This window comes from Balaenoptera physalus, assembly GCF_965194825.1.
Source record: "Balaenoptera physalus genome assembly, chromosome: 18".
NCBI lineage: Eukaryota > Metazoa > Chordata > Mammalia > Artiodactyla > Balaenopteridae > Balaenoptera > Balaenoptera physalus.
Genome location: NC_138899.1, coordinates 32,874,426 through 33,451,141, shown reverse-complemented (window position 1 = coordinate 33,451,141; position 576,716 = coordinate 32,874,426). Strand labels below are relative to the sequence as shown.

Here is a 576,716-nt window from a genome sequence, read left to right as displayed (position 1 = left end):
CTGTCACCTCTCTCAAGTACACATGCAAATCCTCACCTTTCTTAATCTAGTCTGTCTCTTTCCCCCAAATTAAAGTTTCCATGGTATCTTTCCTTCACCTGAAATAAATGATAATATGTATAATGGGTAATGTTTCTTCACATAATGAATTTTGTCAAATTCATTATTTGGGTAACATTTTGATTTGTAAACACGCCCTTACTTGGGTTGGTGTGAGAACCCGTTCATCCATCAGCTTTCAACCAAGAGAGTGAATTTTCTCTTTTAGTACACTGCCCACCTTCCTTTAATCATGTCTTGAAATTTTTATTTTGAACATGGGAAACATAAAGGGTGCTATCTCTGCAGTTGGGGAGAAAACGGAAAGATCCAAATTTCTCTCACACTTTAGTGTGGGTAAGCCGTGATCTACTTGTTAAAATTCTTGGGTTGCTAATAAAAGTCATAATATACCAAATGGTGGTAATTTGGATGAAACAAGCATATCAGTCATTGAAGAATGGGCTCATGGCTCTTTATCTGGGAAGAATCATTAAGTAGAATTTATGATATATAATGTATACTATTAAGCAGCTTCCATTAAACTTGTCTGCCAAACTCAGTCTACATAGAGGGATGGTTCTAAAAACAAGATGTATGCAAGAGCGCCACCTATAGTAAAACTTCCACATTTATTTTACAATGTTTAAAAACCCAGAAAATTACGAGGTTTTGAAGCAGAAATTTTAAAGAAAAAAAATAACGAGGAAATAAGAGGTTTAGTTTAATTTATAAGTCCAAACCACCTCAAAAAAGGAAATTGTATAAAATTTATCTGAATAAAAAATATAAATATTTTAAGACACAACTTTTCCTATTTAGGAAGAAGTGCTCTGATTTTGTAGATAAATTAAGACCACAGGAATAACTTTTCTTCTAATTTAAATAAATAATAATTCAAACAAAACCATTACCCTTTTTGCTATTCTTTAAACATTCCTCTATTTTGCTTTTTGTTAACTGTACTTTTAGCAATCTGCCATTTTGAAACCTGAAAACAATAACCATTTAAAGAACAAATAAACTTCCTTCTGATGTTTAATTTTTTGAGAAAACACACTGCCCAAATACTTTACCTCAGCATAAATATAAGATAAATGAAAAATCCTAAAGAAATGTGACCATTACTACTGCTGTGAAATGTCCTTTAGGAGTTGATATCCACAGAAATTTAGACTTAATACTTGTTCCTTTGACATAAAAGCTAATTATGAGGGAGTTGAGCCAAAAAGTAAGATGAATAAAAAGACATTTCATTGGTATTACAGAGATAGTTGCCAGAAAGAGCTTACAAATCATGAATCCACGCAGAGATGAAAAGTTGAGTCTAAATTATTATTCGACTGGGTCCTTAAATCAATAAAGAGCAAAAAATGATTACAGTGGACCTTTAATTTTCACCTATCAAAAGTCAACATGGTGGCTTGTTCAACAGTGTTTTACCGCAGGCCATTAAGACAGCCTTTTGCTTTTTCACTTCCAAACAGAGTATATTATTTTTTAAGCCCAGGTTACAATCAGTCGTGGCTGCAGATCACATCGGAAGCTGCTCAGCTCTCTGACCAACTGCTTTCACAAGAAACAAACCAGGGAAGGATGGTGCCCCAGAGATACCCCTCATTATCTCACACTTGGGCCCCTTTGCTTTTCGGAGGCCCATTGTTCATTTTGGCGCAGCTGAATTTTAAGTAGCTTCGGTGCTCATCAAGCAAGGTGCCAAACAGCGAGCCGTGCGGACGGATGCCGTCTGTTTGCAGAGCCCGAGGAGCGGGACCGCAGCAGCTTTCCCACAACGCCCTGCAACGGTGCTTCATCTCGGCCCTGGGAGCCCCACGTCTCAGGATGAGAGGATAATTCACTCGCTCTAGCCCATTCCATCTTCAGCCTCTCGGCTGTCGCTGCCAACAGAAGTGCCAATTAATGCCAATTACAATGGTGACTTTTCTGATATGGGCACCTACTCATATAGGCCATCAAACAGCCATCATCTATTAATGACTGTCAGTCATTACCAAGATGGGCCAAGTTTGAACCAGTGACCTAGAGGAGAACTGCTCTTTATCCTACTTCCAACTCCTTGAACCGTCCAATTCCCCTCCCCCTTTCTTGGCCAATGTTCTTAATTATAGTTTTGTACCTGGATAATGAATGCGCTACATTTTGACAGTGACAATTGCTGAAACCGTGACAGCAGAAGCGCAGCCACTGCCTGCCATTTAGCAAGCCCTGTCACAGCCTTCAGGCCGGGGAAACCCAGCTCAAACCTTCAGGGGGCACCACTATTTCCTTTGTCATTCAACTGAGTGTATTTTTTATTTGTCTCTACTACTCCTTAGAAATAAGAAGAGACTTTTTGTGCGGATAAATGTGTCATGGACTTCTATGCAGATGCCACCGTTAGGCATTTCTTATCTGCTCATTATTTCGTGGAGCCTTGTGATACAGAAACTCCCCGTATAATTAAAGAAGCGGCAAATTAATCTGGAATTGCACCTTTCAGTCTCAAAAAGGGAAAGCAAGTTAAACACAACAAACACTCTATATGATAGAAAAGCTTCAGGTTTCTTTTGTAGAACACACATCTTAAACTTTCTTTCCTTGAATAGCTTTTTAACCCAATTTGGTGTGCAACCCCTAAAAGGCCAGTTGCCATCTGCTGTCTGACTGGAGCGTTAGCATGTTTTCAGAAACTCTGAAACACTTCACTTAACTCTCAGAATGCACTTCAGCCTGTAACAGTCAGGAATATCTGTTTTAAGTTTGAATTATTTCTAGATTTTGGAAAAAAAAAAAAAAACTTTAAGAGAAAGAAATTGTTATCCAGTCCTTCACTCTATCTTTCAAGGAGCCCGAATAAAGACCCAGCAATTGCCCCACATTCCTCACACATCAAAAGAACAAAAGAAGTAACCAAATGGTAGAGTGTATCCTGCTTCCAACTCCTTCCTCTTTCTCTGAAAGTGGCACCAAAAGCCAGTTTGTGAAAACATATTCGGGAATTTCACTTAACTTCTCTACACCCCTGTTATGTTTGGGGAAACATAAAAAAAGAAAATGGTAATTCTTTTAAAAATGTTTAATTCCAACATATCTGTTTAGAGATCAAGGTTAAGTAATCTGTCCTATTCATCTAAGGAAGTTGTGGCAAAATTACGGTGAAAACTCAAACCCAAGAGTTTTTTTCATGTTTTTTGGAGGCCACTTTATGTTTGCAACCTCTTCTGGGTGCTACACATACCCAGTTCCATACACCTGGCAATCTGAATAGGAAATACCATTAGCACCATTTGCAGACAAGGAAAGGGAGGCTGGGGGAGAATGATGCAAACTGCCCAAGACACCACAGCCTTGGTGGCAGAACCAGGATGGGAACCCAGATATTGCTGGCTCCAAAGAACATGATTGTTCAACTGCACCATGTAACTTTAGTCCTGTGGAGATTTATTTGAGAAGTAGGTTGCGGTTCCCTAGGCCAATTCAGTTTGCTCTGCATGATCATCAGAGAGCCTGTGAGTCACTGAGATTTCAACTCACAACAAGTTACAGTAGAGTAACCCAGCCAGGCAGCATTCTGAACTACATAAATGTGGCAGAAAACACTCTGGTTTCCATTCCTGCTCGGTGATATTCACGTCATAAGGAAAAGAGACTGGGAAGTGAGAAATGCGGGAGACACTTTTTGTTTTCTGTTTGTTTGTTAATGCTCCAAGAACGTGAATCCCAGGAGACTGGAGACAAGATGGGGGAGTAGAAGGACCTTGAACTCACCTCCTTGCATGAGAACACCAAAATCACAACTAACTGCTGAACAACCATTCATAAAAAAGCCTGGAGCCTACCAAAAAAAATATGTTCTACATCCAAAGGCATAAAAGAAACCCAACGAGACGGTAAGAGGGGCGCACTTGCGATATAATCAAGAATGTGAATCCCAAAAGGCACCATCTAATAAGACTTAAATAAAACACAATGTTTTTATTACTAGTATCAGTGACCATTCACTGATGTCTACAAAGAGCTTTAAATACATTACATGCTATTTTAATCCTTGCAATGCATATTGTTACCCCATTTAATGGATGAATAAACTGAGGCTCCACAAAGTTTAGCAAGTTGCCCTAATGCACCATGCTCAAGCTGGCATCTGAACCAAGGCTATCAAACTCCACATCCAGAAGCTCCTTCTCACCACACGGCTCCTCAACAAGATCTTTTGTCTCATAGCTTTCTGGATTTGTTCATTTTAGGGGGGAAAAGAGCCCAGGAGGGTATTTCAAAATAGACTTAGGAGTCTGTTCTTACTTGAAAGGAATAACAGAAGGATGAGTGTATGGAAAAAAAAATTCTTGAAAGTATCAACTTCAGGAGAAAATATGTAAAATATCCTAAGACAACCCTTTCTCGCGGTAGCGTATTTTAAATGACAGATTGTTCCAACTTTGAGAGAAGATTGGGAAAAAAATAAGACCAGTGTATACAACAGACAGATTGTAGAAGTCTAGAAAATAAATACAAGCAGTCTCTTCCTATCTTCACCATGCCTCTCAAAATAGTAACTTCATTAGCTTGCCCGAAATACAGAAGAAACTCCCTCAAAAACACACTAGTGACTGATTTTTGAAAAACACATGTTCAGCTGTTCCTCCTATCATGTGGGGCAGGCTCAAACACAGTATTACCTTTACATCAAACCTAGTAAGGCTCAAGAATCCCCCCAAGCATTGTATTAAAAAGTATGAAATATTAGAAATAATCCTGGAGATGAATTTTTCCTTAAGACTAAAATTCTAACCCTTGATGTAACGGATCTTCAAAGGGCACAGGACCATAGCAATGTGAGGCCATTCTAGACCAAACACAAGAATATTAGCCTGGATGAGAAGCAATTTTAAGGTCACAGTAAGGAAACATCTAGGATCCAGGGATCATAAACATTACAGGGGTTGAAATGCAAAGTCATGAAAGAATAAAGGAAATAATAAAATGTTTGTGACTTCAGGAAATCTGACTTTGAGGAAATGTGTCACACCCTGAGGAATTCGTTAATAGAAAATCCACTACCAAAAAGGAGGCATTATTTGTTGGTACAGCTGAAACTAAATAGCTTCTGCTTCTGTGGAAGACTTACATGAGACAGAATTTCAAGAATTTCTACAACTATTCTACAGAAGCAACTGAGGCTATCTTTAAAAAGGCCAAAATTTTCAATGTGCCACTCTTGAAGCCAGGCAGGAAAATAAATACATGAAACAAGGAAAGACAGAAAGATGGGATTTTTTTTTTTTTTAAGAACTCAGTGAAAAGATGGGAGCATCAAGATGAAAAGAAAAGATGAAATACGATACTAAACAAACTAGTTTAAATTTAGGACAAAAATTAAAAGATAAAGACTGAGCTGTGTGCCCTTCTTCTCTCTGTTTTTACTCACAGGAACTAGCAATTCCTCATCTTTTAAGACCTTGAAGCTCTTCCCGGACATCCAAATCTTAGCTGGCAGCATTTTTCTCCTTTACCTACATTTTCCTTTCTAAATTTAACTACAGTTCCCTTTATCTTACTCCATTTGGAATGCCACTAGTTCAACTTTTAAACAGTTTGTATGCAAGATGTTGTTTTACGTAAAGAAGGGAAAAGATTGACAAATCTAAACCAAACGGAAAAATTATAAATATTTTGCTTCACTAATGCAGCTTTCTCCATATGCCTCAAATAAAACATTTCCAATAAAGCTCCACTTCTGCAGAAAGCTTACCAACAAAATAAGTCTCTATTAGAATGTAACATGTGTAAATGTAATTAGGTTTTTTAAAAGAAACAATTGAAATATGATGTTTATGGCAAGGAACTGATTTTTTTTTTTTTTTTTTTTTGCAAATGAAATCTGAAACTGCACAAGCTATTGACAGACTGATGGCTGGGTCAGTTGCCAGAAGCTGGTTATGAAAGTCGGTATGAAGGTCACTAATTTCATTCTGTTTTATTTCAACAGGACCTTGAAACAAAGAACACAGCCTTAAATAGATGGTGAGGAAGGATGGGTGATTAAACCAGTGGTTCACTATCAGTTCTGTGTGATTTTAAGAATAGGGAGATAGTATTTTACCATGATATATGTTCTAAATTTTGTCAAAAACTAAGATGAGTGAAAATGGGGTAAGGAAATAATATTTGTAGCTGTGTCTGATTTTAATTTCTCTGATGTTCCTTGCATTTTCATTTCTATGTCCCCAGATTATGATCATTTGGAGCATATCAGCTAGTGCTTTTTTTTAAGAGGATGTCTGGGTTATGTGGTGTATATTCTTTGGGAAGTTTCTGGACTTCTTCTATTTATTTTAATGCAGTTTCTATGCAGAGCTAGAACAGTCTTTTGTTTTGTCAACTTCATTTTTCTCATTAGTTAGCAATGGAATCACACTAAGGCGAATCCATTTCCCTACAGTGGTCGCTCATAAATTATTCTTGTAATAAATTTAACTTGTTTAAAGAAGGGGAAAATTATCATGCTCAATGTCAGTAACAGCTAAAGAGATTTGTTTTGTTTTTATCTTTTATTAGAGTAAAGAACTCCAAGTAAACTCCACATGATCTGCGCTGTGTGGTACACACAGTAGAATTGTAGTTTGAAGAGAATCCCTTAAAATCTTAATGCAAAACCCTAGATAGTACAGTTCTCCTAAAAAATTGCACTTTTTAACTGAGAGTTTATTTTTAAACATACATTATGCTGTACACACACAGAGAAGGACCGAGGGGATAAATCTAGTAAATAGTGCAAAAAGAAATTAACTGAAAAAATTAGTCAAAAAAAAAGCAAGAGATATCCTCAGATGTTCTACTGAGTAGACACAAATCCAACAGATAAATCCAGAATCAGGCAAAAATATCAAACAGGGCCTCCAAAACCCCATTAGTCTCAAGTTGACATGGATTTCCGTTACTTGAGTCAGCACCAGACCTCAGCAGTATCCGAATCCACCCCCCACCGTGGTATGGGGACCAGACCCAACCTTTCAGGGGCAGTATGGTCAAGTCAGGCTCTAGAAATGTGGTCCACTGAGTATTTATCTGCCTCAGGACAAAAAAGAGAGTATGTATGTTTTCCCTTCAGCTACAAAAACTTTTCTTCATTCAACAACTCCTTCCAAAACCACAGTCAGAAGACACCATCAGCTAGTGCTATGGACCAAATGCTTGCGTCCCCTCAAAATTCATATGCTGAAACACTAATCCACAATGAGATGGTATTTAGAGACTGGCCCTCATGATGGGACTACTGACCTTATACGAAGAGACAGAGAGAGCGTACTCATTCTCTCTCTCTGTCATGTGTGGACATAGCAAGAAGGTGGTTGCCTGAAAGCCAGGAAGAGAGCCCTCACCAGAAGTTGATCATGCTGGCTCCCTGCTCTCAGACTTCCAGGCTTCAGGTCTGTGGGAAATAAATATTTGTTGTTTAAGCTACCCAGTCCATGGCCTTCTTGTTCAAGCAGCCCTAACTGACAAAGACACCCAGTTTGATACACCCAGTGATGGGCTAATTCCTCATGTATCGACAATATCCCTCTCTACCAAAGATTTTTCAAAGCTTAGCTGAAATCTCCCTCCTCACAGCTGCCAGGCATGTGGGGTTTCTGGCATTCATAGTATAGAAGGCTGAGAATCACAGTTTGCCCTTCTCTTCTTTAGGCTCAAGGCTGGGGTTGCTCTGAGTTATCCCAAGACTACAACTCCACAGGGTGGTACCTCTCAGCCACTCCTCTGAAACAACTCTACCTTCCTGCTGTGGACCTAGCAGACCTGAAGAGCTCCTGGCCTAACCCTTGCCATGTGAGAGGGGTAAATACATCTCTGCAGTGTTTGCTTTTTATGCTGATTCCAGTGCAATCTCACACTTTCTCAGCTCCCTGTTTGTCCTCTCTTATCCTGATTCACCTCAAGAAGCCAGAATCCTAATAGCCCAGCCTTCTTTACGCCCAGTCAAGGGGGTTCGCTGCCTCGATGGCCGTGGCAAGAAGAGCAGCTCAGCAGGACCTGCATATGCGAAGTCCTCCCTCTTCCTTCTTCTGGCTCTTAAACTCTTCAGCTATGATATTTGCCAACCCACTTTCAATAAGGACAAGCCCCTCTCCATGCTATCAGTGGAGTGCCAGGTCCCTTAGTCTTTCTTCTCCAGACCCTTAAGCTCTCCTCGCTCCTGAACTACATTTTTGGATGATCCCCAGAGCTCCCAGACTCCCCTGATCATCTAACACAAGAAACAGACACACACTTAGATTTCATAGACTTCATAGCTTTGGGGTACACAAAATAACTTCCTGTTTCCTTCCGATACTAACTTAGTTATCAGATTGCACATTTTTACATAGAAATTTTAATCAGTTAATTATCCAAAATGTTCTTACTTATAAAAATGTCCAGCAGGGGGGAAAATCATTAAAATTTTAAAGGAGCCTAGTCCTAAACAGTTTATAACCTATTTGAAAACTTACACACACAAACACACAAAACAGTAACTACACTAGTGACTAGAATCTATAATCAGTGTTGATAATCTCTTAAACTTGGTTGTGTATTAACTTCACAAAAGGAACTGCGTCTTCGTGATCTTCACATAGGAGGCACTGACTTACATATCTTGCTTTTCAGAGTTTCTGATTAAATGTTTTAATTTAAATGGAAAATAATATTTAATGTAATATCTAGCCTAAAGTGTCCCTGAAGCTTCAATTGCAAGCAATCATAATAAAGAATGTTCTTGTTTAATCTACAAAATAAGTACATTTGATTTTAATTACTTGGATAATGACTAAGCAAGTACATCAGGCACATCCCTTCCAAGAGATAATGAAAGACACAGAGGAGCAAACAATATTCCTGCGAACAGACCATCACATTCTGACTCTGAGGATGAATCCACTAATGAAAATCTGTCTTTGCAAATGACTCATCTTCTGAAGACGGCTCTGAAGATGTTGGAAATCAGAATGATGCATGTGAAAATGAAATTAATCAATATGAAGATGGGGAACAGCAGTCTATCACAGAAGGGCTGTTTGATAATAATGAAATTGAGGAAACAGTCAGTGGTAGAGAAACAAATGAAAGCACAGGAAATGTCAATGATAATAATGAATAAGTAACTAATTCTTGAAATTCAAGAGGAAGAGTTAGCAAACAAAGACAAATTATCATCCAGAAAAATGACAAAGACATGAAACTACAATTATCCAAATTTCTAAAGATAGGAAAACACTAATATGGTAATAAATTTAACAGAAAGGGGGGGATCTGAAATTTTCAGAACTTCACAGCAATAGTAAAGCTATAAGTTTTACTGCCTAGTTTGGTTGGAACAATGAAGCAAGCATAAAAGGGTAGGAGTGGAAGAGAAGACTAGAAAGTTCTACTGGACTTCCAGGAGGCATTTGGAAGTGCCATATAAATCTTTATGACTTGACTTTGCCTGTTTTATAATCACATTGTTCTAAGTCCACAATCCTACCCTAGTCTACTTTGTCTGTCACAACAATATGACTCAGTCTCTGTTTTCAACTGTTCTAGGTTCAGTCTTTAAGGCGTGAATTTTTTGTCTCAATTTCATGCTGTTTATCAATTCCATTTCCCTCAAAAATGCTATAATTTGTAGTATCAATGGTGAATTCACACATCCATAGAATGGCACCTGGAGAAGTTGTGGTTACTTGTGCATCTAAAAGGCAAATTATTTCTGCTCTGTTCTGAATGCTGTCTGGAAGGATCTTTGCTACTGTGCAAGTAATCTGTTTTCTATACCATAAGTAGTCCCTTTTCTCACTACCAAACTCCCAAAAGAATTATTTAAAACTGAGGCTGAGTTTAGCCCAGTAAAGCTATTGTTTAACTCAGTCAAGTCCTAAAATACTAGGTACACTTGCAAATAGTTCATATTTGTTCTTTCTTTCCAGATTTCACATAAAACTTAAGTTTCTCTTTATTTGTTCTGGATTTTTTTACAAACTCAATGCATTACATTTGGATGTTATTTTTTCTTGTCTTATAACTTGCCAGCAATGCTTTCCTCAGACTGGACCTTAATCAACTTATCCTGGCATTTAATCAAGTGTTAAAAAGGTAAGGAAATCACTCTGAATACCAAGCCTGAAATCTACATACAAATTGTATGTACAGCTCAGAAGAATGTTTTGCTCTATCCCTATGCACTTTAAATATCAACAAATCAAAAGGATACTGGACTATTAGAGAGAAAAATACTATTGCTTCATCTAAATCAGCATGCTCTCCTGACATGTAGCAGACACGACACATTAAGTAACAAATATACAAATTGATCGGTATGTCAAAGAAAAGACAAGAGATGAGAGAATGTTAAGGATAAAACAGTAAACACTATCAAATGCTGTAAAGAGGTCAGAAACGATGAAACTAAGAAAAAGCCAGTGGATTTAAAGGTCATCCATGATGATTAGTGATCTTTGTGAAAGTAAAGATGGTTTCTGCTTTTGACTCCCTCCCCCCAAAATTTCAGGGAGAATTAAAGATTGATGGGTATATTGACCTGCAAAATTTTAGAAAAATTTCAAATCTAACCTTTCAAGTTATAAAGGAGAAAATAGCAGCAGAGCAAGGCACACACATGAAACTTCTCAATTTTGGGGGATCAGAGTAGATCCAATAGAGGGATGAAGTGGATGCGATTATATCATGGACACATAGTCCTTGGTAACAGAGTTCTGTGCATCTTGAGAACTGACATTGCAATGCAATGAAATAAAATTAAGCAACATGACAGATTTAACATGCATGTTTATTTTAACTTCTTCCCAAACCACTATAAAAATGATGGTAAAAAAAATTTTAATGTAAAAATACAAGGTAAAAGATAATGGGAAAAGAGAAAAACTTGACAAAGGATGCCCACAAATTTGAGAATAATAGAAAATTAACTGGGACAGTGAGATTCTATTACACACATGTTTTGGCAAAAATTTAAAGTCTGATGGATGAATATGCATGTACCCTTAGCTTAAAACTTCCTCAGTTTTTCTGTTCAGGGAGACACTGCTTTGGGAAAGACCCCTGGTGTTGTCCTTACTTGCTGCAAGTAATAAATCCTTCTCTTGCTTAAAAAAAAATCTGGTAATACCTAGCATTGGTGAGGATAAGAAATGAGAATTCTTAACCTGCTGTTGGAGGTGAAAACTGGTCCAACCACCAATATCTACTAAAGTTGAGGTTGTTCATACCAACAAACAAAGAAAAACTAGTCTCACATGTGTACAAGGAGACATACGTAAGATGTCCATTGAGCACAATGTGTCATAGCAAAAGTAAAAGCATATATGTCAGGGATTAGGAAGCAAAAGGGAAACTAAGAGAATGTTAATATATTACAAAGTAGGATTAAGGAATAACTGTTGTGAATGGAACAATAAGTAAAAGTATAAGTAAATTACTTAAACTTACACAGGTAACAACAAAAGAACCAAAAGTAGTAATATAACCAAAAGTAACAATATAGCTATTTTGATAGAAGTATAATGAAGAATTGGAAAATGGAACATATTCATATGTCATGGAGAAATTTAGTTGATTTTATATATATATATATATATATATATATATATATATATTTTTTTTTTTTTTTTTTTTTTTTTTAATAAGAACATCAGGCAGTTTGGGTTAGGGTACACAATTCAGTCTATAACAAGGTTTTTTTTCCTTACAAACATCTTTATTACAAGTGTTCTTTTTTTTTTAATGATAACTTTCTTTCTTTCTTTTTGGCTGTGTTGGGTGTTCGTTGCTGCATGTGGGCTTTCTCTAGTTGTGGCAAGCAGGGGCTACTCTTCGTTACGGTGAACGGGCTACTCACTGTGGTGGCTTTTCTTGTTGCAGAGCACAGGCTCTAGGCAAGCGGGCTTCAGTAGTTGTGGCACGTGTGCTCAGTGGTTGTGGCTCACTGGCTTAGTTGCTCCGCGGCATGTGTGATCTTCCTGGACCAGGTATCGAACCCGTGTCCCCTGCATTGGCAGGCAGATTCTTAACCACTGCACCACCAGGGAAGTCCTGATTATATTTTTAATTATGCAACAAGATATATCAGTCTACTCATGTAGACTGATGCAGAAATTACCGCTGGAAGAAATTGTTGAAAAATTTTAAGTAAGTCCTGTTTTGGGAAAAGGAATTGAGATGGGGGTGGGGGAGGGTGTGAGGAAGAGGGCAGAAAACTGTTATACCATGTGCAAATATTACTTTAATTCAATTTTTAAAAATACATCAGAGGGGTTATTGAATAAGAACTGAAACATTGCTATTGGGTTTGGCATTTAGATCACTTGCCAGATCTTCTAGGTCATTTCTGTGAAGTTCTGAAAGCATAAACCAGGTAGCAGTCTATCAAAAATTGAATATATAAAATTGAATGAGAAGTGAGGAAGTAGGGACAGCAAGTGTGGGCAATTCTTTCAAGACATTTGAGGGCATGGCAGAGGAGAAGCTAAAACTGTGTCTAGAGGATCAGGTGAGGACTTTAGGCAGAACGGGCAAGTACTGAGTATGTATAGAGGCTGATGGGATAAAGTAAACAGACAAATATCAAAGATAAAAGGGAGTGTAGGAACAGTTGATGGAGCACTTCTTCTGCCCAGTCCCTGTGACAGGCACTGGGTATTCAAAATGAATCAGACCCTGCCTGCCTTCAAGGAACCCGTGGGTTGAGAGAGGAGACAGATAAGACAATTCTCTACAACGTGTTAGAAGAGCATGGAGGGGATTAGGACTGTCAGGAAGAGTCTTTAAAGGTTCACAAAGGAAGTTTAACCAGTGTAGAAAAATGAATGAAGATTCCAGGCAAAGAAAATAGCAAGCTGTACACTTAAAAATGGTTAAGATAGTAAATTTTCTGTTATGTGTATTTGACCAGAAGGAAGGAAGGAAGGAAGAAGGAAGGAAGGAAGGAAGGAAGAAAGAAAGAAAGAAAGAAAGAAAGAAAGAAAGAAAGAAAGAAAGAAAGAAAGAAAGAAAGAAAGAAAGAAAGAAAGAAAGAAAGAAAGAAAGAAAGAAAGAAAGAAAGAAAGAAAGAAAGAAAGAAAGAAAGAAAGAAAGAAAGAAAGAAAGAAAGAAAGAAAGAAAAAGAAAGAAAGAAAGGGAGAGGGAGAGAAAGGAGGGAGGAAGGAGGAAGAAAGAAAGAAATGCAAATCAAAACTACAATGAGGTATCACCTCACACTGGTCAGAATGGCCATCATCAAAAAATCTACAAACAATAAATGCTGGAGAGGCTGTGGAGAAAAGGGAACCCTCTTGCACTGTTGGTGGGAATGTAACTTGATACAGCCACTATGGAGAACAGTATGGAGGTTCCTTAAAAAACTAAAAATAGAACTACCATACGACCCAGCAATCCCACTACTGGGCATATACCCTGAGAAAACCGTAATTCAAAAAGGCTCATGTACCACAGTGTTCATTGCAGCTCTATTTACAATAGCCAGGACATGGAAGCAACCTAAGTGTCCATCGACAAATGAATGGATAAAGAAGATGTGGGGCTTCCCTGGTGGCGCAGTGGTTGAGAATCTGCCTGCAAATGCAGGGGACACGGGTTCGAGCCCTGGTCTGGGAAGATCCCACATGCCGTGGAGCAACTAGGCCCGTGAGCCACAATTACTGAGCCTGCGCGTCTGGAGCCTGTGCTCCCAACAAGAGAGGCCGCGATAGTGAGAGGCCCGCGCACCGCGATGAAGAGTGGCCCCGACTTGCCACAACTAGAGAAAGCCCTCGCACAGAAACGAAGACCCAACACAGCCATAAATAAAATAAATAAATAAATTAAAAAAAAAAAAAGAAGATGTGGCACATATATACAGTGGAATATTGCTCAGACATAAAAAGAAACAAAATTGACTTATTTGTAGTGAGGTGGTTGCACCTAGAGTCTGTCATACAGATGGAAGTAAGCCAGAAAGAGAAAAACAAATACTGTATGATAACACATATATATGGAATCTAAAAAAAAAAAAAAATGGTTCTTATGAACCTAGGGGCAGGACAGGATAAAGACGCAGACATAGAGAATGGACTTGAGGACACGGGGAGGGGGAAGGGTAAGCTGGGACAAAGTGAGAGAGTAGCATTGACATATATACACTACCAAATGTAAAATAGATAGCTAGTGGGAAGCAGCCGCATAGCACAGGGAGATCAGCTCGGTGCTTTGTGACCACCTAGAGGGGTGGGACAGGGATGGTGGGAGGGAGACGCAAGAGGGAGAGGATATGGGGATATATATACACATATAGCTGATTCACTTGGTTATACAGCAGAAACTAACACAACATTGTAAAGCAATTATACTCCAATAAAGATGAGAAAGAAAGAGAGAGAAAGAAAGAAAGAAAGAAAGAAAGAAAGAAAGAAAGAAAGAAAGAAAGAAAGAAAGAAAGAAAGAAAGAAAGAAGAAAGAAGGAAGGAAGGAAGGAAGAAAGGATGAAAAAAGAAAGAAAATAGCAAGCAAAAGGCCCAGTGGTGTGAAAGAATATAGTATTTGGGAATGTGTTTAATATCGAATAATCTATGTGGGTAAATGCTGGAAAATGGTCTGAAAAGATAAACTGGATTCAGATAGTAAGAGATCTTGTACACCATTCTAAAGAGTTTAAAATTTGTCTTGTATTCATTTATTCTTGAAACATTTTGAGAAGGGGCATTTTCACTTTCCATTTTATTCAGCTTTGTGTTATTTTAATACTTACATTGACTGTGAAGTATTTATTTAATAAAAGAACTTAAAGAAAAATAAAATGAAAACTATTTATTGAATGCCAGGCATTGGGGGAAAATATAAACAATGAAATCTGTACTTTCCAGAAATAGACAATATGAAGGAAAGATAGGCAGGACCAAATGACCTGCTTTAGCCAATGGATTTGCATAAGTGGAAATGGCACATGACTTGTGTCCACAGGGAAACAATTAATTGCTGGTGCTTCACTAGCCAGTCTACTCTTTCCCTGCCATAGAAACTGTGGGAGAATATTTAAACAGGGAAGAGTCGAAATGTCAAACCATTCTGAAATGTTATGCCAAGTCTTGTAAGACAGCACACTTTGTATAAGTGAGAAAGAAGCTATAGTGGAGTAAACCACAGAGATTTAGGGTTTGTTATTGAAGTATAACATAACTTATCCTGACTGATGCACCAGACAGCATCCAAATTTCAGAAGTAATTGCCCAGTAATGTTGACATCAAGCTTGTTACATGCTTCATTGGTTTTCACCAGTCATATAGTACTCTGAAGTTTTGGCAAACAAAATTTTGAAACCAGTATTTTTTTCATACACAAACCCTGACTTAATTCACATAGGAGCTTATTTTTTTCAGACATACTGACTTACAAATATTGCCAGAATGGACACTATTATAAGGTGATCCAGGGAACATTCACCTTAACACCATCACAATCCTTAAACTTTCCTCTAACCTCATTCCTCACAACACTCTATCACAAACCCTATGCTCCAAGAAACTAAACAAGTAGATTTTTTCCCTCATTCAATTTCCTGCCTCTAATTTCTTAAGATACTCTATGTCCTTTGCCTGGAATGTATTTTACCCACAATACTCTAATATCTAAATCCAGGAGACCACTTTTTCATAAAGTATTTCATTGCTCATATATATATATATATATATATATATATATATGTGTGTGTGTGTGTATATACATATATATATACACACATATATACACACATACAAAATCACACACCTGCAATACACACAAAGTAATCCTTCCAACTAGTGAAAGGAAAGGAAAGGAACTAAATTTTATTGAATACCCTACTATGTGCCTGGCATTGAATGTTGTACATTGTTTGTCCGTGAACTCACAGAGTACTTTATCAGCTTCTCTGTTATGATATCTAAAACTCTATACCTTATTTTGCTCTGTGTGTGTGTGTGTGTGTGTGTGTATCTTTATTACCTTTAAGGACAAAATCAATATCATTTTCAGAGCCCAGCCTGGGGTCTGGCATGTAGTAGACTCTCAATAAAGTTTTTTTAATGAACAAACACCTTCAAAATCTTCTGAATGCCTTCAACATACATTTATATTCAAAATAGTTGTGAAGGAAAAAAAATAAGATTAGAAATTAACATTATCTTTTGCCTCCATTATTGTGCCTGATATCCTAGCCTACATTCCAATGCCAGGCTGCAGGATCAATTTAAAACCTCGTCGTTTCCAAAAAGAGGGACAGGGAGCTGAGATTCGCGAAGGGACATTCCTTGTAAAGGCATTTAGGGTTTTGAGATGAGGCACATATCTCATGAACATTAGTACTTAACTCATAAAGTACGACTCACTGTAACCACTGACCAATCAGAAGACACAAGTAAAATTGTGGGAAGAAGCCCAGAGAAACAGTAAAACAGCTTTAGGCTTCACAGGACACTAATTAATCATTTTGGCTAGAAAGCCCTTTTCCCCATGGAGCTTAATGGCATCCAAGGAAGGTTTGGATGAAATATTTCACCAGATGGATCCAGTAACTACATTAAGACTCTGCCACCCACATCCCTATGTATTCATTTATCTCTCCATAAAATATTTGACACTATTTGAGTCTGTGCTAACAATGGACTAAAGAAAATGTTGTATAACAAGTCACCTCTAATTTTTCATAGGTAAGTGTAAACAAAATGGAGAGTCATAATCAAAATTATGTCTTCAAAAACTTAATATTTCAATTTTATGCTTTTTGACTAATGTCCCAGGGTGGCAGGATGATAGTATCATGCTAATTCTGCAAAAAATGAGAGCCTGTTTTGCACTGAATTATTCACACGTAAAGAGATAAAATGTCTAATTGACCTGAAAACCACATGGTAGCAACAAGTATACATTGTACAGCACAGGGATACATAGCCATTATTTTGTAATAACTTTAAATAGCATATAATCTGTAAAAATGTTGACTCACTATGTTGTACACCTGAAACTAATATAATACTGTAAATCAAGTGTACTTCAATTAAAAAAAAACACATAGCAAAAAAAAAATCTTTAAAGTACATTTTCCCTTTAGCCACTGTATTTAGATTGTAGGTCACATAACCAGTGTGGCCATTTTTTGAGCACCTACAAGACAGGTGTCATTATTCCATTGTACAGATGAAGAAGGTGAAGCTTAGAGAGGTTAAATTACCCAAAGTTATTTGATTTGTAATGAGCAGAGCCAGTATTCAAACCTAGGTCTTCTATGCTCAAAGCCCAAGCTCCTTCCAGAATTATACTTCATTATATAGCACAACACTTTATCAGAGCTTTTGTTTAAAAGTTATATGCATACATAAATATGTAAGAGACAGGTTGGACTTGCAAAGAAGACACACAGGGGAAAAGCATTTCAAGAACTTAACCTTCTGCTAGGAACAGACTGTGATAAAAGAACTCAGACACAAAATATTAGTTTTGTTTTTACCTAAAAATTAATAATGATCAGCTTTATTTGCAAGGCTTTATAGCAAAGGTTAAAATAAATGTTGATAAATTAAGACTATTAACACAGACTGGTAATAGTATAAATAGCAATTTACTAACGTTGCCATCTTACACTTTAATGAAATGAAAATGTGAATTGATTGGATAAGGAAAGAATCTCTTGTTTATTCTAATCTTAATATTATGGTTGATAATTTCACCAGCAGTCCTGATGAAAATATACCTGATATAACAACGCCGCAGGAAACTAATGATCATAATGAATCTACTTGTCGCTGAAGTATGAAAGTAGAGACATAAATCTCTTAAAAATTACTGAAAGCCAACAAGTGATCAGGACAAACAAGTTATTGTTTTATCATTGTTTATATGTTTTCTGCTTTATATTTATTATCTTCTTTCCTGGGGAAAATGTCAAAATATCTTCTAAATTTTTGCATTTTACTTTAACCTCTACTATCTTTACTCCACAGAAGCTCCTGAAGACTGGATTTCAGCAACCTTTGTATAATTATCATTATGAGATGGCTATTTAATCTTTTCTTCTTCATCAGATAATCATAATCAACTGATAAATAATATTAGTATTCACCTCTTAATACAACATTTTGCCTATTTTTAGGACTTTACAACTTGATCATAAATTATTTTCAAACTCAGAGTATGGGTAAATGGCCATACTTTTTAAAATCTTTTTTCCAAAATTGTGTCTAAAAATCACAAAATATATTTTATTACTTATTTTATTACTTTAAATCAGTAATCCATAAATGAAATGAGAAGTTCAATAAATTACCCAGAAAGTTCTATTGCTCCCAACTCTATTGAAGAAAACAAACTAACCAAAATAAAACAGAAACTTTACTCAAAGATAATTGCAATCATTTAGATAACTGCCTCCATCATAAACTTTCTACTTTTATTAATGGATAGTCCAAACATGACCAATTTGTCATGAGCAGAAACTAAATCCAGGCATCTTGAGTCTAAATGAATAGGAGGAGGAGGTCATCAATCTACTTTTAAATGAAAATCAGAATATTTTTGATTATTTGATTACAATATTCACTCTTGTTATAGAATTTAACTTTTCCAAAATCTTAGACACTGTCATGTTCATGACCATTACTTACATGATAACAAGCATTGTAGTATGCACAGAGCCTTCTCTAGTTAATTCGACCTTGATCCAGAATGAACTAGAATTTCTTAGGTTGTGTTAGAAAATAATGATATGAAGGAATTCCCTGGTTGTCCAGTGGTTAGAACTCTGTGTTTTCACTTCTGAGGGCCCAGTTTCAATCCCTGGTTGGGGAACTAAGATCCTGCAAACCGTGTGGCACAGCTGAAAAAGAAACATAGAATTTATTAAGAAAGAAAGGAAGGAAGGAAGGAAGGAAGGAAGGAAGGAAGGAAGGAAGGAAGGAAGGAAGGAAGGATGGCTGCATAGAAGGAAGGATGCATAGAAGGAAGGAAGGAAAGAAGGAAGGAAGGAAGGAAGAAAGAAAGAAAGAAAGAAAGAAAGAAAGAAAGAAAGAAAGAAAGAAAGAAAGAAAGAAAGAAAGAAAGAAAGAAAGAAAGAAAGGAAGGAAGGAAGAAAAAGAAAGAAAGAATGGAAGGAAGAAAGGAAGAAAGAAAGAAAAAAGAAAATAATGATATGAGAACAGTCATAAGCACAGATTTGGGGTAAGGGATATATACCTTACCAACATAAAATAACTGTTTAAAATTTAAGTTCTGGTGTCACATAGACTTAGGTTTGAAACAGAAGCAGACTCACAGACATAGAGAACAGACTTGTGGTTGCCAAGGGGGAGGAGAGAGCGGAGGGAAGGATTGGGAGTTTGGGATTAGCAGACGAAAACTAGCGTATGTAGAATGGATAAACAACAAGGTCTTACTGTATAGCAGAGAGAACTATATTCAATATCCTGTGATAAACCATAGTGGAAAAGAATATGAAAAAGAATATATGTATGTATAACTGAAGCACTTTGCTATACAGCAGACATTAACACAACTTTGTAAATCAACTATACTTCAATAAAATTATTTCTTAAAAAGGGCAGGGGAGTGCTGTAAAATAGATTAGCATCAAAATACATGTTCAAAGACACAGATATTGGTATGGTTTCAAAACCATATTCAGTGATTGAAATGGTTATTATTATATATCTATGTATATATAATACATTCAAACAATGTTAAAAAAAAATCTTGGGTTTGATTTTTAGCCATGCCAGTTATTAGCATGTTAAGTGACCCTGATTAAGTCACTTAACCTCTTTATGCCTCAGCTTCCTGGTCTGTACAATGGGAATATTATGAGCATCAGTTTCAGAAGTGTGTTGTGAAGATTAAAGGAGTTAAGTCATGTCAGCGGTTAGTGCAGAGTCTGGTACGTATGAAACACCCAATAGATATTAATACTATTGTTATTCTTGTTCCTAAACACACAGCCATGTGTGTGCACACACTGAGGATTCCAAACGAGTTAGAAACTGTTCACGTTTTCCTAATCTTAATCATCCTCTCCTTGGTCCATCAGCTGAACTATTTGAGTGTGCTTCTATCTGGTTGTGCAGACTGCAGTCTTGTACAGCTCTGGTCCATTCCACATTGATGACCTGGAGTCTCAGTTGCCTCCTCTCAAAAAAGAATTCTAAATCTAATCACTCACAAGATTATTGGGATGATGTCATGAGCTGATTACAAAAGTCTCTTGAAAGTATAAAATTCTGCAAATATTACTGTTAGGAGGAATTCTGATCTTAACCAGGAGTGATTTTATTTATTTACCAAAAATGTATCAATGCTTATTAGGTATGCACAAAATAGTATGCAAAGTGCTAGTGACAAAAACATCAGTGAAACTTGGTCTCTAGCCTTGAAGGAGCACAAAATCGATGTCATAGAAATCCTTTGAAGTGTCTGTCCAGCCCCGGCACTGGCTGTCCCTGCCCTGAGAGCTGTTCTCACTCACAGGGTGGGCCTGTACAGTCACAGGTCATGTGACTCCATTTCCCTGGACACAGTGGAGTGGACGGAATAGATAAGTAAATGAAGATTGAACCCCCAGATGCACATCTCCAGAGAATTTGAAACTGAGATTCAGGGACAGCTAGTTTGTCTCTGTAGGTGATTAGAATTGCAACTCATGTCAATTTTGAGTCACCATGTGTCTCAGTGAGGACAGGGAAGCAGAGAAGCTGGTCTGTAGAATAAGAAAAATGAATCTGACAAGGAAAAAGCCACCTGGATTTGTGAGGACTGTTTATTACTTATTTCAAGTCACCACCTGAGCTCAGGTACATTTCCAACTCTTGGGGTCCGTGACTCCATCTCTCTTCAGCCCAGTAGACTTCAAATCGCCTTTTCTCCTTAATGCTAACCTCTGTGGTTTCCATACCTCCAACCAAAAGAACATTTTAAAAATACAATATTCATATATTTAATAGTAGGATAAGACAATGACTATTATAATAAAGGCACGTAGAACAAGCTTTGGGAGCTGAGAAGTGTCTGCAGATAACTGACTTTGAGATTGCTCTACAGCATAGATGACGTTTGGGTTTGTATCCATTGCTAGATCTTCTAGAATACCTGGTACTCCCAACCAAAGAGTCTTTCTCCAGCACCTGGGCTCTGCTTGTGTCCCACCCTAGTGAAAAGGATTCGTTCCAAGCCCAGTCCTAGCATACCTGTCACACTCAACTGGACCAGACCAGCTTGAACTCCAACACACAACACTTTTTTAAGCAGGAGAACTAGTTCACCAGTTCTGTGTTTCAGTGATGTGCCCAAGCTTTTAAGAGGTTTGACCCAAGAATTCTGATTCCAAATACTATGATTTTTCTATGGTCCTGGGGTGCTGACTACCTCTCGTGGGGGAGTTAGGTAGCTATGCGGACCCAGATTGAGAAATTCTGCAGAGCCCTATTGCCTACAGGCTCAAGCCCAAACTGTTCGGAATGGCGTTCAAACCCCTCTGCAATCTGGTTTCAGTTGATCATTCCTAGGTATCTCCCCACAGATCACCACACAGCAGGCTTTGAACAACCCCTAAACGCATCACCCACTTTCACACTTCTCTTCTTATTACTCTCTGATAAGCATGGCCTTCCAACCATTTCTACCCTCCATCGAGCCTTCTCCATTTCTACACAGCAGATTTCATCACTCTCTCCTCTGCCCGACCTAAACTTCAGTCATCCTCCTAAAATAGTAGCTAATGGGAAGTTCTCAAACCTCATTAGACTGTGAGTGTTGACCCAATTAACGTTTCTACAGAATCGCAGTTAGACATATCTACCCGGAAACAGGTAAGAGCAGAGACGGGCTTAAAGAGAAAGAAAGTGGAAACGATCTGTGGTGGAGATAAAGACCCTGCCAACAGCAAAATATATTTCCCATTCAAGTACCACAGTGCCCCAAATCACCTTGTTAGAGATTTGCTTCTTTGAGTCTAGCATTACCTGGTCTTTTATTGGTACAAAAATATTTAAGTAACCTAAGTGTAAATTAATTGGGGATATATTCCGTCTGTGACAAGGGGAACTAAGGCAGGAAAGAAACAGGTGTCTGAGAAATGAGGTATAGAAAAGAGAAGAAAGGTCAGAGAAGGGGACATCAGATAGCAAAGTATAAATTTGGCAGTCCTTAAGAATCATGCATTTAATTGATTAAAATAGCAGCGAACGACAACCCTGTCACTGATACCACTCAGATCGCGTTTCATTCTCTCAGAGAATTTGCTGCATCTGAAGGATGAAATGTGATTTTAATTGATTTTTAACACATGACAATTTACATTTCCTTTTGCCATCTTGCTGTTGCAATTTAGAAGGCACTGGCTAAAGCACTAATAGATGAGAAAGTCCAATATACCCATTTTATAAAAATGATTTGATAATGTAGTAGAAGTCAACTCAGGTTTTGGTTGGTTGGTACAGGAGATGCTAAATACCGATAACTTAGTTCCCATTGGTACAAACTGCCTGATGTTCTCTTTTATAGCAGCACCATGAAAAATAGTGAAGCTTGCAAGATCCAGGGAAGAAAGTAGCTCAACCCCATTTTTGCTTTGCCACTAAACCTAGAATGTAATATCCATCCTATTGTGTAACCTGCCTGTGGATTGCTTCATCTGTAAAATTAGGATAATAATGCTGTTCCTCCTCAAACAGCAGAAACTGAGAAATAGTTATTTCAGTGCATTAAAAATAGAAATTGACCAATTTTATGATAAACAAGGTGAACCAAATACATCCTTGGTTGCAAAACTGCCACTTGATGAAAATTATTTCATAAACAAATATGTATGATCATCTTTAATTTCCTAAACCTTTAAGATATATCAAAAACAATTTTAAAAGCAAACACACTTCATGACCTCATATGTGAAGTAAAGATTTGTTTTCATTTTACCTTCATTTGGAAACCACGCTGCAGATTATGGTTTTAACAGTTACAATTAATAGTCGACCAGCATATTATATTTTTTCTGAATATAAAAATCTGGTCTCATTACAGCAACAACAATAATAGTAATAACCTCAGGGGATAAAAGGAGCACTTTCCTTGCATGATCTCATTTAATTCATGCACTTAACTTTACAGGTGAGGAAACTGGGAGTTGGAGAGTTTAAATAACGTGGTGACAGTCCCACAGCCTGTAGAATGGCAAAATTCAATGCTCTGGTATGCTCAGCTTTGCCACGGTGTTTCTGGCATTGGTGGACTTTCCTTTTGTTCTTGGGTTATTAGGGAACACGTATCCTGCTATGGTCTGAAGGTTTGTTTCCCCCAAAATTCATATGTTGAAATCCTAATACCCAGTGTGATGGTGTTAGGAGATGGGACTTTGGGAAGTGCTTAAGCCATGAGGGTGGAGCCCTCATCAATGAGATTAGTGCTCTTACAAAAGTGGCTCCAGGGAGCTTCCTAACCCCTTCTACCATGTCAGGACACAGCAAGAAGGCACCAGCTAAGAGCCAGAAAGAGAGCCTTCGTGAGAAGGCTGGTGCCTTGATCTTGTACTTCCCAGCCTCCAGAACTGTGAGAGATAAATTTCTGTTTATAAGCTACCCAGTCTGTGTATTCTGTTACAGCAGCCTAAACGGACTAAGACACATCCCAACTAGACTTCTTGGACTTCTTGGAGCAAGTTCTAAGAAGCATGCAACCAATGCATCACACCATATCCACATTAGCCTGCATTGCACAACCGTGTTTTGTTGTTTTCAATTCTCCAGCGGGCCATTGACTCACGTTATGAACATTGTAGTTCTTAGTTTTGGGGCACTATTTCTTTGACATCTCTTTCAGGCCTTTGTATTGTTAAAAAAAAAAAATACAGATTGCTGGCTGTTTGTGAATGGGACTTAAAAAGACAAGATTACAGGTATGGCTATCAAACAGAACAGAAACCCATGTGAAATACGCTTTAAAGGGAAAATATGCACATATTAACCATCTATTCAAAATCACAGCCTTCTTCTCTTGCACTCTGTTGGCTACTATAATTGACCAACTATATTGCGACAGCATTTAAATACTATAACATTCCAAGAACAATCCTCCTTTCCTTTTAGGTCCCTCTAATTTTTGTTTCAGCCAGCACACTCCACGTTGGTGAACAACTACACTCTTTACATAATTCTAAAATACTGAACTGTATGCTAAATAAGCAAAATATTTTAAGATAATGTCCCGAGGGAATAGTATTTCATATTATAACTCAATATGCCCTAAGGTAATTATTCAGATATCAATATGCAAAAGAGCAGTATGTTGTAGTACCCTATATTTCTTTTTATTTCGCTTCTTTGTAGCAAGCAATAAATTTAAAGGTGCAAAGAAAAAAATATTAAAGGAAAAGTTTGTAGTTGATTTTCTTAACAGCTTGTTTGCCCAGGGAGAGAGGAATTTCACTTGGTCCTTTCCTAATTATTCATGTAAATTAAATTCTACAAGTGAAGAAAGATTCATTAAAGTCATACTTACTCATCTGAGAGGGAGATATGGCATATGAATGGGGCCCATAACCTCAGAAGGTGAAATGTAGAAAATATCACAAGCAACTCCCACATTAAGTTAAGTGAACCAAAAAAAAGGGGGGGGAGATTCTTGGTGTGAAGGAGACTTCAAGGGTATCCTCCCTAATCGCCTCTTAATAGTCTCAAATCTCTGACACAGGAAACAAATCAAGAATTCAGAGAACATGGAATTATTAATCACTTATATTTGATACCAAATGTAAGCACTTCTAGGCCCGTTTTAAATTTTAAAAACCTTTTAAATGTAACATTTTTAAAAGCACAGAACATAATTTACATTTTTAAGACATTAGTATGTGGCACATCCTAGGAAAACTTAATTGTACATTCTTTGAATTTTTCTGAAACCCACACTTTTTTCCTCCTAAATAGAATATATGTTAGGATGAAATTTAACAATAAATGACTACAGATTTGTATGCTGACTAATGTGCAATAGTCAAAGAGAACTCAAACCATTCAGCAAATATTTACTGACTGTTTCTTGTGTGCAAGGCATGATGCAAAACAACACAATAGCACGTCTCACCTCGAGTATAAACAGTTTAATCAACCCTTTCACAAAAGACTTAATCATTAAACAGAAAGTATGTCCACCAAACATGAGAATGTCTTAGTTTGCATCTCCTCAGGGTAAAGTTTAAAACTGTAAAGGAAGGATAAACCAGAGCTGGAGACTAGTTGATATGGGGGATGAAGATGGGGAAAATAAAGATAATTCATAGATAAAGCAAAGATAAAGACCAAGATAGTGACAGAAATTGAGAGAGAATTGGTGAGACCAGGGTGACAATCTAAAAGGCATACAGTTGACCCCTGAACAATGCGGGTTTGTTCCACTTACACAGAGATTTTTTTCAGTAATAAATACTACAGTCTACTTGATCCATGGTGTTGAATCTGAGAATGAGAAACCACAGATACAGAGGGCTGGTTATAAGTTATGCATGGATTTTTTATTACACAGAGCATTGATATGCCTAACCACCCTCCCTTGTTGTTCAAAGTCAACTGTTATATGTTGATTGAGAAGTAACAGTAACAATACTGGAAGTTACTGGAAGTCAGCTGGAAGTAACCAAGGACAGATGTATTAGAGGCAGCTGAAGGTTTTTGACCAGAACTCGAGAGCTCGAATAGATTGTCTTAAAATATACAGTGAGAAAGAAAGTACCAGGAGAGGAACCATCTGACCGTAGTTTTGGTCACTCACATCTAGTAAAGATAACAGAGAAGATACAGGCAAAATAGTAATTGTTGAGGAGATTATAAGTACCTGCAGAGTCAAAGCACTGAGAGGTGATACTGAGTTAAGGAAAAAGTACTGATGCACAAATAAATAGCAACAGATTCAAGAACGTTAGCAGCTGAGAGATACCACCGAATCTGACTAGGATAGTGCTAGTGGCTTTAATGACAAATTATCCAAAAAGATGTACAAATGGCCAATAAGGACATGAAAAGGTGCTCTAGATGAGTAATCATTAGGGAAATGCAAATGAAAACACGAGATACCACTTCACATCTATTAGAATGGCATTATTTTTTAAAAAAAGGAATAAGAAGAAGAAGGAGGAGGGGGAGGGGGAGAGGTAGAAGAAAAGGGAAGGGAAGGGAAGGGAAGGGAAGGGAAGGGAAGGGAAAGGAAGGGAAGGGAAGGAAAAGTATTGGAGAGGATGTGGAGAAAATGGAACCCTTGTGCATTGCTGGTAGGAATGTAAAATGGTGTGACCGCTATGGAAAACAGATAAACATACAATTACCATATGATCCAATAATTCCATTACCGGATATATACACAAAAGAATTGAAAGCAGGGAGTTGAACAAGTATTTGTGCACCAGTGTTCAGAGCAACATTACTCACAATAGCCAAAAGGTGGAAACAACACAAATGTCCATTGACAGAGGAATCAATAAACAGAATATAGTACATATATACATACAATGGTATATTATTCAGCCTTAGAAAGGAATGAAATTCTGACCTGTGCTACACATGGATAAACACTAAGGACATTCTGCTAACTGAAATAAACCAGACACATTTGTCCTTTTGGATAAATATTGTTCGATCCAACTTACATGAGATACCTAAAATAGGCAAATTCATAGAGACAGAAAGTGGAATAGAGATTGCCAGGGTCTGGGGGCAAGGGTGAGGCGGAAGTTGGGGGAGGAGAATAGGGAATGTTTAACTGGTACAGAGTTCTGTTTGGGATGATGAAAAAGTTCTGGAGATGGATGGTGTTGATGGTTGCACAACAGAGTGAATGTACTTAAAGCCATTAAGTACGTTGAATTGTACACTTTCAAATGTTTTAAATGGTAAATTTTATGTTACATATATATCTTATAACATTATAAATAGGCGGGAGAGAACAGATCAGCAGAGCTGTGAGAGAAGAAACCAGACCACGGGGATAATGAAGGGAGTGTCCAGGTTGCAATGGAGTTGACACGTGGCCCTCACTTCAGATGCTGCTATATCCACTGAACATGATGGACAAGGTACAAACATTTGCTCATAGGCAGCAAGCCATAAATAATATTCTTTGAAAATAGGAAATGAGACACTTCCTGTCAGCTGAGTCACTCCTTTTCAACCCTTGTGGAGCTGAGACTCTAGCAGGACCTGCAGATACAGACAATAATTTGTGGTCTCTGCATTGAAACGTTCACTACCGGTTGAAGAATCCTGAACTTGGGGACAATTTTATTAATTCATTAAACCAATTAGCATTTATTGAGCACCCCCGTACACCAAACTCAGAGCTAGTCACTAGAGTTGCTGGAGGTTACATGGAAAGCAGGCAGCTATCAACAAGGCAAGACTTCAGGAGGAAATAATCTCCGCTTCTGCTTACCCAACTCTCACCAAAAAATACTCAACCCCAACAAGGCCATTAAACCTCTTACCTGCACAATCATAATAAAAATTCAAAATTCATATTTGACTCAGAGAAGTAGTACACTAACTCAAATTCCTCCTGAGTTTCAAATGTCAGATATCAGGCTTCCTGAAAAAAGGATTCATGAAGATTCTACCTTTCACTTTCACCTAAGGCTGGCAAAACGATTCAACAACGTTTAAAGAATCCAAAATTGAAATTGCTGTGAAATTGACTGTGCTAAATGCTTTCTACATAATAACTCCTTTGATCCCTACAACAATCCTAATGAGGTAGGTATGTCAAATTTTCAAAATATCAAATTCAACACAATAATAAACAGCAACAGATACTAAAACATGCCTGTTTTTCTTTGAAGAGCCTTCAACCATTTCAAGGATCAGAAGGGAAGCGTAATCTCAGCTCTATAGTTTTAGTGTGCCAATGGTTCCTTTTGTACTCTACTATCTACTTGTTTTAAAAAATCAATTGATTTATTTTAAAAACTCTCCTCTTAGGTAAAAATGTGAGGGAATTATATTTTTTTTACTGTTTCTAATTCCATGTTTGTATGATTCCTTATGATTTTAGTGGTAGACATTACCTCCTATTCTTGTGTTCATTCATTTGTTTCTGAACAATTATTATTTATATACTCACAAAGCTATCATTTCTTGAGCATATACTATATGCCAAGCACTGTACTTGGTGCTCCATAAGAAGGAATTGGGGAGGGGGGGACACGGGGGCAGAGTGGAAGAAGGGGAAGAATGAAAACAAAAAGAAAAGAAAAAGTCTCAGTCTTTTTTCTCTCAAGGAACACCCAGTATAGTAGAACTAGGTGTACACAACTAGTTATAATACAATGTGAGATGAGCAGTAATACAGATATGTGAGGGACCATAGGAGCCCAGGGAGAAAATAATTAATTATCTCTCTGACTACTGCATTGGACTAGATATCGAGGGCTTCCAAGGATACAAAGGGATATGTCCCTGCCTTCCAAAGGCTTATAATTCTGTAATAAAATTAAATATATACAAAAATAACTGTACACTGAGGTAGTAGTTACAAGTGTTATTAGAGTGAATCAAAAATTTACATTCTTAAGGTTGCCCTCACATTTTGCTAGAAGATACAGTAATACTGCCCCTTATGGAATATTTTCCAAGAGTCAGGCACCTTTCAGAAATATTCATATACATAATTTTCAAACTTGCAGGTTGAGAACTGTAGCATATGGATTCTAATATGGACCCCAATTGTCCCCACTTCCTGCTACTCACACTCTTGTGTGATTCTTCTCCCCTTGACTTTGGGCATAGTGTAAAGAAGAGGAGACTATGAATAGTGTGTGTCTATACATGTGTGTATACACACACATACACACACAGGAAAAAGAAACAGAGAACTCTAGGAAGATGTAAGATCAAGATAGCTTTAATGGACATTGTGGTTGACTCCTCAACATCCTTTCTATCCCAGATAATTAGTCTAAACCACTGAGACTAGTGAACTCCCCCTGGGAACTGACATTAGTCCAGGGAGTACACACTTCCCATCTTGGCCCAATCATCTTGAAGGGAAGAATTTATATTCCTGAATAGGGTAAGGTTCTCTAGACATGCCCAAAGCAACATGGAGCAACAGCTACCATTGGCAGCCATCTTGCAACCATGAGTGAAGCCGATATGAGAACAAAGCCAACTCGAGCTGGAAGGAGAAGATAATAGTTCACAAGGAGGCAAAGTCACAGCTCTAACATGCTCTGTCTAGATTCCACCCTCCTCTTGGCTTCTTACTATATAAAATGATATATTTTCTTGTTGTTTAAAACCATTTCCTGAAGACAAAATCTTTCCAACCAATAAAATGTACAATTAAGAGAATTCAAATATTGCAGGCAAGGCAAATATGAGAAAAGAAAATGGGTTTTCACCTCTTGGATAAGCTGTATTCTACTTCATAATGATTTACGCCCCCCCTCCTATTACCTGAAAGAAGATTATAGATTCCTGTCCCTTGGCATGTCACTTGCCCAAGCCTCCAGTGACAGGAGTATATATCCTCCCTTGGATGTGAATGGACAATAAAATGTGAGTGTTGGGGGCCTCTGTTACATCTAAACAGATACTTTAACAGGCATCGCAAGTTTCCATGAGTTTTCTCTTCATTTCCATCTGCCACATCCCAAACTGGGGCTGCCCCTTCCCCTGCGTTCTGACAAGTAGAGAGACAAGTAGGGATAGACAAGTAGCCCATAACATAACCATATGTTATGTGAGTAAAAAATAGTTATTTTAAGTGACTGCTACTTTTGGGTTATTTGTTACTGCAGCAAGGCTGACTAATGCACCAGTAGAAAACCCATGAAAATCTTCAAGAAAGCAGTTTTTCTAGATTGGTTATGCTAACGGCAGATTCCAAAGGATTAAGAAATGAGGAAGGAGGGGCAATTTCTCTTCCACTTAGGGTGTAGAAAGCCTCACAGCATGTCACTACCCTAACAATGAGAAAATCCAGGCCAATATACAGAAGTCATAACCTTTGTGGAGTCCATCAGAGAGTCACAGGGCAACCAAGTAAACTACATTCATGAGGTTGACAAGCCCCTCCAATAAGAGTTGTGACACAGAAACTGTTCTACATTTGACAGAGCATAGGAAGAAGGATGGTGGCCACAGAAGTGGGTAAGAAGTGGGTGGAAAAGAATAGGAGAGGTGGAAGTAATGAGCTTACCCAACTAACAATGGTAAGAAAAAAGCAAACCCTAAGATTAGGAAAGCAGTTGAAGAGAGAACCTTACTGCTCTGCCAAGTTCAAGTTCCTGGTTTAAACAAATTATAGTCAAGGTTATTGAGAGAACTTGCAAAAGGGATTTTCCAGTCTTTGACAGTAAACTTTGAATAAGCAGAGAAAATGGAAAAGAGAATGTTCAAAGAACAGAGATGGGGTGGGCGAGTGGGAGGATGAGTTACAATTACCAAAAAGGGGAGATAGATTCTGCAAACTCCAGGCCAAGATTCTTGACAACAAATCTAAGTAAAAATCCATAGCAAGTGACTAAAGGGGTATCTGGGAGCCCCTAGAAGACAATGTGAGTTAACCAAGAAGAATTCACCTCATTGCTTTCTTGTATAAGATATTAGTAGGTCAGAAAAATCCACTGGCATTGTATGTGTGAACTTTAAGCAAGGCATGTGACAGTCTTTCATGATATTCATGTACACAAGATGGATATATATGCACTCAAGTAAGTAGAGAATAAGCACTTCAAGAAACAAGGACTATAGAAATTTGAAAGCATGGTCCTTATTATAAAAAAATTCTAGGGAAATTACTTTGTATGCAAAGAGGCTATTCCATTAGGGTAGGAAATTGGTGCAATCTAATTTTAATCTAATCTAATATTCCAAATTTATTGGAATAAGCTTAATAATAATAGTAATGATTTACTTAGCACTTACTACATGCCAAGAATGGGGCTGGGCACTTTTCATGAATTAGCTTTTTTAGTCCTCATCACAAGTCTTCTTAGATAGATATTATTTGCCCCTTTTACAAACAAGAAAACTGAGGCTCAGAGAGGTTACGTTACCTGGCCAAAGGAATACAGCTAACAGGTGAAAGAAGGGAGATTAGAAGCTGGAACTGAGTCTAAGGGCCGTGCTCTTAAAAACTATGCTGTACTTGGGATAATATGGGGCATTTTTTCAAAATAAGACAGAGCAGCCCCAAGCAATGTCGAGAGCCCAATGCAGACCTGATCTGAATAGGAAGGAGCCTGGGGTAGAAAGGAGCAGTAGAAAGCCAGCTGTGTTTCAGGCAGAAGGATGATGAGAGGAATGAAAGGAACCAGGGCACGGAAGATAAGTTAGAGGGACCTGTTGGCTGTGGAGATGCAGAGAGAACAGGGTGGATTGAACTGTGGTTCATGAAGCAAACTAGAGTGATGGTGTGACTTAAATTTTCTTCTGATAAAGACATTAGAAACTGCACCTTCATGAATGTTGTGTTCAATCCATTTGGAACGTTCAGTATTGCTGGTGGGAAATAAACACCCTGGCTGATAGAGATCCTTGAAGTGTTGATATAATAAATATTTTTGCAGTCCTCTTCTTTTTCTTTTTTTTTTTTTTAACTTTTTTTTCTGCCCACTAGTGGGTTTGTTTTTTGTTTTTTTTTTTTTAATAAATTTATTTATTTATTTATTTTTGGCTGCGTTGGGTCTTGCTGCGCGCGGGCTTTCTCCAGTTGCGGCGAGCCGGGGCCACTCTTCGTTGAGGTGCGCGGGCCTCTCATTGCAGTGGCCTCTCTTGTTGAGGAGCACGGGCTCCAGGTGCACGGGCTTCAGTAGTTGCGGCTCGCGGGCTCTAGAGCGCAGGCTCAGCAGCCGTAGCGCACGGGCCCAGTAGCTCCGCGGCACGCGGGATCTTCCCGGACCAGGGCTCGAACCCGTGTCCCCTGAATTGGCAGGCGGATTCCCAACCAATGCACCACCAGGGTAGTCCCTAGTCCTCTTCTTTAATTACTCTTAATAAATTTATTACTCTTGACAACATCCTAATGAAAATATTTGGTTTCCCTCACAAATCTCACATTTTGATCAAAGAAGGAAAAATATCATATACAGTTCAATATTTTTAAAATGTGTACTCCATCAGTTTTACTTCTTTCATCTTCACCAATACCATATATAAGTAAAGGTAATTTATTTATATAAACTTTTAAACAGTAAACGACAATGTTATTATATGTTATTGTCAAATAACACAGTGAACTAAGCATCGTAATTGTCCGAAACTTAATGTATAGCAATATCTGTTATTTAAATAACAAATCTGAAATTTGGGGAAGCAATTCAAGTTTATGAGTAAATAAGAAAAGGTTCAAAAGCAACAGAATTTTTAAAGTTCTTGTGGTAAATACACACAGATATTAATACAGCTAAATAATCCAAAGGTAACACTATAAATTGGTAGCTAACATTATAATGCTTGTACACACTATAATGTGTGTGTACTTTATAAATTTGGGGTTCAAACAATGCAAAGGAAATGCTGTTTTTATCTAAACCTATGAAAACAGTTGGTCACCCTCTGAATCCAAGGAGAGTCTAAAGTTTTCTGTCGTTTATAAGCGGTCTCCTGCTTAAATATAAAATCATTGGCTTATGCAATGAATCATTATAAATCTCTCACAAGCTTTTAAACCAATCAGTCAAGCTCAGAATGCAGTGATTTGGAGAATCATAGTTCTGAAGCTTTGGGGCCTCACTGTGCAAGGGTAATAAATGTAAACGATTTTGTAACTTGTAGAAAGATAGGTTAGTTCCCTCTTTACCTCCCAAGGGCAACTGGGTTTGACTAAGGAGGTTTATTGTGATCCTAGGGAAAAAAAAAACCAAACTATTATGTCATATTCTTTCCTGAATCCTGGGAGAAAGAATAACATAAAAAGCAGTTAATCTGTTAAGCACACAAAACCTACTACATAGAAAACTGCCACTCAGAAAACTTAGATTCCTTATGTAATTTGTAGCATACCCAGTGAGAAAGGAGTCTTTCTAAAGCAACATTCTCTATGTGGTGTCATTTACCCAGTTTTCCCGGCTCTGGGCAAAAAAAAATCTTAATAACAACAATCAGAGAATTTTCATTGGGTATCATTGCCATTCTCAAAAAAAAAAAAAAAAAACCCTTTTGCAATCTTTAGGAAATAAGTCTAATATTTGAAAATAAAACCTGTGCAGAGTTCAAATGATCTTTTTTAATTTGAAACAATTTCATGAAGACAGCAAAAGGATTTACTAAGAATGGTGACAACATTTTAAAATAAAAATTTTGTATAGGTTTATAATCATGCAATTAACTAAAGCATAATTATATACATTTAACTGATAAATGATACAAAGTGAAATTCTGATTGTACTTATAATTTCTCCTCACTAGAGACCTGGTAAAATCTCTTAACCCCAAATGGTTAATAAAATATATCCACTTATGTCTGATCTGGATTTGAAACCTTGTATTCTTTTAGTTCTATTGATGGTCTTTATGTTCGTGCTGTTTTTGTCCTAATGTCATCCGCAAGGTCATGTCATGACAGTGTCAGAACACTTACTATTTTGTTTTTGTTTCCTTTCTCAACGTTCAGGTTTTAAATAAACAAATTTCTTAAACAGGCTTTGCCAAATCCCTTGTCCTCATCACCTCTGCTTTCTCGAGCCTACCTGAGCCCTTGTGTCCCCACCTGTGCCTCCTGCACTCTTCACCTTAATGCAATGCTGAAGCAAAGAAGGCAGTTTTAATGTCCTTTTAGCAGGACTCCTAACTAATGTTCAAACAGAAAAAAAAAAAAGGTCTGGATTACCACAACGGACAATGAAGAAATGCAGTTATCGTGAAGCATTCCAATATAAAATATTTTCCCACCACCCAACACTCTCTTTACTGCCCCTGCTACAATTGTTTGAGGGATGTTTCTATTTAACCATTTCGTGCCCAATACAATGTAAGCAAAACTTTCAAATGCTAAAGGCTAAAAACTGTATATTGCTTCATTTAAGCAATGATTTCTGCTTTAACACTCTTTTTTGGAGGTCAAATTTCCCTTTTTACAAACATGTTCTCTTATAAATTTAGATTGAAATATTAAACAGGCTTAGAAATAGTATCATTCCTATACACCTGTGAACCAAAGATAATTTTTGCCCTCTAATTATTGAAGTCTTTTTCTGCACCCTGGCTTTTACCCTTATTAATCCCTCTGTCTGTACAGCATTTTCTACTCCCTGCCATATCTATTCAAATCATCTAATATCCAGCTAACATATCATCTTCTTCATATAATCATTCATAATTATTCCAGCTTTTATTTATAAATCTCTTCTGTCCTATTCAAAAATACTGCAGTAAACCACAAAACACACAGACAAATATTGCTTATTTGCTAATTTTGTGCATATGTTAGTATTATCACCCCCAGTTAGACTGTATCTCTCTTATATTTGTATATTCCCCACAGTATTGTGACACCTATGAGTGACCAATAAATAAAGATGGATTGGTTTGCTTGATGGATTAAAAAACATTAAAATGTATTGAACATTAAGAAGAAAGGAAAATGCATTATGAAATGTTGGTTTAAATTTTGAAATATTTTAGATAGATACATAATGAGTGGATCATGATCCAAATTTATTTATTTTTTTTTTTAAATTTATTTATTTATTTTATTTATTTTTGGCTGTGTTGGGTCTTCGTTTCTGTGCGAGGGCTCTCTCTAGTTGTGGCAAGTGGGGGCCACTCTTCATCGCGGTGCGCGGGCCTCTCACTATCGCGGCCTCTCTTGTTGCGGAGCACAGGCTCTAGACGCGCAGGCTCAGTAGTTGTGGCTCACGGGCCTAGTTGCTCCGCGGCATGTGGGATCTTCCCAGACCAGGGCTCGAACCCGTGTCCCTTGCGTTAGCAGGCAGATTCTCAACCACTGCGCCGCCGGGGAAGCCCCAAATTTATTTTTTAAATTACTAAAATGCTAAAATGAGGGAGCTCAAAACTTAGAGAGGTGCATTTAAGACAAATAAAAGTAAGTTCTCCCCACAGCAGAGCCTGAACTCTGAAATCTTACATCAAAAGGTGGTACAAAATAAAAACAAATGAGGTTCATGAGGAGCTGAGATAATTTAATTCATGAAAGAACCATAAATAGCTAACATTTATGCAGTTCTTATCACATGCCAGAGACTGGGTCAACCAGACTATCTCATTTAATCCTCACAAAAAGTCAGATCTGTTTTCACCCCTATTTTATAGATGAGGAAACCAACATATACAAAAGAGGTTAAGGAACTTGTTCAAGGTAATCCAAAATATACTGAATTCCTATTTTTACAAAAGCACTAGGCTACAGACACAGAAAAACAAAACAGTGTGAGAAGTGTAATGTTAAAAGTGACTTGGGAGCCCCAGGAAAGGAATGTGACCCAGATGGGGGAATCAGAGGCAACTTCCAAGGGAAGCTCAAACATTTTGAAGGATGAGACTGTGTTAACCAGCAAAGAAGCAAGAGAAGATGGTCTACAAGAACATGAACACAGGCATGGTGGTCCAAGGAGGCATAGCTTGGTCTGATAACCACAAGCAGTTGATGGGACTAAAAACTAAGTAGCATGAAATGAAGCTCAAATATACCAGGGTCCCATAATGATATACACATGAATTTATGTATGTATACAAAGGAGCATTACATCGTGAAGTCAAGGCCTTTGAAAATTTTTTGTTCAACAATGTTTATACTGGTTTGGAAACTAAAACAAATGAAACAACCAGAGAGCAAAAACTAACGTATAATCATATAATCCAATTTATTGAGAGTGCTAAAGATCACTAACCATCAGGGAAATACAAATCAAAACCACCAGGAGACATCATCTCACACTTGCTAGAATGGCTATCATCAAAAAGACAGGAGATAACAGTGTTGGCAAGAATGTGGAAAAAAGGACCCTTGTGCACCATTGGTGGGAATGTAAATTGATGTAACCACTATGGAAAACAGTATGGAGATTCCTCAAAAAATTAAAACTAGAACTATCATATGCTCCAGCAACCCCACTTCTGGGTATTTATCCAAAGGAAATGAAATCACTATTTCAAGGAGATAGTGCACCCCCATGTTTATTGAAGCATTATTTCTAATAGGCAAGACACGGGAACAACTTAGATGTCCATCAATGGATGAACAGATAAAGAAAATGTGAGATATATATATAGATATATATATATACTACAGTAAACACTACTGGATTGTATGTTTGAAAATTGCTAAGAGAGTAAATCTTAGAAGTTCTCATCACAAAAAATAAATTGTAACTATGCTAGGTTATGGATGTTAACTAAAGTGGTGACCATTTTGCAATATATACATATATCAAATCATTATGTTGTACACCGGAAACTAATACAATGTTATATGTCAATTATGTCTCAGTAAAACTGAGGGGGAAAGCCAAAAGGGAGCTGTAGGAGTGGGATATGATCCACCTGGTGGGCGAATTTTTGGAGAAGGTAGGTTTGGAATCAGCTGAAAAGGGTCATTTTAAGACAGTGTATTAATGACATTTAAAGATAGACACGTATGGTTGGAGTATATGACTATACACCGTTTTCTCTAATGAATAAATTTGTCTTGATTTGCTTTTAACACTATAATGGAACTTAACATGATCAAGGCAGAGAATCTATAAATGTCATTTCCGTAAAAGAATCTTCATTTCTGTAGAAGAATCAATACCACCCATATCAAAACAGGTTTTTTCTTTGAAAATTTGAAATAATGATTGCTTAAAAGTGATTATTAACAGAATACAATTAATTTAAAGCAAATCAACTGAAAATTGGTTCAAAAACAACTTAGTAGAGCAAGAAAATTAATGAATAAGGTTACACTTATTCTGAATAGTCTTACTACTTTGACCTCATTTCTCTTTTTTCTTCCAACATGAAATACGAAAAAACACATTATATATTAGTAAAATATATTTAATGATGTGTGAGTAGTCATGAATTTCATTGTTCATCATAACATTTAAATTTTGAAAGATGTTTTCTTAAATTATATAAACTATCATATAAAATATTGTGATATAGTAAAATTAATAACATCAGGTACTGAAAAGTCTATCAGCTCTGCTCTCTCAAATATATATCAAGAGAAAATGAGCTCAATTAAGCTCTTATTAAAAGCTATTGTTAAATATAAACAAAAAGTGTTGGCACAATGGAATATAAGGGGATAAGTTTATGAGGCTATGAAATTCCTTTTCTGGAAATATTTCTCCAAAATCATTATTTATATATTTTTAAAAATTGAATAATTACTTTTATGAAATTATGATTTCATATGATTGTTCCAAGATCCCTTACTGTTCACGTTTTTGTTTTAATGTGTGTGTGTGTGTGTGTGTGTGTGTAGACACGGACCAAGTGAATCGTAGTATTTTTCAATACTTATTACTAAACGTTATATATGTACTAAATATCCTACTAAGATTTTATTTCTATGAATTGAGCATTAAATTTCTTGGTCAAGCTTCCAACCATGATTATGCACAATGATCCAATTACATAGTTTATGTGTTAATTTAGTAACATTAATTATTGTTAATGTAAAGCTAGAAAATGGGATCTTGAAAAAACTAAGTTAAATATAAAATCACAGAACCAATATTTCACCAGTAACATGAATCAGGTAATAAATAGCTCCCTTTGATCATTGTTTTTAAAGCCTCTTGAACCATGCTTTGATTAGTTCTACTTAATATTTAACATCTGGTTAGTCAATTTCAATCTGCAGAAAACACTGCTGGAAAAATTCTATGCTGACTAAATACATTTATAATACTACAAAGCTGACATGTAATTGATTTTAGTTCTCATAAAAAGATTATGTTAACTTTCCTTAATCTATATATTTGTATTTTATGCAGTCTAGTGACTTCACGCCAGAGATGTTAAATTTTTATTTCTTATCAATATTTTATGTAAAATTGATAGGATTATAGTTTAGTCTAAGTACCTCTTACCAATTTTTCCCTTGAAAAGAAAATAACATCCTAAAAAATATGACTGCACAGCCACAGCACTAATACAGTGGAGGCTGGCTGGCTGTGGTACTTCTTCTAATCACTGAAAGGCATAGAGTAGTGAAACATTTTCTATTGGCTATCAGGCCCCAGAGAGATTTTTAGATTTAAAAAAAAAAAAAAGTAAAAGTTTTTATTTCCTACAACTCTGGGTTTACTTTTTTTTTTTAGGTATTGGCTAATTTAGGAAATCACGGAATTTCTCATCATTAAATAAAAGGTGCCAATGTTTGTAAAGTATTTGGTTATTAGTCATTTGATATCATTTCATATTATTGCATATTAAAATATATAAGTATACCAAATCTGTAATAACCATTTCCAAGTAGGCTATAAATTTTATAAGAAAAGAATTTTAGTTTTATCTTTATAACACTGTCTCAATTTCCCTGGTGGTTTAGTGGTTAAGATTTGGTGCTCTCAACCGACAGAGAAGTTAATTTTTTTAGATGGATAAAACTTACTTTTTCTATTTGATTTCAAACACCCACTATGTTGAACTGGTGGGTTTTCTTTTAATTTTAGGATTTACATTCTTCTTTAGGAGTGTAATTACAAAGTGATATAAAAATTATGAAGACAATGTCCAGATTTCAACTCTTTCCCTCATCTCCTCTACATATGATCTACATTACAATTGTAACAAGTTAGAAAGGCAACACACTAAGGAAAGAAGAAATATTTAAAGCAAAACTAAGAGTAATAAAACTTTTCTTTCTAAAGAAAAAATCACCAAAGATTTCAATCTCTGGCAGTAAGTAAGCTAGAGGAAATAAAGATCTTTCCGTAATTACAGTGGTTAGCTGTCCCAACTCTACCCAGGTTTATCAAGGGTTTGCAGTAAACCATGTCTTCTACATACTCTTGGGTACTCATAGTGCTTGGACAAATACTGAGCCCTTCTTGGTAAATAAATATTAATAAATAAAGATTGTACTTGATAAAAAAAAATTAATGGATAAAGTGCAATGAAAGCTTGTATATAGGGGTAATTCTTTTTTTAAATGCACATAGTAAGAGTTAATTTAAAGAAGGTTAACAAGTATTTGTTGTCTAAATTCAGCATTTTCTTTCTTCTAATATAATTATATTATGTTGCTAAAATAAAACTGGTTATGCTGCTGAAATAAAACTGATTTTTGTTGTAAGAGCTTCAGCTTTATTTTGAGTGAAATGGGAAGCATGGAGAGTTTTGAGCCTAGTAATGACATAATATGGTAAATGTTTTTCCCGGTGACTGCTGCGTTGAGAAAAGACAAAAAGAAACAAATGTGGAAGTAGAAAGACAAGTTAGGAGGCTAATACAATGACCTGAGCCAAAGATGATGGTGACTTGGACCAGGGATGGAGTGAAGAAATTAAAAAGTGGTTGGGTTCTGCACACGTATTTTGAAAGTAGCACTAAAATATTTGCTCACGGAGAAGATGTAGTTAAAAGAGAGAAGGGAGTTGAAAATGACTCCAAGGACTTTGATCTGAGCACATGGGAAAGTTGAGTTTGAGATGCTTGTTAGACATCAAGTAGAGACCAAGAAGGAATTTGGCCAGATGGGTCTGGAGCATAAGGAGCCACTAGCAACTATGAAGATTATTGGACCAAAATGTCTGTGAAGTCTTACTCTTCTCAATTTTACCACCATGCTTGGGGCAAATGTCATTTGATATGGCCAGAAGGCTTACAACTGGTCACAATTTGGAGATTTGGAAGGATACTATATTTGCCTTAAACGATAATGGCTTTGTCAATTTCCACCATAGTTCAACTGTCACCTAATACACTGGTGCTCAGGAACCTCAAAAGAAGAAAGCAGGCATTTTCATATAGTTATTTTTTTTTCTGACATCTTGTGAGATTTTCTGGAAGTGTGTAAAACGGCAAATACATTCCATTTCATTTTAACAATATTTACTGAGCATTTGTGATGGGATGGTTACCAAGGGACTTGCAAATTAAATAGAAATCCCATAAATTTTGCAAAAATATAAAATATTATGGTTCTCAAGATACCTATAGTCCAAAGGGGAAATATACACAAAATAGGGGACACGCTTCAAAAGCAGTGGTTCTTAAACTTCAGTGTGCACAAGAATTTCTGTACTCAACCCCAGGGATTTTTTTGGTAAATCTGGAGAGGGGCCTAGTATTCTAACAAAATTCCATGGTATTCTATTGAAGATAATCTGTGGCTCTAAATGATGAAAATTACAAATGTACCCAATAAAATTTATACTTATTCGTTTATAACATTATGTGTCTAACCCAGAAATGAGGTGGGGTCAACCGGTCCCCAGTAAAATCAGTAGAATAGATTTTACTAAAGTTTTGAGGGAAAGAGTTGAGACAAAAAAGTGTAGACACTGTAAAATAGTATTAACTTCAAATTCAGCACTAGACATCACATGTCTACTCTCATTCACAAGTCAGAAATTTTCTGGACTCTAAGCTTTGCTAAAATCACATGATACAATATATTTAAAGAAGAAACCAGTGTTATTTAAAATTAGATATATGTGGAGACATTGAAATATCAGATCATTCTCCAGAATTATCCTCTATTAAGTTAACAGAAACAGAGTCTACCGTGATTTCTTGGTCTTGAAAAATAGATAACATGTTATGACCTTTCTATCCCCAAGCTTCTATGATTCTATGGGTAGTTATTACTGTTTGCTTAGAACTTTTCTCTAAGGTTCCCTAAAACAATTTATTTACATATGATATCCGCTCAGCTTGAAACTTGCAGTAGTAAGCAGTTCATTTAAAATTTGGGAATCCAAGAGACTAAACAGGAAGTCAGGGAAGCCGTATGCTCTGGAACTGCACAATCAACAAAGGATAATTTTAGAAGTCTGTCAGAGAACTCTGTACATACAAGACCCATTTCCATCTAATTTATAGTACCCATGGCAAGAGAGAAAAAGTCTCCAGATTCCTCGCTTTGGTATGGATAATGTCTCACCCTGATTCAAAAAGCAATATAAGACCTTCAAGATGGTGGAAAAGTAAGACATGGAGATCACCTTCCTCCCCACAAATACATCAGAAATACATCTACATGTGGAACAACTCCTACAGAACACCTACCGAACGCTGGCAGAAGACCTCAGACTTCCCCAAAGGCAAGAAACTCCCCACGTACCTGGGTAGGGCAAAAGAAAAAAGAAAAAATAGGGACAAAAGAATAGGGATGGGACCTGCACCTCTGGGAGGGAGCTGTGAAGGAGGAAAGGTTTCCACACACTAGGAAGGCCCTTCACGGGCGGAGATGGGGGGTGGCAGGGGGGAAACTTCAGAGCCATGGAGGCGAGCACAGCAACAGGGGTGCAGAGGGAAAAGCGGAGAGATTCCCACACAGAGGATCAGCGCCGACCAGCACTCACCAGCCTGAGAGGCTTGTCTGCTCACCCGCCGGGGCGGGCGGGGGCTGCGAGCTGAGGCTCGGGCTTCGGAGGTCAGATCCCAGGGAGAGGACTGGGGTTGGCGGAGTGAACACAGCCTGAAGGGGCTAGTACACCACAGCTAGCCGGGAGGGAGTCCGGGAAAAGGTCTGCACCTGCCGAAGAGGCAAGAGACCATTGTTTTGGGGTGCACAAGGGAAGAATATTCAGAGCACCGCCTAAATGAGCTGCAGAGATGGGCGCGAGCCGCGGCTATCAGCGCGGACCCCAGAGACCAGCACGAGATGCTAAGGCTGCTGCTGCCGCCACCAAGAAGCCTGTGTGCAAGCACAGGTCACTCTCCACACCTGCCCTCCTGGGAGCCTGTGCAGCCCGCCACTGCCAGGGTCCCATGATCCAGGGACAACTTCCCAGGAGAACACATTGCACGTCCCCGGCTGTTGCAACGTCATGCTGGCCTCTGCCGCCGCAGGCTCGCCCCGCATCCTTACCCCTTCCTCCCCCCAGCCTGAGTGAGCCAGAGCCCCCTAATCTGCTGCTACTTTAAGCCTGTCCTGTCTGAGCGAAGAACAGACGCCCTCAGGCGACCTACATGCAGAGGCGGGTCCAAATCCAAAGCTGAACCCCAGGAGCTGTGCGAACAAAGAAGAGAAAGGGAAATCTCTCCCAGCAGCCTCAGGAGCAGCGAATTAAATCTCCACAATCAACTCGATGCATCTGTGGAATACCTAAATAGACAACGAATCCCAAAATAGACAACGAATCCCAAAATTGAGACGGTGGACTTTGGGAACAATGATATATATATATTTTTCCTTTTTCTCTTTTTGTGAGTGTGTATGAGTACACTTCTTGTTGTGATTTTGTCTGTATAGCTTTGCTTTACCATTTGTCCAAACGTTCTGTCTTTCCATTTTTTTCTTTTTCCTTTTTTCTTTTTTATTACTTTTTTTTTTAATAATAATTTTTTATTTTTTTAAATAATTATTTTTTATTTTTTATTTTAATAACTTGATTTTATTTTATTTTTTCCTTCCTTCTTTCTTTCTTTACTCCATTTTCTTCTGAGCCATGTGGCGAACAGGGTCTTGGTGCTCTGACTGGGTGTCAGGCCTGTGCCTCTGAGGTGGGAGAGCCAAGTTCAGGACATTGGTACACAAGAGACCTCCCAGCTGCACGTAATATCAAACAGCCAAAGCTCTCCAAGAGATCTCCAACTCAACGCTAAGACCCAGCTCCACTCAACGACCAGCAAGCTACTGTGCTGGACACCCTATGCCAAACAACTAGCATGACAGGAACACAGCCCCACCCATTAGCAGAGATGCTGCCTAAAATCATAATAAGGTCACAAACACCTCAAAACACACCACCGGACACGGACCTGCCGACCAGAAAGACAAGATCCAGCCTCATCCACCAGAACAAAGGCACTAGTCCCCTCCACCAGGAAACCTACATAACCCACTGAACCAACCTTAGCCACTGGAGGCAGATGCAAAAACAACAGGAATTATGACCTGCAGCCTATGAAAAGGAGACCTCAAACACAGTAAGTTAAGCAAAATGAGAAGACAGAGAAACACACAGCCAATGAAAGAGCAAGGTAAAAACCCACCAGACCAAACAAATGAAGAGGAAATAGGCAGTCTACCTGAAAAAGAATTCAGAGTAATGATAGTAAAGATGATTCAAAATCTTGGAAAAAGAATGGAGAAAATAGTCCTTCCCATCAAGCCTCTTAGATAGCCTCATCCACCAGTGGGCAGAGAGCAGAAGCAAGAAGAACTACAATCCTGCAGCCTGTGGAACAAAAACCACATTCACAGAAAGATAGACAAGATGAAAAGGCAGAGGGCTATGTACCAGATGAAGGAACAAGATAAAACCCCAGAAAAACAACTAAATGAAGTGGAGATAGGCAACCTTCCAGAAAAAGAATTCAGAATAATGATAGTGACGATGATCCAGGACCTCAGAAAAAGAATGGAGGCAAAGATCGAGAAGATGCAAGAAATGTTTAACAAAGATCTAGAAGAATCAAAGAACAAACAAACAGAGATGAACAGTACAATAACTGAAATGAAAACTACACTATAAGGAATCAATAGCAGAATAACTGAGGCAGAAGCACAGATAGGTGACCTGGAAGACAGAATAGTAGAATTCACTGCTGTGGAACAGAATAAAGGAAAAAGAATGAAAAGAAATGAAGACAGCCTAAGAGAGCTCTGGGACAACATAAAATGCAACAACATTCGCATTGTAGGGGTCTCAGAAGGAGAAGAGAGAGAGAAAGGACCCGAGAAAATATTTGAAGAGATTATAGTTGAAAACTTCCCTAACATGAGAAAGGAAATAGCCACCAAAGTCCAGGAAGTGCAGAGAGTCCCATACAGGATAAACCCAAGGAGAAACATGTCGAGACACATAGTAATCAAGTTGGAAAAACTTAAAGACAAAGAAAAATTATTGAAAGCAGCAAGGGAAAAATTACAACATACAAGGGAACTCCCATAAGGTTAACAGCTGATTTCTCAACAGAAACTCTACAAGCCAGAAGAGAGTGGCATAATATACTTAAAGTGATGAAAGGGAGGAACCTACAACCAAGATTACTCTACCCGGCAAGGATCTCATTCAGATTCGATGCAGAAATCAAAAGCTTTACAGACAAGTAAAAGCTAAGACAATTCAGCACCACCAAACCAGCTCTACAACAAATGCTAAAGGAACTTCTCTAAGTGGGAAACACAAGAGAAGAAAAGGACCTACAAAAACAAACCCAAAACAATTACGCAAATGGTCATAGGGACATACATATCGATAATTACCTTAAACGTGAATGGATTAAATACTCAACCAAAAGACACAGACTTGCTGAATGGATACAAAAACAAGACCCCTATATATGCTGTCTAGAAGAGACCCACTTCAGACCTAGGGACACATACAGACTGAAAGGGAGGGGATGGGAAAAGATATTCCATGCAAATGGAAATCAAAAGAAAGCTGGAGTAGCTATACTCATATCAGATAAAATAGACTTTAAAATAAAGAATGTTAAAAGAGACAAGGAAGGCCATTACATAATGATCAAGGGATCAATCCAAGAAGAAGATATAACAATTATAAATATATATGCAGCCAACATAGGAACACCTCAATACATAAGGCAACTGCTAACAGCTCTAAAAGAGGAAATCGACAGTAACACAGTAATAGTGGGGGACTTTAACACCTCACTTACACCAATGGACAGATCATCCAAATGAAAATAAATAAGGAAACAGAAGCTTTAAATGACACAATAGACCAGATAGATTTAATTGATATTTATAGGACATTCCATCCAAAAACAGCAGATTACACTTTCTTCTCAAGTGTGCACGGAACATTCTCCAGGATAGATCACCTCTTGGGTCACAAATCAAGTCTCAGTAAATTTAAGAAAATTGAAATCATATCAAGCATCATTTCTGACCACAATGCTATGAGATTAGAAACGAATTACAGGGAATAAAACGTAAAAAACACAAACACATGGAGGCTAAACAATATGTTACTAAATAACCAAGAGATCACTGAAGAAATCAAAGAGGAAATCAAAAAATACCTACAGACAAATGACAATGAAAACACGATGATCCAAAACCTATGGGATGCAGCAAAAGCAGTTCTAAGAGGGAAGTTTACAGCTATACAAGCCTACCTCAAGAAACAAGAAAAATCTCAAAAAAACAATCCAACCTTACACCTAAAGGAACTAGAGAAAGAAGAACAAACAAAACCCAAAATTAACAGAAGGAAAGAAATCATAAAGATCAGAGCAGAAATAAATGAAATAGAAATAAAGAAAACAATAGCAAAGATCAATAAAACTAAAAGCTGGTTCTTTGAGAAGATAAACAAAATTGATACACCATTAGCCAGAATCATCAAGAAAAAGAGGGAGAGGACTCAAATCAATAAAATTAGAAATGAAAAAGGAGAAGTTAAAACAGACACCGCAGAAATACATAGCATCCCAAGAGACAAGCAACTCTATCACTGTTTTATCACTGTTTGCAGATGACATGATACTATACATAGAGAATCCTAAAGATGCTACCAGAAATCTACTAGAGCTAATCAATGGATTTGGTAAAGTATCAGGATACAAAATTAATGCACAGAAATCTCTTGCATTCCTATACACTAATGATGAGAAATCTGAAAGAGAAATTAAGGAAACATTCCCATTTACCATTGCAACAAAAAGAATAAAATACCTAGGAATAAACCTACCTAGGGAGACAAAAGACCTGTATGCAGAAAACTATAAGACACTGATGAAAGAAAGTAAAGATGATACAAACAGATGGAGAGATACACCATGTTCTTGGTTTGGAAGAATCAACATTGTGAAAATGACTATACTACCAAAAGCAATCTACAGATTCAATGCAATCCCTATCAAATTATTAACGGCATTTTTCACAGAACTAGAACAAAACAATCTCACAATATTTATGGAAACACAAAAGACCCCAAATAGCCAAAGCAATCTTGTGGTAAAAAAACGGAGCTGGAGGAATCAAGCTCCCTGACTTCAGACTACAAAGCTACATTAATCAAGACAGTACAGTACTGGCACAAAAACAGAAATATTGATCAATGGAACAGGATAGAAAGCGCAGAGATAAACCCACACACATATGATCAGCTAATTTTTGACAAAGGAGGCAAGACTATACAATGGAGAAAAGACAGCCTCTTCAATAAGTGGTGCTGGGAAAACTGGAGAGCTACATGTAAAAGAATGAAATTAGAACACTCCCTAAAACCATACACAAAAATAAACTCAAAATGGATTAAAGACCTAAATGTAAGGCTAGAGAGTATAAAACTCTTAGAGGAAAACATAGGGAGAACACTCTATGACATAAATCACAGCAAGATCCTTTTAGACCCACCTCCTAGAGTAATGGAAATAAAAACAAAAATAAACAAATGGGACCTAATGGAACTTAAAAGCTTTTGCACAGCAAAGGAAAACATAAACAAGACAAAAAGACAACCCTCAGAATGGGAGAAAATATTTGCAAATAAAGCAACTGACAAAAGATTAATCTCCAAAATTTACAAGCAGCTCGTGCAGCTCAATATCAGAAAAACAAACAACCCAGTCCAAAAATGGGCCAAAGACCTAAATAGACATTTCTCCAAAGAAGATATACAAATTACCAACAAACACATGAAAGGATGCTCAACATCACTAATTATTAGAGAAATGCAAATCAAAACTACAATGAGGGGGCTTCCCTGGTGGTGCAGTGGTTGGGAGTCTGCCTGATAATGCAGGGGACACGGTTTCGAGCCCTGGTCTGGGAGGATCCCACATGCCGCGGAGCAACTAGGCCCGTGAGCCACAACTGCTGAGCCTGCGCGTCTGGAGCCTGTGCTCCGCAACAAGAGAGGCCACGATAGTGAGAGGCCCGCGCACCGTGATGAAGAGTGGCCCCTGTTTGCCACAACTAGAAAAAGCCCTCGCACAGAAACAAAGACCCAACACAGCCAGAAATAAAATAAATAAATTAAAAAAAAAAAAACTACAATGAGGTATCACCTCACACCGGTCAGAATGGCCATCATCAAAAAATCTACAAGCAATAAATGCTGGAGAGGGTGCGTAGAAAAGGGAACCCTCTTGCACTGTTGGTGGGAATGTAAATTGATACAGCCACTATGGGGAACAGCATGAAGGTTCCTTAAAAATCTAAAAATAGAACTACCCTACAACCCAGCAAGCCCAATACTGGGCATATACCCTGAGAAGACCATAATTCAAAAAGAGTCATGTACCACAATGTTCATTGCAGCTCTATTGACAATAGCCAGGACATGGAAGCAACCTAAGTGTCCATCAACAGATGAATGGATAAAGAAGATGTGGCACATATATACAATGGAATATTATTCAGCCATAAAATGAAACGAAATTGAGTTATTTGTAGTGAGGTGGATGGACCTGGAGGCTATCATACAGAGTGAAGTAAGTTAAAAAGAGAAAAACAAATACCGTATGCTAACACATATATATGGAATCTAAAAAAAAATAAAGGTTATGAAGAACCTAGGGGCAGGGCAGGAATGAAGATGCAGACGTAGAAAATGGACTTGAGGATATGGGGAGGGGGAAGGGTAAGCTGGGATGAAGTGAGAGAGTGGCATGGACATATATACACTACCAAATGTAGATAGCTAGTGGGAAGCAGCCGCATAGCACAGGGAGATCAGCTCTGTGCTTTGTGACCACCTAGAGGCGTGGGATAGGGAGGGTGGGAGGGAGACGCAAGAGGGAGGAGATATGGGGACATATGTGTATGTATAGCTGATTCAGTGTGTTATAAAGCAGAAACTAACACACCATTGTAAAGCAATTATACTCCAATAAAGATGTTTAAAAAAAAAAAAAAGAATAAGAATGCAAGAGTCCGATTTGTGAAATAAACATGATTGATTTCTAAAAAATAAAAAAGCAATATAAAGTTATACTGTACGTAAAAATACAAATACATCAACTACTTAATATAATTCAGTTGTACATTAATAATCTACACAATGTGCTGATGTGTTAATATTCTGAAGTGATTAGATAGGTAGGAAGAAGGAGTAAATTATTGGAAATGGCTCCATAGCGAAGCAGAGATGTGAAGCAGGGAAAGGGTGAGTATATATTTTCCAAAAGAAATGGAGGTGCTCAGAGTGGAGGCTGATGATACAATGGTGAAGAATGACAGGGATATTTACCTGCCTGAAGGATCACACCTGCCTATGTTATTGGCAATTGTGGGCAGATAGTTGGCATAGATGCAAGTGGTTCATGAGGAATGTTAGAAGTTTAATTTCAAGCTCATGATTAGGAACTAGAAGATGATCGTTTGGGGGCTTGGGGAGGATTCAATTCAAAATTGAAAAAGGATCTTGAGCTAAGAATGGTTTTTACATTCTTAAAAGATTGTAAAGGGGAAAAATAGTGAATATTCAGTAGGGGCCATATGTGGCCCACAAAGCCTAAAATATTTTCTGTCTGGCCCTTTACGGAGAGAGTTTGCTTTTCCTTGGTTTATACTCTTAAAATCTCTGCACACTATTATCAAAAAGTATCACACTCATGTGAGTTCCTAGAGAATGAGAACTCAAGGGCTTTATTAATCTCTGTGTCTTTCGGCCTAGCAGGGTGCATGAACACAGTATTGTACAAGCTCAGAACAAATTTACTTTATTGAATAGTACATAGAACATGGGAGTTAAGACATTTCAAAGGATGAGAACTGAGAAGAAATCATGGAAGACCATAGACCTGAAGGAATAGAATTTTACCTCCTCTGTTCACTTGGCTCATGACATTTCTGGGTTTGTTTAAACCTAATATGTATGGACATTTATTTAATTTTCATATTTATTTTCAAATACATACCATCTTATATAAAATGTCAAAAAAAACCCCCAAAAAAGACAAAATTGAAGAAGGAATAACTTAAAAAAGAAAGTGCAATTGTGTTGCAAAGGCCGACTATAGGAAGATCCAGGAGGCTTAATAAGTGTAAAGAATAATAAGTGAATACAAGATTACTGCAGTTGTCCATATAATAAAAATAGCTAAAGTTTATTGAGAACTTACTACATGCCAGGCATAGTTATAAGCAGCTTTACACGTATTAGCTTACTTATTTCCCTCTACAACCTCTTTAGATAGGTATCATCATTATACCCATTTTATAGATGAGGAAACTGAGGCACAGGGTGGTTAAATAAGATGCCCAAGTTTGCATAGTATATAAAGAATCTGGGCTGGCAGGTTGGGGATGGCACCTGCGAGCAGCCGCGTGGTTCGGGCTTGAGAGCCGGTTTCTTTGCAAGCATAACCCAAAGTCACCTTTCCTGGTAATCAGTTTGCTGAAACTATTGAAACAGCAGTTCTTGAAGAAAAGCCGTGTGGACGAAAGGCTCTTGGTGCTCCAGCCAGGCATCAGGGCCGTACCTCTGAGGTGGGAGAGCCAACTTCAGGACACTGGTCCACAAGAGACCTCCCAGCTCCACGTAATACCAAACGGCAAAAATCTCTCAGAGATCTCCATCTCAACATCAAGACCCAGCATCACTCAATGACCAGCAAGCTACAGTGCTGAACACCCTATGCCAAACAACTAGCAAGACAGGAACACAGCCCCATCCATTAGCAGAGAGGCTGCCTAAAATCATAATAAGGCCACAGACACCCCAAAATACACCACCAGACGTGGGCGTGCCCACCAGAAAGACAAGATCCAGCCTCATCCACCAGAACTCAGGCACTAGTTCCCTCCACCAGGAAGCCTACACAACCCCCTGAACCAACCTTAGCCACTGGGGACAGATACCAAAAACAACGGGAACTACGAACCTGCAGCCTGTGAAAAGGAGACCCCAAACACAGTAAGATAAGCAAAATGAGACGACAGAAAAACACACAGCAGATGAAGGAGCAGGGTCAAAACACACCAGACTTAACAAATGAAGAGGAAATAGGTAGTCTACCTGAAAAAGAATTCAGAATAATGATAGTAAGGATGATCCAAAATCTTGGAAACAGAATAGACAAAATGCAAGAAACATTTAACAAGGACGTAGAAGAACTAAAGAGGAACCAAGCAATGATGAAAAACATAATAAATGAAATTAAAAATACTCTAGATGGGATCAATAGCAGAATAACTGAGGCAGAAGAACGGATAAGTGACCTGGAAGATAAAATGGTGGAAATAACTACTGCAGAGCAGGATAAAGAAAAAAGAATGAAAAGAACTGAGGAGAGTCTCAGAGACCTCTGGGACAACATTAAACGCACCAACATTCGAATTATAGGGGTCCCAGAAGAAGAAGAGAAAAAGAAAGGGACTGAGAAAATATTTGAAGAGATTATAGTTGAAAACTTCCCTAATATGGGAAAGGAAATAGTTAATCAAGTCCTGGAAGCACAGAGAGTCCCATACAGGATAAACCCAAGGAGAAACACGCCAAGACACATATTAATCAAACTGTCAAAAATTTAATATAAGGAAAACATATTAAAGGCAGCAAGGGAAAAACAACAAATAACACACAAGGGAATCCCCATAAGGTTAACATCTGATCTTTCAGCAGAAACTCTGCAAACCAGAAAGGAGTGGCAGGATATACTTAAAGTGATGAAGGAGAAAAACCTACAACCAAGATTACTCTACCCAGCAAGGATCTCATTCAGATGTGATGGAGAAATTAAAACCTTTACAGACAAGCAAAAGCTGAGAGAGTTCAGCACCACCAAACCAGCTTTACAACAAATGCTAAAGGAACTTCTCTAGGCAAGAAACACAAGAGAAGGAAAACACCTACAATAACAAACCCAAAACATTTAAGAAAATGGGAATAGGAACATACATATCGATAATTACCTTGAATGTAAATGGATTAAATGCTCCCACCAAAAGACACAGGCTGGCTGAATGGACACAAAAACAAGACCCATATATATGCGGTCTACAAGAGACCCACTTCAGACCTAGAGACACATACAGACTGAAAGTGAGGGGATGGAAAAAGATATTCCATGCAAATGGAAATCAAAAGAAAGCTGGAGTAGCAATTCTCATATCAGACAAAATAGACTTTAAAATAAAGACTATTACAAGAGACAAAGAAGGACACTATAATGATCAAGGGATCGATCCAAGAGGAAGGTATAAGAATTGTAAATATTTATGCACCCAACATAGGAGCACCTCAATACATAAGGCAAATACTAACAGCCATAAAAGGAGAAATCGACAGCAACACAATCATAGTAGGGGACTTTAACACCCCACTTTCACCAATGGACAGATCATCCAAAATGAAAATAAATAAGGAAACACAAGCTTTAAATGATATATTAAACAAGATGGACTTAATTGATATTTATAGGACATTCCACCCAAAAACAACAGAATACACATTTTTCTCAAGTGCTCATGGAAAATTCTCCAGGATAGACCACATCTTGGGTCACAAATCAAGCCTTGGTAAATTTAAGAAAATTGAAATCGTATCAAGTATCTTTTCCGACCACAACGCTATGAGACTAGATATCAATTACAGGAAAAGATCTGTAAAAAATACAAACACATGGAGGCTACACAATACACTACTTAATAACGAAGTGATCACTGAAGAAATCAAAGGGGAAATCAAAAAATACCTAGAAACAAATGACAATGGAGATACGACGACCCAAAACCTATGGGACGCAGCAAAAGCAGTGCTAAGAGGGAAGTTTATAGCAATACAAGCCTACCTCAAGAAACAGGAAACATCTCGAATAAACAACCTAACCTTGCACCTAAAGCAATTAGAGAAAGAAGAACAAAAAAACCCCAAAGCCAGCAGAAGGAAAGAAATCATAAAGATTAGGTCAGAAATAATTGAAAAAGAAATGAAGGAAACAATAGCAAAAATCAATGAAACTAAAAGCTGGTTCTTTGAGAAGATAAACAAAATTGATAAACCATTAGCCAGACTCATCAAGAAAAAAAGGGAGAAGACTCAAATTAATAGAATTAGAAATGAAAAAGGAGAAGTAACCACTGACACTGCAGAAATACAAAAGATCATGAGAGATTACTACAAGCAACTCTATGCCAATAAAATGGACAACCTGGAAGAAATGGACAGATTCTTAGAAATGCACAAGCTGCCAAGACTGAACCAGGAAGAAATAGAAAATATGAACAGACCAATCACAAGCACTGAAATTGAAACTGTGATTAAAAACCTTCCAACAAACAAAAGCCCAGGACCAGATGGCTTCACAGGCGAATTCTATCAAACATTTTGAGAAGAGCTAACACCTATCCTTCTCAAACTCTTCCAAAATATTGCAGAGGGAGGAACACTCCCAAACTCATTCTACGAGGCCACCATCACTCTGATACCAAAACCAGACAAAGATGTCACAAAGAAAGAAAACTACAGGGCAATATCACTGATGAACATAGATGCAAAAATCCTCAACAAAATACTAGCAAACAGAATCCAACAGCACATTAAAAGGATCATACACCATGATCAAGTGGGGTTTATCCCAGGAATGCAAGGATTCTTCAACATACGCAAATCAATCAATGTGATACACCATATTAACAAGTTGAAGGAGAAAAACCATATGATCATCTCAATAGATGCAGAGAAAGCTTTTGACAAAATTCAACACCCATTTATGATAAAAGCCCTGCAGAAAGTAGGCATAGAGGGAATTTTCCTCAACATAATAAAGGCCATATATGACAAACCCACAGCCAACATTGTCCTCAATGGTGAAAAACTGAAACCATTTCCACTAAGATCAGGAACAAGACATGGTTGCCCACTCTCACCACTATTATTCAACATAGTTTTGGAAGTGTTAGCCACAGCAATCAGAGAAGACAAAGAAATAAAAGGAATCCAAATCGGAAAAGAAGAAGTAAAGCTGTCACTATTTGCAGATGACATGATACTATACATAGAGAATCCTAAAGATGCTACCAGAAAACTCCTAGAGCTAATCAATGAATTTGGTAAAGTAGCAGGATACAAAATTAATGCACAGAAATCTCTTGCATTTCTATACACTAATGACGAAAAATCTGAAAGTGAAATTAAGAAAACACTCACGTTTACCATTGCAACAAAAAGAATAAAATATCTAGGAATAAATCTACCTAAGGAGACAAAAGACCTGTATGCAGAAAATTATAAGACACTGATGAAAGAAATTAAAGATGATACAAATAGATGGAGAGATATACCATGTTCCTGGATTGGAAGAATCAACATTGTGAAAATGACTCTACTACCCAAAGCAATCTACAGATTCAGTGCAATCCCTATCAAACTACCACTGGCATTTTTCACAGAACTAGAACAAAAAAGTTCACAATTTGTATGGAAACACAAAAGACCCCGAATAGCCAAAGCAATCTTGAGAATGAAAAATGGAGCTGGGGGAATCAGGCTCCCTGACTTCAGACTATATTACAAAGCTTCAGTAATCAAGACAGTTTGGTACTGGCACAAAAACAGAAATATAGATCAATGGAACAGGATAGAAAGCCCAGAGATAAACCCACACACATATGGTCACCTTATCTTTGATCAAGGAGGCAAGAATATACAGTGGAGAAAAGACAGCCTCTTCAATAAGTGGTGCTGGGAAAATTGGACAGGTACATGTAAAAGTATGAAATTAGAACACTCCCTGACACCATGCACAAAAATAAACTCAAAATGGATTAAAGACCTAAGTGTAAGGGCAGACACTATCAAACTCTTAGAGGAAAACATAGGCAGAACACTCTATGACATACATCACAGCAAGATTCTTTTTGACCCAGCTCCCAGAGAAATGGAAATAAGAACACAAATAAACAAATGGGACCTAATGAAACTTAAAAGCTTTTGCACAGCAAAGGAAACCATAAACAAGACCAAAAGGCAACCATCAGAGTGGGAGAAAATATTTGCAAATGAAGCAACTGACAAAGGATTAATCTCCAAGATTTACAAGCAGCTCATGCAGCTCAATAACAAAAAAACGAACAACCCAATCCAAAAATGGGCAGAAGACCTAAATAGACATTTCTCCAAAGAAGATATACAGATGGCCTACAGACACATGAAAGAATGCTCAACATCATTAATCATTAGAGAAATGCAAATCAAAACTACAATGAGATATCATCTCACACCGGTCAGAATGGCCATCATTAAAAAATCTAGAAACAATAAATGCTGGAGAGGGTGTGGAGGAAAGGGAACACTCTTGCACTGTTGGTGGGAATGTAAATTGATACAGCCACTATGGAGAACAGTATGGAGGTTCCTTAAAAAACTACAAATAGAACTACCATACGACCCAGCAATCCCACTACTGGGCATATACCCTGAGAAAACCATAGGTCAAAAAGAGTCATGTACCAAAATGTTCATTGCAGCTCTATTTACAATAGCCAGGATATGGAAGCAACCTAAATGTCCATCGACAGATGAATGGATAAAGAAGATGTGGCACATATATACAATGGAATATTACTCAGCCATAAAAAGAAATGAAATGGAGGTATTTGTAATGAGATGGATGGAGTTAGAGTCTGTCATACAGAGTGAAGTAAGTCAGAAAGAGAAAAACAAATACAGTATGCTAACACATATATACGGAATCTAAGGGGAAAAAAAAAAGGCCATGAAGAACCTAGTGGCAAGACGGGAATAAAGACACAGACCTACTAGAGAATGGACTTGAGGATATGGGGAGGGGGTGGGGTGAGATGTGACAGGGTAAGAGAGTGTCATGGACATATATACACTACCAAATGTAAAATAGATAACTAGTGGGAAGCAGCCACATAGCACAGGGAGATCAGCTCGGTGCTTTGTGACCACCTAGAGGGGTGCGATGGGGAGGGTGGGAGGGAGGGAGATGCAAGAGGGAAGAGAAATGGGAACATATTGTATATGTATAACTGATTCACTTTGGTATAAAGCAGAAGCTAACACACCATTGTAAGGCAATTATACTTCAATAAAGATATTTAAAAAAAAAAAAAAAAGAATCTGGGATTTGAACTCAAGTGCTCTGGCTCCTAAATATGATCTCTTAGCCACTATAACTCACTGGGGGTGCCCAGGGATATAAAGAGAAAGAAAAGAGAGCTAATAAGCATCCCAACACAGAGCTGTAAGGATTAAGGGGTCAAAAGAGAGAAAAGAACTGAAGATGACTGCAGTTTCCAGTGTGAAGAACAAGAAGGATTGATAGGGAGTTTGGTAACTAGTTACGTTTTAAAAGTTTATTAGTGACACAATAATAGTAAGAGGTGATGATGTAATTGCCAATCAATATGTGAACATCATTTCTTTTAAGTAAGGAATTTTCCACATTGAGAAAAAAATAGATTAGGAGTTGATTGTGCCTCTGAGTAGCTATATTTAAAGTTCTGCAGCTATTTTTCTTGTGAGATAATACTCTGTATTTATGTAACACCTTTCTTCTAAAGACCTCAAAGCATTTTACCACAACGCCTTACCTTATTCATCTCACAGCATCCCCTTTTAAGAAAGGCAGTGTCAAGTCTAATGACTACAATTTTACAGGTGGGAACACTAAGACAAATGGAGCTAGTGACTTGCCAAGATCAGAGAAAAACCTGTAGCAAAACTAGGCATAGAACTTGTGCTTTTATAAATTCAAAATCCTTTCCAACTCTTCTCAATGATATGCCTCAAATTTGTCTTAACTTTGGCATTCCTTTATCTATAAATTAGCATGTGTAGAATCATGCTAATGATTATAATCTAATTTTATCTGAGAAGTGTGCATTGTGAATTTGGCATTTTTAATTGAATAAATCTATAAAACGATCAAAAATCAATGTTTCATTCTTTTTTTTAAAAAAAATTAAAACTCTCCTCCTCAATTAAGCATTTACTCTGACTGATTTTAACCCTAAAGAAGATTTGATATGTGTATAAACCCTGAGAGTCCTGAGAAAATGCTGTTTTCTACTTGGAGAAACTTTAGTATATGGAAGCCCCAAATTATCAATAAAAGGTAAAGAAAAATAAGACAATACACATACGCACAGAGGTGGTGGTAATATAGCAAAAAATTAATTGGTCTCTTTAAAGGAAATTAAGTATTCCCTCCTGATAGTAAGAGAACAAACAATAACACCCTTAACTCTTGGGGAAAATTTTAAAACTCAAAAACTATGTTACTACTCACTTCTATACTAACTAGGATTTCTATCTCACTTCATTGCAAATGCGGTGCAAAATTAGTTGATAATCATAATACTTAGATGTTCAGGTCTTAAAAAGAGAGAGAGAAGACAGAAAAAATGTTGACTTGATTTTTTTAAGGGAGCTAGTAGAATATATTCACTTTCAGAGTCCTTTAACAAAATCCTTATGTACACATGCGGGTGGTGAGCCCAGTGTCTGGTACAAGTTGTCAGTCTAAGATCAAAGGCTCAATCCTTGGCCTATACAATTTAAGGCACGTATGCATTTGTCTTTTCCTCCTGAAGCTGCACATGCCCAGCTCTTAAAATGTGTTAAGTCCTTTTAGAAATTCTACCACAGGTTGGCAGATATTCTAGTTCCAAAAGGAACTGGAACAACTTTTTCAACGACAATGAAAAGAATAGGATGATGAAAAACAAATGATGTACAACAATGTGCCAAAAATAGTGTCAAATTAGGTTCATTATTATCCCCAAAGCCAAAGAATTATTGGGGGAGCTTAGTTGGATTTCATGTTTGTACTGTTTTCTGTAACAAGTGGAAAACCTTATAGATAAATATTTAATATTTTTCTGTGCTGCAAGACTGCCATTATTAATAACTTCTATTAACATTCATGAACAGTGGTCAACCATTTCCTACATATAAATAAAATTTCTGAGGAATCAGTGTGAGTTTTCTGGATGACTCAAAGCTCTGTGCTTTATAAAATGCTTAACTTAATGGTCCAAAAATCAACCCTAGAACAAAAGTAGTTCTTTTAATAACACAAATGACACAATGTAAGTTCACTTACGTATTCAACAAATACTTATTAAACACTTGCTCTTGTCAAGCATTGTTGAGAGCAGCGGGGATAAAGCAAGGAACAAAAACAAAGCACTACTTTCATGATGCTTACAGTTCAGAGTGCAAAAATAGAAAAGAAGTCATAATTAATTAAATAATTATATAGTATGTCTGGTGTTGATAATGGCTGAAAAGAAAAGCTCACGGCTCAGGAGTCAGAATATTGTAGAGGAGGAATTTTGTCGTAGAATATTTCACTTTTACATTGCTTGAATGGAGTCAAGTCTGAAAACTACCTAAAGAAACCTTAAAAAAAGTTGCATATTATACCTTGCCCTATTACAAGGTTTAGGAAAATCCAATATAGTTGGAAAAACCCATCTGTTTTGCCATATTGTTAGTTTCTGGAATTTCTTCCACATGAAGATGGTGAGCATTCTGTCATTCCATAAAAACTTATTGAGAACCTACAATATACAAGACCACATGTTCAGGAGTGTGGCAGTGAATCAGATCCAGATTTTGTCCCAGAAGAAATGTATCGTCATGGGAAAAGGAGACACAAAACTAATTTAAGCCACGTAAGTGACATAAATGCTACCAAAAAGTCAAAAACTTGAATAATTAGTCTCTTATGAAGCTTCTCTTGAATGGATCTGAGTGGAAATATGGAGGGTAAGAAAGGTTTAGGCAAAAAGAATGGCACGAGCAGAGGCGGGGGCGAGAAGGGCTGTGTAGTCTCTGGGATCCGAAGCCCAGGAAGCAGAGATGAGGCTGAAAAAGTAAGTTGAGGACAGATCCTGGAAGGACTTGAATGAATAGGTTCAAACTTTATCCTGTAAGTAATTGTGATCCACTGAGTATTTTTGAGCCAACAAAAGACACTATCAGATTTGCGTTAGAAAGATGTCTCTGGCAACAAGGTAGAGGAGGAATAGAAAATGGATAACAATGAAGTCAGAAAGAGAGTGTGAGCTCTTGCACTGGACTCATGGCAAATGAAAAGGGTTTAAACCAAGACAGAAATAGGAATTGAAAGGACGGAATAGCTCAGATAGACCTTTTTATTTGACAGCCAATTTGTGAAGCATGAAGCAGTGGAAAAGTCTTTTTATACACGTAAACAAATCTTCCAAATCAGAGGTGGGACAAGTAAGCATCTCATATTATTTTATGGAATCAACTCAAATATAAACACCGTGCTTGTAAAGTAAATACAGCTTTCTACTTAATAAAGTATATGTTGAGGTCATAATGGGTGCCCAACATTGCCAGGCTCTGTTTGGAATGAAAATACGAAGGCTCAAACCAATTATTACCCCCCAAATAAAGATAATAAACTGCTGAAGTTAGCATATAATAGAGAACTTAATTATGTAGTACTATCTAAAAATGTTATTGGGGCACTAGAGATTAATGTGAGCTCTTGAGTAATTGGTAGACCCTATGTTAACCAATCTCGGATTTAATATCTTTGACTTTTTTGTTCATGGGGAAGGATGGAGAGTCAAATGACTTGATCAGTCTTTCCACTTGCCAGAAAACCACTACTCACAATCAAGAATCATTTCCTACCTCGTTTCAAATCTTCAGAAAGAACAGGTACTTTTAACTTCTTATTAGAAGAGTTTTCCAAAAACTAATGATTTTCAATGTTGAAGAGTTCTTCTGACTACATTAGTCCTGGTAACTTACTCTTTTATATCATTTTAAATAATTCTACTTCCACCTTTTTAACTTTCAAATGTTTGTAGAATCTTATAATATACCCCATAGTCATTACTTGCCTAGCTATATATTTGTCTACTTAAATCTTTTCTTATAAAGTAATCCCTTCCTTCTCTTAATCACTGCAGTTGCTTTCCCCTGGCCTAACTGCAATTTTTCTTCAAATTACTGGTTCTGAGGTACCTAATGTCTAAGACAGTATTCTAGGCTTAAAAGATACCTGGATAGTTCCTTTTTATTTATTCATCATACTACCCATGTGTGTACCATTTGATTTCCTGTGTACCATTGCCCTTAGAGATACTTGACCAGGTGGAAATATACATCATACCTGAAAGATAATCATATGTCTCCCAAATTTGATAAAGAAAAGTATCTATATTTATACATCCCTTGTCTACTATTATAAAAAACATAAGGTAATCCACCATCAGTATTAAAGCAAGTTAGTTGAATTTGGTTTTAGTGCTTTTTTTTTGCTTCAATTTTTATTTTAGCACATGTGTCTTGCTTAGTCTTTGCAAAAAATGACTATATCCGAATAATATTTCCCAAAGTATGTATCACCTATGGGAAATGTGTATGTCTCAAAATTATTCTGTATATTTCCCCTTTTATTTTATACTCTATCTAAATTAATATGTGGACTAAGGAAATTTAATTAGAAGGAATGATTACCTTAATTTCAAAAATAAAGGGGAACTGTGAAATTTTTTAGAAAAATTTCCATTCTATGTCTATTATGCTGTAATCTTTAAAATAATATTTATCCATATTTCAAAAAAAAATCTGAATCTATTGATTCAGATAAGCTTGTAATTCCAAATAATAGAGAGGTAGAAAGTGAACTAATACTCTATTTCTGGATTTATAGGACTTAAAAATATGTGTCCCCTATGTTAGGGAAACAAATAATCCTTCACCCATGTCCCAATCCTTGGCAACACAACTCATGAAATTATATTCTCCCTTTTGTATCTAAAGTCATGTGATGGAGAGACTTCTTTTTTCTTTTCTTCTCTCCCCTTCATGTTTTCTTGAATCAACTATTTATCCATATTGAAAAGAGTATCTTCCCAACAGCATTTGCAACTCCTTTCAGGCAAAAACCATATTTCAGTTTTCCTAATACTTAAGCAGAGTTATTTGGCATATAGTGGTGATTCAATAAATTCACTGAATTTTGCTGAATTCATGAGGTATGAATTAATGGGTAAATTGTCATCACTTCTCCAGTGTTGACCCTCTATGCAAAGATGGACACAGTATTTTCAGAAGGAATGTTTTAAAGAAAAAAAAAAGTGGGCTTTTATTCAGAAAGTAAAACTGCCACACTTTGTTTTCATTATTTTTCCTTCCCATTTTCTCTGACTCCTAGGAATCAGATGTGTTCCAGTGCACATTTCTAAAATTGCTGGCCATTTGGTGGTAGTAAATCTCAGACATTAGAAAGCAACTGGTGAGATTTGAATAAGCTCTGTAAATTGGATAATGGTACTATATTAACTGTTAATTTCCTTATTGTGTACCGTGACTATGTAAGAATATGTTCTTGCTTTTAGGAAATACATACTGAAGTATTTAGGGGGAAAGAGGCATTATCCCCACAATTTATTCTCAAATTGTTCTGAAAAAAATCCATAGAGAGAGACAAAGAGAGACAGAAAGAGAGACAGAAAAGAGAAGGAAGGACTAAGCAAAAGTAGTAAAATGTTAACATTTGGGGATCAGGGTGAAAGTATATGAAAGGATTGTACTGATTTATGCAACTTTTCTGTAAATCTGAAATTACTGTTATTTCAAAACAAAGAGATGTTTGAAATAGTCGAGTTAAAACTTGATTAAAGAAGACAATTTCGGTGACACAAACTTTATTTAACACTTTATGAAGTGGACAGTCTCCATTTGAAGAACTGCAAAATGGGATAGAAGACAGGAAGCTTGTACAGGACAAGGAATAAGGAACAAGGGAGAGAAAAATAGAAAATACATTTCTGGCTGGGGCCACGTAGCCAACCTTGGTTGGGGTGAGAAGGAACAAGGAAATAAGTACAGAGCCCAGAGCGGGCTCCAGGTGTGGGGACTGGCTGATTGGATAGACAGCGTTTCTGGTCAAGGGGAGCATTTACAGGGACTGAAAGTCATCTAAGTTTCGGTTTGCTGACGTGGCACCCCAGGCAGGAGCAGCTCCATCTTGGATCTAGAAAGTTATTTCAACAGTACTCTTTATTTGATTGGTAATTTACCTTTGTAAAGTGTTTTCATGTTCTACATTATCTCACCAAATTGTTCTCACAGCTCTTTTCTTTTTTATCTTTTTTCCCTAAGAAAGGAAACAAATTCAGAGAGTATCTACATTAAAGTGTCAGAACTGGGAGTCAAAGGCTTACAACTTGAAGCACAGAATTGTTAGTTATACATACCATTCTTCTTCTCTATATTTAAAAAATTACTCAAATCAATTACCTTGAGGCATTTTAAGAGTTTGGCATCATTAAGGAACATTTTTGTAAACAACTGGTCAAATAAACGAACTTAGTCTTGTTTCTCCACACCTGAAAGCATCAGACCATCAAAAGCCTATCCATCCTATCAACTGATGTATTGGGCCCCTCTGATCTGCCCCTCATCTCCCCTCACACTCATCCACATCCCCCTCTTGATCTCTATATCATGAGCTGGGATCACAAATATATGATGATAGCAAATATACGATCTCCATGAAATCTACTCAAAAAGGAATCTGTCGGGGGAAAAGTGAAATATGTTAAACTGAGGGTGTAGAGCACTTCTGGTTTCTTATTGGCCCTGAGCTTATGTGAATGGTACCCAAGTGCCTTGGAAAAATTAGGGCTGTCCCAAGAGTGACCTCTTCCAGGCCACTCCATACCCTTTAATTAACTCTAAACTTCAGTGGCCTGAAAAAGTAACCACAATTCCACACGTCTCTCGGGGATCCATTTACACTCTGGGAGAATACGTATGAATAGGTCTTTTACTAAGATTTATTGAGTTCCGGATGCCATGCCTTGGTTTCAAGAATTATTTTTATCTCTTTGATTCAAGACTCTTGAATGTTTTAACCACTTCCCAATTTTCCCAAGTATTTTTATTTTTTTTTTTTGCTCAATACACACTGATTTCAATAATCTCAACTATTTTGGTATTTTACACACTTTGAAGGCAGAATAAATAACTGTTCTAACTAGAGTAGATTTTAATACCAAGAAAACTATTTTTCTTACATTTTGGAACTGTTCACTAGCTAAATAAAGGTCTTTCCTTTTCTCCCTGGAACCATTGACCCTGAACTGACAACAAAACCCTAGGTGGGATATTTAAATCTTAAGTGAGTGTTCAGTTAAGTGCCTGTAGAGGTAAAAGGACAGATAGCATATTTGGTATGCTAATGGAACCTATTTACTTCAAGGAAAGTGACAAAAACATCAATCAAATCAGAAGAGGCTATTAAGGATTGTTAACTCCCTTTTAGATGAGCAATGATTTCCATTGGGATCTGAATAAATATTCATGAAAAGGACCAATGACAGAAATTTCACCAAAAAATCATACCACGATAAGGTTTCTACACAGCTTATGACAAAACTTACCTGGCTCCCAATTTCACAGGAGCTTTGACTATTTGGGACACATTTCCCCTTTTAAAATATCGATGAAGATTAGCATTCTTTCTTCATTTTAAACCCAAAATACATTTATTTAAAACTATGCCCTGAAGTATCTCTAATTCTCAAAAGATTGTATATCATCTCCCCTAACCATAAAAATTACACAATTGCTAATGCATTGATATTATTCAAGATGCATTTCAATTAAAACACACACACACACACACACACACACACACACACACACTGGAAAAGTTTAAAAAAATTTAAGGAAGCCGTATTAAGTCATAATTTAAAATTATATGCAAATTATGTGACGAGCAATTTTTTTTTAATTGAACAAAGTCAAGCCTTTGGCTTTCCATGTTTGCCGCCACTTGGAGACAGCTCTGTGCAAGCTTATTATAAATACCCCAAAACAAAACCCCATTGGTAGAGTCTAGTTCAATCCATTTCAACTCGATAAATATCTATTGAGCCACTACAATATTTTTAGGATTGGTTTAGATTCTACTAGAAACACAGAGTTATAGCATAGGGACTCTTACCTTAATGGTACTAACAATTGAGAGAGAAAAGCAGACAAATAAAAGAAGCAATTGTTGTGGCCATTATCTAAAAGATAAAAGCCAACAAATGTTATCGTCATCAAAGGGATCCATGACTTTGAGGCTAGTTGACACCATTAGCAAAAAGAAGGAATGAGAGAAAAAATTTATATGGGAGGACTACAAGTTACATTTTAGAGATTTTGAAATCGTGATGAGGTATGCAGGGAGAGATTCCAAACTGAAATCCTGAGGTTTGCTTTTCAGAAGTTACTCATTAATGGTAGCCTTCTACGGTTCTTCCCCATTGTTCATTTCTTAACAAAGAGTAAAGTTTTATCTCAAAGAAATCTTCATGAAAATGAGTCTTGATAAGATTCATATTCAACTAATTGAGTCCCTTCTAACTGCCAGTCACCATGGTAGACACTTTCACATACATTATCACATTTAATTCTCACAGCAATTGCATGAAGTTGTTTATCTAGAAATTCTAATTAATTATTATTGTAATGAAAATGCAACTGCCAAATATTAATCAAGTATTCACTGAATTAACTAGACATATATTGTTTGATTTCTAATCCTATACTGCTCCACGGCCCAGATTCCAATTTTCCTTTTAATAGACGTTAATAGCACAAAGTAGCAAAAAGAGTAGTTCAATGTCAAATAATGCACATGAATAAAATTCCTTCGTGAAAACAGAAATATATTGGGAGACAGAAAGACCCAACTTACAATCTAAGCTCATCCTCAGGCAAATCGCTAAATTTTCTTGAGGCTTAGTTACTTCATCTGTCACATGAAATCAATGACTTTCATTCAGTCTATGTTTTTGGATTGTTGTATGGATCAAATGAGGTACTGGTGAAAAAGTTCTTTACTGAACAGAAGGATGCATATCAAAGGTTTAAGAGAGGGGGAAAAGGACATTTTACTCCGGGTCCCTCTTCTTCCACTTTCAAAGTCGTTCCTTGAGAAGGCTTTGTGAATAAAGAAAGGTAGCAAGAAAAGGGACTCCTTTGGTTTCCATCACCTCCATGCCTCATCCATGTCCACCACCCATCCCTTTTCCTCTTATATGGCCAACCCTATGCCCAGACACATCCTCACAGCTAGGACTGTCAGTAGTGATTGTTTATATGGTTTTACTCAATCTTGTCATAACTCTTAACTTTAGCTGCTGATCATTGACACACTCGTCACTGAATTAAAGAATCCATTGAAGAGACAGAAGAGTGTCACTTCTTCATCTCATGCTGGACAGCTCACGTGTCCACCTTGACGCTGATATGCTAACACTGAAGAGGTCTCAGCCTTTCTGTCTCAAATGCTCAACACGTAAGCACAAATTTCCTCTCTGAACCACACAGAGTTACTAATTGTATTTCATCTGCCATTTCTGTTTTATTTCAATCTAATGAATCTTTGCAGTGCAAGAGCTTTTTCATTTCCTTTTGTAAGTCCTTCAGTATGAATGCCATAGATGGTCCCTAGAATACCTGATATTGCTGGGGTGAGAACGTTTTAGAGAACTCTATAGCTTTAGGTAGGACAAGTTGTATCTCATCAGAGGCTCTCATCTACCCCTCAAGGTTTTCATCCAAGACTGCATGTATCTTCTCTGTTTACACGAAATGCCTGACCTCTCCAACTTGCTAAGAGCTGCTTACCACTGAATGTTGCCTCAGTCTGGCCCTGAGCCAGGGTGAGCTGTCCTCTTTAACTTGGACTGAATAATACCAAGGCTTTGCGTATTGGAACTGCAAAGTAGACCTCTTATTTTCCTAAACTTTCTGTGCTCTCTACCCCATCACTGTGACAAATACCATTTATGGAAACACCACCTATGGCTCTGTGCTTAGCCACCTGACGTTACCACGTTTGTAGGTCAAATATAGTCAAGTTGCTATGACCAATCTAATATTTTTCACTCAATACCTTCCACAACCATGAAAAGTAGACACAATCATCCCCATTTTACTGCTGAGAAAACAAAAACTCAGATCAATAAGTGACGAGGCCACACTCAGACACCTGGGGAAGTGGCGGGACCCAGTTTTAAAATAACAAAGTGCCATTGTCACATCTATACTCATAAAGATAGATTTTGAGGATAGACGAGGGTACAGAGGAATTCATGCAAGTAACTGGGTAAAGAATACGGACTAAGATTCAACAGGAAAATTATGATGTAGAGAGAACAAATAATAACAAACTTTAAGAATTCTCCCATGAATAACAATACACTCTTCTTCCCCTCTAACTAAGAGAGAACAGAAAGAAAAAACATAGATTACAAAATTAGTTTGAAAATAAAGAAAAATATCCTAGAGATTTAATTTCTAAATATTGGAATGGCTTACTCATAAAATCAGTTGACTTGTCCTCTTCTTTCTTTAAAATGGGTAATATCAAGAACCCTAAATAAAAATAAATAAACAAATGATTAAAGAATAGTAATAGGCAGGCTTTCACGTTTCAAGGTTCTTAAGTCAGAATGGCAGAATGGAAAAATGTAGAGAGCCCAGGAACCCGGTGGCATTGCAGGGGTGCCATTCTGAGCCTGAGCTGCCTATCGCCAAACGCCCTAATCCAGGACTCATAACTGACTGGTGAAACCTTGAAGCAAGGGTAGGGGAAAGAGACTGGATAATTTAATTCTATGCTATGGAGAAAACAGAAATCAAAGTGAGGGATATCAAGGGGAGAAAATGTGAAGGATTAACATCTAGTAAGATTGAATAAGTGTAATATCTTGGTAACGTAAAATATCAGTGAAATGCAGGGCCAGTCTTTAGTAAGAGAGAAAGTGGAACATTTGACCCAGGCACTATGCTATGAAGGACACAGGAATCTCTCTCGAAGCTGCTACGAATACGCTGAAGGCAGTTGTCATGATGTCAAGATGAACTGCACACACACACATTCTGTCTAATGAGGTCAACTTTCATTCATTCACTTTGCTTTCTCTTTTCGTTTTTTGAAAACTGTGTAGATAAAGATATTTTTTAAAGGGAAAACTATAAACATTCTAATACTAAAATACTATTTTCATATTTTAAACTTCCCTTCCAGGCTTTATCTATGTAACTGTGACCTTTGTGTACATAAAACATTTGTGTTTTATATTTTTCTACCTATCGTTATACACTAGCATGTTCCCATGTTTCTAGTTATCACTTTAAACGCCAGCATCTGCAGGGCATTCAACCTAGAAACTAGGATTTATTCTGAATATTCAACTGGACAATGGAAAGTGCTTTTTCTTTTCTTTTTTTAAATTTTTTATTTTTTAGGTTTCTCTATGGTTTATTTTTTTTAATTTTTATTTTATAATGGTCTATAGTTGATTTACAATGTTGTGTTAGTTTTAGGTGTACAGCAAAGCGATTCAGTTATACATATACATATATCTATTCTTTTTCAAATTCTTTTCCCATTTAGGATTACAGAATATTGAGCAGAGTTCCCTGTGCTATACAGTAGGTCCTTGCTGTTTATCTGTTTTAAATATAGTAATGTGTATACATCAATACCAAAATCTCAATTTACCCCTCCCCCTCACATTTCCCCTTTGGCAACCATAAGTTTGTTTTTTATGTCTGTGAGTCTGTTTCTTATTTTAAGCACCAAATTCCAGGAAAGAGATGTGTGATGGGTACCTAGTCCTGTCCAGAAGAGGACTGTGGTAAAGGAATCCTCTTTCTTTTTGGAATACGATCCTGTCCCTACCGTAGCCCCTTTGGACCACGTAGGGCTGACCCCAAACCAGGAGTGGAATGGTGACTGGATTGTTCAATATCTTCCATCCAGTTGGACAAACTGTTTGGATGGGGAAAGTTATGTGACCCTAGTCAGTACAGTGAGACACAATTATGGAAGAAAAGTTCTATATTTGCTAGATGTGAAGCTGGTAGAATGAAGGGCTGGGTTTACCTAGGCTAGTACAAGGCAAGAACCTGTCTGGGACTTTAATTAACAGAGAAAAGTTTGGAACAAGAGGTGTGACAGAGAATAAGAGAAAAAGACCAAGCTCTAATTGATTTTTTTGAGTCCCTGGATGCAGCTAGGCCTGACTTTTCAAATATTTGAACCAATAAATCCTCTTTGAGGTTTAAGCCAGTTTGAGTTACACTTCTATTACTTGGAACCAAAATAGTCTTGAATGATTCTAAACCTAAGAAATGAGGCATGACAACTATAAGAAAGGGGGTATCTATACTTAGGGCCTTGGATTGGGGGAATATATAATAGCTTTCTCTGTGAATAGATGTATTTCACCCAGAAATAAACTAAATATGGTAAATGGGATCTAAGAACCTGAAACTTACAAAATGCAGCGTCTTGTTATTGCAAAGTGAACCAAGTAACTGAGATGATTTTGCACAGCTAGCTGGGTTGTTCCAGGGTTTGGCCACATAATTCAAATCCAACCTCATGCTAGCTGCTGTTCACTGCTGTCTGGGAGGGGTTGTCCACTCTGCCTTGCACATTGATTCTATGTACTCTGGCTGTTTGGAACTCCCAAGACAGGTGACAGTGATGCCAGGATTCTGCAGCTTCGTTGGAAACTGTTTTGTTGATCTGATCCAAGGTGAATGGGCTAGAAGAATACTGGGGACCCAGAGACCTACCCTCTCAGGGACCTTCCTGAGAACTCTTTTCCCTACTTTCTCCTCCCTCACTCTGTCCCATAGAAGAAAACAATTTTAGTTGAGAAAGGGGCTGGGCAGAGGATTGTATCCAATTAGCTCTATTGCAGGGTTTACTATTATTGACTTTGTGAGCTCTTGCTCGATGACAGAGACCATGTAAAACATACACATAAAATCTGATTTAATCCTAAGTCTATACTATATAAGTCAGGCGCTAATGGTATGGTCATTTTGTAGGTGAGGAAATGATCCAGTCTCCAGTGGAAATGACCCTGGACGTTCTACTTTGAGCCCCTCGCTTTGCATGTGAGGACCATGAGCCAAGAGTGATCAGGTCTGGCCCAAGGATGTCCAGCAAACCAGCAAGGTCAAGGCTTGCATTCAGCTCCCCTGATTCTGTTCTCTTTTCTCTCTCTTAGGCTCACTTTGCTCTTTGCCTTTCTGTCCCCAAACGTTGAAGAACAAATATAGAAATTGGGGAAAACTGCTTTTTGACAACTGCAAATAGTGATAGAATACCAAGCTTAAAACCAAGTGAGAAGGGAGTTGATAAAGTTTGGGGAACAGGCCATTTTGGTGTCTGGTAAAGGACAAGAGAGAGAAGAGATGTAGACAATGCCTCCTCAGAGAAGGAAAAGAGTGAATAGGAGAAACTGAACTCCTTATGTTTAACTGCCATATTTATAATCTCCCCCTCCAGGTATAAAAATAACCTTAATGGGGAAAGTAGCCATGAGAAAAAAAAATTCAAGAATTGGTAAGAACAAAGAAACAGTGAGAATAAAACAACATCCAGTAAGACAGATAAGAGTATGTAACTGCAAGCAGTGGGTAAGTGGGGGGGTAGCAATCAGGCATTGTGAGATAAGGGCAATTCTGAAAATCAAAATAATAGAAATAGTGGGTCATTTACTCACCTAACTAAGGCCAGTTTAAAAAACTCAAGTCAGGGGAATTCCCTGGCAGTCCAACAGTTAGGACTTCGAGCTCTCACTGCTGAGGGCCCGGGTTCGTTCCCTGGTCGGGGAACTAAAATCCCACAAGCCCAGCGGCATGGCAAAAAAAAAATCTAGTCAGTGAAGTTGGTACTTAGTTGGCACTTGAAATATGTCTATGGTACTGGGATCACTCGTGTGCCCTCCTAGTCCAGCCCATTCTAAGGAAAACATTAAAAAAAAAGAAATGGCCAGTTTCTCACCTGTCTTAATGTGTCACAAGCACTAGATCAGAGCTCAAATCTCTCTTAAAGAGCTTGGATTGGCACCACAGGGTGCCGAGCAGAACAGGCACGAAGAACCCCAAGGTGGTTTATTTAACTAGCTAATTGTTAACTGGTAGGTGGTGGGTGATGGCAGGGAGTGGGGAACGGCCTGCCTTTTGCATGCATGAATTCAGCACATGGAAGTCATGTTCATATTTACATTTAGAACATACAGAATTTCTATGTCATTGACCCCAAGCTGATAAACAAAATTGCAAAGTTCATTTTAATTTCACAGACTCGGCCCATCTCATCAGTCTCCCCATTAGGTTTTCATATTAAAAGAAAGGGAAAAAAATGAGAAGGCATATGTTTATAGCCAAGAATAAATATAACAATAATAAAGGAAGTAAAAAAGGAAAACTGACCCTGGCACAGTGACTTGAATTTTTCCACCTTTCTCATATGGAGAGTTTCCAAGTTCTACCATTTCAAAGAAAACACCTCATTGAAGACCACATAATTGCATGTTGTTTCCATTCTTTAAGTGTGGGAAATGAAGCCTTTTCACATTCACATCATCAGCTGTGCCCCAGGAAACCTTCCATTCTTTCCAAATTACTTTTTGTATCATTAAACCAATCAGCATTAGGTGCTTAGGATTATTTTCTGGAATAAACCCTGAATCATTACCTACATCATGTATGCAATAAAGGCAAATAATGACATCATTATATAGCACATGAGCACTGACCCTAAATGACCAGGACCTAAAAGGAATCAGGGCAGTCCTAATAAGAATCAGGCAGGATGCCTAATGAAAATCAAACAGCAGACCTAATAAGAAATAATGTATTTTGCCTCCCCTTCAAATTCACTTTTGATTTGCTTTTCATGAGAATCCCTGTTTGAAGCGGAACCCCCGCAGGCTAGAATTGTCAGAGTTAACTCTGCAATGAGTAACTCCCAGGTGGTTCTCTGGACCATTTGATCTGGGACAAGAACCGCTCGCTCATGCAGTAAGTATTTGATGGGCATTTACCATAACCATAGGCTTCAACTTGGCTGGTTTTTAATTCAACAAACATTACTGAGCACCTAACACAAGCATGGATGGTGCTAGACTCAGAAACGGAAACAATAAATAAGAAAGGTCCTAGACGCCACTTAGACTGTGTTTATTACATGCCAGGCACAAATACCTTTGCATTACTTATTAATACTCTGATATTCCCAGCAGTTGTATGAGGAAGTGTATGTTTTGCCCCATTTTACAAGTGTGAAAAATAAGGCTTATCCAAATTAAGAGACTTGCCCAAGGTCACACTGCAAAGGAGGGGCAGAGATGGTAGGAAAAATTCAATCTGTCTCCAGCTCAGACAGTGTATTGTCTTCTATTGGAACCATTGGAAATTGCTGATATTGGACCTTTTTTTGGACCTACAAAATGACAAATAGGTCTTTCCCAGAAAGAACTGGGGGTATGGTGGGGAAGAGAGAAACAGAAAGAGAAAACTTTCTTTTATAAAATAAAGGATGTTTTGCAGCATGATGGTCATCCACATCGCCACGTGAGTGGGTCCAGTCCGACCCAGCCACCACTCTGTAACCTTATCTGTGAACCCAAATCTCTTCACTTTCTATCCCCACTAGAAATTCAGTACCGACACAATGAGAACACATCCTGTATTCACCTGTGCCCTCCCCTGTCTTATTCTGACTGAGACTCCAACTACTCCTGTCATAACACTTACAGGCTTGGGATGGAAACGTGAAAAAGGATTTGCCAATATTTGCCTTGTCACAGAAGGAAAGCAAAGAGCCTGGACAGACAGGATGTGGTAGGTGTCAAAAGAGAGCAAGATCAAGCACACGGAGGATGTCAAATACAGTTTTGGCAACATTCTTTTACACAGATTATTTACAAACTTGATTATATGACTCATGTTTTGTAAAGAACCTTGCAAATCTCAAAGAATGGATATAGTTTGAGCACGCTTCTGCTTTGAAAATGCACACATTATTTTTTTAAAGATGGAAATTTTCTGCCATCTATTGTACACATTGGATGAGCTCTAAATGCTCAAAGCATTTCAGATCTAATCTTTGTATCTGTTTCCTGCTAGTAACTTAACATACATGAGTTTCAAGGGAAGATTAGAAATGTATTTATTCTGAGTATGATTCCCTATAGGCATTAACTATGTAAAGATGATGGAATTGTTTCTCAGATTCTTTTCCATTATACGTTATTACAAGATACTGGATATAGTTCCCTGTGCTACACGGTAGGTCCTTGTTGTTTATCTATTTTATATATAGTAGCGTGTATCTGTTAATCCCAAGCTCCTAATTTATCCCTCCCCACCTTTCCTCTTTGGTAACCATAAGTTTGTTTTCTATGCCTATGAGTCCATTTCTGTTTTGTAAGTAAGTTCATCTGTATCATTTTTTTAGATTCCATACATATATACACATATGTATATATGTCTGTGACTGAATCACTTTTCTGTACACCTGAAACTAACACAACATTGTAAATCAACTATACTTCAATTTAAAAAAAGAAAAGAAGAAGAAGAACTGGTGTAGCAAATCACAACCAGTTCAACATAAAAAAAAATTAATGGAATTGGTTGATTAATATAGTCTTTACAAGGATCTAATCTTTTGCTTCCAAGACTATCAGCCTCTTGAAAGCAAGGACCACATCTTTAATTCTGAATTTTTCATGGGTTAAATAGCACACAGTAAAAATGTAGTCACTTGGTTGCTTTATTTAGGTTATAGCATTTGTAACTACTCGAGAGAGAAACCAAGTAAGAAATTGTTTGTAGCCTTGATGTTTGTAATCAACAAAGGGCAGAGTTGCAGGAAATAATGTTTTATCAGTCAACCATTAAAATATTCCACATAGTATTAGGTCTCTGCAGAGCCCAAACTGACCAACATGAAATACTTCATCTCCTTGGACAATACATCCCATAAATTATGAAAAGAAAATGGTATTTTATGAGAGCCAGGCAACCTCATTTTCCAGGCAGCACATTTCATTCATGTTGCCGTTATTAATAGGTCACTTACAGGATTCATGACTGGTGCCACTGAGTGAAGGTACCCATACATGGACAATCACCGTGGCGAAAAGTAGTCTATCTCAGTTCTTTCTAAAACAGTAACTTTATCAAAACTATCACAAGTGTCCTTTGCACTCCACTCAAACATTTTCTAATTGGAAATGTTTTAGGTCGTGTTCATCAGAGTTCCTAGAAGATTTTTTTTAACTTCAATACTTTCAAAAATCTCCTTTTCACCAATGAATTTTGTCTACTAAAGTTTGTATTTCCTCCATGGATTACTACATGCAAAAGTACCTGATTGTACTTTTGTAACTCTCAAATCAGCTCGTCTTTTGCACGAGTAAACATATTCAATATTTTTAAAATTAGAAGTGGAAGAACACACAGGATGAGATGGCACTAGAAAGAGAGCTAGGACAGATAATTAAGGATTGAAATCTAAACCATTGCCTCTCACGCAAGGTAGAGCAAGAAACATGGATGGCTTCCATCTCCTGAGAGAAATACAGATACAAGGGACCTACCAGACGAGGCATTCTGCAGTTTTCATTATAAAGTTAATATTTATCTTATAGCACTGAGTTTATCTTACCAACATATCTCATTCAGAAAAAGAAGAATTTCTTGATTTACCACATTAAAGTAAATATTGCTAGGAGATGTGTGTTAAATTTTTAATAAAAACCACCCTATCTTGGTTGGATCGAAGAGAGCTGCTTCAGCTGAGATGTAAACAAAACCAAATAAAAATACGTAATTCCAAATACAGAGCATCGCTGCACATGTTGACCAGCCCGCCCATGACAATTGCAGTTTTATGTAGCTGAGCATTTCAGAGTTTCAGCTAAGTTTATTATAAGTCATCATCTTAGAACTCAAATGGGCAATTACCTGTAATGCTGACCCACAGGATAGCATTTGAGAACTGCATACTCCTCATGTCTGAACTATGCCCCCCAAAAGGCACGAAAGTGAAGTTCAATTCAATTATATTTACAAACATCATCCTTTGCCTTGCATGGATGTGTTTTCTGTACGGAAGATTTATAAGCATGGCGTGTTCTTCTTTGTACAGAATAGAGTTAGATGTGAAACCTAGGTTGTTTTCATTTATCTCATATTCTTCAAGTTAGCAATAAAAATCCTATTACTGAAGAGCAAAAACAACCCAATACAGTGATCCGGATTCTCCCCCCTCGTATGAAGGAGAATGAAAAGTCAGCGAGCCCCGGAAGTCTCCACGTCTATAAGAAGTGAGGCTTCAGCAGCCGGCAGTTGATGCTCGTGGAATCTCTTTCCCATCCTGGAGTAAGCTGCAAGGAGGGGGGAATGCAAGACAAATGGACAGAGGAAAGAGGACAGCTTCAAACCTTCAGGTTCAGAAGGAAAGAATAAAGCCAAGTCCTCAAAACACTGTCCCTGAGTTAAATATCTCTATTGTGGACCATCTACCACCTCAGCCTGCTGAGATGAGGCTCACTGTAATAGACAAGCCCCACAGCCTTAAGACCACGGACTCCGCAGCCAGACCCTTGTGGCTTTGAATGTCAGCTCTGCCGCTCACCAGCTGTGTGACCTTGGGGATGTTTATGACCTCTCTGCCCTGTGCCTGGATTTCCTCGTCTATAAAATGGAGACAATATCGTATCTATCTCCTAGGGTTGATATGAGAATTAAATGAGTTCATATTTGTTAAGTTCTTGGAAAGAGTCAGGCACACAGAAAATGGCACTGTATTTATTAAATATGCAATATATTTATATTATTAATTAAGAAAATATCTTAACACATATTTTAAATATATTTATTAAATAAAGTAAAATGTTCATTCTGCCAACTTCCTTGATTTACATGATAGGAAAACTAAAGATAAATTCAAACCCTACTTCTTTCTCCAGCTCTACGCTTTTCCCCTGCCCCTCTACCCAGCTCATTAGCCTTTTAATCATAATAAGAGAACTTTTTCTTTTTCTTTCTTTTTTGTTTTTAAAGGTTTTTAAGCTGTTTATATACTAGCATCCAAATTTTGTAAGAAATAAGATCACATATGCATTATGCATAGACAAAAGAACAGATGACAGGTACCAAAAGTTAACGGTGATTATCTTGGGTAAGAGAACTTTTTCTCTTAATAACAATAAAAGTTAACATTTAGTAACCACTCTACATGTACTAGGTTGCTTACCTCATTCAGTCCTCATAAAAACCAATGAAATGAGTCTTATTATTATCCCCACTTAACAGATGAAGAAATGAAGGCATTGAAAGATAAGTAAATTATCCAAGATAACACAGTTAGTATGCAACAGAACCAGGATTAGAACGCAGACAGTATTGAAGTTTGCTTCATAGAAAGAAAATATATCACACCAGAAAAAATTTCCTATTGAACTGACCTCTTATAAAACTAATCATCATTCAAAAATCCCTCTTACCTATAGTCACTCTATCCCAGCTAATACCCAGACAATCTGCAAATACATGAGAACGAGTGATTGCTGTTTTAAGCCACTGAGTTTGGGCTTAACCTTACTGATAAGGCCTTTGTATGCTTTTAATAAATGGAAACAAAACTGAATTTGAAAATGCTTTAAAACTGTGAAACAAAGATATGTTGAAAGCCTGTATGTTTTCTTATACAGTATACACACACACACACACACACACACTTTCTCACACAGATTTTAGGCTGATTGTTTAAATACAACATAAATAAAGCCCCTCCTAGAAAAGTAATCCGTTTTCCCAAAACACTAATGTCTATACCCATATTTCAGGTTAAAATGCTTTTGTAAACAACAACCAAATAAAATTGCAAATCTTACCAAAAATCCAGGATTCCATGAGGTCAAGGAAAATGCTGTCCTAAGACTGTTCAGAGCACATGCAAAGCCAGTGACCAAAGCAACTGGAAAGAGTTAAACCAGTCAACAATCAAAGAAGAGAAATTTCAACAAGTATGATGACACAATGTGTTTCCAAAGAGATGGATTCTAATGTCAAAGAATTAAGGGATGCCTAGGCAAACATTGATAAAGTCCTTGAATAATTTTACAAAAAGATTTCTTTTATGAGTATACTATGCAAATAAGCCAAGACAGCAACTCTTCCTTCAGGAGACAGAACTGAACCAACAGAACACAAACTGGATTCTGCCAAAAAAAAACAAAAAAAAACAAAACTTGATTCATTTTTTGGTACACCATTCAAAATATAATAAAATCTAAATTTGGTTAAAATATAAGAGCAATTGAACATAGTTCTTTATAACTCTTAATTTTATTTTTCAAGATAAAGCCCACTCAAACCTTTTTTTCCTGATCACATTTTGGCCAGTATTTTTAAGTGGATTCACTTCAAGAAGGCTTTTCTCTCCACTACCAATTGTCCTCAGATAAAAGTAAAGAGGACTTCCTCTCCCACATTTCTCTATCAAAGAATCTCCAAAAAGTAAACACACCTAAGTCATAAAAAGATTATAACAAGAGTAATTCTGCTATCTGGTGGCAAAACACATAAACAACCAGAGCGAGTGACTGGATTGTAAGTACCAAAGAAGGGTCTAAATTTTTATTACATTTCCCTAAAAATGACAGATTTTCTAATCTGAACTAAAAACAAAATACTTAAATTTTGCCAAGGAATCATTAACATTAGGAATAAAGAAAAGAAAGGGAAAGGATAGAATATTATTGAGTACTGTGTATTAGGTACTGTTAGAAACTTTGGATTCAATTTCCAAGAAAATATCACTAAGACCTTCTTTCATTAATAAAGAACAACTCTCCAAAGCAATACAATTGCCACAAAGATAAACTGGTCAATTGCCACTGTGATGTAAATGCCTCCTCTGACTTAGAATCATACAAAATGAATTTTAGAGCAGGAAGAGATCTTAAACATCATGTAGACTGACAGTTTCATCTTACAGACGAGAAGACAGAATCCAGGAGATAAGTGACTTGTCTAAGACCACACAACTGGTTAAAGTCAATGCAGGGTCTAGAATCTATCTCTCAACTTGAGGACCAACATTATTTTTCCCTTTCTCTTCACCGAGAAATGGTAGCAGTTATGAAAGAGAATTTCAACGAAAGCCTATTTCACTCCACATGTTTTCCTCATGGAGTCTATTTCCCCCATTTGAAAAGGGGTAGTGGGTTATATCAACAGTGAGTTTAACAACGTTTTCCATACTTAAGCATAACAGAGTCTTAAACCAAAGCGGGGCTGCAGGGGTTCCTGGGTGTGACTTCCAGCCAAGCCAGCCTGTGGATTTCATCCTCCATGCACCGCCCCATGGCCAGGCGCCCTAGTGCAGAACGCAGCCTGCACAACAGTTCTGAGTGTGGTCCCCAGACCCACACAGCATCAACATCAACTGAGACTGCGTTAGAAATGCATGTTCTTGAGTCCAATCCCAGACGTACTGGTTCAGAAACTCTGAGAGTGGGACCCAAAACAATGTGTTTAACAAGCCTTCAGGTGTTTTTGACGCACACTAAGGTTTGAGGACCACTGATCTACACAACCACAACAATAGCTACCTTAATAGAATCTGACGTGTTCCACCTGAGAGGCAGGTCTTTATCATGTATAGAAACACCAACTCATTTGAGTATGTGTTTTGTTACCTAAATTTTGAAGCACTGGCACAAAACTTTCCTGACAGCAATTGTTTCCATTTGCCAGTGGAATCCCATTCCCAGCTTTATGCAAGATTTGGGGAGTTAAGAACGAAATAATGCCATTTGCAGCAACATGGATGGACCTAGGGATTATCATACTAAATGAAGTAAACCAGGCAGAGAAAGATAAATACCATATGATCTCACTTATACATGGAATCTAAAATATGACACAAATGAATTTATCTACAAAACAGAAACAGACTCACAGACATAGAGAAGAGACTTGTGGTTGCCAAGGGGAAGGGGGTGCTGGGGAGGGTTGGATTGGGAGTTTGGGGTTAGCAGATGCAAACTATTATACGTAGAATAGATAAACAACAGGTCCTACTGTATAGCACAGGGAACTGTATTCAATATCCTGTAATAAACCATGATGGAAAAGAACATGAAAAAGAATGTATATGTAGTATAACTGAATCACTTTGTTGTACAGCAGAAATTAACACAAAATTGTAAATCAACTATACTTCAATAAAATAAATCTTTTTAAAAAGGCTTGGGGGGGGGGTTGCTTTGTTTTGCCTTATTCCCCAAAGATAATGTGTTCCTATCAAAGCAGAAATGAGAGAGGGGAGGAACGGTTTTAAGAGCACAGAGACGAGGACAAAGACGTTGCCACTTTCTCTTCCTCTTCCTTTTCATTTATTTATATATTTTTAAATTTTTGGCTGCGTTGGGTCTTCGTTGCTGCACGCGGGCTTTCTCTAGTTGTAGCGAGAGGGGGCTACTCCTCGTTGCTGTGTGCGGGCTTCTCATTGCGGTGGCTTCTCTTGTGGTGGAGCACAGGATCTAGGCGCATGGGCTTCAGTAGTTGTGGCACATGGGCTCAGTAGTTGTGGCTTGAGGGCTCTAGATTGCAGGCTCAGTAGTTGTGGCGCACGGATTTAGTTGCTCCACGGCTTGTGGGATCTTGCCGGACCAGGGCTCGAACCCGTATTCCCTGCATTGGCAGGTGGATTCTTAACCCCTGTGCCACTGGGGAAGTCCCCTTCCTCTTCCTTTTCTACTTCCTCTACCCACTGCTCTATCTCAGCTTGCTCAGCTACATCCATCCCTTCAACCACTATTGGCCCTTGTCTTATTGGCCCTATCCCTTCAGCTCCTATAACTGCCACCTCTGTCCCTCTCCCTCCACTGGTTAACTGCCATGACTTCCATTTGACTGCCCAGTCCTTAGCTTCAGAAGATCAAGAAATCTCAGTACCTACAGGAGACGTAACATCTAGTCAGGTCCATCTAATGCAGAGGAGAAAAAACTCAGGTCTTGGAAAATTAAGTAAATTATTCACTGTTATACAGCTCTTTCAATTCAATAAATAAGATTATATCTTTTTTTTATTGTGCTTTAGCTTTCTTGCTTGAGTTCAGCATGTTAGTCCCTCAAAAATCAAGTTAAAGTTGGTTTTGTCATTGTATAGCAATTCTTCCTCCCTTAGGTGTGTCAAAAGTTTTCCTAAGCCTGCCTTTTATCTTTTCAACAGCCTTTGGTGAGAATCGTCAGAGCTATAAAGTACTTAGTGCATCTGAGACCTTCCTTGAGATTGTCTTTAGGACATTGATCTTTCAATCCGAATAACAGTATTATCATTCAGTCTGTATTTCAATATCTTTGCAGAGATATTTCTGTCTTCAGCACCTAGTATGTAGCATGGACTGTCCTAGATACTGAGAATACAGCAGCTAAGAGAACAGGATTGGGGGAGGTGGGGAGAACCTTTCTTCGCGTAGCTTACATTCTAGAGGAAAGCACAAAATAAGTAATAAAATAGTGCATTAGTTAGCTAGTGGGAAGCAGCAGCATAGCACAGGGAGATCAGCTCGGTGCTTTGTGATGACCTAGAGGGGTGGGATAGTGAGGGTGGGAGGGAGGCTCAAGAGGGAGGAGATATGAAGACATATGTATGTATATGGCTGATTCGCTTTGTTGTACAACAGAAACTAACACAGTATTGTGAAGCTATTATACTCCAGTAAAGGTCTATTTAAAAAAATAAAAAAACAATAGTGCATTAGATGACAGAAAGTGCTAAGGAGAAAAGCAAAGCAGGGGTGGAGAATACAAAATGTTAACAAAGGTTACAGTTCTAAAGGGGTGATCAATAAAGGCTCATTAAGGCAGGAATATTTGAATATCTTAGGAGACTCTCACATGTTCTGTTAAAACATTTGTTTGACATAACTAACTCTTAGATAGTCTTGTTGAGTTCTAAGAATTACCAAAAACCATTTGTTTTTCGATTACTCAAAAACCATTTGTTTAGCCATACATTCTGGAATTTTCTAGGAGTTAACATCAACCTTATGAATTTGCACTGTGTTTTCCCAGAATCAGTCATTTCAGAGATAACCGTAAGAAAACAACAAATACTGGCATATATAAAAATAGAAAATGCAAGGCCACATTGCAACTACATAACTACTTGTTTTCCAACACAGAAAAATATCATGAAAGTTGTTACTTAAAAAACAGGTTTTTCCCTTCTGCACTTTTATCTACTGAAAGAAAAATATCCATGTTTATTGTTATTATTATTATAGCCACCTACCCAAGCTCCTAAGAACTCAGCAATAAACTGTGAAGTGGTCACCTGGGTAGATGAGAAAAATTGTGGGAGAAAAAATGGAATGAACCTTTAAAACACCTTTTTGCAGAGAATTGTATTTCACCTTTTTGTCTCAGCCTGAACTAATAAAGACATAATTTATTTATCCTCACGTACCTCAAGTCAAATATAGAGTCTTTGTGGCCCGGTGAACGTCTTTTTATGCCACTTTACACTTGGTTCACGGAAAAACAATGAGTTCAAGTAATTCGGCCAAGGTTACATGCCATTGAGTTTCTGGCTTTGTCTGTTTTAAAACTGGAAAGTTTAATGGTTTCCCCTTCTTATTGTACTCACCAGAATCCATTGTCTCTTTCTTCACTTCTCTGCCCATTTCTTCAGAAAACACTTAAAATCTTTAACTGCTTTGGTCATTTTAGTTCTTCCAAATTGGGCAATTACACAATTGCTTCATGTCCAATATAATTTGTTACTGTAAAATGTCCAGAAAAAAATGGGGCATCGTTGTTACGAAAAAAAGGGGGACTGGGTAAAACAAAATAAAATGAAAGAAAAATCAAACAAAAGAACTTTATACAGAATAAATAATATCTTTGAATCAGACTTCCCAGGGTCATGCACAAGATCTGATGATTTATTCAGCTTTGTTTGGGCAAGGCATCCAATGATGAGTCAGAAAATTAAGCTATCACCTCTTCTCAATAAGCTATACTGAAGAATTCATAAGCTGCTTATTAAGCTTCAAGCTATACTGGCCTTCGTATAATAGGAAACCTTTATTTTTTGCTTTCTTTCTATTTAGCAAATTTTCAAGATGATTAATTGTCTTACTACAACAAATTAGAACTCATCTTCTAGAATTTCTTTTCTCCATGCCTGAATTCTCTTCTCTATTTTTTTCTGGGTTTTGGAATCAGTCCTAGATTCAGATCCTGTGTCTTTTAGTTGTGTGCTGAATGCTATGTGTGACGTGGGCTTGTTATTTACCTCTCTGAAATTCATTTTATGCTTAAATGACAACAAATAGTAACAAACTCTTCCAAAGGTTATTTCGAGAACTAGATAAATAATAAATATGATACTACTCAGTTATTGTTAAATCAATGTTCGTTTCACTTCCTCCTCACCAGAAATTTTCCTTTTTCGCTTAAAACAAGATTTCTTATTACAAAAGTTTTACAGGATAATTGTCAAACATCTAGAAAACAGAGACAACTAAATTGAAGAAAATTGAAATTTTTCCTATTCCTCATAAACAAAGATAATCAGATTAACTTTTTGTATATATCTTAACACTCTTTCCTTCTGTAGGTACATAGAATATTTTTTTAGTTGTAGCACTAACTTAACTCATTATTAAAGTATAACATACATACCAAAAATTGCATAACAACTTTCATGATATTTTTCCGTGTTGGAAAAAAAGTAGTTGTGTAGTTGCAATGTGGCCTTGCATTTTCCATTTTCATCAAGTGAACACACCTGATATCACTACTTGCGATGTGCTTTTGGACTTAACGATGCATCAGGACCACAACAGCATGGGAACCAGGCTCTGAGGCCAGGTTTCCTGAGGTTGAGTTCTGCTCTGCAGTTTCCTGGTAATGTGACCTGGGATGAGCTATTTAACCTTTTAAGGGCACAGTTACCTGTTAAATGGGAATGTTTTCTCCAGTTATGAAGATTAGATGAGTTAATGTAAATAACTTGCTTAGAACAACATGAGACATATAGCATGTACCCAATAAGGTAAGCTATTGTTATTATTATTCACTATCTGGAGAACCACAGTAATTACACGGTCCCTGTGTGCATAAGAGTCATTTTTCTCTTGAAGAATTTGGTTAGCTCTCTAAAAGTCTTTTCTGATTTCCTCATATGCAGTTAACCAAATGGAAAGTAATCACCAGTCTCACAATAAACTGCATGTTTCCATTTGAGATCAGATTCCCTCAGCTGGTACCAACACTGCAAAACGTCCCCAAACACACCCTAACCTATCTTTCCAAACATAAATCTTTTTATTCCCTTCTATAAACACTCCAATCGGGCGACTCATTCTCCTTTAAACACGTCTTATTCTTTTCTGCCTCTGGCTTTGGGTTTACATCTCCCTGCCTTCTTGAAATGCCTTTTACCATCAAGCTTTCAAACTACCCCACACGCCTCTGGGAAGAGCTTCATCTCCCTCTGAACTCAATATCACCCTCACCTGGCAGTCGTCATGCACTGCCTTCATCACAACAAAGCGGTTCACAAGTATATATGGCACTTCACAGCTCACAAAACGCTTTCACAGACAGAGTCTCTTTTGATCCTCACAGCAATCCAATGAGATAATAAAACTGTGATCATTTTCCGCATTTTACCGTGAAATACAACCAGCCCCTGACCAGTGTGAAAGCTCCTCCAGACCAAAGAGATTACACTTCTTTTAGTTTTCTTGCCCACAGGACATATTTACTCTGGAATTGATCTACCGACTAAATCATTGTTATCAATAAAAATAGCAAACACTTTTGGGTTTGCTATTGTACGTATCTCTGGCCTAAATACATACAGTTATTACTTATTTATTTAACAGTGTACTGAATGTCTGCCATGTGCCGGCACTGAGCTCCATCTTGGGACCCTTCGCTAGGAATCTGTTTCTCCATCTGTATTGAGATTATGTGTAAGAGCACTGGGGTACCTGCTGGAAGACCTAGGGTCGAGTACTGCTTCCACTAACATACATACAGGGTTATCTTGTGCGTTTCTGGACCTGAGTTTCCTTATCTACAATATGGAGATGATAATTGCTGATCTGACCCCCTCATGAGATTATTACGAAGATCAAAGATGATATGCAAGTACTTTGTATGCTTTATGAAAATATGAAAGTATCAATGTTGTGCAATTATTAAGAGATGTTTCTTGCCCTTGCCTTCCCACAGTCCAGTTGAGAAGATAAGAACTATACATAAGACAAGTTCTAATATAAAATGACATATGATGCTCAGTAACAGAACATGCAAATGTATGATAACCTAGAGAGAACATGAGAAAGCAACACTGAGCTTTTATTTATTTTTTTAAATAAATTTATTTTATTTTATTTATTTTTGGCTGTGTTGGGTCTTCGTTGCCGTACACGGGCTTTCTCTAGTTGCAGCGAGCAGGGGCTACTCTTCATTGCGTTGGGCGGACTTCTCATTGCGGTGGCTTCTCTTGTTGCGCACGGGCTTCAGTAGTTGTGACACACAGGCTTAGTTGCTCCGCGGCATGTGGGATCTTCCCGGACCAGGGCTTGAACCCGTGTCCCTTGCACTGGCAGGCGGATTCTTAACCACTGCACCACCAGGGAAGTCCCACACTGAGCTTTTAAATTCAGAAGATTAAAACATTATTCCAAATCTTAGTTTGTCCGATAATTTATTAATGTGAAAATATTAATTCTTCTTGTGGGAATTGACTTTCTGTCAGAAACTGGATTACTCATTTGGGTTCTTTAAATGTTTTTAATGCCCTGGATTACTGTGGCAGTACCTTACCCAGGTTCATTTTGTTCTTTTACACCCATTCTAATGAAATTGCAAAAGTTATTGCCCCCTGATTTCTGAGGGAGAAAGAATAGGAGAAAATGTAAGGAAGCTGCTCTTTGATCTCTGTGCACATCAATTACAGGTAATAAATCCCCCGGCAGTTGGAACTAAGACAGGATCTCAAAAGCGCATGGACTTTTCCTATTAGAAAATATAAACCAAATAGTGACCATTTGTTGTTTAGATTTATTTTGTGAGTAATGTAACTGAAAAAACAACCCAGCATTGAAGGATGTGTCATTTTTAATCTCAGCACTTTTAGCTACTGCCAACAACAGATAGAGTATCTTATTGCAATAATTCAAGGATTTCTCTATTAGTTTCTCTAAGCCCTTAAAGCAAATGAAGCTCTTAGGATATAAAACACCTTCTTTCTCTATTTTTTTTCTCAGCTCTCAAGCCTAAATGCATTTCAGGGTAGAATTTTAAATGAACTAGATAAATGAAATTCTATCTAACTGTATTAATTTTTGACACTCTTTTTATGATTCTTTTAAAAAGAACATAGAAACAAATTGCAGCACTGGCTGCCGTACAGTCATGATGAATAGCATGCTACAAATAATATTTTTTTTCAAACTTTTAAAAGAACAATTTAGATGTTTAATCTCTTAGGTGGCTTTACAAACACCCTCCATTGATAATTGACCAAGGAGCTAGGAATGAGGTTTCTTAAACAAAGAAAACCACTGGTATATTAAAGGAAGCATTTTCATACTTTTTCTCCCTGTTGTTTAACCTTTTGTTCCCATCACAAATATCTACCCGTAGTTCTTATCTCTGACCGTGAGGGACTGTATAGTTTTATCGAGACTTCCTTTTAGCTCACAGATGACCTTCAGCGGATGTCATTGAGCTCTGACCTGCCTCAGTGATCGGCTCACACAAAATACATATGCTGAACAGTGCTGGTGTGTGCAGTAGGGGTAAGTGAATTATTTACAAAAATTTGAGTTGACACCTTTTATCAAATGTGGAAAGATGAAGACAAAACAGCTGCTATTGCTGTCGTAAGCAATCTGCTGGTGATTGAATAAAAGTGTCAAGAAAATGGCTGCTTGATGGCCTTTTGTTCTCCCTCATCCAGCTTGATGTTAGTTTGAGCTGTCAGTTAGGAATCACGGCGGTGTGATTTATCAATAGACTGAGTGACCTTCTCTTTCAGCTTGAGGTAGAACTAGAAGACAGTGCCCTCTACTGTGAATACACAGCACTTCCTCAGTGTGCCATTCGTCTGAGTGATTAGTTTGCATTTGCTAGAAGCAACTCACCCTTACAATACTTATGGCTTTTTAAATTTTGTCCTGTTTCCATTGCGTCCACACGTTTATTTAAAATTAGATAAAATTTTTTTAAAAAGCTTTCAAGCATATTTCTATACCTTCCAGCAAACTAATTTAGAAAATGAGTATTTCAGATTAAAATGCTTCCTCCTTGCTAATTAAACTGAAGAATAAGGAAACATTATGTTTGATAGCAAACTGAATCTTTAAATAGTGTTTGGATTATATTGTTATTAATAACGCATTAGCATTAACTCGAATTATTTTATAGTCTCTATAAAAAGATGGATTTAGACTTATTTTTCTGTCATACTATCATGGTCTCCTCAGGGAAAGATATTATTATCAATCAGCTTTATGGATCTTTGAGTGGTATGAAACCATAGTGGAACAGGACCTTACAAATGAATATTCCCACTGCCATTGTGTAGATATATGCATTTTTTTTAAAGTAGGACTTTCTAATTTAATGGATTTTTAAAATATAAAACCCAAATAAGATAAAAGTAAATTATGAGAATAAGGTTATTCTAGCGGTTGTTGAAAAGGAAATCGTGAATCTATTTAAAAGAATTAAAATAGCATTATCTGATTTCCAAAAACACATAATCTTTTAAGATTAATTTTAAGATTATTATTATTAATCATAATCTTTTAAGATGAATTTGCTACAATAGGCAGCAAGTTCTTTTTCTTTTAAAAACTGTTAGATATACACTATTTCAAATACATTTATTTTCCCCCTAAGATATTTCATAATAATTTTTTATGTTAACTTCTTATTTTGTATTTTTATGTCAGACATGAAAAATCATTGTGTAAGTAAGTATTATTTTGTTGGCTGAATCACAGACTTAACTCCTTAAAGATACTTTTCCAGGGCTGCCTTTCCTCAACCTCTCTTAGATGTTTTCATCGCACCACAGATTAGAGAAGACCAGGTGAGCTTCAGAAGATGTGCTTCCCCAATTCACAAAATTTCACTTTGTACTCCATGCCTTTTCCTCCCCGATTTAATTTTGAGTGACCGTTAGGTGGTTACCTCACTCTCACTTAAATTCACAGAAGCACCACAAACAGACCAAGCTTGGGGTTCGGACCTCAATTCCTGGCACGAGCTTTGACTTTTTCTTCTCCGTCCTGATATAATACACACCATGACTTGTTCATAAAAGATCTGCAGCAAAGTTGAATACTATGTAAATTTTATGTTGTAATGAATTAGGTCCTAAGATCTTTAAAGGTCAGACACCTGGTATAATACATCACATGCTTTAATATCAACTACAAAATAACTGTAATAAATTTTTCCAACACCACATCCTCACACACTGTTACCCACAAGGAAGCACCAAAGGAAATGTGTCATTTGTCAAAACATGCAGAAAAACTGGCATGTGTACAAGTCACTTTAAAAGTAATGACCCGGTTAGAAATATCTTTCCAAATGAATATTTTGTGGTTAAACAAAGAAAAACACATTAATGATTGACTGAAATCGTCTCTTGATATGTAAAAAGAATAAGGAGGAACAAACAATTAACATTCTAGGATATATGGTCAAATCATTTTAATTAGTTACAAGATAAATGTATAATTTATAGGCAAAGAGCCTTATTGGATTATCTTTAAGGAAAAACTCAACAAGCATGGAAATTTAAGTATGGATGAGTGAGTGGTCTATTATAAAGATGTACAGCTTTCTGAGTTATAGAAATTTTATAGTTGCTATTAAAATTAAAATATTTATTTCTTTTATAATGCTATTTGCAAGCTTCAATTACAAGTCTCTATTATAAGAACATATCTATTAGCAAGGGAAGAAAAAGAGATTTGCTCACAAAAAGAGCAGGCTTTAGAGATGCTTTTTTAAAAAGTGCAAACCCACGTAAATATCTGCTATCATTCTCACGCACCCCATGTCCCTCTACTCAAATAGTGTATTTTATTAACTTAAGATAAGTGAAATGCACATATAAGCAGAAATGTTCATCTTTAGAATTTCTAGTGTCTCTGACATGTATTTGTAATGCTATTGAAGGTATGCCCTTAAAAATATACATTGGAAGCAGTTATTTTATATACCACCCGGCCCCCACCTATTTGACCATGAATTTTCAGTAGGGATTGAGACTGTATTTGAGAAATAATTGAATGGTTTATCAATTTAAATAGGATTCATGTTTTAAACTTGAATATGCTTAGAGAAAGACTGTGATCACCTAAACGATCACTCTTATTTTTTCTAAGCTATTCTAGAATGGCCCTGTTCGTATGTATATATGACATCAGTCAATAGTCAAAAAGTGAAGTGGAAATTTTGTCTAGATCATTAAGAGGTACCCTACGAGTAAAAAAACAAAAAGTTGAATCCAGGGTAGTTTTAGTATTTGAAAGTTCTGGAAAACTGCCCAAATCCCACCCTTTTTAATACATATACATAACGTTAATCAGAATATTCATAACTTTTATAGCCAGATCTAAAATGGACTTTCTAAGCTGGGAAGGATGACCTCCACGCCCTCACAAGCAGCTGAACACCTGTGTTCTTGCTCCCAACAAATCCAGTGTAGAACTCATTAGACAAACTGAAGGGAGTAAAGAGCTCTAGAATGAAACTTTCTGGGTTTCAATTAATTTGTTCAAAATGGGCAGAGGATGTAAAGAAACAATTTAAAGAAAAGAAATGCACAGTAATCAAAGAAAAGCAATTTACAGTAAATTGACCAAAATGAAATTTTACACCATTGTACATAACGTTCACGAAGGCGTTGGAAGAAGTAAACGTTCATCCTCTGCTGGTAGAAGTGTAAATTTCTTTAGCTTTCTAGAAAATAATTCCAGATAGTAAGGATTTGGTAAACAATTTGGTAGTATGACCCATTCATTCTTTCATTCAACAAATGTTTGTTGAATGCTTAGTTTGTCCCTGACAGTACCCAAAGAGACAAAAATCCCTGCTTTCTTGGAGCTGATATTCTGGTGGGGGGAGATAGACAATAAGCAAGCAAATGATTAAGTAACATGTCAGATGTTGGTAAGAGCGATGGAGAAATTGTTTTAATTGGCAGGGAAGGGAGCAGAGGTGTATGGCTATTTTAAGTAGAATGGTCAAGGGTCGCTTCCATGGAAGACAGGGTTATGGAGGGGAGGAGCCACAGCCACAGGTGATCTCAGAATCCTACCTAGACCAAGCTCCATGCCATCAGATTGGTTTACTGCCAGTCACAAGGGTGGGGGGAACGCCCACCTCACAGCATGCTCTCTGCTGTGGTGACCAAGCGGCAGACCCACCGCCTGAATATCCCTGTACTGGAGAACCCACCCATCTCAGCCAGTGATACCCAGACCCTTGGGAACCAACTTCAGAGCTCACAAGCAGCTGAGCCCTGGTGCTGGAATGGGCAGCAGGACAGCACAAAGCCCCTTGCAAGCCTCTGAGCAAGGGGAAGTTGGGGGAACAGCCCACTAAGCCCACTATGACATCCCCATAAGCACTCATCCTGGCTCTCCTCTTCCTGTCCTGGCTCCGAGTTTTCTCTGAAAGAACTCACATTGGCACATTTCATTTATCCTAGGGAATTAAGCAGAAGCCAAAACCAAATATATGCTTAAAGTTCTTCATCAGTTATTTACAATAGAAATATTCAGTGAAAGGCAGGGCTGCAACTTATATTTACAATGATTTAAACATAGATATGCATAGAAAAAAGACAGAAAACAAATTCACTAATGTGTCAGGTTATAATTTATAACCTGTTGTAAAGTAGGTTAGCAAACTATGGCCCAAGGTGCCAAATCTGACCCAAAGCTTGTTTTTTTTTAAAGTTTTATTGAACACAGCTGTGCCCATTCATGTAGCTGCCTTTGCAATACGACAGCAGAGCTGAGTTGTTGCCACAGAGACCACACGGCCTACAAACCTAAAACATCAACCATCTGACCCTTGACAGAAGACGTTTGCTAGTCCTTGATCTGCAGAGTTCAGTTGTAGATGTTTTAATTTCTTCCTTGTGTCTCTGTATTTCTATCTTCTCTACAGATAAAAATATATGATGGTTATAGTCAGAAAAGAAAGATAAACAAACAATTTTGTTCTTTTCTACTGTCAAGGGAATATACCATAAAATGATGGATCGCGATCAACAGATCCAGCTTGGTCCTCAGCCATAGTTAAATAGCTTATAATAGGAGCTATAAAATCACTATTTATTCCACCAACGTTTGCTGCTCGCACTTACCACATTTCAGTCATTGGCTCTAAGTGCTTTGCAACTCTTACCTCCTAATCCCCATAATAATTCTATGAGACAGGAATTATTTTTATCCCCTTTTACAGATGAGGAAACTAAAAAACAAAAGAGTTAAATAATTCATCCAAGGTCACACGTTTGTACATAGGAGACAGGATTCGAATCCAAGGAGTCTAGAGCCAAGGTCTGTACTCTAAGTCCTGTACTGTGCTGCCTCCTTGTGACTATTTAATTCTTGTACTGTCTTCTTACAAGAAAAATGTACTTTGTTCAGGGTAAAATTTAGTTGTCTCGAGTTAATACTTGAAGTCCAAAAACTTTTGCAGAGGCTGAAAGGGGAAAGAGGTGGGTGGCAGAGAGGAAAGAAGGAATAGATGTGGGAGGTTGAATTTTCATAGTCCCAACTGGTTTAAAAAAGTGGGTCATGGAAAGGAGTCTGGTGTATTAGTCAAGGTTCTCCAGAGAAAGAGAACCAATAGAATGTGTGTGTTTATAGAGAGATTTATTTTAAGGAACTGGCTCACAGAAGTGTGGAAACTGGCAAGTCCAAATTCTACGGGGCAGGTTAGCAGGCTGGAGACCCAGGGAAGAGATAATATTGCCGCTTGAGTCTGAAGTCCATCTGGAGGCAGAATTCCTTCTTTCTTGGAGGACTTCATTCTTTTTCTCTTAAGGTCTTCAACTGATTGGACGAGGTCCACCCACGTTATGGAGGGTAATCTGATTTACTCAAAGTCTACTGATTTAAATATTACTCTCATCTAAAAAATACCTTCACAGCAGTATCTAGACTGGTGTTTGACCAAATATCTGGGTACCATGGCCAATGCAAGTTGACACATAAAATTAACCATCACATCTGAGTAAATCAATGAGAAAAAGGGAAAGACTAGAAAGAGGAGGAGAGTAAGGGACACAGTTACAGTCTGGAGAGAAGCAGATACTTCTCTTCCCTCAAGGAGTTTCCAATCTATCAAGAGACAAGCCAACAGAAAAGTCATGGTTGTAGATGGGCTGGTGCTTTGACTCCAAACAAGGATTTGGACCCATCTAAGCATGGGTGGTCAGTGGGTGAACAAGCAGCCTGGGAAAGTAGCTTTAGGGTTTAGCTTGGAGGGGCAGGGAAGCTTGGTCAAGGGGGATTGTGGCTGGGATAGGAGTTGGAAAGGACAGCAAGGAGCTTAATATCTTATCCTACAGATAAGATAATATCTTATCCTTTATGCTGCAGGTAAAAGCAGAAAGACTTGTCTTCATTAGACATTCTGTGACCCTCAGGACATCAGCCATGCTGCTTTGGTCAACAGGAGGCCATGCATTGAGAGTGGGACAGGGCAGCCTGGCTTCAGCTTCCATGTGATGAGGGCTCCAAGGACCCTCTTCACCACTTTCACCCCTTCAGGTTTTATAGCTTGGGTAGGTCCAGGGAACAACACTCTGCATCTCCAATTGGTGTGGTAAGACCACAAGCAAGTATCGAAAGAATTGTGGAGCAACAGATATGGGTGAGGCTGGATGGGAGGGAACTGCAGGTAAGTGGATGTCAGACAGACCCAGAGAATCTTCAGGAAACTGGGGAGGCTGTCCATGGGTTACCGGGGATTTAGAGTTGAATTAATGCTACTCTTAACTCATGAGGGTTAGTGCCCATAGGCTGAGGAAACTCTGGTGGCAGTGTTGTATGATGCTTGTTTTGATGGATGTAAGTACAATGTGACACAGAGCAGAGAGGTTCAAGAGATTCTTGGAGTTCCGGCTGTTGTGCATAATTACATGTAACTTGAACATGGAATATATGTGGAGGTGAGGGTCAAGGGGGAATCACACCTTCTCTGACTTCATAGACTTTTTCAGATTGAAACTTCTTCAGATTAAATCACTGAACCACAATGCTTCTTCCTTCCATTTCCTTCCACCCATTACCCCGCCCACCCCACTCTCCCTCCCTTCACCGCAAATTCATCTTCCTTATTGTGCATTCTCCTTGTGGCAAAAGTCTCCGTATTCATTTGTAGACCAATAATTACCAAATTTGTTTGAATGGAAACAAAAGCAGAATATAAGCTCTATCAAGGCAAGAGTTTCGTTTCTGTTGCTCACTATTTTATCCCTGGTGCTTGAAAGAGAGTCAACAGACAAGATATATCGCTAAGAAAAAGAAAGTCAACTCAGTTTCCTTATATTTGGGAGATCATAACAATTTGTGATACCAAAGGGAAGCCCAGGAATAGGTCAAATTGCTTAGCAGCGTGCCTGGCACTTAGTGGTCAGCGAATGTCAGCTGTTATTATTTATATAATGAAAAATAAAAGGGACAAAAATTGATTTTCCAGAAAACAAAATATTAAGTAGCTAGGCATATAGGGTCCATGTTATGAAAAGCCTCTGTGCCATATTGAGATGTTCAAATTTTATTTAAAGGCAAGGTGAAACTTCAGAGAATTTTAAGCAAAGGAATAAAGGGTAGGGGTTCCATTTTAGAGAGACTTCTTTTGTGGCAGTGTGAAGAACAAAATGGGATGGAATTTTGAAAAAAGCAGAATAGAAAGCAAGTGAGAGATTGCAAAGGTATTTAGGAGGCAAAATTGGCAGGACTTGTTAAACAATTCAAAAAAATAAAGCTGAGTAAGAGAAAATGCAGCATGAATACTTTGGGCTCAAGAGAGAATTTCTTAAAAATATGTTTATAAGTGGATTACCGAGAAAGATCACACAATCTCCTTTTCTGGGGGTCTTTAAAAATGAGATGGAACCATCTGTGTTTGGTAGCTGAAGGCTTGGGCTTGGTTGGAAGTTGGCCCACCCTTTTGATGCTACAACTTCAACAGAAAGCCAAAAAACAGTCACTTCAGTGTATAGAAATAATATATAGTATTTGTAAGGTTTTAATCATATATTTTACCTTCACATCTTCTTGTATTGTTTTTATTTACGTACAGAATTTTTCCCATTCACCTTTAAATATGCTGTCATTCTCTGCCCATGATTTTTTTCCAATCATGTTCTCATTATGTCCCATCACTTTATGACAATGACGTTGCTGCCTAGTGACTTCATTACTGTAAAGAAACAATATGAGTTTACAGCTGAAGAAAGCATAATTAAAAGCATAAATTATGGCTGCTGTCGGGACAACAGACATTAACACTGAAACTTAGAACATAATACAGAAATAGGTTAGGTTTATGCTACCTGAAATCACTGTGAACCTTGAGTGTTTTCTCTACAAATAATCCACCCAAAAGTTATGACTTTTTTTAAAACAGGGAAACTAGGTGAATCACCCTTTATTGCCTCTTTTTCAAGTCTTTTTTTTCTTGATACATGCCGTGCTGATATTAAAAGGTGTTACGAGACTGTATTAAAGGCTGCTGAAAAAGATATTAGTATAAAGTAGATGTCATAAAAAGCCAAAGAAGTTATGAATATAGGCACTAACAGAAATCTTTAATCTTGTACAGAGTTCAAGGAAACTTAGCCAACATCTAAGAAATATGATGTTCAACTACCATCTGCTAACTAAAATCACAGCAGTGTCAGTTCTTTCTTATTCTGAGATGGAGCGGCACCCCTGCTTTCACTTACACATCGTCTTCTGAAACTAGTCTAATATTGAGGTTCAGAAAACTGTCACCCCATTGCCAGTGTGCTTTCAGACTTCAAAGTGGAGACCAAAATTTCAATATAAGCATTCAAGAACACTGCTTAGAGAAGAGAAGCATGGTAGAATTTTAGTCCTGGGAATCTTTACCAGACATGCTTTTGCCTGGAATGATAGACCTCATAAATGGAGATCCACAGTGAAGGCCTGTGTACAAATAGAGGGTACTTGGGTACTTTATCTGGGGTGTTGCAGCGGAAATACACGATTATGTTGAGGTGCTAGAATAGATGAGGTCTAATATCAACTACCACCCAGATTTCAAATCTATAGACACACACACACACAAACACCCTGAAAACTTTGGCACTCCAAAATAACAAACAACCCTCCCCTAAAAACTTCAATGTTTTCCTTTGTGTGTGTGTGTGTGTGTGTGTATCTATATATCTATATGTATGTAGATATAGGTATAGATACATGTATATATCTGTATGATTTCAAGATTCTTGAGTATTTTATATATCTATATGTATAAATAGGTATATAGATACATAAGATAAAATTATACACACTGATTCACGAATGCATTTGAGCCTTTATATACACATGATCCTATAGAAATAATAAAATGGTATGTCTTATCACAAAAAAGAATAATAACAATAAATAAGAAGATAGGAGAAAACTTTTGGATATGATGAATAAGTTTATGGCATAGATTATGCTGACGGCTTCATGGGTATATACTTACCCCCAAACACATCAAGTGTATATATTAAATATGTACAGATTTTCGTATGTCAAAAAAAATTTCTTTTAGAGAAACAAGATGTTGTTTCACATGCTACATTAGCAAAGGTTTAAGTGAAAATCTCTAATTTTGGTCAAAATATTTTTAAACTAGTATCTGATACAATGAGGGGAGCAATTTAAATTTGTTCAAACCTCCTGAAAAGTAATTTGGCAATGTATTTTACAAGATTAAAAATATGTTCATGCAATTTGATCCAGTAAAATTACTAATAGTAATATCCTAAGGCAAAAATAAAATATAAGAAAAACACATAGACGTGAATATTATCTTTACAGTATTATTTACAAAATAGAAAAGGAGGCAACTATAGAACTATATGAAATATTATGTAGCCGTTATAAAATTAATATAAGAACCCAGAAAATAATACAAAGAAAATGTACCTAACAGTGTGAATTCCTAAACGTATTAGAAAATTCTAGTCTTATCTGCTCTCTGGCCTCTGAGAACTGCAAATAGGACAATGCCCCAATGTGGTTATAATATAAGTAAATACTAGCTTATATATTATATATTATCAGAAATATTTTCCATTGTTTTTATTTTTATTTGTACATACTAAACTCTTACATATACCATAATTCTTGAAGAGTTTTGCAGACAGGTAGCTAAGAGGATTATTCCTACCATGAACACAGACATATTTTCCTAATGGTGAAGAGCAGATTATTTATTACTAAAATTCATTATTTCCCCACTAAAGAATCTGCCTTTGTGATAAACAAGTAGATTTCCTTAAGAGTGATTGTCCTGTTTACCAAAATGTGAGGTCTAATTTCTGTTAAAATATTTTTCAATATTTTTAATGAATTTTAATAAAGGTTTATCAGGCACTTGTTATGGTGCAGTACTTTTATTAAATTCTGTGATCCATAAAACGTTTTTTTGAATGACACATAGTTTAGTTTTTCATTTAGAGGCTATAAAAGTGTTCACAAAAGTTATGTTGAAAAAAAAGTGATTGAAAGTACTAAAACACTGTACAGAATATAAAACCCTTTCATAGACTTTTTATGACACATGAAACATGAGTCTTAAAGGTTTAATGTTACTGACTTTTATACAAGCCTTTTTAATTCTTGATTCCAGTTATGGCTCTGCAAATGAACTGTGACATTAAAAGGAATCAGGGTGGAACTGCCAGGGCTCACTTTCTAGATGAGTTCCCACTGACCAGGAGAGTTTCACTCTAGGACCCACCCCGCCCACGGCTGATTAACACTCACTTGCTTTCCAGGAACAGAGGAGGGAGCCTGCTTGACAGTTTCCCTCCTACCTGAATTCAGTATGAATGTTGGGGAGGGTGGTCAGATAACTATTAGTAAACATGAAGTGTGAAGGGTGACTACGTCTTCATCCTTGTTTCCTTAATGTCCTACACCATTTACTATAACTGCAGCGTTGCCTTAGCTGATCTACAGAACCAGTATTGCTGTCTGTCCCATTAAAGCCATGGATAGACTTTCAGCAGAAACTCTGCAAACCAGAAGGGAGTGGCAGGACATATTTAAAGTGATGAAAGGGAAAAACCTACAACCAAGATTACTCTACCCAGCAAGGATCTCATTCAGATTCTGTTGAGAAATTAAAACCTTTACAGGAAAGCAAAAGTTAGGAGAATTCAGCACCACCAAACCAGTTTTACAACAAATGCTAAAGGAACTTCTCTAGGCAGGAAACACAAGAGAAAGAAAAGACCAATAATAACAAAGCCAAAGCAATTAAGAAAATGGTAATAGGAACATACATATCAATAATTACCTTAAAGGTAAATGCATTAAAAGTCCAACCAAAAGACATAGACTAGCTGAATGGATACAAAAAAAAAACCCGTATATACGCTGTCTACAAGAGACCCACTTCAGACCTAGGGACACATACAGACTGAAAGTGAGAGGATGGAAAAAGATATTCCATGCAAATGGAAATCAAAAGAAAGCTGGAGTAGCAATTCTCATATCAGACAAAGTAGACTTTAAAATAAAGACTACTAAAAGAGACAAAGAAGGACACTACCTAATGATCAAGGGATCAGTCCAAGAAGAAGACATAACAATTGTAAATATTTATGCACCCAACATAGGAGCACCTCAATACATAAGGCAAATGCTAACAGCCATAAAAGGGGAAATTGACACTAACACAATAATAGTAGGGGAATTTAATACCCCACTTTCATCAATCGACAGATCATCCAAAATGAAAATAAATAAAGAAACAAAAGCTTTAAATGACACATTAGACAAGATGTACTTAATTGATATTTATAGGACATTCCATCCAAAAACAACAGAGTACACTTTCTTCTCAAGGGCTCATGGAACATTCTCCAGGATAGATCATATCTTGGGTCACAAATCAAGCCTTGGTAAATTTAAGAAAATTGAAATCATATCAAGTGTCTTTTCTGACCACAGCGATATGAGACTAGATATCAATTACAGGAAAAAAATCTGTCAAAAATACAAACACATGGAGGCTAAACAATATGCTACTAAATAACCAAGAGATCACTGAAGAAATCAAAGAGGAAATCAATAAAAACCTAGAAACAAATGACAACGAAAACATGACAACCCAAAACCTATGGGATGCAGCAAAAGAAGTTCTAAGAGGGAAGTTTATAGCAATACAATCTTACCTCAAGAAACAAGAAAAATTTCAAATAAACAACCTAACCTACACCTAAAGCAATTAGAGAAAAAGAACAAAAAAAAACCCAAAGTTAGCAGAAGGAAAGAAATCTTAAAGATCAGATCAGAAATAAATGAAAAAGAAATGAAGGAAATGATAACAAAGATCAATAAAACTAAAAGCTGGTTCTTTGAGAAGATAAACAAAATTGATAAACCATTAGCCAGACTCATCAAGAAAAAAAGGGAGAAGACTCAAATCAACAGAATTAGAAATGAAAAAGGAGAAGTAACAACTGACACTGCAGAAATACAAAGGATCATGAGAGATTACTACAAGCAACTATATGCCAATAAAATGGACCACCTGGAAGAAATAGAGAAATTCTTAGAAAAGTACAAACTTCCAAGACTGAACCAGGAAGAAATAGAAAATATGAACAGATAAATCACAAACACTGAAATTGAAGCTGTGATTAAAAATCTTCCAGCAAACAAAACCCAGGACCAGATGGCTTCACAGGTAAATTGTATCAAACATTTATAGAAGAGCTAGCACCCATCCTTCTCAAACTCCGCCAAAATATAGCAGAGGGAAGAACACTCCCAAACTCATTCTACGAGGCCACCATCACCTTGATACCAAAACCAGACAAAGATGCCACAAAAAAAGAAAACTACAGTCCAATATCACTGATGAATATGGATGCAAAGATTCTCAACATAATACTAGCAAACAGAACCCAACAGCACATTAAAAGGATCATACACCATGATCAAGTGGGGTTTATCCCAGGAATGCAAAAATTCTTCAATATATGCAAATCAATCAATGTGATACACCATATTAACAAATTGAAGGAGAAAAACCATATGATCATCTCAATAGATGCAGAAAAAGCTTTTGACAAAATTCAATACCCATTTATGATAAAAACTCTCCAGAAAGTAGGCATAGAGGGAATCTATCTCAACATAATAAAGGTCATATATGACAAAACCACAGCCAACATCATTCTCAATGGTGAAAAACTGAAACCATTTCCTCTAAGATCAGGAACAAGATAAGGTTGCCCACTCTCATCACTATTATTCAACATAGTTTTGGAAGTTTTAGCCACGGCTATCAGAGAAGAAAAAGAAATAAAAGGAATCCAAATTGGTAAAGAAGAAGTAAAACTCTCACTCTTTGCAGATGACATGACACTACATACAGAGAATCCTAAAGTTGCTACCAGAAAACTACGAGTGCTAATCAATGAATTTGGTAAAGTATCAGCATACAAAATTAATGCACAGAAATCTCTTTCATTCCTATACACTAATGATGAAAAATCTGAAAGAGAAATTAAGGAAACACTCCCATTTACCATTGCAACAAAAAGAATAAAATACCTAGGAATAAACCTACCTAAGGAGACAAAAGACCTGTATGCAGAAAACTATAAGAAACTGATGAAAGGAATTAAAGATGATACAAACAGATGGAGAGATATACCATGTTCTTGGATTGGAAGAATCAACTTGTGAAAATGATTATATTACCCAAAGCAATCTACAGGTTCAATGCAATCCCTATCAAACTACCAATGGCATTTTTCACAAAACTAGAACAAAAAATTTCACAATTTGTATGGAAACACGAAAGACCCCGAATAGCCAAAGCAATCTAGAGAAAGAAAAACGGAGCTGGAGGAATCAGGCTCCCTGACTTCAGACTACAAAGCTACAGTAATCTAGACAGTATGGTACTGGCACAAAAACAGAAATATAGATCAATGGAACAGGATAGAAAGCCCAGAGATAAACCCACACACATATGGTCACCTTATCTTTGATAAAGGAGGCAAGAATATACAAAGGAGAAAAGACAGCCTTTTCAATAAGTGGTGCTGGGAAAACTGGACAGCTACATGTAAAAGAATGAAATTAGAATATTCCCTAACACCATACACAAAAATAAACTCAAAATGGATTCGAGACCTAAAAGTAAGGCCAGACACTATAAAACTCTTAGAGGAAAACATAGGCAGAACACTCCATGACATAAATCACAGCAAGATCCTTTTAGACTCATCTGCTAGAGAAATGGAAATAAAAACAAAAATAGACAAATGGGACCTAATGAAACTTAAAAGCTCTTGCACAGCAACGGAAACCATAAGCAAGACGAAAAGACAACCTTCAGAATGGGAGAAAATATTTGCAAACGAAGCAACTGACAGGATTAATCTCCAAAATATACAAGGAGCTCATGCAGCCCAATATCAAAAAACAAACAACCCAATCCAAAAATGGACAGAAGACCTAAATAGACATTTCTCCATAGAAGACATACAGATTGCCAAGAAACACATGAAGGATGCTCAACATCACTAATTATTAGAGAAATGCAAATCAAAACTACAGTGAGGTATCACCTCACACCGGTCAGAATGGCTATCATCAAAAAATCTACAAACAATAAATGCTGGAGAGGGTGTGGAGAAAAGGGAACCCTCTTGCACTGTTGGTGGGAATGTAAATTGATACAGCCACTATGGAGAACAGTATGGAGGATCCTTAAAAAGCTGTTTTAGAACTACCATATGACCCAGCAATGCCACTACTGGGCATATACCCTGAGAAAACCATAATTCAAAAAGAGACATGTGAGGCAAATCCATAGAGACAGAAGGGAGACTGGCGGTTTCCTAGGGCTGGGAGTTGAGAGGAAGAGGGTGGCGGTCAGGAGGCGGAGAGATTCTTTTTGGGGTAATGAAAATGATCTAAAATTGATCATGGTGATGGATGTACAGCTCTGTGAATATACTAAAGCCACTGAATTATACACTTTAAATGAGAAAAAAAAGAGACATGTACCACAATGTTCATTGCAGCACTATTTACAATAACCAGGACATGGAAGCAACCTAAGTGTCCATCAACAGATGAATGGATAAAGAAGATATGGCACATATATACAATGGAATATTACTCAGCCATGAAAAGAAACGATATTGAGTTATTTGTAGTGAGGTGGCTGGACCTAGAGTCTGTCATACAGAGTGAAGTAAGTCAGAAAGAGAAAAACAAATACCATATGCTAACACATATATATCGAATCTAAAAAAAGAAAAATGGTTCTGAAGAACCTAGGGGCAGGACAGGAATAAAGACGTAGAAGTAGAGAATGGACTTGAGGACACTGGAAGGGGAAGGGGAAGCTGGGACGAAGTGAGAGAGTAGCACTGACATATATACACTACCAAATGTAAAATAGAAAGCTAGTGGGAAGCAGCTGCATAGCACAGGGAGATCAGTGCTTTGTAACCACCTAGAAGGATGGGATAGGGAGGGTGAGAGGGAGACGCAAGAGGGAGGGGATATGGGGATATATGTATACATATGGCTGATTCACTTCGTTGTACAGCAGAAACTAACACAACATTGTAAAGCAACTATACTCCAATAAAGATGTTTTTAAAAAGCAGTATTGTAACAAATTCAATAAAGACTTTAAAAAATAAAAAAAAAATAAATCATGGATAGAAATTCCTTTGGTTCTACTTTTGTGGAATTTTGAGTCAAGGTGCAGACCTGACTCCAGTACAGAGGACAAATTCACTCTTTTTTGTTAATTTCTAGTATTTGGAGTCAACCATACAAAGTTGCTATTTTGGTAACTTAAACATTGAAACCTTCGATTTCTTATGTCTCATCTTAATTTTCCAAGAATGTCTAAAAATTAGTTTAAAAGCCACAGTGGTGGTATGGGATAAAGAGGAGAAGAGAGTAATATCTGATGAATCAGGTCAATATAAGAGGCTAATTTGAGTCATTCAGGTTAGACTTCAGAGTGATATGCTCAGCTTAAATTATCTTGAGTAGGGCCTCAACATTACACATTATTTTGTGAGTGTAGACATTGTTCTTGTTGGTTAATTTCTTGGAGGAAATCAAACAAAACTCCAGTTTCCATTTATTGATACTGTGCTCTGAAAATCACTTACAAAAATGATTGTGTTTATAGAAGAGAATGAAAAAAGTGTGATGCTGAATAGCTATTCCACACATCCTTGTGCTGCATTAAGAATCATCAATGGTACATTCCAAAATGCTAAAATAAAATACCTGTGCCATATATGATATTCATGATTCATCTGTTTGTTTTAATAAAAAAAATCTTCCTTTTTTCAAAAGTATTTTAATATGAAAGGGACTAGACATTGGATTTCTCAAAATGAGTCATAACTTAATATCCTGAAAGTAACCAAAAGAATGATCAAATATAGTAAAAATGTCTGCTTCATTGTAATCTGTGATGTTTCTAATTCGAAGCATGTGATTCTAATTTAACAAAAATTATAAAATAGCTTCTTTATACATCTCAGCACTACATATTTTAAACCAAAGGCTCACAAATTTTACAATAATTTTAGTGTACTTTAGAAATTATTGAAAGACATATTTTTGATATATTACTATATAGTGCATTAAAGACATTGCAAATTGTAATTTTTTCTTTAACTTCCATGATTCATGTATTGTCCATTTGTAGCTTAGTTTATTATATGTACTGTGTCTGTAAGATATTAAAACTGCATTTCGGCTAGAATATTCTGTGTGAAGACTAATCATTAAGACAGATTTGCTTTTCTCTCATGTATCCTAAATTAATAAACTTTTACTAAATTGCCAGGTGATTTCTGTACTTTCTGATCTTTGAACATTACTTACCTATCTATTGCTCTAGAGATGAACAATACAAAATTCAAAATACTTAGCCACTAAAGCCAAGAGCTAACAAGCAAAAATCCTGCCTGACACTCAGGAAACCATGAGAAATCTTTCCGAAGGGAGAGAGGCTTCTGAGGTACATCGATAGAAATCTGAGTAAGCCAGGGGGAGTGGAAAAAGCCATTACAAGTTTATCAATATTAAAGACATTTTTAGAACTATCAAACATTGCTAATTTAGAAAGGAGAGAGAGTAAGTTAAGGAAGTATAAACAAATCTAACTTTTTGAAAAACAAACTTTCCAAAGAGGTAATATTTTCTAAAAATCATATTTTAATCTTTCAATAGGTATTACATATATTTGTTTTTTAGGACGTTTTTATATGTCTCCTGCTTGTTGTGTCACTGGATTTTAAAATTATAAGCATGATAGAATGAAGCACATGTATTACTTCCACTTGGAGGCAGTACGATCAAGTGTGAGACCCCCAAGCTGTCATCCCCCCCTCAGCAGTGACTTTAGAAGCCACGGTTGAGATGGCAGAGCCACAGAATGGAAGAACCCTGCATCCTTGGGTCACAGCACTGAGAGGAGGCACTCTGGAACACCACCTGGCCTGCTCTGTAATTTGCAAGAGGAAGAACTAAACCTTGGTGTGTTCAGTCACTAATATTTACTTATGGCTGTGTTGGGTCTTCGTTTCTGTGCGAGGGCTCTCCCTAGTTGCGGCAAGTGGGGGCCCCTTTTCATCGCGGTGCGCGGGCCTCTCACTATCGCGGCCTCTCTTGTTGTGGAGCACAGGCGCCAGATGCGCAGGCTCAGTAGTTGTGGCTCACGGGCCCAGCCGCTCCGCGGCATGTGGGATCTTCCCAGACCAGGGCTCGAACCCGTGTCCCCCGCATTGGCAGGCAGATTCTCAACCACTGCGCCACCAGGGAAGCCCCAGTCACTAATATTTAAGGTTTTATTTGTCACTGCAGCAAAGCCTAGCCTATCTTGAGAGCACTGTGTCTTCTCAAAGCCATCCTCAATTTCTCCCTCATATCTCCTCACCACATCAAATCAGTCCACACATGTATTTAGCCTCTCTAATTACTGTTCTATTACTATTCTACCAAGTTCTACTCTGTTCTGAGAGCCAAGAATACAAAAATAAATAAGATAGAAGCTTACATTTTTGTGCACGAGACATAAAAACTGACAAATTATTTGAACCCAGTGAGATTGGGTGCAGTAACAGAAGTTGGTACCGCGGTGGCACGAAACAAGAGCTCTTTCTTTCCACGAATCTGGGGAGGCTTCCCAGAGCAGAAAATGTTTAAGTGGTGTCCAAAATGATGAGTAAAAACTCATCCTCCCCACTGTCCCTGCTTAGCCAAGCCTTATCTTAATCTTAGACTGTTAGAATAGCCTCCTAATTGGTTTCCCTGTCTTCAGCTTTCTCCTACCTTAAACATCAATCCTCCCAAATGCCAGCTAGATTATCTTCCTAAAGCTCAAAATTAAGCAGGCCACTCACCTGCTTGAAAGCATTCCACTGCTGACCTTTCCATCTCATTTCCTACCGCAACCCCCTTTGTGCTCACCACTGAAAACTCCTGATCTTCCCTTGAACACCCCCAACTTTTCACACCTCGTTGCTGAGTGTCCTTTGCTCCCTCTGACTTGATGGCCAAACCTCTTTTGCCCTTTCTCTGTTTTGGCAAATTCCTATGATAAAGCACTTCCTGGCACAAATCTGGCAGAATGAATCATGCCTTTTGCTTGTGCCCTGCAAATCTATCGCCTATAATAATAATAATAACTAATATTTATTGAGAACTTCCTTTCTGTCAGGCACTTAAGCACTTTCTACATAGATTGTTCCATTCAGTTCTCACAAAAGACCTATGAGGTTGCCGTATTATTGTGTTCCTTTTACAAATGAGGAAACTAAGGCTTGGGTTAGGTAGCCAGCCCACGTTTATATACAGCCAGTAAGGGATAGAACCAGCATAAGAACCTATCATAGTTGGACAGTTGGATTCCCGACTTGTACACTTCACCACTATGCTTTTTGATCCCCATTCAAGTTAAAAATCCCTTGGTCTGCATCCTGCCTTAACCTCTCACTTCTTTTCCTACTTTTTCCACATATATTCAATAACCCAGCTATTATTAGACCCACACATACTTAGCATGTTATTCCCTCATCTTGAAAGACCCTTTCTCATTGTGTTTGTCCAGTTCACTCCTGCTTGTTTTCACATGTCAACCTTGGCATCCTCTCTTCTCATGCCACCATGTTGAATGCCTATGCCATGCCTTAACCACTGGTTACTCTCTCTCTCTCTCTCTTGCTCTCATTCCCAAAGAGCTGCTTGAGAGTCAACATTACTCTTAGCCTCTAACCCCACAACCTAGCTAAGTGTCTGACATACAGTAAGTGCTCAACAAATGTTTTTGAGAGAATGAGTGAATGATGTAGGTTTTGTTCTTCACATGTTACCACTATTAAAATTTGGTCCCCCAAATCATTAACTTTTTATTTTTGAATGAAGGACATTTTGTCCCTTCTTAATAACTTCCTAATGAAAGATTCAATTTGTGAGTTATGTGATCCCATTCATATTATATTTCCTAATTCATTATTTATTTCTCTCATATATGTATGAGCAGATATATATTACAGAAAATTAAAGCTCCGAAGTGAAAGTGAAAGTGATATTTTCTCCTAAACTTTTCATTTCAAAACTTAAATTTTCAGACTTAATCTTAAAATGTGATGTTTCCAATCTTTCCTTTTTCTCTTGCAGTTTCCTAAAGGGTTCAAAAGTCATCTGAGCAAACAATAATAATAATGGTTAAAAAGTATTAAGCTCATAATACGTGACAATCTCTGTTTTCATGTTTTACATAAAGTAGCTCATGTATCCCTCACATCAACCCTCTGAGGTTGATATTAGTATTATCCCCATTTGATGGATGAGGAAACTGAGGGCCTTTGAGATGATGTAACTTATTTAAGGTCACACAGCTAGTGAAAACAGAACATGAAGACTGCTTTCAAACTCAAAGTCGTCTTATATCAGAGTATTTTAAAGGAGATGATATTTTACATATTGATACCTACATTTCCAAACAAACTAATAAGAACGAGAGGAATAAAAGTAACCTATATTGGGGATATGAGAGTATTATTGGGAGATGAGTTCTCACATGTTGCATTAGACCCTAATTGCATGTCCCTATGATACCTTGGCAAAGTGTAGTATTTTTAATGAACTACCCTATCCTCCAATCTGGGTGGGAAAAGCTAGATTTGTAAAGTGATTTCTTTTTTATTCCTGCCTCAATATTCATTTTGCTTAAGCCTCTCACTAACTGATTGACTTGATAGTTTGTATAGAGAGGTTCAGGAGGACTAAGACCTCATGATCAGTTCATTATTTTGTTGATCACTTAAATCTATGGCAGTTCACTGATCACACATATACCAGTACTGCCTCTGATCTTGTCTTCAACAACCTTATAATCCACCTGGAGAAATAAATAGCTAGTATGCAAGACAGAAGAACAGACATACCATAAAAGATATACAGATAATAGCTAAATGCAAGTGGAAGAGGCAGGCAGTATTTCTACTCAAAGTAGAATTTGAGTTGGAACTTGAAACAGGAGAAGAATTTCAACAAGTGATGATAAAGTAAATGCCAATCTGGCCAAGGACAAAAGGGTGGAGGAGAGAAACATGAGGCCCACTGAGGAAACAGAAAGCAATTCAGATGGGCTGGTGAATGGAGTGTCTGCCAAGGAGGACTGGAAAGCCAGAGATTTTCTTTGAAACCCATTACATAAGGTGTTGAATAATAAGCTAAGGTGTGGAATAGAATTCTTTAGGATTTGAGAAGTCAATGAAGGTTTCAGGAAGAATTTTCTGGCAAAAGTGTCTAATAGAAGGGAGAAGCCTAAGCCCAGACATTTTGAGGCTATTGCAATACTCAAATTGATACATAATAAGGACTTAAAAGGAAAAGGGTCAAAGGGACAAATCCAGGAGATCATATGGAAACAGAAGCTATAGGACTTATAACTCATGATATTGTGAGAGAACACTCAAGGTTTCACCTATTGACCTTGGGACTATTGATGGCTTTATTCAAAGTAGGAAACATAACAGCAGAATAAATCTCAAGGAGAAGGATAACGTTCACATCTGGACATGTTTCACTCTGTGGGGTAGGGACTGTCCAGGGGAGATGCCGAATGGGCAGGACTGGAGTTTAGAAGAGTGGGCACTTGGACATATGTATTTCTCAATCACTCAGAAAGGACTGCCTTGAAACCATGAGATGTGAACAGATGTCCAAAAGAGAAAAGATGTTTGATAGAATGTGGACGTTAAGAAAAAAGCAAAAAAAAAAAAAAAAAAAGTATGAAGAATAAAGCTAAACAGCAAGCAGGGAAGAGGAGACCACCCTGGGGAGAGCAGAGTTATGGAAATCAAAAAGATAGGAAGTATGTACAGGAGTGTCAAATGTTGCAAAAATATCTCTGAGAATTACAATTAAGATGAGAGTGAAGTAAGGTGCTGACTGATGGGACACAAGGAGAAAACATAATCTGGGACTGTGGTCACCTTAATTATAATTAAAGAAGTAATTGGTGAATTTCAAGAGATTTTCTATTCAACAAAATCAAGTGAGATATTTCATAGGAGAGCCAGTTACCTAGACTTTATCACAGCATTCTTTCCCATTACACATCCCTGAAAGAAGACAAACATACAGAAACAGGAGAAGATTACATAAAGATTAAGAAATTGACATGAAGTATTTTTTTAAAAAAGAAAAAAATTTGTTTCTTCAGCAAGAATTTATTGAGCAATTAGTGTAGGTAAGACTGTAGATGATAGAAATTAATATAAAAAATTTATTGCTAAGTATTTTATTCCCTTTGAGGCCATTGTTAATGGGATTTTCTTGATTTCCTTTTTGGATAGTTCATTTTTAATGCTTAGAAATGCAACTGAAGAGATTGGTTCAAGACGGCGGAGTAGAAGGACATGCTCTCAGTCCCTCCTGCGAGAACACCAAAATCACAACTAACTGCTGAACAATCATCAACAGGAAGACACTGGAACTCACCAAAAAAGATACCACACATCCAAAGACAAAGGAGAAGCCACAATGAGATGGTAGGAGGGGTGCAATCACAATAAAATCAAATCCCATAACTGCTGGGTGGGTGACTCACAAACTGGAGAACACTTATACCATAGAAGTCCACCCACTGGAGTGAAGGTTCTGAGCCCCACATCAGGCTTCCCAACTTGGGGGGTGCGGCAACGGGAGGAGGAATTCCAAGAGAATCAGACTTTGAAGGCTAGCGGGATTTGATTGCAGGACTTTGACAGGACAGGGGGAAACAGAGACTCCACTTTTGGAGGGCACACACAAAGTAGTGTGTGCATTGGGACCCAGGGGAAGGAGCAGTGACCCTATAGGAGACTGAACCAGACCTACCTGCTAGTGTTAGAGGGTATCCTGCAGAGGCGGGTGGTGGCTCTGTCTCACTGTGAGGACAAGAACACTGGCAGAAGAAGTTCTGGGAAGTACCCCTTGGCGTGAGCTCTCTCAAAGTCAGCCATTAGCCCCACCAAAGAGCCTGGTAGGCTCCAGTGTTGGGTGACCTCAGGCCAAACAACCAACAGGGAGGGAACCCAGCCTCACCCATCAGCAGTCAAGTGTATTAAAGTTTTACTGACCTCTGCCCACCACAGCAAAAGCCAGCTCTACCCACCACCATTCCCTCACATCAGGAACTTGCACAAGCCTTGTAGATAGCCTCATTCACCAGAGGGCAGGCAGCAGAAGCAAGAAGAACTACAATCCTTCAGCCTGTGGAACAAAAACCACATTCACAGAAAGATAGACAACACAAAAAGGCAAAGGGCTATGTACCAGATGAAGGAACAAGATAAAACCCCAGAAAAACAACTAAATGAAGTGGAGAAAGGCAACGTTCCAGAAAAAGAATTCAGAGTAATGATAGTGAAGATGATCCAGGACCTCGGAAAAAGAATGGAGACAAAGATCAAGAAGATGCAAGAAATTAACAAAGACCTAGAAGAATTAAAGAACAAACAAACAGAGATGAACAATACAATAACTGAAATGAAAAATACACTAGAAGGAACCAATAGCAGAATAACTGAGGCAGAAGACGGGAAAAGTGACCTGGAATACAGAATGGTGGAATTCACTGCTGTGGAACAGAATAAAGAAAAAAGAATGAAAAGAAATGTAGACAGCCTAAGATACCTCTAGGACAACATTAAACACAACAACATTTGCATTATAGGGGTGCCAGAAGGAGAAGAGAGAGAGAAAGGACCCGAGAAAATCTTTGAAGAGATTATAGTCGAAAACTTCCCTAACATGGGAAAGGAAATAGCCACCCAGGTCCAGGAAGCACAGAGAGTCCCATAAAGGATAAACCCAAAAAGAAACACGCTGAGACACATAGTAATCAAATTGGCAAAAATTAAAGACAAAGAAAAATTATTGAAAGCAGCAAGGGAAAAATGACAAATAACATACAAGGGAACTCCCATAAGGTTAACAGCTGATTTCTTAGCAGAAACTCTACAAGCCAGAAGGGATGACATACGTAAAGTGATGAAAGGGAGGAACCTACAACCAAGATTACTCTACCCAGCAAGGATCTCATTCAGATTCAATGGAGAAATCAAAAGCTTTACAGACAAGCAAAAGCTAAGACAATTCAGCACCACCAAACCAGCTCTACAACAAATGCTAAAGGAACTTCTCTAAGTGGGAAACACAAGAGAAGAAAAGGACCTACAAAAACAAACCCAAAACAATTAAGAAAATGGTCATAGGAACATACATATCGATAATTACCTTAAATGTGACTGGATGAAATGCTCCAACGAAAAGACACAGGCTTGCTGAATGGATACAAAAACAAAACCCATATACATGCTGTCTACAAGAGACCCATTTCAGACCTAGGGACACATACAGACTGAAAATGAGGGGATGGAAAAAGATATTCCATGCAAATGGAAATCAAAAGAGCGCTGGAGTAGCAATACTCATATCAGACAAAATAGACTTTAAAATAAAGAATGTTACAAGAGACAAGGAATGACACTACATAATGATCAAGGGATCAATCCAAGAAGAAGATATAACAATTATAAATACATATGCACCCAACATAGGAGCACCTCAATACATAAGGCAGCTAACTGCTATAAAAGAGGAAATCGACAGTAACACAATAATAGTGGGGGACTTTAACACCTCACTTACACCAATCCACAGATCATCCAAACAGAAAATTAATAAGGAAAGAGAAGCTTTAAATGACACAATAGACCAGATAGATTTCATTGATATTTATAGGACATTCCATCCAAAAACAGCAGATTACACTTTCTTCTCAAGTGCGCATGGAACATTCTCCAGGATAGATCACATCTTGGGTCACAAATCAAACCTCAGTAAATTTAAGAAAATTGAAATCATATCAAGCATCTTTTCTGACCACAACGCTATGAGATTAGAAATGAATTACAGGGAAAAAACCGTAAAAAACACAAACACTTGGAGGCTAAACAATACATTACTAAATAACCAAGAGGTCACCGAAAAAATCAGAGAGGAAATCAAAAAATACCTAGAGACAAATGACAATGAAAACACAACAATCCAAAACCTATGGGATGCAGCAAAAGCAGTTCTAATAGGGAAGTTTATAGCTACACAAGCCTACCTCAACAAACAAGAAAAATCTCAAAAAAACAATTCAACCTTACACCTAAAGGAACTAGAGGAAGAAGAACAAACAAAACCCAAAGTTAGCAGAAGGAAGGAAATCACAAAGATCAGAGCAGAAATAAATGAAATAGAAACAAAGAAAACAACAGCAAAGATCAATAAAACTAAAAGCTGGTTCTTTGAGAAGATAAACAAAATTGATAAACCATTAGCCAGACTCATCAAGAAAAAGAGGGAGAGGACTCAAATCAATAAAATTAGAAATGAAAAAGGAGAAGTTAAAACAGACACCACAGAAATACAAAGCATCCTAAAAGACTACTACAAGAAACTCTATGCCAATAAAATGGACAACCTGGAAGAAATGGACAAATTCTTAGAAAGGTATAACCTTCCAAGACTGAACCAGGAAGAAATAGAAAATATGAACAGACCAATCACAAGTATTGAAATTGAAACTGTGATTAAAAATCTTCCAGCAAACAAAAGTCCAGGACCAGATGGTTTCACAGGTGAATTCTATCAAACATTTAGAGAAGAGCTAACACCCATCCTTCTCAAACTCTTCCAAAAAATTGCAGAGGAAGGAACACTCCCAAACTCATTCTATGAGGTCACCATCATCCTGACACCAAAACCAGACAAAGATACTACAAAAAAAGAAAATTACATACCAATATCACTGATGAATATAGATGCAAAAATCCTCAATAAAATATTAGCAAACAGAATCCAACAACACATTAAAAGGATCATACACCATGATCAAGTGGGATTTATCCAAGGATACAAGGATTCTTCAATATATGCAAATCAATCAATGTGATACACCATATTAACAAATTGAAGAAGAAAAACCAAATGATCATCTCAATAGATGCAGAAAAAGTTTTTGACAAAATTCAACACCCATTTATGATAAAAACTCTCCAGAAAGTGGGCATAGAGGGATCCTATCTCAACATAATAAAGGCCATATACGACAAACGCACAGGAAACATCATTCTCAATGGTAAAAAACTGAAACCATTTCCTCAAAGATCAGGAATGAGACAAGGATGTCCACTCTCACCACTATTATTCAACCTACTTTTGGAAGTCCTAGCCACGGCAATCAGCGAAGAAAAAAGAAATAAAAGGAATCCAAATTGAAAAAGAAGTAAAACTGTCACTGTTTGCAGATGACATGATACTATACTTAGAGTCCTAAAGATGCTACCAGAAAACTACTAGAGCTAATCAATAAAATTTTGTAAAGTTGCAGGATAAAAAATAAATGCACAGAACTCTCTTGCATTCCTATACACTAATGATGAAAAATCTGAAAGAGAAATTAAGGAAACAGTCCCATTTACCACTGCAACAAAAAGAATAAAATACCTAGGAATAAACCTACCTAGGGAAACAAAAGACCTGTATGCAGAAAACTATAAGACACTGATGAAAGAAATTAAAGATGATACAAACAGATGGAGAGATATAGCATGTTCCAGGACTGGAAGACTCAATATTGTGAAAATGACTATACTACCCAAAGCAATCTACAGATTTAATGCAATCCCTATCAAATTACCAATGACTTTTTTTTCAGAACTAGAACAAAAATTCTTAAAATTTATATGGAAACACAAAAGACCCCGAATAGCCAAAGCGGTCTTGAGGGGAAAAAATGGAGCTGGAGGAATCAGACTCCCTGACTTCAGACTATACTACAAAGCTAAAGTCATCAAGACAATATGGTACTGGCACAAAAACAGAAATATAGATCAATGGAACAAGATAGAAAGCCCAGAGATAAACCCACGCACATATGGTCAACTAGTCTATGACAAAGGAGACAAGGATATACAATGGAGAAAAGACAGTCTCTTCAATAAGTGGTGTTGGGCAAACTGGACAGCTACATGTAAAAGAATGAAATTAGAACAGTCCCTGACACCATACACAAAAATATACTCAAAATGGATTAGAAACCTAAATGTAAGGCTGGACACTATAAAACTCTTAGAGGAAAACATAGGAAGAACACTCTTTGACATAAATCACAGCAAGATCTTTTTTGATCCACCTCCTAGAGTAACGGAAATAAAAACAAAAATAAACAAATGGGACCTAATGAAACTTAAAAGCTTTTGCATAGCAAAGGAAACTATAAACAAAACGAAAAGACAACCCTCAGAATGGGAGAAAATATTTGCAAACAAATCAACAGACAAAGGATTGATCTCCAAAATATATAAACAGCTCATGCAGCTCAATATCAAAAAAACAAACAACCCAATCCAAAAATGGGCAGAAGACCTAAATAGACATTTCTCCAAAGAAGACATACTGATGGACAAGAAGCACATGAAAAGCTGCTAAACATCACTAATTATTAGAGAAATGCAAATCAAAACTACAATGAGGTATCACCTCACACCAGTTAGATAATGGGCGTCATTAGAAAATCTACAAACAACAAATCCTGGAGAGGGTGTGGAGAAAAGGAAACCCTCTTGCACTGTTGGTGGGAATGTAAATTGATACAGCCACTATGGAGAACATCATGGAGGTTCCTTAAAATCGAAAAATAGAACTACCATACGACCCAGCAATCCCACTACTGGGCATATACCCAGAGAAAACCATAATTCAAAAAGACACATGCACCCCAATGTTCATTGCAGCACTATTTACAATAGGCAGGTCATGGGAACAACCTAAATGTCCATCGACAGACGAATGGATAAAGAAGATGTGGTACATATATACAATGGAATGTTACTCAGCCATAAAAAGGAATGAAATTGGGTCATTTGTAGGGACGTGGATGGATCTAGAGAGCGTCATACAGAGTGAAGTAAGTCAGAAAGAGATAAACAAATATCATATATTGACGCATATATGTGGAACCTAGAAAAATGGTACAGATGAACTGGTTTGCAGGGCCGAAATTGAGACACAGATGTAGAGAACAAACGTATGGACACCAAGGGGGGAAAGCGACAGGGGGTGGGGGTGGTGGTGTGATGAATTGGGAGACTGGGATTGACATGTATACACTGATGTGTATAAAATGGATAACTAATAATAACCTGCTGTATAAAAAAATAAATAAAATAAAATTCAAAAATTCTAAAAAAAAAAAAGAAATGCAACTGAGTTTTGTATGTTGATCTTGTATCTTGCAGCTTTACCAAATTCTTTTATCAGTTCTAATCACGTTTTTGTGGAGTCTTTAGTGTTTTCTACATATAAGATCATGCCATCTGCAAAAAGAGATAATTTTACTTATCCATTTCCAATTTGGATGATTTTACTTCTTTTCCTTGCCTAAATTTCTCAGGCTAAGATATCCAGTACTACGTTAAATAGAAGTGGCAAGAGTGTGCATCCTTACCTTGTTCTGGATTTTAGAAGAATGCTTTCAATTTTCACTACTGAGTGTGAAATTAGTTGTGGGCTTTTCATATTGAGCTTTATTATATCAAGGTAAATTTCTTCTATACCTAATTTATTGAGAATTATTATCATGAAAGTTTGTTGAACTTTGTCAAATGCTTTTTCTGCATCAATTAAGATGATCATGTGATTTTTATCCTTATTCTATTAATGTGGTGTATCACATTGATTTTTGTGTGTTGAACCATCCATGTATTCCAGGAATAAATCCCACTTCGTCATGGTGTATGACCCTTTAATATGCTGTTGAATTCTGTTTGCTAATATTTTGTTAAGGATTTTGGCATCAGTTCACCAGGGATATTGGCCTATAGCTTTCTTTTCTTATGGTGTCTTTGTCTGACTTTTGCCAAAGATGTGAAAGACTTGTACACTGCAAACTATAAAACAGTAATGAAAAAAATTTGTAAAGACACAATTAAATGGAAAAACTTCTCATGTTCATGAATTGGAAAAATTAATAATTGTTCAAATGTTCATACTCCCCAAAGCAATCTACAGATTCCGTGCAATCTCTATCAAAATCCAATGGCATGTTTTATGGAAATAGAAAAAAACAATTCTAAAATTCATATAGAACCACAAAAGATGCTGAATAGCCAAAGCAATTTTGAGCAAGAAGAACAAAGATGGAGGCATCAAACTTCCTGATTTCAAAATATATTACAAAGCTACAGTAACCAAAATAATAGAGTACTATTATAAAAACAGACAAATAGATGAACAGAACCAGAAATATACCCTCACATATATGGTCAACTGATTTTCAACAGGAATAAACAATGAAAAAAGGATACTCTCTTTAATAAAGAGTGTTGGGAAAACTGGATATCCACATGCAAAAGAATGAAATCCCTTATCTTACACCATACTCAAAAATCAATTCAAAATTGTCAAAATTGATAAAAGACTTAAATGTAAGATCTGGAACTACTAAACTCCTAGAAGAAAGCATAGGGAAATTTTTTGTTATCTTGGCAATGATTTCTTGAAAATCATAGGCAACAAAAGCAAAAATAGACAAATAGAATTTGTCTACTAAAAAGCTTCTGCACAGCAAAGGAAACAACCAAGAAACTAAAAGGGCAACTTACTGAATGGGAGAAAATATTTGCAAACCAAATGTCTGAAAAAGAGTTAATATCCAAAATATATAAGGAACTTCCACAACTCAATAGCAAAAAAATAATAATAAACTGATTAAAAAACAAATAAAGAGTCTGAAGAGATACTTCTCCAAAGAAAACATACAAATGGCCAATAGGTACATGAAAAGGTGCTCAACATTAATAACCATCAGAGAAATCCAAATCGAAACCACAATTAATATCACTTCATACCTGTCCGAGGGCCTATTATCAAAAAGACAAGAAATAACAGTGTTGGCAAGGATGTGGAGAAAAGGGGACCCTTATACACTGTTAGTGGAAATGTAAATTGAGTCAGCTACTATGGAAAACAGTATTGATATTCCTCAAAAAATTGAAAAAAGAAGCACCATTTATGATCCACCAATCTCACTTCTGGGTATATAGCCAAAGAAATTGAAATCGGGATCTATTACTCAGCCATAAAAAGGAACGAAACTGAGTTACTTGTAGTGAGGTGGATGGACCTAGAGACTGTCATACAGAGTGAAGTAAGTCAGAAAGAGAAAAGCAAATACTGTATGCTAACACATATATATGGAATCTAAAAAAAAAAAAAAAAAAAAATGGTCATGACGAACCTAGGGGCAAGACGGGAGTAAAGATGCAGACCTACTAGAGAATGGACTTGAGGATATGGGTAGGGAGAAGGGTAAGCTGGGACAAAGTGAGAGAGTGGCATGGACATATATACACTACCAAACGTAAAATAGATAGCTAGTGGGAAGCAGCCGCATAGCACAGAGAGATCAGCTCGGTGCTTTGTGACCACCTAGAGGGGTGGGATAGGGAGAGTGGGAGGGAGGGAGACGCAAGAGGGAAGAGATATGGGGACATATGTATATGTATAACTGATTCACTTTGTTATAAAGCAGAAATTAACACACCATTGTAAAGCAATTTTACTCCAATAAAGATGTTAAAAAAAAAAGATATATAACATGAGCATTGCCATGCTCATTGTGGCATTATTCACAATAACCAAGACACATGGAAGCAACCTGAATGTTCATTGTGAATGAATGGATGGAGAAACTATGTTATTTACATATAATGGAATATTAACATGTACCTATAATGGAACATAATAGTATAATGACAGAAGGAAATCTTGTCATTTGCAGAAACACAGATGAATCTGTAGGATATTATGCTAAGTGAATAAGCCAGACACAGGACAAATACTACGAGACCACTTATATGATGCATCTGAACTAGTCACATTCATAAAAGCAGAGAGTAGAATGGTGGTTACCAAGGGGAGGAGTGGGGAGGTATCGGTCAAAAGGTACAGGTTTTGGAAGGTGAGGAAGTTCCAGAGATCTATGTACACCATAGTGCTTGGAGTTAACAATACTGTACTGGATACTTAAAACATTTGCTTAGAAGGTAGATATTAGGTTAAATGTTTTTACCACAAAAGTAAAGATGGTAGAAAGAAACCTTTGGAGGTGATAGATATGTTTATGGCATTGATTGTGGTGATGGTTTCATGCGTGTATACATACCTCCAAACTCATCAAGCTATATACATTAAATACGTACAGTTTTTTGTATGTCAATCACACCTCAATGAAGTGGGTTTTTTTTTTAAATTAGAATAAAAAGTGGTCTCTGCCCTTGGGGAACTTATTATGTTATTAAGGAAAGAATGTGTTAAACCAAGCTCATAGATATGGAGAATAGATTGGCGGTTGGTAGAGGCGGGATGGGGGTGAGTAAATGGGTGAAAGGAGTCAAAACTTACAAACTTCCAGTTATAGAATACATAGTCATGGGGATGTAGTGTCACAGTGTGACGACTATAGGTAGTAAACTGTGTTGCATATTTGAAAGCTGCTAAGAGAGTAGGAATCTTAGAAGTTCTCATCACAAGAAAAAAAAATTCTGTAACTATGTGTGGTGACGAATGTTAACTAGGCTTATTGTGGTGATCTTTTTGCAATATATACAATATCAAATCATTATGTTTTACACCTGAAACTAATATAGTGTATGTCCATCATACTTCAGTAAAAACGTATTTATAATTAGAAATGTGAGAGGCCTTTAAATAAGATTCAGAAACTTTGAACTGATAGAGAAACTGAATCAAAGAGAAAAGATATTTTTTAAATATTATCATCCAAGCAGAATTAAAGAACACATTTGAGATAAAGATGAGAGTAGGCCCCTTAAAAGAGGAAATGGTTACTTAAGCCAGATAAGACACACAAAGGGATTTTAAAGAATGTATATGTTACATTAGCTTGAGTTAACATGTTCTCATATTTTCATCATTAACAGCAAAAACAATATCATGAGCACCTACTCTTGTGAGAACACTTGATATCTGTGACATAGGAAATAATTAATTAACTGAACATTGTGTTGCATAGAGTCATTAAACCCAAAATATGATTTGGGAATGTTAGGATTTCTTTATTTAAAGTACAATCTTCTGCAAATGATTTAAATACCCTAAAAGGTAGCAATGATGGTTCATATCACACAACTGACCAGCTTTTAGAATGTATCAATTAGTCTCACAGATCCACTGAAGGTAAAAAGTAAAAACCCCTAAACTGCTAGGAATCCCTAATGAAAAAAATTTTGATGATATTAAATTGAGTCAGCAAAAATGCTTCAAGTTTTCCAGACTTATTTTGGGAATGGGTGAGCTAATGAATTAAGTGGTGGGTAAATACATCTGGGATACACAGTAGCAAAGCAGATAAGAATCCATTTTTTATAATTAAAGCTTAGCTAAACTATCATTTGGCCACGATGATAATTTTGTATAGAACTATCAATAACAACAGAGATTTGTAGAGAAAAATTGCCTTGCAGCATTTTTGGAAAAATTAATGCATATCCAATATTGATCTTGATTGGTGCATGTTAAACTGTTCCTCCTTGAGTAAAACATTCTTGAAGAAGTCAATAATATGCCATAATCTCATATGACACTAATAAAATAACGCAAATAACAATTCATTTTTGTTTACTTGTCTGTGAGTTAATGGATGGATAAATTTTGTTAAAAGAGGAAGCAAGAATTTGGTGCAGAGTAGGCATATTTATAAAACAATTGTGATTGATTTTTTATGGTCACTTTTCTAAGAGAGAAAGTGAAACAATCAATCTCTTGGAATTCTTTCCTGAGAAGTGTTTTTATAGCTGTTGATATGTTATGAATTTCAGAAGACCGAAGCTACGTATATTAGGAAGTTTGTTTTGTTCACTAAGATGTAATGGAGTTAAAAAAAAAAAAAAGAAGTCCAAGGAAGCTAAAAATATGGGAAACAGCGGCATTAGAATGACTTTATATGTAACACTACTAATTTTATTACTCAAAATTCTTGAAATCAGTAACACTAAAGTTGTCTTCTTGTACTCAAGGGACACTCGTAAGGGAAAAGAAGAACTGAGCAGTGAGATAGCCAGCTAAAGTCTTAGATTCAAGGACAAATATGGAGCAAGCAAGAACTATTTTCCATTCAATCCAATTTTGCTGTGTATCCATTATGAGAAGGCAATGAACTAAAGACTTGTGTTTGCATAGTACCTCAATGAAATCTGCAGGAGAAAATACAAACAGTGTATCTTAAGAAAATAAATCTAAGCCTGATTCTCCCTGGTTATTTCCTAGCCATCATTCAAACTCTTAGAAAGGCACTTTAACTCTTTCAAGGCACTTGTAATCCATTTAGGCAGAGGCAGAAAGTTTACAGTAAGAGTTAAGGTACTACTTAAATCCAAAACTTTACAGCCCAGGAGTGCCATGGGCAATGAGAATTCCTCTGAGGCATGCTTTCTTTGGAGAATATACTGTTTGACCACAGAGTGAATTTGGTCATGATGTATACAGAACTGAAATATTAAACAGAATGGTAACTTAGGTGAACTGTCAGTTATTGAAAAACATTGTTAAAACTAGCTCGACTATGTAACAATTGGGCTTAAAAATAAAAGGAAGGTCCTGCCCCTTCTTGCTTTACTGGTCTCACAGACAAAAGAGAAAATTCATATTAGTAAATTAGTTGTCCAAATTAGAAAATCTTTTCATCATCATATAAAAAGTGTTACTCATAATGGATCATAGACCTAAATATGAAAACTAAAATTATAAAACTTCCAAGAGAAAATTTAGGAAAAGAAATCTTTGTGACTTTGGGTTAAGCTAAGATTTCTTAGATATGGCACCCAAAGCATGATTTATAGAAGAAAAAATTGATAAATTGGACTTTATCAGAATTAAGATCTTTTGCTCTTTGAAAGGCACTGTTAAGTGAAGGAAAAGATAAATCATAGATCTGGAGAAAATATTTGCAAAGTATATATTTGATAAAGACTTGCATATCTAGAATATATGAAGAACTCTTAAAACAATAATAATAAAACAATTCAATTTTTTAAATAGCATAAGATTTGAACAGACATTTCACCAGAGAAGATATACTGAATGCAGATAAGCTCCTGAAAAGGTGCTAAACATTATTGGTCATTACAGAAATGCAAACTAAAGCTGCAATGAGATACTACTACATACCTGTTAGAATGGGTAAAATTTTAAAATTTTAGAAGCCAACCATACTAAGCATTGACAAGAATATGGGGTAACTGGAATTTCATATCCTGTTGATGGGAATGTAAGTTGGTACAGTCACTTTGGAAAATAGTTTGGCAGTTTCTTAAAATGTTAGACACCTGCCACATGATCCAGCTTTTCTACTCCTAGATATTTACCCAAGAGAAATGAAAAACATATGTCTATACAAAAACTTATACCTGAGTGTTCACACCAACTTCATTTGTAATAGTCAAAAATCAAAACTACCCCAAAAGTCCCTCAACAAATGGTAGTATGAAATGGAATACTAATCAGCAAACAAAGGATATACTACTAATACACAGAACAGCAAAGATGATTCTCAGAATCATTTTGCAGAGTAAAAGAAGCCAGACAAAAACTGTAGTGTGTACAATTCCATTATATAAAACTCTAGAAAATGCAAAGTAATCTGTAGTGACAGAAGGCAGATCAGTGGGTGCCTGGGACAGGGGTGGGGCGCAGTGCGGGAGTCTGGGTGGGAAGGTGTAAGGAGGAATTACCAGGGAGGATGAGGAAATGTTTGGGCATGACTGGTACATTCAGCATTTTGAGTGTGGTGATGGTTTCATGGGTCAAAAACTTTTCACACAGTACCCTTTAAATATTTGTAGTTTTTGTATACCTTAATAAAGTCATTTTTTAAAATGAAAGTGTGATCCTTTTTTGTTTTACTGGAATCTTCTAGGCAAAGGAAAATATAAATAAGTTAAAAAAAATCTTTTCAGTATAAACTATGAATTTAGTCTGTTAATGGGACCTGAGTTCTCAACATCTTACTTTCCAACTTTTGTTGTGGATGGGGCATTTCCATTACTGATCCACATCTCCAAGTGAATTATGTCGTTCTCGTTTGTGCATCTAGGAACTGCAGCAGGCTAATCTTTGCTATGTGTGAACTACATACCAAGCACACTCCAAATACTCAACATGCACTATTCCACTTAATTCTCACAATAATACTTTAAGATAGATTATTCCCATTTTTCAGCAGAGGAAACTGAGGTTCAAAGGGGTTAAATTATTCAAGATCACACAGCCAGTAAGTACTAGAGTCAGGATTTGAACTTAAACAGTCAGAGACTGGAGTACATGTGCCTCAACATATGCTATATTGCTTCACTGTAGAATAACAATGTATGGTCCTGTGAAAATTTATCTGCCACTGGGAAGAAGTGAAGAAGATTTATATTAGTTTCTTAGGTCTGCCATTAACAGAGTATCAAAAATTAGGTAGCTTAATAGCCAAGACATGGAAACAACCTAAATGCCCATTGACAGATGAATAGATAAAGAAGATGTATGTATATATATGTATACACATACACACAACGGAATATTACTCAGCCATTAAAAAGAATGAAATAATGCAATTTGCAGCAACATGGATGGACCTAGAGATTATCATACTAAGCGAAGTAAATCAGAAAGAGAAAGACAGACACCATATGATATCACTTATATGTGGAAACTAAAATACGACACAAATGAACATATCTACAAAACAGAAACAGACTCACAAACATAGAGAATAGACTTGTGGTTGCCAAGGGGGAAGGGATGAAGAGGTGGGAAGGATTTGGGGGTTTGGGGATAGCAAATGCAAACTATTATATATAGGATGGATAAACAACAAGGTCCTACTGTATAGCACAGGGAATTATATTCAATATCCTATGATAAACCATGATAGAAAAGGATATGAAAAAGAATATATATATGTGTATAACTGAGTCACCTGGCTACACAGCAGAAATTAACACAACATTGCAAATCCACTATACTTTAATAAATTTTTTTTTTAATTACGTAGCCTAAAACAACAGAAATTTATTGTCTCACAGTTCTGGATGCTATAAATCCAAAATTAAGGTATTGGCGGGGCCACATTCTCTCTGATGGCTCTAAGAAAGTCCTTCCTTGCCTCCTCTGTCTTCTGGTGTTTACCAGCAATCCTTGGTGTTCCTCAGCTTGTAGACGCATTACTCCAGTCGTGAGGTTGTCCTCTTGTGTCTCTTCACATCATCTTTCCTCTATGCAATGTATCTTTCTGTGTACAAATTCCCTCTTTATATAAGGACACCAGTCATACTGGATAAAGCCCACCCTAATGACCTCATTTTAACTTGATTACCTCTGTAAAGACCCTATTTCCAAATAAGGTCACTTTCTGAGGTACTGGGAGGTTAGGACTTCAACATTCCTACTTGGGGGGACATAATTCAACCAATAACAGGAAGTGACAGATTGTAGAGCTAAAAGATGTGGGAAAACTGTAAGATTTGCCTTAGAACAATGAACAAATTCCTTATCTTAAACACTGGTAGAATCTCTTAAAGATCCACAAAACTGTAAGTATGGCCTTGCAATCAGTCAGCTATATGGGAATTCTGAGGAAAAGAGTATATCATGTGCAGGTTTCCTCGCTTAAATCAAAGCCCTAGTTTTCTTTACAATTTTCTGACTTTCACAAGTTATAAATCACTATTTGAACATATAGTGACTTCATTCTTTTTATTTTTTTATTTATTCTATAAATACTAGTTGAGCCCTGTATTACATGTCAGGAATAGTGTTGGCTATTGGGAATCACAGTCTGGAAGAAAGGCAATGTCCATCAAGTATAATAAGGTGAAAAGGGCTTAATAGAGGTTTACATGGAATGCTATTGGGTCCAGAAGAAAACAAGTTACTCAGGAAAGGGGGTAATGATCAAGGAAAGCCTGAGATATTCTTTTTTTTTTTTTTTAAATAGTAATCTTTTATTTATTTATTTATTTTTATATTTTTTATTTTTGGCTGTGTTGGGTCTTCGTTTCTGTGCGAGGGCTTTCTCTAGTTGCGGTGAGCGGGAGCCACTCTTCATCGCGGTGCGCGGGCCTCTCACTATCGCGGTCTCTCTTGTTGCGGAGCACAGGCTCCAGACGCACAGGCTCAGCAGTTGTGGCTCACGGGCCTAGTTGCTCCGCGGCATGTGGGATCTTCCCAGACCAGGGCTCGAACCCGTGTCCCCTGCATTAGCAGGCAGATTCTCAACCACTGCGTCACCAAGGAAGCCCCCTGAGATCATTCTTAAAATACAAATAATGTCTTGCCAGACAACAAAAATTAGACAGAGCATTTCAGAATGTGCAAAACTGAACTTGAACACCCAAAACAGAACCCTGGTTCTTTTTCAAAACCTGCTCCACCAGGAGCTGTCCTTGTGTCAATCACTAGCAACTCCATCTTTCCAGTTGCTCAGAACAGAAAACTTAGAGTCATTCTTGACTCCTCTCGTTCTCTCATATCTCTATCCAGCCTACCAGGAAAGGCTGTTGTCTCTACTTTCCAAATATATCCACAATCTATGGACGTTTCACCACCTCTGCCACCATCGTCTCTCACCTGCAATAGATTCCTACCTCTCCCTAGTCTTGCTGTTTCTAATTTTGCCACCCTCTACGGTCTATTCTCAACACAGCATCAAGCATTATCATTTTAAAACATAAGTAAGATGACAGTAGTCCTCTGCAGTGGCCTTCCACTCCATTTACAGTAAAAGCTAAAGTCTTACCATGGTATAAAAGGCCTTCACAACTCAGCCCCTCAATCTCTCTCGCTCCCTTTCCCAGCACCGTTCTCTCTCTGACTCCTCGCCCCTACTCACTCTTCTCCAGCCTCACTGGTCTCTTTGCTGCTCCTAGAATGGGACAGGCAGATTTTCGTATTAGGGTTTTTGCACTGGCTGTTCCCTCTGCTGGAACTCTTTTCTTCCAGATCTCCATGTGGCTAATTCCCCTGCCTTCTGCAAGTCTTACTCAAAGGTGACCTACTTCAAACCCTCCATATGAAACTGCACCTCACCTTTCCTCCCAAACTACTACCTCACATTCTCAATTCCCCTTGCCTTGTTCTAACCTTTTTCCCCATAATACTTATCAGCTTCTAACATACTATACTTATCTATGATGCTCATTCCTAGTTGGTCTTTCTGCACTAGGACGCAAGCTCCACGTTCTCTTAATTGATGTATCCCTAGATATGGAGCCTATTACATAATAAATGTTCAAAAAAAATTTTTTTTTTGTCCAGTGAATGAAAGGCTCATCAAAATGAGAAGAAAAAAAAAAAAGTCATTCCAATGACTGCAAATAATCAGTGTCACTGGAGAATTAAGAGCACACGGGATAAATGCAGAAGGTAAAATTCGAGTTGTAAAAGGTCCTTCCACGCCCTGGAAAGAGTGCCGGCAAGTGGGGAACCACTGACAAGATTTGCACGTGGAATTAACATTATTATATTTCCATATTAGATCACTCTTGCAATCACTCTTGCACTCTTGTGAATCCGCCATCTCCAATTTTCAACGTTCACCAAAATAAAATTTTAAAATAGTTTTTTTTTTTTTTAATGTTGTAATAAGCCTGACCCTTCCTGAGTGCAAGAGAAGCATAATTGTTAGAACACGGGCTCTGGAACAGACTGCCTGAGTTTAAATCCCATTTCAACCAAAAGCTCTAGGATTTAGCAAATTACTCAGCCTCTCTTTGCCCTACCTGTAAAATAAATAAATAAATAAATAATTTTAGAAGGGTTGTGGGGTTTAAAGAGTTGGAATAAATAAGACACAAGACGAAAAGACAACCCTCCGAATGGGAGAAAATATTTGCAAAGGAAGTAACTGACAAAGGATTAATCTCCAAAATACATAAGTAGCTCATGCAGCTCAATATCAAAAAAACAAACAACCCAATCCAAAAATGGACAGAAGACCTAAACAGACATCTCTCCAATGAAGATACACAGACTGCCAACAAACACATGAAAGAATGCTCAACATCATTAATCATTAGAGAAATGCAAATCAAAACTACAATGAGGTATCATCTCACACCAGTCAGAATGGCCATCATCAAAAAATCTACAAACAATAAATGCTGGAGAGGGTGTGGAGAAAAGGGAACCCTCTTGCACTGTTGGTGGGAATGAGTACTGATACAGCCACTATGGAGAACAATATGGAGGTTCCTTAAGAAACTTAAAATAGAACTACCATACGACCCAGCAATACCACTACTGGGCCTATACCCAGAGAAAACCATAATTCAAAATGAATCATGTACCACAATGTTCATTGCAGCTCTATTTACAATAGCCAGGACACAGAAGCAACCTAAGTGTCCATCGACAGATGAATGGATAAAGAAGATGTGGCACATATATACAATGGAATATTACTCAGCCATAAAAAGAAACGAAATTGAGCTATTTGTAGTGAGGTGGATGGACCTAGAGTCTGTCATACAGAGTGAAGTAAGTCAGAAAGAGAAAAACAAATACCATATGCTAACACATATATACGGAATCTAAAATTTTAAAAAATGGTCATGAAGAACCTAGGGGCAGGATGGGAATAAAGACGTAGACCTACTAGAGAATGGACTTCAGGACATGGGGAGGGGGAAGGGTAAGCTGGGACGAAGTGAGAGAGTGGCATGGACATATATACACTACCAAATGTAAAATAGATAGCTAGTGGGAAGCAGCCGCATAGCACAGGGAGATCAGCTCGGTGCTTTGTAACCACCTAGAGGGGTGGGATAGGGAGGGTGGGAGGGAGACACAAGAGGGAAGAGATATGGGGATATATGTATAAGTATAGCTGATTCACTTTGTTATAAAGCAGAAACTAACACACCATTTTAAAGCAATTATACTCCAATAGAGATGTTAAAAAAAAAAAAAGACGCTTAGAACAGTGCCTGGACATGGTAAGCACTACGTATGTGTTTTAATACTTTTAATACTAAAAGAAAAAACACACTTCATGGATGTTTTATTAAATTGCAAACTATTGTTTCATCTTTCCTCCAATAGTTTTGCATTTTCTAAATTGAGCAAGACTTTCATACATAAATATTGGTGGTATTTTCATATATTCTAAATTAGAAAAACTTAAAGATGTGATCATTGAAACTAACACTTCAAAGAATGTGTTCTGTTGTGTTTTGACTTTAAACGACTCCTATCTCAGATTTCCACAAATTCCAATCTAGATGAGCAATATTCATTAAAATACCCGCCGTTTGTTTTATTATTTATAGTTTAGATGTCTTTCCATTTAAACAAAGAGACAGATTGTCTTCTAGCTGAGACACCTGGAAGGTGCTTGAAGTACAAAGGCCATGATTCAAAAGTCTGCAGTGCAGTCAACAAGCAATTACTTTTGCATGTGATAGGAGACTGTCAGCTTCAAACACAGGACATTCTTTGGGAAGATTAGTCCAAATTACATTTTATTACATTGGCCTACTTGAATAGCCTAAACTTCATATACTTCTTATTCTAATGGAATTCCAACTGGGGCATTAATATATTGTTTATGACATGTTTGGAGTTCTTGTGTTATCAGCATGCATTCATGAGAGAAGCTTCAAACAGTATCAGATAACAGTGAGCTGGATGTTGGCTGTTGTACAGCACAGGGGATTTTATCATCTTGTTGAACCAGTGGCAGTGATTAAATTAAACTGTCTGAACAAAGCTTTTGCATGTCATACTGTTGAATGGCAAAATGAAAGAGTGACACACTTCAAAGATCAGAGGAAGGGAGACAGGGCTAGAAAAACACAGTTATATAACTGTTTATTTACAACATTCAGAGACAAAATCAACAGTTAAAAACTGTTTCCATTTTACTTCATCTTTAAACTTTTCGGTATCACTTCATTTGTTTTCTAGGCACACTTCCCCATATTCTTTTCCACGTAACATACTTAACTTAGAATGTTGACTGAACGATGAGGTAGTTTGGGGAGATTTTTTTTGTTGCTGTTCTGTTTCTTAGTGCAAAGATGGTTTTTAATTTGGTTTAATTTCTTATTTTTCTCTTATTATTTCTAAATGAGATATTTTAGGAAAAAAATCCAGGAGACTAAGATGTTTCCATAATTTACAAGCACAATTTTTATTTGGGGAGACAAACACATGTGCTTTTATTTTTCCACTTTAAGAAACAAATGAAAATTTTGAAGGAAAAGTTTAATACAGTAGAACTAAACTAAAATTATTTTTATAAGCTGAAATATTGTAACATATGAACTCTCTGAAGGAGTTTATTAGTAAAAAAGTTTTAAGGATATAAATGTATCTGAGATACAAAGTAAGCTTTATAGGAATCCACATGTTTTCTATCCAATGAAATTTGTAAATCAACAAACTGTTCTGACATTTATTTATAATTATTTTTGTTAGCAAAAAAAAAAATGGTTTTGTTAGTCTTAAGAAAATGTTATTTCCTCTCACGCAAAATAAAACTGGGAAAAAATCCAGAAAAAGCAAATTGAGCTTTAGTGCTGTTTCCATTACAAAGTCTACATAGTTTTAGATTACTGCTTAGGTTGGTGATTTTCTTTTTATTTAAAGACTCTAAGTCAACTATATGGAAACATTTAAGAAACTTCAGTGTGTCAAGGTAGTTACTGAAGAAAGGTGTTCAGATGATATTAACCTTTGTAAATACATCAGTTTCTTCCATTTTGATTTACACAATTTCCAGAACTATAAGATAATGTTCATTTTGAAATAAATGCTCATTCTTAATAATGCATCTTCACATTTAGTTTTTCATTTTCATTTATCATAAAAGGTGATGGCCTTTCACAGAGATTCAGTGCTCAGTCACATCCACTAACATTTTAAAGTACAAAACACTTTAAATTCAATTCCACTTTAGATACTTAGCGACAGGGAAAAAAATCATAGAAAAAATTAAAACAAAGTCAACCTGTCCTTTTAGGATAGTCCACTGCAAATAACCACATCAGTATGCACTCTTTACACATGTACTCTTTCTCTAACCCACACCAAATATCCAGGACACGCTGAGTGTAGTGAAATATAAGGAAACCAACAGAGGAGAATCAGGATTGTCTACAGATAGAAGAAAAGATGAATTTTGACTTAGTTATGTGGTATACTTTTTGAATTGGGTTAGAAACATTCTCACTTAGAAATCTGTAAAGACAACAAAACAATTCTTAAATTCATAGATTTCAAAGTCCTGAAATCTCTATGATTATAAACTTGTTCAGAGTTTCATTCATAAATTGTATTTTCAAAGTATATATTTTTGATTCAAATATAATTAGGAAGAAGTTACTTTGGGCATTTTCTATTACACAGAATGCTACCGTTTATGTTTATTCAAAGTATTTTTTAATTTTCTATTCATTCAAAGCCTTCTATGATCTAAAAAAAGCAAAAATAGAGAATTTAAATAATGTAAGTAATGAGTTATTATATAACCAATATAATACAGTATGTTGATTATCTTCAATAAAAAGTTACTATATAACCTCAACATTTATACCCTGAAAACAAAAAATAAACTTTTCCCTTTCTCCCTGCACTTTACAAAAATTATTCATGAATTAGATAATGAAGTAAATCTCTGTGAAGTCACAAAGGCAGGAAAATGTTCATATATATATTACCTGGTAAAAATACAATAAAAAATTAGAAGTGAATAGCAAATTTTATGTAAACACTCTATATGTAGGAAATACTAAAACACTCCCTAAGTAAATCCTGCCTCAAATAAGAAATTATAATGAGAACATCATGAGTCAAAACTCATGAGATATCTTCAAAGCAGATTTTCAAAAGAGAGTCATACTCCTGGATGTTTTTATCCCCCAAGAAAGACAAAAAAAGACCATAAATTAAATGAGCACTCAGCTAAAGAAGTTAGAAGAAAAGCAAAAATACCTTTAAATATATAAAAAGGAATTAATGGACCTCAGTTTAGAAATTAATAAATGAAAAAAAAAAACTTTGGACTTGATAATTTCATCTATAAACTGATACTTGGAAAAGATAACTAGACAATCCCTTAACAAGTCTATTCAAGGAAAAAAGCAGATACAATGTTAAAAATCGGAAAAGATCTATAATTACAGATTAAGTTTTCACATTATAAGGGAATACTATTAACACAAGACCCAGAAGCCAAAAAAAGGGAAAGAATTGTTGATTTTACTACATAAAAACATTAACCTTTTGTTTGGCAAAAGACATCCTCAACAAATGTGTAAGACAGATTACAAAATTACAGTCTGGGAGAAATGTCTGCTATCTATATGAAAGATCAAATAGGTGAAATGAGAATAAAGGCATCTCAGGAGAAATAAATATTGTTACAAAGCTCTAAAAACATGACTCCTCTTTGACCTAGCAGTTCTGTTTTCAGTAATTTATCCTGTAAAAAGTGTTTCAAAAGATACAGTCAGATGTCCATTGCAGTTGATTTAAAATATAGAAAAATGAGAAACAACTATATTGGTTAAAAAAAAAAATCACAATACATACAAGGAAATAATATGCAGTCATTAAAAGAGTTCAGAAGCAGATAAATAGAAACATCTCCAAAGCCTATTGTTTAATGAGGACTAAGGGGGAAGCAGATTACAGAACAGTATGCAGAGCATGGTCAAAATTATGGTTTTATAAAAATGAGGTAGGAGAAGGGTTACATATGCGTAAAAAGGCCTGGAAGACTACACACCAATCTAGTAACTATGGTTATCTCTAAGAACTGGCATTATGATTATGTAGGTCCAGTTTCCTTCCATCTAGAGCAGTCTCCCTTTGTTTCCACGACACTGGTTGAGGAGATCTGAGCCACTTGCCATTTAGAATATCCCACCTCAAGCAGCCACATAGCACAGGGAGATCAGTTCAGTGCTTTGTGACCACCTAGAGAGGTGGGATAGGGAGGGTGGGAGGGAGACACAAGAGGGAGGAGATATGGGGATATATGTATATGTATAGCTGATTCACTTTGTTATAAAGCAGAAACGAACACACCATTGTAAAGCAATTATACTCCAATAAAGATGTTTAAAAAAAAAAAAAGTCCCACCTCTGTGTCATTCAACTTGTTATACAACTGATCCATCTCTCCCCTGTGTTTTCTGTAACTGGAAGCTAAGTATGAAATCTTGATCAAAAATTTAGATTAGACATTTTTGGCAAAATATAAGCAGTTCACTCTGGGCACTAGGATTACAGTGAAGGTACAGGAGAATATAATGATATTTACTTTCTGTGATACATATTTCAATATTATTTGGGCTTTTGCAGTAAATAAGTACATGAGGACTTCCCTGGTGGTCCGGCGGTTAAGACTCCGCACTCCCAGTGCAGGGGGCCCGGGTTTGATCCCTGGTCAGGGAACTCAATCCTGCATGCCACAACTAAGAGTCCGCATGCTGCAACTAAAACCCGGCACAGCCAAATAAATAAATAAATAAATAAATATTTAGGGGAAAAAAACAAGTACATGAGCAATTTTTTTTAAAAATAGAGATATTTGCACTGACACAGAAGAGACTCAGTAGTATACCAAACATATATTTAAGGGGAAAAAGCAAGGTACAAAGTAAGATCTTTCTTTTTATACAAAAGAAAGGAGTGTGTGTGTGTGTATCTACATATACATACATGTGTCCACATAGACATTTATCAAGAAAGATGTAAAAAAATGTTAACAAAGGTTACTTTTGATGGTGGGATTACTGATTTTCCGTAGTGCCTTATTTTACACTTTTGCTTAATTCCTTTTTCTTCCATAAGTACATAATGGTTTTGTGAAGGGGTGAAATTTGTAATTATTTAATGAAACTATTTATTTTAGATGTTGAAAATAGCAAATTCTAGCAATGAGGAAGAAGAAAGACCAAACGGAAGAAGTATACACAAGAACTCAAAAACAGCAATGTTTGAAACAATGGCCTGGTTTTCCAAGGAAATACCAAATTATATTCAACATAAGACATACTTACTTTCCAAAGCTGTGCATTCACAGAAAATGGATTCCTAAATATGTCTTCACAAAGCAGGCCATATTTCATACTATCTTCATTGTAATTGTGTTCAGGGACAGCAGCCAGGGTAATATATTTGTTCCACAGAACTTTGCTGAACAAATTATAAATATGACCATACTTCATTAGAATCATAGCAATAACCATGACCTGTTATAATAATTTAAAATATAAAATTATATTCCAAATAGTAAAAATAAATAAAAATAAAAAAGAAAGAAAATGAACAGGAATATGGTGCTTATTAGCTTACAAGGGCCTTGGAAGAAGATAAATTAACACATAAATATGTATTAAGTTATAAATTTGACATTTTAACCTTTATTTTGTAATTTTTTGTTATGAAAATGTTCATAAACATTTTTCTATATCAAGGAGAGGTGTTCAAATCATTCTGACTTAAGCAGGTCTTGGCATTGAGACCATTCATGTAAGTAAGTAGGCATTGCAATGGAGTCTTGTAAGTCCTCTTTTAAAATTTGAAGATATGAGGTCTTGGAAAAAAATGAATAAGTAAATCTTTTTTTCTTTTTCTTCTTTTCTTGATCTTTCCTACCCTTAACAATACTGCAAGCTTAAATAGGAAAGTAAATCTTCAAAAGGAATTCTAATTTTGTAAGAAACATATTGTATGTGTGGATATGTACACATAAAGACATATTTAACTATCACATATAATAGACAAAAGGATAGAATGACAAGCACCTGGTTGTGATATTGATTACCTCTGGGGATTGAAATTGGAAAGTACATTACTTATCTATTACTATAAACAAATTACCTTAAGACACTGTAGCTGAAAACAACAAACACTTATTATCTCACAGTTTCTGTGGATTAGAAATCATGGAGCATCTGATCTGGGTGATTCTAGCACAGTTTCTCACAGGGTGTAACCAAAGGATTGGCTGCGTCACCTCAAGGCTCAGCTGGGGAAGGACCCACTGTTGGTTGGCTTCAGAAGGGCCACTTACAAGCTCCCTTATCCCCTGAACTGCTTCAGTTCTTCCTCATCTTCCAGGAACTCTCTTTCCAGGAGGACTCTCCAGAAAGATAGCCAGAATGTCTTCACATTACGCCTAAACACTGAGAGTCACAGCTACCAAGCAAGAGAGAGCACACCCAAGAAAGTGCTAGAGAGGACCCAAGATGGAAGCCACAGGATTTTTATAACCCAATTTCAGTGGTGACATCCCGGTATTTCTACCATTTACTACTCATTAGAATAGAGCCCATACTCAAGGGGAGGGGATTACACACGGACATGAATACCAGAAGGCGTCACTGGGGGCCACCTTGGCGGTTACCTACCACCGAGATAGCGTTTTTACGTTTACACTTCTGTATTGTTTGAAATATTTTGCAACGGCTAAATCCAACCTTTATAGTGTTAAAAAAAAAAAAAGTAGTGATTTTTTTTTAAACCCAGAATTAATGTAAGAATAACAGCTAATTTCTACCTTTTAATTCTCATTTCATAAGGTTTCACATCAGCAAACCATTTTCTGCTTGTCCACTGTTCTTGTTCTTTCTTTAGTTATTTATTTATTTTTCTTGCAAAGTCTTGAACCAATTTCCTAGAGGCAATAAAAGTTTTCAAATTTAAATGATTTTTTTAGAAAGGAACTACGTCCTGGTAAATGGCACTATGCCATGCTTTAGTTGACATCCCAATTTCAACTGATTCATTAAAATTCATCAGAACTGAACCTACCAACTTCTGATGACTCACTTTTCTGTCCCCAGGATTGTTGGCTCAGCCTGTAGTTGCACCTTAGAACTTGCCACTTGTGTTGTAAAAACACAAGTGCTGCAGAGACAGTCCAGCACGGAAGGGGAGTGTGGTTGTTGTTTTAATTTCCACACAAGTGCCACTATCTTCTTCAGAGCCAAACATTTCACAAGTCATGCAAGATAACTCTTGTGAAAAGCTGAATTAACTGATACCGCACTTCTGATTTCTTCAAGAGATGTGGTAGTAATCCTTAAAGATTGGTACCCCAGGCAGCTACCCAACCAGCTCACCACTTAGCCCGTTCTCAGTGTATGAGAGCAGGAAAGTGCAGAGAGACCAGAAAAAACGCAGCAAGCAGAAGTCTGAGATAGTACTCACTATGCCTAAGAAACCCTGAGATGGAGAAAAGAGCCAGCCAGCTGATTAATTAGTTGTTGCAAAAGTGAGGCAGAGTGTTGATGCCTCACCAAAATGGTGAACCCTAGAGGAAGACGCAAGATGAACTCATTGCCCAGGGAAAAGCCACCAGGTAGATGGGTCATGGAGTCATCAGGGCTGCTGCTGGATGGTCAGGACCACTCCTGGGTCCTAAATGACATTTCAATATCCGTGGGGTTGTTTTCCTCCTTCTCCACGTATCTTTACAACAAAAGCCTAAAACCTGGTGTAACTTAAATACGTCTCTATTGCTTACATCTGTAAGGAAGTCAACTTATGCAAAAGTTTTAGATATTGTCAGGTATTGAAAATTATGAATGTATTTTCACTTCAGCTGAGTTTGAGGGAGATTAGTATTTTCAAATATCAAAAACAAAGACAATTTTTCAAACATAGGACTAAGATAAGCCAGCATTGAATAATGCTTTATGGTTTATAAACCACTTCCATGCTCCACTGCCATGTAACCTTCACAAAGTAATAATGTAGTTATTATTAAAGAAACAAGCACAGTTATGTATACCATCGTGTATATTGGGGGAAAAAAGCAAGTGGTGGGCAACTAGTATTGTATACTTTATACAGGATTTTTAAAAATTCAATGCCAATTGAAATATATCTTATACAAATATTTTGTGTAATTCCCAAATAGTTAGCTTGATAATATTTTTAGTAAGCAGTTTCCATTACTCCAGGGCAAATTGAGATGAATGAGCATCTAGTAAGTAATGAGTGATATATATGCATAAATCAATTCAGGAGAGACTTTTTAATCATTTTAACTACAGCAAGAAATTTACAATATTATTAGTGATTATTATTAGGGCCATAATAACACATAGACAGAAGTTTTCATCTTTCTGGGAATTTAGAAACATTTAATATCTAATCCTCCCTGTGTCTGTTTGAGGTTACTCTTTTACTTGGTGTTTTTATCAATATAGTATTTTATCAAGACACTCTTCTTTAAAATTGTCTTTAATGGCCTTTCTGGAGAGGAGCTTCGGTATGGTGCTTAAGGGCATAGACTCTGATCCTGGGTTCCAGTTCCAACCCAGGCAATTACCTTAGGCAAATTATTTTAACTCTCTGTGTCAGTTCTCTCATTCATAACACTGGTGTGATTATAAGAATAGCATATATCCTCGCAAGATTTTCATAGGGATTAAATGACAACACTCACAAAACTCTTAGAATAATACTTTGCATATAGTAGTTCCTCAATATTTGTCAGACATTATTAGTATAGTTATTCTTTACATCTAACTTAGGAGGAAGGTTAGCATAAACAGATTTAACTTGAGAGCAGAGCAGTTTTCCAAAAGTTTGTGTACGACTTAGAATGCATTGCTTCAACTAAACAGTATTGCCAGTGGTGAATGGCAGTTCCCCTAACTGGGAAAGAGCTGACACTCAGTTATAGTAACCTCTGCCGTCTGTATCTTTAAGGAATGCAAGCTTAGAACCAGGCAGATGAACGTGGGAGCATGGAAGCGGTTTACAAACCATAAAGCATTATTCCAGGGAAAACCACAAATGTCCCTTTCGCCAATGATGTGCTTGAGATTGTACAGTTCTTTCAGCCCCTGCACTCTCTGAGCCCCTCTAAGTTCTGGGGAGTAAGTTACAAAGTATGGTAAGAATTGTGGGTGTCACCAGACACATCAGGGGACACCAAGGGGTCGTGGAGAAGATGGAAGTGCGGACTGTGAGGGCAACATGTCTCCAACAAAGGATGTGGGAGGACTCTTCCGATGCTTGAAGACGGCTCAAGACCCAAGACTCCAAGGGTGTCAGTTGCAAGGAAAGATTCCAGATTGCCAGTGTAGTAACATATTCAATGATTTTTAGATGTAATTTACTAGACTGTGTGTTGCTAGCATTATAATTTTCAAGATGACAAAAGTAAGTACCAAAAGGTCGATGCAGAATTATTTTCCATTCTGGTTAAAAGGTGGGTCTGCATGAGTAATGGTGGGAAGAGCACGTTTTCCCTTGGCAGTAAGTCTTGAAACAGTGTTATGAATGGAAGAAAAAGGAGGGCAAGTCCTATAAGCGTCTAGGTTTGGCACTCTGCCTCTTTACATCACAAGTTGATGTGTCCTGGGCATAGTATCCGTTGGTCATGTTTTTGTCTCCTCCATTTCTCTCTAACCTTTTTAGGAAAGAACCTGGACAGACTAGAAGGACATACAGTGCAGCATGGAAATAAAAAGGATATAAGCTTTTGCACTTGCTCTTTCCTCTGCCTGGATGGATTTTTCAAACCAAACCTCTATATATATATGGCCAACTTGGGCTTCAGGTCTTATTTAGAAATCCCTGGTTCCAGAAAACAACTTCCAGATCCCTCCAAACTAGACATGTTTCCTCCATTATGGCAGTTGCACACTGAATTGGAATGTCTTGTTTGTTAGCCTTTATAAATTTGTGAATTCCTTAAGAACAGCAAAAGTGTCCCACTCATCTTTCTATCTGCAGTGCCATGTGTCACAACTTTCACATAGGAGGTACTCAATAAACACTGGTTATCTGAGTGAAGGAACAAAAGTGGGGACTTCAGGGAGGTGGAAAGACGAATTCTTCAGTCCCTTTTTTGTTCTTGTTTTGTTCTGAGTTGGAACTGAGTGCCCCCAGATCCTTTTCCCCTGTAAAGTGGAGCTAATAGGAGGTCCAGAGAGAAAGCATGCAAGAGACTGGCTGCTAATCTGGTCCAGGCTGTAAAGAGAAGGGATGAAGGGAGCACCGTGGTTTCTATGTTGTCTAGGCAAGTTGACTAGAGCAAGAAATCGGAAGTGTCAGAGCAAAACCCCTAACCGGGAAAGAGCTGACACCCAGTTATAGTAACCTCTGCCTTCTGCGTCTTTAAGGAATGCAAGCTTAGAACCAGGCAGATGAACAGATATTGATCAAATAGAGGAATGAAGACCCCAACAGTGGGCACTCAAAGCTCACTTCTACAGAGGGCAGATCTGTCCTCTGCTGACACACTAAGCTATGTGTGCATTGGCACTAAGGACAGAGAGAGCCTAATTACAGAAAGAAAACTGGGTTCTCTGGTGAATCCTCTCCTCACCTGCTAGCTGGACCATGTGTGAGGTCTGCTTATGGAAATATGCAAGTTACTCTTCTTATTGTTGCTAAAATAGCTTTAGGTCATTCAGCATATTAATGGAAGGAGTTGGTCTCAGAATTAGAGATAAGCAAATACCACTATATCCCACTTATGGAAATCAGAGCTGAGAAGTTAAATGCCACTCAGAGAGACAATTTTCCAGCTCAGTAGAACTAAGGAATTCTTAGCTTTTAAACTCGGTTTTATCAGATGGAAGGAAGTATTATTGGAGAACTGGGAGATTAAATGTCAAGACTAAAGCCATATGTACGTGTAATGATCACATCAGCCAAAGTGGAGTGAACCCAGTATACTTTGTTGTCTCCATGATGAAACTGTGCAGTGATCAACCATGTCAACTGTGGTGTGATCTAACTCAGTCTGCTAGAAATAACCCAATCAGCTCTGAGCAATCTAGTGACTTTGGTTATAATTTTAAATTGAGAGTCTCTGGTATTCCTTTAAAACTGCATAGAGAAACAGTTTAGTTAAAATGGCCAAATCTTCTCTCAAATATTAAAAAATATATATATTTAGGGACTTCCCTGGCGGTCCAGTGGTTAAGACTTCACCTTCCAATGCACGGGGTGTGGGTTCGATCCCTGGTCGGGGAGCTAGAATCCCACAGGCCTCGGGGCCAAAAAACCAAAACATAAAGCAGAAGCAATATTGTGACAAATTCAATACAGACTTTAAAAATGGTCCACATCAAAAAAAAAATTATTTAAATGTAGGATTTCTGCAAACCACACATGCATTCTAGAAATGACTGCTTACTTAAACATATTCATTACGGTTCACGTTTTTTGTTTTAATTACTGACATTTTCCTGTGTTATATATTTTTCTTCAAATATACAGTTTTATCATGTTTGCCAAATTGCCTAATGAGCAAGATGTTGAGTTTTGGCTACATTTTGTCTATCATTTTACATAGCGTGTTGTACATGCTGTTCTCACACACAGCGTAACAGTAGAAACAAATGTCCAACAGCAAAACAATAACATGGGTGACCATAATTGTGAATTGACCATTTAGATAAACACAAACTATCCTCTCCCTATACCTTTTTAAAGAATTTAGAATTTAAATTAATCTTACTACCTTTGATGTCAAGCCTTAATTTCTTCTCTAGTCCTCATCACCTTGCTTTTGCCACTTTCTTACTTCTCTGTGCACATTCCAAGGAAATTAATAATAAGAGCTAACATATGTTGAATGCTCTTTTTGTTCTAGAAACTGTGTCATTTTCTTTATAGACTATATATTTTTCCCCAGTAACCCTATTATTATCATCTCTGTATAAGACATGAGAACACTGGGACTGATTGAGATTAAGCTATTTATTCAACTACAGTTAGAGGGTCTTTAAATGATTGTTCAGCAAATAATCTCTCCCCTTCCCACTCTGTGAAGAGTAGACTTCCCTGCATTTCTGATATTGGACTTGCTGGGTCCATGAAATGTTAACAGACATGATGTGAGCAGAGGTCTTAAATGTGCTTCATGGGTTTGGCCTGCTTCTGGCATTCTGGCCACCTGCCATGAGAAAACATGATGCAGATGGATGTTGCCCTTCAGCCTGGGCCGCATAATGAAATACACAGGGCAGAACCCCTGCTCCAGGAAGCTGTTAATCCTGGAAATATCAAGACATGTAGTGTAAGTCTGAGTTAAACCTGTAGCCTGCAGCCCGGAACCTAGCTGAGCCACCGACTTGCAGACCTGTGAGCAAGAGAATCAGTTGCTGTTTTATGTCACTAAGTTTGAGGGTACTTTGTTGCTATGGACTGAATGCTTGTGTCCCCCACTCCACATTCATGTGTTGAAATCTAATTCCCAATGTGGTGTTATTTGGAGGTGAGGCCTTTGGGAGGTCATTAGGTCATGAAGGTGAAGCCCTTGTGAATGGAATTACTGACCTTATAAGCAGAGACACGAGAGAGATGATCTCTCTCCCTCTGCCATGTGAGGATACAGTAATTAAGCATCTACTCACAATCCAGAAAAAGGACCTTTACCAGGAGCTGACTGATCCTGTAGTTCTCAGCGCCCAGAACTGTGAGAATTTTGTTATAGCAGCACAAGCTGACTAAGACATTTCTTGTGCAGCATTATTGAGATAATGTAGATGGCAAGTTGTAGAAGTAGGATTCAAATCCATATCTGTCAGGTACCAACACAGAAGAACTCACTTCTTACTCAACACTGCCTGTCTGTGAAATGGTTGAATAGGAAATTGAACACAAGATATATGTCTCCAAAGTCTGAGGATTATAGGCTAGGGAAGCTAAGACAATGAATAGGGAAGCTGTGGGCCTTAAAAGGACTTAGAGGGAGGAGATAATCTAAGCCCTCTTCCTCCTTGCGCTCAGTCCTCAAACCCACACCTCCTCTTTTACCCTCCTGTCCCAGTTCTCACCTCCGGATAGCACAGAGAAGATAGAGCCAATATATGTGCCAGTCCAAAGAAAGCAAACTGCTCTAGAAAAATCCTGAAGTGTCTGTTTTACATATATTTTCCTCACCTTTCATTTTAAAAGATTAAAGAATACTTCTGCCCATATTTCCACTGATTGAAAGGATCCAGAAAACCACTTATGAGTCAGTATCTCACAAATGTTCAAATATAAGAGGATTTTTTTTGGTAGCAATATCACTTTCTGATGGGATGGAGACACAGACATTCACAATAGTGGTTTTCATTAAAGAGCATCCTTGGCACTTTTTATGGCAAAAATTATTAGCACTTGTCTTTTGGCAAAATTCCAAGCCAAGCAATTATGTTATACCTGTTCACACTCCTCCCATGATTTCAAGTATCATTCTTCTTGCTTTCTTCCTTGAAATAACGTGATATTACTGTGAATGTCTAATTCAATTCCAGAAGTCAGTGAGTCATGGTTTCTCTTTTCTTAATATCAGGGCTTTTAGCGTTTTAATTAACTAATCGTTATAAAGCAATTGTATGAAAGAAAATATGGTATTTATAATATTGGTATCAACTGGTTTAATAATACTTAAAGCCAATAAGACCATTAAGAGAGATAAATTAGAAAACCTCCTAGATTTCTTTCACTCCCAATACCTATGATACTTTAGGTCATTCTTGCCAGAATTGAGGCCCCTCTAGCAGTACTTACCACTGAATCCATATTTCAGGTTCACTTGATAAAAGGTAGAACCACTTTAGAGCAAGTATAAGGGAGCCTAGATTTTATTTTACTTTGAGATTCTAAGTCTATTAATATTACTCTTGAACCTGGGATTTATTATAATGCCTCAAATCATGCCCTCCCACCAGCTGAAAATGCTTCTCTAACTCATTGTATTATTTAGGGTTCTCCAGAGAAAAAACACCTATAGAATGTGTGTGTATAAACACACATACACATTTTTTATTGATAACATTTATTTTCTACTCATTTTGAAACTTATTTCAGTTGCATATTCAGCTTATATATAACTTAACAGACACATTACAGTCTTATAGGATGTGTGTGTGTGTGTGTATACACACACACACACACACACAGAGAGAAAGAGAGAGAGAGAGAGAGGACAGATTGATTGATTTTAAGTGCTTGGCTCACACGATTGAGGAAGTTGGGAAGTCTGAAATCCTCAGGGCAGGCCAGCAGGCTGGAAATTCCAGCAGGAGTTGATGTTGGAGTCTTGAGTCCAAGGACAATCTGGAGGTAGAATTCTTTCCTCTTCAGGGGACCTCAGTCTTTTCTCTTAAGACCTTCAACTGATTGATTGGATGAGACTCATTTACATTATGCAGGGTAATCTGCCTTACTCAAAGTCCACTGATTTAAATGTTAATCACATCTAAAAAATACCTTTTCAGCAATATCTAGACTGATACAATTAACCTGGCTAAGCTGACACATTAAATTAACCATAGTACTCATTGATCACCAAAGTGGGATGACTGTATTCCAGAAGCTGCTCTAGACAATCAAATGGTGTGTGGGAATAAAAAATAGAACTTCTTTTTGTATTTATTTTGATCTGAAAACCTTTATCTTTGCCAGTATTTTATGCACAGATTGACAGCAGCACCCCTCTCAGGCCATATGAGAGATGTCATGTGCCATGACTGGTATTTAAGGTGTCCCGAGAGCAGGAGAAGGAGATCTGGGGTACGGAGCATTAACAAGGATCCCTCATAGCACAGGCTGCATTCTCAAGTTTACCTGAGCCACCGTGGTAGATGGAATAATAGCCGCCCGAATATATCCACATCCTTATCCCTAGAACCTGTGAATATGTCACCTTACAACACAAAAGAATTTTGCAGGCGTGAACAAGTTAAGGATCTGAGATGGAGAGTTTATCCTGGCTTATCCACGTGGGCCCAATGTAATCACAATTCCTTATAAGAGAGACACAGGAGGAGCCAGAATCAGAGAAAAGGTGATGTGACAACAGAAGCAGAGACTGGAGTGATGCCCTTTGAAGATGGAGGAAGAGCCTATAAGCCCTAGGAATACAAGTGGCCTCTAGAAACTTGAAAGGGCAAGAGCAGATTCTCTCCTAGAGTTTTCAGAAGGGATGCAACATTGCCAGTACCTTGATTTTGGTCCAGTGAGACCAGTGTTTTCAGAAACAATGTGTCAACGGCAGAAAAGGTGGAAATTTCTTGCTAAATTTCAATGAAAACCTCTGCATCACTTTTTTTGGGGGGGGGGGGAGAAAATCAAATCCTGAATATGTTTATTGAGCATCTACTATGTGTTAGGCATTGTGCTAAGGGCTGGGAAACAGAAATAGGCAAGTCCTAATTCTTCCCTCTTTTCATCCCCACTTCCACCACCATCTAATCCTTTAGTAAGTTCTGTTCAGCTCAACTCCAAAATGTTTCATTTGTATCTGTTTTTCTCCATTTTCTTCTGCTGCCAGGTCAATACAGGCCAACATGGTACCAACCTTCTTCCCTCTACCCATTACTCAGATCAGACTTGCATGGTGCTCTGATAGCTCTTCCAGCCCTTCCTGGCTCTCTCCCAATTACCTTTCATAGGAGGTTCCCCCAATAAAAATCTTTGCATATTAAAAAAAGACACAGGCCAACAGCACCTTTTGCCTGGAGCACTGCAACAGTTCCTTAACCATTTCCCTGTTTTTATTCTTGTCCCCCTCCAGCTCATTTTCTTCACAGAACTCTGAGTGATCTTACTGACATATAAACCAAATTATATCACACTTGTGCTTAATTTTCTTTAATGGCTTGCTATCAGCTTTGAAATAAAACCCAGACACATGGCCCCTGCAGGGTCCTGTAGGATCTGGCCCTTGGCTCCTCTCTAACCTCCGCAAGAGTCTGCATCACTTTTGAATGGGATTTTAAAACGTGTATTATGATTTTTAATTAGTGCTGCACTTCTGCAAGTATGAGCTAGTATCTTTGTGAGTTATTTCAACTATAGCGGTCATTAAACTATGTATCCAAAAAACCCTTAGAATCAGACCCTCAAATTATTTAATCACAAAGGGGGTAAATCGAGATTTGAAAACTAATGTTACATGTTCATTCACATCGAGAGCCCGAGACACCACCAAACCATTGCTGATGACTGTGGCTTGACACCACCCCACCAGCCAACTCCTCTGGTCAAGATTTCACCTTTGAACTCGTAGGCAAAATCAGCATTAGCGGGAGGTGGTCTCCTCAGCTAGAGATCCAGCAGTCTTAGGAATATGAAGGGGGAAGAATGGGGGGTGAATGCCCAAGGGCAGCTGGTCACCTGCTTTCATTTTAACCTGCAGATGACTGATCCTGGGCACCAGAGGTCCAGCCTGTGGCTGCAGATTTTTAGGAAGAACAGGCAGGTTATGATTACACCAAGGCCACCTGAAAAAGAGAAAAGAGGAAAAAGTAAACCAACACTCTCAGCACCGCTCCTGTAAGGCCACATGTCTGTTAAGACCATCTCCTCTCTCCTTAGGGATTTCTCACTGTTAGCTGGTAATTTAGCTGGTAGTTTGGTGTTTGTTCCTAGAAACCATGTTTCCTCTCTAGCTTCTATAGTTTCTCCAGGGATGATTGTGGAGGAGAGACCCAGAAACACGGGCTAATTCTCTACCATTGGTCAGAATGCCTTTAGTGACTTACTCACCTCATCTAGTGCCCTCATATTCCCACCTCTAAACCCTTTACCAGTTTACTCCGATATCCAGAACATCAGCTTGAATTCCTTCGAGTTCTCTGCCTTCCATCCCAATATGTTTTCCTTCTTCTGAAACAAGAGGAAGAAAGAAGTGTTCCTTGTCTTTTTGAAGGCTAGCCCTTCCTTCTTTTCCCATGACCTTGTTCTACCCACCATCCCTTCTCTTTCTTCCAGATCTGCTGTCTCCTTTCCATTGGATCCTCTTCTTTCTCAAGTGTAATTAGTTCCCACTCACTCTTTTTTTTTTTTTAATGTCTGAAACATTTATATAAACATATTTCCATACAAATAACCCAAAGAAAGTTTGGTATTAGTTTTTTTCTTTGCTTGTTTGTTTTTCTTTTTTTATACAGCAGGTTCTTATTAGTCATCAATTTTACACACATCAGTGTATACATGTCAATACCAATCACCCAATTCAGCACACCACCATCCCCATCCCCCTGCGATTTTCCCCGTATGGTGTCCATACGTTTGTTCTCTACATCTGTGTCTCAACTTCTGCCCTGCAAACCGGCTCAACTGTACCATTTTTCTAGGTTCCACATACATGCGTTAATATACGATATTTGTTTTTCTCTTTCTGACTTACTTCACTCTGTATGACAGTCTCTAGATCCATCCACGTCTCAATAAGTAACTCAATTTCATTCCTTTTTATGGCTGAGTAATATTCCATTGTATATATGTACCACATCTTCTTTATCCATTCATCTGTCGATGAGCATTTAGGTTGCTTCCATGACCTGGCTATTGTAAATAGTGCTGCAATGAACATTGGGGTGCGTGTGTCTTTTTGAATTATGGTTTTCTCTGGGTATATGCCCAGTAGTGGGATTGCTGGATCATATGGTAATTCTATTTTTAGTTTTCTAAGGAACCTCCATACTGTTCTCCATAGTGGCTGTATCAATTTACATTCCCACCAACAGTGCAAGAGGGTTCCCTTTTCTCCACACCCTCTCCAGCATTTGTTGTTTGTAGATTTTCTGATGATGGTCATTCTGGCCAGTGTGAGGTGATACCTCATTGTACTTTTGATTTGCATTTCTCTAATAATTAGTGGTGTTGAGCAGCTTTTCATGTGCTTCTTGACCATCTGTATGTCTTCTTTGGAGAAATGTCTATTTAGGTCTTCTGCCCATTTTTGGATTGGGTTGTTTGTTTCTTTAATATTGAGCTGCATGAGCTGTTTATATATTTTGGAGATTAATCCTTTGTCTGTTGATTCATTTGCGAATATTTTTTCCCACTCTGAGGGTTGTCTTTTCATCCTGTTTATGGTTTCCTTTGCTGTGCAAAAGCTTTGCAGTTTCATTAGGTCTCATTGGTTTCTTTTTGTTTTTATTTCCATTACTCTAGGAGATGGATCAAAAAAGATCTTGCTCTGATTTATTTCAAAGAGTGTTCTTCCAATGTTTTCCTCTAAGAGTTTTATAATGTCCGGTCTTACATTTAGCTCTCGAGTCCATTTTGAGTTTATTTTTGTGTATGGTGTCAGGGAGTGTTCTAATTTCATTCTTTTACATGTGGCTGTCCAGTTTTCCCAGCACCACTTATTGAAGAGACTGTCTTTTCTCCATTGTATATCTTTGCCTCCTTTGTCATAGATTAGTTGACCATAGGTGTGTGGGTTTATCTCTGGGCTTTCTATCTTGTTCCATTAATCTATGTTTCTGTTTTAGTGCCAGTACCATATTGTCTTGATTACTGTAGCTTTGTAGTATAGTCTGAAGTCAGGGAGTCTGATTCCTCCAGTGCCGTTTTTTTCCCTCAAGACTGCTTTTGCTATTTGGGGTCTTTTGTGTCTCCATACACATTTTAAGTTTTTTTGTTCTAGTTCTGTAAAAAATGCCGGTGGTAATTTGATAGTGATTGCATTGAATCTGTAGATTCTTTTGGGTAGTATAGTCATTTTCACAATATTGATCCTTCCAATCCAAGAACATGGTGTATCTCTCCATCTGTTTGTTTCATCTTTAATTTCTTTCATCAGTGTCTTATAGTTTTCTGCATACAGGTCTTTTGTCTCCCTAGGTAGGTTTATTCCTAGGTATTTTATTCTTTTTGTTGCAATGGTAAATGGGAGTGTTTCCTTAATTTCTCTTTCAGATTTTTTGTCATTAGTGTATAGGAATGCAAGAGATTTCTGTGCATGAATTTTGTATCCTGCAACTTTACCAAATTCATTGATTAGCTCTAGTAGTTTTCTGGTGGCATTTTGAGGATTCTCTATGTATAGTATCATGTCATCTGCAAACAGTGACAGTTTTACTTCTTCTTTTCCAATTTGTCTTCCTTTTATTTCTTTTTCTTCTCTGATTGCCGTGGCTAGGACTTCCAAAACTATGTTGAATAATAGTGGTGAGAGTGGACATCCTTGTCTCCTTCCTGATCTTAGAGGAAATGGTTTCAGTTTTTCACCATTGAGAATGATGTTTGCTGTGGGTTTGTCGTATGTGGCCTTTATTATGTTGAGGTAGGTTCCCTCTATGCCCACTCTCTGGAGAGTTTTTATCATAAATGGGTGTTAAATTTTGTCAAAAGCTTTTTCTGCATCTATTGAGATGATCATATGGTTTTTATCCTTCACTTTGTTAATATGGTGTATCACATTGATTGATTTGCACGTATAGAAGAATCCTTGCATCCCTGGGATAAATCCCACTTGATCATGGCGTATGATCCTTTTAATGTGCTGTTGGATTATGTTGGCTAATATTTTGTTGAGGATTTTTGCATCTATATTCATCAGTGACATTGGTCTGTAATTTTCTTTTTTTGTAGTATCTTTGTCTGGCTTTGCTATCAGGGTGATGGTGGCCTCATAGAATGAGTTTGGGAGTGTTCCTTCCTCTGCAATTTTTTGGAAGAGTTTGAGAAGGATGGGTGTTAGCTCTTCTCTAAATGTTTGATAGAATTCACCTGTGAAACCATCTGGTCCTGGACTTTTGTTTGTTGGAAGATTTTAATCACAGTCTCAATTTCATTACTTGTGATTGGTCTGTTCATATTTTCTATTTCCTCCTGGTTCAGCCTTGGAAGGTTATACCTTTCTAAGAATTTGTCCATTTCTTCCAGGTTGTCCATTTTATTGGCATAGAGTAGCTTGTAGTAGTCTCTCAGGATGCTATGTATTTCTGTGGTGTCTGTTTTAACTTCTCCTTTTTCATTTCTAATTTTATTGATTTGAGTCCTCTCCCTCTTTTTCTTGATGAGTCTGGCTAATGGTTTATCAATTTTGTTTATCTATCTTCTCAAAGAACCAGCTTTTAGTTTTATTGATCTGTGCTATTGTTTTCTTTTTTCTATTTCATTTATTTCTGCTCTGATCTTTATGATTTCTTTCCTTCTGCTAACTCTGGGTTTTGTTTGTTCTTCTTTCTCTAGTTCCTTTAGGTGTAAGGTTAGATTTTTTATTTGAGATTTTTCTTGTTTCTTGAGGTAGGATTGTATTGCTATAAAATTCCCTCTGAGAACTGTTTTTGCTGCATCCCATAGGTTTTGGATCGTCGTGTTTTCATTGTCATTTGTCTCTAGGTTTTTTTTGATTTCCCCTTTGATTTCTTCAGTGATCTCTTGGTTATCTAGTAACATATTGTTTAGCCTCCATGTGTTTGTATTTTTTACGTTTTTATCCCTGTAATTCATTTCTAATCTCATAGTGTTGTGGTCAGAAAAGATGCTTGATATGATTTCAATTTTCTTAAATTTACTGAGGCTTGATTTGTGACCCAAGATGTGATCTATCCTGGAGAATGTTCCATGCGCACTTGAGAAGAAAGTGTAATCTGCTGTTTTTGGATGGAATGTCCTATAAATATCAATGAAATCTATCTGGTCTATTGTGTCATTTAAAGCTTCTCTTTCCTTATTAATTTTCTGTTTGGATGATCTGTGGATTGGTGTAAGTGAGGTGTTAAAGTCCCCCACTATTATTGTGTTACTGTCGATTTCCTCTTTTATAGCAGTTAGCAGCTGCCTTATGTATTGAGGTGCTCCTATGTTGGGTGCATATGTATTTATAATTGTTATATCTTCTTCTTGGATTGATCCCTTGATCATTATGTAATGGCCTTCCTTGTCTCTTGTAACATTCTTTATTTTAAAGTCTATTTTATCTGATATGAGTATAGCTACTCCAGCTTTCTTTTGATTTCCATTTGCATGGAATATCTTTTTCCATCCCCTCACTTTCAGTCTGTATGTGTCCCTAGGTCTGAAGTGGGTCTCTTGTAGACAGCATCTATATGGGTCTTGTTTTTGTATCCATTCAGCAAGCCTGTGTCTTTTGGTTGGAGCATTTCATCCATTCACGTTTAAGGTAATTATTGATATGTATGTTCCTATGACCATTTTCTTAATTGTTTTGGGTTAGTTTTTGTAGTTCCTTTTCTTCTCTTGTGTTTCCCACTTAGAGAAGTTCCTTTAGCATTTGTTATAGAGCTGGTTGGTGGTGCTGAATTCTGTTAGTTTTTGCTTGTCTGTAAAGCTTTTGATTTCTCCAACAAATCTGAATGAGATCCTTGCTGGGTAGAGTAATCTTGGTTGTAGGTTCTCCCCTTTCATCACTTTGAGTATATCATGCCACTCCCTTCTGGCTTGCAGAGTTTCTGCTGAGATATCAGCTGTTAACCTTATGGGAGTTCCCTTGTATGTTATTTGTCATTTTTCCCTTGCAGCTTTCAATAATTTTTCTTTGTCTTTAATTTTTGCCAATTTGATTACTATGTGTCTCAGCGTCTTCCTCCTTGGGTTTATCCTGTATGGGACTCGCTGCACCTCCTGGAGTTGGGTGGCTATTTCCTTTCCCATGTTAGGGAAGTTTTCAACTATAATCTCTTCAAATATTTTCTCTGGTCCTTTCTCTCTCTCTTCTCCTTCTGGCACCCCTATGATGTGAATGTTGTTGTGTTTAATGTTGTCCCAGAGGTCTCTTAGGCTGTCTTCATTTCTTTTCATTCTTTTTTCTTTATTCTGTTCCACAGCAGTGAATTCAACCATTCTGTCTTCCAGGCCACTTAACCGTTCTTCTGCCTCAGTTATTCTGCTATTGATTCCTTCTAGTGTAGTTTTCATTTTAGTTATTGTATTGTTCATCTCTGTTTGTTTGTTCAATTCTTCTAGGTTTTTGTTAAACATTTCTTGCATCTTCTCAATCTTTGCCTACATTCTTTTTCCGAGGTCCTGGATCATCTTCTCTATCATTATTCTGAATTCTTTTTCTGGAACGTTGCCTATCTCCACTTCATTTAGTTGTTTTTCTGTGGTTTTATCTTGTTTCTTTATCTGGTCCATAGCCCTCTGCCTTTTCATCTTGTCTATCTTTCCCCACTCACTCTTAAATACAAGTCACACCCTTAATTCTGTTACAGCCACAAGCCAACATTTTCTCTTATTCTTTCTTCTGCTGTCAAATTTCAGGAAAGTGATGTCTTCAGTCATCTCCACTTTCTCTCTATCTCTTCAGTCCTTCACCCTAGTGGAGAAGGAAGGTCTTTGATTGTTTCCTAATATAACACAAACCAAAAGCCTCTTCCCATTTCTTCTATGATCCAGTTGAAGATTTGATACCCAGTCCTCATGAGTTCCTTCTTCCTTAACGATACCACCCAGATTTACTTGCTACCTTTTAACCGTCTTGATTTTTTTCTCATCATCCTTCACCCTCTGAAGCAGGGTCTTAAACTTTAATGTTTATTAGATAAATGTTAACAACTTGTTAAAAATATAGAGTACTTAATGTTATCCCCAAATTCTGGTTAAGTAAGAATGAATGGGGTCTAGGAAACTGTATTTTCAATAAGCCCTTTCCCACTGTGGTCCTCAGGTCTCCGCTCCCACCCAGGGGAAATACTCTGTGATCTTAACTATGCCCCTGGCCTCAGCTTCTTTTAGGATGAATCCTAATTCTACTTCTCTTGGTTTATATTTTCTTTAGAGTTCTAAACTTGCATTTCCAACCACGTGTTAACCTCTCTTTCTCTAATTTCAAAGCGGATACCTTACACTTAATGTAGTTTTAGAAACAAACCCATCGTCTTCCTCCCAAACCCATTTCTGCTCCCATCTTCCTTAACTTTACTAACCACCATTTTTCCAATTATGTGGGCTCTGAAACCTCAGAAAACCTCAGTCATCTTCAAGCACTTATTGACCCAAGAGAATGTTTATGATCATCCTCTCCTTGGAGTTCCCAGAGGAGGATGACACCACCTTTCACCTGATCTTGTCAGCATCCAACTGGTCTTCACTCTCCAAACGACCTGACCTGCTGCTGCCAGATTAATCTTCCTTAGGAACAATTCCGTTTCTAGAAAACTTTGCCACCTCTTTCTTTTCAATCAAATTTAGTTCAAACACTTTAACCTGCAATCAGCATCTTCCTCTGAGGCTCTGAAACTCCTGTCCTAAGGTTTCACATGTATATATCCTCCCCCCATCCCCCAGTTGCCTAGATGCAACTTCAGTTGTCAACCGAAGGTGTGGCAAGTATTTTTTCTCTGTTTTGTTGCCTGTGGATTTTTATGGTATTTTTGTGTTTGTCTGAAAGTTTGAACTTTTATACTGTCAAACTTTTTCCACCTTTACTTTTTCTTAGTTTGCTTCATCTCTAGGATGAACTCTATCTTGTTTTATGTTACTCTTGTACCTGTCTTCTCTTAGGCTGCAAATATGTTATCTTCTTTATAGATATAATGAACGTATTAATGAACACTTACTATGAGCTATTATTATCTGTAGCCCCTCACAAATATGAATTAATTTAATCCTCATTTCAACCCTATGCGGTAGGTACTACTATTGGGCCTTTTATACAAACGTGGAAACTTAGGTAACTTGTCCTAGGTCACACAACTGTCACATAACAAGGTCACACAGCTAGTAATCCTGGTGGAGCCAGGCTTAGAATCCAGAAGGTTTGACTCCAGAAATTCTGCTTGGAACCACTACCTTATGCCACCTTCTCATATGTGGAAAAATAATGAGTATTCTACAAGTACTTGTTTTGTTTTGTTTGTTTGTTTTTAATTTTTGGCTGAGTTGGGTCTTTGTTTCTGTGTGCGGGCTTTCTCTAGTTGTGGCAAGCCAGGGCTACTCTTTGTTATGGTGCTTGAGCTTCTCATTGTGGTGGCTTCTCTTGTTGCAGAGCACGGGCTCTAGGCATGAGGGCTTCAGTAGCTGCAGCACGCGGGCTCAGAAGTTGTGGCTCGCAGGCTCTAGAGCGCAGCCTCAGTAGTTGTGGCACACGGGCTTAGTTGCTCCGCAGCGTGTGGGATCTTCCCGGACTAAGGATCGAACCTGTGTCCCCTGCATTGGCAGGCTGATTCCTAACCACTGCACCACCAGGGAAGTCCTACAAGTACTTGTTGAATGAATGAAATTTAATATATAGGCTGGGTGGGTATTTCTGGGCTTTGCACAGTCTTTTAGAAGACCTCATGAAAGCTTGAGAGGTCGTGAGAAATGGTTGAGCAACCATAATATGAAATGCCAAAGGACCCAGAATGAGACTCCAAGTTACGAGGCTTTTAGAGCACCAGTCTTCACACACCCAGTTGGCTAAGAGGGAGATCTCGGATGATGAACAGGAGGGAGCACAAAAAATGTGGAATCCAATGCAATGGGCAGTTTTCCACATCATTATAGCAGTATTTTGTAACAATTTCGTTGGCAACTGACAGCAGGCATTTAAATCAGCTATTTCCTCCTCAGAATTCCTCTCCAAAGAATAATAATGGCCTCTGCAACTCTGAAGGAAATGTAGCCCCTACTCGGATAGAATCTTATCTGGGAAATTGCCATGGTATTCGTCACAGCTGTCATTGTGTGGAGCCCATTAGAGATGTGCTGAGTGTAGATCTACAGGGTTGTAAGCTCTGAGCACTCCCACTCCACAATCTCCCCTGGTTTCAGCAGGAAAACAAAAACCACTCAGTGTTCTGGGGACAGAGTCTCCGCAGAGCGGGGTCAGCAAGAGAGAGCCATTCACACAGCCCTGAGCCCATAGAAGTTACTCTACGGCTTGGGTTGTAGATTTATAGGGACATTTGCAGTGATACCATTGGGAAGGGCAGAACACAGAGTTTATAGAGAAAGCCCAGATTTCTATTTCTTTGATTGGAGAGCACAAGGAGAACTAAAGACCTAAAAAGCTGGGCTAATTGTGGTAGGAGGTTGGCACTGGGACCTTGGACCAGAATTCTTTTTTGGTTTGTTTCAATGAAACAGTAAGCTGTTACAGTTCCTTTCCTTCTCATGCAGAGAGTGTTAGAGCTGAAAGTCTAATGCTGGATGATATATAATTTAAGAAAATGGGGCCCAGAAATGTCCAGTGACTGGGCAGAGGCCCACATGCAGGAGGTGGCAGGACCCAAGGTGCCTGGATTTGGACCAGTGGGACTTATTAAAATTTGGTTCTGTGAGGGAATACTCCTGAAAATCTAACATAAGTTTTCTTCATTAATAACTAAGTACCCCAAATCCAATTCCCTTTTATTTTCAAATAAATTTTGTTTTTAACCCACAGTTGCCTTTACGAAGAAACAGACATAAAAATAGTCTTCTACGCAATAAGATTTAGAAACAATTTATTTTAAAAGTACAGGGGAGTTTCCTGGTGGCCTTGTGGTTAGGATTCCGGGCTTTCACTGCCGTGGCCTTGGGTTCAATCCCTGGTCGGGGAACTGAGATCCTGCAAGCCATGCAGCATGGTCAAAACAAAATTTTTTTTAATTAAAAAAAAATTTTTTTTAATAAAATAAAATTACATTATCCTAGAAACTAACTTACTGCACCATGTGAGCTGCTTATTCCCAGAAAGTTGTTTACCCACCTTGACTCAAAACAAGATCTTTGCCCACACACAGCACAGCACAGGGTTTTCTAAACTAGAGACTCTAAAACTGGGTATCGCTTACTCTGCACAGATAACATTGCTGATGTGGTTCCTACCTCTGCTCCCCTCGTGCCACCAGAAGACCATCCCTAGGTTCCTGAAGATTGTGGGCATTACCACCAGCATGCCCCAGAGTTTCCCTTTTGTTGGTTTTTTGTTTGTTTGTTTGTTTGTTTAATTTTTATTTATTTATTTTATTTTATTTTTTATTTTTGGCTGTGTTGGGTCTCCGTTGCTGTGCGCGGGCTTTCTCTAGTTGCGGTGAGCAGGGGCTACTCTTCGTTGCAGTGTGCGGGCTTCTCATTGTCGTGGCTTCTCTTGCTGTGGAGCACCGGCTCTAGGCGCTCAGGTTTCAGTAGTTGTGGCACGTGGGCTCAGTAGTTGTGGCTTGCGGGCTCTAGAGCTCAGGCTCAGTAGTTGTGGCGCATGGGCTTAGTTGCTCCGCGGCATGTGGGATCTTCCCGGGCCAGGGCTCGAACCTGTGTCCCTTGCATTGGCAGGCGGATTCTTAACCACTGTGCCACCAGGGAAGCCCCTCCCTTTTGTTTTTGTTTGGTTGGGGAAGAGGCAGTCAGCAAAGGCTGGGAGAGAGAGCTGAGGTAACTCAACAACACCATGGCAACTGTTATGTAATCTCATCAATTCTTTTATTTCTTCCCATTTGCTCACCTAACATCTCCCCTTCTCTCTCTATTACTTGCTCTCATTTTGAAAGAAGAAGCCATGTTGCCATCCCCACCCCAGTGCCTGACCGAGAACAAGCACTCCTCAGATGCTCGTAGACCACACCAGTGATTGGACTTCACTCCTTTCCATCACCTCCCATTTTCCATCCTTTCTTGTTTTCTGCTCTCTTTTGATGGTCCAGTCTTCAACTTTTTGAAAACCAGTTGTAAGAAAAACAGTAGCGAAAACAATGACTGGAATAGGGACAAAAGTTTCTTTGAACTAGTTTGTATTTTATAATTTGATATTACATTATCAAATTGTGTCTGTGTTTCCCAACACATGCTCTCTTGTGTAACTCGCTTATTTTTGCTCTTTGTAGGTCCATAAAATAATTTTCTCTTTGATGGTAAATGAACCAGAGCAAGGGTACAACTGTTTGTGAAACTATTCTCAAGTGCCTAGTAAAGTGCTCTAATGACAAATACCCCTAAAGAATTATTGTTGATAAATGATAACATGATGCACGAAATCGGGGTAAAAAAATAGAAGCCACGTTAAAATTATTAGCATAGAAAGAAAACGACATACCATGTTTAACTTTTGAACTGTATTTACCTAGCCAACATAGTTTTTATTATCTTTCTTTATTAAAAAAAAAAGTATTTTGAATTTATAACCATGAGTGTATCATCAATCTTTGTAATAATATTATTATCTTCAATATATCATAATTAAGTATAGTTCAATTGTACACCTAATTATATCCATGTGTACCATTTTTAAAGTTTCTGTATAAATTTAAAAGTGTATTTAAATACTACCTTTTATTTTTAAATTTGTATTAAAAGAGAGCATGGCAGTATTCTAAAGCCAATGAAATTCCATCACGTATATATCAATTGAGATGGGTGCATATATATGTGCATATATAAACATAAACGAATTCAAAGTTTTCTCCTTAATTTTAAGCTTAATATGATTAAATTAGTTATAAAATAATCAGTTGTCTTATAACCAGATTCTACCGTTCAAACTAAAATGAAATATACCTCCCTTTATTAAAAAAAAAGGTCTGGGGAACTGATTAAAGAGATGGCACTGTAATTTCCATTACAAGTGCTTTTTCTGCCATCTAGTGGAAAAATGAAATCTATGAGGATTCATAATTTACATTTTTAATTCTATTGTCTCAAATTATTTAGCAAGGGCTTATTTGAAATATCAAGAAAAGAAAACAAATAATGTGTTCTCTCCCTGGTTCTGGTTTGATCTGCAGGTGGACCAAATGGGGGTAATCCTGAACATTCCCCACGTTGCCAAAGGAACTACAAACAGAATAATGCAGGGGATGCTTCGGGCTTTCTATAATAATCACAGAGGCCATCGACTCCAAACAAGGTACTAGCACCCACTGTTTTATGTAACGACAGTGATCGTCGTTCACTGTCAAAGTGCTGAAAGATGCCTCTTTCCCCTACATCCCTTTTTGTTCCTGTCTCACTGCTCCAATCCTATAAACTGGAGGAGAGGGTTTAGACTAGAGAGATGTTTTGTTGAGCACTGTCTAGATCAATGGCTTTCAAACTTTTTAAACTGCAACTCACTCTAAGACGTGTATTTGACGTTGCGACCCAGTGTATGTACATAAAACAGAAGACAAATTTCCACAAGTAGTAACCTTTATATAAGTGATCACTACGATATTTCACATTCTTTTCTGCTTTATTCTATTTCACTTTTTGGTATTATTTTGTAACTTTTAAAATTGATTTCATGATCCACTAATAGTCCTGAAGATTGAAAAATCACTGGTAAGAGTTTCCTAAGAAGTCCTAAGTGTTTACCTCCTCTGCTTTAAAAATAAAAATGACAAAAAGTTAAATGAAAAAAGATGATAGAGATTGGTTAGTTAGTACAAAGACCTTTGAGATCTTCTCAAAGATATCTTATTTGGTGAATGTTCACTATTATAAATCACTAACATCCTCCTCTCTGTCGCCAAGAATAGAAGGCTTGCATTCATCTTCATAGCCACCTCTCTCATTGAATCAATCATCAAATTCCGTGGATTCTATCATCACAACGTGTCTCATATCTTTGTTCCTCTTTTCATCTGATTTAGACCCTTCCCATTTCTCCCTGGATGGTCACAGAAGCTTCCACACTGCTCTCCCCACCTCCATCTTTCAACCCTCTGGTCCAACCTTCACACAGCTGCTAAGATTTTCCCTCCTCCTCACAGGTCAATGACATCATTCACTGCATCCCGTGACCAATGAAGAGTACCCAAGCACCTTAGGGTGGCATTCAAAACCCTCCCTGCTCAGTGCTTTGTTGGCATTTGACAGTTTAGATTAGATTATTGCTCTCCCCACTAGATTGTGAGCTAGGACTCTATCTTTGTCTCTCTTTGAGCATATTATATTTGCCCCAGCAGATGCTTAATAAGTATCTGTAAAAGTCACTGAACAAAAAGCAAAGCAAAAGAACCAAAAAAAAAAAAAAGTATCAAAAAAAAAAGGCACTGAACAAAATTTCCTTTCTGACTTTCAGTTCTCTCTATAGTCCTGTGTACACCCTCCATTCCAGTTGCTATCTTACGAACAATTCCCTGAACTCTCGTTTATTAGTTAGTTTTTTTTAATTTAATTTTCTGTTTTTAATTGAAGCATAGTTGATGTAAAGTAGTATTACGTTACATGTGTACAATATAGTGACTCACAATTTTTAAAGGTTATACTCCATTTATAGTTATTATAAAATATTGGCTATAGTCCCCATGTTGTACTATATACCTTTGTAGCTTATTTTATACATAATAGTTTGTACCTCTTAATTCCCTACCCCAATATCACCCCTCCCCCTTCCCTCTCCCCACTGGTAACCAGTAGTTTGTTCTGTATATCTGTGAGTCTACTTTTTTGTTATATTCACTAGTTTGCTGTAATTTTTAGATTCCACATATAAGTGATATCATACAGTGTTTGTCTTTCTCTGTCTGACTTCTTTCATTTAGCATAATGTCCTCTAAGTCCATCCATGTTGCTGCAAATGGCAAAATTTCATTCTTTTTTATGACTGCGTATGTAGTATACCACATCTTTTCTTTTCATTGATGTATAGTTGATTTACAATGTTTCAGATGTACAGCAAAGTGATTCTGTTTTATATATATATATATATATATATATATATATATATATATATATATATATATATAAAACTGAATATATATAGTTTTTCAGATTCTTTTCCATTATAGGTTATTACAAGATATTGAATATAGTTCCCTGTGCTATACAGTAGGTCTTTGTTGTTTGTCTATTTTAGATATAGGAGTATGTAACTGTTAATCCCAAATTCCCAATTCATCCCTCCCCCCTTTCCCCTTTGGTAACCATATGTTTGTGTTCTATGTCTGTGAGTCTATTTCTGTTTTGTAAGTAAGTTCATTTGTATCATTTTTTTAGATTCCACATATAAGTAATATCATGATATTTGTCTTTGTCTGACCTCCTTCACTTAGTATGATAATTTCTAGGTCCATCCATGTTGCTGCAAATGGCTTTATTTCATTCTTTTTTATGGCTGAGTAGTATTCCATTGTGTATACATACCACATCTTCTCTATCCATTCATCTGACGATGGACATTAGGTTGCTTCCATGTCCTGGCTATTGTAAATAGTGCTGCTGTGAACATTAGGGTGCATGTATCTTTTCAACTTAGAGTTTTCAACTTTTCTGGATATATGCCTGGGAGTGGGATTTGCTGAATCATATGGTAACTCTATTTTTAGTTTTTAAGGAACCCCTATACTGTTCTCCATAGTGGCCACACCAATTTACATTCCCACCAAAAGTGTAGGAGCGTTTCCTTTTCTCCACACCCTCCCCAGCGTTTATTACTTGTAGACTTTTTGATGTTGTTTATTTTAAAGAATGTGCCTATGCTCAAGTTATTTCCTGGCTGCCTTACTTTCTGTTTTCTGCCTGTGGAAATCCTTTTCCCCTTTAAATACCAGCTCAGATGCCATCCCTTGCAAGAAACTCTCTTGGTCCCCAGCAGACTGAATCCCCACAGTCTAATAGTAACTTCAATATCTATTCAGTGCTTACGCCATCGTGCCCAGTTTAAGATCATGTTTCTCTGTGTCTGTCTCACTTGATTGTGACCATCTCGAGGGCAGGGAACATGCCTTGTGCACTTTTCTAGCCTTCGGGGCTATTCCAGGTGTTGAATGTATGTTCATTTACTTGAACACACTGGTTACATGTATCTTTTTAAATGAATAATGATGTATTATCATCTGATAATGATGTTATCAGATGTGTAGGCCAGCCACATCTTAGATGAGCTATTTTAAGTTTTAAGTTTCAGAGCAGGTATTTGACCAAGATTTCCAGTTTGAATTATCAGTCCACACTCCAACAATTTATTTGAGTATTTCTCAAACACTATATGCTTCTGAAAATACCGGAAAGTAGAAAAGCTATCAACCAACAGCCCATTGGATTGCCCCTTGCCATGTTCCCATAATGATCTGTACTTTCCTCTGTCACTGGACTTCCTCCTTGTACTGCGTGATGTGGTTCCATGAGATCCTCGAAGGTAGGGAGTCTCTCATTCATTTGTATACTCAGCAACGAACGTACCACCTGCACCTAGCAGATGGTCAATAAATGTTTGTCGCATGAGAGAGCGAGAGACACAAAGAATTATAATGGCGAAAAAAGAAGTATTAGATATTATGTCCATCTTCAAGGAGCTTATGCACCAGTTAGGAAAATAATTACCTAAATATTCTGACCATCATGTCCTACACTTAATAGACATTCAGTCCATTTTAATGGATTACTATTAATGAAATGAGAGCCAATTTCTACGTGCAGAAAAAATGCTAAACACTCATCAAGTAGTGCAAGTGCTGTCTCTGTCCTCTAGGAGAGCACGATCAAGTGTGAGATAATAAAACATGTTCACAACACATTACTCAGCAGGTTGGTTTCCTGCCAAATGTGTTTTGGAGATATCACTGTAAGCTGTCATGGTTAGATAAGACTTCCCAAAGCAAGAAGGTCTTTGTCAAGAACTGTGGAAAGTTTGAGATTTTATGCTATTTACAAGCTGAAAAGTTAGTCTGCCACATTTCCATAGATGCTGGCAGAGGCCACAGTACTCCTGGCTCCGAAGCAACGGACTCTATTGCTCCGAGAACAGCAGGCAGCAGGAGCTTTGTGTCCGCATTGGCCCCCTTTGTCCTCCACAGCCCACGGGGGCAATACAGGAGGTTGCTGCGTACTCTGTGGGTTTGCATTACAGCTGAGGGACACTGAGCTAAGGAAACCCCAATCCTCTGAAGAGGCGGCCAGCAAACCTGTCCAATCTTTGTCCTGGAGGGAGACATTACCCTTATTATCCTGGTCAGAAAACAAATCTCTTCTTTCCCAAAGGGAGATCCCGTCTGCGTTCCAAGGCTTTTTGCTGTACAAACATCTTTGACAAAATGGCCCAGAACGAAAGCTGTCAAGACCTTGCCTCAGAAGATAGACAGAAACACAAGAGACCCATGGAGGACGTTTTTCCAACATTTTTAACTTGGTTCTTGAAGGCCGGGTGTGATTTGATCACGTAATAGGAAGAGAACGAATATTCTAGGTGAAAGAAGAATTTAGTGTGCACATATTTATTTGATGACAGACCTCTCCAAGCCTCAGTTTCTTTACCTCTATGATTGAAATAATACCTACTTCACAAGGTTGCTGTAAACAATGACGTAAGGTAATGTATGTATGGCATCAGCCTGGTTATTGACACATAGAAGGTGCCAAACTGTTGGTTCTTTTCCCCAGAATGTATAGATTGAGACTCTGTAGACTGCCCTGACATTATGAAAGGGAGAAAGAAAGGCCTTGCCCTGACATTATGAAAGGGAGAAAGAAAGGCCTTTAGCAGTAAATTTGCAAAAATTTTTATTGAGCATCTACTATGCTTCAGGCACCAGGCTAGACACAGTGGCTGTTTTCTCCTTTTTTTTTTCTTTTAAAGAATGTTTTCGGCTGTTGTAGGGTGTGGTATTTTTTATTTAATTTATTATTATTATTTTACATTTATTTATTTTAATTTATTTATTTTTGGCCGTGTTGGGTCTTCATTGCTGTGCACAGCCTTTCTCTAGTTGTGGTGAGTGGGGGCTACTCTTCATTGCAGTGCACGGGCTTCTCATTGCAGTGGCTTCTCTTGTTGAGGAGCACAGGCTCTAGGCTCACGGGCTTCAGTAGTTGTGGCACAAGGGCTAAGTTGCTCCGCGGCATGTGGGTCTTCCCAGACCAGGGCTCGAACCCGTGTCCCCTGCATTGGCAGGCAGATTCTTAATCACTGAACCACCAGGGAAGCCCCCTTGCCTGTCCTCTTAAAGCTTACATTCTGCTTCATGGAGAAACTAGAGGAGAATAGAATTATCTTGCTTCCATCAACTAAACTTGTTGAAGGTATACCTTCAACAAGGTTTTATGGCAATACCATCTGACCAGGAAGCCAGGGAATTATTGAGACAGAGAAGGGGCATAAACCTAAAATAAGAACAGAGAAATGTCAGAGTTCAGTGACAGCATACACCAGTCAACAATGGCTTTTCAGGATTATGTTGAAAGAAGGATACTAATAATCACAGAAGAAAGATTTCATGTGAACTTTATCAACAACTACGTATGATTGTTAAATCATTAATTTGATAAATATTTATTGAACATTCACTCCATGTTACGTTTTGTAATAGGTGCTAGAATTCCAGGATCAAGAGCAGCAATTCCACTGAGGGTGAGATGGCCCCCAGGAAACAAGGGATTAATTTTTCACAAGCTGGTATCAATGTTCATCTACATATGGATGGAGAGAGAAGTGTGAGAATCTTGGAGATACTATGAAGAACGTATTTAATGCAAGGATGATTAGATTATTGAATCATTGGACAATCTTAAATTAGAACTTGAATTAGGAGAAAAGGGAGCTGTTAAAATTTCTGTCTTTATCTATGGAAAGGGCAAAAAATTATGTGTCATATCATAGACCACATTTATGCCTGAAATATTTAATAGTAATAAAACAATAATTTTTGAGAGGAAAAAAGAGTGTTATAAAGACCATCCCTATTTGGGGGTGGAATGGGTCTTGATAATTTAACCACTATGTTAAGCCTGCTTGATGCATTAGAATAGTATATGAAAAAGCATCTCCAGTTGGTTTTTCTGGAAGAATAATGTTAACAGTACTTTTTTCCTATCTTGTTTCCAAGGCAATGCAGACTAGATTTCAGTTATTTGTCAAGAAGCTACCCAAGGGGCTAGGTTGTGAGAAATGGCACATGATGTTTGACAGCTAAGTGATGGGGGCTAACTAGGAGGAGAAGTGAATTACGTTTGAAATGAGAAGCTGAGGACAAGGGTATGCAAGCAAAGCCAGAGGGAGCAGCACTCCATCTTTAGCGACTGTTACTCATGGATCATGAGATGGGCTTCAGCTGATGCTGAGTTGGTCTTCCATTGGATGGCTTCAGGTAGTGCTGTGTCCAGCAGTCAAATGATTCGAAAGACCTTGAAAACTCTCCACCCTCCAATCTCGTCCCCTCCCCTACTGCCCTGTGCTTCTAGCTGGCTGCATTCCTTCAAGCTGAATGGTCCTTCTAGGACTTGGCTTTCCCCAGAAAGGGGAGATGCATTATCAGTAAATCCTAGTTTGGATTCCTTTGCTCTGATCTGAGTTTGTGAGGAAAAACAAGAAATCTTGGCACAAAATGCTGAAAGGGAGAACAGAAAGGAGCTGAGAAATCCCAGGTGTGAAAGCATCTTCTCTCTTCCACACGTCATTTTCCCTAGGGGCTCCCTTGTTAACCAGATTTACGGCTACATCCCAACATACATTCCAAAACCTCTCCGAACTGATGAAAATGACAGTGCAGGAGTCATAATAATCCATCACAACAGCTCTCTTCCTTTCTAAGTCATGCTAGTGGCTGCTACCTTGAAAGGTCAAGTCCACACCAGTTTTTCCTAAGACCGCAGGGCCCCCAAGGTCTTTGTGCAGTAGCATTTCAATGTAAGAACAGAACAGGATACAGAGTGCCATTTCTGTGAAATTGAAGCACTTCTGTCTTTGTTCCACACAAAATGCTTTTGTGTCTTTCTTTCTCTCGGAACTTGGCCCTTTACATTTCTATTAGGTAAAGATGGGTAAAAGCAGGAACGGTGTTTATCCAGGGCTAAAATGAAACCTTACAGATCTCTCTCTCCCAGGCTGCCCCTTCTCTCCCACAATTTTCTATTAGTAGATTTCCAAGGAAGCTCTTGTTTAGCCAGCTATTTGCTCCTATTTTACGTGATGATTTTCAGTGTTCAGCAGGAACAAAGATCGCTGATATTCCCACTGGGCTTATCAGAAGCAACTGAACAACGAGCTCTTTTATGTTGAAAATAGAGATTTAAACATTATTCATAATCCTTACTTCTCCCAACACATGCTCATTCTCATGGGCTCCTTTCTCTAATTAGCTATGCAAGTCTTTACATTAAAATTTAGCTACATATTAATCTTTTGGTTTTATTGCTAGGATGTCTTGATTTTCCTTGCTATACAAACACAGCATATGCTTACATTATATACATTTTGTCTATGTTTCCAAAAAGAGTATATAAAAGCAGGAGTTGGGGCTTCCCTGGTGGTGCAGTGGTTGAGAATCTCCCTGCCAATGCAGGGGACATGGGTTCGAGCCCTGGTCTGGGAAGATCCCACATGCCGCGGAGCAACTGGGCCCGTGAGCCACAACTACTGAGCCTGCGCGTCTGGAACCTGTGCTCCGCAACAAGAGAGGCCGCGATAGTGAGAGGCCCGCACACCGCGATGAAGAGTGGCCCCCGCTCGCCGCAACTAGAGAAAGCCCTCGCACAGAAACGAAGACCCAACACAGTCAAAAATAAATAAATAAATTTTAAAAATAAAAAGCAGGAGTTTATGAAAACATCAGGTCTGATTCCACTGGTGAGAAAAGAATGTATTTTGAATTTGTGTATTCAGAACCACTGAACCACTCTGTAATACGGAGGAACAAATCTGACTCCATATTAGATCCGTTTCTTTTACTTTAACCTTTGTATTCTATTGCTTTTGATTTGAGTTATGAATGTTGCCTATAGCCTGAAATATACAGGATAGCCTGTTCTCAAGGCTCTGACCTTTAAGTGTATAACACTTTTCTATTCCTATAGAGATAAAAAGTTGCAGAACAGAGAATAACATGTGTCTTGTTGGAGGTTTACAGGGACATCATGACCTCAGACCAAGAAGTTTGCAACAAACAGCCACACCCCCTCCCCTTTGAGTATTAAAGAAGCCTAAATTCTACCTCGGGTAAGATGGTTCTCTAGGACCTTAGTCCACCATCTTCTCGATCTGCTGACTTTTTGAATAAAGTCACTATTCCTTGCCCCAATATCTCATCTCTCGATTTATTGGCCTGTCCTGTGGCAAATAGGACTCGGTAACAGCTCCTGAAATTAGGTTGCTAGATAAGTCCAATTAATGTAAAATATAAAATGAAAATTAATATTTATGAAGCTTCTACTAGGTGCCAGGTGGTAAGCTATGGATTTTACATATCTCCACTTAATCTTCGTAACACTGTGAACTATATTATTATCCTCATCCTACAGATAAAGAAACTGAGGCTTGGATAGGGCACATGGAATCCATGCCTGTCTGACCCTAAAGCTTGAGCTTTCTGCTAAACTATATGATTAGAGCCAAAATGAATCTTGGGGATTACCTAGGATAGTGGCTTTCCAAAATGTAGGATGGGTGTCAAAGGGGGTGGTACATGGGACAGTACATTTCAAATGCAATAAATGCCATAGTGAAGAAGTTCATGTTTTTCAACTCTTTTCATCTTTTTGATAACTCAATTCTCTGTCTCTAAAACTTGTTCATCTTCTTTTCTATCACAGAAAGAGCCAATCTCGGTATCACAGCTTCTGAAGACAATACCTAACTAAGATGTAAGTCTATGTTTATTTTTCATTGTAATTATTTTTATGGCTACATTCTAGCAAGGGCAAATGATGCTGGTTTTCCTTTTTAGTAGTCATGCAAATTTTTATTTTAAAAATCAACATATTTAGGTTATTTTAAGCTGGCCTATTTAAAGAAAAATGGGTATAAATAATAGTTCAGTGGCATACACATGTGGTAAAAATCATGAAGACGCCCTAAGAAATCTAGACTTTGGGGGCAAGGCTTTGGAGATTCTAGGCTAAAACTCACATGAAACAATTGAAGAAGGTCACATGATACAATTGAAGAAATTCAGGAGGCCTAGAGAGATGTAATTAAGTGTCCATGACATAAATTTTACTGAATTGCTGAAACATGATCATTTACCTTTTTTTTTTTTAATTGAAGTATAGTTGATTTACAATGTTTCAGGAACAGCAAAGTGGTTCAGTTATATATATATATTTTTCACATTCGTTTCCATTATAGGTTATTACAAGATATTGAATATAGTTCCCTGTGCTATACAGTTGGTCCTTGTTGGATCATTTACCTTTTATAAAACATACAATGATCTCCCCACAAGCAGGTCCGTTTCCACTGTTGTTTTCCTGGTGGGGCTTCAGACATCTTTTGACTACACATACAAACTAGAATGAGAGAAAACAAAAATTCTGTCTCCTTCTGGAGCAGTCACATAGTTTCAGTTTTCTTCCAGTGCTAAAAGGTGTGAAATTGAAGTGGGTGGTATGTTAGATTAGTTTGACAGACTAGGACTTTCAGCTTAAGTCAGAAGTAGATATTTTATATTTGTTTTTATAAAATTTACATTATTTAGATATTTCAACATATAGCAATAAGCACATTCAAGTATAAGCTGTAGCTGTTACAGTAAAAAGACCCTTTACTTGTAGGAGAGCAGGTAGACTGTCTAAAAAATTTAACACGTGACATAGTTTTCCAAAATTACCTCTTGAAAGTAAAATTATCAGAACCACCTCTTCAAAGGCTTTTGATGTAACTTTTCAAGTGTGCATCTGGCAATCTACTGCTTTCAGTAGCTAGAGGTGAAAATGTGGACTGCTTCTGATATAACATGCCTGCATTTCCATTCAGCTCCTGGAGACCCACAAGATACCCTGGTATTTTGCTCTATTCTAATGGGCAAAGAAGGATCATCACTTAAGAGGTAGACTTCCTGAGGCTGCTATTTAGGGCTGTCAGATGTACCACCTTTTTTTTAACAACACTTAAAATACCTGGTGTATATGAGCTCAATAGTGAATTTCATAAAACAAGAGATTTTTGTTGTTGTTGTTAAAACTGGGCTCTCCAAGTACAGTACTTCTGGAGAATGAATGGTTTTAACCTGTATTAAAATGCAATAATATAGATCCACAGAGATGTCACAAAAATTCACAAGCCCACCAACATCAGCAATAGCATGCTGGTTAGGAAAAGAATCCTGGAGAAGCTAAGCATCTATCATTAGTCTTTTGTTATATTCTCAGCTTCTGCTTCCAGTTTCAGCTACTACGGCTGGGAATCTGATTCCCAGTCTCTTTCAGCCCCGCCCATCTTGCCTCTTCACCCCATGAGATGGTGACATATAGTGAGAGGCACATGATGTGTGTGGGCTCTAGAGTCAGTTCACCTGGGTTGGAATCCTGGCTCTGCCACTTTCCTGATTAAGCCATTTCTTTACCACTCTGTGCCTCAGTTTAAAGCACCAAACAATGCCTTGCATGGAACAAGTTCTCAATATGTGTTAGTTATTACTTTTCAGCCGCATGGTGGATATTGTTTCTTGGGTGCTGAGTTTACCCATGCTTTCAGCTAACATATATTTATTGAGCACTTACTACATGCCAGTTCAACGTGCTTGAGACACACCAATGAACAAAACCCCCCAAAATCCCTGCCCTTGTGGAGCTTCTTCAGATAGAAGGAGACAGACAATAGTCAGTAAATATCACAACTAAGTAAACTGTATTAGAGAGTGATAAATGCTACAGGAAAAAAGAATAGATTTGGGTAAGGGGACTGGGAGGTAGGCAAGGGTGAGATTTCATATATATGTTCAATATGATATTCCTAAAATTCATTTCCAGAAAAATTAGATTCCCTTCTTGATTTCCATTTACTGATAAATCATTCTCTTTGCTACCCAGGTTAAAAACTCAAGTCACTTTAGTTTTTCTATTTTCCCCCTAACATGCCATTAAATCTCACGCGTTTTTCTTCTTTATTGTTCCTTGAATCTACCGATTTGAACCTTAGGCCTGCGTTACTGTCTCCTGTCACAGCCTCCTAACCAGTCCCTGCTTCTGGTCTCATCCTGCACTTCACTTGCAAAGCAAATTCCATAACAGAGTTTACCCCATCTCTTCCTTTCTCTGATGCCTGTGAAATGAAGGTCGAACTTGTTCAGGGATGTTGATAATCTGGCTTCATCCTGTCTTTTCAGCCCTCTCCTACCTCCCCCTAAATATAACTTTCCATTTCAGCCAGAATAATCTACTTCTATGGATTCCCCCTCTGTGCCTACACACCACACTAGGTTCTTTTCTAACACTCTATTGCTTAGTGTTTGCTTTCCCTTTGCAAAAGTGTTAGAAATTTCATTAAATTTAATATTCCATATGGAATTTTGTATAATTTGACTTATTAAAGTATCCCAGGTAACACATCCTCATGAGGGAAGTGGTGTGGACCTGATTTCAGCAAGGTGGACATGCTGATGGAAGGGCTCACTGTTTTCTGGAGAATTCACGAGCTTACTCAAGGACAGATTACCAGCTAACTAGTTTACCACCAAAAATGTGCAAACAATATCTACTTTTTCTAGACTGTTTGCCTTCTCCCCTAACATATAAATCCTGTTCTCTCCTATTATCTCAATGATTCCCTCTGAGAGCAATTTCTGTAAAAATAACTTAATATTTGCTTTTAGAAATAGAGATAGAAACATTTGTTGTTTACATTTAAAAATGTTTCAATGATTCAAATGATTAAGTCTTTAGAAAAGCAAACCCATCTTCTATTTTTGTTATGTAAAAAAATCCAATTGTTCATTTAATGTAGTTTGTGTAAAAACACCCTTGCCACTGGTGAATATCAAAGCACTTTTGTATTAATCTGCTTTCTTCTGTGACGTCCTAATCCACAGTGGGCTACCATCTTGATTTCTCAGCAATACCGTCCACTTGAGACTCTTCAGGCTGTTTGCATGTAAGTGATTCAACCGATTTCTATTACTTTATATAGGTTTCAATACTAGTGAAATACACATTTCTGCCACATAAAATGCAGACTTTCCCAGAGATTCTTTTTAATTTAAATGGTAACCTTCAATTGTGCCAGTCTTCAAAACTACAGGGATCGTGTACCTCGAAAATAAGAAATCTATTATTTCAGAACTATCAGCAGCCAAAATTATTCATATTTCAGATTCAGGTTTCCCAAGTGGCTGGCTGGTCTCTGGGCTATTTTCAGCTGAGTTCTTAAGCAGGACTAAACACAGGGTGCCTCTCCACCAACATGGGGTAAGGCAGCCATCAAGGCTGTGTTATAAAAAAAGCCTATTTCATCTTCCCAATTTGTTTAGCTTTTGCTTACTATCCCGGGTAGACCGACTACAATGGTTTGTTGATAATAGGCACTTTATAAATATTTGTTCCTTTATTGTTACAGTTGCCATCACAAACTACAGACTGGGTGGCTTAAACAACAGACATTTATTTTCTCACAGTTCTGGAGGCTGAAGTCCCAGATCAGGTTCCTGGGCAGCTTGTTTTCTTCTGAAGCCCCTTCCTTGGGTTGTAGATGGCCGTCTTCTTGCTGTGTCCTCACATGGTTTCTTCTGGGTGCATGCACCCCCTTGTGTCTCTCTGTGTGTCCAAATTTCCTGTTCTTGTAAGGGTTGTAGTCAGCTTGGATTAGTTCTCACCCTAAAGACCTATTTTTAACTTAATCACCTCTTTAAAGGCCCTACCTCCAAATATGTCACACTCTGAAGTATGGAGGTTAGGGTTTCAATGTACAGATTTGGGGAAACACAATTCAGCCCAAAGTTTCCTAACAGAGGTCCCAACTGTCACTTAAACCATGTCTAAAAAGATTTTGGCTCTATTGTTGAGGAAAGTGTTAAAGTGAATGTTCTTAATGTCACTGAACTGTACAATTTAAAATGGTCAAAATGGAAAAATTTATGTTGTGTATACTGTACTACAATAAAAAATGTGGTTAGTGTGAGAAACTAAACTTTTTATTTTAATTAATTTAAATATAAGTTTAAAAATATATAGCATGTTTGAAACATGTATGTAAATTTCATCATGTCTACTATGTAAAGTTCTTATTTGAAATATAGAAAAATATAATCTCACATATTTGAAATGCCAACTTTGTTTTCAAGCCTGGGGAAATGTTATAGCTATCTGCTTTCATTACCAGAGGAAAAGTACTCCATTTTACCAACTCAAGCCTAATTTTAAATTGTAAATTATAAAGCCTACCTTTAAACAGTCTTCAATCACACATAACAAATAAGCATCTAAATATTTACCAAATACCTGTAGAAACACAAGTTGAATTCCTAGAAGCGTATTTTAAATCAGAAGTACATGCCAATACCACCAAAGTGGTTTTATTTTTGACACTGCCAACATGCACAACAATGCATTACTTTGGTTTCCTTAAACATTACTTAAGTACGCATTAGAAATATATGTTTACATTTAAGAAATGTAACACATTAAGAAAGTCCTCTATAAACATAACTCCTTCTATTTTCCTGCTTTGTTTCACACATAAATAACATAATCTACAAAGTCATAAATAAAACTATTAACTCTTATGACCTAAAAGTATATACAAATTTTGGAACTTGACAAGAATGTCCTTTTTCTGATCATATATAAATAACAACATGCAGTATTGGCAATGTTTTTTAATTAAATGAATGACTTACAATCAAAACTTTTATTGTCTCCCAACCAGTTCTCCCTATAATAGACCTTCAGCGCACTTGGTAAAGATGTCATGTATTTAAAAAAGTCAAAGTGGTCAAAAGACTAGATTTTTAAAATAGAACAGAAGGTTGCCATTAAATATTATTAAGCCTTATTAAAATCACTTTGGTTTGTCTGAAGAACAAAAAATGCTACCAAAGAGTATATGCTTGTACTATCACTTTTAAAAAAAAATTTTGGCTGCACCCCACCACATGTGGGATCTTAGTTCCCTGACCAGAGATCAAACTCGCACCCCCTCCATTGGAAGGTGGAGTCTTAACCACTGGACCGGATTTCCGGGGGAGTCCCTATACTATCATTTAAAGGGAAGCTAACAAAGTCTTAAAAAATCAGATTAAATCTGTATTCGTCTTGGGAAAAATATATAGGAACAGAATCCATGCTATCCTAAGTTTTCTAAAATTTATTTTGAACCATCACTTCAATTAGTTAAAACTTTCAGGGTAAAAATAATGACACATAAAAATGAGCTTAGAAAGGCATATTTAGAATTCCTGATACAGAACACTTGATTATTTAGTTTTTGTTTAATGACTGGAAACCTTTATTCCTTCAGAAAATAATTAACATTATTTGTTGAGTGACACCATCTATTTAGTGATCTACTAGATAACCACTCAAGGTATATTAAGTAAGCACTCAAATTATTTTTATGTAACGAAAGTAAAAAAGACTTTTCATGTTGGAATTGTTTCATTATGCATTATCATTTATAAGGCCGTGATTTACAGAGTATAAAAATTAGAAAGAAAAACATTCTCTATTAATATTCTCACTAAATTTAAATGATTCAAATGATAAATAATAGTAAGCTAAGCCTGTCATTACTTTTAAAATCTAAGTTTCTAAGTTTCATTTTTCAATCAATACAAATATGATCTGCTTCACAATATTAACTGCTAGTCAAACTTTATGTTTAAAAAAACTAAATATTCTTTGTTAAAGAGCAGTTTACAACAAATGTTTTTCCATGCTCTTATAAAAAACAAGATTCTGATATGCAGAATGAATCTAAGTCAAAATCCACAACTGGTAGCCGAAATTGTCAACTTCCAGCCTAATACAACATAAATCCACAGTTATTCTGCATAAACAATTCAAAATTAAAGTTTATAATGGAAATGTCAACAAGTCATAACTACAACATTACTACTGAAGGGTTCCACTATACTTCAACCAGGCACAGCAGATGTGCACATCTGATAGACAGACTGCTTAGAAAATTAAAGCTATCAGAGCTATAAATAAGGAATACATAAATATGAACACAGCAGTGCCAAAACACTAGAACTGTTAAAAAAAGATAAGATGTGGTGTAAACACAACTGATAGTTTTCTCCGTAAGCCACTTTCCACTGATTTATAAAGCTATGGTTTTATAATTCTTTTAAAAAGGACAATGTTTCCACATTGCTACATGCAGTGATTTCATTGTACATTCTTAACTACAATGCAATCTTCAATCCTCTTGCAGAGCTTGACATATCTCACCAGAATTTCTTCAGAAAGTCAGCTTGTCATATTTTCAGCAGCCTAGAACAAGAAAGTATGATTCATTATAATAAAACCACGGAAAAAGAGACACCATGGATATAAATTTGTCAATACTGCACTGTTATTAACAAACAGCTCCTCCCCCACATATACCAAAGAACTTTTATCAGGATAATGCATTGGTTTTCACTTTTTGCAGTACATTCTTAGAACTACCTTTTGAACTGATTGCTAGGCTAACAGTAGCATTCAAATTGCATTACATACAAAAAATCTCTTCCTATGCTGCCTCCCTATTCTCTTTCAAACTCCAGCATAGGTGAACAAACATTCTTATAGTTGTGGAAGATGTATATTAAATAAATCCTCTTCCACTGGAATTTCAGAAATGTACTGATGAAAGGCTATGCTACCTTTTATTTTTATCAACAGGGTTATGAGACAACACTAAGCCAGGGAATGTTCCCGGGCTATAGCCCACTGACCCAGTTCTAACCACCACTTTCATCCTTTCTTAAATAGCAGGCTCAGATATTTTTTAGAACTTACTGTAGGTAGAAACTTAACAGTTAACAACTCTGATGTCAGAGGGTCTGAGTTCAACTCCCAACTCAACCACTTGTAAGTCCTGAGAGAAGTAAGTTAGTCACCATAGCTTCAGGCTCCTTAGCGGTAAACTACTACTAGCTGTAATACACATCCTTGTTGTGATTATAGAGGAAACAATGCAAGGAAAGCCTTTAGTGCACTGAGTTTGGCAAAAGGAAAAGTACTCATAAATATTAGCTATTCTTATTGTATTATTCAGTTATTTTTCTGTCATATGAAAGCAACAGTTGTGAGTTAAAAAACAGAAAATCTGAATAGTTTCTATAATTATTTAAAATTTTTGATTAAAAATCAGAAATCTTACATGTATATCTGACAAAAGGTTTATTTCCAAAATATTTAAAGAAAGACTACCCACAAAAAAAAGGACAGACAACCCAGAAAAATGGGCAAGCTACACGAAAAGATATCTCACAAAAGAAAACGGCCAAAAAACATGTGAAAACGCATTCAACCTCACTGGTACTCAGAGAAATGCCAATAAAATGACAAACTCATAAACACCTACCAGAACAACTAAAATTAAAAGGACTCACAATAATAAGTGTTGGCAAAGATGTGAAGCAAGGGAAATTCATATGCTGCTGGTGGGGATATAAATTCATACAACTACTTTAGTAAAGTTTGACATTACCTCTTCAAGCGGAAGACACACATAAGCTATGATCCAGCAATTTTACTTCTAGATACCCACCCAACAGAAATGCTCACATACGTGCATCAGGAGACGTGGAGAACTAAGCTAACAGCAGCACATTTGTAATAGCTCCCGACTGGAAGCAACCTAATATCCATTCATAGTAGGAAGGATAAATAAGTTATAGTATATTTGTACAATGAAACATGGCTATTACAGTGAAAAGGAATGCACTCCAGCTATACTCAACAGAAATGAACCTCATAAACATAATGTCAAACGAAATAAGCCAGTAAAAAAACTGTGCTGGCACTGTTCATAATAGCCAAAAAGTGGGAACAACCCAAATGCCAATCAGCTGATGAATGGATAAAATGTGGTATATCCATACAATGGAATATTATTTGACAATAAAAAGAAATAAAGTACTGATACATGCTACGACATGGAGGGATCTTGAAAACATTATGCTAAGTGAGAGAAGCCAGAGACAAAAGGTCACAATTATATGAAATGTGTGGAATAGACAAAGCCATAGAGACAAAGTGGATTAATGCTTCCTAGAGGCTGAGAGAAAGGGAGACTGGAGAATGACTGCTAATGGGTGTAAGGTTTCTTTTGGGGGTGATTAAAATGTTCTACAGTTAATTGTGATGGCTGTACAACTTTGTGAATATACTAAAATCTATATAAATTTTACACTTAAAAAAGAAAACTGCTGCAAGATTCCATTTATATCAAGTTCAAAAATTTTACAAAATGAAACTGGTGTTTAGAGATCCATGCTTAGTCAGTAAAACTGTTAAAAGAAAGTATCCACCATAAAAATGAGGACAGTAGTTACTGGAGTGGGTAGTGGGAAAGAGAGGTTAGTGATGGGGGAGTATAAGGGAACTTCTAGGGTGCTGGCAATGAGAATTGTATAGGTATTCTCTTTATGATAAATTTTTGCTCTGTAAATGTGTCTTGTTTACCTTTTTGTGCCAGATTTAATAATGAAAAAGTTTTAAAAAACACAAAACCAATGACCCAAATTATTGGAACTTATTGGAGAGTAACTTAATCTGAGATGGGTAAGCTACAGGTTTTATATGCCTACATCCTCAAAGGAAAGAAGAAAGGGTAGAGAGAAGCCACTTTGTCCTTGGACAAGGTTTAAGAGGGACTGACTTGAAGTTTCAGTATTCATGGTGAGTGAGTGCTACATAAACATGGAAATAAAAATCGTGAGATTTTAAAATCAGAGTGTGTGCAAACAAGAGAGGGAACACAATGCTTTTCCTGTTTCCAGTCTCAGCAATTAAAAGGTGGTGAATGTGAATTTGAAAAACGGTGGTCCTCTGGGTCCATGTTGGCGGTCCAGCCCACTGGCCTCAGCAGTTCCTGGCCTCTGAGCCACTCTCCCCTCTTCTCGAATGATGAGCATACAGCCAGGTAGCTCCAGAAGCCAGTGTCCTGCCTGTGCAATCCCAGAAGTCTGGCAGCTTTCCTCCATTTCATCCTGTACTGGCTCCTTTCAGTCCAAGCTGGCATAGTTTCGTGCTGAGATGGTGGACTGCATCTGAGTCACACAACCTAATCTCTTCACCAAAAGGCTGTCCAGCCACACTCTCGGCCTTCTTTCCAGAGCATGCTACCTGGGTAAGCTGAGAACTTCCCAAAGCAAGTGCTGGTTCCTTTTTGCTTATCAGTTCCTTCCACAATTTCTCATTTCTCCTACATTTTACTGTAAGCAGCAAGGAGAAATAAGGCTGCACTTCCCATACTTTGGACATTTCCTCAGCTAAACATCCAAGTCATTGCTTACAAGTTTTGTTTTCCTTTCAACAGCAGAACATAATTCAGCCCAGTGCTCTTTATACCGAGGATGGCCTTCCCTCCAGTGTCCAATAACTAATGTTCCTCATTTCCATCTGAGACCTCACCAGAAGCACCTTTCACGTTCATATTCTAGCAAGATTCTGTGCATAATGATATATGTGTTCTCTGAGATGACTGAAGTTCTCTTCTTTCTGAGCTCTCACCAGAATCACCTATAACACCTACAGTCACTTACAACAGTCTCTTCAAGGCAATCTAGGCTTTTTCTATCATGCATCTTAAAACTTTCCAATCTCTCTCCATTACTCAATTCCAAAGCCACTTCCACATTTTTAGGTATTTCTTACAGCAGCACTCCACTTCCCAGTAGTGAATCTGTATTAGATTTTTAGGGCTGCCGTAACTAAGTACCACCAACTGGGTGGCTTAAAACAACAGAAAAGTATTCTCTCATAGTTCTGGAGGCAGAAGTCCAAAATCAAGGTGTCAGCACGGCCATTCTCTCTCTGAAGGCTCTAGCAGGGCATCCGTCCTCGCCTCTTAGCTGCTGGTGGCTGCCAACAATCCTTGGCCTCCTTTGGCTTCTAGACGCCATCACTCCAGTCTCTGCCTCTGTATCACCTGGCATTCTCCCCTGTGTCTGTGTCTTCACGTGGTGTGCGCTTTGTATATATGTGTCCAAATTTCCCTTGTCTTTATAAGAACATTGGTCTTTAATCCATTGTGATCTCATCTCAATTTGATTATACCTACAGATACACTGTTTCCAAATAAGGTCATAGTCACAGGTGGTGGACTTAAGCATATCTTTTTGGGGGCAGACGCACAATACAAGGAGAATTCTAAACACAACTGGAAACTTCTAAGAAAATACAACATGGTCCAGATAGCAGCAAATTTTATGATCTGAACATACGCTACAAAGCTCCTGGCCATCAGAATTTCTCCTGATGATGATAGATGCTAGCTTAATCATGTTTAGAATCTTTCACATAACTTCATCATTAATCATTTTGTAAACAAAAGCATCTTTACTTAGAGAGTTAATATATGAATCTCTACCTTTAATGCTTCAGCGGCCTTGCGAAGTTCCTTAATAACTGATGATAAAGCTTCTGGGTTAATTCCTTGTTCACAGAGCCGTACACATATAGACAGAGTTTCCATATCTAATCCAGTATTCAAAATTCTTGAAATCTCAAGCAGAACTGTAAAAAGACAGAAAATTTTTAAAACAAAATCTTATAACATTTTAAAACATGCACATTAATACTTCTGTTTTAAATTCATGTAATACTGCATAATACCAAAGAACTAGCATAGCATCCCTAGATTTGGAAACTGGCATGTAATACTGTCTTCCCCTTACCTAGCTCTAGAAACTTAAAAATAAATTTACATCCTCCCTCCACAAAACCGCTTTCTACATCTTGGTTTACATTCTACCACTCATTTAATATCTATCTAAAATTCATATATCATAATCAAGATTATTCTGAACATTTGTCCACTTTTTAGTATTCTTTTACAATGTAATTTAATTAGTCATGTTACATTCCATCTTATGGAAACATTATACATTACTTAACCACTCTACTATTTTGTTAGATGGGTCTCATGTTTCCCCCATTAAAATAATATTGTAATAAGTATCTGCACATAATAACTTAATTTTATCCGAATAAATTCCTAGAAGTGGAACTGCTCAGTCAGTAATATACCATTTGGATTCTGATTTGAATTGTATGAAAACAACACATTATTTTGGGATGAATGAACAAGTTAATAATATTAAGCCATCCATTAACTTAAGTCTAAGTCTTTCTGAAAACTTTTACAATATTCATGATGTTCATGATACGGGCCATTCCCACTTTTTCATACCTTACATTCATTTTCATCTCTAGTTCAATTTGAGCCTTTTAAAAAACCTTTATCTTCCATTCCTCTACTTAACTTTTTGAACACATGGAGTACCGTTCTAATGTCTTCATCTGCTAATCCTAACATCTGTGTCAACTGTGGGTCTGTTTCAACAGATTAAAATTTCCTCCTCATCATGGGTCATAGTCTTCTGTTTTGCACACCTAATAATTTTTGATTGGATGCCGGATATTGTGAATTTTACCTTGTTGGGTGCTGGATATTTCTGTATTTCTATACATACTCTCAAGCTTTGTAATGAGATATGGTTATGAACAGTTTGATCCTTTGGGATCTTCTAAGATTCATTAGTCGGGACCAGAGTCCCATTTAGCATAGGGCTAATTAATACCACACAATGTCTTGTGAATTATGAAGTTTTCCACTCTGGCTGGTAGACACAGGCTCTATTCCCAGTTCTGTGTGAGCATAATGTACTGTTCCCTTTAATCCTTTCAAATGGCTCTTTCCCCAGCTTTTGGGGTACTTTCCTTGCACATGTGATCAATGCTATGCTGAATACTTGAGGGAGACCCCTCTGCGGATCTCCAGAATTCTCTTTGGGCGCGGGCTCTTTCCTCTCAGGTACTCTGTCCTGAAAACTCTACCTGCCTTGGTCTCCCTGGACCCTAAGCTCCTTCTCAACTCAGGGTGCCCCCTGGGCTCTGCCTGAGTCACTCCCCTCCCCCCACCGCACTGTGGCCTGAAAACTCTGAAGGTAAGAAGCTGGGGCAGCTATCTGGCTCACTTCGTTTGTTTCCTGCCTCTCAGGAATCACTGTCCTTCCTTGCCTGATGTCCAGTGTCTTGAAAACCATTGTTCTGCATGTTTTGCCTGGATTCTGTTGGTTGTTTCAGGTAGGAAGGTAAATCCAGTCCCTGTTACTCTATCTTGGCTGGAAGCCGACAGCCCTTTCCGTTTTCATTTCTTCAGTTTTGATATTCCAGCATACTTTGCTTTTCAGTTGTATTCAGGCTGTTATTCATGTTATCTGCTGAATTTATTTCAATAACTCTATTTTAAGATTTCTTATTTCCCCCCATAATCACATGTTCTGGTTTCACAGCTAAACGCTTATTTATAACCACTCCTTATTTTGTGGCTGTTGTTTCTGCCTTTAGCTACTGGAGGCTGTATGTTCTTATCTTTAGCCATGTTTGAGATTTCTGTTTTCTGCTTCACATATAAACAAGCAGCAAAAGAGAGCGGTTAAGAGTGTGCTCTCCAGAGGCAGACGACCTGGGTTCATTTTCCACTTTCATTACTTACTAGGCAAGGTAACTGCTCTGTGCCTTTCTTTCATTATTCTAGAACATGGGGATAACAGTAGTACTTACTTTATAGGACGGTTGTGAGGATTGAAGGACGCACTTAGAATGGTGTTTGGCGTATGACAGTGCTCAATAAAAGGGTCAGCTGTTACTACTACTTTCTCTCTCTTTCACTTTTTTTTCATTTCCATGTTAGTTGTTTATTTATGTTTTTCATCTACCTTAGGTGCTTTGTGACTTTTGGCGGAAAGCTCATCTTCCACAGGAGGTTTTTCTTGGACATGCTTGGATGTTCTTGGATGCGTGGTCTCACACTGGCTTCAGCCCTCTGGAAGCATCCTGACTCCAGACCCACACGATACATGGATGGCGCTTCTCAATCCCTGGCCTGGAAGATGGCACAATTTGGGCCCCCGGCTTCCCTCAGGCCGGGCGGCATCCTTCCCCAGGTTTCATTCCCAACCCCCTGCTATGGTTCCCATCTGCTCCGTTCTTTGGGGGGAACCTCTCTCTTTCTAATCAATGGAGACTTCCTTTTCTCGTTTTTGAACATGGTTATGCTGACCATTGTATTTTAATGTTACTTCCTGGCATTTTTATACACTTGGAGCAGAAAGTTGCAGCAAGTGCTCAATCATCATTGATTTTGATAGTGAATGATCAATTTCTTTAATTTTTTGTTTGGATTGTTTTCATAAATGGATTTCCACCTCACTCATGCATATTCTGAGTGGTTAGTGCCAATACTCTAGGACATAACTTATTTTTATTTTGTAGCCAGCCACCTTAACAAATCTACTGAAGCTTCTAACAGTTTTTCTGTTGATTCTCTTTTGTTTGCTACTCAGATAATCATTCTACTTACAAATAACAGTTTAATGTCCTTTTTGATAGTCTTTTTTCCCCTATCCTGTGCTATTCGCAAATCTTTCGTATCAGTATTTTAAAAAGGTACTGAAAGCAGGTATTTTCGATTTTATTTAAAATGCACTTAACATTAATGTTAAGGATGGTGCTGGTTTCATGTAGCTATACTTTAGCATGTTAAAAATGTACAGTTTTCTTTGGCTAAGACTTTAAAATCAGAAAAAAAAAATTTGAGTCTTATTGATAACTTTTCATCAAACACTGAAATGACCAGGCAGCTTTTCTCCTCTGACCTTGTGAGGGAATACATCATTATTGACAGACCACATTCACAGCTGAAGAACACTGAGCTTGGGGAATCCCAACTTTTACAATAAGCCCGTAGCAAGTCTGCTTTTTATCTGGAGGTAGATGTTACTTCATCCCTCATTGCTGCTCACTGTCAACACAACCCTGAGAAACAGCAGGAGGAAAGAGCAGTCAGGGCCTTGCATTCTTGGCAAACAGAGCTCAGGGCTCACGGAAGACGGCATTCCCTACAGTGACACTGCACGACTTTGGAGGCTGGGTGAAAAAGGCAATAGAGCTCTCTCCAGGCTCTCTCTTGAGACACTCCTCCTTGGAACCAGCCTCCAAGTGTGAAGAAACCCACATGTTCCAGACAGCAACCCCTGCTGAGGGCCCAGCTAACGCCAGCATCAACCAGCAGGTATGTGAGTAAGCTCTGAGATGACTCCAGACTCAGCACTGTCTGATGGCAATGCACAAGACACTCTCGGGGAGAACTACCTAGAGCAGCGGTCGCCAACCTTTTTGGCACCAGGGGCCGGTTTTGTGCAAGACAATTTTTCCACTGGGGGGCGGGGGGATGGTCAGGCGTTAAAGCGAGCGATGGGAAGCGGCAGATGAAGCTTCGCTTGCTGTGCGGCCCGGCTCCTAACAGGCCAAGGACGGGTAGCGGTCCACGGCCCGGGGGTTGGGGACCCCTGATCTAGATGAGCCTGGGCAACACCCAGGACTGTGAGAGAGAAGTAACTGTCGTGGTTTTAGGCCCCCAAGTTTGGGGTGGTTTGTTACAGGGCAACAGACAACTACAACCCACATTCTGACCCTATTCCAACCGTATCATCATCTCGCCAGTTCTCTCTCAAATTCTCCTCTCTCTCCAGTTTTCTCCTCATGGTAGACCCTCATCTATAAATGCTATCTTTTTATTTATATTTTTATATTTTATACTTTATTTGTATTTTTATTACTCCTGACTTCATGCCTTTGTTCATGCTTTTCTCTTCTGCCTTTTCTCTTCCCTGCATACAACTCCACGTTGTCTTTCAGGGCCATCTCAGTACTAGTATCTCTTCCGTTAAGCTTTCTTTTAAAAGTCACTTTGATCATTACCTCCTAACTTCACATACTGTCTGCCATCAGTCAATAAATATTTCTGTAGTGTCTACTGTGTAATTGGTACCTGTATGTATTCTGTGCCTACTATGCTACTGTTGTAAATGTAGTTGTGGACAAGACAGATGTGGTCCCAGTCCTCATGGACAGTACAGTCTAAAAGAGACATATGTTAAAACAACAACTGATTCCAGTTATGATAAGTAAAATGATGGAAGAGGATAGCATACTTCCAAAACAAATTACAAGGCATCTTACTTAGTTGTGAAGGACACAACTTAGGAAAGACTTGTCTGAAGAAGTGACAATGAAGCTTAGACTTCGAGGGTGACTAGAAATCAACCTGACTAATGCAGAGGCAGGAGGGAGGGCAAAGACCGGGAGCCAAGGAAACAGATTGTGCACGAGGTCTTACGCTGGGGAGACCTTGGTAAATTCATAGACTGAAAGGCTCATGTGAAGACTGTGTAATTAAGGGGGCTGAATACGTGTAAAATATGAGATGAGGCAGACATGAAAATCCACTAAGGCCCTACTAAAGATCTGAGAACTTTGGGAGACTATTAGAAGATATAAAACAGGAGTGTGACAAGATCAGATTTTCATTTTTAAAGATTTTGGCTGCAAAACATAGAATGGATCCTGGAAGGGGGAAGAACACATGTGGAGAGGGAGTCCAGCTAAGTTATTGCAATTATGGAGAAAAGACTGGTGGGTGGCATGGACGGGAGAGTTTAAGACAAGTGGTCAAATCTGAGATGAGTGAAGAAGTGAAAAAGATTAGTGAAGAGGAGGAGGAAGGGGAGGTCTCACGTGAGCAACAGGATTGATGGTGGGAGCATGGGCTACACGTTTGCTTCACTGACACTGCCCTGTACACCGTGGACTCTCTTCACTCCTTTTGCTAGTTTACTATCTGATACATAAAGTAGAACAGATGGCCTTCCGTATCCATGGGTTCCACACTGCATTCAAGCAACTGTGGATTGAAAATATTTGGGGAAAAATATTCCAGAAAGTTCCCAAAAGCAAACCTTGAATTTGCCATGTATGTGCAGGCAACTGTTTTCATAGCATTCGCATTTATTAGGAATTATAAATAACTGAGAGAGAATTTAAAGTATACAAGAGGATGTACGGAGGTTATATGCAAATATTCTGCCATTTTATATGATGGACTTGAGCATCCACAGATTACGGTATTGGGTGGGTGGGTGGGGTCCTGGAACAAATTCCCCTGCAAATACTGAGGCACAATTGTATTACATCGAAGCCTCTAGCAGGGAAGAGGTACATTTGAGTCACAGTTGCCAAAAACGTAATTACTAGTAGTAAAAAATTAGAGGCATAAGGAAAACTCTAGAACTTTAAGGAAATAAGAATTAAAGTATGAAGCTATCAACAAAGAGTATCTAAAATTTCAAAACGCTGAAAAGCAAAAGGGGCAATTAAGTACATTGGAGGAGGGAGAAAGGTAATTGAAAGAGCCTAATATTTTCAAAAGGAAATGCAGGAAGAGAATGTTGAGGATCTAAGACAGAGTGGAGGCCCTTATGCAATAGACCCTATACTGAATCAGGGCCAGGATCAATCAGCTTCCTTTCAGAGTGATCTGTGCAGATAAATAAAGTCCACCGCTTCCTCCCCTGTCTAAAGTACCGTTATCAAAATCCTTTCATTTCACAATAAAATTACAAATATTCATAGCTGAATTCTACAACCCCTGCAAATCATTTGACATCAATTAAAAGATTAAATCACTTAGCTGACGCTAATTCTGATGGGAGGCAGGTAGAAGAGGATGAGGAGAAATATACTAGATCTTGAAGGAGGGCAGTCAGACCCAAAAAGTTCTGAACACTTCAGATTGGCTCTCACAGATAGATTTGAATACAGGGAAACCCCACATTAACAGAATTTCAAATAATAATGGTTTTTGAATAGGTCAGCCCAGTCCCTTGGGCAATTTAAAGTTCTATGTCTGAGAACGAGGGTGGAGGAAGGTGGGTTTATGAAATGACTGCATTTAGGACTTTTTCAGTTCAGTGTATGGTCAATTATTAATAGCGCGTGCATTATGTTTCCCACTGTGCCTCAATCATTACAGGCAGCATGGCAAATATTTTCATTAACTTTGCAATAATTAAACTTCACATTTTTATGTGAATGATTGTTTTGGACCCAATTATGGCATGATAGCAGTGATTTTCTGTAAGTTTGGAGTTCCAATGGACACGACAGGATCTAACTGCCACATTTAACAGATGTGAGCCACTGCCAACCTGGGGCTTTTCTTTTTTACCTTCTGGTTTGTGGGCAAACTGCATGTAGAGGAGCAGGGTTCTTTAATTCACATTCTCTCCGTCAATGTTGGTTTAAAAAAAAAAAAAAAACCTGGTCTTTCTTCACTTTTTCATGTTCTTACACTCTCTATAATCTTCATTTTACACAAAGTTCTCTCAGTGAAAATCTTGATGATGCAACCAATACAAATGATCAGTTCTCATTGCTATAACAGCAGTTCCACCAAAGAGAAAATGAGAGTTTTCTATTCAAATGGAATCCTGTGGCCATATAATTAAGGAACCTATGCACAGCTAACATAAGAAAATTGACTAGAAATCCGGCCATATATTCTTCTTCCTGTTCAGAAACCACACTGGCTTCCAAGCAAAGATAAAAGACAATAATGTTATACACATATAGTTTCTATGTACATATATCCACTTACAAAATAAAACTAATAAGCTGTGATACATCTAGAAGGATGGGAAAACAGGCTGAATATGGTATTAACAAAATTCTATTTTTCAGAAAAAGGGCAAAGCAGATACTTGGTAAGTAAAATATTAGATGCAAAGGCTCTAATAATAAAAATAATTCTTTGAAAAGGTTTTTTTCCAGGGCAGAAAAAGCCAGAAGCTTTATCAGAAGTCCCCATAAGGGGACTTCCCTGGTGGTCCAGTGGTTAAGAATCCATCTTGCAATGCAGGGAACGCAGGTTTCATCGCTGGTTGGGGAACTAACATCCCACATGCTGCAGGGCAACTACTGAGCCTGCGCGCTCTGGAGCCCGTGAACCACAGCTACAGAAGCCCCGGCGCTGCAACGAAAGACCGGACACAGCCAAAAATAAATTAATTAAAGTCCATAAGGAGGGGCTCTAAAAGGAAGTGGAGCCTACGGTGGAGACAGAGACACGACGTGAAGGCTGACACTGCTTAGTGAGAATTCCATGTTTTGACAGAGATAAGAGGCTGATGTGGGTATCCCCTGGAAAGTGCAAACACCAATGTTTACCATCTATCAAACACCCATATACAGGTGGATGCAAATAAAATGGGGACAACGAAAGCGGCTGCAAGTGGGATGACGTCTTATACACAAAAATAATACAATAAGTATCTTTTAATGGTCACCTTCGAGATGTTTTTACCTGGTTATCTTATTTAAATATTTACAACCCTGGGAGGTAGTAAACTTGTTTTACAGAATAAAAAGAAGCGGGCTCAAAGACGTTTAAGTAGCTTGTCCAAGCCCACCACCAGGCGTATAAAGTGCCAGGGCTGGCATAAGAGAGGAGAGAGAGGATAACACCAAGACGCTTTTTTTCCCCTACTACTTGCGGGTACGCTTTACCCGCGTGCTCCAAGCTCCGAAACGCATAAATACGCCCACAGCCCCCCGGACACCGGCATCACCCGCTCCAAGACGAAACTGGGGCAATTTCGATGAAGGGACAACTTGCTCCTCCACGGGGTATTTAAAACGCGTCTGCTGAAGTGCAAGAGACAAAGGCCGTGGCGGTAACCAAACACTCGAGGCCACTGTCCGCAAAGGGCCTGCAGTCTGGGGCGCTTTCGAGGCGCCCCGGGCACTGGCTGCGGCGCGGGGTGGCGGGGAGCGCGAGGCCCGTACTAAAGGAGGGACGCGGGGACCCTGCGCGGGAGGGGGGCGTGGAATGAGCGCGCTGGAGGAAGGACGCGGGGAGGTGGGCGTACCACGGGGAGGGGGCGCGGGATGTGCGCGGCGCGCGGGGTTTGCCGCGGGAGGGACGGAGCGCTCGCCGGGCTGACGTGGGTCCGCAACGCCGTACTCGCGACAAACTACCCAGGAGCGAAGAGACGACTCTCCAAGGATGGGGCCATCAGCACTGCGGCCCTGGCGGGTCCCTTGGGAGGATCTCCAAAGATGCCGATCTAGGCAGGAGGTGGATCAGAAGTCTTTGTGGGCCCACCCCCGCCCGAGGGCCTGGGCTCCGGGGAACCGAGGCAAGGTAAAGGGGGCGACACGGGCACTCACCGTCCATGGTCTCCCTCACCGCATTCAGATTCGCCGCCGCCGCCCCGACGCCGCTGCTACTCGCCATGGCTGAGGCTAAGGGGGTGGGGGGGGAGCGAAGGGCCTGACCCGGAAGTGGAGCGCCTTCCTTTCTCCTGGGCAATCACACTGCGCGTCCCCAGCTCACGCCGGGCAGGCTCCGCCCCTGGCGCTCTTCGCCAGCGTGAGGCTGCGTTGATTTGAATTTGGAGCCTGGTTACTCCGGGAGGAATGCGAAGCGAGGAGTTGTCATTCGAATTTACTACGCGGCCTCGATGCGATTGGCTGGTTCGCGGACAGCGGTGAGACGCGATTGGCCAGTCGCGCGCAAGGCCCGTGCTCTGGTTGGCCTAAGCGCGGAAGCGGGGAGTTAAAGAGTCTGTGCCTGTCGTGGGAGCTGGACTGGCACCTCGGAAGCGCTCTGGAGTCCCTCTGGGGGGCTTCCTATTTTTACACACCACTAGGTATGTTCTTTGTAGTTCCTGGCCTTTCCTCCTGTCTCGAATTGGAGAGCTCACGTAGCCCGGCTCCGGACCGGCCTGCATGCTCGCCTCGGGATGAGTGGAAGCTGCCAGGGAGTAGGTGCGGAAGAGGGGGCGCCAAGAAAGAGTGATCGAGTAGGGTTGGGGATGACACCGGCGTGAGTGTCCTCTTCTGTTCTTCACTTGAGGCCAGCTGCAGCGTCAGCCTTCCAAGGAGTGGGTTCTTTTTCTCTAGTCGTAGCTCCCCTTGACGGGAAATAATGCAGTCTCGCCTTCTATCCTGGGGGTCTTAGCCTTTCGCTAAGGGTGTTTTAGAAGAGGCAACCCAAAGCGGTTAATTTCCTAGCCCTAATCGGTCATTCTTTTCTGACGGGGGCTAATGTGCAAGAAAGGCACCCGTGCACAGAGAGACCAGAGACTTCCTGGTCTCTTGTTTGCTCGCTATTCATAATTGTTTAGTAACTGCAGTTTGTTAGGGAATTGCTGGGCTATCCGAATTATGTTCAAAGTGTGTAGAGACTTGAGATAATGAATAAAAAACTGTAGGTATAAATTCTTTAGTGGAAAAAGGTTTTGTGCCTATTGGAACATTTAGTTGTCTCGAAGGCGGACCTGAACTCATTCACCTTTGGTTGACTGCTACTTACAAGCCACTTAACTTCTCTGAACTTGTTAATTCTCCTGCAAAATTATATCACTAGTACTTCACCTCTCTAGCTCTCAAGGTTATTTAGAGGATCACATTTGTGTAAACTTATAAGAAAAAGCCCAGGAGCCTTAGGTTTTGAGTTATTCTTTTTGTGAAATGTATGTTTGTTGAATACATTTTAGTTGTCAAAATGAATGTCTATGGAACTTTGTACTTTTATTATACATACTTCTGATTTCTTTTTAGTTTTGTCTCTGTGCTATGGGAGATGTCAAAGAATCAAAAATGCAAATAACACCTGAAACTCCAGGAAGAATTCCTGTTTTAAATCCTTTTGAAAGTCCTGGGGATTATTCTAATCTCCACGAACAAACTGTCTCCAGTCCTTCTGTTTTTAAATCGACAAAATTACCAGTAAGTTATTCTTGACTAGTGTTTCCAAACAACTTTAAATGTAATTATCTTTCTTTACAAGATAAATGGGAAATTTATCATGGAACATACATATCTGGAATGTTCTTTTTAATTGTAATGTTCATTTTAATGTAGTGGTTGGGCTAAAAATAACTTAGCCAGATTTTTTTTTTTTTTTAGTTAGCATTTCTTTTTATTTTATTCAATAGATAGCATGTTAGCTTCCTACAGCTGTGGGTGCTGCTGGTTACTATGGTTGATGATATGTGTACTAATCCATAATAAAGAAGAAACTATGTCATCTAATTATTCTTCAGTATTCAACAAACATTATTTGAGTGCTATTTGTCAGGTACAGTTCTTAGCTATAGAGGTTACACCTTGAACAAGTCAGGGTCGTAAAACACAAATTCTCAAAGAGCTTATACTCTCATCCAGGGGTGAGCAAACTTTTTCTGTCAAGGGCCAGATAGTAAATATTTCAGGCTTTGCAACTCATCTGGTTGCTGTTAGAACTAGTCACCTCTGCCTTGTATTGTAGAAGCGACCGTAGGTAGTATGTAAACAATAAATGTGACTGTGTTCCAATAAAGCTTTATTTATGGACAGTGACATTTGAATTTCATTTAATTTTCACATGTCATAAATGACTAATATTCTTTTGGATTTTTGTCACCCATTCATTCTTAGCTTGCAGATTGTTTAAAAAGAAGTCAACCTCTACTCTAATGGTATAGACACAGTTAAACTGGCAACTTCAAGAGAATATGTTATGTGCTATAACACAAGGATGATATGGAAGGGAACGTGCTCTTTAGGAGATTAGGGAAGGCTTCATCTCTTTAGCTTATTTTTACTGTTATTGGCTACAGTGGAGAAGTTCTTTTGAAGTCTGATCTTTTTTTTTTTAACGTCTTTATTGGAGTATAATTGCTTTACAATGGTGTGTTAGTTTCTGCTTTATAACAAAGTGAATCAGCTATACATATACATATGTTCCCATATCTCTTCCCTCTTGCATCTCCCTCCCTCCCAACCTCCCTATCCCACCCCTCTAGGTGGTCACAAAGCACCGAGCTGATCTCCCTGAAGTCTGATCTTTTAACTTAGTAAATTATCTAGGAAACTGTAAACTGGGTGACTGTTAATGCTAGCTACACATTCATATCAGCATGAAGCTAGTTATGCACTAGAGGAAAGTTTTACAGTGATACACTTTATACTGAGTCATTATCTGACCTCATGATTTTAAATTGAATAGTATTAAATTTTAGTTAGTCTTAATAAAAGTAACAGAATGACTGCAACTTAATCCTCAAAGCAAGAATGCATGACATCTTGGGTTTTAAAGCCTGATTTTTCAAAAATATATTCTGAATTTACAGATTAGGATTTGGATAAGTTTTTTGGTTTATTGGGTAGTTGAATATAGAAAAGCAGCACTGGTTACCACTCATAATTATTTTGAGGATCACCTATTTTATGAGCTTTTGCAGGCACTTCTGTAGTTAGGACTTTGTTTAATTTCAGTTCATTCTTGGTGAAAATAAAGACTTGATAACTCTAAGAGATTTTTAGTTTTACTTGGTCATGTTGCATCACTGATGAGTGTTAATTGTGCAATTTCTATACCTTTAATACTCTGTGACTTTTCTATTATTATGTAATTTAAACAATCACCCAGAGGGAAGACTTGGATATTTTAAAGAGATACAGTCAAGTCAGTTGATTTAGGGTGATTTGGTTACCATTTGCCATTTAATTTAGTAGTAAAGTCAAATTTTAAAATATGAGCTGTAAGATATTTTTATATTATAACCAATCACATTAACTTTTGAAGCTGACATTTGAAGTTAGCTTAGTTTTGAAGTTAGTTTTGATGAACTATTTTAGTATACTTTTACTCATAAGATTGCTTTCTTTTGTTAAGACTCCAGGGGAATTTAGATGGTCTATTGATCAACTAGCCGTAATAAATCCTGTAGAAATAGACCCAGAAGACATTCATCGTCAAGCTTTATACTTAAGTCGTTCTCGGTAAGTTTTCCTTTTTCGCACCTAAGTGTAATAACGTACTCTCAAGTGAAGAGAGATAGGAAATTCCAAGGTTGAATATTTTTATTTGTAAAGAAATCAGGTAGGAAAAATTATGATACAGATTTATCTTATCTAAATAAAGAGTGAGCTCAAAGAACTACATCCAGCAAGACTCCCTTGCTAACAGTTCCAGATCTGGGTAGGAGTCCTTTTCTTTTAGAGACAATTTCCTCCCTCTGCTACTTATGGGACACCTTTGCTTCCCCAGCCCTTGGTAGAAGGAAGGGCATTTTGAAATCTGTATCTTTGTACATGATTGTGACTTCTGCCGTTGAATTTTTGTTTTGTTTTCCTTTTTGGTGGTATGGGATAGAGTAAAAGGCTGCTGTTTTATTACCACCTACATTTAGGGAACCTTAAAGTCCCTTTACCAAGTTAAGACACGTTGAATGGAAGCGTAACCATTATCAACAGAGAGAGCTTTTCTAGACATCATCCAGCTTTGACACTTGGGGATCTGATTTACATTATCAGCCTAGTAGTCAGAGGAGCCCTAACTAATGCTTTTGTTGATGTGTTGTGTAGATTTCCAAGTACTAGTGTGTCTTAGACTCCTGTTACTTAATGATACCTAATGTAGTGAGACCATACACTTCTTTGGGGGAACATGCATACTTTTTGATTACCAACTGCAGTCATCTGTAATTACAAATTACAGATAGCAGTAGTCAGTAATAGTTTGAGGGACTCTTTTGTTGACGTCAGTTTTATAGTTTGATTTTTTTTTTTATATTTGAAACAATCAAATCCTGATATGATCAGCTTTTAATTTTTGGTACTAAGGTACATGTGTTATCGGTCTAAGATAATGAATAATTCTTCTCCCTTTAACTAGAATTTAATCACACAAAGATGTACACGTATTGAGATGCTCTTGCAAATATTCGTCTGGCTTTTCTACCCCTTCCTCTTTTGGCTTGGTAGCTTGATGACCATCCCCTCATAATTAATTAATGCACATCCAAAGTGCTGTAGAAAGGGACTAGAATGGGGATAGAGCATGAAAGATTTTAACTTAACACTAGATAATACCTTTGAGAGAGAAGGTGAAAAGAATATCTGAAAGCAAGTGTGTCACGAATTTTTTGTTTCACACAAACCGTATGCTATATTTCGCCTCCTCTCTTCAGTGTATTGAACCATGGACAGTAAAGAGAGATTTGTTGAACACTGTGAGGCACCGTAGGGAGCACTGATGCAGTACAGGAGGTTCTTCCTGCCCTGTAGTCAACAAAGTTGTGACACAGCATTTCTGTACTTACTAGTAAATTCTGTATTGTTTGAGCAGGTTTATGAAAAGAATCTTGGTGTATTTCAGTAGATAGACCTGTAATGTAGAAGAGGGGGAAAGACCCTGATTGAATTTAACTTCCTCATGTAATTCAGTGAATGGTTAGGGCTTCTACCAAGGATAGTGAGTATACTCTTAAAACATGTTGATTCATTCTTAGAAATAAGCAAAGGCTTCCAAGTGTCTCTTCCTCTCTAACCCAAGTTCCCTCTTTCAGTGCTTTCCACCTTTTTCATGCCATGCTACACATAAAAACGAGAACTGCACATCATCCTGGTGTAAACAAATGAGTCTGTCCATACAGGAGGTGAACAGTCCTGAAAGCTCCTCCCTGCCTTGCCCACCAAGGGTCCATTCAGGGCACACCTGTAATACTGGACCCTGCGTGCCTCATGCTGGTCAGGATACCCTGCCCTATATGACTCCTTAGAACCTTCCGTGATCAGGCTCTACAGTGTTTGGCCAAACTGATTTTCCCTGCTTCTAGCCATCACTTGAATATTTCAGGTTGTTAAAGTCCTCTGATGAAGCAGCGGAAGTATTGCTAGATCAGAGCTTACTAATACTGTACGCTGTTATTGTTATGCCCTGTCATTTTGACCTGTTTATGTCCACAGTAAGATGAAGAGAACTGAGTTAGTCATCTCAAACTGGCTGTTCAAGCTGAGATATGTGGATTATCACTGCAGTCTGTTTTCTCAGAATTCCCTTATTTGAGAGATCCACTTGATTTTAATTTCTAATACACGTACATTATTATAAGCTTTGTTAAGCTGCAAGTTATACATGAAAAAATTTGGAGAGAAGAAAGTGTCTTACCAACTTATTGATGGTAAGCAAATATTCTTTCTGGGAACAGATTAAAGAAGTGGGCCCTGGGAATTCCCTGGTGGTCCAGTGGTTAGTACTCCGTGCTTTCACTGCTGAGGGCCCAGGTTCAGTCCCTGGTCAGGGAACTAAGATCCCACAAACTGCACAGCGGCTTGGCCAAAAAAAAAAAAAAAAAAGAAGAAGTGGTCCTACAAGGCTAACTGCGGAGTCCTTGGCAAGTGTATGCCTTGTGCTTGAGACCTGACAATTTATATTAAATCTTACAGCTGATAAATTTGGGGTGCTATTATTGCATAATGTATCAAAGTGGGAAAAAAATAATTTGTTTGGACAAAGTTTTATATTTTATATTTCAAATTTTATATTGTTGATATTTCATTTCAGAATTAATAATTTTGTCTGTTTATTTAGAACTGTAAGGATGATAGTTTTTTTTTCCTTTTATTTCAGAGTAAGAGTTGATTCTAAAATTACAACTATGATAAGCTTGCTATAATTGAAGAAAAAGAATTTGGACAATTTTTAGATTTCTGTGGAGTGACATACTTGTTAATTTGTCGTGATTAAAGGGCAAAGTTTATTCAAATTACTTTCTTTACATTGTTAATAGTAATTTAAAAATTGTATCAATGTAAACCTTTTAAAAGAAAATATTCCATTCCAACTGTGAATGGAAAGGGGGGGTGAGGTAGGCCTAACAGCACAAGGCTGAATGAATATCTAAATACTGTCATTTACGAAATGTGATAAGGTCCCAATTTTTCTTTTAAAATGAGCTTAACATTTGCCAGTTTCCAACGGGGAAAGAAACGATTTCTTTGAAAGGTTATTATTTTGAATGTTCAATCTGCTGAAGTAATGGCATGGTTATTTTTCTTCTTTATCTCTGTATAGAATAGATAAAGATGTGGAAGACCAAAGACAAAAAGCCATTGAAGAGGTAACTTAAAACTGTTACTGATCACGAAGCTAGTTAAGCATCGATTCTGCGTGCACAGCACCTCTAAGAGAGGAAGACTTCCTTCAGATCCTGTCCTGTCCCAGCTCCCACACCAGCCTTCCCGTCCCCAGTCCCTCTCAGAGCTCCCCTAAGACCAGTGTTTTTGAGCTGTCCCAGCGCCTCTCATTGTAATGACCGGTTGAGTGCTTTTCTCCCCCAGACTGAATTCTTATTTGGCCAGTATTGTGCTTGTTCATCTTTTCATTCTCACGGCCTAGCACAGTTGGTCTTTCTTGTGCCTTGGATGAGCACAAACCCTTGTTTCAAGTTGGAGTTTACGTAGAACAAGTTGAATATTTTCAAGCCTTGAAAGTCTAGATTGGCCTCAGTAACGGTTTTACCTTTTGTTCTTGTTAGTTCTTCGAATTTTTAAGGCATAGAATATATTTCATGAAATATAATATACTGCTACATAGAAAAAGTATATCCCAAAGGTAGGTTTTTTTTTTAATAAAACTAATGAACTTAGTTTTTCACTTTTTGCTTTCTTTGTGTGCTGAACTCTTAGAGTATAAAGGTTGTCTATCTAGATATTTGCTCAAAAGTCTTCATGTCATGGCAGCATTTTTTGTTTTTCCTTTTTCCCTCACTAGCCCCCTCTGCCCACCTCTATTCCTTTGCTGCACTTGGATCTTCTGCACCCCAAAAGACTTCAGCTGTGGCATGTTCAGAGATCCAGTGATGTGCCGGCCCCCATATTTCAGATATAGCCTATTTCTTAGGAAATCGTTTCATATGCTTTACTCCTGACAAACGTTATCTACTTCTTAATCTATCTAATAACTTCAAAATTTTCATTCTAATCCAGTCACTTGATTCCTCCCCAGTTGAATATTCTCAGACTCTTTCCCATTTCCCAACATTCTGGGAAGTATGCTCTCTCTTTCGAATTCTCGACTTAATTTTAAAGGGAAATTCAGGAGAAAACTTAAGAAAATGATTTCAGAGTGAAGATTAGGGCCAATGTAGCAGAAGTTAATGTATCAGCAACAAATTAAATTCATACGTATACATGTGAAATACGATAGATACATGTACATAATAAAAACAAAAACAAACTGCAAAGAAAAAATATAAAATGAAAATGAAGAGCCTCTTGTTCCCTGTCTCACTCCTTAAAAGTAATTACTGTAAAATTTCTCGAGTATACGTTCAGATTCGTTTTATGATAATAGCACGTCCTTCAAATATTTGCACATAAGTGGGATCATCATTCTTATACTGTTTTGCCTCTTACTTTTTTGCTTAATAATTTCTTAGAATTTTTTTTTGATTATCAGCATGTACCAGTTATTAGTAAATAGCATACATAGTATTCCATTGTATGAATGTATCATAACCTAACCCAGCCCCTATTGACAGATGTGTAGGGTTGTGTTCAGTGTTTTTTTCTACCACAAATAATGCTGCAGTGAACACATTTGTACATATATCTTTGTGAACTTGCTAAGTCAGAGGGTTTGTGTTTTCAGCTTTTGGTAGATTTTGCCATATTGTCTTCCCAAAAGGTTGTACCAATTTATTCTCCTGGCAACGTTATGATACTGCCTGTTTTCTCATATCTGCAATATTGGCTATCATCAGACTTCTTAATTTGTGCTACTCTTATTACTTTAAAAATTTCATCTTGTTATTTGGATTTGTATCTCTTTCATTCTCAGGGAACTTATACTTTGCTTCATGAGTTTGTGGGTCTTTTATATTCCTTTTTTTCTGGGAATTGTCTGCATCATCTCTGTTCCCCCTCCCCCCCTCCTTTTTTCAACATCTTTTCTTCATGTTTTCATAGGTAGTTTAGTCAAGGAAGTTAGTTCTTTGTCATAGGTATAGCAAAATATGAAGAAAATGTTTTGAGTTACCTCCAAAACATAGAGAGGGAAAGGGAAAATACTGTATTACTTACTGTCTTAGGCTTGATTAATTTTATATCCAGAATGGAAGAGGAAAGACATTTATCCAAATGCTGTATCTCCATTTGAGTATACTGGCCAGTGGTGTGCTGGTAAATTAACAACAGGCCCTCTGACTGTGGGAGGAGTATGAGTTTTAGTGATTGCTGCTGTGCATAGTGTAAATACTCCAACCATGGCCAATTTCAAGTTAGTGATGTGACCTCGCTGAATGGGGAAAGAAATGTAGCAGTACACCATTATATGTAGGCATTCTACCACACAGACACAAAAGACATAACCTCAAGAGCATAGATGTTGGTAAATGTAGTAAAATAATTAGCAAATGATGATTTTGAGTTCTTATTACCTTTATTTTTAATATAGTTTATTTAAGTTTACCTAATTTTAATTTTAATATTGGCTTTGTTTGATAACTGATACACAGAATTCCTGAAATTTTAATAATTGATCTTGAGAGTCAGGACGCCAGCTCCAGCACACTATTGATACCGGCTTCCACGTATACATTTATCTCCATTTAATCCTTCCCTCTTCTTCCTCCCTTTTGTCAGCCTCCCCCTTGTTTCCAAAAAAATTGGGGGAGAAATGAAAAATATTTTCTTTACGATTAATACCCTTAGCTTAATTTGCAAATTTAAGTGGTTGATTTTGAAGTATTAAAATTTTTCTTTATATATACTTTAAATTTCTTCCATTTTACCTTTGCTCATTTGTGCTTTTAAGTATTACACTTTAAAATAGAACTAGAAAGTCAGTATGTAACATGTTTGATGGTTATTTAACACAGCTGCCTTTTCATAGTTCATATGCCTAATTTGATGACTTTAATTTTCCTAGTTTTTCACTAAGGATGTCATCGTACCCTCTCCTTGGACTGATCATGAAGGGAAGCAGCTTTCAGAGTATGATTCCAGTAAATGTGAGTGTGTTAAAAATTGTTTGAATAAAAATCATAAAAATAAAAAACAATGAACGTAAAACAACATACAGTGAGTGTCAGTTTATCTGCTTTGGTAGGAAGCTTGCTATAAATTAAATTTCTGGATACCAGCGGATTTAGCTATTTAAGAGTTAGGATTCAAAACTTGACTAAAATTTACTACATTCTTTTTTTTCTTGGCCATTCTATTTTGAATTTAACTTTTTCTTCATAATCATTGTGAATGTCAGTTATAATGATGGTTATAGAGGATCTGTAGATGCAGAAATAGTTGGTATTGAATATAGAGCTGAATTGTTAATTTTTGCAGTGATTTTGAAGGTTAATTTTTTTAGATGAAATCCTTAAATTGCTTTGCTTTTTGCTAATTTCCTGGTTTCTTATAATAGTAGAGGAAGGATGGGCATTTATAGGACCTCTGGGACAGTGTAATACAGCTGATTATCTGCAAAATTAAAAAGGAAGTTGAAGAGCAAGCCAGTAATCTTTCAAATATTTTTCTACCTCTAGGAAATGGTTATCTTATATTTGCTCTCACTGCCCTTTGAGTTGTGAGCAATGTTCAAGTATTACTTGTTTATATGCATCCCTCATTTCAGTGGAATTGCCCGCTCTTCTGTGTAGCATACATTAATTATGCTCTCAGTATAAGAGGGAATATTTGTTCCATTCTTTATCAAAAACACAATATAGAAAAAATGGATTGAGCACTTTTCATGTGTCCAGACAATGTTAAGGGCTTTCAGTATTCCTTACAACAGCTCATATGAAGTAGGTGCTATTATTGGTCTCATTTTATAAGTGAGAAAATCTAGTTTTAGAAAGGTTAGAGCACTTGTCCCAGGTTACAGATATGATAAGGTGGCAGAACCTGGATTTAAAAGGAAGCATTTCTCAGTTCAGATTCTGAATCATTGCAAACTAAAGGTGGCATGCAGTAGTGGATGGAGACCTGGGTTGTAGACCTTCCATATTATAAACCAGAAGGGGTGACCTTGATCAACTTTTTCAATCTCTTTAGGCCTCAGTTTTTCATTTGTAAAATCGAGGGGTGAAACTAGATGGTTGTGTGTTAACATCCCTCCCAGCTCTAAAATTCTATATCCAAGGTGACGTATTCATAGATAGTAGGTTTCTTCCCCCCAGTTTTTTAATGTTGGATTTTTGAACAGGTAAATCAACCTTGTTAGTGTGATCTTTTTTATAACATTATTTTATATTCGAAGTATCCTGTTTTAGTTAAAGTGAGGCAGATCAGGAAGATGCTAAAAATACTACATACAGCCTCTTTGGTATGACCATCAAGCCCATGACGACGGAGTACAGTGGTTTATTGGTGGGGGTGGGAGGGGGTGTGCAGGCCTGTGCTATCTACGATGGTGTTGGGAGATAGTTCGGTTCTCCTTGGGTCTCGCATTTCTATACATCTCATGAAGAGCGGCATGGACAGGTTTTGATCCGGACTGTATTTTCAAGGATGTTTGTATTGTGAACATCCTTGGAAAACAGAGACAGAGTATCCCTCTGGAGCAGAGGGTAGGTTTGTTTGTCTGTCTAGTACAATAATGGTAACGTCTCCCTCTGGGGCAGGTTTGCTTGCAGCTTATAAAGAATGGGATTTCCCGTGCTTAGGGTTCCTCAGCTGGGGCACAGACCCTCTGTGTGTGCTGTATCCACCTGGGCTCTTTCATGTCCCTTCCTTGGGACTGAGGGGGCAAAGGGAGCTGACGTGAACATGAAGCTCATGTTGCCTGCTGTGCTGAGAATAATGAAGTCCCTTTGTCTGTGACCCGAAACCTCGTGTCTTCAGCCAGCATCTATGCAACGTTGACATGCTAACCTGTCAGACCCTTTACAGTTCTTGACATATGGTAGCCACTAGCCACATGTGGCCATTTACATTTAAATAAATTAAAATTGAAATTTTAGTTTCCTGGTCATACGTTCACATTTCAGGTGCTCAGTAGCCACACCTAGTGGTGACCATATTGGCCTGCACGGATATGGAACATTTCCATCATCACAGAAAAAGTTCTGGAAAACACTACCTTAGAGTAGAGATTGGCAACCTCTATCTGCAAAGGACCAAATATTAAACATTTTAGGCTTTGCAGACCATACAGTTTCTGTTGCACCCAGTCAGCTCTGCTGCTTTACCATGAAAGCGTATCCCTGATGATACATAATGAACGAGCGTGGGTGTGTTCCAGTAAAACTTTATTTACAAAAGTAGGCAACCAGCCCGGTTTGTCTCGTGAGCTATCATTTGCTGACCCTCACTCTAGAGTAATGCCGTCTGGGTTTGAGTCGTGCCCAGTATAGCTTAGTAGCTGTGTGAACCACTTAGCTTTCCCGTGCCACACTCTCCTTCCCTATGAAAGGATGAAATGAGATAATACTTCGAAGATCATGTACCTAGCACATGGTAAGTGCTCAGTGTTATTTACCCGAAGAATAACAAAGACAATGGTGAGTCAGGGGGAAAAATGATTTTGTTTGTACACATTAGCTTATGCTGTCAATTTTTACTGTTACCAGTATTTATGCAGCAAGGTGCTTCAATGACTGTACTACCCATTGCGTTTTTATTTATGGACTTGAACGAGGATTTCTCTGGGAACTATACGTAGGCTGAGGATTTCTGAGTTACAGACTACGTGCTTTCTGATTTGACTGTGCGGTGCCAGGCTGCTCGCCAGAACGACTTACAGTCTGCACAGCCACCCGCGGTGCCTAGGGTTCCCATATCCCCACATCCCTGCCAGTACGTGGCTCTCACGTCTTTGCCTTTCTCATGGGTTGTTTGACATTCTATGATGGTTTTAATTTTCCTTTCTCATATATTAACAACCTTTTTATTTCCTCTCTTGTAAGATGCCTATTTCTAATCCCTTCCTATTGGAGTTGTTGTCTCTTTCTTTCTAAGATACCTTGTAGTTACATTTGTAGTAATTTATCTTAGTTCTAAACATTTCACATGTCATCTCCGGTCACATATGTGCTACTTTTCTTTTTTTTTTTTTTAATTTATTTATTTTATGGCTGTGTTGGGTCTTCGTTTCTGTGCGAGGGCTTTCTCTAGTTGCGGCAAGTGGGGGCCACTCTTCATCGCGGTGCGCGGGCCTCTCATTATCGCGGCCTCTCTTGTTGCGGAGCACAGGCTCCAGACACGCAGGCTCAGTAGTTGTGGCTCACGGGCCTAGTTGCTCCGCGGCATGTGGGATCGTCCCAGACCAGGGCTCGAACCCGTGTCCCCTGCATTGGCGGGCAGATTCTCAACCACTGCGCCACCATGGAAGCCCCATGTGCTACTTTTCTTTTGATGTCTTTGGTTGCCTAGAAATTCTTATTTTGGTGTAATCAAATCCATCCATTTTTCCTCATTTGATTGTGGTCTTAAAGTTATCTATGAAGTCCTTTTAGAGGAAGCAACCAAGAAAACACTTGCAATACAGTTGAAAAGTGGTGTGAGAATGCTCCTGTCTGATCTAAGATGGAAGACACAGTTTAAGTGGAGACTTGAGTTAGCCGGACTCGGGGAATGGGGCAGAAAAGTCAGAGAGGAAAGAATATCAGAAATACCTAGAGGTGAGAGAGAGAACCTGTTTGTTTTTTAAGGTATTCAGATAATGTTCGGTTGGAAGACAGCGGTGCTAGAGACAGAGACAAGGTTTTGGAAGGGCTTTATTTACACCGTTAAGGTGTTTGGACTCCAGCCTAAAGACCAAGGACATTACAGGGTTTTTGCAGCAGAGCGCCTTGGTTGCATTTGCCTTCTAGAAGGTCACACTGCCTACAGCAGAGAAGGCATTTGAATCTAGAATTCTATTTTTTTATTTTATTTTTTCACCCATTTATTTGCTACCTGGTACTTTTTCAAGTTAAGAAGCTTAATATTAGTCATTAACTTCAGATTTAAAAAAAAAATTATTCGCACCCATATTTTTGACTCCTCTCTTGGGGGAAAAAAAAAAACTGAGCACGGTTTTATTGATCAAATTTCAGTTTCTTTCAGAATGGCCTGGCGCTTTAATTCCGACAATTTATCTATTTCCATTTCGGAAAAGCATCAAGCAACAGAGGATCTGTTTGAGGACACTGACGTTGACTAACATGTGTCCCCAACCTTTTAAGGTTGACATCATGGAGAGCAACGCTGCTTTCCCTAAAAAGTATCTCTTGGTGCCGCCTTACTTGCTGTGGTAATCCTTAAGTCTTATCCTTATGCTTCCTCAAAGTTGACAGTCAATCAATTAATCAATAAACAAACAAACAAACTTAGCAGAAACATGCCAAGTTATATACTTACCTATGCAGACATTTATTTTTTAAATGTGAAAGTTTCCACACTTCATTTTTTTACTCTGGAAAAAGTAACCCTAAAGTAAATGAAGAACAGAAAATGTAAGATTTTTCACGTAAAATGATTTACAGGTATTAACATCAATAATGAATCTCCAGTTGGAAGAAAGCTGACCATACATTCTGAGACAAGCAATGGTGAGTACGAATGTAACTTGGAAAAGAAGTATGTTCCATATTAAGCGACATTTGATGTTAATTTCAGTACATGGGATAACACTTCACTCTGGAATTGAAGTTGTTTACTTTTTATGAATAAGCTATATGAGAGCTGACCTTGAGAAACAGTTAGAATAGATATATCCAGCCATGTTTGAGAAGTGGCAATAGTGTGTTATTTTGTGGTTCAAATCATGTGAATGGAATTTTGGTTTTGGAAGGCATTCTTTTGAAAATTTGTTAATATTGGGAAATCTATCCCCAAATATATATAGGCTGGCTTCTTTTTTGATACAAGTGCCAGCAGCACAACCAGGAGTTAACTTTTACCATTAACAGGTTTACATCAGTGCTGGAAAGTGTGGGAAACAAGAAGGTGGCATGTTACGGAAAGGGATGCGTAAAGTAAATAATTCAGTTTGTCTGGAGCATCATGGGGAGACGGTTGATGGGGAAGCACATGCTAAACTGCCTGGGATACACTTGCATTGATTTAACCATGTTTGTGTTTATCTGCCTGCTTCCAGCTGCTTGCCAGACATTGCTGTCTCTTCCTGTGGATTTTAATTTAGAAAAGGTATTAGGTAAGTATTGTATTTGTTTAAACCTTTAATAACTTAAATAAAAGGTTTTGTTTTAATGGCTTTTTGTAAATGGGAATCTGTGGCAACGCCTCTTGCTAAAGAAGTGGGGAAGCCGTCCTGAAATTTCTCGTTTTTCTTTAATATGGCCTGAATTAGCCTTTTTATCATAGTGAACTTAACTATAGACATAAACGATTCATGAGCACATCTTATTGGCACTACCCATACTAATAATGAGGCACTAAAAAAAGAAGGAATCGTTTCAGATTTCAAGCAGCACCTGTGCAGTTAAACTTCGCCCTCTTTTTGGAAAACAATTCAAACACATAGACTGGTTTTTAAAACATCAGACAACTGAAATATAATTGCTCTTCCAAATGACTAGCTCTGCCTTTTATTCTGTTAATATTAAATATAGGTGACTATTTTAGAGCTGATGAATTTGCAGATCAATCTCCTGGAAACCTCAGTTCTTCATCCCTCAGAAGAAAGCTCTTTTTAGATGGCAACGGAAGTATCTCTGACTCCTTACCTCCAGCTTCTCCCAGAAGTCCTCGTAGTGGTGCTGAAGCATCACTTGAGGTTTTTTATTCAATAGATTTATCTCCTGTGCAGTGTAGGAGCCCTGTGCAGACCCCGAGTTCGGTAAGAAGTGGACCAAGTGGCTGGTTTGTTGGCTCTAGGCATCTTGGACCTAGATGCTCCTATTGCTGTCAGGAGGAATGATTGTCTTTTGGGTTTTATATTTCATGCGGATTAGCCTAGTTCACAATTTGTCATTAGGTATAGGAATGTTTTTGGTCAGACTCTCCAATTTTGTATTTAGAGGTAAATGAGTCTCAAGGAATTTCAGGGTAAGGTACTTAATGAATTATGGAAGATTTTCAGTATAACACAACTAGATTGGTGTTAGTGGACTAACTTAAAATTTTTCATAGACTGCTACTTGGTTTGTGTAAATACGGTGCATTTATATTTTATCTTATCTAGTATATTCTATTTCAGAATTTTTGGAACAGTCTTCTTAACTATCCTCATTACAAGATGCCTTGCCTTTTGGCGTGTTTTTTTTGTTTTGTTTTTTGTTTTTACCTTTTTTTTCTTATTAAAGTATAGTTGACTTACAATGTTTTATTAGTTTCAAGTGTACAGCAAAGCGATTCAGTTATACATCCATATATATCCATTTTGTTCAGATTCTTACCCCTTATAGGTTATTACAAAATACTGAGTAGAGTTCCCTGTGCTATACAGTAGGTCCTTGTTGATTATCTATTTTATATATAGTAGTGTGTATATGTTAATCTCAAACTCCTAATTTATCCCTCCCCACCTTCCCCTTTGGTAACCATAAGTTTGTTTCCTGTGTCTGTGGGCCTGCCTTTTGGTGTCTTGCCTTTTGCCACAGAGCAAAGGTGGCATCTTGCTTTCTGGTGAATAACCAAAGTTATACAACCTAGTTTATGAATGTGTTTCAAAAATAAAGATAAATAGCACTTGGTGTAACAGAGCTAAGGAAGAGAACCGTGTAATTTTATTTATTTATTTTTATCACAGGGGCAGTTTTCTTCTAGCCCTATTCAGGGTAGTGCAAAAAAATACAGTTTGGGAAGCATAACCAGTCCTTCACCTATTTCTTCACCCACTTTCTCACCGATTGAATTTCAAATAGGAAAGACACCACTCTCAGGTATGTCTTGTAATACAACCCCCAATTAAAATTTTATATTGTCAGTATTTGTTATTAAAGAGTCTCTTTTTAGCTTGTTCTAACTACAGAGCTCCAAATGACCACTCACCCTTTTAAAATTTAGAAACTTGGATTTTTTTTTTTTTTTTTTTTAACAAAAGGAACAATTTACTTTCAAAGACTGAAATTCTCAGCAAAGTTCTGCTGTCATGTCAGATACAGGTAATTTGACTAGCAGTATTTATACCAAACATCTTACAAGCAGAATCAAAGAAAGATGGCTGTCATAGAGATAAGTTGGTTTCGGTATGCCTTCCAGTGTGTAGGTTCAGACTTTGGTAATCAGATATTCATATTGATATTGTGTAAAGATATATTTGCTTGAGTAAAGTTTTTAGGTAGTGTGTGGGAATTTACATATTTTTCTTTGCAATATGTCAGTTTTTCCTTGAAAAAAATTATAGCACTTCTTGAAAATTATTCAGTTTACAAAACCTATTCATAGTAAATAAAATTGGAAAACTGAAAACTATTTTTGTTAGTCTTCCTTTTATATATGTACATGTGTACGTGTGTATATATCTCCACACATATATGAACACACACACACACACACACACACACACATATAGTTCTATATCCTGCTTTTTTCACAAAGCATTCTATTAGGAGTATTTTTGTAGGTCATTCAAGTCATTTATTATTGTTTGAAACCATGATTTTGAATCACTATATGATGTTCCATTTCACAGATGTATCTTTTGTTTTCAATCACTGATAAACATTTAAATTATTTCTAATTTTTCCTTGTATGTACATTGTATTGTACATATTTATTTCTTTAGGTTAGTGGAATTATTTGGTGAAAAGGGATGACTGTTTTTAAGGCTCTTGAGGAATTTTATCAAATTTTTTTCATAAGAAGTTGTACCAATTGAAATTTTCATCAGTGGTGTCTGAAAAGTCATTTTTTTCCCCATCTAGCAACACTGGTCTTACCATTCTTTTTGATGTTTGTTAATTTGGTACCTTACAAAAAGGTCTCTTACTGCTTTAATTTTCTTGTCTTTGGTTATTACAATGTTGAACTTTTTCCAAATGTTTATGGGTCATTTGTTTGGGGGGATTATTAGTTCGGACTTAAGTGTTTTTGTTCAACAAATGGTCTCTCATTGCTTTAATTTCCGTATTTTTTATTATTTGTGTGGCCAAACACTTCATATGTTCATTTACCATTGGGAGGATTGTTTATATGCTTTTGCCCATTTTTTAAAACTTTTGTTTTTATTAAGCTAACGAAGATATAAAAATTATTAACTTTTAAGGCATTTTGATCATTTCGTTTACCATTGTTAAGCTCTTTATTGTTGCAAATATTATTTTGCAGTTTTTTGTTTGCCTTTTAATGTTGCTTATAGTATTTTACATAAACACAAATAGATTATTACGTATTTCATTTACCAGGTACAGCTGTTAATTTGCAGCTATCAGCTGGTTTGTTCTATTATCTTGGATGTGAACAACATTGTTATAGTAGCAATATGCTTGTGAAGAAATAATTCTCAGGGAATAAGATATTTTGTTTAACTGAAAAAGGGAAAGTGCCAGAGGAATTATTTTTGAAGAGCCTCACCCTATTTATGGATACACATTCATTTGTGCTATTATTTTTAACACCAAAATTTCACTTCAGGAAACAACACCACTGTTAGAGAAATCCAGTTTTTCTGGCATGAAACATGATGATGACCATTTAGTAATGGCTTTCCCATGTCCATGTTTTCATGATGTGATTTTTCCTTCCCAATCTTTTTTTTTCCACTCCCCATCTTTTAGAGCAAAGGAAGTTAACTTTCCATTCTCCTGATGCTTCGTCTGGAACAAATTCTCATGGAATTACCAATCCGTGTATCAGAAGTCCTTATATAGATGGCTGCTCACCAATTAAAAATTGGTCTCCTATGAGACTTGAGATGTGTACAGGGGGTGCTAAGTATCGGCCCGCACTGATTCGGGTACCTTTTGCTCTCGAGGCTCACAGCGAAGATGGAGGAGACAAGGCAGATGTTCCTTCCACAGACGCCTCCTCCCTCGCCACGGGCACGGCTGGAGTCCACCTGCCGCAGCTGGATGGTGACGTTTGTCCACACGGCGCGCACTTGGTAGTGACCGCCATGTCTATTACCCAGAACCAGTCCGGTGCTTCTGAGAAAGAATTGGCACTGCTGCAGGATGTGGAAAGTGAGAAGGAGAATAACACTGTGGATATGGTCGATCCCATAGAGATAGCAGATGAGACCACTTGGATTAAGGAGCCCGTTGATAATAGGAGTTTACCCATGACTGACTTTGTGAGTGGGATCGCCTTCAGTATTGAAAACTCTCACATGTGCATGTCACCTCTCGCAGAAAGCAGTGTCATTCCTTGTGAAAGCAGTAACATTCAGGTAAGGTAGTTGAATATTCTGGAGTCCTTTCCTTGGTCCCTTGGTGTTCTTCATCCTTTCTTTTGTAAGATTATAGTGAGAAAGAAAATGGGTTGTATGTGAGACTTACGGCATTACATATGTATTTTTAACTTGGACTGATGATGCATATATTTAATATTCACATTCACTGATATTTATTTGGAGTAGGAAAATAAGAGAGCAGAAAAGAAATCAAGCTGCTCTGTTTTTTACAAACTGCTAGAATCCGGCAACTTCTCAGGGTTCACCTCTCTTTCCTGTGGAGCTAGTTCCAAAAGAATTCAGTTTCTGGTGTAGTGTTTGTATTCTAAAAATACAGTAGTTTTGGTTTTTCCTTTATATAATTTAGGAAAAGCAGTTTAGAGCACTTTTATGTATATTTCTTTTGGACTTTTAAAAAAATGTGATTTGTAACCACCATTTTTCATGTAATCATACATTTCCAATTTTGCAATATCTGGCAACAGGAAAGCATGATTCACTTGACAAATACACTTCACAGCTAGCACTTACTTTCAGAAAGACGTTTGTTCCACTAATTGTCATATTCTTTGAGTTGAGAGTTTTGAAAGAACTTTAAACTAGAAAGGCAGTTCTACCTGCCATTTCATAGTAACAATATCTAACACTTATGTAGCTCTTACAATATGTCAGGCATTATTCCAAGTACTTTACACATGTTAATTTGTTTAATCTTCACAACGGTCCTCTGAAATAGGTATACTATCATCCACATTTTACAGATGAGGAAACCGAGGGTCAGAGAGGTTCGGTCAATTGGCTGTCTAGCTAGCAAGTGGTGGAGTCAAAAGATTCAAATCCTGGCAGTCTGGATTCCATGTTCTTTAATCCAAGTTTATACTGATCCATAGTAATAGTTAATACTACACAGTCTTCCAGTGTGCCAGACGCTCTTCTAACCTCTTTATAGATACTAATTCATCTAATTCTCACAACAACTCTGTAATGCTTTAGTGCTGTCAGTTTTGACATGCTGAAGTGTGAAACTCATGGAGGGATTTTAAATGATCCCAAATTACATATCATCTTTTGCTCATATTTTATGCCTATGTTGTCTATCTTGACTTCTAGGATTGTTGCTCAAAAAAATACACTAGAATCGCTTTTACATATTCCAGCTTCTAAATTTGGTTCCTAAGTAAAGAAGCACATCCAGTCAAACTTAGCCTTAAAGGTATTGTTAACTTTTTTGCTCTCCTTTTTTCTTACTGCCTCTTTTTTTCAGAGCATCTATAGAAGCATTATAGAATACTTAGATGGAAATACACATTCATCATCCAGTCCAACTACCCCTTGGAAGCCTGTCTCATTATAAATTGCCATCACTCTCTGCCTGAGTACCTGCAGGGGTATCCCAGCCTATCTTAGAGGACTTCTCTCACCATTTACAAGCCTCTTCCCTAGCGAGCTGAACTATGGTTCTGTCTGTGGCATCTACCAGTCAGTTTCAGTTTTATCCTTTGGGTCCTATCATAATAATGTGTACTGTTTGCAGAACATTTTGTAGTTTAAAAATGTTTTCTATCCATTCTTTCCTAGCACAGGGGTAGCTCCAAACATTCGAAGACAGTCACATTTTCCCAGGGCCTTTTGACTTGCTTTATTGTGACGGGTTGGCCTCCAAGCATTGTACACAGCTGTATTCCTGGAGTATCCCTTCATCATCCTGAGAATTCCCTTAACCTCTCGCATGTTCTGTACCCCGTTCTTCTGTTTCCTGGTTTACTTCTCACTTGACTGGAACACATTTTCCAGTAGCTTTCCGAGGAAGAGTACCTTTTTCAAGATACTGCACATCTAATCACATGTTCTTTATTCTCTCACATTTGAGTTTGTAAATAATTTTCCTTCCGACTTTGTTTCGTTGATTCTGTTTTCAGTGTTGCTGGTGAGAGATCTGAAACCATTTTAATACTTAATCTTTTGCATATGGTCTCTTTTTAATCCTTTCTGAAGTAAAGGATCCTGAAATTTCAGTGATTCTTTGGTGTGGGTTCCTTTTCATCAGTTGTACTGGGCACTCAGAGGGCCCTTATGATCTGTAAACTCATGCCCTTCACTTCTTGGATCTTTTCTTGAATAATATCTTAGATTTCTCCTCTATCGTTTTCACCGTTCTTTGGAACTCCTTTTGATTCTCCAATTTAAAAAAATCTTTTCACAGTTTTTTTAACTCCCTTTTGTTCTAATTTTTGGGAAATTTGCTCAACTTCATACAATAACCCTTCCATTGAGTTTTTATTTCTGCATCTTAATCTTAAATTTGTAAGCTTTGTTGTTTGTTTGTTTTGCTTTTGGTATTAATTTAAAAATCTGTAGAGTGGCTGGCAAAGCGTTGCATGGTCTGGCCTTTCCCTTACTCTCCAGCCTCATTTTGTTTCCCTTCCTTCTCTGTTTCAGTCACATTGGCTTTCCAGAGTTTGGAATACCATGTTGTCTCCCTTGACGCCTGTGGTGGGTAACGAGATGACCTGTGTTGTCTGGTTGGCACATAGTAGGCACTGACATTAGTAGTGGTCTGGATGGGAGCCAGTGTGGTAAGCCACCGTGTTATGTTAGGGGCACCCATGATCCTTCTCTTCCAAGAGAGTGGGACAGACTCCCTGTGTACCGTACTCCCTGCACCACAAGGGTTTTGTTCAAATGGAACATCGCTCCCAGAAGTAAACAAATATGCATCCATTCCCGAAAACTGGGAACATTTTTCTTAAGATGATGATAGAATGCACTTTCTAGGCTATTCTTTATGTTTGTGTTGGGGACGAATGTAGTCTTCCCTTCGCTGGTCATAATTTGCATAAAAGGGCGTCAGTGCAAGATGACTGCATTGTGGGTTGTGTTGTTTGGTGTTCGTCACTGTGCACGTAAGTGTGGAGTGTGCAGTGAGTGGGCAGGGGCAGTGGGGCCTCAGCTCTTCGTCATCTCATTCCGACACTGTGAAAGTTACCCTTTCTGAGCCTTAGCCCTATTTGTGAAGTTAATAGGGTGCTGCAAGGAGAACATAAGAATATTACATGGAGTGCCATACAGGGCTGGTGCTTTTTTAGGCCCTCATGAAATAAATATTTGTTATATTTGTACCAGAACTGAAGTTTGCTAGTCCCTTGTTTTCTTTTGCTCTTTTGGGCTGTAACAGTGTGTTGTAGAATGCTACAATTTTAATTAAAATGAAAAGCTGAGCTACCATCTAGAGCCATTATATACGTGGTATTATTATGAAGGTAAGATTTTTATTTCAACGACGGGTATGAGTATAATGTAAGCCACCTTTTAAAAAATGTGTATTGTTTTGAATCCTCTTAACGGTAGCTTGCCATTTAGGTAAATTTTATTTAGAGATGCAAGTAAGCCATTTAAGACAAGCTTGGTAAATGAGGTGGAAGAAGTTGATTGTAATCTTCATTTTCATCTACTGGGTGTGAGCACAAAGTAACAGGGAAGTATGTTCTTAGTGGCTTGTACACTGACTTTCAAGAAAATTACAGGGACTTCCCTGGTGGTCCAGTGGTTAAGACTCTGCGCTTCCACTGTAGGGGGCGCAGGTTTGATCCCTGGTCGGGGAACTAAGATTCCATATGCTGTGTGGCGCAGCCAAAAAATAAATAAAATAAAATAGCCTAGAATTTAAAAAAAATAAAATTACAAGATATGTTTTATTAGAAGGAATTGTAGTAACTACTTTGAAGAACAAGCAATTTTATGTTTACTTTTAAAATTCATTCAATATGATCAATATTAAATTGTATTGTTAATACAATATTAAATTGTATCATTCAGTTGTGAATGATAGTATATAGTGATCATTTAAATGTTTTAAAATATTGTCTTTATATATAATTGCATAAGCCATATCTTACATATATATAACATATTTTATATAAATATTTTAAAATAAATTTACTTATTTAAACATAAAAGTTCCTCAAAATAAATTTTGTGGTCAAGTGAATTACACTTTGCAATGTTACCTGTGGTGGTTTTTCTTCTCTCTCTCCTTCTCATTCCTGTCAGATGGATAGTGGCTATAATACACAGACTTGTGGAAGCAATATTATGGATACGGTTGGAGCAGAAAGTTACTGCAAAGAAAGTGATGCACAAACCTTGGAAGTCGAGAATAAATCTCAAGTTTTTAATATAAAGGTATGGAAAAAACAGAGAAAGCTTGATATGGTTGTGGGTTTTTAAGTATTTGCTAAATGTGACTGTTTTCAGCCTGTTTTTTTCCCGTTTTGTGTAAAATTTCATTAATTATTATCTGTTGATGCCTCATCCTGTCTTCAGTTCATTTAATAGCAGGAGAAAGTGCTTCAGAACTTTATTTTCCTACCTCTTCTGCTATGAGGGAGCATAAGAGAAGAGGTGGGGGAAGGAGAGCTTAGCGGTGCTCTGGAAAAGGGGCTTGAAATCAGTTCCTTTAAGCTGAAAGGGGGAACAGGAGGAGAGGGTACCAAATAGGAGGGAGGTGGAGGGTTTCGCCTCTAATATTGGCTCAAAGCTAAACTAAAAGAAGCATCTTGATTACTAGAGAGGGAAATAGTACAACTGAGAGATTACACATCAGTTACGAGCACTCAAAGAAAGGTAAGGGTTCTTTTCTTAAAATCCAAGCCTTTAGAGATAACACATATGTATCTAAAAAACTGAGTATTTATACAAAAGTATACTGTTGAAGTGTACACTTACTGAACCTCCAGATAGAATGGTTATGTCTGTATACGGTTGGCGAGTTCCACATCCATGGATTCAACCAACCTCCGATCAAAAATATTCAGGGCAAAAAAAACCACCAAAATCCAGAGTTCCAAAAGCAAAACTTGAATTTGCCATGTGCCAGCAACTATTTACATAGAACTTATGTTGTATTTGCAACTATTTACATAGTATTTATACTGTATTGGGTATTATAAGTAATCTAGAGATGATTTAAAATATATGTAAATACTACGCCATTTCATATAAGGGACTTGAGTATCCATGGATTTGGGGGTCCAGGAACCAATCCCCCATGGATACTGAGGGACAACTGTATTCATATTTGAAGAATCCCATCATAATTTTAGGCACTGATCAGGAGAATCTTTGATTTTTATATGCCGATTTATTAATAAACATCAAGTGTGCAACTGAACATAACTCTCCAAACGAATATTCAGGTTTAATATGGAGGCCACGTTATTTTACCTTTCCTCCGTTTTGTCATGAGGTGGGACTGTGGTTGTCCATTGAAAAGCAAGCAAGCATTAAGATACAGGAAGTACTTTTATGATACAGAATACTGATTTGTAATAAAATGTATCTTCACTGTCCCTTTAGAGTGCATAAGGAAGTTTGCATCTCGGTTTTAAAAACAGTTCACATAATTGTTGTATCCTTGAATGGTCCTATTTAAACTGAAAATAAGGTATTTTCTTTTTCACAGCAAGACCACTCGATGCAAAGGTGTTGGATGAAAATTGCAAATCGTCCTCAATGCAGCAGCCCATAGAGTACCTCTCTCAGAACCAAAGACTCCAACTGGACAGCTCCACGTATTCTTCATGCGTGGGATCCATGATGTGATAGTGATTGGGAGGAAACTGCTTCAACTAACATGCTGAGCTTCTTTTCTTTCCCTCCTTAATGTGAAAAATCAAGGGCTTAATTTAGTGACAACAGAAAAGCTCCTGGAACTTTCAAGAAGTTACTGAAGTACAAGTTCATTTTTTATCAATAAATATTTTTGTACTGACCTTGAGTGATGTTTGCTTAACAAAAAACTTGAGTGATAACTTTGCTCCTGCCCTACAGGGTCAATGAACTGCTTCTTAGCGAGCCTTACTGACAGTACTGAATTTAGCAGAAGTTCTGGGAACATGTGGAACTGTGAAGGTGCTATGTTTTATTTTACTTCAAAGTATGTGAACGTACAGATGAATTCAAATTTATAACCTTTGTGAAAGAAAGAAATTTGAGTTAGAAAGGGAACTTAATCAAAGAGGTAGAAAGGAGGTTAAGCAGGTTTCCAACATTTTTCATGCTTGAACTGTTTGTTCATTTCAGTGTAGAAATTCTTAGTTCCAGCAATAACTGGTCTAAAAAATGTAGATCTTACTATCACGTATTGTTATTATTAGTGGGGTTAATGTGGGATGCCCAGAATGTATCTCCATCCCTAGGGTAGGGACATTCTTTCCAGCTCACATTTGGTACAGAGAGGAGTTAGTTAAGGACACAGGAGAACCAGGATAAAACTGGGGGGGGTTCCCATAGAGCTTTATTTAGGCTTATGAAGCTAGGGTTGGACAGACACGTAACTAATTTTTTAAAATTAAATAAATACACATATTCATGTTGGGAGTAGAATGGGTAAATAATTTTGGGGGAAAATATTCTTTACCTTTGGAGAATGTATACTCATATTTTACAAATTACCTTTTAAAAACTGTCTCATTCAGGAGGGAATAATTCATACGTAGCCCTAGGAAATAAAGACATACTATCATTGTGTCACGTCCTTCCTTACTTTTGTGCAACTTGTAAACTTCCTGCCAACCTGCAAGACTTATTTCTTGCTGCGTACCTGGCTCATCCTCTCCCCTCCGTACACTAAACATTAAAGCCATTAGCCACTAGGTCCATTGCTAAAGATTAGTGCATTAGGAAGCTGAGTCCTTAATCACAGGCTTTAGAATTAATAGGAGCTTAAAACAATTGTTGTACATCAGAGGAATTCTAGATCCTAAGGGTAGGTGCTTCCCTGGCTGTGTTTTTTTAATAGCAAAACTCAAGAAACAACAAAGTTGTGATTATAACTTGGATTCAAATCCTCCTCTGTCACTTATGACCCGAAATAGGCCATAAACCATCAATCTCCCACCGGCTAAATGGGGATAATAGTCCTTACCAAACAGGGCTTTTTAAAAGAAATATTTCATGTCAGCTGCTTAGCATAAGAAGTGGCATTCGAAGCATTTTAGATTAGCAAGGAAGAGGCTTCAGGGTGAAAATCAGGTTTCTGGTCATCTTGAACTACTCAGTAGGGACCAGAGCCTGAAGCAGGCCTTCTTCATAGAAGAGGCGGAAGAAAACGAACCTGGAAAGACAGACATGTGAGGTCCGCACAGCCTTGTTTTACGCAGAAGCCTCCCTTTTCCTCGACTGCAGGTAAACTATGGCCCATGGGCAAAGAATTTTTAAATGGCTGGGGGGAGAGGTGCAGCATGGAAATTGAATTAAGTAGTATTTTGTTAAACACACGAAAATTAGGAAATTATTTCAATTTCCCTGTCCGTAGACAAGGTCTCGTTGGAACGTAGCCACGCTCGTTTGTTTACACATAGTCCGTGGCTGCTTTCGTTCTGTAAGAGCAGAGGAGTGAGTGCAGAGCTACGGCTGCGACGGGAGCCACCCGGCTGGCACAGCCTGACACGCCCGGCCTTCAAAGAAAAGGCTGGCCGACCGCTTTAGGTGTCCGTCCCCTCGAGGCTCTCCTTCTCCGACTGAAACAAGTTCTGCCTCAACGTATGGACGTTTTCCTCAGTAACAGGAAATGGGACCAATCATTTTAATTACTGAAGTGCCTGAATGTACACGCTGGAACTATTCTCACTCACTACACCTGCCGATGTGTTCGCTGGTCACTTCTCACTGTACTGCGAGCTCCTTCAAGGCAGAGATCGTTTACTTGACTGGTGAGGAACCTGGTACGGTGTCGGAACTGCAGAAATTGAGCCAAGTAAAATGTTTTAAGGTATCTCTTATCTCAAAATATTCTTGAAGACACCTATTTTATCATTAATAATCTTTGTGGTTGACAAGGAAGTAGGCACGGGCACACCAAGTAGCAGTACTTCAATCTGTTCCCTTTAATGTCTTCATACAACCCCTCCTTTCCTCCATAATCTGATATATATGCAATTTAAAAGCCATTAATTGCCTCCTTATTTTATAAGTAACATGATGTGATGTTTAAAGTGCCATCTCTATTCTTTCTTTGAACCCTAATGCCTTATTTTCGGGGAGATATTTGAGCTGAAGGTCAAGGACGATGATCACACTTACTATCTGGTATTAAAAACACAACTATTTTTCCAGTTAGATCAAAATATTCTACTTCACCTTCCTTCAACACCCAATTCCCAAACATTCACAGCTGTTCAAGAACCACTAATAAAATGCAGGAGGCTTTTAATAGTAAAGGAACACTTAGTGTAAGTCGGGTAAATTAAAAGTGGCAAAGGAGATTAAATGCTGAAGTCCCTGACAGCTCCTGACTTCATTGTCTTGAAATCTAAAAACTGCTGTACCGTACACTGACAGCTTTCAAGACTTAGAAAGAATAGATTGTTCCTTCTAAAAATGTTATATTTTCTCCATAGGAAAATTACAGTTTTTTTCTATCAACAGTAGATAATCAAATTACTTATGCAAAATTCATCTCCTCTTCAGTGAGCAGGTGAGTGCCCCCTTTAAATGATCTTTACAGGTCCCTCAAGTTGTTATCCTGTCACGATTTAAGTGATGCTTATTCAATCGAATTTTTCTGCATAAATAGTTCTGTTCAATCCAGAAAGGAAGCAGTATGATGGGACAGACACAGTCAACAGTTCAATAAAAATGCAAATTTTAAAAATTATTAAAATGTACTTAGAAGTAACAAACTGCATCACACACTTCTTAGGTTTACAAGTGTTCCCTCAAGATTTTTTTTTTTTTAAGGAAACGAATCTTTGAAGTTTTTTTTCTTGACTGTAGCTATTTTTGAAACTTCTTCTTCTTTCTCTCTGGTTCACTAATGTCCATGTTTGAAGTATCAGTAGGAACGCTTATTCCTGGTATCTAAAGTAATGCAAATGGGAAAAATCGGTGAGTAAAAGCGTAAAATAAGGAATAAATCTCATTCTCATCTTCCCCTTCCCCACTGACGCTTTTAAGTTCAAAAAGATGCAGGGGTGGTAGGGGAAAGAAGGAGCAGTAGATTTTCCGCACGATGTATGTGTTGGTATATATTTCACACACAAAGGAACAGTGGTTCAGAATGTAAAAGGCAGACATGATCTCAGCAGGTAGAAGCATGTCATTTGGGAAGGGTGTGTTTAACCACAACGTTCAATTTATCCTAGCTGTGAGCCACTCTGTCAGGATCAGAGGCCTCAGGTGTGTCGGGGGCAGAACCAAGGTTAAGAACCAATGTCTTAGGTGAAACACACTTTAACTTGATCTTCAAAAGTGCAGATTTCAGAAAGAACTAGGCAGATCTCAGAGCTCCACTTTTGGCACCAAGGACCTCAGAAGAAGCCCAGATGCCTGGGTTCCCATGGCCTAAGGAAATCAGTGAGAAAATAGGATTTCCTATGCAGATATTTGTCCTCCACAATACTTACTTCTATCCTTAAACAGAAATAACTTATGACTATATCAGTCTCTTTCACAAAATAGGTACTGTTTATTCCACCACAACATGGACACTCTAAGTTTGGTCTTACCTGTGGTTCTACCAGGGACATTCGGATTTTCTGATGCTGAAGATTAGAAGAGTCTAACATGATTTTCACTTTAACTTTATCAAATATATGAAACACTGTATCTTCTACTTTAAGTGATGGTATCTAAACAAAACACATTTTAATTGCTTTCTTACACTTGAGGCTTGGTTCTAATTCTTTATAATTTATCTTCCATATTAACTTAAAAGTTTAAATTCTAAAAAAACTTCAATATTTATTCAGCATCTAGGTGTTCAACATAACAAAAACCACTGGTCTAACAAACTCACATACATATGACCTAATTATGTGCAAACCTCCCCCTTTCATTAATGTGGTCCCAATATATATTCGTTAACTGTAGGATTCTCACCCCTTTAATTAGCAAATTGTTGGTGTTATACAGGAGCACAAAGGTAATGTGGGCAGAATTTATTGTTCTGTAGTTCTACTAAGATTAGGGAAGTATGGAGTGTGTCAGGTAAGAGACACTTGGAATGGGTTGAAAAAATTCCCTTCTTGGAGCCATTTATTCCTTTACTTTAATCCATTTGTCCACTAGGGACAAAGCATAATTCAAGTTTTCCTTAGAGGGGAAAACTTTACATGGTATAAAAGAAATCAAGAACAACTTTTGTATATGGGAAGATATACTGAGCCGAGAAATTGTGAGTAAAACGATAAGCTTAGCTAGCATAAAGTTCTGTAGGGTACAAAAATAATTTTACCCTTTATAGGTACCATTTGCAACTGTCCCCCCTCCAAAAAAACCCAAAATAAAAACATTAGAAATACTGTACCTCATCATCATAAGTAAGCCGTGGCTTTGGTTTGTCCTTTTCTTCAAAAAACACTGTGCCTTCTAAACCATACTTTGGAATTAACACCACAATAGCATTCTTTCTCACAAATAGAATATAAGCTTCTTCACTTACTATTCCTTTGCTTTTGAAAAATAACTGTAAAAAAGCATACAACCTTATCAAGGATTGTCTTAAAATATTCTGAAATTAACAACAAAAAAAAAATTCTGCAATTAAAAGTGAACGAAACTTCATTTCTAACATTAGTGACAGAAGGCAAATACCTGGGTATGAAAAGACACAGATGCACGCTGAGCGTACTGTGCCATTTTGTGCCGGAAATTGAGATTTTTACATAAATCTGCAAGCTTGTGTTTGTCTGTCAACTCTGGGTAAGTGCAGTCGGCCCCGACAGCCACAGCCAACAACCGATGAACGATGATGTCTGCATATCTAGATATATGAAGGAGAAGTAAGAATCGCGCTGTGTTAGCATTACAATGTCCTTTTAAAATTTGAAATCAACTATTTCCTATCTCTAATTTCATAAGGAAAAAGTACCTTCGGATGGGTGAAGTAAAATGTGTGTATATTGGGGATGCTAAGCCATAGTGATGAAAATCAGCATCCATTCCAGAGCAGAAGTACACAGCCTGCATCATGCAGCGAGTTGCCAATATTCTTAACAGGGTGTTTAGATATGGGAAGGTAGGTGAATCAGCGCGGTCCAAAGAGTCAGCCAAAGCCTTGGCTGTATCAGTTTTAATTTCCAAATTCTGTGGATAAAGAAGAGGGAAAAAGTATCGTATTAAACATTTTAAAATCAGTACCAGCATGTCTTGAAAATATAACCAATCAGATTGAACAAATATGGTGTTTTTTGACCACGTAGTAAGTGTTTATATCTTTTGTCCTTAACCTAGGAGAACTAAAAATAAAGTTATAAAAAGTAATGGTTGTTTTTTGCAACATTAAACCTTAAAATTTTCTGAATGCATTTGAAGGTACTACAGTATCAACATTCTTAAGAAATTTCAAGGGCAAGAGGATACCGGGAGCACTAGTGCTCTCTCTCAAAGTCCAATCTGTACTTGCCTTATCTTTGTTGGGGTAGAAAAAAAATCAAAGTAGATCTGGATACTTTTCAGCATATCTGGATTTTCTCTGCAGAGAGTTTCCCTCCATTCAAAGTAGAAGTAAAGACCAGAGGCAAAATAAAACTGTATTGGTTACTACAGCTCAACGTGCTGATACAGCAAGTAGCTGCTTGTTTTACTTTGGGAGATGAGGCAAAAATACTTATATCCTCCTTCCTCTACCCAGGTCATAGAAAGAAATAGGATAGTAAGGGAAAATTCTCCAATTTACAGTACAATCCTTGGAGCAGAGGAGAAGCTGATTCTGTTCTGATGGATATGATAGGAGCAGGCCCACCATAAAGGTCTGAAAAATCAGAAACCAACGTCATCCTGTTAGAATAATACCCTGAAATCCAACACTCCTTCTTCCAGCTCTCTTCTGGACAGGAAAGATGGGGCCTGAGCAAGTGATCCAAAGAAAACCAATGTAAGCCACAGTCACCCCAAGGGTAGGGATAATCATGCCTAAGTAAGTCTACTAACCAGAGGCAGGGAGTATAAGGGGGTAAGGAAATGGGTGCCCTTTCTATGTTTTTCCTTTTTTCCACATATGCAAAAATGGACTTCCTTCTTAGGGACATGACATAAAGAGGGCTTAAGTGAGTTGAAGATAAAGAGAAAAAAAAAACTATCTGTTAAGTCTCTAAAGGGAGACAGTTCGGAGGAGGCATGAAGTAACACAGGTATAAAGAACATGTGTAAAGTTTGGCACAGAGATATGGAAGAGCTTAATCTGTTCAGGATATTATAAATAACTTAGTCTGGAAGATCTGGCTTTAGTATAGGGCTCTCTTTATTTAAAGACATTAAAGGATTTTATTAAACAAATGATTTCAATGTGGGAAGAGATGACCACACCCAAGTTAGATGACTTCTTTTTTAATTAAAAGAACTACTGGCATATTTTTGCATCAGGAGACGACAAAATTTTTATGGAAAGGTAAATATAGACTATTCAGTGCAATGGCTAGATCACTACACAAATACAGATGCTTTTTCAAACTACAGGACCTTACCTTGGATTTACCTGCCTTAACAAGAATTTCGTAATTTGATGGAGGGGGAGCAGGATGTCTTCGAAGCAGAGCATGCTCAGAAAATTCTTCGTGAATTTTTTTTGCAACAGAGATGTTGGCAAGTAACATAAATTCTTCCACCATGGAATTTGTTTCTCTGCCAATGGCAAAATCGTTAAATAAGGAAAAAGAATGAGACTTCTATATATCATTCACAGGTTACCTTCTCTACCAAGAGATAATGAAAATTCCTATGTAAACATTCATGTGTGTGCACATGTGTTTTTTTAAGAACTTAATATCCCTTTCATTTCTCAGCTGCTGTGCTAACGATCTCTTACTATGCATCTACTCCATGAGTAAATCTCACGCTAGAAGAGACTTTACAAAATGGCATTAAAAAAAAGAAGCTTTACTAACTCTAGTAATATATAAAATCTAAATCATAAGCATTTTCACTTCTTTATACTGAGTACAAAGAGATTTTTATTCAATTATAAGTACAAAGAAATAAAGTTTTCTAAGAATTAAAAGCTATTTAGGTCATTTTGGCTTTTAAAAAATGAAAACTTTCACTAATAACCTTTCACCCCAAAATGAAGAGATATTTAAAATAGCTATTTTGGGTGCTTATTATGGCCCAGGCATTGGGCTATAAGTGCTATATACATTGTGATATGTGTGTGTATACATACACATATACAATACATATACACACATATGTATATATATATGGATATAGATATTAGTCCTGCTTTGCAGATGAGAAAACTAAAGATGTGTAACATTATTCTCTTGCTCAGGATTAGAATTATCAGTAGAAACAGGATCTGAGCCCATATAATCTGACTTCAAAGCTCTTAACCAACGTGATATTGTTTTTCGTTCTACATAGTCTATGTCCACTTAAAATTTAGTTTAGTAAATGATCTGTGTTCTGTTTAATAGTGCTTTCTTTCTCCCAAGTTACTGAACATGCATTATTAATCTGTCATTCATGTTTCCATTTTCAACATCTTATAACTTCTTGACAAGATTCCTAAAATATATTAATTTTTTTTTTTAATATTAGGACGACTTCTAATCGTACCTTTAAAACTATGGGACAATCTCTTAGAAATTTGGTTTTTCTTCTTGGTAAGAAGAAATGGGTGATGTTCTACTTTGGCAAAACTAGACTCAAGATTTTCCTCAAAAAAGCCCTTGGTATTGGGTTCACTGTTCCTATTAACATTAGACTTATTTGCACAGAAATTCACCCAAAGGTATTTTTAAATTTTAGCTCTAATGCTATAATGCACACACTGGTCCTAACTAACAAACTTGAGTATATTCCCATTTTTAATCCTTGGTCATCTACTAGAAAAGTGTAAATGCATGATTAATTTCAGATCACCTTACATAATAGGCATGGAAAAGAGGCCTAACTCTGATTTCATCAAAACCAACCTTGCCTCCTAAATCTTAGCCCAAATCAATAAAGCAGTAACAACAATACCTAACCTCTGACTATTCTTCACAACACCCTATGAGGTAGGTACCATTACCAATCCTACTTTACCGACAAATAAATAGAGTCATAGAGGGGTCAAATAACTTGTCCGGAGTCACTGGCAGAAGTGGGATCCAAATCTAGGCAGTCTGGCTTCAAAGCCCAGTGTCTGGCCACTATTCTATCCTATCACAGTATATTCTCTATTAAATACTTAAGAAATTAATCAGGGCAATCTTCCTTTACTTACCATAGCTATTACTAGTCAAGTTCTAATACACCACACATTAAGACAAACCAAACTGGCAGTTTTCCTTTTATAATATTTATCTTATAAATAAGATACATAAGTTTTATATAAGAAACACTAGAAAGTGAAATCATTTATTTTTCTCTATATTTCATAAGTAATAAAAACTCTGTAGAAATCATAACCCTACTAAAAATAGATATTTGGGGTACAAATATGTTTTATTAATATATATACTAGATATTACATTAAAATCAAAATCTTATCTACTACCCATCAAAAAAATTGCATACCTAAGTTCCTTGGTCTGCAGATCTATGGGATCATGAGTTTCACTGTCCATGTGGAATCGAACTTCTGGAGAAGAAAGAGTCAAAGCCCTAAATAAGATAAAGAGGTGAATCAGTCATGTGAGCAGTGACAGATATAATTCTGGAAGTGATTCCTGTAAAACAGAAAATGATTAGAGCAAGTGCATAACAGTTTTTCTTATGAAAGCTTTATGACCATCTGCTAAGTTTTATGTTCCATTTTCACGGATAGCCTAATATTTTACAGTTCTAAAATGCATTTAAAAAGGGAGGACAGTAGCAACACAACAAAATGAGTCCTTGTGTTTCTCAGGATTTGAATGACTTCTGTACCGAAACTGAGTTTTTACTTAGCTACAAGGGTTTATAATCAGTTTTATAAATAAAGAAGGTAATCAGTAGTATTTTATTTACTACAGGAAACAATGTATTCGGGTGAGGGATGGTGGAGAGAGGCAAAAGGGAAGCTGCCATGGGTAGATCAGTAACATCAGAAGATCCCCAGATCGAAAGTATCTTCCACATACACTCGACCAAGGAGAGGAGACAAACTACAGCTAATGTCACAAACACTAATGGCTATTAATATCTGAGTGCTGTGGGTCAGAGAGTGCCCTAGGCTAAGTGCTTTACATGCACAGTTCATTTAATGATTTGGCAAGTTCTCCTTTGAAAAGTAAATTCCCACAAGGCAAGGCAAGTATTATGTTTCTACACACCTTGATGCTATTTTCATCAGGTCAGCTCCAAATCAACCTAAAACTAAGAATTTTAATGAGGCTGGGTAACTTTGGACAATCACAAAGAAGGGAAAAAGATGATTTGGGGCAAGTTAAGTGGGATTCCAAGTCCTTTTTTCCCTTGACTCTTCACCTTTATTAGAAGAACTACAGAAGAAATACTAGAGGGGGAATCCTGACAAATATTCCTTTCTTTCCATGCATAATTTACAATAAGGTTCTAAACCACAATTAATCTGTGTTAATCAATACATCTTGACCTGAAGAGCAAGGTATACTAATCACATTTTGATCACTTTTTCTTCACAGAACATTTAAAATGTGACATTTATTCTTTAACATAGACATATGATAGATATAATTTAAGACACAACATATCCTTTAAGAAGGTGAAAGACACCAATTTTTTTACTGATTCCTTTCTCTATTCATCCTAAGACTGAGAAGACTCGATGATATGTTTTACCAGTAGATGACTATCTATCAATACTTACAAAACTAGAAGTACAGAGTGTTCAAATTAACGAAATATCTTTCCTGTCCTAATTAGCGGAAGCTGTTACAGATGCAAATTTACATCTCTTACTTTAAAACTACCAAAATAAATACAGTTTCAATTTGTTTTATTCACTTTGCTTTTACAACAAACTTTCTTCTGATGCCTGGCATACTGAAAACCTTCAATAAACGAATACTTGATGAAAAATGTGTTGTTTTGTATTACAAAAGAAATCTAACTATACTCCTCTTATTTACATCTTAATGACAAACTTGAGCAATAGTTTCATCGGGTTTTACGACATCCAAATTATCCTTATACAGTTCCAAGTTTCATATTAAGGATCATAAGAAAATTCCCAGAAAACTGAAGTGTGAGTAGAGATAGGGTTGGCTCAGCATAAATACCTAGAACAACACTGTCCAATGGAACTTTCTGCAGGGATGGAAATGTTCTCAATCCACCTTGTCCAACATGGTAGCCACTAGCCAAATGTGGCTACTGAGGACTTGAAATATGGCTAGTGTGACTCAGGAACTGAATTTTTTATTTTCTTAAATTTTAAAGAATTTTAATTTAAATAGGCACATCTTATGAAAACAGCACAGATCTACTAGAGTTTGCACTCCCCAACAAAAACACTTTTAATAACTACTTGTGACCCTACCCTGGATGGGCACAGGAGCCCAGAGACCAACATATGAAAGGCTCAAGTACCTGCTTTACTCTGACAGCTGATGATGTTTTTCAAGAATCAAATTTCTTCTAACTACTTCAACAAGTTTGGGTACTTGGATACTCCTTAAAACTCCTCTGCAGTTCGGCAAATGCCATGATATAACAGCTAAAAGATGTAAACCTGCCACTATTAATCAGATCTTTGGAAAGACTGCTTCTAGGTAACTCTTAATCATTTAAAAAAATGAAGGTGTTGGATTAAACAATCTCTAAAATCTCTTCCAACTCTAAGTGCAAGAAGGACTTCATCTAAATTTATTTAAACATCTGAAAACCAATGTTCAATCTTGAAACTCATTTCTAATTAAAATCAGGAACAATCCATAGAACAGTCTTAAGACAATCTTGCCTTCCTAGAATTTCTTCAACATCTTTAACTCAAACATATCAAGATCTTTGACACAACAGAACTCTTGAATAAACATCAGTCCAGAATCAAGCTGCTAACATTTAAAAAGGTATCTAGAAGAAATGGAATGTTTCTACTTAAGAGTCCCTCTTCAGCCTATTAAATAATTCATCCTTGTCCATGATAAAACACTTTAGAGTTCACAAGTTATCTCAATACCAGGATAGGTGAATTAAGACAAATCTTAATAACAATTTTTGAAATGTACCCATTCTCAATTCTTCTTTTTTTCAAAATTTTAGCTAGTTTATTTAGTCCACGGAGACTAGCAGTAATACTATCATTCATGGCTGCTGAATCAATTCTCATCTGAGCTTCAGCATATGTAAGGGAAGCCTAAAAAAGAAACCATATATTAATACAATGCTTATAAAAACTGCCTTACTATGTTCTCCTATTTCCACTACATAAAATCCATGATTTCAGAAAACCTAAAATCAATAACAAAAGAAGAGATTCCTATCTATAATATTTGTACTCCACACCTATGATTTCTGGTTCATTTACTCTTATCTGATGCATTACACAACATAAGCGAACTTATGTTAAAACAAAATAAAATGGTAGAATTGTTAGTAAATAGTTTAAACTCTTTACTCATAGTTCAGTTAATGTATAAATACTTAGGTAATGTTAAAATAAAATAAAAGGAAGGTTAGATTATTCTCTGATAATGACTGTAAAGTGAAATCCTTTCCAGAGAACCAATACTGCCTTTCTCACTGCAAATAGTTAATAAAATTGTAATAGTCTAGACATCATGTTTTATAGGAAATCTACTAAATACCCAAAATTAAGTATTTAACCTAAGAATCAGAAAAATCATAGTAGAAAACATTAATTTCTAATTACAATCCAAATATACAAATGGTACCTCTGTTCCTATTTCCCTCCTTATGGAAAATACCATTTTTTAGCTTTTTTTTTTCTAAGCAGCTTTCTGAGTAAAAATCAGGAATAGTATAAGAGAGTTAGGTGATGTAGACCAGGTCAGATTCTTGGGAGAACCAACTTATTAGGGGATAAGAGTTCCCCATCTAAAAATGTTTTCTGTTATACGTTTACTAATTTTTTTCATATAATTCTGTTACACTGACCAAGTCTAGGAGAATTATAAACTCATCCTATTTAAAAATACTAATCTAGGAAAATTTAAATCATTCACACATTATTATCTGTCAGTTTAACACTGCTTTCTTTCCAATCACTAGCTGACTAGAAAAGAATGATGTCAAAGGGAGAGAAAAAGCAGGTAAACTTGGAAAACAGATCATTGGAACAAAAGTGGTTTGGCAAACATCAGAGGTAGATTCAGGGCAAAATAAGAACACAAGGGAATCTGGGGAAAAGTATAAAAAAAAGGAGAAGAATGAGAAAAACATAATCTGGCTCCATTCTGTGTGAACATTGATCTCAGGCTAGTCCTACTGGAATTCAACCATGATTTATGACATTATTTCAGTGAGAAAATGTGAGGAACAAGGAGACGGTGTACATGCCATCTTTTAAAATACTAACCAGTTATAAACTGGGACAACTTCAAACACTGGAGTCCCTGAGTTAGGGCTAAAAGAAACCTACTCGGTCTCCTCTAGTATATAGGCTTCGTAAGTTTCTGAATACAGGAAAACTGCCACATAAACTCATTTCTAAATAACAGCAAAAATTAAGCAAATAACTGAAAACAACGAGATTTTGCTGCAACACCGGGGAAAAACTTATTATTATTAATAAGCCTAACTTTTTCAAAACGATCTAGAACATTGTTAAAAGCACCAAAGATGTTAAACATGAAGTAGTAACCATGAAACCAACCTTTGAATTAATGACACTTTTGGTAAACCTTGTTTTTAAGATTTCGGCATTGTGATTCATTTCCCAAATACATGAAAATGCCAACCTATGAGGAAAAATAGATGGTATCTGTTAATGGGAATCAGTTAAAGTAGTAAATACTATGTTTTTATGAAGAAATGTGCATAAATACCTGTCAACGTTAGATCTTAGGGAACATAAGTTAGAGCTAAGCAACTCTGGAACCATGTCAATCCTCTGGAACAAATAAAATAGAGTTGTGGATTACTGAGCTGTCTCCACACGTTTTTTGAGGTTCTACTCTCAAATATCAATAGCATTGATCTTACAAGGGGAACAAAAAGGCCTTTGTGAAAAGAAGTGAGAAAATGTGAAATAAAAAGTCTATTTCTAGAAAAGTAGTTACACACAATTTTTACGAGAGGGAAGCAATGAAAGAAAACTGGATTTCATGTCAGTCTGTCTAAGTTTAAGTTCTCTACACTACCCACCTAGCTGTGCTCTGAAACTTTGAAATCTCTGGTCTGTACAATACATTTGTACTAGATAACAGACACAGGCCCTAACAGCTCTACGACTGGACCTTCCTCTAATACTTCACACAAACCACAGGGTGTTTTCAACATTCTAAAAAAAGAGAAACACTAAATTTTTATGGAAAAAAGCTACACAGAAGAACTTTGACAATGAATTTATCACAGACTAAGCTTAACTTTCCCTTCTACTTTCACAATTTTTCTCTGTAAGTTTATGGGAGCATACTTAATGAGGAATAAATGGTAAATTGTGACAGAACAGACTCGACTTAACTATATATATAAGAAACAGAAAATATATTAATTACCCACCAATAATAAGTTAAATGCTACACAACAATTTATATCAACTACATCTACTTGTTATTTGGGTCACTCAATAACAAAACAATTGCAATATTTTCACTGATTTAAGGCCATCTTATTCTATGTATGTCTTTTAGCTAATTCATGTACTATTCCAGACTGTTCAAGAATCCAAAAGTGCCCATGATTTTGACAAACTGCACAATTAACAAAGTAGTAATTCATATTTCACTATATACTGAGGCTGTCCTCTTCTCAGGAAATACCTCAGATGGTTTTATTATTAAGAATAAAACAGATGATGGAAATGATGTATCAAAATTCCACTCTAAATTTAACATACTTACCTTTTCACAAAGATACACAGTTGTTCCCCTTCTAGCTGATTCTTGATCCAATGCATTTCCTGGTCTAATAAAATAGCTAACATCAGCAATATGAACACCAACCTTAAAAAGATAAAAAGGATGTCAACATGCTTAATTGGGTAAATGTACTAATGGAGTTCTAATGAGAAGAAATATGGCTAAAAGGAAAAAGGACCTTAGTCACAGTTACCATTTCAATTTTTTACATGCCCATTAGTCTCTGCAGCTACAACTGACTCTACTTGACATAAATAACTCACAAACAAATTCTACAATGGGTCAAAAGAAAATTAACTCAAGACCAGTACTATATTTGGGTAGAACGTCATTATAATTATGAATACCTCCAAATTTCCATTTTCAAGTTCTCTACAATGGAGAGCATCATCTATATCAGTACATCCTGGGGGGTCCACACTACAAACATACAGATGTCTCAGGTCTTCTCTGTTTTTCATGTCCTAGAAGATGCCACATTATTAAGAAATAAAAAATTATTTTGGTGGTACAGATGTAACACAAGCTCTTATGCAATCAATAATATCTATAAATGTTAAAAAAAACAGCTTTATTTCTTAATTGTAACTGCACATCATGATTTATAACTTGTGAACTCCTCATCTTTGGAAAATCTGACATAAGCTAATGTCTGTCCCCTAGAAAAGTCTGTCTTTCAGTAAAGCAAATGATTTCCGTGATATCTAAGAGTTCTGTACCAAACTAAATGCAGGGGAGGAGGGGACTACGGTTTCTACATATTTTAAAAAAACACATACAGAAATCAAACAAAATTAGTAGCTCAGATACAGTGATTCACTAAGAATTCTTTTCAACATACCTTCTCAGTGATGCGCCAGGGCATCTTTGGTAGAAGGCTAAGAACAGCCTGTGAGAAAGGCTGATGGGGAACATCATGCTCAAGTAACAAAACTTCTGTTTCAGTCTCTTTGTCTCCGACTTCACCTAAATTTTTTACAAAGTGTCCCTAAAACCAAAAGATATTATTAGAAAGGTGTATTTTACAGCTTTCTGTTTAGCAATTTATATTTTACTATCACATTAAATCCCTGAACATTTACATATCACTTTAGTATTTCTAAATGTTCTCCACACTTCTTAAAAATGACAACTAGGTAAATTAAAGCTAAAACTGACAAAGACTTCTCAAGTGATTTATGGGGGAGACTTCCCAAGGGCCCGGTTCTCATATAACAAGGTGTCTGTTTATTTCCTATTATTTTTCAAGTTTAAAATGTGTTTCAAATATCCTACCTTCCAAATTCGTTTATTTACAATCTACTTAGGTCTCAAATGCTGTTTTTGTAGTTGCTGTCACCAGAAGTTATTTGTTAGGAAGTTGGAGTAAAAGTCACCAAATGATTTACATTGGAATTTCCTAAAATTAATTTTCAAATTGGACGTTCACTTATCAGGTAACTGTGAAATACTTCTAGATCTCAGTATGTATTTTATACAAAAGCAGATTCTATTTTCAGGAAAAGAAGCAACTTTATTCCCAAAGTTTTAATTAAATATTCTAAAATAAAATGATTAATTCAAGCTTACATTTGGATATCTGGAATTTCTGGGCCAACCATCAATAGCAACAATAATTCTCTGCCCTTCTAATGTAGAGGCCTGTCTGGTTTCTATCCGAATTCTAGGGATTCTCTTTTCAGCAGGAGTAAAGAGATGTCTTCTTGACTAGAGAAAATTAGGAAAAAAGATTTTACACATACAAAAAAGGCTAGGGATGGGGGCAAGGTGAGGGCTCTAAGTTCTATTCAATGTATTTCATTTTTTTATTACATAGCAACATGCTGTTTACTCACCTCTTTAATATCAGACTTGGAAAGCATGCCACAATATGGTCTCCAGTTCCTTCTTATTATTCCAACAACTCTACCTGTAGGCTTTAACATTTTTTCACTTACAGCAGTCTTAAGCTGAGATGTAAAAATAAAAGTAAAAATCTTCAGTTATCTTTCCTGTAAGGATAATGAGACAATTTCCCTTCAAAATTAGAATACAGATACTTTCTCAGGCAGTAAATTATGACATAAAACTACGGAATTTTGATGCTTCAAAATTCTAGGCAAGAGCATGCCAAACAAAACTACAAAAACAGTTCCATGATAAAGCACTACAAAAAAAAAGAGAATCGAAAAAAGGAAAGTAACTGAATAAATATGTCAGAACTGGACTCTGCAGTTTTAATATGAAGATTTACTGACTTGCACACATGTGCGTGCACACACACACACACACACACACACACGCACAGGTCTGGTAATTAAAAGACTAGGATTTTAGTACTAGTTTTCAATAATTAGCTGAGTGGCATTTATTAATTCATTAAAAAAGAGATGTATCTTTAAAGGTTCATCCTTATGCAAAATATAAACCCAAACAAATAACAGTTCTTATTAGAAATGGCAGAAGAACCTTATGGTATTTCACCTCTAACACTCTCCTATGGCCTGGACTCTGCAAAGATAATGTTATAGTAAGACTCCAGAATAGTGAATGTAATTCATGTAAAGAGAACTACTACTAATGTTGTGTGAATTCCAACTACTTGTATTATTCTTTTAATTCTAAAATGGGAAAGTAAATGGGTCATATCAGGTAGACTTTAGGTCATAAGAAACAACTGAAAGCACTCTCTTCATAATGAATATGGTAATAGAGAAGGAATTATTAAACAGACCCATTTGTAAGGGCCCAGAAGTACACCTCTTATGCTGAGGGAACTTTAACATTACATAAACGCATTTCAGAAAATTTAAAATTTGTATTTACTTAAACCTCACTAATTCAGCCAGATCGTACACCTGAATGTCAGAATTCAAGTTTCATACTCAAGTCTTTTTGTATTTAAACCTTTGTCTTATTTGAGCAAAATAAGACATTAATATAAAGGCAGACTACTTGGAGGAAAAGAAACCAACTATGTGTGTGACATATATGATTAAACTGACAGAACTATAATTTTATTCATTATAAATAATGAATAAAATAAATATTAATAAAATAAATCTGAAAGCAATGAAACTTGTTTAATTTTTTCCAAAGACAATACATTAACAACTTATTCAAAGCTACACAGACAAAAAAATAAAACTTTCTTGGTTTCATACAGTGCGTTCTCTCTCCTCTTCTTTCTCCGTATCATCTTCATTTTGACCTTCGTCAAGTAAAACCACAGAAGATGGTGCTACCCACTGATTCTTTGGAAGAAGCTCCACAGCCACAATATCTTCATGAACAGCTCGGTTTAAATTTTTAAGTCCTTGTAAGATTATCTGTGTGAAACAGCAAATGACACATGCCCAGATATTTTCAAAGGCAATATAATAATGGGAAGGTTGCCTACAGAAGTTTAGATATATTCTGATGTCTCTATGTTTCTATTTCCCCTCCTTTATGTATTTTCTTCCTTTATAGTGGGGCCCTTTACTCTGCCCTCTTAATTTCTCAATAGCAAATAGAAAAAACATGGTCAGAAAATACAGGTTGTGTTCATGGCTCTGCCATAACTCTTACATTAGTACCACAATTTCTTAATCTCTCTAAATCTCAGGGTCCTGATTGGTAAAACAAAAAAGAGAGTACCTACTCTTACAGGCAGAGTTGAAAATAAATGAAATGCAGTGTTCAAAGCAATGAGAGGAGTACCTGCCCAATAGTCAGCACCCCAAAACAACTGCTATTTGCTTTAAAGTGTGTGAAGCTCTCCAGAGCAATTATACATTATGTAAATAGTATTTCCCACAATAGATCATAATACAGAAAATAGAGGTACCATAGTGGGGTTTTTTATTGATTAGATTTTTATTCTCTTAAAAGTGGGTTAATAGTTCTTTTCCTCAATAAGCAGTTTTCTGAAAAAGTGATTAATTCTACTAGTATCTATGACCTTTCACATAACTTTCTTCAAGCTGATAAATTGGGAGGATAAAGCAAATTTAACTTCTTGTACAAAAATGTTAAACACTTGTGGAAAAAAAAAGAACAGAAAACATTTTAGTGTAAAAGGAATTTATGTACACACTTGCCTCCTTATTGTCTTCAGTGTCACCATGAACCCAGACTGTAGCTTCTAAGTAATTTTCCCTGCTGGCTCTAAATGTCCCTTGAAGGTATGTACCAGATTTTATGCCTTGTTGTAGCTTACTTAATGGAAGATGCTCTGAAAATATTATTTTTCCACTTTCTATTTCATTCTGTGAAATAAACAAACCAAGAGATATAGTTAGTAGTGAGTCTTTTGTATGCTCCATATACAACTATTAACACCATCAGGTATATTTTAAAACCACCATCCACATTATGGTATATACCACTGTATGAATTTGAATGAACATAGCACAGTAAGAAAAAAAATGCTTTCTATTCTTAGAAATACACAAACATTTCCATTTCATTACATTTAGGTGTCAGCTACAGATGCAGAACACTAAGAAACTCTGTGTACCCCCCTACCCCTACCCAGGCCTCCTGGAATGAAGGTGTGTAGTTAGGTGATCAAGTGAGCGGGTAGGTATGTAAAGGGTAATGGAAAGCCTCAACTGCATGAAAAAACTGTGGTTCCTGAAAGCACAAGAAAAGCTATTTTTATTTGGATTATTTTAAACAGCTAAAGCTGTTAGATAGAGGTAGGCTGGCATCTACTGTAGATCCACCACAACACCTTCCAGGATTCTCAAAGACCTCAACATCCAAAATCCTGATTGCTTGGCTTCTTTAGTTTTCTTCATTTCCTAAATTTCCTACCTTCTGAGGAGATCACTTTATACCTTCTTTTTTTCTGCTTAACTCTCCAAGTTCCTTGTCTTCCTTCCTCACTCTCAGATGAAGGACTTCCATCTCCACACTGAGAATCAGAAGCAGTCACTCGAGACCTACTTCACCTCCCTACCGCTGAATCTGCTCACCTACGTGCATCTACCTATCATCTCCTCTCCTCTATTCAAGAACTTTGTCCTATAATTACCTTCTCTCTCTGGAATCAAATTTCCCCCCTCTCTACTATAACATCCTCACCATCATATAAACTAATATAACCTATTTTTAAAAAAATATGGACCTATTAAATACTATGATCCATTAAATAAATTAATTAATGATATAGTCTATTAAAATACATTAATTAACTGATTAATTATTCCCTCATAGCCCCATCCAATCTATCACCAACTCCTAAAATCAATAAAATATTTGTATCAGCAAAATATACCCAATATCTGATCTGACTACTTCTCACCACCTTAACTGCTGTTACCATGACCCAATTTTCTGTCTTGTCTCCCAGGGGTACTAAAATATCCTCCTAATTGGAGGACCTTGCTTCTAATCTATTCTCCTTAGAGCAGCCAAAAGGATATTACTATCCTCCTGCTCAACAGCTGTCTAGCACTCATGGGCTAAAATCCAGTTTTTTTTTTTCCATGACTCACTACACCCTAAATGATCTGGTCTCTACCTACGTTTCTGTCTTCATCCCTAACATTTTCTCCCTTGCTCACTCCATCCCAGCCACACTTTTAGCTATTTCTTGATCTTGCCAACTTATTCTAACCTCAGAGCCTTTGAACTTACTGTTCCTTCTGCATGAAATGCTCTTCCCCTAGTTAATGTTAATACATGGTTAACTCCCTTACATAATGTAGCTAAAATGTCTCTGTCTCAAAGCAATTTGCTTTCTTAACATCCCTCCTAGCTCAGTTTAGACATTACTTCTATCAGGAAGCCTTGACATCCCAAATTGGGGTTAGACGCCCTTGCTAAGTTCAGTCAGTTCTCCTATAATGCTTGTTTTGAAAACACAAATGTGTTCCAATGCAACTGATATATTAAAAAATACCAGGTGACAACACAGGAGCACCTCAATACGTAAGGCAAGTGCTAACAGCGATAAAAGAGGAAATCGACAGTAACACAATCATAGTAGGGGACTTTAACACCCCACTTTCACCAGTGGACAGATCATCCAAAATGAAAATAAATAAGGAAACACAAGCTTTAAATGATACATTAAACAAGATGGACTTAATTGATATTTACAGGACATTCCATCCAAAAACAACAGAATACACTTTCTTCTCAAGTGCTCATGGATCATTCTCCAGGATAGATCACATCTTGGGTCACAAATCAAGCCTCAGTAAATTTAAGAAAACTGAAATCATATCAAGTATCTTTTCCAACAACAACACTATGAGACTAGACATCAATTACAGGAAAAAATCTGTCAAAAATACAAACACATGGAGGCTAAACAATATGCTACTAAATAACCAAGAGATCACTGAAGAAATCAAAGAGGAAATCAAAAATACCTAGAAACAAATGACAATGAAAACACGACGACCCAAAACCTATGAGATGCAGCAAAAGCAATTCTAAGAGGGAAGTCTATAGCAATACAATCCTACCTCAAGAAAGAAGAAAAATCACAAATAAACAACCTAACCTTACACCTAAAGGAATTAGAGAAAAAGAACAAAAAAACCCCAAAATTAACAGAAGGAAAGAAATCATAAAGATCAGATCAGAAATAAATGAAGAAGAAATGAAGGAAACAATAGCAAAGATCAATAAAACTAAAAGCTGGTTTGTTAAGAAGACAAACAAAATTGATAAACCATTAGCCAGACTCATCAAGAAAAAAAGGGAGAAGACTCAAATCAATAGAATTAGAAATGAAAAAGGAGAAGTAACAACTGACACTACAGAAATACAAAGGATCATGAGAGATTACTACAAGCAACTATATGCCAACAAAATGAACAAGCTGGAAGAAATGGACAAATTATTAGAAAAGCACAACCTTCCGAGACTGAACCAGGAAGAAATAGAAAATACAAACAGACCAATCACAAGCACTGAAATTGAGACTGCGATTAAAAATCTTCCAACAAACAAAAGCCCAGGACCAGATGGCTTCACAGGCAAATTCTATGAAACATTTAGAGAAGAGCTAACACCTATCCTTCTCAAACTCTTCCAAAATATAGCAGAGGGAGGAACACTCCCAAACTCATTCTACGAAGCCACCATCACCCTGATAGCAAAATCAGACAAAGATGTCACAACGAAAGAAAACTACAGGCCAGTATCACTGATGAACATAGATGCTAGAATCCTCAACAAAATACTAGCAAACAGAATCCAACAATACATTAAAAGGATCATATACCATGATCAAGTGGGGCTTATCCCAGGAATGCAAGGATTCTTCAGTATATGCAAATCAATCAATGTGCTACACCATATTAACAAACTGAAAGATAAAAACCGTATGAACATCTCAAGAGATGCAGAAAAAGCTTTCAACAAAATTCAACACCCATTTATGATAAAAACTCTCCAGAAAGTATGCACAGAGGGAGCATACCTCAACATAATAAAGGCCATATATGACAAACCCACAGCCAACACCATTCTCAATGGTGAAAAACTGAAACCATTGAAACTAAGATCAGGAACAAGACAAGGTCGCCCACTCTCACCACTATTACTCAACATAGTTTTGGAAGTTTTAGCCACAGCAATCAGAGAAGAATAAGAAATAAAAGGAATCCAAATTGGAAAAGAAGAAGTAAAGCTGTCACTGGTTTGCAGATGACATGATACTATACATACAGAATCCTAAAGATGGTACCAGAAAACTACTAGAGCTAATCAATGAATTTGGTAAAGTAGCAGGATACAAAATTAATGCTCAGAAATCTCTTGCATTCCTATACACTAATGATGAAAAATCTGAAAGAGAAATTAAGGAAACACTCCCTTTTACCACTGCAACAAAAAGAATAAAATACTTAGGAATAAACCTACCTAAGGAGACAAAGACCTGTATGCAGAAAACTATAAGACACTGATGAAAGAAATTAAAGATGATACAAACAGATGGAGAGATACACCATGTTCTTGGATTGGAAGAATCAACATTGTGAAAATGACTATACTACCCAAAGCAATCTACAGATTCAATGCAATCCCCATCAAACTACCAATGGCATTTTTCACAGAACTAGAACAAAAAATTTCACAATTTGTATGGAAACACAAAAGACCCCGAAAAGCCAAAGCAATCTTGAGAAAGAAAAACGGAGTTGGAGTAATCAGGCTCCCTGACTTCAGACTATACTACAAAGCTACAGTAATCAAGACAGTATGGTACTGGCACAAAACCAGAAATATAGATCAAAGGAACTGTATAGAAAGCACAGAGATAAACCCATGCACATATGGTCACCTTATTTTTGATAAAGGAGGCAAGAATATACTATGGAGAAAAGACAGCCTCTTCAATAAGTGGTGTTGGAAAAACTGGACAGCTACATGTAAAAGAATGAAATTAGAACACTCCCTAACACCATACACAAAAATAAACTCAAAATGGATTAAAGACCTAAATTGAAGCCCAGACGCTATCAAACTCTTAGAAGAAAACATAGGCAAACACTCTATGACATAAATCACAGCAAGATCCTTTTTGACCCACCTCCTAGAGAAATGGAAATAAAAACAAAACTAAACAAATGGGACCTAATGAAACTTAAAAGCTTTTGCACAGCAAAGGAAACCATAAACAAGACGAAAAGACGACCCTCAGATGAGAGAAAATATCTGCAAATGAAACAACTGACAAAGGATTAATCTCCAAAATTTACAAGCAGCTCATGCAGCTCAATATCAAAAAAACAAACAACCCAATCCAAAAATGAGCAGAAGACCTAAAAAGACATGTCTCCAAAGAAGATATCCAGATTGCCAACAAACACATGAAAGAATGCTCAACATCATTAATCATTAGAGAAATGCAAATCAAAACTACAATGAGGTATCACCTCACACCAGTCAGAATGGCCATCATCAAAAAATCTACAAACAATAAATGCTGGAGAGGGTGTGGAGAAAAGGGAACCCTGTTGCACTGTTGGTGGAATGTAAATTGATACAGCCACTATGAAGAACAGTATGGAGGTTCCTCAAAAAACGAAAAATAGAACTACCATACGACCCAGCAATCCCACTACTGGGCATATACCCTGAGAAAACCATAATTCAGAAAGAGTCATGTACCACAATGTTCACTGCAGCTCTATTTACAATAGCCAGGACATGGAAGCAACCTACCTGTCCATCGACAGATGAATGGATTAAGAAGATGTGGCACATATATACAATGGAATATTACTCAGCCATAAAAGGAAATGAAGTTGAGTTATTTGTAGTGAGGTGGATGGACCTAGAGTCTGTCATACAGAGTGAAGTAAGTCAGAAAGAGAAAAACAAATACCGTATGCTAACACATATATATGGAATCTAAAAAAAAAAAATGGTTCTGAAGAACCTAGGGGCAGGACAGGAATAAAGACACAGACGTAGAGAATGGAATTGAGGACCCAGGGAGGGGGAAGGGTAAGCTGGGATGAAGTGAGAGAGTGGCATGGACATATATATACTACCAAATGTAAAATAGATAGCTAGTGGGAAGCAGCCGCACAGCACAGAGAGATCAGCTCAGTGCTTTGTGACCACCTAGAGGGGATGAGATAGGGAGGGTGGGAGGGAGACGCAAGAGGGAGGAGATATGGGGATATATGTATATGTATAGCTAATTCACTTTGTTATAAAGCAGAAACTAACATACCATTGTAAAGCAATTATACTTCAATAAAGATGTTAAAAAAAAAAAAACCAGGTGAATGCAGAAAACTGCACCTAGCTGAACCAAGCTGAATCCACAGGCGCACACATACACACACCTCTCAAACATCTATCAGTTACTTCAGATCACTGTGTTTTACGAGCCACACCATCTTCATCTGGTGTAACAACTTTCTGTTCAAATTTAGATAACCCTCTTTTCACCGCTTCATGAAGTTTCTGAGTGTGTCCCTAACCACATTTTCCCTTAGCTCTGTGGTTTTCATTATATAACTTTGCATGGCACAGTGACTTCGAGGAACACACATGTGTTACAATAGAACCAACTGTAATTTCACCATATCCTACACTCACCCTACCATACTGCATAATCAAATACTGTGAATCACCAATGTTGGATTACTCCTTGTTTCTTCTTCTAGACCAGTGCTATCCAAAACAACTTTGTGATAAAGGGAGTGTTCTTTTTGTGATCTCCAGTACAGTAGTCACTAGGCACAAGTGGCTCCTGGATGCTTGAAAGTTGAATAGTACAACTGAGAAACTGAAGTTTTAACCTGAATTAAATTTAAACAGCCGCGTGCAACTAGTGGCTACCTATTAGACAGGATAATCCTAAATCTGTATTCTAAAAATCAAGCCCAGCTTTTATTTTCTCACTTCCATTTAGTTTTGTAAAGTAGCTGGTTGAAGACAAGCAGGGGTGGAGAAAATGCTGTAAAGACTGGATGTACGTATAATGTTCTATTACATAAAACCAATTTTTATATCAATAGTATCTACCATTTACATTTACCATAGTTGTTTGCCAGGCACTGAGATAAGAATTTTATTAATACAACCGTTGTCACTTCATTCGACCCTAATAACACTATGAAGTCATTATTGCTAAACACACTTTACATACAAGGAAATATCAGCTCACAAAGTTTAATGGTTCCCTCTCAAGTCCACTATTGCAGTGATCCCTTTTCTCATCCCTCTGCCTCTAATCTTGCCCTTGATACAATGCATCATCTCACAAATCGAAATTAGAGTAGTCTCGCAAATAAGTAACAATTCTGGTCCTTCCCCTCTGTTCCTCCTAGACACACTCTCATCCACCTTTAATGTCTTTTAGCCTGACAATATAAGGTAGGGAGCCCAGAGTCCTATCTGCTAACTTCTCTTCGTAGCAGCCTTTTAGGGAGACCTTTATAAGACAGTTTAAAAATTACTAACAGAATAAATTGTTAAGTCCACACTATCTGGCCCCTTGCCTTCCCGTTCTACCTCTTATGACTCCCTCCCTCCTCCTATGGAATTGATGCTACAGCTGTATGCTCTCTCTGCAGTGCCCACCACTTCTCTGTTTGTCAAATACCTACTCCTTATCACAAGCCAGCCATGAATTCCTTCATTTATTAATCAAACAGATAGTGCCACCTTGTGCCAGGCCCTACTCGGGTTGCTGAGGATCTATCAGTAAACAGCACTATTTGAGAAAGGCAAGTCTTTAGGGATGGCATTTTGATAAGAAGCCTATTAGAGCCACTCTTGTTGTTTATAACCCAACTCCTATTCCAATTCCAGCTTACCCACCGATATTCCAATTTTTAAATTTGGTAACTATAAGCCTAACATCTGGAAGTGGTTACATTAATAATTTCACTTTTCAAAAACAAAATAAAACAATCTCAAACATACCCCTTCTTCAGACAAACAAGCAAGACGATCTATGAGTTCAGGGTGAGCAGTTAGGCTTTTTACATATTCTTCACCTGAAAAATAAGTTTTTTGCTCTTGATAAATTCAAATGTGTTTTTTTTCCCCTTAGATATGTTTTTTCCCCTTCTTTTGTTTGTGACAGTACGTATGTCAATTTATTTTTGCGGGGGGGGAAGTCCTCTCTGTTGAGGTGGTCACACCCAAAAGGCAGTGGGTCAAGAATATCTATAAGCTTTTATTGCTAAGCCAATTCCAAGTCTTGACAGGGAAATTAATAGCCACTGGTGGCACAACTCACTTAGCTTAGAAATGCTGCGAAATCAAAAAAAATACAAAAATATCACATTTAGTTATATAGGACTATGAAAATACCAAATGGTCAAATGAACATCTGATTATGAGCCTGATAGTTTTTATATGCATTTGCAAACATCAACTAAGAGTCCGGTCTCCATGGAGACTTACAAGTGAAAGCTGGTATCCCTTCTTCTATGGCTTTCTCTTTGTTTTTCCTGTCATTGGTTATGAAGATAACTCGCAGCTGATTCTCTGCCGACATTTTCTTCAAATGTTCGTTGTACCACTTTGCTGCTACTCGAATGGCTCTATCATTCCTGTCATTAGAAGTTTCTCCCTGTAATTGTTCTACATAAGTTTCTCTAAATGTAATGGAAAGGGAAAAAAAGAAAGAAAGAAATGGAAAACAACAGAATCAAGCACGTGTAAAAAGTCTTAGGACATAAATGCTTAATAATTACTAAACTTAAAAGTCAACGGTACATCTTTTTCTCTTGAATGTATTCACATTTACACCTCAGAGTGGAAACAAATAAGATCCTTCTAGTCATGTTTTTAAGACAACAACTTGCTTGGAAAAGAAGAAAATCACATTAATGGAGCAATAAAAAGACTAAAATAAATTTATTTCACCAAAAGAAAAATTCAAGATCAGAATTTCTACTTGAGGTTGGGACATTAAAAAAGTAATAGTTTGTTGGAAAAAAACTATACTAAAACTTTGCAGGTCTGATAATGAGATTTCATTCAAACTGTAGATTAACAGGAATTCCTAAAAGCTACTGATTGTATGATTAGATGATTTGTGATCATGTGATTAATCTATAGTTATTAAATACATAATGCACATAAATTATCCATGGTAAACCCTGAATAAGTGACAAACGCCATCTAGAGATTGAAAGACCAGATACAGATATGATTGCATATTCCTTCTAAGTCTATCCACTTGAGCTATCAAGTGTCAGCATACTTATTTCTCTAAATCTGTTCTTCAAAGCCAAATTTAAGTACAATAACAAAATTCAGCACAGTAACTTCTACCTACTTCTTAAAAATTATAGGTTCAATTTTAGAATTTTATACTTATATATTTGGTTTTCAGAATTATTTTATTATTCACCATTAAATACACCTGATAATGCTTTTAAGCTTATCGAAGACACTTATCAATTTTTGAATTGGTTTTAGCATGACTGAGCAACAATCTTACATGAGATTTGCTCGAGTGTCTTATTCTTCCTGTCAACCCCAGCATTGCTAAGCTCTATTCACTGCACTTCAGCTAACAAAATTGCTAACCTTGGATTAAAAATCTGATGATCACGCTCCACAGAAACTAGGTCTTTGAGTGCCGGAAAACAGTGAAGCTTCTGTTTCTGGATTTCGAGGAGGAGACAGAAATAAGAAGTCTACAGGTGCTTTACTGATGTTCTTTATAACAACAGTATTTAAGTGTGGGATATAAGAATAAAGAAGAGAAATTTGAGAAATTAAATATTTTTAATTTGCATATTCCAATGGGATTTCATTATTACATCTACTGTCTAATCTAGCAGTTCTCAACCAGGGAGCGATAGTCTCCCCCCACCCCAGGGGACATTTCACAATGTCTGGAGACATTCTGGGTTGTTACAGATCGGTGGATTGGTGGGGGAGGGGAGGTCTGTTACTGGCATCTAGTGCGTATAGGCCAGGGCTGCTGCTAAACATCCTACAATTCCTAAGACAGCCTTCCCATAACAAAGAATTATCCGGTCCAATATGTCAAAGTGCCAACATTGAGAAACTCTGATCTAATAAAAGTAAACTTAGGGACGTCCCTGGTGGCGCAGTGGTTAAGAATCCACTTGCCAAGGCAGGGTACACGGGTTCGAGCCCTGGTCCGGGAAGATCCCACATGCCGCAGAGCAACTAAGCCTGTGCGCCACAACTACTGAGCCTGTGCTCTGGAGCCCGTGAGCCACAACTACTGAAGCCCGTGTGCCACAACTACTGAAGCCCTTGTGCCTAGAGCCCGTGCTCCTCAACAAGAGAAGCCACCGCAATGAGAAGCCCGCGCACCACAATGAAGAGTAGCCCCCACTCGCTGCAACTAGAGAAAGCCCGCGCACAATGAAGACCCAATGCAGCCAAATATAAATAAATAAAATAAATTTATAAGAAAAAAAAAGTAAGCTAGGACTCATCATAAATTATTTATGTAACATAAGAAACAGGCAATATCATATTTTCTAAGATCACACATTAAGTTCAAATGAAGGTCTTGAATCTGAAACATAAAGAATTCTATTTCCTAACCTTATTGTCGTCAATATGTTCAGTTATAAGGTATTAGTTTTTTTAAGAGCCCACTAAGAATATATCTGCTTTATATTTTTAAAGCTTTCCTTCACAAACTCCTATATTTTATTAAACTATGTTGGTTAGTCGTATAATATGGTATACCAGGAACCTAGGCAAATCTCATCTTCCAAACTCCTACTGCTCGACTCATGCTAAAACCAATTCAAAATGAAAACATTTTGGAAATTAAAGTACCTATCATAGCCGAGGAGCCAGGAGACTTTGGTTCTGGGTTTGACCCAATCAATGCCTATGTGACCTTAGCAAGGTCTGTAAACTGTAAGAACCAAATATTACTCCCAGAAGTATGAAACCTATGGTGTATCTTCTGACGATGTCACAGATTACCGCCAGGAACTCTCCCCCCAGTTTACCTAATTCTGTAGTTTCCTGATAATTGACATAATTTCCCCCCTACCTATGGTGCTCGTTAGTAAATGTATAGAAATGCTTCTCCTGGTTATTAGTCACATCTCGGATTCGTTTATATACCGGAGCACTCCGATTTCTCACTTCTTGGAGAACTGTTTGTAGCACAATGACATTCCTGATGGCAGGGTCCTCAAGGACATCAATCTTTTAAATAAATAAACAAATAAATAAATAAATGAAGAGTTAATTTTTCCTGTGTTCATTCATAAATTGCTTCTGTTGAACGTGAAACTCTGCCGGTTAAAAAAAAAAACACTAAGTGTACATTAAATAAGGAGCTATTTTGCAACAGAAAACCCTTCAGGTCCATTAAGGAAGTACACATGTAAATAAGCTAATTACAAAACTTTGTAGAATTAACTTCATTAATAAAGTAATATGTTGGCCCACATAGCTTTCGTTCGTAGGCACTTACAAGCTGCCTGGGGGTCGCAGGCTGGAGGCCACAGAAGCCCAGGTCCCCGACCTCCAGACATTAAAATCTAAGGCAGAAGAGACACCAGGAGTTAGAAAATTTACGTATTTAAAATTCCTATAACTCCAAGAACTTAAAAAAAAAAAAAAAAAAACCAAAAGAGTACATGGAAAAGAACCTCGCCCTGGGGGGCAGGAGGCATAGGTCCTGACGGGGTTTGCCTCTCCCTAAGTACGTGATGTTGCCCAAGACGCTCCTCCTTGGGCATCAGTCTCCCTATCTCCCTTTCTCCTGGTGGCGCCGCTGTGCCCGCGCTTCGCCCGCCTACCGGCGCACCTGGTGGAGCAGCACGTTGGTGTCAGGCAGCAAGTAGTGCGGCTGCGGGCAGACGCTGCTGACCCGATCCAGGGGCTGCGGCTCGAGGACCGTCCCCTCGTGCGCACCGCCGCACGCCGCGCATCCAGACGCACCGCAGCCTATGTCGTCCCGCAGGTAGTGCTCGCGCACGATCTTCATCACGCCGCCCGCCCGCGTCTTTTTTAAGAAAGTCCTGGACTTGAGCATCTTGCCTCGCGGCTAGGAATCCCGACCCCGACAGCGCTCTTCCGGCGGAAAATGTCAAGCGTGGAGCCCAGTGGCACAACTACACTTTACCCAGAGGTTTGCTCCTTCCCCCTCCAGGATATTAGTAAACCCCTCTCGCGGGAAAACCTCGAGACAGCCGTTGGTTGGCTCTCTGAGGGCTGCGAGGATTGGGCGAAAGCGGGCAGATGGGAGGAGCCCGGAGCCATTTCCGCCCGTGAATTGTGCGGGGCCGCCTCCGGACTCCATCTCCCAGCATGCGTTGCTTCCCGCGCCTGGGTGGACCCGGGAGGGCTGAGTTCCCGTAGCGTGGGCATCTGCCTGCTGCAGCATCCTCCGTGTGCGGAAATGGTTGTTTTGGTTACGGGTGCTAACGGTCCCCGACCTGTGATTTCTCGTTAAGAGGCTGCAACCCGAGCTGCTGTCTGGAGACACTTTCAGCTCCTCTAAAGTGGCGGCGGTGGCGGCTTCTCCAGCCTTCGACGTGGAGTAATTGAAGCTTTCCAGGCAGCTCACGACTCCCCCCTTCCTTTTTTGCCTGGGACGAGGAATCTTCTGATGCTGCCAAATTCGGGTTTTATTCTTCACGCCGCACGTGTGGGCAGTGCCAGTCCCGGACCCTTTTTATCCCAGGTGATGTTGCCTGTCTTTGGTTTCGCCTTTCCTTATCCCTTTCCCTTTAAAAACGAGGGAAGCCGATCCAGTCAGAGTTCTTAGGTTTCCCTTCCACACACCTTTTTTCTAATCGTTCAGTTTAGAAAAACTGGTATCTACAATACCGTACGTAATCTATTATATCGTGTAGTATTAAAACGAGGGAGTTGCTGAAGTTTTTGTGAAAGGGTAAGGAGTTCGAGGAATTTGTCTTTTACCCTCTTGTTTTCATTTTGCTATCTGCAAGTCTATAAAAAAGTTTTATCTCACTATTTCTCTTTTTTAAAAAAGCTTAACTGATGCCTCATTGCCTGTAGAATAAATTTCGAACATACTGAAACATTCAAGGTCCTCCACAGTCTTGATTATATATAAGGGCCAACCCGTCTGTGTGTTTGTGTTTGGGGGGTAAGAGGAGTCACTACTCCGATTCACATGGGCGTGGCCCAGGCTGACTACTACTATGTCCCTCTGTTGTTTTACACTTTCATCACTTCTATACCAACCTTAATACCTGAATGATTTTCCCTTTTTATTACTCCTCTCCAAATCCTTCAAGATTCTAAGTCCTACCTCTGTATAACCTTCCCCTGACCAACTCAGAAGAAACTTCTCTATCTTCAACATGTGATGCTTTTATTAGTAGTATTCCTGGGTACTCGCGATTTAGGGCTTTATTGTTTATCTCATACATTTCTTTATTTACTCCAAGTAAGAGTCCTGCCCCCAGGAACTGGGTTTTTTATTCATCAAAAGTATGGGTTCAAAAAAAAAAAAAAAACATTGTAAAGCAACTATACGCCAATAAAAATTAATTTAAAAAAAAAGTATGGGTTTGGAATAGGATTTAATGAGTTTGATTTAATATGTTTGATTTGAGCAGTAACTTACCAATCTGCCCTAGATTTGGGGTCCTCCAGTTTGCCTAATATTTACTTAGGGAACCCTTAGTATCTCTTTGATATACTTTATGCTTTCCATAGAGAATGTTTGAGTATGTTTAAATCAATATTTTTTAACCTACAGAAAATTGAAATAGAATTGGAGAAGAAAAGTGACCCATAATAATTAAAAATGTCTCAAAAAGTTGCCAAGCCATCAAAAACACTGAACATCTCTAGCTCTCTGGAATCTGAAGATATTAGTTTAGAAACAACAGTTCCTACAGATGATATTTCCTCATCAGAAGAGAGAGACGGTAAAATCAAAATCACCAAGCAGCTAATTGAACGGAAAGAACTACTTCATAATATTCAGTTACTGAAAATAGAGCTATCACAGAAAAATATGATGATCGACAATTTGAAGGTTGAGTATCTTACAAAGGTAAGATCATGTGTAAATTTGTTATCTATGTTCTTTATTGCCTTGAAACTGCAGATATATAAGAATTAAGTTTATGTATATGTAATCTGAACTTGAAATGATAAATTTAAAATATCAAGAAAATAATTATATTTTCTTGCATAGTTTAAAAAAGCTGTTTTTAAAAAGAGAAAGGGGGCTTCCCTGGAGGCGCAGGGGTTAAGAATCCGCCTGCCCATGCAGGGGACACGGGTTCAAGCCCTGGTCCGGGAAGATCCCACATGCTGCGGAGCAGCTAAGCCTGTGCGCCACAACTACTGAGCCTGTGCTCTAGAGCCCGCGAGCCACAACTACTGAAGGCCGTGTGCCACAACTATTGAACCCGTGTGCCACAACTACTGAAGCCCACGTGCCACAACTACTGAACCCACGTGCCTAGAGCCCGCACTCCACAACAAGGGAAGCCACCACAATGAGAAGCCCGTGTACCGCAACGAAGAGTAGCCCCTGCTCACCGCAACTAGAGAAAAACCGCGCACAGCAACAAAGACCCAACGCAAAAATAAAATAAATAAATTTATAAAATAAATAAATAAAATAAAAGGAGAAGGGAAGTGAATAATAGTTCTGTGTACCAAATAAAAAGTCTTGAAAGAAGGGGTGACTTAAAGGTGGCAGGGGTGAATTGCTTCTGTAGGCTCAGTTTTTAAAATGTATTATGTGTGAGGTATATTTTCTCCAGTGTTTTTTTTCTGGGCAAGTTTTTTCTGCTTCATTGAGAATTAGCCCTGATGTGACTAGTTGGATAGGGAGAACCAAGATCATTATTACATTACTGAATCTGTTTAGTCCTCTACCGTGGAGATTTGGTTTCTTTATAACTTGCTCTTTGATAGTTACTGTGTTATAGTACCAAGTGTAACAAATTCGCTTACCATTCTCTTTAACAAGTGGTATCTGCCAAATAACAAGCGATGCCGTAGTCCTTGTTTTTCTGCCTTGTGTGTTTATTTACAGTTACAGAGTGTTTTATGTAAGGCCTGGTAAAGTTGTCGCTAGTTATAAAAAATTTACAGTGATTTCAGAAAGACAGGATAAACATTGTAACTCTTACTACTTCTGTCTTCTGAGAAAGTCTTTTCTTTCCAGTAGGAAACCCTCCATCTTTGCTCTTGATCCCACCTCTTCCTATCTCCTCCCCTCCCCATTTTGTTTCAGTTATATCTACCTTCTCTCTTGTTAAGTCAGTCTTGGTTAGTTCTTGCCTATGTATAAGTATCATGCTGCTAGAAAAATTTCTTGACCACACCTCTCTTGGAAAATGAAATGTCCTAAATCCCAAGGTCTTGATGTTGTAAAGAAATCATTTAGGTACATTTAAAAATATATGTTAATAGCTAACATTTATTGAGTGCTTATTCTGTGCCAGACCCTGTTCTGTGAGCTTTTTCATGTATTATCTCATTTAAGCCATACAGCTCTTTGAGGTGTAGGAGCTTTTAGGGGCATCTTCTCTGACCCATCATATTAAATGAATCAATAGGATAAGTTAGACTGATATTTAGTAAGCACGCAATAAGTATTAGTCATTGTTGCTGTTATTAACTAAAATAATATTCTCATTTTTTTCACTCTGCTTATTTTCTGTGCCTTACATCTATGCTCACAGGACTACCTGCCTTGTTTGTTGGGTATTTGTCTCACTTAATAAAGTGTAAGGATCCTGAGGACAGGGACTTCTTTGTAGTCCCTGTTGTATCTCCAGCACTTAGAACTGTCCCTGGCACCTAGTAAGTGCTCAGCTGTTTCTTAAATGAGTGACTTAACCCCATTTTGCTATTGAAAAAAACAGAACCATAACTGGTTAATAGCATACCAAGGCCATTCAGATGGAAGTGATGGAGCCAGGTGGGATTAACACCAAGAAGTCTAATGCCTATGCTCCATCCAAGTAAACCTCCTAAGACTTCCTTTTACGTTCTCTATGCAGTCAACTACCTAGACTAGGTCACTTGGTATTTTATCAGTGTATCCTGTGGTTTCCCATTCTTTTCCCTTAGTCATATTGTTTTTACTCCTCAAATGGACTCCCACGGTGCTACTGGCTCATGTATTTCTATCCTTAAGATCTCCTTCAATGGAAGTCATTGAAGAAGCCTGAGGTAATCTCCCATTTGTTAATCTACCCACTCAGTCAACAAATATTCTATTAAGTGCCAACTGTATACCACATCCAAAATTACATTTTGTTTGGCCACTTTTTAGATTATTTGTTTTCAACTAACATCGTGCTTGGTTATAAATGGCTTCTCTCCTTTTTAAAGTGTAACGTTTACATTATTGGCATGGTGGTTTATTCATGAGAGGCTTTCCAGTATAACAGATCAGAGCTGCAGTTCTAGACACACACAGTTTGAGTTTGAATCCCAGCCCTTATAGTTACCTTGAGCAAATTCCTTAAGTTTTTTATTCCCTGATTTTCTGTAAAATAAGAATAATCATAGTTTTTACTTCATGGAGTTGTTGGAGGATTAAATTAATCAAGGCACATAAGCTCTTAGATGCCTGGTGTATAATAAATAATAGTAGTGGTTATATTTATTTAGCACTGTATATTATTATTATTATTATTATTATTGTATCCCATGGTGCTTAGTATAGTTTTTTATTGTTGTGGTTTTCTGGTTGGGCTGAAAATGTAGCAGATTAAGTTAGTCATATTCCTGAGTTTATGACACACAGTCATCATTGATCCTTGCAAGATCACTTCTTATTTTGTACATTTATTCTTTTTATTCCCATAATTCATTTCTCTTCCTCCCTTTCTCTATGTTTATTTTTTCCTTTTAACATTTATTCTTTAAAAAAAATTTATTGAGGTAAAGTCAATTTACAGTATTATATAAGTTTCAAGTGTACAACATAGTGATTCACACTTTTTAAAGGTTATACTCCCTTTATGGTTATTATAAACATTTATCTTGAACATGAGTATTTTTCTTATTTTTTTCCTTCACATAAATCTGAATTGCATGTTTTGTTTTAGATTTTATTCCTTTTATAGTTTTTCCTTTCAACTCAGTGCGGTTTTTAAGATCCTTCATGTTGCCACGTGCAAGTCTAGTCCTTTGCTTCCAGCAGCTATACAGTTCAGGTGTGTGTCTACCCATGCGTCCACCCATTCCCGCAGCGATAGGTGCCCAGGGTGCCTCTAGCTCCTTGCCACCACATGCAGCGTGGCCTTCTTTAGACATTCCTCTTCTGGACCTGGTGTGAACATTTCTTTGACATATATACTAAGAAGTGGAATTTCTGGCTCACAGGGTATATGTCTACTTAATTTAAGTGTACTTGCAAATTGCTCTCCACAGTAGCTGCCTGCTCTACATTCCCGTGTTTTGTCTATGAGCACTAGGGTTGTCCTGCTTAAAGACCCCTTGGGGTAATGTATCTGCTGTCAAATATGGGAGGAAGTATTATATGGTAGAAGAATTAGTCTTCCTTAATTCGTCAAGTCCAAGGCACCTGGATTGGAAGACGGACCCCTATGTGTATTGCTAGGGTTAAACACTGCCAAGTTAAACTGTTATGTGCTGTAGTTTGTAAGATGCATTCCAGCTTCAGAGATGAAAAATGTGGAAAAGTGTGAGTCTGGGATTGACGAAGGAACAGTATTTTTAGCCACTCATTCATTCTCCAAAGCTTACCAGTACATTGAACATCAGGGATACGAAGATGAAAATGTCACATTCTAGCATTACAAAAATAAATTTCCCTCGCTAGACTATAGCTCCATGAGAATGGTTGGAGTGGGAAGCTGGGAAGTGTAAGTGTTTAACTGGACAGATTGTTGTCTCTAATAAAAACCAGAGTTACCTGAGAAAGAGGGGAAGACTTGATGTTGGGAGACAACAGTTTTTTCCACTCAGCAAGGTCTTAGTTCGGAAATATGTGAATCTATATAATATAACTTCTCTCCACGCCAGTATGGCAAGGGTACAATGCTTATGTTTATTATAGCTTATTACTGGTGGTACAGTTTATTACTAAGAATGTCTCGACCCATGTTGATTTGACAGAAGCAGGTTGGTCCCAGGAAACTTAAAAAGCATGGATTCCCGCTCCCCACTCAGCTGCTTGCCGACTGAGAGCGCTTGGAAGGCAAGCGGCTCAGGCCAAACTCCCTAATCTTAGAGGACTGTTAGCTTTGCACTTTTATCCCCACTTATTGCTGCGTAAATCGCTTTCCTTATTCCACCTCCTTATTCCTTTCCTCCTCATTCTTCTTGCTTGTCAGTTTTTAAATGCCAGAGTCTCTCTTTGTTTATCTCTCATTGGAGATCTGTGGGTTCTTTATTGCTTGGAAATGGAGGAGTGAATCTCCCCAGCTTGACTGTCTCTGAGTTGAGGGACTTAATCTAAAAGTCAGTTAAAATTGTAAAAGTTGTAACCCTGAAAAAAGCGGAAGTTTCTCCTTGTGGTAACAGTTTTCTTGATTTGCAAAATAGTAATTATGAGGAATGTGGTTATCTTTTGTTGATTTAAGACGTTTATTGAGACATGTTGCCAGGAATATAGCAGTAAATATGACAGAGTCCCTTTTTTCTGGAGATCACATTCAAGTGAGAGACATGATCAAACAACAATTAAACAAGGTATCTTCAAGATCATGTGACGTGGCATTGCTCAGCAGTGGGAGTTTTCTGCTTTGGATAGGGAGTCAGCAGACTTTCTCTGTAAAGGCCTGGGCCAGACAGTAAATATTTTATGCTTTGCAGGCCACGTATGGTCTATCACATATTCTTCCTTCTTTATTTTTTTTTTTCTTTTAACAACTTTATAAATGTAAAACCTATTCTTAGCTCGTGGGCTAATCAGGAACAGGACATGGGCTGGATTTGGCCCATCACCATGGTATATTAACCCTTGCTTTAGATTACGTATCAGAGAAGCCGCTTGCAGACTTTAGGAGGCTGGAGTGACACGTCCTGATTTTTATTTTCAAAATGTCAGTGAAGTAATAGACTAAGAGCAGATAAGGTAGAAGAGGAAGACAGTATTAGGCTGTTGCCTTACGTAAGACTCCTAACTTTTTGGCTTCATCTCCTGGAGCCGTTTACTGAGAAATAGAAGGCTGGGCGAAAACTGATATAGGAGATAAAGTTTAAGTTCTGTTTTGAATATGTTAAACTTTAAATGCCCGCCCATTAGACTCCTAAATGGAATTGTCGCTCTGACTTTAGAGGGCAGTCCATGACCAGGGAGTGAGTGGGTGGGGGTGTGTGTGTGTGTGTGTGCACGTGCACACACACGTAATATACATCGGCATGTAGGTGCCACTTAAAGCTATGGGATTTGATGGCATTACCTGGGGAGAGTAGAGGACCCCAAACCAAGTCAAGGAGTAGTCAAACATTAGAAATGGGTTAAAGGAAGAAAATCCAGCAAGGGAACCTGAGAACCTTAAGAGGGTCCAGTGAATTAAGGAGGAAAACCAGGAGGAGTATCACGTATGGTGAAAGAGGATGGAGTGGTCAGCTCTGCCAAATCATGCTGTCAAGTAAGATAAATAGGCAGAAATAACCATGGGACTGGGCATGATGGATGGGATTCATAACTTTGACAAGAATTGTTACTGGAATAGTGTGGGACAAAAAACGTATGGAAGTTTTGCTCCGATGGTGAGCAGAGAAAATGGTACTGTAGCAGAGGAAGTGGTGGGATCAAGGGAGTGTGGTTTGTTGGGTTTTTTAATGGGAGGCAAAAACATGTTTGTTTAATGACAGGAATAGTTCAGTAGAGAAGGAGAATTTGATGATGCGAGAGGAATTCACTTGACTATATTAAGGACTGACTGTTAAATTAATCTGCATATTTTAAAAGGTGAACAAGAATTGCCTGGGTTGAAAGGGAAAGAGTAAAGAATTTTTAAATAGTCTAAGAGTGAACTCAGGTGCATGGAGGCTTAAGAGGGAGCACAGCATATTGGGGGAATGGCAAGCACTTACTTTTGCTGGAACAGAGTTTTCTTTTAAGCTAGTGACGAGAGACATGGTAGGTAAAGGCCAGATCAAGAAGGACTCGTATAGTATGCCGTGAAGTTTGGAATTTATTCTGAAGACAGTGAAGATCCTCTGAAGCATTTAAAAGTGGGGAAATAAATTTTTGATAGCCTTTTTAAAAGATAAGATAAAGGAAGATAGTTTTGGAGATTGGCAAAACTGAAGGCAGGGAAACCAGTTAGGAAACCATTATAATAATCCAGGTGAGAGATGACAGGGGTCTAACTGAAGACTTGTCAATGGGTATTAAAGAGGATGGTATAGTTTTGACAGCTTTTTATGGAATGAACTCAACAATAAAAACAATGATGTCAGATCAGAATAAGCAATGGAGGAGATATATCAAATATGCCTGACTCAGATTTTTTTGCTTTGGAGACCAGGGAGATGCAAGGAATATAAGATAGGTGAGGTTGTTGACTAGGTGCATTTTGGACATTTATAGCATCACCCATGTAGTCAATTGAAGATGTATAGTAGGCAGAGATTACAGATGGATCTGAGGTATATACGCAGGGTCTGGCCAGGAAATAATTACCTGGGCGAGGCACCAGCATAAAAATTCCATTTGGCAAAGGGTTTTTCACTTAGATTAGGTTAACAGGAAAAAATGATCTTAATGACAGCCTGGCAAAAGAACATTTATAAGGCAGCAGATTCAAAGCATAGTTTAACAACCATTTGTATGAACAAACAGAAGGTTTCATTAAACGATAAATTTGCAAACTGACCGTATAATTTACCTTTTCCTCTATTTTAAGATTGAAGAATTGGAAGAGAAGCTTAATGATGCACTTCACCAGAAGCAGCTACTATCATTGAGATTAGACAACCAATTGACTTTTCAACAAAAGGATGCCAGGTAAAAGTTTTAAAAAGCAGCAATACCTATCTAGCAGTTAGTTATGTCATTACCTATTCATGCATGTGATGGTAAGCTAAAATAGAGAAGTCTTAAATCAAAGACGGTAATAATTTTTACATCCAGACTGACAAAAAAACTACTTGATACGTACACAAAATACAAAAAGCCAGAATTCAACATTTATTCAACAAATATTGCCAGTGTAAGTGAACCATAAATGACAATGGAAGCTCTCTAAACTCACCACCACTTAACTCGCTGTCTGGATTAACCTTTCTTCATTTGCTCTGTAGAACATACTGATATATTCTTATGGCCCATTGAATTCTCCTGGGTTAATGTACCTTTTGTTTGCCTACATACTTTCTCCAGCTCAGTTGTGTGATTATCCAGAGTCTGTTGTGTTTACTCTCAAATATGCCTATGCCAATCATACTTATTATACTTATATAATCATACTTACACTTAATTAAAATTATATTTAAAAATGAGTACAAAAAACATATGTCATTTCTTTGCAAACTATAATGAATTCTTTGGAAAGATTCAATTAAAGTGAGTGACTAAAAAATCATCAAATTAAGTGTAAGCAAGAGGTGTTTAGAGATTAGGGGCAAAAATCAAATCCATAAAAAGTATCCTCAGATTTCCCAAGTGTCTTTTAAAAAGGTCTCCTGCCATTGTAAAGAAATCAAACTTGGAAATCATGAAAAATGATTTACAGAAAAACAAAGCATATCTCCATATTACAAAAAATCTGGGCCCTATGTAAAAAATGTTGCTGATGAATGTTTATTTCTATATTTTAATTAGCTGTAAATGTGTAAAGTAGGTATATTTTCCCTTTATAAGATCTCACTTTTTTTTTTTTTAATTTTATTATTATTTTTTTATTTTTGGCTGTGTTGGGTCTTCGTTTCTGTGCTAGGGCTTTTCTCTAGTTGCAGCAAGCTGGGGCTATTCTTCATCGTGGTGTGCGGGTCTCTCACTATCGTGGCCTCTTTTGTTGTGGAGCACAGGCTCCAGACGCGCCGGCTCAGTAGTTGTGGCTCACGGGCCCAGCTGCTCTGCGGCATGTGGGATTTTCTCAGACCAGGGCTCGAACCCGTGTCCCCTGCATTGGCAGGCAGATTCTCAACCACTGCACCACCAGGGAAGCCCCTATAAGATCTTACTCTTTAACTGATATTTAAAAAAATTAGCTGACCAATTATCAGCTACTATCACATTAGATCAGTGGTTCTCAAATTTTAGCATGCATCAGAACCACCTGCAGGGCTTGTGAAAAAAGATTGTTGGGTCCCACCCTCAGATTCTGATTTGAGTTGGGCCCTGAGAATTTGCATTTCTACCAAGTTCCCAGATGATGCTAATGCTGCTACTGGTTTGGGGATAACACTTTGAAAACCATTGCATTGGATAATAGGACTTCTACTCTCATTCTTTAGGCATTGATCAAATTAAATGAAGTGGAGAGGGCGGTAGGAGACTATTGCAGTAATTCTCTTGATAGCTGACAGTGGTAAAAAGTGGTTGGATTCTGAATATATTTTGAAGGTAGAGTTGATGGGATGTCCTCATGGATTAGATGTGGGGTTTAGGAGAGAAAGAGGAATCAAGGATTGTACCAACATTTTTGGCCTGAAAAATGAAGGGATGAAATTGCTGTCAACTAAAGATGGTTGGGGGGGGGTGTGATGAACTGGGAGACTGGGATTGACATACACACACTAATATGTGTAAAATAGATAACTAATAAGAACCTGCTGTATAAAAAATAAATAAATAAAATAAAATTAAAAATTAAAAAAAAAAAAGTAAAGATGGTGAAACCATAGCGGAATAGGTTTGTGAGAGAAGAGCAGGAATTCAGTTTGGAACATGTTAAGTTAGAGTTGTCATATTAGAAATCCACGTGGAGGTGTATGAGGAGTCTGATCTAGAGAGATAAATCTGGAGTCATTAGGAAATAGGTGGTATTTAAGTCACGAGACTGGATGAATTCCCCAAGGGAGTGAACACAGACAGAGGAGAGGACTGAGTACTCCAACACTAAGACAAACTAGATAATAAGACCGAGAAAGTGCCACCAAGAAAATAGGAGAAAAATGAAAAGGAAAAAAATATGGTGTCTGGGAAGCCAGATGGAGAAAGTGTATAAGGAGGGAGGGATCAGATGTCTCAAGTGCTATTGATAGGGATGGAAAGAACTGAGAACTGATCATTAGCAATCTGAATGTTACCACACCTGACTGGCTTGGGTTTAAGAGGAAAGGCATTGAAGAGAGTGCATACAGAAAACTTTTGAGAAACAAAAGGGGCAGTGAAACGGGGTCAAAAATTGTGAGGGCTTGTTTGTTCATTTATTTTAAGACAGGACGAATAACAGCATGTTTGTATGTTGATGGGAGTGACACAGTAGGAGAGGGAAAAAATCAGATGGTCTCTTCCTGCTCAGAATTTTGGGGTCGGCAACTAACAATGTGTACTACATGTATTCCTTGAGAAAGGTGATAGATTATGTGTGGATTACTGTTTTCGTTACCACATTGGTTGAATGAATACATTGTGGTGTTTCAGTGTTGCCATCTTAAAGAGGTATACCTTGAAGTACCTGGATAAAGACAAATGAAAATTACTTTAATGAGTAGGGTCCAAAGCAGATATATAAGATTTACACCTTAAGGAGAAGACATGTATAATTTTATAATTTGAATTTTAAACGTTATTAAGAACATTCATTTTCTATTTAATAATTTATGTGGCTACACATTCAGTAATTAGTATAGCATTGTCATTTCGTGTTTAACTGGTTAAGTCAGCATTTAGCTGGAGCCAAAAATACTATTAAGCTTCTCATTTCTTAATTCTATGTTACTATAAAAAAGGAACTTTGAGAAAATTAGATCTCAGTGATTTTTTTAAGCTTGCTATACATTCTCTCCTAATGTAGAAAATATCAAGAACTAATGAAACAAGAAATGGAAACTATTTTATTGAGACAGAAACAACTAGAAGAGACAAACCGTCAGCTGAGAGAGAAAGCTGGAGATATTCGTCGAAACCTGCGTGACTTTGAGTTGACAGAAGACCAATATATGAAACTAAAAGGTCTTCCGGAAGATCAGCTTTCAATTCCTGAATATGTGTCTGTAAGTGTCTTGTATCATTAAAAAAAAAAAAAAAAAAAGCATGTATTTCCAGACTAAAATTTGCCATTTCTATAGTAGCCATAACTTTTGAAGTACCTAATTGATAAATTATTTTATGGCTCTGTGGCTCTGATCTGAAGGTAGTGAGTGAATGGTGTTCAGATCACCAAATTTTAAAGGGTCTTGGCCATTGACCTCCAAAGTCAAGCAATAAATAGGGCTCTAAAGTTAATGGCTGGATAATCCATAGAAATGAATTATTTTATCATAAACTGTGGCAGTTTATAATGTTCTCAAATGAAAAATTATAGAGATAACAGATCAGTGGTTGCCAGGGGTTAGGGACATTAGAGTAGAGGGGAGTGGTGTGATCATAAAGGGACAGCATGAGGGAGATCGTTACAGATCTAGGTCAGGATCTCAACTGCAGTGTTGGTTACACAAGTCTGTACAAAGGATTGATCTATGGCAGTGTTCTCAAATCTTTCTGATATCAGCATCCATTTACACTCTAAAAATTATTGAGGACCCCAAAGAGATTTTGCTTATATAGACTATATCTGTTAATGTTTACCATATTCGAAATTAAAACTGAGAAATTTTTACAACACAGGAATACACAAGTACACACTTCATTAGCCTTAAGGGCGATGATATCATCACACATCATGTAGCCACCGGCAGACACTTAATGGGCATAAGATTAAAACAGGCAAAAAATCTTAGTATCACTAGGAAGATAGTTTTGGTCACATGGATTTCCTGAAAGGGTCTCAGAGTGGCAGGGTGGGACCAGGGCTCCCAGGACCACGCATCTCATACAAACTGCAAGTTTGTGATATACAGAGGTCATTTCACCCTAAGAGGCTTGTATTTTTTTCATCTGTAAAAAGGTTAATAATAATAACAGTGCCTTTTATTCAATAGCTTGTCATAATCTATGATGAAAAAGAATCTGAAAAAGAATATGTATATATATTTATATGTATAACTGAATCACCTTGCTGTATAGTGGAAACTAACACAACATTGTAAATCCACTGTGCTTCAATTAAAAAAGAATAATAATAACAGCAACTTTCTATTGAGGTAATTGTGAAGATTAACTGTGAATTTGTATGTAAAGTGCTTAACACAGTGCTTAGAACATCGTAAACACATAATAAATATTATCAATTCTTTTTGCTCTAGTGGTTGCTATTCTTGGTTCTCATTTAGATACGGCTTCCAGATTAATGATTTCCTACAAAATGGAGTACTGTTTTTTGTCCAGCTTTTTATTTAACGTAGCTTGAACATAATTCTTCTGCCCAAAGTACTGTCCAAAACCAATTAAATATCTCAAGTGCTGTCATTGAGGCTTTATCCATTGTAGATGGAAAGTATCCCATTAGTGGCAGGCGTACATATTTTTGTTCTCTGATCTGTTAATGTTCCTTGTCTTATCTTTTGTTTTCAGACAGTACCGTCCTAACTGGTTAATTATACACGGGTTCATTGTGTCAAGTACTAGCCTTAGGACTTGCCTCTTCCCAAATATGGTACTCCTGCAATACAGCAATACATTAAGGAGTTTCAGATTGTATGCCTATACAATAAATAGTCCCTAATTGCCCTCTCCTAATTTGCTGATAGCTTAGTTTTGTAGGAGCTTGTTAGTTGGAACACTTTACTAAGTTAGGGCAGGCAAATTCCCCTGAGAGAATTACGAGTGGGAAGAGAGGTCTGAACTGAATGGAACAGTGACATGAAAATACCTCCTGATTCATCCTGATTATCCCTTCCACAGCGGTGGTAGTAAGTAGACTTCACCAAGAACCTAGGGTGTAGGCTTTTCCTATACTTAGGCATGGGAGATAGAGCAGTGCACAAACCAGACAAAAATTCCTGTCCTCACAGAGCTTACATTCCAATGAAGCAACACACACAATAAATTAAAATATGTAGAACGTTTGTCATAAATGCTGTGGAGAAAAGAGTAGGAATGAAGAGTGAGGATGCTATTTTAAATCAGCGTAGGGGAGGGACTTCCCTGGCAGTCCAGGGGTTAGGACTCCGTGCTCTCATTGCCAAGGGACTGGGTTCGATCCCTGGTCGGGGAACTAAGATCCCACAGGTGGCGCGGCCCCCCAAAAAAAATCTGGTTAGGGAAGTCGGAGGGTTTTACTGATAGGGTGATGTCTGGTCAGAGACCTGAAGGGAGTGAAAGCATGAGCCGTACATTTATATGTGAGAAGAGCTTTTCTGTCAGAGGAAACAGCAAGAGCAAAACTCTCGAACACTTGATGTGCTGAGGAAATAACAAGCGGATAGTGTGGAGTGAGCAATAGTGGGAGGTAAGGAGTAAGGAGAAAACGGAGTACGGATAGAAGAGAGGAAAGAGAGACTGTGTCACAGGCGGGGAGTTATAGATAATCTGGCCTTGAAGGGACTTAAATGAACATTAAGACTTAATGAAGTTATTAGTGGTCAGGGACAATTAAAGACCGTCTCGTATCAGTTTTGTACAAACAAAACTTTAGTGTACAGGCATATAATCTGAAACTCCTTAACACTTTCCTTTATTATCTTAATACTTTTCCTTGTATTACTGATGATTGAGAGTGCTATTAATTAGCCAATTTTAATTGTAGTTTGGGTTTCGAGACTGCTTATTAATTTGATTTTTTTTTTTTTTAAAGATTCGGTTCCATGAACTAGTGAATCCATTAAGAAAGGAAATCTCTGAACTACAAGTGAAAAAGAAAGACCTGGCAGAAGAATTAAGTGAAAACAAGGGTCAACTGAAACAACTGACCGAGGTTTGTATAATTTTGATCCCTGGTGTGAAGAGACTTCAAGAGGTCCTTAAGATCTGTGATAGGGAATATGAAAGTCAGTGAAAGGAAAATGGAACTCGGGGGTGCTGACTGCTGTGATTCTTCATAAGTAGTGGGAAGGAGGTGAGACTGGAAATAGCCATCTTATTTTGGCAGGGTACGTCCATGATATTGACCGTAATCCCCGGCTGAGTGTTTTGTTGTTGTAACTCATTTCATTCTCAGTTCTTCATTACAGATCCGCCTTGTTGGTGATAAGAAAGGGAGCCCCTGTGCATTTATCAGTCATTTTGCCGCTTCATCAAATACAGTTAGCTCTCCTAATACCTGTTCAGAGCACATGCACTAATATTAGCATGCACGCCAGTGATGCCTGGTGCTGTGCTAGGTGCTGGCAGCAGTGAGTACAAGAGAGACAGTGTCTGCCCTTCCAGAGTTCAGGTTCTAGTAGGTTGGAGTTATACCTTAGATGATATCTGGACACTCATTCTTTGTGTGACCTTGAACAAGTCATTCAATGTTTCCTGCTCTGTCAAATGAAGAAAATAATACTATTTGTCCATTTACTTCATTGAATTGCCCACATTTCTGTTTCAAAGTAAAAATGTGATTTTTAGCAAGGCTGCCTATAAATAACTATTTTGTGTCCTATTTCAAGGGCAACTTTTACCAAAGATCTGTTGTCCATAAATAAACAATTATGATTTAATTTATATTTTGATGCTCTGATTTGCTGCACTGTTAGTGCTGGACGGAATCTACTTCGGTCATTAATATAGAGCCAGTATTACAGGCAAATGAAGACTCCGCTTCTTTCTGCTCACAGGAGCATTGAAGTCATCAGGAGCGATGCCAGAGAGGCCGATGTGCTGATGTGAACCCTACCACAGGGGTCTAGTATGGTGGTTTTTTCCTGCTGCTAGCCTGCCACATTGTGCAGGTAAACTGTTTTGCACATTTAGAAAAATAGCCCTTAACTTTTAAAAAATTTGCATCTAAAGTCAAAATAATAAAGGACAAAGAAGACCTCAGTTTGGCTACTAACTAATTTTGCAGCCTTGGGCAAATCATTTAATCTCCATTGTCTCTGTAGAATGCCCAGGATGGTGATGGTGGTGGCAGCAGCGGTGGCGGTGTGGCACAGGGTTCATTAAGGACAGGACAGATAAGTTTTCAGGCTTAGTTCTGCAGCACCTTATGGTATGTCAGCATTCCTCAAGGACTTCCTTTTTTTTTTTTTTTTTTTTATTTATTTATTTTTGGCTGTGTTGGGTCTCCGTTTCTGTGCGAGGGCTTTCTCTAGTTGCGGCAAGCGGGGGCCACTCTTCATCGCGGTGCGTGGGCCCCTCACTATCACGGCCTCTCTTGTTGCGGAGCACAGGCTCCAGACGCGCAGGCTCAGTAATTGTGGCTCACGGGCCCAGTTGCTCCGCGGCATGTGGAATCTTCCCAGACCAGGGCTCAAACCCGTGTCCCCTGCATCGGCAGGCAGATTCTCAACCACTGCGCCACCAGGGAAGCCCAAGGACTTCTTATTTTTTAGAGGGAGGACTGGAGGAGCTTTCTATCCTTGTTTCTATCAAACCACCTCTATTTTAGTCACTTTTGACATTTGGGGATTCTAAGAGTACTTTCTCCTGAACAAAGGATTCTTTGGACCAAAAAAAAAAAAAGGCTTGGATCTCTAAAATTATCGTTAGTATGTGACATATTTTTACTGTGTGGTAAAGCAAGTCTTTCTACTCTCAAGGGTCAGTAATGGCATTGTATCCCAGATTTTAGTTTGTTTCAACCTTACTAACACCTTTAGTATAGAAAGCATAGAAAATTAACACTGGTTTCACTCATAGAGTTCCTGAGTGTTTTTAGTGCATGAATACCTCTTGAACACAGAAGCAGTTTTGTTTGTGAACTTGTGTTAGGGTTCTCCAGAGAAACAAAGCCAACAGGATATGTAAATATATATGGAGAGACGTATATTTTAGGGAATTGGCTCTTGTGATTGTGGAAGCTTGGCAAATCCAAAATCTAATGGGGTAGGCTGGCAGGCTTGGAGATTCAAGGGAGGGTTGCAGTTTGAATCCAAAGGCAGTCTGCTGACAGAATTCCTTCTTGCTCAGGAGAGGTCAGTCTTAGTTCTAGTGAGGCCTCAGCTGATTGGATGAGGCCCACCACATTATGGAAGGTAAACTGCTTTACTCAGAGTCTACTGATTTAAATGTTAATCTCATCTAAAAAATGCCTTCACAGAAGCATGTAAAATAATGTTTGACTGAATATTTGGGTACCATAGTCTAGCCAAGTTGACATAAAAAATTAGCCATCACAGAACCTTTCCATGTGCAAGTTTGCTTCTTAAAGGTTTACCACCTCTCAGCTGAAAATATAATCTTCTGTCTTAAACCTTTTCCTGAACTTAATAATAATATAAAGAGAGAACTGAATCACATTCAGGAAAAAAAGAAAATTAAGTAATGCCTTATCTCCATAATAAAAGGTCTTAGAAACTCAGAGAATATGATTTAGACATAATAGAATTACTTTTGTATTAAAGCCACCCTTCAAGTCAGATTCTTCTGCTCTGTCAAGGGCCTAGTACAGGTCAACTTGCCCAACACTCAGAAAATATAGACTGAAATTTTTTAAATGAAAAGTCACCAGCAAGGACCTTTTTATAAGGATATAGTGAATAAATGTTAATATCTAATATTAAAAGAAATTCTGTTTAACAATATATTGTGGGGGGTTATTTTTTGGTTTTTGTTAAATTATTTACTGTTCTGGTATCTGGGGAATTCAGAGATACTAGTTTGAGTTTCATCTCTGCAACTCGACGATGGTGTGATGATCTTGGATAAAAAACTTAGTCTTTACTATCCCTCCCTGCAGTCCCCATCTGTAAAATAGGGATGAGAATATGTAACATCTGCCTCACTCACATGGCCATTATTATGAGAATAAAATTTATTCAATAAATAATTCACTGTACGTTGATTATGTGGCAAGCATTGTTCTAGGTGCGTGGGATACCTCAGTGAACAAAACAGAGGTCTCTGGCCTCATGGAATTTATGTTTTAAAAGGAGTGCAGGGGGCTTCCCTGGTGGCACAGTGGTTGAGAATCTGCCTGCCAATGCAGGGACCACGGGTTCGAGCCCTGGTCTGGGAAGATCCCACATGCCACGGAGCAACTAAGCCCGTGTGCCACAACTACTGAGCCTGCGCTCTAGAGCCTGTGAGCCACAACTACTGAGCCTGCGTGCCACAACTACTGAAGCCCGCATGCCTAGAGCCCGTGCTCCACAACAAGAAGAAGCCACCACAATGATAAGCCCATGCACCGCAATGAAGAGTAGCCCCCGCTCGCCACAACTAGAGAAAGCCCGCGCGCAACAAACACCCAACACAAATAAATAAAATAAATAAATTTATATAAAAAAATAAAAGAAGTGCAGGGAGGGACTTCCCTGGTGGTCCAGTGGCTAAGACTCCATACTCGCAATGCATGGGGCCCAGGTTTGATCCCTGGTCAGGGAACTAGATCCCACATGCTGCAAATAAAAGATCCCACATGCTGCAACAAAGAGCCCACGTGCTGCAACTAAAGATCCTGCATGCCACAACTAAGACCCGATGCAGCAAAATAAATAAATATTTAAAAAATAATAAAATTAAAAAAAAAAGAGTGCAGGGAAACAAACAGTAAACATTATATTGGAAAGGAAGCACAAAATAAAATCTCGAGTTTGCAGATAGCAAAGTTTTTCTGAGTGGTAGAGTACTACACTAGTAAGGCAAATTGGAGGAAGATCTCAGAAGATAAGTAGACTGATTATAACCTGTGTGTTTTCTTTTATGTAACCTCTCAGTTTATGATCCCCAAATCAGCATATTCAAAATTGGTCACCAGCCCTAGAGACTATATCTTTTTTCTGTTTTATTATGAAAGTTTTTGAGCATAGGTAACTAGAAAAAAATTTTACAATGAACACCAGTATACCCATCACCTAATTTCTGCCGTTAGCATATCACTATGCTTATCTTAATCACATACCTATCCATCTGTCCATCCACCAGTCATATTTAATTTATGAGAAATTGCCAGACTGCTTTCTTTTTAACGTATCAGTAGTTCCTTTTTTTGTTGGGTAATATTTAATTATATGGATATATTCATTCTCCAGTTGATGGGCATGTCAGTTATTTCCACTTTGGAGACATTATAAATGAAGCTGCTACAAACAGTTGAACATTGGCTCTTGTGTGGACATACATTTTTGTTTTTCTTGTGTAAAATTTAATAGTCGGATTTTTCACTTCTAGATATCCATTTGGTTATTATAGTTTTTATTTCTCTGCTATTTGTGTATTCATTATAAGCACATGTTCCTTTACACCACTGAGAATAGTTAAAATCTCTGCTTTAAAATCCTTGTCTGCTAATTCCAAAATCTGAGTCACCTCAGAGTTTGTCTGTGTTGATTGTCTTTTCTTTTAAGGATGGGTCACATTTTCCTGTTTCTTCAAAGGCTGAGTAACTTTAAATTGATAATGTAAATCACCAAGTAAATTTAGATCTTAACATTGCAACTGTTATGTTGTGGAGACTGCATTTTGACGTGCTGATGCTTTTGTTTTAGCAGGAATTTAACTGGTTTATACTCAGATACTCTGTCTCTTGGGCAGCAGCTCAAATTTCAGTTAGGTTGTTTTGGCCTTAGTAGGACTGCTTGGGTCTGTCCTACACATGTGTTGTTCAGAGGTCAGCCAGAGATCTGGCAGAGATCATCCACAGAACTCAAGAGTGCCCCTTTTCTGGCTGTCTCTAGAATTCCCTCCTCACTTTAGAGCAGCTGAGTTGCCCCAAACTCTTGTTTTCTGGTTCTTCAAGCTAGAAAGGTGAAGGATATTCTGTTGTACCTTTATCATCCAACTTGGCACATAGTAGGCCTGCCTTCCAGCTAAAAGGCATTTAAAAAAGAGAGAGACCAGGAAATTCACCCAATGCTGTTCCCTTCTTCCTCTCGTAGAAGACATCCGTCCAGAATCTGCCTGATTTTGGTCACTTTCCTGTGCCTTCAGGTGGTTGTTTTATATTTTGTCCAGAATTTGAAGTTGTATCTGCAGTAGGATTGGTCAGATGGGAACTTGGAACCATCACCAGAAGTGGAATCACCTTACAATTTTGTTTTAAACACGAGTGAAGGAAGAGAAAATCCAGTTTGTGCATGTAAAATATTTAGCTTTGAAATCCTCTATTTTCTCTAAAAAGAATCTTAGCTTCATTGGAGAATCTTTTTTCTCAACATGTTTAACTTTGTACTGATAGGGGTGATGACTCGTTAGGCATTATGAAGAAAAATATTAAAGGCAAAATAAAATACATCACTAGACCTTGAACAAAATGTACAGTTTTGAACATTGTAATTTTGATTGTTTGCACTACTAACCTATTAATAATTATTGAATTCCTGATATAGCCATAAAGTTCAGAGTTTGGAAAGTAAGATCTGGTATTTGGGCATCTGAGTTTACTATCTGAGGACATATAAAGATTAGTATGTGTCAAATGAACACCAACAGCTGGGGAAAATGTGATTGAAGTTCATAGAATCACAAAATCATAAAATCACATAAGGTGAGGATTGACTTGCAAGGGGATAAACTCAGGACAAATACAAGATGGTACTACTATTTTATAGAACAAGTAGTAAATTAATAGGAAACTTAAAAGAGGAGGTAAGAGCCGACAAATATAAATGCCTCAAAAATGACAGGATCGTGGCAGTTCCATGTGGGTTACTAAGAGAAACTAAGATATTTGTTAGTTATGTCTCTGAGTTTGAAAACTGGGAGTTAGGAAAACAAACTTTCCACTTTACTAAGACTGTTGGATTGAGTTTTGTCTTTTCCAAAAATGAACTTAATGTTTTTCTTTTTACCACATGGTGGCAGCATATATCCATTTATTTTTGTAACCGGTTTTGGGCTACTCAAAACATCTTGTCATTTTTGACCTAGAGGCCAAAGTGTTACATTGTTACCTTATTTTCATTTATATTCCTTATTTCATATCCATTGCTTTAAACCAATCAAATACTATGTTTTTCTAATAAAATTTAGTAGATCTATAACTGGGAGATAGAATTTTTAAAAATTGAAACTTTTCTGGCAAAACATGTAGTCTTCAGATCAAAGGTGTCTCAGTTATTACACTGATTTCATAATTACACCTAACAAAAGCATTCAGAGATGTTAAAGCCCCACAAGCACACAGTTAATTGTGCCTTTATTCATATAAGCTGCTAGTTCGTGGCAGATATGAAGTGAAAAACTGATTTGTTTGTATCTATTACATGAAATGTAATAAAATGTGATTTTTGACCTTTAAAAAAGAAGTTGCTCTTCCTGAAGTGCCAATTTTAGTAGATTTCTGGAATTTTCTTTCATTATTTTTTTCCACATCTTTAGTTATTTGGAAATAATATCTGGATACTAACACTGGAAAATAGGGCTCATCTTTTACTTCAAGTTGAGAGTTTTTTTATAAGCATCAGTAACATAGTCTAATTATAGCATATTTTGAGCTGTATTTCATACATGAGCTTGTGTATGGTACTTAGTGTTTTCATAAGTGCTATACGTTTATTTCCTATTTATGAAATCTCTTTGTAACCGGTCAGAATTTTGGTCCAGTACATGTAGCTAAGCTATGTGCAGCTGTTGTGCTATTGTAGTTATTTCAGCACGCTTCTTTCATTTCAAAAGAAAGAAATGTTAACAATATTATATAGGGCATTGATGAGTCTGTACTTAAAGCCATTAAGTTTCATGAGGAAATGGTGAAATATTTTTCTCTTATGAGAACTTTGGTAACTAGGAAGCAAGAAGAGTGTTTTGTTTAAGAGAACTTCCTTGTTTAGGAAACATAGTTACATTTATTGAGAAAAATTCCACAAAATTACCTTGAGGCTCATCTTAAGTATTCATACATGAATAATCCTGTTAATTTTATTTGAATGAAAATGAAGTATTTCATTAATGATACATACTTGTTAGTCGGGTTTTTTTATTTCAGGGCATTATTAACTATTTGTTTTCTGAAGTTTCTTTTTTATCCTGCCCAACTGATGAATTTAAAATTCCTTTATAAGATACATGTTATGATGATACTCATCAGTTGTAATTATTTTCGGGTATCTGACAAATTCATTAGTAAACAATAATAGTTTTGCCTCTCTATATTAGATTTAAGTTGAATAAGCACTGCTTAAAGCTTAGATTCCTGGATACTTTCATAGGTTCTGGTTTTGGTTTAAGATGGAACTAAGAATCTCAATTTTAATAAACAACCTAGGATTCTAATGTGGCAGGTTCATGGACCATGAACACGAATCTCTTTTGTTGTTGTTGTTTATTTATTGAGGTACAAAAACACTTTATATTCTTAATTAAATTTCATATTTTTAATTTTATGTATTATTATTGCCATTACTTGGCAATAAAAAATAATTAATATTTTTTAATGTATTTATAACATCCACGAATATAATTAGAATAACACTAGCTGTAGTATTACTACTTGGAGTTTCTAAAACCCATTTCTTACGTATACATCTAAAACCTGTTGCTTCTTTATAAACTTGTTGTATTTTTACAAATTATGTAAATGACTTAAAGATAAAAGTTCATGAGGAGGGAAGAGTTCATGGGAAAGCTATAACGAAGGCAATTTAAAATAGGATGTTATCAGGGAGAAGCCTCCTTTAGCTGATTGTTTTATACATGGCTGTAAGAGGAAAAAAATTTTTAAAGAGTAATATGGCCTTTTTTTTCCCCCATCTGCCACTGTGTTTATAATCTTAAAGAAATTCAGTGGCATTGTTAATTTATTTCAGGGACAGATTTTGAGGGGTTTATTAGGTCTTGAGATGAAATTTTGAACCTAGTGGCCAGGATGGTATGTCATCATATTTTGGGAAGGGAAAACAACTCATGAGGGACCTTACCAAGTACTATAGCTTCAATCTGGGTCCACTACGAACACTTTGTTCTCTTGCTATACACATCTCAATGCAGATTCTACAGGCGTAATTCGGAGTGTCTGAGAGGGGGGTTTTTTGATCATTTTACCTTTATGATTTAATTTCTTTATTGATATAAAAAAGTAATTAATAGCTGTATATGCTGGATCATCTGAATAAATAATGTACACTAGAGTATTATCCCCATGACGTTCATGCCCATGTTTGCATTTAATTTTGTCATGGCATTAGCACCACAAAAAATAATTTTAAAAACAGCCATCAACTTGATATGTAAAATATGCATTTCAGCCAAATAATGGCCAGATGTTACCATGGGTCACTGTATGAATAAAGGTTTCACAGTTCAAATAGAGAAAAATAGTATCAAAATTGAGTCATCATACTTACTACTGGGTGTAGCCATGCCAAACTCAAACCTAAGTAAACTCCTACTTATTCTAACATTTTGAAGTTACATGACATAGTCAACGTAAACTACGGAAAGAATAAGCCTTGCTATTGAGGCATATTTGAAAGAGATGACACCTAAATGCATTTCATTTTTCCTTTTTTTTCAATTCCAATGATCTGCCTCTTCTTAGCCAAGCTCTCATTAGGGCTAGCAGGCAGCTAAACCTGACTGAAGCCTGGGGCTTTGGGAAAGCTAGTGTTCCAGTTATGTATTGCTGCATAACAAACCGCACTAAAAACTCGTGACTTAATTTTTATCTGTCACAGCTCTGAATATTGATAGGCTCAGCTGGATATTTCTTACCTGTCTGAGGCTGGAGTCATCGGAAGTCTTCATTCACATGTTTGGGGCCAGATCACTCTCCAGCTGGCTTCTCCACGTGACTAGTTTAGGCATCCTTCAACATGGCAGCCTCAGGACCTGGCAGCTGGTCTCCAGAGTGAGTGTTCAAGCATAAGGAAACCCAGGCCAAAGCTGAAAGTCTTCTTAGGACCTAACTTTAAAGTCCCACCAACATCATATTCTCTTAGTCAAGCAGAGCATTAAAAGGAATAGTCTTCAGTCAGGGAATATCTTGCCATATACAAGGGAAGAAATTGATAGAGGCCATCTTAGAAATAGGCTACCACGTTTGGGGTTTTTCTCCCCTGGCCTGAGTGAAAGCCTGGACACAGTATGAGAAAGCCCTAAGCAAGATCAGAACAGATTGTTGACAGAGCTTAGCCTGTAAAAATCTATAGGACTCCCTGCCCCTCCCACTCCAGATAAGGTGGATAAAGTCTCCTTTGCCTCCAGAAAGCTGAAGAATAAAGTATTCCATTGAAAGAGACTGCCATATTGACTGTAAAACCACACTCATTTCTATCTATCTATAAGGAATATGCTTAATGCATATTGATAAAGATTGAAAATTAAAGGGATGGACTAACAGTTATGACAAAAGAACAAGAAAGTAATAGTAATAAAATATAAGGTGGAATTTAAGATTAAAACCGCAAAACAGGGTAACAGAAAACAATAATAAAAGGTGATTTTAGAGACAAACTTCTACGTATCAATTAACATAGTAATTATAAAGAAAAGGGTTTTAGAAAAACAAGGAGAACTTAAAGTGTAATAATGGGAAAGTTTATAATGTACTTTCTATAGAATTGGATAGATTTAATAGACATAAAAATAAGTCAGGGCTAGAAGAATTGATTCAATCAATAATTTTGATTTAGTTGCTATGTATAGAGCTTAACATTCCTTGATCAGGGAATAACTTTTTTTTAGATGTCAGTGAAGGGAATTCCCTGGCGGTCCCATGTTTAGGACTCTGTGCTTTCACTGCCATGGGCCCCGGTTTAATCCCTGGTTGGGGAACTAAGATCCCACAAGCCTCACAGGGTGGCCAAAAAATAAATAAATGAATAAATAAAGTGTCAATGAAAAGTTGACAGAACTATCATGTATACACTTGACCACATAGTAAAATAATAAATTTTTAAGTAAAGATTTTGTAGTCCCTGTTTTTATCCTAATTTAGTAGCGATAATTAAAAGGTGAGTGGAAAAAATTTAGAAATTAAGAAACATTTTTTATATCAAAGAAGAAACAAAAAACAAGAGAAACATATCTTTTAGATCATAGAGGAAGTGAAAACAAGAAAACAATTAAAATGAGAACATTCTATATCAAAATCTTTTAGACACATTTAAAGCTGTGCCAGAGGAAGATCTATAGCCTTAAAATGCCTTTATTATTAAAGAGAAAGATGAAAAATAAAGACATGTAATAGTCATCTTAGGAAAGAAAACAGAACAGTCAAAATAAGGAGTTTGGGATTATTGGACGTTAATTAATATTGCATGCGGCTCTGTGAAAAGCTTGAATACTGAAAGAATGTCCCAACAAAATGTAGATTACTAAAATTAGCAGAAGTGGAGAACTTGAATAGAACGATTACCATAGAGGTATTACAGAGTGAGTAAAGATGTACTATTGATGAAGTTACCACATTCACAGATGGATTACCCTGATAGGGTCACAGTTGATTTCTATAAGCACAGCTGATTCCAGTTAAATAAACTATACCAAACTAGTATTGAAAAAGATGGAAAGCTCTGAGAAGGATAGTACAAAAGCAAAACGAAACAAATCTATTGGCTAATTTTACTTACTGCTAAAGATGCAAAAACTCTATATGTTCAAAAATGAATTCTAGCATTGTATCAAAAGAATAATACTTTACGACTAAGTAAAGTATATTCTAGGACGGAAAGGATTATCCATTACATCAGCAAATTTAAGGTGAATAACCATGTGATCGTATCATTAAATGATGAAAGGTGATAAAATTCAGTGACCATTCCAAATAAAGAGACTTAAAAATATTTACTTAAAAAAAGCCCGCAAAAAACTTTATCCTAAGTGGCAAAACAGTAAAACCTTTTTCTGTAAAAATCAGGAACCAGACACAGACTGGGTTGCTCGTTATTATCTAACATGGTCTTGGAGGGCCCTGGCAGATGCACTAAGAAGAAAAAAACTATCCGTGTAAAACTTTGAAAGGAGATTTAAAATTTTTTTTTCTGTTAGTTTAAAAACCAGGGCTTCCCTGGTGGCGCAGTGGTTGAGAATCTGCCTGCCAATGCAGGGGACACGGGTTCGAGCCCTGGTCTGGGAAGATCCCACATGCCGCGGAGCAACTAGGCCCGTGAGCCACAATTACTGAGCCTGCGCGTCTGGAGCTTGTGCTCCGCAACAAGAGAGGCCGCGATGGTGGGAGGCCCGCGCACCGCGATGAAGAGTGGCCCCCGCTTGCCGCAATTAGAGAAAGCCCTCGCACAGAAACGAAGACCCAACACAGCCATAAATAAATAAATAAAACTAAATTAAATTAAATTAAAAAATTAAAAAAAAAAACCAGCTAAAATTAATGTAGAAATCTGATATTGTGACTGAATGCAGTATAAATGTGTAATTGACCAACAGCATTTCTCTAGGTTTAGAGCAATAACTGCTAGAGATGGACTTGGGGGAAAATACTTAATTCATGGGGAAAGTAATGGACTTATATGAAGAAAACTATTAAATCTTATTGTTGTACCTGGAAGCACTATATCTCAGAAAGGAGACAAAGTCATAAAAATAGCAATTTTTCCACTGTTAATATATTAATTAAATGCAGTTATTTATATTCTGAATAAGTAATATATAATAAATGCAGTTATTTATATTACCTATATTATTACTATTAATATATCAATATATACTGTTATATATAATAATAATATTAATATATGGTACATATTGATATATACTATATTAATATATATTGTTATGTATGTTAATATTAATATATGCTGTTAATATATTAATTAAATGCAGTTATTTATATATTTATATTATAAATGTATAATAAATGCACTTATTTTATTTATATTATAAGTTAAATTATATCCCAATAATTTTGTTATTTTCTGTGTTTGATTTTTTTGGTGGAGGAGAGAAATGCCATACAAGGGTTGGGATTGGATAAATGATTTTAGTTTATGTGAATAAAATAAATGTTCTGAAATTGCCAAGACAAATGTGGGGGGAAGAAATGTGAAAGGTGGGGAAAGCTGAGATGCTGGTCCTACCAAGATCCCAGTATATACTTCAAAACCACTGAGGTCAACTAAGTGTGATATTGGCAGAGAAACAAACATCAGTAGAAAAAAATATAGAAACAGGTCTAATTATATACCATAATAGTGGTCGTTCAATTCAGTTGGAAAAGAGTGGGGTTTTTTTGTTGTTTTCTTTTTAAATTTATTTATTTATTTATATTTTTGGCTGCGCACGGGCATTCTCTAGTTGCAGTGAGCGGGAGCTACTCTTCGTTTCGGTGCGCGGGCTTCTCATTGCGGTGGCTTCTCCCATTGCGGAGCATGGGCTCCAGGCACGCGGGCCTCAGTAGTTGTGGCACGTGGGCTCAGTAGTTGTGGCTCACAGGCTCTAGAGCGCAGGCTCAGTAGTTGTGGCGCATGGGCTTAGTTTCTCTGCGGCATGTGGGATCCCCCTGGACCAGGGCTCGAACCCGTGTCCCCTGCATTGGCAGGCGGACTGTTAACCACTGTGCCACCAGGGAAGTCCCAAGAGTGTTTTTTTAGTATAAGGGTCCTAGCACAACTGGATGTTATTCATCCGTTAAAAAAAAAAGTTGGTCCTCATATTCCATACCATATACACATATTAATTCCAGCTGGATTAAAATTTTTAGAAGGAAATCTAGGCCATTACTTCAGTAATCATGCAGATTCTTAACTCAGGGTCCACGAGCCTCCAGGTGGAATGGGAAAAACATTACTTTCACTTCTTACTGAAATTTAGCATTTCCTTCAATTACAGGTAAATACAAAAACCACAGTAGGACTGTCACTGCCTATGACTCTGTCAGCATTAGAATTCAGGTATTTCCATATCACAGTGTAGTTATTGCAGATATCTTTAGAGATTATGCTTATCACTACTTCAACTTTAGTGTACTTGTAGACCCCTCACTAGATCTTATCTTTAATGCATTAATAAAAAAGGACATGTATAACTTTAAAAAATATTTCAGTAGTTTTATTACAGTATACAATTAACCCCTGAACAACATGGGGTGCTGACCCTCTGCACAGTTGAAAATCTGCATATAACTTCTAGTCAGCCCTCCCTATCAGCAGCTGTGCATCTGTGGATTCAACCAACCACGGATCGTGTAGTACTGTAGTATTTACTATTGAAAAACATCTGCATGTAAGTGGACCTGCGCAGTTCAAACCTGTTGTTCAAGGGTCAGCTGTAATTTGTTTCCTTTGTAATTCTGTGTATTTTAATTTTTGATTTTCGAGACTTTAGTCTCAGAAGGGATTCACAAGTATCACCAGATTGCCAGTGGGGTCCATGGCCCAAAAAAGTTTTGAGACTCCCTAATTTAGATGATTATTAGCAGTGCTTCGCAAACTTTAATGTAAATACAAGTCACCTGGGGATCTGGTTAAGATGAAAACTGACACAGTAGCTCTGGGATGGGGCCTGAGACTGTTCACTGTTGGCACACCTCCTGGACAGTATTAGTGCTCCTGGCCTGAGCCAGTTCATGGACTACACTGTGAGTAGCTAAGTTCTGGACTGAGTTGTCCAATATAGTGGCCACATGTTCACATTTAAATTAATTAAAATTCAGTTCCTCAGTGTTACTAGCCATACAGGTAGTTAGTGACTACTATATTGGATGGTACAGATATAGAACATTTTCACCATTGCAGAAAGTTCTATTGGACAGTGCTGTTCTAGAGGTTGGGGTAATCTTAGCCAAGACAGAGAAACAAAAAGCTTTAAAAGAAAAAGACAAAAAGGAAACCACAGGCAAAGTTTAATATTTAAAGTACACATTTGGGACAAAAATTGGAATGCAGATGATCAAAAGTTAGTATCAGCACTATTTCTAGCTCTTAGAAATTAACAAGAAATAGACAACCCAATGGAAAAATGGGCAAAGTCTATAAATAGGCATTTCACAAAAAGTGTAAATCCAAATGTCCAGGTGCTCAAACTAGCTACCATTTTGGGAAATACAATTAAAGTAACAGTGAGAACTCAGGTTGGCAAAAATGGAAAAGGTCTGATATCTCTGTAGCTATAAGGAAAAAGATACAAATGTTACTGGTGGAAAAGTGAACTGCCATAGTCTTTTGGAAAGACATCTGACAACATCAGTTAAAACGGAAAATAAGCATTCTTCAACACAGCAACCCCAGTGCTGGGACTCTGTCCCATAGAGTAAAATACTAGTATGTAACCATAAATGCCTGTCAACACAACAAGGAAACGTTTGCATAAACCACGTACAGTGTACATCCTGGAATATTGTGCAGTCATTGACAAGAATGAATTAGAGAATTATCAGTTGATTTAGGATTTACACCAGGTATCTATCCTCCCATTTGTGTTGTGTGTGTTCGTGAGTATATGAACATGGAGAAGAATAGGGAAAGATACATGTTACTTAACGTGAGTTACCTGGGGATGTGGATGGGAGTCAAAGAGGAAGAGAGGGAAGAAAGAGATAAAAAAATATGAAATTCTTGCTCTTAAACTTACCAGTATGTAATGATAATTCCATAATATATATCTTTTCATTTATAAGACTTATAAAAATTTATAAAATTGTGTTTGTGAATGTTTAAACTGTTGAAGTATTTTAAATAATTACAGTAATTTACTTGTAAAACAAAAATGACTTTCTTTTGCCATGAATGAGTCAACTGTTGTTGCACCATACATCCTCATTTGCTTCAAGAGCTAAAAAAAATTATTTGAACCTGACCGTAAACTGGTGAATCAACTTAATTTTTTATTCTTTCTACCCACACTTATTAATACTTTTAATGCTTATCTAAATCACTTAAAAGGCATGGGAAACCATACCTTTTTGCATTGATATACTTAATTAACTTCTTTGAATTGTAAGCGAGATTTTAAAGATAATTCAGCCACGTGGTCTATTTTAAAATGTTAAGATTTAAATATTTTTGGTTCAGTCATATTTGGGTCAATACCTGTTGAAAGGCCAGTACTTCAAATTTGTTTTCGTAGTTTGCCGAATAAAATGTTGGCTATAAAAGTTGCCTCTCAACAGATCAACATATGGTTTAGCAATGGAGGGTTCTGCTAGACCCATGAGCTAGTTATGAATGATAGTCATACGATGTTTAGTACAGTAGTAGGCACATAAAATAAATGAGTTGGTGAATCAGTATCCTCACTTTGCAGAGGCAGCAGTTAAGATTCAGAGACCTTGGAAATTCCCTGGCGGTCCAGTGGTTAGGGCTTGGTGCTTTCACAGTCTTGGGCCCGGGTTCAATCCATGGTTGGGGAACTAAGATCCCACAAGCCACCCAGCGTGGCCAAAAAAGAGAAGGTCCGGAGACCTTGGCTTGCTGGAGCAGTTAGTAGCAGAGACAGATTTGATCCCATGTCTCTATCTTAATCTGGTGTCCACGACACTTGGTGAAAGTTACCTTTCTTCATCTCTCATCTCTTTCTTCATTATTTAAAAAAATTTTTCCTTTTAGAGAAGCTTAAACTTTTATGTTTGAGTTCACATTTATTGAAAAGATATGGAAGATTATCATGTAATATAAAATATTTAAATGTTCATGTTTTCTTTTTAACCCAGAGTAGACTTTTAGTGCTTCAGTTTTGTCTTTTTTTCCTTAAGACCTTAGAAGAAGTCCAGAATTTTTTCTTAAATAATAGATTTCTTGAGGATCTTAACCACAAAAAGTAGTCTCTGGGAGCAAACAGACTGTTGTTTCTTAAAGGAACAGTCTTTAACAATCAAAGATTAATTAGGTTTCTTGTTCTTTTCAGTATTTAGTTGCTTGGAGTAGATTATAGGCAATGTGAAACTTGTAAGAGTTCTGAGGAGTGAATTCTCATTTTCTCAGAATAGCTAATCAAGACATTTCTTGTCATTCACTAAACTGCTATCCAACGTAAACTGCTTCTGATCTGAACCATTGACCGTAAGATAAATGACACTATTTCCCATTTCTAATTTTCTTAGCTGCTCTGTCTCTCCCCAGGCAGGAGATCACTTCATTTATTAAAGATTTATTTTGAAACATAGGTTACCACTTTCTTCTCAGTTTACATGGTGTGAGAGACAGAAGATTTAAATGATGCTTAGAAATTGTATCTAAAGTAATTGCTTTTGGGTTTATACAGCGGCTGTTTAAAATGTGCCTATTGAATCTTTGAATACATTTTTACTTTTTGTAGAAAACATTTAGATTCGATGTTATTTTGTCAAATTATTTTTTAAATATGTATTTAAGGAATAATTGTAGTAATTGTTTTAAAGGAGGGGACTCCAAATTTAAATATGAAATATGCATGTGCCAGCCATATTTGAACCCGTAAAATTTGCAATAAATTTTTTTTAACACCCTGGATTTGAGCAGTAAATAATATTAACTTCCAATCAGTGGTTTTATAGGTTCCATGGAATAGAATCTTTAAAAAACAGAAACTTGAAGTTAAGAAAGGAATGAACTATTTATGAATTCAAGAACCTAAATTCTAGCTCTATCTCTGCTAGCTCTGGAATCCAGGACAAATCGCTTAACCCCCCCTAGGCCTTAATGTTCTTGTCATGGAAATAAGAAGTTAGTAATAGATTATCTCCAGTCTATCTTTCACCTCTGAAATTCTATAACTGTGAAACGCTCAGCTGGTGTTGTTTGAAAATAAGAGCCGTGCGGGGGGGGATGGGGGGAGAGAAGGCATCTCATTTTAAATATAAAAGGTCTAATAGTTGATAACTTTGCCAAAACACCATATAATATAAATTTTTCAGTTTTTATATCAAACAGTAGAGAAATATAGAGAGTAAAAAACTGAGTGTCTCTTTATTACCCTTTTCCATCCTGCTCAACCCTTTTCCCCTTCAATGTGACCCTTGCGTGTCCCCCTTTCCATTCCTAAGACCAGGATCCCTGCAGAACTTCTCCCCAGTTAGCGTTTTCCTGGTTGAAGCCTCTTGTCTTACTTTTTTAAAACGTTTGTGTTGTAAAGAAATTTTAATTGACTTTTCACAAAGTGAACACACCCATTTAACCACCACCCAGACTGAGAAATAGAAGCCCCTTTCAAGCTGCTTTTCTCAAAATCTTTGAGAATATTATGCGTATATGTTGCATCGATATCATTGTTTCAACTGAGGTGTTTTACTTGCAGATTTATAATATTCTTTAATTTCAGTTGGAAAACTGATGATTTACTAATCGTTAATTTTTAAAGTCACTTTTGCTACATCTTGAGCTAGTTATTTCACAGATTTTTTTTTTAATTTATTTATTTATTTATTTATGGCTGTGTTAGGTCTTCGTTTCTGTGCGAGGGCTTTTCTCTAGTTGTGGCAAGCGGGGGCCACTCCTCATCGCGGTGCGCGGGCCTCTCACTGTCACGGCCTCTCTTGTTGCGGAGCACAGGCTCCAGACGCGCAGGCTCAGTAGTTGTGGCTCACGGGCCCAGTTGCTCCGCGGCATGTGGGATCTTCCCAGACTAGGGCTCGAACCCGTGTCCCCTGCATTAGCAGGCAGATTCTCAACCAACTGCGCCACCAGGGAAGCCCTTGAGCTAGTTATTTTAAATGCTAGTGCTGCATAGTCCCTTTATATTTCAACATTAGTTGACACCACAAGCATTTCCAGCGTAACTACTATGTGAGGGTTACTGGCTGTAACCAGAGATAAGGCAGGTCTTCAAGGAGCTTCAGGGTGCGTATCAGGAAAACCGAGGATTACAGACAAGACAAGAAAACATGCAACTACGATAACAGATTTACTTTTTTCAGGCTAGAGATAGCCTTCTATTATTTCCTCTTATGAATAATTTAAGAGATGGAAAAGATGACATTAACTCTGGCAATCAAAATCAGTTCCATTCTAGATGTGTAGAAAACCGGCAAACAGTTGAAATCTCAGTGACTTAATTGTCATTATCCCTATGCAGTTTTTTTTCTTTATTCAAAAAGGACATTGAGACTTGCTGTTAACCAAACCTATTTACTTCTTATGTAGAAATTTTCTGTTAGAAATGGCTGGTGATTGGAAATTTTGTGTTCTCTTTCTTTATGTTTGAAAAGATTAAGCTTTTTCCTTCTTTGGTTTCAGTCTATTTAATGTCCTCTTTTGCTCCTTCTTTTCCATAAACATTAATTATAAACTTTCTATGTTATAGGCAGAGTACTAGGTACTAGAATTATAGAAAATTTCCTTTAGTTTTTCCTTTGATGTGAGAGGCAAGTAATGGCTGCTCACGGCACATGGGATGTGTTTTCTGATGTGGTAAGAACCAGGTGCTGTGGAAAAATGTAAGACAGACATCTAACTCAGATTTGGGGCTTGGAGTCTTCCCACAGAAGATATTGCTGAGTTCGGGTCAGGAAGAATGCATAGGAATAATACAAAGTAGTCTTCTCTACCATCTTTAGCCTTAGCCTTAAAGTTCTACACAGTCATGGGTTTGATTCATTTTTTTCTTTTTTCTTTTTTTCCAAAGCTATGCCTTAATCTATTTTATTTGCTAATAGTAAGTGAAGCAGATTATTTTTTTCAAAATATAAAGGTAATCATTTATTTAAGGGGAAGTTTTTCAGTTGAAAAGTCTTAAAAGATTTGGTAGGATATGTACATTCCTGTGTTGAACTTCTGCTTATACTTGGTCATATAGTGTTTATATTTAAAGAATATATATATATATATATATATATTCACACCCACACATATATACTATGTTACAGACACATGCATGTACAATATAATAAATACACACATATGCATATCTCCTATGGAATTGCTGTTTGCTCCAGAAGTTTATACCCTGTATATTTCAGGGCCGGGTATTGATGTCCTCTCTAGATCTTAGATTTTGGCACTTCCACACTCACATAAACCCCTACCTTCGGGGGGGCATTCATTTCATCTAGATGCCCTACTCTGTAACCTTCTTCATTTGCAAACCACTGGGACATTGTTTTTACTCAGTGGAACCTTTGGTCTAGATTTAGTCTTCCTTTCTACCTTAGCTGCTTCCTGGGTTACTTCTTGTGATTCATCCACAACCTTGGCCTTGCACTTGATTGATCTTCTCATTCTGAATGATTACCTCTTCTCTTCTTTAGCACTCAGGTTCATGGCCCACGTTCTGTTCCTTGTCTCCCAGAACAGATTTACTTCTGAAGTTATCAATTCAGGCTGACCACTGAGCATACTACTTCCTATATTTCCACATTTTTCAATCAACTGCTTTCAACCTATCTTTAGCAGAATTTCCAATCCATATAATATTTTTTTATCCATATCTTCCTGTCTTTTCTTCCCCCTTCATCATGTTATCAGTCTTAAACCTTTCTCTTGTCAGTGTTCTCGAATTCCTCCCTGTCTTTTTATCGAACCTGCCTGACAGAATCTCAACTCTTTATTTTTCTACATGAGCGCTACTGGAGAAAATCACAGAGGCAGTAACAAGGCTATAAGCTTATTGTTACCGACTTCGAATGGGCCCACACAATTGTGCTGTAATTCTATTTTTTCTAGTTCTCTCATTTTTCACAGCAGTTATTTTACGCATTCACCACTCTCCTCACATCTCCAGCTTTCCACTTTCCTTCTCCCTCTCAGCAAATGACTTGGCATTTCATTGCACAGAGAAAATGGAAATCCTCAGATGAGAACTCCCACAATTTCTTGCCATAAGCATATTTACATCTGCACTCGTTCTGTTTTGTTTGTTTGTTCTTACTGTTTATAGTGGGAAGAGGCTTTCAAGGAGTGGAAAATCCTATGCCTTTAGAAAACAAGTGGATAGTAGGAAATAGGTGAAGCAGTAGGGTAAAGAGTATTCTGTGACTTGTAAGGCATTGATAAGAGCTACCTGAGGACATCCAAATTCAAGTTTTTAACACTCTGTATCAGCTGGAGAAAAGCCTGCCATGATGAGCATGGCTGCTGGTCTAAGACAAGTCTTCATAGTGAAGAAGATGGAGCCCACACCCTGAGCCTTCTTAGGGGCTTTACTGCCCTGCCCCCCGACCATGCCCATTTTCTCCAGCATCAGTACCTCTTTTGCTATTCTTTCCCATCGATATTTAAACATGTCCAAGCTTGTTCCATCTTTTGAAACCTTCATTTATCTCTATTTTCTTCTCTATCTACTTCACTTTCTCCACTTTTAAACTAAAGAGAGAATTGCCTACAGTTCGGATGTTTGACAGATTTAGATTGGAGTCCTTACCACACTGTTCGTGAGCTCTGAGACTTTTATCCTCTCCAAGCCTTGTTTCCTCAACTGTAAAAATGAGGATAATACTTTGCTCAGTCATAAAGTTAAGTATTAAGCAAGAGAATGCACGTATAATAACACCAAAAAGGACATATTGTGTATTCAGATATATTTGCTTTAGCCCCTGGCAGTCTACTTTCTGTCCCCATCCCTGAAGAGTTAATGGATTTGTTTGTGGGTTTTTTCTCAGTAGTAATTAGTACCCCTGACAGTCTTGTCTCCTCAAAGTAGCTCTTCTACAGTTGTCCCCGCCACACGCCCCTGGTTCACCCTCTGTTTCTGTGAATACTCCCTCAGGTTCCTAGGGCTCTTTGTCCTTTCCTCACCCTTTAAATGTTTATATTCCTCAGGAGTCTGTCTCAGTCTTCGTGCAATTATTAAGGTTGAGCTATCAATTTGGCTATAATCTCCCTAGTAGCCAAAGCAAAGGAAAAGCACTGTGATGATATTAATTTATAGTTCATGATCATTTACTATGTGCTAAGCATTTTTATAAGCACTTTTCATGTATTACTTGATATAATCTTCACAACAACTCTACAGGGTAGATGAGGTAGATTAGGACAATGAAGTGCTGAGACGTAAATGTGCTCGAAGTGTTACTGCAGGTAATTCAGTTCTGGACAGTTGAATTCTGGAGCTTTCCGTCCTAACTATAACACTATACACTCTCCCAAAACAGTTACATGATTAGTAGTGTTTAGAAGGGTAAAAGCATTCTTCAGGGGAACTAAAGCATCTTCTGGGACTTAGGTCTGAAATGACGTGTGTGATGATTCTTTGGGGAGATGATAGAGTATCCTCAGCTATGATCCTCTAATAAATACCATATAGTAACATTTCATTCTCATGGAGAACATCAGTGCAGAAGAACATAGTATATACCAAAGCAAAGCACAGCCAGTATAGTTTTTCCATTATTACATTTTTCAAACAGCCCTTTGATAGAAATTTGGGAGCTAACATTTCAAAGTCATGTCTAATAGTTTAAAGGGGATAAAAACAGTCTTACTCATCTTTGTATCTACAGTGTCTAGCCCAGGACCAGTCACTTAGAAATAGTTTGGTCAGTATTTGTGGACTGAATGTGACCACACTGAGCTCGTCAGCTCCTTAAAAAAGAACGACTTGGGACAGGATGTATTTCCCGTGACAGGTTCTGGGGGTGGAGTTGATGATTGCTTGCAAGATCTGATGAGTTCAAAGTGGGAGAAGAAGTAGGGACTCCGTCTCTGTGTCCTGCTTCTCCTCCCCATTCCCATATTCATGCATTTCTTCACTGATTTATTGAAAAGTATTTCATTCTTACTGTATACCAAGTCCTGTGTAAAGTGATGGAGATCCAATGGTGAGCAAGACAAAGTCCCTGCCCTTGAGAAGTTTACGCTCTGGTGTAAAAAAACGAATTTGATGATACACTAAGATCAGTACTCTAAAGGAGTATTGACAGTATTCAGCTATTCAGGCAGTGCGAACAGATTAGAGCAGGGGTCCCCAACCTCCGGGCCATGGACCGCTACTGGGCCACGGACCGCTACCGGGCCACGGCTTGTTAGGAACTGGGCCGCACAGCTGGAGGTGAGCGGCAGGTGAGCAGGTGAAGTTTCATCTGCCGCTCCCCATCGCTCCCCATCACTCGCATTACTGCCTGAACCAACTGCCCCCCCCACCCCGCCCCAGTCCATGGAAAAATTGTCTTCCACGAAACTGGTCCCTGCTGCCAAAAAGGTTGGGGACCACTGGGTTAGAGGAAGCGTAGTGTGTTCAGAGAACCTCAGATCTTTATTAGGGTTGGAGGTGAAGTATGATTATGAGAAATGGTGAGAAACGAAGCTTGTAGTAAGGAGGGCCAGGTGTGCTTTTAAGGTTTTCACTTCTACCCCTCTTCCACATGTCTGCAGTCCCTTTCTACTAGTCTGATGAGTACCAGGAAGATCAATGTAGAACTGTGTTCCAAGTGCCGCAAAACTCCTTTTTTTCCGAATACCACAACTGAAAATGCATGGTTAATCTCTTCAGTAACTATTTTTCATTGTGAATGTTTGATGTTCATGTGGCTCTTTGTCTCTCGTTGTAAACTCCTCAAGAACAGGGTCAGTGTTTTATTCATTTCTGTGTCTCTAGCATCTAATGGTAACTCTGTAAATGTTGAAAACGTCCTTAACATTAGTAGTCATTTTATGTATTATTCTATTAACCAAAGCATAGTTGGCCTATTTTTTCCATGAAAAACAGAGCTCAAGTTTTAAACAAATGAATTTACAAACTACTCAGTGAGTTTAAGATTACCTGTCTTTGAGTAGGGAAAAATTACTAAATAGAAAAATTGAGGATTTTTTAAAATTACAAGGATACGCACAGCTTAACAGAAGAATTCAGTACAGAATTTGATCAAGTATGTTTGGTTTGAAATGCTTTATTATTGTTTTTATTTATAGACTTATGAGGAAGATCGCAGAAACCACTCTGAGCTTCAAATTAGATGTCAACGTTTGGCCTTAGAATTAGCAGACACAAAACAGTTAATTCAGCAAGGAGACTACCGTCAAGAGAACTACGGTAAAGTCAAGAGGTAAGTAGTTAAGATGGCTACAGTAGTTCTCATTTTTAGCATGCATCAGAGTCACTTGAATTCTTACCATCAACGTCGTTAATTCTACTTTGTATCTTATTTTTTTCTGTCTCCATGGTTTTGCCTTTTCTAGAATGTCATATAGTTGGAATCATACCGTATGGAACCTTTTCAGATTGGCTTCTTTGACTTAGTAATATACATTTAAGGTTCCTCCGTGTCTTTTCATGGCTTGATAGCTCATTTGAATAATGAATAAATTCTTTTGAATAATATTCATTGGATAATAATGTGCTATTGAATAATGAATAACATTCCATTGTCAAGATGTACCACAGTTTATTTATCCATTCACCTATTGAAGGACATCTTGGTTGCTTCCAAGTTTTGGCAATTAGGAATAAGGCTGCTATAAATAGTCATGTGCCAGTTTTTTGTATGGACATAAATTTTCATCTCCTCTGGGTAAATACCAAGGAGCATGACCACACTTGTATTGTAAGACTATGTTTAGTTTTGTAAGAAACCACCAAACTGTCTGTCCCAAAGTGTCTGTACCATTTTGCATTTCCACCAGCAATAAATGAGAGCTCCTGTTGCTTCACTCCCTTGCCAGTATTTGTTATCAGTGTTCTGGATTTTGGCCATTCTAACAGGTGTGTAGTCATATCTCGTTGCTTTAATTTGCATTTCCCTGATGACATGATACAGAACATCTTTTCATGTACTTATTTGCCATCTGTATATCTTCTTTGGTGAGGTGTCTGTTAAAGGCTTTGGCTCATTTTTTAATTGGGTTGTTTGTTTTCTTACTGTTGAGTTTTAAGAGTTTTTTATATATTTTGGATAATAGTCCTTTATCAGATACGTCTTTGGCAAATATTTTCTTCCAGTCTGTGGCTTGTCTTCTTACTCTCTTGACATATACCTTATGTCTTCTTATTCTCTTGACATATATCTTATTCTTCATTGCACAGAAGCATGCGGTTTTGGCAGTTTGTTGGATTTAGATTGTATTTTTATATCAGTTTTTTTTAATTTTATTTAGAAGTTGCTTTTGTCTTTTCAAATGTGATGCCTTAGAAGATAGGAACCCAGTGAAATCCTATGTGTGTAAATATTTTTGAAATCTTACTTGATTATTTTTAGTTTATGGCACCAATTTCAATACTTTGCAGTTTTATCTAAAGTTTTTTCAGCTATTCCTTTTTGACAAAAGGCACACATACTTTCAAAAAATAATACTTTCTGAGGATATGTTTCCCATTGTGCTGCTGCTAAGTAGCTATGGCAAATAATTTTCTTTTTGCTGGAATGTACTAATGAACCACCACTTAGCTGTATGTCCCTAGGAAATCTTAACATTCTAAGCCAAAGTTTTGTCATCTCTGAGATGGTGCTAATACAATAACTGCACTATATAAATTAAGAAGATCAAATAAAGTAATATTTATGAAAGTATATATATGCATGTGTATATATACAGAGATTATCCTAATTGTTCACTGCTATATCTACCTGCACCTAAAATAATTCTTGAACTAAAGTAGTCACTCAGTGAGTGTTTGTTAATTGAATGCATGCTTTATAAATTGTAAAACGCCATAAGGAAATTTGCAAGGTTGTGGGGGATATAACATTGGTGCTCCTACTCCCAGCATGACTGACATGCATTATGTATTATTATGTATGTACTGTTATGTCAAAATACAGTGATTGTTGGAGCTTGAAATCCATGATAGCTATACTATTGGGCTTTCGAAGAAAGCTAGATTTCAAAAGAATCATTTCAAAATGAAGTAGGTTGTGATGGTAAGATGATACTTTGAGTTGGTGTTTTGATGTCCTCTCTGCCACTATAAATCTATAGCAATAATAAGTAAAATTTGAAAGGAGAAAACTGAAAGGCATAGTCATCAGAATAATCCAGGGTGGCCATGAATGAAGGGTAAACAAACCAAGATGCGTCATGAGTTGATAATTCTTGCAGGTGAGTGATGAAAGTGGAGGTGGGGAGGTGTCTCATTTTAGCATCTCTCTTAATGTATGTTTTATTTTCTATAATGAAAACTTAGGAAATAAAAACATAATAAGCATCATCATGTGCTAGAAATGGAACAGAAAAACAACCAAGAAAGAGTGGCCCAAACTGTGAATCCTTTGGTTCACTCAATAGAAAGAATGGATTTTTAAAAAATGGTCTGGTCACAAACATATAAGATAAACTGGGGGAAAAAAATCACTTTTATGTCCTTGATAAATTCTCACAAAGGTGCAAAAGAAAACAGATATATGGATGTTAACTGCATCATTATTAGAAAGAATTCAAATGCTTTTCAACAGCAGCATGGAAAATAGATCGTGATTTATTTTTCTAATGTAATTCTACATAACAATTAAAATCATTAAATTAGATCTGAATGTGTATATGGATAAGTCAAACACATAATATTAAATTTTAAAAAGCAAAATGCATGTGCCCATCTTTCTTTCTTTCTTTCTTTTTTTTCTTTCCCCCCCAAAGCAGGCAGTTCCTTAACTTTCTGGCATAACAGAAAGTTCTCAGGTTTATTTTGTAATTTCGTTGCCTCAGCCCTTTCTTTAAGGAGTCTTGGTTCCTTTTAGTGGAGAATGCTATTCAGAAATTAAGATTTGGGTCCTGGTCATTGCTACATTGAACGTTATTTCTAGGCCCTTTCAGTAGGCAGAGGCGCAATGAAGAGGCAAGTGAGAGGATGGCTTAACATGCTATGGATAAGATCGTACCGATACTTCTAATTTCAATTCAACACCACAATAGCTAGTTTCAAGGGGCTCCAACTGGCCAAATAGGTACAACTTGAATATCAAAATGAATATTAACAATAATGAGTTACAATCCATTGAACAGAATAAGAGTCCTTGAGTGTGTGCTAGTAAATAAAGAGGATCTTCACAGTAGAATGCCAACCAATAAATACATGTGCTTATTGGAATTACTGTTTTGTAACCTCATAATACTCTTTGATTCAAAAGTCATCATTGGAAGCTAAAGCCACTGGGTAAAAGTATATTAGAGAACAGAATGTTAAAATATATCCCATAGCAAATTTGGGTGAATATCTCTTCCTTTCAGATGTCACTGAAAGTGTGTAGAAGCAATTATCCAGTTATTTTATAGGACTCAATAAACTGTGAAATGTTGTAAAAGAAAAAAATTCCCACAGATTACTTATTAATTGCAAAGGGCAAAAAGATACCTTTATAGTTGAGAACTTCGGCAGATACCACCTTAAGCAAATGATCAAAGTTATTGTCACCAATCATGAGATTAAGTGACATCATCTCAATACATCTTTATTTGATGTATTGAGGACACATTACCACTTCTGTAATATTCCTGCCCAAAGTGCTTAATCTAAATCTAGTCATAGAAAAACATCAGACAAATGACAGTTGAGCAACATTCTATAAAGTTGACCAGTGCGCTACAAAAGGTCAATGTCGTGAAAGACAAAGGAAGGAAGAATCTTAACCACTGGACCGCCAGGGAAGTCCCGATGATTATATTCTGATTACATAAGAGAATATCTTTAACCTTTGGAAAGGCACACCAAATTATTTAGGGATAAAGGGACCTAATGTCTGCGTATGACAAATAGTTGAGGGGGAAAAAATGCACATGTAGAATTGTGTGCGTGTGTGTAGACGTGTATACCTGTATATGTGTGTGTATTTTTATATATATGAATTCATATATATATATATTTATTCACATATATGAACAACAGAGAGGGAGAGAATAAATATGACAAAGTAATATTTAGTAAATATTACAAAGTAAATATGACAAAATGTTAACAATTGGTGAGTAAAAGTATGTAAAAAAACATATGATATGGAAATTCATCATTGTATCTAGGGGATGATATTGGAACAGTGAGAAAATGTAGGGAACTTCAGCTTTACTCATAGTGTTCTATCTTTTTAAAAAACAGAACAAAACTTTAATGCAAATATAGACAAATGTAACTGTCGTCAGCTGTGGATAGCAAGTTCATGAGTATTTTGCTGTATCATGCTTTATAATTTTTTTTTACATTAAAAAATCATAGCAAAAGTCCTTACTTTGTGAGAATAAAAACATTTGTATGTAAAGGCATAAAATACTTAAAGTAACATTACCAAAATATTAATATCGCTAGTCATCTTTAGTTGGTGGGTTTATGGGTGATTGTTATTTTTCAACTTGTGCTTTGCTCAAGTATAATTATAATACTTTGTTAAGCAGAAGAAATCTTAGAAGTCCTCTTTCTAAATGAGTTATTGAAAATCTAATGAAAAGAAAAACAATTCTTAATAGCTCTCTCCATGGAAACACCAGGGGAGTAGATGAAATCAAGTGCAAAGGAACTGATTCTCACTGCAGAGAACAAGTTAAGAATTAGCAAATCTATTTCTCTGCTCATTTTTTAAGATACTTGTTTGTAGGTTTGGTCCAATTCTTGATTTTGCTGTGTTGGGGAAAGAGCTGGTCTGAAAATGGAAATTAGAATCTCTGGGTAATCATAAACAATTTGTGAATGAAATAATCACAAGAATGCCTGCCTGTGTATCATCTATGCAATCTGAGTGATGATTTAAGGCCTTTTTTAGCCTAACAACTGAAAGCCTAGAGCCATGTTTTAAATTCTTTAAAAGTTTTGGCTTCAAGATTAGATTGAAGATGATTAATGAAAAGATACCAGAGTGTACCTTAGAAAATTTTATTATTTACTTTGCTGATTAGTGTAGCTTACATATTTATTTTTTGAAGATAATAAATTCATGTTTATGTATCTGAACAAGGTCTTGAACAGAGTCCCTTCTAAATTTGAAAAGCAGATACTTTATCGTTCATGGAATGACACTGAAGTATCTCTGTTCAGTTTCCTGAAACATAATCGATGTTTTTAAAATGTTCGTTATAAAAAGAGACGTAGAATTTACATACGTGTTTGAGTTTTATTTTAGTAAAAATAAATAAATGTATTTGAATTTTATAGTGAGCGTGATGCACTTGAACAGGAAGTAACTGACTTAAGGAGAAAACATGAAACACTTGAAGGCTCTCACATAATTCAAGCTAAAGAAAGAAGTGAATTATCAAAAGAGGTAAGCTTATAGAGTCACTTGTATTTTATCGTACCGTGATTGTGGACACAGCCCAGGGCAGAATTGTGAGAGGGACATTTTTTTTTCCTTTCTGATGTAATTGCTAGAAAGAAGGGATTTTTTAGTAGCTCTGTTTATATGAAAATTTTCATGGTAAGAATTAGCCCTCTTTATATGTTGGACAAAAGCACAAATGAAAGAAAATAACTCAGTAAGCCTTGAAAAGTAAGATGACATTGCTCTGGACACTGTCTGTCTCTGTGTGTGTGTAGGTAGGCACCTTACAGCATACTGTTACTTTACTGCAAAAGGATAAAGAATATCTCAACCGCCAAAATATGGAGCTCAGTGTTCGCTGTGCCCATGAAGAGGATCGTCTTGAAAGACTTCAAACTCAACTTGAAGAAACCAAAAAGGCTAGAGAAGAGATGTATGAAAAGTACGTAACATCAAGGTAAGATTTATATTATTTTCCATATCAATAGATATAAGTTAACACCAGCTTCTTTGAGGAAACTCTTGGCTTTGGGGAAGAATAGCGATTTTTTTGTAAGGTCTATAAGATGATATTAAGATAATCGTTCATTTTGTTTCCTCATAAGTTACTCATATTCTAATTGATTTTTTTCTTAAGATATTTTGTTTTTTCCAACAACCAAAAGCCTATTTCTTTTAGGTAAGGATATATACACTGTAACTATTTTTATTTATTTTTTCTTATGATATAACCTTTTTAATTCCCAGTGACTAAGATCTCTACATAAGTGTTTTATGGAAGTATATAAATATCTTTATAGAAGTATATTTTTGAAGAAAATGTAATTGTGTGGAACCTGACTAAGCTGACCTTTTCTTGACTGTGTGAAACATAAAAGAATAAGGAGACAGCATTGAGTACTGGTTTAAGATACAGGCTCTGGAATCAGACTCCTGCATTTCAATCCTGTCTTCTCTCTTCAAGTAGATGAATAAGCTATTCCTTTATAGCCTTTATAATCCTTGAATTATTTATTCTTAATAACATTTTTCCCAGCTTGTGGTATTTTTCTTCAGTTTGTGCTTCTGCTAATACCCTGTGTAACGCTTTGTGACTTTGCTAAGAGGTCACAGTGGCTATGGTTGTTGTGCTTAGAAGGAAAGGTTTTGTAAAGAGTACATTCGGGTCATTTTTTTTAAGATTAATTGTCTCCCAATATGCACCACATCAGATCATTGTTTCTAAATGAAGGACCTTCCATAATGCATTAGTTTTCAAGTCTCTTGCCATATGCGTTAAATTAGTAAAATATTTTTGAAGATGAATAATTATTCAACATGAGTGAACATTTTATATAGTAATTAAGCCTTTAGGGTGATATGTTTAAAAGAAAATCTTAGATGGAACTAATTTGGAATGGTATTTTTAAGAATTTTAAAGCTTTATATCTAAACTGTGTTTTTCAAGTAATATTGTATGTAGAGCATATTTGACATAAGATATTAAAATATTACATGAAGGGCAAAGACCTATTTCTTTTACAAACAAAAAAAATGGATATTCCTTTTGACTCTTTGCAGAGACCATTATAAAACAGAATATGAAAATAAACTACGTGATGAACTGGAACAAATCAGATTGAAAACTAATCAAGAAATTGATCAACTTCGAAGTGCCTCCAGGGAAATGTATGAACGGGAAAACAGGTAAAAAAAAAACCAAGAATTTTATGTGATATTTTATTGCTCTTTGTTTGAAGCTTATAGTTTTATGGAAGTTAAACTTTAGTTCATGACATAATGTCTTTTTTTAATACATTAAAGAAAATTTGTCATAAATCTAAATCTAAGTATAATGGAATATTAAAGTTCTAAGGTCTTTGATAACTAGCTTAGAACAGGGTTTATCAGATGTTAGGCCTGTTTATTCTGGTATTCCTATTATCTTTTTATTACCCTGTTAGCTTTTCCTTTTGCCTTTACCTTAGTTCAGATTAAGGACAGAAATGAAAAGGAAATTAGAGAGTACTAAGAGATACCAGTAGTTCTTCCTGTAATATGCCAGTGATTTCTCCAGGAAGTTTTTAGAAGCTGGAATAATAATATGAAGTATTGCTTATGCCTCATATAGCTGCTGGTCCTAAAGACATGTTAGATAATCTTTAAGAAGGATCAGTTTTATTCATGCAGTTACTTTTAGAACAGCATATATTAGGTTTTCTTAGTGATTGGCAGCATTAAGGGAAAAAATAAATGCTACTTATTTCAATAGCAGTTATTTTTATATACCATCATTATGGTTCATATGGCTTTTCAAAGTTGATGTTTTAGAGGGAAACTTTTTTGAAATGGACTTGTCATACTAGTTCATCAGCACTGACTTGAGTGTATGCTATTATCTTTGCCAACAAGCAAGACTTTAAATCAGACTAAGGCTGATATTAGAGAAGGTTACATTTGAGCTCTAAGAACAATGAATTTACTTATTTAGCAAATATTTATTAAGGTCCACCATGTTCTGGATACCTGTCAGATGCCATAGATACAGTGGTGACCTCTGCCTTCGCAAAGCTGGTAGTCTAATGGAGAAATAGAGAAACAATGATCAAACGTATGATGATAATGGAGCAAATGGCAAGATACACAGGATGAGACCACATAGACTCAAGGTGTATCTAACTCAGCCCTGGGAGGAATCAGGGAAGACTACGTGGAGGGAGAAGTCCGCATGCTAACACCTGCACGATGACTAAGCGTAAGACTGTCAGTTATGGGAGGGAAGGGAATTAAGGGAGTTAATGCACACCCTGGAGGCAAGACAAAATGAAGTTTTTTGAACAAATAGAATAATTCAGTATGGTTAGACCATAGACCAAGAGGCAGCGAGTTGTAAGAGATGAAACAGAAGAGGGAAACAGGTCCAAATCATGCATTTGAGCCATTGTCTAAGACCATGAACAATTGAAAGATTTGGGGAATATGCGTGATATGATCTAATTTTATATAAAAAGACCATTCTGTGACGTGGAGGATAGACTGGAAGAGTATAAGGCTATAGACAAAGAGGCCACTTTTAGAGGTTGTTTCCCTTATCAAGACGGGTAGTGAAGATGGAACTGGATTAGTAGCAGTAGAGACGGGGGGAAGTGGGCCAGATTGGAAGAGTGCTCAGGAGATGGAACTAACCTAACTAAATAGCCAGGAGGATTCATTGGCTAGATTGGTTTGGGGAGTGAGAAGTTACAGATGTCACCAAGTTCTTGATGGGGCAGGTGAGGGGATAGTGATGCAGTTTTTAAAGCATTAGAAAAAGACACGGCTTTAATTGGGAAACATGACAAATTTAGTTTAGTTTCATTAAGTCTGTGTGACATATGCAAATAGAAAAGTTGACTATATAAGGTCTGAATCTCAGGAGAAAGATATAGACGTGAGCTAGACCTGTGGCATAGGTGATACTACTATTTTGTTTTACAAATAAGTACTTATAGTCCTGTGGCTCAATTCTGTTATGGATTTTATAATAAAGGTTTTATTGGCCAACTTAATAACCTTAAAATTTATGGGATTGTTTCTGTGGTAACGTGTGATTACTTCCAAACAATTCACATAGCCACATAAACCTTGGTATGTAATCATTTTGAGAATGCACTGATTTTTTAGTTTTTGTTGTTGCCATTGTTGTTTTATTTTTTAAAAACTCCTTTAAAATGCATCCCCTGGTAACATAAATTGATGTAAACTAGCCCCTACTCTCTAAGATGATTGGTAGAGGTAGGTTGAGAAACAGACGACAGAACCATTGCTGGAAGCAGGGAAGCTGAAGACAGGTTTCCTTTTCCCCTGTGTTGTTCTGACTCCATAGCCACGTCAAAGTGGATACCACCTAGTCAGGGAATTCCTGGGACTGGGGCTACTGCCCTGGAAACCCCAGCCAGCCCCCAGATCCAGAATGACTCCATGGATATTGAAGCTAGGGTGGATGGTTGCCACCAGGTGGTGCCAAACTGCAGCCCAGGCCCAAAGACATTTGAATTGCACAGGACTTCTAGCCAGCTGTATGTACTATAGGCTCACCTTTATCACTGTATTAACCTTACAATAATCCAACCCTGTGTTTTATGTGGCTGAATCTTTTTTAATCCCAGTTTCTTCATTCTGGCAGGATTTAACTATAGTTAGAGCTTACATTCCACTGGTCTTTCACAAGGTAAAAATAAATTGCAAATTATTTCTTTTGAAATCTTACAACTTAAAATAATTAAAGAAAGGATTTTAGTATTCCTTGTTATGAAACATGAGATTCAGAAAACACAAGTGTACACATTTAGATAGTTTTGTGTCTGAGCAAATTAATCGTGTGCTTTGGACTTCGACGTTTAATTGTGTCAATTTTATGTTATCAAAGTATGCTGTTACAATATGAATTTAAATGGATAAAGTACTTACACTGGCATATTTGTACTTAGTCTCCTTGCCTCTTGGCCAATAAATATTTTTAGGAGAAAGTTAAATAATAAGATTAGAGAAATATGTTTTGCCTTTGGTTTGCTTTCTATACATTGGGGGATATTAAGAGAGTACCTTTTTAAAGACTTAAATATAAGACACGACACCATAAAACTCCTAGAAGGGAACATAGGCATAACATTCTCTGACATAAATCATAGCAATGTTTTCTTTGGTCAGTCTCCCAAGTCAGTAGACATAAAAGCAAAAATAAACAAATGGGACCTAATCAAACTTACAAGCTTTTGCACAACAGAGGAAACCATAAACAAAATGAAAAAATAACGTATGGAATGGGAGAAAATATTTGCATACCATACAAGGCTTCATTTCCAAAATATACACACAGCGCATACAACTCAATAACAAAAAAGCAAACAACCCAATCAAAAAATGGGCAGAAGACCTAAATAGACATTTCTCCAAAGAAGACATAAAGATGGCTAATAGACACATGAAAAGTTGTTCAACATTGCTAATTATTAGAGAAATGCAAATCAAAACTTTAATGAGGTAACACCTCACACCGGTCAGAATGGCCATCATTAAAAAGTCTACAAATAACAAGTGACAGAGAGGGTGTGGAGAAAAAGGAACCCTCCTACACTATTGGTGGGAATGTAAATTGGTGTAGCTACTATGGAAAACAGAATGGAGGTTCCTTAAAAAACTAAAAATGGAGTTGCCATACGATCCAGCAATCCCACTCCTGGGCATATATCTGGAGAAAACTCTAATTCAAAAAGACATATGCACCCAAATGTTCATAGCAACTCTATTTACAATAGCCAAGACATGGAAGCAATCTAAATGCCCATAGACAGATAAATGGATAAAGAAGATGTGGCATATGTATACAATGAAATACTACTCAGCCATAAAAAAAGAATGAAATAATGCCATTTCAGCATGGATGACCTAGAGATTATCACACTAAGTGAAGTAAGCCAGAAAGAGAAAGACAGTTAACACATCACTTATATGTAGACTCTAAAATATGATACAAATGAACTTATTTACAAAGCAAAAGTAGACTCACAAACATAGAAAACAAACTTATGGTTACCAAAGGGGAAAGGGGGTGGGGGAGGGATAAATTGGGAGTTTGGGATTAGTAGATACAAACTACTCTTACATAAAATAGATAGACAACAAGGTCCTACTCTATATCACAGGGAACTATATTCAATATCCTGTAATAAACCGTAGTGGAAAAGAAAAAAAAAGATATGTACTCAAGGGTTGAGATTTAATAAAGTAATTTTACTGCTTTAAAAAAAGAGAGAGAGTGCCTTTTATTTTCTCCTCTTAGATGTGGAAAAGAAAGATGGAACTCATGCCATGCAATCTTGATATCTGCCCCTGCAGTCAGTCATACCAGTAGTTTGTGAAGTTAAGGGGTTGAGAGGGAAGAGGAAGAGAAGAGATAAAGACCTAAGAAAAGGCAGAGATAAGCGAAGAAAGAACTTGGGTATTTGGGTACATCCAAAATACTATAGTTGGGATTATAATGTGTATGTATGCTTTGGCTCAGTCTATGAGTTAGGTTTCTTGTCTTTTTTCTGTACTTTATAGTTGCTTTAAAATGATATTTTGGAGCTGTGGGAAATAATGAGTGAAACTCACTGTGGTGGTGAGATTTATTATATAAAAAACTTCTTGCATAGTAGGACCGTCTTGCACATTTGGAAGAAAAGCATTATTTCCTGAACAGGGAGTATATTATGAAAGAGATTTGGAATGAGACTAAACTTAAATCTTGGCTCTACCACTTATTAGCTGAGTGAATATGTCACTTAGTATTGCTGAAGTTTAATTTTCTCTTTTTTTTTTTTAAATTTATTTATTTATTTATTTTTGGCTGTGTTAGGTCTTCGTTTCTGTGCGTGGGCTTTCTCTAGTTGTGGCAAGTGGGGGCCACTCTTCATCGCAGTGCGCGGGCCTCTCACTGTCACGGCCTCTCTTGTTGTGGCGCACAGGCTCCAGACGCGCAGGCTCAGTAGTTGTGGCTCACGGGCCCAGTTGCTCCGCGGCATGTGGGATCTTCCCAGACCAGGGCTCGAACCCGTGTCCCCTGCATTGGCAGGCAGATTCTCAACCACTGTGCCACCAGGGAAGCCCTAATTTTCTCTTTTATAAAATGAGCTAATAATACTCTTTCACAGGGTGATATGTAAGGTCTAAATGAGGTAATATATGTAAAAAGTACATTATAAATTATAAAGCTGTATGTAAATGGTAGTTATTTAGATACCTTTTGCTTATGAGAAATACTTTAAAAAATTATTTCATCCATTGTGTTGACAATTTAAGTAAAATGAGCATTATATAAAAGAAAACTGGTAACATTATGGAATTGTTTATTGTCACTGAAAGGCACTATTACAAAATATACAATTATTCTTAAGTATTGATCTCCGTGGCATTTAACCACTTTTGTTGAATGAGACAATATAGACAGAGAGTCTGCATGCCGTTTGTTTCAGTCCAAATTTCTGCATAAGATGGCTAACTTATTTGTTCCTGATTAATACTGTGAGATAATGAAATAAGAGGAGATAAATTCAGCTGATTGTTTTCCCAGAAAGTAAAACTACCTTTACCTAAGAAAGGCTCATTATTATAAATAGTCTCATTATTATAAACACAGAGCTAGCCTCATAGTAATGCTTAAAAAGGGTAAGGATGAGTTTGTTAGAGATATTCAGTATACTCTTTATACTGCACAGAATATGGAAATTCAAATTGCTCTACAGTTATTTGAAAGGGGGAAGGCAGTAGGGAAAAGGGATCAAAAATATGCTTTTAAATGTAACAATTAGTATTGCTTTAGTGATTTTATTTTCCCACCGTATCAAGAAAAACCATCTTGACCACAATTTATCATCCTCCAAAAGTACTCAAGAAGAAACTTAATGACGTAAACTTAAAATATGCATAGAATCTCAGAGTGTTATTAAACACTTTTGAATCTTGAATCTAAGTTTATTTACAAAGGTTAGTTGAGTATACCTACTGCATTACAATAGGTGAATTGGAACTAGTGTACAGAGGTTCCATTCATGATTTAAGAAATATATGTCCTCTAGTGCTTAAACAAACTTCTTTCATTCATATCCTACCAGATATCTGTATAATTTTTAAAGTTCTTTCATGAAAAAACTTAAGAATATTCTACTTTGTCTTTTCAGTTAGACTATTCTGAAAGTATATGGCTTTACAGATAGCTCTTTCAGTATCTTAACTTCTCAAATAATTGTAAATGAAATTTTATTGTTAGCTGTCTTTTATTGTCAACTATATTCTTTATGCCTATAGGTGATTACACATGCGTTCACTGCTTAATTAATAATATTTAAGAATTTCAAGGTGTATAGGGTGTTCCAGGTATGAAGCAAGGAGAGTTCGGGTTATGCAAAAACTTAGATTTTCCTTCATTGTATCATTCATAAGGTGGTGAGGGAGGCTGGTAAAGGGTAGGGTCAGATTTTAAAATGTCCTGTTGTCAGGTTATTTAGGGAGGTTTTTCCGTAAAAGGGTGGCATGATATATTCATTTTTTGTAACCATGGTTGCAGTGTGAGGTGGATTATGGTTGAAAAGGACATGAGGGCAGAAAAATTGGTTGGGAGACAGTTGCAAAGTTTAAGTGAAGATGAGAAATGGAATAAGAGCTGAATTTAAAGATTATTTAGGTAGTAGAATTGACAAGACCTGGTTATTGACAGGAAGTGGACAAGAATAACTCCAGCTCTTCTGCTTTCCTGGTCTCAGAGAGATGGATTGTTAGGCACGGCCATTAACTCAAGGTTATAGACAAGACTGAGAAAGGAAGATAACACTTAATTCCTGATGTTTTACAGATATGGCAGCTCTGATCAAGCTCCAAAGTACTTCTCTGAGATCACATGGTTTCTTTGTTTGTCTATTATTCATTAAGAAAATTTTAATTTTTTTTTTTTTAAAGCCAGGTATTATCACTGCCTTAGCTTGAGTCCTCATAATCTCTTATTTATTTATTTATTTATTTATTTTGGCTGTGTTGTGTCTTCGTTTCTGTGCGAGGGCTTCCTCTAGCTGAGGCAAGCAGGGGCCACTCTTCATCGCGGTGTGCGGGCCTCTCACTATCGCGGCCTCTCTTGTTGTGGAGCACAGGCTCCAGACGCGCAGGCTCAGCAGTTGTGGCTCACAGGCCCAGTTGCTCTGCGGCATGTGGGATCTTCCCAGACCAGGGCTCAAACCCGTGTCCCCTGCATTAGCAGGCAGACTCTCAACCACTGCGCCACCAGGGAAGCCCAGAAAATTTTAATTTTATTATTGCTTATTTTATTATTATTTATGAGGTAACATTGATTCATAACATTATATAAGTTTCATGTGTACAGCATTGTATTTCTACTTCTGTATACCCTACAACATGCTCACCACCAAAATTTTATTTTTCATCTGTAATCATACAGTTAATCACCTTTACCCATTTTGCCTTCCCCTTCCCCTTCCCACCACCACTCTGTTCTCTGTATCTACGTGTTTGTTTGGTTTCGTTTGGTTTGTTCATTATTTTGTTTTTATTTATTTATCAGTTTTTCATATTCCACATATGAGTTAGATCTTACGATATTTGTCTTCCTCCATCTAACATATTTCGCTTAGCATAATACCCTCAAGGTCCATCCATGTTGTCACACATGGCAAGATTTCATCTTTCTTTATTGCTGAGTAGTATTCCATTGTTTGTGTGTGTGTGTGTGTGTGTGTGTGTGTGTGATATATATATGCCACACCTTCTTTATCCATTCATCTGTTGATAGACTTAGATTGTTTCCATATCTTGGCTATTGTAAATAATGCCACAGTGAACATGGGGGTGCGGATATCTTTTCAGATTAGTGTTTTCTTGTTCTTGGACTATATACCCAAAAGCGGGGTAGCTGGATCACATGGTAGTTCTATTCTTAATTTTTTGAGGAATCTCCATACTGTCTTATAGTGGCTGCACCAATTTACATTCCCACCAGCAGTGTATAAGGGTTCCCTTTTCTCTAGATCCTCTTCAACACATGTTATTTCTTGCCTTTTTGTTAATAGCCATTCTGTCAGGTAAAGGTGATAGCTCATTGTGGTTTTGATTTGCATTTCCCTGTTAACTGGTGTTTTTTTTTTAACTTTTTTTTTGTGTTTAATTTCTTTATTATTTCTTTATTATTTTTATTTTTGGCTGTGTTGGGTCTTCGTTTCTGTGCGAGGGCTTTCTCTAGTTGCGGCAAGTGGGGGCCACTCTTCATCACGATGCGCGGGCCTCTCATTATCACGGCCTCTCTTGTTGCGGAACACAGACTCCAGGCGCGCAGGCTCTGTAATTGTGGCTTACGGGCCTAGTTGCTCCGCGGCATGTGGGATCTTCCCAGACCAGGGCTCGAACCCATGTCCCCTGCACTGGTAGGCAGATTCTCAACCACTGCACCACCAGGGAAGCCCCAACTGGTGATTTTGAACATCTTTTCATGTGCCTGTTGGGCATCTGTATGTCTTCTTTAAAAAATGTCTATTAATTTCCTCTGCCCATTTTTTAATCGGGTCGCTTTTGTTGTTGAGTTGTATGAGTTCTTTATGTATTTTGGATATTAACCCCTTATTGCATATATCATTTACAAACATCTTCTCTCATTCAGTAGGGTCATTGTTGTGTTACTGATGGTTTCCTTTGCTGTGCAGAAGCTTCTTAATTTGGTGTAATTCATTTGTTTCTTTTTGCCTTTGTTTCCCTTGCCTGAGAAGACATATCTAGAAAAATATTGCTAAAATTGATGTCAAAGAGCATACTGCCTATGTTTTTTTCTAAGAGTTTTATGGTTTCAGGTCTTACGTTCAAGTCTTTAACGCATTTTGAGTAAATTTTGTGTATGGTGTGAGATAGTGGTCTAGTTTCATTTTTTTGCATGTCGCTGTCCAGTTTTCCCAACACGATTTATTGGAGAGACTATCCTATCTCCACTGTATGTTCTTTGCTTCTTTGTCATAAATTAATTGTCCATATGTGTGGGTTTATTTCTGGGCTCTCTATTCTGTTCCATTGATCTATGTATCTCTTTCTCTGCCAGTACCATGCTGTTTTAATTACTGTTGCTTTGTACTATAGTTTGAAACCAGAGAGTGTGATGCCTGCAGCTTTGTTCCTTTTTCTCACAATTGCTTTGGCTATTCATGGCGTTTTGTGGTTCCATATAAATTTCAGAAAGTTTTGTTCTATTTCTGTGAAAAATATCTTGGGATTTTGATAGGGATTACACTGAACCTGTAGATTGCTTTAGGTAATAAGGACATTTTGACAATGTTAATTCTTTCAATCCATGAGCACGGAACATTTCTCCACTTATTTGTGTCTTTTTCAATTTCTTTCAACAAAAAGATCACATAGTTTATAACTAGAAATTTTTCTCTACTGTGCCCCAGATATAACTTCCCTCAGTTCTCAGGTAAGGCCCTGAGGCAAGAAGGGACCTTAAGGTGATGAAGCTTCTCCAGCTGTTTTCTCTGTTTTCCCCAGGGTATTCTTACAAATATTATAATTTTCTTTCTATACAATAAAAAATCTTGGGAAACATTGCCCTAATTATCATTCTCTAAGTGAATACCTTCATATTTTTAATTTAGATTTTCATATTTAAAAAATTTTGTATTGAAGTATAGTTGATTCACAATATTATATTAGTTTCAGGTGTGTAGCATAGTGATTCCGTATTTTTATGGATTATACTCCATTTAAAGTTATTACAAGATCATGGCTATAATTCCCTGTGCTGTACAATATGTCCTTATTGCTTACTTATTTTACACATAGTAGTTTGCGTCTTTTAATCCCATACCCCTATCTCACCCCTCCCCTAGATCTTCATATTTAGATAACATACTAACAATAGCTAGTATTTATTGAGTATACATAAATAGATGTATCACATATGTTATAGAGAGAATTAAATGGGACAGTTTATGAGGTTGTAGGTATTAGTATACCCATTTTACAAATGTGGAAGCTGAGACACTGAGAGGTTGTGATTTGTCTATGATCATAGACTTTTTAACTGGTGAAACTAGGTAGCTCTGACTTCGCAGTGTAATGCAGACTCCCATCGTACTGGGCAAGGCTATGAAAATTGACAAAAGATTTCTTATTGAAACTCTAATTTTGGACTTCCCTGGTGGCGCAGTGGTTAAGAATCTGCCTGCCAATGCAGGGGACACGGGTTAGAGCCCTGGTCCGGGAAGATCCCATGTGCTGCGGAGCAACTAAGCCCGTGTGCCACAACTACTGAAGCCCGCACGCCTAGAGCCCGTGCTCCACAACAAGAGAAGCCACCGCAATGAGAAGCCCGCACACCGCAACAAAGAGTAGCCCCCGCTCACTGCAACTAGAGAAAACCCGCATGCAACAACGAAGACCCAACACAGCCAAAAATAAATGAATAAAATAAATAAATTTATTTAAAAAAAAAAGAAACTCTAATTTTAGTGGTAATGTTTTTAGAAAAGAAACTCGGTCTTTTAAGAGAGCTTGCAAACCCTGCTTCACACTTGAGGGCTGAGTGTGGATTATTAGAAATTTATAAAAGCAGTAAAAGCATTCGTAATTTTGAAAATTAGGGAAGAGACCTTTATTTTTCTATAAAATGGTATAATTTTTTGACAGGGTCTGCCTCTCAGACACTACTCTCCTGAGGCTCAGGCTCTGCACTAATAACTAGAGCCCATCCCCTCTTTGCTGTATAAGGACACACTCCAGAAATTCTCCCTTATGTCTCCTATATTGGCAGTTTTCCCCTCTCTGTCATGTATAAACATATTATTTCTCCTGTTTTTAAAAGCCTCTTTTATCTACACTTCCCCTCCAGCCACTGCCCCGTTTCTTTGCTCCCCTTTGTGACCAGATTCCTGCAGAGTTTAAATACTCATTCCTTACCCTCATTTTTACAAGTCCACTACCAAACTTTGCCCCCATACCAGTCCAACAAAGCTGTTCTTATCACAGCCCCCAGAGACCATGTTCCCAAAAGTCTAGCGGTCAGGTTCTCTTCTTACCTTACTTGACCACAGCGATACTGAATGTAGTTGATCACTCCCTACTCCTGGAAACACACTCTTTAATGGCTTCCAGGATCCCACACTTTGACTGTTCCCCTTCCTCACTGGCTGTACCTCCTCACTGTCTTTACTGGTCTTTCCCGTCTCCTTGACATCTTTTACAGCTGCCTCCGTGACACCTCCACTTGGTTATCTAATAAGCGTCTTAAATTTAACATGTCCAGATGCAAACTTCTGTCCCTCCAACCTTGCTCTGCCTCAGTCTGACCCAGTGCAATTAAGGACAACTCTAGTCTTCTTCTTGCTCAGACCAAAAACCTTGAGGTCATCTTCAACATCTTTTTCATATTCCATGTGTTATTCATTAGCAGATCCTTTTGATTGTGTCTTCAGAATTTATTGATCTTTTATCATCAATAAATACTACCTTGGTCCAAGTTTTCATTATCTCTTGCTCTGATTACTGCAAGAGCCACTTAAGTGGTCCCCCAGCTTCCTTCTGTGTTCCTGTTAAACAGTAGGTCAAATTGGATCACTCCTCTGCTCAGATAAAAAGGCACTCCATCTCACTCTGTCAAAGTTTAACTGATTAAAATGGCCTGTGATGCTACCTGATCTATGCCCAGCATCCCCACCCTCATTTTACTACTCTGTTCTACTCACTCGTTTAATCACACTGCCTCCTGTTGCTGTAACACTTAGGTATGTTTCCCACCTCAGGTCCTTTGTATTCACAGTTCCCACAGCTTAACCACCACTTCTGGATACCCTGGAGCCCTGTCTCCTCTCTTTCTCCACATCTTCAGATGTCACCTGCTCTCTCCCATCTTTCTTGACCACCCTGTTTAAAATTGTGAAGGCACCCCACTCCTCCCACGCCTACTAGCCCACACCCGTTAGCCCCTTTTCCACTTTATTTTTCTCCAGAGCACTTAGGACCTACGGACATGCATTTGGTTTCTTTCCTACGAGAATGCAATCTCCACGTGAGTAGGGATTTTCCTCTGTTGTTCAGGGTTGGATTCCCAGGTACCAATGTCTGGTCTGTTGTAAGTGCTCAATAAATATTTGTTGAATGGAAGAATGAATTGCTCCTACTTTTGAGAAATCAGACTATTGGTTTAGATGAAATGAAAAGCTGCACAAAGTTTATAGTGAGAGGGATTTGATCAGAACCGAGCATGGTGACTGACATTTGTAGTCCCTCAATTAACCATCCACCAGAGTCACCTAGTTTCATTTTAATATATTACATTTTATTCCATCAGCTACTTCTTAAACCTCAACACATTAATGGATTGCAAAGTGTTTTGCATTTTGGTGCTTACATTTTTTTTATAATTTTAAAAAATCATTTATCTACTTTTGGCTGAAGTTTTCACATCTATAAAATGAAAAAAAAAAAATCTGCTTGAGCACCAACTAAAGTAAAAGGATAGGAAAATGTAGCTTGTTCATTTAACAGTAATCTCAAAAAGTTTCCACTCTTAAAATGCATAACTTCCCCCAAGAAACTGTTACATAAACTTTCTACTTTGTTCTTTTTTTCAAGTCCTATTCATTCACTTTTCAACTATGTTAAATAAAGGAAAAATTATCAGTCATTGATTATATAATAACAGATAATCCACTTGGAATTCTTTTATTTCATGCATTCTTTTTTTTTGTTAACGTCTTAATTGGAGTATAATTGCTTTACAGTGGTGTGTTAGTTTCTGCTTTATAACAAAATGAATCAGTTATACATATACATATGTTCCCATATCTCTTCCCTCTTGCATCTCCCTCCCTCCCACCCTCCCTATCCCATCCCTCTAGGTGGTCACAAAGCACTGAGCTGATCTCCCTGTGCTATGCGGCTGCTTCCCACTAGCTATCTATTTTACATTTGGTAGTGTATATATGTCTATGCCACTCTCTCACTTTGTCACAGCTTACCCTTCCCCCTCCCCATATCCTCAAGTCCATTCTCTAGTAGGTCTGTGTCTTTATTCCCATCTTGCCCTTAGGTTCTTCATGACCTTTTTTTTTTTCTTCTTAGACTCCATATATATGTGTTAGCATACGGTATTTGTTTTTCTCTTTCTGACTTACTTCACTCTGTATGACAGACTCTAGGTCCATCCACCTCACTACAAATAACTCAATTTCGTTTCTTTTCATGGCTGAGTAATATTCCATTGTATATATGTGCCACATCTTCTTTATCCATTCATCTGTTGATGGACACTTAGGTTGCTTCCATGTCCTGGCTATTGTAAATAGAGCTGCAATGAACATTTTGGTACATGACTCTTTTTGAATTATGGTTTTCTCAGGGTATATGCCCAGTAGTGGTATTGCTGGGTCATAGGGTAGTTCTATTTTTCGTTTTTTGAGGAACCTCCATACTGTCCTCCATAGTGGCTGTATCAATTTACATTCCCACCAACGGTGCAAGAGGGTTCCCTTTTCTCCACACCCTCTCCAGCATTTATTGTTTGTAGATTTTTTGATGATGGCCATTCTGACCGGTGTGAGATGATATTTCATTGTAGTTTTGATTTGCATTTCTCTAATGATTAATGATGTTGAGCATTCTGTCATGTGTTTGTTGGCAATCTGTATATCTTCTTTGGAGAAATGTCTATTTAGGTCTTCTGCCCATTTTTGGATTGGGTTGTTTGTTTTTTTTGATATTGAGCTGCATGAGCTGCTTGTAAATTTTGGAGATTAGTCCTCTGTCAGTTGCTTCATTTGCAAATATTTTCTCCCATTCTGAGGGTTGTCTTTTCATCTTGTTTATGGTTTCCTTTGCTGTGCAAAAACTTTTAAGTTTCATTAGGTCCCATTTTTTATTTTTGTTTTTATTTCCATTTCTCTAGGAGCTGGGTCAAAAAGGATCTTGCTGTGGTTTATGTCATAGAGTGTTCTTCCTATGTTTTCCTCTAAGAGTTTTATAGTGTATGGCCTTACATTTAGGTCTTTAATTCATTTTGAGTTTATTTTTGTGTATGGTGTTAGGGAGTGTTCCTAATTTCATACTTTTACATGTACCTGTCCAGTTTTCCCAGCACCACTTATTGAAGAGGCTGTCTTTTCTCCACTATATATTCTTGCCTCCTTTATCAAAGATAAGGTGACCTTATGTGCATGGGTTTATCTCTGGGCTTTCTCTCCTGTTCCATTGATCTATATTTCTGTTTTTGTGCCAGTACTATACTGTCTTGATTACTGTAGCTTTGTAGTATAGTCTGAAGTCAGGGAGCCTGATTCCTCCAACTCCGTTTTCTCTCTCAAGATTGCTTTGGCTATTCGGGGTCTTTTGCATTTCCATACAAATTCTGAAATTTTTTGTTCTAGTTCTGTGAAAAATGCCAGTGGTAGTTTGATAGGGATTGCATTGAATCTATAGATTGCTTTGGGTAGTAGAGTCATTTTCACAATGTTGATTCTTCCAATCCAAGAACATGGTATATCTCTCCATCTATTTGTATCATCTTTAATTTCTTTCATCAGTGTCTTATAATTTTCTGCATACAGGTCTTTTGCCTCCTTAGGTAGGTTTATTCCTAGATATTTTATTCTTTTTGTTGCAGTGGTGAATGGGATTGTTTCCTTAATTTCTCTTTCTGATCTTTCATTGTTAATGTATAGGAATGCTAGAGATTTCTGTGCATTAATTTTGTATCCTGCAACTTTACCAAATTCATTGATTAACTCTAGTAGTTTTCTGGTGGCATCTTTAGGATTCTCTATGTATAGTATCATGTCATCTGCAGTGACAGTTTTACTTCTTCTTTTCCATTTTGTATTCCTTTTATTTCTTTTTCTTCTCTGATTGCCATGGCTAGGACCTCCAAAACTATGTTGAATAATAGTGGTGACAGTGGACATCCTTATCTTGTTTCTGATCTTAGAGGAAATGGTTTCAGTTCTTCACCATTGAGAATGATGTTTGCTGTGGGTTTGTCGTATATGGCCTTTATTATGTTGAGGTAGGTTCCCTCTATGCCCACTTTCTGGAGGGTTTTTATCATAAATGGTGTTGAATTTTGTCAAAAGCTTTTTGTGCATCTATTGAGATGATCATATGGTTTTTATTCTTCAATTTGTTGATATGGTGTATCACATTGAGTGATTTGCATATATTGAAGAATCTTTGCATCCCTGGGATAAATCCTGCTTGATCATGGTGTATGATCCTTTTAATGTGTTGCTGGATTCTGTTTGCTAGTATTTTGTTGAGGGTTTTTGCATCTGTATTCATCAGTGATATTGGTCTGTAATTTTCTTTTTTTGTAGTATCTTTGTCTGGTTTTGGTATCAGGGTGATGGTGGCCTCATAGAATGAATTTGGGAGTGTTCCTTCCTCTGCAGTTTTTTGGAAGAGTTTGAGAAAGATGGGTGTTAGCTCTTCTCTAAATGTTTGATAGAATTTGCCTGTGAAGCCATCTGGTCCTGGGCTTTTGTCATGCCATCTTAAAATCAAATGCAAATGGGCAGTTTTATGTTTTGTCCAGGAAGAAGAATCTGAAGGTAGAAGAGATTAATTCAGATGCTTTTCCTATAAATAAGCTTGTCATATAAACAGGCTGTTTCAGTCCCTTTTTGTTCCAACTGGAAAAAATGTGTTCACTTTTATTGACCAAAAATATTTTTACATGGAGGCAGAAGGAGGAGAATGGGTTGCTTAGTTGTGCTTGCTAAGCTCTGCTGACAACCCTGTTTCTTTCACTGTTTATCCTTGGTAAATTTCAAGTTCTGAGGCATTTGTGATGTTTATTCAGGCTAACACATGCTCTTGGCATTGCCAAATTCTGATTTGTTCCTGTTAGAATTTTAAGGGTTCCTGAAGTTTTTCTCATTCTTCTCACATTTTCCTTACCACTTTTCAAGGATGTATTTTGATTTGACCTATTGGTACTATGAAATTGGTCTTCTAGTAGTAAGAAAATATATTCCTTCCTGTACAGAAGTCTGATGATATTGTATGTTTTATACTGGGGTTTTCAGTAAAATCCTTTTATTGGAGAAATAGTCAAGAACTTAACTCTTTAAGTTTCTTGTTTGAATGTGATAATTTAAGTGATATCTCCCAGTCGTTTTTCCACAAAAGTGCTGGTTTATGCCTATTTCTGTAGCATAATTATTAATAGCACCCCTTTCACTCGAAGAAGTGCCTAAGTTAAAAAATACATTATTTGGACACTAGTGATAATACTGGGAAACTCACTTTTCTTTTGCATTTTACATAGGATTGATAAGGTTTCTTTTCCTTTTTCTGCCATCTTTCCTCTCAATACACCTCCCACACACAAATATAGGATGGATGGGGAGAGATAAATATGTGTTATCAAGATGGAGTTAGTAAGAAACAATATGAAAGTATTATGAAAAACATCTTGGGAATCAAATGTTAGCTTTCTAAAAAGCATTTCTAGGGATGAGATATTTGAATTTTTATATTTTAAAACATTTGTTGTAATGTTCGCCAACTCCCAGCATCTTTCTCTGTTATGATTACATTTGATTATATACTCAGTTTGGACTTCTATTTTTTTATTTTTTATTTTTTTAACATCTTTATTGGAGCATAATTGCTTTATAATGGTGTGTTAGTTTCTGCTTTATAACAAAGTGAATCAGTTATATATATATACATATGTTCCCATATCTCCTCCCTCTTGCGTCTCCCTCCCTCCCACCCTCCCTATCCCACCCCTCTAGGTGGTCACAAAGCACCAAGCTGATCTCCCTGTGCTATGCGGCTGCTTCCCACTAGCTATCTATTTTACGTTTGGTAGTGTATATATGTCCATGCCACTCTCTCACTTTGTCACAGCTTACCCTTCCCCCTCCCCATATCCTCAAGTCCATTCTCTAGTAGGTCTGTGTCTTTATTCCCATCTTACCCCTAGGTTCTTCATGACCTTTTTTTTTTTTTTCCTTAGATTCCATATGTATGTGTTAGCATACGGTATTTGTTTTTCTCTTTCTGACTTACTTCACTCTGTATGACAGACTCTAGGTCCATCCACCTCACTACAAATAACTCAATTTCATTTCTTTTCATGGCTGAGTAATATTCCATTGTATATATGTGCCACATCTTCTTTATCCATTCATCTGTTGATGGACACTTAGGTTGCTTCCATGTCCTGGCTATTGTAAATAGAGCTGCAATGAACATTTTGGTACATGACTCTTTTTGAATTATGGTTTTCTCAGGGTATATGCCCAGTAGTGGTATTGCTGGGTCATAGGGTAGTTCTATTTTTCGTTTTTTAAGGAACCTCCATACTGTCCTCCAGAGTGGCTGTATCAATTTACATTCCCACCAACAGTGCAACAGGGTTCCCTTTTCTCCACACCCTCTCTAGCATTTATTGTTTGTAGATTTGTTGATGATGGCCAAGTTTGGACTTTTAAAACTTTAGCTCCATTAGCTTGTTCATGCTGTCAATTTTTCAAGTTTGTCTTTTGGAGAACATTTGAATTCCTGCTATTTGTTCTGTAATTGTATTTCTGTTACATTTTCTAATGCATTTAACATTTTTAAATGGATAGTTTATTAGTTATATGGCAGTTCTGGTTTTATCTGTGACAGGAATCAATCCATCTGGTGTTTTATCAAACCAGTGTGAGTTTGAAAGAGCATGGGCCATAAAAACAAGTGTATAATATATTCACAATTCTTCCAAGAATTGTTTTTGATTTAACATCTATTGTGTTAGGAGGTAATCATGTAATATAAATCTCATAATGACAGAATTTCCCAAGGAGAAGATTTCTGTGAAACAAGGGGACTCTTCAGAGAGGCAGCCTAGTATGATGGAGAGCATAGACTGTAGCACCATATGGTTTTGGTTCAAATTTGGGCTCCATAGCTTACTTGCCACGTGACTGTTGTAGGCAAATACTTAACTTCTCTGTGTTTCAGTCTTCTTCATAAAATGGAGATAGTGATACAACCTACACTTTGTGGGGTTGTCATGAAGATTAAATGAGTTATTATATGTTCACTGCCTAGCAAAGTTCCTAGCACAGGGTGAGCACTCTGTGTTTGCTATTACTCTTATCGTCAGTGGAAGAATCGCTCAGTTTCTATTTCTCAAACTTAATTTGAAACATTAAAAGTCAATTCATAATATTAAAGGAAGTATTTCTAATCTTTATGTTAAAAGGAATTGTGCTGCTTCTTCTTGAAGTATGCAGGTTGTGGCAGGATGTGGAAGGCGTGGTACCTGATAAGAACGGTTTACAGGGAATTCCCCGGTGGCGCAGTGGCTAAGAATCTGCCTGCTAGCTCAGGGGACACGGGTTCGAGCCCTGGTCCAGGAAGATCCCACATGCTGCGGAGCAGCTAAGCCCGTGCGCCACAACTACTGAGCCTGAGCTCTAGAGCCCGTGAGCCACAACTACTGAAGCCCGTGCTCCTAGAGCCCGTGCTCCTCAACAAGAGAAGCCACCGCAGTGAGAAGCCCGCGCACCTCAACGAAGACCCAACTCAGCCAAAAATAAACAAACAAATAAATACGTTTATTAAAAAAAAAAAAAAGAACAGTTTACACAGAAATCTTACCAGCAAACACCTATGAGAGGATCTGCTGGTAGAAACTTCAGCTTCTAGCACTTTCTCCCATTCATTTCAGTTTTTCTCTTTTTGAATTACCTTTATTTATTGGTCCTTCAAGGCCCAACTTACATGTCTTCCCGTCATTCACTCATCTGTTCCTCCAGTTAAAAATAATCAACTCGTCTTCTTTGTGGCCATAGAATTTTGTTCATGCCTAAATATAGCACTAATTATAGTTAACCAGATGGTATAGATTGTAGCATGGTGAATGCACTGGTATCGTCTAATGACACCTCCTTTCATAAGCCCTAGTGTTTGTTTTTTCTGGGTTTTATTTCTTTCTCTGTTTCTTCCTTTCTTTCTTCCCTCTCTCCCTCCCTCCTTTCTTTCTTTCTTTTTCTTCTTTCTTCCTTTCTTTCCTCCTTTCCCCCTTCCTTCCATCCTTCCTTTCTTTCTTTTCTTTCTTTTCTTTCTTTCTCTTCTGGTTTTGAAATATAATTGACACACAGCACTGTATAGTTTCAGGTGTATAGCATAATCATTTGATTTACATACATCATGAAGTGATGACCACAAGAAGTTTAGTGACCATCCATCATCTCACAGAGGTACAAAATTAAAGAAATAGAAAAAAAATTTTTTGCCTCACAATGAGAACTTTTAAGATTTACTCTCTTAACACCTTTCATATGTAACGTACAACAGTGTTCATTGTTTTGATCATGTTGTACGTGACATCCCTAGTACTTATTTACCTTATAACTGGAAGTGTGTACCTTTTGACCCCCTTCATCCAATTCCCCCTCCCCCCATCCCCACCTCCGGTAACCACAAATCTGATCTTTTTTTCTGAGTTTGTTTGTTTGTTTGTTTCTGAGGTATAATGACCTACAATACTGTGTTAGTTCCTGTTCCACAGCATAGTGATTCCATAGTTCTATACATTTCAAAATGATCACCATGATAAGTCTAATTACCATATTTGCTTTTATTTCTGTTGCCCATTTTTGCAGTAAAGAAAATATATATAGCTAGGGACTGAAGCTTTTCCATCTGCCAACTAAGCATTCATGATTAATTAGTACTGTAAATGTATCTACTTGGAATTTTGCAACTGAAATAACTTATAGAATAATAAGGCTATAGTATTTGAGAAATGAAAGTTGTGACCCATTTTGGATGGTTTACTGACTAAAATATATAGATCCTCTGGGGATGAAAAATATATAAATGTTTAATATACTTTGAGAATTTCATTCTATCTATAAAATTAAAAATTTCATGTTTCAGTTAATTTGATAATAGTAGAATATTTCTGAAGGTCTTTGCAGTCAGAATGATACCAGAAAATAATGACTTGCTATTTTGTCATATCTACTTTAAAATGTACCTGCACTTAGATAATAGTGTACAAAAGTTATTTTCTTTTTAATAAGAGTTATCTGTACTCCAGTTTTTTTTAATTATTTTATTTCTGGCTCATAAGCTATTTTACTGATGAATCTCTATCGGCTGACATATTCTAAGTTTTAAAATTGTTGTTAGCGTCACCGTACAAAAGATGACTTTGAGCACTGGCACAGCAAGTATGACCACTCAATAGTTCTATCTAATAGTTATTAGATAGATTTACTCAAACCGTGTGGATCTTCATGGCTCCCTACTGACATTCTCCATCAGTAATAAAAACCAAATTCTAATATCCAATCCAGTTCTTTCTGGGAGATGGGTTGATATGATATAAAAAAACACTCACATTGGAGTAAGACATAGCTGGGCTCAAATTATGGCTTTAACACTTAGGCTGTGTGACTTGGGCGTACGGACTTAAGCCCTCTAAACTTCAGTTTATTCAGCTGTAAAGCAGCTTAGAAAGTATAACATCAAAGATTTGTAGGGATTAAGTGAGCACAATCATTTATGTTATACTCCAAATTTATTTATGTTATAACTCTGTTAGAGAAGAGGATTTTCAAAAAAAATTAAGTGACTCTCTGAAAGAAGAGTTACTGTTGGTATTTTTCTTTATTCAAACTTCCACTTTGATTAAACAAACAGGGGCTTCTCTGGTGGCACAGTGGTTGAGAATCTGCCTGTTAATGCAGGGGACACGGGTTCGAGCCCTGGTCTGGGAAGATCCCACATGCCGCGGAGCAACTGAGCCCGTGAGCCACAATTACTGAGCCTGCGCGTCTGGAGCCTGTGCTCCGCAACAAGAGAGGCCGCGATAGTGAGAGGCCCGCGCACCGCGATGAAGAGTGGCCCCCACTTGCCGCAACTGGAGAAAGCCCTCGCACAGAAACGAAGACCCAACACAGCCAAAAATAAATAAATAAATAAATAAATAAAATTTTTAAAAAACCAAACAAACAGGATTTGATCTTTGAGGGCCCGTATGTGTCTGTGTCGCTCCTAATTACTCACTATTGTTACCTTCCACCTTTTGGACATTCCCCTTAAGTGTCACTCAGTGTATCTTTCTGTCAGTTTCAGTTCCTGCTGTCATCAGCACTGCAAATGGATGACTCATAGTCTGACCTCATACTTCCTCGGGCCCTGCATGAATATTGGCCTTCACCTCAGCTCTCTCGTTTAGCTACTCTAATGTCACCCCCTGCATCTTATGAACTAAAATTCCAGGGCTGAAGACACTACTCTACCTCTGAATCACTGTTCTCCGACAGCAATCTCTAGTTTTCCATCTTGCCTGTACAACCACTTCCACTTAATCTGTTAGGTATCTTATCAGGACTTCAAGTCCTTTGTCCCTTACTTTCTCCTAATCTCAGTCCTTCTGTGTTCCCTTCTCTTTCCTTCCTCTCCATGTGAGACCCAGGGTCTACCAGTTTAGCTGCTTGTGTCCCAAACTTCATTTCCATTTGGATTCCTGTGATTTCTATATCCCTCATTATAACATTTTATATTGCATGTATTAACTTCTCAAAACCTCAGCTCTCTTGTGGATAATATGTTGGTAATTATACCTACCTCATTAGATTATGGTAGGAATTAAATGAGTTGATGTAAATACAGACTGTTTACCCTACCTTCGACCCTTGTGGAGAAGAATTGTGGAGAAAGGTAGTATGACATTTAGAGATTAGACCATGTTTGTACCTACACTGCTGTGTGCTGCTAGAGAAACTCACCAAGCCAGGCACATTTGTATAATATACACTGTGGGACACCAACCCTTAGGGTGTCCCTGAGATTATCAGTTAGTCCAATTCCAAGCAAGCCCATTTATGAGTCTTTAAAAGATGGATACTTGTGTAGTCGGAATAACTGAAGTGTACATTTACACTTTAGAAACCTCCGAGAAGCAAGGGATAATGCTGTGGCTGAAAAGGACCGAGCAGTGATGGCTGAAAAGAATGCTCTAGAAAAACATGATCAGCTCTTAGACAGGTAAGCATCCTGAAAATAGAAATGTTAAAACTCTTCGATTTTTGTTCCTGTTACTCTTTCTTTTAGAATATAGTTTTTCAATAGAAGTTTAATTTTCATTTCAGTTGAAGTGTAATTTACATGTAATAATTTACATATGTAATAATTGCATATATTGAAACAAGATAGAGAGTTTCCTTATACCCCTTTGGTAAGTCTCAGCTACCACCCATCAAGAGGCAAACACTTTGTGATTTCTCTCACCATAGCTTAGTTTTGTTCTTCATGGACTAAAAATAAATGGAATTGTACAGTATGTACCCTTTTGTGTCTAGCTTCTTTCACTCAACATTATATGTTTTCATCCATTTCATGTTGTATCAGAAGTTCATTTCTTACTGTTGCTGGGCATAAATATACCACAGTTTGTTTATTCATTCACTTGTCAATGGATGTTTAGTTTGTTTTCAGTTTGGCGCTATCATGAATAAAGCTGCTATGGACATTTTTATACAAGTCTTTTTGTGGGTATATGTTTCTGTTTCTCTTGGATAAATACCTAGGAGTGGAACTGCTAATCATAGAGTAGATGAATGTTTTACCTTAAAAGAACCTGCCAGACAACTCCAAGGTGATTGTACCATTGTATACTCCCCAGTTTATTTTTCAAACACCTATATTTTCTGGTTCATGTCTGTTGGAGGGAGGGGAAGAGAGAGAATAATTTGTCTTTAATTTATCAATAGAAAATATATTTAATAACCTAGTTAAAAGGAAAATCACTGATGAGTATTAAAGTAAATATCGTTATCTCATCAAACAATGTATTTTAGTAGTTCGATACATGCAGAGTAAACAGAGTGGTTACCTTTTTTTTTTAACTTTTTATTTTGAAATACTTTCAGACAGAAAAGTTGCTAAAATAGTACAGAAAAGTTTTCATGTACCTTTCACATACTGGTAAACTTTGAAAATAAACTTTGAAAATAATCTCAATGGGTCTTTTACTTGTTAAATGAAGATTACAGATTAATTTGTGGTTAAGCAACACATGGAACTAAAAATTCAAGCAAGTTTTCGCATAATTAAACTATTGTTAATCCTCTAGAATGTCAAAATCTTTTAGAATGGTCCAAATTGTTATACTTCTGAATTCACATCAACCTTATAAACTTGACTCGTGGAGAAATTCTAATAAATGTAATATTGAAGAAATCTTTTCTCTAGTGTGAAAGTATGTCTAATTCTAAAGATCTTAATATAAAATTAAACATTTATAAACCAGCTGCTTTTATTAGCGTGCTGTTGCAACCTATCTTAAAATTATCTTTTATTATGTATAATCCTTCTGTTTATAAATCTATATCATGTCCACTAAAGATTTACTTAGCTCCTTGTTGTTGTTTTTGTTTTGTTTTTTTTTTTTGGTTTGTTTGTTTTTTTAATTGTAAATGGAAGAATTAGGATTTATTAATGCCTCACCAAAACAGTAACTTTCCTTACCAGAAAATACTCAGTAAGGCAGAGTATACATTTATAAACAAACCATACTTTCTTTTTCTCTTAATGCTGAGGAAACACAATAGACTTTAACAAAATTGCCATGTTTATAGAACCAGAAAATCTGTATGTGAAGACACTGACAAATGCATAGCATTGTATATCCAACATTATATTATTATACAGAATTGTTTTATTGCCCTAAAAAAATCCCTTGTGCTTTACATATTCAGTATTCCTTCCCCTCCCCCTGTACCTCTGGAAACCACTGATTTTTAATTGTCTTTATAGTTTTTACTTTTTCCAGATTATTGTTGTTTTGAATGCGATATATTTAGTAATGGCTCTAGAATAATATTTATGGACAAACTAACAAGCTTTAAAAGAAAGCATAAGTAAACCAGAACTTATATTCACGCAAAATTTCATAACTTGCTAACTTGGTATGTGCTTGTGAGTTTGGAGAGAGAAGAATAGTAAATGTGTAAATAGTAAATAGTAAACCTTAAAATTGGCTGCTTATACTAAGCTCTGTAATGTCCTACACTCTGAATCTAAAATCCTTCTTATCCTACTTGTTCATACACTAGCAACTGGTATTTATCCTGAAAGCCATGTGATACTTTAATATCTACTGAATTACGGAGAATTCAGTCATTTAATGTTTGTAAAGCACGTTAGAACAGTGTCTTGCACATAGTAGTTCTACAGAAATTATTGGTATTATAGAAAAATTTGCTGAGTTAACTCTGCTTTAACTAATGGAATTTTTGCTCTTAATTCCTTGAAGTGATAGTAAAACATTGCTTATTTGGAGGCTAATTTTCATCCAACCTTAAAAACTTAGGACAGTTTTAAAATCAGGACAAAGAAGGAAAAAAAAGAAAATGTTTCTAGACACACTAGAAATAACCTATGAGCAGCAAATAATGTTAGTGCTCAGAACTTTAAAGCACATTATAGGACCAAGGATTTATTGAAAAAATGAGAATAATGTCTGGAATCTAAAACTCAAAATAAGCTTGGACTTTAATAAAATGCCTAAAACTGCTAAATGTACTTATCTGGTTTTTGAGCTATAATATTAAAGTAAAGGGGAAAATCCCCATGCTTAGGGTTATAATGTTGCTAGATGATTTCAAAAAAGTAGGCTTCTAGATATCCCCACAATTTAATTTTTCCTTAATTAATCTATAAACTTATTACAATTCATGTCAATAATTTCAAAAGACTTTTAGTGAAACTTGACCAGCTGACTCTAAGATTCTTTTTCAGAATTGCCGTGGCTATGCTTGTGCCTACTCTTGTACGTTTACTCTTCCACATGAATTTTTATAGTTATATTTTTCATGTTAATACCTTTCATCCGTCCAGAGTTCATTTTGGGGTATGGTGTAATAGAGAACTAATTTTATTTTATCTTGTTCACTATTAAGTTAACTGTACATTTAATGGCATCCAAATAAAAATACCAGCAAGATTTTTTTCTGCTTAATCTACACTCTAACTTTCTCTTGTGTTGGGTGGTATGGGAGTAGCACAGGCCTTTTGGGATCCTGGAAAGGGTAAGTGAGTTAGGGATGCATTTGGATTAAGTGGTTTGCAGTCACTTCTGTTTACAGTTAAATTATTGCTAGCCATTTCTGAGTATCAGTGGCTTCCAGGAATATTCTTATTACCCACTGTGCAACATAGGTTGTGAGAGATAGGAATGTGTCTCAGGTACCCATTACTGGAACCAGGGGTTATTGACCTTCTTTCTTGGTGGAGGGATAAGCAAGATGCAATCATTTATCCTTTATTTTGGAGGGGAAGCCCTGGCAGTCCTCTGACCAGTGGATACTTAAACTTCTTACTGATGTGGTGGCTTCTCGAATCTTCATAGGGTTTTTTTCCCCCAGCTTTATTGAGGTGTAATTGACAAATAAAATTGTAAGGTATGGAAAGTGTACATTGTGATGATTTGATATACATATACATTGTGAAAGGATTCTCCCCTCATGGAGTTAATTGACACATCTACCACCTCACATATTTACCTTTTTTTTTTTTTTGGTGGGAACATTTAAGGATTTAAGGTCTCTCATAACAAATTTCAACTATACGATACAGTGTTATCAACTGTAGTCACCGTGTTATACATTAGATCCTCAAACATTATTCATCTTACAGCAGGATTTTTTTTTAACCAGACATATCAAATCTATGGTTCATATGAAAAAATTAAAGATATTTCTTAAATAATAAGACTTGAAAGTCAAAGTTACTCCTGGATCCATGGGCTGCAGAATCGATGTGTTAGCAGGCATGAAAACAGCATTCATCTCATTGTACATCTATCCTCAGAGCTGTTGGTTAACTAAACACATTGTCTTGAGCAGTAATATTTTGAAAGGAATCTTTTTTGTTTTTTGAGCAGTAGGTCTCAACAGTGGGCTTGAAGTATTCAGTAAAACCACGTTGTAAACAGGTGTGCTGTCATCCAGGCTTTGTTGTTCCACTTACAGAACACAAGTAGAGTAGACTTAGCACAATTCTTAGGGCCCTAGGATTTTCAGAATGGTAAATGAACATTGGCATCAACTTCAAGTCACCAGCTTCATTAGCCCCTAACAAGAGAGTCAGCCTGTCCTCTGAAGATTTGAAAGCCAGGCATTGACTTCTCCTCTCTAGCTATGAAAGTCCTAGATGGCATCTTCTTCCAATAGAAGGCTGTTCCATCTACATTGATAACTTGTTTATTGTAGGCATCTTCATTAATTATTTTAGCTAGATCTTGTGGATAACTTGCTACAGCTTCTACATCATCACTTACTGCTTCACCTTGTGTTTAAGTTTTATGTGATGGAGTTGACTTCTTTCCTTAAATTTCATGATCCCATGAACCAGCCTCTTCAAGGTTCAAACTTTTCTTCTGCAGCTTCCTTACCTCTCTTAGCTTTCAAAAACTTGAAGAGACTTAGGGCCTTTCTCTGGATTAGGTTTGGCTTAAGGGAACGTTGTGGCTGGTTTGGTCTTCTATCCAGACCACTAAAACTTGCTTCATATCAGCAGTAAGGCTATTTTGCTTTCTTCATTCCTGTGTTCACTGGAGTAGCACTTTTAATTTCCTTCAAGAACTTTTCCTTTGCATCCACAACTTGGCTAACTGTTAAGCCCAAGAGGCCTGGCTTTCGGCCTATATCGACTTTCAACATGCCTTCCTCACTAAGCTTAATCATTTCTAGCTTTTGATTTAAAATGAGAAACGTGTGACACTTCCTTTCACTTAAACAATTTGGAGGCCATTGTAGGGGTACTGATTGGCCTAATTTCAGTATTGTTGTGTCTCAGGGAATAGGGAGGCCCAAGGAGAGGGAGAGAGCCTGGAAAAAGATAGGCAGGGAATCTGTGAATCACCTTAAATGCCAAGCTATGCAGTCTGGATGCCATTCTGTTGAATGACATGATCAGAGTTCTCAGTTTTAGAACAATTACCCCGGAAGAATGAGGGATGAAAGTAATACTAAACTGATAATAGGAAGATAGTTCAGAGAACATTATAAATAGTTTGCTATCTTATATAGGCATGGTTCATGGCGCCCCCAAACAATTACATTAGTAACATCAAAAATCACTGATCCCAGGTCACCATAATACATATAATAATAATGAAGAAGTTTGAAATATTGTGAGAATTACCAAAATATGACACAGATACTAAGTGAGCAAATGTTGGGAAAATGGCACTGATAGACTTGCTTGATGCCACAAACCTTCAATTTGTGAAAAATGCAGCATGTGCGAAGTTCAAGAAAGCAAAAGCACAATAAAAGGAGGTATGTCTGTATAGGCTTGGAAGATTTTAATATGGAGATACTATTCTACAGTAATAGAAGTTATATCTAGAATGTGATTGGTGATTATCTTATTTATAGAATCATGCTGGGTCTGGGCACCCAAGCTCTAGACCAAAGGTCTTAAGAGGAAAATAACCAAACATATTCAAAAGATTAGAAAATGTCCTACAGTGTCAGATTATAACTGTCTACAGATATTTGAAGTGTACTCTTCTCACGTGGTCAGGCCTAAAGTAGTAGAATTGGGACCACTGAGTAAACATTACAAAAAAGGGTAAAGGTAAACTTTCTAATAGGGATTTTCAAAATGCCTTGGCATCAAGTATATTCTTCGTCATTAGAAGTGTGCAGGCATCAGCTGGCCAGGCATTCAGTAGGATTATGTTTGTAAGGATCGAAGTATCAAGTGGGTAGCTTGATGAGTCTAAAGTCCCTTTTGATCCTGAAATTATCTGTAACCACAGCTCAAAAGAGTTGATACACTGGTTAAGTTACCATGTAAAGAGAATGGTGAACCCAAGCTGTTTTTGAGTGAATTTTTTAAATCTCTGCAGTTCACTTTTCCTGTTTTTTGTTTGTTTCAAAATAAAAACCTAGTATTTAGGACTATTATTTGAAAAAGACACTATATATTTTTTAAATAGCCACTGAATTTTTTAAAAAAATATTTATTTATTTATTTGGCTGCATCAGGTCTTAGTTTCGGCACATAGGATCTTTTAGTTGCAGCACGTGGAATCTTTAGTTGCAGCGTGTGGGGTCTTTAGTTGCGGCATGTGGGATCTAGTTCCCCAGCCAGGGCTCGAACCCAGGCCCACGGCATTGGGAGTGCAGAGTCCTAGCCACTGGACCACCAGGGAAGTCCCTCCACTGAATTTTTTTGGGGTATAGATTGCCTAAGAATATTTTGGGCATATCATGTATATTTTTTGTATATACTGAAACCCAAGGAAAAATATTATTTTATTTTTCAGAGGTTGAGTTTTTAACACTCAAGTGTGTGATTCTGGTTTCCTTTGTGTCAAAATCAGAATAAACAGATGTGTTTCAATCTTTACATGCATTGTGATTTCTGTGAATCATGCTTAAGTAAAGTCCAAGACATGTCTATACACAATTTTCTAGTCAGGTATAACTAATCTCAACTTTTTTGTTTTGTTGAAAGTTTTACTTTATCAAATGCTTCATTTAATGATCAAACAACCTGTGTTATTATAAAGAGAAATGTAGGGAAGTAGTATGCCGCTTTCAAACATGAAGGAAAAAGGCTTTTTGCTGAAGGACTTTAATTTTCTACAAAAAATGGACTTTTCTCAGGCATATAAAAGACCTGTGTATGTCCCAATTCAAGTCCAACAATTCATTTAATAGTAAGTAACAAGTACCCAGCTTTCATGAACAGGAACAGTTATTACCTCTTGTTTTGTTACCTTGAATCTCTAAGCACTTTGAGTATTCTTTCTGCCACAAAGGGGAAATTTTTAAACTCAATCAGTGTGACTAGAATAAATTTGAATACACTGTTACATCTGTGGGATCCTACAGAAGAGACCTATGTTTGAATCTAAAGTGTTAGCTTGTAATCCAAAATTAATTTTAATAGCTTTTTTTTTCAGTTATAGTTGTTTTAATTTTTTTTAAAAGTATGGTTTGACATATTTGGAATAGTTTTTTCAGTTTCTAAGCATTTTTAAATGAATATTACTTAAATTATGCTTTCATAATTACCTAAATTATGCTTTCAATCCCTACAACTTCTCTGGTAATAGGAGAATTTTGTCCTCATTTCTTCTCATAGAAGACAAAAGTAAGGGGGAATAGATCTAGTGAGTAGATTGAGTTTTATGTTATACTGGGCTAGTTTAAAGCTTGATATAGCAGCCAGCTGTCCTAAATTTCCATTCAGTGCTTTATCCCCAAGAGTAGAACAGTTTTGACATGCTTTTATTCTACCTTTTGTCATATTCTTATACTGTTTTATCTTTGTTTATCCGGTTTTTTAATCTTGCCTTGCTTCTTCAGCAGGCAAGTAAATGTTTGTGTCATTTTCAATATAAACTTAATGGGCTAAAGGATGTTGAGATTTGAAATAAAAGCTATAGTACTCTACTTAAACTTTGTTTACTTAATAAATTCTGTGATAATTTTATTCATATTATTCTTAGTTTTCATGGTTACATGAAGTAATTCACATCATAATTGTTATTTGAATGCAGAAATTCTTGATTCTCAATCCTATATTAAGTTACTCTTTTGACATACCTCTTTATGAAAGAAAAAATATACAATAAATTCGTGCTTCTTAAATAATTTTTAGTATTTGATTTTTTTCTTTGAAAATTTGCAAAATACTCTAATGATTTTTCAGAGTCTATAAAATTATCTTTTGTTACTTGATTTCTCTTCTTCTTTAAAATGTTCTATTTGCCTATTGGTTTGTTTCATTTATATTGAAAGAGTCTAGCCCCATGTTCTCAAATTTCTCTTGGCTTTTAAGCTTCTGTTCCATCTGACATATATTTGTCCACTTACATAGGATGTCTCAAGCTGGTCTCATTACATCCTAAGTTACCACAATTGACTCTATTCCTTTCCTAGTAAAGGCTTTGGAAATAGTAGTACATAATGTAGTGTACATGAAAGCATTAAGAAATTTATTGCTGAGGTGAAAAATATCTGTTCCTTCTCAGTCTAGACACAAGCCTTTGAAAGGAACCGATAAGAAACACCCATATTCGGATCAAAACGTATGGATTTTGTTTTATCCACCTCTCATCTATCTTACTTTTTCTTTATTAGGTATTGGTCTGATCTGACATTCCTTGCCCCACCAGAAACAATGGCCCAGGGAGTCCTTTAACCATTCATGGATAATTTGTTGCTTATAATTGGGCTTAAATGGTACTACTGGTTCTGAAGTGATACACCTATTCTCCTCCACTTCAAAAGAATGTATCTTTTTTTTTTTTGCCACATACTTCTTATTTAATTATGAATAAATTCAGAGATGTGTGTTGTATTTATAATTGAACCAGTCTGCATTCATGTTCTCAAACATTATAAACTAAAGTCTCTAATATTCCCATTATTTTCCAGATGGGAAAGAAAAACCTCATGAAACTTGGTAAATTTTTTGCAAAAGAATGTATCTTGAATATTTTTGTGCAGCGAGTCAAAATACACACATGCACAAAGCAATTAGATATTGTTTTCTGTCCGTCTTTTTTTCTCAAAGAGGGACTGGGTAGCTTCTGTGGCCAAAAAGGATATTTACTCTGTATCAGGAGAATTAATGATGGATGCCAGTATTGTTAACCTGAAAGTCCATGGGACAGAACATCTTTATACAGTAATAGACTAGAGTTATCAGCATATTTTGTTGTTTAGGTGGAACAATTGATATAGAGAAGGCTGTTTTCATACCTACCAACTTACACCTCTTCTCTCCTCAATCCTGAATAACTCGCAATGGCCGTCACTCTCAGGAGATCAATTCACTGTTGATCTTATAAAATCAAAGCTGTGCTCCAGCATTCTATCTTGGTCCTTGTTCTTTTTTAACTTCTTATTTCGAATTTCATGTGTGCACAAAAGCTACAAGAATGATGCAAAAACTCCTTTATATCTTTGATCTAAATTCACCCCTTTTTAACATTTTGCTACATTTGTTTTATCATTTTTATTCTCTCTCTCTCTTTCTCTTTCTCTCCCCTCACCCCACACATTATTTTTTTTCTGAATAGTTTAGTAGACTGAATGCATCATATACTTTTGTCTCTTCAAGGTTTATTTTCTAGGAATAAGAATATTCTCTTATATAACCACAGTACACTTATCAAATTCAGGACAACATTGATAATAATACTTTTATCCATTTTTGTCAGTTGTCCAAATGATATCTTTTTATAACAGTTTTTTTTCTGGCACAGCATCCCGTCCAGAATTATGCTCTGCTTTTAGTTATCACGCCTCTTCAGTCTCCTTTAATCTGAAACAGTTCTTCCGTTTTTCTTTTCTCTTTTGTTTTCATGACATTTGATTCTTTTTATGTTGGATCATATACACATATATATCTCTTCCTTCTGGGATCTCTTCTACTCAGCTTTAACTGTCACTTTAGGGAATGATCAACAATGTTTTTAAACTCAAACCATACCTTTTCTTGTGTTTTGTAAACTTGTATTTCCAGCTACGTGATTGACATTTTTATCTCAGTGTTTTTCTGGGACTTTAAACTCAGTATTTGTGAAACAAACTCAGCTTCCTCTCACATTCACCCTTCCCAGAACAGAACGTGGCTTCAGCTGACTTCAAGTCATTAAACTATACTGCCATTTTTAAGTCATTTCTGTTTGAACTTTCAGAATAATAATCCTTTCCCCTTGCTTCTGTGTGTAGGTTTGTCAAATTTCATAGCTTCTACCCCTATAGCATCTCTAAAATCCTCCGCACTCCTGCTGGGAGTCATCCTGGGTCAGCTTCTCGTTACTTCTTGACAGGGGTCGTGCTGTAATTTTGTACGATAACCTCTCAGTTGGTTGCTCCATCTTTCCCCCTCGCTTAATCCTCTTGCCCAGACCTGTTCTTCCTGCCATAGTTTTGCATCCTGACTAACATCATCATTTGCCCAGACACTTGAACAAGAAAGCTGGTGGTTCACAACTGCTTTTTTTTCTTCTCTCTTCTTCCCATTTATTCAACCCACAGGTTATTTATTGATAACTGCCATGTGCCATTTGCTGTGCTAGATGTTGGTGTACATAAATAAATCAATAAATGGGAGGTTGCCCCTGCTGAGAGTCAATAGAGGGAAATGGAAAATAAGCAAACAGATTCATAATTATTATGTTATAATTATGTGTTTTGATGATTGCTATGAACTAGATTATGTGAGGAGGAATAATGGCTCCAGCAGGGTATATCATGATAGGATAGTCCAGAAAGGCCTCTCTGAACACTTAACCTAAACAAATATGCTTTTTCTAATTCCTAAATATATCTAATCATTTCCCGCCTCTTAATCCCAGGTGCCACTGCTTTAGTCAAGTCTTTCTTTTCTCTTGCCTGAACTATTTATAATAGTCTCTGAACTATCTCGCCGCTTTCAGTTTAGTCCTATTTTCATCACTTATTCTTCCAGGGTAATTGTTCTAAAACTCAGAACTCTAATTATGTCATTCAGCAGAATGGCGTCCATACAGCACACAGCTTAGCTCTTAGGGTCATTCACAGACTTCCTGCCTATCTTCCCAGTTGCAGGTATTTCTTTTGATTCTCCCCCATTTACTCAAGACAAATGGATCTCTTCAAGTGCTGTAAGTGTATGGTGCTTCCTCACCCTTTTATATGGGTTCTTTGCTAGGAATGACCTTTTCTCTTCCCTTGCTCATGTATCTTACCATTCATCTACTAGGTAGATACCCATTCAGTTGGTAAGAATGAAATCCATGATCGTGTCTTCTATGCATACCTTAACTTCCTGTCAGAAATGCTGAAGTCTCTTCTCTCTGTTTCCTAGCATTATATTATAATTGTGTGTTTATTTACAAGTCTTTCCTCTGAAGTACTGGGACTTTTTTTGAGGTCAGAGATTTTCTCTTCCCCATTTTTGCTTCTCTAGTAAGGTAAGGCCTCTACTCAGTGTCTTTGAAATAAGTAATTCTCAACAAGTATCAATTTCAGTTGATTAGAGCTTACCATGTTCATTTTGACTTACAACTTTACATTATGAAGGCAGTTCGAATGCTGAAAAGAGTGCCCAGGACTCGTCTTCATTTTACTGTATCAGTGGTTCCCAAATCTAGATGAATTTCAGTCACCTGGAGAGATTTTTTTTTTTTGGAAGACGTATTTTTTTGCCTCTCTCTACTCCTAGTATCTAGTGTACTTCCTACAAAACCCCCCAAATAATCCTAAGCTATCCATTCATCGAATATGTGTTTGAGAAACATGACAACAGCTTTTGAAAACACTTGTTAAGCTATAAGTTCTAAAGAAATGCTAGTTATTACTGTCTATCACTGTGCCCTTCTTGGTGCCTTAACCAGTAATCTCAAAGAAGATGTAAGCTTCTTCTCGAAGGCTAATGCCCTAAGTACCCTAAGATTTGAAAGAACTTGAGCAACTGTTGGTTATCTTATTAAAACATTGTTATCAGACCAAGGGCCAGAAGACAGGAAATAAACAAATGTCCCTATGCTCTGAAAGACTGAAGAGGAAAGAGTCTAGAACTATATACATCAGTAAACTTGAATGTAGCCCACTATGAACATTCTAAAACAGATTATTAAACAGATAGTGGGCATTGAGAAATGGAAATGGTGAAAACCAGAAGTCACCATTAGTTAACTATTAACTCTCGACAAACTACTTTTACTTCTTTTTTTTTTTTTTTTGAGGTATTTACTAGAACTTCTAGAGAAGAATGCCAGTGATAGAAGGAGGTATCTCAATTTCAGCAAAACATTTTATTAAGATTATCTTTGTAGACACATGGGAATTGTGAAATTAATAACACGGTAAATAAATGATGAATTGAAAGCAGTTTAAATATCAGTTTCAAAGAATTGATTAGTAGATCAACCTAGAGGGACATTACTGATGAAATGTTTACAGGCTTTTTACTTAATTCTTAACCTGTCGTTGGTTAAATCAGATTGGTTAAACCTAGATTTCTCAGTGAGCCCAGTGCGTAATTCTCTTCAAATTTCACACTTTCATTCAGTAAATAAATTTAGCGAATTGAGCACCTTGTACCTGTCACATACCCCATTTTGATATCCCTCCTTCCATTCTCAGTGATTAACAGGGAAGTAACTGTAAGTTAGCCAGTATTGCATAAAATCATAGGCTAGGAAACTCTGACCTATGGTTTAAAGAAAAATTTGTTTTTAAGGGAACTCTGAAATGTTAAGTTGATGGAGGACTTCTAAAAATGAAGATTTTTTAAGAGCATTTTTAGGATTTTCTCTGTTTGAATATTATATGGATGAAAATAAAATGAAGAAGATACTCTCATCTCCGTTGGAAACTAAGGGAAGCCTCAATATGGTATCATAAATTTCAAAGAATTTTGGTCAGAAACAGTGTAACCAGAACACTCTACAATTTAGCAGGTAGAGTACAGTGAGGTGGATAGTATATAGAGGAAATTCTGTGCAGCTCCTGGCACTCTCCAGTAGAACTTTATGTAATAATGGAGATATTCTTTATCTGCCCTATCCCATACAGTAGCTACCAGCCACGTTGGGCACTTGAAGTTTAGCTAGTGTAGCTGAGAAACTGAATATATTTTATTTTATTTTAATTAATTTAAATTTAAATAGCTACTTGTGGCTTCAGGCTATTATTATATTAGACAGCTTAGCCCTAAAGTGAAGGGGTAAAGGCTGGAAATTTCAACCTCTTTCTCCATCATATATCTGCAGGAATGCCAGGCTAGAGGAGAGCCTGTTTAGTTGTGCTGTATCTTTTTTCCTTTGGTGCAACTTAGATTCTCAACCAAGAGTGATGGGGTTTGTATTAAAGCAAACCAAATAGATGTAAAACAGATCAATTGCAGAGAAGAATGCTTGCTGTTCCATAGGTTGAATGGGGGCTATTTAAAATCTGAGGGGTTATGATGAAATTTGTAGTCTAAACTGACTTTTTACCAATATGACTAACTCTCCCAGAAAGAGAGAAATAAATACAAAATATGAGAGACAAGTCTAGAACTATAAACTTCCAATCCCATAAACTTGACCATGGGTAAAAGTATTTGGAGAAAATACAAACATAAGCTTCCAGACTCACTTCTTATAACCTCAGCTTTCTCCCTGCCTTTAAGCAAGGAAATTGCTGACCAGATAATATTTTCCTAGTCCTCCAGTTCATTGGATAATGGAACAATCCAAACAATGTTTTGTTAAACAGGAAAGAGGCGAAATGAAGGCTTGGCTAGAACTGCCTTCGTTCAAAGATTATTAAGTGATGGGGGGTTGGTTCAGGGAGGACAAGTATGAGATATATGTAAATATTTTTTTAAGTGGAAGGAGACAGTAGGAGTCCTATAAAAGCTGCAGAAGATAAAGAGAACATTTTAAAAGATCTATGCTAGGAACCTAGAAAGATTTTATAGATTATAACCTATTCACAACTAAAAGAATTTAAGAAAGCACAGACTCTTTGAAACCAAAGGTTTTGCAAAAGAATAAGATGGAAGGCGACTGGCAAAGTTAAAGAAAAAAATTACATAGAAAAATGACATACAAAACTTACAAAGGAATTAAAGAGAAAAAGGGGGGGTAGGGAGATCCAGAAAACTGAATTAAGGGGGGGTTTATAAAACAGAAACAAATCAAAAAAAGAAAAGAAAAAGCAACAAAGAAGTGATGCAAAGGGTTAGAGAGGAGGTATTAGACATGGAGAACAGACAACACATATCCACATTCAGAACATTAGTGTGTCAATGGAAGAAAACAAAATGGAAGAGGAAAAAAATATTTAGAGATACAATAAAAGAAAATTCTTTCTGAAGTTTATCAGAACTCACCACGTTCTGGGTGCTGTGAAGAGGATGGGAAATAGCAATGTAGTAATCCAAGTGAAGTTATTGAATATGAACATTAAAGGACCATTATTAGAAGCATCTGGGCTGGATAAGTAAGTCATTTGCTAAGGAAAAAATACAGGTTGAGCTTAAGTTTTTCCTCCATAACTTTATACTTTATTTATTCATTTAGCAGTATTTATTAACAACCTGCTTTGAGCAAGCACTTTAACACTGGGATTGAAGATTTAACAGTGGTCTCTGTCTCAGTGGAATTTACGTTCCTATGGTGTAAATCAACACATATAAATAAGCGACAAAATAAAGAAGATAATTTTAGAAAGTAACAATTATTTGAGAGAAATAAAACAAGAGTGTGATTCAGGTAAGTGAGACTATGTGAGGGGTGACATTTTTTGCCTCCTGAGTGATGAAAACTCACTAGTCATGTGAGGACTCAGGAAGCCTGTTACCCACGTGGCATTCCTGAAAAACCTACTTGAAATGGTAACCTCACTAACCAAAGAATCAAAGAAATCATTAAAAAAAAAACAAAAAAACAAAGAACTCATGAATTGAGATGTCAAGGTATAAAAGAACTGGCAGTGAATATTTAATGTAAAATTAAATCTCAATAACTATTGTCATTCTGCTTTCAAAACACATTGTAATCATAATTGTTATGGGGAAATTACAACATAAAAATAATGATTTAACATAAGTAGAAGCAAAAATAGCAACTTGCAACTAAAATTAGAGAATTGATGGTAAGAGGAAATAGTGTGTATATAATATACATAATATTGTATAATTATAATTTCCTCAAACTTCATAAGAATTAGTGGTTTTATCAAGAAATATCTATTTAAACATATTACTTAGTCAGGAAACAAAACATTAATTAAACTGAAAACAGACGATATCCTTTGTATATTGCCAGAGGAGAGGGAAGAAAAAAGAAAGCACAGACCTTATAACAAAAGATAGATAACAAAGCAAACAACAAAGAAGCAATACACAGAAAATATGAATTCTTAAGACGGCAGATGACCGATTGTGTCTTTTCTGACAACAGTTGTAAATGTGATGAACTCACTATTATACAGGAAAAGAAATACAGTTTGGGTCAAAAACTAAACTATATTCTTTTCACAATAATAAGTGACTCTGGATGTATAAAGATGAAAAAAATAAAATGAAAAATAACACCGGATCTAAAACTATTCTGCAATAAATATTTATTAAAATTTGTTTTAATAATTCAGGATCTTGAGACTCCCTTTGCCATGACGATTTATACACAATGAAGAGGTGCTCCAGAGCATTTATGCGTCGAATTTGCCACAGGGCAAGTGCTGATTGTCCCACTTTGGGTTACAGCCCACACCCAGACTGCTCGTTGTTGCCAGGGATCATTTAAAACATGGTTTGAGGGTAGGGATAGTTTCTAGATAAAATTCCTAGATAAAGGGGGGTGCCAACAGTTACTATAATGAACTGTTTACTACACTTCCTGATCAATAAATAATTGGTGAAATAGGAAATAAAGCTCAGAAAATTTAAACAGTGCAATCATGTTGTTAATTCATAAGCACTTTTTCACTGAATTCAGCTTAAGGGTCACATTAAAGTTATGATCAAAGATACAGTTCAGTATGTGGCTTATGAATTAGCTTAGAGAGAATGTGTGGTAGCGAGATCAAGGTTTCAGGTCCATTCATCTTGCAGACCTTTTTTTTTCTTTTTTTTTTTACAGAGGTGGGTGGAGGGGGATGAGTGGGGTCTATGATCTTTTCTAAATCTAGCCAGCTGCCTCAGAAATGTGTAATTTTGGGTCACAAGCAGAGAGAATAGATAGAATCCGTACAAATATCTAAGTATTACTAGAAAAAGAACTCAAGTACATGTCCTCCTGGTGACTTATCAATAACGTTGTGTTTGTAAATGAAAGAAAACACTTCATTATATATCTGCACATTTTTTAAGATGCTTTCTTAGAAATCCAGAGTCATAGGTGATCAGTCATTATGCATATGAATTGAATCACAGAGAGAGAGTGTGTGTGTGTGTGTGTGTGTGTGTGTGTGTGTGTGTGTGTGTGTGTTTGTACAGCTTTCTTTATAGGCTGCTGCTGTGTTGCTTAGGGGGAAATTTTCATAGATTTACATTTCGTAAATATATCCACGTCCAAAAAAAGATACGTGTAAAATATTGGAAAGCCAGCTGACTAAATCAACTCCTAAAAACTTCAGTTAAAAGTAAGATATTTTCCACGATTATTTTAAAATATGATGTTTACTGGAAGGAAAGTCCAGAGAATTACCACAGTTGAAGTGTGAGTGTATTTCTCCCACTTGTAAATGAGCTCTTATTTCCTACAGTGTATATTCTGGTCCACAATGAGTCATTTTCAAAATGTTTCAATTTAACTCCTAATACATTTTTAAACTTGGCAGGCATATTTAGATGAACGTTACTTCCAGTTTTAGAGACTGCTTCTAAATTATACTTCAGTACTGCAGTCATTATGAAAAGTTCTTTCAGTAAAAAGGAAACAGGATTGATTGGAAGTGTATGTTTTAGAGGAATAAAAAAATGGTTGCCATGAATAAAAATCAGATAGTTAAGCTTTTAAAAATTTTGTTACTACATAAACCCTCTTAATATTATCTTTAAAAGTTGTAGTATAAGGTTCTTTTTATTGATAGAAGATACTCAAGAAAAAATAAGATTTATTCTAGATAATAAAGTTAATATTTATTGATCTCTTACTATGCCTAGCACTATTTGTGTTTTACGTGTATTAACTTTTTTAATACCCATATAATAGGTAGTAGTTTAGTTTCTATAAACCATTCAGGCTTTTTTTCTATTATAGTGCATGGAGCCTGATAACATTTCTGGACATATAACTGGTGCTACATGAATGTTTGTAAAAGCTAATACTTTATGGAGAATTTTACATATTGCCAACTCTTGATAAGTATTTAATAATTACCTTTTATAAATTTATGCAATCCTGTAAATCTTATAAATCTTCTGGCAGATTTCAGTTGACCAAGCTGTCCATTGTTACGATTTTAATATCTTAATTATTATCATAATGGTGTTCACACTGTGCCTTATTCTTTTTAACACTTTATATTTTTTTTAATTTAATTTTTTTTTTTTGGCTGCGTTGGGTCTTTGTTGCTGCGCGCGGGCTTTCTCTAGTTGCGGTGGGCAGGGGCTACTCTTCGTTGCGGTGCATGGACTTCTCATTGCGGTGGCTTCTTGTTGTGGAGCACAGCCTCTAGGCACATGGGCTTCAGTAGTTGCAGCACACAGGCTCAGTAGTTGCGGCATGTGGGCTCAGTAGTTGTGGCGCACAAGTTTAGTTGCTCCACGGCATGTGGGATCTTCCCAGACCAGGGATCGAACCTGTGTCCCCTGCATTGGCAGGCAGATTCTAAACCACTGCACCACCAGGGAAGTTCCTAACACTTTAAAGAGTCCCAAAAGTTTAGAGTTGGGAAAAACTTAGAGGTTATTGAAAACATTCCACGCATTTAGCAGATGAGGAAACAAAATCTAAAGAGGTTTTCTGACCTGTCGTGAGTTACACTTACTAGGAGCAGAGCTAGAAGTAGATACATGTTCTCTTTGTTCCCATCCACGTTGTTCGTTCTGCCACATAATTGTGTCCTTCCATCCGTAAGCAGTAAACAACATATGAAGCACCACATGTGTGATGTTAAACAACATCAATAGGTACATCTTTCGCTCTCCAGTATACGTATTAAAAACAACAGGCTCTTCTCTTCCCGTCTGAGGTGGCAGCTGGCTCCCTCTTCGCCAGCTCCGTTTTCCCTCTGCTCCTGCTTCACTTTTCCCCCAGGCCGGCCCGGCCTGAGCGCTTCCGCCCGCCTCCTCGGGGTGGCCGCCTAGCCCCCGACCCCTAGAGTGCTGTGCCTTCTCCTTTCTCTGGGCTTCAGTCTGCGCCCGGCCCCTCCGTGAGCGAGGGGTACGACATGATCATGCTGGGCACCGGCCTGATGGAATGTATCCTGTCAGGTATAACGTCAGTGAATGGAAAGAACGTTCTTCACATGGATGGAAACCCATATCCTGGAGGAGAGAGTGCATCATCTGTAACACCACTGGAAGATTTATACAAAAGATTTAAAATACCCGGAGCACCACCAGCATCCGTGGGGAGAGGAAGAGACTGGAGTGTTGACTTAATTCCCAAGTTCCTTATGGCACATGGTCAGCTGGTTAAGATGTTGCTTTTTACACAGGTCATTCGCTATCTGCATTTCCAAGTGACTGAAGGGAGCTTTGTTTATAAAGGAGGAAAAATCTGCAAGGCTCCTTCCACTGAAGCAGAAGCCCTGGCATCTAGCCTAATGGGGCGTTTGAAAAACGTCGATTCAGAAAATTCCTGGTGTATGTTGCCAGCTTTGATGAGAACTATCCTAGAACTTTTGAGGGCATTGATCCTAGGAAGATGGCCATGAGAGAGGTGTATAAGAAAGTTGACTTGGGCCAAGATGTTATAGGTTTTACTGGTCATGCGCTGGCACTTTACAGAACTGATGACTATTTATATCAACCATGTTGTGAAACCATTAACAGGATTAAACTTTACAGTGAGTCTTTGGCAAGATATGGCAAAAGCCCATACCTTTATCCACTCTACAGCCTTGGAGAACTGCCACAGGATTTTCACAGCTAAGTGCTATTTACGGAGGTACATACGTGCTGAATAAACCAATTGAAGAAATCATTATGCAAAATGGAAAAGTGATTGGTGTAAAATCTGAAGGAGAGATTGCTCGCTGTAAGAAGCTCACCTGTGATCCCAGCTACTCCATCATCTGTGATCGAGTAGAGAAAGTGGGCCAGAGACTTCCCTGGTGGTCCAGTGGTTAAGAATTCACCTTCCAACACAGGGGATGCGGGTTCGATCCCTGGTTGGGGAACTAGGATCCCACATGCCGTGGGGCAACTAAGCCCGTGCGCCGCAACTACTGAGCCTGAGCCTACGCTCTCTGGAGCCCAAACGCCACAACTAGAGAACCCGAGTACCACCATTACTGAGCCCATGTGCCACAACTAGAGAGAAGCCCATGCACCGCAGCAAAGGATCCCGCATGTCACAAAGAAGATCCTGCGTGCCACAGCTAAGACCCAACACAGCCAAATAAAGAAATATTTTAAAAAAAGAAAAGAAAATTGGGCCAGGTGATCAGAGTCATCTGGATCCTCAGCCACCTCATCAAGAACACCAGCAACGCCAGCTCCCGCCAGATCATCATTCCACACAACCAAGTCAACCAGAAGTCAGATATCTATGTCTGCATGATCTCCTCCGCACACAACGTGGCAACACAGGGCAAGTACATTGCCGTCGCTAGCACAACCGTGGAGACCAAGGAACCCGAGAAAGAAATCAGACCAGCTCTGGAGCCCTTGGAACCAACTGAGCAGAAATTCGTTAGCATCAGTGACTTCCTTGTACCAAAAGATTTGGGAACAGAAAGCCAGATCTTTATAACCCCTACGTGTGATGCAACAGCTCACTTTGAGATGACCTGTGATGACATTAAGGACATCTATAAGAGGATGATGGGATCTGAGGAAATGAAGCAGAAGAAAAATGACATGTATGGGGAAGACTGACAGCAGTACCTGTTACCATCTAATTAGGACAAACTTAAAATTTGGCAAATGATGCATATTGTATGAAATCGATATTGTAAGGCCTGCTTTTGTGATCAAAACTGAGAGATTGCAGAGCACTGTACCAGTAAATATTCCTCCCCTTTCTAATATCATGTATGAACTTGTTTTCATGGAGTGGCTCTTCAGAATTGGCAGGTGCCCACATTCTGTTCAATTTAACTGATACTAGCTTATTTTTTCTAGTGAAGAATCAGTTTTGAAACGTGATACTGATACAGAGAACTTGATAGAGTATTTGTATCTTTTAATCAGCGTAACCTTTGCAGTTATGAGCTTCTGCTGCTCAAGAGCTGGGTCAGTACAGTTTGTGTGCCATCTGTCCTCTTGACATTAAGGAGATTCAGAATCGAATGTTCCATAATCAGCGGCAGCATCCCTCACTCCTCCCCACCCCTTTTCATTTACATCACGTGTTATAACAGTGCCCAGGCAGCACAGCCACAAGCTTGGTTTATGGGGGCCTCCAATTCTAACCAAACTCCAGACTTTGAGAGTCATTTTGGAGGAAGCCTCTGTGCGATGTTTTAACCTAATAAAATTGATAAGAGCAGAGGGGAAAGAAACCTATCATAAAGCAGGTAAATGTAGAGCTTCTTTTGTATCCCAGGTGTGGCTTCTTCAATGGACCAAACTGCAATGCAGTATTGATTTGACAGAGCCTCTGCTTCAACGATGTCTGTCTCACAATGGCTCCAAATGATTTCTGTACTGCAAAATAAAGCCGAACTCTGGAAACCAAAGCAAAACAACAACAACAAAATTCACAATGATACTGTATTAATATGGCAACTGTGGTTGCCATAATAAATTACCACAAACTTGGTGACTTAAAACAAGAGAAATTTATTCTCTCATAGTCTGGAGGCCAGAAGTCTGCAACCAAGGTATCTGTAGGGCCATGCTCCCTCCACAAGCTCTAGGGGCAATCTGTTCTTTGCTTCTTCCATCTTCTGGGGCTCTAGGCATTCCTTGCTTTCCTTGGCTTATGGCCACATCACCTCCAGTCTCTGCCCCTGTCTTCACATCACCTTCTCCCCTGTATGTGTTTTATAAGGATATATGTGATTGCATTCAGGACCCACCCAAATAACCCAGGACAGGCTCTTCTTCTCAAGATATTTAACTTAATCACATCTGCAAAAAAACTTTTTCCGTGTAAGGTAACATTTACAGGTCCTAGGGATTAGAACATGGACATACATTTTGGGGAGGGACCACCATTCAACCCACTCCATATGCCTTTTAAGTCATTTGAATTAGTATTTATTCAGATCCTCCAATCGGAATATGATTTTATTTTTAAGTTATCCAACCAGAACTTTTTAAGTTATCAGCAAATTTTAGGAGTTATTAAAATTCTATCAAGTTGGATTATCTTTTCAACCTACTAACATGACATTTAGCAAATTACTTGCTCTTGAGCAAATGGCACCTTAAAGATTCTAGACTCTGTACCATATGATGTTGTGACATATTTATTATGAATTAAAAGACATCCTACATGACTTTTAGTAACATTTTTTAAGAACATCATGGCAATGACATTAAGGGTTAAAGAAACAGAGTTGGACGTTTTCAACAGAAACAGTGTAAAAATCTAGCTTTAAGCTAAGCTATATTAACTTCGTTTAGACCGTATAATTGCTTTCTTCTATATAGCGAATGAATTTTGCTATACTCTATTTAAGATTCAATAAGTAAGATCTTGAATGCTTTAATAATATAATGACTTTCATGTTTTATTTTTGTTCTACTTATTTTTTTCAGTCAGCAAACTTTTAGCCCTTCCTGGTTTTAATAAATGTATGTGTAACCTGTTTATTTCTATGGCATATGCCAGATATGTGATCATTTAGTTTCTCCTTCTGTAGAAATCATTGTTACTAGATATGAAGAAATTCCAGAAATCATTGTTACCAGATGTGAGGATATTCTCAATTCCTTTTATCCATTAAAGTGTCTTACTTGTAAATGAAAGAAGAAAACGTAACTGATATATTACATAATTCTGTGCATCACAGAACTAAATGGTATTTATTATACAGTTTTAAGCTCTCAGTAAATGTTAACTATTATTATTTGTTCTCATCATCCAGTTAGTTGACTTTTAAAGTTCAGTTGTGTCTGTTCTCTATTCAGTACGATAAAGATAAAGGGGTAGGAGCAGTCTCTGACACAATCTAGTAAAACTATTTCATGCAGATGGATAACTTGTTACAAGGCTCTCTGAAGAAGGGGATCCCTTTCCTCAACTTACTGTTTATTTTAATTATTAGTAATTTACTGTTGGGATTTCCCTTGCATTGTTGTGAGTTTTAAAATATATATCCATGTATTTTTTAAATGGATTTTTTTAGCTTAAAGGCAATGTGTTTTTATTTTACAAATGAAAAGTCTAATCTGTGTATTTGTTAAAAGCAGGAAATGAGTTAATGGGTCTTAAAACAGTGAAACTTAACTGACATCCACATATCTATTATTAGAATGCAGATGTTTTCTCCTAATTCACTGGGACCCCAAATATGAACTTCTATTAGCTAGAATATTCATAGATACTCCAAATGATACCTACCATTTCTAAAATTCTTTTTGTCCAAAATCACAGAGATGGAAAATGCCCAAAAGAATACATCTCCCAGCCTCCAGGCAAGGGTGCACCCAGATCATTCTAGTCAGATAGACTGTCCATATGTAAACCTGTAAAGGAGCTCATATACCTGTAAATGACAATGAAATGTTAGCTTTGAAATTGTTTTTTAAAGTAGTTTACAGGAAAATCAAGGTATGGTTAATAGCCTGTCATTTATGAGAATGGAATGTTCTGTATGTTGCTACCACAGGACATGTCTATTCTTACTCACTTCTCAACTTTTGCCGTTGGTTAAACTGTGCATTGATCCAGAAATAATTCAACATGCTTAAATGGGAAATGTGTTATTAAATTCAATCATTTGTATATAGTAAACATTTTTTTTTTTGGACCCCAAATAGCACTTGTAAAATATAAATCAGGTTGTTTAACTAAAGTGCTGGTCTCTAATTTTTGAAAATTAAAACTATGAACTGAATGCTTCTAAAGGAAAACAATTTTTTAGCCAGTTTTCCATGTTGCTAGCTACTGTACATTTATATGTGTTATCCAATGTAGTAAATAATGCCTCTTTCATTATAGAAACTACCCCTTGCCCACCACTATCAATAGCTCCCTTAGGGCTTCCCTGGTGGCGCAGTGGTTGAGAATCTGCCTGCCAATGCAGGGGACACGGGTTCAAGCCCTGGTCTGGGAAGATCCCACATGCCGCGGAGCAACTAGGCCCGTGAGCCACAACTGCTGAGCCTGCGCGTCTGGAGCCTGTGCTCCACAACAAGAGAGGCCACGATAGTGAGAGGCCCGTGCACCGCGATGAAGAGTGGCCCCCGCTTGCCGCAACTAGAGAAAGCCCTAACACAGAAACGAAGACCCAACATAGCAAGCAATCAATCAATCAATCAATAAAATAAATCTTTAAAAAAAAAATAGCTCCCTTAGATATTAAGCATTACACTTATAAGAAATTGTAAGCTCTAACAACCTTTCTGCAAGCTTATGTACCAGTTCTCATCCCACAGATTTTAAGCACTACATTTACAAATTAAGGTATACCAAGACATAGCTAAAGTTTATGACTTCTTAAACCATACATATGTCTTTGATGATACAGAGCACTAGAGAAATGTTGAACTAATGGCTCAAACTTTTTATAAGCTTTCAATAAAATGTACAGCAATAGTAATTCTTGGGGTTCATTTGAATAGAACTATGAAAAAGGTATTTAACTTTTTGCTTTTTATGAATTTTATTTATAAAAATTATGATATAATTTTATAAACACTTCTAAGAATTTTTAGTTGCCAATACTATCTGATAGGTGTTACAAATTTATAGCTACATAATTGTACCTAAAGTAAAATTCCATACAGCTAAACTCATTTTCCTTGACCATTTTATAATAGAACCTAATGGAAATTAATTGCCGTGACTGCCTCGTCCCTGTGAGAATTTGAGTATCCATTGCACAATTCTATGAAATGTTCTCTGCCTCCCTCGTTTCTTTAATATGCGGATGAACTTAAGGCTTCCTTCCTGTCAATTCCAAATGTTTAACACTGCTTGCCTTAGTTCCTTTTATTTTAAATGGGAGCCAACATCATGAACTCCGTACTTTACAATGAACCTCAGAAAGCAAAAGAGAAACATATCTCTCCCCATAGTTTCAGAGGAGAATGTGGAGGAAAGTACGTTGTGCTGTGCTCAGATTTCTCTTTGGTGGAGTGTGGACTATGGTAACAGTAACAGGCAGGTAAAATCTCTCTGTGAATTTTTCTTATGCTGGGCTAGAAAGTATTCAACTCAATATTCATTGAACCTTTGTGCATAACACTGTAGAAGGAAAAAAAAAATCTTAAAACATGATTTTTGTTTCCAAAGAGCAGAAAGAATAAATGTATATACATATTTATATTTTAAAGCAAAATGTTCTCTATCTTAAGGAGTCGATACTGGTCTCTGAATGTCCCTATCTATTTTAAAAGAGTATCGGGAATGACCTTTTAGCGGAGGTGGTATATGAAACAAGCATCTGAAGTATGAATTGTGATATGCAGATCTGAGAGAAGGGCATTCCCAAAACTTTATAAACCTTCCTAAATGTAGGAGAAAAAAAAAGTAAAGGATTGTCAAGAAACAACAGATAACTCAGTCAACTGATTTGGAGTGTACAGTTAGGTAGAGAATATAAATAATTTCATATTCTGGTAGGCCTGAAATGTCAGAATAAAGAGCTTATATTTCTTCAGTGAGCAATGAGGGGTGATGTGATGAAAGTCATTTTAGAGAATTAACTTGGCAGTAATATATCTATATAGACATATTTTATATATATATTATATATACTTCTATATATATATTCAGAGTAATTCAAGATACCATGAATAGGAGCACCTGAAGCTCAGGTGACATGTAACGATGGCCTCAATTGGTGTGATGGCATAGGGAATAGATGGGAAAATTGGTTTTAGAAATACAGCTGGGGGATGGTGACTTGTGGAGATTTTTCTACCCTGCTCTGTACTCACCACCCTCCCTTTCCTGGAGAAAAGAAATTTCTAATATGTTTGGATCCTATTCCAAGACACTGTTCGGGCCATGTTTCTAGTTGGGTAGTCTCTAGCAAAAAGGTCAAAATCATGAGGACACCTTGCTCTTCCGCTTCCTCTTTTCCTGTGACTAGAAAAACAGGGTTGGAGATCACTTGCAATTTTCAGTCTTTGGCAGTATATACACGCTGATGTATTTAGTCTTCAGAAGCTAGCCCGTGTTAAGATGGGACTGGGGCTTAATGGCCTCTCTTAAACCTTAAACCTATCTCATTCTCCATCCACATCTACCAGAGACCTCTGAATTGGGGTTTTCACTATGAACCCAGCTAATAACATGGTCATAATTTTATTTCCCGTTTGTTCCTGGACTCTTTGCACCTGTCTTTTTCAAGAACATCATGCTGAGGGTGCATTAATGCATTTAATGGAGCATTAAATATTTCTTGGATTTCCCCAAATATCCTCTAATAGTACCCAGTCCCACTATCTTCACAAACAAGTGGATCCTACGGTCTGCACACATTAGAGGCAAAATAATTTATGTTTCAGATTACTGTTTCTGGACGTAGATTGCCTAGCTTATGATACTGGCTCTATTGTTACTTGGGTGCATGCTTTAGGAAAGATATTTAACCTCTGTGTCTCAGTTTCCTCATCTATAAAATGAAGACAGTAATAGTAACTTAACTCATAGAATTGTTGTGAAGACTAAATTAGTGTTTGGCATAGAGTTTGTCACATAATCCGCATTAAACAGTAGCTATCGTGGTTAAGGACTCAGTAACTGACTAGATTTGAAAGTATGTTTGGGGCAGTTATCAGTGATTCTTACAAAATTTTGGATAGTGGAGTTGACAATGATTTCATAATCAGAAATAAGGCTTCCTGAAAGCAGAGGTGATTCATGGATGAATGAATGTTATGATATTGATTTAGGACTTGTACTTGAAGTTCTAACACACCACTGACATAATAAAAATATGGTAAATAGATGGGACTAAGGAACTCAAGCCTGGGAGAAAGATCAGGCCTATAAGATAAAAATTTGGGACACGTCAACATTGCTGAAACTTGTAGTAAGAACTGTGAAGTTTGGGAAGAGATTTAATAAGTGCTAAATACTTTCTGTGGGTTAGATACTGTGCCAAATGCTTTGAGAGTTTTTTTCCTTCCTTGATTAATTTTTTTCTCAATTTCTGTTATTTCTCACAAATGCTAATTTTTTTAAGTGAGGAAATTAAGGCTGAAGGAGGTTGTTTTCTTAAAATGTCATAGCTGAAATCTACAAGCAAGCTATTAAACTAATGTAACTTTAGCAAGATTACAGAATACAGGGTCATCATGAAAAAAGTCAATTGTATTTCTGTATACTAGCAATAAGCAGTTGAAAATTTTGAAAATTAAAAGTTTTTTAATACTATTTGTAATAGCATCAAAAATACTAAGTATTTAAGGATAAAATTAACAAAATATGAAGCAAGTACACGACACTGAAAACTAGTAAATATTGCTGAGAAAAAGTAAGGTAGACCTAAATAAGTAGAGAGACAACGTTCATAGATTGGAACACTGAATATTGCTAAAGTGTCAGTTGTCCCCAAAGTGATGAATAGATTCAGTGCAATCATGATGAAAAACTCAGCAGATATTTTGTAGAAAATGAGAACTAACCTAAAATTTATATGGAAATGTACAGGACCCAGAATATCCAAAATAATTTTTAAGAAAAAGATGAAAGTGCCAGGATAATTCAATAAGGAATTATATAGTCTTTTCAACAACATGCTAGAATGTTTTGATATCCATACACAAAAAACTACACCTCAACCCTTACCTCAAACAAAATATAAAAATTAATTTATAATCATTCATAGATCTAAATATAAGGACAAAAACTAGAAAAAAACCATAAGAGAAAAATCTTATTAATCTTGGGTTAATCAAAGAGTACATAAATAGGACACAAAGAGCGTGAAGCATGAAGAAAACACTTGTTAAATTGGACTTTACCAAAAAAGAAATTTTTGCTCTTCTGATAAAAAAAGGAAAAGGCAAGACACAGACTTGGGGAAAATATTTGCCAAAAATGTATCTAATAAAGGACTTGTATCCAGAATGCTTACAACTTAAGATAAACATTCCAATTTAAAAAAAAAAAAAAGGGGGTCAAAGGTTTGAATAGACATTTCATGAAAGAAGAAATGCAAATAACCAATAAGCAAAAGAACAGATGCTCAACATCATCAGTCATCAGGAAAATGAAAACGAAAACCACAATTAGATACCACGACAACCAGAATTCTACAACCTAGAATGGCTAGATTTTAAAACGCTATTGCTACCAGATGTTGACAAGACTGTGGATTAACTGGAGTATCCATACATTGCTGGTACAAATGCAGAACGGTACAGTCACTTTGGAAAACACTTTGGCAGTTTCTTATAAAGTTAAACATTAACTTACTATATGATTCAGCAGTCCTACTTCTGGTTATTTACCCAAGAGAAATAAAAACATGTGTCCACACAGGACCTGTCTGTAAATGTTTAAAGCAGCTTTATCATAATGGTCCAAAACTGAAAACAACCCAAATACTCATCAGATAGTGAATGAATGAACAAATTTTGGTATATTCATACTATGTAAAACTACTCAGCAAGAAAAAGAAACCAGCTACTCAACATGCAACAACATGGGTGAATCTTTTAAAACGCATTATGTTGAATGAAAGAAGGCAGTTACAAAAGGCTACATACTGTTTGATTTCATTTTTGTGACACTCTAGAAAAGACAAAACTAATGACAGATGGTCAGTCACCAAGAGCCAGAGGTAGGTTAAAATATTGACTTCAAAGTAGCACAGAGAATTTGGGGGTTTGATGGAAATGTTCTGTATCATGATTGTGGCCATGGTTATATGACTATAAACATTTGTCAAAACTCATAGACTTATATACTCAAAATTGGTGAATTTTATGTATGTAAATTATATCCCAGTAAAGCTGGGTTTCTTTGAGTGATTAAAAAAGGTATAGCCAATGGGTGGTTGTGCCAGTATTCAAATTTATTTCTCTACTTTATGGCCGGGGTGGGAGCGTCAGACAAAAAATAATTGAAAGTTGGGAAGCAGAAGAAACCGTTGCTGGATAGGTAACTGATCTTAGTAAAGAGGGAGTTGTCAAAGGAGAGTGAAGAGGGCTCTGAATGTCTTAATAAAAGACAGCAATTTTTGGAACACCCAGTGCAGAGAATATAATAGTCTAATAGATATGAATAAGTTTATTCCAAGCAGCAGTAAGAGCCGGGTCATGGACTTGGTTAGCATGTTGTCAGTAATGTTCCAGAGCTTCTAATCAGAGGTTGACAATTCAAATCAGAGCCAAACCAAATCTAGCCTGCCATCTGTTTTAGCACAGCCTGCAAGCTAAAAATGGTTTTTATATTCTTTAATTATTAGAAAAAAATCAGAAGACTATGTCATGACATTGGAAAATTACGAAATTCACATGTTAGTGTCCATAAATAAAGTGTTATTGGAACACAGCCACACACATCTGCTTATGGGTCGTCTACGCCTCCTTTCACGCTACAACTGCACAAAGCCTACAATTTTTGCTTCTGGACCTTTACAGAAGAAGTTTGCTGATTCCTCATCTAAAGCATTTATGCCAGCTTTTCAGGAGCTTCCCCGAGTAGCAGTGGTCATTATCCACCTCCTTCTCGGCGGCCATTCCCAGGTCTGAGTAGGCGGGTCACCGTTTGTGGACTGCTTCCTGGATATCAGCAAGCTTTTCCCAGTGCATCTCTGTAGCTGGGCAAATGAAAAATTATTTGACTTTGAAGACATAGTTCTGTGTCTTGGTAAGGATAAGATATTTACATTCTACTAACTGGAAAAAAAATCAAGTTCTGTGCTCCCAAAATTTCTATATTTCAAGTAATTAGAACATCTTACGGTTCATATGAAACTTGAAGAGACATGTAGGCCAGTTTGAAAAATGAAACTGCTTGGCCAGGAAAGCATGTAGGGTCACCTATCATTTTACCCATGACAGCCCTTTTTTTAAAATTTTTATAAAAAGTGTCTGGCAATCTTGAGTATTTAATTTCATTCAACAAATACTTAGTGTTTGCTGTACCAGCACAGTTTTAAGCATTTTACTCATATTAGTTCATTTAATCCTCATAACATGATGATATTACTATAATTATTCACACTTTATAGCTATGGAAACTGAGACATAGGTAGTAAGGGGAAGGTGTGGACCCACACAGTCTGGCTTTAGAATCCTTGCTTGATTTAGTTATATGTAAATATTTAAAATTACATTGTGTAAAAGAATGCTTCAGTCTCATTACATGAACCTTCAATATCACTTGAGGCACTTTTTTAATTAAAACAATTAAAATAGTTTTCCAAAACAAGTCCTCTTCACTGCTTTTTTTTTATATTTACAGCAGGTCCTTATTAGTCATCAGTTTTATACAAGTCAGTGTATACATCTCAATCTCCCAATTCATCCCACCACCACCCCACTGCTTTCCCCCCTTGGTGTCCATACGTTTGTTCTCTACATCTGTGTCTCTATTTCTGCCCTGCAAACTGGTTCATCTGTACCATTTTTCTAAGTTCCACATATATGCATTAATATACGATATTTGTTTTTCTCTTTCTGACTTACTTCACTCTGTATGACAGTATATAGATCCATCCAGGTCTCTACAAATGACCCAATTTCATTCCTTTCTATGACTAATATTCCATTGTATATATGTACCACATCTTCTTTATCCATTCATCTGTTGATAGGCATTTAGGTTGCTTCCATGACCTGGCTATTGTAAATAGTGCTGCAATGAACATTGGGGTGCATGTGTCTTTTTGAATTATGGTTTTATCTGGGTATATGCCCAGCAGTGGGATTGCTGGATCATATGGTAATTCTATTTTTAGTTTTTTAAGAAACCTCCGTACTGTTCTCCATAGTGGCTGTATCAATTTACATTCCCACCAACAGTGCAAGAGGGTTCCCTTTCCTCCACACCCTCTCCAGCATTTGTTGTTTGTAGATTTTCTGATGATGCCCATTCTCACTGGTGTGAGGTGATACCTCATTGTAGTTTTGATTTGCATTTCTCTAATAATTAGTGATGTTGAGCAGCTTTTCATGTGCTTCTCAGCCATCTGTATGTCTTCTTTGGAGAAATGTCTGTTTAGGTCTTCTGCCCATTTTTTGATTAGGTTGTTTGTTTTTTTAATATTGAGCTGCATGAGCTGTTTCTATATTTTGGAGATTAATGCTTTGTCCGTTGCTTCGTTTGCAAATATTTTCTCCCATTCTGAGGGTTGTCTTTTCGTCTTGTTTGTAGTTCCCTTTGCTTTGCAAAATCTTTTAAGTTTCATTAGGCCCCATTTGTTTATTTTTGTTTTTATTTCCATTACTCTAGGAGGTGGATCAAAAAAAAATCTTGCTGTGATTTATGTCAGAGTGTTCTTCCTATGTTTTCCTCTAAGAGTTTTATAGTGTCCAGCCTTACATTTTGGTCTCTTATCCATTTTCACTTTATTTTTGTGTATGGTGTTAGGGAGTGTTCTAATTTCATTCTTCTACATGTAGCTGTTCAGTTTTCCCAGCGCCACTTACTGAAGCACCTGTCTTTTCTCCATTGTATATCCTTGCCTCCTTTGTCATAGATTAGTTGACCATAGATGTGTGGGTTTATCTCTGGGCTTTCTATCCTGTTCCACTGATCTATGTTTCTGTTTTTGTGCCAGTACCATATTGTCTTGATTACTGTAGCTTTGTAGTAGAGTCTGAAGTCAGGGAGTCTGATTCCTCCAGCTCGGATTTTTTCCCTCAAGACTGCTTTTGCTATTCGGGGTCTTCTGTGTCTCCATACAAACTTTAAGATTTTTTGTTCTAGTTCTGTAAAAAATGCCACTGGTAATTTGATAGGAATTGCATTGAATCTGTAGATTACTTTGAGTAGTATAGACATTTTCACAATGTTGATTCTTCCAATCCAAGAACATGGTATATCTCTCCATCTGTTTGTGTCATCTTTGATTTCTTTCACAGTCTTATAGTTTTCTGAGTACAGGTCTTTTACCTCCTTAGGTAGGTTTATTCCTAGGTATTTTATTCTTCTTGTTGCAGTGGTGAATGGGATTGTTTCCTTAATTTCTCTTTCTGATCTTTCATTGTTAATGTATAGGAATGCTAGAGATTTCTGTGCATTAATTTTGTATCCTGCAACTTTACCAAATTCATTGATTAGCTCTAGTAGTTTTCTGGTGGCATCTTTAGGATTCTCTATGTATAGTATCATGTCATCTGCAGTGACAGTTTTACTTCTTCTTTTCCAATTTGTATTCCTTTTATTTCTTTTTCTTCTCTGATTGCCATGGCTAGGACCTCCAAAACTATGTTGAATAATAGTGGTGACAGTGGACATCCTTGTCTTGTTTCTGATCTTAGAGGAAATGGTTTCAGTTCTTCACCATTGAGAATGATGTTTGCTGTGGGTTTGTCGTATATGGCCTTTATTATGTTGAGGTAGGTTCCCTCTATGCCCACTTTCTGGAGGGTTTTTATCATAAATGGTGTTGAATTTTGTCAAAAGCTTTTTCTGCATCTATTGAGATGATCATATGGTTTTTATTCTTCAATTTGTTGATATGGTGTATCACATTGATTGATTTGCATATATTGAAGAATCCTTGCATCCCTGGGATAAATCCTGCTTGATCATGGTGTATGATCCTTTTAATGTGTTGCTGGATTCTGTTTGCTTGTATTTTGTTGAGGGTTTTTGCATCTGTATTCGTCAGTGATATTGGTCTGTAATTTTCTTTTTTTGTAGTATCTTTGTCTGGTTTTGGTATCAGGGTGATGGTGGCCTCATAGAATGAGTTTGGGAGTGTTCCTTCCTCTGCAATTTTTTGGAAGAGTTTGAGAAGGATGGGTGTTAGCTCTTCACTAAATGTTTGATAGAATGCATCTGTGAAGCCATCTGGTCCTGGACTTTTGTTTGTTGGAAGACTTTTAATCACAGTTTCAATTTCTTTACTTGTGATTGGTCTGTCCATTTCTTGCAGGTTGTCCATTTTATTGGCATAGAGTTGCTTGTAGTAGTCTCTTATGATGCTTCGTATTTCTGCAGTGTCTGTGGTAACTCCTTTTTCATTTCTAATTTTATTGATTTGAGTACTCTCCCTCTTTTTCTTGATGAGACTGGCTAAAGATTTATCTATTTTGTTTATCTTTTCAAAGAACCAGCTTTTACTTTTATTGATCTTTGCTATTGTTTTCTTTGTTTCTATTTCACTTATTTCTGCTCTGATCTTTAATATTTCTTTCCTTCTACTAACTTTGGGTTTTGTTTGTTCTTCTTTCTCTAGTTCCTGTAGGTGTAAGGTTAGATTGTTTATTTGAGATTTTTCTTGTTTCTTGAGGTAGACTTGTATTGCTATAAACTTCCCTCTTAGAACTGCCTTTGCTGCGTCCCATAGGTTTTGGATCGTCGTGTTTTCATTGTCGTTTGTCTCTAGGTCTTTTTTTGATTTCCTCTTTGATTTCTTCAGTGATCTCTTGGTTATTTAGTAACGCATTGTTTAGCCTACATGTGTTGGTGTTTTTTACGTTTTTTCCCCTGTAATTGATTTCTCATCTCATAGTGTTGTGGTCGGAAAAGATGCTTGATACGATTTCAGTTTTCTTAAATTTACCGAGGCTTGATTTGTGATTCAAGATGTGATCTATCCTGGAGAATGTTCTGTGTGCACTTGAGAAGGAAGTGTAATCTGCTGTTTTTGGATGGAATGTCCTATAAATATCAATTAAATCTATCTGGTCTATTGTGTCATTTATAGCTTGTGTTTCCTTATTAATTTTCTGTCTAGATGATCTGTCCATTGGTGCAAGTGAGGTGTTAAAGTCCCCCACTATTATTGTGTTACTGTTGATTTTCTCTTTTATAGCTGTTAGCAGTTGTCTTATGTACTGAGGTACTCCTGTGTTGGGTGCATATATATTTAAAATTGTTGGGTGCTCCTATGTTGGGTGTATATATATTTATAATTGTTATGCCTTCTCCTTGGATTGATCCCTTGATCATTATGTAGTGTCCTTCCTTGTCTCTTGTAACATTCTTTATTTTCAAGTCTATTTTATCTGATATGAGTATTGCTACTCCAGCTTTGTTTTGATTTCCATTTGCATGGAATATCTTTTTCCATCCCCTCACTTTCAGTCTGTATGTGTCCCTAGGTCTGAAGTGGGTCTCCTGTAGACAGCATATATATGGGTCTTATTTTTGAATCCATTCAGCAAGCCTGTGTCTTTTGGTTGGAGCATTTAATCCATTCACATTTAAGGTAATTACCGATATGTATGTTCCTGTTACCATTTTCTTAATTGTTATGGGTTTATTTTTGTAGGTCCTTTTCTTCTCTTGTATTTCCCACTTAGAGAAGTTCTTTTAGCATTTGTTGTAGAACTGGTTTGGTGGTGCTGAATTCTCTTGGCTTTTGCTTTTCTGTAAAGCTTTTGATTTCTCCATCAAGTCTGAGTGAGAACCAGGCCGGGTAGAGTAATTAATCTTGGTTGTAGGTTCTTCCCTTTCATCACTTTAAATATATCATTGCCACTCCCTTCTGGCTTGTAGAGTTTCTGCTGAGAAATCAGCTGTTAACCTTATGGGAGTTCCCTTGTATGTTATTTGTCATTTTTCCCTTGTTGCTTTCAATAATTTTTCTTTGGCTTCAATTTTTGCCAGTTTGATTACTATGTGTCTTGACGTGTTTCTCCTTGGGTTTATCCTGCCTGGGACACTCTGCGCTTCCTGGACTTGGGTGGCTATTTCCTTTCCCACATTAGGGAAGTTTTCATCTGTTATCTCTTTAAATATTTTCTCAGGTCCTTTCTCTCTCTCTTTGCCTTCTGGGACCCCTATAATGTGAATGTTGTTGAGTTTAATGTTGTCCCAGAGGTCTCTAAGGCTGTCTTCATTTATTTTCATTCTTTTTTCTTTATTCTGTTCTGTGGCAGTGAATTCCACCGTTCTGTCTTCCAGGTCACTTATCCGTTCTTTTGCCTCAGTTATTCTGCTATTGATTCCTTCTAGTGTATTTTTCATTTCAGTTACTGTATTGTTTATCTGTGTTTGCTTGGTCTTTAATTCTTCTCGGTATTTTTTCTTTAATTCTTCTAGGTCTTTGTTAAACATTTCTTGCATTTTCTCAATCTTTGCCTCCATTCTTTTTCTGAGCTGCTGTATCATCTTCACTATCATTATTCTGAATTCTTTTTCTGGAAGGTTGCCTATCTCCACTTCATTTAGTTGTTTTTCTGGGGTTTTGTCTTGTTCCTTCATCTGGTACAAAGTCCTCTGCCTTTTCATTTTATCTTATCTTTCTGTGAATGTGGTTTTCCTTCCACAGGCTGCAGAATTGTAGTCCTTCTTGCTTCTGCTGTCTGCCCTCTTTCTGGAGACAAAATCAATGACATCATCTGCCTTCCAGTGGAAAGAGTACTTCATGATGTACCAGTGTTGGCCTGTCTGATATGATAGGTCATACAATAGAGGGAAGGAAGTTCACTGCTTTTTATATTTTTTCACTATTGGAATCCCTAGATGGTACTGTTGTCAGATTTTCATCTTTTGCCACAGTATCCATTCAAAAAAATTTTTTTTCCATTTGTTCTTTTGGTGTGTTTGTGATCCTCACACTGTGATTGATTATGTTTCTTTTTTAAGATAATCTTTAACACCTGCTTTTGGTGTAGTTGTGATGCTGCATCCCAGAAATAATTATTATATGTGTTAAGTATCTTAGCTTCCATATTTATTGATTCCTTTAAGAGAACAATATTAGCATCAAAATTTGCATTGATTATGATCTTCGCAAGCCAATGTGTCCTCCCTACACAGTGTCTTATATTTCAAAATAAAGTTATTGAGAGAATACTCAATGGGAAGGATTTTATAAAAACTCAAAGAAAAAGTGACACCTTTTTGCCTTCTGAATCATTTGAGGGAAAGGCCTTATCTTATATTGACACCCATACTGTAGGTATTGGTGGGACACAGAGCCAACTTTGTCCAAAGCAACAGGAATAACTTTTTTCCTCTAGATTTCTTTCTAGGACATCTATAACACCTTCTATGACCTGAACCTCCTTAAACCCCACACCTAAACCCAGGTTTACTCTCCCCATGGGGAGTCATTGTGTGTTTGATTCTTTTCGTGGACAGCCCTGGCCTGTTTCATCTTCTTTTTTCACCTTTCAGTCATGCCCTTTGCCTCTGCTGTCTTCCTTCTTTCATTGTGTCTGTCCACACTTACCTCCCAACAGTGTATTGCTGGAGTTTGTGTATGTCTTTTTGGTACATACTTTATTTTTATTTAAAAATTTTTTTCTCTCTTGGATACAGGTTGTTATAGGGGAAGAGCCCAGAAATTTGAGGCAGGCCTGGGTGCAAATTCCAGCTTTGTTACTTACTTGGGCGAGTTACTAACTTTTCTAAGTCTCAGTTTCTTTATCTCTGAAAAGAGAATAATCTGAAACTCTGTGTTAGAATTTTAGAGATGATTAAGTGAAAAGCATATATATACATGAATAGCAAATATAAACATAAGGCACTAAAACGTTGGGCTCCTTTCCTTTGTATTGGTTTGTACACATGCTGACAGGAGTCGTGCCAGTTCAAGTTTCCTCATAGTAAAATCCTATAGAGTTCATCTCTGACTTTTGATCACAAACCTCTCTCTCACTTGCTATTCTAACCAAGACCCAAAGCCTCCTACTGCTTTGGGTCTCGGTTAGAATAGCAAGTGAGAGAAAAGGAAGAGGCGGTGGGCCATAATGAAAGTGCCAACTTTCCCCCAGCCTAGGAAGGAGGAGCACGAGAAGCAACAAACAGTTACTGGGATGGAAGGGTATGTATAGGAAAAGTATAGGGGGAGAGGTGAGGCTCCAGAAAATATTTAAGGAGAGAAAGCATTTCTTGAAAGTACTAATGTGAGATTTTTAAATGTTTAATTATTTTCATTCAATTAATACTTATTATCTTTGATTATATTAGATACTTTATTATTTCATTTTTATCCTGATGCATTTGTAGCCATAAATAGACAGTTAAATAAATACCTAGGTATGCAGACATTTTCTGAAATTTTATAAGCTTTCTCATTTGACAAACGACTGTAGAAAATAAAAAGTATGATAATAACATGATATGTTAACTGTGCTGACATAATATTGTCTTATCTATCTAGTTGTTTGAAAATCCCAAGAAAGTATCGTATAGAAAAACTAATAAGCAGCTATTTAGTCCATTAAGTCTAATGAGAGAAATTTAGAGACGAGGAAGTAGACCTAAAAGAGTGACTTAGTTCGTCTCATTATTATGTTATGTTTTTCTTCTTCATTTCTGTTTTACATGCCTTCATGAGAGACATTCAGGCTAGTGAGTTGCACTTATATTTTTTAAATTGTGTGTACATTTTGCAACAACTTTAACTCCTTACAGAATTTAGATATATCACGCTATTGTGTCACACTAACTTTGCTCCTTGTTTGTATGTCTGTTTTTTAAATGTTTTTTGAATGTTGTCACATCTCCATCCTACCACCTTAGCCATTAGGTAAACTACATTTTTAGAAACTTTAATCTTTCTTGTAGCTCATTCACACCTATCCTATCATTTTGGTTTCTTTTTCCTTCATTCCCTGTGATTTGTTTTTATCTTACACTGACACCCAAACCTGGAAATAATCATCTTAATTCACTGGTTTTGTCACGCTTCAGAAAAGACTGTCCCTCATCAGATTAGTTTATGATACTTTAGTGTTTTCTACCCTGGCTTGAACCTACTTAGTAATTTCAGTTTTATAACACCCAAAATGGTTAATATGACTCTGTTTATTCATTCAGTAAAGAGTCATTAAGAGCTTCTTATATACCAGGTGATACACTAGATCCTAAGACTCCAGAGATACATTAAAGAAGATTCTTGCACTTGAATAACTTTTAATTGTACAAGGCACTGTTGTGAGCATTTCACTTATATTTGCTCATTTAGTCAACTAGAACTCAATATTCCCAAGTCTATCCTCAGAGATTTTGATGCAGGAGGTCTAAGGTGGAACCGCGGCATCTAGAATTCTTACAAGTACCACAAGTGGTTCTGAGGTCATCCCTGATTGGGCAGATGGAATCAAGCTAAGGAGTCATCCTCACCCTTAGAAAATAGAAAAGTCTTCCTAGTGATCCAGTTCTCCTATCAAACTATATGATTTTGAAGACCCAGGACTCTGGTTTCTAGATCCCTATTCAGGAATTTTCTGAGAGTTCACATGGAATTCTTTAGTCTATTTTCAAAACACATTTATATAAGTTAAGGTTTGTAGTTTTTGCCTGTTAATAGGAAGTTAGTCTAAATAAATGACCTTTATATTCCTTTTTGCCTTATACAGTACTTTGTGTGTTAGCTGTAGTAAGTTGATATCCTTTCTTTGCACTATATCTTCTGGAAAAATAGAACAAAACCATGATTAGCTTACATTCTGCTACTGTTCATACTTGACACTATTCTTCATAAAAGCATCCCCCCCCAAAGTGTATTTTCGTATGACTTTTTTTTAAGACTTCATTTTTTTTAGAGCAGTTTTGGGCTCACAACAAAGTTGAGAGGAAAGTATATACAGCAAACTTAATGACTTTTTTTAGATTCAGCTTTATAATATTCTGATCTTTTTCTTTAATGTAGCCTAATGCTCTAGGGTCTGTATTGAAAGCAGCATGAAATAGTTTTGAGTACTCTGATGCACTGATATAATAAATACTCTTGGTTCAGAGGATGATTCAAGTTGAATTTTAAGTGTTGTCATGTTGCCACCAAAGAGAAAACAGCTCCCCATTCAAACACTGTTATAAAATATTTTACTCTAATTTTATCTCATGCATGCTTTGATTTATTTTAAGGCTACATTCCTTTCATTATATTTGTTTCACTTAAGTACTTACTTTTATCTTCACATACCTGGTATCAATTTTTTGCCTTTATAGACAGCCAAATATTACTACATATTGTTTATTAATGACATTACATATTTTATTTGATCATGATATGATAGATGCATTGAATTACTCTAAATGCATGCTTGAAATTCTTATAAATCCATGGTACAGTTGTTAAACATACTCAGCGTTTTTAACTCAGCAAAAAAAAGATCTCTCACATTCATTTAAGAATTAGTTTGTAAGCCAAAAATGACAGATGTAGTATTACAGCTGAGAAGTGGACTCGTTGAAGAAGTCATCTAAATGGCAGAAACATTTGGGCAGATACCCAAACGCCTTTTAAATTCCTTCCTCATGTCCTGTAGTAATCATTGTTGCAACATTGATGGTTGTTTTATAAGTTTTTTCTGCCTCCTTTTTCAGTTTTGAAAATTTCACACTTGAAATGGAAAGACCAGAGTTACTAGAATTCTGTTTCTCTATAATGTTATACGTATATCTTTAAACTGCAGTCATTGCTCTTCTAATTTTCACTGAAAATAGTTTGGATTCAGTATCTAAGTATATATTTTAAAATTTTGTAATATCGAGATGACAAAAAAAATAAAAACAGTTGGTAGAACACTAGATAGCAATAATGTATAAAAGTAAAATCTTTAAAATAACACTTTCCATTTCAATGTCAATGAAAAGAAAGCAATTTCAGATATATTCTCTAATATATATTAATTGTTCTAAACATGTTTTCTACCTTCAAAGCTTTCACATGGGCAACGTGGTCCTATCAGTAAATTTCTCTCATTACATACAGCAATTCTCGATTAGAAAACAAACACTTCCCACTGGGAGGGCATATTAACAGTATAGTAAATTGGTATGTAATCCGAATAATAGGAGATTCTGACCTACTCCCCCCTTCTAACTGATATATAAATTCATATAATTGAAGAATATAACTATATATTTAAATATTAAAGATATAATGATATGAAAAGTTGTTTTTAAAGAAATACCTGTAGAAATTTTCACAAATCCTCCTTTCAAAATTCAATTGTAAGTTCTGGTATTAATTTATATAAATATAAATTTGTATATAAATGTGCATTAATTTGAAATATGTAAAACTACATAAAATTGTGTTTTTTTAATTTGGGATTTTGTTTTGTTTGCTTTTTTAAAGTAACGGATTAGAAGTTGTAGATTAGGTCTGGTAGAGCAGGAGTACTTATTTCTGGCTTCAGAGATCTTTCAGGTGTTTTCAGGATATTAAAAAACTTAACCAACCAAAGATTTAACTTTACTGGACAGTGATGATGTAGTGATAAGTACTTCATCCCTTACTTGGCTAATAAATACTTTTATTTTGAGAAGTAAAATATATGTCAGCCAAAATTATTTAAATGGAAGGTGCTTAAGTTTACATTTTTTAATTGCCCATATCAAAAATTTTTGAGTTGCCTTTAGCAAAATTACTTTTAAGTCAAACCACATAATGTAGGGGCTTCCCTGGTGGCGCAGTGGTTGAGAATCTGCCTGCCAATGCAGGGGACACGGGTTCGAGCCCTGGTCTGGGAAGATCCCACATGCCGCGGACCAACTGGGCCCGTGAGCCACAATTACTGAGCCTGCGCGTCTGGAGCCTGTGCTCCGCAACAAGAGAGGCCGCGATGGTGAGAGGCCCGCGCACCGCAATGAAGAGTGGCCCCCACTTGCCACCATTAGAGAAAGCCCTCGTACAGAAACGAAGACCCAACACAGCCATAAATAAATAAATTAATTAATTAAAAAAAAAAAAAAAAAAAAAAACCACATAATGTAAAAAGAGTAACTTTATTTCCACCCTCCCATCTCCCAGATACCTTTACCTACAGTAATATCATTTCTCCCAAATGTACTTTTCTTTTTAGATATCTGTAAATGTCCTTATGTGATTTTAGATATATCCGTGATACATGTCTAAATATGTACATAAGTAATGAGTCAAGTTTATATTTTTTTAAAGAAACACATCAGGATATATGGATCCAAACAATAATATCCTCCACAAAGTAGGCACATTTGGGCCTCATATACTTTTCCCAACTATCCTGGCATTGCTCAGTATGGTTACTTTTTATAGCACAGTCCTTGGAGCAGCCTTTAATTGTAAGAGCCTTCTTCCTTCAAAGATGTATTTTGTTTCTGGAAATTCATACTTTGCTCAGAGTAAAGAATAAACTGGGTACGACTATTTGGTATGAACAATGAAGTAAGAAATTGGGGAGAGGCTAAATATCTGACAATAGAGGAATATTAAAGAATGGAAAATTATGTGGCCAATAAAAATAATATTTATAAAAGGGGTTTAATAGCATAGGAAGATTTTTTTTTTTTTTGCACTTCCATAGTTTTATTTGATAAAATTCCCATCTTACACTCTGTGTATTAAAAAAATAAAGCATAGGAAGATTTTTAAGTTATATCGGGGGGGAAAGGATAGCGAATTCTATATGAAGATATGATTTACATATGTAATGTGTATAGCAAACATGTTTATATATGATAATATCAAATATTGGTGAGGAAGTAGAGAAACCATATTTCATACACTTCTGGTACCTTTTTTAATTGATATTGCCACTTGGGAGGGAAATTGGGCAGTATCTCTTAAAATTTAAAATCTTTTGATTCAGCAATTCTACTTCATGATGATCTTTCTTAGAGAAACATTCGCTCGTGAACTGGAGGCATTATTTAGGGTGGCCTTTGAAGCACTGTGTATAATTAAAAATTGGAAACAATCTAAATGTTCATCAGTTTAGGATAAAATAAATGAATTTTAGAATTAAATGATTATGTCCACATTGTGATCTACTGTGTAGCAAATGGAAAGAATGAAGTAGAGACACGGATGGATCCCAAAACATATTCTTAGGTGAAAAAAATTTACAGAGTGTATGTGACATGAGCCACTTTTTAAAAAATGAAAAAGCAGACTGATATATCCTTCTGTGTATAATACACATGTATTGTTTGAAAAAAAGAAAAGAAAAACCACAATGAGGATGCACAGAAAAGTGATAAATAGGAGATCTTTAATCTTTACTTGTAATATTTGAAGTTTTTTCCCTAAGAATGGATGTGATAAATTACAGAATTAAAAATAAAAACTTGAAAATATTTACTTGTGCAGAGAAGGAGATATATAAAAATATTAACAGCAATTATCATTATGAGCTTACAGTTGACATTTTCTTCTATTTTCTGTATTTTCTAAAATTCTATAATAAATGTATTATTTGTATAATGAAGACAAAAATTTTAAAGCCATTTTCAAAAAGACACACTATAAATGATGAAAGAACATTTCTTAGGTGGCTTATGAATTACTTCAGAATAAAAATGAATTCAAAGCATTTCTTAAACAGTGATCGAATTGTTTGTTCAAATAAGTGTCTATTTCCCAGTCCTGTGAAATAGTAGCATTCATCCTGATGTCACCAATGCATTTGTTAAAAATTCAGTCCTCTTCGTTCTAGTTACAGTTCATATAGATTAGACTCTCTAGTAAATCCATTAGTATAGTTTGGGTAGGTAATTTTAACTGCTGGTTTAAGATACCAAGTTTCAAATCAGTGTGAAGGACTCGTATTGCCTTCATATGTTTAACATTGTATCTCTTTAAAATGAAAAAGTCTTTATTATGTAAATCTTATATAATACATATAATCTTTACATGGCCAGTAAATATTTATTAATCACTTATTTTAGTTCTAAAATATAGGTTTTATTAAATCCTTTGCTCAAATATCACCTTTTAACAGAGAGATGCCTTCCCTGCCCAACCTCTTTAAACTAACACCACCACTAATATCTCTATTATTCTCTCTACCCTCACTCTACTTTATTATTATTATTAGAATTTATTAGCTTATCACCTTACGTTTGTTTGCCTTAGCATCATTACAATGTGAGTTCCTTAAAGAGTAGTGATGCTATTTGTGGTTCTCTGGTACCTAATAGTACCTGGCACATTTAGGCGCACAATAAATATTTTTAAATGAATTAGATGTTGAGGAATGAAATATTCTGGTTGGGACTTCCCTGGTGATCCAGTGGTTAAGACTCCACACTTCCATTGCAGGGGGTACGGGTTCGATCCCTGTTCGGAGAACTAAGATCCCTCATGCCGTGCAGCATGGCCACAAAAAGAAAAGAAAAGAAACAAGAAAAAAAAAGAAAGAAAGGAATATTCTGGTTAATGGAAAGTTAGTCCTATATAAAACAGCAGATATGAAAGAGGAAATAAAAAGTGTACTTTTGTAAAAAGTATTAAGTGTCTTGTACTTCATACTCGTTATGCTTTAAATATGTAGTTGATAGAATACCAGTTAACGTAAGATTAGATATAGATCTATAAATATAGATATACAGATAGATACTATTGAGAGCAAAACAAATCTTTAGGGATAATTGAAAAATCAGTGGTTTAGTATCTTTAACCTAAGATGATTAGCTTTTCCTCAGTTCATAGAAGCAGAAAATCCAAACAAACAGGTTTTTGTGTCTTGTTTTCGTTCTTTCCCCCTCAGTTCTTAATTGGCATAAGTGGATCTTAGGGTTTGGTTAACTATCTCTCTGACTCATCCAGAAGCATTTTCAGCATGTGGTACAGGGCTAGTAATACATGCAGAACAGGTTCAGAAACACAACCGAAATTCTCTGTAAATAGAATGGAAATGAGTTTTATCCCCTGAGAATTAGAAATAGCAGGGACAAAGAGTGGTCAAGGTGTGGATTAGTTAAAATGAATAATTCAAAGGGAATTGAACATCAACTCAGTGAAGCCTTATTAAAAGAATAAGGAGAAAGAGGAGCCCGAAACACCAAAATAAAATGGGATTGGTGTCCCACTCATGTAAGCAAGATAGATTCTCAGTTGCCTAGAGATGGCAGCTTCTGCCCTTGTCAACTCCAGTTTCCCACAGCGAAATCCCTATCTGGAGTCTCAGGCCCATTTCTGTTTCAAAGCAATTTTTTTTTTTTTTAATACATGTAGAAAGTTTATCGACAGCGTATGCCCCATTTGCTTGTGGAATTTAGAATTAAATTATCCTCCCCAACACAAAGGATTTAGTGGTCCAGCCATGACTACCTGCTCCCATGTATTCTTTTAAACCCCACAAGTATTTTCTCTATATTGACCCAGAGTCCCTTTCAAAACTTAATCTAACTGATGCCTAACTACTAAAATCCTTCCCTGAACCCTTGCCTGTAACTGGAAATCCTGTTAACTTTGCTTAACTTCTTTTTACCAATCTTCCTTGTGCAGGTGTTATTTCCTGTGCTCTTTATCTATCCATAGTTGTCCTGAACATAGACAAATGCCTTGCCTCAGCTGCTTCACTGCCTTACTTCTAAACTGGACCAGCTCTCAGAATTTCTTAATGGAAGGACCACTTACTGGTCCTGGTGATTATAGTAACCTCACCACTTAATACAATATTTTGGGGTATTTTGCCTTAGAAAGTCTATCTAGGAAATGAGATTAGATAATTCGGTTCAGAATAAATATCCAGTTTTATTTTTTATTTATTTATTTTTTAAAATTTTATTTATTTATTTTGGCCATGCCATGCCGCATGCAGGATGCAGGATCTTAGTTCCCCGACCAGGGATCGAACCCGTGCCCCCTACAGCGGAAGCGTGGAGTCTTAACCACTGGACTACCAGGGAAGTCCCATATCCAGTTTTAATATTGGGGAAGCCATGAACATTTTGTGGATAAAATTCAAAGATCAGTTGTTGTTTCTCATTGCAATAAAAACTAAAATGAATAATTATAGGAGTCTTTGACTTTCTTACCAGTGATAATCTTGTTGATAGAGATGGGAATAAACATGCATTGCTTGGCTTAATACATCAGAGTGTAATGAGCAAACTTCACCATCGTATATATGTAAAGATTGCTGATGTAAATATTGTTATGAAAACCTATTGTTATTTAGTGTTTTATCTGGTGCTTTTGTTCAAGTGAGCTCTCCCATTTCTGAGAACAGAATTCCATGTTGAAATCTCTCCTGCAGTTATTTCTCAGCACTGCAGAATATGCCATGCAGCTTGGAGTTTAATTCACCATAGCTGAGAGCATTTCTTATGAGTTAACATCTCTGTTGTTTCCTGTCTAATTGCCGATTTTCACCTTTTAACAGGTAAAATTCTCCTTGTTTGTCCAGCCCAAAGTACGTTGCAGTGAATATTCCTTAAGAGCGAAAACAGTTCATTCTAGGTCCTTATATTACTATTTTTAAAGTAGTATGTGATTTATGAGAAAGTCATATGAAAACTAAAAACCCAGCTAGCGTAAAGACTCAGCTAGTCAAATTGGGGGCCTGGGCTAACAATAGTTGGAGATTCTGATTATACTTTAACTTTGTAAGAAATGTAACCTCTTAAGGTTACTATGCTGAGTTAGGATGTCAAACATAAACTTGTTAACATGTGAATAATACTGACTTAGTTCAAATAAGATGTTCACATTAAGAGGATAAAATGAGAAGTCTGAGTCAACAAAGTAAAATGTGACAGGTTATATTAGCAAAACAAGTAGGAGGAAGTTACCTGAGATTGTCAGCCTGTACCCTTGTCGTCTGTTCCTCACTCTGGAACTGCTTTTGCAGCTCTGATGTTTCCTCAGCATTTTCACAGTTCAACTTAAATTAAAAGAGTAACTATTATTACAAAGTCAGAATGATTTGAGGCAGATTTTCTTTTACTGTGTAAACAACATGAGAATAGATGAGTCGTTTAGAATTATCATTTGAGGGGGGTGGTGGTGGTGGGATGAATTGGGAGATTGGGATTGACATATATACACTGATATGTATAAAATAGATAACTAATAACCTGCTGTATAAAAAATATATAAAATAAGTATATCTGGTTAAAAAAAAAGAATTATCATTTGGTTCATAGAAGTGTCATTTTATTAAACTTAGTATCCTCAAATTTCTAGGAGAGAACTACGTAACTGTTCAGTATAGGGGAAGAATAATAGTGCTAAAAGTAACTTTCAGGTGCCATATAACGAATAAGAAGAGCAGGTGAAATCTAAAAGCTAAGTCTTTCATTTCCTGTTTGGAGTTAGCATTGACCTCAGAATTAACCACAATGTCCTCAATCCAGAAAAAGGCAAACTTTGCAGTTTAATTTTTTCGAGACAAATTCTTTTAAAGATAAATATCACATTCCAAATGACTTATCAAGAATTTATTTCAGTAATGAAGTCTAGTGTGTCTCACAGTTTAACATACAAATAGGTATGGATTTCACATACGTTTTATGCATTTATATTTATAAGACAGTTTATCCCAGGGAGCACAGGGCATTTTCATGTCAGTAAATTGTTGAATTAATAAATTTTTGAGTAAAATAATTTTTTACTACTTCACATCCATGATGATGGCTATCATCAAAGAGACAATGGTAAGTTTTGATAAGGATGTGGAGAACTTGCCACCCTCGTAATTGCTGGTGAGAATGTGCAACCACATTGAAAAGCAGTTGGCAGTTCCTCAAAAAGTTAAAACTGGAGTGACCATATGACCTAGCTGTTCTTTTATATATACATAAAATTAATGCCTGGACTTTCCAGAAAGTTAAAGACACAAGCTGACATTCACCTTAAAGCCTTGGTATGAATTAAATAATGTGTAGCAATATGCTTGAATGGAACTTCCACCAATCTGATTGTGAGATGCTTTTACTAAAGATAAGAGTACTAAGAGTGAAGCAGCCTGTAGCAAGTATCTAATGCCTGTTTTCTCTGGTTATACTTTGAATGTTGTTGTCACTTACAAGAGTGAAATGACCTTTAAAACACATTTGAAAGTTTATCTGAACTCAGAAATGTCAGTGAAGAATACTATGTAATAGTGGAAAGATCATTCCTGTAGACTCAAGCATAGCTGAATTTGAGACCCCACCTGAAATTTACGAGCACCTTCTTCCTGTTTAAAGAAATTAATCAATCTCTGAACCTCTGGTTCTTCATCTGCAGAATACCTACTAGAGGTGTTGTAAGGATTAAATGAGGTACCGTGAATAAAACAGACTGTGCTCTCTGCTTCCCGCCCTGCACATACTCTTGTTTCTACTTCCTAGAGCACTTTCCACCCTGTACCTCCTCCTGCTGCGCACACACAAACACACACCTGCACAAACTGAGTTAAGTCTTCTTCCTGTAGGTTCCCTTCGAACCTAGGGATTACCTTATTGAAGCATTTACCATATTCTATTGAATTTTCATATATATTTGCCTCTCTTCCCCAGAAAACTAAGTTCTTTTTTTTTTTTTTTTTTTTTTGCCACACCACGCAGCTTGTGGGATCTCAGTTCCCCAACCAGGGTCTCAGTTCGCGGAACAGGGACTGAACCCTGGGCCACAGCAGTGAAAGTGCCAATCCTAACCACTAGACCACCAGGGAACTCCCGAAAACTAAGTTCTTTAAGGGGGAAGAAAAAAAAGAAAACATATTTTGTCTTCCATTGTATACATATTTACCTGGCATGGTGTCTAGCTCAATAAATATTTGAAAAAATGAATTTTAGGAACATCTAGCATTATACTGGGTTCATAATAGCACCCCGAAAAGGTGTAATATGTCTTTGTTTGCTTTCTGTTAGAACACAGTCAACTTGAAGCATTTTCAAATCTATAATATGCAGTGATTTATATGTTAAATGGAAATGTTTTCATTACTAGCTATACCTATGCAATGAAGAGAATGTTTATCTGTGTTGTAATAGACTGCTTATCGTTTTATATTTATCTTTGTAATTTGTACATTGTGTTTTCTTGTAATATTCAGATATATATATTTACTAACTTAATTTATTTTACAAATATCTCAAGAAGATGCAGGTTAATGTGCATATTTCATGCCATTCTTCTCCATCTGATATTATTTAGACTTAGATGAAATAGCAAGTTTGGAAACAATGCTATAGATTTATGAAGACCTATGAAATATATGGAAATTAAGTCATTTTAAGCAATATAACTGAAACTTGTTCTTACCATTTTTTATTTTAAATGTCTTACAAAATAATAATAATCATAGACAGGTAATAACTATTTTTGGATGGAAGGAATGAAAATAAGGGAGGAGTAGAGGAAGTTTAATTGGTATGTTTTGTTTCCTGGACTTAGCATATTTCCATACATATGCCTCTCTAAATTATTTACAAAAGCTTTGCTGAATAAATAAAAGTTATTAACTGCATAATAATATGGGGATATAGAAAAAAAGTAGAAGTAATGTTTATGTTTCTATAGATCGAGATTTCTTTAGTGTTTTATAATTTTCTTCTTTCAGGTACAGAGAACTACAGCTTAGTACAGAAAGCAAAGTAACAGAATTTCTCCATCAAAGTAAAATAAAATCTTTTGAAAGTGAGCGTGCTCAGCTTCTACAAGAGGAGACTGCAAGAAATCTCACACAGTGTCAGTTGGAATGTGAAAAATATCAGAAAAAATTGGAGGTACATATACAAGCTTTTCTTTTAAAATTAACACAGACTGTAAGCTCCGTTAAGTACAAGGTCTATATCATATTGAGCTTTATAAATAATATTTGTGTTATGTATGAGAACGAGCCTGTGTCCTTAAGTTTTAAAGATCTCTTATCAAGAGGACATACCTTCCTCTTTTAGATAAAGAGGTGGAAAGAAGGAATGGACCATTTCTAAGAAAAGAAATGCAAATTACCACAGGTCTGTTTGTTGTTTTTAAAATGCTGGCAAAAGTACCCTTAAATGGTAAATCTCATTTAACTAGAAAATGGAGGGTTTCCCTGGTGGTGCAGTGGTTAAGAATCCTCCTGCCAATGCAGGGGACAGGGGTTCAAGCCCTGGTCCGGGAAGATCCCACATGCCGTGGAGCAACTAAGCCCGTGAGCCACAACTACTGAGCCCGCGTGCCACAACTACTGAAGCCCGCACGCCTAGAGCCCGTGCTCCACAACAAGAGAAGCCACTGCAATGAGAAGCTCGTGCACAGCAATGAAGAGTAGCCCCCGCTCCCCGCCACTAGAAAAAGCCCACGTGCAGCAACGAAGACCCAATGCAGCCAAAAATAAACAAATTTATTTTAAAAATAATAAAAAAATTTAAAAAATAATAACACTGAATGAGGGACTTCCCTCGTGGTGCATGCTAAGACTCCATGCTTCCAATGCAGGGGGCCCAGGTTTGATCCCTGGTCAGGGAACTAGGTCCCACATGCCGCAACTAAAGATCGCACATGCCGCAACTGAAGATCGCATGTGCTGCAACTAAGCATGGGACTTCCCTGGCGGTCCAGTGGTTAAGACTTCGCCTTCCAGTGCACTGGGTGTGGGTTCCATCCCTGGTTGGGGAGCTAAGATCCCACATGCCTCATGACCAACAAACCGAAATGTAAAACAGAAGCAATATTGTAACAAATTCAATAAAGACTTTAAAAATGGTCCACATCAATAAAATCTTTAAAAAATAAATAAAATAAAAATAAAAATTAAAAACATAGAAAGGTGCAGTAATATTAACATGATTAATTAGCTAATGATGTAAGTATTCATTATAACAATCTTTCATAAATTTCATTTCTGAAAAGTACTCTGTTAAGTAAAACTAACAAAAGAGAGTCTCAGAAAATAAAGCCTTAGGGAAAAACATAAAAACAATGTTAAATAATACATATTTAAAGAAACGTAAGTAAAAATTGTAGACGATGCTTACTTCTAAACAAAGAAGTGTTCAGCATTTAAAACTTATTCAGGGCTTCCCTGGTGACGCAGTGGTTGAGAATCTGCCTGCTAATGCAGGGGACACGGGTTCGAGCCCTGGTCTGGAAAGATCCCACATGCCACAGAGCAACTGGGCCCGTGAGCCACAATTACTGAGCCTGCGCGTCTGGAGCCTGTTCTCCGCAACAAGAGAGGCTGCGATAGTGTAAGGCCTGCACACCGCAATGAAGAGTGGCCCCCGCTTGCCGCAACTAGAGAAAGCCCTTACACAGAAACGAAGACCCAACACAGACAAAAATACATAAATAAAATAAAATAAAATTTAAAAAAAAAAACTTATTCAGGTACCTTCTTTGGGAAATTGCTGCAGTCATAATCTGCTACTGCTGACTCTCCCACACATTTTAGATTAGCTCTGATTTTGTATTCATCTTTTGGAATTTTTCATGGTTTAATTTTATAATTCCTAGCAGTTTCTTTTTCTTTTCACATTGGATGGCTGTGCTTGAGGATGTGTTTGGGATGGGGGGGTGGGGTTATATTTAGGAAGGTAGAGAAGCACTTCCACTCTCTCTGTACTGAAACAAAGATTTCACTCACCAGTACTTCACAACATACAGCGCTGATGTTCTCTAAACCATTCTATTCTATTATTTTTAGCTGGTTGCAGTTTAAATTGATTTCTCAACCTCCTAAAGGCTGCGACTTTAGGAGGTCTATGGGAAAGTGGTATGAAAACCACTTTCCCATAGACCTACCCACTTGGTCTGTGGATGCAGGTGACTAATAATTATTGTGTTCTCTTGTGTAAAGGTCTTACATGGAAAAACAACTTTGTAAAAAAAAATATGTTTCTAAAAACTTTGGTTGATAAAACTGAGGCTGTAGGGGAGTTTCTTTACAGCTTCTCGTTTGTTAAACTAGGATCTTTGAGAGGACAAGGACTGTTTATTTATTACTGTGTCACTGATGCCTAACACAGCGCCTCACTCATGGTGGATGCTCATAAGTATTTAGTGAGTGAGTGAATGGTTTGATGAAAGCTAATCTAGTACCATTGTTTGAATCCATTTTTCTGAAGTAGTAGAAGGTATCTTAGACAATTGTTATTTATAATGAATTCAGCGAGGAATAATTTTGTGAAAGGTAGAGATTGCTATAATTACGTACTTTTCAGTGGCTTTTACCCAGTATTCTCACTGATTTATAACTTGGGAACAATTTGTTCTATTTTTTCTTAATTATCAATTGCCAAAAGCTTTCAAGACACTGGCTTTATATTTTTGTCTCTTTTTAAAGCAATTATTGACCTATAATTTTGTATTTTCATTCATTTTATATATGTGTTATCTATATAATTTTATATAATTTTGTATTATCATTCTATTATTTAAAGGAAGGAGATATATCCACTGTGAAAGCTTGATATTTAATGGATTCCTAAAAGCAGTTGACCTATTTTTTGCATTCGTGTTTAAACTCAAATGTTCATAGATTGGTTTTTTCCTAAAGAATCTTTAATGTAATAGCCTTCCATAGGTCCAATAATCAAGTTCTTCAATGGCTTCTCAGAAACTGTAATAAATTTTTTCATAGCAGCCACTCAGACAAATCCATAACAAAGGAGAATTCACTACCATGGGGTACTGAGGTATTGGAAGGTACCCCAAGTCAAAAGTTTCTGACAATCTCTTCTCTATGTTATGAATGAGAATTTTAAATTGTACCTCTCAATTTAATACTACTTTTAAGTCTCTTCTTAAAATAGTATTTTATGAAATATCTCATCTTCAACATTTCGATTCTGTATCTCTTTAGATATCCATTTCTGCAGTTTTTCTTTGTGTGGTATTTTTATTGGAGAAAGTGGGGTACAGATGAAAGGTATCAGCTGTGCTGTAGGAATTGCCATTTAACTCTATCCTTACTCATCCTCTCTTTCGACAGGGAATTCAGCCACCAGATTCTTTTTTTTTTTTTTCTTTTAAATTATTTTTTATTTATTTATTTTTATTTTTTTGGCTGCGTTGGGTCTTCGTTGCTGCTCACGGACTTTCCTCTACTTGCGGCGAGCGGGGACTTCTCTTGTTGCGGAGCACGGGCTCTAGGCACGCGGGCTCAGCAGTTGTGGCGCACAGGCTCAGTTGCTCCGTGGCATGTGGGATCCCCCTGGACCAGGGCTCGAACCCCTGTCCCCTGCATTGGCAGGTGGATTCCCAACCACTGTGCCACCAGGAAAGTCCAGCCACCAGATTCTTAATGAATTACATCCCAATGTAATGAACTCTCTGAAAGCTCCAGATTGTCAAACTGTGTGGTGATTTTGTTATAATAAATTCTCTAGAAAACATTTCCAGCCAGCAAGAATGAATAATGCTAAAACAGGAATTTTCTTTTTCTGACCCAATCAGGGACACTAGAAATCATCCTACAGATATTATTCCCATGTTGTTCTTTCTCCGCCCTTCAAAGGAATGTATTTGGAGGGTGGGGAATGATGTTTAGTTTATCTAGGGTTGGGGGAGGGGGGGTTAATTAATTTATTTATTTGTTTGGCCTCACCGTGCAGCATGCGGGAGCTGAGTTCCCCAGCCAGGGATCGAACCTGTGCCCTCTGCACTGGGAGCACGGAGTCTTAACCACTGGACCACCAGGGAAGTCCCTGGTGGGGGAGTTCTGATAGAAATAATTGAAGAAAATGAGATGGAATAGATTAAAAGGATATTAAATCAGAATTTCTGCTTGTTAAAAACTGTAAATAGATCTTCCACATCTTCTTTCTCCCCATCACAGGAAGCACACAATCACATACATTTGTTAAGGTGAACTTTGTCATTAGAGAAACTAATAGAGAATTCAGGATAATTAAAGCAATACATCTCATTTTTACAAACCATTTAATACAAAGTTCTCATAGGTGTATTTTCTGCAGTGATAATAATATTTTTCAGCACTTTTACTATGTTCTAGACACTCTACTAAGCACTGTGAGTTTATCCTCTCATGTAATCCTTCCAGCAATATTCTGAGGTAGGCATAGAAAGAATAATTACCTAAGATCACAACGAATAAGTGTCAAAGCCAGGATTGAAATCCAAATCTTTCTGGCTCCAAACCATATTCTTACCGTAATATTCTACTGCTTCTCAGGAAATACTACATTACTTATGTTGTGTTAGGAAGTAAGTGTAATACCACCCCATAATTTAGTCTGTACTAGTAAGTAAACTTTCTAGATAGTTGGAATTTAATGTAAGCATTAGAACATTCCTTTGTTACTAGAAATGTCTCCTTTTTAGTGAATTCATTATTGTCACCCTAGTGATTCCTTCAATGAGTCCATAGGAGAATACAGGATTTTTTGTTCTTACATAAAATAACTCCAATGTCCATGTCTTTTATATCTCTTTTTAATAATTTTTTAGCCTTTCTTTCTATACAAAGGCATTTTCTGATACTGCCCCGAGTAGCACTTCACATTTACATTTTGATGTGCTGCTTTGAATTTTTGATTGTTCAGCAAAACAAAAATCTTATTAAAACCATGGTAGGAGTAAATGCAATAGGACTTCCCCGGTGGCGCGGTGGTTAAGAATCCGCCTGCCAGTGCAGGGGACACGGGTTTGAGCCCTGGTCTGGGAAGATCCCACATGCCACGGAGCAACTAAGCCCGTGCACCACAACTGCTGAGCCTGTGCTCTAAAGCCCGCAAGCTACAACTACTGAGCCCATGTGCCACAACTACTGAAGCCTGCACACCTAGAGCCCGTGCTCCACAACAAGAGAAGCCACCGCAATGAGAAGCCCGCGCACTGCAACGAAGAGTAGTCCCTACTCACTGCTACTAGAGAAAGCCCGCGCACAGCAACGAAGACCCAACGCAGACATAAATAAATAAATAAATAAATTTTTAAAAAGACTAAATGAAATAATCTCTGGTGGAAAACTGAAGGACTCATTATGAGTATATAATTTTTACACACAGCTCTGTAAGCCTTTCTCAAATACCTGTGGTCACCAGATAAATAACCTCCACCTAGGTGAGGAGTATAGCATTATTGAATTTTTTGAATTCTAATAAGCAAATGCTAATGTTACTCCTATAACTATTACTAAGTTTTAAATTTTTTTCAGTTTATGTAATAAAGTGCTTCATAATTTTCATTTAAAAACAAATTAATTATTTTCCTCAGAAATAAATGTATTTTACCTCCTCAGTCATCTTAATTGAGCTACTTTCTCTTCATGTCTAAATCATTAAAAAAAAATTTTGTATCATGTTTTTGTCTTAACTGTCAACCTCTTTAATTATGCCTTTGCAATTTTTTTCCTTCCACTCTTAGGTTTTAACTAAAGAATTTTATAGTCTCCAAGCCTCTTCTGAAAAACGTATTACCGAACTTCAAGCACAGAACTCTGAACATCAGGCAAGGCTAGACATTTATGAGAAACTGGAAAAAGAGCTTGATGAAATAATAATGCAAACTGCAGAAAGTAAGTCTCCCACCACTCCACACACAGCTTTTTTTTCTGGCAGCACAAGGAACCTGATACTGTTTCTAAAACTGCTGTGCTATATTTCTTTGAAATATAACTTGTAACTTATTTTTTGAAAGAATACTTTACATTTTAAAAATTAGTTAACTTTGGACTTCCCTGGTGGCGCAGTGGTTTAGAGTCTGCCTGCCAGTGCAGGGGACACGGGTTCGAGCCCTGGTCCAGGAAATCCCACATGCCACGGAGCAACTAAACCCGTGCACCACAACTACTGAGCCTGCACTCTAGAGCCCGCGGGCCACAACTACTAAAGCCCACGTACCACAACTACTGAAGCCCGTTCTCCTAGAGCCCGTGCTCCGCAACAAAGAATAGCCTCACTCACCGCAACTAGGGAAAGCCTGTGCACAGCACCGAAGACTCAAAACAGCCTAATTAATTAATTAATTAATTTTTTAAAATTAGTTAACTTTAATTCTAGTAGTTGAGATCACAAAAAAATATGGTTAACTATGATCGATTTTATCTTTTCACTTATTTACCTCACTCATTCAGCAATAAAGTGATTACATATGCCAAGGTTTTATCTTTTCATTTATTTAGCTCATTCATTAAACAATTACTAAGTGAATACATATGCCAGGATATGGGGATATGGAGTTCATGCAATAATTCTTGCTTATAGGTATTCCTAGTCTAGTCTACTGGGAGAGACAAACATATTAACAGATAATTAAAGTGCTATTAGCAAGAGAGAGGCAGTTCTTGTTGTAAGTACAGAAGAGATCTTGAGTTAATTCCGTGTTGGAGGTGAGGAATCCCTGAGAGGGGAGATGACATTTCAATGAGGGACAGATAGAAATTGAAGGACAGATAGAAATTCATTGCATACACTGTGTATGACTTTGACTTTAATTTCTACTTCTTTTTTTTCCTTTTATTTTCTGTCTTCCAGTGTTGTCCCTGACTCCAAGGGAATATTCTAAATTAACATTTCACCATTGACTGTGATGTTTGCTACAGTACATTATTTCTGTTCAGAAGTCAGAAATAATAGTGGCATTCTTATAAAAATGGGTTTAAACTTCAACTGAAGTTGAGGTTGACTTTATTTGGGGCACCTTTTCTTGTAAAGACTGTATTGTGTTGATAGCCCAGTTTAAGAAAAACTTCTGTTTTATCCCTATCATTGCCTTTTTTTTAAATTTCCAAGGCCAATGTCTGATAATTACAATAGTTTCCAAATTTATCTTCAGTTTCTTCATGGAGTCTGAGTAATCTTTATAAAATACAGATTTGACCTTACCATACACCTGCTTTAATGCCCCTATCAACTTTAAACAGCCTCAAGTCAAATTCCTTAGCATGTCTTTTTATGATTAGACTTATTTATCTTTGTACTTTTTTATGCCTTGCCATTCCCTATCATATTGCATTATTTTGAAAGTTCCATACTTCTTTATCTCTATAGTTTTGCAGCTATCCCTCTGTCTAAACAAATTAGGAGTAGAAGAGAACTTCCTGAATCTGATAGATAAAAGATATCTACAAAAAACGTACAGCTAATATTATACCTAATGATGAAATATCAAATGCTTTCCCTTTAAAGGAGAGAACCAGGCAAGGATTTCTATTTTCATAACTTACATTAAACATTGTACTTGAACTCCTAGCCTGTGAACTAAGGCAAGAAAGGAAAAATAAGTATAAAGATCGGAAAGGAATAGGAAGACTGTATTTTCAGATTACAAAACAATCACTAACACTGATAAGTAAATTTAACAAGCTATAATAATTACACAGAAACATGCTAGAAGCTTGGACTTCCCTGGTGGTGCAGTGGTTAAGAATCCATCTGCCAGTGCAGGGGACATGGGTTTGATCCCTGGTCGGGGAACTGAGATCCCACATGCCGCAGAGCAACTAAACCTGTGCGCCACAACTACTGAGCCTGCACTCTAGAGCCCGTGAGCCATGACTACTGAGCCCGCACACCACAACTGCTGAAGCCTGCATGCCCTAGAGGCCACGCACTGCAACTACTGAGCCCATGCACTGCAACTACTGAAGCCTGCGTGCTTTAGGGCCTGCGTGCCCCGACTACTGAGCCCGCATGCGGCAACTACTGAAGCCCATGCACATGGAGACCATGCTCCGCAACAAGAGAAGCCACCGCAATGAGAAGCCTGCGCACCGCAGCAAAGAGTAGCCCCCGCTTGCTGCAACTAGAGAAAGCCCCTGCGCAGCTACAAAGACCCAACACAGCCAAAAATAAAATTTAAAAAAAAATATATATATACACACACACACACACACACACATGCTAGAAGCAAACAATTGGAAAAAGAAATTTAAAAAGCAATTTGAAAAAAAAAACAATTTCATTTACAATAGTATCAAAACATAAAATACGTAGGAATAGATTGAACAACACAAAATACAAACCATTGCTAAGAAAAATTAAAGAAGACTTGCTAAAACATCAATAGATATATCATGAATTCTATAAATTCAGTATTGTCCCAATCATAATTCCTTTTTCTTTTTAACAGTTTTGTATTCCGTTTATGTGGAAATTCAAAGGACTTATTAAAAGGTCTACTTTTTTTTTTTTTTAATTTATTTATTTATGGCTGTGTTGGGTCTTCGTTTCTGTGCGAGGGCTTTCTCTAGTTGCGGCGAGCGGGGGCCACTCTTCATCGCGGTGCACGGGCCTCTCACTATCGTGGCCTCTCTTGTTGCGGAGCACAGGCTCCAGACGTGCAGGCTCAGTAGTTGTGGCTCACGGGCCCAGTTGCTCCGCGGCACGTGGGATCGTCCTAGACCAGGGCTTGAACCCGTGTCCCCTGCATTGGCAGGCAGATTCTCAACCACTGCACCACCAGGGAAGCCCAAAAGGTCTACTTTTAATAATATCACGGCACACCTACCAGAATGGCTGAAATTAGCAAGACTGGTTATACCAAATGTTGGTGAGACTGTGGAAGAACTGACACTTTGTTATAAAACCAAACAGCCTATCCAGTGATCCAGCAATTTCATTGTTGTTATTTGCCTAAAGGCAAAGAAAACATATGCATACTAGAATAACCAAAATAATTTTGAAAAAAAAGAACAAAATTGGAAGAGTTACACTTCAAGACTTAGACTTCAAGACTTAATATAAAGCTAGTAGCTAGTATCAAGCTAGTATACTACTGACATAAAGAAAGACAAATACAACAACAAATAGAATCGAGAACTAAGAAATAGACCCACACTTGTCTGATTATTTGATTTTTAATAAAGGAAGCATACCATTCAGCTAGAGAAAGGAAAGTTTGTTCAATAAATGGTGCTAAAAAAAATTGGACATCTTTTTGAAAATGAACCTTAATCTTATTTCACACCATACACTAATATTAATTTGAGACTTGCAAGTAATAGCTAAAATTATAAATCTTTAGTGGAAAATATGGGTATTTTTGCAACTGGGGGTAACTTAAAGTTTCCTAGACAGGATCCTGAAAGCAACTGCCATAAAAGAAAAACTTACCAAGTAGACTTCATCAAAATTAAAAATTTCTGCTCTTATAGAAGACATCTTTAAGAAATGAAGAACTAAGCTACAGAGTAGGAGAAAGTAATCGCAGTCTTATATCTGACAGAGGAATGGTATCCAAATTAAGAAAATGCCTCAGAGAAAATATTCACAAAAGTCTTGACATAAGATTATCCAGATGAGCCCATCTCAAGGGTCCTTATAAGAAAGAAGGTGATATTGTGATGAAATCAGAAGTCAGAGATAGAAGATTTGAAGATGCGTAGAGAATGTTATGAAGAAAATCATAGGAGAAAATAAATTTACAGTACTTTACTGTATTTATCAATACCATAGATTTACATCATCTGTTTACAAGATGAATTATCTGTCAGTACCTATATCAATATTGTCTTATATGATACAAAACACTGTAGATGTTATATGTGTTGCTAACACTAGATATCAAAAATGAAAAGTTAGATGGACCTAGAGATTATCATACCAAGTGAGGTAAGTCAGAAAGAGAAAGACAAATATCATGATATCATTTATATGTAGAATCTAAAATATGATACAAGTGAACTTACTTACAAAACAAAAACAGACTCACAGACATAGAAAACAAACTTATGGTTACCAAAGAGGAAGAGAGAGGTGGGAGAGGGATAAATTAGGAGTTTGGGATTAGCAAATACAAACTACTATATGTAAAATAGATAAACAGCAAGTTCCTAATGTATAGGACAGGGGACTATATTCAATACCTTGTAATAAACCATAATGGAAAAGAATATGAAAAGGAATATATATATATATTCACTTTGCTGTATACCAGAAACTAATACAACATTGTAAATCAACTACACTTCAATAAAAAATATATATTACCAAAAAAATGAAACGATAATGTGAAAAAGAAATTGACATTTATTTACAGGTATTAAAATTCGTGCATGGATAACGAAGAAACAGCAATATGATTGCTTTATCACAACCCAGTGTGATCGGTATGATTGCGTCACAGTAGCCTAGCCTATACACTAATGAATGAATCATTATAAAATTTTTATGGTATTATAGTCATATTCATAATACAGTACTGGAAACATTGTTACACGTTTTTACAAACCACGTACTTGTGATGATAGGCTGATACGCAGTGTCTCCAATTATGAGAGAGACATACAGTACGGTAATGTAATTCTTTGACAGCACAGTTATAAAACCGTAAGAAAACCAACACATTAATTTTATGTTAAATATTACCTTATGCCAATATATGAATAGAGAAGCGTCTACATATACTTTATGCATTCATGAGTTACCTTTTTCTTAGTTTTTTCGATATTTCAGGGCTACACGGTTCATCTGCAAGTTTTTTCAAATTGTTGCAGATCTCCAAAAATTTTTTCCAATGTATTTATTGAAAAATATTCATGTTTGAGTGGACCCAAGCAGTTCAAACCCTGTTGTTCAAGGGTCAACTGTTTATGTTTCTCAAAATTCATTGAATGATAAACTTAAGATTTGTACCTTTCACCATATGTAAATTTTATTTTTAAAAAAGAACTGTAAGTAATATTGAACTATAGTTGATTTACATGTTGAACTGTTTGGGGGTGAAGGCACAGATCTGCAACTTATTTTGAAATGCATCAAAAAAATAAGATGGATTCATGGATGGATACAGTGATAGATAAATGTGTGAGAAATAAATGTAGTACGATGTTTAATTTTGAATCCAGATGTTGGATATATGAGTGTACACTTCTTTCAGCTTTTCCATGTGTGTAAATATTTTCTAAATAAAATCTTTAGAAAAGATATATAAATTAATTTTTTGCTATGATATTTTATAAACCATCTTAAAAGTATCTTAGAATAAAATATATTTGCTTGTCCTTGGAAGATTAGTAAACTAGGTTCTTTTCTATCCGTTCACATTGGAAATTAGAATATTCCTATCCTTGTTCAACGAATACTTACTGATTAAACAAAATTTGTAAGATGTAAGTGCAAAACATTCTTTCTTAGTACTATAGTGTGTACAATATTCAAAGGATTATCATCTAATTCAGCTCATTTCAGCTGACATGAAGATGGTTAGACTTCATTTATTAAGGTGTAACCATGGCAAATTACAGTATCCTGTTTACACTTGAATTGCTTTTTGTATTCAAATAAGTTTAATATTTGTATATTTGAGGAGTTTCGTTTTCAAAGATCGTCATCAAATTGTTAAAAGTACAGGTATTGTCTAGAAGCTAAATAAATTTTTTTTTAAATATCAGATTTCTAATTGTCAAATTGAGGGACCTACTTTCCATCCTCATCCTACTTGTAACCTCTGCTGGGCATTTGTCACATTTCTCAAAACTCTTCTCTTGCTTCTTAAGTCGCCTGCCTTTGATTGTTTCTTCTCCATCGCTTTTATTGTCTCTTCTTTTATCTAACTCTTTCTGGTTCCCAGGGTTTTGTGTTTTTTTTTTCCCTCATCCTCTTCAATTCTGACTTACCTACTTTCTGGATAATTTTATCCCTTTCCACAATTTCAGTGACTGGCCACAGGCTAGTGATTCCACAGGTCTGTATGGAATTCTTGCAGTCATTGAAGATGTAGCATTATTTATATTTTCTCTTCCTTCCCTAAAATGTATTAATTTTCTTGTATTCTCGATCTGTTAGTAAGGTTAAAGTCTGTCTAATTACCCAACTAGCTTTTGTCAACCTTGATTCCTCCCTCATCCTATCTAGTGCCTCATCTCACCTGCATACCTACTCATTTGTCTAGAATCCAGGTTCTTTTCTCCATCCTCCATTGCTATTATGGACCAAATCACAACTGGATTATTACTATAACCTGTAAGGAGTTCTTTGTGCTACCAATCTAGGTCACCCTTTTCCCATTACTGGAATTTTTTTTCCTATAATATCAGCATCAACAACAAAAATCTATTGGTCATGTCACTTACCTGTACTAATCTCTTTTAATTTCTTGTTGTGTGTAGAATAAAATCCAGACTCGTTAGCCTAACAAATGAGACTTTAGTCCCATTCACAGTTGGAACTTGGCCTCCCTTTCTACTACTATTGTTTTCCAGACTAACTTCAGCCACTTTTCTCACAATTACTGAAACTTCACAGCCCTGTGCCTTTACACATTGCAGTTCCTTCCTGCACATTCTCTGTGAATGTCATTCTCCCCATACCTTCCTAATGCCTCTAGCATGGGAAAAATAGTGGTACTAAGACACATTCATATCTCTTTAGTACCATTTGCCATTTTGTGTAGGACATTGTTTCTGTAATTAAATCACCACTAGAATAGTTAGCCCATGAGTTATTAATCCAGTAAGTATTAAACTCAAATTTAAGTTGTCCATCAATATCTGATGGGTTTTTGAGACGTTAGCTAAATTTACCCCTCTTTCTTCTGACCTTAGAACTATTTAAGAGAAACAAGCATCAGATAGGTATCTAAATGCCTGCTCTAGTTCTGATAGAGCTGGATTGGAGAAGCCAACTTGGCTCTGAGTAATGATAGCTGTTACTATCAGCAATGGCACATAGCATCACTTGCTTACACGTGTCCCTCATAACTACTAATCCTACCTCTGAAAACTGATCTTGGTTCACTGTGAATAGGGTCAAAATTGAAGAAAAAGACACTTATGAATATTCCTGAAATGTTTACTGTACTACAGAAGGATCAAACAACAAATAAGTGCATATTACAGTGATAGGCCTGCAAATAGCTTCACTTACTAATGTAAAATATTTGGCTTTATTTTAAACCTGAAACATTTCTGAAAGTAGGCTTCTCTTTTTGACATTAAAATACTGGTTATTGATGAATAATGTTATAAAAATTGTTATATGTCATGAACTGCTTTAAATTGAGCTGGAAACCTTTAGTTTTTATAGCCTTTGATTAAATATTTTTTCATCTCAACTTACAGTAAATTGTCATCGCATTTAAACGTGTTACCCATAAAACATTAACCTGTTAGTTAAAATTCCTTTTGGGGAGTGGTGTGATAATAGCAAAATTTAGAAGTAAATGGTGTTGCTGAGTTTTTTGTAATTTTTTTAAAAAGGCCATCAATAGACTCTTAGGACTGAACATTTTCTTCACAGAGTAGCCTACTTAAATGCATAATTTCATTATTGCAAGTTAGGATAAAGTTGTTCTTCTGATAAAATAATGAACATCTTTCCTAATTAAAAATAGTCATTTCTCTTATCAAGAAGAGAAGTAATGAAATTGATCTTATCATTACTTTTTCATAAGTACATAACATACATTTCATGCAGAAAGCCTTTGAATCTCAGAATAAACGACATCTGTATTATTATGCTTTATAACAAGAAAACTTAAGGTGTCATATGATGTAGTCCCTTACACCTTTTAAAAATAGATGGAACAAATCCAAGCAAGCATATACTTTACGAAATAACTGCTGCTGCTTACAGATGGTCTGTTTGAGGTTATGCATTAGCCCTTTTAAATGTTCTTATGCTCCTTAATTCATTATTATGACCTCTTTTATTTTCACTTCTGCCATACTTTTTAAGAAAAAAAAAAATTTCACATTGTACACTTCAATATTTTCCAGTTGAAAATGAAGAGGAGGCTGAAAGGATTCTTTTTTCTTATGGCTATGGTGCTAATGTTCCCACAACAGCCAAAAGACGACTAAAGCAAAGGTAAAATCAATATATATTCATTTCACTTATCTATTCAAACTAAATGTAATTACATTGTGCTTTATGATAATGTACTGAGTGGAGTGACAAAATAAAGTTACTTTATTCTTAGTATGCATAAATATTAAATTGCTCACAAACACAGTAAGTAATAATCATGCATTTCATGACTCACTCATTTTAAGTGAGTTTAATGGTTGGTAGAATGTAAGTGTACATTAGAATTTTCCTAGAATTGGATTCAGTGATAATGACACCATTTTAAATTTATTTTCATCTTAATTTCAGGTGAATTACAAATGCTTTTTTGTACCAACAATTTTCAGGTTAAAATTAATGAATTATGCTTCCTTTTTTTTTCCACTTGGTTTTTATTCACCTGTCTACATTCCTTGATGTATACTTGAGAGAGAGAAAAAGAAAGAGATTGGGAGAGAGAGATAGAGCTAGCATATATACTGTGATTGAAAGTATAAAACACTTTGTGAAGACCAAGAAAATTTTAAGAAGATCCGCTAGTTATCTGTTGAGATACTATTTAGAGTATACTAAGAGAAAATTGTACCTATATTAATTGGTTTTCTAGTTGACCTAACTCCTAACTCCTTTCTCCCACCTGAATTCATCCTGCTTTGCAGAAAGAGCCCTGCTTGCTACCATAACAAATGTAAATGTTTCTATCAGACTTCTAAGCCCTTCCATGTGGCCCTACCTCTCCCGCCTTATTTACCTCTCTACCCCAAATGAGGGTAGTATATCTCTCTGCCTGTAATGTCTGTTTTCCACATACCACACAACAGAGCATTTGTCTTATCTCACTAGCTCTCATTTTCCATATCGTTTCCCCAGCTAGATGGAAAGTTCCTCAAGGTCAGCAACTACATCTTATTCTTGTTTATTCTCCATTGTCCCTACCTAGCATGGTGTAAGATACCTAGTAGAATTGTCTCTTCATCTGAGTATTTGAGGATTCAGAGCTGCTATCTGTTATTTTTACATGAATTGATTTAAACGTTTAGAGACATTACACACTAAGTAAGAGAAACAATTCATCTTAATTCTAATACTTTTGTAGAAACTTTGGCTCAGAGGGTAACGGGTCTTTAGAGCTATCTAAAGTGATATAAGATAGAGACCATTTTATGAGAAGTAACAACAGGATGCTTAGAATTTATGTTTCTTACTGGTTACACTGAATAGATCAAGGATAGAAGACTGCCAGATATCAAATTGTAGCTGGAATGGTTAATTCTGTTTAGTGAAGATGCAAGTATTTCTAAATTATGTATTATTTGGAAAAATCGGTTATAGTGCCATTCCATTCCCATTCTCCCCTGAGTCCCTCCTAAGGGTGACCTAGGATAATTTGTGATTTTCAGCATATCTCCATTTTTGAGCATTATGTTGCCAAAGGAGGAATAGAAATATAGTTTTGTGGGCAAGCGACTTTTTTATCAGTGGCAAATGATTGGTAAAATGCTAAAAATGGAAATTTGAAGGAGGAAGTCCATTCTCTTCTCTATTTTATCATCTGATTCCTTCAAAAGAATCTTGGTCACAAGAAGAAAAAAGAATTTTTCTGTTGTAAGCTTTCTTTCTTTAGCCCCCAAATGCTGAGTTCTTCTAAAATTGAAAGCAAATATTACTATTATCTTACTATTTTTTTTAAGAATTTCCAAAACAGACGTTGATTTCTTAATATTTAGGTTGAAGGTTTAAGGACCCACAACTGATTCATATTCTGAATAATCTTAACTGTCCAAATATTTCTAAAGATTTTATCACTGAGCTATCTATGTGCCTTGAACAAGTGCCTAATGGGCATGCTATTAATATCTCCTACCAGCTGGTGCCAGGCATTCTTCTCATGATGAACCAGAGGGTTATTTTGAGGAAGTGCTTCTGAGGTCATCTAAACTGAGTGAAGGGAAAGTAAGTCTAGATAGCCAAAGAGGACATTTATGCATTCCTTTGCACATTCATTCAACAACTTTTATTGAGTGCCTACTGTATGCACAAAATCGACCAGTGGCAAAGAAGATCCCTGTTTAGGGTCTGATGCATTTCTGAAGTTTGCAAAGTCCATATTTGATTTCTTAATGGATATTTGTAAAGAAGTCAATGGCTTTGTGCTCTAAGTTTAATTTATTTAAGATGAAAGCAATATAACCTTCAAATATTTAATTTGTCACATTTGAAATTAAAGCAATGGAAGCTTAAGGTGGATTATAAAATAACTTAGTCATAATGACAAATGAAATATTTGCATAATAAAGTTTTCATTATACATCAGCACATTTCAAAATGTATTAAAATTTCAAAGGAACTTATTTCTCATCTGCTACACAATATATCCCATTCATACTAAATTTGATTTAAAATTTCATACATTCAACAACCAGAATTAAATATTTTAGGGTAACACTTAATCGGAGGGGATTTCTGATTATAAAAATAATATATGTTTATTTTAGAATATTAGGAAAATTACCAATAATCCTACTGTCCAAAGACAGCCATTCAAAAATGTATATAGATACATATATATTCTTACATATTTAAGGTATTATTGTATGTAACTTAGAAATTTAATTTTTTATCTTATAATTTCACCCTGAACATTTTCTTATATCATTGAATATTCTTCAAAAAGGTAATTTTTAATGGTTATTCACAACTTTAATGTTTAGGCCTTCTGTTTTTGAGTGCCATATTGCTGTTAGTAAATTGTATAGCCACTGAAAATTTTCACTAGTTACCTGTTGCCACCCAATGTATATTATGAAATTAAAATGAGAAAATGGATGCGAAGAAGTTCACCACACAGTGAGTGCCTGGCATAGAGTAGGTGTCCAATAAAAGTTTGTTATGTCAATTAATGTTTCTTAAAGGAAATAGATCACACAGTTGATTTTAGAGGTAAAGCCAATGTTCCAGAAACTTTAATGAGGCACAAGGTGAGTTTTCATTTAAAACAACTTTGTTTTAAAATTTTAATGAGACCTCTTGAAATAATTAGTGGAAACACCCCCTGGACATGGAACTAGTTTTGAGATTCACTTTCTTTGATATTAATCAGTTTCTTAAGACATAGACCATGATGCCAGTTTCCAATAAAGAAGTAGCAAAACTAATTTTTCAAAATTAGTTTGAAAAATAACTTCCGAAAGTGTATCTTAAACACATTATAATTGTTAAATAAGGTTACTCACATTTTGAATTTTCAATAGAGATATGAACAGTAACTAAACATTGTGTTAAGCTTTCCGGGACAAAGTTGTGGAAAGTTAAAAGGGCATATACAATTAAAGTCGCTTAAAATAAAAAAGGCTCTTCTTGACTTGACTGAGCCTGAAAATCTGAAGTAATGTTTTTGTTTCGGTAGCGATTGTTTTGAAAATAGCAAACAAGATTTTCTGGTTGTATGTTTTGGATATGCTCTTTAACCTGTAACACGAAATGGGTGACACCCAGGCACTAACATGGTCTTCGTGTGTGCTTCCCTGTTTGTTTTGGCAGATCTGAATGTGGAGACTTTTCTGAAGGTTTTTAAACCTTTCAAATTGCAAGCTTTACTGCATACTCTTGATCTTTGTTTTAGTTTCTGTCTAGTTTTATAAAGAGCTTTAAGTTGAAACTCTCACAGTAGACTAATCTTTATAATAAAGGAAAAAATAAAGCAGAGGAAGCTTTTATTTTCCTAGCAAACTTTTGTGCATAATGAAATTTTCTTTTCATCTCCTTTCTTCTCACATGTGTGAGTTCTCATTTCCCTCCTTAGAGAAAGTTTTGCTTATTTCATTTGGGTTGGTTTTAGAAACCTTTAAAAAGTTATTGCTAATCTACTCATGATCAACTTGAAAGTTTAAACCTACAGAAAACCTAGAAAAAGACTCATATAACTATAGGTAATCATAATGCACCACTATTTAGTCCTCAGTAACTGCCAAGGAAGCAGGCAGTGCAGGGAGCAACCTTATGCTTTCTGAAGCTGAGATCGTTCTGGCCCATGTGCCCTTTTTTTGAACCATTTTTCCGTGCCATGCTAATTGAGACAGGACTCTGACCTGTTAAAACTGAAAAAGAGGGCTTTCCTGGTGGCGCAGTGGTTGAGAATCTGCCTGCCAGTGCAGGGGACAGGGGTTCGGGCCCTGGTCTGGGAAGATCCCACATGACACGGAGCCGCTAGGCCCGTGAGCCACAACTACTGAGCCTGCGCGTCTGGAGCCTGTGCTCCGCAACAAGAGAGGCCGCGATAGTGAGAGGCCCGCGCACCGCGATGAAGAGTGGCCCCCGCTTGCCACAACTGGAGAAAGCCCTCGCACAGAAACGAAGACCCAACACAGCCAGGAATGAATAAATAAATAAATAAATAAATAAATAAATGTACAAAAAAAAAAAACTGAAAAAGAGCAAAAAGCCAAATGTTATTTCAGACCAAGTAACTAATTAGCAGGTAACTAAGTACCTACACTTATTTATTTGGAGTTTTGGTAATACTAAGAGAACCATCCAATACTGAAGGACTCAAGACAGAGCATCAGTCCTCCACTGTGCTTTGGTATCTCAGCTATAAATGGAGGTCGGCCATGTTCACATTGCCTGGGCTATGCTACTATGAAATTGTATGTGATAATCAGAAGTACTGACTGCCATTGACAAATCCAAGAGGATAACTTTTATTTTGAGTCAAGAGGTGCTGAGAGAGCTAAGAGATAACCCTTGGGGAAATAATTTTACCAGATAAGAGGTGAAATTTTAGTTTAAAATTCAAATATAAAACTATACTCTTGTGGTATTAGTTTCTAGTTGATGTAAAACTCAGTGTTGGTGCAGGTGAAAATCACATGGCAGTTATATAATTACAAAGAAGAATCGTATGCTGTACCTACTTTAGTGTCCCAACAGAGAGCCTGTAAAAGCAGTGCTTTCTTGAGGAGTTCAGTACTAAATAAATAAATAAATAACCAACCAACCAACCAAACTTTAGCAGGAGTCATTTTCCATAACTGTATCCATGGTTACTCATTATAAAAAAACTCATTAAAGACTTGTTTTCATAGTATGTACATTGTCGTTAAGGAGACATAAACTCAGCTAGTTGAGCAATTCTTCTTTTGTCTTGCTTTGAATTTCAGTTAAACTAAACTCCCCTCCTTTCTTCTGACTTCTAATATCCCAGATTTCTAAACAGAATCTACTTATAGCACCAAATCACTCAGTACTACAATATGCCACATTTAAAGGTTTAGGAGGTTGAAATATGGAAGCGGTGAATTGGTATCTGTGACATTTGCCTTCTTCCCTTATAAACTTTATGCTCTTTTTTATTACTAGTTCAGTGCTTAGATGCTGAGCATTAGTTGTACTTTAATATTGAGACTCTGCAACCTTGGAATATGGTTTGTAGCAATTTGAGCAAAATTCTAGCATTTGAGCAAAATTTACTTAAAATCGATCAGGAAGGATTTAGTAAGTGCCCCCTCTGTTCAGCACACACCACAGAGGGTAAGTCTTCATTTAAATTGTATCTGTTGGGGGAGAAAAGATGAACACAACGTGAAAGACTATCAAGAAATATCTAAAACCATATAATTTAGCACTGTATTGTGTGCCAGCCTATGTCAGTCAGAGGAATAGAGATCAGTGAAGGCTGGCCTGGTCAGAAATGGAGGAAGTGGACCTCGGAGGGAGCCTTCCAGAGAAAGCTGGGCTCCAAATCAGTGGAATAACCTATCTTCTCCAGACTGGAGGACCAGCAGAGGTACAGTGGAAGGAATATACAAAACATGTTTATGGGACATTAAGCAGAGTAGACATTAATGGAAAATAGGTTGGTTCTGTTGAGATTTTGGGAGGTCCTGATACTTTTAGGTAATTTAGATGTAGAATACAGCTAACCACGTAGGTAAGATTTGAAGTGAATGGTAAAAGGACATAAACATCAATTCATTAAATAAGAAATACAAATGTCTGACAAATGTAGAGATGTTTAACCTCACAAATTTAATTTAAAATAAGATTCTATTGTTTATATGTAAAGTTAGCAAAACTTTTAAAGATTGCTATTGCCCAGTGTTGGCTGGGGCATAAAGAAACAGGAGGTCTTGTATAAAGTTCATTCACTGAACAGTTTATTACTGAACAGATTATTATTGTACCAGGTATTCTCCAAGGCACTTAGAATACGTTAGAAAACAAATTTTTAAAAAATTTCTGTCATTGGAGAACTTTCACTCTAGTTCATAGGAATTTAAATTTGTACAGCCTTTCAAGAGGAATATCTGAAAATTCATAATGCACATGTGCTTGGACCCAATCATTGCACTTCCTAAGGAAATCACCATATGAGAAGTGCAAAAATGTGTGTATGCAATTATTCAGAACTTTCTATAGACAAGGCACTGTTGTAAATTCTCTAATTGGACTGTCTTGTAATTGTTGAGTCATAAGAGTTCTTTAAACTGCAAACATCTTAAAAATCAATAAAGGAAGAAAGTAGATTAGTGGTTCCCTAGGGCTGAACAGGGAGGATGGGGAGTGATGCTAAGGGGTACAAATTTTTGGGGGGGTGGGAGTAATGAAAATATTCTAAAACTAAAATATAGTAATAGTTGCACAACTCTAAATATACTAAAAACCATTGAATTGTACAGTTTAAATGGGCGAGATTTATGGTATTATAAGTTACATATCAAGAAAATTTTATATCAATAAAACTGTTTTCTGTAAAAAATGATTGTCAGAAAACGGGGACTGTGTCTTTTCCATCTCTGACTCCAACTGATCATTAAGGCAAAATCTTACGCCGGTTGAAAGGATAGGAATTTAGATATGAGCACATCTAAATAAGCTACCCAATTCACTGTGTAACAGAAGAACTCATCTTTTTCATTTGGAATAACAAGTTCTTAGAAATAGATGTATAGGGTGACATTTAGCATTTTTTTTTCAGAGTTTTGTATGAATTCCTTTATCTGATGTTAGGAAATATTTGAAATACAATGGAATTATTTCTGTCCTATAATTTCATTTAGAACAAAAATATTTTACTTCTTGTCATTGTAAAACATCTGTCTTCTCAGTTTGTACAGATTTTGCAATTCAGAGATTAATGGGGTAACTCACATAGAATACGAAAATGTGATAAATATTAAATTTTTAAGTTTCTGGAATTACAGAGAGGGGCTTTGGAGCAACATGTGTTCTCAACATTATTAGCAGTTTTTTAAAGAATTATGCCCCAGTGGTTAGTAGGGATGATTTTATGATTCTTATAGCTGAACCTTTTTTTCTTAATTATGTCTTAAAAGTAGAATTGGGACATTTTACATTTAATGTGATTTTAAATACTAAGGATTACACTCAGTACAATAAGTTGTGATCATCTTGTGATGATCACAGTGTGATCTTTTTGTGGTTTCTTTTAATACAGAATCGTTGCCTTTACTGTTAGACATCTGTCTCCACTTTTCAGACATCTTTTCCATCTCTTTTTTCAATAGAAAATCTATTCAGTTGTGTTTTGTATTGTAAAATGCATTATGCTGTCTGAGGAAAGCACTGATGCTTTTCAAAGTACAAGGTTATTACTGTTTCAACTAATTGCCTTATTTGTTTGTAAATGGTAAATTTTTATAAAAATGAAGAAAAGCTGTGAATTGCTTTCTTGCGGTCTTTTCAAGCAAGTATCATAATGTAACTTTCCACTTTTATAGCAAGGGCTAGAAACTATTACTGTGGTAATCAATATATCACAGTTACATTATTATGCAGATTTTTAATGTTACTTTCAAAATTTGAGTTGTTGGGATATTGGTCTTCCGCTGTTGACACCTGAAGATATTATTCGACTCCATATTTTTCCTGTTAATATTTAAGTATTATTAGGAAATGGTCAGTTTTCAAGCACACAAACACATTTTGAGTGTTTGAGATAGTATTCCTCTTTTGTAAGCATTAATTTTCTTATTTCGTTCTCCTAGTGTCCACTTGGCAAGAAGAGTGCTTCAGTTAGAAAAACGAAACTCGATGGTTTTAAAAGACCTGGAACATCAAAAGAACCAAGTAACACAGCTTTCACAAGAGGTAAATAACCTAAACAAAAGAAACACATATAAAGAACCACAGTGTTCATTTTAATTCCTTGTTACTCCTTTATGTATTTTCTGAGCAGTTTTAAAATAAGCTGTTCGCTAGTACAAGATGATTTTACAATCTATGAAACTAACTTAATGGTAAAGCCTTATAAAACAACTTAAAGTGTATGGCAAAACCTAAGATCAAAAGAGAGATTAAATGCCCAGACTAAATATAAATGCAGACTAGACAGACAAAGCTTTGATTTCTGCAAATATCAACTGGCAAAACAAGTTTGGCAAATTTTGGTAGCATTTTAAGTTTTTAACTAAAACCTCATTTTTAAAATATTTATTTCTTTATTTATGGCTGTGTTGGGTCTTCGTTTCTGTGTGAGGGCTCTCTCTAGTTGCGGCAAGCGGGGGCCACTCGTCATCGTGATGCGCGGGCCTCTCACTATGGCGGCCTCTCTTGTTGCGGAGCACAGGCTCCAGACGCGCAGGCTCAGTAGTTGTGGCTTACGGGCCCAGCTGCTCCGCGGCATGTGGGATCTTCCCAGACCAGGGCTCGAACCCGTGTCCCCTGCATTGGCAGGCAGACTCTCAACCACTGCGCCATAGAGGGAAGCCCCTCTATTTTAATATTTTGAATCTTATAATAAAGGGACTTTAAAGGCATATATTAAAAATTATTAATACATACCATGTATTCTGCATTTGTTTTCCTACAGACCTATTCACATTTGTCTATTTGGTGCCTTCTATTTAATGTGCTTTTAATACTGTAACATTAGAAGGATCGTTATGCTCAAATTTCAAAAGACAAGAAATATTTCATGTGACTCCAGTACCTGACTCAGAGTTAATGCTCAAGATGGAAGCAGTGTTGTGCTGGCCACTGTTAACAACAGGCTGTCCAGGCAGGGGTGTGAGGGATGGTTCTAATTTGTAGCATTTGCTTATATCTGTGGCATAAATATTCCCACCATGACTAACTTCAGGCCTCCAACATAACATTACTAAACACGGAGTAGAGAAAAGATACTCAGTAGCAAACATGATGTTTCCACCACATAGATATTGTACAATAGACATGTAAACAGGAGAGCATAGATAATAGTAAAATTAAAATTGTTGAGTTTTTGAGTATTTGGGGTTTCTTAATAAAATTTTTTTTATTATAAATCTGAATAATTTTTAATAATAGTGATGTTTAACAACCAGCTCACAAAAATCCAAAAACTTTACCAGCCATCTCTCACAAACTGCTACAAGCCAGCTCCATCACGTCACTGGGTGGAACCATGGAAGGATATATAAATAAGTGAATTACTAAAGAAACAAGTGAACCTCTGTTTGTTAATATATTCTAGATCCCTCGTGTTTGTTTTAATTTCAGAATAAACTATCAAAAATAGTTCTTTTAAAAATATTAACATTCCTATAAACTTATACATATGTCTTTATATTGCTTTTTTTTAAAAAACCATCTTCCTGAGCACTTCAGTTAATGAAACAAGAATTTCTAAGTGGGACACACTCCTATACAAATTGTAGGGGAGAAGCATAAGAAATTAAATTAAGTGTTCTGGTAATGAAGTATAATTAACTTTGTGTGAGGCAATTTTTTATTTTATTTTTTTTTTTTTTTAATTTATTTATTTATTTATTTATGGCTGTATTGGGTCTTCGTTTCTGTGCGAGGGCTTCCTCTAGTTGCGGCAAGCGGGGGCCACTCTTCATCGCGGTGCGCGGGCCTCTCACTATCGCGGCCTCTCTTGTTGCGGAGCACAGGCTCCAGACGCTCAGGCTCAGTAATTGTGGCTCACGGGCCCAGCTGCTCCGCGGCATGTGGGATCTTCCCAGACCAGGGCTCGAACCCGTGTCCCCTGCATTGGCAGGCAGATTCTTAACCACTGCACCACCAGGGAAGCCCGAGGCAATTTTTTAGAAAGCTGTTGGCTTGTTAGAAAAAGATGTAAATATTGAAATATCTGTTATATGAAATGGTATGATACCTGGAATTTGCTTTAAAATGTTCCGTAAAAAGGTGAGGGGAGCTCAATAGATAAAACAAGAATCTCAAAATGTTGATAATGATTGAAGGTTGGTGACAGGTACATATAGATTCATTATTCAGTTCTGTACTTTTGTGTATGTTTGAAATTTTTTCATAAGACATATGGAGAATCAGTACCCTAAATTAAAAGGTCTGTGCTGACTGTAGCATATAATTTTTCCCTTGAGATTGAAAACAAAAAGCGTTATAATTTGAAATATTCCATGGATTTTACTTTTGTCTGCCTTACAAAAATTGTTTGCTTAAATTGAAAAACAATGACATAAACTAATTAGCTGAAAGATGGTAGTATTAGATTGCTTCTATACCAATAGACTATTCATGATAGATGGTGAAAAAAACAGAGAAGAAAAGTTTTTCAGGATCTGTATTTTTTTGAGCAGGTTATATATTTAAACTAGCTTGGAGTTCTTGAGAATAATACGGAGATGAAACTCAAATGACTAACATTAGCATTAACAATAATTTATATGCTATTCAAAATGTCTGAGATTATACATAAATGAATTGCCAAAATCAAAGTGCTAAAAAATATTCAAAATGAAAACAAATACTCCTTTTATAGCAGCTTTATTGAGTCATAATTGATATAAACTAAATTGCACAAATTTAAGCTGTACAGTATAACTTTCGACACGTATAACCATGAAACCATCACCAAAATGAAGATAATGAACGTGTGCGTCACCGCCAAACAGCCTCTTTGGAATCTCTCTCTTCTAGCCCTCTCTACCCCCATCCTTGTCCCCAAGCAACCACTGATTTGCATTCTGTCACTGTAGATTAGTTTGCATTTCTTAGACTTTTATATAAATGGAATCACTATATGCGTTATATACATACATACACACACACACACACACACACACACACACACACACACACACATGCACACACTACTTTTTTTAAGTCTTCTTTCATTCTGCATAATTATTTCAAGATTCGTCCATAGTTCATTCCTCTTCATTGCTGAGTAACATTCCATTGTATGAATTTACCACAGCTGTTCATCCATTCACCTGTTGATAGATATTTTGGGTTATTTCCAGTTTTTATCTATTATAAATAAAGCTGATATGAACATCCATGTACAGGTCTTTATATGAACATATGCTTCTGTTTCTCTGGGGTAAATACCTGGGAGTGAAATAGCTGGATCATATAGTAGGTATCTAATGTTTTAAGAAACTGCCAAACTGTTTTCCAAATGTTCGTATTATTTACTGTTTCCACCAACAGCCTATGAAAGTTCTAGTTCCTCTACATCCTTACAAAGACTTGATATGGTCAGTCTTTTTAAGTTCAGCCATCCTAATGGGTGTGTAGTGGTATCTCATTGTAGTTTTAATTTGCATTTTCCTAACGATTCATAATTGTTGAACATCTTTTCATGTGCTTCTTTGCCCTTTGTTTTTTCTTATTGGGAGAAGTGTTCAAATTTTTTGCTCGTTATATCAGATTGTTTTCTTATTATTGAGTTTTGAGAATTATTTGTATATTCTAGATACAAGTCTCTTATCGGCTATATGATTTGCAAATATTTTCTTCCCCTCCATGGCCTATCTTCCCATTTCTTAACAGTGTTTTTTGAAGAACAAAAGTTTTTATTTTGTCCATTTTTTCAGTTCATTCTTTTTTGGACTGTGTTTTGGGTGTTGTATCTAAAATATCTTTACCTAACTCAGCGTCACAGTGTTTTTATCTGTGTTTTCCTGTGGATCTTTCATAGTTTTAAGTTTGTGATCCATTTTTAATGTTTGTAAAGTGTATAAGATATAGATTGAACTTCATTTATTTGCATATTAAAACCAAATTGTTCCAATATCATTTCTTGAAAAAAGACCCTTGTTGAAAATCAGTTTAAAAATCTGTGTGAGTCTGTTTCTGGACTCTCTGTCTGTTCCAATTATCTCTTTGTCTGTCTTTATGACAGTACCACACCATCTTGATTACTGTAGCTTTATAATGTCTTGAAATTAGGTGGCACTGGTCCTCCAACTCCGTTCAGGTTCAAAGCTTTTTGGCTATTCTGTGTCCTTTTCATTTCCATATGAATTCTGTAATCATTTTTACAAAAAAAAAAAAGCTCTCTGTGATTTTGATTGGGATTGCATTGAGTCTGTGGACGAAATGAGGAAAATTGACATCTTAATAATATGAATATTATGACCATGAACCCATTATATCTTTCCATTTATTTAGATCTTCTTTAATTTCTCTTAGTGGTGTTATTTTTTAGTTCTTATTTTAAAGTTTTGCATCTTTTGGCTAGTGTTAACAGGGTATGTGTTTTTCCATCCTTTAACTTTTAACTTGTTTATGTCTTATGGTTGTCTTATAGGCAACATATATAATTGTATCTTGCTTTTTTATCCAGTCTGACAAAATACGACTTTTAACTGGGGTTTTGAGAATGTTTACATTTAATGTGTTTATTGATATGGTTATTTTTAAGTCTGTTATCTTGCTATTTGTTTTTTATTTGTCCTAGCTATCCTTCCCCCCTCCCTTTTTATTTCTTGCCTTCTTTTGGATTAACTGAATATTTTTTATCATTCCACTTTACCTCATTGTTGGCTGATTGGCAGTAGCTCTTTGTTATTACAGTGGTTGCTTGAGATTATACTATATATATCTTTAACTTATCACCACCCAGTTTCATGTCATACTTTACTACCTTATGCATAGTATAAAAACCGTACCGTAATACGTACTTTCCTGTGTCCCCACCCAGCCTTTGTGCGCCTATTGTCACATATTCTATTTATACATGTATAAGCCTCACATTAAATTGCTATCATTTTTACTTTATCTTTTAAAGAAGTATAATAATATGAAGAAAATGTATTACATTTAACCAAATAGTTACCATGACCTGTGTTCTTTATTCCTCTGTGTAAATCCAAATTTCTACCTGGCATCACATTGCTTCTGATTTATCTACTTCTTTTAACAATACTTATAGAGCAGGTCTGCTGGTGATGAGTTCTTTTCACTTCTGTATGTTACAAAAAGTTATTTTACCTTTTTGTTGTTTGGTTGTTTGGTTTTTTCTCTTTTTTTTTTTTTTTACATTTCTATCTATTCTTAACAAAAGTAAAGATTAAAACATATTTCTCTTGTTATGCTACTATGGCCAAATAAACTGGAAGGGTTCACTCTTTTCTATTGGAGTAAAATTCACATAACATAAAATTCACCATTTTAAATTGTACAATTCAGTGGTTTTTGTTGTGTTTGTAATGTACAACCATCACCACTGTTTAGTTAGAGAACATCCCATCTCCCAGAAGGAAACCCTGTACACACTAAGCACTCACTCCCCAATCTCCTCTCCCTCCAGCCCCTGGAAACCACTAATGTGCTTTCTGTCTGTATGGATTTGCCTGTTCTACATACTTCATATAAATGGAATCGTACAATATGTGACCTTTTGTGTCTGGCTTCTCTCATTTCGTGTAATGTTTTCAAGGTTCATTCATGTTGCACCATCTGTCAGTACTTTATCCCTTTTTATGACTGAATAATATTCCATTGTACAAATATATCACGTTTTCTTTATCTGTTCATCAGTTAATGGACATTTATTGTTTCCATCATTTGGTTACTGTAAATAGTGCTACTATGAGCATTCATGTGCAATTTTTTTGTTTGTTTGAACATGTGTTTTCAGTTCTTATGGGTGTATACCTAAGTAGTGGAATTGCTGGATCACACAATAATTCTGTTTAACTTTTTGAGGAACCACAAAACTTTTTCACAGCAACTGCACCATTTTACATTCCCATCAGCAATGTCCAGGGTTCCAGTTTCTCACATCCTCGCCAATGCTCATTTTTTGTTTTTTTGTGTTTTTCTAAATTCTAGCCATCCTAGTGGGTGTGAAGTGGTGTCTTGTTGTGATTTCTATTTGCATTAACCTTATAACTAATGATGTTAAGCATTGTTTTGTGTTCTTATTGGCCATTTGTATATCTTCTTTGGAGAAATGTCTGCTGAAGTTCTTTGCCCATTTTTAAATTGAGTTTTTTGTCTTTTTGTTGTTGAGTTGTAAGAGTTCATTATATATTCTGGATATTAAATCCTTTTAGCTATATGATTTTCAGATATTTTCTCTCGTTCTGTGAGCTGTCTTTTGCTTTCTTGTTACTTCATTCAATCACAAAAGTTTTTAATTTTGATGAAGTTGAAGTTATTTGTCTTTTCTTAAGTTTCTTGGCCTTCACCTTTGGGAGTTTTTGTTTGTTTTGCAACTTGAATTTTTATTTTTGCTTTTTTCATTTTACTTTTTAATTATTTTTTAATAAAAATTGTGTATGTTTAAGGTGTACAACATGATGATATATATAAACATAGTAAATTGATTACTACAGTCAAGCTAATTAACATACCTATCTCCTCACACACTTACCTTGTGTGTGTGTTTGTGTGTGTGTGTGTGTGGTGTGAGCATCTCACTATAATGTACTATACCTAATACTGTATAGTACTATGTATAATGTATAATGTACTCTACATATAATACTATACGTGAGGTAGTAAAATATGACATGAAACTGGATGGTGATAAGTTAAAGATATATGTAGTATAATCTCAAGCACCTGAAGTCTACTCTTGTAGCAGATTTCCAGATATATCACATTTTGTTTATCCATTCATCCCTTGATGGCCATTTGGGTCATTTCCATCTTTTGGCTGTGAATAGTGCTGCTATGAACATTCGAGGACAACCATCGTATACTTAACTACCTATTTTAATTTTTTTTTGAGTATACACCTAAGAATTGCTGGGTTCATCTTTGTTTTATTTGTTTGTTTGTTTTCATCTTTGTTCTTGAAAGATATTTTTCCCAGGTAAAGAATTCAAGGTTGACTTTTTTTCCCTCTCTCTCTCTTTTTCAGTACTTGAAAGACATTGCTCCACTCTCTTCTAGTTTATATTGTTTTTACCAAGAAATATGCCATCATCTGTACCTTTGTTCCTCTCTAGGTAATGTGTCTTATTTTTCTAGCTGCTTTAAGATTTTCTTTTTTTCACTAGCTTTAAGCAATTTGATTAAGATGTGGCTCGCTGTGGTTTTCTTCATGTTTCTTGTGCTTGAGATTTGTCAAACTTCTTTTCTCCTTAAGATCATCAAATTTGGAAATGTTTCAGCCATTCTTTCTTCAAATGTTTTTTCTGTCCTACCCTCTCTCGTCCCTTTGGAGACTCCATTACACATATATTTGGCTGCTTGAAGTGGTACTACAATAGAACAAGTGATGTTCTGTTCAATTTTTGCAGCCTTTTTTTTTTTTTTTTTTTTTTTTTTTGCCTTTCCTTTTGAATAGTTTCTCTTACTAAGTCTTCAATTCCACTAAGGTTTTCTTCTCCAATATGTAATCTGCTGTTAATCCAGTCCACTGTGTTTTTCATCTCAGATATTATAGTTTTCATTTCTAGAAGTTCAATTTGGATCTCTTTTGTATCTTCCAGGTTTCTATTTACCCTTTTCAAACTTTATTTTCTTGAGCATATGAAATACAGTTTCAATAACTGTTTTATTATCCTTATCTAGTAATTCTGTTATTGTGTCATTTCTTGATTGGTTTCAATTATATTGATTTATCTCATTATGTAGCATATTGTCCTGCTTCTTTGCATGCCTATAAGTTTTTGTAAGCTTTTTTCTCAGACATGATTAAGTTTCTAGGAAAATGTTTGGTCCTTTCAAGTCTTGCTTTTATAAACAAAGAAGTGTTCATCTTAAGGCTAGTTTTTTTCCCCACTGCTGAGACCAAAGTCTTTTAGTTACTATACCCCATGTCCTGTGAATTAGTAGGTTTCTTACTTTGGCTGGTGGGAACAGTACAATTCCTGGCCTGTGTGATCTTCAGAGATTGTTCCTCCTAATCTTTTCAGTGGTTCTGTCTCAGTCTCTAGTAGCTTCTTTACACACATGCACTGTTCAGTGCCCATGTGAATACTCAAATTTTAGTGTTCTTTCTCTGTGCAGCTCTTTTATTCAGCACTCTGCCATGTGAGCTGTAGCCACCTTAAGTTCTTCTTCTAGCAGCAGCTCCTTAATTCAAGGAGTTTGGCAGGCTCTGCCTTGATTCTCCCTCCCTGCACCATGGCCTGGAAACTCTCTCCATGCAGTAAACTGGGGCAATTGTGGGGCTGGGCTCACTTTGTTTCCCGTGTCTCAGGGGTCACTGTCCTTCAATGCTTGATGTCCAGTGTCTTCAGACCATTGCTTCATTAGTTGGTCCAGTGTAAAAGAGAAGAAAGTTAATTGGCTTCCTTTTTTGTGCATATGTATATGCCCACCTAATTCTCAAGAAACCACCAAGTTAGTTAAGAGTGTTGATGTGGAGTTTATTAAACGGTAGAAAATCTAGCCTAAATCATAAAGTATGCCACATTACCACCAACAAGAATTGGTCTTCCTTCACCTCCTTACTCCAGATTCTTTCTCTTTCTCTTTCTAGTCATTCAGTAAATATTTATCAAACTCCCACTATATTCAACCACTGATAAACAAAGGAGGCATGGTCTTGCCCTCTTAGGGTATACACCCTTTTTCACAAAGGCCTTGTCTCCTCTAGTGTAAGCACTTACAGATTTATCTGTTATAGCTAACTTAATTTTAGAAAACTTATTTAGAAAAGGACATGCACAATCTCAAGTGACCAAATGGATTGAGTTGCCTGGAATTTTGTACCTAGGAGGCACTTAATGCAATCCAGGTAATTTGTTACAAAACTTTAGATTGCTAGATTTTTTTTAATAGATCTTTATTGGAGTATAATTGCTTCACAATACTGTGTTAGTTTCTGTTGCACAACAAAGCGAATCAGCCATATGCATACACATACCCCCACATCCCCTCCCTCTTGAGCCTCCCTCCCACCCTCCCTATCCCACGTCTCTAGGTCATCGCAGAGCACCGAGCCGATCTCCCTGTGCTATGCTGCTGCTTCCCACCAGCCAGCTATTTTACATTTCGTAGTGTATATACGTCCATGCCACTCTCTCACTTCGTCCCAGCTTACCCTTACCCCTCCCCATGTCCTCAAGTCCATTCTCTACATCTGTGTCTTTATTCCTGCCCTGCAACTAGGTTCAGCAGTACCATTTTTTTTTTAGATTCCATATATATGCGTTAGCATACAGTATTTTGTTTTTCTCTGTCTGACTTACTTCACTCTGTATGACAGACTCTAGGTCCATCCACCTCACTACAAATAACTCAATTTCATTTCTTTTTATGGCTGAGTAATATTCCATTGTATATATGTGCCACATCTTCTTTATCCACTCATCTGTCGATGGACATTTAGGTTGGTTCCATGTCCTGGCTATTGTAAACAGTGCTCAATGAACATTGTGGTACATGTCTCTTTTTGAATTATGGTTTTCTCAGGGTATATATACCCTGTAGTGGGATTGCTGGGTCATATGGTAGTTTTATTTTTAGTTTTTTAAGGAACCTCAATACTGTTTTCCATAGTGGTTGTATCAATTTACATTCCCACCAACAGTTCAGGAGGGTTCCCTTTCACCACACCCTTTCAAGCATTTATTGTTTCTAGATTTTTTTTTTTACACAAGAAGTTTATTTAAACAAACAGACGCTTGACTTGAAGGGGAAACTATCGAGGATTCATTTCTTTTAGAGTAATTTATCCCTACTTAAAGACAGATTGCCCTACATGTAACAGCTACGTACAAAAAAGTTATAAAATTGTCCTTAGTTTTACAATGATAAATGAAGAACATTAAAATTCTCCAATCAAACAAGGTATGCAAGAATTTTTATGTTGTTATTTTTTTGTTAAACAATGAGAGCAAAATAACTTACTGGAATATAAAGATAAGAGCGGATGAGCATGCCACTAATGGAGAAAAGGGGATATCTTCACAGAACCAGTGTTTTTCCCCATTCCATCTCCATTTGATGTCGATCAAAACATACCGTTGGCCATTTAGTTAAAAAAAAAATGCAATATGCTTGTGCACATATACCAGCTACTTTATGTATAAAAATAAAGGAGTGGGGGAGGAGAAAATGAAAGAATAGAGAAACTATACTGTAGTAGTCAGGATGTGGTGGAACCAAATTGTGGTTTTCTAATTGAGAATGTCTTCTTGATCTGGAGGAACAGAACTCTGGAGTAAAGTAGCAGGTTCCCTTTTTAGTAGACACCTCCTGTCTGCTGCTGGAACACATCAATTGTATCTTCAGCCTCCATTTCCAGCTGTGCAGGTGTGTCTGTTTCATTGATTGGCTGCCCGTCAAATCGGAATCTGATCTGCCTCTTTGACAAACCCTGTCGTTCACAATAGGCTTTCATTCGTTTACTAAGTGGTGTATGCCTCTTAATCTTCAACTGCACCACGGAACCATCCTGCCCCACCACCTTCAAATTAATACGATCGTTGTTCTCAGTCTTGACTCCTTCCTCGGGCTTTTCATCGGCCATGGCGAGCGCCGGAGCCTCTTCAGCTGCCGCTTCACAAAAGAGGTACCAGGTCCGCACCGAAGGAGCACACAAACAGCACCAAGAGGGCTGTTTCTAGATTTTTTGATGATGGCCGTTCTGACCAACGTGAGGTGATACCTCGTTGTAGTTTTGAGTTGCAATTCTCTAATAATTAGTGACGTTGAGCATCTTTTCGTGTGCCTTTTGGCCAACTGTATCTTCTGCCCGTTTTTTAACTGGATTGTGTGTTTTTTTGATATTGAGCTCCATGAGCTGTTTGTATATTTTGGAGATCAATCCTTTGTCTGTTGTTTCATTTGCAAATATTTTCTCCCATTCTGAGGGTTGTCTTTTTGTCTTGTTTCCTTTAGATTGCTAGACTTAAGAGAGACTTCAAGATGCATGGGTAGAATAAAGCAGATCTGTATGTACTAACTTTAAAGGACATTCATACTATCTTGATAAATTTTTTTAAAAGTAAGATTGCAGAATAATATTGTGTTCCTCCATTTGGGTTTTAATGTGTGTGTATGTGTGAGTGTGTGTGTAGGGGGTGGGGTTGTGTTTCTGTTAAAAGGTAGAGAAAAAGTTTAGAAAACATACAACTGTCATGCCAAGGGCACACAAATACCACTATTCACGCATTATGAATATAAAATCAGCTTTATTTGATAAACTTACAGTCAAAGAATTAACAGAGCATACACCATCACCCAAGTTATCTTCCCACAGATAAGTGTGCTTAGGCGTAGCAGAGAAGGTCTGTATGCACCACATAAAGGGATCTGATAGAGATCCCCAAACACTGTGCACATTTAAAGTGAAAGAGGGTAGGGAGCATCTAGGTGACTGTGTAACAGTGGAAGAGGGAACCTCTAGAGCTTATCGCTCCTATCAGCCTATTCTAGTAGAATAGGAAGTGAGCCTCCAGGACCATCCATGTTTGTCTCTCTAACATCAAGCAGTGGTTACCACTGGGATTGGGAGTAGAAGTGAGGAACTAATTTTTACCTTATGTATTTTTTAATTGTTTGGATTCATTCCAACTCACATAAGATTTCTCAAAGGCATAGATTTGGCAACCAACGCATTATCTAACTCATAATAGGTATAAAATAAATGTTGATTCATTAGCTCGATCACTGACCTAACCCATCCACCAAACATAGGTAGATTTATAAAGATTATGAGAATAAGTGGTAAAATTTTTTTTAATGTATCTGTAAACAAGGATTACATTCCAACAATATTGTTTGTACCCAAAATCTAACTGCCAAGTAAGTATATACATACATACACTTGGAGACCCATACGTACATACCTAAATGTGCTCATGATATATGCACGGAGATACTTGGAGTGATGCACTCCAGAAGAAATCATTGATGTTGGCTATTATTGTAGAGGAGGCACTGAGGCTCTAGGATGGATGGAAGAGATCCTTTCAGTTAATATTCCTCCTCTGTAGTTTGAATTAGTTACTACGTGCATGTGGTGTTCCCTCTCTCTCTCTCCCTTTCTTCCTCACCTTCTCCATTTCATTATCAAGAGCAAGTATATTAAAGGAATATGGAAGTGTTACAGGATACCAGTAAAGGGATTTGCTATAGGAAAAATTCAGAAGTATCTAAAAACATAACATGTGATTTGAAAGCTCCAAGACTGAGAAAAGGAAGTAGGAAGGGTATCTAATGTATGCTCAGACAAGGAAAAGTTATGTGGCAGAAGGAGTTCGTGCTTTATGGAGTCTTTGTAATACTTGCCTGTGTGTTCTAGTATCTACTAGCGGCCTTGGGAAACGTGATTTCCACAAACATAGTAAATATAAGTATCTAGATGAGTAAAACATTTGCCTCTGTCCTTTGAGTTACCTGACCCTAGTAAGTGCAGGGAGTGTTCTGCCAGCATCCTCAGTGAGCCCAGTCTCTTGGAAGGAGTCTATAGTACACACGACTCCTACAGCCCTGCCTCAGCGTTCTAAAGGAGGAGATTCACATGCCAACCCCAGCCCTAAAATTTCAAGGTCAGCCTTTCCCACCATATTTCTAGCATTCCATTGGTACGAAAAAAAACTCCACTATTTTATGTACTAAAGAGTAAAAGCGGATGATGCTGCCAGTTAAACTGTGAAACAATGCTTTGTTATCACTTTAATTTTTCTTTTAATTTTAGGCAAACATTCCTTTAGTCTTTAGGTAGTGATTTTTATCATACATTACACAACTTTTTCTCTATGCTTTTCTTCTAACACAAACTTTGTTTCAATGCCAAATCACATTGTAATCTTTATGAAGACACTTTAAATGATGGTTAAACTCAACCTATGAAGGATTATCCATACTGAGAACTCAATTGAAATCACAGTATAAACAGCTAAGACCAAATTTCTTCATGTGCAAGCATGTGCAAGCATGACCTTTCCTATGAAAACCTTTCCATTTTCATTTCATAGGAAAGGTGAAAAATAGTGTGATTTATTGGGTCCCATTGCCTCCCAAGGTGTTTTCCTGAAAACTTGTTGATACATAAAATTCCTTTAATAAAGAACAGTGCTGGGCTTCCCTGGTGGCGCAGTGGTTGAGAATCTGCCTGCCAATGCAGGGGACACGGGTTCGAGCCCTGGTCTGGGAAGATCCCACATGCCACGGAGCAACTGGGCCCGTGAGCCACAATTACTGAGCCTGCGCGTCTGGAGCCTGTGCTCCGCAACAAGAGAGGCCGCGATGGTGAGAGGTCCGCGCACCGCGATGAAGAGTGGTCCCCACTTGCCGCAACTGGAGAAAGCCCTCGCACAGAAACGAAGACTCAACACAGTCATGAATGAATAAATAAATAAATAAAAGAACATGAATTTCTAAAAAAAAAAGAACAGTGCTTTTATTTCACCATTAGAAATACAAGGCTTAAAAAGTAAACCCTTGGATGAGGTACTGTGTTGCCTCCAATTTTTTAAATTTAGCAAATGCAGTTTAATTCATCAGTCCATCAAAAGTCTTCCTTCCAACCAGAACTGTCCTCCCTACTGTAGATCATGATTTCCTATTTTAAAATGTCCATTGCCTCCCAATGTCCAGGTTCTTTAGTATGGCGTAGAAGGCCAATTTGACACTAACCTACTTGTTACCCTCATTTTCTGTTACCCTCCCTTCCCCAGGCCCTTGCTTTCAGCCTCCTCCTCCACCAAGTAATGTGTCTTTTGCTCCTGCCCCACCACTTTGTTATCTTCCTACTTCTCAGTCTCCTTCGTTTCCTTTTGTTCCTCTGTTCCGTAACTGTCAGCGTGCCCCCCGAGTTCTGTCCTGGCACTGTTTTCTTCTTACTAAGATGTGCGTCTTACCTCATCTTGTTCCGTGGCTTCAGCTACCACCCGCAATAAATCTTTTTGTTTTAACCTTTTTTTACTAAGTCAGTTGTGTATGGGCTAAGTATATATAATCATAATCCAAAGAGTACAGAAGGAGTATTCAGCAAATACCAAGTCCTCGCCGCTCCATTCACATCATCTCTGAACGTCTCCCTACTCAACCTCCTGCTTTAGTGGTACTGCCTGGGTACAACCTCTTATCATATCTCATCTGAATTATTTTAGTAACCATCTGTTCCGCCTTACTCTATTCTTTAAGCCCTCCACCTTGTTGCCAGAGTGCTGTTTCTAAATATAAATCTGATTTTGTTTCTCCCACAGTCAGAGTTGTTTGTTTCCTAAGAATAATGATATATAAGACCGTCCATTATCCAGCCCCTGCCTACCTACCCAGTTTCATTTTACATCACACACACACACACACACACACACACACACACACACACACACTCCACCATGCTCCCCCCATACGTAACTACTTGTCCTTTACTTGTAATTCTCCAAGCACTCTATGCAATTTTGTGTCTCCGTGCTTTTGCACATTCTGGTGTCTGCCCAGCACACCCTTGTCTAAATCACAGATACTTGTCTTTCAAGATCAATTTCAAGTAATCACCTACTCTTTTAAGCCTTTTCTGAACCCCAGGTAAAAATGACTTATGTATCCCCATGATACTAAATATACCTATATATACACACACACACATAATTGTTGACATGGCTGTCTATAAGCTTTATAAGGGGAGGGACTCTGTTTTTATTGGTCTGGGTATTTCTCCCATTTAGTACAGTTCTTGTTTCTAGTAGGTAGTAAATAGACATTTGCTGAAGGATTAGTTTTGGGCTTTTATGGGACAAAGCATATTAAAGTATTGAGGTATACTAGAATGAACTTGAAGCAGAGTGGAGATCCCACCCAAGAAGGCCAAAGAATGACAGTGAAATCAGAGCTGCTAATCAGAGAAAAAAAGAAAACCTTACAGTATCACAGACTCTACCACATGCTTTCTGTTATATATGGAACCAGAAGTCAGTATATATCATCTCTACCCACCACCACCATGAAAAAAAATACTCCAATTGCATGGGATCCGTAGAATCGTCAACCTTTATTGAAAACACTGGGGAGTTTTTTCTTTTGCTTTATTTTGTTTTAGGGTGAAAGGGGGATAAAACCAAGAGCTAAGATGAGTAATGAAAAGATATAACAAAGGTTAAGAACGTCTTACATGTCTGTAGCACTTAAATGTTGCTATATTCACTTACCATTGGATTATGAAAGCCATGGGCTTTCAAGTAAGGAAGACTGGCTTACATGACTCTAGGCAAGTTATTTATCCTCTGTAAGCCTCAATTTTTCAGCCTGTAAGGTGGAAATAATAATACTGTATATATGTTTGCCCCAAGAATTAGAGATAACCCAATCTAAGATAAGCATTTAGCACACTGACATGTTAATCACTCAGTAAATGCTGACAGTTTTGTTGTTTGTTTGTTTGGTTTTTGTCCTACATGTCATTATTTTTCACCTGGCCATGGTATTGATGAAATAAGTATTTTATTAATAAAGGTGGCATTTTTTAAAAGAAATAGTAGTTCCAGAATTGGAGTAAGTTATGCTTATTTTGCCTATATGGAAATATTCAGAGTGAACTATCTGAATGAATTTTAACACAATATAGTAAGATTTTTTAATGATAATTTAATTAATTTCTATGAAGAGGTACATGGTATTAAAACTGCAATTCTAAAGAGTAATCAGTTGCTCTTCTCAAATGAAAAAGTGTATTTAATTGCATACAAACTTAGCATTTTAGGAGAAGTGTGCAAAACTGCATATTTTAAAACTAATAAAAACTTCAAATTGACCAGAATTGTTCAGTTTAAACTAGAGAACATGAATTACTGATAAAATTCAACTAATTTGTTGAATCATTATATAGAAAAGCAAGAGTTAAGCAATAATAATATGTAATAAGATAATTAAGATAAACATTATTTAACAGCACTGATAACATAGTCTTTATTACAAATATTTAAGTAAATACTTTATTAAAATCAAATTATGTGAATAGATAGTAATAATAAAGGCTAGCAATTTTGAGTGCTTACTTAATACTAGTGGTACTATGGTGAGAAACCATAGAAATGTTCCTTGGGCTAACTGAAATCTTCAGAGTGCAAGACCCATGAGTTTACCAGCTTCCCAGGCTTCCTGAGGCCTGAAAGAAGTTCTGGTGACTGAGTGGACTTCATTAGATTGCCAAGTGTATCAGAGAAGAATCAGAGAATCAGAAAAATGACTCAAATGCAAAGTCTATTCAGTTCATTCAGGTTCCTGATGGATATGCTGTTGGCCTAGTTAACATATTGAGTACTGTAACACATGGTCCCTTCACTCTTCAGATCTAAAATTTTCACCAAGTGATCAAGCCCTCAGAAAACTGGCTACAAAGTTGACCTGAGACTGATTTGGATTTGGACTGATTTGAATATAAATCTGGTCCTTTATAATTAAAGATGTAACTACCACCTGGACAAATAGCTTTCATATTTTTTTGACCATGACCTGTAGTAAGAAGTGCATCTTACATAGCAACCCAGTACCTACGTATGTATGTGTATTTGCTTGTGTGTATGTGTGTGTATATATGTATATAGGTATGTGTGTGTATCTGAAATGATTTTCCCAACACAGTGGATACCCTTACCACGTGCAGTACCTTCTATTCGTTGCTATTCTGTTCTGTTTCTTTTTTTTTTTCTTTTTTTTAATTTATTAATTTATTATTTACTTATTTATTTATTTATTTATGGCTGTGTTGGTCTTCGTTTCTGTGGGAGGGCTTTCTCTAGTTGCGGCAAGTGGGGGCCACTCTTCATCGCGGTGCACGGGCCTCTCATTATCGCGGCCTCCCTTGTTGCGGAGCACAGGCTCCAGATGTGCAGGCTCAGCAATTGTGGCTCACGGGCCCAGTTGCTCCACGGCATGTGGGATCTTCCCAGACCAGGGCTCGAACCCGTGTCCCCTGCATTGGCAGGCAGATTCTCAACCACTGCGCCACCAGGGAAGCCCCATCTTTTTTCTTTTTTTCAATACTGCTTTCAACCCACAAAGTGAAAACATTCATCTGGACAGATATGTGACACATTTTTTTCTCCTTATGGAAGCCTTCTTGAGAAATCAGTTTAGGGGTTGAAAAGAGAGGAAAGGTAAAAAAGTAAGAATGAGTAAAGCATGTTAGAGAAATAGGGAGTCATCTGGTGTGACTGTCGTATAAACACCTGAAATGCTTCCCGGTTGTATGTATCCCCCATCTTCAGGAGCAATGCTAATCTAACCTCTCTATCATTTTGAATTAACAGTGTAATGGTGAAGCAATTGTTAATACGTTTCCATATTTTTGTCCTGCCCCTTTTCAATCTGTTTTTTCAATTTGTTCAAGACTGCCCCTTGAACAATCTTGAACAAATTTACTGTGGTCTCTCCCATTGGTTGGAATTAGTACCATTTACAAATATGAATAATTTCATTCTGTAACTCTCCTCCAAATTATTTATAATACATATGTATGACCATGACTCAGAGAACCCCACTATTTTCCTTCTTTATCTAGGGAAATATTTAGGCTTCATCTTCACAAAAAGGCAACCCTCTCATTCCATGGTGATTCCTTTCTTAAAATAAATCTTGTTTTACACTTTGAGTTTTTTTGAAGGCCTCATATACATGTTTTAACATTTTTATCACTAAATCGCAGACATTATTCTTGACAAACTCCAATAAATAGCAGGATTTTCCATTATAGAAACCATGTTACTTTTCCCCCAAATAAATTTGTATCCTTATGGCTCTTCACACAAGAAAGGACTATGTAAGAAAAATTTATAAAGGTAATGTTATTGTAAAATGTTTTAGTCTATTCTATGCCATTTAACTCAGCCTAAGAAATAAACTATTTAGGGACTTCCCTGGTGGCGCAGTGGTTAAGAATCCACCTGCCAACGCAGGGGACACGGGTTCTAGCCCTGGTCCGGGAAGATCCCAAATGCCACTGAGCAACTAAGCCCGTGTGCCACAACTACTGAGCCTGTGCTCTAGAGCCCATGAGCCACAACTACTGAGCCCGCGTGCCACAACTACTGAAGCCCGCACGCCTAGAGCCCATGCTCCGCAGCCAGAGAAGCCACCACAATGAAGAGCAGGCCTTGCTCCCCATGACTAGAGAAAGCCCACGCTCAGCAATGAAGACCCAACACAGACAAAAATAAATAAATTAATAAATTAACTTTTTAAAAAATTTAAAAAGGAAAAAAAGAAATAAACTATTTAAGTAAGTGACTGTCAAATGTTAGGTAGTATTGATATGAAATTCAGTCTTACAGTAAATATTTATTGAACACCTACTGTGTGCTGGGCATTGTTCTAAGCCCTGGGAATAATCAGTGGATAAAACAGACAAAAATTCCTGCCCTTTGGAGCTTACGTTCTATTGGGAGGAGAAACAAGGATTTGTTCCAAGTAAAATATATTCTCAATTAGAACTGAAGTTGTGTAAAGAAAGTAAAGCAGGAAAGAGGATAGCGACTATTACTGCCTGTAGTTCCTAGCCAGATGGGCACAAGAAAGACATAAAATGAACGCCATGGTTCTGAGATATCTTCTGAAAGTGACCAAAGCAGCAAGGAAAGTGGCTCTAGCTTGAAAGTCCCACATGCACAGAGGTGCCCAGGTAGAAGCAATCAGATATTTTTAGCATGGAAGAATGACTATGAAGCATATTTCTTTGCGGTCAATTGGCCACATTTCTTTACTGTTTGTCTGTGTGCATATACATGCAAGCTTTTAGTCCACGTTCTTTATTTTGGGAATAAAGGGTAAGGGAATGGAGTTCTTATCTCTTCACATTTTGGGCTAGTCTTACATAATACTGCCTTCTTTTCTGTTACCGAGAGGCAATGATGAATATTGGCAAAGCACGTGATACTGGAGCCAGACTCACTGGGTTAAAATCTCATTTTTGGTAACTTACAAGTTGGATAAAGTTGGATAAATTGTTTAACCCCTCTGTGCCTCATTGTCCTCATTTGTAAAAGATTAAGTTCCAAATAAAATGTTTGATTGAAATTTGATCAAATGAGTGGATTACTTTTAGTTTTGAAGACAGATTGTTTTGTAACATTTAATACAGAAAAAAAACAAACAAACCAGAAAAGCAAGGCAGAAGGAGAAAAAGTAATTTTTAAAAACAGACAAAGAGGGGCTTCCCTGGTGGCGCAGTGGGTGGGAATCTGCCTGCCAATGCAGGGGACACGGGTTCGATCCCTGGCCCGGGAAGATTCCCACATGCCGCGGAGCAACTAAGCCCGTGTGCCACAACTACTGAGCCTGCGCTCTGCTTCAAGAGAAGCCACGACAGTGAGAAGCCTGCGCACCACTCGCTGTAACTAGAGAAAGCCCACGCACAGAACAAAGACCCAACACAGCCAAAAATAAAAACAAATAAATAAATTAATTAAAAAAAAAAAAAACAGACAAAGACATTCTGAAAAGACTACATACTGTATGGTTCCAACTATATGACATTCTGGAAAAGGCGAAACTTACGGAGACAGTAACAGGATCAGTGGTTGCCAGGAAATAATAGACAGAGCTACAGGGGATTTTTAGGGCTGTGAAACTATTCTTTATGATATAAACAGTGGATACATGGGATTACGGTTGGTCCTCCATATCCACAGATTCCACATTCACGGATTCAACCAACTGCAGATCAAAAATATTCAGGAAAAAAAATCCGGAACGTTCTAAGAAGCAAAACTTGAATTTGCTCCCACCAGCAACTATTTACATAGTATTTACATTGTCTTTGCAACTATTTACATAGTATTTATATTGTATTTGCAATTATTTACATAGTATTTACATTGTATTAAGTATTATAAGTAATCTAGAGATGATTTAAAGTATATGGGAGGATATGTGTTGGTTATATGCAAATACTATGCCATCATATTTTTTTTTTAATTTATTTATTTTATTTATTTATTTTTGGCTGTGTTGGGTCTTCGTTGCTGCGCGCGGGCTCTCTCTAGTTGCGGTGAGCAGGGGCCACTCTTCGTGGCGGTGCACGGGCCTCTCACTTCAGTGGCCTCTCCCGTTGCGGAGCACGGGCTCCAGGCACTCAGGCTTCAGTAGTTGTGGTGCGCAGGCTCAGTAGTTGTGGCTCACGGGCTCTAGAGCGCAGGCTTAGTAGTTGTGGTGCACAGGCTTAGTTGCTCCGTGGCATGTGGGGTCCTCCGGACCAGGGCTTGAACCCATGTCCCCTGCATTGGCAGGCGGACTCCCAACCACTGTGCCATCCAGGAAGCCCAACCATCATATTTTATATAAGGGACTTGAGCATCCTCGGATATTAGTATCCATGGGGGGTCCTGGAGCCAATCCCCTGTGGATACCAAGGGACGAGTGTACATTTGTCAAAACCCATAGAATATACAGCACCAAGAGTTAACACTGATGTAAACTGTGGACTTCTGGTGATAATGGTGTGTCAGTGTAGGTTCATTAATTGTAACAAATGGTGATGACTGTGGCGTTGTGGGAAAGCAGAGAATATATGGGGCTCTCTGTACTTTTGCTCAATTTTGCTGTGAACCTCAGACTGCTCTAACAAAAGAAAAAAACAGAGACGTGAAAGAGAATGAAATCTGAGAACCACAGAGAAAAGATAGGAAAGGAAAGGAAGGAATGGGGAAGATGTCAGTGACTCACTTTTCTGTGAAGGTAACTGTGGCCACCTTTTGTCACTTGTGCGATTTGGCAGTCCTTAAAGCTATTTTTGTTGGTAGCAGGAAAATACCCTCAGGAAAGTAACATTGTCTAGAGAGAAATTAACTTCTTGACATAGGCAACAGAACTTACTTTTTTGTAATGTTAAAGAATTTGGGAGAGACTTCATTTTCTGTGTGTCTGTGTGTATTTCACATGATACATCACTCCTTGTGAAGTTAGTGTTACATATTTTATGGATGCATACTATGTAATGTGACTGGACATGAGGAATAATTAAATTGTTGATGGGTGATAGTTTCATAAAGATTTAAAGTGAAGAGGCTGTTGGAACAAACAGTATTCATAGGTAATATGTGACATAATCAAAACACAATACCAGAAATTGCCCTTAACATGTATAAATTAACATTAATTATTGTCATTCTGTCTCTTATTTTTTGAGGTTCTGATGTAGAATTATATAGAAATTAACATTTTTATTTTAGTAATGATGAACATATATTTACCATGCAAAGGGCTGATTCATTACGTGGACAAAACATTAACTTTAATTGTATTAACAGTTCTGTGTCTAACCTTGCCAAGTGCTTAAACCAAGATGTCTTTGTTATAGTTCATTCTGGAAAAGAGTTCAGTTACATGGATCCAGGACAATATACTAGAATTTATTCTTTAAGCCATCTTTTTAAAGGTTCACATACCAGGTCATATGAGTGTGTGTGTGTGCTCCAAATGCCAGCCACCACTGAAGAAAAACAATGACTTATTTATAAATTATATTCTGTTTACACATCAAACAAATAATATAATTGTTTAAACTTTTTCCCTTACTGGTGTGCCTTGATAATTCATAAATGACTGTAATTTTTTTCTTTCAAGAGCTATTACAAATCACACTGTAAATCCCTCCTTCCCCATCAGCATTGTTGTACAAGTGAACCACATTAGAATGAATCTCTCAGGGGCAACTTCGAGGGGGAAAGAAATTTAAAGCCCTTGAACTTGAAAATTCCATTCTCTGACGCTAATCACCGGTCCTTCCAGCTCCCCAAGTCCTTTCATTCCCACTAAATCTGTGCTTTATTTGTACTCATTCGGAGTCCCAGACTCATAAACTCTTCGCATTCCCAATCTGTCAAGCCCCTCCTGGCTCCACTTTGCCTCCTAACCCAGCCTTGGACCTTATCAACCATCTGAGCACTACATTCACAAGCACTCGTCATTGCTTTGTTGCCAGATTCGTCCATCAGGCTTTTCTTGACATTCCCACCTTTAGCCTAGTCTCTTACGATCAGGTAGTTACTCTATCCACATTTAATGAAAGGGAGGAGAGGAGAGAAAATTCTTTGATTCTGTGTTAACGTACTGAAAATTTCTTGTGGAAATTTGTTACTTTGGCTGCTTAGAAGCATAACAAATTCATGTTGTTGAACATCAGCAAGGCCCTCATTCCTGTTGCCCGGTATTTTTATTTTTCTGGATCTATCCTGTTTCCCGTTATCTTTATTGCAGGTCACTTCCCCTTCCCCAAACCATCAATTCCATCATACATCTTTTCATTATTACAATTAGATCATCTAAATTTATTTTCCTTGAGTCTTTTTCACCCAGGGATTTTTTTAGTCTCTTCACTTACTTTTTTTCCCCTGTGGTCCCTCTTCAAAAAATGAGCGCGTGTGCGTGTGTGTGTTAACATACATCACTTTCAAAACTTAACCGTTCTCTCTGTTCTTAATTCCTTCTTCTCTCTCCCCTCTTCCTTCAGCTATGCCCTTCCTCAGTGATCACCAATGACTTCCTAATTGTCAGTATTCTCGACTCAGTCCCCTGATCTATCTGTGACTTGACATTATTATAGATATTCTAGAAATTCTGTCCTCTCTTTGCTTTGCAACACCATTCTCCCTCATATGGCTCTTTAGTCTTCTTAGCTGATATAGTCATCTTCTTCTAGACCTGGAATGTAGGTGTCCCTCATTGTCTGCCCTTTGCTCTGTTCTTACACCTCAGTGGTGATTCTCAAATGTTAGTGAGTGTAAGAATCATCTAAGATTTTTGTTGAAAATGTAGGTTTCTAAATCCTGCCCTCAGAGATTGTGATTAAGTAGGTCAAGAATGAAGCCCAGGAATCTGCATTTTTAACAAGCTAGTCTTGTGACTCTAATAAAAGTGATGCAGAAGAGAAATAATCCTCTGCAGTCCTATGTACTCCTGTGACTTCAGTCATCACTTCCGTGCTGATTACTTTCAAATATTTTAACATCCTCCCCTCATGAATTTCTCCTTATTACCTGGACCATACTCAGGACCAGCGCAGGGCTGACAATCAATGAGTATGCACTTGCTATTGGTTATTAAAATAATAGAATATTTGCACAAACACTTGTAAACAGATGTTGCCCTCAGCCCACAAGTGTCATTCTGCCACCACAATCCTGTCTGTCCTGGTCCCTCTCCTAAGATCTTCTAGACCTCCCCATCTTCTGGCAACAAAGAAGTAACACCTGGAACCACAGAGTTTCTTTAGGATCCTGCCCCAGTGCAAAGGCTGGCATCCTAATTGGTTGAATTGTATCCATTAAATATTACCCCTGTTGACGATGATGATGTCATTAAGCATATAGGGACCTAGGAGAAGAAGCCAGCTTTAATGGGGAGGATGGCAAATTCAGCATGTGAGATGGTTTATGTGCAGTACTTTTAAACCTACTAAAATAGTTGAATGGCATGGCCTATAACAAGTCCAAGATCACAAGAGCTGTGCCTTCCAAATTTGACTGATCATCAGAATCTAAGGCCCAACCCTGAGAAATTTTGATTCATTGGGACTGGGGCAGAGCCCAGAAGTCCGTTTTTTAACATTTCCCCCAGTGGTTCTGATGATTAGCTGGGTTTGAGAACTACTGCTGTGGACTGAGAACACAGAAAAGTAGTACTAAAGTATTGCCCCCTACTGGAGCTCAATAGGCATTTTCCATTCCATGGCATAATCAGAAAGATCAGGCCACAGGATATGTGGGTTTTTCAGCACAACTAATTACCACTACTAGAAAGTGTCACTTGTATATATTTTATACACAGAAAGCAACTCAATGTTAAATTCCATTCAACAGAATGCATTTTGTCCCTGGTAAGAAAGAGTACCATTTCTAGGAGTTTCTTTGAAAATAAACGCCACAAGAAAAAAAATCCCACTTTTAGGAAAAACACAACAAATTGTAGTCACCTTCATATGTCTTTTAAATTTAAGAGAACGTATGTATTATAATCAGGTGTTGCTTTTCTCTGAATCATATGTACAGTTTATTGAAACAAAGGAGAAATAACGATTCTATAAAATGTTGTATCATGGGTTTAGTCCTGAGTCATTCATTACGTATATGATTCCTGAGTCACTAATTACTAAGGCTTTCCTATAAGGAAAAGATTACTAACAATAGGCAAAGTGAGCGACTGTGAAACTTTTTTTAATACTAATGATTATAGTTACAGAAAGATTTTTTTAACCATATTGGAGGAATTAAATTCTGTTAAGTTACACTGATTTCAAAAATAGATATTAGCATCACTTTTCACTGAAAAACGTGTACTTTTCCCTGAGGAATGAAATTAAATTTGCGGGATTTAGAAGCTCACAAGCTTATAAAGAAACATTCTTAAAATTGACAGCACTATAGAAGTTTTATTATCTAGAGAGTGAGAAGTTTGTAGGTTGTATAGTAGAAATACATTCTGAAAGTAAGGCTTTTGACCCTTAATTTTGTTATAATACTAAAACCTAATATATGTAATTGCTGTAATGAGAAAAAAACGAACTAAAATAATTAAGACTAATGACTGCTGTTACATTTTTTATGTAACTCAAGTTAGGTTTGATAAGTTTAAACATGGCTCATTCTAGACTACAGCTGACTACAATTTGAAATTGCCCTTAGTTCTTCCCTACCCCGCCCAATCCCCCCACCTGCACCCCGGACTATTCTGCACTTCGAAACACAAAACAACTTGTCAGTTCAGTTTATTCAGTTAGGGTCAGTTCTGTAAAAACAAAGTCAAGTCAATTGTTTGATTTAATTGACTAGTGAAACTGGTTGTACAGGTAAGTAGAACTTAGTTTTATTTTTGTCCAGCTGCATATTTGAATGTTCATAAAGTAACTTAGTAGAGTAATAAGATTCCAGTGACATTGTAATAGATTTTAAAGAATGATTACCAAAGCAAGGAAAAAGGACACTGAAACCCAAACTATAGAAAATATTTATGGTATTTTTTTCTTTATGGCTCTCCTTTCACTGTAATGAATTGTGTCCAAAAAAAGTCTTCTTTCCTTTCACTATTCATTTCTTATTCTTTGAGGAATTTTTTCCTGGGCTATACTTAACATAGCCATAACAAAAATGTCTAGTATAATTTAGATGAATAGTTTCCATAACTTTTATAAAGTGGTCCTCAGACTGTGTGCACATATCCTCTAACACTTGGTCAGCCACCTCTTGGCTTCACTTTCCTCCTCACCTACCTGGACCTCATGCTTGATCATTTTCACAATGAATGTTTCTGCCCTTGATTCTTTCTGCCTTTCTCTCTACCTTCCACTATACCCATCCTGCTCTTCTCTCCACCTTCAGCTTCGAGGCTGCTAGTAACTCATTATTTTGTTCTCCCTGTGAGAGGAAGACCAAAAAACTTACAGTGCTACGGGCTTCCCTGGTGGTGCAGTGGTTAAGAATCCGCCTGCCAATGCAGGGGACACGGGTTCGAGCCCTGGCCCGGGAAGATCCCACATGCCGCGGAGCAACTAAGCCCGTGTGCCACAGCTACTGAGCCTGAGCTCTAGAGCTCATGAGCCACAACTACTGAGTCCACGTGCCGCAACTACTGAAGCCTGCACGCCTAGAGCCCGTGCTCCGCAACAAGAGAAGCCACGACAATGAGAAGCCCACACACCGCAACGAAGCGTAGCCCCTGCTCACTGCAACTAGAGAAAGCCCGCGCGCAGCAACAAGGACCCAACACAGCCAAAAATTAATTAATTAATTTTTTTAAAAATTGCAGTGCTAAAATAAATATGTTTAGATCTTAATTTGAAAAAAAATGTATAGAACTTGTAAATGTAGTTTATTTGAGAAGGAAATAGAAATCATTTCTTGTCCTAGAAAAACAGCAAATCTTTAGCCTCAAACTTGTTAGGGATTGTAAAGAAAAGAGGAAAAAAATTTTTTTTCATATAAAAAGCTAGAATTTTTTTGTCAAAGAACATTTAAGTTCATAAAGCAGGAATTTTATAATTTTTTATTCTGCATAATAAAATACTCCCTTCCCCGCCCCCTCGTCCTTATAATAATAGATATCCACCACTTTTGTTCTTATTGTTCAGTTTTTGCATATCCAACTTTAGAATACCTTTTTTGAGAACTTATTATGTACCAAAGTAGGGGCCTCCTGATACTGACAGTGCTGTGTTTAGTCCTATTCTAGCATACATTTCTTACTTGCTTAGGAGAAAAAGAGTAAACACAAAGAAACAAAAAGAAAACTAGGGTTGGGACTTCCCTGGTGGCCCAGGGGTTGGGAGTCTGCCTGCCAATGCAGGGGACACAGGTTTGAGCCCTGGTCAGGGAAGATCCCACATGCCGTGGAGCAACTGAGCCCGTGCACCACAACGAAGAGTAGCCCCTGCTCTCTGCAACTAGAGAAAGCCCGCACGCAGCAGCGAAGACCCAATGCAGCCAAAAATAAAGTGATTAATTAATTTTTTTAAAAAAACAAAAACTAAGGTTGGTTGAGTATATAAAATGATAAAATCCTTTAGAAAGAACTTTACTCTTATGTGTCAAGAGTATTACATAGTTATACCCCTTTAACCTTAGTGCATCTTCTGTTCTGAAAAAATTTAACGAACAAAATATTAAGAAAAAACGTCTAGGGGCTTCCCTGGGGGCGCAGTGGATAGAACTCTGAGCTCCCAATGCAGGGGGCCTGGGTTCAATCCCTGGTCAGGGAACTAGATCCCACATGCATGACGCAACTAAGAGTTCACATGCCACAGCTAAGGAGCCAACGAGCCGCAGCTAAGGAGCCCAGTGCTGCAACTAAGGAGCCCTCCTGCCGCAACTAAGGAGCCTGCCCAGCGCAACCAAATAAATAAATATGAGAAAAAGATAAAACATCTACAATACAAAACCAGTTTGTTTTAGCATTATTTATACTAGTCAAAAATTGATAGCATCCTAAATGTTTACTAGTATAAACAATGTAATTAAATTGTAGCACATTGGCTTACTAGACAGTTTTGTAACCATTAAAAATACAAAAATATAAATGAAGGTATTGTAACAGCCTGGAAGAATGATTATGATATAAGGTAAAGTAAAAAACAATAATATAAAGTTGTACATAGTATACAACATAGTATATATACAACTATATACATAGTATACAACTATACTAAGTTGTACATAGTATACTAACATTGAACAATCCAGAAAGGAACTAAAACAATTTCATTTATAAAATAAAATAGAAATAAATTTGATCAAAGGGGAGAAAGACTTGTACACTGAAAACTACAAAACATTCCTGAAATAAATTAAAGAAGACCTAATAAATGGAAAGACATCCCAGGCTAATGGATTAGAATACTTAAGATTGTTTTTTGGTTGGTTGGTTGGTTGGTTGGTTGGTTGGTTTTGGGGTTTTTTTTCTTTAATTTTTTAAATTGAGGTATCATTGGTTTACAACATTGTATAAGTGTGAGGTATACGACATAGTGATTCACAATTTTTAAAGATTATACTCCATTTATATTTATTATAAAATATTGGCTATATTTCCTGTGGTGTACAATATATTCTTGTAGCTTTTTTTTTTTTTTTTTGGCTGCTCAGCTTGTGAGATCTTAGTTCCCCAACCAGGGATTGAACCCGGGCCCTCAGCAGTGAGAGCGTGGACTCCTAACCACTGGATCGCCAGGGAGTTCCCACTTATTTATTTTATACCTACTAGTTTGTATCTCCCCTACCCCTCTCTTCCCCCTCTCTCCACTGATAACCACTAGTTTCTTTTCTATATCTGAGAGTCTTTTTCTTTTTTGTTATATTCACTAGTTTGTTGTATTCTTTAGATTCCACAGATAAATAACATTATAGTATTTGTCTTTCTCTGTCTGACTTATTTCACTAAGCATAATACCTTCCAAGTCCATCCATGGTGTTGCCAATGGCAAAATTTCGTTCTTTTTTATGGCTGAGTAGTATTCCATTCTATATATATATATATATATATATATATATATATATATACACCACATCTTCTTTATCCATTCATCTGTTGATGGACACTTAGGTTGCTTCCATGTCTTGCCTATTGTAAGTAATACTACTGTGAGTATTGGGGTGTGTGTATCTTTTCAAATTAGAGTTTTCATCTTTTCTGGATATATGCCCAGGAATAGGATTGCTGGATCATATGGTAGTTCTATTTTTAGTTTTTTAAGGAACCTCCAGACTGTTCTCCATAGTGGCTGTATCAATTTACATTCCCACCAACAGTGCACAAGGGTTCCCTTTTCTCCACATCCTCTCCAACATTTGTTATTTGTGGTCTTTTTGATGATAGCTGTTCTGACAGGTGTGAGGTGGTATCTTACTGTGATTTTGATTTACATTTCTCAGATGATTAGCAATGTTGAACATCTTTTCATGTACCTGTTAGCCATCTGTATGTAGAAGACTTAATATTGTTAAGATAGATAACAGTACCACCCAAAACAACTTAGAGATTCAGTGCAGTCTGTATCAGAATCCCAAAGGCATGTTTTTGCAGCAATAGAAAAACCCATTCTAAAATTCTTGTGGAATTTCAGATGACCCCAAGTAGCCAGAACAATCTTGAAAAACAAAAGTTGAAAAACTCATACTTTCAGATTTTAAAATTTACTGTGAAGTTACAGTAATCACAACAGTGTTGTGCTGGCATAAGGATAGACATATAAGACTGGTGGAATAGAATAGAGAGCCCAGAAGTAAATCTCACATATATGGTTAATGGTTTTTTTCAGTAAGGTTGCCGAGATCACTCAATGGAGAAAAGACAGTCTTTTCAACAAATGGTGCTGGTAAAATTGGATATCTACGTGTAAAAGATTGAAATTAGACCCATGTCTTACACTATATACAAAAATTAACTCAAAATGGATCAAAGTCCTAAATTTCAAAAAGAAAGGTATAAAATTCATAGGAGAAAATCTTTATGACCTTGGATTTGGCAGTGGTTTCTTTAAAATGGCACCAAAAGTATGGACAAAAAAAGAAAAGTAGGTAAGTTGGATTTCATCAAAATTAAAAACCTTTGTGATCCAAAGGGCAGTATCAAGATAGTGAAAAGACAACCCACAGAATAGGAGAAAATATTTGCAAATCATATAGCTAATAAGGGCTTAATATCCATTATATATAAAGAACTCCTACAATTCAACAGCAAAAAAAAGAAAAAAAGAGACAGCCTAACTAAAATGTGGGCAAAAGACCTGAATAGACATTTCTCCAAAGAGGATATACAAATGTCCAATAGGCACATAAAATAACTTTGTTGGCGAGGATGTGGAGAAATTGGAACCAAGTGCATTGCTGGTAGGAATGTAAAATGATGCAGCCACTATGAAAAGCAGCTGGCAGTTCCTCAAAAAGTTAAATATAGAATTATCATATGACCTAGCAATTCCACTCCACTCCTAGGTAGATACCCAAAGGAATTGAAAACAGGGACTCAAAACAGATATTTATACACCACAACATTAGTCACAATAGCCAAAAAGTGGAAACAACACAAGTATCCACCAACAGATGAATGAATAAACAAAATATACTATAAACATACGTTGGAATATTATTTAGCCATAAAAAGGAATGAAGTTCTGATACATGGTACAACATGGATGAACCTTGAAAACATTACAATAAGTGAATTAAGCAGACAAAAAATGACAAATATCATATGATTCCACTTACATGAGGTATCTAGAATAAGCAAATACATACAGACAGAGAGAATAGGGGTTTCCAGGAACTGGGGGATAAGGGGAGTGTTTTTGCTTAATGGGTATAGAGTTTCTGTTTGGGTTGATGAAAATGTTCTGGAAATAGATACTAGTGATGGTTACACATCAAGAATGTACTTAGTGCCCCTGAATTGTGCACTGTAAAATGGATAAAATAGTAAATTTTATGTTGTTTATATCTTAAACATAATTGTTTAAAATTTTAATTATACATAGTGATTTAGGTACATAAATTATACATAGTGGTTTAGGTACATAAGTAAAGATGGAAGGGAATATGAAGACATGAAAAATTACTAAATTAACATTTGATTATATTATTTTGAGTAAAAATAAAGTTCAAATAAAAGTTTCATTTTTAGTTAAAGAATAGTTATGTTGATTAATAATTTTTAAAACCTTCGAATTTATACAGGAAGAGCTTTTCAGAGTAATTCATATAAGGGAGAGTTGGTGTACTGTATCTGTGCTAGATCATTTTGAACAATTTTAGTTTCTTATAAAATTGTCTAGATTTTAATGAAATCTGTTTTTCTTTAGCTTGACAGGGCCAATTCTCTGTTAAACCAGACTCAGCAACCTTACAGGTATCTCATTGAATCGGTGCGTCAGAGAGATTCTAAGATTGATTCACTGAAGGAGTGTATTACCCAACTTGAGAAAGACGTCAGGTAAACCATCTACAAATCTTTTATTTAAGTAATAAAGGCATTGTAAGCACAATACTGCTATAGATGAATTCAGGTTGGAAATTGTGAAGAAAAAATTGAAATAACGAAGGGGGTCTTAAATGTAATGAGTTCAATTTCTCTTAGAAAAACTAAGTCACATCACATTAAGGTGTTCACAAACAGATAAAATGTATACATTTACTTAGCTTCATGTTGACTTTACCAAGGAATTTTTAGGCTTTTCTTCCCCTGACCCTTTACGTGAAGTAAACCATGAATTACCTCGATGTAAATAAATTCCTTTCACTTCCTTAGATTGAAATTGTTTTCTTACGTGACACCTCATCCAAAAGACTTGCTCCACTGAATAATCATTCAAATTCTTTACCTGTTCATCTATATGATCATTTTAGTCTTTTTAAGTAACAGTAGAAGAATGATGCTATAGACAGAAAGAGGTTTTAATTCATGGATGCTTAGTTAGTTGGCTAGGTATCTAGTTATTAGATTTTAAGATTACTTAGAATAAGTAATTAAATAAATTATCAACCAATTCATAAAGGTAGAAGCGAAGAATTAGATGGGAGAGAAAATTCTTAAATTAAGGAATTAGAAAAGGTAGTTTATTGAAAAATATAGTTATTGGAGAAGATAGCTATTAAATTCAGGTTTCCTAAGGTATATAACCAAAAATATAAAACTGCTGGTAATTAACTCCAAACTGTGAGTGTTCTTTTTGATAAATCAGAATAGTTATCTTTTCCTCTCGTTTCTACCCCACCAAAATAATTGGTCCAAAACTTTATTCCTGATCATAATTTTTTGACAATATAATAAAGTAATTTTAAATCACATTTATGTTTTAAATGTCAACATAAATAGCAATTTATTTTGAGATTAATTTTAAAGTTAAAATTAATATTTAGAATATTCATAACCAGCATTAATAAATCAATTCAGTGAATTAATTAAACAGTTCTATAAATAGCTGTTGGGAGCAATAGAAATTATGTCTCATCATTCACTGGAGACTTGGTTATCTTAGGGAAATGAGGAAAGAACCCCAAAGAGAACCTTTTCTTTCCATATTATATATTTGATATATTTGAAATTTTGTATAGTGTTTTGTCTTACCTTTGTAATTTTGGAGCAGGGATATATAAAAGGCCTGTGGAAAAAATTACCTCTTTCACAGTTACCTTCAAGTAAGTTTATTTGAATATTTATTTTACTAAGAACTAGGAAAGCTGAAAATGTTTAATATAGAGAAAAATAATAGCCAGCTACAGGAGAAAATTGTAATGATGAACAAATTCAGCCCTAGAGAAATTTAGCAAGTTGTCATCTAAAAACATATTAGTTTTGTGATAGGGCCAAAATTTGAATCCAGATCTGTCTGCTTTCTAATTCCATACTCTTAACCATTATGTTATACTGCCTCCCTATGTTCTAATCTGAATAAGGGATAATTTTTCTTTAACTAATATAATTAAGGAAGAGAAGCAAAAAAAAAATAGTGTAGAATAGTGGTTAAAAGGAAGGCTTTTAATGAGTTGATAATTGTTGAGTCTGGGTGACAGATACATGGGGGCTTGTTACAGTTTCTCTCTTGAAATATGTCATAATAAAAAAAAAAAATTCCCTATCTGCATTGTCCAGTATGGTAGCTGCTAGCTACATGTGGCTATTAGGCATGTGAAATATGGTTAGTGTTACTGAGGAACTAAAATTTTAATTTTATTTGAATTAAATTAATATTAATTTTCATTGCCACTTGTGGCTAGCTAATAGCTATGGTACTGGACCCTATAGCCAGTTTTCTCATCTGTGAAATGAGAGTGGCACCAACAGCACCTAATTCACATGGTTATTCAGAGGATTAAATGATATAACCTTTGTAATATATATAGCACTATTCCTATACATTATTAAAAATGCTTTTTAAATGTTTGCTATTATTAGTATTGTCTTATATTTAACACATTTTTATGTTGAAAATTATCTTTGAAGTGAGAAATAACATTTCTCAAAATATGCTGAATTTTGACAAAAATTAGGACACCCTTAATTACAGCAACAGTAATCACAACAACTATGCCAATTATGGAATTAAACAAAAAAAAATATTTTATGTGCTAAACCTCTGAGGCCTTTAAAGCTGTCTGTGTCTCATATATTTACTGTATACTATTTTAGTAGATTCTGAACTAATATTTCACAGGATATGAAGTCTTGCTCTTCACTGAAGCAACTATCTTCTAATGTGGAAAGTTAAGGTGCTTTCAGTATTTTAATTATGGCTTGTGAGATGCTGTAGCTGTACCCTGATGACGTGAATGAAAGGATGTGATGCCATACAATACAATCAACAAGTCAGATACAACAGGTTAGATCACATTTCTATCTACCGTCACCCTGACTCTGAGCCAATGGCATTTCAAATAGAGTAGAATTATCCTGGGCTTTGACTACACGTCAGCCTGATTTCTCTTCTCATGGTAAATGTGGCTGTAAAATATAGATATTAATGTGAACATCAAGGGGTAGTTGTGAAAATTAAATGAAGTAACAAATATAAAAAGCTTCCGGCACACAGGAGAAGCTCAGTAAATGTTACCTCCCTTCCTCTTGTCCTTCATTAATTCGAAATTTAAACATTCGATGAACCATCCAAAAAGATGGCTAAGTGATTATGTTCCTTGATAATTCCTATTTCTTTTTGCTGGGTGTGGATTTTAATTGTAAAGAATACTTACATTAACTGATTAATTTGTAAATGTTTCTCTAGCTTATACAATAAAAGCTCTTTAAAGAACTGAATATAAATTTTATCATTTTCTTACAAAATAAAACAATATCACTATATCACACCCACAACTTGCCAATTTAGCCATCGATACAATTTATTCAATGCCTAGAAAGATTAGCGTAAACATGCACTAAAATGAAATCGTGATAAACATGTTAAAAGCTAACATTTGAGATATCACTACTAACTGTCATGGACGTAATACTCTGTTTTAAAAGTAGTACTTTTAACTCTCCTCCACCAATCCACAAGAGACAATCTGGGTTATATTGTTTGATCTATAGTTCAGGACCAAAGGAAGCATGGAAAGAGAATAATTAGCATAAGTTTTCTTTCTCTGTTTTCAGTTCTCCATTTATCATTAACTAGTCATTTAGGAAGAAAAGACTACTTAGGCGCTTATAAGGCTAGGCCAGAGTATATTGATCCAGGAAGTTAAAGAACAATATATCAGGAATATGTTTTCATATAGCAGGTGAAACAGAGCCATAAACATGAATTTCTGAGTAATAATTAACAGTGAATTGAACAATTATGGGTGTAATATACCATTCACGGTAGACGTGCTTATAAGGAGATTTGTTTTGTAGTTGCTTTATGAGTCACGCATAGAAGCTTTGTATTTTTAAAGGGAAGTTTCCACTGTTATGAAATGTCTTATGGAGACTAAACGTCTATTGAGTAATTACTTTGTGTGGAAGAACACAGAGTATAATAATCATCGTATTCAGTTTTAGAGACCCACGTGTTGAAGGTAGTCTCCCTTGTAATTTAAGAAAGAGAAGGCTAAGACTTTGAAAATATATATCCAAGTATTGTCTGTGGAGCCAACGTCTTGCAAATAGAACTGAGTTGCTTTGTCAACCAGTTTATCCACTTACCTTTTATTCCATGTTATATGGTTAGCTTTGTTATTTAAATATGGAATACTTACTTTATTCTGAAAAAATTAAACACTACATATAAAGCATTTCTAATGAATTATTCAGTCAAAATCCTTCAATTACATCAACATTCCGTTCCTATTACACTACACTTTACTTAATGGGCCTATTGGTATTTGAGAGCCTATGTGTGTGTGTCTGTGTATGTGTTTGTGCGTGCGCACCCATGTATGTACTGCATGTGAGCGCATGTTTACATTCTGCGTGTATATGGGTACATGTATACGAACATGTATATATATGCATGTATATGAACACATCTGTTCCTTGAATATTTCTATTCGTATTTACTGAACATTTATCTTCACTTTGAAAAATATTTTGGGGACTTCCCTGGTGGCTCAGTGGTTAAGAATCCACCCACCAGTGCAGGGGACACAGGTTCGAGCCCTGGTCCGGGAAGGTCCCAGATGCCACAGAGCAACTACTGAGCCCACGTGCCGCAACTACTGAGCCCATGCGCCACAACTACTGAAGCCTGCATGCTCTAGAGCCTGTGCTCTGCAACAAGAGAAGCCACCACAGTGAGAAGCCCGTGTGCTGCAACGAAGAGTAGCCCCTGCCCGCCGCAACTAGAGAAAGCCCGCATGCAGCAACGAAGACCCAACACAGCCAAAAAATAATAGAAAAATAAAAGAAAGAAAAAGAGAAAGAAAAATATTTTGTCTTCAGTGTGATCCTAGCTAAAGATAGAATTTTAAAGTTACAGAAACACCTGATCTTTACCATGCTTTGGGGGACTCGAGCAGAGCACAGCACTCAGTTTCCTTTTTATCATCTATAGTTCTTTTCAACTCCTCGGCTCAGTAGGATCTCTGACGCCTAACTCCAAAAGTCAGTTTGTTTTTGTGCTGAGCTGCTTACCTTTATTGACATTTAATTACTGTTTTCCTCTGATGGCTGTTTCTCATCTAAATTAGTAAAACGATATAGCATTTTGTAGAGTTTTATGTGCTCAGTGTTTTATATAATCATTCATTAGATAATTCACGTGTCCCTTTGACATACATGAGTATTATTTTCCACTTTTACAGATGTGAAAACAGGTTCAGTGGGGTGGTATGAGTCGTGCTCTATACCACACAGTTGAGTCAGTGGCACAGTTGGAAACTGAAGTCAGAGCTGCATCTAGTCTTTCTTCTCAGAGGACAAACGCTGATGCTTCCTTGGGGAAGTTCTCAATTAGTAGGAAGGAGGAAAATGCACATTTTTTTACTCTTAAGTCCTTGGAATTACCAGTGCTTTCAGAATACCTACTACTATTCACTGAGTTTAAAACAACTTCTCCCTGATACTTTGAAAATTGGTGGCGTTCTATTTTCTCAAAGTATAACTTAAAACATCTTACCTGTTCAGCAAAACAATTCTCATTAATTTTACCTTTACAGATTTTGTTTTGACATTCAAGGAATGATGTTGCTTCAGTTCGTTGTTGCTTTTCTTAATCCTTGTAGTGCTGGCTGAGTAGACTCATCCGAGTGGCTTTCAAAGAATATTTTATTTAATGGTTCTAAATATATTTATATGTTGAATAATCAAACTCCGGACAGTATAAGGCAGGCCTCAAATATTTATGTTTTAAAATATTAACATGTCCTTACAATTAGCCTTCTCACCCTTTCCTATCAGAAGATAGGTCATTTCAAAGAGAAATTCACAATGCAGACTTAGAAGTTGAAGATTGAACTAAGAATTTGGAGACAAAAATTGTTTCCCCGAGTTTACTGTAGATCAAATATCTGATTCTTTTATCTCACTCAGTTATATACCTGGTAATTTAGTATGTGATAAATTATAAAATACTACTTTCAGTTTTAAGGATAAATGTTATAATTTGACTTTCAGTGTCTCAAATTTTAATATGGTGCCCATACGTACTTTCTTTTTACCTTTTCTATAAGTCCCACTTCATCTTTTTACATTTCAGGAGCAACCAGTCACCTTTAAAACACCAATTTTATGCCCCTACTAGGCAGGAAAGTATTCTCAGAAAACACCTCAGTTGCATTGTCAAATAGTTGTTAAAAGAAAAAGTATTCTTGGAGCTTCCCTGGTGGCGCAGTGGTTGAGAATCTGCCTGCCAATGCAGGGAACACGGGTTCAAGCCCTGGTCTGGGAAGATCTCACATGCCACGGAGCAACTAGGCCCGTGAGCCACAATTACTGAGCCTGCGCGTCTGGAGCCTGTGCTCCGCAACAAGAGAGGCCGTGATGATGAGAGGCCCGCGCACCGCAATGAAGAGTGGCCCCCACTTGCCGCAACTAGAGAAAGCCCTCGCACAGAAACGAAGACCCAACACAGCCATAAATAAATAAATAAATAAATAAATAAATAAAATTTAAAAAAAAAAGAAAAAGAAAAAGTATTCTTATAAAATAGCTAGGCCAATGATTGAATCAAACATTGTAGTCACTGATCTGATATCTTTATGAACTATAAATTTAATTTTTCTTTAATTCAAACCATCAGATTTAGTCGTTTGCTATTTATTATTTGTTAATTAAATTTATATTAGTATGACAACTTTTAAAAACTTTGTGGGTTTTTTTTTTCCAGCAATTTAAATAAAGAAAAGTCAGCTTTGCAGCACATGAAGAATCAAATGGCATTAGATTTGGAACAACTTCTAAATCATCGTGAGGTACTTTTTCCATTTTGTCATAATTTTTACCACCGTAGGCTTTTTCCAAATCATATTGGGTTAAGATTATTGGATCCCAGTAGTCTGTGTTCATTATGAGTTAATTCTTATTCCCAAAATGCTCCTTCTTGATGGCCCCTATTGCCTTGTTAATATCTCTGTCATTGAATTTCCATGTTATTTAATAATTATCTGTCTTATCCCTTTCTCCCTCTAGACAGTAAATTTTTTTTTTTTTTTTTTTAATATTTTATTTATTTGGCTGCGTCGGGTCTTAGTTGTGGCATGCAGGATCTTTAGTTGTGGCATGCGGGATATTTTAGTTGTGGCATGTGGGCTCTTAGTTGCAGCATGTGGGATCTAGTTCCATGACCAGGGATCAGACCCAGGCTCCCTGCATTGGGAGTGCTGAGTCTTTGCCCCTGGACCACCAGGGGAAGTCCCTAGACAGTACATTTCTTTAGTGTACCTCTGTCTTATTCATCATTGTATGGCCAGTGCCTGGTGTACAATATTTGTATTGAACTTTAAAATTCATAAGTTTTCTTTTAATTTCTTCCTCACAAAAAGTATTTTAAAGGTAATAGAATCCCTATTTTATAAAAAAAGAAAACCAGTTTTTGGTGGCTTCCCCAGAGCCAGGTGGTAACTAAGAGATAACCCCAGTTTTTTTTCTCATTTTTTTAAGTCAGATTTACTGAGATACGATATACAATAAAATTTACCCTTTCCAGCGTACGTTTCTATGATTTTTGACTAATGCATACAGTTGTGTAACCATCACCACAATCAATATATAAAATCGTTCCATCACCCCAGAAAATTCCCTCTTGACCCCTTTGTAGTGACCCTTTTCCCCAACTCCAGTTGATCTGTTTTCTATCCCTATAGTTTTGCCCTTTTTCAACAAAAGGTATTATCCTTTCACAGAATGTCAAATAAATAAAATTATTAGTCTTTTCAGTCTCGGTTTTTTCACTTACCATAAAACAGATTCATCTATTTTGTTGTAAATATTAGTTGTTTGTCCTAATTTTTACTGCTGAGTAGTATTCCATTGTATGGATATACCACAGTTTGTTAATCCATTCACCAGCTGATGGACATTTGAGTTGTTTTCATTTGGGAGCGCCCATAAATAAAGCTGATGTCCACAACTGTGTATGTATTTTTGTGTAAATATAAGTTTCCATTTCTCTTGGTATATACGAGGAGCAGGACTGCTGGGTCATATGGAAAGTGTGTGTTTCATGTTGTAAGAAACTGCCAGACTATTTTCCAAAGTGACTGTATCTTTTGCATTCCCACCAGCAGTGAATGAGAGTTCCAGTTGCTCTGCATCCTCGCCAGCAGTTGGTACCGTTAAGCCTAGTTTTTTAATCCGTGAATTTTTTCCACTGTACTATCACTGCCTTGTCTTAGCCATGTTTTTACCGTTTTGCTGTCCTAACAGAGAAAAAATGCTCAAAACAGATCATTGGTTTATGAGTATCCTGAAGACATTGTTTCCTAGTCTGGGAAAGATATATCAGGTGTTTGGGAAGAAATTATTGGAAGGAAATTATTGAGAGAGATGAACTAGGGAATATTCCTGGAAGCAGCTCAAAGATGCATATCATCTAGAAATGGTGTCAGGGGAATTGGGTGAAGTGCCCAGAACAGCCAATAGATAACAGTTGAATAACTTGGATAAATAAAAATTTTTGAAAGTTAAAATCAGGGCTGAGACTAAGGTGAGGGCAGCCAAGCACTGAAGGCACAAAATAGAGGAGGTGCCCCCTCCCAGAGGCATGCACAGTGCAGCGCTGTCACCTGAGACCTTGCCTCACCCTAGTCAGGACCCTGTGAAAATGATCTAGTATGAATCATTGCTTCAATCAGCTAAATTTTCACAGTTTAAATTGGTGATTCATAAAGAGACCAAATGAACATTTAAAGTGTTTCATTTTCTTTTTTGCACTGGGCAGCTCTTGCTCTAACTTTTTAAGTGGTGTTACTTAGTTCTGGTAAGACTGTTTGTGGTAATATGAAATGAGATCCCCACCTCATTTGCATAGTTATCCAATAAGTGTTACATGCAAAAAGAAAATGAGTGGGATAGTTCTAGGTTGACAATGCTAGGATAGTTGAGGCATGGCCACAGAAGATTTATTTTCTATTCGCGTTAGCTCAAAATTGTTAGCTTAAAACACCTCTCGCGTCAGGAGTTCAATTGTGGTCTTAAGGATTTCCAGGAATGATAAAATCCATAGTGGCCTCTTATTCTATAAACTTCTAGCATTTATACATTCAAAAATGGTTGTGTGTATTTGGAAAGTGTATTAGGTGATTTTTATTCTCTTCTTTAGAGAAAATGTATTAACCTAATAATAAAAAAAAAGTAAAGAGAGGGTGAGTATGGAGAAAAATAGCCTGTTTTAGTTTGCCTTTTCAGACTACAAAGCTCAGCTGAGATGAGTAAACATATTAGGTTAAAGGATCTGCACAAAAAATACTAACTGAAAGATGTGATCATAAATTGAATTGAGATCTCATACCTGTCCACGTCTGTCTATTCTGAATTCTCCAGGTTCTGTCCCTGTATTCAGAGAAACCTTCGGAAAGCAGAGAGAGGGGGAAAGGGGCAAAATATCTCTCCTAACAAAATTCCTTCCATTAAGGCACAATTGAATGTCATGACCTCTGCCTTTATAGAAGATCGGAATAAAATCTGGTGTCATTTCTCTTTGTTTCGTGAAACTATTTAAGGCAATCTACTAAGTACTTTCATTTATATTACATAATTTAGTCTTTGCTACAGTACCCTGAGATAAATATCATTGTCTCTACTTTTACAGATGAAACTGATGCTGATAAGTGTTAAGTAACTCAACCATACTTACTGTCGAAACTTTTTTTTTTTCCTGAAACAAAAGTTTATGATCTTTCTCCTTAGTCCCATTTAGACAAAAATCTCATGATGAATTACTGCTTGTGTGAGTTCCAGGAAAATTTTTGCCTCTGTAGATGAAGTTATATCCTTCTTTCTTTTTTTCAGAAAATGAAAACTATGTAATTTAATGTGCTTCCTTTTCGTCTTAGTTGCCAGAAAAGTCAGAGCTGAATATCTTATCCAGGTGTTGTAATCTTTTTTTCTTTTCTTTCACTTTTGGTGCTTCAGAATAACTTTTTCTTTGTCTTTCAAGTGGAATGTAATCTTTTTTACCCTTAAATATCTTCACTTATGCTAAGAGCTTTTAGGTATAAAAATATAAAATATAAATCTTAAATAATTAGGTTTTAATAAAGGTAAAGGAAAAGATTGATAGGATCTCACTCTTAGTTAACATTATCAGGGCTTCAAATTAAACATTTAGTTTTGAGTATACGAAATGTGATTCCTTAGAATGGCTTCTGTCTCGTTGAGCATACCTCTCAAGAGTCTTCTTTAATGGCCTTCATTTTTCATTCATTTTTTTTTTAAATAAGTACCTGATTATTTTTTATTTTTTATTTATTTATTTATTTATTTTTTATTTTTTTTTGGCTGTGTTGGGTCTTCGTTTCTGTGCAAGGGCTTTCTCTAGTTGCGGCAAGCGGGGGCAACTCTTCATCGCGGTGCGCGGGCCTCTCACTATCGCGGCCTCTCTTGTTGCGGAACACAGGCTCCAGACGCACAGGCTCAGTAGTTGTGGCTCACGGGCCCATTTGCTCCGCGGCATGTGGGACCTTCCCAGACCAGGGCTCGAACCCGTGTCCCCTGCATTGGCAGGCAGACTCTCAACCACTGCACCACCAGGGAAGACCTTCATTCATTTTTATCCACTCATATTTGCCTTAATGAAACCAGATTTGCTGAACACCTTTGGAAATTTTAATTCTGCTTTTATTTGTATATATTTCATCATGTGTCCTTAGAATCTAAGCTTTCAAAAGTAGGAAAAGTATAATCAGCCATGTATCTAATAGAATACTGAGCATAATTTTAAGAAACTGATATAAAAGCCTTTTTTCTAATTTCTTTTGTAGCTGTATTAGGGGGAGTGGTAAGAGCCCCACTTAGGAAGCTATTTCAGTATTTCATTGAGCAATAGGTGGTATCGTGAACTAAACTGGTGATGATGGTGTCCAACAAGGATGGACCAATTTGAAAACTATTTAGAAAGCAGAATGACTGGGCTTGGTGATTGACTGAATTTAGGGAATGATGAAGAGAGGAGGAATGAGAATTGATGCCCAGGGTTTTGGCTTGTATCCTGGGTTTATGGTGGTGCTGCAAAGAACATAGGAGGAATAGGTTTGGGAAAGAAGAACTCAAGAAAATATCTAAGTGGATATATTCAGTAGAGAGTTACAAATGTAGGTTCTGGAGCCCAAGAAAGAGAAGTTATCTGGAGGTAGAGATTTGAGAGTCAACAGCATAAAGATGGTGCTTTACATTGGAAGTAGATTAAATGAACTAGTAAGGGTATATAGCGTGAGAACAGAAAAAGGCCTAGGACAGATTCTTGATAAGCACTAATATTTAAGGGCTGGGCAGAGCAAAAAATGCTTACTCCAAGAAGAGTGAGGAGTGACCAGAGAAATGGCAGGTGCATCAGGAAAAGAGTAGACCCACGTGAAGCCAGAAGCATTCAGAAGGGAGGAAGTTGTCAGCAGTGGCTTAGGCTGCCAAGGGGCCAAGTCGAACAAAGATGAAAAAGAAAATGGTATTTGGATTTAACAAGATGTTAAAAAAAGCAGTTTCAGTGGTGCCAAAGGCAGATTGCAGTGAACTGATAAATAAGTAGAAGTTGAAAATAGTAAAAGGAAAACTAGGCAACCCTTCGAATAAGAGAATATAAGGTGATCAGGGAGGGAGCATGAGATCAAGGGCCTTTACCTCCCCGAGTTGGAGAGTATCCGGCTTAAATGGTGATAGGAAGGAACCAAACAGAGAGAGACACTGAAAGTACAAAAGAGAGAGGATAATCAATTGAGCAAAAGTGTTGGGAAAGGAGGAGATCCAGGGCGAAGTGATGGGATTTAACTTTAGACAGGAGGGGCACCTTTTCCATTTTGCAGGGGAGAAATCAAAATTACATTCAAAGTAAGTTCGTAGGTTTGGTGGTAAGAATTTAGGGAGTTCCCATCTAATGGTTGTTTTCTAATGGGCAAGACACATGATAGGATCAGAGTTTTGAGGAAAACAGAAGTTTGAAATAGCTATGTAATAAATGAGTGATGTACATTACAGAAACAAATAATTGCCAAGATGAAATGTCATATATTTGTAATAGTGCCAGTCTGTGTAATTTTTCTCTAGCAGCTTACACTGAGCATGCTAGGTGTAACCATGGAGAAGGTGGACAGCTGGATTGACCCAGAATTACATATATACTTGTTCAGCTCTCTTATTAAATTCTAAGGCTGGAATTACCCTGATATTCCTTACATCACCTATATTTTGAAATACTGTGGGAAAAGCCAGCAGTCAGACAGGCAAGATGGCTCTGCTACTTAATAGCTATGGATTCTTTTTTTTTTTTTTTTTAAGACAATTTTTTAGAGCAGTTTAAAGTTCACAGCAAAATTGAGAGGAAGGTACAGAGATTTCCCATATGCCCCCTGCCCCCCCACCCCCCAGATGCACAGCCTCCCCAGAGGGTGGACATTCGGTACGAATGATAAACCTACGCCAACATGTCATAATCACTTAAAGCCCACAGTTTAATAGCTATGGATTCTTGAGACAATAATTTAACCCCTCTAAACTCAGTTTTCTCATGTATAAATAAAGGTAATATCTACTTCACAGGGTTATATGAGAATTAAACAATGTAGTACATTCCTGGCATGTGACAGTAACTCAGTAAATGTAGGACCCTTCCCTCTTTTCCTTCCTTTTCAAGAGTCAGTTCAAATGTTATCTATTCTTTGAAGCCCTTCATAACTCAATAAAGAAAAATTTATCTTTTTTTTTACTTCTTTCCCATAACTTTAAAAATACTTGTATTAATATTCCTATCACTGTATATCACAATTACGCATCTGTCTTGCCAATAGAGTGCCTAGTTTTCCTTTGTGTATTAGCCTTTAGCACAGTATTTGGTAAGTAGTCAATTGAATGTTTGTTAAACTAACTGTGATCTTTTCCAGTCTTCAATGATAATTGCACTAGAAGCTGTCAAATGGAAAGCATTAGAAACCAGCCTTTAATATATTCACATTCTCTCTCCTCAAAAGTAAATATTTGTGGAATATAAGAAATCTGTTTCTCACACCTGAGATCCTTCTACCCTTTCACTCACTGCTTCTGCCAATAATCTCTCTCAAGGTCCACAAGCATTTCGGTTAGTATTTAACCATCATTTAACCAACCACTTCTTACTAAGTGCCTAGCGTGTGCAAGGCCTCACACTTACCTGGTTGGACTAACTCCCATGGTTCCAGATAACTTGCCTTTTATTGCAGTGAATGTCACTTAACAAAAAGAAAACAAACCCTGCAGTTAGCCAGGTTTCTGAAAAGTGAAGTCACAGTATAATTATCATTCTTTTATGGTATGTTTATGTTCCAGGACTCTAACGCCTGTGTTCTTTGTGATTTCTCGGAAAGTTTCAGGGACATTTCAGCATCACAAGTGCCCCTTAGGCAATCCACTTCATAAAGGGTTCAAACAAATTACATATTTCTATATGTGTGTCATTCTTTTTGGTTCATACTTAACTATTTTGAAATTTTCTTCAGAATACCTTTTTACACGATTTTCTTATACACATATGTACTTAAATTTTACAGTCAGAACAGTCAGTATGACTAAAAAAAACAAAAAGTGTGTGGGTAAGTTAATTTTTCTTTAAATGAAGATGTAATTATTTCTCAGATTCATACATTTCTCATCGTAATGGTGCTGTTCAAGTTCAAATTTGTTTTTGATTTCCTAGATGTAAATGTGTATTTTAAAGACAGTTATTATAGTGGATACCTAAAACACATGCTGTATAAGTCATATTTTCCCTATAAAGTTTTAGAATGTTTATTTTTTCCATATAAGGGTATGTGAATTTAGGTCTGAGGAAATTCAGGGAGTAAATAAAGTATTGCAAAAAATACTCATTTGTGAATGTTGAATTTAAATATACTTTAAGTATGACAAAACTAAACCTACTGTATAAAAGTAATAATAATATCTTGAGTTTTTATAACTTCTTCCTACCAAAATGTTTTAAAATTTTTCAGCCCAATTATGTTATACTAAAGTGTCCCAAGAGCTCTGCGATGGTCTTATACCCATTTGACAGACGCAGCAACTCAATGTTCCCTCTCCTCAATTTTGAATTGCGTAAAAGACACAAATTGTTTTTAGATTGTACTCTGTGGACCTCTATGTTTATGTGGACTTATACAAAACTTAGTAGAACTAGGTCAGATTATTTTGATTTTATAAGTATTTTGGCTTCATTTTTAATCTTTTCATCATCAGCTTTAAAATTACAAGTATCTCTGTTGTGTCCTGCAAGTAAAATTCCGTCTTGTGTGAAACATTCTATCTCATCATAAAAATACTTTATCTGTGCACATATGCTCTTTTAACTTTTTTCACATCACACTTTCACATCTATTATGTGTCATATAGACCTGTCATTTTCTAGTTATTGTTTTTGCTTTTTTTTTTTAAAGAATGAAATGTGTATTTTCCCCACTACATTTTAGAAGTTTGGTATGTTTTCTTTTAAATAGTAAGTACACTTCTCTGACCTTTTTTTATCAGTAAGGAACAAGTAAGTGACCTCTTGCTATCATTTCTAACCCTGTGTTTTTATGACTTCTAGAATAGCAGCAGTTTATAACAAACCAAACAATTCTAGGGTATAAGGAAACACACAAAACAAACTGCAAAGCTATTAAAATAAGTCTCTGGAAATATGTTGGCCAGGAGAGATTATTAACAATGAAATGAAATGATTATGGTCTTATTTGGCAGTATTTTAATTTAAACTTAACAAATCTATATCCCATATGAAGGAGCTGACACTGAGGGAAGGCAGGGAATACAACACGGAGAAGGTACGGGCACTGGAGTGACTCATGCTCTGGATATCAGTGCTCAAAATGGAGGCTAGAGTCTGGAGTCTGAAATTGATGACGGAAAGCAACAAGAACATGCGTCAAAAACTATCAGATTATACTGAAGTAGTAAAGGCCAGAAACCACACAGCAACTAGATGAATACTGGTATAGAAGGGAAAGCCAGGCACCAAGAGGACATGAATACCAGAAGGCAAAGCAGTTAGAAGTCCAAGGTACTATTCAGTAATCAGATGAGTGAAAGGGTCTGCACAAACCAATCAGAACAGAATCAAGGTGCCCACACTTCTGTTTTAAGTCAACAGTCGCAGTAGATTTCAGTTCAGAGGGGCCTACTTCAGTGTGTTAATGCTAGCTTCCTCTGCCTGCCTCGCTGTTGAGGATGACCTTAAGATTATATCCAAATTTAGGAAAGAATGTTGTAGGTGATTAGTTACGTCCCCTAGGCTATGACAGCACAGTTGTGTCTCATTCACCAAACACTTGAGCTCTCACTAAGCTTTCAGTGGTAGATAGGGTATGACACCAAAAATGTTTGTCATCTGAAATGCATTAGAATAAGGAGTAGATAAGCCTTATTTCCCTCTGCTCTGGCCAAGACTCCTTTCTTTATTCTGTCCTAGGCCCAAAACTTTGAATACTAGGAGATAATCAGAGGAAAATAATCAAGATGATAAAAGAATTCTTTTCAGCCATAAGAGAGATTAATGGATTGGGGGTGTTTAGAGAAGAAAAGACTCAGAGAGATACAAGAAATTCAAAGTAGGCAGAAATAGACTTGCGGTACATCTCTCCAAAGGCTGAAATTAAAACCTAAGGGTAGACATTATAAGGAGACATGTTTTGTTTGCTTTGTTCAGGTGTTATTATTGTTGTTCTGCTTTGTTTTGTATAGAGGTTAAATAACTTGAAGGTCCCTTCCAAACCTGAAATTGCGGCTATCAAAGGCCTTGACAGAAGGCATCCGCATTATTGTGTACATAACGTCTAAATAATGACAGCTTTGAACCCATTTGAATCCTGATTTCATTTCTTAATAGCTAATGAATCTGGCTTTTTTTATTTTTTGGCCGCATTGCGTCTTCATTGCTGCACGCGGGCTTTCTCTGGTTGCGGCGAGCGGAGGCTGCTCTTCGTTGCGGTGCACGGGCTTCTCATTGCGGTGGCTTCTCTTGTTGCGGAGCACAGGCTCTAGGTGTGCAGGCTTCGGTAGTTGTGGCACGCGGGCTCAGTAGTTGTGGCGCACGTCTTCGTTGCGGTGCACGGGCTTCTCATTGCGGTGGCTTCTCTTGTTGCGGAGCACAGGCTCTAGGTGTGCGGGCTTCGGTAGTTGTGGCACGCGGGCTCAGTAGTTGTGGCGCACGGACTTAGTTGCTCCACGGCATGTGGGATCATCCTGGACCAGGGCTCGAACCCGTGTCCCCTGCATTGGCAGGCGGATTCTTAACCACTGTGCCTCCAGGGAAGTCCTTGGCTATATTTCTTAAAATCTTCTAAACCTCAGTTTCCTTATCTTGAAAATTGAAGTAATATCTACCTCTTGGTATTTGGGAGAGGATTAAATTTTTATGTAAAATACTTAGTGCAAAGCCTGGCACATAGTAAATACTACATGAATGTTAATTTGCCATACAAAATCTGTTGTGTGTATTGTTTAGAGTATAGTGCCATTGTCATTCAAGGATATTTTTACTTCTTCAAAAATCATACATTGAACTATGTTAAAAATTTGCTTTGGTAATATTAATAATTTAAAATTCTCATTGAGCACTTAGAGTATTGATAGATGACTTTGAAATAAATTTACATTTTCTTTTAAGCTATAGTGTTAGATATGATAATGATATTGTGGGGTTGTTTTTTTTTTAATCTTTATCTGTTAAAAATCTCTACTGAAGTATTTACAAGTGAAATGATCTGAGGTCTGAAATCTGCTCTAAAATATTTCAAAATAACTAGAAAGGAAGTAGATAAAACAATGTTGACAGAACATTATGGCAGTTCCTCAGATGATTAAACATAGAGTTACCATATGGCCTAGCAATTCCACAACTAGGTTTATACTCAAGAGAAATGAAAACATGTCTACACAAAAACTTGTACATGAATGTTAGATGTTAGCAGCATTATTCACAACAACCCAAATGTTCACCAGCTGATGAATGGATAAACAAAACATGGTATAGCCATACAATGGAATATTACTTAGTCATAAAAAGAAATGAAGTACTGATAGATTTACAACATAGATGAACCTTGAAAACACTATGCTAGGTAAAAGAAGCTGGTCACAAAAGACCACATATTATATGATTCAATTCATTTGAAATGTCTAGAACAGAGGAATCTACAGAAACAGAAAGTCGGTTAGTGGCTGCTTAGGGTTGGGAAGTTGAGGCCCAGATGGGATAGAGGAGTGATTCCTCGAGGACTCAGGGTTTCTTTTTGAGGTGATTAAAAAAAGTTTTAAAATTGTATACTTTAAATGGATGACAATATGGTATGTGAATTGTATCTCAATAAAGCTGTTTAAAAAAATGATACTGACAAAATGTTGATAATGATTAAAGTTGGGCAATAGAAACTGGGGGCTCACTATGCCATGCTCTCTTCTCTTTGGACCTTTGAAAATTTCCATAATAAAATGTTGTTTAAATACTCTTTTAGATGAAGTTTAAACCTCCAAAATATGGATGTACTTGGTTTAAAACAAGGTTGGTTTCCACCTTGCATTAGCTCAGGTAGGAAAGATGCACAGAATTCTGACTTGACTGCCAGATACATTGTTATTCCTCTGGAAAAGCACTTACATTTAACCTCCAGTGGAGCACATAGTTTGCATTATACTTGTCAGAGCTATTTTCATCAAGAAATGCCATCTATGTGTCCCCTTGCCAACATCTTTGCAGAGTTTACAACTTTCAGCAATTTATTGGCATCAACTATGCAATACTCTTAAGCAGCTGCTCTGCAGTTGAGCTGTTTTAATATGCCACCCTCTATGCAAATAGTTTATATTAAATGGCCAAGATATGTGCCTTCGGATTCAAGAGAGCAATTTATCTCTTTTATAGAGATTGTATAGTAACAGTCATCATCTTCATCATCATCATCATCTGGAAGTTTCATAAGAATGTCCTTAACTCTTCCATTTTGAAGAGTACTGTACTGCAATGTGGTTTTTATTGTTTTGTTTTATTTTTGTTTTAAGTTTCAATTGTGTAATTAGATGCGGTTCTACATTTGTTCGTTTCAATGAATGTTTCCTTCATTCTTGAAGTTACTGTAATTGTCTTATGTATTTGATATACTAGAATTATAAGATATATACTATTAGGTTTTTGAAAATTACTATAAAAGCATATCAGAATTAATGAATATTATTATAAATCAGACTGTTATAGAAGAGTGTTTAAAGGTCTTAAGTGGTAAAAGGAAAGAATTTGAGGCATGGCACTTTTGCTGTATTTGAATTTTATAATGAACAAGTAATGCTTCTATAATTTTAAAAAGCCGGAATTAAAAAAAATATGTTGACAAATGGCTTTCTAAATTAATGGAACATTTGCCAGGAATAGACTAGGACTGCCAAAACAAAGAGGCCACATGTTAGGACACTCCACATTTTGTCATTTTGGACAAGAGAGCCTACTTTCCACCTGAGGACCCTAGAGTGGAGCCTGCTTGACAGATTTTCTTATCCACATATCCAGAGATTGTACTCAACTGTCTCATTCAGAGGAATGGGCCATGGTAGCAGAAAGAAAACATTTAATCTGTTCCTTCATTCATAAACTGGAACATACAACCAAAGACCGTCAGAAACTGGAAGAAAATTAATAGCACAAAAGGGAAAAATCACAATAAACAGAGAAACTGACTCCCTTCTCCAAAGAAAACAAAAACTTCTGTAACAGAAAAGAACTTACAACGTATTGTAATTAGTTTCTTCAGAAAGATTTGAGGAAGTAGTATTTACAGAAAATAAGCAGTATACAGAAAAAGTTTCTGGTGTTTTCAAAAATTGCTAAAATCAAAATCATGAAGTTATTATAAGTAAGTAAAAATGCCAGTAGAAGGATGTCAGGAAAAGCCAATGAACTCTCCTAAAGCTTAGAAAAAGGTAAGAAGTCAGAAATTAACAGGGAACAGCTAAACAATATCAACAATTCCAGAGAGAAATAAAATACCTGCAAAGAAATAAAGATCAGCTTGGCCTCATAGTTCCCAGAAATTTGACTTTAGAAGATAGAGATGTAACACCATCAAAGTTCTGAAGGGAAGCACAGTACTTTACCACAGTACCCTCTCTCATGAAATTACTAGATTGTTTGCCATCAAACGACAAAAAGAGAGCGATGCAAGAAATAATGGAACATGCCAAGATGTGCGATAAAAAGAAATTTCAGAATAACAACTGTGCAGCAGTCTTAAAAGAAGTCAGTACAAAACTGATCCCAGCAAACAGTATGATTTAGAAGCTAGATAATCTTAGGTAATATGGAAAAAGACATATACTAGTTCCATCAGTGAGGGAAAAAAAGGCAAGAACTCTTAAGAAGAAGGGGGAAAAAATCTCTATGAGAAAGTCAAGGCCCAAGTAGGAATCTAAGTAAATGGCATGATTTTGAGCGATAGATGCAATGTAAAAAAAAGAATCCAGTTGAACTTGATACCTGAAACATTTTCCTTTGAACATCACAGGTTCCTTTTCTGTGGACCTAATCACACTCTCTGTTCTGCAGTGAACAGTATTTATAAATCATTAAACAGTAGTACAAATAACCCTGCTGACCAATCACAGAAGGACAGTTAGAGAACAGAGAAAAGCAGAACCAAAAGCTAGAGAAATGACATGTGAAAGTCAAGTCCAAACAATAAGAGCAGACTCTTAATAGGAGGTGGAGCCAGCAGTCAGGAGGCAGACAAGAGAACATGGTAAGGACCAAGCCAGATTTCAAGATGACTTAATCCTAACAAAGGATCCCATTTTGTAGTGACAAGTTTTTCTAGTTCTTGTATGTTATGTTGGTTTATTTTTGTTTCCTTTGTCAATTTGCAAATTGGGATTTTGTGAATCACAAACATTTCATTGTAATAGTAACATCAACTAGGGAAGGACAATTTATGCCAAAAATGTAGGTAAAAGAAATATTAAGGGCTTCCCTGGTGGCGCAGTGGTTGAGAATCCGCCTGCCAATGCAGGGGACATGGGTTCGAGCCCTGGTCAGGGAAGATCCCACATGCTGCAGAGCAAGTAAGCCTGTGCGCCACAACTACTGAGCCTGCGCTCTAGAGCCCGCGAGCCACAAATACTGAGGCAGTGTGCCACAACTACTGAAGCCTGTGTGCCTAGAGCCCGTGCTCTGCAACAAGAGAAGCCATCGCAACGAGAAGGCTGTGCACCTCAACAAAGAGTAGCTCCTGCTCACCGCAACTAGAGAAAGCCCGTGCGCAGAAACGAAGACCCTATGCAACCAAAAATAAATAAATAATTAAAAAAAAAAAAAAAAAAGAAATATTAAAATATTTTCATGGTAAGGAAGATTCAGTATCATAAAAGCCAGTTCTAAGTTGTTGTTTTTTTAATTCAACATAAACCCACCCCTATCCCTAAGAACATAGCCCAAAAAACCCCTCAATCATTAAACGTTAAAACAGTGTGACATGGGTGCATGAATAGACAATTGGAATAGAGTTTAAAAGTCCAGAAATAAATCATATACTTATGAAAATTCAGTATATGATAAAGATAACATCTCAAATCAGAGGAAAAAATTGTCTGTTTAGTACATGATGTTGTTATTACAGAATAGCCAAGGGGGGAAAAATGCTGAATCCACACCTTTCACCATAAGCCAGGATAAACTTCAAACAGATCAAAGATCTAAATGTTTGAAAAAGAAAAGAAAAAGAAACCATAAAGTAACTTGAGGAAAATGGAAGAAGAAAACATGGGAAGACCATAAAATTAAGGACTATTCAGCTACATCACAACCAGAAAGTTTTGCATAGGAAAAAAACAAAACAAAATAAAAAGCATAAACAAAGTCAAATAAAAGATTAAAAGGGAAGAAAAACTGCCATTCATATTACAGACAAGAGCTAATGTCTCTAACATGTAAAGAGCGCCTTGAAATGTAAAAGAAAATGACCAGTCACCCAGTAGAAAAATGAGCCAAGGATATCAACAAAAAAGGAAACACCCTTAAACAACTGAAAAGCTGCCCACCCTTACAGTAGGAGAAATGCAAATTAAACATACCCAAACACTTATCAGACTGGCAAAAATCCAAAAAGGTAACACAGACACATATTTTATCAATTAGGAAACTGAAGCTCATTCAATCAGAGTAGATTGCTTAAGTTTACACAGTTAATAACAAAGTCAGGAATAGATGTGTCTTTGACTTCTAACCTCATGCTAAAATATCTCCACTACCTATGCTTGGCTTTCTGTGTGCTCAGTCTGTGGTGGTTATCGTGGATACTATTTGATGTTAAAGTGGAATTTTCTTTGTTTAAATTTACAATTGATAGAAAACAGATCATCTATATGATCAAACATAATAAAACTGAACAGAATTGTTCTGCATGTTATTTTGGTGTCCATTGTAGCTGTGTATTATCCTAATAGGAATTTTACAGAATTCTGTTGCTATTTCAGTGTTCTTTACTTAGATTTCAAAAACCGTGCTAACACTGTATAATACTATCAGATGAACAAAAGTGGTACTGTGACAGCACCCTAAGTTGGGGTGATCCTAGTCTAAATAAAGCAAAAACCTGTTAATTTCCCTTCTGTCTCCTGACCAGCATCCCATAACTGTTCCTATACGAGCAGCAGGTGAAGCCAAAAAGCAACAAAACTATGGCCTCCTCTTGGGCACTTAGGAGCCAAAGCCCTCTGCCTGGTACCCCACCAACTCCTTCCTTTTCTCCCTCCTCATCCTTGCTCTCCCTCCCTTCCCTTCTGCCAGGAGGTATGATTCCCTTGACCTTATTTATCTGTAATAGAGTGGTAGGTTGTGTTAGAGGAAATTTTTTCCTGTTATTTTATTTTCTCTTCATGCCAAGGCACAAAAGTTATGGCCAGTAAAAAGAGGTTCTTTCAGATAAAAAGTGTTTTTTTGATAGGCTGAGAGACCGTCATCTCCCCTCTCCCCTCTACTTATCGTGTGGTAAGTAGAACAGGAGCTGAAATCTACCATGACACAAGACATGTTTAACATTAAATCAGTAGTGTATACTTCACTAAAGGGAAGCATGTAAATGAAGTAACAATCTCAAAAGCAATGAGAGTCCTCAAAAGGGTCAAATAAAAGTATATCAGATTGGCAGTTTCTGAAGGTAGACACATCCTCATGTGCATTGGCCAAGCCAGCCTCAGTCCTGCAGAAATGAGAAAGTGGATTCTGGCACCGTTTCTTCCAGCTCCTCTCTTGGCCCTGAGGTTTATTAAGACTCTGTGGCTTAAACTCAACAGCTCTGTTTTAAAATACCCACTCAAGCTAGATGGTTCTAAATAGAACTAATGACAGCCAGAAAAAAAAAGGCCTGTAGGAACTTGCTCTGACACAGAGCTGATGTCTATAAACAGATTAGTAGAAGGGAGCAGAACATCTTTCTGTCGCCCTAACTTTTGTGTCTTGGCATGAAGATGCAATAAAATAATAGGAAAAAATTACCACCAACACAGCCTACCACTGTTGTACAGATAATAAGGTAAAGGAGAGTTCAGTCCGCCCTCTCTCCATATTCTTGTGTTTGATTTCATCAATTTAGTAATTAAGCATAAATATCCACTAGTTAGTGTTTGGTGCTAAAGGTTTGACTATGGGGGAAAATAAAAGACAAAAAAGACTTGGAAGAGGGAATGAGTGGAAATTTTGATCCAGGTTCTTCAAGAAGTTCAGCATAATGAATTCTTAGTTCAAACAACGACTGATAAAGCTAACTCAGGTTTTCATTTGTAAAAGAAGAGGGAATAATATGTTTTGTTTTGTTTTTACTGAAGTATAGTTGATTTACAGTGTTTCAGGTGTATAGCAAAGTGATTCAGTTTTATATATATATATTCTTTTTCAGACTCTTTTCCCTTACAGTTTATTACAAGATATTGAAGACAGTTCCCTGTGGTATACAGTCGATCCTTGTTGTTAATCTATTTTATATATAGTAGTCTGTATCTGTTAATCCCAAATTCCCAATTTATCCCTCCCCGCCTCCTTTCCCTTTTGGTAACCTTAAATTTGTTTTCTATGTCTGTGATCTGGGAATAACATGGTTAAAGAAATCCTGAAGCTATATTAAACTTACTGTTTGAACTGCCGATTAATAGGCAAGAAAAAAATTTTTGGACTCTTTTTCCCTTGCATCTTCATGTAAGACTTCAAAAGGAAATGGAATAGTTTAAGAGGTAGAAGAGAAGAAGTTAAGTGCCTAAATAATCTGCTTATCAAGCATGTGTAGAGAAACTACGGGGGAAAGTAGCCATGCCCCTGGTTCCCAAATTTGTTAGAATCATCTGGGGATCTTTAAAAAATTTCAGAGCCAAGGCCACACCCCAGCCCAATTATCTCACAGTCTCTGGGTGTGGGACACAGGCATCAGTTGTTTTTGAAGCTCCACAGGTGATTACAATATGCAGAAAAATTTGGGAACCACTAGGCTACAGAATAATACTTTTTTTAATTGAAGTATAGTTGACAATACCGTGTTAGTTTCAAGTGTACAGCAAAGTGAGTCATTTATACATATGTTTTTTCAGATTATTTTCCAAGATATTGAATATATTTCTTTATGCTGTTCAGTAAGTCCTTGTTGCTTATCTCTTTTATGTATAATAGTATGTGTCTGTTAAACCCATGCTCCTAATTTATCCCTACCCCCTTTCCCCTTTGGAATGATATATTTACCATTTAACGGTATTAATGACTATGAGATTCATGTGCATAAATATTGAATATTAATATGTTGTTTTTTCACAACTTTCCTCGTTTATATAATGTAGTAATTGCTTCAAATGTTTTTTCTACTTCAAGAATAAAAATAAATATTTTAACACCAACATTATGAGTCTGCTTGTTAAAATCATACTTGCCATCTTCTCTTTTCATACACAACAGGAATTGGCAGCAATGAAACAGATTATCATTAATATGCGTAGTAAGCGTTCTGAGGACAACTTACTTTTTACTAAAACGGAATCCAAAAATGTGACAGAAAATCAGAAATCAAAGACTTTGAATGTGCCTAGAGAACATGAAGACAATGTATTTCTACCCAAACCAACACTCTTTGTAAGTACAATAAAAATTAACTTAGAATGTTAGTGTCTCTTATTTTCGCTAAATAGATTTTACTTAAATTTCTTTCCTCTCATAGTGGTTTCAAACTAACTTTAAAAGGTCTGTATGTATCCTTTTTCTGAATGTATATGTTACCTATCTTAACAGTTGGTAGTTGGGGTTTATATTTCCAGTTAACATATCGGACTTGCCCAGGAATTAGCGTTACTCTAGCACTGTCCTCCGCCAGTCTCCAGGGACGACTTATAAATGAATCAGAAAGACAGTCTTGATTTGACTGGTTTACAGCACGATCTCTCAGTTTTCAGTAGGATGTAGCTGAGGTCATACCTCGTTTGAAAATTTTTCTCTTGTATATAAAAGAAAGTTTACTGTAGAAAAAAAAAAGAAAAATACAGATAAGCATAAAGAAGTTTGTTTGTTTGTTGTTGTTTTGGCCATGCCGCGTGGCTTGCAGGCTCTTAGTCCCAGCCCAGGGGTTGCACCCTGGGCCCTCGGCAGTGAAAATGCCAACCAGAATTCCCTGTTTTTGTCATTTTAAAATTTACATAAGAATCAAAGGGATGCAAAATATCACCCGCCCCCTCTTATTTGTAAAATAATATATTTTGCTCTGAGTTTTCTTATAAAGTATAAAACCAATCATATTAACATAAACTGAAAAACTGAAATGCATTATTAGGTAAAAATGTATGTGCCCGGAAATGAGTCGAAGAACAAGAAATTAGAAAAATTTGGATTAAAATAGAAAATAAATTAGGAAATATTGAAAATGATGTTTTAACAAGTAATAAGAATTAAAAGGCAACAGAATCGAAATAGGAGTAACCTTATTAAATAGTGCCCTTTACTTCAACATGGTTTCCCCTCCACACCTTAATTTCTCAGAAGGAGCATTTCTACCATCTGAACATAGAGACTCAAAACCAGAAAGATTTTCTGTACGATATTCTGAATCAGTGAGTCCCCAGAATCTTAATTTTTTTGTAACTCCCTAGATGATTATAATAATCGGTCAAGTATGGGAACTTCTGATCTAAGCTATTTCATTATACATTCAGAACATGCTACTCAAGATCGATGAGATGTGAGAGCTTGCTTGGTGATTACATAGTTCAACCTCCTTTTTTTAAAAAAATGACAGAGTTACAATCTAAATGAAATAAGGGATAATTATCATAAGGCTCCTTGTGGCAATAAAGACTGAGCTAACAGGATGGAGAACACAGGAAATCTAGATTGACCAGCCTGGGTACAAGGCAGCTCTGTGGATTTCCGCAGCTGAGTACATAGATCTTTTCCTCTAGTGGTGCTTCAGCTTCCCCATGTTTCTCTCCTGTTGTCTGCTTTACTCATGGTTTCCACTTCCTCATCAACTTGCTCACAGCCCCTTGTCTTGAGACGTATTTCTATGCATCCTTTCCCTAATCTCCTCTCTTATAACCTAGTTCTCCCTGTATTTTCCAAAAGCAAGTTTAACTGGCCCAGCTCCTCCTTGTTGGCAGATACCCCTGGTGGCAAGACTAGTTAAGGTTATTAGCCAGCCTACTGAATGGCTGCCCTTACCTGTGACCAGGGGTCACGTGGTACCAAAGGAAGTTGCCTAGGGCTATTTATTCAGAAGGGCCATGGCTAGGCAAGTTTCCCTCAGAAAGTCGGCTAAGATTGTGACAGACAGTATGATGTATCTATTATTATATTATAATCTACAAGAAGAGAGCAGACTGAATACATAGATGCTAATGGAAAACGTTGGATTGGTGGAAAACCGCAAGATACAGCCACATACTTAAAGCCTATCACACTCCCTGATCTGCTTTTCTGACCCTTCTCTGTTCCAAGCAATGAACTATTCCTTCTGACCCTGACCTCCTACATTTCTGACTTTAGCTTGGTAACCTGATTCTGATATCCTGAAATCCTAACTGTCACCAGTACATAAGTAACAGATTTCTCCAATATCTCGAGATAAGGTTCTGCAATGAAAAGAAAATGAAGAAGATTTGAAATATGAAGTATTAATTGGGTAGTTTTTATTTCCTTCTGTATGCTTATCTGTATTTTCTTTTTTTTTTCTATAATGAACTATCTTTTGTATACAAGAGAAAATTTTTCAAAAAAGGTATGATCTCAGCTACATCCTAATGAAAACTCAGATATCATGCTGTAAACCAGTCAAATCAAGACTATGTGCTAATACTGCAGAATTAGGAATGGGAACCGACTAGGTCACCTGGGGCGAGTCATTTAAATGCCCTGAACTGGGTCTTATCTATAAAATTAGGAGGGAGATTACATGAAATGAGGGCTGGACTTCTTTTATACTAACATCCATGATTCTCTTAAGGCATCATAATTTTTACGGTTATTATTTTTAGTATTTTCAATTTTCCATAATAGTGCTTTTCTTACGTTTTTCTCTCATCTTGTCAATAAGGAATTTATGGTGCAAATATTTGAAAATAAGATCTAATTATTACATAATCTTATGGTTTTATAGCTAAAATGGAAACATTTCTAATTTACTTCCAGATCTTTTGGCTGATATTATTTGCTGTTGATATTTTTCCCTGATATTAAATTCAATGATAGAGGGATGGATGGATGGATGCGTGTTTATATGTGCACTGAAAATATGAGGAAAACACACAAAGCCCCTGTTAAATGGGCAGTGGGGTGAAGGTAGAGCTGTGTTACAGAGGAGGAAGGGGAGGAATAAAAGCTTGAGACATTTTTCTTTCCATATTTGTATAATCATATGAACGTTTTGCAGTGTTCATGTGATATTTACACAAGAAGACAACCCCAAAAGGTGTATTTTATAGAAAAGCTCTGGCTGTTGAAATCACAGATGTGGGAGGATTGTTTTTCAGGCATTTGATGCACCAACAAAGACTAAATTGAACCACAGAATGTAAGTGCTTTGAGGATAGAAGCTGTGTTCCCATTGCCTTACATAGCACATGATCAAAGCAGGTACTCAATAAATATCTGGTAACATAGCATTAAAAAAAAAAAACAACAACAGTTATTTGCCTCCCCAATTTAGTTATCGTCTTAGCCATTAAAACTCTGAACTGTGTGGGGAACTTTAGTGTTGAACTAAACAAACTCCAGAGAGAGTGAAAGCAGCAACTTCCAAGACCATGGTCTTGGAAGGAAATACAAACTACTTCAAAGGAAATATAAACTGCTGTGGAAATTCAAAGAAAGAAGAGATAATGTGATGTTGATGGACTCCAGGAAAAGAAAGTATTTGAGGTTGACCTTGAAGAATGTCTAGGATTTGACAAGGACAATAAGGGTTAAAGAGTGAGAAATTCCAAGGGCAGAGAGTATAATAGTCACAAAATGTTTTCTAATTTGTGTTCCTTTTCATTATTCAAAACTAGGATGTTTAATAATCTAGACTTTATTCCTCTCTTACTACATTCTTATGCCTGACTTCAGTCATTTCGCCACTTAACACTTTTCCTTAGGAAAAAAGGAAAATACAGTGGATAGGATATACCTAGAGTAGTCAAATTCAAAGAGGCAGGAATTAGAATGGTGGTTACCAGGGACCAGGGGGAATGGGGAGTTATTGTCTAATGTGTGAAGAGTTTCAGTTATACAAGATGAAAAGACTTCTGTGGATGGATGGTGGTGATGGTAGCACAGCAATGTGAACATACTCAATGGCACTGAACTGTACGCTTAAAAATGGTTAAGATGGTAAATTTTATGTTACATGTACTTTACCAAAAAATTTTTTAAAATTTAAATTGATAGGTTATAAAAAGCAGTGTTTCTCATTATTCATAAAGAAAAGTTTATAACTTTATTAAAGTGCAATTTAGCAGTTATTTGTAATATACTTAATATAATGAATACAATTCATTGGATGTCTTAAGACACAGGGTGCTGCCCTGGGGTAGCATTACCACAGAGCATGTCCTAACTCTGTGCCACCCCACATTTCTCACATTATAACACACATAGAAAAGTATAGCATTTGTATGGCACACCGAGGTAAATGAACTTTGCTGGTAGATTGAAGGGGCTCCAGCCATGTCTAGGAGCTGAGGGAACCAATTGCTCTTCATACCTCTAATGCTTTGTCACATTTGTTTTGAAGCTCTGGTCTCACTTTCTCTTTTCTTCTTTTTTTTTTTTTTCAATATTTATTTATTTATTTGGCTGCATCGTGTCTTAGCTGCGACACGCGGGCTCTTCGTTGCAGCGCCCGGGCTTCTCTCTAGTTGTGGCGCGCGGGCTCCGGAGCACGCAGGCTTAGTTGCCCCACAGCATGTGGGATCTTAGTTCCCCGACCAGGGATCAAACCCGCATCCCCTACATTGGAAGGCAGATTCTTAACCACTGGACCACCAGGGAAGTCCCTGGTCTCACTTTTTCATGTTGAATCTAGATTTATCTGACCAGAACATGCTCAGACCTCAAGATAGCTAGCTATGTACATTTACATTTTTAAAAATAATTTTTCAATTTCGAGTCTCAGGAATACTAATTGCAGCCTCTTCCCGGTGTAATATAGCTCTAAGCTAAATTAGAAATAAGGAATTTTTTAGTGAGCGTGGAAGTAGAGCCGTGAGGGCTGAATGATCTGGGGCAGTTTCTCTTTTTGTCACTTTGTTGGTAGGAAAGCTGGGTCAGCTCTCTTAGACACATTTTAGTTGGGCCCTGCCTCTGAGGAATCATAAATATTTATTTCCTCAATTCCTAGCTTATATCGTTTTTTTTAAAAAACTAAGTAATTATATCTACTAGACATAGTATTTCTTTTCTTTAGAAAAGTGGCACTGGTTGAACACTAATAGATTCTTAATTTCTAGCTCTTTTTCTAGATTCCAGGAATAATCCACCAGGCTTATTATGTCTGCATTTATCAGTCAGCATTCTTTCTCAATATGCTATAATCCCCAAGTTATATATTAATGTTTTAGTTGCCTGCTTATGGATGACACAAAAGTACCCATCTTATCAGTTATTTATCTCCCAAATCACATTAGAACAGTAAATTACTTCTGGTTGGTTTCCAGTTAATCCTGTCATTTGTTTTTATCACAGCCCTCTGAGCTCTTTCCTACATCTGGAATACAATTTACTTCAGGGCCTGTTAACACCACTAATTTGTGCTGTTTCTTTATAAAATTACAAATATAATTAATCTAAACCAGCACATAAAAATTAAAGCAATGTTCCCAATATAAACACTCACTTTTAAGTAATTTGTATGTCTAATATCATGTCATATATATATGTGTGTGTGTGTGTATGAAAAATATATTATGAAAAGGGTTTCATACCATGGAACCTATGAAAGTCTTAAATTTAAAAAAAAAAAAAAACAGAAGTGTGAAATAGTCAGAAAATAGGGCCCTCCTCAGTTAAAATATTAACTCTGTTAATAACTTCATAGACATGGGACTTCCTTGGTGGTCCAGTGGTTAAGACTCCACGCTCCCAGTGCAGTGGGCATGGGTTCGACCCCTGGTCCGGGAGCTAAGATCCCACATGCCGTATGGCGTGGCCAAAAAAATCTGAATAGGCACAAGAAAATTTGTTACCCAAAGCACCATCTTATGGGTAGAAAGGGTAAATAACTTTGAGATAGTAACATAAAAGAAACACTACCGTTTAAATAGGTAACGAAGTGGAATTATCAAAATAAAAAGCAGTTAACTGTGTATCTGAATTTTTGTGCCCACTTTATTTAACAGTCATCTAACAGGAGATGGCAAATTTTTCCTTAAAGGGCAAGACGGTAAATATTCTAGGCTTTATGAGGCACATACCATCTCTATTGCATATTCTGTTTGGTTTTACCTTTCTTTAAAAATGTTAAATCCATTCTTAGCAGGCAGTCCATACAAAAACAGACCATGGATCATAGTTTGCCAATCTGTGATCTATCTTAATGCTAGTTGCTCAGTCCTAATCAGGAGTTGGTGAAGGCTTAGAAACTTCCAGTGGCTGGAACTTCGGGCCATCACTAATGGATAGTACCTTACTGACAAAATATCTAGAAATGAAGAATGTATGTCTCACGAGAATCAGAAATCAACTTTCCAGAATCATTATTATCTCCATGGAATTTGTTTGAATTTTGGTAGTGTTTAGACATAGATATTGATGTAGATGAGAAGTTGACCCATTCTATCCTAATGTAATTGCAGGTAACCTGAGTTTCAGACCGTAATATGACTGAGAGCAGAACTTTACCAATAGAAAGATTGAACATATCTTGAGTTCATACAACAGAATATGCTATTTTCATATCTTATTGGTTATTTTCATTTCCACTCAATAATTGCAGTGTTACTTAGAATCATAAATACTGCCCACTATGCTTATAAAGGGCAGTGTTACCTGATTAGTTGGAGCCATATTATTACATTACTGGAGTGGCATTTTCTTTCACATTACATAGGGGCAACTCTTGAATATAGACTCTCATGAGGCTTTATGTCCAGATTTAAATTGAACTGAGAGGCGTCTGTAATAGTAAACCCAAACAACATTCATTCATTCATTTAGAAAGTTTATTGGGAGTTCCCTGGCAGTCCAGTGGTTAGGACTCGGCACTTTCACTGTGGTGTGCTAGGTTCAATCCCTGGTCGGGGAACTAAGATCCTGCAAGCCACATGGCATGGCCACCAAAAAAAAAAGAAAAAATAATGTTTATTGAGCACCTCCTTTGTGCCAAGCACTGTTAGAGGCAGTAAGGGTATAAAACTTCCTGCCTCCATGAAGCTTACATTCTTTTGTGGAGATTAGACTGTAAACCAACAAACAAACCAAAAAATAAATTGTAGAGAAAGTGAAAAAATGACAAATGCTATGGAGAAAAAATAAAACAGGGTGGTCGGTGGGTGAAGAATAAGGAGGGATGGCCTCCCTGAGAAGATGACACTTAAATAAAGACCTGAAAGAAGTAAAACCAAATGCTCAAGGTTTTTGAGCAGCTGAATTTTGCTAGATCTCATCATTATCTTAAAACTGAGGAAATTTTAAATGACATTATACCCAGGTAAAAATAGATTCCGGTAGAAACTTGCTTTGCTATTAAATATGTAGGAAATGAGGTCCTATTACTCTTTTTGTTTTTTCTATTTTAGAATGTAAAATATCTAATAAAATATGTAACTTTCTTTAACAGCGAAGTCCAGGTAGCTCACGTTGGAAACAATACACTTTTTCAGTATTGCTGCTTTTTTTCAAAACATTTTTTTAAAAAGCTCTTGGGTTTTTTTTTGTTTGTTTGTTTTTTATTGTGATAAAAAACATATACAATTTACCATTTTACCCATTTTTAAGTGTACAGTTTAGTATTTTTAGTATTAAGTATATTCATACTGTTGTGAGACAGGTCTTCATAACTTTTTCATCTTGCAAACTGGAACTCTATATCCATCGAGCAACGCCTCCCCTTCTTCCCCCACCTACCTCTGTAGCCCCTGGCAACCCATCACTCTACTTTGAATTTCTATGAAATTGACTGTTTTGGATACCTCATAGGTGGCATCATACCATATTTGTCTTTTTGTGACTGGCTTATTTCACTTAGCATAACATCCTCGAGGTTCTTCCATGCTATATCTCAAAGCATTTTGCAGTACCTCTTATGGAATTGTCTTTTGAGTCTATGGCACATTCTTTTGAAGCTATTCATTTATTCAAGCCTTATTCCAGGCCCAGGGCCCCTGCCCTAGAGTGCCTCAGAGTCTGATCATGGAAACCATGTATCATATAACATGTGTGATCAATACCAAATAGGAAGCAAGTACAAAATACTGTGAGGGTCACGTTTGTATTTTCAGACCTGGACAGCAACAGTGAAAGATGAACTAGAGGAAGGATGGAAAGAAAGAGCCAACAGACTTTGATATCAATTCAGACAGAAATTAAGAAGGTAGCAAAGGTGGTGGTGGAGGAGAAAGACGAGGTAGATGGAGGGATAAATTGGGGGAGTGAGAAACACCCCTACAGGAGAAGCAAGGAGGTAGAAACCGACAGGTGATAATGAACATGTTAGGCTTAGTAACTATGCAAAGTTATAACCACTCCTAGGTCTCAAGGGGCAAAGAGGAATTAGAGCCTTCGTAGGAAACTTTGGTCTTCTACAGAAGAATTTACTACTACCAAACTATGGCCAGGCAAAGAAGGAGCTGGAGAATAGACATCCCAACTTCTTTCTCCTCTGACCCACAAGCCCACTCTGCAGCTCATTGACTGAACCTAATCAGAAACCGTAAGCCACCACTGACAGCATCCTGAGGCACAGCAGGTCTGAGGGTACCCAGAATATCCAGCACCATTAGTTTTTATTCTCCCCATATTATGTGTGAAGTAACTGAGTGGTCATCAACTTGCCCGAGTTTACAGATAAATGGCTGGAGCCTGTTTTATTCCAGAGCCTGTACTTTAACCCATTATTCTGTACTGTGCTCCAGCTACAAAAAAAAAAAAAAAAAAATCAACAACAAAGAAAGCATGTCATTGAGCCAGACACTTTTCCTGTGTGCAGAAAACACAACATGAAACAAATGCTATAACTTACTTAAGGATTAGAGTTAGTGTCTAGGAATTATGTTCCACTGCTAGTTCAGTGACTTAAGTAGATTGTTCTGGCTCTCAGATAAAAGCCTGAAGATAAGCTTTTCAGGGCTAGTATGTGGCCCTTTGAAGTCATCAAGGACCTAGGTTTCTTCTGCCTTTCTCTTCAAACCATCCTTGGTGTGTGGCCTGTCCTCAGAATCACAATATAGCTGCTGTAGCCTAAGCCATCACATCTGCATTCCAAGCAGGAAGCAAGAGGAAATGGGGGGAAGTACCATCTCCTTTTCTAAAGGCATTTTTCTGTAAGTTCTACCCAACATCTTCTATTTATATCCCATTGGTCAGAATTTAGTCACTTGGCCACACCTAGCAGCAAGGGAGGCTGATAAATGTAGTTTTTCACTGGATGAGCCCATTACTCTCATAATGAAATCAGAGTTCTGTTATTGAAAGGGGGAAAATAGACGTAATCTAGGCAACCACCAGGCTCTGTCATAGGGTCTTACTCATTTTTATATCCTTACAGCCTAACACAAAGACCTGATACATAGTAGGTGTTCAATAAATTACTATAAAACTAATCTCAACTACAAGTAATTTAGTTCATGTAATAGAGTGTCAAGAGATAGGGTTAGAGAAGTAGACCTGGACCAGATCCTAAAGGGCCCTATCTTCTAAATTAAATGTAGTTTGAACATGACAGTGATAGTGAAGTCCCCCCCCCCAAATAACCTAGGAATAAGGAATATACATTAGACCTATGGGACAAGCTGTGAAACTAATTTTAAGTGGCTATGACCAAACAACTGAAAAGTCAGTTTATGAAGAGGAAAAGCAGTTAATCCCCAGGACAGAGGTATACTCGACTATGGCAAAGCTACTTCACTAACACATCTGAAGAAAGAAGGTACTGGGAGGAGGGGATGGAGGGCGGATGGTCTGCAATGGACCAGACACAGATTGAAGTAGTCAGGAAGGACAGTCTACCATTAAAATGCTTGTACTGTCCTTTATGAGTCTTAAGATTCCCTTTTAATATCAAAAGTTTTATTTACCTTCTACTATACATACATAGTAGTAAAAGAACTTTTAGTATCAGCTGATTGAGAAAATGCAGATATACAAATTCTATGCCTTTTGCTTGATCTGTAGAAGTTGCTTTCATATTTTTTTGTCCACGAGCCACAGTTAAGAAAACCAGTTTACATTATGACTTAGTGAAGATCACAGTTTCTCAAAATGGAACTTAGTGCTCCTCTGGCAGATCAGCTAGCGTTCTGGTTTGTACTTTGGTTTCTTTCGGATTTGGTTAGGCCCTGTCACCTTTGAATTCTCTTGGAAGATAGCACCTGGCTTTTCCCTATGATTTCCTTATTTTACCCTGGAAGCTTCTTTCACCTTTAATACTAAGAACTTTGGACTTTCCATTAAAGAAAAACTACTAAAGTGTTTTAATGCAGATTTGCATTTTAGAAAGATAAGCTTGGAGGGATTGTGGGTGATGAACATAATAGAAGAGAAAGCCAAATCAGAAGTAGGAAATTCTTGCAGGAGTGAAGCCAGAAATGATGAGGGCCCAAGGTAAGCCTTTTGGGGTGAAGATAGAAGCAGAATAAGGAGTTTAAAAGATATTTCTACAAATGTTAGGGACTGTTTAGAATGAACGTAGCAAGTGGAAAAAAAAAAGGAGACATCTAAGATGAAGAGGAATCAAACATTTCTGGTTCAGATGACTGAACGAAATACGGTACCATTCACCAAGACAGAGAATATGGCGGACTGGGGGAGTTCATTTTGACATACTGAATTTTAGTTGCCTTTAGGCGTCATGTAAAAGTATTTGTAGCTCAAGTTAGAGCTATGGTTATACAGATGGGGTTGGAGGAAGAAGGTGGAGGGTCTACTGGTGTATTTGGTGGTAACTGAAGCTGCCCAAGGGCATGGCTAAGGGCAAGAGGAGCTGATCATTGATGCCACTTCTAACATTTCGTGCATCAGCTATGGCATATGAAAAGATAAAATTGTAACTTATCATACTTATCTATATGCCAATGTATATATATTTAGGAATGTGGTTCTTCATAGTTTTAAGGAGCTATAAGTGGGAAAGGAGTAATTGCATATTTGATTTATTATATTATATAAAATAAGATGTTTTGATTGGCATCAGTATCTTATATAGGGAGTTCTGAGTGCTTTATCACAGTCTACCTTCCCTGCTCTTTTGTTACTACTCTGTATAGCCAGGTTCTTTTACATTGAAATGATTGAGCAGTAAACCCAAGAAGTACTCTGGTAAATACTTAGCAATTCAGAATACCCAAAGCACAATGATTTGGGTCTAGAAATTCTTTACTAAATATCTATTGAGTGAATGAGTATCTATACGTAGATAGATAAGACAACTAAAAAGAAGCTGTGCCCTTGATTTTTTTTATAATTTTATTTGAAAATAGAATCAATTCATAAAATACTCGCCTCTGTAGAATATATTAAATATAGGATTTAAGCCAGAAAACACAGCTGTGTATTTTTTTTAATAGACATACCAGGTGGGAGATTATTTCTGACAAAAGACAAAATCTTTGCCCTTAAGTCTCTTTCTGAATTACAAAAAGCAATTATTTACTATAATTTTACATAAAAATCCCCAATGTATATAGGTACTTAGTTCTTTGAATCGTCTCTCTTCTCCTCCTTATAAGCAATTTACTTAATTTTCTTTTCTTCTTCTTCTTTTTGTTTTGTTTTTTTTTTTTTTTTTTCCTTTTTTTTACAGACCAAAAAAGAAGCACCTGAGTGGTCTAAGACACAAAAAATGAAGACCTAGTGTTTTGGACAGATTTGCTCTATCATTATTTACTCCTGAAGGTCTTTTTCTGATGAACAAAGTTTGTCTTAATCATGTACTTGACATTTTTTAAATAGCTAATTTAAAGTTTATTTTAACTGAATGTTAAATTAACAAATTATCATAATAATCAAACTACATGAAGTGCAAATATTTGGTTTTATCTATTTTGTTACAAAATAAATATTATATACTCTATTATGATTTAAATTTTGGAGCTTTCATAATTCTTTAAGGCATTTTAAACGTGGCTTATAAATATTTTGATTAGTTGTTATATTGGTGAGTATTTTTCTAACTATATAAATTTTGAATTTAAATGTCATAACACAAATACCAAGACACCTTACAATTTTTAAATTAATAATCATCTGTGAAGTCTACTAGGAGGCATTTTATATGCCCAGTAATGGTGGTCAGATATCATGTGAGTGAATATGAATTGCTGATTCTTTCTTGGGGCTCTGTTTTTTCTTATATTTCATATTATTATTTACCAATACAGTCTGGTACAAAGTCTGTTATTCCATTGGTCAAGTAAAAATTTGGTGGAAAGTGCCTTGTTACTTTGGTCAAAACAGATGCAGTATGGACCAAATATCTAGTCTGTAAGGAAAAAATCAGTAGCATTTTCTCTTTTTCTTGTCATAAAATATGCTCCATTTATCATTCAAGAGTTACAATTTAAAAGAAAGAAGCGGGGTGGAAGAGAAAGAAAAGAAAAGAAAAAGAAAGAAGTATATTTTCATGTATCAGATTTTCTCAACCACTGTTGACGTCGAGGCTGGACAATTCTTCATTCAGGGCAGGAGTGGGGCAGTTCTTTGCCTTCTGGGATGTTTGTCAGCATCTCTGGCCTCCACCACTAGATGACAGTAGCACCCGCACCCCCAGCCCGAGTTGTGACAGTCAGAACCCTCTCTGTCCCTCAGGGTCACACATCACCCCCGCCTCCTAGCGAAGCACCACTGATTCGCAAATCACTGATTATCCTGGTAGATATGAAAAAAGAATCTATCTAATCACTGTGTTCTTTGAAAGTTTACGGTATCATAGGCTATTAGTTGAGTGTGAGAGAACAGAAAAAGTCTCTGATAATAATATACTCTTGTAAATCTGCTGTTGGCCTAAAAACCCTAATCTCATCCTTCCCTTTTATTTCGTTTGGCTACATCTAAAATACGACTTTCTGCAACAAAGATTTGTGAAAACGGCCTTTCTCAGGCACGCATCCTAAATCCAGATGCCCTTATAATTCATTAAAACTAAACTTGTAGCATAATTTGTTTCCTTCCAAAATGCTAGAAGAGAATGTCTGTTTTATTTTCACCTCTAGTTATTAATCGAAAAGCATTTTATAGTTTTGTTCAGTCAACCCTGTTTGTTATATGTACGTATTTTAATATAAAGGAATACTGATTGATTATCCAAGTTAAAGTAATGGTGTGGACAAAGGCACAGAAGCAGGAAAATTTGGAGCTAATTTTAAAAATAGAAAATGCAGTGATGAGGAAATTGAGGAAGTCTTCCTCCCTCCAAATCCCTATTTTTTTCCCTCTTCCTTTCCTTTCATTTGTAGATATGAATTACTCCTTTAAAAAAAAATAGTTCTTTCTATCATTTCCTACCATTAATAAATCTCAGGGTTAGACTGTGGTATGAAATCTTTTTAGATGACATTTGTGAATTTTCTAATTCAGATGCCACTCCTTCCAGAAAATTCTATCTGTTCTACCATAGTAATTTGTGTACTCTGTACTCTATATCTCTAATTCTACTTACCATATTTTATAATAATTGCTTACTTGTCCATTTCCTTGAAGGCAAGAACTATTTGTTAAGCTTTTTTTGGTCCTCAGTATTTAGCACTGTGCCTTGAATTTAAGCTGTAAATGTTTATTTGATGAATTTGGGCACAGATGAGATACAGTGATGTAACTTTTTTTTAATATATTAAAAATCAGAGTTTTTTTTTTTAGTATCACAGAATCTATTCTAGCTCATTTCTTTTTGTTTTTGGGGGGTTTTATTGAATTTTTGAATTTTATTTTATTTTCTTATACAGCAGGTTCTTATTAGTCATCCATTTTATACACATCAGTGTATACATGTCAGTCCCAATCTCCCAATTCATCACAGCACCACCCCCCGCCGCCGCTTTCCCCCCTTGGTGTCCATACGTTTGTTCTCTACATCTGTGTCTCTATTTCTGTCCTGCAAAGCGGTTCATCTGTACCATTTTTCTAGGTTCCACATGTATGCGTTAATATACAATATTTGTTTTTCTGACTTACTTCACTCTGTATGACAGTCTCTAGATCCATCCATGCCTCTACAAATGACCCAATTTCATTCCTTTTTATGGCTGAGTAATATTCCATTGTATATATGTACCACACCTTCTTCATCCATTCGTCTGTCGATGGGCATTTAGGTTGCTTCCATGATCTGTCTATTGTAAATAGTACTGCAATGAACATTGGGGTGCATGTGTCCTTTTGAATTATGGTTTTCTTGGGGTATATGCCCAGTAGTGGGATTGCTGGGTCTTATGGTAATTCTATTTTTCGTTTTTTAAGGAACCTGCATACTGTTCTCCATAGTGTCTAGCTCATTTCTTAATACCACTACAACCCTTGCCTTTTCTTTAAATTTCCAGACCTTCATTTTCTCTTTCTAATTTTTTTTTAATAAATTTATTTATTTATTTTTGGCTACGTTGGGTCTTCGTTGCTGTGCGCAAGCTTTCTCTAGTTGTGGTGAGCGGGGGCTACTCTTTGTTGCGGTGTGCGGGCTTCTCATTGCAGTGGCTTCTCTTGCTGTGGAGCCACGGGCTCTAGGCGCACGGGCTTCAGTATTTGTGGCTCTCGGGCTCTAGAGCGCAGGCTCAGTAGTTGTGTTGCACGGGCTTAGTTGCTCCGCGGCATGTGGGATTTTCCCGGACCAGGGCTCGAACCCATGTCCCCTGCATTGGCAGGTGGATTCTTAACCACTGTGCCACCAGGGAAGCCCTCTTTTTTTTTTTAATATTTATTTATTTTTATTTAGTTGTGCCGGGTATTAGTTGCGGCAGGTGTGTGGGATCTAGTTCCTGACCAGGGATCAAACCCAGGCCCCCTGCATTAGGAGCACAGAATCTTAACCACTGTGCTACCAGCGAAGTCCCTCTGCTTACTTTTTTTTTAATTGTGGTAAAAAACACATAACATAGACTTTACCATCTACCCATTTTTAAGTGTAGGGTTCAATATGTTGAGTTTATTCACATTGTTGTACCACAGGTCTCTCAAACTTTTTCATCTTTCAAATCTGGAACTCTATACTCATTAAACAACTCCCCTTTTCCCCTTTCTCTCACCCTATCACACAGTGACCCAGAGTCACTATGTTGTACAGGCAGTGGTTGGATAATCACCAGGAAGTTTAAGGCCAGATTCCCACCTTTAGGGGAGGTTGAAGTTGTTAATGAGCCAGTTTCCCTTTTATTTTACGATCCTGAGAGACTAATGATAGACAAAACAAAAGAGTTTGTCTTAAATATTACTCCTTTAAAAAAATAATTAGTATTGTAAATGCTTCAAAGAAAGACTTCCTGAGGCTTGGAGGTCACCAGGCAAAACTCGCCAGCCAAGCAGCTATCTAGAGTCCTCCAAGGTAATGTTTACTTTCGTTGATTTACAGAGCCCATGGTCTAGTCCTCAGCCTTACAGGACTCAGAAACTTAATTCTGTTAATGAACTAAAGATGACACATCTTTCAGGAGTATGCCCACACCTACTGGTTATAAATCGTAATGTATCAGTTGTGAGTGAAAAGTAAAACTATTATACAGAATGTAACTTACTGGGATAAGCACAAATGATGCTTCAGTTACTATATGCCAGTATTCCCGAGTTTATATCCCTAGTCCAAACTGTTACCTTTTAATATAAGACCTGCCTACTTGACATCTCAACTGGAATGTCTCATTGTGACCTTAAACTTAACATGTGCAAAACTGAATCCACCAAGTTTCTTCTCCAGTGTTCCCAGTTTCAATAAATGGCTCATATCAGTGGCTATTCAGTGGCTTGTATTACAAACCTTTTCTCATTAGGCCTCAAGCTTCAGTCACCACGCCCAGATGATCTAGCTCTTAAATAGTTCCCTTTTTTTAAACTTTCGATTATGAAAATTTGCAAATATATAAAAGGGCAAAATAAATCTTGGGGTGATGGATTTGTTCACTATCTTGATTATGGTGATGGTTTCATAGGGGTGTATATGTATAAAAATGTTTATCAAATTCTACTTTTTTAAATGTACAGTTTACTGTATGTCAGTTGTACCTCAATAAAGATGCTTAGAAAAAAGAAAGGTAAGAGTTAGGAAATCACCATATAGTAACCCCTGGTGAAATGATTCAGGCATCAATCACCAATGAATGCTAAAGCAGTTAGAGGATATCGGAGAACTTTATATCAGGTCATAACCACCAAAATGCTCTAATCGACCTTAGATTATGTTGATTTATGTGACTCTTGATGTGATGTAACATGAAGTGTAAAACAACACCTAGGGCTTCCCTGGTGGCTCAGTGGTTAAGAATCCGCCTGCCAATGCAGGGGACACGGGTTCGAGCCCTGGTCCGGGAAGATCCCACATGCCGCGGAGCAACTAAGCCCATGTGCCACAACTACTGAGCCTGCAAGCCACAACTACTGAAGCTCGCGCACCTAGAGCCCGTGCTCCGCAACAAGAGAAGCCACCGCAATGAGAAGCCTGCACACCGCAACGAAGAGCAGCCCCCGCTCGACGCAACTAAAGAAAGCCCACATGCAGCAATGAAGACCCAACACAGCCAAAAATAAATAAATAATTAATTAAATAAAGACAAAAAAAAAACCACCTATGCAGTATCCTTGCAAAAAAAAATAATAAATAACCTGAATCAGATCAAGTCTTCAGACCTAACTCCCAGTCTGTAAGCAAAACAAGAAATACACCAAGCTTAATGACACCACAGAGAATGAGTCATTCTGGGCACTGGGAATGTTCATTGTTTCTAGGCCCTCAATGTTTCTAGGCTTTTTCAGTAGACAGAGTTATGAAATAAGTGTTTTTAAATAGGGGAAAATCATGAGTTCCTACCAGTATATCCAATTCTACTTTAAGATTTTTTTTAAAGATTTCAGCTTCTTTGATTTTATACTTTGTATTTCATTTCCTGTTTGTGAATTTCTGTTACCGCCTTAGCTCAAATCCTCATGTCCTCTTCCCTAGATTACGTCGGTCTCCTAACCAATCTCCCTAAATCTACTCCTGCCTCTCTCCAAACCATTCTCCACAGAGAATAATGATCTTTTTCCTTTTTTAGACACTACAATTTTTTATTTAGAGTTTAATCTACAGTTTATACAAGGTATTATAAGATATGAACTTAGAAAACGGAACACATTGCAATTGAGGTACAAGCTGAGAGCATAGTATGTCATGTTTCAGTAAATTTAATTGAAAAATTTTAAATGAGGACTTCCCTGGTGGTGCAGTGGTTAAGAATCCGCCTGCCAATGCAGGGGACACGAATTTGATCCCTGGTCCAGGAAGATCCCACATGCCACAGAGCAACTAAGCCTGCGAGCCACAGCTACTGAGCCTGCGCATCACAACTACTGAGGCCTTTGCACCTAGAGCCCGTGTTCCGCAACAAGAGAAGCCACCACAATGAGAAGACTGTGCATGGCAACGAAGAGTAGCCCACACTTAACCGAAACTAGAGAAAGCCCCTGCACAGCAACGAAGACCCAATGCAGCCATAAATTATTAATTAATTAATTTAAAAAAAAATTTTAATGACCAGATAGATAAGCCTTACTTTTTCCTAAGCCCACATGAAATAGTTCTTTCATGTGTGGTAGAGAATAATTTTATTTTTCATTTAATGCAGTCATGGCAATTTTAATCATAAAATTGTACATCATTGGCAAATTTAAAAATCATTGACTAGGGCTTCCCTGGTGGCGCAGTGGTTGAGAATCTGCCTGCCAATGCAGGGGACACGGGTTCGAGCACTGGTCTGGGAAGATCCCACATGCCGCGGAGCAACTAGGCCCGTGAGCCACAACTACCGAGCCTGCGCGTCTGGAGCCCGTGCTCCGCAACAAGAGAGGCCGCGATAGTGAGAGGCCCACGCACCGCGATGAAGAGTGGCCCCCACTTGCCGCAACTAGAGAAAGCCCTCGCACAGAAACGAAGACCCAAAACAGCCAAAAATAAATTAATTAATTAATTAATTTTTAAAAAATCATTGACTATATTGATCATAACTTAAAAAATTTTTTTTGCAATAGTTGCAGAAAGGTATTTCACTTGCTGCCTTCACAGACTAGAAGTTCAGAATTACCTTAACTTAGAAGACTTCTGTGCTGGCATTATCTGGATAAATGCTTCTAAATAGATGGGTTAAAGCATATTTTATTACCCCCAGTTAGAAGCCAATTCTTTTAGTTCTTGTACTAGACCTATGTTGTGTTTCCTTTATATTCAAAGAGAGTACCTACAGTTTAGAAAAGTTTTCATAAATTTCTTTTAAATGAAGCTAACTTGATACATTATTTCTACTTTTCACGGGGGGGTTTCCCTTATTTTATAGTTGGGCACTTTCTAATTCAAAAACCTAACGCTACCTAATACACTTAATTCTGTGACCTAATGAAACAGGCTCTCAACTGTATTTAGCAATTTAGAATCTAACATATTGCCTCCAAATGGAGTGGGATGGAATAGAATAAAAATGACTGTCCTCTTAACCCAGATGCAATATAAAATAGTTCTCTTTTCTTCTAATAATAGAAATGCTTATGTAGTACTTACTAGGAAAAAAAAGTTTTAAGCTTTAAAGATTTAAGCTGTTCAATTCCACAGCATATAATACAGCAGTTATGTCCTTTATTGCTGCCAGCTTCATAAAACTAATTTGTAGTTTCAAACACAGAAAAAGCTATAATACAAGTACAATTTTTCTTTAATTTTCTAAAATTCCCCAGCATGTGGACTAAATGGATTAAGAACAGAGAAAAAAAAATTGTTTTAGTTGCAATTTCTTCTTTTAAATAATCAAAACATAAGCCCAATAAATCAGAAGAAATGTTAGAAGCTGATCCAAAAACTTGAGTAACAGCTTTGCCGTCTTAGGGAAATGCATTGAACACCTTTTGGTTAGTTTATGGTTATAGTTTCCTCCCAAGTAAAGCCAAGCATGAAGTGGGTGGGGGGGATTGCCATGACTTCTAAATATTTGTGAAACATTTTTATAATATTTTTACTATATCACCCTATAATTAGCATGTTGATTCTCCAAACCGCCAGATCTCTGACAATTTTTTAAATTATAGTAAAAAAAAAAAAAAATTTGTGTCCCTTACACAGCATCGAGGGGTGTGCTCGTGTTTACCAGCCGGCTCTCAGGAGAAAGGATCCAGATTCGGTGGGACCCAGATTTCAGCAGTGAGATGGGATAAAGACCCCCAAACCACCCAGCTGGCGCTGGGCACGGGTGCGCAGCCTCTGCCCTGAGATGCCAGCCAGCTCCACACGCCGCCGCGGCCTATGGGGTGCAACCGTACCTGCTTTTCAAGCTCCTTTTGAGCTACTCTTTACATAATTCAGTGGCCTTTTTGCAGTTCCTTAAACTCTTCCAGCCCCTTTTTTGCCTCAGGATCTTCACCACGGCTGTTTCCTCTGCCGCGGATACTGCGTCCTTCCTCCTCTGGTTCTTAAAAAAGCTTTAAAACCACTGCCCTAGACGATACTGGAATGGGCAATGCCATCCAGACTCTGATTTTATAGGTTTTAGATGAACAGTCCTGACCTCACCCTGCCATTACCACGTTGCCTATACCTCTGTAATTTACATTCTAGTCACTTTCTGGTCCTTCCTCTGGGAGCCTGTGAACCCGCCTTCTAGGTGACTGTGCACACGTCTGCTCTAATCCAGTAAACTGGTGATTTTATTTTCACTCCGGAGGACTGCTTGATCCTTACGTGCCACAATACCTTTGTGCTCCATGCCAGCTTCGCAAGTTGTATTTCATTTGTTTCTGCTAGTGATTTCATCACTGCTACTGTCATGTGATTTTGAAGTCATTGTTCAGACTTCTGTTTTAACATCCCTCTTTAAAAAGGAGATTGTACCTCGTATCTTACCTAAGTCATTTAAATACAATTGAAATGCAAAAGTCACTTTAATCACCTTATAAACATTGTCTTTAAATAATAGGATTTATTTATACCACTGCTGTATATTTCCAATGACATCATTTTCAGGAAAGTACTATGAAATTCTCCATGGCCCTATACTTATTAAGTCTTCCTTTCTCTTCCCTTTCCCCCCTCACTCCCTCTCCCTCTTTGCTTTTCTTTTTTTTTTGAAAAGCTTTCTTCTTTATTTCCTTTAATTAGTAAATTGTCCTCTGAATCAGAATAATGAACTTGTTTTTGTATCTTCTTTGATCTGATACTTTGTATCAGGTATTTACTTAATCTATTTTTTTATATTTATTTATTTACTTATTTATTTGGTTGAGCTGGGTCCTAGTTGCTGCAGGCGGGCTTCTTAGTTGCAGCTCACTGTCTGCTTAGCTGTGGCATGCGAACTCTTAGTTGCGGCACGCCTGTGGGATCTAGTTCCCTGACCAGGGATCGAACCGGGGCCCCCTGCATTGGGAGCACAGAGTCTTATCCACTGCACTACCAAGGAAGTCCCCCCCTCTATTTTCTATATCTAATCATGTTTTATCCTCTCTTTAATAACTGTAGAACAATTAAAACATTTACTGAGAATCTAAAATTAAATTTCTATCCCCTAAACCTTCAAAGTTCATAGTATATGTAATTCCCTGAATGCCATCTGTTATTGCTTTATTAAGCAAGTTGTTAAATGTAGCAGAAATGTCACCAACATTCAAAACTGTGCTCTAAAATATGTGTAGACATTCTAAACTGCTGATGACTTCTCTCTCATTACTCTGCTCACTTATTTGTAATACCGCAATCAGAGTCATAAATCTGCCTCTTTTACTTTCGCTTCCTTCCATTTATTTTTGGTATGATCATCTTGATTTACTATTATTAGCAAGATTGGCTCATTATCATTACTGGTTACTAACACAGTTCCAGGAACACACCACCTATTCTATAAAAGTTACCTCACTTTTATTTTCTTACTTCTAGGATCTTCTAAACATATCTGTCTATTTAAAATACTTTCACCAGGAGCTGGAACAAAGCTATGACCCTAGGGACCTAGAACAAATAAGGAAAACACTTGTCTAATTCCTATTACCTTTGGTAACTAAAGGATAAAACACGATGGCCACTGAGGCCAACTTTAGGAGAACAAAGAACTTTAGGAAGGCATATCCTCCCACTGGTGTCCTCAGAGCTTAGAATAATGCCTTGCATACAATGAATACTCAATATAGGATGGTTGAATCAATGAATTTGTGGGCAAGACAATAGCCATGTCTTATGTGGCACTGAATGCCCACAAATATATATGTATATTCATTAATTGTAGAATTAACTGGTGTGTCCGTCCAGTTGATCAAAATAAATTATATGGTCAAATATAATCACAACATGTTTGTCCATGTGGGGTGTTCAGTCACAGGTTCTTTAGGTACCTTTGTTTCAGTAAAGGTGAAATAAAATTTAGCATGTGATTGTTCCAGCAAATATTCATGCAGACAAGTGAATTGATTTTGGTTTTGTTTTTTTAAAAAAACGATACTTATTTGTTTTCGCTTTATAGAATCAGGAGTAAATGGTTTTGGCAGAAGTATACAGATGTTGATACAATTTTCTTTGGCTTTATAAATAGTTTTGAATTTTTTTTTAAATACCTGGATTTTGTAACTTATTTAATATTTAGATACATAATTCCTTAAATTCCCATTTCGAGGTTTAGGGTTCAGCCCCTTCCTCCTCACACATACTACCCAGGCCACACACCTGCCCCTCTACATTCCATTTGCTTTATTTTCTTTAGAGCAACATCTGAAATTCTTATTTTCTTATTTGCTCATTGCCTGTCCCTCTTAAATAGAATATATATTCCAGGAAAGCAGAAAATCTTATCTGACACTACTGTATCCCCAGCACCTAGCACAGTGCCTGGTAAAAATTGTCCTTCAAAATTTTGTTGAATGGTAGGAAGAAAGGAAGGAAAAAAGAAATGATATTTGCTTCCTGATTTTTTGTTTTACATTGAATTTTTGCTGGAAAATGTCTCAGTCCATTCAGGCTACTATAACAAAATATCATAGACTGGATGGCTTACAAAGACCAGAAATTTATGTCTCAATTCTGGAAGCTAGGAAGTCCAAGATCAAGGTGCCAGCAGACTCAGTGTCTGGTGAGGGCCCATTTCCTGGTTCATGGGCAGCTGTGTCTTGTTGCTGTGCCCTCAACTGGCAGAAGAAGTTTGGGAGCTCTTGGGTTCTCTTTTATAAAGGCACTAATCCAATTCATGAAGGTTCCACCCTCGTGACCTAATCACCTCCCAAGGACCCCCCTCCCCACCTCCAAATACCAGCACATTGGGGAATGCGATTCGACATACCATTCTGGGGTGAAACAAGCATTCAGTAGAGCAGAAAAAAAACGTTAACTAATTCGATGACCTTTTCTCCCATGTTACCCAGAAAAACAAGATCATTTTCCATCTCTAGCTTAACATCTTTTTTTCCCTGTTCTTAAAAGAAGAGGCTTGGGCTTCCCTGGTGGCACAGTGGTGAAGAATCCACCTGCCAATTCAGGGGACACGGGTTCAAGCCCTGGTCCAGGAAGATCCCACATGCCGCGAAGCAACTAAGCCCGTGTGCCACAACTACTGAGTCCACGCACCACAACTAATGAAGCCCGTGCGCCTAGAGTCCATGCTCCGCAACAAGAGAAACCACCACAATGAGAAGCCCGCGCACTGCAATGAAGAGTAGCCCTGGCTCTCCGCAACTAGAGAAAGCCAGCGCACAGCAATGAAGACCCAACGCAGCCAAAAGTAAATTAATTAATTAATTAATTTTTAAAAAAAAAGAAGAGGCTTTTCTCCCTTCCAAGGTTAACCCCATTATACTTGTACTCTTTACCTTAGATTAACATCCATGGGTGAGCAAATGATCCAGGAAGAGTGAGAAGTGAGAAATGCAGAGGGCCCAAGACAAAATTCGAACACTTGAGGAAAAGATAAAGGAAAGGAAAAAAAAAAAAAGGAGAACCTCTCATTTACCCCTTGCAATCTGGTTTCTGCCCGAACCACCAAATTGAAACCATTGTCCCCGAAGGCGCTTGCTACACCTCCTGTTACTGAATTTCTAAGTCTGTGTCTCCCACTACGTCCTAAATGTCCTTCTCTCTCTAATCCCTTGGATAAAGTCACTCCTCAATGTTCAGTTGTGAGCCCCATGTTTTGTATTGTTTTCCTCCATTCTCCTTTGAGCATAAAAAGTATTAGCGGGAAATAAACGTATCCCGCTGTCACCGTCCCCGCCCACACTCCGTGTTTTCCCTGAGGAGGGTTTTCCCAGATGCTCCTGCCTCTTTGCACCTCCTCACTATCTGATTGGTACATTTTGTTTAAGGAGCTGCGCTTGTATAGTTTTTCCTCTTTCTGGTTTTTTTTGTGGTTGTGTTTTTTTTGTTTGTTTGTTTGTTTTCTACAAAGGAACCACCTTTTCTATCCCTGGGACAGTGCCCTGCAATTCTTGTTCTAAGTCATAGTCATCACCTTGTGACGAGAGGGTAAGTCTAAGGCACAGTGGGGGGAGACTAAGGCCCAATTGACCTTCACTTTCAACTATTGATATGTCCTCCGATATAACATTTATTAATAAGAAAGAGAGTATAATCTCTATCCATTGCTTTTGTCTTCCTCATCTAGACCCTGCCTGGAAAGAAACATTCTATTTTTTGAGCTCCTCACACCTCCACAATAGTAAAGGTTTTTTTTAATGAGATCTGTGTACTCATCTTGAATACATATAAAATGTCTTTTTGACCCTTTTCTCTTCCTGATATACCTTTCTGGTGTCCAAACACACAGAACTTGTTCCTCCCGAAAGAGTCAGTGCAGACTAATTTATTTGAGCATTTATTTTTTCATCACTTTGGAAATAAAGGTGTCAGTAGCTCTAATAGTTAGTACAATTGTATTTTTTTTTTAAGTCCTAAATGATGAGAAGTATCTTTCTGAGTGAATGAAAGGAATGAATCAATTACTCTCATCTGTTCTCACATATGACTTTCAAATCTTCCTCTGTACCCCTTATAATCTCTGGAGTCTTTTCTACTTCCAATCCTATGTTACCAATTGTCTACAGAATATTTCCTCTTAGATTTTATTTTATCCAATGCCCTACATGTTTTTCAATTCTTTGAAACTTTTTATTTTGACATAATTGCAGGCTTACAGAGAAGTTGCAAGAATATTGCAAATAATTTTATCCTTTACCCACATTTTCCAAATGTTAACATTTTATCACGTGTGCTTTGTCCTTTTCTCTAGTCTCTCTTTTGTTGTTGTTCTAAACCTTTTGAGAGTACTTTGAAGATATGATTTCCCTTTATTGCCAAATGGTTCAGGGAGCATTTCCTAAGAACAAGGACATTCTTTTACATAAGAAGAAGACAATGATCAAAATCAGGAAATTAACATTGATACAGTGCTGTTATCTAATCTAAAGACCTTATTCAGATTTCACCAATTGTCCCAATAATGCCTTTTATGCCAAGGAAAATCTCCAATCATTCATTGCATTCAGTTGTAGTATCTCCTAGATCTCCTTTAATCTCGAATAGTTCCTCAATCTTTCTTTGTCTCTTAGAACATGGATATTTTTGAAGAGTCCATGTGGGTTATTTTGTTGGCTGTCCATCAGTTAAATATTCCTTTGACCCCATCCATCCATCCACATTAATTTGCCCTTGGAACAACAATGAATACATGTAATCCATTTTCTACGTCCATATTCCAGTTTCATATTTCATCACCTCTCAGTAGGTGTGTGATCACTTAACCTCTTTGTGCCTTAGTTCCTCATCGTTAAAACTGGAATAATTACACCTTCCTAATGAGTAAAAGAGAGGCTTAAAGGAACTGATATGTTTAAAAGGAATTTACCCTACAAACTCATCAAGTTGTATACATTAAACATACACAGCTTTTTGTATGTTAATCATACCTCAATAAAGTAGTTTTGTTTTGTTTTTTAAAGGGGATTTACCCAATGCATGTCACAAAGTCATTTGCTTTTCATGTGATTTGATTTCTCAACTGTCCACCATTTTGCCGCTCTTACATAAATGCATTCTAGTTTGCCCAGGTGTCTCTAAAAAGGGGCTTCTAGAACTACTTACAACTCACCAAAATAATTGTCAGCCTCATCTGACTATTTTTTAAATTTATTTATTGATTGATTGATTTTTGGCTGTGTTGGATCTTCGTTGCTGCACACGGGCTTTCTCTAGTTGCGGCGAGCGGGGGCTACTCCTCGTTGCAGTGCACAGGCTTCTCATTGCGGTGGCTTCTCTTGTTGTGGAGCATGGGCTGAAGGCGCGCAGGCTTCAGTAGTTGTGGCATGCGGGTTCAGTCGTTGTGGTGCATGGGTTTAGCCGCTCCTCGGCATGTGGGATCTTCCTGGACCAGGGCTCAAACCTGTGTCCCCTGCATTGGCAGGTGGATTCTTAACCACTGCACCAACAGGGAAGCCCCTCAGACTGTTTATTAATATTGAACCTGTAGTCAGTTAAAGCCCCTAAAACTTTTTCTGCATCACCTTTTTTGGTATTAGTATCATTACTACAACTAATACTAGCACCAGTACTTCTTGGCCTAACTATATGTGCCGAGATCTGCATCGAACACCTCTTTGGATGGCCCTTTATGTTATGTACTTCTCCCAATTCCATGCAGTAGTTATTCTCTGCATTTTTGAGACGAGGAAACAGATTCAAAGCAGTTAAATCACAGGATTTGTATAAGTGAGAGAGCTGGAATTTAGTCCCAAGTTTTTCAGAACATGAGTAAAAGTCTTTGTTTCTCTATTAAGTATCGTTTTTAACTTCTGCCCATCCTTCTGGCTTATTGGAACCCTTAAGATTCCTGATTTTGCCAACCAACATATTAGCTTTTTCTTCCCAATTTGCATCTTGTATAACTCTCATGTCTTCCTCCAGGTCATTGATGAAAATATTATTTGAGCGAGCCCCCTGTGATAAATAAATGTTGAACATTTTCTTCTACATTGAAATCAATCACTCTCTGGGTACAGTTTTTTCAAATAGCATAAATAAATCTTGCTAGATTGTAGGCTAATTCACCTACAACCATCTTATCCACAAGAACAACTTGAGATTTTTTTTTCATGCCTCTGGCATCCCCCCTGGCTACTAATCTAATAGCACCACTGGGGGAAAAATGTTTGTCTCAGTTTAGCCCAGCTTGTTTGTATTGGAATAGTATTGGTCCCTAGTGGTTATTCCTTTTCTTCTTACAAATTTTCCCTTTAGTAATCTATTCTAGAATTTTGATAAGGGTGAATTCAAACAAGAGTAGTTTCCAAAATTCTGGTCCCTTTCTAACATTGTCACTGAGTTGCTATGTGACCTAGAAAAGGTCACAAGCAACCTTGGAAAATGGACCAGGTTATGTTAAAAATGGTTGATGACCTTTACATTACGACTGTTTAAATACTAAAACTGATATTTGGAATTTTTCCCCTTTTGAAAAGTTCTTCTTCCTCCCTCAGCATCAGCAGTTGGGGCTGGGGATGGAAAGGGGGTAGACCATACTAAGTTTGAGCCATGTGGGAAAACGATGGGATCCTGAAAACAGCAAATGTCTCTTTAGACCTAGACATTTCTGAATGAATGAGAAAATTAAATCCACCATTTATTAAGCTCAGTGTACGAATTACGTTTATTTGATTTTGGCCACAACTTACCCAGCAAATATTATCTCTGTTTCACAGATGAGAATGCTGAGAGTTGGAGAGATTTGGAAACTTACCTAAAGTCACTCAAGTTATAAGTGGTAGAGCTGTTAGATATATTGAGTCAAAAAAATTAATAAATAAATAAGTGGCACATTTTTGCAAACTCTTTATGCTGTAAATCATGTCAGGACACTCTGCTGCCATTAACTGTTCATTTGTACCAAATGGTATAGACTAAAAAAGTAGATTTGCTTGAGCATCTAAGTGTTTCCTACCCAATCAAATCAGTAATGTATCAGAAGGCAACAATCCTCGAAGTGTTTTCAAACGAGCACTCCAGTAGCCTCAGGCTAAAGAAGTTCCGTCAAATGTTTGACATAAGTTTCATTCTACTGAGATTCTCTTGGAGATTCAAAGCCTTCTGAGGAGCCCTTTAGAAAAGAAACCCATTTAACATTCGTGAGCCACAGAGCTAGAGTTTCCCTAATCACTTTTGACACAAGCTGTTATAGGTGTTATAGGTGTTAAAGTAGTTTTTCTTTTTTGGTCGTTTCTACTCCTTGGGACTCCAAGGATGTTTCTCCCGGGGTACAATGAGGTTTAAAAACATATTTTTATTTATATGAACATACCTCTTATTTGACAGTGCTCCCTCATGTCCTGAGGTTGAACCTGGCCTTCACAACCTCCTTAACCTCCTAGTGTAGGGATGTGCTGTTATCCTTTTTTTTTTTTTTTTTTTTTTTTTTTTTGGCTGCGCCCACGCAGCCGGATCTCAGTTCCTCCACCAGGGATTGAACCCGGGCTTCATCAGTGAGAGCACCGAGTCCTGACCACTGTACCGCCAGGGAATTCCCAGCTGTTATCCCGATTTTACATTTGCAGAAAAAGGTCTAGAGTTTCTAAGGAATTTGCTCAGGCCCAACAGCAAGAGAAGGGCCAAACCGAGACTCAGATTCAGATTTTTCTCAAACCCAGTTCAGCACTCTTTCACTTGACTCATGTCTTTGTTTCTCTGCCTTTGATCATTTAAAAAGCTTGCTGACATTTCCGAAAACAAGCAACTTTGGAAAATGGACCAGGTTATGTTAAAAATGGTCGATGACCTTTACATTACGACTGTTTAAATACTAAAACTGATATTTGGAATTTTTCCCCTTTTGAAAAGTTCTTCTTCCTCCCTCAGCATTAGCAGTTGGGGCTGGGGGTGGAAAGGGGGTAGACACATACTAAGTTTGAGCCATGTGGGAAAACGATGGGATCCTGAAAACAGCAAATTAGCCCACAGCTATACCTGTTTACATAGTCAATGCGTGTTTGTTCTGTTTGAAGATACTTCAAAAATAACAACTGTAAAAGAGATTACTGCTTTGATCAGAGAATCTGAATCTCCTTTGTTTGACCATGAATAATTGGTCTTTGTAATGTTAATGCTTCTTTTAAGGAATATCAGATCTGTAAATGCACCTTAATTACAGGCAAGCCGTTTTGGAGGGAATTCGCGACAGCATTTTATTGAAGGTCTTTTCTAGTTCCCCTTCAAATCTAATTACAGTAGAAAGATTATTTTACGCCAAACAGCAAAAAGCTATAATTATTAGTGTTTTCATTCATGTTCACATAGGTGAAAAGAGTTATCTTATTGAAGAATAAGATTGAAATCTTAAAAATGTCCTAGTTTTCCTATTAAGCACAGAAGGAGGTAAAGCCTTAACTGAGTTATACTTGCTAACCTGTTAACCATAATCCAGCCGGCAGCTCTGAAGTCTGTTTTCCCCAGACTTCACACTTGGAAGCACCACTTGGGAATCCGCAACTTAAGCAAAGATTGATTCCTAAATCTTGTTTTTAAATTTGAAACCAATTAAACAATCCAGTCAGAGTATATAAGTACAGTAAGGAGAGAAGAAAATATCTTTTTTTTAAAAGCCTTCCTACTGTAATTTTGTGGTATTCAGCTTAGTTATTTTTGTTGTAAGAAAATAGATGTCAGTATAGAAAGTTAGATGTTGCTGAAGATGTGAGGAAATGGGATTGCTAAACTGCAGATCGGGTGATTTAGTTAGATATGGGGAAGAATGTCTCAACAGCAGAGTGAAATCTCCTTACATGGAGGTGGCTTGAAAGTTGCATATTTTATGAAATGGTATGGGGCAAAGCTTGTGAGCCAAGCAGGGCCTTCTCAAAGGGGAAACTTTCCATAGACTGCATTTGCTGTCTTACTTTGTATTCAATCCCCAAATGGAATTTTCTCCTCCTCTGGCCAGAAGGCTAACGACCGTTAAGCACTTATACCTTGCCCCCACCAGCTTCCACCTTCCAACCTGAGAGCATTTTTTGCAATATCGTGTTAACATTTAAACTTATCATTTTAAAACTATGAATAGAGCCCATCACACCTGTATAGGAGGGGAAATGTCTCTGAGGTTTAAACCACACTGAGTTAGCACATTCTCAGTCATTTGGGGTGTGGTTTTTTTTCCTAATTATAGCAGCAATTAGCTTTGCAGCATTGCATTCATTCCGAACAGCAGGGATGGAGAACAATAATCTTGTTTACCTGAAGCTGGAGAGAGTGTACCTAGCTTTGTTCCCTCCGCAGCCTAATCTAAGTGCTTTGCGAGGTGCCATCCTGCACAATAGAGTGTGACTGGGGCCCTCAAAGAGCCTCCCTCACCTGGTTAATTCAGTTGTCACTGAAAACCTCCACAAGGTCAATGAAAAACAGGTAACACGCCGTTTCAGATTTAATAAGGTGGCGTCTTTTATTTACATTGATTTCAAAGACAGAGCCCTCAGATATAGTGATACCTTTTTTTTTTTTTAAATCGTTTAATCTGTTAAAATTATCCCAGGGAAAACAATGGAGCTCCTCTAGAGTGTTCTTGACAGTGAATGAAATAGGAAGATGGCTGTTGTTAAAGGCTCTTTTGCAGTCATGGGGAGGAGCAAATTATTAAATGGACAAGTTATTTACATTTGAAAATGAACTGCATCTCACACGGGGAAATTGGGCGACAGGCGATTCTGCATTACAACGGGAACGTGTCATTAGTTTTCATTTTCCACAACAAAGATTTTAGGGTAATTTCCTTTCATGAGAGTTGTTTCTCTTCTGGGTACATTACCCTTCAAAACCACTGTTGTCACCATTAGAGGGTCTTCGGTTTGGGTTTGGGTTTTTTCCTTAAGGTGTAAGAAGAATAGCCTTGATTATTCTAAATACCTAAATATTAGGGCAAAAGTTTGATTGCAGCCAGCAAGAACTGAAATGGTGGGTGGGTACAGTACAAATGGGTCATAGCCCTTGTACATTGCCAAACGATAATACTCTGAAGGTATACTACAGCGTTTGACATATTTTAGTGTTTTACAGTGTACACAGTTTATTCCTCTACTGTCAAATGTAGGCTACTACAGAGGAAGAACAGTAATCAGTTATACATTAACCATGAAAGGTCATTTCTTGTGGCAAATGCAAGGTCTATTGATCAAGTAATATTTGTTGGTAGAAATGAGTCTCATTACTGAATGAAGCTTGTGAAGGAAAACATTATCTAGTGGGACATCATGATGTGTGCAAATCATCCATTTGTTCAAGGTGGTTTGAATATCATCAAATGTTTATCTGAACTTCTTAAATGTAATTTACTGACTTTTCAGCTAATCAATCCCCAAAGCTGCGTTCTTTTGTCAACTTACTAGGCTGCACATTCAAACAATGATTAATTGCCTCATGTTAACTGTGAGATAAGAAAAAAAAAATGAAAAGAAAATGAATGACGTATTCACTTGGGTTGCAAAATGGGCTATAAACTAGTTTCCCAGCATGAGCTGTGGTTTACTTTCAAACTTAAATAACTTGTCCATGTAACCTTATCTTCCGGGCACTTCCTGCAAACTTCATATATTATGCAATGAAGCCCATAAATATAGGTAGAAGTTAACTTGAATGGCTGAAACAGAGTTAACCACACACATGTAGTTAAAGCTTTATCACCATTTCTGTCATAAACCTCTCCCTTTTCTTTAAGAGATTTACCAAGCTATCATAAAAAAGTATTATGGCTGTATCTTTGCAAAAAAAGAACCCTTGAGAAGTGGCTTACCTCCTTAAACATACTGGACTTCGCCTTACAGTCCCATAGCCATGAACCATGAGTGCTGCCACATGTCAGGAAGGCCAGTGTGTTTGCATGTCGAACGTCGCAGGGTTGAGGTGGCACCGGCATTTATTATTCATAAATTCCTAAAAAATTTAACACAGTATAACTCCAATGATGACATATCACTAGAGGTATACGATTTAAACACATTTAGCCAAGTCACCAAATAAACAAGGAAAAGTGTAAAATAGAATGCTTTATGGGGAAAAAAAGTGATTAAACATAATCAAATATCTGTAATGAGAGGGATAGAAATTTTCCTGGCGTATAATCAGCCTAAAATAACTGGGCAGGAAAATTGAAAGGATCAGATCCCCTACATTGACTTAGTAAATGGCTATAACAAGCACCCTAATGATTCTGCTGACTTCTTTTCAAGCGCTAACACCAGTGGCATTGTATCTTGCAGTATATGTGTAGCATCTTGAGAAACTCAGTCATTGTAAGTTTCTAATATATATTTTTTAATGGGTAGACACAAGCCGTCTCTTTCTAGGAATGATTTCTCTCCAGAAATATGAGATTATCTTTAATTACCTCTTACTTTCTATGTTCCTATCAGAGAAGTCTGAGGATCATGGAGTGGAGGATTACTGGACTTGAGTCAAAAAACTGAATTCAAATTCTTCAAGGCCCTTCTCAGAGATCTCTTCCTCCAGGAAGCCTTCCTTGACTGTCTGACACAGATAATGCTTTATCTTTTAGGTTTTCAAGGTATTTGGTGTTTAATCTTTAATAACACTTTTGGTCCCCTTTGAGTCACCAGTGCTCTTTAGCACAGTTCATGTCCCATAGTAGGTGCTCAGTAAATGCTTGTTGAATAATGGGTTTCTAAAATTGAGAGGGTTCTATTAGGTGAGATGAATCCTTTGGTTCTTTTCAGACCAACCACATTCCATGAATCCTAGCTCATCTTCCTAGTAATAGGCATTTATGGAGATAGGCTATTTTTTGCATGGAATCGCCAATGCTTAACTGGGACATAGCTAGCAACCTCCCTCCCTGCTTGCCATCCACAACCCCCAATCTCTCTCCTCTCTCCAGAGGTAAACTGTTAACAGTTGTGTGTTAGCCATTTTAGACAATATATATTTCACATAAATCACTTACATAAATGACACCATGAAATATGTATTAACCAGTGACTTTTTTTTCACTTATTGTGCCTTTAGAGACATTTCATGTCAGTATAGATATAGCTACTTCATTCTGTTAAAATTTCTGGGTAATATGTGGATAGAGTAGAATTTACCCACTCATTTACTTGACCATTACTTATTGTTGGATATTTAGATAACTGTCAATCTTTCATTATTACAAACAATGCTGCAATAAACATTCTGCTACATCTATCTACTTTTGTGCACACTTAAGGGATTTTGAGGAATGAATTTCTAAGAGTAGAATTTCAAAGTGTGTGAAAATTTTACCTTTTGATAGATGCTTTAGAGTGCCCTGTGCAGAGAGCCGTTTTACCAAGACCCTACAAAGTTATATTTTTACTAACATTATGAGACTTCCAGTTTCCCCACACCCTCTCTGAATCACTTTCATTTCTGTACATCAGGTGAGCAAAAATGGTTATCCCATTGCTGTTTGTTTTGCATTTCCCTGAGAGTGGTGGGGTTGAGAAACTTTGCATACATTTATCGGCCTCTTGTACATCTTCTTCTGTGAATTGCCTATTTACCACCATTGCCTAATTTTCCTTGGGTTCGCTCTGTCTTACAGATTTTTTTTTTAAGATCTCTTTTATGATTGTGAATATGAATCCTTTGTTGCAAATGTTTTCTCCCAGATAGTCACTTACTATTTAGGGGTTTGGAGTAAAGGGATCATTCGTCTTTTACCTTCATGGTCACACTGTTACATAAGACTCTCCATTAGGTTAGACTTTCTCTTGGACTTTATTATATAAATTCTTTATATAGCATGTAGAAATTAGGTTTGATCTATCCATGGGCCAACTGTTCTCACCAGTTTACCCAGTTTGTGATTTACCCTAAGCACTATGTCTGTTCTTACCTAGAATTCCCTCCTCTCTCCTCCTATCTGCTGTTTTGCAGAAACTTGTGTTTTCTTTAAGGTCAATTCAAGAATCAAAGTCCACAGCGGATCTCTCTCTCTTCCTTGTTCACTATCCACTGGCACAAAGTTATTTTGCTATTTTATGTGCACATATACTGTAACTTCAACGAGATGGGAAGCTACCCAACTGAAGTTCCCTTGCTTTTGCCATAACTCCCACTGTCTAACACATAGTGGAACTCTAATAAATAATTGTTCGTTGTTTTAAAAATTCTTTTTTATAGGAAAATACTTACTCCCCCAGACATGTACACCATCCCTCTGCATTTCTTCAGTCATCTTTTTTGTGTAATTTGTCTTTTGTTCCATTTGTCGTTAGGTCACACCTGCTTATAACGTCTGAGGTTCTAAACCTCAACAATAAATTGAGAGCAATGTTAAGGATCTGATTTTCTCAAAATTCTCTGGTGGCACAAAGAAGAATCTAGTATTTTTCAAATTTGAAAGACGCATCTCTAAAGTCTAACTTATTCCCTGGGACAGGTTTTTATTTCATGCTACCTGAGACCTGTCTTCTCAGACACTAAAGAGAGACTACGGCTTTACGGCAGTTTTTTTTTTTTTTTTTTTTTGGTTTATTTGTTTGTTTTTTAAAATTAAAAGTCAAAAACCTAATCTACACTACATTAAAATACAATTTATATTTCATTGATTGGTCAAGTTGTGCTTCTTATTACTACTGCTTCTACTGTGCTTTCCTTAAAAATTTTTTTTTCTATCATAGAATGTTTCAAAAAGATACAAAAATAGTGAGAATGAACCCTTCATGTACTCATCACCCAGCTTCAACCATTATTAACTCATGGTCAATCTTTTTCATTCATACCTTCATTCAGTGTTTATCCTCTCTGGGTTGTTTTGAAGCAAATCCCCAAATGTCACATCATTTTATACTTAAATATAAAATTTAAGTCCAAAAATGTAGTTCAAAGCTCTGGAGGCCCTTGTGTTTTGTGTGTGTACGTGTGCGTTCTTCATTCAGACATGCATTTTCATATAGTGCTCTACACGGCAGAGCCATGGTTGGCTGAAGAAACAAAGATGAATGTAACATGTAATATAATAAAAATAAATTTGATAAGTGCAGTGATAGTGGTGGTACTCAGTACATAGGGCCATCACGACAAAAATGATAGTTCCATAAGGTCTGTATGTTTTAGCTGAGGTGGGATTGCTTTTATGGGTTTGTGATAGGTTCTCCTCAATTTAACTTCAAGTCTCCTACAAAAACAAATCTGTGAAGACCAGTGCCAGAAAGCAGGATCTCATCTTTTGAAATAAAACAAATAGTTCTCAAACCTTTATTCTTTGTTTTCCTTTTAATTTCAAAATGATTTCAAACTTAAAGAAAAAGTTGCCAGAATAAACAAAAAATTCCCATATTCATTTTACCCAGATTCATCAGTCACTAACATTTTGCCACATCTGCTTTCTCTGTCTCACTGTTTCTCTCTCTGTCCCTCTGTTTCTGCCTATCTCTCTCTGTACACACACACACACACACACACTGTTTTTGGCCTTGATTAATTCAACCATTAGTTGCAAACATCATGACCCTTTATCCATAAATATTTAGGGAATATATTCTAAGAACAAGGGTATTCTCTTATATAACCACAGTTATACTATCGAGTTCAGAAATATAGCACTGTCCATACTCAAATTTTGCTAATACCCCAATAATGTTCATTGCAAACAATGCTGCAATAAACATTCTGGTACGTCTATCTTTGTGAACATTTAAGTGATTTCGAGGAATGAATGCCTAAAAGTGGAATTTCAAAGTGTTTGAAAATTTTATTTACAGTTCATACTCAAATTTTACTAATTAGCCCAATTATGTTTATTGTGACAGTTCCCTCCGGCCTCCCCCCATGTAGATCAAACCAGGATTATTTATTCCTTTAAAAAGAAACATTAGCTGAAACTTTGTCTTTCATGACTCTTTCATCATATGCATATTTTTAAAATTTATTTTTGGCTGCGTTGGGTCTTTGTTGCTGTGCGCAGGATTCCTCTAGTTGCTGCGAGCGGGGGCTACATTTTGTTGCGGTGCGCGGGCTTCTCATTGCAGCGGCTTTTCTTGTCATGGAGCATGGGCTCTAGGTGCATGGGCTTTAGCACGTGGGCTCAGTAGCTGTGGCTCGGGGGTTCTAGAGCGCAGGCTCAGTAGTTGTGGCGCACGGGCTTAGCTGCTCCGCGGCATGTGGGATCTTCCCAGACCAGGGCTCGAACCCGTGTGCCCTGCATTGGCAGGCGGATTCTTAACTACTGCGCCACCAGGGAAGTCCCTCTTTCATCATATTTATTGTACATTTTTGAAGAGTGAAGCCAGTGGTTTGTAGAAAGTTCCTCAATTTGAGTTTGTCTGACTTTCCTCATGGTTAGATTCAGGTGATGTATTTTTATGTACAACACAAGATAAACAACGTTGCATCCTTCTCAGTTCATCACATCAAAAAAAACCCCAAGATATCAGTTTGTCCCATTAATGATGATGTGAATTTTGATCATCTGCTTAAGGTAGTGTCTGCCAAGTTTTTCCATTGGTAGGTTACTATTTTTCCCATTGTAATTAATACCTTATTTGTGGGGAAATACTTTGAGACTATGTAAAATATCCTATTCCTCATCAGAATGGTACCCAATCATTTTAGCTTCCATTAATTCTTGCCTTAATCAATTAATACTACGATGGCTGTAAGAGGGTGATTTTTCTGACTCATTTCTTCTACATTTTAAGATGGCATTCTATGAAATTTTATTCTTAATTTTACCTTTTATGTTTACAAGAATAAAATTGAGTTCACCAAACGTCAGTGGTCTCTCTGGTGTGGGATACTGCACTCAGAGGCATCATGATAGGCACAAAGACAAGACCATTTGTGTCCTGCAGGGACATGCGATTTTGTAGGGGGAGACGGATTCAAGGCAGATGGTTAGGAGTGCTTTACTGGGGATACAAAGCTAATGGGAAGGAGAAGAAACCAAAAGAGTGTAATTTTTACTGTGGTATATGGAGTGACGTTGGGAGAGAGGTGGGATTTTAGCTGGGCTTGTGATTTATGGTATATGTAGTCAAAGACAGACATTGGAGGGAATGGGAGTGGCATTTGGGAAATGACAAATTAGCCCTATGGTTAGAGCCTAAGGTTCCTGGGAGAAGAGGCAGGGAGGCGTAGGGAGATTCCAGGCTGGAAAGATCGGCTGGGGTTGGCTCAACGTCCCAAACTGAAGAGTTTGGACTCCAATTTACTGAGAAGCAAGAAACATATTTGGGGGGGGGGGGTGGTTACCTGCCAGATAATGCTTAGGGCAGGGACTGTATCCTACCCATCTTTATATTTCCAAGGCCTACAGCAGTGCTCAGCACACTAAGGATGTTCAATAAATGTTTTCAGGCACCAGTGATGTGCTGGATGATTTAGAATAGGGGTGTGTGTGTGTGTGTGTGTGTGTGTGTGTGTGTGTATGTGTGTATGTTTTACTTGTGGGTTGAGGTCATGATGGGAGGGTGGAGAAGGGGCATGTGGGCCCTTAACTCTGAAAGCAGCTCTCTATTGACTTGTTTATAGAAAAATGTTTAAAATATTAAGTTCCTAGACCACCACCAACATGCTCCCCTGACTTTAATTTTCAATTCCCAGAAAGCAAGTTTGGGAATTACTTTTGAACAACTTTAGGAGAACAAGCCTCTCAGAGAGAATATAGTAAAGACATCCCATTAGAAACCATTTTACTCTATATCGCCTTTATGAATATTTTAGAATTTAAAAAACTCCAAAAATGGGAATTCCCTGGCAGTCCAGTGGTTAGGACTCATCGCTTTCAATGCGGTGGCCCTGGGATTGGTCGGGGAACTGAGATCCCACAAACCCTGAGGCGTGACCGGAGGGAAAAAAAAAAACCCACAAAAAACACAAACAGCCCTTAAGAGATGCATATGAACTTTAAGAGTCTATGCATTTTGTCAAAACACTGTAAATAACCTAGTTCATTTAATAGGGGAAAACAAAGCAAGAACGTAAAATGAGATACCCAAAATAACTTTGAGTATAAATCATTGCAGAAGTCTTGTTGATCACTTAAGAAATAAATTAAAGCATATTTATATTTAAAACATTCCCAGGTTATCCCTTTCCAAACTTCAAACCTTGTAATCTCTCTTCAGCTTGTTTACTCTGCAGTGAATGCTGACAATCTACTGGCTTGGTTAAGAAGGTTTACATATTTTCCCAGCACGGGGTGTCGGCAAGTTGTGGCTATATTTGGTGCTCTCAAATGGAAAATCATTTGATCTTCACCTACAGTTCCAATAAACCCTTAACTGTATAGAGGTAACATTTATGTATGTTTTTTATTAAAAACATTTATTCTGGTTACAAATGGAATATGTGGCAAATGTGAAAAATTTAGAAACTATTCAAAAGTATAAAGCAATGTAAAACCACCCATCATTTGACCATCCAATGAGAGCCACCAAAATACATACGTGTTTTGTATTTTCTTTTCATCTTTGGGCCTGTGTTTATAAAAACCTCTTAGCTTTGTTTTACTTCACATGTCGTGAGTATTTTCCCATGTGACTAAATATCCTTTAATAATATGAATATGGTAGTAGATTCAGTGGCTGCTCTTGAACTACTCTCCTATTGTTGGATACCTGGGTTCTTTTCAGTGTATAATGTAATATATTTCCCAGAGGGGGAATTATCTATTGTTTTAAACGTTATTTACACTTTAGCCTTCTTCTACTAATTGTCAAACTGTCCTCTTCAATATTTACAGAAGTTTACACAACCATCACCAGTGGATAGACGTGAAGGCATGAAGAGCCAGCATTGGGCTTAGCGCTATCCTTACACATTTCATTCACAAATTAACCTCCAAAGGCGTATTTTCTTGTGCCCCGTGCACAGTTCACTTGAGCATTCAGTAGGAGTGCCTCACAGCCTAGGACCATTAGTGCTTTTGTCATCACATGAACAGCAATTGGCTCAAAACACTGCTCATTGTGATGCTGGTGATGAAGCCTCCTTAGTGTTCTAAAAGATTGTTTGGTGTAACTACTTCAGTTCAGGATTTTTCTCTTGACCTTTCCTAACATGTTGAGAGTCAGAATTCAAATACTGTACAGTTTAAGCTACAGTATGCCTGGCCCTGGCCTGCAACTTGGTTCAAGGCATTTATAGTTGTCTGCTTATTATACTAACAAGGTGGAAAAAGCAATCCCAGTACACCCAAAAGGTAAAATACTGTTTTTTGTATATTACTAGAGTTTTAAAAATAGGATAAATTATAGTACATTTAGGAATAAGTGCACATTGAGAGTTTTATGAGATATTTCAGGAAGAACACATTTAAATCCAAACTTAAATATAAAATTTAATTTCTTAAGGACTGGGGTTGAGATAGTAAAAAAATAGAATATGAAGCTTTTTTCTTGACATCACTTTAATTTATACAAAAAGAAGTCTATAATCCTATTTAAATTACATACTGTTTCATCACAAAAGGAGAGGACATCTTTTCTCGTGTGTCTTAATTTTTTGAGTCAAAATGGTTTGAATTTTGACTAATCTCATTTGAAGCTTCTGTTTCTTGTGTTCTTTTCTCAATGGCATTTTTTTCTTTTTATGTGGGGCTACAAGCAGTTGCCATTAATGAATAGAAAAGATTAAAAGTGTGAAATAAAGGACAATAATTCTGTCTTACGTTCCTACTGATACAGAGTCTAACACTAGGTGGATAATTAATGATTATCAAAAAAGTCACTTTAAATTGAATAATCTTACCCTAGAGGAGAATTTACTCCCTTATTAAAAAAAAAAAGAAAAAGATTTTTATTCTTTGTCGTGCTTTTTCTATGGCCCAATATCACTCGGAAATTTGACTTTGATTTTACTGAGTTGCAATATTCCATGAATAGTTTCCGAAGTGAATAAAATGTTGTCAAAAATACTCTAGATCCCTTAATTTCAAGCCCTCCGTGACGTGTCGGCCAAACAACTGAGTACAGATATTTCTTTTGCCGTGTCTTCCTATGAACATTGCCCTAGTGATAGCTTCATATTTCTCTCATCTCATCATTCAGAAGCTATTTATCCATTTTTTTCCACTGCCTCCTTCAAACCTCCCCCTCCCCCATCGTTGAATGCCTATTCAGCCTCCACACATTCAGGCGTATTTATTCCCGTAAAGATAGTGACACTTAGGGTTTATTCTAAGACTAAATCTGTGTTGCCCAGTGACTAAGGACTTAAGCATGCACACTGCTTCTGTGCTTACCCTCCCACCTAACTTGACTACTCAACTTTTCTTCTTTCTTTCCCTCCGAATGCTCTGTTTTGGCACAGTTCAGTTAACACACCACTGCCAGGCCACTAATTGATTTTTGAAACCTGACATTTGTTTTTTGTTTTCTCCTATCTTCCCTCATGGTACAGCACTACTAAGCAGGAAGGAATGCAAAGAACTAGAAAGTTCAAAGTAATTGAGTATCTGTCCATTCACACTGTCTGGCTTCACGCCAATGCAGAACCTGGAACATTTGAAAAATATTTATCAAGTTTTAACCCTTTTGGCTAAGTCAGTGAAGCAGGTTTTCAGCTGGGGCATTTGTGTTTACAGCAACAGCAAGTGAGCCTGGTTGAACATGTCTTTTATATGTTCAGAACCGCATGGCAAATGTCTCAGAAAAGGATTTCTTTCCAATTTCCGTACTATTGTACAGTGCTAAGCTAGTTATTTTCTGTGAGACTGCAGAGCTGGGTATTTCAGAGAAACTATTACTTAAAAGTGGCAGCCCTATTTCATGAACCCTTATGTCAGGAATGAAATTTAAATAAATGCTACTGTATTTGAGCAAAAAAGATTGTATTCAGCTTTTCTGCTGTAAATATGTTTCGAGCCCAACCATAGCGAGGTTCATATCTGCATTCATTAAGAAAAGTGGAAATATGAAAAAAAATTTAAAGGACTATAAAAATGTTTTATTAAAAGTTTATCAAATAGGTTTTTTTTTTTTGCATTGGAAACGCTTTTGTAAATGAAAGCATGTTAAAAAATGGTGTGAAATGTAGAAATATTTCCAGTAAAATAACTGGATTTTATTGCAGCGAAAGCTTAGGTTGAAATAACAGGCCATCAACGCTCTGGTTAAAAAAAAAAAAAAAAAAGAGAGAGACAAAAGGAAAGGTCTAGATAGGTTTAAAAGCAAATTAAAATATAAATAGATACCAACTTGTATTAAATCTAAGTTAGATTTAAAGTTAAAAAGAATACAAAATTCTATTGAGTTATCTATATCACACAGGTTTGATCATGTTATCAGCATTAAGTACTAAAAATTATGCAAGGTTCAATTTTTTTTAAAGTTACATTAAATCCCATACCAATTCTATAATCTGTTTCTAAATTATTTAATTATATAATTGGGTTCAATATCAGAGAAAATCAGGGCGGCTTTTTAAAGGCGAAGGTGGATGGTGTGAGATTGCTTAGAAAAAAATTTGCCAAAACGCATTAAATAATACTTTGGTAACATGAAAGTAGTCGTCAACCATTCTCTGAAATCAGTGATCACAGCTCTAAAAATGAATCATTAACAAGAACGGAATGAAAAGGAGAAAAAATATATTTTACAGCATAATTTTATGTTTTCTAATAATAAATAAACACCTGTAACACTTTGTGTATATAAACTTTTTTAATCTACACACTGAAACGAGATTCCTATCTTTGTTAGATTCACTTCTTGAAGAGAACATTTTCCTAAGAACTCTTTTTTTGTAAAAGCTGCCTTACTGTGAAGTGATGTCGTATATGTAAAAATGTCTAATGGTATAGTGTGCTGTCACCGTATATACACATATGTAGTAATATTCCAGGCATTTTTATTTCAGTGTATTGTTATGGCTTCCCAATAAGCCAGATAAAAATCATGTACAAGAACATTAAGGATTAAGGAAAGTGCTTTCCTTAGGTGATTGCTGGCAAAAATTCACCTTCCCATTATAACGCAGTCAATGGACAGTGATATATTTTGGCTATTACTTTCCTACAAATTTGGATTCCCAGTTTTCAGAGCTGCTGCCTGTCTAACGTTTGTGGCTTCTTCGATTGTCTTTTCGTAGGAGTAGGTGCCATGGTGAAAGGTAAATGTGCTACGTTTCTGTTTTGTAAATATTAAACTCCACTTTTTGAACACACAGGGGTAGCAAAAATAAGTCAAAGATGTAATGTCTATTTAAATACGTTTCATCTAGTCGTCAGTGCTTAAATTAGATTGCATGCTTTGGCTAGAATCAACAGTGTAAATATTAAAAACTTCAAAATTCATATGACCCATCCCCCTCCTCTCCATACACGGATACGAGGTTGAAACGTGTGTGAAAACTACTCCTACCCATTTAAATACTGTAGGAAAAAAAAAAACCAAGCTTTTATGTAAGGACTTAAAAAAATACTTGCCATTAAAACTTTTATTCAGGACATTCCAAATTTGCTTTGCTAAATGGATATATTCAGTGCTAAAGATACACAGACACAAGAGCTGTTTTTAAATTTATCACACCGCCCCTAGTTCTGCGCTAAAGAAAGTACATTTTGTATATTTAAAAATACACGCTCATTAAACAAAACTCTCCAAAACCCTAGCGCCCGCACCTAGCTGCCTTCTAGGTTTCAGCTTGTGAGTTTCAGGTCCTTGCACAACACCTAAGACCTGCAAAACTCTTTTTTCTCTCTAATCCTGGCAGAGAACAGTCCGTAGAGATCTCCCTCCACGTCTCCACCCGAATTCCCTCTCTTCCCCAGATTCCACCAGCTTCTTTCCTTCCTCCGCCCCCAGCTCCGCCAGCCCAATCTGTCAGAGAAGTTGTGTACAAACTGCGCGGCCGCCCTGCGCGCGAAGCTCGTGGCCCGAGAGGGGTGCGGTCCGCCCGGCGGAGGCGGAGCTCTGGGCAAGCTTCTCCTTTCTCATAGGCTAGTCGCTCCGGCCCGGCCGGCCTCGGGGCCTCGGGATTCGCCGGAGCGCTGCCAGTCTTGCCGGCGGGCCCCGCCCCCCCAGAGTTGGGTAAAATAGAGGCGGGCGTCAAGTGTCAGTAGTCGCGGGGCAGGTACGCGCGCTAGCAGCTCGCTCGGGGACACCGGCAGTGGCGGGAGCGGGCTCCGGGGGAGCGAGGGAGCGTGGTGGGGCGGGGCGGGAGAAAGTGGTCGCCCGGAGGACATCGGCGTTCACGCGAGGCGGAGCGGAAGAGTTTGGGTTTTCGTGCGCGCCTTCAAAAACCGCGCCTGCTGTGAGCTGAGGGGTCCGCCCGGAGCCTCCCCTCCTCCGCCCGCCGCCCCGCGCCGAGCTCGCCGGCCCGAGCCAGCGTGGGCGACGTGGGAAGCTCGCTCAACCCGCACCCCGCGCCCGGAGCCGACCCCCGAGTTCCCATGGCTACGCGGGTGCTGACCATGAGCGCCCGCCTGGGACCCATGCCCCAGCCGCCGGCCCCGCAGGACGAGCCCGTGTTCGCTCAGCTCAAGCCCGTGCTGGGCGCCGCGAACCCGGCCCGCGACGCGGCGCTCTTCCCCGGCGACGAGCTGAAGCATTCGCATCACCACCCGCAGGCGCAGCCCGCGCCGCCGCAGCCGGCGCCGCCGCCCGCCGCCGGCCCGAGACTGCCAGCCGAGGAGCTGGTCCAGGTAGGAAGAGCTGCTCCCCTCCCTCCTCCTCCCTCCCGGGACTCGGGCGTGTCCCGCCGCTGCGACGCGCGGGCGACAGGGGCCGCTCCAGGCTGGGGCGCGCGTCGGGGCTCACCGCGGCCCGGGTCTGTGGGGCAGCCCCGCCCTGCCCTCCTGGCCGGGCAGTCGCTTTTCGCCGGGAGAAGGTGGGGGGACCTGAAGGGGAGGGTCCAAGGGGAATCTGCCCTGGCAGCTCTGTCCGGGAAAGATTAAGGAGGGAACTGGTGCTCACGCGCACCTTAGTTGTTTTTCTTCCACTCGGGGGATGAAACCTCGTACCTCACGCCCTACTTCGCTTCGATTCCGCGTGTCCTCTTAATCCCGCCTCCTGCCGCTGCCCCGGCCTTGGACTCCCCCCCCCCTACCCACCCTCGTCCCACGCCGTCCCGGGTTCAGTGGAAACGCAAATCGGGGTGCTGGAGGCAGGCCTCTCGGGGTGCTAGTTTCATATCCCTTGGTGCAACCTGCTTTAGACGCTATCGTAGGGCTGCCTTTGGGAAACGGGAGTTGGAAAAGCTAAGGTGGTGTTGGAGCGCTTATTTTTCCTTAAAAAGAAAGACAAAGAAAGACCGGGGGGTGTTGGTTTCTTCATGTGCGCGTAAATTTCCTCCTGGAGCCTCGATGAAAGCTGGCAGTTGGCTTTTACACTTGCCCGGCAGCCGAATTAGAGCAACCGCCTGTTTCTTTCGCCCACGCAGGGAGTCATATAGCCCAGAAAAAACTTCCCGGGACTTTTAGCCTGTCCCAAGGAAAAAAAAAAAAAAAAAAATTGGAAACATACCCACATGCAAACAGCTGGAAGAGCTAAAATCAGAAACCACTAACCACCATGGGAGCGAAGTGCACGAAAGGGTTTAGTTCGGTTTATTTCAAGACGCCTCATTTAATAGCCCCTTGGTACACTGTGTATTTGCTACCCAGCTCCTGCTCCGGGGGGTCTGCGAGTGTCGCGCTGCTGTGAAAGGGCAGTGGCATTTGTCAGAGAAATGACTCACAAGACCAGAGCGTTAATTTTTATTTTTAAATCGTGTCTATGCGGGAAACACGGTCTGTATCCACACCGAATGATTCGGGGTCTGATTTGAAACACTTGAAATTAAGTAGTAGCAAAAAATGACTGTATTATTCACTGGTTAGGATGCCGCGGTTGATCGTTCTATGAGCATCTAGTTTGGGGTGTTTTGTGTGTGTTTGTGTCTTTTTTCTGTTGAAATTTCCTTTCAATGTAAAAAATTGTAGAAGTTTATGTTATACCAGGAAAGACGATAGCTGTAAAAGACGGAGGAGACCAGTTACAAGCTGGGTTGTGTCCTAAAAAAAAAAAAAAAATGACCATTTTAAAATGATTTGGTTATTTGTCAGTTTGCTGCTTAGAAGACACAAGAGAATAAGGATGACTGAGCTTTTTACAGAGTGAGGGGGAATGTAGCATTGGCCCACTGAGGAGAACATGATAAATCTTTGGCTGATGACTGACTGTGCTGGCGACAGGCAGCCTCTCCCCACCCACGGGCCCCTTAGCACCACTCTACCAAGGGAATGGTTTTCCCCTAGGTAATTAAAGATCTGTTTTAGATAGGGATATGAATAGGAACATTTCATTATCATATTAACCAATTACAGAATCTGCTGATTAAAATCAACATTTAGATCAAATGGTGAAGGGTGAAGTTGGTTTGTTCTTTCAGTGGATACTGTGTTTTGCTCAAGACATTGTATTTAAGTTTCCACTGGACTTATAAAATGGAAAAGGCACTGAAATAGCCAAGGAATATGTTTTATATTAAATATTTTAGCAATATCTACCCAAGCAAAAAAAAAAAAAAAAGAGAGAGAGAGAGAGAAACTTTGCAATATTATGGTTGAGGTTTGCTGGGTTTTTTTTTTTCTTTGTTTTAAACACTGAATTTACCTGTATGACATGAACAGAATCAAGGTAGTTTGGCCATATTACGATACTGTATTTCAGTTGCAAACTTAAATGTAATGGGGCAGGGAACCCTGCTTGTACGTGAGTGATGATAAAGTATACTTTATTATTGCATCAGAAAGGAATATTTTTTCTGTTTGCTTCCTTTTTCTTCTTGGTTTGTCTCTTTCACTTTTTATCTGGGGTTGATTGGGGGCTATTTTACCAAATACTTGGTAAACACAGTTTCGTAAGTTTTTGGTGAACCATTTTGTTACACAATTGACAAATAAACCTGATATGTTTATAAGCAACACTTAGGAGTTTGCCTTAGTACTTTTCATAAGGATTGTTGGGGGAATTTTTAGTAAGCACAGTTTGTCCTTCCTGAGATGATGAATTGGGTGGATTATACATGTTTGTATCTCTTCTTTTTTAGACAAGATGTGAAATGGAGAAGTATCTGACACCTCAGCTTCCTCCAGTTTCTATAATTCCAGAGCATAAAAAGTATAGACGAGACAGTGCCTCAGTCGTAGACCAGTTCTTCACTGACAGTGAAGGGTTACCTTACAGTATCAACATGAATGTCTTCCTCCCCGACATCACTCACCTGAGAACTGGCCTCTACAAATCCCAGAGACCGTGCGTAACACACATCAAGACAGAACCTGTTACCATTTTCAGCCACCAGAGTGAAACGACAGCCCCTCCTCCGGCCCCGACCCAGGCCCTCCCTGAGTTCACCAGTATATTCAGCTCCCACCAGACCGCAGCTCCAGAGGTGAACAATATTTTCATCAAACAAGAACTTCCTACACCAGACCTTCATCTGTCTGTCCCTCCCCAGCAGGGCCACCTGTACCAGCTCCTGAATACACCGGATCTAGATATGCCCAGTTCTACAAACCAGACAGCAGTGATGGACACTCTTAACGTTTCAGTGTCGGCCGCCATGGCGGGTCTTAACACTCACACCTCTGCCGTCCCGCAGACTGCCATGAAGCAATTCCAGAGCATGCCCCCTTGCACATACCCCATGCCAAGTCAGTTTCTTTCCCAGCAGGCCACTTACTTCCCCCCATCACCACCAAGCTCAGAGCCTGGAAGTCCAGATAGACAAGCAGAGATGCTCCAGAATTTAACCCCACCTCCATCCTATGCTGCTACAATTGCTTCTAAACTGGCAATTCATAATCCAAATTTACCTGCCACCCTGCCAGTTGCTTCGCAAAACATCCAGCCTGTCAGATACAATAGAAGGAGTAACCCCGATTTGGAGAAACGACGCATCCACTACTGCGATTATCCGGGTATGTGATCCCACCTGGTTGAAGCATCGATAACGTGTATTTAGTGTGTGTTTGTGTGTGCCTTTTTACACGGGAGAGTAGTGCTTGACGGTAAAAAAAAAAAAATTCACCTACTCTGTTCTTGTCGCATCACAGTCTCTGTGCCTTACCCAAGTTTGTAACCGTTTAGTTACCTAGTGTTTATGTGATGTGTTAAGAAGTCTGGAATATTTGGATAAAAAAGGTTACTTTGGACTTTTTTCTCTTTAATATTATATACGTTAGAGTCTTGCTACGTTTTCTTTGTTTACCATAGCAATCTAAATTGGAGTTCTTAATTCTACATTAAGTACCCTTAAAAGGGATTACTTAAGTAAGGTAGGGGAAAATAAGGGGTGGGAATGAAGAGTCGGTTGCTACAAGACAGAACTGTCTACAGAATAGATTTCAAGGTTGGTTCTGATAGCATGTGAACATACGCTCATTCTTGAATGAGATACGTGGCCCAAAATATAAATTGATGACGGTTATGAATAAATCTGCAAGTTGCTGGCATAAGCTAGTTTATGATTAATACAGGGTATAATTTATTATACATGATATGGCATGACATACTAAATGAAAAAACAAGAAATGTGGGAGTACAGAAAATTGCAGTCATCTTGGATAATAGTTTAACATTGTCAGCTCTAGAGCCATTAAAATTTTTTAAATCACTGAAGTATGTGTTACTAGTATAAAGCACCTACTGGTATAAACACAAATTTCCCATTTGTAGCTTGGCTTGATTGCCTGCTCTCTTTCTGGTAAAGTGATACATAAAGCAAATCACGTTATACATTTAATCAGGTAGTAGGGGAGTATGCTTTAAGACATCTCTTAAAATTGAAGTTTCAAATACCTCCTTGCGTGAGAGATTTCTTCTTTAAAGCCAGATTTTAAACACTGAATCATCAAATGTAAAGATTGCAAAAGGATCTCCAGAATGACACGCTGTTCTTCTCCTTTATTTTAGGCTGCACAAAAGTTTATACAAAATCTTCTCATTTAAAAGCTCATCTGAGGACTCATACTGGTATGTTAATTTTCTTGTTAATTCTGTGAGTTGTGTAAACGGTATTAAGTGGTATTCACCCTTTAAAAGCCAACATGTGGTTTGATCTCTTCTTTCTTCTGTCAACTTTTATTTTCTAATGGCCTACCTTTTCAGCACTGGCTTGGCTCAAAATTCAGTTCAGTGAAAAAGTTTGGTTCCAGGAAGGCTGACGTTCCCTCACTAAGGCCTTGCCCTGTCACCTCACATAGAATTAATTGCTCGCAAACATAAACAACGATGTTTACTAATGGATTTTAAAACTTTAATGGCACTGCGATTCCTATCTTGAAGGAAAAAAATGTAACTCATTTTCTCCCTCCGCAGCAAATCAGTTGGCTTCTATAAAACTATATCAAACACTAAAACCTTTTCTATTCAGCATGTAAAGCATAACTGCTGAATACATTATCTTTAGTTTCACCTTAACCTAAAATATCTGCGTTTAGCATGTTTTCCGTGCTTGGTGAAAGGTAGGGTCGAAATTGCAGAGTATTAAAATCAGGCAAAACTGGGGTCGTGGTTTAAAAGTTACTCTACTTCCTACCCCAGCCCGTATTACATCGGAGAGACTTTATCCTTATTCTAGCTTATATCTTATCTATGTTTAACATGTTTAGCCCCTATAATTTTATGAATACATATCTTGTCAGATCTATACAGTCATTTTAAAATGCTTTTTCATTTTAAAACTTTACATCAGAACTCATTTGAGGATGAAACTAGGTGGCAAGCTGTAAAAGCCTCCAAGTACCCAAAGTATTTGCAGATATATAGGTGGTTACTGTGATTTTCTTAAAAGGATAGCCCTAAAGGGAGGAACCTATACAAAGTGATGGTGTTTTTTTTTTTTTCTCTCAGTAAATGCAGCTTTAATCTAAAGTTCAGAGAATAAGTTTGCTAATAAAAGCAATGACCTAGCAAAATGTTTTATTCCATCATTGCTATGGAAACCAAAGTATTCAACAGTTCCTTTGAATGGGTTGTTGGATTAGTGTGAGGACTTGAATCTCCCCAGGCTAGATGTTACTATGGAAATTGAGTTTTGATAAATGAAACAGTTATCTCTTAACTGCTGCATTAAAAAGTAAAAGCCTTTGAACAAAGGTCAGTGCTGGGATAGAGCTCTAAGAGGAATATGGCTGCAGACATTTTGTGTGCACTTAGGAAGTATTGCTTGATATCCCAGTGATAAACACTACTTCTTCAAATCTAAATAGCGTTGGCGACAATGTGGTAGATTCCAGGACTTTCTGAGAAATTGCTTTTAAAGAAAAGACATCTCATGTATTTATCAGTGAAACCAATGGGTTAATTCGGCCCAAAGTTTTTAGATAGAGACAAATTGATTATGTAAAAGGAAAGATCCTACCTCAGCAGCCCAAAGTAGAAGTTATATTTATAGTTAACAGCCATTAGGCATATAAACTCAATCTGAAGTTTTCAGAATACATATGACAAGGCCATGAAAACATTCCCTATAGAAATACTAAACTATCCCTTATGTGTTATATATTAAGGAAACATTGAAAATGGGTTTTTACTTGAATTTTGATTAAGGAGAAGAGGAAATAACTTCGAAACTTTTGAACGATTTTTTTTTTTTCCTTTGAAAGTCCTTGAAACAGGAGATAGAAAGGAGGGAACACGTTTCTCCTGAGGTTAAAGTCTCCTAATAAAAGAGGAGGGCGATACTATATAGCGATGTAATCAACTGCTTATTGCAGGGATGTAGTCAGAGCATATCTAAATGGCCTTGCAACCCCTGTCAGGGTTTAGTGCTCTGAATGCTTATACCTAGGATTCTGGAACTTGACCTGCTGGCAGAGAAATTTAATAGTGGGTTGTCTTAACAATGCTCGTACTTAAAAAAACAAAAAACAACTGAAAAGAAGACGTAGGTCTAGTTTGGGTCCCATGCATCGACTTTTTCACCAGATCATAAATGTGTGGCCATCGACATCTGATGAGTGAGACCCTGTAATCCAGTTTAATAAAGTTTTGTTTGATAGCCTTTCAGATGCCTTGGGGAGGGTTTGTAGCAGACTTGTTCATCTGGCTAAACCCGTTCTTGGGTAATCATAGAGCATTGAGGTTGTTTTCTCCTCATTTCTAGTTTCTAGACAATGCCTTTGAAAATTACCTGTGCTCTCTCATTGCGTCCTCCCCACCCTGCCTGTTGTTTTTTAATGAATGTCTCTGAAGCCAGCAAAATCTTTTTTTTCTTCTTCTTCCTTTAAAGGCCCAGGTACTTCTAAGTAACTGCTCTCATGTGATAGATTTTTGTTTCCTTTCTGTCTCCCGCCCACCCCCTGCCCACCTCCCCTGACAATTTGTTAGGGGACTTTAAAAACAATTTGTATGGGAAGGTCGATCTTGTTTTTGGTTTCAAAAATAAAAAATAACTTTTTAAACGATTGCCATTTTGCAGGCAGAATGTGAAGGACCCTAGGATTTCTTTGGAATATAATTGTGATTGCTTTAAAATGTCAAGTTACCTTATGTTTTAAAAATGATTTAAGCAATTAAAACAGCCTATGCCTGAGTTCTATTTAATTGCATATTCTGGGTTTTTAGATAGCAAATGCTTCTTGACTTACAAATTGAAAATAAGGAAATAGTCCTTCCAAAACAAGACCTTTTTAAAAAAATTTGGGATGAAAGAGTAGAAAATAATCAGTTTCTTGAACCAGAAGTCTCATAGCATTCAAGTTTTTCTAAGTTTATACACTTTGATTTCTTTATTCAGAAAGAATATGCAGATAATAAAGAGTTCTATCTTTATATGGGTAGACAAAATACCTGAAACGGATGTTTCCTCTATTCTAGGAAAAAAATATTTCACTTAAAAACATGCTACGTCTTTGTATACATGTGGTACCATACTTATAAGCCTATAGGGGTACCCTTAAACGTGTGTAGGGGTGTTTGTGTGTTATTTGTAGTGTGTGTATATACATGTCATGCCTCTGGTTAGAAATAATTATGGCTGCTTCTAGGCGACTGTCAGGAAGTGTATATTTCCAAATAAAATTATTTGCGCTTTTCACAGCATTTAAATTCAAACATTCTACTGAAATTTGTGTAAGCCTCCTGACGTGTACAAGGGGCTTTATTTACCCATTGCCATCATTTGAAAGCTGCTCCCAAGCACCTTTTTAAAAAAGAGATTCACATACCATTCTGCCCTTACAAATCAAGGTGACTGTTAAACTGATTCATAAATCAAAAAGAATATTCTACTGCAACCAGCAGTATAGTTGTTTCTGCTCATACATCTTACTGTCTTTAATTTCGTAGTGAAGATTTTAAAAACTTCTGAGCACAGGCTTGGGGCCAAAATATAGGAAAAAGTTAAGACTATATATAACAAAGAAAAATTTGCAAGAAACTGAAAAAATTTCTCATCATCTGATACTGGTTTCTTGGTATGCCTAAGAGTACCATAAGTTAAAATGCTGCTTTTACATTGAGTGTGGAAATTTCTTTGAAAATTGTGTTTACACATTAGTAAAAAGTACTTACTTTCCAAAGAAAGAGTTCTGAAAAAGTAAATAGTGAACTCTGAATACAAATGTTTGAAATCTGAGTAGTTTTAGTCTCATGTATGGCTGTGCACTTAACCCTAGAGTATATACTAAAGCAGTTGGGAAAAGAGGGTATGGTAACATTTTAAGGTCATTGGTCAGCTGCCTGCAGCAGGGCAGAAAATGAGCATTTGTGCAGAGTCTGAGCAGCGCACGCTCTGGGCTCCGGTATCCCTTAGACCCGGACTCTGCACGGGCTGCTACGTGTGGACTAAGTGATCCCAGAATGCCTTGCCCCGGGTTGACAAGAAAAGGACCATTGGAAACACCCCACAAAAGAAAATGGAAGCATAAATAACATAACAACACGAAATGGACTGCGGGTAAAGCACTGTCCTGTTAGAATCTCACAGTGAGCTGTATTTGGGATTCCTTGTTTAAGAAGGAATTTCACAGTAAGCCTTGGAAAGATTTTGAGCCCAAGCCTACTTGTAAAGGGACTAAATTCCTTCGTTCTGCCTTACTTGCTCTGTAGAACACTTTCTTTTCTAATGGCATTTATATTAAGATGTTACCATGTATACTCTTAAAATACAGAATCTCTGCTAGAGGTTTATTGCTAAGCATTGATTTTAGTTTCAGTTTGGGTACTAAAAAATCCTTAGGTATAAATTCCTGTCTAGTTCCTTGCTCTACACTTATTATCCATGAAATATATTAGATATGGATTTTTATTTTAAAATACTGACCATGTTGATAATAAAGGTATTTTGATTTGTAGCACTTCCCCACAAATAGAAAACATTCATAATGTTCTGAGCATGAGTTACTCCTTTTGTGGAACTGTGGGAAGTAGTAAAACACTTAAAAAATACAGGAAGGACTTCATTTCCTTAGAAAATGATTTAGAGCTGAAATCGGCATATGATTGTATATATGGCCTTAGTGGAGATCATGCAGTTTGGATCTAGAGATCAATATTGGTTAAATGTGTAACCTGTGTTATTGGTAAAGGTGAAGAAGTTTTGCAGGATGAAATTATTTAGTACTCAGTGATTTTTTTGAGTCTGTATTTGAAAACTATGCAGGAAAAAGTATCACATTTAGCCTGTGTTATATGTTACTAGTTAAACATTCTTAAATTATTTTTGTTTGCAGCTTTGAAATTTATTTTCTATATTGACAATTTCAAGTTAATGTAAAAAAAAAAAATAGTGGCTTAAAGAGATTCTCTGGTTCAGACCCCTGGAAAGGTATTTATGAGCGTGAAAGCTTAGAAACAATTTCTTTTTTCTTTTTTTCTTTTTTTTTTTTTAACAATTTCTTTTTAATGACTCACTGGGAGGATTAAACTTTGCTTCTGGGACTTGTTCTTTCATCCGAAAAACATTTACATAGGAAATTGATTAAACATTGTTTTGAGATGATAAAGCTTATGGAAGGTTAAGAAGTATAATTTGATTAAAGTAAACGTTTTTGACTGATCTTGTGGAGGATCCAAAGAGAATCTCTTCTTCCTTTTGTTTTTATAAATTAGTGGGAGAAGGTGGTTCATAGATGGATTAAATAGAATTGCTGAAGTTGAGACAGAAACAGTTAGCTGTGAAGGTAGTGAGAATGTAGTTTTTTTAAAAGTAATGGTTTAATCACCAAAGGTTTTTACTTTGGCAGCTATTTTTAGTTTTATAGAATGTAGTAGTTGCTGACTTGATGACCTACATCTTTTCAGGTGAAAGATTAGAAACAAAGTAATGTCCTACTTCAGTAAGTGTCTCTGTAGTAGGATTCCTATTCTGTCAGCCTGTATTATTTATATTCAAGGATCTTTAACAACTCTGATTAAGGGTGAGTTACTGTTTTAGAAGTACACCATAGGTAGCATTCATTTAAAAACATCAGGGTGAAAGAAAATACTTTTGACTACTTTATAAATATAAACCTTTAAGAGTTGGGAAGAATCTGCAGGTCAAGGTAACCACGTTAAGTGCAAATCAAAGGAAAGGATATCTAGTACTCATTCAGTGCTAGAAAAATGAAAACATAAGAATTTTTCTATTTTCGTTAAAAAGGAGAAGGTAAAGTATTTCACCAAGACTTTGCTTTTTTAAAAAAAAATTCGGTTTGGGCTCTTATTACAAGAAGGTGAATCTGAATGTTGTCTTTTTGTCAGGAGACTCAGGAATTGGTATTTCATTAACACTATCGATGATAGAGGTTGTTTTTGTCCAGAACACTTAGGAGAAGTAGCAGAGAGGAGCTTAGGTGCCTAGAGATTGGTCCTGCTGGGGTAGAGATATCCTGTCACCCAGGATATCACGCCCACCCCTGTCCCCTTCAGGTGTGGCAGTTCCCTGGCTGCCTTTGGCCAGCACTAGGGGCTCCACAACTGCTTGGTTTTCATCAAATCCAGTCCAGTTCTGGAAAAGAAAGCTCATTTACATAGTTGATTTATCCTTGGACAACTTCGGGATGGATAATCAACTGATTCTGAACAAGTCCTTCTGAGGAGGCTAAAAGTACGGCTTTCGCCTAAATGTACCTTTAGTCAGATTACACTCGGTGGCCCTCAGCAAAACAGGACCAGGCAAAGCCCTGCTGCAGGTGGGGTCATGGAAAAAAAGACACAGTATGGTGGTCTCACACTAGATGCTTTCCTGTCTCTTACACCTTCCCTCCTTTTTGTGACTGAAAATTCCCAAGTCGGTCAGCCTTGGGCCGGACGTGATTAACCAAAGGTGCACGAGGAGAAGTCAGGCAAGAGAAGACAGTCTCTGCCTTTGAGGGACTTTCACGGCTAGTTAAGGAGGCAAAAATACAGCTATTTGAAGCCTTCCTTCAGCAATATCTGTGCCAGTGTAAATCAGTCATTTAAATCACATTGAAGTGATGATGGGGATATAGAGAAGTGGAATGATTTCTCTTGGACCGTTCAGAGGTTTTCTAGAAGGAATCAGGTGAGTCCGATTTTAAAGATAAACACACAGGGAGAAAGAAGGGAATTTCTTAATATATCCTTTTAATTAGCCTCCTTAAAGTGAGTACATTATTGACAGGGATACTATATCTAGTAAACATTAGGTGCGTTTTGCAAATACTGGTAATACAGATCTTTGAAATGAACTGCCTACCCTTCTGTTGCCAGGTGTAGGAGATGTTCTGCAATGACCTTTAGTAAAAAGATTTTTAATGGAAAATTACTGACGTAGATGTATACAAATACGAATTAATGAGCCCAAAGTGTCTTGCTTTATCTGTTTTTTAAGATACCCAACATTTCCCTATGAGTTTCTTTAATCTTGGGATTAAAGCTTCTTTTTTTTTTGTCCTTTTATTAGAATAATGTATACTGTTTCAGCTCTAAATTCCTTAAGTCACTAATGATGGGAAAAGATCTAATTATTCTTGAATTGCATGAAAGTATTTTCCTCCTGAAATAAGAGCTCATTTTGAGCATCAAGGACTCAAGTTCTAAGAATTAAGCTTAAGTATTGACTATTGAAATAATTTTATTCCACTTTAACAGTCAAAATAGAATATGGATGTTAAGCTCTTTGAGGCCGGAGACCAAGTCTTATTCGTTGTGTTTTGCAAGTCGCTTGGTACAGGTTGCACTCATCAGTACAGGTTATACTCTCCTTGACTAAACATTGACTTTAATTTTGATGATTTTGGGCCTCTATCAAATATAATTGATTGGATTTATTTTTTAGCCATCAGGAAGGAAACCAGGTACACAAATTTGCTGTAACAAAAAAGTTAACCTAAAATAACTATTGTAAGATAAATATTGCCATCTGTGATATTTTTCTTTTGTTAGAAGAATCTGTGTAGAACATTCTAGGGAAAGGCCTTGGTGTGAGTCTTTTGAATATGTTCAGCAGAGCAGAGAAACTTTTCCCATTCTATTGTGGCAGATTCAAAAGTCATTTCTTAATCTATTCAACAGAAGAAAAAACATCGCTAAAGACTTTTCAAATACTTCACAGACATGTTCTGCTAACCCACTGAAGTTCCTTTAGCCTGGGGTAAAAGAGAGCCATCATTAGGTGATATTTGGGGATTGTCAGTCCCAGCATAGAACAGCTGTCAGGACTCCACAGGTCCTGAAAAGCAGGTCTCCCCCCCACCGAGGGATGGCTCAGTCAGGGTGTGTCCTGTGCTTCAGACAGTCTGGGATTTCAGGCCTGCTCTCAGTCCGTTAAGCTAGTCATTAACTGACCTTCACAAGTGGCTTCAGAATCTTTAAATAAAGGTGAACAGTATCCTTGTGTTCCTTAAATCATTCATATATAGAGCGTGTATTGGTGTTTGCTAATGGAGGATGTAAGCAGGACATGGAGGAAAAGTGGCAGGCCAGGCTTCTGAACGTGGAGCTCATCATTTTGCTTCTGACTCCTGGAGGTGTTGTGCTTGTAAATGAAATACAAGTACCTGAGTTGGGAGTATGCGCTCAGTGTCTGTTTCTGCCTACTCCCTCCTTCTACTGGTAATGTTTTTGCTTAACATTAATTGACTTCATCAGTATGGACCCATATGTATGTTTAACTTAACAATTTTTTAAAAGATCAGGGATTTCTAGTAAAATAGTCCTAGTAATTTTAAAAGAGAATGAGAAAGTACATACTTTATTTGAGATAATTGAAGCTTGTTTTACATGCTGTACAGATTTGTCACTTTTTTTTTTTTTTTGCCTTTGGAAAGTTTCACATTAACAGCATGAGAACTTAAAAATACAGTTGATGTTGAAAGAGCTTAACTAAATATTTTAAATTGGTGGTATTGGAAAGAGATTCTGTAAAAATCCAATTAAACTTTTGAAAGCTCTATCTTGTTGAAATAACTTAAAGGAAGTTAGTTTGGTTTCCCAGAAGTACTATGCATAGTGTTTCTGGCTGAGGAAGAAAGGCCTGCATCTGCTATTTGGCCAGAAATTGGGTACCAGTTTCCTCTACAATGTTTTACTTGAGCCGTGTTGACACTTGAACAAATCCCGTAGAAACTGCCTCAAGTGGGGAATAGTTGTCCTTGCTTTTATGGTAAAGCCCTGGCCCCATAACTAACGTCCAGACAGTGGTAGTATTCTTGGCTGAATAATCTATAGATACATATAAAATTGAGAGCAAAACCCCAAATGTTTTAGGAATTTTCATGGCTACCGTTTTTCAACCAATCAGTAAAGTAAACTTTTAAAAATACTGATGCAGTTTATTGCTTCCTAGCCAGTAAAAATAGTGAACAAAAAGAGTCTAGTGTCCCTTGTTTCTTAAATAAACTTTGAAAATTCAGTTCTCTTGCCATTTAATTATTCAATTCAAAAGACTAGAATGACTTCTTTTAAAATTGGGGCACTTTAGGAATTTTTTTCCTTGCCTCAGACATCAGAAATAGCTTTCTCTTCCCATTAAATGACAGTAAAGGATTTAAACAACATGTTTGTTTTTGTGATTTATTTTTCACGAGGAACAAAAACAAACACTTGTGTGCAAAAGGTTAATTTTTTCTGTTTGATTTACATCGACAAGAGTGATAGCTACATTTACAACTGGCATTAAGACGTTTCTATGTATTAAACAGATTACATGTGAATATAAGTGAAAGAAAAGTGGTTTATTTCTTGTTACTCAAAAGGTTTAAGTATATTAGCTTAAATTCTTTGAATTTACTCTGAGGGGGAAAAAAAAACCACTTCAGGTATTGAGGTGTGCATTTTTTTAAATGGAGCAGTAGGAACCTAAAAGGGACTTAAAAACACAAAAAATATTTGTGTCTTGGCTCAGAGGCAGAGAGGAGAGGAGAGGGGAAGGGTGGCTAAGGGGTGCACACCGCAGGAGTTGAAAGAGAAATCTCCTGGGGAGTAACTGGTACAAAATTCAAAGGGCTGCCCTGGCCCTTCCATCTTTGTCCTTAATGGGATTTTGTTTAGGAGTCAAGAGTGGTTATCAGGACAGCAAAAATACATTAACCACGAGCTGTGGAAATCTCAGTTGATGTGAACAATGTCTTTTAAAATTTGGACTCAGTTGAGTAATCTTACAACTTCCTGAATATGATCCTGCTAAATCAGGCAGAAAGGTAGTTGGATTTCATTGCAGTACTAAGTAACCAGTGTTCAAAGCACCTCTTCCCTTGCAGAAGAAAACGTTTTTAAGGAATTTAGGAGTTTGAATATTCAGAGTTTTAAAATGCTATCCATATAAAACTCAGCAGTAAGCCAGCAGTACTTTAATATGCAAATAGACTTCACAAACTCTATTCTTAAACGAACTCATGGAAAATTATAACAAAATAAAGCAAAAATATAGGAACTACTAGTGAATGCCCAGTGAGAAGTTCTTAGGTTTAGGGATTTATTTAGAGGAATACATGATCTTAATTAAATAGGATTAATTAATTCTAAAACTGGGAGTTACGACTGCCTTATAAATAGCAAGTAGTTTTTTTTCCAAAGGTGACCTTAATTTTATTTGTATATCAAAAATATGCAATGATGCAGGGCAATTGCATGAAGTCAGAAGCTGGTCTGGAGTGAAGGGTAGCAAAGGCCTTTGACAGACCATCTGGGAGTTTCTTTGGGTGCCACTGTAGGCAGAATCCTTTTGGGCTGCCGATATTGAGTAGTTTTGAAAGATTAGCAACCAGCAAACTTTAGACAACATTAAGAATAATACACATTGCAGGGGGTAGGGCAGCGGCTCAGATATCAATTCACTATTTAAGTGAAGAGAGCTGTGAAAGAACAGGAAGATTGAATTAGAGGCTTTTCTATGTTACACATACAAGCTCCATGAGGTCAGGCATTTTTGTTTTATCCTAAGCATTCAGGACGGTGCCTGGCATATAATATGCATTTGGCACGTCGTTGATGGAATGAATTTTGCTTTTTGGCGCAATACATTGCAAAGGAAAATTAAATGCATTTATCAGCAAATGTTAGAATTATTATGGCTGTTTCATGACCCTTCACCAAAGTGAAGTTATCGGTACCAGACTTTCTGATCTGGTTGAGGAATTATTAAATAGCAAATGCATAAAGCTTTAGCACCATTCAACTTTCATCTCTTTCTAGCTTTGCTTTGCTTCAGTCTGAAAAACGGGAAGGTGTGTATGTACGTGTACTGGAGTGAATTTCAAAGAGCCAGTGCCCAGTCGTCCATTTTGGAAAGCCATGTGTTCAAGCAAACTGGCTTACGTGCTGGAAGTTTCAGTGTGGCTAATTCAGAAACTTTTAGGACCACTTCGTTGAAGTAAGGGATCTCAGTTGTGGTCCATTAAGTTTCTAGTATTGGTGAACAGAATACTTTTTCTCTCTGTAATTAAGTGCTCTTCTGCAAAACAGTGACTCTGCGCTCGATGACGCGAGGGGTTTTTAGTTCATCAGGGAATTCACACACTTCCCCCCCCTCGGAGCATGAGTGTGAGAGAAATGCCTTAGCAGGCAGCGCTGCCTGTGTCCGTGTTGCGAGCTACCCCTTCACCTCCTCCTCTTGGTCCCTTGGCGCAGGTGAGAAGCCGTACAAGTGCACCTGGGAAGGCTGCGACTGGAGGTTCGCGCGCTCGGACGAGCTGACCCGGCACTACCGCAAGCACACGGGGGCCAAGCCCTTCCAGTGCGGCGTGTGCAACCGCAGCTTCTCCCGCTCGGACCACCTGGCCCTGCACATGAAGAGGCACCAGAACTGAGCTGCCGCCGCCGCCGCCCACGTGTCGCCTGCCGCCGCTCCTCCGCCCGCTTGGCAAAACTCTAAACTGCAGACTTAACTGTATAGAGAAAAATGAAAACGAAAACAAAAGACTGGAAATGTATATTTTGTATATTTGAGAAAACAGGGAATACATTGTATTAATACCAAAGTGTTTGGTCCTTTTCAGAATCTGGAATGCTTGCTGTAACCTGGCTTCACCCAGGCAGATGCCAATCATCTCAGACAGGCAGCCTCATCTCAGTGCGGATTGGGGGTGCAGGGTGTGTTTGCAGTGTTCTTCCCAAAGCACCACCGTTTAATGTGACAGTGTTGAGTAAACAAGTCAGTTGGCAGGCACAGGAAGTCGGCCGGATTGTGTGTCAAGATGTTACTTGACATCAGAGGAGTTTTTTCAATACTAGGTAATTCTCTAGAGGTGCGCAGCATACCTGGCAATTCCAAATAGCCATTGAACAAATGTGGTTTTTTTTTTGTTTTTTTTTTTAAATATGAGTTGCCTATATTTGCTATTCGAAATTTTGTAAATATGCAAATCAGCTTTATAGGTTTATTACACGTTTTCTAAGATTCTTTTGGGGAAAAAAATCATAAATAATTCTTTTGAAAATAACCATGAATACATTGACAGTTAGAACCTGTGGTAAGATACCTTTTAAAACCTTACCAAATTCATTTCTCTAGGGGGAAGGAATAATAATCATTCAAATGAACTTCAGAAGCAGATTTCATGCACTGATTAAAATCAGATTGTTTATTTTAAATATGAGCGACATTTTGTATTAATTCTGAACTCAAGAGCTAAAAAGATAGTTACCGATATTCAGAAATTAAACCTCTTACAATAAGCTGAACAGTATCATTTTTTAAAAAGACGGACTTATGTAGTTTTCACATGGCCATGTTGAGTTTATGATGTAGTTTTCATACATGGAAACATGGAATTTATGATGCAGGTTTCATATATCGAGATGTTTGCTCGTGCAGTACAGTTGGTTAAATGCCAGTTTATGTGGACTTTGCATGTAATATACAGTGAGACACAGTAATTTTACCTAAATTACAGTGCAGTTTAGTTAATCTATATTGTTAATACTGACTCAGTGTCTGCCTTTAATTATAAATGACATGTTGAAAACTTAAGGAAGTAAATGCTACACATATGCAATATAAAATAGTAATGTGACACCAATGCTGTCAACCAAAGGGCAGAATGAATAAGCAAAATGCCAAAAGCGGTCTTAATTGAAATGAAAATTTAATTTTGTTTTTAAAATATTGTTTATCTTTATTTATTTTGTGGTAATATAGTAAATTTTTTAGAAAATTTTTCATAACTTGATAAATTATAGTTTTGTTTGTTAGAAAAGTTGCTCTTAAAAACGTGTAAATAGATGACAAACGGTGTAAATATTTTGTAAGAGGCTTCAAAATGTTTATACGTGGAAACATACCTACAAGAAAAGCATAAGTTGGTTGCTGTTTTGCTTCTTTTTCCCTCTTATTTTTGTATTGTGGTCATTTCCTATGCAAATAATGGAGCAAACAGCTGTATAGTTGTAGAATTTTTTGAGAGAATGAGATGTTTATATATATAAATGACAAATTTTTTTGGAAAATAAAAAGTGCCTAAAAGATTCATGTTGTGCCTTCCTTTTTAGCAAAAGCAATGAACAAATTCCTTTCTCATAACTATATAAAAGGGTCTGTTTTATGTGGGCAGTTAATAAAAAAACAATTCCCACTTTGAACCAGTATCTACTTTTGTTTAAGACAAAAGAGAAGAATTTGTTTTTACAATATCGGAGGTATAAAGGGAGGCATACTTCATGAATGCTTATGTCTTTACACAGACACATAGATTGACTTTACCTTTTCAAGATCATTAGTTGAAGACACTGTGGAGCTCATTTGTATATATCCTAGTTTTGTCAGAGGTAAACAAAACAAGAATTGGGGTTTTAACTTTTTCTTCCTTTTTAAAAGAGAAAAAGAGGGAATTTCCAGGTGGTCCAGTGGTTAGGACTCCGCCCTCCCACTGCAGGGGCCCAGGTTGGGGCCTGGGTTCGATCCCTGGTTGGGAAACTAAGATCCCGCAAACCGAGCGGCATGGCCAAAAAAACACTGAGATGATTTTAACCACTAACAACAGTACACCTTGGTTTCTAATGTCATCTCCAATAAAAAGAGCCAAGAGTTGCTCGGAGAAATGGCTGATTTCTGGGACTAGGGTAGGAAGCATACAGGGATGCCTGGAGTATCTTAACAGCGTTGGAAAGTAAGCAATTAAAAAAAAATTCCAGGACTTCTCTGGGGGTCCAGCGGGTAAGGCCCTGCGCTCCCAATGCAGGGGTCCTGGGTTTGATCCCTGGTCAGGGAATGAGATCCCCAGTGCCGCAACTAAAGAGTACACGTGCCACAACTAAAAGATCCCCCTGCTGCAACTAAGACCCGGCACAGCCTAAATAAATGTTAAAAAAAAATTCCCACAGTGACGCTGGAATGTCAGAGCAACAGTATAAAATAGGATTGGATTATAACCCAAAGTATAAAATACCCGTGAGTCCATGCTAATATAAATGATTGAAAAAATAGGAAAGAGATCTGCAGAAGAATTCCAAACAGTTTTTGTAGATCCTCCAACCTCAGAGGTAGAACATAAGTCCCCCGCTCGCTTTAAGTGCAGGTTGCACAAAGTGACTTTATTCCCAAGAGTACGATATGGCCAGGAGGGGAGGGAGGATCCCTTTACACTTAGAGAAGCCTGCCGGACACCCTCAGCAGGTGATCAAGGTCCTGGTCAACAGCATAAGTCATGTTCATAGTATATGCTCTTGGTTTGATGTTATGAAAATGGAACTTTGCCTCTGTGGTGTTCCTCCTAAAAACACATAAGCCCAGTCTAATCGTGAGAAAGACATTGGACATCCCAATTGAGGGACATTATACAAAATATCAACCAGTAAAAACTCCAGGTCATGAAAAACAAGAAAAATGTGAGAAGCTGTCACAGCCAAGAGAAGCCTAAGGAGACATGACCAAATGTAATGTAAACGAAATGGGATTCTGGAACAGAGAAAGGACGTTAGGGGAAAACTGAGGCAATCTGAATAAAGTATGGAATAGAGGAAAATGGGGGTGGGGTATACGGGAACTGTGTATTATCTTTGTAGTAGTTTGATAAATCTAAAGCTTCTAAATCTAAAGTTTAGAGCATCTTTATTCCTGTCCTGCCGCTAGCAATTATACTCCAATAAAGATGTAAAAATAAATAAATAAAGTTTAGAGCAGAAGTTAGAGTGAAAGTTTAAAGTTTAGAGTGAAGGAAAAGAATCAGTATCACTATTATATATTTTCAATAAGTGGGAAAATCCCTGATGAGAAAATAAAGTGAAATTGCAGTTACATAATTTGGCATCCTAAGTTTATTCAGCCTCTCTCATTATTGGACCCCTCATTCTTCCCTGTCATTCAAGTAACAGCTAGCTCAAGAATACCACACATTCATTCCCTAGCCAGAACCTCATTTTTTCATGGGTGAAAAACATAATTTCTTTGGCTTAAATTTATTTCTAGACATTGAGATAGAAAGTGAGGCTACCAGGTTTCTGAAGCAAAGACAATTCTATGTCTAATGACAAATCAGACATGGGTCAGTATTCCACTGATAATTTTAAGAATTAAGTTTTCTTGTGCGTAGAAACCTTCACTCTTGCTTTGGTTCCCGGCACTTAATTGTATACAGCTCCCTAACACTTCAATGCCATTTTACTCCAGATTACAGAGCACAGCTGTTTCTAGTCTCTCTCCCTTTCTTTATTCTCCTTTTCTCCCTTGTGTAGGCTGCTCTTTCTCCTCTCTTGCCAGCTACCTGTTCACATCCTTGTCGGCCACAGCTCAGTTCAGATCCTCAGTGGAACTTCTTTTGCATTTGGAGACATCATGACACTTCAGCATTTGAATATTTTCCAACTTCTGTCATATATGTTTTTCCTCCTCAGATTGTCAGCTCTTTGGAAGAAACGCCACTTCTCAGATTGCCTTTGTATTCCTGCTCTTTTTGATTGATAAAGCAGATGTCAAAAATAACTTTATGGTGCTGTGTGAATTGGCTTAAGCCCTGCAGGGGTTGAATCCGTCTGATGTTCACCAAATTTCCTGTTCATGTTGCCCTGTTGATACAGCATTGGTGCTGGATTCTTGATAAGGTGTGTGACTGAAACTGTGATTATAAGGTGAGCAAGCAGATAATACCTTGTGAATTTTCAAACATTGTGAGTGAACTTTCAAAGGGAAAATTATTTTAGACGATTGCGCCTAACACACTTTCAAAGCTGCAAACAATTTATTTACTGATCATTAGCATATCCATTAAATAAATATCTGCATTCAAACATAGTCTGGCCAGTCTTTTGGTAAACAAGCTACCCCGTCTAGACAAAAATTGATGATACCAGCTTCCAGTTAGCCAGAAGACAATGATGTGATTTGACGTCAAGTTAGTAATGCTCTGAGTTTTAACTATCTTCAGTTAGTTTTTATTCTCCCTTCCACTCCTTGCCCAAGTTATCTTATTTTCTGTTTTGCTTCATTTTGTTGCTTCATTCTTACGTTGCAGCTTGTGTTAAGTGCATGACTTCATGGCATCCAATTAGAGAATCCTTAGATAAGCATGACTTGGCCTGCCTACATAAAAATGTTCTTTAAAATCTAGCTAGATTCCTTTTCCTATCTGCAACTAAGCCCACCAGAGCTCTTTGGATTAACTCATGGGCCATAACATAACAAAACAGGGCTTTATTCCCCATTACTAAATCTGGTCTCTACTTTGAAGTTAACCAAATTCCATCTTTGGTTAGATTCTTTACTGCAGTCTTAAACTAATCAATAGGAGACCACCACCACTCCCTTTTTTTTAACTCATACCAGAGTTATCGGTGACAAAACCTGGCAATTATTTAATACTTATTTAACAATGACTATTAAGAAAAAAAAAAAGCATAATAAATCACATGAGAGCTATGTGTGATTAGAAGAGTTTGCTACATGAAAACTCAGAATTTCCCGTTTTCTTTGTAAACCAGCAATCTTTATTTCACCTATCACTCTCAGTGCTTCCCACCCCCATGAAAGCATTTGGGGATATAGAAATGGTAATATTCTTGAACATGAATGTAAAAGCTTAATGCTATTTGGCAACCAAAGACATTTGAATGATGATATATATATATGAAAGGAATTGAATGGGAAACTAAGAAGCTCATACAGACGTCTAGGGAAAAAATGGTAGATTACATGTCTCTAATTTTGCAGCCTCCTAAAGCCCCACTAAAATGAAGAGCCTTTTTCCTTCAAGCAAAAAGCTATGAGGCGGGGCTTCCCTGGTGGCGCAGTGGTTGAGAATCTGCCTGCCAATGCAGGGGACACGGGTTCGAGCCCTGGTCTGGGAAGATCCCACATGCCACGGAGCAACTGGGCCCGTGAGCCACAATTACTGAGCCTGCGCGTCTGGAGCCTGTGCTCCGCAACAAGAGAGGCCACAATGGTGAGAGGCCCGCGCACCGCGATGAAGAGTGGTCCCCACTTGCCGCAACTAGAGAAAGCCCTCGCACAGAAACGAAGACCCAACACAGTCATAAATAAATAAATAAATAAATAAAAAAGAACGTGAATTTCTAAAAAAAAAAAAAAAAAAAGCTATGAGGCGAAAAGGAAAACAGAAGTACCAACAAGCTTGTGAGAACCGGGAAAAGCTAGAGAGAAGAAGCAACAAGCTGAGCAGAACTGAAAAAAAGCTAAATCTGAAAGTAGTCGTGGAGAAAACTAGGAACAAACCTAATTCTAATCCCCACGAAAATCCCAAAAGATCTCAGGAATTTGTAGACTCAAGGACTTCTAAAAGTAGAGCCAAAATACAATTGTTAACAGTTTGTCTAAGAAGTTGTTAATTACCTAGTCTACCCCCCTCCCCCCTCCCCCCCTCCCCCGCCAATCCCGCAACCTCCCCCAAGCCGCCACCCACTCCATCATCAACACCATGAACAGGGCATAACAAGCTAGTGCCCTCCCCAGCAGAAGAATGGAGGTTTATCTGCTTATTCTCTGGAGAAGGTAAAGACAGAGGGTCTCTAAATTAGTAGACTACAGGCCCAGTTGCGGGGAGGAGTGCCAAACAGAAAATAGGAGAATTCAATAAATGTGCATGTTGGTTGTTGAACCAGTTCCTCTTCTCTTCTTTATTTGGTTCCCAGAATGCTGGAACCAAGCCTTTATCCTCCAGGCAGGAGGCTGGGAAATTCTTCAGAATGGACCAGCCCAAGAGGAAAGATCTAAATGTACTGAAAATCCCAAGTTCTCCAATAATATGGCCCAGCCAGATCACTCACAGAGAAACCCACAGATGGTTAGCCTCACGCATATACTCAGAGCTTCCAATTGTTGGTCCCTCACTATTAAATATTAATAAACAACCAAGAATTACCAGATATCTGTGGAAACAATTTAACATGAAAGAAATAAAACAAAGAAGAGCAACCTGGAGAAGAAAAAACTATGTGAGATAGGTCAAATATAAAAACAAAACAAAACTGTTATTAATAGCCTCAGAGATATACAAAAGATACCACAACTATGAAACAAACAGGATGCTTTGAACATGCAGAGCAAAAAATTAAAATTCAAAATATGAGAGCAGAAATGAAAGAATCAAAAGTAAACAGAAAAATGCAAAAAAGATAGAGTTCCAGTCTAAAAGAAGATAAGTAGAGTTCTATCATCTAACAATAAGTCCCAGAAAGAGAGACTAGAAAAACTGGGGGTAGGGAGAGACATTAAGAAAATAATTCAGGAAAATTCCTTAAAATCAAAAGACATGAATTTCAAGAGTAAAAGGCTTTGATGTCCTAACACACCAGTGTGAATAGATATACACCTGTATGAACTTTCAAAGCCTGGGACCAAAAATAAGTTCCTAAAACTTCCAGAGAGAAAATAAGTCATATATAAAGGAAGCTGAAATGCTTCAGACTTTTCATCGGTGACATTGGAATCTAGAAGATAGTGGAGAAATGCCTTTTGAATTCTGAAGAAAAATGATTTTTAATCTAGAATTTTATAACCAGCCATACTATCAGTCAAGTACAAGGGAAGAATAAGATATTTTTTGGACATGCAAGGTCTCAAATTTTTTACTCTTTTACCTTTTAGAAAGCTGCTGAAGTCTACACTTCACCAAAATGAGGGAGTAAACAAAGAAAGAGAAAGATATGGAATACTGAAAATTATCTGTGCATGGGACCCTGTGCAGATGAGAAGTGAAGGGGATCCTCTGGATAAGGTGAGAGAACAGGTAACCAGGCCGGACTGGAACCAATTAAAAATCTCTGGGAGATTCTTCTCCAAGATATGAAACTGATGGAATATTGGATACATCTGAAAGTCTTTCAAGGAGATTTAGACCAGTGGTTGACAAACCACAGCCTAAAGTCCAAATCTAACCTAAGGCGTAATTTTTTTCCTGCCTGTGAGCTACAGAGGTTTTCTTTCTTTCTTTTTTTTTTAAATTATTATTTATTTTGTCTGTGCCGGGTCTTAGTTGCGTCATGTAGACTTCTTAGTTGCAGCATGCGGACTCTTAGTTGCAGCATGCATGTGGGATCTAGTTCCCTGACCAGGGATCAAACCTGGGCCCCCTTCACTGGGAGCACAGAGTCTTATGCACTGGACCACCAGGGAAGTCTCTACAAAGGGTTATTTACATTTTTAAAGGGTTGGATCAAAAAAATGTAGTAAACTGTATGTGAACTAGAAAACCTAAAATATTTACCGTCTATCTCTTTTATAGAAAAAGTTTGCTGACCCCTGATTTAGACATCTGGTGAAGATTTGGGGGGTTTAATTAGAGATCTGTGTATAGAAAACCAAACAAACAAAAACTTACACACACACACACACACAATTATTGATTTCATGTAAAAGAAAAAGTTGTGCAACTGAAGAGATGGCAAAGCAAACGTGTTATGTAGAAGTAGGGAGGAGAACATTGAGTACTGGGCTGAAATAGCTGAATGTGGGTGTGTCTAGGGATGGGGTAATGGCGGAAAGAGGGAAGGTGGGATTATTGATTTTTCCTTAAAAAAACCTTGTAGAAGTATTTAACTTTTAAACAGTTTAGCATTTAATTTGATAAAAATTAACGGGCAGAAGGAGGAAGGGGAGGTAAGGAGGACAGTAAGCACACAAGAAAGCGTGTAATGTGTACACCATTGTTCCTTTGGAAACTGCTGGATAATTCTGAATGGTTGACTCTGTCCCTCCCCTGGCATTGAGCCCACCTTTGGTAGTTTGATGAGAGGAGGCTCAGTTTCTCACATGAAGGTCTGCATAAAAGACAAAAGAAAACTGAAGAAGTGTATGTTTAGAAGGAGGTAGGTATAATAATATTTGGAGGTTCTTTATTATACAAAATGGTTGAAAGTAATTTGCATTGAGGTACTAATACTGGGGTGTATGGTTTGCAAAGTACAGAGATGTACAAGAAGATACTGTTATCCTGAAAAAAATGGCACAGGGAAAAATCATTTTTTCCATTTCTGAATTTTCCACACTGGGATTGGGACAAAGTCAATGCTCAATAAATACACATTGACTAAATCAAAGAATCTGTAAAAATACCTCATAAAGATGGAAGAAATCTTAGGTACATTAGACCAAGAAAATTAGGGTGATTTAAATCTGAGTAAAAGTGGTCATGAATTCTCACCAAAAATTATTAAAAAGCTATTGTTCTGTGTTACAGTTGCAACTGTCTTGAAAAATTCTATTACTACATAATAAGATTCAAGGCTACGTCTGAAATATTTGGGACTTAAATGAACTTGCCTTGCTGAGTACATTAATTTCTTTTTTTTTTTTTAATTGAATTATAGTTTTTTAAATTTTGTTTTTTTTGCCACTCTGCGCAGCTTGCAGGATCTTAGTTCCCTGACCAGGGATTGAACCTGGGCCCCAGCAGTGAAAGCACTGAGTCCTAACCACTGGATCACCAGGGAATTCCCAAACTATAGTTGATTTACAATGTTTCAGGTATATAGCAAAGTGATTCAGTTATATATAGATATATATAGATAAATATAGATGTATAGATAGATATATGTATAGATCTATCTATATATATTCTTTTTCAGATTGTTTTCCATTTTAGGTCATTACAAGATATTGAATATAGTTCCCTGTGCCATACAGTAGGTCCTTGTTGTTTATCTATTTTATATACAGTGGTGTGTATCTGTTAATCCCAAATCACCAATTTATCCCCTCACCCCTTTCCCCCTTTGGTAACCATAAGTTTGTTTTATATGTCTGTGAGTTTTGTACATAAGTTCATTTGTATCATTTTTTTAGATTCCACATATAAGTGATATCATATGATAATTGTCTTTGTCTGGCTTACTTCACTTAGTGTGATAATCTCTAGGTCCATCCGTGTTGCTGCAAAAGGCGTTATTTCATTCTTTTATATGGCTGAGTAATATTCCATTGTGTGTGTGTGTGTGTGTGTGTATGTGTGTGTGTGTGTATGTATATATCTATATCTATATCTATATCTATATCTATAGATATATATATATACCACATTGTCTTTATGCATTCATCTGTCAATGGACATTTAGGCTGCTTCAGTACATTAATTTCTTTTTTTTTGAATTTTAGAATTTTATTTATTTTTTTATACAGCAGGTTCTTATTAGTTATCTGTTTTATACATATTAGTGTATATATGTCAATCCCAATCTCCCAATTCATCCCACCACCACGCCCCGCCACTTTCCCCCCTTGGTGTCCACTTGGGCAGCCAGCATCTTTGCCTCAGGTCTCCCTGGACAGAGAACTAACCAAGAGGAAAGTGATATTGCCTTCCTTTTTTGAAAAAGCAACTGTTTGTTTTCCATAACTACATCTCTATGAGTACTTTATGAGGTGCGGCCACCATGCCATGATTATAGGCAACAGAGAGTCAAAGAGAACACGATAAAACAGAGACCAGGAAAACGGAGTATTGTTGAAACAAGGAGGGGTCAATTTTTGGAAAGGGGTGGTCCAGATGAACCTGGTGTCAGGTGATCAGGCCTAATCTTATAAGTCTGGTGGTCACAGCCAAAGAGTGTGATGAAAACCAGGCAGTGTATCAGATATAACCAACGCACACTGTGTGCCAGGGTTCTGTCCTGGGTCTTTTTTTACACGCATTACCTACCTTACTATAATCCTATAATGGGCTTATTATTACACCAATCTTATAGATGAGGAAAATAATGCTCAGGAAGAGTAAGTGGTTTATTTTTCCTCATGGAAACATAACTGGTAAGAGACAGAGCTGGGTGTTCTGACTTCAACTCCTTGACTCTGAAATAACAAACCCATCTCAAGAGTCACGAGACTCACGTTAAGTCTAGGGCAGCCCATCAGAGTCAAGGAATTAGGGAAACTGGACTTGAGGTAACTTCAGTTCATCTAGAGGGCTTCCCAGTCTCCCTTTGGGGCAGGAGTCGCTCCAGGGTACAGCATGCCTGGGCCTGTCAAGAGTAGTAGGTGAGTCCTGATAAGATAATGCAAGTGGATTAATCTGCTTAGACAGAAGCGCAGATTCTGACTGTGTCTTGAGGAATCGTGGAGGATCAGAGCTGCCATGTATAGGAACAGACCCCACAGCTTGGATGGGCTTTTAGGGAGTGTTTTGTCCACTGACTTGAGAAAACTATCCAAGCCAAATAATACAAGCCACTGTCGAAGCAGAATGACAAGTACATTCCTTGAGATTATACCTAAAGGGAAGACAAGAAGAAAGGAAAGTGGGGATGTTCCCAGGCCTTTGATCTTGTCTACCTGACACAGGCCTCTCCTCCCCCTCCCAGAGACTTCCTGAGGCAGGAAGTGGTGACATCACCCTGGGTTTGTCAGCCCTCTCCTGCTCTGAGTCACCAGGATTGCGGGCATAGTTCTCCATGAGATCTCCGAGGAGATAATTCACTCCCCTTGTAGGGGCTTGGCATCGTGCTGAGTGGCAAATCACTCGCGAACTGCCAGACTTCCATCCAGTGTGAGATTTCCTCCTTGGAATGTCACTCAGGGTCCTTATAAAGCAATATCTTCTGACTTTTATTAACATTATCCTATAGTAACTAACTCTAAGTGGGGGGGGGGTGTTGGTTATCAAAATAGACAGTGGAATGAATTACAGTGAATTTTAACCATTCCCCCGTTGTGGAACGTGAATATGGTTTCCAATTATTTGTTATTCTAAACAATGTTAAAGAAAACATCTTTCTACATAAATGTGTGCCTGTGGATGAGTTTCTGTAGGATAGATCTCTAGATATGGAACTGAGGGGTCATTTAATTTATTTTATTTATTTATTTTTTAATTAGTTAATTTATTTATTTTTGGCTGCGTTGGGTCTTCGTTGCTGTGCGCGTGGGCCTTCTGTAGTTGCGGTGGCTTCTCTTGTTGTGGAACACAGCACCTAGGTGCGCGGGCTTCAGTAGTTGTGGCTTGCGGGCTCTAGAGCTCAGGCTCAGTAGTTGTGGCGCACGGGCTTAGTTGCTCCGTGGCATGTGGGATCTTCCCGGACCAGGGCTTGAACCGTGTCCCCTGCATTGGTAGGCAGATTCTTAACCACTGCGCCACCAGGAAAGCCCAGGGGTCATTTAATTTAAATAGAGGAAAAATAACATAAATATAAGTATTTATGTTGTTTTAAGTTACCCTGTTTAAAACCTTTTTATTATGGAGATTTGCAAACAAATATAAAATTAGAACGGTAGAATGAATGCCCACTACCCCTTTATGAACTCACAGCCACCCTTAATTTACTTTTTCCCCTGCCTTCCCTCCCCTTGATTATTTTGAAGCAAATCACAGACATTGTATCATTTCATTTGTAACTATTTCAGTATGCGTCACTTCAAGATGATTCTTTTAAAAAAACATAACCACAACACCATTTTTGTACCTCAAAAATGAATAATTTCTTAATATCATCCAGATATGTCATTTAAGATCTGAATAGGTTCTCAAAAATTGTCCTTCCAAAAAAAAAAGAATATTTACCCTTCCACCAACAGTACTGCAGAATTCTGGAGGGAAAGGCAGTGTACAAGGGAAGGAACTTGCATTAGCCAATGTTGAAACGTGAAGAGTGACACCAAGAAATGACAATGTAGCAAGAGCGGAAGCTGAACCGACCAGTGGTCTCTGAGCTCTCCTCATACATTTCACCCCCCACTAAAGAACAGTCTTGAATAGCAGACGACATCAAAAGGCAGCTGTGCTTTTCTCAGAATAAAACAGCTGAGTTAAACAACCAAAACCAAACAGCTGTACTGCCTTTGGATTTAGTGTTACATTAAAATTAGATGTTTTCTTTCCCCCGGCCTTTTTTTTTTTTTTTTTTTTTGCAGAAAGAAACAATTGAAGAGTTTTATTGTAGACATAAATGTTATGTTCAAATCACGTGCACACAGCCCACAGTAAAATGTTAGTTGTTATGGAAATTTGGCTGATAGCATTGTCACACATAAGTCTAGACCCTCTCTCTATTGTTTTCATTATTCAATACTACTTAATTATTTAGAATTTGCCTGTGTACAGTGAACACTATTTATGATCCAGAAGTGGAAGTTCACATGCAAATTTTTCAGGTATTTTATTTGTAAAAAATATGAAAATATTCCATGGAATTAAAACAACTTAAACTTGATTTTTAAACAAGGATTATTTCTTTCCTTTATAGAAAAGTTAATTATTATCTTAAAATCTAAACTAAATGGAACAATACAAGCAAAAAACAAAACACGGTCTTAAGTCTTCCTTAAAATAAGCCTATAAGCTTCCAAAGAATAAAGGTAATTTACATTACAAAATATGACTTGATTGTAGAAATATGGTTAAGCTGAAAGAAGAAAATAAAGATTCCTATGGTTCTACCATTTATTCTTCATCTATAACCTGGTATCCATGCTAGACACCAGTCAGAGGTAACTACCGGCCATTCATAAATCCATTTTGCAAAGTTAAGGGTTACACTGTACATTTTCGTCTGTAGTCTGCTTTGTTTTCTACCTATGTCATGATAATTTTTCCATGTCATTAAATATTTTTCATGACATAATTAACATAGTCCCACAAAAGTGTTTTTAACTTTTTTCTCTCCATGAGTACATTCTGGGAGTCAGACTCTCTAGAAGCAGAAAAGAGGAGACTGACTTGAAACCAACGCTTTTCAAATTATGTGTGATGAAGGACAGTTTTAAAAATTTCCAATCTTGGGAATTCCCTGGCAGTCCAGCAGTTACGACTTGGCGCTTTCACTGCTGGGACCTGGGTTCAGTTCCTAGTCAGGGAACTAAGATCCCACAAGCCGAGCTGTGTGGCCAAAAATAAATAAGTAAATAAAAAGTAAAATTTCCAATCTATTATGGACTGACATTTTAAAAAATATGATAAAAATAAGAGAAATGAGACATTAATTTCAGAAACAATTTTCAAGAAAATATTTAAAATAGAAAAATAGAATAAATATATACCAAGTACCAGCCTAAGCTTTTTATTTTATTTATTTATTTATTTATTTGGTCGCAGGATCTTAGTTCCCCAACCAGAGGTCGAACCCACGACCCCGGCAGTGAAAGCACAGGCGTCCTAACCACAGCACCGCCAGGGAATTCCCACAAACCTTTTAATATTAGATGTGATAGATATCAAATTACTCTGTGAAATGGTTGTATAAATTTCAGAGTGTTTATTCTCAGTATTTTTTATTGATATTATCACAGGCCAGTGGCAGTTACATGGACTGTACTTTGATTACATTACTTTAGACCTTCCCAAGAACATTAAGTAAATACTTCTCTTCGTAAACAGTCAGGGGTGGAAAGGTTAAATAATAATTTTAATTTGCTATTTGGGAGTTGAGCCAACAGCCTTCAACTCTCCTTCACTTTCCACACACGGGCAGGCCCAGCAGGGTCCTCAGGATGTCTTGGTGGATGGTCACGGGAGTGTCATTCCTTGGGCTTTCCTTACCAACAGTCTTGTTCCCACATTCCTGAAAAAAGGTGTGTGCAAGAAACCTATCTTTCTATCTCTCCTCTACCGCAAGCTCCTTTAAGAATGATCCCAGCTTTGCAGACGCCGCCACCCCGGAACCTCCCTCGCTGCCCAACCATGGTCAACCCTACCGTGTTCTTTGACATCGCCTTCGACGGTGAGCCCTTGGGCCGTGTCTCCTTCGAGCTGTTTGCAGACAAAGTTCCAAAGACAGCAGAAAACTTTCGTGCTCTGAGCACTGGGGAGAAAGGCTTTGGTTATAAAGGTTCCTGCTTTCACGGAATAATTCCGGGATTTATGTGCCAGGGTGGTGACGTCACACACCATAATGGCACTGGTGGCAAGTCCATCTATGGGGAGAAATTTGGTGATGAGAATTTCCTCCTGAAGCATGCGGGTCCTGGCATCTTGTCCATGGCAAATGCTGGCCCCAACACAAACGGTTCCCAGTTTTTCATCTGCACTGCCAAGACTGAGTGGTTGGATGGCAAGCATGTGGTCTTTGGCAAGGTGAAAGAGGGCATGAATATTGTGGAAGCCATGGAACGCTTTGGGTCCAGGAATGGCAAGACCAGCAAGAAGATCACCATTGCTGACTGTGGACAAATCTAATAATAAATTTGACTTGTGTTTTATCTTAACCACCAGAACATTCCTTCTGTAGCTCAGGAGAGCACCCCTTCATCCCCGTCTGCTTGAAATATCCTATAATCTTTGTGCTCTCATTGCACTTCTTTGGGTTCCATATTTTCCTTACTCCCCTCCAAGTTTAGCTGCATTGTAAAGTTAAGTTTATGGTTATGAAATAAAAACTAAACAACCAACAACAACAACAAAAAGAATGATCCCAAACTGCTCTCTGAATGAGCCAACCAATAAAGTGGCCCACGTAGCTCTTGCTTTTATTATGATTGATTCTTTTTAAGCAGCTTTATTGAGGTGTAATTAATGTACAGTGAACTGCACATATTTAAAGCATACAATTTGATGTGTTGACATATATATACCTACTATATATATATATATATATAAATATGTATACACACCTGTGAAACCATCTCCACCATCAAGATAGTGAATATATTCATCACCCTAAAGTCTTTTCATGCCCCATTAACATTCTTTCCTCTGCCACTCCTGCCCCCTCCCCTCTCCCAGGCAAACACAGATCTGCATTCTGTCAGTATTACCTACTTCGCGTTTTTTAAAACATAATTTATTTATTTATTTATATTTTTGGCTGCGTTGGGTCTTCATTGCTGCGCACAGGCTTTCTCTAGTTGCGGCGAGCGGGGGCTACTCTTCGTTGCGGTGCGCGGGCTTCTCATTGGGGTGGCTTCTCTTGTTGTGGAGCATGGGCTCTAGGCACGTGGGCTTCAGTAGTTGTGGCTTGCAGGCTCTAGAGCGCAGGCTCAGTAGTTGTGGCGCACGGGCTTAGTTGCTTTGCAGCATGTAGCATCTTCCTGGACCAGGGCTTGAACCCGTGTTGCCTGCATTGGCAGGTGGATTCTTAACCACTGTGCCACCAGGGAAGTCCCTACTTTGCATGTTTAAGAGTTTTATGTAAATGAAACCATACTGTATGTACTCATTTTTGTCTAGCTTCTTTGAATTATTTTGGATATATATATTATATAATTATTTTGAGATTCATTCCTGTTGTGTGTATGAACATTTCATTCCTTTTATTGCCAAGTAGTATCCCATTGTGTGGATAGAGCATGGTTTGTTTATCCACTCACCTGTTGAAAGATATTTGGTTGGTTCCAGTGGTGTATGTCAGTTGTATCTCAATAAAACTGGAAGAAAAAAATAATTTTTTTCCTTCTTATTGTGTTGAGGTCTTTTTAAAAATAATTAATTAATTAATTAATTATTTAACTAGGTTGCATCAGGGCTTAGTTGCAGCAGGCGGGCTCCTTTGTTGTGGCATGTGAACTCTTAGTTGCGGCATGCATGTGGGATCTAGTTCCCTGACCAGGGATCGAACAGGCCCCCTGCATTGGGAACGTGGAGTCTTATCCACTGTGCCACCAGGGAAGTCCCTGCTGAGGTCTTAATATAGTCTAATGCAAGTCCTTTCTCAGATATATGCATTGCAAGTTTTTCTCTCAGTCAGTGCCTGCTCTAGTCACAAAGTCTCCCCTCTGTGTATGTGTTTTTCCTAATCTTATAAGGACACCAGTCATGTTGAATTTGGGGTCACCCTAATGACTTCAGTTAACCTTGATTACATCTTTAAAGACCCTATCTCCAGGTATAGTCCCATTCTGAGGTACTGAGAGTTAGGAATTCAATATATGAATTTTGGAGGGATACAATTTATCCCATAACAGCCACCTAGCTGAAAGGCGAAACTATTCAGAATTCAGAAGGACTATATTTCTAATCCATTCAACACTGGTAACTCAGTGGAAGATTCTTCAAGTGAATTTCAAGTAATGATGTCATATTATTTGTGGAACATGAATTCTCTCTAGCAGTTCAAATTGCATGACATTGGCCATATCTACCTCACCAATGGATGAGCTTTCCCAGAAAAAAGACCTCTTTGTGAATCGTGAGTCATTCTCTCCTTTTGTTAGCTGCTGAGCTCTGAAAGAAGTGAAGCAACACCTTTCCAGGTGTAAAATAGAGATAATAACAGTATTTGCCTTATAAGGTTATTGTGAGGAAGCAAAGAGATAATTCACATAAAGCCCTTAGAACAGTGCCTAGCACTTAGTCAGGGCTTAAAATGTTAGCTATTGTTATTTATTCATCAAATACAGGCTGAATTCTGGCTTCATACTAAGCGCCGTGCACAGTGTTGCCGCAGAGTTGAAGATAAATCAGTCATGGATACAGCATCAAGTAAATGATTAATCTATTCGTAGTATTAGTAACTACCAGTTATTGAGGGCCTTCTGAGGGTCAACTTCTATGCTGGTGCCTTATATTGATTATTTCATTTACTCTTCAAAAATATCTTGCAAAATAGGTCTTACTTGTTCCATTTTATAGATGAGGAAACTGAAACTCCTTGGGGTAACTAAAGCCCTATAAATCAGCTATGTAGTCATGGGCGTGAGCTTTACACCAGACCTGTCTGATGCCTAAGTTCTGCTCTTTTTTCTGTGAGCTTGTGGTCACAGAAGAGTCACTGCACATGTATCAAGAAATATACTGCAGGGAAAAAGTGCTATGTGCCTCAAGAGAGATATTGATTGTTATAGGCATTCGAACAGGAAGAGAGATTTCCCTTTGGGATTTTAGGGAAAACCCGTAGGAGAGAAATAATTTGGGCCGAATTGGCACGTGTGGAATTGGCAGGGTTGGGGGATGGCAGCATTCCTGGATATAAGAACAAAACCATACAACAGGAAATTGTGGTTTTTAAATGAGGAACAAGAGGGTGTTTGGTTTGACTAGAATTATGTGGAAAACCCTCATCAGCTCCAGCTTGAACTACTGCCCCTTCGTTCTCCCTCTAACTTTCCCTCTGTCTCATCCTTCTTTGCACTTGGTCCCCTATATCTTGTCCACATTACTGGGAGATGGATGATCTTTCTAAATCTGATCATGTTGTTCCCCTGCACGAAATTCTCCAATGTCTCCCCATCACCAACAGAAGAAGTATCTAAACTTTAGAGCCATGATGATGTGTCTCCAACCTACTGCCTGGTCACACCCCCTTACGTTTCCCCATCTTGCAGTATGGCCTGCAGTACTGAACCCCCAACTAAAAGTTGGGAGGAACTACCACATTCCCTGACACTGCCCTGGTCTTCACACTTGCTGTTTTGCTTTTTCCTTTCTTATCCTCCTGGAAAATTCTACTTTCATTCTTTGGTTTCAGCTCTTAAAAAAATGCCTTCCTTGAAGCCTTTCCAGATTCTCCTCCATCCCCTCCCCCGAAACTTGACTCATCTTTTTAAGGACCCACTACATTTGGTGTGTGATCATCCAATGATTATTTTATTATGATGATGATGTTACTTAGATATTTTTCCATTTTTTACCTTTTTGAAGGCAAAAGCTGTCTTACTTTCTCTTTTGCATTCTCAAGCCTCAATAAGTAGCAAGAGTACCATGAATAGTCCTTGAATAAATGAATGAATGAATGCATGAATGAATACCGGGGCTATATTAGCAAGGAATATTGAGGTTATATCTTTGGGGATCTAGATGGTAAGTTTAAGTGATTCAGTTCTTTTATTCGTTTTATTTTGTTCTGCACAGGGAGCCAGGGACCATTTTTGAACCAGGGTGATTAATCATGGGTTAGTATGTAAAGCTATAGGAAAGGCCAGAGTCAGGGAGACCAGGAGGCTATTATAGACATGTGGGAATTGGGGTAGTATTAGAAAATATTTCACTTCACCTCTTTGACCAAAGAAAATGTTACTGGGAAATGAAGTGAACTTTTCATTTAGGTAACTTTTGCTCAGAATCCCAGAGCCTAAGTAAGAAATTCTTATCTGCTGCATTACCATGTTCTCCTGCAAAATGAGATTGCAGTGGATGAGTGTTAATTCCTTGTGGCTGATGTCAGAGGTTATCACTTTGTCGTGCTCCTTCAGGGCAGGGACCGCCCGTGGAGATCCTTGAACCCCCGGCACCTTGAACAGAACTTGGCAAATGGGTGCTCAATACCCATTTGTTGGGAAAAAAAAAAAAGAAAAGCCTTCCAGGGTTGTCATGTTCAAGTTAATGGCTCTGCTGTTACTGCTCTCATGCTCTTCAACCCTCTCTGGTCCTCTCCATTCAGACAAAAAAACCTCTTTCTGATGCTTATACTTTGAGAGTGTCGTTTCTCCAGCCTCTGTAAGCCTCTTTGTCTCACCAAATCCAAATCGTATTTATATTCTTTCAACCAAGAAAGCTCATTAGCTTTTCCCAGCAGAGTTCAACTCCCTATCTTCTTCCACTAGCTTCTGACTGCTCTACTGAAAACCACTTCGATTCAGTGGCCAAGAGTTAAATGAGGCTCTCGAAACCTTCTCACTGGCCGGCTGTGGGTCCCTAGAGGAGGTAAAGTCTTGGTTTTTTTTAGTGAATCTAGCCCTAGTTCCCTGGTTCCTATATCTGGCTGAATGTCATGATCAGGGAAACTAGTTAAACATCTACATTCCTGATGCAATTCCAATGTCACTGACTCAGAATTTGAGGTGGCTGGGGGCTGAGGACCACAGGAGGCCCAGGAATCTGAATCTGAAGTGTCCAGGCGATTCTGACATTCAGACGGGTAGTCGAAACCCTTGGTGTAAATCTCTTCCCAGGTAAGCCAAAGGGCCAGGGAAAAGGATATGGTGGCGACTGGGGGAGGGAAAGACCCACAGTCTAGGTCTGACTCTGCTTTTTAGGGTTATCTATGCACTTTTAATTTTATGTTTATAGTCTATGTTTTCTTTCATGCTTTGCAAGGTTAACAGGTAGACGGAATCTGGAGGCCCTAGGACTTGCTACTACATCTATTACAAGCAGGAATTTCCAAGAAGACTAACAGACCTGAATTCTTTTATCTCACAATCCTAGAATTGCTAGGAATCTTAAAGGTCATTGAGTGGGACATGTACATTTTGAAGACTGCCTTAGCTCTCCAAAGGACAGGCAATGACATCAAGATTAGTGATGCGCATAATTCTGGCGAGCAACCCTAGTCAGGCTTTACCGGAGGCTTCCTGCCCCCAGCGTTGCTAGCGGAGAGAACAGGAGACCCAGAGGAAAGGCTGACGGGGGGTGGGGGTGGGGGTGGGGGGAGTGGGGGTGGGGGGGGCACCTGGATGGTTGCCTTCAGGAAAATGAAGGGAGATAGGATTGTATAGGAGCGGAGTGGGTGGAACGGTATGGGTAGGAGCGATGGTTCAGTGTCTTCCAACAGAAAGGAATTTATTTACTCACTCCCCAAACGTTTATTAGTTATCTACTTGGAGGCTGAGCTGACACTAGCCAGAGCTCCTGCCCTCAAAGGGCTCTCAATCTAGTGGGATAGACAGATACATATCACAATGGAGCGTGATAAGTCCAACAATGGAGGCAGATACTAGGAGTGATGTAAGAATCTGCTAAAATACTACAGCCCACATTCCTCTTTCCTGCTCTTTTTTTTTTTTTAATTTAATTCATTTATTTTTGGCTGCGTTGGGTCCTCGTTGCTGCGCGTGGGCTTTCTCTAGTTGTGTCGACGGGCTTCTCATTGCAGTGGCTTCTCTTGTTGCGGAGCACGGGCTCTAGGCGCGCAGGGTTCAGTAGTTGTGGCACACGGGCTTAGTTGCTCCGCGGCATGTGGGATCTTCCTGGACCAGGGCTCAAACCAGTGTCCCCTGCGTTGGCAGGCGGATTCTTAACCACTGAGCCACCAGGGAAGCCCATTCCTGCTGTTTTTTTTTTTTTTTTTTTTTTAAATAAATAAATTTATTTATTTATTTATTTAGGCTGCGTTGGGTCTTCGTTGCTGCGTGGGGCTTTCACTAGTTGTGGTGAGCAGAGGCTCCTCTTCGTTGTACGTTGCAGAGCACGGCCTCTAGGCACGCTGGCTTCAGTAGTTGTGGCGCACGGGCTTAGTTGCTCCGCGGCATGTGGGATCTTTAGGACCAGGGCTCGAACCCGTGTTCCCTGCATTGGCAGGCGGATTCTCAACCACTGCGCCACCAGGGAAGCCCCCCTGCTCTTTTTTAAACCACCAACTTTCTTTTGTGTTTCTTTAAAAACATAAATATTTTTCTCTAGGGATGATGTGACAAATGAATACACTTCTCATCTCCCCCCTTCCTGTAATTACGAAGCTTTTGTTGGGTGCTATGGACCAAAGGTAATTTATTGGTGTGATATAAAATGGCAACTGTGTGGACGTAGATTTTAAGATGTTAGGGATGGGTTGGCTAGAAGCAAAAAATGAAGAAACGGATTGAAGGGGCCCCAGATTGATATGAAGGCAGGGAGGTGCAGGAAAAGGAAGAGGAATTAAATTGGAGCCTGAGAAAGAAAAAAAAAAATTTCAAACAGAGAAATGGCTGCAATTAGAAAATATCAGGCAGTATAGTTTAAACCTGTATCGTGAAAGATAACCATTCAAAATGTATTATTTTACTGAGTAGTAAAGGGGGAAATGTGTCCTAACCTTTTAATCAAGAGCCACATGAATCAGAAGTGCTGAAGGAAATTTCAAGGATACCAGGGAAGATATTACAATAATCTACTGTCACAATAGTTAGCTTAATTGAAAATTGATAATCAAATTGATATAGTCAGTAGTAAAGTTACCCTGAATGATGTCCGATGCTTAAAATTACTATAATACTATAATTTAGTTAGTTAATGCCAACTTCAAACACAATTTAAATAACAAACTGTTTCAAAGAAAATTGAAACAATGGTGCTAGATTATATAAAGTTCTTACTGCAATGGAATCCTAAATTGTTTTATGTAGCTTTTCATTTTTAACTACTAGGTTGAATCTGTGTTACACAGATTTAGTTATTAATAGATATCTTATAATTTCAGGCCTATCCACGGAAGTCAGTGTTTCCTTTTTATTTCTTTCTGCTCCTGCTGCAAGACAAGCACCCACTAGGCATTCAGAAAATATTTGTTTATTGATGAAAACCTTGAGTAGATACGCATAGACTCAGAGTTCATAATTTTGATCTGTTGTGAAATAGAATAAACAAAATGTGGATTCCATAGTCTATAGTCATTTAAACACATCATATTTTTTTCTAAGGATCAGGAAAGTACCTGCACTTTCTGGACAGATTTCTTCCAATAAAATTGAGATCTAAATTCAATCTGCTTATTCAGAGCTCAGTTCCAATACTTAGAGTATTGGAAGGTCGGTCTAGAATTCAGTATTCACTCCAAGTGGACTTTCAGCCTGAGGAGATGAATAATGGCCTCAATTTTTCTACCCCTTTCTGTGTTGCAGGAATCAGTCACCTGGACTCTGCAGTGTGGCCTGGTTGCCATGGGCAGACTTGTGAGCTGGGACTGTTTTGCATACAAAGGAGGGCACCTGTGACGGTACATATTGAAAATTCAATTGCAGGTGTATTTGCAAATTGGATTTTGAGGGGGAAGTTTAAGCAAATCCTTTTGAAAGCGAATCCCTCCAAGGTGTGAGTAATGAAGAAATAAAAGAAAAGTGACAATCAAAAACCTATTAAAATCTAGTTTCCAGAGAAGACGCTGACTGTCTAATGACATTTGTGCTTTCATAGCTAGACATTTAACAGTCTTTTTGTGTCAGTTGCTTCCTTTATAAATGCCACGTGACAGATTTTTCAGTTCTCTCTGTTTCTAAGACCCTAATCCCCACCACTCTTAGATGCTTGAAATGAGCTGGTGACGCTGAGAGACGAGGTACTCTGTGCCTCTGGATTTCTCTACAGGAACCAATAATGACGCCTCAAGCACCAATATATGAAATCAATCACTTGTCCAGTCCACTCATCCCGTTGATTTTTTTCTCTTTATTCAGTCCTCAAAATCTATTATTATGAAAAAAAACCAAAACAAACCAGCTGTTTAAAAACTTTAGATTTTGGGGGTAGCAATGGAGCCATGTGTCTAAACTAGAGGAAGAAATTATTCTCACCTGATGATACTTTTCGTTTGCATTCTCGTCTGCCTCCCCAATGTTTTGCTTTTATTAAAAAGCCATTGCGCTCCCCCCCTTCCAAGATTTTTAGCCTAACTGTTTAATTTTGCAGCTGAACTCTATTTGCTACTGCTGCCATCCCCCTCAAAATGGTTGAGAAGGAAGGAGTGGAGATGACGAATCAGAAGCAATAGAAACCTAGATCTGACATTTTGGTCATATTATAAGTTGTGATAAGAGCAATGGATGACGAGCTTTTCACTGTGACCCTTTCACTCTCTAATTGACATTGGTTATTTGGGAGGGCGGCTGCAGGAATGGCTGTCTCAGGACCCAAATCTCTCCCTTTCCCTGCATGGAAAATATAATTCTAATTAGGAAAAGAAGATGGAATTACCGAGTTTTATTACATCGACTGCTTTTTTTTTTTAAACTTTTTATTTTATATTGGGGTATAGCTGATTATCAATGTTGTGACAGTTTCAGATGCACAGCAAAGCGACTCAGCCATACATATACATGTATCTATTCTCTCCCAAACGACATCGGCTGCTTTATAAGATAATCTTGGATGGGTTGAGTACGAATGTAGTTAAGGTAAAGCAGCATTCACATTTTATTTGATCTCTGTTAGATTCTATGAATTGTGGCCCTGGAACCTGTTAAACATAAATTCCATACAGAGAAATGTTTTCTGAAAGCAAAACTTGATGTTTGCAAAACTTATAGGCTCATGGGTTTCTGATTGGGAGAGTGCACACAGACCCTTCCAAAGTAAATACATACATTCTAAATTTACCTGAGTGCTTTGAGCAGCTCTTAACATCATATGACAAGGAGAACATTTGTTAATCAGAAAAATTACAACCTATTCATACTTATTGTTTGATTATTTCTTTGCTGACCTCTGAGGTCCCATTGTTGATTGAATTAGGTATAGTAACTCATATTTATTTTAGCAACTAGCTATTATGAATGCAAACTCTTCTTATCACCAGATGATTGATAGGCACATTAAGAAGTTGTTCAACAGGTTGCTTGGTTTGAAGAAATGCTTAAATCCTGATAGGTTACTTTTTTTTTTTTTTAATCAGGGAGGAGTGGGAATTAGCACAGATAAGCCCATGGTAACAACAATTTTATTTTCAAAGTGGAATGTTATTACTTAAAAAAATTTAACTCTTTTAAGCAGTAGATGCTGTCAGTCCCTTTTCTAGATTTAAATGTATGAGATGTTGGTAGGCTGAAAATATTCGGAAATAAATGGTTTTTCTAGTGTTTGGCTGGAGAAGGTGTGCTATGAGGAAAATTGTCAGGCGATGAATTGTCAAGCGGTGGTGAAGTATCTGTTGATACTAATCATCTGAATTCTTTTTCTTTTTTTAAAAAAAGGATTATTCTTTCTGTTTTGTTTAGTCATTGCATAAAGGCTTCATTTTGTAGAGACTTTCAGGCGCTTAAAATAAGTGAGGATCACAAATGCCTAACATTTTTTTGCTGTTGGTAAAGTATTGTTTTGATTCTTCTTTAAACGGAAACATAAGCACAAAGGAGTCAGGTCAATTGCTCTTGGCTATCTGATAGGTAGTAATGAGGTTCAAGTTTGTACGTATTCATCTTTAATCTAGTCTTTCTTTGGTGAACAGTGTGGCTTAATCATACTGGCTGTCATTTTGTCTCCCTATAATATCTCTTCCTGAGGACACAGGCATTGTGCTGGTAAGCACCAGAGAAAGGCCTAAGTATGAGCATAATGGGTGAGTCAAAATAAAAGGCTATTTCTTCTTGAATGGAAGATGAACGATGTTGCTAGAAAATTCTGTTGTGTGATGCCTCAACTTCGAAAAAGTGACCTAAATTTCTAATGGTGGATATAGAATTAGTTGGATTACTGTACCATTTTATACCAACTTTATGAGGGCAGGTACTAGGAAATACAATGCTACGTACAATTATATGAAGGGCAATTTTGAAATAAAAAACTACCAAAGGAATATGAAGATTGGTGACATGGAGTTTCTGAAGTGGAAGCTGGCCTGGTGTCATCTGGTCAGGATTTGCTGGCTCTCTGATAGGGGTCTCTGCTCTAGGACACTGTGAGCATTTTATCTATTGGCATATCCACGGGTGATGTGGAGAGTGGCAAAACAGCAGAGTGTCTCATTATTAAACAAATCACAGGTTCAAATCTCCCTCCCCCTCCTCCACGCGTTTCCTTGGAGACACTGTTCCTTGTCAATTTCCTGAATCGCATTAATATTAAACTATGACTTTGAATCAGGAAGAATGTGAGGTATCTGAAGAGTAGTATTTATATCTTCCATGTGACATTTGCATCACATTGATAAATGTTGAAAACCTTCTTGAGAACACTGAAAAAATAAGGAAATAGAGTTCAAAATAAAGTATAGAACTTGTTAGACTAGTTTCTGTTTAAAACTTGGTGGATTATACCTCTTTGTTTTAAACCATTAGAACAGCAATGATTAAATATCAGATTCCGTAGAGTCGCTCGCTCCCTTTGGAAAGTTTTGATTAAAGCCGTGTATTTATTAAAGTATTCTAGCCACACATCTTTCCTTCAAGATGTTTTTCCCACTTCTGCTGTTTTATTACATGATGGTTATTGAAAGGTTAGATGTCATTTACCTTCCCAAGGTTTATTTTTATATCATAAATCGTACTTAAAAAAAATTTTAATACATCATGAGAAGCAGCGTGGGCTGTTCAAACTGGATGTCAGGAGACCTGGGTTCTACTCTCCATGTGACTTTGGGTAAGTCAACGAATTTAGACGTGTCTCCGTCTCTCTGGCTGCATAATTAGTTAATTAGTTAATGTTTGCAAGCCACTCTGAGCGCCTTTGATAAAATACAAAGCACCATTATTTATGACAATAATAATAGTGTCGTGGACCTGTAGGCTCCCTTTCATCCAAGGATCCCAAAGTACTTTACCTCTGGGATTGTAACTTTACAGAGGGTTACTGTCTCTTGGTTGCCTCTCCTTGAGGAAACAGATGGTAAAAAGCTGTCTGGGTTTTCACTGGAGAGTAATTAAGTCTCCCACCAACTCCTGCGTCATTTGCGTAAACTTCCCAGGACAGAAAAGCAGCTCCCAAAGAGAGCGGAGTCTGACTCCTCATCCCTCGTCACTACTTATAAACAAGTCACAGGGGATTTGGAATTTGGAATCTCAACTCCTACATCTATACTTTGAGAATTTGGTAAAGCATGGGAATATTTAGACAGCAGGTGAATTCCGTTCAACGAAAATATAAAATGTAGCAAGTGTGGGTTACCTGAAGGTCTTTCAGGTTGTGTGTACCAGTTATGGACGAGTCCTGTGATCCCTCCTTGGCAGTCTGGTTAGGCTAACTTCAGCTACTTGGCAAAGATGAATGAGGTCCTAACTCTTGTGCATGTCTGGGGTTATTAAGAAGAAAAGTGTACGATGTGGTCCCTGCCCTCAAGTTGTTTACAACCTGTTTGAGAAGATGAAACTAAGAAGCAGGAAACAATTAGTGGACCATGGAAGACAGCATATAATTAAAGGCTAAATTGTGTGGAGCAGACCACAGGAAGTAGAGGGGAGGGAGCCATCAATATGGACCAGTGTAGTTCAGGGAAGATTTACCAAGAGGTGAATTTAAAGGAGCGTGTTTTCCCAAGAACCAGTATCACAGAAGCAGTGTATGGACAGCAGGTGCCTGTGTTAGGAGACAGGGCAGATGGAGGAGACTCTTCACTTTTCCCAGGGAACCCAGGGCTTTGGTGGCAAGCAGTGGGGAGGGAAGCTCCCAGGGTACAGGGAACTTTCAAAGGCAGGCAGAGGAGTTTGGAAGAAATTTAATACACCTAAAAAAAAAAAAAAAAAAAAAAGACTTCAGAACACAGGGAACTGATAAAAGCAGTACTTTAGAATAATTCTTTGGCAACTGCCTGCAGGAATCACTGGAGCAGGAAAGAGACTTAAAGCTGGGAGGCTAGCTGGAATCAAATATAGTAATGGGGTGGGCATTATTTAGAAAGAATTAATTAAAAATAGAGCTTTTAATGAGAGCTTAGCATGTGCTGGGACTGCATCTCATTCTCACAAAAACCCAAGGTGATAACTAATATTAACTCATGTTAGCACTGATTTCCTGATATGGAAACTGTGGTTGAGAGGGGCTAGGGAACCTGCCCAGAGTCACAGACTTAGAATGTGCTGGAGCCAAGGTTTGAACCCAGTATGAATCCTAAATCGCTATTTAGGCTTAGGAGATTAAAATGGGAGAGGTAGGCATTTTGATGAAAGAATAGCTGTCCAGTCTAGATAGGAAAATGCTGGGTTAAACAAAGTTAAAACAGGTCATTTCCCCCACCCCCTTTATTCCTGCAGGACATCTTAGAACCTGTACTGTGCTACTTACTGCACATTGTGAATCTGCGGGAGAATTTAGTCTAAGGAGCGTGTCCCCACCCTGGCACGGTGCAGAAAACACTGGGAAAATGCTGGCTTGGAATCTTCCTTCATAGCCACGGCAAGCTCCAGGATCTGGAAGGCTAGGGAGCCGTCAAGATGCGAGTGTTGGGGATTGCAATCACTAACAGAGAGAGCCACAAGTTAGGATCTGGGTTAAGAAAAGCAGGAAGTAAGAAGAGGGGCAGACCCAGAGGCCACCATCAGGACGCCAAACCAGGTTTAGGGACCTGGGAATTCAAAGAGGGAAGGTTTAGATCACAGGCAAATTAGTTACAAGGGGAACCGAGCGTTGGGAGGTCAGTGCCCACTGTGCCTGATGCTGTATCCTCCCTTGCCTCACCAGGTCACACTCGGCCAGTCTAACCTGTCTCCACTTCGCAGTCTCTGGGCAGCTGGCACTCTTGGTGTGGGGTTGAAGAGAGGTAAATAGGTTTTCCTGGTGGGAAAAGATGTTCAGTTGCAGGCAGGAGACGATTTGGTTGCTATCTCGGAAGCTGAGGATTATAAAATTTGACTCTGACTCCAGATGAAACTAAGAATAACTCTAATGAGAAAAGATGGTTCTTGGCAAAGAGGAATCTTGCTGATCATTTCTGAGGTGTTGAAAGGGGAAAAGGTTAAAACAAAACTACAGCTGAGTTTGAAACCCCAAGAAACCTTAAACATTAGCTGGCTTTAAAATTCTATTGCAAATGATCAGAGCATTAGCCATTATTTCTAAAGCTTGCAATTTGACTTAGGAATATACTGATTACATTCTGATACATTTGGCAGCCAAAGTAGAGCAGGAAATCATTATTGGATAAAAAGGGCCACACAGGAGGAAGTTTTTATTGGCAAATACCAGCTTATATATTTACAGAATCCTATCATCTTAGTCCGAGAAGGAGTCTTTCCCCGGTTTCAAAATAGGTCCAAAGAGATAACAAATCTTTCCTCTTTTTATGACCTCCCCCTCCTGCCCCACTAGCTCCCACCAGCTTCCAACTCTCTGAAATGGATTCCAACTTCCAATACTGCCACCATCAGGTGCGGCCAAAATCAGTTTAAATCCTCTTTTTTGGGGGGTGGGGTGAAGGGGTGATCTCTTCTGTGAACATGGAAAACAATGATCTTTTCTTTCAAAACCCTTCATATTCTAGAAGGCTATAATTACATTTCCCTCAATTTTCTCAGCTTTACATGGAATAATAGACGTACCTCTGACATTTGTTGTTTTTTTAAAATTTTTATTTTAGAACCGTTTCTGACGTTTGTTGGCTCCTTCAGATGTGCAGGGCACCAAGCAGATCACTTAAATGATCTCATTTACTTCCTACAAAATCCTGTGAATCAGCTATTTTTATCCCCATTTGAAAGATAAAGAAATTGACACTTGAGGTCCAGAGGTTAGTAATACCTTTCAAATAGTTGGTAAATAGAAGAGCCGGGATTGAAAAATCGCCACTCTTAATGGGAACTCATGGACTAAATTTTCCAACCCTTTGAGTCAACTCTCCTTCCTTTTTTCCTTTGATTTCTTTACTTTTCTTCAAGGCTTGGTTGTCCTTGAACCCCTTTCCTTTCCTCCATGCTTTCTTATTTGACTATTTGAGGCCTCACTGTTCCTCTTTTTAGCTCCCATTTAAAAAATTGTATTACACATATACATTCTTTACATATTTTAAAATATTTATACGTTATTTAGTTTTTTCCCCTCATTCCGTCGGAAATAGGAGCTCCTTGCAAGTTGGAACCATACCTTGCAATTCATTGACTTCTTCGCCAAAAAATTGTTCTTTGAGTGGTAATTGTCTTATCATGGAATGGAGAAAAAAGGAGATCAAATTGAGGGGAAGATAGACTTTTAACGAGGCCAGACCATTCCTGCTTCCTCTGTGCTCTGAAAGCATTTTGCATAAATACAAGCATACCAAAAAAGAAGGTGGGTCCTGGGGTCAGAGGACTTGGGTTGAAATCCTAACCCTAAAATCTTCTACCTGTTTGACTTTGGGAAAGTTACTATAGCTTCCTAAGGACCCATTTTCTCCTTGTAAAATGGGGATGATATGATAATACGTATCTTACTGGGTTGTCGTGAAGATTAGAGGACGCAATTAGGTAGGCGCTTTGTAAAGCTAGGTACATGGTAGCTGATACAACCACAGCTTTTATAATTAGACTACGTGCTATTCTGGTGTCTCTCTCACAGAAATTACTCTCTTACTAGATCGTAAATTCCTCAAGGGCAAAGACTGCTCTTCATTTTTATTATCTGCCCCACCAAGCTCAGTGCCTCTCATAAAGTAGTAGTAGCATTCAACAATTTTTTCAATGACTGTATGAGAAGGAACTCTAGTGAAGAGTCCAGGTTGGAAGACTTTATAAAAGATTCTTTAAAGCTGAGCACAAGTTTTGTCAACCGAACTTTGACCCCAGCATGGGGCCCTACACACAAAAAAGGTACCTGAGTTAAGTAGCCTTTAATTACTGGAATTTATCCCAGTGACTATATTTTCTTTTCTAGTATTTCTTACAGCTCATTTTCAAATATGGATTTTTTTTCTATAATGTCCTGTCCTCAACCTTATGGAATCTATTTTTTCTTTAGCTCTTTACACACTTAAAGTTCCTTCCAGATTGTTCTATTGTTCCTAGTTCCTGTACTGTAAATTCTTTTTTTTTAAACTGAAGTATAGTTGATTTACAATGTTTCAAGTGTACAGCAAAGTGATTCAGTTAAATATATATATGTATTTAAATATATATATATTCTTTTTCAGATTCTTTTCCATTACAGGTTATTATAAGATATTGAATATAGTTCCCTGTGATATACAGTAGGTCCTTGTTGTTTATTTAATTTAATTTGATTAAATTAAATTTAATTAATTAATTTTTTGGCCACGTGAGGATTGAGGGATCTTAGTTCCCCCGACCAGGAATTGAACCCAGGCCACGGCAGTGTAAGTGCCGAGTCCCAACCACTGGACTGCCAGGGAACTCCCTCTGTTTTGTTTTGTTTTTTTAAATTTTATTTATTTATTTATTTATGGCTGTGTCGGGTCTTCGTTTCTGTGCAAGGGCTTTCTCTAGTTGTGGCAAGCGGGGGCCACTCTTCATTGTGGTGCGTGGGCCTCTCACTATCGCGGCCTCTCCTGTTGCGGAGCACGGGCTCCAGACGCGCAGACTCAGTAGTTGTGGCTCACGGGCCTAGTTGCTCCGCGGCATGTGGGATCTTCCCAGACCAGGGCTCGAACCCGTGTCCCCTGCATTGGCAGGCAGATTCTCAACCACTGCGCCACCAGGGAAGCCCCTCCCTCTGTTTTATATATAGTAGTTGTAATTCTTTCATGGTGCATCTCTTTCATGGCAGCTGGTTTTCTCTTGTGTTGTAATTTTTAACAGTGAACTCATCTTCAGTGGGAGCTGTCCAAAGGGTCCAACCATGCCGTAGATTGTGGCAGTATCCAGTGAGATGGGTTCCCATTTGTTTCTCTTATCTGAAAGGAGGTAAACGGACCCAGCGCAGTTTCTATTGCTAACAAGGCCTAGAGTGTAGGCCCAAGGGAGAGACCTACAGATCACTTCTTCCATGCCTTCCTACCCGACTTTGACACCCAGCATGTATTGATACCTATACTTTCTAAGATATTGATAAAGGCCTTGTAAAAGACCATCTTCCTCTTATTTTTCCAGAGCTGTCACTCTGATCTGGAAACCAGATGACCCTGACAGGATTCTGGTTATTATTCGGTACCAAGTTTTCTTAAGGTGTTTACTAAATTGATTGAGTGGTGATTTTTTTCCCCCTTGAGTACAGAAGTGAAGCTGATTGGTGGATATATTTCTAGAGTCTTTTTTTTTTGAGGGTGGTGATTACAGACAGTTTATTTTCTTTATACATTTTTATATTTTCCAAATTTTCTACAATAAATACTTTCAATAAAAACATAATTTTAAACACCTCTTTTCAGTTCCAGTTTTCTTAGATTTCTCAAATCATCAGTCTACTTTTCAACTTCCTCAAGATTTCCCAAACACAGTTACTAGGCTTTCTTCTTCATGGGTCATACTATCTATCTGTCCGATTTCCCACTAAGATTTCACAGACTTAGGAAACAATATATGTCAAATATTCCAAGAGAATCTGGTTTCATTCTCATACTTGTAAAATCAATATTTAATTCAGAAAGTGTGGTTGGTTACTGTACATATAAGGTTTTTCAGCTTCTCCATAGGCCACCCTCCCTCCCAATTTTCTCTGCATTTTCTTTCTAGAGTCTTATTATTTAATAGCTTGAAGAAAGCTTTACAGTTTTTATTGCACAGAAATAATAAATATGTTTAGTGTTATGTTCACACACAGAGTATACTGTGCTGTTTTTTCCAACACATAAGCACCTCATCAGACTTTGTGGAACTCCTGGAAGATGATGGTATGTAGTCCTTTGATAGCGATAGCGGATTCTTATACTACATGTAGATCAAAGAAATGGGACTTACTGGTGTTTCAAGAATGAATAAGACATTGATTTTCCCATCAAGGAGTTTATAATCTAGAAGAGATATATACACCAAGGCAATGTCAAGGGTACTAGAGAACAAAGTACTGTCTTGGAGATAGGTATAAAGAGCTATGGGAATAAAAATGCAAGAGTAACTAATTCTGCCAAATGGAAAAGAATAAGGGAAAACTAGAGAAAGAAGGCAACCTGGCTGCTCTTAGATGAGGATTTCACTAGGTAGGTGTGGTAGGAGGGCATTTGTGCAGAAGGAATAGCTTGAACAAAGACAGATGTGACTACCACAATATTTGGTTGCAAGAAATAATACATCCATTTATTTTTTCTAAATAAAATGAAATCTGGTTCAGGGTCCTCACACCCTCTTTGTCAAGAAGTACAGTGTGTCATGTTTTTCTGGGTGGGGACACCAGTGGGTAATGTACACAGTAAAAACACTTTGGGCATGGGCCTCTAGTCTTGGGGCATCACAGTGGCCACTGAGATATTCATGGTTCAAGCTCCCTAAGTCCATATGAAGGGTACTCACAATGTCTGCTGCTCTCCAGTGCTTACTTCCAAGAGAGTAGGGGTCTTCATGGGGGTTTGCAGATATTCTGGGAGCTGGACTGGGGTCACATGGCTTTGTATGCAGTTTTATTTAATGCCCTATTTTCCATTTGGCACCGCATCTCTGCCTTACACCATGCCTCCTGCCTAAAGAGCAGACATCACAAGCCTGGTTCAGTGACAGAGAATAAAGCTTTTGCATCTTTTGAGGGTGGGGAGGGGTAGTTCCCTGACTGTAGAGGGTAGGGTAGGGGTCTAGGGTCCAACTGCTCTTTGTGCAGACTTTCAGTCAAGTCTTCTCTTTTCAGCAACTCCCTCTTTCTCCATCTTTAGTGCCTGATGCTTCCGGCACGTGAGCCTGAAGGCCAGAGTAGCAGGATTCTGGTCAATATCCCCCCTCTGAATGTTCTTAGATTTCACCTTCCCCCACTCGGCTAAACTAGTTACTGCCTCTCCATCCACTTTCTGTCTTCATGTTTCGCTGTTCAGGGCAACTAGTACCACTGATGAGAAATTTTTTATTGCCTCTTGTTCTTCTTGTTGGTTTTGGATGATATCTGAGGAGAAGACTACTCCACCATCTTTGAAGTATGCATTCTTTTTTTTTTTTTTAAACTTTGGGTTTATTTATTTATTTATTTATTTATTTTTGGCTGTGTTGGGTCTTCGTTTCTGTGCGAGGGCTTTCTCCAGTTGCGGCAAGTGGGGGCCACTCTTCATCGCGGTGCGCGGGCCTCTCACTATCGCGGCCTCTCTTGTTGCGGAGTACAGACTCCAGACGCGCAGACTCAGTAATTGTGGCTCACGGGCCTAGTTGCTCCGCGGCATGTGGGATCTTCCCAGACCAGGGCTCGAACCCGTGTCCCCTGCATTGGCAGGCAGATTCTCAACCACTGCGCCACCAGGGAAGCCCTGAAGTATGCATTCTTCAAATAAAAAAAATTTTTTTGGGAATTCCCTGGCAGTTCAGTGGTTAGGACTCAGCACTATCACTGCCAGGGCCTGGGTTCCATCCCTGGTCGGGGAACTAAGATCCTGCAAACTGCATGACTCGGCCAAAAGAATTAATTAATTACTTAATTAATTAATTAGAAAGAAATTTCCCCTTTCTGACATTTTCCAAGTTATGATTTTTTTCCCCCTTAGGCCGTTAGACTTTCATTTACTCTTCCTTGTGTTGAAAATGAGGATTCACCCTAATATTCTCTCATTTAAAATTTTAATTTTTATTTTATCAGTTATTAATGCATATAAAGAATGAAATAGTCCTGTAAGGGTTATTATGAAAATTAGCTGTACCTACTTGCCTCTGCCCTCTGTCTTCCATTTTCCAACTCTCTAGAAGAATAGAGAATCCTCTATCAAACTTGTATCTGTTACCTTTGATGCTTGCATCCATATCACTAAACAACCTGCTAATAGTGCAACATCTTGATTTTTCAGTATTGTTTATTCACTTCCTGCTGTGGAAGATGAGAATTTAGCAACCTTACCCACTATCCTCAAATATGCATACCACCTCCTCATTCAACGTATATAGATGTCATAATTTTTTAAAATTAGTCTTCAGCATTTATAAGATTTGTAACTGTTCATAAGATTATGACTTTAGGACTATGTGACTATTATTTACACATGAGCTATGTGCTATTCTATGATTGTTTTTCCTTTCTTGTACCATTTTGAAAAATTTCAATGAAGTATATAACTGTCCTGTTCTCTTTTTAAAATTTATTTTTATTAAAAAGATTTTTTTGATGTGGACCATTTTTAAAGTCTTTATTGAATTTGTTACAGTATTGCTTCTGTTTTATGTTTTGATTTTTTGGCCGTGAGGCATGTGGGATCTTAGTTCCCCCATGAGGGATTGAACCCACACCCCCTGCATTGGAAGGCAAAGTCTCAACCACTGGGCCACCAGGGAAGTCCCTAACTCTCCCATTCTTTAGTTTGCCTTTCTTTCTGTTTCTTTCCCCCTCAATCATTTCTAAACTCCCTTCTGATTATATTCAAGCCCAGCAGATGTTTTATCAATTTCATCCTCCTGGATCCACCTCTCTTAAAAGCCTTTTGACCTCCAGTCTGAACTGTGTCCTTTATCCCCAGTGTACACCTGCCATCCTGAACTTCTCCTTCACCAGTATTCTGGGGCACCCTTTGCCTCTCTCTTGAGTTGGTTCCCCTGTTTTTTGGATCCCGTGTCTTCCTCTTTCTTCGTTTCCCCCTTGTTATTGTGGAGAACCTCTTCTAGTAGCTTCCTGAGTAAGGGTACATAGGAGACAAACTTGATAAACATGTCTGGAAATCTTTAAGTGCCCTCACACTTAATTCATATTTTGGCTAAGTGAATATTCTAAGTTGGAAATAGTTTCCCTCAGACTTCTGAAGGCATTGTTCAATTATTTTCTAATTCTAATCTTGGAGGTTGACAAATCTGGAACTATTTTGATGCTTGCCTCACTGTATAAAGTTTTTTTCTCTCAAAGCTTCTAGAATCTTTTCTTTACACCAGTTTTCTGAAATTTCATGAGGAACACCCCTAATGTTCTTGCTATACCTCTGTTTTTATATAGTGTGTTAGGCACTCAATTGGTCTTTCCCATTTGGGAACTCATTTCTTTGGGAATTTTATTGAATTACTGTTTGATTTTTTTTTCTCTCTATTTGTTTTTTTCTGTCTTTCTGGAATGCCTATTATTTGGATGTAGTACAATCTGTATTGATGTCCTACTTTCACAATTGAAAAAAATTTCTATTTTTCATCTTTTAGTCTTTTGCCCTACTTCTTTGGGGGATCTTTTTTCAACTTTATTTTCTAACTCTTCTTGAGTTTTTCATTTTTTTTTTGGCTGTTATATTTGATTTCTATAGACTCTCTTTGTTCTGTTTATTTTTTGAAAAATGTTATTCTATTCTTGTTTCATCGATGTAGTATATTATCCTATATCTTTGAGGATACTGATAATAGGTTTGTTTTTGTTTCTGTTTTTGTTTTTTTTTCTGTACAGTCTTTGTTTCTTCTGATTATTTGTATGTTCTTTCTCACAGTAGAGATATCTCTCACATCCTTGGTGATCACATTTAACATCGGGCACTAAAAAGCTGACTGGAAACCCTGCACATATGGGTGAGCTTTTTGATTGTGGGCTTCATCATAGAGGGTCTGCTTGGGTATTTTTTTGGGGGGTTGTTTAATATCCCTGATGTTTGTATCATTAGATTTTTCCTCCAAGGTTTCCAAAGCACAGAGTCCAATCCCCTGTCAGAGCAGTTCCGCTCAGACTTCAATGTATACGGGTCACCCAAGGAGCTGTTGAAATGTGGATCCTGATTCAGTAGGTCTGGGGTGGGGCTGAGATGCTGCGTCTAGTCTCTAACTGTTGCTGTGGTCCATGGACGCATCTTGACTAACGTGGGAAGAAGGCTTATGATCCTGGCTGCTAATTCTGGAAGTCATTTTGGAGAAAAGGCCTGGGAGGTCGCAACATCTGGTATGTGATGCTTGCCTCCTTTGCACTTAATCCCCTTGCTTTCAGCATGGTGGTGGCCCGGCCCACATGCCCCATGTTTCACCCGCTCCAGGGCAGGAAGGGCTCCCGGCTCAGCTGGGGAAGGGGGAAGGAGGGGAGGGGCAGTTGCTTGGTCAAAGGGAGAATGCTAGGCTCCTTCAGCTGCTGATTTTAGGATTCTGCTTTCTTGGACTTCTTACTTTATTTTACTCTCATTTGTTCTTCCTCTTTCCAACCGCTACTTTGAAAGTTATTATTATTTTTTGCTATTATGTCTCCCATTCTCTTTGCCCTTGGGAGTGGTGTGCTTAACAAAACCCTCTCTACTGTAGTTTTGGGGAGTTTCAGGAGGGAGAATAAACGTATGTGTTTAATCCACTATCTTTAACTACAAACCCTCCCTAACTGATCTTTTACTTTATGCTTCTGACTGTCGTCCCCGCCTGGAAAATACAGTTCACAGCACACAATTTATGGGACTTTGTTTCCCAACTGAGATTGACTTGCTTGCCTTTCCAAGTTTGAGTAACCTGGGCTCAAATATTTCGACATATCACCTTAAAGTCTCTCTACGCAAATGAGACAAACATCATTATTTTATTGATGAATTTCCAATATTATCTCTGGTCTGGGGCTCATAAGGACCATTATTTTTTCTGCACGTCTGGGAGCAACTATAAGGGCATCCTTTCATTAATACGAGGCTCCTACTTGTCTTAGAACTGATTTGTTTATAGCTGAAGAGAAAGCTGATTTTTTTATTACCATATGGAACTCCAGCTTAGTTCGACTTTATTTTTTTTCCCTCTCTTTCCACATAAGTGTACAGATAAAGGGGATATCACAAAGAGATGTTCTGTGATTATCTAGATTTCTCTTCTCCTTTTTCTTTTTCTCTCCTGCTAAACTTCCCAACAGGGAGCTGAAACTAGATATTTACTAGAAATAATATTTGGCATGTTGAGGGAATTGAAATTTGGAATAAGGGTGACCACTCTGAGATTCCATGACTCTGTGGCAACTTGTACGTTGACGGTGCATCCCTGAGTGAGTGTTTTTCTTTTGCTGAACCTGATGGTATGAGGAAGTATAGTGGCCAAGCACATACACATAGCCTTTGGAGTCACACAGACTTGAGTTCACTCCACTTACTAATGGGATTGACTTGCACAAAATGCTTAATCTTTGTGAGCTCCTGTTTCCTCACCTGTAGAGGAGGAAAATTAATACCTGTTCTACAGGTTATTGTAAAGATTAAATGTGATAATGTACGTAAAACATTTAAGATAGTGACTGACCCTTAGGACGCACTTACTGTTCGTGGTTGTTACGGGGGTGTTACTGATGTCTCTCTTTCCCTCTTCCAATATAGAGAATCTAGCATCTTCTGCAATTCCAAGAGTTCAAGTCTTCTCCATCTGTTTGTGTTAGATAACAGAAGACCTTTGAATCACACCCCTAATGATATATTTGGCAGCCCTTTAGAAGTTATTTATGACAGAGACTTTAAAAAATCTCCCAAAAGGAGAAAAAAAAATTTTTTTCAGAATCTCCTGATCCTTAAAAAAAACCAAATAGTTAAAAAAAAAATTCTAGCTACTTTGGCTCTATGAAACCCATTAAGATAAAAGCGTAGAATTAGGGGGTTTTTGAATAAAAAATCTTAGTGCAGAGTGCTAAGTACCAATTATGAAGGTTGTACGGTTATGCTGTAACTCCTCAGGTGACTTTTAGTATTCCGATTATTTATATATTTATATATTTATTTTTATGAACTATTACATGATAAAACATTGAACAAGCGCCAGAATGGATGTAAAGAAACAAGCTGACTTTGCCTTCTTCAAGACAGAAAAATGATTGGTGTGATTCCATTACTTTGTTTGTCCTTTCAGTCTCTTTTTCTCTTCTTTCTTTCTTTCTTTTTCTTTTTTTAATATTTATTTATTTGGCTGCGCCGGGTCTTAGTTGCAGCACGCTGGATCTTTTTTTGGTTGTTTTTTTAGTTGCAGCATGCAGGCTCTTAGTTACGGCATGTGGGATCTAGTTCCCTGACCAGGAATCGAACCCTGGTCCCCTGCATTGGGACCGTGGAGTCTTAACTGCTGGACCACCAGGGAAGTCCCTGTTTTTTTTCTTTTTTCTTTTTCTAAGGTGGGGACAAGATGGAAGGTTGTAAGGGCTAAATTAGACAGGATGGAAATACTCTGCTGGCCTAGTTTGCTATAACTTCCCTCTATGACTACCCAGTGCAGCTAGGACCTAGAAATACCTGTCCTGTTACTAACCTGTCATTTAAGACAGCCCCAAATGGTTTAGTGTGATTTAATCACACACTCTCTCTCTTTCTTTCCCAACAGCTTAGTGTAGAGTCCCTATCATGGCTTCTTATCAATATGGGACACCAATGAATGCCTTTGAATTCTTAGTGTTTTTGGAAACTCTTGGCATTGCATCCAGTAGTGGCCTGAATGCCCAGCCTGTGTTCTTTTTACACATTTCCTTCAGGTAGCACTGTCTCAGTGGTCTAGCCTAACTCCAACTTGCAAGTGATGTTTCCACCATCAGTCTTTGGTTGTATGAACCTTTAGCATCCAGCAGATGCACTCATCTGGGCAGGGAAAGAGATTCAATGAAGATGAGGCCAACCTTACAACAGCCCAGGGCTCTACGTGGGAGGCACAATCTGGGAGTAAAATTCCCCTCCGCCCTACAAGGCTCTCTCCTGGCCCAAGAGGAACCATAGGAAGGAAAGACTGGCCAGCCTGAGATGGGACCTGTCTTTGATCTTGGACCTGCTATGTCAAATTTCTCCCATGACATTAGTTTTTAGATTAACCTGGGGCAAATGGTATGATTTCCTAAAAGCTTAAAAATTAGAAGAAAAAGACCAAAAATATGTTTCTGTTTTTTGCCTTTGATTGACAGAGGAGAAGACACTAGTATTTAGTATTAGGTATATTCACAGCTAAAAAAAACTCCTGCTTTTGAAGAGCAAAACAATTTATTTTCAAAAAACCACTTTTCATTTTTTCCAAAATTGGATCATCGCAGTAGTCTATCTTCCTAATTGTAATGTTTTCCTGGAGCGTTGTTTATGTAGAAAGTAGTTTCTCAGATTTAAAAAAATCACATGATTTCACATTTCAAAATTTCTTGGTCTGATTGCCTTAAAATCTTTCTCTTGATTATCAATGAAAGCCCTCAGGAGCCTGGGGACCGAGCCTTTTCTCTTTCAAGTGGGCTCAGAATCAGCAGGCTTCTACATTTCAGAATATGATTTTAGGGCTGTAAGGAAAATTCAGCATCCCAGATTTGAAATTTGATGCCAACTTCCAGGCACTGTCTGTCTTTTCTCCTTCTCTTCCTCACTCCTGTATCTCCATGCGCTGAACTCTCCCAGGACATCAAAAGGAGCCCTGCTTTGAGGGGGCAAAAATCACACTCAAAGGACATTCCGTTTCAGTGTTTAAAATTTAAATTGTGATTCTACTTTAGAAGGACCATGTTTTCTTTTCTATTTTTTTCTTAGAACCCAACCCATTATGGAATTATAACACGTGGGAAAAAAATGCTGAGAAGAAATTAGTTAAAAATTGTATTGGAAAATACTCAGAAAAGACTGAAACATTGTTATGATTATGGTCCCTGCTTTCTTTAAAGTCACTGTATTGTTTTAATAGCGTTGCTTAACGTAGCACTTAAATGGAATACAGAAAATCAATCAACCCGAAATCACTGGGCTCCATTTAAGAATTAATGTTACTTTTTTAGAGAACAGACTTGTGGTTGCTAAGGGGAAGGGGGGTGGAGGAGGGATGGATTGGGAGTTTGGGGTTAGCGGCTGCAAACTCTTACGTATAGAATGGATAAACAACAAGGTCTTACTGTCTAACACAGCGAACTATATTCAATATCCTGTGATAAACCATAATGGAAAAGAATATGAAAAAGAACCTGTAACTGAATCACTTTGCCGTACAGCAGAAATTAACACAACATTGTAAATCAACTATACTTGAATAAAATAAATTAAAATAAAGAATCAATGTTACATTTTACTTCTGCATTAAAAAAACAGGTCTTAGATTCATAATTTAAAAAAAAACATCAAATAGAAATTTAGATAAATTCTGCCTAAACTCATAGGCAGATGTTAGAAAGAGAAGAAATGAACGATAGTCCCTTCAGATATATAAGTAGTGGGAAAGGCACTGCATTTTGGACAATGAAGGAGAAGAACTGTGGGAGATTTGGAGGGTGTGGGTGTGTGTGTGTGGGGGGTGGTGGTGACTGAGCCCTTCTCTATTTTTTAACCCCTTCCCTACATCTTGGTATGGCAGCCACTGGAAATATGGAGAATTGAGCTCTGGTCCTGTTCAAGTTCCCAACAAGTTATGTATCTCTGGTCAGGAGACTACTTTGCCCCAGTAGGCCTCAGATGTTTCATCCCTTAAATAAGGGGTAAATTTCCTGCATATCTGTCTCTTCTTTTTTTTTTTTTTTTTTTAATTTTTTTTTAAAATTAATTAATTAATTTATTTTTAGCTGTGTTGGGTCTTTGTTTCTGTGCGAGGGCTTTCTCTAGTTGCGGCGAGTGGGGGCCACTCTTCATTGCGGTGCACGGGCCTCTCACTATCAGGGCCTCTCTTGTTGCGGAGCACAGGCTCCAGACGTGCAGGCTCAGTAGTTCTGGCTCACGGGCCCAGTTGCTCCGCGGCATGTGGGATCTTCCCGGATCTTCCCGGACCAGGGCTCGAACCCGTGTCGCCTGCATTGGCAGGCAGATTCTCAACCACTGCGCCACCAGGGAAGCCCCATATCTGTCTCTTCTTGGGTCACCTCTTCATGCTAATCTTTGGAAGTATTACAAGGAAAGTATCTTAGCATTAATTTTGGCCCATGTTTTTTTGTTCCTGTTCTTGGACCATTGCTTGGTTTCTTTGGAGACAGTTTCTGACTGCTATGCCAATTGTTACACAGTTGTGAATATCAAATTACAACCTATAGTTAATATTCAGCATTATTAGAATATTTTAAAGCAAAATCCACAAAATATAGAGCTTATTGAAAGAATATATGACATTGCCTTTCTTCTTATAGTTCGTCAACAAAATCTGGTTTTATGGAGCTAAAATTTAAAGTGTTCATAATCAGGGATGCCATTTTGTATTGCAGTAATTGCTATGAGAAGGAGAATTCCCTGGTATTAAAAATTGAGAATTTAAACTTGCATGATAAGTGAATAAATATAAGAAATATACTTCAAGAGTAATAAAGATTATATGAATGCCATCCAGTTTGTAATAGCAACAGTGCAAAACTCAGAATCACTTTATAAAGAACTTTTATAGACTGAATGGACTTATCATCTGAACTTTGTATTTAAAAAATTGAGTTTGGTTCTGTCTGATCTTATGGAACAAGCATATTCTGTATTTTCCTTTAAATATGGTGCTGTAGTACGATCCGAAAGCTGTTTGCTTATATCTTACTAAACATTTTTGTGGGTGTATGAAGAATTTATCGGGGAAAATGTTTAAAATGAAAAAAAATATACTCTTCTATTTAGTTTCTAATAAAAATAAAACAAATATTTGACTTATTTCTTTGTAGAAGTAACTAAAAATTGAAAATAAAAGCTATCCGGTATTAAGATAGGAGACTTGATTTTCTTGGATAATATTTGTCAATTTTCAAAGTTTGGAAACTCCTAAAGGACAGAGGTCTTATTTATTCTGTTTACTGCTGTGTGACCAGTTTTGTATGCGGCATATGCTTTATACATGTTTAATTGTTGACTAGGTACATATTTTTCCACTGAAAGTCTTTCTTTATATTCTTTTGTACAAAGATTGTAGATCATTATGTACCAAAATTATTTGATTCACATCTTCTGGGCTTTATGCCTTATTGTGACTAAGATATTATTCACAAGCCTGACCTGACCATAGATAAACTATTTTTACGTAGGTTTTCACTCTCCTGGCCATTTTTCTTGCTTTTCTCAGTGATTAAAAAATATCACCACATTGAGTGAAGACTGCCTGCCTGCAGTCTGCCATATATGGCGGGGTGTCACTACAGGACCTTGCTTCAGACGTGTAAGATCCCCTATCCAATAAACCATTGATGTCTCAAAAAGAATATCTCTGTATTTAGGGTCAGATTAGATGCACCTGTTACTCTGTTCCAGACTCCAAATGATTTAGACCTATATTCACATTTGGGCACATCTTGAATTGTCCACCTCAGGTACCAGGGGAGTTTTCTCTCTGTGAGAAGGTGACATCTGATAGCTTGTTAAATTAACTGTGTGGAAAACATATAACATTGCCCTTTGGAACTAGGAACAGATAACTAATCAATGTGCAAGGGTCGATTATTTGGTAAACTATTGATAACCTGTGGCTAAAGGGCATTATTGGACTAAGTTATATGTGTTTTTAGATATGTTAGATTTGAAATCATAACTATAGTTCCAGAGAAATCGAAAGGTTTTTTTGACAATATATTTATAAAATGGTTGTATGTTTACATAGAAGGTATGCAAATTCTTTATCTAAGCACTGGATTCTCAGTGTTTCATTTGTGTATGAGCCTCTTGGTCTTCCCAGTCAGCCTCAGAATGTATATTTCATACATGCAAATGTGCTCATATGGGGATCTTCATGAAACAGCAGCCAGCTTTATTTGAGTAGCCTTACAATTTGAAAATAAATGATGCCAAATTTAACCAGATGGTGAGTATGGAGTTACTTATAGATAAATTTAACTTGATGCCAATGGTTTTACACACATCCAACAACTAATTAATTTTAAAATGCTTCAAAAAAATAGCGTACAAAACTGTATCCATTTAGCATTAATAATGTGAGATAAAGACATTAAAAATGATCAGTTTTGTGGTCTTTCCTTTCCCCTGTTTAAGGGAGAATAATATACCGGTGGGTAAAAATTGAGTTCCTGCTTTGAAACTGCCTTACTTTTCTGCAAGTACTTATTTTTTCATTGAGCATGCAAAAAAAAATTATCCTTGTAAAAATTTAACTTACATAAAAGTATACAATATGTATGAATTGCACTTTCCTAAAATGCCCTTCCCTGCCCTCAATACCATATCCCACTTCCCTCCCAGAAGTAACCACGGTTGAGACTTTGTTGTATATTCTTCTTGACCTTTCTTCTCTGCATGAATATAAACAATCCTATCTGTTTTGAATTTCATATGTGAGATCCTATCACACATATTGTTCCATAATTTAATGTTTTCACTTTTATTTTTTCATATCAGTACATAGAAATCCAGCTCATTCTTTTCAAATGCTGCAGAGTAAGTAGTTAATAGAATACTACTCAATGCATCTTTTTTTGGTGTTACCGTTTCTCTATTAATAGATCATTTATGTTTTCCCCCAATATTTCTGTTACAAAAAATGTTGCCATGAACTTTCTTGTACATGTTTTTTTTTCTTCAAATGCTTCCTCCTTCTCCTTCTCCTTCTTCCTCTTCCTCTTCCTCCTCCTCTTCTTCTCTCTTCTTCTTCTTCTTCTTCCTCTTCCTCTTCCTCTTCCTCTTCTTCTTCTTCTTCTTCTTCTTCTTCTTCTTCTTCTTCTTCTTCTTCTTCTTCTTCCTCTTCCTCTTCCTCTTCTTCTTCCTCTTCCTCTTCTTCTTCCTCTTTCTCCTTCTCCCTCTCCCTCTCCCTTTCCCTCTCCTTGTCCTTCTGGTTTTTCTTCTTCTTTTTCTTCTTCTGATGAATTGCTTTAGTAGCTTCATTCTGCATTTTTGGGGTTCTGTATGTCTAATGTAAAATTTGGAATGTGAAATGCTGAGGTGCTATTTTGGTGTAAATATATATTTGTATACTCTTTTTTTTCCAGATTCTTTTCCCCTATAGGTTATTACAAAATATTGAGTATAATTCCCTGAGGTGTTACTTTTGACTTTTCTGAAGTTTTACAGCTGAACTTGGGGAGAGGGGAGAACATGGTATGGCAAGAAACTTGGAGAGCCACCTGTTGACTCATTCACTAAGTAGCTCTCAATCTTCAAAGTAAACAAACAAAACTTCCCTCAACACTACATTCCTCTATAATTATGACTTCTCCTTGCAGGCAAACTTCACTACAGAAGAATCTCTGCTTGTTCTCTCTGAGTGCTCATTTCCATTCTAGTCTCCTCCCACTGCAGTCTGGGCTCTGCCCCATCACAGCTACCACCACCGAAACTGCTCCCTTCAAGACCTTCTGGTTACCAAATTCTTTGGATGCATTTTAGGCCCTTCATCACTGGCCTCTCGGTACCACTCAATACTCTTGATCACTTCTGGGCTGAAGTTCTCACCTCCTTTGGTTTCTGTGCCACAACTGTACCCGTTAGTTCTGTTTCAGAAGAAAGGAACAGAAAACTCAACCCAAATTGGTTTAAGCAATAAGGAACTTCATAGATCCCACGAACGGAAGTCGAGAGGGAGAGCAAGGGTCAGGGTTGGCTCCAGCTCTATATCTCTGTGATCTCCTGGCTTGGTTGGCTTCCTTCAGTTGATTTCCTTCTCAGATTGGTAGGGAGACAGGCTGCAGCAAGTGTGAGCTTCAAAGCCCATATGGAGGAAGAGAAGGCATTACTTCAGAAAGTTCTTCTAAGAGAATAATGAAGAGTTCATCTGGAGTCCCATTAAACTCTGTTTCTAATATCTTTTTTCTAGTTTTAGTAAAATATAATTGACATATAACATTGCATAAGTTTAATGTGTAAAACATAATAATTTGATATTTGAATATATTGCAAAATGATTACCACAATAAGTTTACTTAACACCCATACCTCACTTAGTGATAATTGTTTTTTTCTTGTGATGAGAAACTTCACATCTACTCTCTTAACAACTTTCAAATATACAGTACAGTATTGTTAACTATAGTCACCATTCTGTACATTACATCCCCAGGACTTATTTATCTTATATTTGGAAATTTGTATCTTTTGATCACCTTCACCCACTTCATCAAACTTTTCCTGAATCTCTCTGGGCTCCTTGTCCCTCACAGTCCTCAGCAAAGCAGGTGGGATATTTTTAGACTGGTTGGATCAACCGTCGGAACTAGAGACATTCAGCCTCCAGAGGCCCAGAGACTTCATGGGGGAGGAATTATGTAAAGGAGAGCAGGCAATTGATACTTGTTAGGAAACCAACAATGTCCACCACAACTATGGTCCCCTGGTTTTTCTCTTTGTTTTTTTTTTAAATCTCTGCTTGCTTTTCTAGATTCCCTAATGATTTCCTCTTCCTCTGCCTAACCCTTCCATATGCACAGTGCCCAGACTCTCACTCTTGCTTTCTTCTCAGTGTTCTATTATCCCTGAAACAATTCGTTCACTTTTGAGGCTATACATGCTGATAACTCCCAAATCTACAACTCCAGTTCTTGGAGTTCTTCTAAACTGTAGACACTGGTATATAGTTGCATATTGGACATATCCACTTAGATCCATATGCATCTCAAACTCAACATGTCCCAAACTGACATTAATCGACAGTGCAAAGATCAACACATCCTTCTGTATTCCCGATCTCAATGAGTGGCTTCATCAAACACTATTCCCTAAGTCCTTGTAGACCCCTTTCACTTCCTCACATTGAAGTAATCACAAAGCCCTGATCTAGCTACCAAAACTTAACAGGGTCACACACTATGAGAAATCTTTTCTTTACTACCCTTTCTCTCCAGTCTGTGTTGTGCTCTTGTCTTATGTGATCCTATGGCACTTTGTATAAAACTGTATAAGAGCACTTCTGTTGTTCACCATCCTCTTGACTGCAGGTACCATATCTTACTAGTTTTTAATATCCCTGTTCTCAGCAAAGCAACTTGAACAATGTAGGTGTTCAGGAAATATTAGATGATTATTGAATGACTTTAGTCTTTAAATACTTATTGGGCCACTGTGAGTTCCAGACATTCCCCCAAGCTCTGAATGTTTGATGTTCTTCCTTCACAGACTTAGTCCTGCCCTGGAGTGGGTGGAGTCAGTGGGAAAATGCCAGAAGCTGTGTCCTAAGGCTGTGAGTGCCAGGTCATGGCCAGTATAAACAATTTGAAACCAGGTCAGAGATCCAAATAGGGCTGGATGAATCTAGGAAGCTAAGGCATGAAGCCAATTGGGTTGGTGTCTGGGTTTTGAAGAGGCTGGTGGGAAGAAAATCTCAAGAATTAATCCCAGGTCCATGAGAGACAGCTATGGCAGCTTTTCATGAAGTTTAAGATGCTCAGAGTGTCAGCATCCTTGGAATACAAAGATGAATAGAAAACGATCCCTAATCTAGTAGGAAGTCGTGGTGAGGTGGGAAAAAAGATATGCAACAAAAACTTACACTTCAGTGTAAGAAATGATGTAGTGAAACATGTTTACAACATTAAGGAAGGAGCTAATGCCTGTGCTTAGGAGAAATTGTGATGACCTTGAGGGGATCCTTGTAAGAACGGTTTCTTTCTTTCCTTCCCTCCCTTCCTTCTTTCCTTCCTTTCTTCCTTCCTTCCTTCCTTTTTAAGATAACATCTCAGATTTGGCATTTAACTCCATAGATGTCCTCAGGACAAACCACTTCCTTTAATACACAGGCAAAAGTTGGTTTGTTCCACTGAATCTATATGTCACAATTCTTTTCCAGGACTCATAGGGACTGTCCCCTGGTGGAAATTTTTTCAGTAGCTTGGCATTCAAACTATAAATATGAGAGCATTTTTTTAAGGGTGGTTTTATGCACAGAAAAGATTATTCAGAGTTTACTTTAGGTATATAAAAATTAATATTCAGTATATTAAAATTAAATTTATCTACTCTACATTTAAATAATAAATGCTTGGTTCTTCCATAAACATTTAAGTTTAACTTGTAAATATTGTTCTAATTAAAAGTCTAGCAAATTTTAACATTACTCTTATGGGAACTTAAAAATGTTTGTAAAATAAACACCCTTAAACCTTTAAAACTGTATTTATATGTTTAACACACATGATTTTCCTATTAAATAGTACAGCTATATGATTAATAAAGAAAATTCTTCCCAAGTTCTTAACTCTTCTAAATCTAATGGAACATAAATGTGGATAAACTTAAATATTCTAATATTATGTATAAAGTTAGATTTCAACTAGTCTAAACACCTTATACAATTATACATTTTAAATTTACAAGGTTGACTTTTTACTCCAGTAGGTCAAATTTTCTTTGACATTATGAATACTTAAAGTAACCACGTATGCTCAGATTTTTAAATGTAGAAATATTAATTGTAGCAACTGACATTGCTTCGACACTACTGTCTAGACTTACAGACCTAATGGGAATTTCATCAGTTTATATACACTTGTGTATGTATGTGTGTGTGTATGTGCACGTGTGGCTCTATGAAATTTTATCCCACGTATAAATTCATGTAACAACTACAATCAGGATACAGAACAGTTCCATTACTACGAAGACACTTCTCCCTTTAGGAGGACTAGCCTATTTTATTCACTTTTGTCCTGCCAGTGCCCTGCATAATGTCAGGTACCTGACAGACAGCAATAAAATATTTGTTAAATATACCAGTACATGACTAAATAGTACTGGAGGAATTTGCCCAATTTGTTTGGATAAAGAAGTATTAATCTGTTTACCAGACTTCAGTTACTTCATCAAACTCCATCTCACTATGACTGATTTGCAAAGAACACAAAAATCCTCAGCTACTAAATCTCATAGAAGTGTTGCACTCATCTGAATCTTATAATCAAGCCTTTGCCAGGAATGCCCTGGCGGTCCAGTGGTTAGGACTCTGCACTTCCACTGCAGGGGGCATGGGTTAGATCCCTAGTCGGGGAACTAAGATCTCGCGCATGCTGTGTGGCATGGCTGAAAGGAAAAAAAAATAAGGCTTCGCCAACCTGGAAAGCTTACAAGTCTTGAGAGGAGGTTCAATAGAAACCATATAACACTATGTACATATAGCTACATGTTTCCCATAAATTACATGAAATACACATAGGTATGTGTGATAAATTACATGAAATGTCACTTGGACACCCTCTGGAATCCAGACAAGAGAATGAAGGCAGCCTGACCCGGAGGGCAGGGCTCCAGTGCTGTGAGGCCTTGCTTCCTCTTGGTTCCGATTACTAATACTGTCCCAGAGCAAATAGAAATATGATCTTCCATTAACTTGCCTTAGACTGACTACAATAAAATTTCCCCTAATGGTACTAGGGGGAAATCGACTACTCCTGAAAGATATTTGCACATTGTTGGCATTTCTTGACCTTAAGATATCTTTTTGGAAGCATTTAAAGAACTAAGGAAAGAAATTGCCCTTTAAGTCGACCTTGTGACAGAAGGAGGTGGGAAAATAATTACACTGCATACCAGACCTTACCTTTGCACAGAATAACTACATGACAAATGCTAAAGCAAACATGCTAGAAGAATACCGTAATATTCATTCACCTCTTTTCTGATAAGAAAGGTTTATGCATTTTTATATCTTTAAAAGCTTTGTTTTGCAGGGTTTGCTTTAGCCTGTTGCCTCTTACTCATAGTGTATGGAGATTGAATCACTTTGGAATCCATTTTTCTTGAGTTACTTGAGGTGTAGCATGTAGTGCATTTTGTGTTAGAAACCACAGGTAAGACCTGTTTCTGTAAATGATTGATTTCCATGGATCTGTTCCTTTAATTGATTTGATATTTACTTAAGAAAGTTCTTTCTTTGCTTGCCCTGTCAACCCTCTCTGAGAGCTTTTGTAAAGTATGTCGCCATCATAAATAGGCTGGTTCCTTCCCAGACCAGTTGTTTCTCTGAGGTTTATAAATCTTTAAATGGATTCTGGGCACCATCTCATAAGGGCTTTTTCTTGGAAGTTCTCTTTTGGGATTAAACCTGTGGCTTGGGAAGCCTTAACCTGTACCTCAGTCAGCTCTGTAATCACCCCCTCTATAGTAATCAGAACAATAACAACAGTCATAATAATTACTAATATGGACTACCGATGTATCCTTGATCGTACATAGATTTTTATTTTATTTTTAATATTATTTTAAATTGAAGTATAGTTGATTTACAATGATTCAGGTGTACAGCAACGTGATTCAGTTATACATATATATATATATAGATTCTTTTTCAGATTTTTTTTCCATTATAGCTTATTACAAGATATTGAATATAGTTTCCTTTGCTATACAGTAGATCCTTGTTGTTTATCTATTTTATATACAGTAGCGTGTATCTGTTAATACCCAGTTCCCAATTTATCCCTCCCTACCCCCTTCCCTTTGGTAACCATAAGTTTGTTTTCTATGTCTGTGAGTCTGTTTCTGTTCTTACATGGATTTTATTTTATTTTATTAATTAATTATTTAAATTATTTATTTATTTATTTAGGCTGCACTGGGGCTTAGTTGCGGCACGCGGGATCCTTCAGTTGCGACATGCAGGCTCATAGTCACAGCATGCAGGTTTCTTACTTGCGGCATGCATGCAGGATCTAGTTCCCCCACCAGGGATCGAACCCAGGTCCCCTGCATTGGGAGCACGGAGTCTTACCCACTGGACCACCGGGGAAGTCCCTACATGGATTTGAACTAAAAGCATCTTTAGAAAGACTTTTGCTAGTTTTATTGATTCTAAAACTCAACCTAAATAAAAACAGGGTGATTGCTATGAAAACTCAGCTTTAAGGCAAGTTCTGTGTTGGCCCTGCCAACCACATTGCCAGCCTGAAGCCATTCTGCAGGGGCCACTGGATATGGAATCTGTGAGGCAAAGTCCTTTAGCTGGGTGGCTGGTAAGCCTAGGGTGCCTCAGTGTCTCCACCCCTCTGGGTAACAGTGATTCTAAGGTCTTAAAATAATTTGTATGTGTTTAGTCTCTGTCCCAGGTCACACTCTGGTAGTAAGGCATGTATAGAGTGTGCTCTTTGAGTTGAATTTTTCAGCTCCGTGGAGCTGGCTGGAGGAGAAGGCCCGGGGAATAGGGCCTGGAGAAGGGACCTCCCCATTCTGCCCCTTACTTCTCTTCTTCACCAGCAGCCAGAAGCTGTTTAGTCCCTTTTCACCACCTTTTCTCTTTGTGTAAATAGAAAAGTGCTGATACGTCTGTAAAATAATATTCCAAGAAGCGCCTATAGTGTTTGTCTTAAGCTCACTTAAAAGGAGAGTGGTCTTTCTATGGAGTTACCAAGGCCAAGATCACCAGACCAAAAGAGAGCTGAGAAAGAAAACTGCCTTCCAAAGCTTCCAGCTATTCCCAGCCACTGGATCCTATTAGTATCTAGAGCTTATGGTGCAAGAGACTCCAACCCAGACCCCCTGGCTGCAGTCTTCCAATTGGCCCCAAGAACTGAAGGGAATCACTGAATTTCAACTTTGCTTAGAGAAGTCATGATGCAAGAGAAACCCTGTTCCGCCTTCCAGGGAACTTCCAGAGCTCTGTACTGGGGACCGCACGACTTGGGCAATTAGATGTGCTTTCCAGATGGCTGTGCTTCCTTTTGCCCTTATCAACCTGAGTATTTGCCCGAAGGTGGCTTTCTGCTTCACCCTTGCCTCTGAGGAGGAAACTATTATTAATGGAGAGGGTAGACCAAGGGCGCAGAATTGCTCATTTTTCTACATCATGGAAAATAGAGGATGTGCTGGAAACATATCCTTTAAACTGGCTTAATCCTTTTAGTGAGGCTCGTTTCAATGAGCTCATTGTGTTCAGTCCTTACTTGAACACGATAAAAATAGAACACTTAGAGGACTATGTCTCTAGAACCAGAGTGAAACAGAGAGTTGAGGTAATTGTCCAGATAATCCAAGCAAAACCAAAACGAAACAAAATAAAACCCACCACTGTTGAGAGAGAAAAAAAAAGGCAGCTTTAGCAGCCTGAACGATCCAGTCTGTTTCTCTACATTGTTCAAATTCACCAGCTCTGCATCTATATTTACTTTTTCTACACAGACTGAGCCTAAGTTATGTTGAAGAGTTTCTTCCCCCAATATTATCTCAAGTACTACCTCCAAAAATGCTTTTGCTTTAAAGTATCCCTCTTTGCCCTATTTCCCAAGAAGAAAGAAAGTAGATCTCACAATAGTTTTATATACATGTTTTTATATAAGACAGCTGTATAAAAAATAGATGGCTCTGGGGTTTGGGAAGATTTCTTTTTCATTTGTTTCTGTGATGTCCCCTTAGCTAAAGGCTAGAGATAGTTTATCTACACCCTCCCATGTTTTAAACCTGTTGCTTTATGCTTGGCTAACTGCCTGTCATGTGTGTTGGTTGCCAGCACAACAGCTTGGCTCATTTGGAAAATCAAGAAATCCAATTTCCTCCAAGATACCAGCTGGTAATATTCCACTGGATGCAAGTGAGACACTAACAGACTTGGAAGTGTCGGCTTGGCCAGAGTTCTCCATAGCCTGGCTTCCCATGTTGGGATTGTTACTGGTCTCTCAGATTACATTCCCTGACCCTGTTGTTTTAAAGGCACTGCTTCTCTCATCATCCCTCTCCCACGAACTTAAACCTTTTCATTCATTCATCTGATTTTCCCTTCGGCCTCTTTCCCAACATAACCAGTCACCGAGTCCTGTGGATTCTTCTTTCCCCCAAGTTTCCCTTACGCTAACCTTTTATTTTATTCCCATTCCCTGAGTTTAGGTTCCTATTTTCTTATCCCTCCTAATAATCCTCTGCTTTTTTCAATCTCACCCATTTCTAATCTGTCCTAAGTAAATGCCACAACAACCTTCCTTGACGCTTTTCTTAATTGAATTGTATTTTCTTGCACAAATATCTTCCATAGCTCCTTGCTGCCTAAAAGATTTTGCTCAAATCCCTTACCCTGGTGTTGAAAGCTTTTGTCAGCTTGGTTCTGATGACTTTGGAGCCTCATGTGAACAGTCAGCTCCAGCAAGTTGGGTCTATTGTCTTTCTACGTGAAAGGCTTTTCCTCTTCTTGCTCACCCATCACAATCCTAGCCGTCTCCCAAGGCTAGATTGGACATCCCAATTCTTCCAGGAAGATTTTTCTGCCACCCTGGAAGGAAGAGACCATCTTTGAGCTGGAGTCACAAACTCGTAGAGTTTGAAGGTGACTTGGAGGATGCTGAGTCCCACTTTTCACCCTGTAACACGCCCTTTGACCTTTGCTTGAACATGTCCAAGACGGGAAACACACATGGCAGCTCATTGCATTTTTTAGGCCACTATTATTATTATTTTTTAAATTAATTTATTTATTTTCTTTTATTTTTGGCTGTGTTGGGTCTTCATTGCTGTGTGCGAGCTTTCTCTAGTTGCAGCAAGTAGGGGCTACTCTTTGTTGCGGTGCACGGGCTTCTCATTGCGGTGGCCTCTCTTGTTGCGGAGCACGGGCCCTAGAGCTCAGGCTTCAGTAGTTGTGGCACGCGGGCTCAGCAGTTGTGGCACACGGGCTTAGCTTCTCCACCGCATGTGGGATCTTCCTGGACCAGGGATCGAGCCCGTGTCCCCTGCGTTGGCAGGCAGATTTTTAACCACTGTGCCACCAGGGAAGCCCTAGGCCACTATTATTAATGGGAATTTCTTTCTCTCTCTCTGGGATAAGTTCTGCCTCCCTGTACCTTACTTGTTTGTGGTCTGTCCTTGGGAACAATACAAAAAGAAATATCATCCTTCCTTGATACCAGTGCCTCTCAAATATTTGATGAAAGCTATCATAGCTCTCTTGACTAATCCAAATACAGCCCCGATTCTTGGGTTATTTCTGTATTAAAGTGGTTTCTAAATCATTCTTCATTTTGGCTATTTTATCTGGAGGTGTGCTGGGGTGTTAACAATAATCTTAAAATATAGATTCCAGGAAAAACACAACTTTCCTGATCCATGGTATTCATTCTAGAAAAGTCGATATGTTTGTGCCACTCATTTGGCTCATTACATACTGTAGCATTTACAGGGTTTTTTTGTCTGCAGAGAAAGGAGGAACTATTTCCAGTGCCTTTGTTTCTCAACTAGATGGTCAGCCCCGGGGAAAGCAGCAACTTGGACTTGCAAATTTCTATGTCCTTTAAAGGAGGCCCTGCATCTAGTAGACATTCAATAATCTGATTGTGAGAAATTAACTCAAGTGATGAACATTGCTAAATCTAGTGCTCACTTCTCAGCTCTTAGATTGTTTGATCCCTTGGCAGCATTGACACTGTGTTTTGTTGTTGTTGTTGTTTTTTGGCTGTGCAGCGCAGCTTGCGGGATCTTAGTTCCCTGACCAGGGATCGAACCCTTGACCCCTGTAGTGGAAGTGCGGTGTTCTAACCACTGGACCAGCAGGGAAGTCCCAGCATCGACACTGTTAAGAACCTTTCTCTTTCTGCAAATTCTTCCCTTGGTTTCCTTTGGTTTTCTACTCTGTGGGTTTTCTCCCTAACTCATTTCTCAGTCTGTTTTATAATTTCCCTTCATCATTGGTTTTCTTCGGGGCTCTTCCGAGTGCCCTTTCCTCTTCGACTTCTTCATCCTCTCTGTCCCTTCTCTTCGCTGGTGTCCATCTTCTCAGGCACAGATTACTGCCATCATCTCCTACAGCCAGATTTTGGAACTTGGGGAATGCATAAAAATGGTTCAGCTTTACAGTCTTTTCCTGGGGCGGGGGGCGGGAAACAGTGGAAAGAAGACAAAGGAGAAGATTTGAGAGTTATTTGGGAGGTAGAATTGAGTGAATTTATGATTTACTGGATTCTATGATGAGGCAGTGAGAGGTAGAGTGTGGAGTGATGGGTAATGCTAACTTTCTCGACTCCAGGTGGTAGGTGTGTGTGGGAACTTGGGAAGAAGAGTGTTGGGATATCCCACTGCACACACCATAATCCCCATCAAAGGACTCACCACACTGTGTTGTAGTCACGTGTTTACCTGTATAATCCCTGCAGCAGACACTGCAGGTTCTGGGAGGGCAAGGACCGAGCACGAGTCTGTGGTGTTCATGGCTGGATTCTCTTTCCTGGTACAGGGCTTGGGATTCTCTAAGGGTCTAATATATAACTGCTCTAAAATAGATAAACAACAAGGTTCTACTGTGGCGCATAGGGAACTATATTCAATACCTTGTAATATCCTGTAATGGAAAAGAATCTGAAGAAGAATATGTATACTCTGATATATATGTATAACTGAATCACTTTGCTGTACACCAGAAACTAACATAACATTGTAAATCAACTATACTTCAATACAAAGAATAAAGACTATATAGATGTCGAATGAATGAATTAGTTCTTGTAGTTTAATATCACAGATTGTGATATGTTTAAAAATATTGTTTTTAGAAAAAGGTTTAATGGGGGCAGTTTAAGATGGATCAGGAAAGAACCTGCTGCAATACTTTCTATTCCTTGTTAGCATTTAAGGATTGTAACGTATGTATGTGCGTGTGTATTTATATTCTGGCTTCTTTCACTGAACAGGTTGTTAATTTCCCCACCTCATTCAAATTTTCATTTAAAATGACTGTTTTCCTAGATTCCCATAGGTATATTCTATCATTCATTAAACTCTTTTGTGGGTAATTTCTAAGTTTTTACCATTAGAAATAATGCTGTGGTCTACAGGGCTGTGGGAGTGTATTGTCCTCCGCCCCCCCCCCCCCACTACTGAATTATTCTTCTGATCGTCGTAGCCTGATGCACTCCAGGGCACCACGTCCTCACACTCTCCACCCAAGAACTCAGGAGGGGGCTCGGGAGTTGGGCGGGTGGTCGGATCACCAGAGTCCCTCGCCCACAGGGATTGATGGCTCAGCAAAGGGCTTGTGAGCCAACCAAGGCCAGTTAGAGGCAGTGATTCCTTGGCTGAGACTTCTGAGAGACTCACGCTCTTTTCTCCCAGGATTTACAATGAGAAGCCAGGAAAGTGATACTGCTGACAACTCGCCACCACGGGGAGCCTCAAAACTACACCCGTGAGGAAGGCAGAGCGGAACTAAAAGACAGAAACAACGGAAAACAACAAAAATAAACAAACAAAACCTGAGTTTGGACAAGGTCATTTGACCTCTGACTTTAGCCTCTTAGGCACCTTGACTTTTCATTTATTGAACCGAAAAATCCTGCACCTACTCCCCTGCTGCCTAATACACACACACACACACACACACACACACACACACACACACACACTCCTTATTTTTTAAGTCTGTCTGCCCTGAGAGCCCTGTTGTAACTTCTTTGCTCACATATCTTTTTTTTTTTTGAGGTTTTCATTGATTTTTTTCCCCTTTATTTTTTAAATCGAAGTATAGTTGATTTACAATGTTGTGTTAGTTTCAGGTGTACAGCAAAGTGATTCCGTTATACATGTATGTTACATATATATAAGTCTATTCTTTCTCAGTTTGTTCACATATCTTTGACTTCACAGCGAAAAAGAGCTGACGTGTGCTGAGTGTTCACCTTGTGTCTGGCGTCATGTGAAACGCTTTCCATTCATGATCACATTAACCCTTCCAGTAATCAGTGTAAGTAGCTATTATTGTAGTCCTCACTTTACACATAAGAAAATTGAGGCTCAGAGAAAAGGCAAGAACAAAACACGAGTGCAGAGTCACAAGCTAACAAATAGCAGAGCCAGGGTTCAATCCTAGGTCTGTTTCCAGGGCCAGAGCTACGGCAAATCTGCCTTTCTGTTACTCCTAACTTCCTTTATTCATTCCCTAAGAACAAAATGAACTTTGTGTGGAATCAGAAAGACCTGAGCATGTAAAGCCTCTTTGAAGAACAGCGTGAAGAGTTAAAGTTTTGATCCTAGAGCAGGATGCAAGAAAATAAAAGGCCAGATTGTAGAAGGAGCAAAAGAAGAGGGTCTTAGCAAAGTCGCAGAGGTGGGACTGAGGCTGGTGTGTGTGTGTGTGTGTGTGTGTGTGTGTGTGTGCAATGGGTGAACTTTGGGATTCTTTCCAATCCCAGAGTCTAGGATTCTAAAAAGTCTAGTTTGTCCGGAGCTGAGAGCTCATGTGGAAATGTGAGTGATGAGATTGGATCAGATTTTGAATCCTACTTTAAAAAGTCTAATTGTGATATTAGGGGCAATGAGAGCCCTCAATTCCTTCAGAAGCTGTGGTGGACTCTTGCTTGGGTGGCCCCCCACGAACCATGCATATTCATGTCCTTGTGGGCTTCCCTCCACGTTGATTTCAGTTGACTATTTAAGTAGCTTCGGACAAAATGACATTAGCAGACATCACGTAAGTGGAAGCTTGATGAGCATTTGCACATTTAGGTTTATTCTCCTGGAAGGCTCTTTCTTAGAACCCAGCTGCCAACTGTGAAGAAGCTCAAGCAACCACAGAGGAAGGTCCACGGAGAAGAAGAGGTCACCTGGCGGACAGAACCAGCTGTGCTCCCGCTAGCATCTACCACCCCTTGGCAGCCGTGTGAAACGAGGTCGTTCTGGATGTTCCAGCCATCCTAGTCATCACAACAGGGAGTAGAAGAATCGCCTAGCCAGCCCTTAGAATGGTGAAAAATAATTAATTGCTGTTGTTTTGAGCCACTAACTTTGGGGTGGTTTGTGATATAATACTTGATCATCAAAACAGTTGAAAGTGGTCTTCTTGCTTCCCATCCCCCTGCCCCCATTTCTTCCTTCTGGCAAACATGACGGGCTCTGTGGACGATGCAAAGATAAAGAGAAGGAACCCTCGGGATAGCTGTCCTGAGGAAGCAGGACCATCCTTGCCCCTCTGGCTCTGCTGTGCATCTTTCGGAGCTTCAGACTTTCATTTCCCAGCTGGTTATCAATATTTCCAAAGCAGAATTCATTTTCTTCCACTTTGAAACTCCCCTCTTCCTCCTTCCTTCGTGTTGGTCATTGATACTGCCAGGTACCCAGTTGGCCAAGGTAGAAATCTCAGCTTCCTTTTGACCCTCCCTTCACTGTCGCTTCCCATGTTCACTTACAAGAACATCGCTGCCAGCCTGCACTGCTGCAGATTCAGGCTGCATCGGAGAGGGAAGGGCTTGGATGCCATCAGATCCCATACAACCACTGTCATAGAGGCTGTAGCCACTGGAAGTGTTGCAGCTGCAGCATTGATTTGTTCTAGAAAAGAGTGGGTAGATAGGCCTCTAGCCAAGGTGGAAAAACTGATCTTCTGGCAATTTTACCTCCAGAACCAATGGGTATAGGTTCCTGTCCTCTCTCCCCACCTCCAGTCTTAGCTGGATAAAGGCTCAGTTGCAGTCAAGTCAGGATAGACACAAAGGAGACTGCACCTCCTTATGATTTTATAAGATGTATCCTGGCATCCTCCTTTGTACAAGACCTAGACCAATGGCATACATTTTCCAAAAAGCCTTTACAAAACTCCAAAACATATTTAATTAATATAAAGTTGAATCATTTGTGCTACATTTAGAGTGTGCTAGATTATGAGCAGGATGAAGTATCCTAGCACTTTTTTAGTCAGGCAGTCTGGTTGCATTGCCTTCTTCTGGATACACGATAATGCCATAGGAACGAGAAGCCAGGTATCATTCTTGGTTTTCCTTTTTCCATATTCCAAAGACAACTTATCTTTCCCATTCAGCCCTAGAAAAGGAGTCAAGAGACCTGGGCCCAGAGCTGCTGCTCATCTATGTGGCACCTCAGGGCAAGTTAGAAGGTGTCCCCTCTGGGTGGCAACAGCCCTGTGGGCAGACGATGCCCCTTTTTCTGGGTGGACGCTACTCCCCTCCCAGAGCAGACAGCTTGGCTGAGAGAGTGCAGTGCGGATTTGAGTTACCACTTGCCTCCTTGGCCTTTGTACAGTGCAGAAAATGGACACGCACGTGTTCTTGTATCTCTCCTGGGGCTCTGATGCAGCCCTGCCATCAGCAAGTTGTGTGACTTTTATGTCTGTGGGTCTGGGTTTCCTCAAGGCTGATAAAGCACTGGATCTGGGGCCAGGAGACCTGTAGGGGGGAGTCTTTCCGCCTCCTCTTGGTCACAACGTGAACTTGATTAAGTCCTTGGTCTCAGGAGGCTCTAATTTTCTGGTTTAGGAAATGGAGGCGGGTAAATGAGAGAATCTCTAATAATCTCGTTCTGGATTCAAAAATCTTGGATACTAATATGCTGCAGAAAACTAGGCATGTATGCAGAATCTTCAAGTTTCCTTATAGGACTTGCTTTTTAATGGTCTGCTGCCATCTTCCTCCCCTTATTGTCACTCAGTCAATTAGTCGATTTTTCTGCATTTTAGTTTTGCTCTATTTGTCAGATGAAGATAATAAGGGAGGCCTCCGAGGGGGTCAGGGAGGATAAACTAATTAATGGTCGTAAAGTCCTAGTGGCCGCGTGCCTGCTAAGTGGTCATGATTCTAAACAGATCTTTGTAGTTCCTTGGCGGCTCACTGCCTGTGTCAGACGGCCCACTTTATAACATGATGTTCTTTTTTTGTCAAAGCAGACACACCAAAGCATTGGGAGGAAGGATCTCAGAAGTAAAGGCCAGGATGCTGGCTTGGATGGCATGGAGGAGGGTAGGAGGTGGGAGCTGGAGGAAGAAGGACTCTTTGAAGAGGAAAGGAGTTGCTGTTACAGTTGAGATTTGCTGTCTGTCACCGGTAGGATTAGGTAGTGGCGGAAGGGATGGCGCCGGGATTGGCCGAAGCACATTCTGGCTCTGTATCCGCTGTTGGTGTTCCTGGCTGTGGGTTCCAGATCCTCGCTCCTTACTTACCTTGGTTATGTGGTATGGGGAAGGCAAGAGGGCAGCCATAAGGAAGGCAGAATCTACTTCCTTCAGAGAATCTATTTTTTAATTTAATTTAATTTTTTTTATTTTTTATTTTTCTTAGCAATAGAGTATTTTATTTATTTTTTATTTTTTATTTTTTCACACACACACACACACACACACACACTGTATTTTATTTTTACAAGAGATAAATAAACTGACACCAAGCATTGTAAATGGATGACAACAACAAAAGCAACATTTTTTTTTATTTAAAATTTTAATTTTAATTTTGGCCACTCCACTCGGCTTGCAGGATCTCAGTTCCCGACCAGGTTTTTTCTTTTTTTAAAATTTTATTTATTTATTTATTTATGGCTGTGTTGGGTCTTCGTTTCTGCGTGAGGGCTTTCTCTAGTTGTGGCAAGTGGGGGCCACTCTTCATCGCGGTGCGCAGACCTCTCACTATGGCGGCCTCTCTTGTTGCGGAGCACAGGCTCCAGACGCGCAGGCTCAGCAATTGTGGCTCACGGACCTAGTTGCTCCGCGGCATGTGGGATCTTCCCAGACCAGGGCTCGAACCCGTGTCCCCTGCATTGGCAGGCAGATTCTCAACCACTGCGCCACCAGGGGAGCATCCCCGACCAGGTTTTGAACTTGGGCCCCGGCAGTGAAAGCGCCAAGTCCTAACCACTAGACCAAGGGAACTACCAAGAGAATCTTGCTCTGGCACTGAAGATCCTAGCCAACTCATTCAAAACACCAATATAGTCTATTGCTTGTTGATCTAAGTTATGTTCTAGACAGTTTGACAATTCAGACACTAGAAAACATATTTCAGAACAGAATATAAACACGAGCCATCGTCTATGTCAAGTTTTAAATTCTTCCTTGAAGCCTTTTCAGTTGAAATTAATTCCTTCTTCCTAACATTTCCCTGTTGCTTTTTGGACTGCCATATGTTTGAGGTATTGATGTAACTACCATGATAAATTGTAAGCTCCTGGAGAGCAGAGAACGCGTTGTTCATCTGTGAGCTCCTTATAATGTCTGGCAAACCACTTTCAATGTAAAAATTCTTCAATAGCTACTGATTCAGCTGAACTGTGTTACGTTATATGAAGAAAGAATATGGAGAATTGAATAACAGGATTTTAGAATTTTGGGATTTCTGATTTTCTTGGATTTATCACTCAAGTAAATGCTATCATTTTTTGCCCTTGATTTAACTTTCTCTGTGAGGCTAGAATTCTCCTTTTGACGTAATAACACAAAATTAGTTTATTTGGTAATCTAATCACACCACCTTGGAAAGCAGAGGGCAGTGACCTAAGGGGAAAAAATGAGATGAAATTAATTTGGTTTGGAGCAAGGGATGAGTGAATGGAAGAGGATGGGTAACATGGCAAAAGTAGCAAAGGAAAATTTCAATCAGTTTATGAGATGGCCTTTGGGCAGATTTGATTTTAATTATGTAACCTCTCACTTAAGTGGGTCACCTCTGCAAGTGGTGCCTGCCTTGATATGGAGCAACTGAAGTCCTTGGTTGCTTTGTCACCGAACCCATTAAATGAAGTAAACATTCATTCTGTCTTATAATTAGGTTGTGCTTTTGATAATGATGTATACTGTCAGCAGATCCTTCTGCCATAATTCTTACCACATAATTTGCTGAGGAATATTTACCTTTGTACTCAGTGTATCTAGACAGTAGAGGTCTGAGGTTGGAATTCCATGCTCTTTGTGGACAAAAGGAAAGTTTACTGATCCTTAAGTCATATGTTTTCAACTTGAGTGGGAAAATATATAGAATCAAAGAATGAAAGTGTTCTAGATTTGCCTTTGCTTGAAGAAGTATCTGGTCCCTTCTCTTATTTCACAGATGAGGCTTCTGAGACCCTGAGAGCTTAAATGATATGCCCAAGACTGGGATTAGAACCCAGGTTTCTGGTTCTGTGTGCTAGATATTATTGCTACTTTTTTTCCGTATGATGATACCGTTTGGCTTGACTTCGCAGAAGTGACCATTTTTGTTCGAACTTCTATTTTGCTTTATTCTGGGTATCATATACAATTCAACAGATTGCCTTCTGTGGGGGCTGATTACCAGGATTTGCCCTCCCATGGCACTGGAGTCTTTATAGTAAGGATGTTAGGTTCCTCCTAGCCCATTTCTAGAGGGTTTAGTTTAACTTAGCATATTTAGAAGCTAGCAAAGGATTTATAAGAAATGACTGAATCCATAATATGTAATGCAAACCATTTATTGTTACTATTGTATCAGTAAGGAATGCTTTATGCTACAAGTATGCTGACTTACAGGCTTAAGCAATAAGGATGCTTAATTATGTTTAATAAGTGGGTGAGCTGAGGTTCAACAATGTTTTCAAAATTCAGGAGTATTTCTAACTTTCTGCTCCACCATCCTCTGTATTGTCCTGCTGACTCATTGTCTCAAGATAGCTGCATTGTCTCTAGGCATCACATCTGTATTCCAGGCAGCAAGCAGGGGAATGGGTCAGTACTGGTGATCTTATTTCCTTTTTTTTTGAAGAAAATAAATGTTTTTTAGAAGCTTGTCCACCCCTGACCTGTAAACTTCCTACTTCTCATTGGTCAGAACTGTGTCAAATGTTAACTCTTGTCTGAAAAGGGACTGGGAAAGAGTTATATAGTTTTTGTTTGTTTGTTTGTTTGTTTTACCTCTATAGTGGATGTGGGCAAGAGAAATATATTAGACATCTGTTGAGTTAGCTAAGCTTCAGTTTAATGTAGCCCAGGAATATATACAACACTGTAATATTCTATACCAACTTCTAATTCTGTTTCATTGTCTGGTCCATCTTCCCTGATGGAGAAGTCAGAAGGTACACTTCTTTGTCTTGTTAGAGTCAAGAGAATTTACTAGATGTGCCAAATGTGCCCAAACCAGGGGACATGCAAAATTAAAGTGTCAGCAGGCAGGCTGGGATCAAGATGTGAGTACAAATGGGTCATCCAAAGGAGAGAAAGTAGATCAAAGTGGTTAAAGTTAAGGGCTCTGGAGCCAGATTATTCTAGATATAAGTTCTGGCTCTGCCACTTCCTAACTACGTGACTTCACTATGTTACATAACCTTTCGAAGCCTCAGTTTCCTCATGAGGTTAGTGTGGGCTGTTGTAAGGAGGTATATTTATAAGGCCCTGAGCACAGTCTCTGGCTCATAGTAAGTGTTCAATATCATCACCATCATCATCATCAAAACAGGAGTTGTTTGAAGTGTAGATATTAGGAATTGGTATCTAGAATGAAGAACTCTCAGAGCCTGAGGTATGAGAGGAGGTTAAGTGCAAAAGCAGGAGAATGAAATCAGACAATACGTGCTCCCTGCAGCGCGGTGGGCTGCCTCCTTTAAAAGGATTCCCTGATGCAAGATAGTATGAGTGACTCATCCATGGGGGGATATCTTTTATCTTGTGGCTTAAACATATCTCCTGGAAGGTGGTGTACTGTATAGGATTCCAGAGTATAGAAATGGGATGGTGGAGGGGAGAAATGCTGGCGATAGAGCTCCAAGGAGAGTGGGAGGGGAATCTTCTGGTCATGGGTCTTCTGCCGATAAGACCTATGAGAGCCATCATGATAGAAGCCATAGACAGTTAGCTTCTCCCTTTGATCTTTCTTGCCCTCCTCTGATTGACTGATTGATTGATTGTGTGTGTGTGTGTGTGTGTGTGTGTGTTTTATGAGTCACTAGGAATGCCCATCAGCAGTGCCCACTTATACAGCAGTAACTCTAGGTAGGGTGGACATTTGGGCTCATTGGAAGATAGCTTGGCTCACAGACCTATGTGATGTGTTTAAGTCCATCACTGGCTAGGATCTAAAGTGGGGTGGAGCTGCAAGACAAAGTTCAGGTGTTTTCCACTCTCTTCTTGCCTGGACAACATCTGACTACCAAACAGAAAGATGTTCATCTTTATCAACAGTTGTGAGTTGTCAGTTACATGGCTTCCTCCACTTTCAGAAAAGACCTGATATAGATGATAGCGTTAAACACATATGCTAGACACTGTTATCTGTGTTAACTAACTTAATCCGAGAAACAACCCTGTGAGGTAGGTATAATGATTACCCAGATTTTTACAGGTGAGAAAACTGAGGTCAAGTAACTTACAAAGACCATAAAGGTGTCTGTTGCATTGAAAAAGATATGGCTATGTCTAAGCCTGTGTCTAGACTTAGGCTAAGACCCATGACTTCAGAAAGGCTAAGAAAATTGGTCTGTGATTCTTCATTTTTTTTTTTTTTTGGCTGTGCCGCGTGGTTTGCGGGATATTTCCCCAACCAGGGATTGAACCTGTGCCTCCTGCAGTGGAAGCGCAGAGTTCTAACCACTGGACCACCAGGGAATTCCCTGTGATTATTCTTTTTTTTTTTTTTTTTTTCAAAAATTTTAATTTTTTAATTTAAATTTGAGAAAGCTCAGATTTTATCATTGGCAACAAATACTGTGAATGGTTTTGCAGGTGACAGGCTCACTTCATCCATTTTTAAGAAAATATATAACAAATACCTAAGTACTAGTTATATACTATTCTTGGAGAATTGAGAAAATAGTCACTCAAAACATTTTTTGTGTTTTGTCGTTCAAATGAACAACCCTGATTGGTTGAGTATATTTTAATAGTCTTTTGATGCTTTTTGGTGATGCATTTTAGATGTATCTCAGATTATAGATGCAATTAAGTAATAAACAGAAAACTTCATTTGCTTTATGTTCTGTAGAAATAATGGGAGGGATTGCATACTCCTAGAATTTACACTCACATCTGTAGCATGGAAGCTGTTGCTAAAAACCATTTCTCTCCCAGAAGAGGTTGTTTCTCCTCTTATTGTTGCCTGTGTTAAAACTGAGGTTGGCATCTTCTAACTCCTCTCTGATTACCTGTGATTATTCTTATAGATTGTTTTATTCTAACTTTTGCATGAAGAGTGGAGTTTAGTGAAGCATTGATCCAAACCCTTTGTGCTAAGATGGAGATAGTGAAAAAAGAAAAGCCCATGTCTTGGCTTTTCCTAACGTATGTTAGCCAATGACATGTGCAAGGCTCTTTGCCCACATCACAAGATGACTGACAGATGGGAAGATTTGCCCTACAGTTTCTAGTGTGGCAGTTTTTAGGAATCCAGCGTTATGGATAGGTTTGAAGTAAGGAGAGGTTGCCAAGGAAAAGGTAATGAAGATTGAGCTGGATCTTGTGAAAGATGAATAGAAGGTGGTTGGGCAGGAAATTCCCAGCATGGGCAAAGATAGGGAAGGAGAAAAAAAAATGCAGGGCTTAAAAAAGAGCGATTCGTTTTGACTGTAATATAGGGCATATGAAGGGGGATATTTGAAGTAAGAAGGATGGGAGATAGATCATGGAAGACTTTATTTATTTTATTTTATTAAAAAAATTTTTTATTTATTTATTTATTTTTATTTTTGGCTGTGTTGGGTCGTCATTGCTATGCGCGGGCTTTCTCTAGTTGCGGCGAGTGGGGGCTACTCTTCGTTGCGGTGCGCAGTCTTCTCATTGCGGTGGCTTCTCTTGTTGTGGAGCACGGGCTCTAGGCACGCGGGCTTCAGTAGTTGTGGCATGTGGGCTCAGTAGTTGCGGCTTGCGGGCTCTTGAGCGCAGGCTCAGTAGTTGTGGTGCACGGGCTTAGTTGCTCTGCAGCATGTGGGATCTTCCCGGTCCAGGGCTCAAACCTGTGTCCCTTGCATTGGCAGGCGGATTCTTAACCACTGAGCCCCCAGGGAAGCCCCAATCATGAAAGACTTTAAATGCCAGGCCAAGGAGTATGAATTCTACTTAATAGGTAATGGGGGAACCTATTAAATAAAATCTAAGTAAAAATTGGGGCTCTGGAGGAGGATAACTTTTGTTTCACTTATACCTACAGGTAAACCCAACCTGAGGTAGTATAGTCACTGTCTGATTGTGACTGCAGATTGAAAGCTGTGGCAGGGTATTTCTTGTTTTGTTTGTTTTTTTTTTAACCATTAAAAAAAAATTGAAGTATAGTTAAGTCACGATGTTGTGTTAGTTTCAGGTGTACAACAAAGCAGTTTAGTTATACATATATATATACACACATTCTTTTTCAGATTCTTTTCCATTATGCGTTATTATAAGATATTGAATATAGTTCCCTGTGCTATATAGTAGGTCCTTGTTGTTTATCTATTTTCTATATAGTAGTGTGTATCTGTTAATCCCAAACTCCTAATTTCCCCCCCAATCCCCTTTGATAACTGTAACTTTATTTTCTATGTCTGTGAGTCTATTTCTGTTTTGTAAATAAGTTCATTCGTATCGTTTTTTTAGATTCCACATATAAGTGATATCATATGATATTTGTCTTTCTCTGTCTGACTTAATTCACTTAGTCTGATAATCTCTAGGTCCATCTGTGTTGCTGCACATAGCATTATTTCATTCTTTTTTATGGCTGAGTAATATTCCATTGTATATGCCACATCTTCTTTATCCATTCCTCTGTTGATGGACATTTAGGTTGCTTCCCTGTCTTGGCTATTGTAAATAGAGCAGCTTGTGGCAAGGTATTTCAATGCCCATTATTGTCTCTCTGACCATCACAGGTGTCTGAAAGTAAGACTGATGCAAAGAACTGTTACCAAAAAAATGGTAAATGAGTGGAACTAGGATTTATGTTTTCTGACTCTTAGATCAGTTTGTTCATTTAACAAATATTTCTGAGCATCGTTTTAGGTATGGTATACTACCATGAGATACTACCATGAGTGAACATGATTTTAGGGAAACTATCATCCCTAAACTTAATCTACTGCTTGTCTTATTGGCTCCATCTTTACATTCTTGGATTTGAGCACTTTGTACTGCTCTTGTGGAACACCCAGTTCTGAGCTGCCATTATCTCTTGCCCAACTCCTTTCATAACCTCTTAACTGGGCTCATGGCTTTTATTCTTGAGCTTCTAAACACACACGGAAACCAGAGTAATATCACGAAATCATAATACTCTTCAATGGCTCTCATGATTAAAATCAAAACATCTCTCCACATCCCACAGACTTTGTATGAACACCCCTCCCTCCACCAAGACCTCTGATCTTACCTCCTTCCTTTCTCTCCCTTGTTCACTATGCTCCATCCCCACTGGCTTCTTGCTGTTCTTTGAACTGTCATGGTGTATTCCTGCCTCAAAACCTTTACTCTTGCTGTCCCCTCTTTTCGAAATGTTCTTCTTCTAGATTCCAGCATGGCTGCACACTCCCTCCCCTGAATGCCATTCAGATTTCTATTTAAATGTCAGTTCTTCAGAGAACAATTCACTGACTAGCTATCTAGCTATTTTTATGGCACTTAGCATGACATGAAATTATACTTTTAATTGTTTGTCTGTTTATTGCATGTATGACTTATTAGAACATAAGCTCTGTGTAGAGAGGACTTTGTTTACTGGTTCATCGGGGTATCCTTAGCACCTAGAACAGGACTTGACCCATGAGCACACGAATACCGTTGAGTGAATGATTATTGGGACTTCTTTCGCAGCTTGGAAGAAAAGTTGTTTCATGCCTCAAAAAACTTAACATCTGCTTGTATGTGTTTTCCTTACTTAACACAGCTTCAAATTTGCCCTTCTTGACTTTTGCAACTCCTGAATAAACGACATCCATTTGAGGACTATTACTGGCAGTCTGCAAATAGTAGAGTGTATTTCTGATTTTAATTCTTCTGGCCGCTGTGAATAGTTTTTCTCTGGTTGTTAGTAATTAAAACAAACAAGCAGAGAGACTCATATTATTCTATCTCATTGCCAAATTGGATATTGCTCAACTCAGAATTAAATGTACACACACCCATAAAACTAGCCAAACTGGCTATTACAATTACATAAATTTCCTCGTGTTCATTAACAGTGTTGCCTTTCATGGTTTATCCTGTTTGGCATATACATCAAAGTAACAGTCATAAAGACTTCTATAAAATTTGGAGCATGTAGATGTGGAAAATTTTTTAAGATTTTTTTTTCCTTTACAGCTAAATTTCAACAAAAGCATAACCTTGTTGTCGCACTATAAACCTTCAGGCACAGAATAGAGAAATTTGGTATTTTGCCAAAACTTGGTACTTTCAGCCCAGCGGTCAGAGTCACCTAAAAACGGCAGATATGATTCAGCTTTGTACTCTGCATCTTGGGAATTAGTGTCAGAATACCAGCCCTGATCTCTTTAGTGAATGATTCATTCGCTAACATGATTAACAATTCTGGGAGCTGGCAATGTTGGCCACTAGTATCAGATTTTTAGAAGCTGCCTGTTTTAATGGCATTGCAAATGTGTTTGTTTGTACTTGGTGGGGAGGGAGGTCTTGAATCTGCTGTTGTGATTTCTACTGTTTTTATCTGAACCAGGAGAATGAGCTTCTTAGGATTTCTATAGATTTCCATTTTCTATGGGTAATACCCATCCATGAGAAAACCGAAACAATAACAGGTAGTTCCCCTAACAGATAGGGGAATAAAGAATAAAAAAGAGTGATGAAGCGTCATCAAGGAAACCTTGTAGATCAAGTTCATAGAAGTTTGACAAGCATGTTGAGTAAAAAATGTTTAGCTTCAGTTCATTGTTTGAGTCAACCTTTTTGAATACAAAGAATTCAGAAAAACTGGGGCAGGTGGTCAGATTGAGGTTATGGTTATATGATGATTAGTTCACATGTCTGTCTCTCTTGGGGTGGTCTGTGAGCTCCTTGAAGTTAAAACCTTATTCATTGGGACTTCCCTGGTGGTGCAGTGGTTAAGAATCTGCCTGCCAATGCAGGGGACAGGGTTCGAGCCCTGGTTTGGGAAGATCCCACATGCCGCGGAGCAACTAAGCCTGCAAGCCACAACTGCTGAGCCCACGTGCCACAGCTACTGAAGCCCGCGGGCCCTAGAGCCCGTGCTCTGCAACAAGAGAAGCCACCGCAGTGAGAAACCTGCGCACAGCAATGAAGAGTAGCCCCCGCTCGCCGCAACTAGAGAAAGCCCGCGCGCAGCAATGAAGACCCAACAACGAAGACCTAACGCAGCCAAAATTTAAAAGAAACAAACAAAAAAACCCTTATTCATTATTTCCCATTGCTTGGCATGGCACTTTGTGTAGCTTAATAACAAGGATGATTTGATGATGCTGGTCATGGCTAACATTACTCAGCTTACCATATGCCAGGTACTATGCTAATTGCTTTGTATACATTACCACATTTAATTCTTTTTTTAAAAAAATTTTTATGTTTTACAATTCTTTTTAAAATTTTTATTGAAATACAGTTGATTTACAATGTTGTGTTACTATCAGGTGTACAGCAAAGTGATTTAGTTATACATATATCTATATCTATATATATTCTTTTTTTACTTTCTCTTCCATTATAGGTTATTAAAAGATATTGAGTATAGTTCCCTGTGCTATACAGTAGGTCCTTGTTGGTTACCTATTTGGTATATAGTAGTGTGTATATTTTAATCCCAAATTCTTTATTTATCCCTCCTCCCCCCCTTTGGTAACCAGAAGTTTGTCTTCTATGTCTGTGGGTCTATTTTGTAGATAAGTTCATTTGTATCATTTTTTCAGATTCCACATATAAGTGATATCATATGATGTTTGTCTTTCTCTGTCTGGTTTACTTCATTTGGTATGATCATCTCTAGGTCCATACCATATTTATTTATTTATTTATTTTTGGCTGCACCACGTGGCTTGTGGGATCTTAGTTTCCCAACCAGGGATTGAACTCGGGTCCTTGGCAGTGAGAGTGCAGAGTACTAACCACTGGGCTGCCCGGGACTTCTCCCATATGTAATTCTTACAACAGTATATTCTGTCCATGTCTGGGGAAGAAACTGAGGCTTACAGATGTTCATCAACTTGTCCGCAGTCACACAGCTAATGAAGTGTTGGACCTGGGATTTCAACCCACTTCTAATCTTCATTCTAAGTCCATATTGTTAATTAGGACACCATATGCTTGTTGCCTGAATGAATGAGTGTAGGACCCCTCCTCTACCCAGTCCCCATGACTCAGCCAAGAGTTAAAATGTGACAAACAGAACTAGACAGTGGTCATGTCCTAGAACTAACCTCACCAACCAGTAAGAGAAGAGCAACCTTCAGTGCGGGTAGCAAGAGATGAAAGGATTACCTGCGTCACTGATTACCTTCAAATGCGAGGAGGACGGTAGACTTAAGAAAAAGGGGAGGGAAGAAAGTGCCAAAAAAGGGACACCGAAGCAAAGAGAAAAGTGGGAATTTTTTAAGGAGAAGGTAGATTTTCATCCCTGGAAGCTTCCGTAGTGATGCGTTTAAACCCTCATCATGTTCAGGTTCCTGCGGGTATGAATGGAGCAGGAGAAAAGAAAGCCAGTGGAAAGGTTTGAGCATGCCTCTGTACACTGAGCTGCCCTCGCTCCTTCCCCGGAGTCATATATGCTTTGGAAGCAAGTGGGTGGAAAGTTTTGCCCACTTTGGCTCCTTTAGCTTTTGCTCGTGGGTGTAGGTTTGTGTGCCCAGCTCTTCATGGGGAGTTCAGGTTGCTTTACTTGCTCTTGGGTCTAACAGGGTGAGACACGTACCTGTGTTTGCAGGCCTGTTCCAGGAAAACTTGTCATACTGGCCATGGAAATCGTTAAAGCAAAGTGGGAGGCCAGGTTGTCTTATTTTCATGCCGATACTTGGGTTGCTTTCCTCCTGTCCAACCAGAGCACAGCCCCGAGGGAGCGAGGGGGACCAAGAGGAAACCATTTGCATGTAGTGCTCACCTGGCGATTCTGAGGACGTCAGCTAAGTGACATGTTCACAGACAACAGGCATTCAAAAGGAATGTCCCCATCAAAAAACTAAAGAAAAGAAATCATGGGTTTTTCCAGCACTTGTTATCTCCTACATTGCTTCAGTGCTCTGGATCCTACATCCTGATGGCTCTCAAGCTTTTCAAACTGATTCTTTTCAGATTCTGATCCTTTCCTCCTTTAGTCCTTGAGTCTCTGTCAGGACTATCCCCTGGCCTCTATTTGCCCAGTGGTTTTCAGAGAACTGATTTAAGCCTCAGTATGAGCTTACTGCAGACCTGCTATAGGAAAAAGTAACTCTCTTTCCTAAAGGCAGCATAATCAGCCACTGATGGAAGGTGTTCTTCCCCCAAGGTGATTACAGTAAGAATTAATGATGGGTAAACATCCATATGAAGAGATTTAATTTGGATAAACATTATAAAGCTTGTCTGCTTAATAGGAATTTATCTGACCTTTATTGTTTTTTCTTTCTTTTCTTTGTTCTGCAAATTTTCAAGAACAGGTCCAGTGTGATAGTCTCCCTACTTCCCAGTCCAGGGTGGAGAGGAATTTTGTGAGACCTGACATTCTTGTGATACTTTGATAGCTTCCACTTCAGGGGAAACAAAGGGTACAGATGCATGCAAATGCAAAACCGAACAAGATACCAGCAGAACTGACTCAACCGTCCCCTCCTCCCCGGAAAGGTTCTAGTGAGAAGCAACCACACTTTGGAGGAGTTCAGGTATTCTCTCCATCTTGGTTTACTCTTTCCTAGCAGGTAGCATTGGATCTGTGAGAGCTTTTTGCTTTTGAGAGCTCCTACCCAGAGGATAGACAGCCTTATCTGCCCTTCAGCCCCTCCTCTCAGCTCTCAGTTCTCTTTGAATCCATCTTTGATTTCCTGAAATGTACAGAGGCCCCCAAATAGTCCATATCTGATGCAGAGCTAATTTATATACGTCATTGACAAAGAGGATGAAATAGTCATTGTTTCCAGTCTCCCAACGTGATTTTAAAAATTTTATGGCAGCACCTAATTTCTCTCATCTTTTCATGTTTATTGATTGGCAGTCTACCGTTCTACACTTGATTTGTGCCTTGTATGCTTCTTCTATGAAAAGGCTCATCAGGTTGAACCGTAAGCAGGCAGAGCAAATGGGACTTTTGGAGAAAAGGAAATTTTTGATGGAAGCTCTTATTTTTTGTTTGATAACTGGAGAAAATTCTTTTTAAAGACTATTTTCCCTGTTGGAACAATTGGAAGAACAGTTACATTCACTTTATAGTTTCTGCATGAGGTACTTATTTTATCCAAAAAAGAAAGAATGAAAATGCCACTCTCCAGGAATCCATCTTTTGTTACATTTCACGAGAACAAAATGCACAGAAAAATATGGCTAAACACACTGCATTCACATTTTCTCCACCTTTGGACCGTTACCAGTCATAAAACTCCATCTCGTATAGACAATCTGTTAAAATAAGTTACTAAGAAACCCAAACAGGTGTAAAGGTCATTCTTAGTATGAGTGGGCTTTCTTTTTGCCGTGGTTATAGCCAAACCAAAACTCACCTTGAGATGGTGTTTTATAGTTGATATTTTAAACTGTAAACCACATTATATGATTGTAGAACCGCACCCAGCAGAGTCAATTTTCCTGTTTCGAACTCTTGTGCGATTCAGCGCATAATTCATGTTCCTTTGTCATGTTCTCACTTTGTTCAGACCTCAGAGTTTATGAGCAGGTTGCTCCACTGCATTTTAAACATGTTGTCTCTCCCAAGGTGTATTTTAAGAAATATATGGGCAGGGACTTCCCTGGTGGCGCAGTGGTTAAGAATCCACCTGCCAATGCAGGGGACATGGGTTCGAGCCCTGGTCCAAGAAGATCCCACATGCCGCGGAGCAACTAAGCCCAAGTGCCACAACTACTGAGCCTGTGTGCCACAACTACTGAAGCCCGTATGCCTAGAGCCTGTGCTCCACAGCAAGAGAAGCCACCACAATGAGAAGCCCACGCACTGCAGTGAAGAGTAGCCCCCGTTCACCACAACTAGAGAAAGCCTGTGCACAGCAACAAAGACCCAACACAGCCATAAATAAATAAATAAATTTATAAAAAAAAAAAAAAGAAATATATGGGCAATGAAAAGGAAGCCAAATGTATTCTTCGTAGGAGAGACAGAGGATGTTTAACAAACTAGAAGGAATTCTACTTCTGGAGATCCCATACATTATCTCACTAAATTCTTGATAAGCTTCTGAGAAATATTAAGGATGCAGGTTAAGAAAGGTGAATGACTTGCTCAAGTTCAATTAGCTGATGTACACCTAGATGGAATTGTACACTTGGCTGGATGCCTAGTTCCAGACTAGTGTGGTTTAGCTCCAACTCAGTCTGCGTCCCAAGGCCACCTTAAACGTTCCCTGTGGTGGTCTCCGACACCTCCACTCCCATGAGCTTTGAAGTTGCAAGGGCAGAAGAATAGAAGTGTCTTTGTGGATTTGGCCTGGCTTTTCAATGATAAGATAATGAATGGCTGGTCATCATGCTGAAAACTTAGATGTTCTTGGTTGGCTCAGCCAAACTGAAGAGCTTCTATGTGCATCTGGGTAAAGGAAATAATGTGTGACAGACTTAGCTTGCTTTCCTCTAAGCGTGAGCACTGCTGAGCCATTGCTTTTGGTAATGTCAGAGCAGATTTTTTCCCCTCTCCGTGCAGAAAAATCTATTGTTTTCTACAACCCACTCCTGCCTTAAATAAATCTGTTAAAATGTACATTTTATTTTATTTTTTTAAAATTAATTTATTTTATTTTTATATATTTGTGGCTGGGTTGGGTTTTCATTGGTGTGCGCGGGCTTTCTCTAGTTGCGGTGAGCGGGGGCTACTCTTCGTTGCGGTGCACAGGCTTCATTGTGGTGGCTTCTTTTGTTACGGAGCACGGGCTCTAGGCTTGCGGGCTTCAGTAGTTGTGGCACACAGGCTCAGTAGCTGTGGCTCACAGGCTCTAGAGCGCAGGTTCAGTAGTTGTGGCGCATGGGCTTAGTTGCTCCACGGCATGTGGGATCTTCCCAGACCAGGGCTCGAACCCGTGTCCCCTGCATTGGCAGGTGGATTCTTAACCACTGCACCACCAGGGAAGCCCTAAAATGTACATTTTAAATAAAACTTTTCAAACTCCTTTACCTACCAGCTTAGAAGCAGGAATGTGTCTTTTCTCCTTCAGTCTAGCTTAAGGAAAAAGGACGCTTTTGGAACCTGATATGTGAAGTTGCCTTGGCTGACTTTGGAGCTTTCTAGACCAATGTTCTTTTTTCTCCAAAGATAACACGTTTATGGCAATAATTATTCTGAAATGTAGTATCACTTTCCTCCACTCATCTGTGCTATAAAATTGTATAACTTTCAGTCAAATGAGATTTTTAAAACCCTCATATTCTTTCTAATTGGAAATTGGATCTCAAGGAACTTATAATTTAGTTGAGGAGTCACTTTGGTTACCATGATGTGGATGGAGTACCATGGGATGGATGGAATGTGTTTCGGTGGGGGTAGGCTGGAGGTGTGGTTAATCACTGCTGCTTGGAGTAGCTGGAAGAAATGAATGAATTAGCATTTGAACTAGGACTTGAGGGAGCAGTTGAATTTGGTTAGGTGAAGAGGAGCAGGAAGAAGAAATTGCCAGACAGTAGGTGGAACATGAGAGAAAACTCAAAGGCAGGGATGAATACTGAATATGGGGGGGGGGGGATGACAGAGAATATTGGGAAAAACGAAAAATATGTGTTTGCCACACAATTATTGGACACAATAATCCACAATTATTGGATTCTTTGCTTTCTTTTGTAGGAGTTTTCTAGATCTGGTTACAGAAGAAAATGAACCCTGGCAAGACCTCCAACTGGCTAAAGCAAGATATGGGAGAAAAATATATCCATTCTTTTGTCCTACCTTCCACATCTTAATGACAGGCACAAACCTTTCTTAGTGCTGTTGTTGCTAAGCCAATAAATGCATGAATAAAGGAAGATAGAAGACCAAAATGGCCCAACTGAAGACCGTCTGTAGTGGGTTTCTCAATCTCAGCACTATTGACATTCTGAGCTGAATAATTATTTTTGTTTTGGGAAACGGGCACTGTCCTACGCAACATAAAGTGAATGTCTGGCGGCATCCCTGATACTACCCACTAGATGCCAATAGCACCCCTGACCCACTGCCCCAGGTGGGAAAACCAAAAATGTCCTCCGACATTGCCGAATGTCCTTTGGGGGGCAAAATCATCTCCAGTGGAGACTTATGCTTTATGGTAGATAGAAGGACCTAGTAACAGACATGGTTTCTTTATGCCTGGAAACTTGCTGAGCCGGGGTGAAGATTTATGACCTGAGAAAAGGCAACCACAGCAGGTGTGGCGCTTGAGAAAGAGTAGTGTCTCTGCCCTGAAAGGACCTCAGTGTCAAGAATATGTCCTGTTCATCTTTGAATGCTCTTCCTAGGGCCTAGCACAGTTCCTGCAACCTAGAAAATGGTCAATAAATGTTGAATAAATGAGATGTTTGCTTAGAATCTCAGTGACGGAATCACAGGGACAAACAGATGTTTACTTGAAACTATATCCACTTTTTGCCTTTGTTGTGTTCTATTTGAGGGCCTCTTGAATATTGCAGAAGTAACCAAGGTTACCAGTATGATCATGGGCAGCAAACATATGGGAAAATGAATAGAGTGACAAACATCACAAGGCCAGATTATCAGGTCTATGGCCAGAAAGTGTAGGGTTTGGAGAGAGACTATGTAGAAGAAGCAGGACGAGAGCTTCCCTTATATTGAAAGATTATTTACAGTTCTCACTGTAGCAAGTTATTAGTTTGCTATCTCTTGCATTCGAACTTTGCATCTTGTCTTAACTAAGGATTTATGTATCTTCCTCCCAAGGGAGCAGGATGGGGTGTCTTGAGTCCTGAGTTGTGGAACCTCAGCTTCTTCAGTGAAAGACTTGGCTAGTGGGGAGTGAAGGGAGACGTGGTGAGAGTCCAGGGATGGGAGATGAGTTTCATGTGGCAAAGATGTGTGTGTCCATCCTCCTTCTGACCAAGTGGTGACAAAGTAAAGGAGGAAAATAGGCAGCTCACTTTTCCTCCTCTCAGGACTCTTCTTGCCCCTGCTTCACTCACATCTTTCATTTCTGAGTAACATGTTATTTTGTGTTTGACATATTCCCCATTACTAATGACTGATCTCAACAATTCCAGGGTTAGGATTCAAGGGAACTTCTGTTTGGAAGTTCAGATTGGCTGGCCTCTATTTGGAAGATCTTTATGTGAAAATTTCAGATTAAGTGTCCTCTAATGCAGGCAGCTTTCTATCTGTTCCTGGATACTCCATCAATAGGGGCATCTTTTGAATTCCAGACTCATGTACTCGAGTGTCTAGTTGCTATCTCCACTTGGATAGCTTGCAGACATCTCCAACATTACATGTCTCAAAATGAATGATTTCCCGTCTCCCCTCCCAACCTGCTCCTGCATCCTTACCCATCTCATTCAAAGGCAATTCCATCTTTCCAGCGGCTTAGGTCAAAACCCTTGGAGTCAGCCTCTACTCCCCACAGTGTCTCACACCGTCATCACACACCAACAAATCTTGTTGGCTTTACTTTCAAAGTATATCTAAGATCTGAACATTTCTCACCACCTGCATTGCTGCCATTATGGTCCGAGCTACCAAAAACTCAAGATAGTGGCCAGGACGACATTTTAAAATTGTAATTTTTTAAAATTAATTTTTATTGGGGTATAGTTGCTTTACAATAAAAAATTAAAAAAAATTAGACGTTAGATCTTGTCACTCCTTTGCTCAAAACCTTTTGATGTCTCCCTATCTCAGAGTAAAAACCAAATTCTTTATGCGGTTCTACAATTCCCTCCTAACCCTTTATCCTTCACAACTCATCTCCTGCTACTCTCTGCTCACTCACTCACCAGCTCTCCTTCCACTTGACTTCTTAAGCATAGAAGACATGCCCTAAGTGTTCCTTCAGCCTGGAACCCTCTCCTCCCAGATATCAACATGGTTACATTTGGCGCCTTCAAATCTTTGCATAAATATCACCTTGCAATGAGACTTACCCTGACTCTGCTATTTAACACTATGACCTGTTTTGTACTCCCCCCAACATCTGACCTCTTACCCTTCAGTCCCTTTTTCCCCCTAGTATTTCTTTAAAAAATTTTTTTTTTCAAGTATAGTTGATTTACAATGTTGTGCCTTCAGTCTTTTTTTTTTTTTTAAATAGCATTTATCAACTCCTAATATACTCTATAATTTATTTATTCACTACATTTTTTTTTTGTCTCCCATGGGAGAACAGAAGCCTCACAAGGGCAAAAATCTTTGTTTAACCAAATGACCTAAAACAATGTCTTGCACGTAGTGAGTGCTCCTAAATATTGGGGGTTGAATAAATATCTCTTTCAGCATATATTAGCTCTTTTACTGCCCAGACTATGGACTATTTTTTTTTTTTGTATTTTATTTTATTACTATTATTTTTTAATTGAGGTATAGTTGATTTACAATATTATATGTTTCAGGTGTACAACATAGTGATTCACAATTTTTAAAGGTTATACTCCATTTATAGTTATTATAAAATATTGGCTATATTCTCTGTGCTGTACAATATGTCTTTGTAGCTTATTTATTTTATACATACTAGTTTGTACCTCTTAATCCCCTCCTCCTACCCTGTCTCTCCACCCTCCCCTCTCCCCATTGGTCACCACTAGTTTGTTCTCTATATCTGTGAGTCTGTGTCTTTTTTGTTATATTCACTAGTGTGTTTTATTCTTTAGAGTCCACATATAAGTGATATCATACAGTATTTGTCTTTCTCTGTCTGACTTACACCCTAAGCATAATACCTTCCAAGTATATCCATGTTGTTGCAAATGGCAACATTTCATTCTTTTATATGGCTGAGTAATATTCCATTGTGTGTGTGTGTGTGTGTGTGTATACATATATACTTACCACATCTTCTTTATCCATTCATCTGTTGATGGACAATTAGGTTGCCCCCAGATCTTGGCTATTGTAAATAATGTTGGTTTGAACATTGGGATGCATTTATCTTTTTGAATTAGTGTTTTCGTCTTCTTCCAATATCAGACTGTGAACTCTTTTGGGGAAAATTATCCATAGAGCACACTAATAGCAGTGGTTAACAGTATTCTCTTCCTTGAAGTGTGTTCCTCAAATTGTGTAAGCTTCAGGGCCCATAAAACCTGGCCTGCTCCTGACCAACCTCCTAGTGTTAGTATGAGAATTAAAAAGATAATACAGAGGGAATTCCCTGTCAGCCCAGTGGTTAGGACTCTGTGCTTTCACTGTCGAGGGCCTGGGTTCAACCCCTGGTCAGGGAACTAAGATCCCACAAGCCACACAGCACGGCCAAACAAAACAAAACAAAACAAAACAAAACAAAACAAAACAAAAAACTCCAAGATTAAAAAACCAAACCAACAACAACAACAAGAAAATGCATGTATGGAACTTAGAAAAGAGCCTGGCACACTGAGCTTAAAGACTGTATTATGTTTTGAGCTGCCTCCTGCCCCCATTGTGATTAGCTCAGTTGATGGAACAGAGTAGGGGATGAAAAAAATAAATAAACAAATCAATTGAATGAATGGATATTTTGATATGATAGTTCAACCATCTTTCTAGGTTTTTACTTCTAAGTGCTACCCACCTTCCTTTTATTATTTTTTAAGACTTTTTTTGGGAGCAGTTTTAGGTTCACAGTAAAGTTGAGAGGAAAGGACAGAGATTTCCCATAAACCTCCTGCCCTCATACAGCATAGCCTCCTGCATTATCAACGTCGCTCACCAGAGCGGAACATGTGTTACCACTGATGGACCCACACTGACACATCATCATCACCCAGAGTCCCTAGTTTCATTAGGGTTCACTCTTAGTGTTGTATAGTCTATGGGTTTGGACAAATGTAAAACAACATGTATCCACCATCATAGTATCATGCGATGTACTTTCACTGCCCTAAAAAACTCTGTGCTCTGTCTATTCACCCCTCCCTCCACTAAGCCCTAGTGACCACTGATCTTTGAATTTTCTCCATAGCCTTTTCCAGCGTGTCATATGATTGGAGTCATTCAGTATGTAGCCTTTTCAGATTGCTTCTTCGACGTAGTAATGTCCATTTAAGGTTCCTTCACATCTTCCCATGGCTTGATAGCTCATATCTTTTCATTGCTGAATCATATCCATTGTCTGGATGCACCGCAGTTTTTTTTATACCGTCCTCCTCCTTTTATTTTAGAGTTAGGTTTCTGTGCTCAGGGATTTGTCAAAAGATTCATATAAAAATGTTCATGTGTAGATTTGCTTGTATTTTATTAGGTACCTATCAAGACAGCATCTGAATGACACGGTCTTCCATGATATCTCTAATCTGTGAATAAGACTGAAGGTCAGAATCGTTTATTTTCTCAACACTCTTTAACATAATGTGGTTCCAAATCATATAGTGAGTGTAAACACATGATAAATGGTAATGAGGTTGAAATGAGACTTTATTTTTAAACAGCCCCTTTCTTATTTTATGTGCCTATGTTAATATTATTTCATTTTTCCTAAGGTTCCTACCCTCAGTCTCATCTTTTCCATCATATTGATTTTTTGTACCTGCCATATTTTTACTTAACCCACTAGCTAGATAAATAAATTTTATTTTGTTTTGTTTATTTTTTAAAACTTTTTTTTGACTGCACTGTACAGCTTGTGGGATCTTAGTTCCCCGACCAGGGATTGAACCCGGGCCCCGGCAGTGAAAGAGCTTAGTCCTAGCCACTGGACGGCCAGGGAATTCCCAGATAAATATATTTTAAATATCAGCCTGTAATGACTGTTTCTATAGAGTAAGGCAAACTTTCTGACTTAAATCTCATAGAAAAAAAAAACCCAACAACCCAGCTGAGACAGGGTTTAGATGTGACTACTGAATTATTTTTACTTTCTTTCCTCCCGTTTACCTCTCAGTGCAGTATAATCTGGCTTTATTATACCATCTACTGAAGCTACTTTATCATCTACTGAAGTTGCTTTTTCAGTGGTCAACAGTGAGCTGCTAACTGCCAAAGCCTTCAAGTGAGCACTTCTTCTACCTGGTGTCTGCAGCATTCTGTGGCATTCAATCTCTTCTTGAAACAGCCTCTGAACTTGGATTCTGTGGCAAGTTTTTTTCTCTTCTTCCTTCTCTGGCTATTCTTAGTATCCTACCTGGACTCCTCACTGTTTCCCAAAGAGCTGTCTTTGGCCACTTTCTTGCTTAGTCAACTTTTGCCAGAGGTTAAGTTCATACTTAACCTATATTTGGGTGGTTCCAAAGTCTGTATGTCCAGATTTATTGTGAACTTCAGACCCAAATTTTCATCAGCCTGTTGGAACTGTGTGCAAGAATATCTTTCAGGTGTCTCGAACTCAACATGTCCCAAAGTATAACATATTGTTTTCTACCTTTAGCACGAATTTCCTTCCCTCTGTGTTCTCTGTCTCAGCTAATGGCAATACCATGCATGGACCAGGTTTCTGAAGCTAGAAACACTGGAATCATCTTCAAGTTCCTTCTCTTGACATTTCTCCTTTCCAACACACCCCCTCCACGGTTTACCTTTCTAAAACATTACCTCTAAAACACCAAGATGGTCTCCTGTTAAAAAAAAAAGTCTTCACTGTCTTTCCATTCAAAAGGACATTTTGTAAACACCTTGGAAGGGTTTGGTGGTGAAAAAGTTCTGGCAGAAAAATAACTGAAGCGAAGGCACAATGGCACGACAAAACATTTCCAAAGGTAGCAAAATAAGAGCTTCTGAATATGGAGCAATGAGATATAGAAAAATATCTCTAGCATCTTGTATTTATTCTCTGAGAACAAATATAACTCTCTTTAAATTTTGACCTTATAGCCTAGAGTTTTTTTAGTGTTCTTCCTCATATTTTCTCAGTTATGTGCAGGAAGATTTGAAACAAAGAATGCTTCTAAAAACTGTGAATTGTGTGTGTGTGTTATTTTTACTTTAGTCCAAAATATGAACACCTGTTGGTCTTCTATCGGCTATATCTAGATTAGTGTTTGCCAAATAAAGTTGGTCTGCAGTTCAGTGAACATTTGAATTCTCCACTTCAGAGCTCAGGAGGGAGGAAGAGGAGAAGGGTTGGAAAGGGAGGAGCTGGACAGACATCACCCCACTGAGGAAGGGGCAGTGGGAGAACAAGGAGAAGGGTGGCACAGTGCAGCTTTGCTGGTCCACATCGCGTGTCATGACCCTAAAGTAAAAGGCGAGAAATCCAGTCCATCACCAGAGTAATACTGAGTTTCCATTTATTTGGTAACTTCTGATATTGTGTGAAGCAAATCTCAGAATTTTCCTATGTTACACATGCTGTGTAGAAATGACCTCATTCCTTGTAATACTGTTCTAGGTCACTTCACACGGAGTGACTTAGCGTAGACAGAATGCAATCTCTTCCAAAATTCATGCATCATTGAAGAAAGAATCTTCCACATCAGTCAGTCACTCAGTGTGCTGTGGGTTTTCTCATTCACACCTTGACAAGTGAGAAACTAAAAAGAAAGTTAGGCACCTGTCTTTTTCCACCTATGGGGTTAGCTTTTAAAGTCTCACACTACAGAAAGGCTGTTCAATCATTCAGGAATTTATGACTTCTTAATGTCATTCCTGATTCACATTTTGCTACCAAATGGCATTAGTTATTCCTCTCATTCTGTCCTTAAATATTAAATCTCCCCACCTTCTATTCTCCACAAATCTTAGCCCTCTAAAAAGGAAAAACAAAAGACATGCACAAGTTTTAGATTTCCCTAAGAAGTAGGAGAATGTCTCTATATCATTTTTTTTTGAATTGTATTTTATTTATTTTTTTATACAGCAGGTTCTTATTAGTCATCAATTTTATACACATCAGTGTATACATGTCAGTCCCAATCTCCCAATTCATCACAGCACCACCCCCCACCGCCACTTTCCCCCCTTGGTGTCCATACATTTGTTCTCTACATCTGTGTCTCATTTTCTGCCCTGCAAACCGGTTCATCTGTACCATTTTTCTAGGTTCCACATATATGCGTTAATATACGATATTTGTTTTTCTCTTTCTGACTTACTTCACTCTGTATGACAGTCTCTAGATCCATCCACATCTCAACAAATGACCCAATTTCGTTCCTTTTTATGGCTGAGTAATATTCCATTGTATATATGTACCACAACTTCTTTATCAATTCGTCTGTCGATGGGCATTTAGGTTGCTTCCATGACCTGGCTATTGTAAATAGTGCTGCAATGAACATTGGGGTGCATGTGTCTTTTTGAATTATGGTTTTCTCTGGGTATATGCCCAGTAGTAGGATTGCTGGATCATATGGTAATTCTATTTTTAGTTTCTTAAGGAACCTCCATACTGTTCTCCATAGTGGCTGTATCAATTTACATTCCCACCAACAGTGCAAGAGGGTTCCCTTTTCTCCACACCGTCTCCAGCATTTGTTGTTTGTACATTTTCTGATGATGCCCTTTCTAACAGGTGTGAGGTGATACCTCATTGTAGTTTTGATTTGCATTTCTCTAATAATTAGTGATGTTGAGCAGCTTTTCAGGTGCTTCTTGGCCATCCATATGTCTTTTTTGGAGAAATGTCTATTTAGGTCTTCTGCCCATTTTTGGATTGGGTTGTTTGTTTCTTTAATATTGAACTGCATGAGCTGTTTATATATTTTGGAGATTAACCCTTTGTCGGTGGATTCATTTGCAAATATTTTCTCCCATTCTGAGGGTTGCCTTTTCATCTTGTTTATGGTTTCCTTTGCTGTGCAAAAGCTTTGAAGTTTCATTAGTTCACATTTGTTTATTTTTATTTCCTTTAGGAGGTGGATCAAAAAAGATCTTGCTGTGAGTTATGTCAAAGAGTGTTCTTCCTATGTTTTCCTCTAAGAGTTTTACAGTGTCCAGTCTTACATTTAGGTCTCTAATCCATTTTGTGTTTATTTTTGTGTATGGTGTTAGGGAGTGTTCTAATTTCATTCTTTTACATGTAGCTGTCCAGTTTTCCCAGCACCACTTATTGAAGACACTGTCTTTTCTCCATTGTATATCCTTGCCTCCTTTGTCATAGATTAGTTGACCATAGGTGCATGGGTTTATCTCTGGGCTTTCTATCTTCTTCCATTGATCTATGTTTCTGTTTTTGCGCCAGTACCATATTGTCTTGATTACTGTAGCTTTGTAGTATAGTCTGAAGTCAGGAAGTCTGATTCCTCCAGCTCCACTTTTTTCCCTCAAGACTGCTTTGGGTATTCAGGGTCTTTTGTGTCTCCATACAAATTTTAAGATTTTTTTGTTCTAGTTCCATAAAAAATGCCATTGGTAATTTGATAAGGATTGCATTGAATCTGTAGATTGCTTTGGGTAGTATAGTCATTTTCACAATATTGATTCTTCCAATCCAAGAACATGGTATATCTCTCCATCTGTTGGTATCATCTTTAATTTCTTTCATCAGTGTCTTATAGTTTTCTACATCTAGGTCTTTTGTCTCCCTGGGTAGGTTTATTCCTAGGTATTTTATTCTTTTTGTTGCAATGGTAAATGGGAGTGTTTCCTTAATTTCTCTTTCAGATTTTTCATCATTAGTGTATAGGAATGCAAGAGATTTCTGTGCATTAATTTTGTATCCTGCAACTTTACCAAATTCATTGATTAGCTCTAGTAATTTTCTGGTGGCATCTTTAGGATTATCTATGTATAGTATCATGTTATCTGCAAACAGAGACAGTTTTACTTCTTCTTTTCCAATTTGTATTACTTTTCTTTTCCTTCTCTGACTGCCTTGGCTAGGACTTCCAAAACGATGTTGAATAATAGTGGTGAGAGTGGACATCCTTGCCTTGTTCCTGATCTTAGAGGAAATGCTTTCAGTTTTTCACCATTGAGAATGATGTTTGCTGTGGGTTTGTCATATATGGCCTTTATTATGTTGAGGTAGGTTCCCTCTATGCCCACTTTCTGGAAAGTTTTTATCATAAATGGGTGTTGAATTTTGTTAAAAGCTTTTTGTGCATCTATTGAGATGATCATATGGTTTTTATTTTTCAATTTGTTAATATGGTGTATCACATTGATTGATTTGCATATATTAAAGAATCCTTGCATCCCTGGGATAAATCCCACTTGATCATGGTGTATGATCCTTTCAATGTGTTGTTGGATTCTGTTTGCTAGTATTTTGTTGAGGATTTTTGCATCTGTATTCATCAGTGATATTGGTCTGTAATTTTCTTTTTTAGTAGTATCTTTGTCTGGTTTTGGTCTCAGGGTGATGGTGTCCTCATAGAGTGAGTTTGGGAGTTTTCCTTCCTCCGCAATTTTTTGGAAGAGTTTGAGAAGGATGGGTGTTAGCTCTTCTCTAAATGTTTGATAGAATTCGGCTGTGAAGTTATCTGGTCCTGGGCTTTTGTTTGTTGGAAGATTTTTAATCACAGTTTCAATTTCATTACTTGTGATTGGTCTGTTCATATTTTCTATTTCTTCCTGGTTCAGTCTTGGAAGGTTATACCTTTCTAAGAATTTGTCCATTTCTTCCAGGTTGTCCATTTTACTGGCATAGAGTTGCTTGTAGTAGTCTATTAGGATGCTTTGTATTTCTGCGGTGTCTGTTGTAACTTCTCCTTTTTCATTTCTAATTTTGTTGATTTGGATCCTCTCCCTCTTTTTCTTGATGAGTCTGGCTACTGGTTTATCAATTTTGTTTATCTTCTCAAAGAACCAGCTTTTAGTTTTATTGATCTTTGCTATTGTTTTCTTTGTTTCTATTTCATTTATTTCTGCTCTGATCTTTATGATTTCTTTCCTTCTGCCAACTTTGAGTTTTGTTTGTTCTTCTTTCTCTAGTTCCTTTAGGTGTAAGGTTAGATTGTTTTTTTGTTTGTTTGTTTGTTTTTTTAATTATTAGCACCTTTAATTATTATTTATTTAATTATTTATTTATTTCGCTGTGGTGGGTCTTCATTTCAGTGCGAGGGCTTCCTCTAGTTGCAGCATGCGGGGGCCATTCTTCATTGCGGTGTGCAGGCCTCTCACTATCGTGGCCTCTCTTGTTGCGGAGCACAGGCTCCAGATGTGCAGGCTCAGTAGCTGTGGCTCACGGGCCTGGTTGCTCCATGGCATGTGGGATCTTCCCAGACCAGGGCTCGAACCTGTGTGCCCTGCATTAGCAGGCAGATTCTCAACCACTGCGTCACCAGGGAAGCCCTGGGTAGATTGTTTATTTGAGATTTTTATTGTTTCTTGAGGTAGGCTTGTATAGCTATAAACTTCCCTCTTAGAACTGCTTTTGCTGCATCCCATAGGTTTTGGATTGTCGTGTTTTCATTGTCATTTGTCTCTAGGTATTTTTTGATTTCCTCTTTGATTTCTTCAGTGATCTCTTGGTTATTTAGCAATGTATTGTTTAGCCTCCATGTGTTTGTGTCTTTTACATTTTTTCCCCTGTAATTCATTTCTTATCTCATAGCGTTGTGGTCAGAAAAGATGCTTGATATGATTTCAATTTTCTTAAATTTACTGAGGCTTGATTTGTGACCCAAGATGTGATCTATCCTGGAGAATGTTCCATGTGCAGTTGAGAAGAAAGTGTAATCTGCTGTTTTTGGATGGAATGTCCTATAAATATCAATTAAATATCTGGTCTATTGTGTCATTTAAAGCTTGTATTTCCTTATTTATTTTCATTTTGGATGATTTGTCCATTGGTGTAAGTGAGGTATTAAAGTCCCCCACTATTATTGTGTTACTGTCGATTTCCTCTTTTATAGCTGTTAGCAGTTGCCTTATGTATTGAGGTGTTCCTATGTTGGGTGCATATATATTTAGAATTGTTATATCCTCTTCTTGGATTGATCCCTTGATCATTATGTAGTGTCCTTCCTTGTCTCTTGTAACATTCTTTATTTTAAAGTCTATTTTATCTGATATTATTGCTACTCCAGCTTTCTTTTGATTTCCATTTGCATGGAATATCTTTTTCCATCCCCTCACTTTCAGTCTGTATGTGTCCCTAGGTCTGAAGTGGGTCTCTTGTAGACAGCATATATATGGGTCTTGTTTTTGTATCCATTCAGCAAGCCTGTGTCTTTTGGTTGGAGCATTTAATCCATTCATGTTTAAGGTAATTATCAATATGTATGTTCCTATGACCATTTTCTTGATTGTTTTGGGTTTGTTTTTGTAGGTTCTTTTCTTCTCTTGTGTTTCCCACTGAGAGAAGTTCCTTTAGCATTTGTTGTAGAGCTGGTTTGGTGGTGCTGAATTCTCTTAGCTTTTGCTTGTCTGTAAATCTTTTGATTTCTCCATCGAATCTGAATGAGATCCTTGCTGGGTAGAGTAATCTTAGTTGTAGTTTCTTCCCTTTCATCACTTTAAGTATATCATGCCACTCCCTTTTGGCTTGTAGAGTTTCTGCTGAGAAATCGGCTGTTAACCTTATGGGAGTTCCCTTGTATGTTGTTTGTCATTTTTCCCTTGCTGCTTTCAATAATTTTTCTTTGTCTTTAATTTTTGCCAATTTGATTACTATGTGTCTCGGCATGTTTCTCCTTGGGTTTATCCTGTATGGGACTCGCTGCACTTCCTGGACTTTGGTGGCTATTTCCTTTTCCATGTTAGGGAAGTTTTCGACTATAATCTCTTCAAATATTTTATTGGTTCCTTCCTCTCTCTCTTCTCCTTCTGGGACCCCTATAATGCGAATGTTTTTGTGTTTAATGTTGTCCCAGAGGTATCCTAGGCTGTCTTCATTTCTTTTCATTCTTTTTTCTTTATTCTGTTCCGCAGCAGTGAATTCCACCATTCTGTCTTCCAGGTCACTTATCTGTTCTTCTGCCTCAGCTATTCTGCTATTGATTCCTCCTAGTGTATTTTTCATTTGAGTTATTGTATTGTTCATCTCTGTTTGTTTGTTCTTTAATTCTTCTAAGTCTTTGTTAAACATTTCCTGCATCTTCTCGATCTTTGCCTCCATTCTTTATCCAAGGTCCTGGATCATCTTCACTATTATTATTCTGAATTCTTTTTCTGGAAGGTTGTCTATCTCCACTTCATTTAGGTTTTTTTCTGGTGTTTTATCTTGTTCCTTCATCTGGTACATAGCCCTGTGCCTTTTCATCTTGTCTATCTTTCTGTGAATGTGGTTTTTGTTCCACAGAGTGCAGGATTGTATTTCTTCTTCTCTATATCATTTAAGAGTGTATATTAGAACCAAAAGTCAAATGCAGGTTGGCTGGCATATGTTTATGAAGTTGCCTGAAATCTTTTCTGGAGCAAGTCAGTTATACACACATAAATAGGCATCAGAGAAAGAAACGTGACAATCCCTGACAGATAGTCTTATTCATACATCTACTGTGATGGATAACGATGTGTTAGCTTATGATCTTGTACCCAAGAGTTAGTGAAATAGATGTTCATAGTGAAAACCAGGTCCTTTCTGTGATGTGGAAGGTTGAATATTTTATGTACTTACGCCATTCAGACGTTATTATCCAATGTTAAGTACTAGTTACTTTAATAAAGGTCAAATATCCATTAAGTTTCAAAAAAATTAAACCATACTTACTGTGTACAGGGCAATATTCTCCATGCTGGCTATAGATCTGTAAACAAAACAGAAAAACTCTGCCTTCACTGGGGATGGTTAACACATAGAGTGCTTACTATCTGTCAGGCACTGATTTGAGCCTTTTACATGTATGAACTTTAAAAATCTTCAATTAACCCTCTGAAATACTATTATTATCTCATTTCATAAATGAGGAAACTGAGGCTTGGAGATGTTAAAAACATTACCCAGGGTCCGTATGGGTAGTTAGTTGGAGACCCAGGTTTTATACCCAAGTGGTCTGTCAAGGGAATGGAAGCAAAATCAATGACTCACTTAATTAATGACTTTGACAAGTATTTTCCGTAGAATATCAGTTCATGGGTGGTTTCCAGCTATAACTTATATCCCAAGTTGCCACTGATTTTGAAGAAAACTTAAATCCTGGGAGTTACAATAAGCACTGATTTTAGTCTATGGCACTTGTTGATCAGCTCTGCTGTAAATATCAAAATAATGAATGGAGTCTATCAGATACTCTTTTTTTTTTTAACATCTTTATTGGAGTATAATTGCTATCAGATACTCTTGATCTTAGACACACCTCTTAGTTTAGATTAGGAAAATAGGATAAAGTCTCTAGAAAACACCTTCAAGGGGAATGATAGTGTTTACATCCAGCCTATAATGAACACGTTATTTTGTCACCATATTAAGTAGAATGCCCATGCTCTCTGGATAAGTTCTATCAAAGTAAAGCAAAATATGTCACAGCTTGACTGAAGTTGACTGACCAGCATGTAGAAACCTAGCGACCTGACTTACCACTAGGGAATGCTTCAGGAAACAACTCTTGATAATAATGTTCACACAGATATGCTTTGAAGGAAATATGTCACCTGTTCTATACACCGAAAGTGCTTTCAAATGAGAATGAGTTTCACATGTAACCTTAAGGAGAACACAACCTAATCCAGGCCTGAATAACTCAGGCATTGAGAGCATGGAACAGATTAGGTCACTCACAGGCCAGTCAGCTCTACCCTATTCCACGACCTGAGACCACACCCCTGAGCAGCCAACCAGAACAGCGCACAGGGGATCCGTGGAAATCCAGAACACTAGGAAACGACACACATACCAGCCTTAGTAATAAGTCAATCTTCATCTTTACACATGGAAGATTGTTCCAGAAAGCTTAGAAGTCTTTACGTATGTTTATGTAGTTTGTAAAAAAAAGAAAAAAGCCTTCTTGATGTATTTTCAAGTAGCTTCCTTGGCTTAGTTATACCAAAGTCAGGCAGGTAGATTTAATGGATTGTAACTATAGGCATAAAGAATTTCTATAAAATGTCACGGGTGCTATTCTTAAACTTCAGATTACTATACTAGCTACATGGTTATTAATATTGATGAACTATGGTTAAAATATTTCTAAAATTAGCTCTTCCCTCATTCTAGGCCTAACTGGTCAGTCTTTCAGGTAGAGGCCAAAATGTGTATGTGTGTGTACAAGTGTGTATGTGTTTGTGTGTATGTGTATTGTATGTGTATGTATGTGTATATGTATGTGTTTATGTGTATGTGTGTATGTATGTGTGTGTATGTATGTATGTATATGTGTGTATGTGTACTGTGTGTGTATGTGTGGTTCCTACAGTCTCTCATCAATAGTATTAGTAAACAGAATATGTGAATTGTATGCAGTAAAGAATGTTATGGTTTGATGATGTATTATAGTATTCTTATGGGTTGAATTGTGTTTCCTCAAAAGAAATGTTCAAGTCCTAAACCCTGGTACCTGTGAATATGGTCTTATTTGGAAATAAGGTCTTTGCAGATATAATCAAGTTAAGATGAGGTCATAATGGACTAGGGTGGGGCCTTAAATTCAATATGACCGATGTCCTTATAAGAAGAGGGAAAGAGGGACACACGGAGAAGAGAATGCTGTATAAAGACATACACACACACACACAAACAAGGAAGAAGGCCATGTGGCGATGGATACAGAGATTGGAGTGATGCAACTGTAAGCCAAGGAACACAGAGGACAGCTGGCCATGAGCAGAAGCTAAGAATATGCAAGGAAGGCTCCTCCCCTAGAGCCTTCAGAGAGAACATGGCCCTGCAGACAACTTGGTTTTGGACTTTCAGCCTGCAGAACTGTGAGAGAATAAATGTATTGTTTTAAGCCACCCAGGCACTTTGTTATGGCAGCCCTTAGAAACAAATGCAAGTATTATGTTCCAGGTCGGTGTTGTGGGTCAAAATAGGAAAACGAGAAGCTCTCTGGATGAATCCTGAAATGTCCACTCGAGTTAATATTTTAAGCACTCTGAGATTGCTGGGATAGTGCGGGTCTATCCAAGGGGGACTTTCCAGGCCCTCCCCTACGTGCAACCAGTTTTGAATTTCTCTGCGTTTGCATGACGGATGTGCCTAACACACTCTTACACACCTCCTGAAGAGGAAGGTTGATCACCCTGACCACCGTGCTGGTCCATCACTCTCCCAGTGGACCAGTTTTGCATATGATTCTATTAGGTCACTGGTGGGGGTGAGAGTACTTGTGGGCTGGGGAATTGCTGCAAAGGTTTTCGCCACATAGGTGGAGTTGGGAGTGATAAAAATGCATATTATGCTGGGAATTGACTGAAGAGAGAAGGCTCGCTGGTTGATGATCTCTGTAGGCTGAAGAGATCCTTTCACTTTTGGCAGGGATGAGCCGTATATATTAGAAAGAGAGACAAATGATCTCTTCCATTTAGATGAATGCTTTTTTTTTTTTTTTTCCTGGAGCCTAGAACTAATTGCCGTGCTCATGATGCATGATGATGTATTTTGATGAGCTGGTGTTGCATCTTGGGGTTTCTGGAAACAGACTCCAAGGTGAAGGTGAGAGTGCAAGATGTTCATTAGGAATTAATACTTGAGAAAGGGAAGTAGAGAAGGCAGGAATGGGCAGAGGAAGAGGTCAAGCTGTAACAGATACCCAATTAAGGCTTGGACAACCCAGCGGAGAGCTATGGAGTAAATCAGAGTTGTCTCATGATGGGCACAAATGACTGCATCCTTATATCCCTACCTTTCTTAGTCAGCACGTGTGGGCTTCCCTGAGAAGGGCCTGACCTCCGTCAAGGGCATTCTCTGCAGGAGGAGTTTACAGATGTAGTCTGTCTGCTGGTCATGCCTCCTAGAGCTGGGCAGCAAGTCCTTCCTTGAAAGGAGATTGGGTAATGCAGCTCTGTGTCTACCACTGGTGGTAGTAGATTGACTTGATTGACTTGAGCTCCTAAGATCCTGGAAGGCTGTTGAGGTGTCCGTGATGTTGGAAGCTATGGGGAAGTTATAAGGGAGTGTTCCAGGTGAAGAATACGATCAGCTGGTAGGTAGACTGACTATGCTGTATCTAGGAGACGTAAATACAGAGTTTTTCTTCTAGACTTTTTTGATGTGCATCATCTGATTATCTTGGAACGTAGATAGTGGACAGATGGAAGAAGAACTGAACAGCCCCTTCAGCAGTCAGCATACAAATTGGGGGATCTGATTAGTAACCAGGTGACTAAATGTGTAGAGGCAGAAGGTCCCTCTGCAAAACAAGGTAATAGAGAGGTGTGGATAGGTAAACAATCTAGAGGAAGAGATGTCCATTGTAGGAGGGTATTATGGTCAAAAGAAAAGAGGATGTCATTCATTCATTTATTCAAAAGATGAGCATTGAAGGGTGAGTGATGATTAGCTAGGTAAAGAGGAAAAAGAGGAGAATTCTATACAGAAGGACCAGTGGCACAGAACCCTGCATCCCCTGTGATCCAGGTCTTCCATTTTCTTTCCCTTTGCTGAAGAGAGCAACAGAAATCTCCCTAGGGGATGAAAGGGCAAAGCTGAGTACAGAGACCATGATGGGATGGAAGGACTAAAAGAAGTTGGTGCACAGAGCCTGAAGGCACATGTGGTATGAGGGGAGGCCTAGGGCCCAGGCAGGGTCTAGATGGTGGAGGGCCTTATATACCACTTCAAGGGGTGTAGGTGCCTCCTAAGGGGGAAGGGACATCTTTGAAGGGCTTAGCAGGAGAGTAACATGAGCAAATTCATGCTTTAGAATGGTCTCTGATAGTGGAGGGAAGAATGAATTGGAAAGAGGCAAGCCTTGAGGTGGGGCGACCAACTAAGAGTATTTTGAAGTGGTTTAGCAGAGAAGAGTTAAGTGGGCAGAACTGAAGATTGAATAAGCAACGATGGGTGATAGATTGGATTTAGAGGGTTAAGAACAGAGAGGGGTCAAGGACGGACATGATTTCTGGTAGAGAAACCTGGATAAAATAAGCTCATCAAGCGTGTGCAAACTTTACACTTTGTTCCATTCTCTGCATCCATGACTATAGGGTTCTAAAAGGGATGACGATAATCGTAATTATAGAAAAGAGGCTTACATTCTTCCTTCTGAAAAGAAGCAAATGTAGAAGTACGGATAGAAGTCAGCAGATTAGGATGACATGAGTAAGTTAATTGCCTTTGAGTCTCAGTTTCCCGTTTGGTAAAATGGGGATAATACTACCTATATCTCTGTACTGTTGTGAGGGTAAATGGAAATAATTATTAATGTACTAATGTATATGAAAGCTTTTAGCCAGTGCCCAATATAGAGGTGACACTTAGATCTCCATTCGTTCATTTGTTTAACAACACAGTGTTTTAAAATATATTGTTAATATTTACTTATTTATTTGGTTTCACCGGGTCTTAGTTGCGGCACATGAGATCTTTAGTTGCCGAGTGCGGGATCTAGTTCCCTGATCAGGGATCGAACCCGGGCCCCCTGCATCGGGAGCACAGAGTCTTAGCCACTGGACCACCAGGGAAGTCCCTAAAATATATTGTTAATTTTAACATTATATCACAAACTGACATTTATTGAAAACCTACAATCTTCAAGGCACCAAGGAGGATAGATAAATGTAACACATTGTTTCTGTTCTGAAGGATTTTGTAGTCTGTTTAGGAAAACAAAATTTATATATGTGAGAAGCATAAAACCAGTAAAATATTTAAATCTTTTTTTAAGATTCAGGCAACAATAGGGAAAATGAGGCAAGATAATAATGACAATTGCCAGTTGGATTAATTAGACATACTTACTTAGAGGAAGAAGGTGGCTCTTTAACCTGGGGTTCTTAAAGAAGGCTCTGAGGAAGAGGTTGGATTTGAGCTGCATTTTAAAGATAGATTGGGGTAACGGGGGCAAGGATAAATTAGGAGATTGGGATTAACAGATATGCACTACTATATATACAATAGATAACCAACAAGGACCTACTGTATGGCACAGGGAACTATACTCAACATCTTGTAATAACCTATAAGGGGACTTCCCTGGTGGCGCAGTGGTTAAGCATCTGCCTGTCAATGCAGGGGACACGGGTTCGAGCCCTGGCCCGGGGAAGTTCCCACATGCCGCAGAGCAACTAAGCCCTTGCACCACAACTATGGAGCCTGTGCTCTAGAGCCCGTGAGCCACAACTGCTGAGCCCATGTGCCACAACTACTGAAGCCCACACGCCTAGAGCCCATGCTCTGCAGCAAGAGAAGCCACTGCAATGAGAAGCCCTTGCACTGCAACGAAGAGTAGCCCCTGCTCACCTCAACTAGAGAAAGCCCGCATGCAGCAATGAAGACCCAACACAGACAAAAATAAATTAAAAAAAAAAAAACCTATAAGGGAAAAGAATATATATGTATTTATATATATACATACATATATATGTAAGTGAATCATTTTGCTGTACACCTGAAACTAACATGACATTGTAAATCAACTGTTCTTCAATAAAAAAAAAGATAGATTGGATTTTGTGTGTGGCTCAGTGGTTGGCAATGGACTGCCTTGCCCACTGCCTATTTTAGTATGGACGTGTGACTAAGAAAGGTGTTTAAATGGTTGAAAAAAATTGTAAAAGAATAGCATGTTTTGACCCATGAAAATCATATGACATATAAATTTTAATATTCATAAATAAAGTTTTATTGGAACACAGTCACACCCGCTCCTTTCCATACTGTCTGCGCTGCTTTTGAGATACAATGGAATTGAGTACTACTGTGGCCGATACTCTATGGCCCGCCAATCTAGAATATTTATCATCTGGCCCTTTACAGAAAGTTTGCTGAGCCCTGGTGTAGAGGATGGAGGGGAGCATTCTGGGTATGTGGAATGCCAAGAGTGAGAATGATTCTGTTGAAAAAGACAGAAAACGAGTCACGAGGGGAGTGGGAATACACAGGAGCCTCATGGAAGCCAAGGGAGGGAAGAGGGGCTGTCTCAGGAAGTAGGGGGTGTCAACACTGTCAAGTGGTACCAAGAGCAGACAGAAATGCAACTGAGCAGAGACATGGGCTCTGCATTTTTTACATCACCTGTGAGTTTTGAATCCTGTGGAAGGTGAGGAGTAGGAGGTGAGGGAGTAGAGGCTTAAGAAACTGGGTGGAAGCAGGAAGGTTTAGTAGAGAAACACCTGTGTAGTTTAGCATAGAATAGAGACCTGTGCATATTTGTATGGGGCAGGGGGTGGGCAGGCAATTCGAGAGGGACCTTTTGAAGAGGCTCCGTAGAGAAAGGCTATTTGAAACAGTGAGTCTGAGGAAACATCAAGCCAACATTTTTTAGACAAACTTTTATGTCATCTCGTCACAGAAAAGTACCATCGAATAAACTCTTCCAGAGCCCTTTCGGCTACACGGTCCTGAACTCTGAGTTAAGCTATGCATGAAGGATTGGGAGTCAACAGACACGAGCTTGCATCTGTCCCAACTTATTAGCACTTGGCCTTGAGAAAGTTGCTTAACTTCTTTGCTCAATTTGCTTATCTGGGAACAGTGGATGAAAATACATCCATCAGAGGATTATTGTGAAAAATAGTGAGATGATTCTGTTTGGAAAATTTCAAAAGCATGGGGTCTAGCAATTAGTTAGGTTCTCAATAACAAGTTAATATTAATATCATCTAAGGTAAAAAATTATAGCTAATAAGGAAAGCGTCACTCTGTTAAGGGACATTTGCTTTTCATCCCAGAGATGGCACATATAATGTGGGTGTCACCACTCCCCGTTCCTGTGACTGTGGCACATTGTCAGTGGGTCATAGCACTCTATCACGGAAACCAGATGTGCTCTCAGAATTTTTTCAACACAGTATTCTAGAAACTACTAACAATTAGAGTTGGCACAAAACTTGCCAACATTTTATATTCTGACCTAATACCTATTTAGCTATCTATAACATATGCATGGAATTCTTCCTGGAATTTTGCCATTGGGATCAATAGATCTGGACTTGTAGTCTGGAAGTGAAAAAGTCAATCTTCTATGTACACGTCTACTGGCCAGTAATGTCCTTTGTCTTACAAAATAAGGACAAGTATGTTGTCATACTTGCCCTTGAGGTAAGTTTTTTTTTTTTTAATATTGTCTTTTAAAAGTATCAGTAACTTTGAAATTTCAGAATGAAATTAGCATAAAAAGTAACCTAAAATGATACTTTTCTATTTCCTCCAAACCTCAGGGAACATTTACACCTCGTTGGTAAAGACTTAAATCTAAACCTTGGTTAAAGTTATTGACCAAGTTTTCCTCTCCCTTGAATATATTCAACATTTATGGAAATCAAATAAATGCATATGACTGAGGGGAGACGTTTATATTCTCTAAAGCTCTTGATAAAAGATTTACTCACAAAGCAGACTGCAATTCCTTGCTTTTCAAATTTTTGTGTCTGTTGTGAAAGAATTTTTCTTGTACTGTGTATGAGGAAAATATACGCTATGTTGGAGTGCGATGATAAGATCATGTTTCTATGGTATCATTTTTTTCCTAGTATTCTGGTATTTTAAGATGTTATCTTTTTAGTTTTCACAGCATGCTAGGAAGAAGGAAGGACATGTTGTTCTCACCTCATAGTGAAATTGAGGTAAGCAGTTACTCACTCTCTTGCATAAGTCACTGATTGAGCTGGCGATGTGATAGCAAACAGCCTTCTTCTATTCACTTATCCATTGTGACCCTGCAGCATTTCTGGTCAATCCATTAATCCCATTTTCTTTTTCTTAGTTAATGACTACACAGTTGACTCTTGCTTATCAACGTTGAGGGTAAAAGGAAGAACAGGACGTAATCTCAAATGGTAGATGATACAAAAGTAATTTGGATTTGGCGATGAAATATGTTTTCGTACTTGCACTGGAACCTGGGCGTGTCTGGTGTTCTGGAAATTTATAGCATTCCAATCCAAGTGGAGAAACTATGTGAGGAGACCCAGGGTGGGGATAGTCACAAGGGCACCTCGTTTGTCTCTCTTGATTCCCAGCCCACCTGCTCTAACCACTTTGCCCTGCTGAGGTCAGATAGCCTCATCTCTCGACTGATGCACTGAACCAGCCTAAGTAAATGTCTTGTCTTTCTGTCTAAATCCCATTATAGACATTCATCTCTTCCTTTCCCTGGACGTGGAGAAACTAGTATCTTGGATTAGAAATTGTTAATCATTTCTTAAAGTTTTCTTTTTCTTTTTTTTTAATACAAAGGCACTATAATGTACAAAGGAAATTTAAAGTAAGGTTTCTGGACTATGTAATAATAAGAAGAATGTAAGCAAGAAATGGAAAGCAGTATGGGTGCCAGATGAGGACAAGTGAATGACAGACCTTATAGGAAAGTGAAAGTATCTTTTTACTCTAAGTTCTGTCAGTGATGAGAATAAATTCCTTTACAACATTTATTCACATGCTCATTCAAAGAAACAAACATTGCTTAATATCTGCTCTATGCCAGGAACAATTAGTGACTGAATTGATGATAGGAATTTGCACAGAAACAAATACAAGAAGTTGAAAGGTAAAAGACCTTGGTGGTATTTCTGTAACATTCTTTTTTTGATTCATTATTTATTTATCCTTAAATTTAATCGATTCATTTATTGATTGAATCTTTAATGAATTCACTTATATTTAATATTAATATTTATCTTCAATTGATTGATTTATTTATCCATAAAAATATCTAAGTACCTACTTAAATACCTACGGAGTGTTAATAATTTTTCTCTCAGTTTATTTCATTAACCAGGAGTAGTCTAAAATAACATTGCTCAGTCATCAAAAAGAATGAAATAATGCCATTTGCAGCAACATGGATGGACCTAGAGATTATCATACTAAGCAGAGTAAGTCAGAAAAGAGAAAGACAAATACCATATGATATCACGTATATGTGGAATCTAAAATACAACACATGGGTTTCCCTGGTGGTGCAGTGGTTGGGAATCTGCCTGCCAATGCAGGGGACATGGGTGCGAGCCGTGGTCTGGGAAGATCCCACATGCTGCGGAGCAACTAGGCCCGTGAGCCACAACTATTGAGCCTGCGCATCTGGAGCCTATGTTCCGCAATAAGAGAGGCCGCGATAGTGGGAGGCCCGTGCACCGCGATGAAGAGTGGCCCCCGCTTGCCGCAACTAGAGAAAGCCCTCGCACGGAGACGAAGACCCAACACAGCCAAAAATAAATAAATAAATAAATAAATATTAAAACACGACACAAATCAACATATCTACAAAGAAAAACCAGATTCACAGATAGAGAGAACAGACCTGTGGTTGCCAAGAGGGAGAGGAGTTAGGGGAGGGAAGGATTGGGAGTTTGGGATTAACAGGCAAACTAGTATATATAGGATGGATAAACAACAAGGTCCTACAGTATAGCACAGGGAACTATGTTCAATATCCTGTGATAAACCATAATGGAAAAGAAAAAAAAAATAACATTGCTCAAAATGATTTTTAATTTAGTGTTTATGTTTAACAACATTATAGATGCACATAACTCAAAACAGTCAAATTGTGTTATACGATTTGTTTGAAAACCTTCATTCTTCTTTTTTCATCCCCTCGCTCTCCCCCTCCCCTGCCTCTGTCCTCCTCCTCCAATACTTTTTATTTCCCTTTCTACACAGACAACTACCCTTAACTCTACTAAATGATCTGTAGGGCCTGGTATATACCTCCTTGTCTCTAAATAACATGTTTATATTCTTCTCTCTCTCTCTTTCTTTCCTCCCAGTTTTAGGAATCATCTTTTGATTTTAACTACAGAAGATGAGAATTTAGTTTTTCACACACACTTTCCACCCCCTGCTATATTCACCCATATTTCCCAT

At 37.5% G+C, this 576,716-nt stretch overlaps 5 protein-coding genes and 3 pseudogenes across 25 annotated transcripts; 5 read left to right on the top strand and 3 right to left on the bottom strand.

Moving 5' to 3' along the window:
* Positions 1-155,340: 155,340 nt before the first annotated feature.
* MZT1 (mitotic spindle organizing protein 1) lies at positions 155,341-178,570 on the bottom strand. 3 transcript variants are annotated; one of them, XM_082434913.1, is made up of 4 exons: positions 178,421-178,570; positions 169,719-169,864; positions 165,587-165,628; positions 155,341-155,896 (listed from the first exon to the last, which is right to left on the bottom strand). In XM_082434913.1, the coding sequence occupies exons 1-3, from the start codon at positions 178,485-178,487 to the stop codon at positions 165,605-165,607; spliced, it is 237 nt and encodes a 78-aa protein (XP_082291039.1). In that variant the 5' UTR covers positions 178,488-178,570; the 3' UTR covers positions 155,341-155,896; positions 165,587-165,604. The 3 variants fall into 3 exon arrangements, with proteins under 3 accessions (XP_082291039.1, XP_082291040.1, XP_082291038.1); XM_082434914.1 differs by lacking the exon at positions 155,341-155,896 and adding an exon at positions 158,471-159,709; XM_082434912.1 differs by lacking the exon at positions 155,341-155,896 and having other exon boundaries at positions 162,722-165,628.
* On the top strand, positions 169,873-203,071 carry BORA (BORA aurora kinase A activator). Its single transcript, XM_082434867.1, is given in 13 exon segments — positions 169,873-178,394; positions 179,816-179,983; positions 181,914-182,020; positions 185,097-185,142; positions 187,953-188,034; positions 192,490-192,555; positions 193,104-193,160; positions 193,579-193,805; positions 194,718-194,850; positions 196,687-197,297; positions 201,351-201,482; positions 202,762-202,801; positions 202,804-203,071. Coding segments are annotated over 13 exon segments (1,905 nt in total). The 5' UTR covers positions 169,873-178,256; the 3' UTR covers positions 202,902-203,071.
* Positions 203,072-205,062: 1,991 nt separating this feature from the next.
* DIS3 (DIS3 homolog, exosome endoribonuclease and 3'-5' exoribonuclease) lies at positions 205,063-232,670 on the bottom strand (the record flags this gene model as incomplete). Of its 5 annotated transcripts, none has more annotated exons than XM_082434814.1 (22): positions 205,063-206,159; positions 206,807-206,929; positions 207,607-207,765; positions 207,894-208,062; positions 208,171-208,385; positions 209,765-209,921; positions 211,800-211,886; positions 214,412-214,539; positions 216,019-216,103; positions 216,191-216,255; positions 217,208-217,309; positions 217,573-217,689; positions 218,067-218,213; positions 218,795-218,932; positions 219,061-219,174; positions 220,369-220,533; positions 221,287-221,454; positions 228,596-228,669; positions 229,082-229,275; positions 230,216-230,292; positions 231,752-231,835; positions 232,443-232,670. In XM_082434814.1, the coding sequence occupies 22 exons, from the start codon at positions 232,668-232,670 to the stop codon at positions 206,076-206,078; spliced, it is 2,880 nt and encodes a 959-aa protein (XP_082290940.1). In that variant the 3' UTR covers positions 205,063-206,075. The 5 variants fall into 5 exon arrangements, with proteins under 5 accessions (XP_082290940.1, XP_082290943.1, XP_082290941.1 ...); XM_082434817.1 differs by lacking the exon at positions 232,443-232,670 and adding an exon at positions 232,107-232,145; XM_082434815.1 differs by lacking the exon at positions 230,216-230,292 and having other exon boundaries at positions 231,678-231,835.
* PIBF1 (progesterone immunomodulatory binding factor 1) lies at positions 232,628-435,843 on the top strand. Of its 6 annotated transcripts, XM_082434821.1 has the most exons (19): positions 232,628-232,766; positions 233,092-233,321; positions 234,369-234,668; positions 241,471-241,571; positions 244,528-244,726; positions 247,408-247,527; positions 270,347-270,480; positions 275,505-275,613; positions 275,886-276,067; positions 277,171-277,296; positions 299,044-299,142; positions 346,243-346,408; positions 351,996-352,146; positions 360,289-360,379; positions 368,365-368,467; positions 398,763-398,893; positions 405,204-405,288; positions 422,466-422,639; positions 433,987-435,843. In XM_082434821.1, the coding sequence occupies exons 3-19, from the start codon at positions 234,417-234,419 to the stop codon at positions 434,035-434,037; spliced, it is 2,274 nt and encodes a 757-aa protein (XP_082290947.1). In that variant the 5' UTR covers positions 232,628-232,766; positions 233,092-233,321; positions 234,369-234,416; the 3' UTR covers positions 434,038-435,843. The 6 variants fall into 6 exon arrangements, with proteins under 6 accessions (XP_082290947.1, XP_082290946.1, XP_082290945.1 ...); XM_082434820.1 differs by lacking the exon at positions 232,628-232,766 and having other exon boundaries at positions 232,887-233,195; XM_082434819.1 differs by lacking the exon at positions 232,628-232,766 and having other exon boundaries at positions 232,887-233,321.
* On the top strand, positions 314,294-319,318 carry LOC309647553 (rab GDP dissociation inhibitor beta pseudogene; annotated as a pseudogene). Its single transcript has 3 exons — positions 314,294-314,338; positions 316,932-317,859; positions 318,199-319,318. The product of its transcript is annotated as a rab GDP dissociation inhibitor beta pseudogene (transcript).
* On the bottom strand, positions 378,115-379,216 carry LOC309647476 (small ubiquitin-related modifier 2 pseudogene; annotated as a pseudogene). Its single transcript has one exon. The product of its transcript is annotated as a small ubiquitin-related modifier 2 pseudogene (transcript).
* Positions 435,844-460,814: 24,971 nt separating the features above from the next.
* KLF5 (KLF transcription factor 5) lies at positions 460,815-528,166 on the top strand. Of its 7 annotated transcripts, none has more exons than XR_014256052.1 (7): positions 460,815-464,971; positions 467,359-468,232; positions 469,227-469,286; positions 484,533-484,766; positions 487,738-487,867; positions 502,546-509,072; positions 524,129-528,166. XR_014256052.1 is itself a non-coding variant. In XM_082434872.1 (4 exons), exons 1-4 carry the CDS (start codon positions 464,720-464,722, stop codon positions 471,564-471,566), a joined length of 1,206 nt encoding a protein of 401 aa, XP_082290998.1. In that variant the 5' UTR covers positions 460,824-464,719; the 3' UTR covers positions 471,567-474,117. The 7 variants fall into 7 exon arrangements, 2 of the variants coding, with proteins under 2 accessions (XP_082290998.1, XP_082290997.1); XR_014256053.1 differs by having other exon boundaries at positions 502,546-515,865; XR_014256054.1 differs by having other exon boundaries at positions 502,546-518,110.
* Positions 494,687-495,279, top strand: LOC309647478 (peptidyl-prolyl cis-trans isomerase A pseudogene; annotated as a pseudogene). Its single transcript has one exon. The product of its transcript is annotated as a peptidyl-prolyl cis-trans isomerase A pseudogene (transcript).
* Positions 528,167-576,716: the final 48,550 nt, after the last annotated feature.

What these genes read in the sequence shown, in the direction of transcription:
- MZT1 (XM_082434913.1), bottom strand. Translation starts at nt 178,487, where the DNA reads ATGGCGAGTAGCAGCGGCGTCGGGGCGGCGGCGGCGAATCTGAATGCG. An exon ending in GGTGAGGGAGACCATGGACG is followed by an intron (nt 169,865 to 178,420) that starts GTGAGTGCCCGT and finishes GTCTTTTTACAG; the next exon opens with TTCTGCTTGAGATTTCAAGA. An exon ending in AGGCCGCTGAAGCATTAAAG is followed by an intron (nt 165,629 to 169,718) that starts GTAGAGATTCAT and finishes TTCTTGTTCTAG; the next exon opens with GCTGCTGAAAATATGACAAG.
- PIBF1 (XM_082434821.1), top strand. Translation starts at nt 234,417, where the DNA reads ATGTCTCAAAAAGTTGCCAAGCCATCAAAAACACTGAACATCTCTAGC. An exon ending in AGGTTGAGTATCTTACAAAG is followed by an intron (nt 234,669 to 241,470) that starts GTAAGATCATGT and finishes CTCTATTTTAAG; the next exon opens with ATTGAAGAATTGGAAGAGAA. An exon ending in AACTTCTAAATCATCGTGAG is followed by an intron (nt 405,289 to 422,465) that starts GTACTTTTTCCA and finishes CATACACAACAG; the next exon opens with GAATTGGCAGCAATGAAACA.
- KLF5 (XM_082434871.1), top strand. Translation starts at nt 464,720, where the DNA reads ATGGCTACGCGGGTGCTGACCATGAGCGCCCGCCTGGGACCCATGCCC. An exon ending in CCACTACTGCGATTATCCGG is followed by an intron (nt 468,233 to 469,226) that starts GTATGTGATCCC and finishes CCTTTATTTTAG; the next exon opens with GCTGCACAAAAGTTTATACA. An exon ending in TCATCTGAGGACTCATACTG is followed by an intron (nt 469,287 to 480,332) that starts GTATGTTAATTT and finishes CCCTTGGCGCAG; the next exon opens with GTGAGAAGCCGTACAAGTGC.